This window comes from Neodiprion fabricii, chromosome 5 (assembly GCF_021155785.1).
Source record: "Neodiprion fabricii isolate iyNeoFabr1 chromosome 5, iyNeoFabr1.1, whole genome shotgun sequence".
NCBI classification, from domain to species: Eukaryota; Metazoa; Arthropoda; class Insecta; order Hymenoptera; family Diprionidae; genus Neodiprion; species Neodiprion fabricii.
In genome coordinates this window covers 25,171,687-25,724,466 of record NC_060243.1, presented here as the reverse complement: position 1 = coordinate 25,724,466, position 552,780 = coordinate 25,171,687, and the positions used below count along the sequence as shown (strand labels likewise).

Here is a 552,780-nt window from a genome sequence, read left to right as displayed (position 1 = left end):
GGGTAAATCAGCTCGAGATAACCCGTGTTAATATCGCGACGAACTCGAGTCGAATAACGGAATCATTAGGCACACCCGAGACAGATACTTCGAATTTAGGCTTTTCGGTTGGAGACAACCGCGAGTTCCCCGCCAAACTTTCGTAATTAGCCGACGTTAAATACCCGGCTGGATTATGGCCTGTGCTGCATGCTGTTTTAACTAATCCTCATCGCCCTTCCAGCCCACGCATAGTAATTTATACATCTGTAGGTGGATGTGACGCTCCGGAGAAAAGGGTAAGAGGCCCAATTCGTGAGATTTCGACCCGCCGCCCGTCGATTTTCATTGATCTCTTTTCCGTCGACGATTAGCTCTCCGTTATCCAGACAGAAGCGAGACGGTAGAAGGAGAGGAAAGGTAACAACGTGTTGGTTACAGTTCGTTATAACCACAGTATGGCTCTGGGGAGTTAATTAGCGAAAAAGTTAATTTCTTGCTCGCTTATAAACCACGCTGGTGATGAAATATGACTCTGATAAAGGGGGAACCGGAGGAAACCAGAGTTTTAGGTCTTGGCGGTGGGGCGCCTTTCTCGTTGCGAGTAAATAGATTAACATTGTTTCAGCCTGATGCCCAACTCCGTTCCCAGACCAAAGATACACTTTTTTCCCCTCTTTTTGCGCTATCTCCTCCTCTTGTTTGCCCGCCTGCCTCGCGGTGAGCTACAGCGAGTAACGAGACCACTTGCTTCTTAATTACCGTCGCAATTGCAACGTGACTATCAAAAAATGAAATTGAAGCATCGGCAAAAGAAGTGAGCATATGACAACTCCCCAAAGTCCTCGTACGATTCTCATTCGTTTTTTTATGGACCATCGATTGACTCGCTGCATTTCCTATGCCCACCAGCGACGTCTGCGGTTATTCAATCACAATCGAAATGCGCTTTCCATCTTCCGCTATCCTTCTCGCACGTGTCTTCCGCCGTATTTATATCCTCGGCGTGTCTCTCTTCCCCACGGACCGCTTCCGTAACAGGACTCTCGACGATTTGTGGTCCATTTACTTGACCGCGATATATATCAAACTCAAAGTGCTGACAGAGCGTATCAATCGAGTGACCGCCAGATATTATTCGGTATATACGTATACGTTACGTATAACAACCCACTCACTCGCCCCGATAATATCTACGAGTTTCTCGCTCTCAGATATCGCTTTGGCAATTCTCTGCACGCGAACGGAAGAGTCTCTCCCCTGCAGTGAGGGGTGAACTTTTTTGTCTTATTCTATTCTCCTACAGTTTCACATCTTTTTCATATTCTCATATTTTACACCCTGACAGAGGTTTGCAACGTTCTCAGCGAATACCCGGATGTTTCAACATTATTGTGTCAAAGCCCCAGTCCCACCGCTGTCACCAAAAACTCTTCACCTTAAATTTGGCACTTTCTTAATTCATTGCAAGTGCCTATGGGACAATTATTACAGTGATCTAAAAAATTGATATTCACGTTCAAAAGACAACTGAATTCTTCTCGACGACGGTATTAATGAGTGTGAAATCGCGATACGATCAAGTTCACCTGATTCCGGTAAGTTTCCGGAATGTGGCGTGCCTTGAGGTTGAGTGAAAATTACGTGCGGGTACTCAGCGAAAAGAAAATATTTTTGTTCGCTACGTGCAGGGCGATTTTAGCGCGAGGCTTTGGCGCGGTCGCAACTTTCTGAATAATTACGCCTTGAGCTTGATTCATCACTGAAGTTCGCAACGTAAGATGCTTTATCTGCGCTCCGCACTCTCCGCGGAATTAATATGCTAATAACCTACGACACCCCCGTCGCCAACGTGGCCAACCCCCCAATTTTCCCTGTTGCCTCCCCCCCCCGAAACTCTCATCGTCCGAAGTGATGTATATTACTCAATTCGGATAAAGAGATGCGCACGATAAACTTCGGCTGCTAGCTACATCGAGAATAATCGGGACTGGAAAATTACATTTTTCGCTTAGATTGCTACTTTTTAAATTGAGAGGCCACCCGCAACTCGCCTATGTACCCTCCAACGTTCATCTATCTAGTTTGATGCACGGATGTTTCATAATTACGAACGTACTTGACGGGGGAAGTCAACCCTGATTGACGATGACATCTTTCTGCACAAGATTTTTCTAGTTTGAATTTTTTTATATTGGTACAAGATCCGTTACTTTTAAATACAGCGTTGAAACATCTATCTGCGATAGCCGGTTCAGGTTTGCTAAGTGTTAGCTGAGATTTAGCTCAATAATTGATTTTAAAGAATTTGATCATTCTTAGCAAATTTCAGCTCCTTAAGAAACTTGAAAAAGTTCTTATTTCTTTATTGAGACTATGTAGAAAAAAAATTAAATCATGAAACCAGAGAAGCGATCTTTGGCGCGGAATGGCCTCTATCTCCATCGAAAAATATTCGTTCTCAGTTTCCCCCGTCAGCCTCATAAATATAAATCGCCTTTTTCTAATTATCTGGGCAATTCAGTTAAGATATTACGTATTCATAATCGTGGTCTTCTTGGACGAAGTATGATAAAAGTCGTATTGTTGGATTAATTGAAAAACGAATCGTTCCGCAAAGAGAGGTACCGTTCAAAAAATGTCGAGGGAGAAACAATATTAAATCTAATGACAGTCAGATACGATCAGTCGCACAATGGAGATCCGAACTTTGGGTTGGGTGGAAGAAAAAAAAATTCCGCACTTTTTCATTTCACATTCATCCCGTCGAATAATCACGTAATTAACTCAATCAGGTATATGCATGCATACAGATATACGTACGCTCGTTCAACACCTACGCGTACAAACACCCACATATACAACGTGTATTAATACGGTCCCTCATAAATCCCATTCACATTCGCTTCAATAAAATTCAATCAGTGTTTCGTGTTGTTCATTTCAAGGAATGTACAGCAGCGGCGCAATGACCTGACCTTCGTTTAACCTTGCCTGGTTGCGCCGTGTGCGCCTATATCAATTAGATACTATCTTCCTCGACGCCATGTCTTCCGAATTATACGCAAGCGCGAGAACGACGCGCGAATGAGATTCGCGATGTCTCACCTAGCCCACGTCATTCCCCGCAAAAAACCGTGACGAAACGTATCGGTTAGAATCCAGTACGTCTAACCATTTTCAAACAAGAGCGAATCGAATGCGCGAGCCAATCCCTACTCGCGTTCAAGTAACGGTCACAAGCGGGGAGCGCAGGCGATTGGTGAAAACTTCGAACTGCTGCCGTTTGAAAACTGCTAGACGTTCGACGTTCGCGTTCGGAGAGATTCGTCGCGGTTTTTTTCGAAGAATAACGCGGAGCTGATGACGCGAGGGTGTTCGGTACATCAGCATGTGGGCAATTTTGGCGAGTGCGGGAAAGTGGAGGGGGAGGCAGTCTCGTATCCCGCTTTTACTGTGAGTACACATGACGTCGAATTACGCATCTATCCTTACCCTCGTCTCCCGCTGCCACAGAACAAGTCACACCCCGCGTCGCCAAAGCCACTTCTGGCACTTGTGCTGCGTACCAGATCGCGCGGCCGAGAGAGGCGGGCGCGAAATGTCAGGAGCCTCGGGCAATCGATAATAGCTCGCACCACCTTTCCCTTCTTTCATACATATGCTGATGCGCCTCGCCTCGCCACCCCGAAGGAGCCGAGGCGAAGTTCTGGCCTCCCGATCTGTGTACCGACTTAGATATGCGTCATCTTGACGGCGATAGGAACACCTAGGCGCCACGACCACGCGCCAGCAGCGTCCCGGCAAACTGGCAATAATTGCTGGATAGACGCCGGCTAGATCTCTGCTGTGGCGAAGGCAGGGTTACATCGGGTTCTCAGAACTCTGGCCCACGCTCGTCTCAATTGTTTCAACTTGTCCAATATCAGTCTCTCTTTGGCAGTATTAAGTTCGCTCCGGTATGTCGGACTCTCCTGAGTGACTGCCAGGCCCTTTTTCCTCGTCGACATCGTGACCACAGCGCAAAAAAATGTTGTTCCAATTACCGAGTGGTCCATTCTGTTTGAAATTAGGACTCGCTAATGTTCGGTATTACTGGACATTAAATAGTCGCGAGAATGTAGTCAAGCCTCATTCTCTACAGAAGTGGAACATATTCAGCTGTTCAGTTTACCAACATTTTGCAGAACTTTGATACTTTCGGCAAAGTGTTGGTTACGCGTTAAAATGAAACTAGACTGACGGCCTTCCGCATGACTGAATCATTATCGAAACAGTCTTCAGTTTGCTCATCAACGATCGACACAGAGAGTATCGTTATACAGATGTCTGTCGAGTTGTAAAGAGCGGCAATAAACAAGTGGTCAATAATTGATGCAGTAACGTAAGTGAACATATGTAAGGAAGATTAAACCGTCATGGTGGTGAAGCAGTGACGATGAATGAACGTTTATGGAAGGTTTTGAAAAATTGAATGTAACATATTACAGCCGGTAGCTGTCCACAGGGAGTGAATATGACGAAGAAGGGGATGAGCGTGACGATGAACGTAAGAGGTCAGATTGAACCGCCGAACGCTGATTGGAACGACCTAGAAGGCTAATTGACCGTGTTTAGTAATGTGTATTTTTTGTTCCATCTGCTTGGTTTATGTAACTGTGACACTCCGGTGCGGTAGATAACTTAAAATAAACCGCCGCTGAGAAAATATGTCGCGTAACTCGATAGCGGGCGAGTGTCTAAGGGGCTGATCTCCCCGCGCAACTCCAACGCCCCGGCAACGACTGGGCGCCGGGATCGTACCAAGCCAACGGGCAAATGTAAACTAATGTTTCATTAAGACCGGCAGCTGCGTCGTCACTTAACTTATTAAACAACATGGCCGCGCCCCGTAAGCGACAGAAAACATCTCTTCCACCGTTATTGTTATTAGTACCGAGCCACCGAGCCTGCACTCGACGCTCTGCACCCTACGTATATAATTATTTAATTGTTTCATTGTGTCCCACGTAGATAGAGATCGCTTCCCCCTTCCCTTTGTCCCTGCCTCCCTGGACCAGGATCACCGTCAGACGCTTCTTTTCCTCCGAAGGAATACCATCTCCTTATGGTCCTCGCTTTTACGACGCGGCCAAAGTACGGTGTGATACAAGATGTCTCTACCCTGATTCCGACATGCAGTCGGTGCACTTCGCGCCCTAACGCAGCTCGAGGCGTCGACATGGAAGGGATTTCTTGTGAGAACTCTTCTCGGAAACGTCTGTAGTTACGGTATTTATATCTTCACCGGCGGCTTTTATTCCTCTCCCTTCTTTATACCTGTGTAATATGTTATATCTACACAACGTGAAGATTAACAGTCACGATATCAAACTCGCCTTCCGTGTGCAGCTTCTGCGGGTAATGTCATTCCACTTTCACAGAGTCTGTCTCAGTCGTGTTCAAGACTTGTAACTCACATCCACGTTTTCCCGTGTGTAATATTCTCCGGCATACGGAAATCTTCGTTACTGTCTCTTCGGCTACCGGATCGTTCTCGCAGTCTGATGCGCCACCGTCTTGTCGCTTGATGGGGTGAAACTACTCCAAAACTTCCTTCACTTTTATTGCTGGATTGCCCATCCCTTGAATTCACTCTGAAAAATTATTTCAGAGTATAGTCAGTTGTGCAGATTCCATAGCCACTTCGATTTTATGAGATCAGCGTTGCGATTTTCCACTGTTTCGAGAACCTCTTCAGTAATGATTTACTGCGTATAGTGAATATTAGCACTTGGAACTGTTGTCAACTTTATCTACAAGACAATTAACAATCGTTTTGGCAATGGCAATAGTTAATGGAATGGTATTTTGATAAGTTGTTCCGAACTTAACGTCTTCTTCCTTTCCTGATTCAGACTTCTGTGAGGATGGTCGTGAAATGGCCGTTACTTACGACGGCTGCACTGGAATATGGATTATTCGTTTGTTGAAAACGGTTCTGGTCAATCAATAATTACAATCACGAATACAACTTCGAAAGATTCATGTCCAGATGAAGATTTGTGAACCGAGTGGACATATGTTCCAGGCTCAAAAAGTGTTCTATGTCAAGTTCCGTGACTATTTTGTACACGAAGCTGTGTGACACGGGTGTTGAATTATCCCGTATTGAGAATAGGTAATACTTTGCGAGGAAGCTGTTACAGAAGTGAGGAATATCCGTCTCGGCGCAAATGCGGCTCACGTATGGGCAGAGCCACCCTGTGTCCTCTGGTATCCTCCACCTCCTTCTCCCCCTCCTCCCCCCTTTCCCTTCTCGAAAGTATATAAGGCAAAAAGGAATACGACACACGCCGCGCCCCCGCATCAACGGAGCCCCACTTGCCATGAGAAAAAGTAACAACTTGATTCCATATTCTCAGAACGGTTCCCCCGGCCGCGTGAAGAATTGAATGAAATAAAATAAAGCCGAAGGATTCTCCATGCTTTATGGCTGGATCTTCTGCTGCCAACCACCAGGCGCGTTACGGTTATAGAATAAAATTCGAATAACACCGGAGAAAAAGGTAGAGAAAAAAAAATCGAATAGGAAGTAAATAGAACGGACCAAGAAAAGTAAGAATTAAAAAAACATCAGCTCATAAAACTGGTCTCCCGACGTTGGTTTCAAGAACATTACGAAAGATATACTACATGACACACTTACCAGATGAAGAAGAAGGAGCTGAGGTATCACTGCAGGGTGAGTTCATGAAGTGAAGAACACGTATCTTTCGTACGTTCGCCTGGCGCGTGGTGAAAATCTGAAAATGAGAAAACTTGCTAGAGTTACGTAATCGACCCCGATGACGTGTGGAGTGAAGGTCGAAACCCGTGAGGGGTGGTGAGGAGATAAAAACATCGTTGGTTAGTGTCGAAGGCCGGAAGGAAGGAAGGAAGGAAAGAAAGAAAGAGGAAGCAGGAAGGAGTTGCGAGGAGAACGAAGGGGGTACGAGGGGGCTGAAAGAGCGAGACCAAGAGAGAATGGAGAGAAAAGCGAAGCGATGCCGTAAAGCACTCAGCGGGGTGCGTGATCCGCTTACCAACGTTACTGCCGCCTTGTTGGTGTATCCTACGTATGCCCCACGTATGAAGGTCTGAGAGAGTGTGCGAGCACATAGGCGAATATACGTATACAATATGTGCAGGTCCTGTATAACCACGTACGAATAGTACGTACGCCTTTCAACTAGAGTTTTACTCTTCCACTTTTATTACACTCAACTCGGACAAGGATTTTACCGTTTCGTAACTTGTAAGTGAGTATCTATCTGCAAACTATAAAGTATAACTATAAAGATTTCTCCGGACGTCAGAACTTGTCGCTGTAATTAACGCGTTCTTAAAATCAATTCTCACTTTCGCGATGATATCGGTTTTTCATTCGCGGATGAGTGCCAAAGAAATTGGCAAATTGGATACCAAAAACGACGGGACTGACCTCAAGAGTACGAAAATCTGGGTGGTTTCAGGCTTTTCTCCTATGAAATTCGATAATGATATCCTCTGGCGGTATTCTTGATCATTCGAGTGAAGCAAGTTAAAACTATTTAGTTTGTAAATTATACCAATTATATTTAAACACGCATTAAGAATAAATCATAAGTTTTAGGAAGTATGACGAACGTATTTAAGAACAATCTTCCTCGATGACGAAATTGAAACAATCAATATGTGGGTTTTATACTATCACCCTATTATTTGGGTTTTTTTATTTTATCTAAGTGCAGGGTTCAATTTAGTAGTGAAAAATTGTATCCACTGTGTAGAATACCTTACACCACTTAAAAGTCAGAGTAAAAATTGAAAAATGAACCCTTGTCTTCTCTTTTTAGATATCGACTGTGACTAACCTTAGGGACAAATTATGACGTTTAATATTTGAAGGTAAAATAAGAACATTTCTTCTTCTGCTTTACTCTGTTATTGTTACCTCGCGGCTGAACCGTGCAGCAGAGCCTCGCCCTGTCTCTAAATTTCTCAATACAGAATAAAACGATTGTATTCCAGCAGAGGGAGCGAGGATCTTTCCGTAACCGGAGAAACACGTAAGAAGGATACCGACGTGCACGGTGAGCATGCAGGAGCTGAAAGGAAACTGGATAACGCGGGACCAGAGGCGTAAAACTCGGACCTCGTGAAGGCGAGAGAATCCGCCCGAAGAGAGAAATGAAATTTAGTTGTATATGTTACAAGGAGCGTTTTCTCAGGTTTTTGTAAACCACGCGTATGCACGTGTAGGGGTGAATGCTGTGCGTGTGTTACAGAAAGCGTGGAAGGTACGAAGGCAGTGGTGGAATGGTACGCAGCTGGGCTGAATGTGGGATTGAAATATCGACGAACGCACCGTGACTTGGGAGGCATTGAAACGAGTGACGACCGAGAAACGCGAGTTACCTTCGGCCAACAATGATAAACTCACGATCACCGTCAAATCTACCAAATTCAAAATTATTTCGATAAGGTAATCGAGCATCGATCGGCTATGCGATAATTAACGGTCACGCGGAAACACCGCGATATCTTAGGGATTCAACTACATGTTTTATTATAATACGTGTGTATGTAAGGATTTTATGTCTGCAATAAAACATCAAGAGTTTACAAGTGCGGCTAATTTATTATCTAGTTGAAAACTACGAGCCGCGGTACATTGGCCATTAAACATGAATTATAAAGGTAATAGATAGTTGTGTCGTTAAATTCTCTTTCAATAAATCAATCAATTTTTAAAGTTTATTTTTTATTCCCACTTTAATGAAATTTTTCTGGAAAATTCTCTATGCCTATAAGAAGATGAACTACCACTATTTTGCCAAAGTTTATTTAAATAATTGGCATTATGTAATATGTCAAAAGTTGTAAGAATTAAAGTATATATTATGAACATAGAGAAACCTAAGTGTGTGAATTCTCATTTCTCAAAACTCGATTTCAAACCCTCAACAACTTACAGTACGAAAGGTTATTGCGTATAGATTATTGGACAACTTTTGCGTGAGGTTCTAGAAGCCTATTTCGAAAAAGAAAATACTAGCAAGTTCGATTGAAAACGTTCTCCTTTTTTTCTACTTATCATCTACAACAAAGAACCCGAGTCAAAGATACGCTTATAAATTAATTCACAAAATAGCAAACTTAAGATTTTATCCTAGGTTGAATTTTTCGCCAAGAATCATAAACGTTATCAAATTGACAGGTTAATTGGCTTCCGATAGGGTTGAATATCAAAAATAATTTTACATTTTACATAAGGTTTAATTTAAAAAATTGTAACCTAAAATGAAAAAAGTTCCGACCACGCAGGAGTTAACCTCGTGGCAAAAGAAGGGTCCATCTGACTGACCGTTGTCCGATGAACAGCTACAACTGGTCGGCAAATTTTTGTGACAGGGAAAGTAGGTGTAGGTGCCTAATTGCTCCGATCCGTGGCGATCGGTATGGAATTGGGCGTTGCGTAAAGGCCAAACAAGTGAGACGTTAGGCGCGTCATGGTCAAGCTAGCTGACCGGTGGCCGATGGAAGAATCACAAAGCGATTGTCGTTACGCCCACAGATCGGTAAACGAGCGAGAAATAGAGCCGATTGTCAATTGGCAATTTAGAATCGGCGATTGGGAGCTTCGGACACGCCTGTCGCCCCCCGTTAACCGCGGCATTATGTTGCGGCACACATTGCCGACTTTCGGGTCGGTTTTGGCGCTCCGCAAAAACCTTTGTCAAATTTTGTATTTAGACACTATTTATGCCGATTGTTAAACCTCAGCCGCGGCGCGTGCTCCACAAAAATCGGATACGCCCACGAAGAAAATCGCACCTGGAATAGACATGTATTATTATTATATGGTTTTTATTGCCTGCAGCCTTCACGTCGCAGACGCAGATTCACTTCTTCTCGCAGCCGCCGAGATCTCCGCCCTTTTCAAACCAAGGATTTACCGCTGACCGGTTTTCACGCGGCAATCGAGTAATAAGAAAAACATAACCTATAAGCCGCATGAAACGGAGAAACTTTCAAAAGTCAGGGGCTGTTCGATTTTTGAATTTCAACGTTTCGAAATCGGTTTTTTCACTGATGGAGATGAACTTGAGGGTGAAATTTGAAGAAATACTGGAGAATTAAAGAATTTGTCAGAAAATTATGTCTTCATAAGTATTTCAGTCAACGATTATTATCTGATTTTGTGAGAGACCTCGATCGATCAATTAGACAACAGACTGTTATTGTCCCGTTAGACTTTTCAAATTTACCCACATGTATGTAATCTCGATTTTTCCAACGATTTCAATTCTAAATTTTCCAACATGTACAAGAATCAAAACCTGAGCGTCTTATGGATAAAAGTTAAAATATATCATTATCAATTACAAAAGAATTTTTTTATTTTTATTTTTGTCATATACTCGAAGCAATACATACCACGCAAAAGTTTCTGATGAGAACATCAAATCTGAGTTTTCAAAAACCCCAAATCCGAAAAAATCGGAAGCAAAGAAGCAATTTCGTAGCCAGTTTAAATATTTCATTCATAGGATTCGAAATTATTTCGAATCGCGTCGAAAAATAGGAAAAAAATATCGGCCTTAATTTTTTTTTTTTTTGTATTATTTTTTTGTTTTTATCATCGATTTTAAACTTTCGAAAGACAGCAAATTAGATACACCGAAAAACGAGACAATCTCGTGCACATTTCAAAAATATTGTATGTACATAAGATTACAAAATTTTCAAATATCGTGCAAAAACGGAAGCAACAAACGGCGTTAAATTTTTTTTGGTACCGAATAATTCGACCACTCGTTTTGATATTCAACTTCCGCGTGTATAAGCGCGTTAATGCGCTACAGTTACGGATCCTGATGCGCCTGTTTCCTTCTTCTGGTCTGGCTTAAGTGCGACGACCAAAACCAGGAATAGCCTGGAGGAATATAACTGCGTGTGCGAGGCCGCGAGGTCACGCCTTCCGCGGGTTTACAAACGGAGGAGGGATGTTTCTCATTACACACCCCATATGTCTATTACTCTCAGTCCGTGGCATATGCGCCCGCCATTCTTGACATACTTCAAACAATTATTTCTTCAACCTCGACAGCCAGACCTCAACGTATTTTAAGTCAGCAAATATCCCCTTCACTATCGTATCTCTCCGAAACACCTCCGTTAATGTGAACTCCGATCACGTCAACTGAACCACGACGAAAAATCTTCTATTAAAAGCAGTTATTATTACTATCCGAGTAACTTTTAGAACATGCTCAAGAGAAGAATATTTCGTCTAAATGCTATCCAAGTTGCAGCAGGCGTCAAGACGAATCCAACGAGCCCTCACACGTTGGTTTTGGACAACCTGATCGTGAGATATCGCCGTTTCGCGTAACACAAATCGCGCTAATAGCGCGGCTGACGTCACGGACCACGTAGGTTATATTCGCGATTCGCGTTACTCTCAAACTTCAACTAGAGATATCTCGCGATCTGTTTGTCCAACATCGACGTTTTTGGGCTCATTAAATTCGGTTGAACATCAGCTACACGACGCATGCTTACCAAATACTGTGCAGTCATTATTTCTTTGGAGAAAAAATTAAATTGTTATGGTTGTACGATGAAAATCGATGATCGGACTAAATCCTTGCAAGGACAGTTTTTGCTCCGGAGTTTAAATCAGGAAACAAGGAGCCTAAGACCACCTCCGTGGGACACCCTGTATATGAGGCATCCGATGATGCCGTGGCTTGACCGCATTCTGTCTGCGTTCCTGTCGAATTGTGGAGCAAAAAGTTCCGGAGTAAGAAGGAGCGAGATGGTGAGATGAAGGTACCGTCATGGAAAGAGAAGGAGGAGAGAAGACTATCCTCGATTTTTGACACCGCATCGAACCGCGGAGAGATGATCTACCCTTTTGCGGACAAAAACTACCGATTCGAATCAGTCGATGCGGGATGGCGTGGAGCGGCGACTCGATCCGCGGCTTCTTATCTGCATAGTTCTGACACTCTGTAGGTATATATGCCCGCGTGACTCGATTGGGACCAGATGACTTTTGATCAGGGGCGGTCCATCGATCCGTAACGGTCGCGCAGACGGCAATTGACTCGACGCGGTAGCCGATCTCGATCCGCACCGTCATCCGATTCCTCTGCAGGTACGATTTTACCTCCACAACACCGTTCTCTACCACACCGTCTTGCGAGCTGTAAGGCCGGGGCATTGCATGCCTGCCCAGTCAACCGGAAACTATTCTCGTTATCCGACGCGAGTCACTGATTTTTTTTTTGGTTTCGATTGCCCACACTTTATTTCTCACCATTACTTTTAAACTTTTACTGATCTATGCAGACCTTACCCAGTTATTCAAATACCTCGCAATTTTTTGAGCAACGCACGTAACTTGCCAATTGCCAGTGATAAGTTTCATCCCCCCCTATTTCTCAAGTCTTTACTTTCATCAACACATTTTGTACGATGGTGCGATTGCAGATGAACGTTTTAAGAAACCATCTGATGAGCTGAAGCGAATGGCATGGGGTTAACATGGTGTCCAGTAACAAATCCGTAACAAATTCAAGGACGTTTCCAAAACTTTTTCAGGTTATTCAGGGACATTAAAAATGGAATATTTTCAGGACATAAGAAAAATTCTTTTTTAAAGGACTTTTAAAGGCCAAGCGAAATTCTAGGACATTCCTAGGACCACTGGACACCATGGTCAAGTGATTCGAAATGTGGTTAGGTACATGACATTGAGTTGAGCGATTAACAGAGCGAGTGACAATAAGAAATCTGTGCTTCAAAGGCGCGGCTCTCCGTGCGATGATCGACCCTCGGGGACCTGCGATGGACAACCATGCGGGTAGTTTAAGGAATAACGAGGGAAATATGTCGCGTGTATTTCGTTTCCGGGAAGGCGCGACACCGGGGTCGCGTGGGATCATTTTTCCCCCAGGCCTAGGAGGTAAAAGAGCGCGGCAAAAACCTGAGGCGAATCGTCGTGGGAGTGTATGATAATGTTTTGGGGATGAGGAGGCAGGAGCGACGACTACTAAGCGAGCTGGATGAGAATGAGGAGCGAGGAATTTCCTCAGTCCTGTGGGAATTAGGGTGGAGTTCCGTGCCCGCCATGGCCATGCCAAACCGTCGCAGGAAGTGTCAGGATCGGCTTTAGGTCTAGACCGCAATATCGCATCTGTCCACTGACATCTTACCAACATGTGCGTTGAGGCGTCGCAATAGCTGCTTCCACCTTGCGATACTCGCGTCTCCCCTCCTTCCCCAACAGACCAAATTATCTCTTCCTTCTTCCGTCTCTCCTTTTTTCAGTCTTACAAAATTATTGCCACGTAATTCAGTGTCGAATAACAATGTCATTCGTCGTTAGTTGAACTATGGATTTCAAATCGTTTACCGCATTCTGATATACGGCGCCAAGTGCCTCAGATACGGAACAAGAGAAACTCTCTTGTCATTCCGCCATCAGTGTGCATAAACACACTCGAACCGGAGCCGGAGCAATGTATAAATTAACACCCCTGTTTCACAGTTTGGTTCTTTTTTACGTAGAGCAGTGACTGCGGCGGAGTTTCTATTTTGGAAACGGCACCCCAAATTGAACACGTCATTGTTATAAGGCGCTAGACACCCCATCGGGTCAATAGGTCACTTATTTCAGTGGCGAGGTGTTTTTTGCCTCTCTTCGCTCCTCTTTTTTCACACATTTTTTTATTTTTCTCCTCTCTCTCTCTCCCTCTGCGGTTTCTTTTTTATACTGGCTACGGTTTATTTTCGTTTCAGTTAAGAAAACAACGTCGGCCCTTGTCACGTTCGGATGCAGCGGTAGTCAGCTTACAGCGTCCCGACTCACTTCACACACTTTCACGTCGTAAGCATAGGTACACGCGCTTTGCTTCCTACCTATCCCATACCCAGATAACGTATGTTTATTTTCGAATCTCGACGTGCAAGCTTCACGTATTTGTATACATATATCCATGTATCTTGTACCTTATAATCGTCAATTTCACTCCCACCCTCTTCGCCTCAAACCATCAAAGTTCGTCACACTCATATCCAGCTATTAACGGTTCCATGAATATCGCACCTGTCCTACTCCATTGGCAAATATTTTGAAAATCGGAATACGTTGCAGTTGAAGGCTTCCGAAGCAAAGCTGAAATCAGATTTCTCGACCTGTACGTAAAGCTTTAAAATTTTGGAGAATATCCTCCAAGTTACCAAAAATTGAGTCAGGTTTGCATTCCATTTCATGGTGGTCCACTCCTCGAGAGTATCGTAATTAAAGTACCTAATGAAATTCTCAAGTCCACGAGCTCGTTTGCGATCACCCTAGATATCCAAGAAACGTCACAATTTTCTTTTCGAAAAAATACCCCAAACACTTCGGAAAAACGACAAAGAGACGAGTGCACGGAACCGTGCGTAAATGCAGCATCCAACAAGTCTTGCGCACGTACCGGGTACGCGGGAGAGTAGCTCATTAATTTTATTGCTAGGGAGATGAAAAAGATTATGGGTCAAACGTGGGGCTCTGGCGGGCAAGCGAGTCGTATGCATGTAGGCACGAGTAGGATGCTGCCGGGAGATGTGTCGTACGTATGCACGCGTTAGTCGCAGTCGGCGAAGCAGAGTCGTAGTGTGTTCACTTACTGTGGTTATTATGATACACCTTTGCGTCACAGTCGCCGCTGAATGTTGATTCTTCGTTTGTACATCCACAAAAGGCAGTCACTCGTACGGCACAGGGTGTATCAGACGTTTCTTCCTCGGTAAGGCAATTTCCTCGCAAACCAATATACCAATTTTCCCAAGCAAAACAGTCAAGAATGCAATAGCTTTCAAATGACGGCGATTCGAAGTTTCGACCAATCGCGGGTCGCGCTTGAATAACGGTCACCTGCGCGCTGGGCAGTGCGCAACGAAAGATGCCGTGCGATTGGTCGAGGCTTGAACTCGCTCTAGTTCGAAAAGTATGCGAGCCTCAAGTTGACCCGTGCGATGATTTCGCCGCAGTTTTTTGAGAAGAATAACGTGGAAGGACAGTTTGCGGATTTCGAGAACACCCCATACTTACACAAAGGCCTCAACATTTACATGATACGTGTGTGCAGTTTGCTGCTTTTATGTTTTGAAAGCTCATGGACGTTACTTTTCCTCTTTTCTCGCTCCTTCCTTCTTCGCGCGTCATAACTGTCCCAGAGGCTTGCTACTGACTCCACGGTGCAGTGGGAAACCGAGACTGATTATATTGCGCCAGGTTAAAAACTCGCCTGAGCAGCGCAGCCGCGAGAGCAAGTCAGATCCGTATCTCGCGCAACGAGAACGAGGCGGGTACGAAGTAGCGCGGGGAGAGAAGCTGTCCTCGTTTTTTTATATTCAGTTTTGCTCCGCTTTTCGACCTTTGCTTTTAACGGTGGGTTTGATATTTCTCCACTCGAAACTCGAGCGCTACTTTTCTGCAGTGATTTTCCGGTAACCGCGTAGGGTGGGGGGCTTATATTGACGCTAAATCGAAAAGTCAAACAAATCCGAACCCACGTCCCCGTCTGGGGAGCGAGCCAGACTTCGGAGGAAAGCTAAGGGCTGCTGAGGCTAGAAGTATTCCCGTGTATCGCTCTGCCACCCCTGTCTGAGTCCGGCTCTTGACGGTCCCAGGAGCACGCTTTTCTTTTACTTTCCAAATCATCCGACAGATAATCGATATTTCACGCGCTTCTTTTTATACACCGCGCCATGGGATGCTGCAGGGTTTTACACAGTGCGGCAAATAAATAAACACGATTTTGCTGCCAATTACTTGTAACAGTACGATAAACTAGAATGGATGTTTGAAATTAAACGAATTATGCTGTTCCAAGATGTGGGAATTCAATGGATTAGGAATCGACGCCATCTGGTAGCAAGTAGGCACAACTTCAAGACAGTCAGATTTAATTAGGTCATTTTGAAACGTATTTTTTACTTCATATCACCCGATTGTGGCGAAATGAATGCCTGACAGCTTGCACGGAGTTTTCTGGCTCTTCGTACTTGTACAATTAACCTCAAATGATCAGCTGATTCTCTTTTCGCGTCCATATTGTTTATTTACTGCAATCCTACGTGGATGTATAAGAATATAGCACACAGTGGTAAAAATAAAAAACTACTCGTCCATAAAAATATTAAATTCAAATTTCTAAACATCGACCGACATAGTTTTTCTAAAATTTGGAAATCGAAACTCCTCAAGTGTCTCGTCTATATAAAATACGCTCCACTAAACGACACACAGCTATTTTCAAAAACGTAAGAAGAAAGGCAAAACAAGAGAATGAATGGGAAAATGGATGGGTAACTATACGTGTTTTGTACGCCGCAGGGATGAAACATTTCCGAGAGCATCTCTTCCGAGCTGCAACCACGGAGCCACGTTTTCCTCATCAGCTGAGATTTGTCTAGCGATGTACGGTGGGAAGGCAAGAAATGAAAAAGAAAACGCTGAAAAAAAAAGAAAGGAATTACACAGTCGAGGGGTCGAGAATGCGATAGAAGAAAAAAGTGTTAACCTCGCAAGTCGAATTCCAATGAGGTGATATTTTAATGCTCAAGGTCGATAACTGCGCATGTTATACATTATATTACAACAAATATACAGTCTCCGTTAAATAACGCATGCTGGTAGGTAAAGTAAAGCGTCGGCATTTTTGATCCTGCACACTCTAATACACGCTTAAAACGCCCCACGTGTATTTATACATGGCGCTAAAATCATACGGGCAATAAAGTATTAGTCGTTAAGTGAAACACTTCTGCTGTACTCGGGACTACCCATCGTCAGCTATAAGGGGTGTTCTCATTGAAAATAATTGTTGCAGGTGTGACTTTTTTGTTTTGTAAATTGACGTATTTGACAAGGTTTATTCACTTATTCATACAATTTCAATTTATCGAGTAACTTTATGTGGACTTGGAATTATGAAATATACAGGGTGTAACAAAATTGCTAATTGCGGTAAACAGTACTGAGCTTGTCTTGATGAACGGAACCAACAAAAATCAACAAAAAAAAAAAAATTTTTTGGAGCTCTTGTTTCTCAAAAAAGCATACAATTGATAGCCAATTGGGAGTTATCGCTCAAATATGGATTCCAATCACAATCAAACAAGCTCTTCGACTCTCTAATAGATGAAGTTCGACGATTATCATTTCGAATACACTATATGCAGAGTGGAATCTCTGAAATCATCGTAGCATGTAATGAATGGAATGAAGGGATGCACTTTGCGTTTGTTTTATCACAGTTACTTGACTACCCATAATTTTATACAACGTCGATAATTATTTCACCGATCAATCGGCATTACAACTTTCTAACAGCAACGCGGTCAGAAGGTTACATAGAATTACGACAGCTGGGTTTATAATCGTGAATAATAAGTATACATCCAATATAATTATACCTGGTGAAGTGCAGCTAATCGAGTGGAATATAAACACACACGTTGGGTAATATTTTTCCGAAGAAATTAAATGATTTCTTCTGTTGTCTGCATCGGTTTCGCAGCATGAGATATCATTGATTCACGTTCGAAGCGTTGAGACGATAAGCGGTCATTGGATTGTTACGAAACACCCTGTATGCAGTGATACATAAATACGTATATGTAGACTATATAAAATTTTCTCACGAGGTCGTCGACCCATAATTGCGCTCCTCGGTTGAACTCAACTAATTGTCCTGCATGCGGGATTGTCTTTAAAAATCCAGGATTTTTAACCCGACACCAGTTTAACCTGACTGCAGCTGCGCGACGAATATAACCGACAAGAACAATCTCGCTCTTGACTTCCGTAATAAAGATAAACATGTCAGAGGAGGAGCAGGAGCTAGAAAGGCGACAAAGAGAAAAGAACGAGGGAAAAAGACGGAAGAGAAACGAAACAAAATTGTAAGTAAAGATGTCAAAGTCCCTTAAAGAAGTCAAGTGCCTACATGAATGACGATGATAATTCACCAAGTTCTAGAGACCTTGCACCACGATTCCTGAATCGCGGGACTGCGCGGAAAATTATCGAGACTACTTACAAACCCAGCTGGAGAGCTCATCGTTGATTGCAAGGTATGGTTGATTAACATTCAAGATTAATCGCGGCAATCATTCCGGATACGTGCAGCGTACATACCGCGGACCGAACGAGTCGACGAATTGGGTGGTCGCCAATTGAAGAGGACTGTAGTCTACATATGTTAGCAAGCAGTCGACTTAAGACCTTTGTCTGTCAATTTAGACGTGAATTAAACCAACAATTGAATACCTCGCCGAAAGAGCTCTCCTATGGTATTCGTAACGAGGTCTCTGCACGCTAGGCAAGAAACTCTCTTCATTCGATGTATAGCTGCAGGTTAATTCCAGATGAAATATACGAAGTTTGAACGTTCAAAGAACAAGGCAATAATATCGTAGGTATTTCATTATTGCCAAAGTGGTGTTTTCACTTTTCCAAACCAATCTGAATACTTCCAATGCGTTTATTGGAGGACCACAGTTAATGAGTGTTGTCAGAAATTTGTTGCTTCATGTGTACCTCGTCTTGTATTGAAACATTGGCGAGACCAATGAACTGTTGTTCAACGAAACGAATTTATCGATTCAGAATTGATCGAAGTTTCTACGGTATCGAGTCGTTTCTAATTCAACATCTTCATTCGCAACTGCAGATGAATTCATTCCGGTTCACTGGCTGACGTAGTGTGGCCATTACTAGGAAGAGTAGTAACTATTAAACAGGAGAATCTTACTTGCATAGATTATCGTATATCAGTGAATCTGATATTCCTTAGTAGTGAAAAGTTAATTGAAAACCGTGAGTGTTGGTTGTTATTCTATCAAATACCTTCTAGATTTTCAAACACCTCGTCAATTTTGGGTAGATCGGAGATTTCCATGATCCGCAGTCGATGGAACAAGGTTAACCTTTGATTGTGGCGAATAAGTGGCAATTGAATCATCATTTGCCGACAAGTCATCGGTTAAATAGAATCAATAAATACACAAGTGGCGTACGATGGGCAAGTTTGCAGAGTGTTTTAAGGCGGACAAGAAGCGCACCAATTTACAAGCTGCAAGTGCGGGTGTATACATAACGGTGCGCGGGGCAAGAAGTTGCCCGGTAAAAGAGTGTACCAGCACCATCGCCATTCAGCGTGATGGGACGGTCTGGTGTTGGGCACTTTAAAGACCCGCGACGGCAGGAACGGACCGCTAACAAGATAATTAAGCCTCCTACCAAGAAGAGAGACTGGCTCTTTTTTCCCGGTCGCGTGCGCTGATGTCAACTGCTTTTGTAAAACATCTCCCAACTCCTCGGTATATCTCCGCCTCTTCTCGTCTCCCGCTTTTTGTCCCGATCATTGCGTGGGACACGCCAATCCGCGTCATGAAACCAGATGAAGCTGGAACGGAACATCGTCATCGTGGAGCTACGAGGCGATCATGCGATCGCAATAATCAGCAGTGAGTGGACACACCGTGGGAATACTTGGAAGGACCTCGGTGGTACTTTTGATTTCTGTTCTTCCTGTCTCCCTTATCCAGCGATGTTTTTTCGCGATGAGAAGGTTGGGGGTGAATATACGAACATGGTGCGTGCGGGAGTTTTAAGTCTCGGAGCTCATGGAGTTCGCCGGTCTCGACAAGTTTTCCCTCAAGTTAGCCTCACTGCGAGCGCAACTTTAATTACAAAAGTTCTCGCTTTTGTCTGATGACTCTCCCGGAGTCTGCAGCGAAAGCAGTAGGAGCCGGCGGGCGGAAAAGTAGGTGGTACTACCTACAACTTGGAAAGTTTACCGCATCTTGAGGAAGACACTTGCCTTTAAGATAGGATTGTCTTCTTCTTCAATGCTCATGGCTTTGCAGCAGCAGTGGCGGCTCTCTCTCACCCTTCCCTTCCTTCTTCTCTTGCCTCACTGCAGACTTTGGAGTTTACAATTAGAGAGTCGCGTGTCTCATCGCGATCGCCGTGCTGCGGTGTATGAAATAGAAAAAAGAAACAACAGAAAAGGGACGAAGGAACGAAGGAAGTAGTTCATCATTAGATGTAGTCGGTAGTTCATCGGATTATGGTATGTCTTGAGCCATGTCAATTGTCGACCAGAGGATCTTATTATCGTGACAGTCAGCGCAGAGAACTGATACCAGTTCACAAGAAATTTGAACGAACCGAACCACTATCAGTATGAATTTTGAAAAAGTCTACTTATTCAAGTCGAAAGTAGACAAAACTCAACAGCTTGTAACGAATTGCAAAACTTGAATCAAACCTTTTGGGAACAGTAGTGAGAAAGAGAGTTATAAGGTTTGTGGAGATAAATTTATCCTCTTCCAATTCTTCATCACCATTTTCTGCACTTTAATTCCCCTTCTTTCTTGTTGTTCCGGTCCATATTTCGGACACATAAATATTCAAGTGTGGTTAAACTATACGTGTCCAATCATCGAAGTTCGCTATTTCATACCGTTCCTCGTCTCTTTTTCTCGTTACTTTGTCCCCATCTCCACGGGTCTTTAGTATGCAGTGCATGGTCTGCAAGAGGATTAAGCCGCACAGCGAAACCAGACAATTCCAGTATGTTTTGCCTCTGCAATCCTTGGCGATACCTGCAGCGGATGCAATTCCAGTTTGAAGATAAAGAAAATGGAAAAAAAAAGAACCAAGAAGAGGTAAAAGAATTGCATAAAAATGCAGAGCAGCGAGCAATCCGGGTCCCCGTCTCGGCTCGCCCATGCCGACTGCTTGAGATGAGTGAATCCCGCTCAAAGGAGTTGGGCGGAGCATACGGAGCGGTTGAGGAAGGCCAGGGAGGTGAGGGTGCCAGAGGGGCGAGGACTGCGGGGGCGGCGAGGGTGCAGGCGAGGGTGCAGGCCAAGGCGGCGAAGGCGGAGCCCAGCTTCCAGAGGCGTGATGTATCGACTGAATTCAGATGTTAAGTCACTCCGCTCCTCGGTCCGAAACCCATACCTACCTCCTGACCGCACTGACGACCGGCTGCATGCACGGTCACCTTCACCCTCCTACTCCTCCTCCTCCCCTTCTTCTTCTTCTTCTTCTTCCTCTCGTCCTCTTTTTATTCCACTTGTTCTTACGCCCATGGTTTACTCCCTGGTGCAGTACCGAGTACCGACGTACAACTGTATAACCGAGATTGCCAGCTCGTACGCGTTTCGAGTTGATGGTGTGTTTTGGTGCGCGAAGCCACTCGAGGCCAAGCTTGTTGTTGAGAAGGTACTGTCTTATCGACCTAGTGCATTGAAGATGTTATCGGAAATTATTCGGGGTGTGGAACGACGTCGTTGGGGGTTATTGAAAGACTAAATTGTAGGAAACCATCAGGAAATCATCATCTATCGATCGAAATATGATGGTAATCGCTGGAAGTCAGTTGGCTGTAACCTGCAACCATCGAGAATCAATTGGGAGCCAGCGACATTTAAAAAAGACTACGTGTCATCAGTGGAAATTCATCGAAGATCCTTACAAATTATGTATAACTTCTGGAATGGCCAGATATCAGGTGGTATCATCGAGAATCCATTGGGAACCACCGACATTTAAGGAAAATGATGTATCATCAGTAGAAATTCATCGAAGATCTCTAAAAATTATGTTTAACTTCTGGAATGGTTAGATATCAGGTGGTATCAGAATTCACTTGACACTTGATCAACGTCGTTCAACTGAAGGATCTGCATGTTTAACCTTCGTTTAACCACTCAACAAAATCATAGTATAGTTAACTGTAATACCGAAAACTACCGCAGTGATAGATATTGAGCATCGAACTATCTTGAACCAAGTGACCATTATCACGATGTCACAAAAAACATTCGGCTATGCAAAACTTTGTTCTTTGTCAAAACTTATACGGACTTTCAGGTTCTCGTACATCGTTACACGTAGATATAAAAGAGCACTGAAGTACGGAGGTGTTTACGCAGATACATGATTGATCAGCTTGTTATTTTGCACTGAACTACTGTAACGATGATTTCATCATCAAGTCTGTTGCAGTAGCAGCAGCTATGCAGCCGGCTGTCGTCGCTACGTTACATTATAATATGCAACAGCGATTGTATAATAGAAAATTGAGTAATCCTCTGACGCCTACCTGTTACTGAGAATAATTTACAACCTACCCATTACACGTACTGCAGCAGGCATGATGTGCAACAGCCATTGAAAATAGCAAAGCCTTTTGAAAGGAATTAAAAACCTCTTAGTAATTATTGAGTAAAAAATGAAAGGCTGACACGTGTCAGAGTTTTCGACTTAGCAGTTAGCGCTACAAGATTGGAATCATACGTATTTGACACACAGCAGAGAAGGGATGTGCAGACGTTACCAAACATGGCAATCGAATATACGTCGAAAGAAATATTGTCTTGAGTTAAATAAATGTCGTTTGATGGAAGTAGCTTTCGACACGTTTCATCCTGATGTACCAATTGGTGAACTCGACAAATTTCATTTTTTGTGCAGTAAACCAAACTCTGTACAATTTCTCGCATGCTAACTTACCGCGATTGTTTTTGGTAAAGATCCATCCTCAGAACCCAGAGGGCAGGAAGTTACGGAGAGTGTGCTGTGAGCATGCTATAAAAATCCGGTAATTCTCTCGAACGAATGAGATTCAATTCCTGCATCGCGTGTAGGTACGTCAATCTGACTGTACGGGGTCGATCTGAGGAATTCGTGTAATAGGCAGAGCTGGAAAGGCGGAGGGTGAATGGAAACTATAAGCTGCGGGGGTCGGAAGGACGATTCTTGAAATATGATGAATCGCGTTTAATATGTAGGTACAACGTGTCCGCGGGATGAGAAATCGAAGTTGAATATTGTATGTGCCGCAGTGGCGGTTTGGTTGCGGCTTGCGGCCTGCGGCCTCCGGGGCGCGGAACCTTCGCCCGACCTCCTCGCCTCCCCCGCTATATAACCGAAAGCCTCGATCCATCAAGGAGCCGGGAAGAGGCGGGGTTGATATATCTTAGGCCAGGTTGACCTCTGCGCCGGACACTATAAAACCACCCTTAAACATCGGCGCCCTAAAACGTGCGAGATTGCCGGCTGAATTGCTAAGTCGAGGGTTCACCTCCCCGCCACCCTCTACCGTGAAAAGCTACTGTGCCATTCGACGATTTACCTCGCCTAAATCGCAATCCGTCCGAGGCGACGCGATCCCGTATTTCATCGCCTTCGTGCTGCGGTGAAACACGCTCGCCTAATTTATGTGTTACAATGGCCTCGAAACATGGGATTTACCGCAACAAATCGATTTTTTTACGTTTATCGATTTTTCACGATTTTTTGATAATATTTTGGTCGACGTAATAACGATGGTTTGGAAATCGGATAGATGCGTCTGTTTTTTCTACCGTGCAAAATAAGACGTCAATGAAACACTTGTAAAGAATTCATTTTCCTATTACCAAGTACCAGTTTATTGAAAAATGATTTTAAAAAAATCGTTGCCAAGTGTTAAAATTTTATCTAAGGAATTTCAAATCGAAAGCTTCACACATAATGTTACAAATTTCAGTATTTTTAAGAAAAATGTATCGTATTATGGTTTATTAAAATAAACAAAGTGTAGAAACTGCTTGAATACATTTTTAAAACGATCAATTATTTCACTTTATATAAATTTCAATCGAATGTGCAATTTTGAAAATGTGTAAATGCAATTATTTCATACCTCTCGCAGGAAATTCTGTTACAGGTATAGAAATGTAAAGAAAATCAATATCAAAGTTTTAAATGATTAAACAATCCACCAGGTGACGAGGATTCAAATATCTTCGGAAATTTATAGCCTCTTCGCGAATTACGTTGGGTGAAAAAATTAATCGAAATATAAATATCAAGAACAAAATCGCAATCGTTTCAAACGACGAAACCTTTCACAATAAAAAAATAAAAACAAATTGCACTCTATAGTATCTATATTTAGCGCTATTTTCGGTTGAAACCATAAAAATGAATACACACAAAAAACTCGAAACTTTCGTAACACGTATTAGAATTTTATCCAAAAATATTGACACACGAGTCTGTCCGATAAGTACATTAATAAAATGATAAAAATCATCGAGACAAGATAGAGAAATAAGTAAATAATCCGCAGGTGCGAATTTTATCCCCTGATATTTTCCGCATTCCATATAAAAGTGAACGCATGATCGCAGCTGCAGTTCCGCCGCATGACTGCGTATAACACGAGGCGTGTGTCGAGTAAAATATCGCGGATCTCTTAACTTTGATGTTAAGAAAGCAGCGCAGCTTACACAAGCACAGAGGCACGATAGACGAGCATGCGTGTCGTATGCTCGTGTAATATCAAGACGGATGCCGCGATATTCTCGTTTCATCACCGTACAAATCCGACAAACTTAGTTCCTCCTCGGATTTTCCTAAGGCTTTAGCCACGGGCGCGTTTAATCGTATAGGAATTCACGGAGTGTAAATTCATCCGTTACACAGCTATTTGCAAAAGTTGTTGTACAATTCTGTACCTTTTACTCTAAGACCGAATTCCAGGGATTTGCACAGACTCGTTGAAAAATTCGATCCCCGGTCTGAACCGGCTTTTATTATCCCCCGATCTCCACCCCCAAGCCCTTTTCGCAAAATATGAACCTCCGACGGAGAACGTCTTATTGAACCATTTGATTCTTTTCAAGTACGTACACGGCTATATTGTTCGTGTGTAAGTGACGTACCTACTGCAATTTTATATCGAAACTTCGCCAATTTGTTGTAACGCCGATCCGCAGCGAAACTAAGTCGGGACTTTGAAAACTACGCTTCGTATCTTTTGTTATCAGCTTCTATTATTACACCCAAGTGCGGTTGAAATCCCGATACTCGATGTTCGGTTCCTTTTGTTGCTTCGCTTCCGGCAAGTTTTTCGCATCGATTTGGGATCGCCGGATGAGATGTTGTTAACAACGTAATTAACCGGTCTGACATGATGCTTGGAAGAAAAAGCATTCAAGCTTCGACTTTGGCGGTTCCGTCATTGAATATACTGAACTATGAGCTTTTTTATTCGAAGCAATAGAAATTTCGCACCCCATTGACAACTGCCTGATGTTTATTTGTTTATCGAGCTAAAAAGAAGGATAAAAGCGTGAAACATCAGCTCGGTCCATCGTTTTAACGGATTGTACTCCGTTCGTAAGCTGCCATGAAATAAGTACAGCGCATTTTGCAAACGCGTCGGGGATATTGCAATTGGAATTCTGCACGGCAAAAGAATTTTGAATAAGCGTTCAATACCGCAACATCCGTGACGTATGTGTATAGAGTAAAATCGCGTGCGGGGTAGCGATCAGTATTATATCGGATGGGATTTCGTTGTATGTTTCACGTTTCATTGAAACTCAAACCCCCTCCCTGCAACAACCCACGTGTGTGCATATATATATATATATATATATATATATATATATATGTGTGTCTATGTGTATATAATGCATATACTCTCACAGAAAAATGTCATGGAAAATATCGGAAATTGGAAAGCTTATTCACATTTTTTCGATACACGGGTATGGGAAGTAGAATGAGGAGGAGGATGAGGAGACCCGTCGTTCATTTCGCATACCTAATACGTCGCGAACCCGAGTATATAGGGAAAAATATACAACAGACTTACATACGTATAGGTGAATATCTATCAATGGTGACGGTACTCGTGCATTCACGTATTATATATTATACGCGTTTCGTTTCTCCTTGCATCGAAAAATTCCTCCCTCGGTTCTTTCATGTATTGTAACCACGCATACGTACGCGTAACACATATAATGTAGCTGTATTAAATTTCCCCACAGGTTTTTCAATTTCCACGCCCGGATTAAACCGTCGAGTTGTGCTTTTTCGATGAGTACGTCATGCATGCTTATCACACCTATGGATCATGACGTGCACCCATCCTACACACATGCAGCGTTCACGCTTAATGTACGCACATCCTATACACGCATTTTCAGCAGTATAATTAACTGGCAAAACTTTTTTTCTTTCATGAATCGATTTCATTTTTTTTTCTTTCGTTTTTTTTTATCATTTCAGAGATTCTTTTTTCGCCAGACATATTACACCTCGTAGCTCGAATCTTTTTTAAACTTACGTTAAATTGGAATAAACCTAGACTGTGCACAATTATTATTATCATTATTATTATTGTTATCCATTCTTAAGATCAATGTCGAGTTTGACGAGTTAAATTTAATCGTTTCTTCAGAGTTCCCATACCCGTATATCATGTTATTAATTTCGCAGAAATTCTTGATAATCACAATTCGAAAGCTGGCGCAGCACTGTGTACTGAAGTAGGATAAGAGCAGCAGCGGCTCGAGGGATGAAGTTGGAAAATTAGAAACACGATTCATTTCCTGAAGCGACTGCGATATCCGGCCTATTTTCAAATATATTGGAAATGTATCGGTCGCCGCCCATGCGATACCAAATGATGTGCTCTCTGTTCAATTTACCTACATGACAATGTGATCGTTTTATCCTACAGTATTATAAGTCCCATGAGAAAACATCAAACTGTACCGCGATTAATACTGCAGAATTTTATAACGCAATATTCAGTCTCAAATTTTAGAAAGAAATTACGACCACATGTCGTTTCACTGACTATCAGACAATGGACTAAAATTTATTGTCTTGCTGTTGAGGCACCAATGAACAAATGGGTACTGTATTTTTCTGAACGACAGTCGGCTGTGAACTTTTCAAAAGATGGACGGTGGAGTTATTGAATGAATGCAAGTTCACCGATGAAATGGACGGAAACAATTCTCTTTTGTTCATTAGGCTCTTTCACTAAAACCGTAGTATAAAAATCAGACTTGGGCATTAATTGAAGCGATCAGACTCGAACATTTTTAAGATTCCAAGACTCTGCACTCGTAAACGGAAACTCGATTTCGTTGAACAGTCGTTATCAGTTCTCTCGGACATTGTCAAAATGGTCTTCACCTTATCGGAGCACCAAAGACTGGACAAGGTTCTTGGAACAAGTCGAATCCTCGAAGTGGCCCGAACTGATCTTTCCATCCTGACTGAATTTTGGATAAGCGACCGAGTACTGACCATATATAACACAATACTCTTTAGGTTCGCGAATCAGTCATGCAGAAGGGAAAAGAAGTTCGTGTAGTACCGGCGACAGTTTCGCGGAAAACCCATGTTGAGAAAGCACAATCTCCATCCTCCGCTGGTTCGTTCGTCCGCGTGAACTTTGATCAAACGAATGACCCGTACGTAGAGGTACGAAGAAGGTTGGTATATAGTAAGAGGAAACCCGTTTCGTCGACAATCCGTATAAATCGATGTTGCATTTTATTGGAACCATAAAGGCTAATATAATCTCGGCTGGGCAGAGGCAATAGGCCTGAGTGGCATCGACCGGCAGACTGGCGGAAGACGAGGAGGGTTTTTTAGACGGAGTGCTTTTTGCGGGCGACAGGGCATTTAAGGGAATTGCCAGCGCGACGCCCCACAAACCAAGCTTCGGGGTGACTTTGGGGCGCGAGTTCCTGCCACGCCAAAGGGACGCTGCTGCTGCTGCTGCTGTTGATTCCTAAAAAATCTCCACCCGGTCCGTCTTGACTCTTGCTCTCTCCAGCACTCCCTGTTTCTCTCTTCTTCGATAAACGATCCATATCGATTGACAAACTTCTCAGCGTACATCGCGAAACCGTGCATTCTATTCCAACAGCAAATCCGAACGTCTATTGCTTCAGGAAGTGTGACCAATACCAATGTGGAGGATTAATCGTACACGGGGATGTGATGACGGAGGTTTCACGGATTGACTATCGTTCTCATTGTCAACAGTGAAGCTTCGCTCTCTAGTTACATGGATCACTGTGTGAGAATACCTGCGGTGTTGAGTTAAGCGTTGCTTGTATTCTACGCTGGTCTAACCTGTTGTGTGTTTGTTATCTCACTAATTCATCACCGGTGAAAGTGGCATTATCCGTCAACTGCCTGGACCATAGGCATACTGGTGAAAAAGATATTTATTCTGTACGAGATGTTCGGTACTCGACAACGAGAACCATTGAATTATAGATTAACACCAAAAATGGTTTGTATCAGATAGTCTACTTTCCCTGGAAGCTTCTAGTTCACGAGGAAAGATTTCAAGTCGAGATCTTCACAAACCCTTGGGTGTAGTCAACAAAAAAAACACAACGATGATAATTGTTACGAATTTGCCCTGGAACCAGTAATAGGGTCTACTTGAGGAATAACGTAACATCTTTCGAAACTACTTTTCGTATCGTATAAATGAAACGTTTCTTTTACACCACTTTCATGATTCTAAATGCTCAGACAAGTCAATGCAACGTTCCTGATACTCCTACCGAAAGAAAATGGTGTCCTTACGATAGTTCGATGATTTGGTCAAGCCCATCAACAGCGTTAAAAACGTTTTCTTTTGGCAAGTCAGCTGAAACCATTCCACGGCAGAAGAGATGCCAATGAGAAAAGGAAGTAGCAATTAATCCTGAACTCCTAGACCATAGTCCAAAAAGTGAGTTTGTCACTTGTACGTTTATCTATCACGGAATCACGAGTAGGATGGCGACTTACACGTACGGATGATTGGTGTGGCTCGCAATCACGTCAAGTGCTCGATCGAACGAGAGAATAGTTACATAAAGAAGGGCTAGTACAGAGGCGAGACGGGTTTATACACGAGGAAATGAAACTCTCGGATCAAATAAAATCTTGTTGCATAAATTTCACAAATAAATGATTATACGGTAAAAGACACGTTGAAACTTGTTAAAATTGTTCAAAATAAATAACGAAAAAGCAACGTTGTCGATAACTGTGGTGGTCGATATTGTCGAGATGAATTCTTAAGACGTCCATCGGACGCCATTTTTACCACTTTGTAGATCGCTCCGCTATCTGAGGTACAAGAAAAAAAGAAAATGGATGAATTGAAACCCCTGAAGAACAAACACGTGCAATCCAGTCCGCGACGATGAAACAGGGTTAAAAAGCACCACAAGTACGACGGTGATCCGTCCTAATCCCGGAAGTGGGAAATTTTGTACGTGTAGAAGATTATATGAAAACAGATTTCCTCTCTCTTTTTCTCTCTCTCTCTCTCTCTCTCGGTGTAGATGTACGACCACTGCTCGTTCTGTCAGCGGCTTACCACAGAAGAGTCCCACTCGCGCCTTTATCCGCACCGTGAGTTATTTATACGATTAGAACCAACATGCCACATGCGCAAGGATATAACCCCTCCGACACCCCAGGGGTAGCAACCCTCGCAGCGACTCTCAACCCTTCTCAATACTTCCCTCCAACTTTTTTCTCATATTCTTTCCACGTTACAAACTTTTACTCGAACTTTATTCGAGATAATACTGACCGTCACTGACATTTTCGCAACATACACTATAAGCATCCATTCCTTTATAGATAATATAATACTGCGTAAGTGTGATGCGAAATCTGCGCAAACTTTGAGGAAATATTTTGTTTTGATCGTCTTATCCAGCGTATGTGAATACCGTTGAAAGGTTGGCTATACATGTGTTCTAAATTAAGAAATCGTAGTATAATTGGAAGAGTGACGGTTCGCTGTTTTTTATTATTTTTTTTTTTTTTTTTTTTTTTTTTTTTTATCACAGGAGTATAAAAATTAGAATGTGTTTTGTTGGAAGAAGAGATCGATATAAAAATGTGAATAAAAGGATGACGATACGAAGTGAGCGTGGGATGAATAAAATTGAAACGAGATAGCTTTTCTTGGAAAATGAATAAAGGTGAATGTATGGAAGAGAAGAGGGTGAAAAAAAATCTGAGCACCGGAAGACGTCTTGTTCTTGATTTTTACCGTCGACGTACAGCAGCGGCATCTGCACAGCTGGTGTGTATCCGTGTATCCCGGGTGTTGGGATGGGGAATAATAAGCGGTCTAAAGCGTTCGAAGTTACGACCCCTAAATGGCGGGACTTCCTCCGTAGGAAACAGTCATTTGCGATAAGGGAGCCGAGGAAGGTAGGTGTATACGTTCGTAGGTACGAGGGGTAGTAGAAAACACCGAGAGACGATAGCGCGGTGAATAGCGGCATTACAATCAAAGTAACGCGTTTTAAAGTGAGGCAGACGTTCGCGGAGAAGAACCTCCTCGTCGTCGAGGGAGATCAAACAAGGGAGCTGCCGGTGCTGCTTGAGAAGTGGAAAACTCAACGGGCATCCCTTATTCTCTTTTTCCAACCCTCCCGCCGTTACTCTGCCGAAAGAGGAGCCGTAACTCCGTGGCAAACGACGCGTGTCTCCTTTATGCGTTATCAAGTTAAAATAAATAAATAAAATCGCTGTTATTCCACCCTTAAAAAAGAGTCCCATGTAGACAGAAACCTCCACACCGGCTGAGTCGGCTTCGGATCGAGTGCGGCTGCCTTATACGCGTGTATCTCTGCATCTGACGCGTTGCTGTTATTGCCGTGAGAGAGAAGGAGAGTCGATGCAACGACTCCGGTTTTTTAAAACGTCACTGTAACACTGCGCAAAGAAGGGTGCACGGGCTAAGTAGAGGAAGTTGTTGCCTCGTATCTTACTTCGCTGCAAAGAATAAGGCGAAAGACATTTATCCTATTTCTCAAAAATCGCGAACAGCCCAAGGGTTGAATTATCGCGGTAAATTGGAGTCCAAATTGCACGACTAAAGTCGTTCGAGTACGTTCGAAATCACGTGCAACTATACGAGATTTGAAAAAGAAGACCACGAGGTTCATCGCAGTCATTTCAAGTGTCAAGAGAATCATATACGAAGTCATTCGAAACGTTCAAAAATTACTCACATCCTTTGGCGGAGTTTCTCAACTTCATAAAATCAAGCTCGAAATTCGGGAACGAAATTTTTTGTGTGATCTTTCCAATAAACGGATGGAATATAATCAATCAGATAGACATAAATCCTGCAAGGTTTAGGTCGGTCGAAATTAATTCATGGGCTTGCGCCGATGCTCGTTGTCAGTTCTTCTGCACGACTGTAATCCTGCAGCTCTACCTCCAGCACTTTGACGCTCACTTCCATTGCCATTTTCCGTGCAACGTAAACTATACCGACAGGTTTGCACAACGCTATCAATTACACAAACTTACGTGCGAACCCAAGGTGCGAGTAACGAGCTCACAAACTATCTGCCAACGCCGGTAGCATCCAGCCTTGTAAATCTATCCTGTAGTATCGACCCTTCACCGTCATCTGAATTTCCCAGAGCCTATCGGAAGTCCAATTTCATGAACTCACGTGTAGGATTTACAACCGCTGAACCAAAATTGAAAACGCAACGGACAAGCGCAACTTTGAATGCTTGAACTACACTTTGTGTAGTATAGGTACTGATAAAAATAGATTTATTTGGATTGTAAAATATGCTTGTGTACTGAGATCCCTCGAAATCTTTAAATTTAGAGTAGAAAAAAAAATATAATAAGTAGGTATTCATTCAAATCATGCAAATTGTTGTAAGTCTTGCAGTACTATCACGAAATGATTCCGATTCATTAGCATTCTATAATTGATTTCTATCTCATCACGTAGTTTTGATAATTTACAGTTTATCGAGTGGTTTACGTTGATTTTCAATCATTTCCCATCGTTCTTTGCGATTTTCAAAATTTCTTGTGGTTCTCTGTAATATCATCCAATCCGTAAAAACGCTCCAAAATCATTGTAAATCAAGGGTAACATTGCAAAAAAAATGAAAATCACAGTACAAAGTACAAATCACTTCAAATCAATGCCAATAGGTTCGAATCATTAATTCAATTTCAAAGTAAGCCCCCCCCCACCCGGGAACTATAATAGAGGTACACGAAAACATATTTCTCTCCTAGTGAAGTCTCGACAAAAGATAATAATTCTTCATGCTAGTATACTTTTTAGAAACTAGCGCAAGAGGCACATTAAGTCCGAACGACTTTACACGAGTGTTTCAACTCTCTCTCCCTCTCTCTCTCTCTCTCTCTCTCTCTCTCGAAAAAAAGAAGTTTAATTCCAAGTACCAAACACCATTTCCCTCTCTCTTCGTCTAGCTATCTCTGATTAAAAGTGTCTCACTCCTGTATTCGCTGGAGTAACGGCCTAGTGGCAAGCGACCAATTAGTCTACCCGAGCGGTGTGCAGTTGGTTCCGCAGATCATCTCGAGGGCCGGGAGGGAGAGAGAGAGAAATAGAGAGAGAGAGGGGGAGTGACATCGGTATAGGTGGTGTACACCTACCTTACACAGGAGCCGGTGGCGGGACGTCGTGATTTATGTTTGCCATACATTACTCGAGCGCATAATCCCTTGAAAGGGTTTCGCCCTCTCGAAGTCCCCGCAAATCTACCGCGAGCATAACCGCCGCCGCATCTCCTCCGTCTGCATGCGGCACCCCAATTCGATCACTCTATTTGTTTCAATTAAACGGCCACCCGTACGCGGTGTCCAGGTCCAGCTATACGCGCCAATCACCCTCTCCGCACCCGGCGACCCTTGAATTAGTTATTTGTCCACCCATCCTGTTCTACACACCCTGCACGCCGGCCCGAATTTAAATAATCAGTAGTCTATGGACGCTGGGTTTATACCGAAATCGAAGAACGGAGGGAGAAGAGAACGAACTAGCGCTGGAGAAAATTTCATCTTTTCTAGCTACTATGAAATTCCTAGATCAAAACATTGTTCGAATTAAAGAATTTCTTTCGGTAAAACCGTACAATTCTGACCATTCAAAATTTTTAGGGCACTTTCTTATTGGAATATGAAGTGAATGAAATCCATTTTTTTTTCCGGTATCAAAACAAGGTTATCACAGTAATTAGAAATTGACTTATTTAGCTCGAAACCGTTCAAGCCATTATTTCGCGTACAAGATAACTTAAAAACTACTAATCTCGTTAAATTTTCCTTTGGCATGCATCTGCATTAATAATTTCCTCGTGAATTGAATTTTTCCAATGATATCGTCTGGTTATATTACTGTAATTGCATAATTAACCTGAAAGTTATGCGATAAAATCGTATTTTTTTATTCCGAGGGTCACCATTGGTACAATTTGGCATATTTTTTCGAATTACGTTCAAATCATGCGTATACTCTTTGAGAAAAGTAATTGTTTTGAATCTTTTATTTCAGATGAATACAACAGGCGCTAGACTGCCCACCAAATCATCGCGCAAATGGTTCAGCGTCAAACAAATCAATTTATAATGACCGTTATAACCTTTCCTTCGTACCAAAAAAATTGAATTTTAGTCGCTTAAACTTCCAATAAAATGCTCTAATAATTTTGATAGGATCAATTGGACGGTTTGTTCGGAAAAAATTCCTAAATATCGCCTTATTTTCAGTGCGTCATCCCCCCTCCCCCCGCAAGGTGTGATTGTAGTTGTCAATAACACATTTTCCGCTTATAACCAACACCAAATTACTGCAAAGCAAGTTACAAGAACATATAATGTATAATATCTTTAAAAGTACTCACTATTAGAATCGCGAATGATGATGAATATAAAAATTCTCCTTATTTCAAACGTACGAAGCACAACACGGCGACACAGAGAGAAAGCGTTTGTTTTCTGACAATCCTGTAACCAAGCAACGTTACCAGGTTGGCCAACTTACAACTAGGGAACTTAAACGTTACTAGCTAGCCGACAACAGTTAGATATTACGAGTGACCATAACTAAAACGAATAACGGTAATCGTTTACTTATATTCATCTGTCCACAGCTATAATCCCAAATTTCGTTTTACACCCAGAGTTATATTTTTCGATTATGATAAAAAAAAAAATAAAAAAATTAGAATATCTAACGACTGTATGATAGTAACCATACCTAAAAGTTTTTCTTGGTCTTGATTTGAATCTCGTTTCTAATTCTCTGCATCGACAGTTTTTTACCGTTATAACCTTAACTGATTGTTTCATACAAAGGCTTCTCACGATGGCGTTTCGGCGATCAAATCGTAGGTCCCGCCGCAGCTATTACAATTATGCACCACATAAGGACGACAGGTATCTGGTTGCAAATTTATGAGGTCGTTTCTACAAGTGTGTCGCACGCTCTGCACCTCGTACCTTGCAGAATTCAAAGACCTCGGGGCTATCACACGCCCTCTGCTTTTACCACCCTGCCCCTCAGCCCGACGATAATTTGCATATGAATTAAACTATTACACGGGTTACACCCGCGAGTAACTGATCGCAGTTCAGCACCGTTTCGATTGCACGCTTTAATTGCATGCTGCAGAAATCGAATGCAATTGAGACTTTCGGGATATTAATTGGCGAGCCATAAATCTGTTTAATATACAGGGTGTCTGTGTTAACTCTTGACATAGTTCCAGGGTGTGTAGGGGCTGTCTAGGCAAGCATTTTGAGGTCACATCTTGAAAATTACAAGAATTAATTATACTGGAATTGTAAACAAAAGGTTATAAATGTCGAAGCTTCGTTTGAAATTGCCTTAAAATTTTTATAATTCCAGTAGTATTCGTTAAATTTCACTCTATGATGATACCTCATTTTATTCACAAGACTACTTTCGACAAATTTCAATTCGCGTTCGGACTGAATTTTTGATTACCGCATCCATACGAAACTAGAAAAAATTTAGGTCACGAGTAAAAATGATTTTCATTGAATTTGCACAAATTTTTCTGCTTCATTTTAATCTACCGACGGATAAAATGAGAATTAAAATTCTTACTCGTTAAAAAACGTTACGTGATCGAAATTAAACATTTAGTCATGCAACTGATGAATATTTTTAGTAAACATTGAGATACGAATAAAATATAGTTCTTGAAACAATTTTCTCTGACTAATTAACGTTTTTAAATTTACATTTCTAATTCCTCCTCCTCCTCCTCGTCAATATTGATAATTCCAGAACAAAGGATAAAACTTGTGCGCGTAAAAGAAATGGGTCGAATTTTCTCGCGAAAAAAGAATTAAAAATCAGCTAGATGAAAAATAATCTTCATAATTTGATCAATGAATCACAGACGAGAGAAACAAAAATTCTAAACCTTATAAACACATTATCGCAAAGCTAGACCGCACGTTGGTTTTTCATATTTTGAGCTTAAACCTCTCTCCTCCCGCTCTCTTTCTGTCTCTCCTTTTCCTGCCCCCGACGTGGCAAAAGAACCCTTTGACTTTATCCCTGATAAGTACAATCCACTGCGCTAATGGAAAGTGCATAAATACTTAATGACGCCTCGCCACAGTTGCCCTTCTCTTTCCTTTCTCCACTCACTCTCACTCTCTCTCTCTCCATTTCTCTCTCTTTTACTCACTGCGGAGACTGTCATTACAGGCGGAGTTATAACGGCACGCGAACTGGCTTCACATGCGTCCGATTCAGTTCTTTCCTTTTTCCACAAATAGCCTGAATTGATTCCCCCTCTCAGCTAATAGTAAGATATAAATATATATATATATACGTGTATATTCATTCATGAATCGCCATTGCCGATGGATTATTTTTTGTAGAAATGAAAATATAGAATTTATCATAATATTGCAGCTTAAAAAACTTTGTTATATTCGTATCGAAATTAGAATATTGTCTGATCCTTTTATAATCCCGTTTCTCTGTTTTCAGAGAACAAAGTAGGTTATTGTTATCGACCCAAATATGAACACTTGAGTCCTCATTAGATCTCGACGTATCGAGATATGGTATCCAAGGGCTTTTGAATCTTCAATCACGAATTTGAATTTGTAGTTCGAATATCGAAATAGCTATTAATATTTTTTTGTTTCGCGAACTTGGAACCTCGGTGTGAAAACGGGAAGTTTGAAGGCTGGCTCATAGTCTAAAGCCGCTTGTTTCGATTGAAATTGAAGTCTGTTGAATTGAAATCGTGGCATTATTTTAATTATTTCTTATCGTTACATTGGAGTTCTACCAAAGTGTTTTTCTTGCTTGGCACTTGAATTGAAATTTTACCAAATTCAATTTTTAATCAATACTCAAATTGTAATTTTTGCAAAGTCCCAATTTTGAATTATACTAAATTCATAGATATGAATATTTGTCGAAGTCGAACTAAGAATTGCAATATATAAAACAAGCAATAATATGAGGCAAGTGCGACAATATCTTAAAAAAATGATTGAAAATTTCTACATTATTTATATTATAATTAACGTATTATGTCTGCAGATAAAGTTAGGGTCGAAACGCGAAGATGGCGAAGAGGCGAATTAAGGCGAGAAAGAGAGGAAAAGGAAAAGGGCGCATTAGTTCACCGTTTGAAATATTAAACACACTGGCACAAAGTGTTTTACAGGGAACGGGCACGGTGTAGCGGCCATTTTGGTTATTGATTGCACCCTCGTTATAAGTATACCTATGCCTATATACCTAATACATATGTACAATGCGTATGTGTAATGTGTACACATATCCTGTTTGTGAGCCTCTGCCTATCTCATTTATTTTCCCTCAGTACCTACCTTTGGCCCTTATTAAATTCTTTGCCTACATCGTAATTTTAAAATAAATAAATAAGCAAATACATGAATAAATTACGTAAACAAGTTTAGTTTTTTAGAATAAGTAGAAACGCAACTATGACATATGCAAAACAGAATTTCAAAGTACAAATCAGCGCTGTGTGATTACGGTTATTCTGTTCGGGGTAACTTGAAAAATTTTCGATCAAGGAAACAGAAACGTTGGTAGCAAAAAAAAAAAATAAAAACTAGTTTCTTTTACAAATCTTCAATACACTGATAAAAAAGACACCAAAACTTGAGGTAAATTATTCAGCAAGAAAATGAACTCATCAAGTGTATCAAAACATTGTCTAATCGTTACAAACTATATATTTTTAAAACGAAAAGAAAACAATTCTGCAATACGAAGGGCAATTTGATTCACAAAAAAATAAAAGTCAGGCGAACAATTGAAAATCTGCGTACGGTAATGTTCGTTACTCTCTTCCTTTTCCGGCTAACTTGTTCTGGGTCCGTAACAAAATGCGAGTTCGACTCTGTACGAATTAAGTGAAAATGACTGGCGATGCAGCAAACGTGAGAGATTGATAGTCATTGTCACATAATTCGTATAGAATCGAACTCGCATTTTGTTTCGGAACGAAATCAAGGTAGCCGAAAGTGTAAAGCATTGATAAACATGACCGTACCCGAAGTTATGAAACTACGCGATACTAAATTTTCAGTAAAATTAACCACTTCAAAAGAAGAAGACTCGCTACATTGCGGTTAAAAAATTGGGTTAACTTGCCCAGTTTGAAACGAAGGGTCTGATCGAGTGATCGAAGGCACGGCGCTAAGTGCACGCGTCGCAATTCAATGCGGGGAGGATGTTCTCCAGCTCGTTCGCAGCGCGCCGATGGAAAACAATTAGATTAATGTCGGTCGATGGGAACGGCGTAGTAGGTGCGCGTTTAACCGTTCGTTAACCGTACGATGAAACTGTCTGTAATGGTTTTAAGGTCCGGCTCGGCCACTCCATCCAGTCGCGGACTAATTGCGCGGCGGGTGGCGGTTACTGCTTCTCAGGGTTAGAATCCCCAGTGGCGTCGACGCCGGGCGGAAAGTGAGGCGAGAGGACGCTGCCGCCCGAAACGGCGAAACGTCGTCCCGCGCCACTGCCATCAAAGGCTGCGAGCTTATCCCTACGGGCAAACATTATATCCCAGTCGCAAGACGCTCTCTCGGTGTTGCAATTACGCAAGGATTAATGCGCCCTCTCCCCCGCCCTATTAAAGGAACCTGCAACGCGTGGCAGGCTGTCCACTACTTCCAAAATATATTCTATAACCACGTAAAAAATTCCTTTTGCTCGCGTTTTAACGGCTCTGATATGTATACGCGATTTCTAACGAGTCGAGAAATTTTTCCCCTCATTTTTCTACGGCGAGACAGTTTTTCATTTATTCCGACTTTACGATTTTTAATCTTTAATCTAATCTTTTCACATTTTTGAGGGGAACGTAACTGTTGGTTTGAATAAAATTTGTTTCCGTTTAACGAATTTTTATTGAACTGAACTTACATGTTGGTTTTATTCGAATTAAGTGGAAAAATAAAAAATCGTTCGGCTTGCATCGCACGGTGATGTAAGCTTGAGCGTATAAAGGAGTCGAGACCGCGTCCAAGCCCCCAGTTCCTGCAGGAGTAGAAGCAGTCGGGAGGGAGGATTTATGTCCACCGAGGGAATCCCCGTGCGGCCGTGCCGCCGGGTCCCGTCCGCGTATCGTTTACCCGTTATTTATTTCCCCGAAATTTGAAAATTATACCGCATTTAATACGCATTCCCGTTTTCTTCCCTTGTGTTTTATTCATGTCGCAATAAATAAGAGCAAAAAGACTGCGTGTTTAAAGTTCCGCCCCCTCCATACCTCCCACCCTTCCTTCCGCCCACGGCAAAATGTTATATCTATATTAATACACCCCTTTGATGCGTCAATCGAATTACAATCCTGCGGATTCTGCGGAACCTCGAAGCCTCTTGCGTATATTAAATCCAAAATTGTTTTTCCAACGTCCCATTATCGCCATTATCGTCCTGACAAAAATTCCCTCTCTTCTCACTGCCCCTCGACGAATCAGCGGCCCAATTTCATCCTTGAAAAATAACGCTGAAAGCAGGGAAAATTTGATTCGAACGAAAATAAAATTGATTTGAAAAAAAAAAAAGAAGAAGTTGATGGCCAATTTGAGAGAAGAGGCGTGTGCAGGGTGTAAACGGTACGAGAAAAAAAATCAATTAACTCGTATAATAACATAATTCAATTTACGAAATTTTACTCAAAGTATCGGTATATATACGTTGTACATTCAGAAAAAAGAATCCCAATTAAGATTACGGCATGCAAGCTTTTCGAAGATTATTCAACAATAGAATAAAGTCTGGAGAAAAAATGTTTTAATAGTATTTTTTACAAATAAATATTCTTCTTTTATTATTGAAAAATCAAATCACATCGCGTTGTCCGAAATAGGATGGATTTGTTTGTATAGAATTAAACGATGAGTGGATGAGTAAAAATATATAAATTTCAACTATATTGACAGTATATTAGTAGTTAATAGTACACGCAAAGTAGTTATGTAAATAATTTTACAGATATACACGTAAACTTCTAACATAATTTTTCTCACGATGGATGTGCAATTTTCTATCTAGTAATTCCGATCTCTGCTTCTACCTCTGGAGTAAAAAATGCTAAAAACCGCAAGTAATCCCCATATATAAACGAAAATGAGAATGAAATTACTCGAAAGAGGAAGAGAAAAGAGAGACACGTTGGTATTTTCCGGGTTTTTCGAAGCAAGGTAGATGCAATCTTGTTGCGGGCGTTGTTGCCGCGGCGATGTGCTCGGTTAAATAATAGATTTTACGATGTTGGCCAAAGTGGTTGGGCATAATAGAAACTCCCTGGGTTTGTCATAAAATATAAATTCTCCTCCGGAGGGTCACTCAACCCGCGGGCGTTAGTATCATATCTATAATATTTCTCTGTGCCGCCTGTTTTTCCTCTGAAAACAATTTGTATCTTAGTATTTTTGTTAAGGCGTTGATTTTAAGCTCGCGTGCAAATCGACGAATTTTTTTTTAAATTGTTCTCAGGTTATTTTTTTTTTTTTCTAATCCTAATTCACGCCAAGACTTACAGTGTTGTACTTAAAATTCACGAAACGCGTTATTTCATTGGACAAAATTCTTGAGTTACTATTTTTTTAGAAATTCATTCGATCTATTCGTAACACAATAACTTTGCAAAATTCTTTTTAATTGGTGATTAGATGATACTTAATATATTTTTTGCGACACGGTTTTGCGAATTTTCTAAAGAAAACAGAGATATAAACTGTTTCGACATAATTTTATACCGTAAATTATAGCTTATCAATCAAGGATCCTTTTCTAGTAAAACATCAATTTCGTAACATATTTACCGTGTTTCGTAATCATCAATTTAAGGCAACTTTCCCTGTAAACCCAATACATTCAGTTAAGAGAGAATGTGAAAAATTTCCGTGCAACTGAAAATGTGAATATAAAACCAGTACCTCGTCAAAAAACATTGTATCTCTAATCGTTATTGATTAATGGTCATTAATTTGTTCAAGGTTTTAGAAATCCGCCTTCTAATTGTGTCTTCTGATAGAAAAAAAAGTCGCATATATATTCTACGTTGCACGATTTTGAAAATTACGAATCGATTCATAATTATTTCATTTTCTAAAACGATGATTAATGAATTAGATTTCTCAAGCACGGATAAACGATTGGTAAAATAACTTAAAAAAAAAAAAAAGTTTGCAAAACTGAATTAATGTATCTATAATAACTTGAAAATTGAATTTTCTCTACAAACAATAAAAGAAATACATCGATTCAACATTCGGTTATCATACCCCAGATTCTTTCAGCAATCCAGCAGTTCCCGAACTCGTCAATTTCCCAAATTACTCCCTAATCCGCGTTTCAAAAAAAAAAAAAAAAAAAACGATTTTCCGAAAACTGCAACGATGACAAGTTTTCCACAAATTTTATCTCCCCAGCGAATGCCAACGTGTCTTTATTTCGACTAAGGCATGAGTCGGAAAAAAAAAGTTTCAAAAATTTCGCCCAGTGACCTCTTCCGTCGTGACCTTTCCTTCGAGAAGCGAAGAATCGGTTCTCCGATTCCGCCTCTCGAAACGGCTTATTAATTTCCGTGTTCGCGGGCTGCCACGGCGGATAGGTGGTGTGGGAGGCGAGGAGGAGAGGGGCGGGGGGGGGAGGGGGTAGGGGGTGCATCCCTTGGCAGATGGCACCCGAGGGAGGTTTTGGCCGGGGGAAGGTATCAAGGGCTCGCACAGGGACCCGAGGACGCGAGGACGTCACGAGCCTCCGCGATCTCCGCCGCAACACGAGCAAGTAAAGGGTAACTGATTCTAATCACACGCCTCGCCCTTGCGGCCTTACCACCCCTACAGTCATGATGAATGGCCCGGCCGCTCACCGACTACCAATTCAACCTCGTCCCGACGCCCCCGTTCCATCCGCTCGGATCGGTGCATGAAGTACTTCTACTTGTTTAGACATTAAAATTCATCCCGTGATCGTATGATCGATCTTGAAATTAAGACCAAACTGTTGGACGCAACTGTCGCGCTTTTCTACCCCCTCTTTTAAGGGGTGGGGGGGGGGGGGGGGGGGGGGTGCAGTCACCGTCGATAGAAAAAATTAAGTGTCGGAAGCGAATGAATTTTTGTTGTTTATAGGCTGTAACCTGAGTAGAAAATAGTTGAGCTAATTGAAAGGTCCGATGGAATGGTTAGACACATGTGTGTTTGAGGCGTCAGTTCGTAATAAAGGGGCGTTCATTTATCACGTACGATTTTTTAATATTTTTACAAATTTTTAGGTAGGATTCAGGAGAGATTTTGTTTACCGTATCGTTGTTGATGCAGATTTAGATTTCAACGTTACTGTGTTCAATGTCGAGTAAAGAAAGTCAGTAATGCGAAATGGAATTGATTTTGATTGAAAGAATTCCTGTTCAAGACGTAGAAGAAAAAAAATGGAAACTCCTAATCTCGAATTAAGAAACTTTAATTGTTATGAAAGGTCATTTTATGTTTTTATTTATTCAACGTCGAAACACGTATGTTTTGTCAAATTTCATCGAATCGGAAATTATTTCGTTTTTAAATTGATTCTTTGCAAATTTCCCGACGAATGAATTCGAGATTTCAAAAACCTTTAAGAATTTTTCGGTATAACAATCTTGCAAACGTTTACTTTCATTGAAATTCAACACATCAATTATTGTCACTGTTCTATATGAAATGGATATTGTTTTAATTAAATCCTACTCGATAAACTTCGGTTGCTACTTTCCAATATTTAACGTTTTTTAACTCTAAAGAAACGTGTATTTTTTTTTCTGCCATGGAACGTTAACATTCTTATCGGTAACTGCTCGCAATTTTATTTATAAGCATTGAGAAACGATACGATAATGTGTTAATTTCGTAACGAGAATGGCTGATATAATATCAAACCGGCAATAAATCAGGGAATAATTAATCAGGTAAATAAAAATGATAAATAAAAACTGCAACAGGCATATTGCAACGGTAATGGATGTTTGCACAGAGCAAACTTTTCGCCGCGGAAACTAAAACTATAAAATAAACTCGAAACCCATGTACCGTGGCACAAAATATTCCGTCCGATTTATAATTTAAAGGGTTATAATACAGAGCGTGATTTTGAAAGGATGATAATTAAATTGGCGGTAGAATTTTGCGGTAATGACACATCGCGTCGGCGTAAAACGCAGCGTGTATATTCATATATCTGTATAGATACTTTTATTGCGCATCCGGAGGACGTTTCAGGATAATCGAGATTCGGATCTAAATTGAATCGGTGGAGCAAGCCGATACTGCGTGAAACTGGTTCGTGTAAACAGGAGTCGTCGAAGTGTCGTGCGTATAACGCGTTTTATGCACCTGTACATCAGGACGGAAAAAGGATGCAGATTTTTAATCCCCTATAAATGAAAACTCACCGCTGTAAAATCAACGATTATGAACGAAATTTACTTTTCATTAAAAATCTCGGATTGTTTCGCTGTGCAGTTTTATGGAAATTCGAAACCCTTTTAAAACGGTATTTTCGGAGTAAAAATCAGCGACTATATTATGCCAGTAAAATATCAAATTTGTTTACTCGTTTCATACGATATTAATCAGCTTCAATGATGTTTGATTCATTTTTATCATTACTCTGATTATTTTAACGAACAACCAGTTTCATAATTAATTATAACATTCGTATAATAACCGATTGTTTCGCTGTATGGATGAAAGAATCGCGGTTATTCTTAGAGAATTCATCGATTGTCTAAAAAAATTGTACAGAGGCGATTACTTTGAATCGGTACAGATTATTCTCCGATCGAAGCTGGCGCGGAATTAGAACATACGAAAACAGAAAATACCGGATTTACCAACATAGGCATATGATGTGGATGTTTCGTTTCAAGTTATTCGAAAATTGTTTAAACAGCCGTTTTCTAAAAATTCACTGAACCACTTTTATTTACCATATTAATATCGTTAAATATTTAATGTTGCAAAAATGCACCGATGTCGATTGCGATTACCAAATAACAGTATCGAATCGACTACTGAAAAAAATCTGTGTCAGTATCAGCAATTATTCGTAGAAAACAAGCTTCCGAATAAAATGAGCCGTCGAAGATTTAATATCAGACAAATAGATCTAATAGATCTCTAAAAATTTTGAAACGAAAGTATCGATATTCAAACGATTGTTTTCGATGCGAATATTTTCTGTTTTCGTATTTTTCAACAGATCTTCGTGTCTCATTGACTGTAATAATTTGATAAATACTCAACGTACAAGGTGAATGAAAATTATATGCTTTGGTCCAACCAGGGTGCCTGTGCATTTTTATAGAGAGAAAAATCGAGGAGAGGTAGAAATAGAGACGTTTGATCCAGATAAGATGGTCGAAATCCGCGTGGTCTGGATAGGCGGAGGAGGGGATACCCGGGTTACCTTGTAGCCGGGGGAACGATTCAAAGATATCACCCGACATAAAACCCTTAAGGTTCAAATTTGCATGTTACTGCCTGCAGCCCCCGGTCCAACCCCAAAGCTCAACCTTATCCCACCGGGCATTTTGAATGTAAGATTCTCTGACTGAGCACCCTTCGGTCATTCCGGGGGATTCGACGTTTAAGCCTTCTTGTTTATAGGCGGGATTTTCAGCCGCAAAGATCTCAGACTGCAGCCACCGTTCACCCCCTTTCCCCCCTTCAAACCCCCTCACTCTCGCTTCTGCTTATATCACTGCTACACACTTAAAGAAAACGAGTCGATAATTTTCTAGGGTGGCTCATCGCTTTTGTATCTCCGTATGCTGACGAAAATAACGATTATAGAATATAAAAGGCCCCAGCTGACGCGTGGAAGTCAGAAAAACGTGTTGTACTTTGTTAATTTAAAAAGAAAAAAAAAACAATCGTTGGGAAAATCCGAAACAAGAGATTGGTCGAAACGTTTTTATGGTACGGTATGAAAATATTTAGTTTGAAAGTGATTGATTGTTGTGAGGGGAGTTTTAATTTTGAAACACTTGTTTAGGTCATTTTTTTATACCCAAAACTATCCAAAAACTTTTTAATTTCATGTAAAAATGACTCCAGAAGATGTATTTCTGCAATAACTGGTAATTCGATTATATTAATAGAATTATTCGAGAAGGTTATACGTCAGCTAATTTCAATATAAATTGTCATAACCTTCCAGAAGAACGTCCGTATCAAACAAGAACGCATTGTGTACACATCCATATTCCTTGGCGCTGGCAATGAAAGATCACAAACAAAAAAATATCGTCAAGTTGTTTTCAATATTTTCTGAAAAAAAATGTCAAGTAACGTTACAGTTGAAAAAAAGAAAAAAGTAAGCTGCACGTTTGCGCAAATTTTCCAAAAAACAAATCTTCTTTCAGAATGCATATCGAAAACAAATTTTCAAATAACCATTCATCGAAATTTCACTTACAAATTACCGACAAGCGATTCGAAAATTTCAATAATCTCACGCGATTCTCAATATTTTCAATCGATTTCAACCGATGTCACATGATTTCGAACAACTTCAAGCGTGATTTTGTGCGATTTCACGCGATTTCCGACACCGACCGCCGATAAAAGGGTTCAGACCGACTGCGTAGCGCGCCATCTGGCGGTGGCGTCCCGCGGCTCAGCGACCGTTACGATAAACGGCGAGTCACGATTGGTGAGCGATTTCGAATCACGTTAATTCAAATTGCAGTTCTTTGCGTACGGAATCCCGTCATATTTTTGAACGAAGGAATAAAGAGCCATTACTTTATTTAGCAATTTCTCTTCTATCAATTCTCATAAAATTTCTACGTAAAATTGCCATACGTAGTTCTGAGTTATTTGTGCTTGGGTTCAGAACGATTTCAAGCCATTATCGTAGATCCCAACTTATTCTCCGCCCTAAGGTGCCTCGTAATAATTGTTTTGCCCAAAGTCGCGATTTCTCCTGGCGAGGACGAGCTTACAGAGCGACGAACGTTGGAGGATGAGGAGTCAAAGAATAATTATTTGCGCACGGGAACCCCGCATGTTTGTGGATGAAGCGAGAAGGCTCGCTCTCCGCGAATCGGATCCTCCGCAACCTCCTGAGGAGCTTCATACAAATTAAGCGGAAGCTCCTCGTTGCAACGCGACGCCTAGACGACGTACACCGTGTATGTACATACATACATCCACCCAATGCGCCCGGCTGATTCAGCAAACAAACTTGGTTGACGCGATTATTTGCTCACGGTACCCTGACAAATTGAACCGTGTCTCTAATACCGCCACCTCCTTTATTCCCCTTTTCCTATCTCTTTCTAACCGTCTATACCGTTTTCGTATCTTCGTCCTCGAGCTACTACATCCGGCAACCACCAACGTTCTAATGTAAATCCTTTGAGGATCTCGCGCAAACTCGTCCTTTCGATTTCGAAAGATCAATTATCTTTTCATTTTTTCCCACTGCTTTGCAACTTTTTAAATTTCATAGAAAATTTCGTTCCTTTTTGAAAAGAAGTTCGCTGTCGTTAAACAAAAGAGAAACAAAAAACATAAAATATTTAGAAGATTTACAGCGAGTTTACAAAAATTTTTGTGTAAAAGTTCTCACAACGTGAGGAAAGTCATGTGAACACAACGTCGATTTACTAAAAACATACTCGTCGAGGTAATGAAAAATCGACACTATAACGTAGGGACGAAAAATGTTTTTCATCATCTTTTTCACCCTGCGCACAATTGCTACCAAGTTCTCGGACCGTCTTCATGGCCATCATTACATGATCCTCTGTTTTTTTCCCCCCATTCTTTCTACCCTCTCGCTGTCGTTATTTCGTTCTTTTTTATTTATGACCTTAGTCTGAAGCTGTCAGATAGTTTGAGTTCAGCTTTCAAGATTCATCGATTTCCCGGATCGGCAAATTGCTCTTCCAGACTGAGTAGCTACATAGGTGCAGGATAAAAGACACGATTTTGGAGTTGACCTCTCTCTCTCTCTCTCTCTCTCTCTCTCTTAGTGACGAATGTCTCCTAAGCAAACCTTACCAAAAACTTTTATATTCACCCTATGTGTGTATAGCAATGTGAGTGTGTGCGTATGTACAAATGTATGGAGTAAGGAATCTCAGAAGCAGTTATTCACCTCTGCAGATGTGTACTGTGTTATTATTGTTGTTTATTATCTACAACCGCGCGCTACATTTAACCCGGATCATTTCCTACCTCGTATATAACACAAACTCGACCAAGAAATTCCTACTTCTTATCTCAGGGATTTCCCCCTCTTTGCTTTCGCATCAAGAAAAAGGAACAAAAAAAAAAAAGTAAAATAAAACTGCAGTGAGACTGAAAAGGAACGACTGGAATTTAAAAAGAAAAACACTCGGCATACCGTTCAAAGCATAATGCAGAAGTGAAACGTGAACGTCTATTAGTTTCTCGGGATTAAATATCGACATACCATACCGAATGGGAATTATGACCCGAATCAAGCGCTCGTTTCGTAGTTTGAGAAAAATTACGACCGCATATCACCAGTTTGACAATTTCTTAACTTTCTTTCCAGGATCCGGTAAGCTTGAAAAAAAAACTGGATATTCCAGCACCTGTATAACCTGTCGAAAAAAGGGGGAAAAAAAGGTGGGTAAATCTAGCTACTTGTCGACCGATTATCGTAACGGCCGAAAATTTCCCCGCGTCGAGGGTGGCAGGATATTTTTAATTAATTCACGCGCACATTTGAGGTGGCGAACCTGCGGTTCACGCAAGAGCAAACTGCACCCCTCGTGCGTATAGCGGCGGCATGCAGGAGAGTCAGTCATGTGTGATCTGAATTTAACTTTATTAAACGCGGGCGAAAAACAGAACGCGTAGCGCCCTTCGCCTATAGCCTGCAGCCAGTCAACTATGATCCTGCCTCGGAATTATTAAATACGAGCACATTCACCCCATCGCCCTGAGCAGCCACCACATCCAGGCGATGATAATTACCGAAAGGGATTCCACGAGTCCGCCGTTGTAAATTCGAACGGTGAATTAAGTGCCGCAGACTAGCGCCTTATTTATTTTCTCTCTCTTTCTTTCTTCATGAATGCCTTTACACGCCGGTGAACCAAGGAGGAAACCCGTTGCACAAAATATACTATATACGGAAACGGAAGCAAACGCATGAGGGGATTTATTAATTTATATGCCCGCATGTTCCTACCTGGGAGAAACAGAATTTCGTACATTTATTCGATTCGAATTATCCTTCCGGTCGTATAATATATTTATAGATTTTTCCTGTATACAATTTTTTTCACACTTTACCCTAATCGTTACGAGTCTTAACGGTCCGATAGCGTTCCACGTGGTTACACTTGATCGAAATTTCAACAAATTCTGACCTTTGAAAAGTACCATTTTTCTGTATTATTTCCGTCTTTTTTTCTTTTTTTTTCTTTCTTATTCCCTGTATCCGGTTATCTTCAAAGAAATTAAAGCTCGTTTTTCTTAATCTGGTTAAATGTTTTTGTCGTCTCCCAAAAATCGACGCGCTATGTTCAACCCGTTATACGCATTTCACAGTGAAAAACATTTTCATGTAACACGCATGCGCCACAATCCGAGAGAAATTGTTTTCCAGGGTGACCAACTTTCATGAACGTAACCTCAAAAATTTTGACAATTATTGCTAGCAGTTGTGTTCAACACCGCTAGGTGTCAAAATTCTTGAGGTTGCATACATCGCGGCGAACTGTCGTCTAAATTTATGACCGTTGGTAACCCTGGCAAACAGCCGCTGTCGAATCACAGCGCATGCGCATTAAATTTAAACAGACGACAGATCATCCAGTATTTAGAAATTCACCCTATACATGGAAATATTGCAGTAACAATAGAAAACCGATTTGCAGCATAGGTAGACGGTGTCGTTCGTTCTGTGGAGGAGATTTTTAACAGAGAGTCCGGAGTCGAGAGGGTAGACAAAGATCACGAGGAGGCTATCGGGATGTTCGCGGTTGGGCACCCAGCATCCCCTACAACAGCAGTCGGGCGGCGCCCTCGCGGGTGGTGGCAAAAGCCCCCCGAGCGATTTCGATTACCGATAGCACTCGTTTTAAAACACCCTGTCGATTCACGGCATCCACACCACTCGAGTAGCGCGGTGCCGTGAAGCGTTTTCCTCTCTCTTTTTTTCCCTTTCCATTTTTTCATCCTCCTCTCTCTGTTTCCCTTTTCTAGTTTTTCCGTTTTCTTTTTTTTTTTTTCTTTTTTTTTTTTTGTTGACGTTTTTTTCATTTCCCAGTCGCTGACGGACGCCCCGATTGTCACGTTGTATGGAATTTCGGCAGGATGAGAGATCGAATCGATTTTATCGAGCCTCGCCTGCATCCCCCTTCACCCACCCACCCACGCTCTCACTCACTCTCTCTCTCTCTCTCTCTCTCTCTCTCTCTCTCTCTCTCTCTCTCTCTCTCTCTCTCTCTCTCTCTTTGCACGCTTGTTGTTTCGTCGTTATGTTACGTCAATAATACCTACAACCGTTCTACCGCAGAGGGTCGTGTCGTCAAAGATGAATCACTCGCTATCTGTGCACCACCGACTCCTCTTTACAAATGTACAAAAGCTTCGCCACCCTTCTAATTTTCATTCTTACAAGCATGCTTATTCATATTCTCATCCTCATCCCTTATATCTTCAACGAACTGACTTGGATTCAATATATTTTTTTTTTTTAATTTGTTGATTTCACAAATCAATCGCAAATTTATACAGATCGCATTATATTTAAAAATTCTTTTTTTTCACGATTCAAAGCTCGTTTTACGTATTTTTTTTATCAATTCAAAGAAATTCATTGCACGTAATTACAGAGTTTATAATTTGTGACATATTTTTTTTTTTATAACATGACATTTTCAGAGTATATTTCTGTGATTTAAGTCCTTTTAATCTACAGTTTTAGATTATTATACAGATTATTTTTTTTTTCAGCTGAAATTTATGTTCATTACATTTTCTTCCGTCAACAAGCCGTTATTTCAGTCTAAAATCCAACTATTACAGATTATCTGATCTCTACTCTACACATACAAAACTTAACCAGTCTTTAAATACTTGTTTGTTTTTATTTTTGTTTTTGCCTATTATGATTGATATGGGAGATCAAAAACATGTATAAATAGGGTATAAATAATATAAATAAGGGGACGATGAAGAATTTAAGCCTTTTGTCAAAATAAAAGAAAAAACGTGAAATCGATGGACAGGCTTACAGAACAATATGACGAGAACGATAATAAATATGACATTGACCCTCAATTGAATAAATTAAATATAAATAAAATATGAATGAAATATAAAGAACATGTAAATAAAACGTGAGTGACAAATAAATAAAAGATCAATAAAATATAAAGGGAATATAAATAAGATATAAATAAAATTGAGATTAAATATAACTAAATATATAAATAACATGTAATAAGTCTTTAAAACCTGTCCATAGTCAAAATAATTAAAAATTACACATTCATTCAAACATTCACAAATAAAGTAAAATAAAATACGCCAGAATTAACACACACTGGGATATAAAATTGTCTATGATGGTAATTAAAAAAATTGATAAGTCATAAATATGTTAAAAATCACTCATCCCTTTGCTTTAGACTTGTCAACAGCTCCTTCATGTGATTGTTAAATGATGTTGGGACTTCTTCGACGGGGTTCAAGTGTACGGCATTTTGAAAGTTTCCCTCCTGCTGACCCAGCGATGCACGACAGTTTTAAAATTGGTTTTTTGGTTAATTTCGTGACTTCTTTTAGGCTTTATCGTTGTGATCAAATCACAGGTTGTTGTAATGACGGAGATTAATGAGCAATGCCGAGGTGTTAATTCACTTTTAAATGCGTTAATAATTGACTACGCACATTCTATACGGAATTTTAGACTGTTTGCCTTGGCGTCTTCCCGTAGACTCTTCAAAATGTTCAGCCGTTTCTCCCGCCTGACGCCTGGATCGAAATGGCTGTGTCAAGCAAAACCTCGCGGGTACTTTGAATTTAAAATATCGTTACAAGTCTCTATCTGTCTGTTCATATGTCTGCTTACAATTACAGAACTACTAAACCGATTTCGATTCTTTTCTTTTCTACAGATATATTTTCTAGATTACACGATATATTTCGTTACAATCAGACGAATAGTTTTAAGATATAACGATGTTTGTAAACCAAGTCAGAACGGGATCCCTCACTTATGCGAACGCTGCGTAAACTCTTACAAATAGATGAAAGTTACGTTCAATCTAGTTTTCAACGTCTCAACGAGCTCTAGAAAAAATTCCGCTAGATCACGCGACCATGTCCGTCAGTTTTGCCACACGAAGCGCTTGAAAATATTTGCGGACAGTACCGCAACGGGCCGCTAGAATACGTGTAGAATTGGAACATTTTCACCCCTTCGTTTTAGGGATCGTTCAAAAACGGTTACATCACACAAATAATTCCCACCGGTGGCATATAATTTCGACGAGACGATCCATGCTCCGTCCGTACGGCGGAACAAACAAGCGCCGAGTTGGTGTGTGTCTAGTCAAAAGGCAATGTGGCGATACGTGCCATGCGCGTCCTGCGCACAGGTGTTACCAACTGTTGTTCAACACTCACGGTTGCCTATAAACCGGGCGTATAACCGGCGTGTGAACGAGCGGTGATTTAGCCATCTGCATCGGACACCGTACAGATACCAGGGCAGGTATATCAGCCGTGATTTACGGGGGTGCGAGGCACCTGCCGGCCCCCTCGATTGTTTAGATCCACTAATCGCGATCCCATCGGCACCGTTGCGCATTTCTGTATTGTCTCTCCCCCTGCGCCTGAATAATATGTGCAACTGGTACCTACCTAGCTGATGCGGTTTGTTACGAGCTCTTCGATTGTTCTTCGAATCCCGTATGCTGCTCGTATATCCGCCCTGTACGTTTTCGTTACACGCATTTTCGGCTATTGTTATCGCTTCGATGATACAGTCGCACGACACGATCCCGCAAGCCTGACTGACTAATCATTTTTCGGATAGGAACTCCGTAACGACACGCCTCCGTAAACAGCGGCAAAATTGCGTGTTGCCTTTATTTGGTCTTATACTGTATAATCGAAATGATGCATCTTTCTGGTATTTATTTTTTTTTTTTTCTGTCGACTTCAACCGTTTCTCTGTACTATCTTCGTTCATCGCCAAGTTGTTATACCTATACATTATATATAATTCGTGAGAGATTTATTTTCAATTCGCTTTCCAACAAACGAAGCAACGTTTTGGTACAATTATTGTGATCAAATGTTTAAAGAAGTGAAAAAAACATTTGACTCGATTCGTGGTAAAAAGAAACTGATCATTTCAATAACTCGCATCCTCGAGTATAAAAAAGCCATTCGTTAAATTCGACTGAATAATAGTACTTGTAGTACATAAATTTAAATAAACATGTCTCTGTACGATATAATCAAATGTTCAGTAATAAAATTGCATGAAAAATTCACCTGCACTTATGCGATTGGCAATACAATTTTAGCGATCCCCATTTGTCTCGTGGTTCGTAATAATCGTGAAGTGGTAATAATAATTAGAGAGATCGAGAAGCCAGCCAATCGTAACCGCTGAGACAAATGGCGATCAGTAATTATGTAGTCTCGGTTGCCGTAAACAGGCGCAACTTTCGACAATATGTACTATGAATTGCATAAATAAAGGCGTAATAATGCTGAATCCGTCCCTTGTATAAACATTTGCCCGAAATAACCTGCATACATAACCTAGAAAACAACGTGATTCGGAAATGAATGAGAAAAAAAATAATCGAACAGAAAGGAGCGAGAAAAAAGTCTGAAAACACATTCGTTCAAGAGTCGATTCCGCGTAAAAATCTGGGACGTTACGCGTCGAACGAACGAAATATATTGTAGGTGCATAAAATTGATGGAAATGCATCATCGTGCAGATCCGAGTCGGTGACGTAGACTTGGAGATATATAACGGTGTATTCGAAACTAAACAATAGACTCGAAATGATAAAGAGGGGCAGAAAGGGGCGCCGTTGCTGCACGTTTTCACGAGGCTGCGCAAGTCGACAGCCGACTCTCGACTCTCTTGGGGGCGATCGCTCATCTTCTGCTCCCAGAACGAGTCCGGGGGCTGAATCGCCCCGCTATACATACCTTATTTCTATCCTAATCTTCGTCGGTCCCGCGAGCAACTATCTTGCATCGATCATCCGGAGGCCCGTTGCTACACTTATTAAATTTTTCATCGCTTTCCACGGGGTGTCGATTAGGTATAGAGGAAAAAGATATGAGAGAAAGAAAAATTAAGCTAACGAAGGAGAATGGAGAATTTGAAAATCACGAAATTAATGCGAATAATTACATCGCTTTCACTCATTCGGAATCTGGGCAATTTTTGAATTCTTTTCAAACTGTTTTTTTTTTACGCCCAAGTAATTATTATTACAAAAATATTTTTAGCTGTATATGCAATTATTATACTGCTTTTAAAATTCGTAGCTGCACGGTAAAATAGTTTGAACGATTTCTTAATGCTTACAATACATATTTTCGTTCTGTAATATTCACGTTAAATTTTGTAAAAATGTACCAATTGCTTTTTTTTTCTTCTCACATTGTGTTTTTTCTCAAAGTCACAGAGCTTTCCAGCATATCTTTGTTTGTTTTCTAAGTTCTCTTATCGCAATATCATTACACTTATACAAGCGTGCACTGCATAAGCGTTAAAAATTGTGCCTAAATGCTACATGCAATTCTTGTATACCGGTATACTTATAAAGGTATAATATAAATGGAGGGACTAAAGTTGGAAATATTACTTTACATCACGGGATTTACGTACCATACTACAGTAGCTTCCGGCATAAGTAACCAAGGAGAAGAATATGCGGCGGTAAGTGGAGAAAATTTTATGAAAATTATCGCGCCGAATAAAAAACGATAAGATGGAGAAGGAAAAAAAAAAAAAACAAAGAGTGTGAGAAAAAAAGACGAAAAAGGCGAGGCAGAAGTTAGCGGAAAAAAGAGGAAGGCAGCAAAAGGAAAAAAATGAAACAGATAAAAACTAATGTATGCGGGACGCGAGGAGAGGGGCTCTCGCGGGGGTGAGAAAGATTCACATTTACATACCCCCTGCGTGAGGAAAGAAGGAAAGAAAGAAAGCGGAATTATGATACGATGAAGAAGAGAAGGAGGACCTCTCATCCTGCAGGACCGAAGAATATATATATATATATATATATCGGCATCCCCGTTATGTAGAGTAACATAAAATTGCTTTTACCTTCTATTAACAATTCATATTTCTCGCGTAACAAATTCCATCCGTGCGATGTAAAGATTTATAATATTATATATATATATGTATATACCTATACGTGAGAAAGTGAAGAAAGAATTGAGAAAAAAGGGACGAAATATATTAGGAAAAATTTATCGCCTGTTATGTTTTTACCGGTGTCTAAGTGAGATGGATGAAGCGGGATTTATGCACGATTCAGTTCCGTAACAATAATTATACGTAACATGCTTGAATAAAATTCCTTAGCATAAAAAATTCAATTCGTAATCATACTTTTCAGATTTCTGAAATACATGTTTTTACAGAAATAAATAGAAAATTTAATTTTCATATCCATGGACGTTTTCTGTTTTGAAATTCCGGACACAGATTTGAAATCTTCTACTTTGAAAATGACGAATCAAAGAACTTGCTTCTTCTCCAGGTCAGATTTTTCATTGGATTTCGCTGGCGATTGAAGTCGAGACTTTTCGACCGGCTCCATTAGCGTTTATAATTTAATTCTCTTGGGTGAAGCTACCGTCAGTGAGTAACGCCTTTATCGCCTGCGAGAGGTAACAATCTTTGGCAGCTTGCAGTGGGAGGGTCAGGTGGGAAAAGATGACGGCAAAGACGAGGATGATGATGAGGAACACGAGGCCTTAGGCCCAAATGAACTCGCTTCTCCGAGCTTTGAATAATTGCTTGTATCTTAAGACGTTTAAGGAGTTTGGTTGGTGAAATATAGATGCTTTTTATTAATTTTATCAAGGAATACCCGCCCACTGAGTATTTATCAAATTATTATACTCGCCAGCTGTACGAAGTTCTCTCCAAAAATATAAAAACAAAAAATACTGAGATCGTAATCAAAAACATATCGATGCCTCGTCCAAATCATTACAAAATATTTAGAAATCCAGTAGATTTTTTCTATATATGTCACACTGCAATGGACTATTTTCTACAAAGTCACTGATAGTGAAGCAAAATTTTTTTTTTCCGTCTTTTGTTGATCATAATCAATAACGGTTCAATGTTGCAAAGGTAAACACTTGACGATGCCAGCACGGTAAAAACAAAAAGTGCATCATTGAATTTTTAGAAAATAGAATTTTGAACAAAACGGTTTTATTATCTCTCAAAATCTTTCGTTCATAATTCCATTGCTCTCTATCTTCGACTGAATCTAAATCGCAGCTTAATAAAAATATGATCTAGGGACTCGATGCGCGATCAAGGGCCGCATATGTTTTCCCACGTTTAAGTTAACAAACGAAAATCACGGTGTGAAATCACTGGCGATATAGAAAGAGGGCTGGGGCGAAGGGGGAAAGCGGAGGAGGAACGCCCCAATCCCTTATATCGGGGGTGTTTCCGTGGCTGTTTAAAGGCTGATCTAATTACTTCCGGAGCTCGGTATTATTGAAGTTTAATATCCGGAATGCTCGCAGTTCGCCTACCGGCATTAAACGCCCGCAGGGATTTCCAGGTGCTGGTCATTCCCGCACGGCATTGTTTTCAAGCTCCGGATTCCGCATTGTTCAACTTCAGCGGTTGTCGCGCGGCCAGGTGAATCCGCCGCAACGTGATCCCTCCCTCCCAGGCTCGACCGATTACCCGTATTGATAAATCCCCCCGTATTTTACCCAGTTTCAGAAATCGCTTGAAACGGCAAAATTCGTTCGCGTATCGCAGAAGTCAGTAACGCGAATCGATTGGCCATTCCTTCGAAGAAAGTAAAAATTAATAAAGGGCGGCGCGTCGCAGATTTTTATTACGAATTTACAGACGATTTGCGAATAACGTCAAGTCGATCAACCGATTAATAAAATTATCCCAATGGCACGTTTCATTCATTTTTACAAGATTTGTTTCGACTGCCTGCAGCTTTGTAATTTTTTTTTTTTTTAATCCGACGATTTTTTCACAAATTACCGAACAAGTTTCAATAAAAATTTACATTTCTTTGGACTGAAATTGCTCGAAATCATTTCCAAATTACGAACGATTTAGATCTTGAGAAATTCTTACGAATCCGGTCCTTACTTTTGATAATTATTGTTCACATTTTGATCTTGATTACAGTTTTCTTTCATTTATTACATGTTTTAAGAACTTTCGACCATATTTTTTTTTTTTTTTTTGGACGCACCTATCCAAAGTTCGATGCCTACGAAATCTGAATGTAAATCGACTCTTTCCTCGAACAAAAAACAGCTGACTTTGAAATTTTTAAATCTAAATTTTGTTCGTTGTTCTTCAGGCTATAACAAAAGAATTCGTATCATGAATCAAAAAGTTTTATACATTCGAAAGAAAAAGAATTCGTACCAGCAGACTTAAAAACTGTGTCAGCTCCAAGTCCTCGAAATTCGACGATTTCGAACATGAATAAGTTTGAACGATCAGAACTCTTAAAATTGTCGGTCTCTTGAGTTCTAAAATGAATACACCCATCATTTAAAACATGAAAACTTTCAAACTATTCTTCAAAAATTTCTTGATAAATACCTGAGCTCGATTACGTGATGAATAGATTTCAAGAAATGGATCTGAAGCAAAGATTCCGAGATTTGATACTTATTTTTTGAGATCGGTCCAGCGCCATTTCTCGCAAAGTTTTACCGTGAAATTGAGCAAAAGAGGAACAAGCGAATCATTTAATACAGCCAGAGCCAGTACCGAAGTACAATTTTCCAAATCGATGCACGCCTTCCGTACGGGTGCAATATTCCTTACTTTTTCCAAACACACCTTTCCGTCAGTGTTTCACGTATAAGTCCGCGGTTCATCGTCAGCGTACATATCGGGTACCATTCAAAGTCCGGGCGCGGAGATTAATCGGAGCGGTCGCGAGGCCCGTAGCACGATCCTAATACGCCTTTGAAGTCTCGTCGAGTCCCTGGTCGAGACTCGTTGCGTACGGCCTGTCAATTTCTAGACGTAGCCGGCTGATTAATGGAGCTTGTAATACCCGTAGCTACCATTCAACCGGGTCTCGCAGGCAGCCGAGCCTTTATTAGATGCTTATTACCTATTAGTCCTGCAAGACGGACACCTCGCCGTAGGTAATTATCGATGCAACTGCTGCAACGGAACACCCCGCGTCAACTTTCACATCTTATAAAATTAAAACCAAAGAGAAACGAAGGTAGGAGATGTGGGCAAGAAGAAGCTGGACGGTTAGTTTCCATTTTTCATCTCCGACGTATTCGATCCTTGGAATGGAAGATTTTTTCAATTCGATTCATCGAAACAACCTCACTCTTGACCAGTGACATCTCCTACCGCAATTGACGCACCTCAAACTAGTCGTTACACTTGTTTTGCAGTAAGTAACACAGGGGCTCAAATTGCAAAAGATAGATAGACCCAATAGACACGACTTTCTCAGCATTCCTCTTTATGTCCCATTGACAAGGCCTCCGATATAAGGTACATCCGGTCTGATAAGCCCCATGATTCGTGTAAGACTCCGGAAGACCTCGAGTTACCCAAGGGACCATTCACTCAAGAAAGTCGTAAATTTAAAAGTTGGAAATGAAATTGTAAGTCAAAGAAACTTGAATGGTTGAAATATTCTTTGAAATTCAAATAACAGGGAATCGATCAAGAATAACTGGAGTCATTGCGAATCATTTAAAATCGCACATGATACCGCTGAAGAAATCGTGCAGGAAACGTTGGAGATCATGGAAATCGTTCAAATAACTTCGATTCAATAACATTCTATCGACGTCTATCTTGTCATAGGAGGCTTCCATTGATATCTAGTTTACCAAGCGACGTCCATTGATTCCCAACGATGAGCCAGCATTCCATATAATTTCCAGTAATACTTGTTACGATTACCTGCGATTCCATCGTATCTGGAAGTCAAGGAAAATCTCATAACAAGGTAGAAGTCACTCGAAGCCACTGTCAATGAATTGAAATCATTTGTTCGATTTAAAAGTGAATCAGCCCCCCGATTCCACGAACGAACAACATCATCTTACGCGACTCAGAGACGTTCAACATTCAGGGATGAAAGCGGGCTTATAAGCCAAGGTGCATTATAGCAGACGTCGGGACGTCGGCGAGTGTGGACGAGTCGAGTATTGATTTCAACCTCCGACCGCGAAGGTGGAGGCCAGAAGCAACGGGCCGCGGGTGGCTGAAGGGGAGGTTCAACGGGTTCAGGGGGTTCACCGGGGGTCGAGTCCCCGGTCTTTACGAACTCAGGTGGAGGTACTGCGGCAGGACGAGGAGAATGATCCGCAGGCACATAAAACCGGCCGACCAGGAACTTGCAGACGCAGGAACTTTCACCACCGGAATAATTCAGAGGTTCCACCCCGTTCCTTTCTCCACTCCTTTTATTCCCTGCGTTTCCACATCCGAATCGAATCCGGACGGTAAAACTGGGCATCATCATTTGCGAAAACCCGAGTCATAATATGGCGGTGCATGCGCGGCCATCGAGATGTACACGGAAGCTCGGCTCGCGCTATCCTCGAGCTTTCTTGCTTTCTTTACTCTTTTTGTTTTCCTCTCCTTCGGTTGTTGTCAATTTTCACTTTTCTTTTACTTTTTCCGCCGCTCTCCCTCTCGGCCCGGCCTGATGCTGCAGGTCTTCATGCATCCATCCGGCGAAGCTTTGAGCTTGCCGCAGAGCTTTGTCATCGCCCTCAACCGCTGGTCTGCTCTCCACATTTAATATGACCAGAGTGCTGGAGAGCCGCAAAACCGACTGCATTACGGCGAAACAAAGGTTGTACTCGGTTGCCCGAGCCACACCGACACCGTCTATCAGTGATGTGCCTCCACACACATACACACACACACACACATTCACACACACTTGTTCGCAAACGAATTCGTGCACGCACTCGACGTTCCAATACTTCGAACTGATTATTCGAGATCTCAAGAGCCACATGAATACAGGTAAAGTCGAGACTTACTTTGATCTTCCAATTTCTCTCTACTTCAGGCAAATATTACACAAGTAACGTTCAGAAGTTGAGTACCGATACCTGCAGGCAGCAGAGCCGCTTTTTCTCATCCATGCTCATTCCCTAAATGGATCTCGTCACGCCTCTACGAGTCAAGTGTGTGTTTAGGAGTGTGGTACCATCGTGTCATCACCGAGATCGTGGATAGTTTAACGGGACTGGATCACAGTGATTATTATAAAGGCTATTAAAGTATCATTTGCGAAAAGCCGAGAGCCTTACCGTAGGCGATGATACAACGACAGAACCACAGGTGAATGCTGATAGAGAAAGAGATCGGTTTGACACGGTAACGATTTGAGAACGATGATCAACTTGAAAAAGAAACTACCGATCATCACCGTTCGGTTGAATTAAATCGGTGTTGCAATTTGTTCCGGAGCAACGGGATCGAGACCGTTTATCACACCTTAGATTCTTCCGAATAATTGTACAGGGTGATGGATGCACGGCGCGACTCCCATGAAACCCATGCCAAACGATCAAAAATCTACTTACTGGTAATTAATCGTTGATCACGAGGTAATAAATGAGAGTGGATGAAAAAAGAGCATTAAAGAAACACGGGTAAGTGTATAAACGTCATGCGGATCTAGTTAAAACGCGTGCCGGTGTTGGGAGCAGCGGGTATTATATAATACGAGCGTATAAACACAAGAAGAGAGCTGGCCTAGGGCTCATCACGGTAGGTGATAGATGGGCTGGCGGTCCATCTAATTAAAAATCTTAGGAGTCAGGTAACCCGGCGGTATAAAATATAAGGCGAGTTAATCGGAGTCGAGAATATTTTTTTCCATCTTATTTTCAACTTTTTATCCCCGTGTATTTCCGTTGCATCTTTTTTCCACTCACCCTCCTGTCTTAGCCGGACTTCATTAGCCCTCTAATGTGTCTTGCGCGCCCCTCCGACTTTGTGCAGCCGGGGAGTAACAACCGATCATGTCGGTCCGTCTCGGAGTTCGGGTGATGAGTGGACCACTCTAGTCCCGGTTGCCACGATCTCGCCATCGCATCCTCCTCGCCTACGGTATGCGCGGGGATGGCCGAATGACTGATGAACGCACCGCTAATTACCTCCTTTGTGCCTCATAATACGAGCATATTAATAACTCGCGTTTATACGCCTTTGAAAAATGGATATCTATCTCCTCGCATCTTCTCTTTCGACCCCGCACATACCTGTATACTATATACACGATATGCGCGGACCCTAACGTGAAATTATCTTTCGGAATTACACTCTGTGTAACTGTGCTCGAACCTGTGTTGATGCTTTTATGCCTACGTGTATATACGACTATGTACCGGATGAATTGAGAAAGACAAATTTTTCAACGTCCGTCAAACTCTGGGCTTTCATCGTTCCTTGGTCGTATTAACGCGTAGGTGAAGTCCGTCTTGGCGCCTATTATACCTTGTCAGAGGCTTTCCACATGCGTCCGAAACCGCTTCTCGATCATACTTGTCTTGACACTCGTTTTCACCGTTTCTTCGTAGTCCACGTCATTATCGAATTAACGAATCACGTGATGAAACCAAGAAGAAGCTTTAAGACTTCAGGTATCTGGGGAAATTCCACGCAATCTTGAAGATAATTGCGTCACTGTGGAAAGCTTGTGAAAAACCGGTGATAGAAATTCAAATTATAGTCAAGATGTTTACCACTGTTTATGTAACTGGTTAGTCGAAAAAATCCCTTACGGGGCGAAACCTGAATGCGAAAGTTAACGGAAGCAGAAACGAGCGAGGGAATGCAACGGCGTGACCGAAAGGTCTCGACATTTCAAACCACCCCGTGGAGTACCAACATTGGTACGAACCCTTCGGCTGACATTAAATCCTACGCCTAAACAACTGCGCATTTGGATAAAAGAAACTGGATATCCACGATTCACTCGCACCCAAAGGCATGGACTTGACATTACGACCCACGGCAGCAACATTTTTAGACACTTTGATGAAATATTCGCCTTGAAAAAAGATGAAGAGGAAGAAGTATGAGAGAACGTGATGTCGGATACCGAGATGACGAAGATGAAAATCATGTCTAAAGTTGCGGACAACCCAAGCGTTCTCTCAAAGTTATTGAACTCTGCATCGATGTAACAACATCCCCATTAAGTGATCGATATGTAGAATACGATTACACAATCGTGACACATACTTATACCTTTATGACAAAACTGCACTGTAAGATATTTTTGGGAAGAACCTGATAATGAAGAAAAATAACCTACGATGCACGTCAAAGCATGAAGACAACTTTTCACCGGTGTTAGGTCTAACGATACGACAATCTGATTCTAGAATTTGCAGAACTCTGGACTGGTTCAACAACATCCCGAAGTAACTGGTATAGAATTCATACCATCATGACACATGCCTTGTCCGCTTGTTGCCAAAATGGTACTGCGAGACTTGTTATTTATTTATTTTTTTTCTTCTTTGAAAAGAAGCAGATGATGAGGAAAAATAACCCCCAGTACGCATCAAAGGCCAGAACTATGAAGCAAACTCTTCGCCGCTGGTATGTCCGTGGATACAAGATCCTGACGGTCGACGGCAGTTAGCTTCTGAAAGTTGGTGGTCTGCGGGTGAGTTTGGAAAACTTATAGACTCGGTTGGCCAGGCTGCAGTTCCTGGGTTCACGGTGCGTCACGACGTGGGGTAGGAAGCAAGGGGTGCCACAACCGCCTGAGACAGGAAGTGCCTGGCGCGTTGATTGGCTGCCCTGGACCGGCTGGGTCGGGCGGGGGTGTCCGGGGGTGACCTATGACCCAGCCCCCGGGGCGCGCGCACGCCTCCACCTCCACCTCCACCTCCACCTCCTCTTGCCCCAAGGAAGTAATTACGAAGCCACCCCCGCTCGATAACACTGCACTGCACGCTCCTGTCGGCCAACCACCACCCCCGTCTAACCGTATAATGTACTACACGAAGGTGGGTTTGGCGTGTATGTCGTACAGGGGCCATTTGCGCGTGTAGGATAGGCTAGTAACAGAAGTCAGTCTGTAACGCGAGTTGAGCATATGGCAGCCGCAATTATATACAGAGTCATTACTTTGTCGCCGGTTCAATGACGACTGTTATTTTATTTTCAGTCCATTGCTTCGTTTCCTTTCAGGTATACGTATGGGTGTACGGTGACTTTCTCTATCCGCGGAACGATGCGTCCGCCTTATACAGGCAAAAACGTCAAACGTTATTTGGTTCGGTAACGTTGAATGTCATTTGTTTTGACAACGACGATCCTTGGCCTGAAATGAGAGCTGTGAACTCCGGTTGCTTGAATAAAGCGCACGCTTTGTGCCGCGGATAGAAAAACTCACCGTATATAGGTATATACATATTCGTTTCATAGATGATTCAATTTGTGAACCAGGTCTACAGTTTTTCAGGTTTATTTTCCGCTCGTCACAACTCTACGCGCTATGTATTTTCGGACTTGTGCTTCCGAACGTACTTGTATAAGTACTTTACATCCTTATGCTCGAATGCCTTTGACCACGTTACTTCGCGGATCAGTAGAATGTACGTGTCACTGGTCAGACAGCTGCAGTCCACGGCATTCTCAACTCATTTCACACCCTTGCTCCGAATAACCGAATAAATTGAAGAATGTCATTGATGATAGAAATTATATCTATAACCCATTCCGATATTTACGAGCAAGTACAATATCGTTGATCGCTAGAATTTCGAGCAAATCGGAAGAATTCAAAATTTTACTCAACTCGAAGTGGTACCGACTTCATTTGTTCTCTCACTTAATCAGTCACGTCGCCGATACATATGATGATTCTAAAAACAAATTCGTTCGCCTAATTTGCACCAGATCTTTATATTTACGTAGAGGTTTGTAAACGGATCAAGGGATTCGGTTGGAATAAGCGATCGATATCGACACCGGGTTCAATAATCTTTGTGGAATATCTAAGGATCTTCATCCCTTTTTCCATTCCTCTCTTCCATACTCTCCATTTCTCTCTTTCTCCCTGTTTCTCTCTCTGGTGACTTATACGCTCAAACGTCTAAATCTGTGTAAATTTTAACACGGTACGTACACGTGGACGTGCAGTATAACAGATGTCTGTGTGGGTTAAGAAATCTGGTAGAGGATTTGGAATTTGTCTGCCAGAGATTTACATGAGTTTCACAGCCCCGTTTTAGAACAGATGATATCTCCTACGGCGGGGGCGCGAAAGGCGAGGGTCCCAACCGCTGGCTCTGTTATCCGTAATGCGATTTCACTCCTTCGAAAATCTTAGCGGGATTTACACCCTGAACCCCCTTTCCTATCACTCAGCTCTCACCCGCCTACGATTCGCCAGAAAGAAATAGCGACCAAGAGAGATGACAAGAGTTCAGGCACTCGACCCGGTAATAAGAATGTCCAAAAAGTTTGCAGGATAAGAAAGTACAATACGTAAATACGTGAATTTTTTTAGTTTTGATAGGTTTTAACGGCAGGCAATTTAAAATCCTGAAAAAAACTGTACTACCCTCAAAACCCATCGTGTGCTTGTGATTGAGTGTAAGACTGTGAACGTAAAGATTAAAGCTTCTTTCTTTTCACGAATGTGAACAAGTGATTTTCCTCGTAAAATCGATCTCATCGTGCTGGAAACCAATTTCGTTTTATCGACACCATTCAAGACCTGTCTAATTCTAACGTTTACAAAAACAATTTTGATTATCACGTCTCACGGTACAACTTTTAAAAAATATTCACCCAACACTTCAATCCTATTTTATGGTACATCGTTCCACCCTAAATACCTTTCTCTCGACCATTCAGCGATCTAACAGACCGTTCTCGAACTGTATCGATAAAAATCAAAAATCACTCGCATCGCGATGCGGTTGATTTTGAAAGTGCAACCAAACGTATACGAACATATTTAAATTAAATTCAAGTCAATTTTGCTGGGAGTTTTCTGTGAAACTCACCGCCCAACCCCGGCATGTAGGCAGCACGCGCTGCATTTCGAGTACGCAGGAATAGAAGACATCGCTCCGGTTGCCTATCTACTGGCGCTGAGCGGCAAGTTTCACAGGAAACGTCCCACCGCATTACGATACCTGGCTGATTCTGAGTCCCGGTGCTCGTCGAAGGATTCTCGGCGATGGAGTAACGCGGGAGGGTCGCGGCCAGGTCACCCCTCGTATCTGCCATTGGCAGAGCGAGTTCCAACGCAGAGTCCTGATTGGCGGCGGGTCGAGGGTCGCCTCACCTACCCTGTTACCCCCTCGACCTCCCACGCGATTCGCGAGGTGCCTGATCCGCCACTGAGACGCCTCACTTCTTGCCACACTCACGCAGCAGGTGACTCTGTGTGCCAGGGTTATACCTGTCACTCACCGTCCGCCCGGCTGCCATTGGACGGCGTCGCGACGCCGTTAATCGGGGGTCGCCGACACGCCGCCTATCGAACCGTCTCGGAATTGCGTCTTGTTATGAGCTCGAGGTCATCTCGTCCAGGGTGTGAAAAATCCGCTAAGGGCTTCTCCCTCGTGGGCTTTCCTTGGACCTGAAACCGAAAACCGATCTGTCAGTGAAGGATTCTTCGGTTTTATGGATACGCATTATGCGAGTGATCAAAAACCGAAATGTTAGTAACAGGTTTGAACTAAACAAAAATCCTGACAAATATTTCAACCATCTCTGGCTCTGCATAGTTACAGATCGATACGTTTTTGTGTTCTGTTTACCCGTTCGTCACAGATTTTTATTCCATTTCTGTTTTCGGAACGAATGGCACGCGTGGTCGGAATAAAAATACTGGAACCGGAAACGAAAACTTTTCAAATAATCAGCTGCAGTGGTTTTACTTGTACCAGTTACGGTGAACACGAATTAACGAACGTACAAACTTATAATACGTACTACGTAATTTAAAAATGATTTTGAGCAAATTCGAGTAGCACAAAATCTGAGATATCGGTAATTTTATAAAAGTGTTTGTAATTCGAACGTTCAAAATTGATCAACTTTGTTCTTTTTGATCCGATGCTTATGTTCTATATCAAATGTACTCTTCTTTCACGCGTGTTCACTATCGTCGACCTAAGTAACACCGCTGGGTACTTCTAACTTTTGATACAGAATAAGTTGCGTTTCATCGTTCATTTTTAAAAGACTTTTGTGCTTTGCGAGAGGTGTATTAATCAACTTGGGAACAATAATTCAAAACAGGCATCAACAAACAAATTGTCTTCGACGTTTGTCGTGCAGCGTCTCACTGCCAGTACAAAATGTTGTTGCTTACTTCACGGAATGCACGTGACGAAGCGAGGAAAAAAATGGAAGACACATAGGAAAAAGAAATACAGACACCCCACGAAAGTTAATCGCTACGGTTTGTTGGTTGTCGCATGGGTGATGGATGGCCCAGTGACGTCAAGGCGCATTTTTAGCCCTGCAGTCTATGCCTCCGGGCGCAGCAACCCCTCGAAAAGTTATTACCGTTACATATCATCCATCGCCTCGAACACGCCACATCGGATAATCTACTCTGAGCATTTTATTTTTGGTAATTTCAACTTTTTTCGCATAATTTTTCTCCATCTTCCACTCGACGCAATTCAAAGTCATTCACGCTGCAAGTACGTTGTTCATCAATTTTTGTACTTTTACTCGATAGTTGTACCTTTAACTTTTTTTTTCCGGATTTCAAAAACGCGAGACGAACATTTCACAACACTTGAAGTAAACCGCGAACGCAGCCGTTGTAGCAACGTAAACCGTGTAATCATTATTGTAGCAAAAATCACCGTACGAGACGTTTCAACTGCATCATTGCATATAAATTAATGTACAAGGAGAAGATGACCCGGCGCAACGTAGAAGCTTGACAAATCCAGTGTGGAATATTAATGAAAGACCGATAGAGTGGAACGACTCGACTATGATCGCAGTGATTATAGATATTCGTCTTGCAATTATACAGCAGTCCTTTAACTTTCTCTTTATACCATGCATACCAACATCCACATAGTAACCGGTGTACATATGTAAAGAATACAAGTATCCAGGTACATAGCAGTAACAGCGATAAAATCTAATCTTTTGCGCGCATATATATATCTATATAACTAAACCGCAGCGATAAAAAATGAATGCCATTGCAAGTAAGTGACGTCGATCCCTGGATGGTCTTTCCCAGATTATTCCAACGATTTATGCCGTATGCCAGCGTATATCTCAGTAATATATTTTTTTGTCTATTTATATTTACTTGCCGGTGGAACGGGGGCAAGATTTTTTTTTATTTTTTATTCTTCTCTTTACCATTCGCGAGATTATTTTCCGATATATACGTGTATGTATAAGATTGTTTCGGTCACGTCTGGCTTACGGATCATTTATATATGAGGCAATATGAGATCGGTATCTCCTGCCTCGGAATAGTTTTTTTTCTCCTCTATCCTCCCCATCTTCTTTGGCTTTCATTTTTCCCCCGCCCCGACCAGGTTTCTTTTTTTTATTCCTTCTCTCGGTTTTTTGGGGAAAGTTTTGGTTGCTGAGCGATGATATTTTTATGGCTACTGATAAGGGCAATTGTCCCTTCCTCCTCCCTCGTTTCTTCCTTCCCTTCTCTCTCTCTCTCTCTCTCTCTCTCTCTCTCTCTCTCCGTCACCATTGTTCGCGATAGTTTTCATGCAGTATACCTTATATGCTGTTATTCTTTTTTCTTTCTAGTCTTTCTGTCTTCCTTCGATCTTCCCACTCTCAAGCCAAGCTTTATCACTTCTGTGGCAATAACAGTTTATTCCCGTTATCTCGACTCATACGAAACTGCCTGTTTAATTATGATGTATATCTATTTCAGCGAAGACTCGAAATAGTAGGTAGCTTGAAGTATTTTTGCTTCTTATTTAAATATTTCGATTATTAAGACTTCGGTAGGTGAATTAAAAATTTAACAAGCAGAATATCAGATATGTATTTTCATTGCGATTCTTGAAAATTACTATATTTGTCGGGATGCGATAAAAGATTTTATCTCCTTTCAATTTCAGTTATAAATTTTCGTTCCTTCGTTATCGCCGATGATTTAAAAACGATTTGATGAAAAATTTCGATCCCATACACAGATAAATATTGCATGTACGGAATAGTTTATACATAGTTAATTAAATCCTCGCAGGGCAGATGCGTATATTCACGTATAAGTAATAACGAGCAGGGTGCGTCAGTTTTTCGGAAGGTTATTCTCACCGGCTAAGGCAATCATTTTATTATTGTGTAACACCATGCCCTTTGTCGTTACATTGACGCTATAATTTGTGCCGCCGGCCGAGAACGCCGGTAATACAATTACAACCCCATAACGAAATTACGCTTTGACGCTTGGACGATGGCAGGACTGTTTTGTGTCCGCCAAGTTCTACCGTTGAGGTACACAGTTGATATTTCCCTGCATCCCCTCGTCTGTCGGTAGTGATGATAAAAAAAAAAAAAAAGGAATCTGCAAGTAAATGAGTACATTTTTATCTACTATTATTCGGCATGTAAATATTTTTGTCAATTTTCCACTTGCACGTGGATGAATGTAATCGTTTTTTCGCCACTTTTGAAAAAATTTTTGCTGATAAAATTTTAAAATGTTTCGTCGAATACACACATGTCGCGTAATGATAATAAAATTATTCCCATACAATTAGGAAAATATTTTGCAAGAGCGCTGTTCAAGAATCAAAAAACTGTTGCTTACATCAAATGTGCAGTTATCTTGAAAAGCGATTAATTTATAAGTATAATCGGGATGCATATCAAAATCACACACACACACACACGTGGGTAAATTGATATCACGATTATTGCTATACAAAATACGCACATTATAGTGTAAAAAAAAAAAAAAAAAATATGAAGACAAAATCGAAAACTGGAGATTCGGAATCGTTTAGAGATCGGATTTTCCTCTCGCCTCGTTGAACCTCTCCTCTACGAATTGGAAAAGGGACTCCATGCAGGAGTACGACGTCATCTCGTGGATCGCATGTCCTGGAAAAAATAAAATAAGAGGAAAACATACATTTGGCAAAACGGAAAGCGAATATAAAGTAAAATGATAATAAAAATTGAATCAAATGAAATCGACGATGCATGCCAACTAAAAAATCTTTGCTATGAACGTATATGGCACGTGTTCAAGGATGACCGCTCACCCGCAGAACACCGTTCGATGTCACCGTCAGGCGATCGCTCCGGGGTGTCCAGGGGCTTCTCTGAGGATACCCAATTTCGCGCCACCTGCAACCGCAAGACCGCAACTTTGAAACAAGACGAGAAGGAAGACTCTGACTCTTCACATCCTTCCGACGTTATTTCTTTTTTTTTTTTTTTTTTGTTTTTTTGGCTTTTATAATTTCTTCCTTTCCTCCTCAATATTTCAGACCTGCCAACGGTCCCCCTTTTTTTCCTGCGGTCTTTCATTCATTCGATACACGTATAATATACACGATGTGTAAGTCCACCTGTATGTAAAGTAAGTTTTATAAAATCCTCGACTAAAGTGAAACTCAGCGTTTTCTAATCCGATGAACGACGGGTAATAGGAAATGCAATGTTAAACGATAATTGATCAAAGTCACTTCGTTGCGAATAAGAAAAAGAAAAAAAAAGGAGAGGGCAAATTGACATATCCGGGAGAATGGAAAAGGCAATATGGATTCAGTGCCAATCAAATGTGTGCGGATACCTGTGCGTTTAATATCGGAGCGTCATCTAGCTGGCCAATTAATTAGAGTGACGAGGTAAACAGTTAGCCGACAGTCCACAGTGACGAGGAGACGTAAACTTTGGTACCTACTTTGAGTAAATACAATCCGTACATTTCCCGTGGGATACGTACGAACGTGAGTAGGTACATATACACGCACACGTACAAACACACGTTATACAACCAGATACGGGATGGAATTAAATGCATGTACGTATATCCTGAGCATGCAATGATATCTGAATTTTACTGATCAAGCAAGTGCACCGCGGATCCATTTAAACGTGCATTGCACACAGCCGAGTGTCCTGCACCGTTTCGTGTACCCAAATCTGTTTACCTTACGCTGTCCGTTTCGCGTACAAACACGACAGCTTTCCTACCACGCACACACGCGCAAACGCGTGCGTACATTTACGTAGCTAAAACGCAACCCCGGCCCGTTTTCTCGGTGCGCAATAACGCAGCGGGATATTCGTTGTGACAAACATTTCCCCGCACGCGATTTGCGTGATTGGCAAACACCCACATGATTTAATGCCGAGAGTTTAGCAGCTGGGTTATCCAAAGTTGTTTGGGCTACAATGTTTGCTTTATTTTGCTTTTTGTTTTCTTTCGACTAAATTGTCAGTGCGCTTTTAGTCATGGATATAAAAGTATCTTTCATACTGCGGCATATTTATTTTTGAACGTATTCCGGGTTCGGGCAAACAGCTGGATAATTATTTGAATTGAGAATCAAGTACTCAATGATGATGTACCGTTAAACTTGACGTCCAGCTTTTGAAAGATTCATCATTTTTGTACACTTCTTGACGAAACTTCGGGTAAATTGTTCACGATTATCGAAATTCGATCATTCGAAAACTTCATGAGTTCCTATTTGAACCGAATTTTAAGACACTCCGGATAGCTAATGAAAACTACCTGGAATGCTGGAAAATCATGAAAAATCAATGAAAATCACTTGGCAAACTGACAATCGTCAGAAGTACGTGATCGGATAGAAGACACTGAAAATACGTTGATGAATTGAACTCATTTGGCATTTTCCGAAAGACTTTCAACGATTTTCGTAACGCCCAACGCTTGCCGCGCAATTTTGTAAGCGCTATCACGTGTGATTTCAGCTTATTCGCAATGATTTGCAATTATTTCAACGATCCCGATTGATTTACCCTCAATACTTCAGAGTATATTTCGATTATTCAGATTCCTTCGATTTACAATTTGACTTCCATCTGTTAAATCAATTACTTCCTATCGATGGTATATTCTGACCTATTAATTAATCCAGTATTACAATTTCCGTTTCCGGGTTGATCGCGTGTTTCGAAGTCGGCGTGTATAAGCTGTGCCCACGTATATAGCCGGGGTTGAGAGTGCCGTCGGTGATATTCAGGAGCGAGAGATCCCATTAGGCATTAGTGGGCTCTATAGAAATAGCGGACCAAGTCGTTGGGTGGATGAACATTAGTTCCTGGCGAGCCCGGCACTCGGGCACTCCGATCTCTTGGAACCTCACCGAGGGAAGCAGCCACTCCACTCGACTCGCGACTCGACTCCGAGAAGAGAAGAGAAGAGAAGAGACGAGGAGAAGAGAAGAGCGTCCCGGGCATTGTCAGCGCCCGACATTCATATCGAATCCCTCTTCCTCTCTTTCTCTCTTTCCGTCTCCCTCGCCCATCCCCTATACTCGCAAAAGCGCCGATGTGTACATGCCAGGCACATATATCTGTTCCAGATGCAGACACGTACCTCGCCTTATCCTAAAACGAGACCCGCGGAGTCCCGAGTAGAGGTAAACGAGCCGGTGAACCATATCCCGAGGGCCACCCGTGCGGCCTCTGCGGCAACGGCGAAGGTAACTCGAGACCCGGAAAGTCCCTTGGAACTTGATACCTGTACCCCGTTTTTCGGGAATTTCACCTAGCGCGGATATGATTCCCTATAGGAAATTAACTACTCATAATCTAGGATTTTGTAAACCCGATCACCGAACACAACATACGTACTTCACTCTTGTATCTGTGTTACGAGTATGAAGATCGGGACTTCAACGGAAATGAGGTTTTTTTCGATATTAAAAGAAAATTGACTCACTTTAAGTGGATAGACTCTGCCGATATTTAAAGTAGATTACCCGCGTCATATTTAATATCTAAACTGACAATTTGAATGAATGGCGCGTAAATGATTGCCACTTTGATACGCTGGTGAGAATGAGCCCTACTTATCATTGGCTAGAGACTTATGACGTAGGTTAAGTATTATCCTGTAACGAAAGTACGACCAGCTACTCAACTTTTGATATAAACGTGAGTAAGTTGCTGCGTTTACACGAGGGATTCGTTGCACGAATGCCTACTAGTAGTTGAAAAACAGTACAATACACCTGTACACATGTATGCTTTTCCGAAAATCATTTTCGCGTCCAATTCCCATGGTCGAAAATATTTCGACGCTCCTGTAATACACGGTCTAATTTCCCTTGAGAGATTGCTTCGGATATAAATGTACCCACCATACCTACCTACCCTTGTAAATACGCGCGATTCCTAATTACCGCCTTATATTCACTCGGCTACCCGCCTTCTCGATGAAAAAATAAATAAATGGAAAAAATAGATATATCCACCCGCTAAAATCGAGTTGCTACGCCTCGTACTTCTATACATTATACATACATATACTTCCCTGCGGCAGCAGGACAAAGCCAGAACAAAGCGTACATACCCGGGGTGCACTTGCCTACGAAGAAGGCTAATACACCAGAAGTCACGCTGTGCCGCCCCACAATGTGGACAACGAGCCTCACAGATGGACAAGTTGACTAAAAATTTCTCAATTTTAATGGTCCCGATCAATTGCCGTATCATTCCGTCCCTTTATTCCTCCGCCTCTCTTGCTCTCACTCGCCAACTCTTTCTTCTTTGATATTTGTTAGGGGAGTTTTTTGCGAAACTCGCCGATGAACGCCAGCAAATAGGCAACCAAAGCTACATTTTCTAATCCTACAAATTTTAAAATGTAGCTCGTGTTGTCCATATGCTGGCGTTTAGGGGCGAGTTTCACAAAAAGCTGCCAATAGGATCGACTTGAATTTGTTGCAAAGTAGACAGCTAATTTCAAATTGTTCCGGACGATCTTGACTTTTTGATTTAAAAGATTCCAGATAACAAAGTCACTTCATACGATTAAAAAGACTCGCTTTACGAGTAGCTCATACATTCATTTGGTGAATTTATGTATCCTATTATTCAAACTTGACTGTAGTAAAAGGTGAAGTCTGAGGGAAAAATCGAACAGAACGAATTGAAGTTGGCATACGTGAAGAGTTAACTGTGCACAAGTGGTCTCTGGGAGCTCAATGTCATCGGCAAACACTAAAAACACTAAGTAGGCAGTGCGATATGGTATTAAGGCTATACAACGAGGGCTCTCGGTGGCGACGGAGGAAGCTAATAAAAGGAAGTCATGCGGTTTCATTGTTGTTTATGACAATACAATACGCGGCGCATATGCGCGATGGTTGGTGCAGCGGTGTTATACCCTGAAGTAGGTATAGGAACCCGAATTCGTTATGAGAAGGTTTGGCTCGCGCCGTGATGTAATGCATCTTACACGTATTGTAGATTACATGGTTCCGCATATCGTCGCGTTTCAGCTGCTTACACGGGGACGAAACCTGTAATGCCGTCTAAAGGTCTTCCGTCACTAATTCTCTGCAATTACGTTTTGACATTTGAAGAAACAGTCCGCGTAACTTGCCCCCAATCACGGAATCCCCGCATCGATCGTGTCCCCATTCCTGCGTGTCCTTATCCCTGGAGAACGTAGCACCGACTCAATGCTAATTACAATTGGGGGAAGTCGCTTTCTTACCAACGATAAACATAGTTTCTTAGTTTTTTCTTTGTCTAATTTCGCAGAGTTCGTTGTATGATGGAACGTACCGATTACTGCTTTCTAGACTGTCTAATTTCGACTTACCTTCAAAATGTGTTTTGTGTCTTTTGCTGAAGTAATCATGTGCACAGAGTCGGTTAGTCCGACGGCAAATACTCTGCGTCGAAATTCTTCCGCATGGTCTACGGCCTGCACACAAAACAATAACATTAAAAAATAATTAAGTATAATTATACGTGAAATTGATACGAAACGATACGATATCAAGTGAAAAAGAGCAGAAAACAATTCTTATTCAACAATCAATGGTGAATCACTCGCAGTCGTTGAATTTGTTCACCGATATATCGAAGAGAGAGAACAAATCGAGAATCATTTTTCAAATCATTATAACGCTACTTACCAATTTAACGACGCAAACGCCACCGTAGCTGTGCGCAACGATTGCTACGTGCTTCGCATTCGAGGGCTCGATGTACTGCTTCCAGACGGTTTCGACGTGACTATGAGGATCCTGGCTACCCTGAAATCGAACAGGCAGAGATTAGAATCCCCTGGATTTGGAGTCCGAGTTGCATTTAAGGTGCATTAAGCATAATTCCTACGACTGAGTGTAAATCATCGTTACCGGTATTTCAGTCGGCTTTCCGTTTACGGTACGGAAATTGTCGTTTGTGTTGAGAACCATTACCGCGTATCCAAGCTCTCGTGCTTTTCTTATGTAAGGCAACTGCGTGCCGGTCTCTAGATTGTCGTTTATAATTAATCGCCTTGCCCATTGACCGGCTCTCACAACTCCGCTGCCATGTATCAATATCATAAGCTTGTCGTTCAGCAATGCGTCTTCGCTAACGAATATGAACGACTTTAGCTCCGGTGCCTTTGACGACGCCTCCTTCGGCACGAACAATTTTTTCAGACCTTCTTTCTCTAGGAGGTCATAGATGTGCAAATCAATTACCTGCAACCGTAAACTTTGCTCAACATTTTTTAAAGCTAAAAAAACAATGTGCTTAATTTTTACTGATACACATTCATCAAGAACCTAGTTATGGGCGAAGCGTCACAATCCTTCGTTTATAAGAGGTATATAATACATATATGTATATTCACTGGATTAAATTCATCTACCTGCCCGAGCGCTTCGTATCGTTTCTGATTGTAAGCATGGTCTTCGGTAACGTTAAACTCGAATCCACCGTCAGTAATGAGGCCGGTGCTTTGATCAAGCTTTCGAAGTTTCCCGCCTGTAAATACAAGATAAGCGACATTTTATTAAGCCCATTCGTTTGCATTTCAGGGTGAAGGGGGGCGCTGTAATCGATCGCAGCGTCGAACGCGCATGGCACGAAACTGTTTATTAACAAATACATGATACGTGACTATCAGATGTAATCAGCCCGTAAAACTCATACCTTCATCAAAAGCGTATCCAAAATCTTTCAGCGTTGTAGGAAATACAGGATCAGTCATTACTGCTAGTTTCGTAAACTCCCAGTTCACAATACTGCGAAAAATGCGACGTATCACCCTAAACATGGGACTGAAAAATACTACAGAAATACAGGCGTGTGGTCTTGCCGCGTTTTTGATTCTCGCAGATCACCTGAGGTGGAGCCACCTCGCGGACGGAGTCGCCACACCAGCTCCTATCGCATGCTCAACATGTTTGATGACGTTACCGACGATACTTGGGTGCGTGGTGTTTGTCAGGGTGCTTGCCATCATTTGTAAAATGTGGCATCTGAAACACTCATTTCGAATCTCATTCTGCGACATGAGGATTGAGGATTTTATGAGAAATGTTTCCCTATAACGGGGGAAAAAATTCCCAAAACTTACAGTACATACATCATTTTTGTTATTAGAATGATTATTATCGTTATTGTTGTTGATCTTTTTTTTTTGTATACAGTTTATTATTTTTTCTTGGAACTACGAAATGCAGAAAAATAAAGCCTAGGAAGATGACGTTCGAAAAAATTCTGCGTCAGATTTTCCTCCATATTCAGAGCTTTGCTGATTTCAGTCAACTGGCACTTGAAGATCCACCGACCGTTTTCACTTCACCAGTCAATGCAATTGCCTCGATTTCAACCTTCGCCCCCTGAAAACGAGTGATCGCACTTTTTGTTAATTTTCATGAATCTACCTTGATTATGAATCATGAATTCATGATCGGTTGCACCCCACATTTTTTGAACAATTGGATATTTAGATTAAAGGAATACCGTACAGTAGTACCTGGATTGATCGAATGAACGATTTTTACAGAATCAATTTTTATCAACCCTAAGAATATCATAACTATGGTATACAATTCTTACCGTTACGGGATACATGTTGTAAAAAGCAAGCATGCTCTTTACCGAAAGCGAGATAATATTACTCAAACGAGTGACAAATTTTCAGATAAAGATCTTACCAATGGTAGCTTCCCAACCTGGAATGTGGACCTTGCTGGATAATCCTTTGTGAAAACTGTAAAAAAAAGCAAATTAAACGACCATTAACTAAATGTCGATTAGAGCATATTTGTGTTTAAAAAAATACTCTTATAAAAATACTATATCAAAATAAACAAACTTACATTCCTTATAAACTTCGTTTACAGCAGAAAAATCATCGATACTGTTGAGCAGGATAGTCGTCTTTATAACTGTAGCAATAAAACATGAGTAATTTTTTAATTTATGGTTTCTCAACTGCTGACGTATGGTCTCGAAACGAAGGACGTATCGCCGACAGATAGGTAATTAGAGTTACATATGAGGTACTCTAACTACAGAGGTGAGTAATGTAACTTCGGTTGCCTATCTGCCGGCGAAACACCGTTCGCGTCGAGATCGGTCACCGAAAACTGATCGTATTTTATAATTATCTTTGTATTGAGCGGTTACATATTTAATGTAAGGTAATAGATAAAAACCTTTCTCAAAGTCGGAACCCGCCTCCTTTAAAATACACCCCATATTGACGAGTGCCTGACGAGCTTCTCCGGCTGCCCCACCATCGACCAGCTTCCCAGAATCCTTATCAAGCCCAAGTACTCCAGAAAGATAAACGGTTCGGTCGACTAGGACAGCTTGACTATTAACAATAAGAAAAACAATGATTAGTATCTCGAAAAAAATTTGCAAGTAGAAAAAAAAATTTTGATTTTTGTTACGTGCATCACCAATGTTTGAGCAATACAATTATCAACGTAGCATTGTTATCTACACACCGATATGCAGTAAATGTCGTGCAGAAAAGGAAAAATAGTGAGATAACTAAACATCATATTTAGACGTATCCGTTCTTAATAAAGAACAAGTAATGACAATAATTTGGCAGAAATCGAATAAACTGTATTGAATATATGTAATGTAAGTAATATGATATTGATATTCACTTTAATTCTTTTTATTTGTGATCGAAAACAGATTATTGATGCGCTTTTCGCACCGGAGTCGTCCGTAAGATGTGAATACTATGTATTATAAGAAATCGTAACTTGCACGATCAGTAAATGAATAACGAAAAACGTTCGTTAGGTAAACATACAGGTATCCTCATATTTTAACTCACTTATAAGGGCCAACGGGTTTAGGCGCTGCTGGACAAGTAATAATTTTCCGTATTATAGACGCCATGTTCTTTCAGGGCAAACCGCAGTACACTAAGAGTATAAGCGACTGACCGGCTTTCTCCAATACCGAATTATCTTTTTATTTGTATGTAGGTATAATTCAATCACTCGTACATATACGTCCGCGCATGCATGTGGAATATAAGCAAGTGTTTCGCTGTCTCATTTTTCAAGTAGTGTTATGTATTCGTGCACGGTTGTGTGCAGCTCACAAACGTTGTAAATGACGACGTTTGATACACTCTGTGAACTACGACCTGTGAGCAATGGCAGTGGCGTACACATTCAGCTATGCTAGTGAACGTACAGCAATTAGTAAAGCTACTAATACCACGTGATGGAACAAATTATCAGCTATCAAATATCGGCATATTTCTGGAGTGCTTGCGAATTGATTCGTATAATTCAACATGTCCGTACAGAATTCTTCCATCCCTAAATATCACAAATTAAATTTAAAAGATATGTCAGATGATGAACTATCTCAGCTCCATGACTTCATGAGTGTATGTTAAACTTTGTAGAAAAACTTTTTGAGAGAAATCTCGACCCCAAAATTTTAGACAAATATAAGTGACTGAGATTTTGTCTGTCCTTATTTTAGTCTTTGATTTCTTTATTAAAGTGCGTTGTAATTACGACTCACTTATATGGTCCGGCCGATTTTGGTGCTCTTGCAGTTGATATAATTTTTCGAATAATTTTCATCGCCATTATTACTGTATGATATACGCAATATTATCAACCTTAAGTATGAGGTTCGTCGCGTAAGCTAGTACGGTGATATAATGATGACTGATTCGGACGGAGTCGCAATTTTCAATAAGCGCAAATTGTAACGTAATATTCTGTTATTGTTCGTGCATATCATTTATTTCTATTCATGTTATCAGTTCAAAAGAAAAATCGAAGGCCGATCAATGATCAACATTCTTAACACTGCAATTCCAATACTGGAGATTGTGAATAACTACGCAGACATGAAAAACTAGAACTGTAATTTTCTTGCCTGCGCCTTAGTGTTAGACATCTAGGTATACACCAGAACAACATACACACGTGGTCGAAGATGAATGATACTCTTTTTTTCACGTGGTCGAGCAAGACTGAACATAACCTCAAATCAAAATTCAAAATATCGGCTCGTAGTGTTCGTTGGAAGGTACAAATGCTTGGATCAGAATCCAATTACAATTTCTCGTACAAGAATTGTCACGGAAACTTGAAGTATGGCGGAAAAGGCTCAATTCGACATATTCCTCGGTGGATCCCAGGAATTACCTGCCGAAGCACATATCATGAAACTGGCATCGGCGAGAGCGAATGAAATCGCCGCGATGACTTATTCCATAGGTAAAATATTTACCCGTCCATTATAAAATGAACCTAACCTAATCTAGATATTGTTTCGTCTCTTAACTCCTGCTTTTATTTAAATGGCTTTAATGCCTCATAACTCAGCTACCTTAACATGGAATATGTATCTTTTTCCCGGATGTATACCCAGGTTTTTCTTCCTTTTATTTCTTCCCTCATTTCCCCAACAATGCCATCAACTTGATAATACTTGAGAGTGTGAATTGCGCGGGAATTTTGAATTTTTATTAAAGAATGACCATTATGCCTTGATATTGCAGATAATCCTCAACAGACAAAATTGATATTCCAAAAACTACCGATGCATATGCGTCGCAGAATAATGTCCCACAATGCAAAGCGTATGCCAAGGAGACTACGAGAGATGCATATTCACCAAATGTCAAAGTCAGGTTTGCCACCCAAAACAAAAAGACCCTCCCGAAAGTACCGGCGAAGGCCACAGAACCTGATCGCAGAGTACAAGCGTAGGCAGGTAAAAAATGCCTGGCTTGAAACACACGTGTGGCACGCAAAAAGGTTTCACATGGTTGAAAAATGGGGTCACAGGCTCCCTGAGCACTCAAATGATCGCTGTTTTAGAGCGAGTTACAGAGCAGTAGCAAAACACTGCCTGCTACAGGACATATCTTACTATTCTTGCATTCAGCTAACTGGACCGATTAATGCGCTGAAAAAAATGCTCAAGAATCACTGCGACCCTGGCAACCTGAGCTTCACAGCAAAATCCTATATCCAGGGTAGCAGGGAGGGGAATCTAATGTTCTACAGGAAGAACGGATATCCAACATCACCTGTGGGAACTGTAGAGTTCATATGGAGGCCTGGTAACTCTGAACTAAAAACATTATGGATATGGGCGCATCCTGCATTTTATCAGCTAATATTGTCAGAGATTTGTAACAGCTTCGAGTTTAATCTTGAGTCTCCGTGCCATTCCTCAGATTCAGAGTATTCGGGTGCTGATAATTGTAGACTAGTATTACTGAAGAATTCCTTGAACAGGTTCAGACTTTGCGGTCCATTGAGTCTGGCAGTGCTCACGACTGCCCTACGTCTGCCAGAGATAAGAAAAATTCTTGACGAAGTGAGAAAATCTGAGGGAGAAGGAGATGAAGTGAAGTCACATACTACCATGGAAACAGATTCACCAAAATGTGGTGATTCGGATAGTGATGTTGAAATCGTTCAGGTTTCTAAGAAGGAAATTGAACCAATGGACGTCGAGAGCAATACTCGTATTGATAGAGATGACAACAACGAATCACTTGAGACTACTGCCCGATCATGGTATTCGGAGTATTATAGGGACTCAGAGAACATTCAGTCACTGCAAGTTCAAAAAGAGGTTTTTGAACATCTGAGGGATCTTAATTCACCCAACCAACTTCCCCCATGTGCAGTTATGGCTTTCACAGTTTTGGATCCAAGATATTTCGTCCCGACTAAACGAAATAAAGCGCAGACAAATGCAAGGACCATTGAGACGATTCCTGTTCCTCCCACACTTATTAATGTTAGTGCAATATGGGAACCCAGAATCAGAAAATCATCGGTGAAAAACTTCAAGACTACAAATGAAATAAACAAACTGAGAAGTGAAAATTTAGTTCCTGGTATTGACAATGACGATAAATATGACCAAAGCTATATTGCCAAAGTACCTATTCTTCTTATCCAAAGGCCTGGATGCGGCTATGGAGAAAAAAGTCTTGGTAAGCCATGAAAATTGCATTTATTCGATCGTTATTTAAGATTTATCTAGTCATTCTGTATGTAGTTATGACAGTTTTTGAGAATGTGACTTGTGAGCTTCTAGTATTATAACAGAAAGACTGAAAGGCAAGTAAAAATTTAAGTCCCAAGTGTATTTCTTCTATCAAACTCAAATTTTGAATTGGCATTTCAAATATTCGATTGTTTAACTGGATTAATTATTTTCAGGATTCAGTTCTGGAATCGACGTAATTTTACCATCTGGTTGGGCAACTCCGTTTTGGATCTCGTTTATTTTTCGTTGTGCCAAACCAGGAGGTTTGAGGGAATCAACATCAATTATATTTGAAAATCTTAGGTTGAATTCGCCTGATTTTAATCCGCCAGATACAGAAGCATACATAAAAGAAGCTTTGGAAAGAAAGACTAGGCTAATGGAAAAGTATTTCAGATATCCTCCAAACAGGAGATCAAATTACGTGAAACTTGGTATTTCTAGTCCATTCTTTTGCGAGTGGAATTTACTTATCAAGGAATGGACAGATATGGCAACGTTCTATGTACTCAGAGATAAGAAACTGCTTCATTTAATACAAGAAAATATCTCTCATCAATTACCATTGAACCGGCATAAGAAGTATCAACATCTTTGTGAATCAAGTTTCAACAAAACTGTGTTCAAAGACACTAATACGTTAATAACTGTAAAGATTGTCATAGAAAGCAAAGGGTGTCCCAGAGATTTTGCCATAATCTGCTTACCCCTCTCTGAGGATTTAGAAAAATTGGGCCAAAAAAGAACCTGGGAAGGCCCTGTAGCTAAGCTAAGGAAAGACCCCAACGAATCCATTAGAAAAACTTTGAGAAGGGGTCACTTAGCGCTATTGAAACGTTTGAGAAGACAAAGAGTAAAACAGCGGATTAAAATGGAGAGTAGTGATCACAGATCGGTTGAGCCAAAGGCCAGTTCCAGCATTGCGATGTCTAAAAAAATTTCGCGGAAAAAGGCTCAAAGTATTGTTGACCTGCAGGCTGAAAAGATGAAGAATCTCTATTTGCCAAATTGCAAAACGATACGAAACTCTTGCGATCGAGAAGTTATGGGATACGTGGTTAAAGGAGACTTCAGTTTTACCGAATCAAAGGGAATCGGACTGGGATACGTAACACTTCCCTCTCTGTTTAGCCTAATTAAGCAGAAAAGTAACGTAGTTCTGATCAGAAACACAAGATCTAGACAATACAGACTCGCCAGACTTAGTATACTGACATGAATAACTATTGACCTATAAATATATTGTGAATGATCAATTAACTTCAGGAGAGTAATGTACAAATGTATATAAATCAACGATTTCTTCTGGAAATTCTTAAATAGCGCATCAAGGTAACTGTAGAAACCATTTGAATGTGGCTCTAAGAGATTTATTTGAATACCTTATTTTGCTAAAACTATTACATTGTGACAGGCTATGCGCTAATTATTATGTTTCATAAATAAAATTATCGCCTACCATAGACGGAAGTATATAGTATACTGGGAAAAGAATCATGATTTTTAAAGTGTAGAAGAAGAAAGTCAAAATTCTCATCAGTTATTTGCCAGTGCGATGTACAAACAATAAACGAACTGGCAGTTCTTGTCATTTGATATTATTATTACCAGTCGTTTCCCATTGCACGTTGAGTAATTGAAATTAAATCAACAAACTAGACTTTTCCCGTTTACAAATCTAACGAAATAAAATCCCGTGTTTAACAGGGCATTTTAAAAAATCGTGCCTTCGTTTTATTTATGATTTTTATTTTATTATTTCGATCTTATATTCGCACATAGACATGTACGTACATGCAATAAAATACACAGGTACGCCTACATGTTACTATTTTATATCTACTAGTGCTTTCATTATTATTTATTCTTCGTTTTGCCAGCAAAACTTAGCAGTCGTACTGTATACCTATTGCTACTATACAAGGTATTCGAAAGATAATACTTTTTTAACCACAATAAACAGTAATAACCCCGTGCTGGTGCTGTAAATCTATATCAGAAAACTTTGATCCAATTAACAGTAAGATTGCTATGTAGCAACTTTATTTAATGGTTCCAATGAGGATACTTCGAAATAAATTAAATAAGTACTGTAAAAATATATACTTGAAGTCTGAAAAACCTTCACCTTTGAATATCATTTTAAGAATTAGCAGGACTGCTGGTGGTGACCAAGCTATTTTGAAAAGTATTCGTTAATTTCTGTAAGTGAATATGTGTAGTTTCTAACACCGATTATAAGAAAGCATGGGGAAAAAGAGTCGAGGAATTCTTGCAAGTTTTTCGTTAACAAGACAATCAGATCAAGGTATTGATGAATAAATTTGGAAAGTAGTTTGTAAAACTTTGAGTAAATTCAGTGAAAAAAATTAAATAAATTGTTAGATAGGTACTCATTGCCTATATTAATTAATAAATGGAAAGAATAAACCGAGGTTTCGAGGCCAGAAAGCTTTTGCTCAATTGCTAGGATATTCTAATTATTTGACCTATGACAGGTATCTTTTTTAACTATAATACAGTTGGGTATATTTTAACAGGATCGTTTTATTCCATTACATTAAATAGTTCTGCGATTAATAAATCGACTCTTTAATTAAATTCAATTCTAAATTTGTTCTTCGTTGGAATAATTTTCTCAAATTTACATTCACGAATGTAAAATGCACGTTTTTCTTTTTTATTGCAACGTGTTAATAAAACGTCAAATTTTGAAGTAGCCAGTTTTCTACTGAACAGAATGGTAGAAATTACCATACCTGTCGACTACAATTCATTTTCGTATTGGTTTTTGATGTTTCCCATTCCATTTGTTTTTCTTCCCTAGTATGTTTAATTAACGACTAAAAATAACGTAGCATTGGAATTATTAATTTTATTTATAATATTCATCACTCTCAATAATAATACCAATAATAGTGATTATATTATTAGTACCATCATTAATTGATACAATTAATTTAGTTTATTATGGCTTGAGAACTTTTTCAACGAACATCTTCATATCGCGCATCTCCTGAAAATTTCAATCGCACGGAATCAATTGATTTCTCATGCTCAAACCTGTAGTACAACTATCTTCAACAAGCTGCACAGATTAAACATCGCGTGGAAAAATAGTAATACATAAAAAAACAAAAAATGGGATACTCACATCGTCGCAAGATGTGTGCATCATTCCTCGATACGTTTTAAACTCTGTATTGGTCATGAACTGCTTCAACAACGACGCAGTCATCTGGCCCCACTTGTATGGAACAATTGGATCGCAATCACCGTGGCACTGCAGCAACGGGACATTTTTATTGCCAACCGCACTCTGGAACAAGATGTAAGAAATGCACTGTGCAACTGCAGCTGATATAGCATCGTATTGCAATTTCTTTCAACATACGGCGGGGAACCTCTGATGCAAAGGGAGCCAAGCTGATAAAGCTATGACGCCTGCTAGAGGCTCTGGAAACGTGAGTGCACTATACATCGCCAGAGCTCCACCTTGACTAAATCCTCCGATAACGATTCTCTTCGTTGGTATACCAGCTGCGACCTCCTGAGCTATCAACGAGTGTACAACTTCTGCAGCCCTACGGATACCCTCTTCATCTTCTGGACCTGATGGATCGAGCGATCTCAGGTCAAACCTGAATTATTTAAAAATTTGAAAAGACATGGGATATAACGCTGTACGTACCACTTTTCATTCTAGTGAAACATGAGGGAAACATAAATTACAAGTTCGCTGAAAAACAATATTAGAACATGAAATTGGCCAAATTTCTTGCAGTTATTCGATCTTACCACGAAGGCATCCGGAATCCGGCGTTCAACGTCACTGGCATAGTTGGCCTAAAAATCGAAAAAGGTGTTTTGAATTCTTGCTCTTCATAAATTCTTGTCATATGCTTCCAAAATTATTCATGTTAGTTAATTATCGACAAAAGACAGACTTATAAAAGGTTTGAACGGAACGTGTCCTAATTTCAACTTTAAAATTTATAAGTTTCTTAGGAGGGCATATGTATATAGTATAACACAATTCAATAGTAGAATTTGTTGATTGATTTCAAAGTACTACCTAATTTTCCTGGTAAATAGATATGATTTTAGCATGGCTTGACATTACACAAGCATCATTCTCTTCTATCATACTACTATCTCTATTCTTGACTGCAGATTTTATACTTTAAAGATGAAAAATGATTCAGGTATGTAGAAAAAAAAAAATTAAACACAGTATATTAAATATCACACTCACGCAGTTGGACAAATTACTTTGACGTGAGGAGATCGCACAGATCCCATCGAGCTTGCCCATCCATGTCTGGAAAATCAAATATGTATAAAAATAATAATTTCAGAGTATAGAAAACTTATTCACAGCACAAGAATATTCCACTTGCTGTATGTTCTGACGAAATCAACCTTCTGAAATTTATGATGCATATAAATGCATGTATATATTTGTGTGAACGATACTTTAAGATTGAATATATTCGTATATATAACGATTAAAAATTTCAATTTCCTAATCAATGCCACATCCTGTAGCGAGGAAAGAAACTCCAATCACAAGTCTTCTGTTTATATAGCTATGTTAAAATTCTTAAAATTTGCTGTGTCAGTATATTCATTGATGCGACAAACAATGCTGCAACAAAAAATGCATTTGAATGGACATAAATTGAAATGAATTACGCAGTCATGTATAAGTTACGTAGTAAATATATTCGGGAGTTTTCTACGAATTGTTAGCTTACTAAAGGTGATAAAACATCATTGAAAGATTTAATATGTAAATGGTTTATATTCTCACACGATATTCCATCTCTTGATGAATTTACTTAAACTTAAGGAATGGAAAAGTAATAGATAAGAACACGAGTTAAACTCACCCCGTGTCTCCAAGCCCATGGAGAAATATGAGCTGAAACAATACATGAGAATAATTTATTTATATTTTAATTATAATCGTCATAGAATATATGCGTAACATCAAAGTCAAAGGAGTAAAATTAGGTTAAAGACATAAACAGGGATGTTTTCCAATGAAAACAGAGAGCATAAAATTGCGTAACTTTGATGGCAGGTAGTTTTAAGCATGACAACCTTGTTGCCGACTGGACTATGCGATCTTAAGAGGTTTCATCGGAACCGCGCGAAGGTTATTAAGTAGTACTTATTAACTATCTACGGCGGTCAGGAGTTGCCGAGTGGATCATAATAACCAAAAAATCGGATCGTTAAAAATTGAGGAACGAGTTTTTCCTTACCGTCGCGGTGTGTCGAGCCGTTGCGGCAATTACAACCGGAGTCGTCATCCTTCGTCGCTTTTTTTCTCGTACTGTACAGAAAGGAGTATTTGTTTTATGTTACAACCGAGGTACTTTGAGCCTGAATGTTAACAGAAGCTGCTCGGTGCGGGTCGACGCGTTTTCTACTGCGTGTGTAATTTACACTTGTGTGTATATCACTGCAGCCAGGCTAGTTGACATCTTGTTAAAAGACTTAAATTCGCTTTGCGCTTAACTCCGCCACCTCGCGGCATTTTTAGAAACTAAGTAAAGCACGGAATACTTAGTCGATGATGAATCGGATGAATCTAATCGCAAAGAACGGGCAAGATACCATATACTTGTTACAGTTTCGTGCATTTACCAACAGAATTCAAAGAAGCTTGTTTGGACGTCTGATTTATTTAAAAAAATAAGCGCCTTATACCGACGGGAGGAATAAAAACCATCGATAAGAACTCGGAGATACAGACAGTGCCAATGCCTGTTATACGATAAGAGCAGTAAACTGTGATGAAAAAATTTTAAACTACTGGCAATGAGTCAATTTCACAGCGTTATATCGGCAACGACAGCTGTAAGCCGACAAATGTATTTAAAAAAAAACTTGCAAAAACGACATTTGCAATTCGATGAACCCGTTTCAAATTTCTTTTCTCTCGCCTTGACAGCTAGCATTGCCGGTAAGATAGAGCGCTGTATCGTACTTTCTGAACGCTAAGTGTCTCTAATTCTAATTGTAATATATATTACCTCCGTGGTATCACAATGGTCACAGTTCATTCACAATAACTAATCTCTGCCGTAATATCGGCGAATATCATATAATAATTGTGTGTGGTTCGACGATTTGTTGATGCTATTACATTGTAAATTATCACGCTATTTGGAAGACAAGACTATTGACAAACAATGCTAAAAAATTATATCCATCAACCGAAATTATCGTCCACCATAATAATAGCCGCTAGGTTATATACGAATATCAGAGCACGTGTGGGACACGGTGGCGATTTATCGTAGTAGTCGATACTTGCGAATCAATTCCGTCGTAATTTAGATACGGCAAATATACCGTATAATTAGTTACACTTTACAGACCTTGCGAATTTCCCATCGGCGGATGTGATCGTGACAGTTTACGCTTCCAAATTGACGCTTCGACGGTAAGGAGAAGATATCCATCAAGTGGTAAAATTCATTTCCCATCTTTTGTATCCAAGAGATCGCGGATATGTGTTTGATTGGTCGGCGCTCAGAGATGAACCAGTCGAAGACATCTTTACTCTTTGGTCTTCGACTAATGGCAAATCAAACGCGTCAAAAGTATCTATAATACGATATGTAGTCAAAAGTAAACTACAGTTACACCATGAATTAGCTTATGGAACTACTCCGTGTTCATTGAAGTATGTTACATGCGTCCCTATAATGTAGACGCACTGTTACACGTTTTTTATAATACCAAAAAAAAAAGATCCCGACGATTAAAATGGAACGTTACTATAATATACTACTATCGATAATTAGTTTTCGAGTGTATCGATACTAATATCAATGTGTGTAAAAGAAATAAATGTCGGTGATCAGGATCAGTCATTAATAGATTACGTAGTTAAGGCGCATTTATAATATGCCACTGAAAGCAAAGGTGGATACAAGTTATACAAACACTGTTGAATTCATGAATGAAAGAAATGAAAGTCAAGGTTAAAATTTAAAAAAAACCTGCTGTAACGATTACGACGCTGATTATACAGTCACACAGAGATTAAGTCAGCGATACGACTCGCAAATACTGTATACACACGCATTCTCGACGTTTATAAATAACGATCTCTTCACACAATATTACGTACTAGGAGTGAACCGGTCGTTCAACTTCAACTTCACTATCACCAATAATTTTTCACCGGCTATAACGGTATTACAGTTTACGTACAATGAATTTGCACACATATAACGTCACGTCCCAAAATTTTTGCAGTTACTGAAATGGAAATTCGTATACAGGCTTTCATGAAAGCGGATGATCTTAATTTCCATAAATTATCGTACTTGACTGAAAAGTGAGCTAGTAATATAAGATACTTCTTACGTATGAATGCAACATTTTTTCAACATGTATTATACACACGTTACGTTACGTTATGTTTACATCCGTTACTCAAAGGGTTGCAGTAATGACAGTGTCACGAGCGTAGTAACAGCGCGTTATCGTAAAATTACTGCATCTTACGGTGCATAATACCACGTCGAATGATTCAATTTCTTGTTGTTGTATTTTTTTTTATTTTTATCTCATCAAAATTTTATCAAAATAGTACGATTCTAATGGGAATTCGGCTGCACGTGTATAAGGGTAGTTCACCCCCAAAGTGACGTTATTTCGAAAAACGCAAAAACACGTATCCGGTGATTTTTTCTGCTGTTTCAAACGCGATTAATTTCATTAAAATCTGAACAACAGTATTATAGTTATAAAATTTTTTTAACTTTCAACCCCTATAATTTTCTACTATTCAACCCCGTCGTAACCGGCCAAAATACATCTTTCATTATTCGTCATAGGAATTATTCTCCAATTAATTTCATTCAAATATCCCAACCGGAAGTATGCAAAACTACAAAACAACCACCGAGGATGCCCAACTTTGGGGGTTGATTTGGGGGGGCGACGACACTTCAGGCGGTTTTCTCGTCAGTGGTTGCGGTATCTATTTACTCGAGATAATCGTTCGTCACACTTCTCGCGTTCTTAAAATAGATTCGCTCCTGCGCAGCCCGATACCACACGAGTATTTTAAACTCGCAATCAGGTATAAATGCCACAAGCCACGTTATATCTGGAAATCTAGTCACGTGAAAGGTCTTTCTGGACCGCATTGACGCGGCAAGGCTTCATCGTCTGACGTCATTGGAGTTGTTACAGGTTGGCAACGCGCGGCGTTAACACCGCAAAGTTACGTCTGAAAATGAATCTAATTTCTTCAGGTGTTATTATCGAGAGAGTGTCGATCGAATCAAACGCACAGTTCAAACAACTCGTTTGGTTGATTTAATCCTACAGAATTTACGACATTAACTACGGTATATTCATTTTCACAAAATAATTATTCAAGCAACAATTTTTCATCCAAATAAATCGATCAGACTGATATAACGACTTTTTTTCTCTCCTCGTACTGATCCAGTGATCGTAATGAGAAACAAATAGTAACGGATACCAGACTTTCCTGTAACAGCTGTAAAACTAACCTTCATTTTCCACCTAGAACAATATTTCTCGACCGTGGTAAAAAAAACAAAAGAATGAAAACAGTCAATGACTGAGCTGTAACCGGAACTAAAATGCAATAAAAAAATTTTTCTCACAATCAGTGTAGGAAGTTGCTTACATCAAAGAGGTTCGTAAAAACGGTATAATTTCCTCGTTCAATTCTCTCCCACTCTTCGACCATTTATCGAATCCCTACGCATGCATAACCACAGGCGTGCGACCGACGCGCGTAAGTATAATCTAGTAATTATATCCTGGCTAAACTTCCCGCCATTGTGCGATAATCAGATTGGCCAATAACGATTGTGGGGAAAACTTCGCAATGTAATTCATTCTTCGTTTCCTTCTCCGGTTTGACTTTCACGATAAAAAAAAAAAAAGAAAGAAAATGAGTAAGTGAGCGCTCGCGCGTAGGATTTGAAAAATAACATTTTAATATCCCTATATGACGACATTTCGGATTGAAACTTTGTATCGGATAAAAAAATCTTCGGGAATCATTTGATGGGTAAAAATTTTAATTGCACTTGTATTTCGTTTTCTTTGAGTTCGGAAGATCTGTTTAAAAAAATATAAGTTATCTCTTGAACTAAATTCACCCAACGATGAAGTTTGTCAATGTTTTTCTACGCTAACAGAGGAGTATTTTCAGATATTTTCAACGGCATGAAATGAATAGTTTTTCAATAAATGTGAAAAATTATAGGATATTTTTGATTTCATTATCAATTATCAAAGGTGGGCATGTTGTTTTGCATATTATGACTTTAAAATTGATTCGTTTCTAAAGTTTTTCAACTTCAACGTTATTTTTTTTGTTTGATTTTGCATCGTATTGGATTAAAATTCGGACGTCTTAACGATTTTCAAATATAATTTGTCGGCTGCCAACACCTAAATGGCTTTGAACAAAAGTCAAATAGAACCTCAAACATACTCCTATCGACTAACGAAAGCGTGTCGCAAAGTTTGAACCGGTTGTAAGAAGATAAGGATTTTTCAACAAGTCGATTACTCTGGGAATACTTGATGTGAATGAAAAGAATTTAAGTGTGAATATAAATATAAGAAAGAGGATAGTTAATAACGATTGAATAAACAAAGTGATACGTTAATTTGCGGTAAGCAGCAGGTTGCGGTTGAAATGGTACATGAATTATGAGTTATCCATCGTGTTATCAATTAGAATGGATAGAACCTTGTAAACATTAAATAATGTTGGAAGTGAAAAATAATTTAGTTTTAAGAATTTTTCGGGAATTTTCAAACCTTTTGCGAGAGTGATTTAAAAAATAGAAATATATATCAGGGTGAGGCAAAAAAACTAACCTATCGAGTCTATGGTTACTTACAAGGTACAATTGACTGACAAAAAAATTTTCCCGTTTGGACAAATTTTTAGCTCAATTTTAAAAGGTGTCGTTGACTGTTTGAAATTTCCCATTTAAATGGGACGCAGAAAGAATTTTTCTTTCATTAAAAAATGATACAACTTTTAAACCGTTTGAGCTAAAAATATGTTCAAGGCATATTCTTGTGGGGCATTAAGTTCTCTAAAAAAAGAGCCTGAAGTTGATTTTTAGACTCCAAATTCGTATACTTATAGGCCGTGAATGTCGAAGAAAAGCAGAAATATGCAATTTTAAGGCTCTACGATTGAAAGTATCCATACTAAATGAAGAAACAAACTAAACTGAAATAAAGGTTTGTGAACGATGTTGTTTTTACTCATATATTTATTTTTTACTGCACTTTTAGAGATTAACATTATTTTTAATTGTTGACAAAAGTCTTTGTTCGTTACAATTAGGATACTTCTGGCGATGTAATTCCACTACATGCAAAACGAATTGTTTTTATTCATCAATCTTCGTTAAAGTTCCATTATAATTTTGTATCAACGCTATACTGCATATTTCCGTTTTTCTTCGACTTTCACGGTCCGTAAGTATGCACAAATTTGGAATCTAAAAAACCAACTCCACGGTCTTTTTATTAGAGAATCTAATGCCCTGCAAGAATATGCTTGTCATTTTTTTTAATTCAAACGGTTCATAACTTGAAGTATTTTTAATGAAAAAAAAAAATTTTTTTTTTTTGCGACATCTAAGTGAAAAATTTCAAATGGCCAGCGACACCTTTTAAAATTGAACAAAATTTTTTTCCAAACGGCCCTTTAAGGCCATAGATTCGATGGGTCAGTTTTTCCGACTCACCCTGTATATATATGTATGGATCCGAATTTCAGGACGAACGAGGATTAAAAAAGGTATCATCAATTATTTTCGACCACTGCAGGCATAGTAGTGAGGAAAGTAAAAATACGCCAGTTATTCCGTAGGCGTGAGTTATCGTTACAAGTCGTACACGGATTATTTTTAATTGCGGTCGAGACGGAACCACGGGACTGAATTACGGCACGCGACGTGATACTCGAGTCACTCGACATTTTGTACACAATATATTTCAACCTTATATACTACCGAGAAATTCCTGATCACGTCATGACTAAAGGTTCACCGCTTACGGACAGATTTTATTTTCTCGTTCCGGCACGCGCGTCGGAAATACAGAATTGAGATAAGAGTTCATTTGCCGGATATTATCGGTGACGTGACCGTGACGTAACTTTACCGTTCGGAACCTTTTTTTATCCGTGAAGTTTCGTCATTGATAAGATTTACTCTCGTTTATGAATGAAAGTACAATCGCTAGAGTGAAAAATTTACCGCCTATTGTATAAACCCTACGTAGAGTTTAAAAATCTAGGTTCTGTTTCAACGCAATGTCAGACCCTAATTTCACGATAAAAATTTCACAACCTTCCCGATTTACAAATCTTACCCCTCGAATGGATGGGTTAAACCCGCTTGCTCGAAATCCTCCTTTAATTGATAAAGGTCCCTCGATTCCGATTGATTGCGATTGAAGTACGAACAAATACGATTGAAACGTATAAAATCGAATTAAAATCCCAGTAAATGGGAATTGATTTACAAATGCGTTTAATCGTATCCCCATTTTGTATCCGTAAGAATGTTGAATAAATACAGTTGAAATGCCATAATTTTAACTTAATTATTAATTTTTTCACGTAGTAATGTTCGTTGACAGGTTTTCCGGTAACTTGTAATTTTTATCGAATCAAAATTGGAACGAGTTTTCTTTACATAGAAATTTCACGCGTCTGTGACAAACTTATCGTTTGTTTCTCGTGTGTCACTTGCGTCGCTAGTCATTGGCACATAAAATTTAATTAGAAATGAAACTCGTTTCAGATTTGACTTCAAAAAAATATTAATGAACGTTACTGTACATTTACAGAATGACTTTGTCTGCTAAAATTTAATGAGCATTCGCTACGATTCGAGACCGAACGTTTGCCAGGTTGACAAACCGTCGTAAATTTAGACGACTGGAGTTTGCCACGACGCGTCTGGGCTCGTAAAATTTTTACAATTGTAAATTGAGCACGACTATTAATCAACGACAATCGACAAAACTATTGAGATTGGACAAGTTGGCCGAAAGATTATTTTCGGCAAATTTTCGACACCAAAAAACGGATCGTGAGACGTGATTCGGACATCGGTTTTATGAGCGTTTACAGTTTTTTGATTACAGGGAACCTATACAGTTATACTTGAGCTGTTTCCACAGATCCGCACAATGCAACGGAATTTTTTTAATGATAAAGTAAAGTAAAAAAATTTTAAATAATGCTGCTGTATATTATCACTGTTAGCGAAAATTTGTCAACAAATCTCTACGAGTCTTATATCGTATAAAAAATCTATACATCGTTATATCACTTAAAAATTTTATGTTTCTGTTGTTAAATTTTGTACTAACTTTGTTACGGATTATTTTGGGATAATAAAATTGAACCAAACTACGGTTTCCTTGGCATGTAAGTTAGTTGTATAACATCCCAATCCATACGTACAGGTATTTTCATATCTCTGTAAGATTTACTGACACGCACCTTCGTTTGTATAATCGTACTATGTAATCAATGGGAATCGATCAATAAATCAATAAAACAATATAATTTCAAAATTTGTATGCGTTCGAAAAACACCATTTTTGGTATTACGTTACGAATAACTTGTCACACGCTTCGGCATAATATCTTATAAATTGACTTCAAACGGTGAATTTAATTTGCGCGACCCCCGTTGAATCAGCTTGAAGAAATTCTTTTTCCGCCTAGAATTAATTAAATAAACTGGAAAAAAAAAGCAATCATCCATGAAATTTCCATAAAATTAAAAGTTCGCAACGGTGCGGTAAAGACTTTTTTTTTTTTATGCATGGTCTTGAAATCGGATATTTGCAATACGCGAAGGTGATTTAAGATGGGAAAAAAAAAAAATCTCGCAACTCATCGTCAATAATATTGACTACATACAGGTTTTTGACAAACCGTTCAACCGCTTAATTACATATGAACTGTAAACTTTGCATTCGGCCAATTAGATATTCCGATGCGTCGAAGACTGTATTATTTTTATACATGAATGAAAACCGTAGTACGCGAGAAACGCGATTAAGAAAACCGCGATTGTTAAAAATGAATGTAAAGTTGAAAAAGGATACTTTCATTCACAGATATGATTTATCACCCGAGACCATCCTGCCTGTTGTTTGTTCGTTCATAATTTTTTTTTATCTTTTCTTTTTTTTTTTTCTTTCTTTCTTTTTACTCTTGCCGATATACCTCAAAACCGCTGTTACAACGTTACTTGTAATTCTCAATGCTACAAAGTTTACCACGCATTGAATTACAGTTATTCCTATCGTAGGCTGGAGAAAAGAAAAAAGAAAAATAATATTTCTTCTATAATTACGCTATAACAAAAAAAATAATAATAATATTAACGCTATAACAAAAATAATAATAATAATATATATATATATAGATGAGTGACGACAAGACTTTCCTGCGGCATCAGAATCGATGACGTGATGTTTGTGACGTCCATAAATACACGCAAGACACGGAAAATGAATCCTTGGACATGGTCAAGTTTATATTTTTCCGGGCGCAATATCCTTTGTGCGTGATACGATATTAATACATAATCCAATCAACAATCGCGAGGCGCAGGGGGGGCGGGGGGCAAACCGAATCCTTGCGGATTGCGTATCGTAATTTCACGCAATTATACCATAGCGTAAAACCACAATTTTTCCTTATACTTTGTAGACATCGACCTTTGCGCAATCATCGTTCCCTCCGTAATTTTAAAATAGTGGGGAGGTGGGAGGCACAACGATACGGGACGAGGAATAAGGTATCCTGCCACTCTTTACCATTTATATAGACCAACAGAAGTGTTCAGAGTCCTATTAAGCGTCGATCAACTGACCAGTACAGTAAAAAGTTGACAAACCGTAGCATTGTAGAAACAATCGGCTACGCAAGTCCGAACGATCGACGTATCAAATCTGTATAATATATAGTTTAATACACAGGTTATAATATTATAACGGGGGAGAGTCAGAAAAGTGAGGAAGATAAAAGGAGTGAATAATATTTCGGGGCGAGAAACGATATTTTATTCGAATAAGGGAGAGAATATACTTTCGAGGAAGAGAGCGTAAGAGGGAAGTAGAGGCGGTCGATCTAAACCAAGAAGAAGAAGAAGAAGAAGAAGAAGAAGAAGAAGTAGAAGAACATGAAGCCGAGCTCATTCGCCGTTATTATCGCTATCGTAGTTTTCACAACTGCGTTACGCCCGACTTCAACATCCAGACTCCCGCCGCTTCCGGTTTACGAACCCTTGACAAGCACGAATTCTCCGATTGTCGAAGTCACGGAAGCTCCGTCGATACGTCATGTGCGATTTGATTGTAACGAGCCGATAGGCGATAAGATCATTTGCAATTTACATGGAGATGTATACTTTACCGCTTAATGATAATCCATGATGAACAAAGTTTCACATTTTCTCACCATTCTCTATAGCATAATAAGAATTTATATTATCATCGCGTGTGAACGAAACTTCTTGTTTATTTACACGTGTAACGCATAAGTTAATACGCACGTACGTCGCGTCGGTAAATAGAATTCAAAGACATATACGTATTGTAATTTACGATAACTTTGCAAACGATTTTTCTCTATACATGTACGATATATCCAAGCCATTATTTGTAAATCGTAAATTATTATTATTATTTATTCAACAGTAAGGCATTGCATGGAATGCCTCATAATTGTCGCTTATGTTCAATATGCGGGTAATACGTCGATTAGATCGATAATAATTGATCAAGTTCGTTCGACATTATAGTTTAATAAGTTTATGTGCCCGACAACTGTACAAACTTATAAAATCCTTGTTACTCTGTCATTGATACTGATCATTGAACTGTAATGGAAAAAGAATAAAAACTGATGTAACAACCTGATATTATGTTTTGATTATAAACAACTTCTGGGGGGCTAATTATTTCCGTGTATAATTTTTCATGAATATTCTGAGATTATATATAACTAATTTTTTCATCTTTTCAACAATTTTTTTGTCTCTTCTCTCTCTCCATTCATCACTTAGATTTTAATATTATTGTACACTGAGAAATATTCAGTAAGACAGGTATCGTTGAAAAAACTGTTCGAACATTGTTGAAATTACGAAAAACGAGGTACGCCTAACAATTTTCATAAATAAACATTGCTAAAACGTTGGAATAAAATCGAGTCTGTTCAACAAGTCACAAAGTAATTCATCGGGTAACATCCAACATTTTATAAAGCCAGGGCCGGATTTAGGGGGGGGGGGGGGGGGCAACCGGGGCTACAGCCCCGGGGCCTCCACGAAAGAGGGGCCCCTACAATTGAGACTTCGAAAAAAAAAAATTTCAAATTCCAACTAGTATATAAACACAATTAAAAAATTTTTTACGCTGTTTTCGCTTTTAGAAATTTTTCTTTCGCTGTTTTACCTTGCAAGAGTGGCAAGTGTGAGTTTTGTTTCTTTTTGTTGTAATCTTCGAAAGCCAAATTATTCATTGAAGAGCTAAACGGAAAAAAATTGTCCACTTTATTTGGAAAATAATTTGGGGCCAGGGGGCCTCCGCTCCTTTGTTGCCCCGAAGCCTCTCGACCTCTAAATCCCCGGCCCTGTACAAAGCCTACACATATCAGCGATCGTCGCATACAACGGACACGCGTCTCTTTGCTCCTCCCCCGTTTCCTCAGGGAGGCGGAAAACAGTCCGACGATGAATCAAGCGCGTAATGTTCAAACAACCTACGGGCGAACCGCCGAGTCGCGTTCCGTCGTCTGAATGGCTTTCCCTCTCTTTCGAACAACGTAATTCACCTACTAGGAACGAGGCGAACGAAACTTAAGTAGCGAGTCGTGCGAACGGTTCGCCGGCACGACGACGCATGCGCGTTGATAGCCAGAGACTGGCAGAGCCGCGCGATTAAATATGGCGTCGGTTCGTCGATGAAATTTTACTGGTAGTGAAGATAGAAATATCCCGCCGTACTTTGACGCCTCGAATTTTATGTTGCTGCGGCGATACAGTTGCAATTTCAAATTTTCTAAAATTATATGCGGGATGCCGCGTTATTGGTGCAATCTTATAATATATATATATATATATTAGGGTGCTTTTTTATTGGACTATTTTTTTTTTTTTCGGTCCCATCGTGAAATTTTGTTGGAAATACAACAAAAAAAAAAATTCCCTGAAAGATTGAGCCCTTAATATTAATGTCAAGTGCTCGCCCAAGGCATGTAAGGATTTCCCGCTTAAGATACACGCAAACTTTAATTTTTTCCTTTGAAACATCTACAGTTCAGAGGCATTCTATGGTGTAGTCTAGGACGTCGGTAGGTTTTCTTCGGAATGAAATGCTCTACAAAAGTGCTCGTTGCGGTGAAGTCGTAACTCACACCGGCGAAGTCGTACGGGCCACCCAAACCCAATTTTTTCATGAAATTCTTGTCTTTTTGCCCGTATCTCGTAAATGACAAGAGCTACAAAAAAAAAAAAATATTCGACAGTACCCCGCGGTGGCGTCGCAGCGGTGGACGGCAACCGGCCGCCCGCCGTTACGTGGAGACTCGGCGCGCCGCAATTTCGTGCGCATCGGCACCTTTAATGATTTTTTACTCAAAAACGAAGAAAAACACCCCTCTGGAATTAATTCACAGGTTGTAGTACAGTTCAAGGAACATGTCAGAATTTTAAAAAAATTTTTTGATCGTGTCAGTCACTGTTTTAAAAATCTTTGAAAAATTAATTGTTAAGCAATATAGAATATATATATACATTTCGTGCGCATCGACACCTTTAATGATTTTTTACTCAAAAACGAAGAAAAACACCCCTCTGGAATTAATTCACAGGTTGTAGTACAGTTCAAGGAACATGTCAGAATTTAAAAAAAATTTTTTGATCGTGTCAGTCACTGTTTTAAAAATCTTTGAAAAATTAATTGTTAAATAATATAGAATATATATGTACATTTCGTGCGCATCGACACCTTTAATGATTTTTTACTCAAAAACGAAGAAAAACACCCCTCTGGAATTAATTCACAGGTTGTAGTACAGTTCAAGGAACATGTCAGAATTTAAAAAAAATTTTTTGATCGTGTCAGTCACTGTTTTAAAAATCTTTGAAAAATTAATTGTTAAATAATATAGAATATATATGTACATTTCGTGCGCATCGACACCTTTAATGATTTTTTACTCAAAAACGAAGAAAAACACCCCTCTGGAATTGATTCACAGGTTGTAGTACAGTTCAAGGAACATGTCAGAATTTTAAAAAAAATTTTTGATCGTGTCAGTCACTGTTTTAAAAATCTTTGAAAAATTAATTGTTAAATAAACAATTGATAACAACTTTTTTTACCATTTCGTTTTTTTTTTTAAATTCTATGGAGCTTTCCGCGTAATTTGAAAAAAAATGTATATTGTATCTAATTTTTTGCCAAAGTTATGAATTTTTGAAAAAAATGGGAGTCTAATTTGTTATTGTTAATAAAAAATCGAATTTTGCATTATGAGATTCGCGCTTTGGCACAAAAATCTAACTCCTCCCACACAATCCACATGCCAAATTAAAAAAATATCTGAGAGATGACTGATCCGGTTGACGCGGAATAGCCCATATACTCGTATATGTATTAGGGTGTTTCAAAATAAATTTTTTTTTTGGATTTTCGTGGGGGCGCAGGGCTAAATTGTTATTTTGTAAAAAAAAAAAGAGATTCTCAAAAGGGGAGTGCCGTAGCTCAAGTGCTAGGGTATCCTAAACCGTTTTTTGTAAAAAAACAGTGAAAAATCGCATTAAACAAGTTTTAAATCTAGGTTATTGACTTTTTACTCTCACTAAAGTCTTTGGGGTCCTGAGAAAATTATTTCAGACACGTCACACAGAGAACGCTGACGTGAAAGGATCGCAATATTTATTTTATTTTTTTTCAAATTTGATATAAAGCCACTATAAGAGCTAAGTATTTTCAAACTATCTACCCGAAAATTGCATTGAAACCGATAAGCATTTATTTATTTATTTATTTATTTATTGGTCCCCCGATTAAGGAGGGTTATAAAAATTATGTACGAGAAAGGAAAAAAACGGTAAGTTTTTGGGAATTCATACGCCGACAATCGATCGTTCAATTCGATCGGGGTTTGTTTTATTTTGCAAAAATATGTGATTCGGACTTCGTTTTGTTGTTGTTGTTTTTGGTTGAAATTAAGAGAAAGTGGTACTCGCTAATAATAAAAACTTTGTAACATATAAAAGCATGTATTGTGTTATATAATTAAGCTCGTAAGGATTCCTAGGAGAAAGTCTCGAGAGATTTTCTTTCAACATAAAAATACGTTGTTATACGAAGATAAAAATATACCACGTCGAAAGCAGCTGCGAATCCCGTGATGTCCGCCAAAAACTTGCGGTTTTCCGCGTTGTTTCCGCGGTTATTCAGGCCGACGTAAAAAATGGTTTGTTTCCATCGCTTATCGACGTATTAATATTGGGATGAAAATAACAACGACAATTTGACAATGCGTGTAAAATTCAACCGTGCAGAACGGTATCGATAAAAGTAGAAAAAAAATTGGCACAAAATTGTTACAGAATTTAACATACCTAAACATTTACGGAAAAATCATTTTTATGACATAGCGTATTATAGTTGTGTATTTACAACAGAGCACGTTGCAGATATCGCGGAACCGTTTTAAAATTTGCATTCAAAACGTGTCAGGATACGTGTTCGATAAGACCTAACCACCCCAATATCTTGCGCAACTTTAAACGCGCAGCGTACAAACATCCTTGTAATGTTGCACATCGCGAAATAGATGAAAGAAAAAAGTCCGAGGTTTCGGAATCGTCCAAGGATTGCCGGTGGTGGCACGTGGAAACCGCCATTCAATTCTTGGAGTTATGAGTGAAAGGAGTATAATTACAGAAGTTATGCAATGCGAAACAGGAAAAAAGGTGGAAAACTCCTCGAGGTATAAATGAACCAGTTGCAGAAAAAACGTATCGCGGATAACCATTCTTCCGGATATTTGTCACGTACCGAGATGGACCGCAACGTAAGCAAGCAACACGATAAGCCGTTGTTCATTCATTCGTTCGTTCATTCATTGGTTCGTTGTTTCGTCAGACGTGGATTTTACCCTTGAAACTTGATAAGCAAACTTACTTGGGTGCGCATGTTTTTTATAGTTGAAAAATCGTAAACTCGTTATCCATAAAGTATCACGATAACTCGACGTACACCGGATATTGTTATAAAAAACTCCGAGGTTATAATATACGTATGTATAATAATTAGGGCTCTGCGGGTACGAAAATTCTTCGGAACGGATCGGGAAAAATCTATTATTTTCGGGTAGGTTGTGTAAACGATGCGTATAAAGCAGGAATGAAAAATTCATTACACACTTTGCATAGGAACCAGCATCAAACGGGATTTCAATCGACGTGAATTCTGAAAATTTTTGTACACCAATTGCGGGTGATTATTTTTCCGATTATTATGCAATTGAAATACGTGAAAAACATTTTCTCACTCAGATTTCAATATTTACACATTTCCCATTACAATGGGTCCCTGGTAAATATAAACTAAAGAGTTCCAAGAGCATCTTATTTAAGACACAAACCGATCCGCTGACAGCTGTAAACACGAAAAAAAAAAAAATTTTACTAACAATTATTCATCATAAATTCGATAAGAAGGAAAAAAAGATTAAAAATCAAATGTGCCTAAACTAAATATTTCGGGCGTGGCCCGTTGGAAAATCGAAAATTTTGTTTATTTTGAAACGCCCTAATGTATAAATATATCGACACTATTCAAATGGTTAATTTACTGCACATTTACTAGACAAAACTGTAATTAAATACATTATATATGTACGTTTACTGTACATTTGCCATACAGTATTTGGAATTTACTAAACATTCATTCATACAAATAAATTTAAAAGGATTTCAAACATCTCGCAACTGGATTCGGAAATGTCGCAAGTGGGTCTTCAGTTCCTTAGTCGGATTTCGCGTGCCGTATTACAAGGTTTCTCGATAGTTTTTGGAAACTCCGTAATTTTCTTGTGAATCTACTCAAGTTGTGCGCGTATAAACTTTACACGGCATACTTAACGTTATCAGATCCGAACAAAGATCAAAGAATTCCCACGTTAATTTTGGAACAAGCAATTTATCAACTTTAGACAACTACACTGTAATTTTACGTACCATCTAACGATTTGCTAAATTTGGAAAGTGAACGCTTTCGTAAATTTATTTGAAATTGTACTGCGAGTACGAATTCTGAAATTATAATCTTATTGAGAAAATAATGCGCTAGGTTTTTTTTTTTTTTTTTGATAGATATAATTGCAAAGTGCGTTATCATCAATGGCATTTGCTAACGAGTTGTTGAACAACCGATTGCAAATGAATTTTTTGAGCCTTTTTGAGCTTTTTTGAGCTTTCGCGTCGAGGAACGGAGGAAGGATTAATAATTGATGTAAGGAAAGTTTACGATCGAATGTACAAATGCTCTGTTTTCGAATAATGAGAAATTTAAATGTATAGTTGAACAAAATGGATCGTTTGAATGTTGGATCTGGAGTTGGATTATACGAATGTTAACGTAATTCGAGTAGATACGTCCCGTGGAGGATGGAACAGCAGTGACTTGAAACGAAGACTACGAATTTGCGAAAGAAGCGAGAATCCAGAATAGCGGGAGAAACAATTCGGAGACACGAATGCTTCGGTACATATAATTCACAACCGATAATAGGGAAATTACAGTTTATTCACTGAGCAGAATCTATTTTACTTGCCTCCGTATGACTTCGGAGAGATTTATGGTGCGAGGCAATTAAGACAAAATCAACGAGGACGTTTTAGAAAAAAGATGTAACCGAATCGTTGGATTTTATCGATAATCAAATTAATTGAGTAGACCGAGAAAACGAATAAATATTCCTGGGAAAATATTGCTAAATTAATGTTCAAATAACGTTATTTCAAGCACAAACGACAACGTTTGTTCAATTGACGCGTGTCTCGCTAACCGCACTTACGTACAACGGCTCCTTTAACCGAAAGTCAGAATTATCTTCCTTTTTGTCCTTTTGTTCCTTGAAAAATATATATATACATATTATATTCCTCCAGAGGTTGTCGTTACACCCGGATTCAATTTCACCGACTTACGACGATATTGTATCAAACTCTGCGGATATACCTTTGCCCGCGCGGAATAGAAATAAGGAAAGAAAAACGTCTTTGAGAGAGAAAAAAAGAAAAGAAAAAAACATTTCGTTTATCACGTAGACACCAATTCAACTCGGCTTAGTCATCGAATCCGCAATTAAATTTCTCGGACATTGAACTCCGATCCGTGGACGGTATGAAACCGCAAACTGCTGTGTAAAATGTTTAAAATGTGTAAAATGTGTAAAATGTTTAAAATGTTTAAAATGAGTAAAATGTTTAAAATGTTTAAAATGTGTAAAATGTTTAAAATGTTTAAAATGAGTAAAATGTTTAAAATGTTTAAAATGTGTAAAATGTGTAAAATGTGTAAAATATTTAAAATGTGTAAAATGTGTAAAATGTTTAAAATGTGTAAAATGTGTAAAATATTTAAAATGTGTAAAATGTGTAAAATGTGTAAAATGTTTAAAATGAATGTGTAAAATGTTTAAAATGTGTAAAATGTGTAAAATGTTTAAAATGTGTAAAATGTGTAAAATGTTTAAAATGTGTAAAATGTTTAAAATGTTTAAAATGAGTAAAATGTTTAAAATGTTTAAAATGTGTAAAATGTGTAAAATGTGTAAAATATTTAAAATGTGTAAAATGTGTAAAATGTTTAAAATGTGTAAAATGTGTAAAATATTTAAAATGTGTAAAATGTGTAAAATGTGTAAAATGTTTAAAATGAATGTGTAAAATGTTTAAAATGTGTAAAATGTGTAAAATGTTTAAAATGTGTAAAATGTGTAAAATGTTTAAAATGTGTAAAATGTTTAAAATGAATGTGTAAAATGTTTAAAATGTGTAAAATGTGTAAAATGTTTAAAATGTGTAAAATGTGTAAAATGTTTAAAATGTGTAAAATGTTTAAAATGAATGTGTAAAATGTTTAAAATGTGTAAAATGTTTAAAATGTGTAAAATGTGTAAAATGTTTAAAATGTGTAAAATGTGTAAAATGTTTAAAATGTGTAAAATGTTTAAAATGAATGTGTAAAATGTTTAAAATGTGTAAAATGTTTAAAATGTGTAAAATGTGTAAAATGTTTAAAATGTGTAAAATGTGTGAAATGTTTAAAATGTGTAAAATGTTTAAAATGTGTAAAATGTGTAAAATGTTTAAAATGTGTAAAATGTTGAAGAGCATAAATGTCCGGTTAAACGTCCTATTCCCAGCCATGCGATCACCGTCCGTGCCAACGTATGCACAACTTCCGGTCGGTAGAAATATTCTAAGACGGTAAGTTCGTGGTTAACTGAAGTTCGTACCGCGGTGTAATTTTATAACTAGCGTTAACCGGAAAAAATTCACGTCAAATACCGTTAGAATTAGGCCTTTTCCAAATTTTTGGTCTTCTCTGAAAGATAAAAAAAAAAAAAAGAAACACCGCATCCCATCCAATCTCCCGCTGCTATATACCATTAAGACGGTATAGATAACATTGGCTCTTTTAAATTTATATCAATAATCGCACATGTCTAATAACAAGCAGTCGTATCTGACTTGTTTCTATTTTTTCCTTGCATTCGCTTCGATAACGTCGATAACACAAAGATCCATTGAAATTCGCAAACACACCCGCATGTGCAAAAGAGAAAGTACGTTAGGCAGATACGACCTTCAACATTCCTCGTTCATATTATTTTTTAATCATGCACTTAATGGTGACGAAAGGTCATTCGCGAAAAAATTGCGAATTTTATCTTCTACATTTCAAATTCGTTAATCTTCGTTAATCTATGGATGTTCGCTGCTTTTGCGTAAAACGCGGACAGATAGAAGAAAAAAAAAAAAAAAAAAAAAATTGTCCAAGTAAAAAATTTCCAAAACACAATTTTCAATTCTGTTCGAACAGTCAGACTATCTGTGTATACGAAAGAATATTTATTGATCGTTCGCTCGACGTTCTCGATGGTTTATACGATACAATAAACATCGATCTCGTATAAATTGAAACATAATATCAAGGAAAGAAACAACTATGTAATCATGCGTATTGTCATATGATTCAATTTTATTGTTCGCTGGGGTGTTAACCGATAGAAAGAGAGAGAGAGAGAGAGAGAGGGAGAGGTCGTGGAGGTTATCCAACGTGTAAAAAGCACGGGAGGAGGGAATGTATAAAACGGACGAAAAATTGATGAAACACGGAATCCGTAACCAGCAGCCGACAAACTAGGAGCGATTGTCCGATTTGCAAACGTGTAGAGAGATTCGTAAAGTGTGTCGCAAGACTAGGTGAAAAAAATCGTCACAGTCCCAAGTTTCCAAGAAATCATCGAACCGTCGTCGTCATCGTCGTCGTTGGGATCCGGAGATAAATATAGGAGAGAATGTCGCCCACGAGGATCATCCTGGCCGTCATGGTTATGGCGACATTGTCATCGACATCGGAGGCCAAGTTACGTACCGATTTTTGGAACTACATCCTTCAGAGAGCCCAGTTACAATACGTACTGAATGATAATAATCCGTCGATCTACGATCCTCGGCTGATCGCGAACGAAGATGATATGGAAAACGAATACTCTGACGTAAGTCAAAGCATCGCACGGCGCGCAAATATCAAACGTGATTTCAAGCAAATCGATTCGCCGATCGGGTTAGGTAATGAGATTAGGGGCGAATCGACTCGCAGGTGTACCATACCAGCAAATCTCACTAAACCGCTACAAGAGATGCAATGTGCTTTCCCGAATCCTGAAGATAAAACTCCGCACTACACTTGTCTAGTCTACAGAGACCATGAAGTCGAATGCCAATTGTACTTACTGCTTTACCAGAAGGATAATCATTTCTTTTGCGAACCACAGATATCAAATATAGCTCAATAATAATACACACACACACACACACACACACAACTATATTATTATTTTACACCATGATCGTAACCCCGTGAGTTTTGTCTTTAACGGACCTGCTCGATAATCGCAAATCTTAAACCAAAATGTGGAAAAAAAACAAATATCAAGAAAATATTGGCAAATACGTTCATTCGTTACCGTAACCGTAAAAATTTTACACGTGTAATTTTCTGCAGATTACGAAATGAAAATGAGTTTTATTACTGTGACCGGGAAATTTAATTATAAGCGGTAACTACATTCTTATCAATTGTTGTCGCTCGCATTATATTTTCTTGCAACTACTGCCACAATTTTACGTTGCAATTGCGACGGTAAATTTATTCCGAAGTCTAATTTGACTTTGAATGAAAAAAAAAAAAAAAAAATATAATCATGTATCGAACCAACTAAACAATAGTAGCGACTATAACTGCAATGAAACAGTGAATACCGAAAAAATAGTTACTTGTGTGACGATTTTCTTGTAACATCAACAACATTTAAACCGGTGTTGTTATACAATACCCATTTTACTAAACTTTTATAGTAACTATAGAAAATGAACTTTTGTCTCAGTGCGATCAAAAGTGTATGGAAAAAAAATTGCAATAAAGCTCGTTAGAGGTTAAAAAAAAAAAAAAGAAAAAAAAAACACCTAATCAAACGTAAGCTAACCTTTTCAGACAACTGCATTAGCAACGTTTGGACAAAAAATTACGTCGAATACAGTTTATCGCAATTCTTTGACAATTTTTCCCAAAGATACTGTAAAGTGCTAGTAATTAATTTATAGACATACGCATCACCTATATATGTTATTCGTGTGAAAATATTTCCCCGGATTTTTCGTCTGTTGTATTGTCAACCTAAATGTATTGAACAAATGTATCGGTATAATTAAAAGAAATGAATAAAAAACAAAAAAAAAAAAATGCGTCAATGATTTATCATGTTGCGCTGAACTGTGCAGTTAGGACGGTCAAAAATTCGCTCATAAATTTCGTTACAGCAATGTGAAAAAATTTGAAAAGATTAACGATTCATTGTTATTATTTTCACATCTATTTATTAGGTTGCTATAAGTGCATGTATTATATTATTACCCTGGCGCAATTTCAGCATTGTCTTTTTCTTCCGCGTATAATGTTGCAATAAATATTTATTCCAAAATACGCATCATTTGTCAATTTTCGTCGTTGTCGTTATTTTGTCAAATTCGTAAAATACAAGCGTATAGAAAAAGAAATTAGAAATATATATATATATATACATATATTAGGATGGTCCTTGATAAAGTTGTTTTTAAACTTTTATGCTCCCAGGAGCGTAAGCGCTTGCAAATTCAAAATTGAGCTCGCTGCGTCAACTTTAAGATAGTTTTGCGATCGACGCAGCATATGGAAATAACAAATGGGAAAAGAGTTTCTTGGTTCTTTTAAATTTTACAAGTCGTCGACGAATATACCGAAAACAACGGAGGACGCATATTTTCGCGGTGAATTGAAAACTCTCGACAAGGAATTTCCGATGCATAAAATTCGTAAATGAAAGCGTTCGTACGTAAATTACCTAATTTGATCAAACTTTGAACGTTAATTGTTAACGTCGATTGTACAGTAAAAGAACGTGAGATATCTTCTTGGACAAATGGTGATTTCAATTGACAACGAATAGAATGCACAAGCCGAATATATTTTATTGGGAAAAAATTTTTATCATGATTTTATTGTTCACTCAAGGGGCCCTTAAATACCTAGTTACGCCCCTGTGTCTCGGGTGTAGAAAAAAGGTGTAATAAAATTTTTAAAAAATTCGGGAATTTATCGCGAGCAACTGGAAACGTCTTCTCTATGCTGCGAGTATAAACTACGGTCGAGGAAAATTGTTTTATGACGCGGCACGTGACGCGATATCAAAAAAGGCGCGTGCCAGGCGGACGGCCGACAGATTGAGGAATACTTTGCATATTTACGTCATGGCGAAGTACAGGAATATATCGTGAGGAAAAAAATAAAATAAAAATAAGGTAGAAAATTAAAGGTCATTTATTCTCAAAGCGATTCGTTCAAAATTTACATACGTCATCTTTTTCCCCTATTTTATTCATCTATTTTGTACAATCAACAAAGTAACAAGTACTTATCTTGCAAATGAAAAATGATTTAAAAATAAATAAATAAATAAATAAATAACGGAGATATTTAATTTAATTATAATCAGTCTGTGATTTTTTGTGTATTTTTTTTTTTTTTTTTTGTTTTTCATTTTTTACGAAAAAAATACTACCTGCAGCCTCTTTTCAATTCTCGTTCTCCAATTTTTATACGTTTGGTTTCGCTAGTTTTCGTTTCATCTACAAAGAAAATTCCAACCAAACAAATCACTGTACGTCAACTGTGTTTTACATGCGCTAATTACTCTTGCCTTTTAAATGAAAGTTATCGACGACTCGGTTCGTCGTTCCAGAAAATGGATTTAAAAAAATCCAACAACAATAAACATTTGTTTTATTTTTTTTCGTTTTACATTAATTCTTCGACATACTTTTACACCACGTATAAGCATGTATGCGATTAATCTTTCTCGCCGAGTTCACAATGCTCGTAAACGCGTAGCGATGATGATAAAATTCGTATAAATTTCGATATTCAAAATGACAAAGAAATGCAAGCAGCACTTTAAATTGGTAATTTTTATATAATCTTGCAATAGATTCAATCAAATTCATGACTAAAACGTAACGTATAACTTTTTTATTGAACGAAATTGAATTCAATCGCGTCACCAAGTTATAGGTAATAAATACAGTGTAATTCAAACGGTCAGTTGAATTGAAAAGATATTTTTTCAACTCTGACGATATTTTATTACTATTTTCAACTACAACTGGTAAATGTTCTCAAGTCATTTGAACCATAATGTTTTCACGCGTATAATCACCCACATTGTGTGTAAAAATGAACGATTACTAATAAAAGTACCGAATTAAACCATCGATCGCTGATCGCGAATCTAAAGTCAGAATCTGATCGTTTCTAAATCCAAGATGACGTATCCAGTACGGGGGATGTAAAATCGAAACAACATCAACGGATACCAGACTTTCCGTTAACAGCTAGAAAACTAATTTTCATTTTCCACCCGGAACAATATTTTTCGATCGTGGTGAAAAAGAATGAAAATATTTAAGGACCGATCGACAATCGGAACTAAAAATGTCTCTCAGTGTATATTCCCGATTGCTGGAAAGCCTTGAACTATCAAAATTCGATTATACTGGCCGTAAATTAGATTCTTCTATGTTTCAACAGTCGTACGAAGTGGCAAAGATTATTCGAGGTTGTGAATAACATGAAAAAAAAAAAAAAAAATGTAGAATCCCGGACATCCGTCCAATGCACGCGCTTAACGGGACGTTACGATATGCCTTTTCATTTTCCCCGTTTCTTCTTTTAATTAGCGTCGCGTCAAACGTGCTAAAAAAACATCCACCGTCGCACGTCAATCAATGCGGATAAGATCAAGCCATTGACAAACGTCGTCAAACTTCTCTGTCGGCGACGATCCTCGTACTCGTTCAAAGATCGATTTGTTAACTTTCCTCGGTTTGGAGGAAAAAAAAATAAATAAATAAATAAAAAAAGAAACATAAATAAACAACCATTCGTTCATTCGCGTAGCGCGCGTTTTGTATTATGCGTCATATTTTATAAAAAATTATGCGCAAATTTATCCGTTGTACGTGGGAATTTCTGCAACGAAACTCGCGGTACAGTTTTATTTTTTCGGAATGGAAAATTTATCTTCGCTTGAGAAAAAAAAAAATTGCGCGCAATGTGAGAAATTTTCAGTTCCGGTTACCGCTCAGTTTTCAACTATTTGTCACTTTTTCGCCTGACCGTTGCGAAAATTTCACGCTCGCGCAACGATAAATTGACGTCAAAGGCTTGTTTGATTGAAAACAATAGAGTAAAACGCGCAAACTGATTTTGCCTTGCAATTACCAAAAAAGGATCGACAATAGCGCAAAATATTTACGCGTACCTCGTTTTTCGTAATTCCAACGATATTCAAACAGTTTTTTTCAACGATACCCGTTTTACACAATTTTTCTAGTTACTGTAACGAATGAAATTTTTCTCACTGTGCTCATATCAATTCGTATTTTATTACTTCTAATTAATTTTTACATGAAAATCCTTTCAGGATATGTTTCTCTTGTTTCTTTCTCTCGCCGATCCTTGTAATAAAATAAATCTTGAATTTTCAATCCAATTGCAAATACTGTTTTGAGAGCGGAAAAAAATTAAACGACTGGTTTGCACTCAATCAGAGATCATTGTTCTTAATTTTACGTAACTCACATCCAGGGATAATTGAAACAAAAAAAAGAAAATATACAGCAAAAACGTCATCGTGGTCATCGGTTATTTAGCGATGTTAAAAATATCATGTTTCTCGAGTCTATGCATGAAATAAAATCGGACTCAACCATTCGCAACTTTCGAAATCGTTTTTTGTAATAACAATGTATACGGAAATAAGGCTTAAAAGCTAACCTGCTCTCTTGTATAAATGCATTTCTATAAAAAATAAAAACAATCAACTCCATTAAATATCCGATGCAGATCCTGCCGATTTTTTTATACGTATAGAATCTTTTTTGATGTATAAAAAAATAAAAAAAAAATAAAAAAAAAAAAAACCAGCACGACATGCGAAGCCTAAAAATTTTCAAATTGCGTAAAAAAAAATTTGCAACTTTTTTCTGTTGCCGAATAAAAGTTAATGATTTTATGGATGTGTGCGTGTGTGTGTGCTTTTTTTGATCCTTAATTTCAGCGCAAAAAAAAAAAATAACCCCCCCTCCCCAGACAAATCTTTCGAAAATGCGACATTGTGACATCACGTAAAAAGAAACCGAAGGTTGGGGGGGGATATCTTCGAGGAAACAACCAACGCGTTTTCAGCGATAATAAAAAGATTTACGCCCGTGCGGTTTTAAGATCCGTCAATACGCGATCGCGAGTGGGGGGCAAGTCGGCGAAGGAAATACAGCACGATAATATATATGGGTCGATCCATACAGTCAAGATACAGTCGGCGCAAGACGTTCAACCGTATCGTTGCGCATTGATTGACGAAAGTAGAGAGAAAAAATAAATAATTGAATAAAAGAAACAACATATTCGTGCCAAAGTCGCACAAGTCTCGTCCATCTTGTAACAAAAGTAAAACCGTGAGAACTGGATCAGAGTTTTCATCTTTTTTTGAAATTGAAAACACATAAAAATCAAAATATCTCACCGACAACCGCGAGTGGATAGAAAGTCGCAAGTAACAATTGCGTACGTGTATAAATAAATCGATAGATTTATTGAAAAACAAAATCAAACAAATACACAAATAAATAATATAAAGAAAACCGGGCACAACTTCGACAAGAAAATGACGCCGTCAACCAAAACTTTCACCAATCTGACGATTGCTCTGGTAATTTTTGCCGTAATTTACGCCGAATCAGCGAATGTCGGATCGCCGATTGGAAATAAGGACGGCGAGTCGATGCAACAGGATCCGACGACAACGCCGAGCCCCGAATCGGTTGAAATTGGAAATAAATGCCTCAGTCTTGCCCACACAGGAGCGAAAAGTCCTCCTTGCAATCATTCGTTGCTCAAGAACATGGAGATCCAATTGGCCATAAATGCACGTTGCCACCTATATTTCGACGTCGAATTCGTGAACAACGTCTACATCTTATTAATCAAACCACTCGACAGTGGGAAAAATTCTTAAGACTTGGCCGTTGTTTGAAATATCGCAACTACTTCTTCACCCGTGTAATCAATCCACCTGTAAGCTCAAACTTTTACAACGTTACATATAAATTACCTGAAACGGTGTGAGAGTGTTATTTAAATGTATTTATTGTTTGTATTATACGAGCGAACGTAGTAGCGTAGACAATTGATAATAATCGATCTTAGATTAAACCGAATCGAGTATAATCGATGATTTTTCCAAACACTTGGTTATCATTTTTTTTACTTCCATGAACGATGCGATGCAATATACTGTATTACTGCGATTAAAGTATCGATTATTATCATCGTCTTACTTTTACGAATCACCCATTTGCTTTAAACGACATGTCAAACATCTTTATTATTATTACCGTTATCATTCATATTATTTATATTAATTTATTCGCATTATTTAATTTTCCAATCAACACACTGTCGGAGAACTGATATTTCTGTACACAAAAAATTAATTTCGAAGGTCATCATAGACATTACAAGTTTACCAATAATTTAAGATCAATGTAGTAAAAATAAAATGTAACGTTTTACGTAAACGACAAGTATTATAATATAAGTAAACTCTACTCAATTGTATAGATTATTCATTAAAATTAAGAGAAAATTAACTTAACCATATAATTTTATGATTAAGAATAATAACCCAGAACGCAACAAAAATCTTTGTAATTGAAGGACGAAAAAAAAATATAACATACATACATATATATATATATCGTCTATAAACATTCAATCCATTTCCTCGATCTCCTTTTCGCTAAATATTGGACGACAAACCTTTTTGAAACTTGGACTTGTTCCAAAAACTATTTATAAGGTACATGAAATCGAAGTAATGAGATTATATACTTATTGAATTTCACGATTTATAGAACTAGCTGCATATTATATATGACGAATAATAAAACTTATACCGCTAGAAATGATGGAAAGAACTTGGTATATTTAGAAAAACTAATGTAGTATCCTTCTGAATCGATTTAGGAATGGCAAAGTTGACTCTGACTTTGGTCAAAAATGGACTTTTCGTTGAAAATAGTCGATTGGTCAAAATCCGTCTTTCACGCTTCAAGCCGAGCTTTAAATGATGACTTTTCAACTTTTTTCAACTAATTTTAAATTTAACATCCGACGGTAAGGTGGTAAATAATTGATAACTCAAGTTCTTTTTCTTAGATTTTTTAAAAATGAACTTTGAGTTTTATTCGTTTATTCTAACGCGCATTCGTTATTATATTAGTTGATTCTTTTTCTTCGTGATTTGAAAGTGTCGGTTCATCGTCAGGTAATTCCTCTCATGTATATTAGCACAACATTCCTTCTTATTACCTAAACTTTTCACATTTAACCTCGTTATAACTAACGTTGTACATTATTTTTAAATTTTCTGTTCGTGACAGATGTTCTGAAATAAAATTGTTCCGAGGAGGACCCCCATCCGGGCTGAAACGTTAACACAAAAAAAGTGTTTTTTGTTTATGACCCTCATATCCAAGAATAATATTACTCAACAATATCTGATATTTGATTTTCCTTGAACTGCACGAATTTCTCAACATTACGAATACTTTTCGTCGCGATACTTTTTATTTTAAACAAATATAAACAGTTCTTTCTCACACGGTACGATAAGAATTTTCATACGAAACAACCGATGCATTTGTTTCGAAAATTTGATATTTATATAAGGACGGACCCGAATAATAGAAAGCCAAGAAATCACCGAACAAGACCAAGACAAAGCTTAACAGACCAAGAAAAGTCCAAGGCGAAAATGAGAATAGAGAATTTTCCGTGTAGGTATTTGTACGGATAGTTCTGCACTGTTGGACATGCGGTGTTGAATCGAACACTGAAAATATTCTACAGAAGTCCACGCTATTTCGGTGTTGATTTTAAGACCAGTTAATGTGAAGAATCGAAGGATTTACACCGATGACGTTTAATTTTACACTTATCGGTGTGAACTTTTACGGACGTGGTAAATTTTCCGACAGTGCGAATTATTGAAAACTCCACGGAAAATATATTTCAAATTATGAGCTTTTTCTTATACATTTTTCAAGATTAACGCTTCGAGCGGCGGGGATAATTTTTGTTTGATTAACAAAAATGAGTAGAGTAAAGAATTAAAAAATACCGCAGCCAGACTTTGCAGTGCGTCATGACAGGGTTTGTAAGATTTTTGTGTCATGCTTGAGGAATTTCAGCAACGCCGAATAAAATGGTCGGAGGGATGTAAATGTAATTAATTCGCACAACAGAAATTTAAAATTAGCACGATTGTATTTTATTTGCATTTCAAAATATAGAGTGTATTCATTTCTTATTTTTTTCTCCTCAGCTTCTAGGTACATTCGCAATTCTCTCGGTACATTTGCTTCGTTTACGTGAAATTCCAGTCCCATGTTTTAAATACATACGCCGTACACGTGATTTCGAAAGTCGCTGCAATTCAATCGCGATTTAACGCTGATACGTGAAGTCTATACAAGATATACTAATATTACATATATTTTGTTCATACAAACTGGCGCTTGATAACTATACGATTGTTAATATTTCACAATTCCGCTCGACAATCGTTGTCGATGTATACTTTATTAGATACTGAAATCACTGAGATCAAACAAGCATTTGAGCATTCATTATTACTATATTTACAACTATACATTTATTATCTATTTTTGCACTTTACTAATACTGACAGTCTGACGATTTTGGCATTTAATTTCAAAGCGATGGAATGATTTTTTTCCGTCGACATACAAACAACGAACATTTGCACGACCCGTGCTGTTAAACAATTGAATGAATAAATAAGTAACGAATGATCGAACATGTTAATAAATAGTTGAATAAATAACGTTGTCGCAAGCGGCAGATGAAGTAATAAATACTTCCCATAAATACGAATCGAGACAAAGTCAAGTTTGACGCGATTGTAAGCTTTGATGGGAATTGAGGACATCCAAGATGGGCAGGCAGATTCGACGTTTCTTCTCGGCAAGACGATTCGACAGTCGTCTCCGTCGTCCTCCTTTTTGTCCCTTTCGATTATTCCAACGCGAGTCTCGCACGGTCTTCTCGGCATCTTCTAAGACGGTATCGTCAATTCGCCGACCTGATAAATGTACACTCGTTCATCGTGTGCGGACTGATCCCATATTGCTACGTACTCCTCGTCCTCACAGTATGTCAAAATGTTCGGTTTCAAAGCCTTCGTTTCGAACGAACACACTTTCGACAAATTTATGTTTCTTAGTTCAAGATAAGATCCAGGCACAGGCACAGCAGGCTTGCAGCTCGATCGAATTGCGAGAGTGGCGAACACCAGCGTGATTACGAGGATAGTTTTCGGGCTAGCCATTTCCATCGGAAATCCCTGAGAGGTTCGCGCCGGATGCTCGAATTCCTTCGCTCGATATTCTTGATTATTCTCTTCACGAGCTTTTCGAGCTGACTGTTCGGAATATCGACTGTCGGCTTCTCGTCAACGATCGCCTCGTTCGAACTCCTTGTTCGAAACTGATGTCTTGCCTGTTTTTCCCGCCGGTTTTATCCACCGGCCACGTGCGGAAGCCCCACTCCTGTCTTTGAACACGTGCCGCGGCTGCACGATTGTGGTTGCGACTTAACAAACCAACTGCGTCACCGCCGCCCGACGCCTTAGTTGTAAGATCGTATGCGTCACTTGTGACACGTCGATCGACTTTCCTCGTTTTACGGGACTGGACTCCCGCCTCTCTCGCTGCATCCACGACCAACGCACGCGATCGGCAGTCTCACACGTTTTCTTACTCGTTCGACATCCTTGTTTCATAATCTCTGTATAATGACCGTGACTTGACGCAACGTCTTCGAATCCTGGAAAGTCTCGACGACGAACCGAAGTTTGTATCCTCGGATGCGCGGTAAATACGGAAAAGGCGTTCACCTCTTCCAATCCTCATCCGAACTCTCCAAGAGCCAAAGTGTCTACGACAGAATTTCGTTCCATCGTTCTTTTCTCTTTCTTCTTTTCCCTTTCTTCTTTTCTTCTTTCGACTTTCAATTGAAACGTATCGATGAAAGAAACTGCTCTGATTAACGCAATTCCTCTGGTTACTGATAATTGGGCTTCGTCGTAATTGACATTTCAGAATTCAGATATCTCCACGTCTTCGGGGGATGATATTACTCTTACTGTTGATAACCAAATGCGATACGGTTATCAATCATTTGGATCCACAGTCTGAATCAAAAGCTTGATAAGGCGGAACATGTCCAGCAACGTTATTTGCGTCAATGATATTCAATGCGGTTGAAAAGATTTCGTAAGTAGAATGCTCAAAATCCATAATGTCTGATGATTTTGATCCAACTAAAATGTAGCCGAGTTCGTTTTGTTCACCGTAAAATTCTCCAAAAATCGACAAAAGCAATTTTAGAAATAGTTATTTCCAAGTAAATAAAAACAGATTTTCGTAATTAAAGTAGAACGTATGTTCGTCAAAATTTACATTTTTGCATCAGTACTATATACTATAATGTAAGAGTTCTCCAATATTTTTCAGTCAATTTGTGGATATCTGGTCAATGAGCAGAATTATTCCAAGAACGCCAGAGTTGATGACTTTAAATTGTGTAATTATTTGTAAACCTACTCTCAACTTGTTGAAATCTCATACAATCAACTTGCGTCATTCGAATTTGTTTTCTTACCTCTTGACGAAAAGATATTGGTCACAAATTCTCAAAGTGTGCGATCAGCTCGAATAAACCCGGTATATTAGTCTTCCTATTTCTGTTACGTGAATCTCGATTTATATTTACATAGTTTTTGTGTACTCAGGACTATTAAAAATCAAAGCTGCAATCCATAATTTTTTTTCTTCTTTCATCATAATTATTATCGGTGCATAGTTGGAGAACTGAATACAATTTAACGATTTCTACGGAAAGAGGATACAAAAAAAAAAAAATGCTCAGTGTGCAGGCGATTATGGGAAATAAGTTTTTGAATTAAACGAACTATTGTGGTATAAAATGGAACGAATTTAATACATTTAACAAAAATTTTTAAGAAACAATGTTTAAACGAAACATTCGCATCTATAAACAAGAAGAGTATCCGAACTCCGGATCACGGATTCTGCTGAAACTTCCAAGGGATTTTTTTTTAACCCAAGAAATGAAGCTTCCGAGTAGTTTCATCCTGAGTGCAATGCACTAGATCCTAGTTAATTTTTTTGTTTTTAAATTTTCTTTGGGTTGGCTCGGTAACTTCAATGATCTACTGATTTTCCATTTCTCGATCCCATCATACCTATTCAGTAAAATACCGCATAATGGAGCATTTCACGTAACATTTACAAAACCCAAGCCTTGATCATATCGAATCCCATAATCCGTCACCGTTTACTCCGCTCTTATCTGTAACATTGATAAAAAGGCGATCCGAATTTCGTATTTCACGGATTACCAAATTTTTCAAGTCCTCGCAAAATGTGTCTCAATATTTATTCATCGTACGTAATATCGAAGCTTTCCAATCACCAGAGATGAATGAAAATCATATCCTAACTCTACCGAGAGCTGGCTAACTCCCATCTTTCTTTGATCCACACACTGGGTTGAAAAGCATCGCAATTAATACCTGTGATAGAAAAGAGCGGTTCATTCGGTTGATTCACAAACGAATTGCGAGCAGCTTTCTTTTCCCCGAGCTCAAAGTCCAAGCAGCATCAAGTTACATTCCGCATAATTGAGGATACAGACTCTCTTACTTTGGCACGCGTACAACAGGATGTATTACGCCTTCGGCAGGACTACTTTTTATCCCTCATATCAGGATGAGGTTACATCGGTACATGGTTTCGAAGTGGTCGGCAGTTGCGAGAAAAACCGCAGACGAGGTAAAGTGTGAGTTACGTGTTCGTGACGTCGTTTCATTCATGGATCAAAACTCCTCGACTGAACGTTGAGAGGAACTAAAGAAAAGCTAAATTAAGACACAAGCGGTTATCGTAAAAAATCACTCGTTTTCCCATTACTCGATCCGATTACGTAACGCATCTGCAATTTGGAGAACCAAACGCTAATGTGCAACAGCACCACGAGTACGCCGACACACGACCAATGATTTCCAGTTACCCGTATCTACTTGGTAAATTACTCGTTACAATAGCCATGGTTTGGGCATATCGTGATAATTTGATAAAACTATCGACCCATGTGACTAGTTTTGTTACACCGTCGATATCTATCAGTGGTGTAAGGTGGTCAATAACGAGTAAATGCACCGTCGAATTTCTCTCGTCGCTAAATGGATTCCGGTCCGGGCTGAGCAGCTCCTCCTCCAGGCATTGGTTGTGCATCGAAATGGACGACTTAAAACCTAGCTGCAACCACTCACGAGAGTTCCCAAAGAAGGCTGAGCGGATCAAATAACGTAAAATCGACTAGTCTCGACCAAACATTGGCCTTTCGGATCAAGCTTTCTACAAACCGATATAACCATCGATGACCTCATACCCCGAACTCGTAGGAAACCAACATGAGGATCCAAGTGCGCGTTCGTCAGGTTTATCATGATCACAAGTACGGACGATAACTGTCATAATCAGCGAGCAAAAAGTTGGATTAAAGACAGTTTCGTTATATTTACTAAATACTAAAATTAATAGCTAGTCTATAGTTCCATGATTTTTGTACATCTCAACGTCTCAGTGACGTTTTAGTAATAAATCCATCCAAATCGTGTGAAAATACGATTCACGGTAATCAAATTAAATCATACACCGTCGCATCATTGTTCATCGTTAAGAATCTTTTCGAAACGATCGGCAACGTCTATTTTTCAACATATCGTTGGAAAGATCATTGTTCCAACAAACATTATCTCGTTTTTCGTCAAAGTCTATGGAGCTTTATGAATTAATTGTGACAGCATTTCCGTTAAAAGAAAAAAATAAAAAAAAAATTTGAAACAGCCATAAGCATGCTGTTAAAAATTCAACTGTCGAAAAGCTCGTTTTCGCGATTTTAGCGAGAAGGGATTCAGTTAATTCTTATTAACAATTAGTCTAAATCTCAATTACTACAATTAAGCTCTTTGGATTGACTGCAAATGAACCACCTTAATATACATGTGTGATAGTTTTTTCTTTTCTTTTAAATACAGACGAAGTGTACAATGCCTTGCGAGTAACTTGGATTTGAAATCACCGGAAGTTTTTTACGCACAATATATAAGCACTATTTCCTCCTATGACCCGGCACGCGCATAACTACAGAATGCATTCAGATAAAACTCGATTTCCCGAAAGCATCAGGGACGTAATTCCGATGCCCACGAATACCTATATACGTCATGAAATTGAACTTTGAAAAGGAAAGTTACGGTACGTAGCCACAGATCCGGAAACGCGGTCGTGGTGATCAGAGTTCCGAGGTTATTTATTTCTCCGATGTTTTCCCATGTCTCGATTCCGGTCGTGCCGATATTCACAATGAAAAATTCTAGCGAATAAACTTTTTCAACGTTGCACGCATTTTATTGACAGGTAAGGAACTTAAATTAAGTAGTCATTTTGAAAAACGCGTTTTATATCGTATCTCGAAAATGGCTCGCTTTGGGATAAAAAAAAAAACATCCCATCTACGACAAATGTTCTCATGTTTTTTTATCCCAAAGTCAACTGTTTTCGATGTATGATAAAAAATGCGTTTTTCAACATGACAACTTACGCCGAATGGGTCTGACCGCAGACTTTTTAAATTAAGCTCCTTACCTGTCAACAAAACGCACGAAACATTAAAAACGTTTAATTAAAATTTTGCGCTACGGCACTATAAATTCAACATCCATCGATTGGACTATGGGCACAAGTTCGAAGAGGATTACGTTCTTGAAATCATAAACAACAGAGAAGGTCTGTTTCGCGCGTTCTAGAGTTTCGAAAACATAAAGATTCGTTGAAAATAGGAAACGTAATATTCGACCGAAACCAATACCATTCTTATATCACGGAAGGTCATGAAAAGTAAAAGATAGCACGTCGTTGATAACGGAAAAAATTATATATATATATGTGTATATATAATACGTTTTCCTTTCGTCATAATGCAAACGTTAAACGTGAAGCTATCGCAATGCAACCGCGGAAAGCGCGACAGAACGGAACCAAAAACGGGAAAAGTAATACCCATAAAAAACCCAAACCCTTTATAAAGACCGCAGAGACATACCTAAAAACAGCCGCATCGCCCACACGTATGAAGCGATTATTAAACCACAGGAGTTGACAATTTTTCCGGTGCCGAGTTGACGCCTTATTCGCGTTTATAATATCAAAAGACAGAACGTGGCGTGCAAACTGACACTGACATTCGTTCGGATCATGATCATCGCAATCTGTATTAATAAAAATGAATGCTTCTTTGTTTGCTTCTTCAGTTTCAATACCTTTCATCCGATTGCGACGAATAAAGGTTCCACAACGAATTGGTACAACCATTTTACAATATAGGTGGCGTGCGAGTCGTTTCAACAAACGAGCATATTTCGCATAGTTTAAGGGCAGCTCGTTTGTTGGCAAATTTCTTTGGGGGTAACAGCTATACCCACCTGTGCATAGGTATGCATGAAACTCAAAGTCTTTCCAACGTATGTTTGCTTGTTACTCCAGAACGACTGAAACGATTCTATTTTTTCTGTGAATGGCTACAACGTCTGACCAGGTTTTAGGCTACGTTTCGTTTCAACCAGATTTGATAGTTTTTGAGAAGTAACGATATTTGTAAGCCAAGCCAGAATGGGATCACACACTTGTGCGAACGCTGACCAAACTCTTATGAATAGAGGTTAGGTCGGGTTAGGTTAGGTTAGGTTCTATGTCAGATCAGATATTATCAGTGTTCGTTAGGGTGGTCCGGAAAAAGGTCTTCTTCGATTTTCACCGGTTCACCCCCTAAAGCAATTCCGAACAATTTAAAAATAAATCGCTACATTTTTCAAATTTTTATCTCAACTCTAACCCATGCCCGTAAGAGGGTGGAGTTTCCCATTTAACTTTTTCAAGGGTACGGTGAATCCAACAAACGGATTCGATTTAATTTCATATAGGGGGGATTTCTCGGATGCCTGACTCTACGAACCTGAACTCGAAATTTGAAAATTCAAAATGGCGGACACAATATGGCGGATCAAAATTCAAAGAGCCATTCGATTTCCATGAAACTCGGTGCCCGGGGGTTTTCGAGGTAGCTGATTACGAATCGGAATTTGAAATTTGCATAATTTAAAATGTTGAATCCAATGTGGCAGCATCAAATGACCTTTTAAATTTCGCCCCGCCATATTCGATCCACAATTTTGAATTTGCAAATTTTGAGTTCAGATTCTTACTTAACGTACCCCTGAAAGAATTAAATCTACCCTCTTGTCGGCAGGGGTTAAACTTCGGATAAAAATTTTTTTAAGTAAGGAAATTATTTTTCAATTATTTGGAGTCGATTTCGGGGGTGGACAGGTCAAAATTCAAAGATGACCTTTTCAAGGACCACTCGTAGCTCTTCATTCAAATATTCTTAACTGTAAGTGTGATTTTTTTTATCTGTATAGAATTTTCATCTTATCACATTAAATCTGAATGCGAGCGAAGCTGCGACGGGCTGCTGGTAAAAAATACATAAACCCAATCATTACCAACTGCGTCTGCAAGAAAAAATAAAGAGAAAATCGATGATGTTTGAAATTCGTATAACGTATAATATGTAACGATACATTTTTCAAAACCTTTAATAATACACAGTTGTCTGAAATTCAATGACTCGTTCAGATTTGTTATATAAAATTCCAACACCTATCAATTAATTATTAACGATAATTAACTACCGTTAACGTGTTACGAATCTGTAATTAAATAAAACCGAATCTGTAACGATTAAAAAAAATTACACCGAGACGAGATTGATCGTATCGAAGTAATGCACTGTATAAACAGATTCTATACCAGAGTGATGATGTTACGAGTTAATAATAGCCCAGTTTTCCTTTTCGCGTGAAAATTATAACCGACAGAGGCTCGTTAACACAACGGTATTGCTATAAGCTCGCATGAATTAAAATGAGCATTGCACCTTTTTGCGTAGGTAGCGGTCCGAGTTTTCTTCCTGTTAAAGATTCCCCGTGCGTAAGTAAAACACGCGTATGAATGTGACATACGTGTATTTATTATGTATCGCGTGCGTCTTCTTGTAGTTTATTGAGAAAACCTAAGCTAAAATGCCTAAAGGCTATAAATAAACTGACTTGCGTTGTGAAAAACCGGTTATAAATACGAGTTATTCTTATTTGGTACGAAGCGTGATACTAACGATCATCGGTTTTATACCTGATTGTTTTGGAATGTATGGTATAACAGATTATGAGGGAAAAAATTACGCTGAAGGTTAAAGGCACGGACTGAAACTTTATAACGTGTAGAAAATAAAAAAGATGCAAGGTCACACCGGTTGCCTCTTCACGACGCGTGTTGGCTTTGGTATTTTTCGATTCATTCGCGTATGATTTCGAAAAACAAATAAAAGATAAACGAAAACTGGTATGTTCGGTTCATTCAAGCCGATCGCACAATCAAAGAATTTCTGACTACTATCGTTGGGTCGAGAGGTAGGGTAAAGCAAATTCGAATGACGCAAGTTGATTGTATTATTAAGATCTCGACAAGTTGAAACAAGGTTTTTAAATAATCGCAAAGTTCAAAATTATTAAACTCCCCTGTTTTTAGACTTATTTTACTCGTTTACCAGATATCTACAAATCGTGTGAAATACATTTGAGAAATCTAACATTATAGTATGCGATATCCCGGGTTATAGTCGAGGAAATAAAGCAATGGACTGTCGATTCTTTGAGCAGTAAGACGGATTTTAATGCGGTTTTTTGCATTCGATTCGTGAGAGCGCCTACAAACTTTGTGAACTAAATTGATTAATTAATTTTTTGAAAATGCATTATGGCATTAATAATATGCATTTTGCAAGTGCACTTCCAAGAGACACTAAATAAAAAATTTGCTTCTCGGGGGTTTTTGGGGTCGCTGAACACGAATATCGCCACGGCAACCGTCTCCGAGGTACCTGGTGCCCAGGGTGGACAGTATCAACGTCTTCTCCTAGAGTTTTGGCGAAAATTGTGATCGAATTTGTGATTGAATTAAGAACAATATACTTTAATTGAGGTAAAAATGATAATACTCAAGATAATTCCAGAAAAAGACGTTGAAACGTTCACCCTGGGCACCACGTACCTCGGAGACGGTTGCCGTATCGATATTCGTATTCAGTGACCCCAAAAACCCCCGAGCAACGAGTTTCGACAAATTCGATCACAATTTTCGCCAAAACTCTAGGAGAAGACGTTGATACTGTCCACCCTGGGCACCAGGTACCTCGGAGACGGTTGCCGTGGCGATATTCGTGTTCAGCGACCCCAAAAACCCCCGAGTAGCAAATTTTTTATCTAGTGTCTCTTGGAAGTGCACTTGCAAAATGCATATTATTAATGCCATAATGCATTTTCAAAAAATTAATTAATCAATTTAGTTCACTAAGTTTGTAGGCGCTCTTACGAAGCGAATGCAAAAAACCGCATTAAAATCCGTCTTACTGCTCAAAAAATCGACAGTTGGGCCGTTTTTAGTGCTTTATTTCCTCGACTATTAGGAGATACACCTAGTTTATAGGTGTATATTTGTACGGAGATAAACACACACTCGGCAAAGGGCTGATCGTAGGTGTACGACTGGGCCGTAGACGGGATCGGTAAAGCAGGATACCCAGAAATAAATACGTTTATAAATACCCCACGCATTTCCCCGTGTAATATCTCACACAGTACAGTATTATTAATGCAAAAATAAAAATTTCGACGAACATGTATTCTACCGTACTTACAGAAATCTGTTTTCATCGACATGGTAATAAATATATTTATGCCTGACTCGACCATAATGACAACTTTTTTTACCTGAAATGTTGAGACGATATTGGCATATTTATCCCTCCTCTTTTTTCCCCTCATTGGCTGGAAAAATTGAGATTTGCGGCAAATATGATAGAATATGTAACAAATTGACAGGTAACATCTTAGCTTTCGGCATGAGGCATTTGGTGGGAGTAATTTCGCAAATACGACGAAAATTTATGACAGGAAGTAGGGAGAAGCGCACGATATTCAATTTACTATAATATGATAGATTAAAGTGAAGTGAGTACATTAAATGAAAAACACAATCAAATAAGCAAGATAAAATAATACAAAAATAAACTACCACTACGGAATACTATTACTTCAGGTAATTTAATGATAGATTGGCTTTCAGCTTTCACTCAACAGGCAAAATCGTCCGTCAACTGCGACGTCGTTCCAGTCAAGAATTGTAGGTTATGGAATACCAGTCTTCAGTTTATTGCCTCGTCCCGTAGCTCAAAAGAGAGAGCATCGACGATTTATAGCTCAAATTTTTGCGAGAGCGACGGGGGAGAAAAAAAACCTGGAAGCAGAGCCCGAAAACGGGTAGGAAACAGCAGAAAATGGCCAGAACAGGAGGGTAACAGAAAGTGGACTAGACAGGTACTCACCAATCCAAGAGAGAGAGAGAGAGAGGGAGAGGGAGAGGGAGAGGGAGAGGGAGAGGGAGAGGGAGAGGGAGAGGGAGAGGGAGAGGGAGAGGGAGAGGGAGAGGGAGAGGGAGAGGGAGAGGGAGAGGGAGAGGGAGAGGGAGAGGGAGAGGGAGAGGGAGAGGGAGAGGGAGAGGGAGAGGGAGAGGGAGAGGGATTGATAGATAGATAGATCGATAGATGTTTTTTTATGCCCTACAAAACTTTGGGGCAAGAGAAAGACTACAGTGTAGGAAAAGTATTACAAAAGTATACCTATAAGTACAAAAGCAAAATAAAATAAAATAAAATGAAATATGATATGATATACAATAAAATAAAATAAACTAAGATAAAATAAAATAAAATAATATGTAATAGAAATATATCAAATGATAAAATTTAGATAGATTAAAGTAAAGTGACTAGATTCAATGAAAAACACAATCAAATAAGCAAGATAAAATAAAACAAAAATAAACTAGCACTACGCAATACTATTACTTCAGGTAATTTAATGACAAATTGGCTTTCAGCTTTCACTCAACAGCAAAATCGTCCGTCAACTGCGAAGTCGGTCCAGTCAAGGATTGTAGGTTATGGAATACCAGTCTTCAGTTTATTTCCTCGTCCCGTAGCTCAAAAGAGAGAGCATCGACGATTTATAGCTCAAGAGAAAGAGAGTAAGAAAACGTGCGAGACTGCCGATCGCGTGCGTTGGTCGTGGATGCAGCGAGAGAGGCGGGAGTCCAGTCCCGTAAAACGAGGAAAGTCGATCGACGTGTCACAAGTGACGCATACGATTTTTCAACTAAGACTTCGGGCGGCGGTGACGCAGTTGGTTTGTCAAGTCGCAACCACAATCGTGCAGCCGCGGCACGTGTTCAAAGACAGGAGTGGGGCTTCCGCACGTGGCCGGTGGATAAAACCGGCGGGAAAAACAGGCAAGACATCAGTTTCGAACAAGGAGTTCGAACGAGGCGATCGTTGACGAGAAGCCGACAGTCGATATTCCGAACAGTCAGCTCGAAAAGCTCGTGAAGAGAATAATCAAGAATATCGAGCGAAGGAATTCGAGCATCCGGCGCGAACCTCTCAGGGATTTCCGATGGAAATGGCTAGCCCGAAAACTATCCTCGTAATCACGCTGGTGTTCGCCACTCTCGCAATTCGATCGAGCTGCAAGCCTGCTGTGCCTGTGCCTGGATCTTATCTTGAACTAAGAAACATAAATTTGTCGAAAGTGTGTTCGTTCGAAACGAAGGCTTTGAAACCGAACATTTTGACATACTGTGAGGACGAGGAGTACGTAGCAATATGGGATCAGTCCGCACACGATGAACGAGTGTACATTTATCAGGTCGGCGAATTGACGATACCGTCTTAGAAGATGCCGAGAAGACCGTGCGAGACTCGCGTTGGAATAATCGAAAGGGACAAAAAGGAGGACGACGGAGACGACTGTCGAATCGTCTTGCCGAGAAGAAACGTCGAATCTGCCTGCCCATCTTGGATGTCCTCAATTCCCATCAAAGCTTACAATCGCGTCAAACTTGACTTTGTCTCGATTCGTATTTATGGGAAGTATTTATTACTTCATCTGCCGCTTGCGACAACGTTATTTATTCAACTATTTATTAACATGTTCGATCATTCGTTACTTATTTATTCATTCAATTGTTTAACAGCACGGGTCGTGCAAATGTTCGTTGTTTGTATGTCGACGGAAAAAAATCATTCCATCGCTTTGAAATTAAATGCCAAAATCGTCAGACTGTCAGTATTAGTAAAGTGCAAAAATAGATAATAAATGTATAGTTGTAAATATAGTAATAATGAATGCTCAAATGCTTGTTTGATCTCAGTGATTTCAGTATCTAATAAAGTATACATCGACAACGATTGTCGAGCGGAATTGTGAAATATTAACAATCGTATAGTTATCAAGCGCCAGTTTGTATGAACAAAATATATGTAATATTAGTATATCTTGTATAGACTTCACGTATCAGCGTTAAATCGCGATTGAATTGCAGCGACTTTCGAAATCACGTGTACGGCGTATGTATTTAAAACATGGGACTGGAATTTCACGTAAACGAAGCAAATGTACCGAGAGAATTGCGAATGTACCTAGAAGCTGAGGAGAAAAAAATAAGAAATGAATACACTCTATATTTTGAAATGCAAATAAAATACAATCGTGCTAATTTTAAATTTCTGTTGTTTTATTTTAATTTATATTTAAAATAAAAAGTATCGCAACAAAAAGTATTTGTAATGTTGAGAAATTCGTGCAGTTCAAGGAAAATCAAATATCAGATATTATTCATTGCGGTTACCCTTTACGTACTGACTAATCTTGGCGAGACTCTTGGCGAGGTTTGAGGGTAATCTTGGTATCTTCTTCATTTTTTCGAGCGTCATCTTTCGAGCATTTTTGACGTCGCTGAGGCCGGCAAGGGTATTAATCATACAATATGCGAATAAACAAGTGTGCCAAAGTTAACGAGGTAATAAAGTCTGCCTAAACAGGTGATTGAAATAGCCGACCCAGGATCTCGGAGGAATCGCGTTCACCTTCTACAAGGGATCGAAGTGAGCGGCCGTCGAAAGCTTTCATGGAGATAACTGACCGTTTGGTTTTCGATTTGTTTTATTTCTTTCTTTACGATAATTATACGAGTTTCCAGAAAAATCAACATGAACGTAAATTCAATGGGAATTTTAAATGTCAATCAAGTATAAGCATGAAAAGAGAGGAATCAATGCGGCAACTCTTCGAAATGTACTCGTTTCGGGACACTTAATCACCTTCGTGAACCTGGAACTGCCGCATAAAAATTTTGACATTCGCTGCACATTATAACTAGACGCTAATTGGGTATTAGTTGAATGTTTCATTGAGAAATTAGATGCACTTCGTTTTTACTCTTCATCACCTTTGGTGAGATAATAAAAGTACTGGTTTCGGTCAAAAATCACTTTTTCTAATTTCAACGAATCTCGACATTTTTGATAGCAGTTGTCACCTTTTTTTAGTTGCGGTTGAAAATTGTTGCACGAATAATTCAAATGCAAGTGAATCAAAAAATAACATTAGAAACTGATCACTTCGATCACGACATGTGATGGCAAAAAAAGAAACCAGTTTTAGTTTACACCTAAATACATTATTTAAAGCTTGACGTTCATTTAAATAAAATAAAAACGCAATTCAATTTTTTTTTAATACTTTGGAACAGATGGAACATAAAAAATAAGCACTCATTGTAAATAAACTGATGAACTTTTCATTGCACGCAAGTCAACCATTTTTTCTTAGCCCCGCCCCCACGTCAGTTACCAATTGCTGCGACTTATTCCGGACGTCGCGAAACCGTTTCGATTGTGAGTCGTAAAGACGTAACGTTTGTATGTTGGGGAGGTGGGAGTGAGTTCGGAAACCTTTTAGAGGAGAAAATTTGCAAAAGAAACGAATGTGACTAGCAGCAAGCATCTCCTAGAATTTCCCAAAATATCCCAACATGTCCCGCAATAGTGCAAAATTTTCGAATGGAAAGGTTTCATTTTTTGAAACAATGATGTAGAATAAAAATTAAATCTTTTTCAAAAAAAGTATAAAACTTCATTTACCACCCGAAGTGAAATATTTTTTATGCCGATTACTTTGAATTAATGAAATCTCATTGGCTCTAAAGCCATACTTACACTCTTTCGTCGTGACAAAATTGTTTCGATGTAATTCTGCAGCTATTTCTTTTCTACATAATTTGAATCAATTCTCTATTTCTTCTAAATAAATTTCATATATATTTTCTTTGTCACTTGTCTCAAAAGCAAGTATTCCGAAAGTAGTTTGACCTTCTTCGTCTATTTCATCCTCTTTTTTAGAATATCTGATCGGTGGGATATCTCGATAATGAATGCGCTACTAAATTTAACGAAAAGAACACGTAACTTATATTTCGTCCTTCTTACCATCGATACTACATGTCGGTTATCGGTATAGTAGAAGAACGACGAATTCCTTTTTACCGACAACGAAAGCCGAATGAAAACGGGCGGATACATTTTTACCGACAAAAGCAGTATCAACCGTTGGTAAGTGTGGGTATAGTACAAGAAGTAGGAAAGACTAAATCAGTCGTATACTTTATCTACGGAGACAGCAAGCAAAACACTTGCCAATACCTGCCGATACGTAGAATATTTCTGGAATTTTAGAGGAATGTAAAATATTTCTTTCATCAGGTAACCCGAGAATGGAAGGTATTCGACATGTGGTATTCAACAATGATTTGGCAGTAATGATTAGGCGAACAGTAACATTTTAATAAAAATATTTTCATATAATTGAGTGATCAAAACTGAGAATATATCATGACATGAAAAACTTGTATACAATGGACGGATGGCATGACCGCAACACCGCTAAAACTCATAGTCTTTATCTTTGATTCTGTGAAATCTTCTACACATAACGTATAACAAGCGAGTCTTGACTTGAGCAAAATGTTGCCACTCGTATTCCTCAATTATGAAATTTTGCAATTTAAATATCATACGCGTATGTATTCGTCAGCAGTACGTGACAAGGAAAAGAGCACCTACTGCAATACTTTTATACGTGACTATTTAATTGCCTTCGCAAAAAGTTTGTAATCGCAATTGGTCTTACCACAAAAGTTTTATCCGTCGCGGTTTACAGCAACACTGAAGTTTCCTGTGTGGAATATTTTGTTTTTTGTTTGCAAATTGTTTCGATCGTCGTTTCGAATCCATGATACGCGTCGAGAAACTGCGAAAGCACATGAGACGTGAAAACTTCTGAAGATTAAATATAAATGAATTTTTTTTAAATTATCAAACGGTGACCAACTTTACTAAAGTGCGTTCCAATAAAATTGTGTTAATTCAAACACATACACACCGAAATAAATATTGCATTATTAACTCTTGACCTAATACTCCTTATTTTGTTCCATGAAAAACATTTGTAGCATTCAACAACGTTGGTTATCTTTTTCTTTTTTACTTTGAAATACAGAGAACATTTTTTCACTGCGATCTAGCATCAACTAAGTATGAACACACATATACAAATATGCTCACTGTATTGATAAGTGTTTTGAACAGAGGCAGCACTTGTTCTGTAATATATCAATCATTGATATTAATTATAAATAGAATACCGAATGAAAAATTACGTTAGCGAAGAAAAGGAAAACGATATAAAAGTAACCATACGATGAAATTTAACAGTAAATCGACAAATATTTGCGACTGAAAAACTTAACACGACTGTATTTGACTAACCGCCGATTCAGACTACTCTTCGTATTATTGTAGCTGGGTAAAGTCACGTAACGCGGAAATTTTCCATCACGTTATGTAATGGGTTTTGGAATTTTCATCACTGGTTTAGCAAGTCTGTACAATTAAAATTTAAACGAATTAAATTGCGGCATTGTATGTTAACTCCGTATCGTACGCGTCATATAACTATACATGTATGCAAATATCATGTATTCATAAGTCTTCCACTTTCATAATGTATTCGAGTACGGATTCAAAAGCGCATGCGTCGCCACAAATGAAGAGATACAGTGGCATTACCTTGGAGTCGCGAAGTATCAAGTCCACGCACTAAACGCCAGAAATCGAACCACTGCAACCGTTAAAAGCCTACAGAAATATGGTATAAAAAAAAAAATTGGAATTTGTAATGTGTAATTGATTTCATTTGATTTTATCAACCAGAAATTCATTGTGAAACTAACATTACTGCAATAACGTGTTCAGATATTGTTCGAATTGCAAAGAAAAGTGGTATAAATAAACGTTGACCGTAATTACAGTTCTCAATACTGTATTTCTTAGCAAATGGGACTTTTACTTCTTTAAGTTAACTCTAATAATTGTCCAGTTGAGTAATGACTTGAGAACGCTTTATTGTTATACCAACGTTGAATTATTGCAACAGTCAGAAAAAAAAATGATACGTGTAAATGTAAAAACAAATATACATATATATATATATATACACACAACCGCACATTACCGATTTCCGACCATACTCTTTAGTAACTATTGCAAGACTTATTTTCATGCTGCACCCAGAACCATAGTTTCCGGTAACGAAAGAAACGGAAAACAGTTAAGAATAACCTGCGCGAAGTATTTGTCCTATCGCATAAAGCATTTTTTCATCTAGGTTGGGCAACAGGTTGACGATAAAGTGGAGATATCCAAATTCCTATCATCACAAGACTTCGCGTGGCGTTAACACGCAATACGAGCGAATTATAGACAAAACAAACAAACGAAGGTATTTACGGAACATGTGCCTAATGCAAGTAGCTCTTCGTAGTAACATCACGAAATTTCGAGACATGTATCAACTGAAATTCTGTTCTATATTAGAGTTTTTTCAACGATATTTACGTGGCAAATTTTCTCCACAGATACCTACTTTTGCAGGACTAATCCTTTTCATTCATACATTAAACACGCATTATTGTACAATGAGCTTTGTGTTCAAGTAGATCTAAGTAAAGCTCACCAAACGCCGACGGAATGTTGTCATACACCTTAGCACAGCTGCATTCTCGTGCTCGTCTCAGGCTGCGACGCACTTGAATCTCACCCCAACACTTTTAACACTGCACATGTAAACACATCACCGAGAGAGGTCACGCCGGCGTTACGAATAATGAATTACATGAGAAATCGCATCTCGGATAAACACCTGAACTGGATAAACAAATATTGACATTTGATTTAGTAGAAATTAGAAGAAAGTTGAACCTCTTACGTGGCAAATGCGCAACGACCGTCACTCGCGAGTCTTTTTTTTCAAGCTTGTAAAACATTCGACCCCACGACAAGGAAATGAGCCTCTAACAGCTAGTCGATTGCTTAAACGAATGTTCTAATTATCACGCAAAAGCAAATGGTAAAATTCTAACGAATCAATCAGCCGATAGTACCGTCGTTCGGAAAACCACCCAAACTTAACGACGTTTGGGCAACTTCTGGCCACCGAACAGCTAACGCAATGCACGCGTCGGCAAGACTCGACAACGCTCGGTTGTTTTCGACCAATCGCGTCTTTCACTAGTTACCATTCGCCATCTTGTATCTCTGTTGCTCTGTCGATTCGAACGAAAGCTCTTGCTCTACTGCGACTGTATTTTGCTGCCCGTGCAAATCCAACCTACAGATGCATCATTCAGATAGAAATGAATGCAGAGATTAAAAAACGTAGCTTACAGACTGCGAATTCGTATTTCTGTTTACTGGAAATTGATAGACAGCTCGCTACGGGCAATTTGAAGCAATCAAAACGGCGTGACGGGCACGGGGGTAACGGCAGTACCCTACATTTACTAACTCGCTTATAGGGGTTGCAATGTCAATTGAGTCAGTACTGTAGGAAATTTTTACACGGCAGCTTCCTCACTTACTCACGAGCTTTAAATTGCCCCATTTAGCCGAGTATTTTTAGCAAACTTCAGTCAACGAACAAACCCCAACAATTGATACCACTGTCCCGGTCACTTTTTACAACCATAGACTTTAGAGATAGACGGCGCGGTCCGTGTAGCTAGCTGAAGTCGTAAGAGAAAGAGTAACACCTGGAGCCAGCTCCTCACTTAATGGGTGACTTGGCGGGGAAAAAAAAACATAGCTTATACGAGTATACCTCCCCGCGTACCTTATTGCTTTCCTCGCCTAGCGGCTACACAACATTCTTTCGGTCGTACACGCGAGAGATCCGGCTCCTACTGTTGCTCTCTCTTTCTAATTACGGTTTCTGCTCGGTGCACAGACCGCGCTGTACATATAAGTCTATGTTTACAACATGGCGACGTAGATTTGTTCTGTTCGTTGTCCGCACTTTTTACACCGCGACGCCATCGCGACGCAATAAGCACGTGGGACACGTCACCGATTGAAAAATTGAGAATAACGACGTACACAATAGAACAAACTTTCAATTCAACCACTTTTTCCGTTTCATACATGATTATTCACCCCATAACTGCATGGCATGATGGTTCACGCAACGGATTCCAGTGATTCTGCAATTCTGCTGTCAAAGCCCAGCGATGAGAAACCCGTCGTCTTCGAAAGAACAATCGTCGAGTACGAAGACCTGTCCGAAAGATTCAAACACGGGTCAAAAGATTTCAGCAGACAATTTTTCCACGTTTATTCCATCAGACTCAGAGCTCTGACGGAACCGCTCGCTGAAAGAGCTAAGGCGAAGTGGGGTTAGTTTCCTTTTTGCAAATTATTCGTTCGGATCTGGTATTGGTTTGGAAATGGTGTACTGAATTTGGCTGAATTCAGTCACACATGTTCATGTTTCTGTCTAGGTTGCCTTTAGGCATGACTGAAATATCATTTTGACAAAATCAACTTCTCGCTTATTGATAGGAAATGTCACGATCTACAAGCTCGCCGACCTGGAGGATGCTCAGGGTAAACGAGCCGTTGTAATCGGAACACTCTACAAGCACCAGGAACTAAAACCGTCAATACTACGTGAGCTCAGCGAAGAACAGCAGCTGGCACCCCCGACACCCAGAATCAATTACTGTTCTAACAAAGACCAATTGTTTTTGGAGGATGAAATGCTAAGGATAAAAATTGTCGGGAATCACGTCAACATAAAGGATATGGTTACTGGAATTGTCTGTGCTGTTATAGGCAAAGAAAATGAAGACGGCACCTTTGATGTAAGATAGGAATATGAAAATCAGTTTTCAAGATTGACAATTGTATGACACCATTAATCATTTTAACATGAAATTTCGCACAGAAAATCAATTAGAATCTATTACAGAAATTGAGAGCTAGCTGCTCAGTACACGAAAGAAACGAGCGTTGCATTTAGCTGGAATATTCCATACATACATTCATATAACTATTTCTCAGGTAGAAGATTGGTGTTTTCCTGGCTGTGTGCCTAGACCAGCCATTTCAGCTTCACAAAATGCTGGCAAATTATTATTAATTTCGGGATTGGATCTGGCAAACAGAGTAGAAAGTATGTCGCTAAATCTTTTGACCGAGTGGATAGATGGAATGATAGGGGATCCTGCCGTTCAAAGAGAGGAAGCCTCAATTGTCAGAGTAATCATAGCCGGTGATTGAAGAAACATCAAATTATCCATTGTTCTTTTTCCTACCACATTCTTATTTATGAAACTTTTCTTTCCCTTTACGAAATCACCTAAAATTCAAATCAATAATTCAAGGGTCTTAAACGTGAACAGGAAACAGTATCAGAGGCAGTGCTGAGATACACACGAGCAAAGGACATTCGGGTGGTAAAGCGCAGGATTCGGCAGCAGCTAAAGAAACGGCATTTGCTGCACAAAGATTCGATATGTTTCTGAGCCGAATTGTCGAATCCTGCTGTGTCACTCTAATGCCCGGCCAATTTGATCCAACCAATCATATGCTACCTCAGCAACCGTTGCATCCATGCATTCTACCAAAGTCAGCCAGGTAATTTCTTATCGTCATGTTGACACGAATTAAAGAAGAGCCTCAAATAGAAACGAACCATGTATTTGTGGTCCGTTTTCCAGATTCAAAAGCCTGCAAGGGGTGACGAATCCATGGGTCGGTAGAATCGGCTCTCGCATTGTGAGCGGCACAAGTGGACAGCCTATTGAAGATATAATGAAAGTGTGCGACGTATCCAATGTCTCGCCGCTTGTTTGGTTAGAGCGAACCTTGAGTTGGAGACATTATTGCCCCACGGCACCGGACACTCTATCATCTTATCCGTATTATGAAAAAGACCCTTTCATTATAGAGGAATGCCCGGATATATATTTCGCTGGAAATATGGAAAAGTACGAGAGCAGTCTGTGGAAAGGTAAAGTCATGTGTGATAAGAAGAATCATTAATATTTTACAGGTCCCCCATAATTAACTAATCTTCAAATTGCTTGACATAATTTTGAACGATTTTCCCAGGTGAGGATGGACAGACAGTAAGATTAATTTGCGTACCTCGATTCTGTGATTCTGGTACTGCGGTTCTAGTTGATCTTGACACGTTGGATGCTCAAGCTATATCATTTGGCTCAAGCTGAATCGTTACATCATAATTATAATCACTAGTAAGTGCCTTACTTTTTCCAATTCAGAGTGTTGCAGTCTTCCTGAGTATCATGTTTAGTGATTTAACAACAATAAACCTTTCACAAGTTTTGTAAATATTTTTACGTACGTTTAATTTACCACCATTTCAATCGTGCATATCAGTTTTTACAACGTCATAGATAAACCTTATTCATTTTAAAGCCCAAAAGGCAAAAATACACCTTTCTACATGTCGTTAAAATAGTGACTCTATGTCGGCGTGAAAAAAACCACAAATGTATTTCATCTAATCAGTTATCACTCTAAACTCATTCACTGACCGTAAATATAATCACTTACTGATCAACACTTTTGATCGATTTTAATCATTAGATAAATTCTTTACGAATATTTGCACATGCTTAACCTATGAAAATTTACCGAATTGAATGTAAGAGAGACAGAGGGCACTATGATTAAATTGTTGCTGAAATTTATGAACGGAATTTTGACACTTTTAGCATGCGATAAATCATGTATTTATTATCACGATCGAATTGACACATAACGCCAATTAATCAGAATATAATCTCTCTCAATTGAAGCTTTAATAATATAATTAATAGAATATTTTCTTTAAACCTTTGGGTATCGACAGATATAGACACAGTGTTTACATGTGAATGTATGTAAATTATTTTAGAATATAATTTAATATACTTGATATCAGGAAGCATATGTGGAAGGTTGATTGTATTTGAATTAGAATTAGATTACTTTCTTCACACTTTTCTAACTGGCTTAAAATAGCTATAATTTGTCTAAAAATATTGTTTTACGTATTTGCATATGAGAATTTGTATCTTTTTTTTCCTCTTAGTATCTTCGTTTTTAATCGCTTACAATAATACTGTTATAGGATATTTTTTTTCATATAATTTTTGGCACTGATTTTATACACTAAGCTACGGTATCATTATCTTTCAACATTTCTTATTTTTTTTGTGATACGCCTTGCACTCCTAAAATATACATATGAGTAGTGCAAAATGCTCTCACTGATTAGCTACAAATCAAACTATTATCACACTCAGATGAAAATCACGTAACAAAATATGAAAAACACGGATTGTGCAAGTAATTTATAACTCAACCTGCCATCCTTTCAACACCTTTAAACAATATATACTTGGTACAAACGAGGCATAGTGTGTGTATATATATATATATTTACTAATGGAACTACTCGAGTGCATTTTGCTAAAATATGTACGAATAATAATATAGTTTTCTTCTTCTCTTTATAGCCTAGGACTAGAATTACATCCCAAAATTGTGAGACATCTGAATTATTAATAATACCTTAAATTTGTCATTATCATCTCATATTTGATTAAAGTTGAAAATATTCGAGCAGTCAGTATTGTTCGTTGATCTTTCTCTCAAAACGTGTGACAACCGTCCGAGTTTGCTTCCCATGGTAGTTTATCGTCATTGCTTTCGTAAAAACTCTGCATATCAGGGCTTGAAGATCTCGAAGAGCTTGGCGTGTTGATGTTTATGCGAACCGTTGTTCTCGTTTGGTTCGACACTCCTTCCTGAGGACCCTCTGGTGTTTCTTGATCTGCTGATTGCTCGTCGTTTCTCATAGCGCAAATTACATCAGTCAGAGCCACTATGTAGTTTTTGGCCAAAGTAAGTGTCTCTATCTTGGATAAACGTCTTTCTTTACTGACATGTGGTATCACCTCTCTCAAAGACTGAAACATAATCGAATATACGTTTTTTCTTTCAATTCACAATCAAGCAAGGAGAGAAATCTCACCTGAAACGCGTCATTCAAACTGTGCATCCTCATTCTTTCTCTTTCATTACTCTCCAATCTTCTAAGTGTTTTTTCTCTTGGTGTTGTCGTTCGGGAAGCCCTTGATGATTTGAAATTTAGCCTTTCTGTTCTCCTTGTCGTTCTTCGTATCATTTTACCCCCGTTTGTCTTAGTTGAGGACCAATCTTCTCCCAAACTATCTTCATTTTTAAGTCCAGACTTCATTTCGTCTAGAACCACTGAATACAAAAATTTTTTCTCTTTTCCAATTGTTCACTCTTCCACTTTTATACTTCAACTTTCTTCTATCCATCCATCTTATGAATAATAAATATAACGAAATAATGTAATCCAAGTTGTCAGAAATTTGGAGACAATTTCAATCAAAGTTAACGATTTGAAGTGATCTTAAATTGTACAATATTTACATACGTTAATTTGAAATTCGATATTAAAGTTATTAACTTCACATATTATCATGCAATCTAAACGGAATGTTTAAAGAAAAAACCGTGCGTTAGTAAAAAAAAAAAAAAAACTGACAATTTCATAAATGAAAATTGTATAAGACATATTCTTAAAAAAGTAATAACACCGATATCATTTAAATAACTATACGTAATTATGTTCACCTGCGTGTAAAATTAGCGGCAAGACGCGGGTGATTTTTGTTCCAGTTTTAACGATAATTGTCTACACGTTTTTTCTATCTACAACGGAACAGCGAAATAACCAGAAATAATTTTTGAACCAGAAAGTCCCGGAAGAAACTTGTTGAGCACCGTCGAGACGACGACTGATGTCGCGACGTCGGGGTGCGGCCGGCGCCGTCTTTCACCCCCGCGAACTATATTCTCGAGGGTCGTATATAGCGCACCTACACTGCCATATCCCTCGTGGCACGTAAGGGGTGTTTTAAAAAAGCTGCGTCCTTACGACGATTCGAAATTTGAAAAGCGTCCGCACGATATCGGACGAACAGCGAAAGTTAAGAAGATGCTATAATCAGACGTATTTACCGACCAAGTAAAATGTCACTTACTTTGATCAAATATTTTTATCAAAGCCTACGTTTCACTAACGTGAAGATACCGTTAATGAAAATACCGTTGATGAAAAATTACATGCATCGCCAAACGGAATTCAAAAAACTTTTGCTTCATGCGAGAATAAAATGTATTATTGCAGCAAATGGTAGTTCAATTAACGGAGTACATTTTTTGACATTGTTGTTACGCAAAACAAAACTTTTTCTCGATGTCTGTATTCGGTATTGTATATAGAATTGCGCTGACGGCGGCATTTTTAAACTAGTGTCGCGGAAACTTTGATAATAGTCAAAATAAATAAGTGACATTTACTGGGTCAGTAAATACTAACTATAACATCCTTTTCAAAAATATTTCGAAAAATAAGGTCAAATCCCTACAAACCATGTTTCTCGAGTCAACGAGCCTTGTGGTAATAATTGTGTCAACACAAATCGATTCGTTATCGTCATTCTGCGCGAATTACATTCCTGCAACGCACACCCGATATGTGGGAAAATACAGGGGTTGGTTTGTTGAGCGTTTACGTGCCTACAGGTGGGCGTATGACGTCAGTCGCCCACGCGGCTCCTTTATCTGTACCCATTATCGCGACAACATCCCGGCCTCATGTTGCGGGGATGCGACGCGACGCGTCGAAGATTCGCGCGGCTGCGCATATCGGGCGGCGCAAACGCGCCGCTATTTAGGTGAGGCCGGGGCTGATTCCCAGTCAAAATGAATTTTTTCCACCACACCTGTTGCCTGATATTGTTATTCAAATAGAAATCGATTACAGAGATGGGGGACAAAAACGCCCACGTGATGAACAAAGTCCAGCTAAGCTTAGCTTTGGCTTTGAATCACTTCCGCATTTTGGATAATGAAGCAATGGATCACAGAGCTTCGCAGCTTACACCAGAGTTCAACAATTACAGACTTGATTTAGTTTGTTTTAAGATCATGTTTATTACTCTCAATAACAACATCCCGCAATTACTGATGTTACATCGCAAATTCAAGACTGTATTTGTTCAGGAGACGGTACTGGCAAATAATGTACGCGTACCAACAACAAATTACACGCGGAATGTCAAGTGAATCTTCAATTTCAAACTATTTTTCATTTCAAATAGTGAAAATCCTATTTCCTCTTATCTTCTGGATAACGACGTAGATTAGGCAAAGTTAAGCATACAACTTTGAGACTAGTGAACGGAAAAAGTTCAAACGATAATCTGAAGGGTATACCGTTTACCTGCATTTCACGGTCGATATTCCCAGTAATTACAAAATATTTCTGATTCTTGCATTCACTAGATACATCATTAAAACTAAGTATTAACATTTCAATACAAATATCAAATAGGATAGAAAAGACATTTATTTTTCATATATTGAATATTGGCTATTTGACTTCCTTGCACTTTCCACAGCATGCATCGGTCTGTTTTTCTAAATCTGCAGGTTTATGGTTTGGTGTCCACGGGCCTAAACTTGCAGAGGCATAAAAGTCCATAGGGTATGGTCTGTCATTGTCCAACTCTGCTAGCTTCAAAGAAACTGAGCCCTCGTAGGGCGTCAGTAAAGGCTTTTCAAATGCTGTACCCCAATCTATGCTCAGCCTTGGACATGCGACCTATGAAACAAAGTGTGTGATATAAAGAAAACCGATGTTAAACTCGCAAAACTTGAACAGCCTCGAACGTTACACAAAAGAAAGGTAATCTCAAGTTATATATATCTGAGGAAAAAAGACAGACAATGTATAATTTCCATAGCAAGCTAAGTATCGTACCTGTATAAATGCATCAATATCGTCAAATAACTTTAGCTTATCAGGAAATATTTCTGAAAGAAGAATAATAACGGCTTCTTTCTTCAATACTTTGATCCGTTTCTCAATAGTCTTCAATACATCGGGATTTCCCTGTCGACCCAGGGTGCCTAGTATAAGTCCAAATTTCTCCGCACTTTTAGAAGTTTCAATCGCGGTTCGTCTATTACTTCGCATTCTTTCATGGTCATAGAATTCCTCAGTTAAACTCTTGTCATAAGGATCGTAACGATAGGCCCGCAATTTGGGGTTCGCAATCATTGCTGCCTCCAAATGAAAACGACCGTCTCCCAAGTATATGACCGCATCTGCGCAGCGAATCTGAGGCGCCGTACACCCGAGCACCTGATTAAGAAATGAAAGAAATTAATGAACACATTCATTAATATATTATGGTTAGTCAATCATTTTAAGACGTTTACTTCGCCAGGGCTAAGAGGTCTGCTTTGTGGTACGGTAACTTCATATCCAGCTTTTCTCATCTCGATAGCGACAGCCTGGAGCGTTGAGGCAAATTGAATAGTGCTGACTAATGCTATTTTCGTTGTTACCGACAAGTTTGCCTGCAAAGACTCTATGCAATGCATTGCATCGATTTTTATATCAACAAATATATACAGGACTTTGATTCCCACTGTTTTGTCAACTGGTATTAGGCAGGAATGACCATAATGGACAAGCAGATCGACCCCGAGAGCCTTTGCCGTATAATCGTCAATGCAGCAAGCACCTGGAAGAAACATTCATCGTCAGACGTCATTGTTGTCCTATTTGGTAAAAGAGTTTAAATTTACTAAATCTGAATATTTGAGATTATAGCTTCAATCAAGCATAGATTTTGTCAATGTATTATTCATCATATTTAATTTTAACATATTTGGAAATTCAATGGCCTAGAGACGATATACCATAAAATTTGAAGTTTCGGAATAAAAAACAAACTTGAAGTGAGATTATAATGCAAACTAAAACTGAAAAAACACAAATCTAAAACAATTTTGATTGTAATCGTACCATAAGTAACGTCTCCCATAATGACAGTTTCAGCGCAAGTGAATTCTTCTATAATGTCAGAAATGGTGGTCGCAAAAATAAGGAGACCTTCAGGCATTTGAAGAGCTACTCTTTGTGACTTGAGTTCTTTTATTCTCCATATTGTTTTGTGAATTTCAAAGTTATAATTTGTCGGCAAAACTGCAATGGCCGCATTTAGCAATGGGTCGTTTAGCTGCTCAGGGGGTATTTTATTTACCCTCACCGGGGCCTTATAAACCCTTCTTACTGGCTTTGCCTTCACCACAACAACTGTGGATTCACCTTGCTCACTCATTGTTATAATTCACGATATCAATCTGTAGATGTGCACTTTTGAACTGTTTTGTAATAAAAGTGAAGTTTGGCTACTTTAAATATTTTCTTATCAATTGTTCATCTACTTTTGTTACCGATACTAGATGAAAGTTATCAATTTACTTTATCTTTTCATTTTTTACTATCCAAAATGTGCGTATAAATGTATCCGCTACGTTTTTCCTACTTTTTTCCATACATTACGAGAATATTGGGACATCATTTTTTACACTTTAAACTAATTCGGTAAATCCACGTTAAGAGGTAACTTTGCTTTTTTGACGTTTCATTCGCTGTTAGATTAGGTTAGATGAAAATTGAAAGGTTAGGAAGCTTCATCTTGAAAAAAACAGATAGAAGAAGGTCACCTTGATTCCAAAACTGGACCACAAAATGTGGTCAAGTCGGTTTCTACCTTAACCGCGAAAGGCAGTCATACAACAAGTGAGATCAAAGATGACGTTTGTACTTTACTTTATTACTTGTTTATGCTGTTATTCCTGAGCCTCGCCAAATCTAATTTCCTTTGTAAGGAATAAATAAATTTTTTGATCCCCAGAATCTATTTTTTCACTCTCTTTTACGCTGCTAGAAACAGGCGTTTTTTCCCCGCTGTTTAAAGTCCATAAAATGAATACAAGTAGAATTAGCCTTGTGCCCAGTTTAATTAGCGGTAAAATTTCTGCCAGTGGTTAAAAATAAGCATCTAGAAATTATCGTCAATACATCTAATTTCCCGCTGAAAGAAGAACGGGGCTTTTTCAGAATGCATTAAATGCCCAGTGCGCATACGCCAGAGTGTGTAGTTTTGCTGTAAAAATTGGAATCAGATTCGGTTCTCGGTTCTGTCATTGTTTTCAGCCTACATGGCAACAATCGGTTCTTAACCGAAAATTTACCTCGCGTCATACACTCAAAAGCGTCATGCACAGCTTTATAACAACTAGATACATATGCACGCAGTTCTAGGGATGGTCCGATGCAGCGATACCGAAAGATTCTTTTATTAGGTTGTAAGTGTCGTTCTGTTCGATCCTTCGATTCCGAAGCAATACGTCTGATCATCTAAGCCAGCTTCGCTGTGAGGTATGTAGTTAACAATCGCAAATTAATTTTCTTTTACCAAAAATTGATCGAATCCTTTTAGTAGATTCGTTATTTTATCAGTGTCGCGTGTGCCTTGTACGATACATGTGTTCATGCTTGCCTTCTGCTTTCACCAATGTATACAATCAGTTCCTGCCTACAATGTTTTGCAAAAATTTGTGCTTCCACCAATGTATCCAATTAGTTCTACCTCCAATGTTTTGCAAAAATTTACGAATACCTGTTACGGTTGTTTTCATTAATGTTATTTAATCTATTTGAGAAATGTTCCTTAGCGTGTTGTTAAGATAATAGTAGAACATTATTTTTATTCAAAACGCTTTCTTTTTTCGAAAACTTGGAATGCACTGCCGGCCCATATTAACCCCTTAACATACGATTTAAGTTCCGAACGCGCGGGCCCATAATCAACAATATTGTAGGTGAAGGGGTTAAGAACTGTAACATTATGTACCGCTCTAAAACTAGTCTGTGGAATTATACTGCAAAATTTCAATGTATGTTGTATAGTATTAGTGAGTAAGTGATTGCCAAAGCTTGTGTACTCGTCATATGATATAAATTATATTTCTGCACCTATTGATAACAGCTTAACTATTTACCATATGTATAGGACAGTCTTACCTGTTGATTATTTATAAATAAATAAATAAATTATTCTGGAAGAAAGATCAATGTATCTTGTTGGTTTCAAATAACTTTACAGTATTGTTGCAATCCTTATTATTTGTAATATCTTATTTACCCAACATTCAACCATTAGTGATTTTTAATCTTCAAGTAAGAAATCACATTTACCACAGTCTTTAGTTTTGTTCGTTTAATATAATAATCAATTTTCCTTCCAATGAAGACAAAAATTGATAAATTTTCTGTTTTTTTTTTTTTAATTTCAACGTTTTATTTTTGCAGTTAGTTCATCCTGTCTTAATACTGTAAAATCCAACATGCCAAGACGAAAGCAACAGAAGAAACCAGCGATTGGTGAGGACACCAGAATCGCAGTGAATTTAACAATCAGAAAGCTTCTGGCTGCTCCGGAACAAAAAGAATTAGAATTTCCGTCTTCTTATACGGCTGAGGAAAGAGCTTATATCCATGATCTTGCCAGAGAACATGGACTCAAGTCGAAAAGTCGCGGGTAAATAGAGAACAAATATTGAAAGACATACATGCGTAGCTGGAACTCTAATATAAGCTTGGTACACGCAATTACATTTTATCATATTTTTTTTTCGTTTGCAATAGGAAAGGAACCAACAGATTTTTAACTGTTTACAAGCGGGAAGGATCAACTATTGTTCAAGCAGATGCCATAATAAAGCTACAAAAGTCCTCACGACAAGGGATTTATAATTTAATACAGAAATTTCCCTTGAGCAATAAGGAGAGACAGGATTTACTCCCACCTACAGAGAGGGAACGCATTATTAACACAGAAGGTAAATTTACTTAGTAATTTTCAAAGAGATATCTTGAAACTAAATTTTGCAGGTAAACTGTTGATGTATTTCAATTTAATACCATTACAACACACATCAATTCCCAATAAATATTATTTACAGTCAACACGAATACGAAAGCAATGGGCCGTTTGAATGGCGGAATACCGCAGGTACCACAGCTTAAGACAAATATGGATGTTTTACCATTTCGCGAATGTCTACCAGTCTATAATATGAGAGAGGAGATAATGCAGGTTCTACCATCAAGCCAAGTAATTATAATAGCAGGAGAGACGGGAAGTGGAAAAACAACCCAAGTTCCTCAGTTCATCCTAGACTACTGTCAGCAGAGGAATCAAACATGCAGAATAATATGCACTCAGCCTAGAAGACTGTCAGCAGTCTCGGTAGCAGAGAGAGTAGCTTTTGAAAGAGATGAAAAAATTGGGCAAACATTTGGGTATCAAATAAGGCTGGAGAGCAGAGTATCTCCGAAAACGTTGCTCACTTATTGCACCAACGGTGTTCTGCTCAGAACATTAATGGGTGGTGATTCGGCGTTGGCTACAATAACGCATATAATCGTAGATGAGATTCATGAGCGAGATAGATTTTGTGATTTTCTTTTAATCGCACTAAAGGATGCCCTAGTTAAGTTTAGATCTCTAAAAGTTGTCCTGATGAGTGCCACTATGGATACAAGCATATTTCTGAAGTACTTCAACCACTGCTCAGTAATTAACGTCCCTGGCAGACTTTACGACGTCGAGGTATTGTATCTCGAGGATATTCTCAAAGTGACTAACTACATGACTAAGGATATGTCAGCTAAGAAGGAAAAAATGGTCAACAAAAAGGACCAGAAGAAGGTTCTAGAGTCTTGGACCCAATACAAGCCTGCAAACTCAACCATCAATTACATATCTGAAAGAAATTTAATACCAGCACCAATTCTGGGCCAGCAAAATCAACCCGTACCTGAAAGAGTTGAGCTTGAGCCAAGACTGGTAGATAAAATGGATCGGTCAATATCAGAAGCGTGGCTGTGTGGTGGCGAAGACAACTTCACACAGTTACTGTATTTCATACAGTCGGAAAATGTTTCTGTTGATTACCAGCACTCAAAGACGTCGGTAACACCGCTGATGGTTGCAGCAGGAAGAGGGTGCATCGACACAACGGAGCGTCTCTTAAATCTTGGAGCAAATCTTAATATACGCTCGGTTAATGAATGGACGGCTTTGGACTGGGCAAGAAAAATGAACCAGGTTGAATGTGCCGAGCTTATAGAAGCCTATATGAAGACATACGACTGTGAAACGGCGTACGAGGATGTTCCTCTTGATAAAAACATCCCCATTTCGGAAGAAGACAAAATGCTTCTCGACGTTTACCATCACACATTCAATGATGAGAATGTTGACTACGATTTGATGTTTTCTCTAATTCTTCACATACACACGAAGATGCCGTATGGATCAATTCTTGTTTTCTTACCTGGGTATGACGACATAGTGACTATGAGAGAGAGGATAAACGCCGAAGAGAAGAGGATGAGCGAAAGATTCCGCTACAATTTGTTTGTCCTGCACTCCAACATGCAGACTTGTGACCAAAAGCGAGTTTTCAGACCTAGTCCTCAGGGGACGCGTAAGATAATACTGTCCACTAACATAGCGGAGACTAGCATAACAATCGATGATGTTGTGTATGTCATTGACTCCGGGAAAGTGAAGGAGAAGTCTTTTGATGCTATGTCTGGAGTTTGCACACTCAGATCCAACTGGATATCGCAGGCATGTGCCAAGCAACGTAAAGGAAGGGCTGGCAGATGTCAGAATGGGATTTGCTTCCGTCTATTCTCTTCGGTCAGATTCAATTCCATGCAGCCTTACCAAACGCCGGAAATACTTAGGCTACCGCTACAGGAATTGTGCCTCTATACCAAACACTTGGCTCCTGGGAATACTCCAATAGCTGAATTCTTGGACAGAGCATTGGAACCGCCGTCTAACGCTGTTACCCGCAACGCTGTTCAACTCCTGAAGACTATAGATGCTCTAGATCCGTGGGAAGACCTGACAGAACTTGGAAGTCACCTCTTAGATCTACCTGTCGAACCTCGACTCGGCAAAATGCTTTTATATGCAGTTGTGCTGAAATGCCTTGATCCAATTCTCACCATCGTTTGCAGTCTTGCTTACAAGTGAGTGTCAGATCAGTATCCAATTATTTTAGTAACTAGCCCTCTAAAATCAATTACTTTCAATGTTTTCAAAGTTTTATTTATCATAATACTGCACAGTCAGGATAAAATAACAAATTTCTCTTTACTTTGATAATTCTCTCAGGGATCCGTTTCTTTTGCCTTCGCAACCATCGCAAAAGCGTGCAGCCACTCTGTCTCGTAAGGATTTTTCAGCAGGTACATATTCAGACCACATGGCTGTTCTGCGAGCTTTTCAAAGCTGGCAAACAGCTAGAGCAAACGGTAGAGAGCGGCTCTTTTGTGAAAAGAATTTTATCTCTGCTGCAACGATGGAAATGGTCGTTGGAATGCGCACTCAACTTCTTGGACAACTCAGAGCCTCTGGGTTTGTAAGAGCAAGAGGCTCTGGCGATATCCGCGACCTCAACTCGAACTCCGAGAATTGGGCCGTGGTGAAAGCAGCACTTACAGCTGGACTGTACCCAAATCTGATCAGGGTAGACAGAGAACATTCGCAGCTTCGAACACAGTAAGTTTCCCTTTTTTTCAATTCCAATCAAAGACAAAAGTCAGTGTTAAATCAGTACCTAATTATTTTACTTATCAGCCATCTAAAATCGACCACTTCCAATGTCTTATTTACCATAATACTGCACAGTCGAATTGAAATAACTAATTTTTCCTCACTTTAGTAATAATTATTAGAAGTCTGTTTCTTCTGCCTTTGCAATCATCTTGAAAAGGAAGCCCTGAATTTTAAGTCATTAGCTTAACATATTAATTTTACAGAAAAGAAGTCAAGGTAGTCTTTCATCCTTCCTCCACGCTTCGAGATAACCCAAAATCACCTCGTACTACATCCGCACAGACCCACTCTGCTAATGTTAACGCTTTACCATGCGATTGGTTACTGTATGAAGAAATGAGCCGCTCCGGGCGTTTCTGTCACGTCAAAACAGTTACCCTCGTCAATCCTATCACAGTTGCGTTATTTAGTGGACCAGCACGGTTACCAATGGACGTAATTTACGAGGCCGAAAGTAAGGCGGAAAATTTTTGGAATTTTTTTCGTCTGTTCCTCGGACATTCAGAGCTGAACAATGATTTTTTTACATATTAGCTATTCCTGAGAGTGAGTCGGACTCTGAGGCAGATGAGGCACAAGAGGGAACAACAATTTTGAAATTGGACGACTGGGTAGTATTCAAATTGGACCCTGAAGCAGCTCAACTTATTTTACACCTGCGACAGAAGTGGAACGCTCTGTTCCTTAGACGAATGAAAACTCCAAGCAAACCTATGTCGCAACTCGATGAACAAGTAGTCAGAACTCTAGTTTCTGTTATTACTAATGAAGAACAAGCTTGTGGTCTTCATCAACCATCTGGAATTGGGCAAAGACCACGTCCCTTGATCGTTGACTATTATCCAGCCAGCGCTAGGCGGCCAGATGATTATGAAGAGGTAATGTAGTTTATTTTTTTCAAATGTAATTAATGCTTTTCTTGGTCACCTAATGATTTGAAATCTTGTCAATAAAAAACAAGTTCACGGCGACCTAAATTCTGTACTGAGAGATAAATTTTGTGACTTCGATTTACGGCTTTGAATTATGCAACTATTTAGTTTAGTTCAGAAATTCAATTGAGAAAACTGATTACTCATTATCTGTTTCAGAGAAATTTCTAGAATTTTGATAACAAAGACTTCAGGGGATGGAGAAACTTACGATTCCAGTTTCCTTTACTCCATAGACTGATTGCTATGTCCCTAAACTTTCTCACTTGGAAATTTTTTTCTTCTACTCATTCTACCAAGCAATATTCTATCATAAAATCAAACTATGCATGTGAGAAATGTCGAGGATTTGGACCTCTCGATAATTGGAAAACGAAATCTCAGTATAAACAAAGGAAAACTTCACAAACTGGTGAGTACGGGGCATGTCTATAAAACGAAACGAAAGTTAATATGCAGATTTTGCATACGAGAGAATAATTTAGGACTAAAGGATTCAGACATTGATATTTTTTGTAAATTAAGTGCAGGTTCGGCGTCAATGCTGGATCTCGTAACGATAATACCTAAGAAATTTTGTAATTTTCATTGATACAGAAACGCGGAACTGTCGAAGCTGGAATACCTGGGCAAAGAAAAATTTAACGAGCGTAATTTTCATATCACGAGAAGTTGGCTGAACCCTCTTGATTCCGACAACAAGAGGGTACGGTACGGTAAAATTGGCAGGGTAAGTGCTTGCTGAGTCTGTAGTGGAAAAAATTTTTCGGATCATTTGTTGATCATTTTTTTCCAGCAGTTCAGAGTACTGGTAGCTAGGAACTAATATATGTTACAGAACCCATGAGTATAAGTGGAACTGAACGTGTGCACTTTGAAAACTTGTCGTGATTTTGTACGGTGATATCGTAATTTTAACATTATGCTAAGGAAAGTGGCGAGTCGCTAATTTTTAGTTCGTTTTGACGTTATTTTTCTTATCACTACATAGTTGGTTTTAGCAAAGCCTCAATTTTATAAAACCATAGAGCTGTGTAGGTCTGTTCCTACAGCTGGTGACTTTTAGCTTATATTGAAAAGTCCGAATGTTGTTGAGTCAATCAGAAAACAAATCAGCCTCGTACATTCTCACATATTTACATGTTACCCATTGCAAATTCTAGGCCATCGATGGTATTTGTTGATAGATATTATATAATGTGATATTTTCTAGTTGATGGTCGTAATTTCAGATTTCAATAACTGGTCTTATAACAATCGCATGGAAAGTATATTTTTACGTTACATACCCCTTAATTTTAAATCATTATTCACTATAAGTGATTGATACTACTTTGTTTTAAATATGCGTGTAGTACTTATACAGTTTCAAGATTGAACTGAGCCCTCTATTCAAAACTCAGTGACGGTTCCAGACAAATGAGCATTGTTTTTTTTTTCCGTTCAATAATCGCGCAATGTAACTAAATTATGTGTATTTATAATTACACATTCTTACAATGTTGTTTTTTATTTTATATATTTCAAGTCCGTCCCTCACTAAATATGTACAAAATTTGTCTTTCAAATACGTAGGTTGAGCTAGATCCAGGTGAACGTATGAAGTTTCTCTTTACTTTATTTCCTTTATTCTTACCATGCAAAAATCTGGTTACTCCTTCTTACTAACTCACTTTTTTTTACGAGATATAGCTGTAGGTACATACCGTATCATATATGGTATCTGATGCAAACAAATGCTTAAACGTAATGCATGTACACCACAGAGATAAATATTTGTAACAATTTTCGGTACACAATATCTTCTGGGATCTATATTATTTTACAGCTTCTTGTATATTTGTGATACTGTTTTATGTATTAATAAACGTCACCGCCATACCAAATAAATTAATAAATAGCTATCTTCTAGCAATTCGTAAACGCCTGGGTGAAATTGAAACAAGTAATTAACTAACGGTAATAAATTTAACATTTCATATCGTGCCCCCGAATTTAATTAAAGTACTGTACAACTTAAAAAAAACTGTAGTTTCCCTTTATTTACAACGTTCCATGAAATCTGGTAAATCATTTGTAAATAATTATTTTTTGGAGACACAATTCGAACTCTGTAATGAACGAGTCATTTCGTACCAAATTGACAAATTTTAATTTTCAGACGCAATGGTTGAACGAAATATGAGTCAACGATTTATAGCTCTAACATTTTGTATTAATTCGGAATACATAACAATTTTATGAACTGAATATTTCGCAAGAACGGTAATGGCAATATCTTCGAGATGAAGCGGTGCCTTTATGCGGAATCATTTGTGTGGAAATTTACAGGAAAGGCTGTGACAAGGTCCATGTAATAGTCAAGATATTGGATGCAAAAACTGTTTATTTTCAGAAAATACCATGAGGTGTGAGAATCAGAATAAAAATAAAATCGAAAAGAAAACTGGGAATGTGAAAATTACCAAGTGAGAAATATCGTTGTGTCATTCAGGAACAAGATTAGTATTCTTCTGCTCCTTCGCCCTCCCCCTCAGCAGAATCCATGCCAACCTCTTCGTAGTCTTTTTCAAGAGCAGCGAGGTCCTCACGTGCCTCCGAAAACTCACCTTCCTCCATACCCTCACCCACATACCAGTGAACAAAGGCACGCTTGGCGTACATCAGATCGAACTTGTGGTCAAGACGAGCCCAGGCCTCAGCGATAGCCGTGGTGTTGGACAACATGCAGACTGCACGTTGCACCTTGGCCAAGTCACCACCGGGAACGACGGTTGGGGGCTGGTAGTTGATGCCGACCTTGAAACCGGTGGGACACCAGTCGACGAACTGAATCGTGCGCTTGGTCTTAATGGTGGCAATAGCCGCGTTAACGTCTTTCGGGACTACATCGCCTCTGTACAGCATGCAACAAGCCATGTATTTGCCATGACGGGGGTCACACTTGACCATCTGGTTAGCTGGCTCGAAACAAGCGTTGGTGATTTCTCCGACAGACAGCTGCTCGTGGTACGCCTTCTCTGCAGAGATGACGGGTGCGTAAGTGACCAGTGGGAAGTGGATACGAGGGTAGGGCACCAAGTTGGTCTGGAACTCAGTAAGGTCGACGTTTAGAGCACCGTCGAATCTTAGGGAGGCGGTGATGGAGGATACAATCTGGCCGATGAGTCTGTTCAGGTTTGTGTATGTTGGCCTCTCAATGTCCAGATTTCGGCGGCAGATATCATAAATGGCCTCGTTGTCGACCATGAAGGCGCAATCGGAGTGCTCGAGGGTTGTATGGGTTGTCAGGATCGAGTTGTACGGCTCGACGACGGCGGTGGAAACCTGGGGTGCTGGGTAGATTGCGAATTCCAGCTTCGATTTCTTTCCATAGTCAACAGAGAGACGTTCCATAAGCAGAGATGTGAAGCCAGATCCAGTGCCTCCTCCGAAAGAATGGAAGATCAGGAATCCTTGAAGACCAGTGCACTGGTCGGCCAATTTTCGGACACGGTCCAACACTAGGTCGACAATTTCTTTTCCGATAGTGTAGTGACCACGGGCATAGTTATTCGCGGCATCCTCTTTGCCAGTGATCAACTGCTCAGGGTGGAAAAGCTGGCGGTAAGTTCCAGTCCTGACTTCATCTACAACATTAGAACAAATTCTAGATGGTTATTATAAGATAAAAAACTCGATTATTTCGTGTCACCAATGCCTGAAAAAACGTGATAAATTAGAACGCTAACAGTACGTACCAACAACCGTTGGTTCCAAATCAATGAACACAGCTCGAGGAACATGTTTTCCAGCTCCAGTTTCGCTGAAGAAGGTATTAAAGCTGTCGTCTCCCCCACCGATCGTTTTGTCAGATGGCATCTGTCCATCGGGCTGAATTCCATGCTCAAGGCAGTAGAGTTCCCAGCAGGCATTACCAATCTGGACACCAGCTTGTCCAACATGGATTGAGATGCACTCACGCTAAAGCAAAACAGAATCAGCTTTGTTACAACTTTCGAGTATCTACTTCTGTATTCACATTCATGTCGGCACATCCTGCATCAGATGAAACAGCATAGTATACATTCCCCTTTTTTAGTACATACATATCGAAATGCGGAAATTTTGAAGTATGACACAGCGGTCAGCTGAATGGTACTCGCTCCAACTTTATTCGCTTGGCTTACAAGAACAATGTCTCGGTTTATTTGTAATATTGTATCTATCATGCATTATCATTTGCATAAGAACCTTTTTGAGACTGGACAGTTGTTTGGATTTTTTAAAAATTAATCTGTTCAATATCAACATTGGTAAACTTTCCTCTACTTTTTAGCTATCCCCCCCACCTCCCAATTAGCCTTCAGGAACCGCGTAATATTTAAAATTGTATAAAACGTACGATTACATTTCAGTCTTACCAACACCACAATGATATGTAACCCGATTCAACCGTTAACCGCGTTTCCGTTACAGGATACGCGTTTACACGCATGACCTCCCAACGCCATTGAAAGAACGCCACAGCAACGGAAAATCGATTTAAAACGCTTTCCGATTTTCTCGTTGTTATATTATCCTTACTACAATGCACGAAGTAAATATTATTCGTGCTACAGTGTAACAGTTTATAAAAAGCTGCCGTTCGGTTTTATGTACGGAAACGAGGTGTCGAAATGAGCAAAAAAATTCACCGATTTTAACCATTTTCGAACCGGAACGCTCTTTAGTTACATTTTAGGAAACTCAATCGGACCCATATCTTAAGCATGAAGCCTAATCTAGGCCTTCTAAATCTCAGTTTGACTAATGTATAGTTTGCCTTGAAACTCGTTCAATAACAATTACACGCTTTCTTGTCATAGAACGATCGTGGCAAGTCAAAAGATTGTTTCAAAACACCATGGAGCCGCTCAAAGCACGTGAAAACGTCATAATTAATCACCTTTCATCCTTTTGAAGTTCAGATATAAAAATTACACTAATAACATAAAAGGAAAATTTGTATGATACGAAATATTTTTCAAGATTACTAATTCGGTATGAACAATACATCACTGCGTTAATCGGTATACGATCGCGACGTACGCTCGATGCGAGAATGAACTCATAAAATCATTGTAAATTCAAATCCCAGAAAAGTCACGGGTTATTCCAACTTACATGAATCGAATGTATTACATACGTAAACAAATGAACAAGAAAATAAAAATTGTCATACGTCGAAGTGAAGGCAGAAATATAGCGACAAATAAGGTCACGATCGTGACTCATCACCAGCTCAGCAAGGGTGGAGCCGGCCGGCTTATCCCTTGTCAAAATGGCGAGGCAATGCGGTCGGCAACGAGCCTTCAAAATTCAGCTAGCGGCGAATTGCGAGTCCGATAAACCTTTATTGCGGTCAAAGAGCTGATATAACTCACCATTGTTGATTAAGTGATTGGTGTTTGTCGGAAGAGCGAAAAAAGACAGTTGAAGGACAAGGAGATTCAATAGAGTTAGCGGAAGCAGGTAATGGAGCTTCTACAAACGGCTATCGCAAGTCCAACGACCGTCGACGACTGCTAACGTAATGGTTCGAAAGAACAAACTTTGACGCATTGCAGCTGCCACTCAGCTTTATACCGGACCCCTTCCACGACCGACGTTACGTTCTGATTGGTCCGCAGAGCGCAGCTGCGACTGCGCGCGACCCCTACACCAGGGACAAAGTAGTCCCTTCTCAGTCGTCATCGGCATTCGATTTTTAAGTAAAATAGGACGTTTTTGCCTGGTGAAAATAACGTACTTGGCGAACATATCGCCAGGATTGCGCCATAAATACGATGGTTTACCCTCTTGCATTCAATCGGTTCTGTTCATTGTTTGGCAAATGTCGATCAAACGCGACCCAGCTTTTAACTAATATTATACACATACGAGGCAATTCGTCCACTCGTTTAGGTGTATAAGTATCGTGTACGAATCGCTGGGTTTTACACCGACCGCTGAAGGGGCGTCGACCGAGGTACACGACACTCGGCTCAATTATGCTGTACATTTTAAGTACACTTTTATAATGCGCAATTTGAGTTTAGATTTTCGTACGATTTCAGAACAATTATTCTACTAGCCGCATATTCACATGTATTTAGTGCATCGCACATTGATACACTGTATTTTGGTACACCACGCATGGTACGTACGTATCCACCCGTATACATAGGTATATACGTGCGTGGTATACCTACAGATACTACACGTTCCATTCTAACAGGAAACCGGCGATATTAATTTACCAGGAAGCTGCTATCTCGTAACGGTTTAAGCCTGCTTTTATCGTGTGAAATGAAATTAAAGAAGCACATCTCAAAGAGAGTCTCACATTATCTTTGGGTGGTCGAATAATGCTACATATACTTTATTTTATTTTATTTCCCAAGTATAATTTTTCACAAAGTTTTTTCATTGATACATCGGCAGTAATAACTAATTCAAGCGTCTTTTATCGGGTTGGACTGAATTTAAAACTGTTAAACCGACACGTTTTCTCATCTAAAAGGTATTCCAACGTTTTGATATTGTCGAATAACGAATGAGCCTAGTTAAATTGCCAACAATGTCTTTGCCCTTTGGTACTTTCTACACTCAAAATTACCACAGCGTCATTATCATGATGGGTGTATTGTGAGAGAAGAGAGTGCTTTGTAACGATTAACTTCAGTATCGAGCGTTTCCGAGCAGTGTTACGTGCCTCGCCTGATCGTATACAACACGACTTACATTCCTGTTGTCAATGTTGCTAATCCGAGTGCGCGATGGTACTGCTGAACCAGGCTGAACTAATTAACCAATTAAAAATGGTCGCCTAAAATCCTACATAACCTTGAAGATACACTGGCGTGACCATTCTCCATTATGTGTATGATAGATGGCTTGTGTTATGTTTTTCCAGTTTTGGAGTATTCGAATATTCGATCAACGTTGATCCAACTTGATTTTGTTCAGCGCTGGCGATATTCTTGCGTTTTAAATTGGAATTGAATTATAGGGATGAATTTCTATCGTCATTGCGAATGCATGGATGGCTCGAAATCAGGAACGTCCACCTTCCAAATAAACATAAATTGCGTCATCCCGATTTATAGCTCTGCCCACGGATATGGTCGACTTGCCGTGTTTGGAGTGAACGATCACGCGTACTGAGCTGACGGCGACCATATATTTTACACTCATTGCATTTCACGTGTATGATTTACAGTGGCGTAAGCATGACCGGAAGATACGAGTGTGTAAGTAAAAATTCCGTGGTTTCACTTCCACGAATCTCTAGAGCTAAAGTATCAACTGTGAGCAGCTCTTATGTATATGCATGAAATTTAATAATTACAAGATTGTATTATTTGCGTTCCTTTAATAACCTTTAATGGAAACGGGGAGGTATTACGTCAGTTTGTTCAGCTTATTTATCGTAGGTATATAACACACAGATATTATTTGAAGTTATACATTTACGTAGCTATAATACCTAAAAATTGGAATGGTGTAGAAGGTCCCAATGAAAACTCTTCATCTGTAGCTAGAGGATGTAATAGATGAGGCAGTAAAAAATTATTGATAGTGTTTGAATTGGGTTAGAATTGGTTTTATTTCCATCAATGTTTTTCAGCGTTACACGAGTTAGAAAAGATAGCTTGAGTTTCGTCGTAAGACGTTAGAAACGAGATTTTTATCGTGCAGAATAAAGCCTGTGATACAGATGCAGCGCTCAACTTTTGGTAAATTCTCAAGAATTAGCTGCGGGTTTAGAATTCTTCTGCTCCTTCGCCCTCTCCCTCGGCGGAGTCCATGCCGACCTCTTCGTAGTCCTTCTCAAGGGCTGCAAGATCCTCACGAGCCTCTGAGAATTCACCCTCCTCCATACCCTCGCCGACGTACCAGTGGACAAAAGCGCGCTTGGCGTACATCAGATCGAACTTGTGGTCAAGACGAGCCCATGCCTCGGCGATGGCCGTGGTGTTGGACAACATGCAGACGGCACGTTGCACCTTGGCCAAGTCACCACCGGGAACGACGGTTGGGGGCTGGTAGTTAATGCCGACCTTGAAACCGGTGGGACACCAGTCGACGAACTGAATTGATCGTTTGGTCTTAATGGTGGCGATGGCGGCATTGACGTCTTTTGGAACTACGTCACCTCTGTACAGCATGCAGCAAGCCATGTATTTGCCATGACGGGGGTCACACTTGACCATCTGGTTAGCTGGCTCGAAACAAGCGTTGGTGATTTCTCCGACAGACAGCTGCTCGTGGTACGCCTTCTCTGCAGAGATGACGGGTGCGTAAGTGACCAGTGGGAAGTGGATACGAGGGTAGGGCACCAAGTTGGTCTGGAACTCAGTAAGGTCGACGTTTAGAGCACCGTCGAATCTTAGGGAGGCGGTGATGGAGGATACAATCTGGCCGATGAGTCTGTTTAGGTTTGTGTATGTTGGCCTCTCAATGTCCAGATTTCGGCGGCAGATATCATAAATGGCCTCGTTGTCGACCATGAAGGCGCAATCGGAGTGCTCGAGGGTTGTATGGGTTGTCAGGATCGAGTTGTACGGCTCGACGACGGCGGTGGAAACCTGGGGTGCTGGGTAGATTGCGAATTCCAGCTTCGATTTCTTTCCATAATCGACGGAGAGCCGTTCCATGAGAAGAGAAGTGAATCCGGATCCCGTGCCTCCTCCGAACGAATGGAAGATCAGGAATCCCTGTAGTCCGGTGCATTGGTCGGCCAGTTTCCGGATGCGGTCCAGCACCAGATCGACGATCTCCTTGCCGATGGTGTAGTGGCCACGTGCATAGTTGTTGGCTGCATCCTCTTTCCCAGTGATTAACTGCTCCGGATGGAAGAGTTGGCGGTATGTCCCGGTTCGAACCTCGTCTACGAAAAATACAATAGTGTCTTTAATATGCCGAGCTTACTACATCGAAACTCATCCGGTTATTAGGCTTACTACTTGTATATGCAGAGTATATACTACACGAAGTAACACATCCAATAAATTACTCGGACTTTCAATGTCAGATTGATTTTGATTGATCCGCTGTTAATTATTACGTTTTATACCAGCCGTACAAACGACCGCTGCCTTTATGTTTCCACTGGCGCATCACCATCCGCAATATTCCCATACAACTTTATGCATTTCATTACGCTATACGCAAACTTTGCTCGTGCCTCAGGCCTGTAGCTACACATTGGACTTACCCACAACTGTTGGCTCTAAATCAATGAACACCGCCCTGGGAACGTGTTTGCCAGCGCCAGTCTCGCTGAAAAAGGTGTTGAAACTGTCATCCCCCCCGCCGATGGTTTTGTCAGATGGCATCTGTCCATCGGGCTGAATACCATGCTCAAGGCAGTAGAGCTCCCAACACGCATTGCCAATCTGAACACCAGCCTGTCCAACGTGGATGGAGATGCACTCACGCTAGAAATTGTACGAACAAACGACACGATAAGACATCTTTATTTTATTAGTAAAGAGCAGGAAGAACTCCCATTAAAGTTTTGCCATCGATGCCCTCGAAAATTCCGTCGCGCCGGATCAGTCTCTCTCTGGAAGTAACAGCTACAGCCATAAAAATATTGAATCATATCCAAAAAGAAAACTAGGCTTTCGATCCAAAGTTCCCTTTATACAAGGTAGATCAAATATTGAATGGAATGAACTTAATTCACACGATTTTTCATCAAAAACGCTCCAACCCCTGTCACATCAGGAAGGCTCGTTCAAAATTACATGAACCACAATCTAGCGCCTCAAGTTACTCAAAGTTCCACAATGCACAGCAAGGTGAATTTCCAAAAACAGTCGTATGCGCAATGGCTGCTAACTAAATACATAGAAGTGAAACGAAATTGAGAAAAAAGTTGTGATTTTTTTGAAAGAAACTTACCATTTTGATTGTTCGCGGTAAGTCGCAGTACGTGTATTACAATGAGGTGAAATAAGAGGTTCAGACGAAGCTGGCGATGGAGCTTCCCTAAACTCTGCAGGTTTCGAGCACTCGTGAAAGAAGCACCCCGCCGGCACACCCAGCCGCAATATATACTCCGGTCACCCTACCATCCGGACAAACCATGCGACGATGGGCGCGGGCGCTCTGACTCATACATCCTGTCCGATCAATAATCCGCTCATTCTCATACGGGGTGTCTCGCTAGGATGGCTTCTTGGCAATGACGTACCCCGCCTTGGGCATCCCCAGTAGGTTTTTCAAAAAATAAAGTAATTACTCCAGTCGACGCCGAGGAGAAATTGAATAAAAAATAATTCTTTCGATTAGGCAATGCATATTATCAGATGAATTAGGATTCTTCACGTTTTAGAACCCCTGTGATATTCTTCCATCAACGTTCAAGGTATACGGGTTTATGGATTATTACAGAACTTTTGAACCAACGTAAAATGTCGAGAATTTCGACGGTTGTTTTCTTTCTCTGCTCTCCTCATTTTCATATCTCGTCCGTATGCTGAAAAATGCCGAGCACTTAACATTATCGTAAAAATTTCTTGTTACGGTACTGGGTATGGGTGCGATCACGCGTATCTTGGAGTGCCCGTAAATATTACTTAACGTTTTTGTTACAGATAAGTGATGATCCAACCCAGACGACGAAGACCAAGAATAGGCATGTGAGCTTGACGACGATTTTCTCTCGTTTCTTCATTATTCGATTGCGAGACATAATGTACCATGTGGTTCAGAAATTTCGGTCACAGACCATGTTGCATAATTGTTCATTCACAGCATCAACAAAAATGATCACGGTAGAAAAATTTAACCGGGATCCCACTCTGATTCAACTCTTTGAAGCATACATTTTTCCTTGTAGTCAAATTACTTGAAACTGGGTATATAAAGGTTCTCAAGGTCATTGATATAAAAAATATCTGAGAAATTTTCAAGATTCAAAATGGCGGATTTAATATGAGCGAATGGGATCAATTTTTATATTCTCAGTTCACGGTATTGGAACCGGCATCCTGAATTTAAAAATTCTAACGTTGGATTCGTTTTCAGCGACCCCAAAAACTCCAGATTGCAGAGTTCCACTTTTTTGGTCTCCATAACCTTTCAACAATTACATTTATTCTGTAAAAACAGGCATTTTCAATACTTTGTTTATTTATAGCGCTCACTATATTCGCAGAATTATCATAATCCCTCTTAAAACATGAACATTGACATTTTAGAAGTCCAATTATGCAAAAAAAAAAATTACAGCGATATCTCAAAAATTCAATATAAATGTTGAGTAACCGATTCAAAAAAGGTATCTCATATATGAGAGGCAATGCCGCAATGGGTTAAATCTCATTTCATTCTCCGATTGGACGGTAAGATTTTACTGTACCCAGAGGCATACCGCTGACTGCACGTTATAATATCGAGCTCCCTATGTAGGTGTTGGGGTAGGCAGCGTCATGTCTGAATATCCGCAGTACGGATATCCACGGTGTATAAAGTCGATATTCGTTTGTGCATAGGTATCCATATTTGAAAGTTAAACGCAGAAAACTTATACACGTGGAGGTCCTCATAATCGATGTGCTTCTCTGCGTAATACTACACATTATGGCTATAAACACCGCGACTGTCTCTTTGAAAAATTGATATTTGACCAATTGTTTTGCATTCTAATATTAAAATGCTAACTGCCAATTCGCAAATGCAATACAAATTAGGCTAAAAACATCTGGCTTTATTCAATCTACAATGCTCGTTGCGCCTGCAGAGAAAAAACCGTAATCTGTCAATTCTATTCACCTACAATGTCAAGTGCGCTCGATCAAAGATCGCATCCGATAAGTTTCTACTTCAATACACTTACTCTCTGTATCAGTGGAGAACACCAGTTTTAAGTTATTGGAAACGTAGCTAACAGAGTACAACCTAAGTAGATTGATTAACGACATGAAGGAGGCAATTTCCTGCAGCAATCTCGCTACGAAAACCTACGTTCGTCTGCAGACTGCACGCGTTTAAAACCTACGCGTATTTAGGCTATTTGAAGATCACCCGACAAATTTTATTAATAGATCGTTATCGCCAGTTGGGCTAGCGGTTTTCTCTCTCCACCCTGCATTGATACATATGTTACGTAAGTACGTTGTACATCGAACACCGGACGCGATACCCTGATCGCCAGGGTTTGATATCGAGTAATTTTTGAAACATCGATGGATTTGATTTGAATAAATTTTATATGTATTAGAATTAGGTATTCGTAGTGCGAGGCTGAAAGATTTACTACAGCAGATATATCGATTAAACACAAATTTCGTCAATCGAACGATCGACCCCGAAATGCTGTGTTCTAGATTCGTGAAGTCTGTTACGAAGGATTAATATTCTGAATATTAAAAGAGCATGACGTTCGGGTGAAAACGGTAGAACCAACAGGAAACTAAAACCAATGTTTTAACTGATTGTGTAAAGCAAGGGGGAGGAATCGATGCGGTAGTAAATATCAACTAACCCTTCGCGATGCCGCGGAACACATGTAACATGGTGTAAGGCGAATAATTTAAGCTCGATTACTGCGCAACAGGTTTTGTACCAGACAAAGGTTTCAACTGCCTTCAGGATACGTTGCATACAGGACAAACCAGTGTTTATGATTGGAAATATTAAAAATAAAATGAGGAATCTGATATTTGTATAATTATTATAGTCGGGTTACTTTGGACGGTTGACGGAATAACCCACATGGACAGGTGGATAATCTGGTTCGGTAGTACATGCACACTTGGGGGGATTTTAGTTGCTTGATCGTGATGCAAGAGGGTAAAATTCAACGAGAAAATATTTACAGTTTAAAGGGAAAATCATATAACAATTTATTTTCAAAATAGGAGTTGTGGAATGAAATCAGATTATATTTAATATTGCAGTACGGTATATTTTTCAGACTATTTTAAATAGTCGTGTTTAGTATTCTTCGGCTCCATCGCCTTCGGCATCAACAGAGTCCATGCCGACCTCTTCGTAGTCCTTCTCAAGAGCGGCGAGGTCCTCACGTGCCTCGGAGAACTCGCCCTCCTCCATACCCTCGCCGACGTACCAGTGGACGAAGGCACGCTTGGCGTACATCAGGTCGAACTTGTGGTCAAGACGAGCCCAGGCCTCGGCGATGGCCGTGGTGTTGGACAACATGCAGACGGCACGTTGCACCTTGGCCAAGTCACCACCCGGAACGACGGTCGGGGGCTGGTAATTGATACCGACCTTGAAACCGGTGGGACACCAGTCGACGAATTGAATCGTGCGCTTGGTCTTGATAGTGGCAATGGCCGCGTTTACGTCTTTCGGGACTACATCGCCTCTGTACAGCATGCAGCAAGCCATGTATTTGCCGTGACGAGGGTCGCACTTGACCATCTGGTTAGCTGGCTCGAAACAAGCGTTGGTAATCTCCCCAACGGACAACTGTTCGTGGTATGCCTTTTCGGCGGAGATGACCGGAGCGTAAGTGACCAGAGGGAAGTGGATACGAGGGTAGGGTACCAAGTTGGTCTGGAACTCGGTAAGGTCGACGTTCAGGGCACCGTCGAATCTCAGGGAAGCGGTGATGGAGGATACAATCTGGCCGATAAGTCTGTTCAGGTTTGTGTATGTCGGCCTCTCAATGTCCAGATTTCGGCGGCAGATATCATAAATGGCCTCGTTGTCAACCATGAATGCGCAGTCAGAGTGCTCAAGGGTTGTATGCGTGGTCAGGATCGAGTTGTATGGCTCAACGACAGCGGTGGAAACCTGTGGGGCGGGGTAGATGGCGAATTCCAGCTTCGACTTCTTTCCATAATCGACGGAAAGTCGCTCCATAAGTAGGGAAGTAAAACCTGATCCGGTGCCTCCTCCGAATGAGTGGAAAATTAGAAATCCTTGCAGTCCCGTGCATTGGTCGGCCAACTTCCGGATGCGGTCCAGCACCAGATCGACAATCTCTTTACCTATGGTGTAGTGACCACGAGCATAGTTGTTCGCAGCATCCTCCTTACCAGTGATCAACTGTTCAGGATGGAACAACTGACGGTAAGTTCCAGTTCGTACTTCGTCTACAATTGCAAATAAAATACATAATTAATTATATTTTTTAATATAACAAGAACAATTCTATCGATACAAAGATTTTGAACTTCTTACCTATACTATACATCGATTTCTTGTTTTTTAATAATGTTTCAAGACTATCAAATCTAACGATACAAACAACAGGTTGCATCCGTTTCAGTTTTCGTCACCTAATCGTATTGTGAGAAATGTGTTGTTTTCGATTGAAAATGACGTATTCTAATTTCAACGGATCAACGTTTTCAGGCCTCTAGTATTCGAAAAACAGTTTTTTTTTTTGAAGATTTCTGTCTATCTGTCTTTTACAACAAACTCGCGATAATCTTAGAAACGGCTCAATAAAAAAATCCGAAATTTATCGGACTTTATATTCAAATGATAGATATTAAAATTTGGATTGGTTTGTTCGGTGATGAAAAGTTCCGCGAAAAATGTTGATTTTACAGCTGGTTTTTCATACTTCCTATAGTACTGTTATATCCTATTGTATCCTTTCTACATATTTTACTATATTTCCATATTCCTATAAACATATTTCAAATATCTAAGTCAAATCCGGACATACCGACAACGGTCGGTTCCAGGTCAACGAACACGGCCCTCGGTACGTGTTTACCGGCTCCGGTCTCACTAAAGAAAGTGTTAAAACTGTCGTCCACAGCTCCCAGCAATTTGTCGGACGGCATCTGCCCATCAGGCTGAATTCCATGCTCAAGGCAGTAAAGTTCCCAACAGGCATTACCAATTTGGACTCCGGCTTGTCCAACGTGGATTGAAATACACTCACGCTGCAAAAAATTAATACATAAATATTGGTATGGGGTGATTTATGGAAAAAAAAATTCATATAACAGTTACAAGAAATACAGCAGTTACAAGAGTACAGTAATATTAATCAAAACGCCTTTCATTGTAAACTTCGAACATTTATTCGGAAAAAAATACTCCATATATCAATGTCAAGCCTGCGTTGAGCACAATTTAACTCCTGACAGGCAAACATCCGAACTGTATACCTCTCGTATCAATGAGTGTAAAAAATACCCACTGCAAATTAATTTGAAATATCTCAGTTTCTAATAAAGCTAGCGACATTTTTTTTTTTAATTAAAGTAAATATAATTCCGCAGAAAATGGTTTTATTATGAAAGTAATTAAATTAAAGTAAACAAGTAAGAATGAACGGTGAAGGGGTTCAATCCGTACAGTCTGCTTCAAGAGTACAAGATGGGGGGGGGGGAGGGGCGATTTTACCCTCATTGCGTATCAGGGGTTAAGAAACTGCACCTTTAGCGTTGCTTTTAGTCAGTTTAGACGGATCAACTCAACGTATTGAAAAAAAAATAAACAAAGGTAATGGTAATCAAGAGTGTTTTGTAGCGACTTGGACGATTCAACACATTATCTAGAGAAAACAATTGAAAACTAACCTAACCGTTGATATGATTTAAAAGCTACGAAAGGTAATGGTTGAAATGAATTTTTGGTACGAGTATGCTTATAGTATAGAACAGGAGACGTAACCCCCTTTCGCGCAACTCGCCATCAAATACCGTTAGGAAAAAGAACGAAAGACGTCCGCCCGGGCAAATGGCCGCGTCACACCTCTGTCTCACCTTGACAAAACTTCTACCTGGCGAGCGCTGTCGACGGATTACCATAAGCCGTTCATACGCTTGGCTAGAATTTTAAGTCCATATTAAACCGGAATTAGAATCGCACGGGTAGAGAAATGATGTTATTGAAAACCCTATGAGTAAAAAATAAGAACCGCTCATTTCCGATGATAAATCACACAATCAGTGAGTGTCCAGCAGTCAGTAGATTGGAAAAACGTTACGATAATAATTTGATACAGCTCTTAACTTTTGTTCACATCTCTTTCGTTCCATACAATTTTATTACGGCATGTACACTATTTGGCGATATATACGTTCGCTTCGCTTGGAAAATAATCCAGGCCAAAATAAGAGGCCTGATCGATATCGCCCGGCTATCCGATTTCTGGAGATCAGATCGTGAAGTGCGTGCGGCCGCGGATGATACGCATACGTATGTACGCACTTCAGTGTAAATATATGTAATTAGGCTACTCTACTTACCATCTTGGAAAGTTGATAATTTAGTTTATCGAAGTATCGAAAGAAGAAGTCGTGAGAACTTGCTAACGACTGCTGGTGGCACTGTAGATTTTAAAATGGTTTAGAGCAGCTGGCGATGAAGCTGGTCTGAACAATGATGACGGAGATGTGGCGGCATCCGAGAAAGCGCGACCGTTTTATCGTCTTGGTTCTACCATCTCGAAGCGAGCTCTGATTGGCTCAACGAGATCACATGGCACGTTGTTTCGAACGTCGAGAAACATAACTAGAAATCACCCCGCCCTAACCGCGGGCCATTATTTCAAATAATATTCGACAAACGGTCATGTATTTGAGGATCACTTACGTCGAAATTTTTTACATAATGCCTAATTCTAGGGTATCTATGCCGATTACCTACTATTCGTTGCACGTATTTACCGACGAGTCGAATTAACAGTGGTTTGTGAGACAATCGCCTCATACCTATATAAGGATAGAATAATCGACACGTCAGCTTTAAAATTAGCTATTCAAATGATCCCTGTCTCATTCACTTGGCCGTTGGTATTTGGATCTAGATATCATGTCAAACCCACGCTAGTTGCAATGAACTAATTGAACGCGCCTACATAGGTAGATACATACGGACATATTTATTCTCCACATACTGAGTAAAATCGATTGAAATTGAAAGCCCTACACCCATTTAAACTGTGCTCATATTATCTGCCGTACGTTCATATCTTCGTGAATACCGATAGAACTGCACATACATCAGCTTCAAGATTAGAGATTGAAATGCTGCGGTTTTCAATGAAGTCAGCGAACATAACTCATGACGCTCGTTATAAATATCACGTAAAACGAGGAAGGAGTGAACCGATGCACAATCATGATTAGTAACTGTTACCAACGGTTTGACGATTGTAACTTAGAAATCAGAAGATGTGAACGCAGAAGTACGATCGCGTAGCCTCGCACAGCTGTACATTTACGTATTTTACCTCCACAAAAGGGCAAACGGTGTTTCAAGTTGAAAACGCGTAATTTTTATTGCGAAATTTGATTCGTGGTTTTTTTCTTGAGAAACGCCCAGATGTAAAACTTTTCAATACATACGGTACTGATATTGGAGAAGACTATTAGCCAATCTAGATTTCTGGGTCGGATTTGAGCAAATGAACTGCAGTCACTGCTGCATTTTGAAGATATTAATGTAGCAGCTATTCTAGAGGGAAAGACTTACGTCCGGATAATCTTGAATCATGAATAACACTTTAGCTTTCGAGGAAGGGCAACTGAATGAAGCGGGGTGAAAGGATTAGGATTACGAAATAATACGTGAATAATGTAGGAAAATAAAAGTGCTGTTTTATTGAAAACAGTAGACAGAAATTTAATGACAACAGAATTGGACATCTGGGACTGATATTCAGACTTATAGTTGCGGATGAATATAAAAAAAATCAGATTTTATAACAGAATATGCATATGAGCTGGAATACGTGGAAATCTTGTCTAGTATTCCTCAGCTGCCTCGCCTTCGCCTTCAACCGAGTCCATGCCGACTTCTTCGTAGTCCTTCTCAAGAGCGGCGAGGTCCTCACGTGCCTCGGAGAACTCGCCCTCCTCCATACCCTCGCCGACGTACCAGTGGACGAAGGCACGCTTGGCGTACATCAGGTCGAACTTGTGGTCAAGACGAGCCCAGGCCTCGGCGATGGCCGTGGTGTTGGACAACATGCAGACGGCACGTTGCACCTTGGCCAAATCACCACCCGGAACGACGGTCGGGGGCTGGTAATTGATACCGACCTTGAAACCGGTGGGACACCAGTCGACGAATTGAATCGTGCGCTTGGTCTTGATAGTGGCAATGGCCGCGTTTACGTCTTTCGGGACTACATCGCCTCTGTACAGCATGCAGCAAGCCATGTATTTGCCGTGACGAGGGTCGCACTTGACCATCTGGTTAGCTGGTTCGAAACAGGCATTGGTAATCTCGGCTACGGACAGCTGCTCATGATATGCTTTTTCGGCTGAAATGACTGGAGCGTAAGTGACCAGAGGGAAGTGAATACGAGGATAAGGCACCAAGTTGGTCTGGAATTCGGTAAGGTCGACGTTCAAAGCACCATCGAATCTCAGGGATGCGGTGATAGAGGATACGATCTGTCCGATAAGCCTGTTCAAGTTTGTGTACGTTGGCCTCTCGATATCGAGGTTTCGGCGGCAGATATCATAAATAGCCTCGTTGTCAACCATAAAAGCGCAGTCCGAATGTTCGAGAGTCGTATGGGTCGTTAGAATTGAGTTGTATGGCTCAACAACAGCAGTGGAAACCTGAGGGGCTGGATAGATGGCAAATTCGAGCTTAGATTTCTTTCCGTAGTCGACGGACAGACGTTCCATAAGAAGAGAGGTGAAACCAGATCCAGTTCCTCCACCGAACGAGTGGAAGATCAGAAATCCTTGTAGCCCAGTGCATTGGTCAGCCAATTTGCGAACGCGGTCCAACACAAGGTCGACGATTTCTTTGCCAATGGTGTAGTGCCCACGTGCGTAGTTGTTCGCGGCATCCTCCTTTCCAGTGATCAGCTGTTCAGGGTGGAAGAGCTGACGGTATGTTCCCGTTCGTACTTCATCTGCAAAAATAAAAGATTGTTACAATATATTCGAATTTTTTTCAATAAATATGAATTTATTAAGCGCCTCTAAACAACTAGCCCACAAACGGAGATGATAAAAAGAAACCTTTCACAATATCGCCGAAAAATTAGAATTAGGTAAAACGCATAATTGATAAAATATCGTGAATAAAAATGATTATCGCGATATATCAAGTGCAATGTGTATGTTCTGTTTTGTTTATAACTATTGGAAATGAACTGCACAAACCCAATGCATAACAAAGTACAATCAACATGCCAATCTCGATTTAAATATGGAGAAATCTGCTCCCTTTCTCCGAGTTTTCCTCTTGCAAAATGATTCCTTTATTAAATTGCAAAACCGAAACGTACCAACAACGGTGGGTTCCAGGTCGACAAATACGGCCCTGGGCACGTGTTTGCCAGCACCAGTCTCGCTGAAGAATGTATTGAAACTGTCGTCCCCAGCTCCGAGAAGTTTGTCAGACGGCATTTGTCCGTCAGGCTGAATTCCATGCTCAAGGCAGTAGAGTTCCCAGCAGGCATTACCAATCTGGACTCCAGCCTGTCCAACGTGGATAGAGATGCACTCACGCTGAAAAATAAAATGATGCCGATATTAATAACATAATGAATACGCTAAAACCATTGCAAGATAAATTTTTCAGTTCAGCAAAGATATCACGGCTAATAGGTTTGCTGGAGCACCGAGAAGACGTAGCAATCTGCCGGCTGACGGCGGCCATTTCGCGTCCCGGCGAAAAACCGCGATCCGCAACCTCCAAACTATAGAATTACGAACGTGGCTGACTACCTACTTTCTCGAAAAATCCATGATTCAAAGAACAAATTGATCACGTCATATTCTCGATGAATTGCGACCGAGACACATACTGACCGCGTCATCGAGGCCGGGCTGTTGCGCGCGTGAAAGTAGTCCGCCGGTTCACGCGACACGAATATCTGCCCAGCAACAGAATAAAAACTACAAGACAGAGAAATTTTTCAGCTATTGGCGTGATTTATCGTTTCCCCGATTCTGCAAAGTTTCGAAAAATTCCGATTGCTTTGAGTTAGTCTCATTGCTGAGAAGTCTTACGCGACGTTCTACGCCACGCGCGTCGGGACGCCCTTGAGTAAATCCGCGGTGACCGTTGCATCTGAGTGCATTTAGCCGGTCGACGAAGCGGCGTTTTTCAGCTGTTAAGTTGACGATAGTACTTGGGCAATTCACTAATATGCTTACCATTTTGAAGTGTTGAACACGAGTCACTGATATACGACGAAAATTAACTCGTAAGGCTTTGTTCGTTTTCAAGGAAGCTGGCGATGGAGCTCCTCTAAACGATGTAGCGGTTATGGCGCCGCCGACCGGTGATCACGGGGTTTTATAGACGCGTCAGCCTCCGCGCCCATTGGTCCTCTCGACACGAGGAGCCGAGTCATCGCCTTTAGAATTCACGCTGCGATGCTTACGGACTATATTTCGACCCTCTGAATTTCATTCCTCGTACGGATAAACGACCAACTCCACGATCGGTGCTACACAGCAAGCTAGCACCCTTTCCACAAATATCGGTCTAATCATTCGTCGAGACGTTAAATAGAAATAAGATTTCGGTCGAGGTATTATGCCGGCTACTAGAAGCTGATGTCCAGACAGTAAATTCGAGTTTTAAAGAAGTTTAAAGCCGAACTACCTATTCCATCAAAATCTTGTACTCTGGCGTTAAAATGCGCGCACGCCTCATTGCGCCCATCGATTATTTGCTTTAATATGCATATTGCAGTCTAACAAGTAATAGCCTTGTCTTCAAACTATTGTTAAACGTGTACCTAGTGTAATAAATTAATGCTAAACGCTGAAATTATCATTTGTTGCTTTATAACCCTGACTAGCGGATCCGTTACATTATAATACACGTAGCGTTGGATTGTAGAACCTTAGCGAACGCGTTCTGTCGTCCAGCGGTCGTTTATTCCAACCAGACTCGACATGTGGGCTCTTGTATTTATAGGTTAGCTTTGGGGGATGCTTCTCGTCGTTTCTTTGTTTCGCGGGTGCCCCCGTCGTCTTGGGGACTTCAAACCTGGATGCTGCGGACTTCTCCTACCTATTCCAAAATGCTACTAAATTTCTGTCATTAATCTCATATTGCGTGTATACCTGCGCGACTAATAAATTGTCAATTAATGATCTCTTGCAATAATCTGTCGACGCTACAACGTGTTTGAAATACAAATAACCATGGTATTCTAAGTCATGTCGAGTGCATTGCCCTCTGTCCGTTACTACCAACGTGCATATTATACCACGCCTCGCTGCAGGCATAGTTCATGTACAAATAAATGAAAAAGAATTGCCAAGAAAGTTTCACTGAAATTAAAATTGTTCAAATTAATCAAAGCACGCGCTTAAGTATATCGAGTGTAATCCTATCGGTTTATACGTTACTAATCACATCCATTGTACCTGTTGTATCTATGTAAAGTTCTATGTTTTTGTATTGAAGATATTGCTATATTTATAATCCTGAAAATTCTGAAAATTGAACTCTGCGTTAATATATGTAGGGATAGAATACAAAAACCATTCTCAACTGTAGGTAGATAATATGCCTGTAGGTGTACCAAACGTGGGTGATACTTTAGAAGTCGGAGCCTTTTACGTCCGTTGATGGTTCCTGCTGCTGAAGCATTCAGCATATCCATTCATTCATTCCTACCCAACGCCTAAACAATAATTCGTCTATACATATCCGTTCGGTAAACAAAAGACAAAAAAAAAAAAAAATAGCACAATGAAAAAAAGGGCTAGCCCAGAAAAAAAACACAGATGACATGTAAGTATAAAATTATAGTGTTTAAACAACGACGGAAAAATGTAACATCAGCCGCAATTTATGCGAATGTATGCGTTCACGTGGCAATGCGGGCGCCTGAGCCTATGTTGTATCGATGTCGTAATGTTTGTACAAACATAGGTATAAGCATGTACACAGATTAGATAAGCTATAATGAGACTTGTGACCGGATTACGATAGTCGAAACCAACAGAAGCAGGTGCCGATCGCCACGTTTTACGCGCCTGAGGCGCGTGTAAGTGTATATGCACATATTAAGTGACGAGTGACGTCACACGTCCCATGAACCGTAAATGGCGATGAGCTCACGAGAAGGCGTCCTCGCCAAAGCGAGTTTGGTCTGGCGACACTTGGTACCTGCTTGTTCACTCCTGTTATGAGACGAACTGTGACAGAGACGTAACTATTGCAGTATAATGGGAACGAATTAGGGAGTCCTTCGGTGACCTGCGTTTACGAGAATGCATCAACGAATGTACGGACCTTGGTAATAACCGTGACGCATTGCTAACTTTGCGGTTTCGATTTGGATGCATCGAATTCTAGTGGATCGGTTGCTATATCTGCTTCCAATTTAGATTGTTAAAAAAAAAATAAAGTCTAAATTGATAACGAATTCATTGTGCACTTTAATCGTATTGAGCGTACTCGGGACTCTTTTTTCATTTCCCGATCGCAATAAGTAGATCATGTAACGTATGCCCGCGTATGCGTATAAGTTGAAGATTTATTTTCTTCGAACGGAGGCGCACTACCTCATTCACCGTAAAAGGCGATCCGGAGAAACCGTGACAACATCCACGTATACTTGGTTGGTGTATATCCGACGATGAGAGTAGTACGCGACTCTTTTCTCCCACCTTATATTATACGTACGCAGAGCCTATTCATGCGTATGTGTACTGATCGCGCCTATAACGCCCATCTCATACCTTTACGTACTACACTACGTGTGAAGGCTGAATTTCATCGTAAGTTTTGTTGCAGGACGACTAGCTAATACTGATATCGCTGAAATTTTTGGAAGAGATAAACTGTGAGGAGAAAAGATGCGTGTATACTAGTGTTTGTTGTTCTTTAATCGTGTATTTAAGAAATTATTGAGGGTTTTCCAGGAGTCGGATAAAGCAATAAAATATGCAGACAATATGTGCATACGTGACATGAAACTCACGCATTGTTTTAACATCTGCGTTTGAATTTTGATTAATACATTTATAGCTTTGCAAATTCCCCAGTACGGATGGTCAATCTCCTGGTCCTACTTAATGTTGATATTAGCATATATTCGCTTTCACACAGCGCTGCAGCGGTTCGATCGCCTTTGCCCTCTGTGCATATACGTGCACGTCATGCACGTGTATATATCCGGTAGGGATGTACTATAAAAACGAAATCTCCATTGTGCCTGTATTGGACAAATTCTGTTGGCCCACGTAGCGGTGCATACATGCAAGTCTTGGGCCGAGATCGGTGTTGGAAACAGTGACAAAGTTATGTCAATGCGGTAGCGGGGGGCCCCTGGCTCAAGAGGTCCCCAACTAGGTACCAAAAAAAAAAAAAATTTTTTTAAAACTATTTTCCAACGTGGACTCTCAACCAAAATCAACTCAATAACTCCACAGCAAAAAAAAAAAAGTATCGTGAATTGAGCCCACGCGACTCGATCTTCAAAACTTTTTACGTTGAATATGAATTTAACAATATTTTATATTGGAATTAAGCGAATTTCATCAACATTTTGGTCAGTCACTGTCTCGTCTGCTACATATATTTTTTTTTAGGTAGGGAGGGGGCATTCTTCAAGTTTTTTTGCATTGGGGCCCGTAAAGTCTAGTTACGACACTGGTTGGAAAGTAACGTCAATATTACATTTGCCAGGGTACAGAGTGGAGCCGATTTTATCTTATGTACGTATATACCGGAGAAAATTATGGATTTTTCTGTACATATTTGAAAGCCTCCATAGAGTTCTTTACTGTAGTTATAATAATAATAATCCCGTTTATATAAGTGTGTATATATATATATATGTATTAACTTGTATTATTCTTGATCTTCAAACGTCTCACGCCACAGTGCGTGCCGCAAAGAATTATTTCTTTTTTGCTAACCGCATCATGACGACATTGTAAGTTTGTAACGGATACAAAACGCTAGAAGAACTCTGGCATAATCCTTGAGGTCCATGGGCCAAGGCCGTATGGACACAAATTATTCGACAGTTAACACTAGTTTTCAAGATTTTTGATGTATATCCATATTTTTGGTTAAATAAAAATTCTGTTACAAGTTGACGATTTTTGCTGAGCAGGCTGTCCGTATTGACAAAGGAACTTAAACACGGCTACTCCTGGACATTCGGCATTCTGTAGCAAAGAGGATGAGATCTTTGTTCTAACATTTCTCTTCACGAGAAATCCCTCATAGATTAGCGGCGATATCTAGAGGTGATGCAACGTACTAAAAAGTTTTACAATGTTTCCTTTTTATCGACAGAAAGTAACACCGATGCAGCTGAATCTTATAAACTTGTATTCAAATAATTGGATTATTATATATTTTAGTTTGGTTTCCTGAAAGAAGAGTTTCGGTCACGTGATTCAACAAAAATTCTATATCTCAATTAAGTTCGTAATTGAAATGAACTTGTCTGTGAACTGAAACACTGTAAACTAAATTTTTTTTTCCTCCAGTTATCGAATTTTGCAATAAATTAATTTGTTTCAGGTCTGTATGCCTCGGAGTTTCTAAAAGAGATCCAATTATGTATTTGCAAAAGTTTCAAGTTAGTTTTAAGTGAATCTCGAATACCTCAACCAATAAAAACAAGAACTTGAGAAGTACGCCGTACAGACATAACAAGTGTAAGTGGACATTAATATCTAGAGATGTCAGTAAATGTCAGATGAATTGATTTAATTTAGTTTGATTTATTAACTAAACGTATATATCAGTAATTGGCGAATAACTTCCATTGCAAGCTTCTTTCCACTGGTGTATGTATTGCATACAAAGAGAAGCACAGAGATGTTAATCCAAATATTGGTTATGTTACAGTTAAATTATGACCAATGTACACTAGGAGCGGATGAGATGTGGCTGTCGGGTGATCATTTCATCTGTTTTTCTAGCTCCGTCATCTCAACTGAAAATTACATACATTAAATTTAATCAGGTGGTATGAGTATATGGCAATAGAAAGCAGTCTACTGTGTTCGTTACTCTTTATGGTCCATAGAAACTTAGATAATTACTCTCAGCTAGACGCTTCTTTTCCGCTGCTATTTTTGCATCACGGATCGGCTTTTCCCTGGCCTCGACCTCTTGGAAAGCGGCTTCAAGTTTTGAAAATTTGTTCTGATGGTAGATACCCCAGAGGATACCAGCACCGAGGAAGGTCCATCGCCCAAACTATATGACACAAAAAAAATTATACAGAATTACTTACTACAGTTACAGCAGAGGCGTGTTTCGAGCCAACAATTTATTTCTCTCCGTTGCGTTTTTGTCTATTTCGCGGAGATAATGAAAACACGTCGCCAATTCTTCAACTGTTTATTCGAACGTTATACGAATAATTATGTAACGCTAGGTGCAATGTAACTACTGTGAGTGCAAAAGTATCGTCTGCTAAACACATGATTGATGTCAGTTATCCATGACACGTAATTAGCGGAATGAAACCACTACACAGAATTTTAATCGCCAAATGTCATGGCTTAATAATAACACCGGAATACCTTGATTAGGGGAGAAACGCGAACGGGCCTCGGATTCAGCTGTGCGGTCGACATTTTGGTGATCGAAATGTAACTACAGCACTTCCAGCGGGAAAAGACTGTTCATTGGTCGATATTGAGAGTGTTCAGCTTCAAGCTGAGGCCCGTCTTCGTATTTCGCACACCTCGGTCGTTGCGGCTTCTTGACAGTAATACCAACTATTGCTATCCATTCCATTGTAACCAATTTTAACCTACCTTGTATGTAACACTAGTATTTATCAAGGTGCGGTAAGTCTGAATCTGTGCCTTGCCTTTGGAAGTTACATAAAGTTCTGTCTTACACATTTCTAGTCTTATTGACGTCATTTAGACACCCTCCCTGGGGTTCTAAAGTTTTAAAATAAAGTTCAGTTACTTTCACATCATGTTTGATTTTTTGTTGTTGGTACGACCGAGATGCAGATAATCAACTTTGAGGGTAATACCTTGTTCCTTCTTGGCCGACTGTAATTACCTTCATTACAGCGTTGACCGAAGATATATACCTCAGTCAACGATTACCGTTTTCGGAGTTACTCCTAAACGTTGTTTAATGAAGAGCAGCCAATGTAAACCGCGTGCGCAAACATAGCGGAATCTAAAACAGTTTGAAAATTTTCCGTATAACCGAAATTCACGATAATCGTTATCAAATGTAGGAATATTAAAGTTCAATTTTTCTCCGTTAGATATCCCTATATCGCTGCTCCCTCCTACACCGTTTCGACCCGCGAGTCAATGGGATATCGTCTAGTCTAGTCCGTGTTCTTCGTGGTTGGTTGCCTTTATAATTCAGTACCTCAGTGATCAAAATGGCGTTACTGTGGTCGGTGGTGTCGGTCGGTTTCTCGCTGCTATTGACGCCGTTTTTGATGTTTCTACTGGCGGTGCTATTTTTGGCATCGATTGGAAAGTCACTAGGTGTCAGGAGACTTTACGTTAAATTGTTACTGGCAATTTTCGAGGTGAATAGTATAGCGCATCTATTTTTATGTATTCATAAACGTGAGACAGCTTATAAATTACCAGTACGTAGGGCTATAATACTCCTCGATATAAGGCTGAATCAGTCTTGTTAAAAGTCCAATTGACGAAGCGAACAATCCGGCCGTCATTTCCTTCCGGCAGTAATAGTCGCCGTAATAGATGATCATCAATTATTGTCAAACGAGTGTCCTACACCTGAGCAATCGATCCCGCATTTGTACGTTACCTTCGTCAAATCGTAACCGTACCGTCTATGGTACATACGATAGTCCTTAATTTTTTTCATCCGCATGATTCCAACCAATGATTGCCTTACGATTTGTTTACGACTTGCTCTTTTTTCACTTACCGTGAAGTTTGTCTCCCGTAACTTATACTTTCATTAAGAGGCTGAAGTTAGTAACGTTATCGTAACACAACATCGGAGAAAAGAATCGCTATTTTCATGATTTTACAGTGTTTTTGAAGGAACTAAGATTTCGAAATAAAAGTGTGTTTTTCGTTCTATTACGGTTTACTAAATTTGAGACAATACCAAAATCGTGAAATAACGGTTTTACCTCAGCATGAATCGTTACGATAACGTTTACGTCCTTCACGTCGTTCGATTTTCAAGCCGTTTTTCGATCTTGAATTTATCCAAGGTTTACAGGTTTTTTACGAACGTTATTTTTTCACGGCCATGTTTCGAGTGCTCGATAAATTTCACATGTCACACCTACCTGAATCCAGTTAGGTATGCGATATTCACCTTCCTGATTTTATTTCCGTGTGACTAATTCAATAGAATAAATTACGGCCAGGGGGAGAGATGATACCAGTCATCGCGATCTGGATACATTATGCAATAATATAATTTCTTTGGTTTCTATACATTCTATTGGCTGTTCAATTATCACACCATATTTTGAGTTGTTTGAGCTTTGCCTACTTCTCTTTCCATGCTGTTTTATGTCTCGTGTTTTTATCTCGCGATCTAATGTTTACGCAATCCTCGCCGCATACTTTCGTGACGTTTTATAACTCTGCGTAAGTACGGCAAGTAGGTTGGTACGTATATTATTTTGATGAGGCAACAATTTGTAATTTTTCAGGAATTTGGACTAAATCCGTGCATGTCGGCTGTCAGTAATGTATTCGTGAAAGAGCTTGGGTTCGAAACCACGATATAATTAATTTCTAATTAGAAGAGATCAGAGTATCTATGCCAGGGTCTCGTTTTGTGCTGATAGATTTTTTTCACGCTTCCAAGTCGACAATGTACTCATTTCTCGCGATAATAGAAACGAGCAAAAGTTAATCATTTTATGTCTGTCACTGCCGCAAAGTTTCAACCGCGGTTTTTTTTGTTTTTGTTTTATTTTTCTTCAACTCGTTTGAAAGAAAGTTTAATTCTGTAATAAATCGAAGTTAATTTATAAACACCATGCAGGCACGACACACGCGATGAGCTAAGGTCCATACGTGTTTTATGTATGTAACAAGTATGTGCAAAGGTCGGAAAAAATATCTAGCATTAATTCGTAATAGAAATCGTGTTGTCCTCCCATTTATTGCGTCCTTGTATTTACCGTTCAGCTGTTAGAATATTTTATTCAATATCGCATAAAGTGTCGCGTATATAGTATATGTACAGTTAAGACAAATCTTTTTTCATTCCTCTAGAATGTTGTTTTACCGGTTAATTTTTTATGATTACGCGGCGTACTGCTACTAAATAACAATTCTCGATTGTTCACTAATTCCGTTAGTAACATGGTAATTAATCAATATTCAAATTTCGCTAACACTAGACCGGTTTACAGTACTTACAAAGACAGCTATATGTATATGTATAGCTCTATTGAGTGATTGTGTATCCGTAAATCCTCACCTATTGTGTGCTGTATGTATTATAATATTTAATATCACGACTCGCTTGAATTTTGAACATAAGGTGCTGGGAATAAATGGCAATAAATTTCATATACTTGTCATACAAATTATTTTGTCTACCATCGTAAACGTGGAATAAATAAATTGTTATCAATTTTTTTTTCTCACTTAGTTTCAAAATCGCGAGTGATAAAACTTGACCTGTCCGAATAGTCAAATAAAGATTCTTCTAAGGTTCTTTAAACATAGTTTTTTCTTCGATCGCTCAGATGGAATCTTAATTACTTTATCTCACTGGTTTTTTTTTTTTTTTTTTTTTTTTTTTATTATTATTTTCCACCTATTCTAACCTACTTGAGTTCAGAGATCTAGTTGGTTTACATATAAATCTGTGTATTCGCATAATATAACGCGCAAAAAGGAGCAATGACTTGCAAAAGGATCGGTCAGATATCTGATACGTCTTTGGACGCATGCTCGGATTTTGCAAAAGTCATAGTATGCTTGTTGCTTGAAATTCTCTGTCAGCTGTTGAACATGTGGTCAAAGTGATAAGGTGCAATTCTATATCATTTCTATATTCTATATGTAATGATATTGCGCATTGAATTTATAAACTTTTGTTACTGTATTACCAAAGGCCTCTGTTTTATTTCCGGTTATTGGCTTTGCTTCATCAGTAACTTCCATTCAGAGATAAACAAGCTTGTCTTGTATTTCAAAATTGGTGTTGAATATGAGTTATGCGTTATCGAACCTGCTTATGTACAGTATTGACATTTTAATGTCATCAGTAATTGATGACTATAAAGCTTTCCTCATCAATCACTCTACTTTTTTTATTGCCTTGTCTTTATTGTCTATTTCTAAAAATTGACATGAATTTAGAGTGACTAAAAAGAAAAAGTTTCTAATCAAAAAAATTTACCAATTCCTTAGTTAATTCTTAATTCTTTACAAAACTTCATTTTTCTTTTTCATAAAATGTTACGAGAGATATTAAACTTGGTTCTGGTGTTTAACAAAGCAATTATTAGGTGGCACTGGTATTAAACTCTGGCAGTAATCTTTTTTTTCTTCATAAGATAACATTGTTATCTACTGTTCAAAGGGCGTTCTGCATAATGCTTGTAAAAAACGAGTACTCCTTGCACCTGGTTGTTTTTAATTATCTCTTCTAAGCTTTGAACAATGACAAACTTTTACTATCGGTGATAAATCATCGCATTATCTAATTAAATTAATGGTGTGTTCTTTGCCAGGGTATTTATTCGACAAATACTTGTAACTCAACTCTGGTTAAGCTTATCAATCAGGATAAATTTTTCCATGGTGAATTGAAAAGAAAATGACTTTTGACTTGCGATCGCTTTTAATGACTGGGATTATTCATGCTTTCCTGTCACGTCTGTTAAAATATTCAAAAGTACACTCTAACCCGGCTCGGCTCTGAATAAATAACACTCTTGTAACAATTCACTGTGTACTTTGTTTCATCATTGCGTTAAAAGCAAGTATGTGTCAAATGTTTTTATTTGTGCTGTTAAGATAACGCAATATGTGCTTGCCTAAATTCCAATACCATTTTTTTCTTGTTTCTTGAGGCAAGTGCAAAATTTTTAATATTGAAAAAAATTTATCTGACTATTTTTGGACAAATACTAACCAATTTCTTAACGACTCTGACTATTTCTCACTTTATTCATGACTTCTTTCACGTTATTCCAACACTTTAAGAGATTTGATCAAATTTAATAGAAATTTTTTAAACGTTTTCAGTTTTATTCAAGAAATTAAAATTAGAAGGGAATCTTGTGTAAGAATCAAAATTTAAATTTCATACAATGATTTCTCAAAAATCTATTTAAAAGGCTGATAAGTAAGAAAAATGATTCGGAAATTTTTAAAGAAAATTTTGCATAACATTTAAAAAAAAATTTTAAAATATTGCACGAGTACCCTCAATTTTGTTTCGTCAAGTTCTATGGCAATATGTGAAAAGTTATTATAAAATTTTTGAGTGGCTCGAATTAATTGGCTGTATTGTCTGTCCTCAAGTCCACTTGCAAGCAAAGATTCCTCATTTCTTTATTGCTGATGTAGTCTTGATCATGCATTTCGTTATTATTGATTGTTGTTTGGGTTTTTTCTTCTTTATTAATTCTATGCCTGTGTGTTTGTGCTACCTGTTTTATCATTCCATGTTGTCATGGAGTTATTGCATATATTATTGAATTAAATAGATGAACAAATACAAAACTCGATCAGATCTCTGAAAGGGTTCAAATCACGTGAAAGTATTTAGAATATAACTAGAAACAATCGATATTTACAAGACTGTTTCAAAGTCTTGAAATTTTTTGAATAAAGTAGACGGAAATATTTGTTCATCAAGGTCAATATATCGTCAGGCGTTGAAATTACCCCGTTTTCTTACTGCCTGAACAATTCTCTCCGATTGTAAACACATGTCAGGTATATGGCACTCTCAGCTGATGATGCAAATTGAATAGTAATTCCATAATTACTTTAGGAACCACTAAAATTACGCAATAATTTTGAGTAGCGACGGAACAATGGAGTGCCAATTTGCATTGCTCAATCAATGATCATATACTTTGGGTTCCTAATGGATATTACATATTCCTTCCTCGTTTTCTGTTTCTTTTCTCTTTCTGTGTTTGTCCGAATCACTTTTAAAGTGCCTTAGCTGAGGAGTCGACAAAATATTAACAACAGCTTATGCAATGAGCTAGAGTAAAAGTCAGCAAATGCTCATCAAAAGGTATTCTTAGCTCAGACTACATTGACATACATACGGAACTTGATTCTTTTCAGTCTTTCCTTCTTTATCAAAGAAGAAGGTACATTTTTTCTATTTTGGACAAATCGCAAGAGTTTTTCGAAAATTTGAAGGACTTTCGACCCTGACAATAAAATATATGCAAAGAATAAATGAGTCTCAGGGTTTAAGTTTAACAGGGAAAAATAAATAAATACATAAACATCATTGCCTTTTCTAAACATTCGTGTCGTTAAATTTGACACATTGAAGGTACCATGAACATTAATATTTACATTGTTTGTTAATGAAAGTATAAGTGTGAGTTTGTTCAATATATAAAAGACCACTTATCTTTCTGTTGATTGTAATTTGTAATCTGGATTTATTAGGGCGCTGGTATCTTTCAGTAACAAGTTGGAACGAATTGATAGATAAGACAATATCAAAGCTAAAAAATTATAGCATTTTCAGTTTGCATGTACTACCTTATTAGTTTTTTGATCTGTGACGTAATTGAAACTGACCACTTATACCATTCATATAAAAAAAAGTGCTTCAAGTTCAGATGCTTCTGACACATATATTTCTGCAATCGTGTAACTTCACCCAAGATTGATTGAAATTAGATTTGTATGTGTTAGAAATTCGAAACTGTTGTATGGAATCTATTAACAGCTGTGCCATAAGGTAGTCTGCACTCATCGTTAGTGTTGACTTCTGGAGTCTATTTTTACAGTTTTTTCATGGGCGTGAACTCAACGCTAATATTTCTCCCAAAATATATTTCTCGGTTCTATTTATGCACCCAAAGTCGCATTTTGTTAGAAGTTCGGAATAGCTTTACCGATACATACCTTGATTTATTCTATAGCCTGACCACTTTGACATTTTTGTTTCAAATGTAGATTATTCGAATTTATGACTATGTGATAAATTTACATTAATTTTACCTATTCTGATTTGCAGTTTGGAAGACAAAATATTGAGAAAGTCAGAAAAAGCAATAGAAATTGGGAACCTGATGAAAGTGAGGATGAAAGCGGAACCTCAGAAGATACTGGCAACGACACAACGTCTGCTAATCTTCCCAGAAATTACAAAAAATACAATGCGGCGGAGAAGAAAAAGAATGGAGTACTTGGAAATTCGGTGATTGCCAGATCGAAAGACCTGATTATGGTTCCAGAACCAGAAATGAATAACAAAAATCACATCAATCACGTCAATCACAGTCATTCTTATCGAAATACGCTGGAAGTAAATGGTAACAAAGAGGTAAAATGTTATCCATTGAAATTGAGCGCAATAATTAAATTTAGGACACGAGGAGCATCATTTTTTATTTATGCCGATTGCACTTTATGGAATTTGAGTACGATACAGAAGTTTTACAAGGTGTGCAATAAGATCCAGCAGTTTTTTTTTGTTGAGATTTTGTTATGAATGTATACCTATGGGTAGATCATCATAGTTACAAGTGAAATATTTGTTTTGAATGCAAAGCTTTGTTCCCACATGAGCTTATACATATACTGTCTATAAAACAAACGATAGGAAAGTAAAACATTTTGTAATTTCCTTAAAAGTTCAAAAGTTTTAGGAGATAATAAAGAGGTTTTAAAAAAATTGATTTTTGTCGATCAAGAGTTCGACTTGTCCAGATTCAGGGATTGCTTGTACAGATTAATTATTTGCAAAATCTAATATCATATTGAATTATATATACAAAATATGAAAATCTCATTATCAATCGATGCGCACAGGCTTAAAAACCTAATGATCAGACAAATTGTGTACATAGTATACGATATTTTTATTATTCCAGAGTAGTTTACCTAGAGAAGACTCATTCGAGATGTTGAAACGAGAATTTGACACATCGACCTGTTTGGATTATATCAAGGCCGGGGTCGAGGCCATTATTGAAGATGAAGTAACTTCCAGGTTCGAGGCCGAAGAACTTAAGGTGGGAATTACCGATAATGTTTATTATTTCATCATAATTGACGTTAATCAACAATACCCTGGTAGTTTTAGTACACACAAGTACCTACGACTATCAAAAGTAGGTAATGAGTGTGATGATGGATATTATTTGTTTCTGGTGCGATTTCTCACCATTTTTTGCCCCACATGTCGGTTCTTTGTTTGAATCTTTTTTATTTATTTTTTTATTTCCCTCAGCTTTCAGGAAATTCGTTTGTATAAAGTCAATTTGCACTTACAGAATTGGAATCTCTTAACAAGAACCAATAGACACTACGAGTTCATATCTTGGAAGTTGACAGTCATATGGATGTTTGGCTTCCTGATGCGATACTGCTTCCTTCTCCCTTTAAGGATACTCATCTGTTTCATTGGGGTGAGTTTACACGTTCTAGAAATATTTGTTGTAATTTTGACGAGAGCTAAACAAACATTCATTTTTTATGCGGAATAGAATAAAAATTGGAATTATACAATCTGGGCACTATTAATACTGATTAAGCTCTTTAGGCAGTGTGGCTGGTAGCTACGACATTTCTTGTTGGCTTTATGCCAGACGGAGCAATAAAACGTTGGCTAAGTGAACACGCTTCCTTGATAGCGTTCAGAATTTTTGTACGTTCTGTATCCGGCGTTATAACCGTACACAATCCAGAGTATATGCCGCAAGGAGGAGGAGTATGCGTTGCAAATCACACGTCAACAATAGATGTTGGAATATTGTCTGCTCAGACTACATTTTCGTTGGTAATTCAATTTAGAAAATTAAAGAACTTTGTTATTAAAGCTACATTAGTCGTGTCCCGGGATATAATGTTCTGCGTCCAGCTACATCTCCATCCATGTGTACGTGTGTGTATGTATGGGATAAATATAATGCAGATGACATGTGCTTTGTGTTTAATTTTCACTTTCCAGTCAATGAGAATTATCTTAAATTTTTGTTCCGTTTATTTATGTGTCTGTTGCATATATACTGTGATTCTTCTTATTACAAGTACTACTACCGTAAGTCTCGATAGCGAGGAATAGTAAAAATGATGCAAATGTTTGATGTGGAGAAGGTTATGTATGTGTAAGTCCGAAAATCCAAGTTTACTATTTCCTTCACTTATTAAAATATTTCCTAATTGGTGTCAATGTGAATTCTTTATCCTCCTGTACAAAAATTCCAAATTTGTTAAAACCACCAATTGCGTTCTGGACAACTACGTATTTCGATATATACTGGAATATGAAGTTATTATCGTCCATGAAAGAAGTAGGTATTTTTTTTTCTTCTTCTTTTCCAAGCTTCAAGCTAATTTCTATTAGATGATATTCAATGCAATGGTTATCCTCACATTTATGATAGAAAATCCACTACCGCACGAATTAGTTGCATTAGCAGAACTGATTGATAACGGCAAGTTGACCAACTGTCGACTACTTTTTACTGAGTAGCTGTATACAGCTATCTAAATGAAGAGAAAGGAAACGAGAAGATGATCTGTAATTTTCCTGCAAAATGTCTTCCTCAATATTATTATCATCTTGTACATTGCTTTGCTAAGTTGTGAAGGTTGTACTTACAGGTGATGTGGCTGACGGCGTGTACAGCAGTTGTGGGATATGTGCCAGAAGGTAGATTCAAAAGATGGCTGAACCATAGAGTATCGATAATGTGCTTCAGCGTACTATCCAGTGCGCTTTCCTCAGTTATCCACTACCACAACACTGAGAACCGGCCACTGAGGGGTATTTGTGTCGCCAATCACACATCACCTATTGACGTGCTTGTTCTCATGCGCGATAACTCTTATTCCTTGGTACGTCCTCTACTTGCTCAGAGATTGAATTGTTAGAATTTTCTTTCGATATTTTACTATATACCAGCTATTAACTATTTTTACATTTTCGACTTGTTATACATAACATTGTCACACTAACAATTTTATTAATACCAGCAATTATGTATTCGCTAATTGAGCTGAAATTGGAATGAGTCGGAACTTCTCTAAAGCTGTACCCTCTGACTGATTTACAAAGGGTGGTTCAAATTTGGCTAGTTCTCGTCTCTTATTTATCTTTCCCATCCTTCTCCTAAGCTTTGTCTTTGTTTTATTCTTCTAATTTTAATGATTCTCTATGGTGCTTTACTGTTTTCTTCTCGACAGGCTTGTGAGTTGGGGTTTTTTTTGTTTCTTTTCCGTTTTCACTGGAAAAAATTATTCTTTTTTTTATTCAAATTTTATACCCTGGTAGTGATGCAGATGTATTTATTGTTACTTGTTTTGATGGTAGCGTTTATTCATTTTTTGTGTATAAAATTTGCTGCATGCATGATTTTTTTTTCTGCACTGTATAATTTCTGTGGAAATGAAGACAGTTTTTTTTGTTTATCGACACTTATGTTTCGAAAAATTGCATCATTTTAAATGAAGAATTTAATTATAATCTCATTGTTACTGTTGAGATTGCTGAAAGACGAATTGGTCCTAAGGTTTATGTAAAAAGTGTTCATTAATGCATTGGCTCAATGTTTGGCTGTTTCATAGAATTATTAAAACTTCGTTGTCAGACAAAATAAGGTTCCTAATTTCCTTTAAAACCATTCTTATAGATAGGTCAACGACACGGCGGGTTTTTAGGGATTCTTCAACGTGCCCTTGCTCGAGCTTCGCCTCATATTTGGTTTGAAAGATCAGAAGTTAAGGACAGAGAAGCTGTCACAAAAAGGTATTGCTATATTCTAGTATATGATAATCACAAATATACTGAAAGGGTAGGAAAAAAAATTGAAACCTTAAAACTTTCCAACAGGTTAAAGAAGCATGTCTCAGATCCTACGAATCCACCGATATTGATATTTCCCGAAGGAACCTGTATTAATAACACTTCTGTAATGCAGTTCAAAAAAGGCAGCTTTGAAGTAGGAGGTGTAATATACCCTGTTGCCATAAAGGTACAATGCATTCGTGTTTGAAGTTTCGTCCTCTCTCACACGATTTTTTGTTGAATTAAAAATTCAAATGCAGTGCTACGATGTCATTGCTACAGTCGAGAAATTCACGAACATGCAATCTGGCAAGTCTCAAATAGGCAAAAAAGTCATTTAGATATTTTATTTTCCTCACAGTACGATCCAAAGTTTGGTGATGCTTTTTGGAACAGTAGCAAATATTCAATGATCCAGTATTTATACATGATGATGAGTAGCTGGGCGATAGTCTGTGATGTTTGGTACTTGCCACCCATGTACAGACAAGATGGAGAGAGTGCAATTGACTTTGCTAACAGAGTCAAGGCTGTAATCGCCAGGCAGGGCGGACTTGTCGATCTCCAGTGGTAAATTCAATAATCTCTTCTTTAGATATTAATATTGAAGCGTTTCTCATCATAAATGTTGTGATGCTGCTTTTGAAATGTATTTTATATGTTTTGCTTGTAATATGACAAACCTATAGCCACTTATTTTTCTTGACTTTAGGGACGGTCAGCTGAAAAGAATAAAGCCAAAGAAAGCATGGAGGGAAAAGCAGCAAGAAGAATTTAGTAAACGAATAAAATTTGAATAAGTATTTAAAGAAGAAAAAAACGAAAAAAAAATCTTTAATTCTAGCACAAAATGAGCGAGATTGGGCCATCCGATCTTAGGATATAATATTGATTGGAAATTGGAAACGTTTTCAAAAATGCAGAAAATTTCATTTGTGCAAAATCTGTCTATTTTCACGCAGCTTTTGCTGTGAAATGGAAAAAATAAGAATCCTTTCTTATTCAAGTCATTTGACTCGGTGCACTCACATTTCTTTGTTCCATCAATATCATCTGATGTACGACCAGCAAATTCTAACTTTCATGTCTTATTTTCTCAGATGTAGAATTTCGTCAATATAATTGAATGTATAGGGAAACATGTATTACATTGTGCACATATTTATACTGCAACACAAGGCTCTGACAATTTTTCGTCATCACTAACTAACAAGATTTTGTCAACTGAAATAACTATTTGTGAATACTGTCTCGATTTTCGTTTCTTTAGGAAACAAACGCGAATTGAGTGTCATTATTTCTTCGTTGTCAATAATCAATACATTTGTTGGAAACTAACTCGCTACAAGCACAAAACAGTGGTGTGAAATATTGTTTTAGTGGGGACAGAAAAAATAAGTAGGAAAAGAACATTGTCATCACACACTAACTACCACTAAAAAAAAGGCAGTTGTCTTAAACAAATTTTCTATAAATATGTCAATATTTCATCAATTTTAGTTCTTGGTATAATTATATTAAGAATACTTGCGAGGCAACAAAGGGGATTTGCGGGCGAATGGTTAGTGTAATTTATGTACAATAGAACATTAATAAATTAATGTTTTATTAGATGTACGTACTGTAGGTTGTGTGAAAATTTATATAATATGCGTGTGCGTGTGCGTGTTGTGTAGGAAAAATTCCGAATAGTGGGTTTTATTCTTTTTTCTTTTGTCATACTACTAGAAAATTGACATCTATACAAAAGAAAAAAAGAAAGTTATGTTAAAATCCTCAAACCCGTAACACAATGGAAAAAAAATAATCGGTTTATAATTGGGAAATAACAATTATTCTTCAATTACGGGGTAAATGGAAAACCGGAAAAAATTGAATCACTGTTGATCAAAAAATAATTCTCATTTTCCATTCCTGTTCCAATGTTTGGTTATTTTTTTAAAATTTTGTAATGGGCATAATAGGTACCTTAAGTAAGCACTAAAAAATTACCTAATATTTTCAAAACTAGATTGGATTTATAGTGTTCAAAAAAAAAAAAACTAAGTTAAAATTTGAAATTATTTATTAAATTATCAACGAAGTACGATGGCAGCCGGTTGTGAAGATGTCAGATGTATCAGTTGAACATCGCTAGTTAAAATTTTTGGTTACTTGATACTTTTGCCATTATGATTCGTTACCCGTAAAACCAAAAATAATTTAAAAATGTATTTTGCTACTTTTATATTATTATTATTGTTGTTGTTGTTGTTATTATTATTATTATTATTGTGGCCATCATCATCATTGTCACCAATATCATCACGATCGACCTTTGAACGATTACGAAGTTCAGTCATATAATGCATCACACTTTTTTTTACTAATCTTTTAGTTTATATTGTAACAGTGATATTAGCAAATTTGTAAATACATAACACATTGCTACCATAGTCGTTTAATTTCTGGATTATTCACTCATATCCTATGTTTGAAACTTTTCACGTGAAATTGACCATGAAGTTCTCATGATTGTGCACAAATATTTGTGAAATTAAATTTTATGCACTCTTCATTTTCAAAGATCAACTTTTTTTAAAGAGGTATGTCCATTTTGTGGCAGGTTTTACATTGACGAGAATACCTGTACAAATAATCACTGTTTTGTTTAATCCATCTATTGATGCAAGAGATGGAGGAGACAGTATAGAGTTCTAGATTTATCTCTATTTTGTCCACTGGTCCAGAGGATGCTACATGTCTCATTATCAACCCAAACTTCTATCTATAGCATTCTTAACTATCATTGCAAATAGTATGCCAAAGAAGTTTGTAGTGATTGAAAAAAGATGCGATAGAATCAAAAAATAATGTAACGTGGTTTGAAAGATTGTTAAATTTATTGTGAAAATTTTTGTCAATGTGGTTATCTAGTTCATGCGTGCGAGATAAAAGCTGTGCATTTTTCCCTTTTTTTTATGGTAGCGCGCGTAGATTTTGTAAAAAGAACCGTTTTTTTGTTCTGATTTTTAATTAGGATTTACTCTTTACTACAAGCTATATATTTTTGTAAGTTAGAAATGTGTAAGCTCTTTTTAAATATATGATACGAATATACGATGTATCGTGAACCATTAAAAAAGTTCCCTTATAAGATGTGCAAACTGATATAGTAGGGATAAACGAATTATTTTTGCACAATTTCTTTTTCTTGTTGTAATCATATGACTAATGGCTAAGTATTAAGTATTGGATAGAAAGTTAATTAAATAACAATTGATCATTTTCGAGTTACTTGACTCTAGGATTGACACTAAATGTCAAAGATCAATTGTTATACATTTGAATTTTCTATTGCAAAGAAAAGAAAAACTGTGCCACGTACTACTTCATAACAGCTGGCATGAAAGAATTAACATTCAACAAAGTTTCTTGATGTTTTGATATCGAATATACTTGTTATTTGGTAATCGTTTGAACGTTGTAATTCGTATAAAAATGTACCTATACAGTATAATAACCGATAAACTTCTAGTTTATAAATACGTATGCCATTGGTTTCCTTCCAGCTATCAATGGATCAGAAGTATTGATCACATTTTTCTTGGTCAGAGCAGAGAGAAATAAAATCTTGTATATTACCAAAATGAAATGACTCGAGGTTTTTCTCTTTTCTCACAAGTTTCCTTCACTAAATTGAGAAAAAACACAATACGAGTGACTAACGACTGATGCGTTATATGGAGCGATATTGAAAAGTAAAATATTTTCTTTTGACAAAAGTCAAACTGATTTGTTAATATATATATATTTCCTATTTTTGAACGTTAAAAAATTTTAGTAGTGTAGGAGTCGCAACATATGTGTATCTGTTTATACCTTAACTCAATAATATAAATAATTCCGAGCAATACCTTGTATTCGCTGTACATACAAACCGATATTTCGTATTCGCTCGTTGATTTCTTCTTCAAATTTTGATACTCGCTGTATATATATAATAATTAAATAAACAAATTGTTAATTACTATTTGCTGACGAGTTTTAAAACCTCATCATCCTTTGAGCACGACTTAGTTGAACATCATTAAAACGTGCACAAGTAAAAACCATGAAATTGAAATAAGAGTGATAAAAATGCATGAATGTTACAGGTATACTTCGTTTTATTGGAATGAAGTGATACAGCATAATGAAACGCTATTATATGTACAAAATTTGAAAAAAGCGACCCATCATCTGGCGTCAAACACGTAAAACATCATTAGATACATTACCGTAATAATGTATTTTTTTAACTCATGGTGGTTAGTAGTTTCTTTTTTTTTTTTATTGCGTAAAAGAGAAAATATCGATCTTAACAATACGAATGTACCCTATCCATGGAAAGGTGTACGAGTGCATTGAACATACTCAATAAACTCTAATTCACCGTTCCCAAGCGGTTAAAATAATTACTTATACAAATTCGAACGGGGTGTAGACTCGTGGTATTACGGTAATATACGTTGATGTACATAGGTAAATAATTGAATTGAAAAGTAACTCATTATGATCAATTATACACATACGCGCTAAACTGTGTCAGCTAAAGCTTTTTCTATCCTAACGTGAAGTCACGTTTCAACGAAAAAACAGTCTGCACTCCTGGTGTTAGTTTTTTTTTTCCAAATTTCAAAGTAGTTTTTAACTTATTTTTAAGAAATGAAATCTCTATTACATCAACAATCATTAATCAACATTGAACGAATAACTTGACACAATATTTCCGTTCCTTGTGTTTTATTAATTTTTTTGTTCTCTGAAAATTTTCCTGTGCTTCTGTCAGTAATACAGAGCGAAACAACGGAAACTTCAATACAGACCACAGCCATTATTATTATAAATGTGTTATGACGAACAGTCACCAACGTGTAGCAATTTTTCAAGTGGAATAGTGAGCTAAATAGTAATTCAATAAAATTTATTCGTTACTTCAATTTGGGTAGGTATAAAACAGTATACACAAAGGGTGGTGAGGTATCCTATAATAAATGGATCACAAAATTGGTCGATGTGATCACGTACTCACTTTTTGGGTACAGTCGACAACTTGATTTTGCGTTTCAAAGGGGATAGTGACAAGAAAAGTAACTAACAATAACATTTGTTTCGTTAAATATCCGAACTGATAGATAGTAAGTTATTATTTATAGTGCAGTGGTGTGTGTCGGTAAGGTATATCAACTTTGGCTACATACATTATGAACGACCCTATCAACAATTTCTCTTCTGTTTGTAATTGTATTTTCCTTTTAAAACTATCAAACAGCTACGCTTTTTTGAAATTGTATAAATTAAGCCCACTGGTACTTAGGGTTGGATGGATCCAGCGGTTGATGGATATAAGTATCCTGACGATTTATCCTGAGCAATAGGATAGACATCGAGTTTATAAGTCCTTCAGCATGAATATCATTGCCAATTATGAGAATAACGTTTATGTTGTAACAGGAGATGAACTTGGCCTAAGATCGTTTGAAAAAATGCTTTACCTCTATTTCGGTTTTTTTTTAATGAATAAAAAAAAGAGTTTACATGCTCGAAGGACTGGGCTGGTCACAGCCGTTGTTAGTGATTGGTAACGTGGCTAAAAGCGAACAACGTTAGAAGCCTTCTTGATACTGTTTCGAATCTAGTCGCGTTTGAATACCTTCAAGCTGTCTTTTAGCTTCGCATTGAGGGAAGTTCTGCAAATCGTAGTATTGGGGTGCGATTTTAAGTAACCAATCGGCTGAAATAAATATGCAAACATTGTTAGAATATTCGGTGTTTCGGTTTTTTTTCTATTTCATTGAAGAAAAAAAAAAAGAAAGTTTTTTACAATGGTACTCACGTTTTATGTCTGTTACTGTCCTGATGTAATTTTTTGTCGTAAGCACGAATTCGTTGTAGATTACCCACTCAGGTTTATGGTCAAGGCAACTGCTCGGATGTAATTGCACAACCTGATTGTCTTTTATTGTAAGATAGTGTCCCGTCCTTTCTAAATGTGCAACCTGGTATAAAAAAAAGAACACAATTCATTATTATTCAATTAATCTTTGTCATTTTCCGCTTAAAAGTGATTTACTCTCATAAGACCAAATCAGTGGGAAGCTAGAATCAAGCTTCTTGTCTGAACAATTTTTCATTCATATATTAAAAAGAGACGCATCAACATAAGTAGAGTAATACCCTTACAAATGTTTTCGATTTCTTACCTGCATGAAGAATCCGTTGACCAATGCCTTTCTGATGTTTATGTAATAGTCTTTGGACGTGAAATCGGTTGACGTACGTTTTAAACTGAACCTGTCCATGATCCTACTTAATTGCTGTCTAACGTTATCTCCACTCTTAAGTGATCGGTAGTTCACAAAATGCTCATAACACCATTGCGGATCTTCCATATCTGAAAATTATTAAATTTCTGTGTTAACACTCATAGTTCAAATTTTTCATGTTTCAGAAAAACCATAATTGAAAAATCACAGCCATATTTTATGCGAGTGCCAAGAAATTACACAAACACAGAGATGAGGAATGAATCATCAATTTTAAAAAGTCATTCAATTAGTAACAAAAGCTTTAAACACTCAATCACGTCATAAATTTACACTATGAGAAAAGGCTGCAATTGATTTTAGAATTGTTGAATATTGTACTGTAGCACACTTGTCCTCGTAAATGACATTAATTTTTTTACTTACTCTGTTTAAAGGCATGATATACATTAAGAAGAGTCAGATGATCGCCATCGATATGCGCGAACCGCATTTTTGAGTCATCTGCAGCTTTCTTGGCCTCGTTTGGTCTCACAAAACACTGTGGGACTAATACCATGTCAATTGTCAATACATAACCATGTTACCTCACCACCATCCTAACTTGAATCTATTTTAAATTGCCAGCTTTCAATACATTTTATATTTTCTTACTATAGACTATAACTGATTTAGCGTTTTAAAAAAGGAAGACACATGAAAATGTCTGAACAACATCCTCGACTATGGGGAATTTCTTATTTTCTGAACTTTGGAGCTGACGTTAAGCTAAATAAGAGAGATGTTAGAAAATTATGTGAATCTAAAATTAAAATAGAATCAACAAACCCCAATACAGTACCTGAGAGCATCGCGGTGATGCTGAGTATTTCATTACTGCAGTTATGGTTACATGAAGCTATTAACATTTTTGCCAGCTGAGGGTCGAGCGGAAATTCAGCCATAACTGCACCTAGGTCTGTTAAATTTCCGTCGTCATCAAGCGCCGCCAAGTAGTTGAGCAGCTCCAGTGCTCTCATAAGTGTTTCAGGCGCTGGAGGATCCATGAAGTCAAAATGAACCTGTAAAATTCAAATTTTGATTCAAATAATTGTTCATTTCATGTTATTAACAGTAAAAAAATCGCACTACTTACCAGATCATCAATTCCAAGCTTTTTCAATTGCAAAACAACACTGCCGAGATTTGAACGAAGAATTTCTGGATACGTGTTGTCCTGCATCTCATTTTTGTATGCTCTTTCTGTATAAAGCCGAAAACATTTCCCTGGACGAGTTCGACCTGCTCTACCAGCTCGCTGTTGCGCAGATGCTTTACTGATTGGCGATACCAACAAAGACTCTACGCGAATTCTCGGATTATAGACCTGTGGTAAGTGATACCATTTTCGTTAGAATATTCGGATTTAGCGTGTCATTTTTCAATACATATCAACATTGTAATTTCTGTGGGTGACGAAATAACTACCTTTTGCTTCGCAAACCCTGGATCAATGACAAAAACAACACCATCAATGGTCAATGAAGTTTCTGCAATATTTGTGGATACTACAACTTTTCTTCCAATAGCTCCGTTAGGTTTAGTAGGTGGAGCGGGTTCGAATATTCTTTGCTGAAGATTCGGTGGAAGTGTGGAATACAAGGGAATGCATTTCAGCTCTCCAACTTCAGGTCCTAGATTGTCCATTTCTCTCTTGATTCTCTTACAAGCTTCCTCGATCTCCTCCTGTCCAGTCAAAAATAAGAGAAGGTCGCCAGCCACTTCTTCGCACATGTGAATCTGTATTACTGTTCTAATTGCAGCCTCCAAATAATCCCTTTCTGGTTCTGGTGTGTAAAATATCTCTACAGGATGCGTTCGACCAGGAACGTTCATCAATGGTGCATTATCAAAGTACTGTTGAAATTTTCCTGCGTCTAGAGTCGCACTCATTATAACCAATTTCAGATCTGGACGCTGTTTCACAACTTCTTTTAAAACTCCCATCAATAAATCTGTCGCCAGTGTTCTTTCATGAGCCTCATCTAATAAGATTACTTGATACGCTTCGAGCATGGGGTCAGACATCCCTTCTCGAAGCAGCATACCATCCGTCATGTACTTAAGCACAGTATTTGCAGAGCTGCAGTCCTCAAAACGGATGCTGTAGCCTACCTCTTGACCTGCAAAAAGGTAACGAAATTATTTGAATAAAGTATAGCACTCGATGATTCAATTTATAAATTTTGCCCATTTCACTGCAGCCCTGGTACTATTTGTCTGGCCCGGAAAATTTGGCTCTTATGGAAAAGGGTACTACAATTTTGGATCAGAACAGAACTGAGATAATGCTCTAAAAGTGATCTTCTAAGAGTATTGAAAATTATGGATTGATGTTGACTTTGTTTAAGCCTTCCCTTAGTCCATGGGGCCATATACAGGCAAGTATTTCATGCTTTAATAACACTTGTTGCGATATTGAATAAAATTGTCAAGAAGGACATGATGGTACTTTTTTGCATGTTTATCTAGTCCTATGAAAAAATAACCTTTCACTTTTACTAAGAAGCACGGTACTATCTTTAACATCAACTTGGCCATATTAGAAACAATTGCGTGAATATTTGTATGATAGTCCTTGAATTATTATTAAATTTTGTGATTCGATTGCAATAATGAGGCATAATTCGACGCATAAAAATATGTCGTATGACTGATTTTATCAATAATAATCATATTAATTTTAATCTGTGTACCCAAAGCAACATCCATTTCTTCTGACACCCTCTGGGCAACTGACATGGCAGCTACTCTTCTCGGCTGAGTACAAGCCACAGCTTTCGTACCCATAGATCTTGAGTATTCGACACACCATTGCGGTATCTGAGTAGTTTTACCAGATCCAGTTTCACCAACTAAGACAATGCATTGATGCAGCGCTAAGAGCCTCATGAAGTCTGTTCTATACTCGAATACTGGAAGAGTTATTCTCTTCTTATAAAATTCATGATAACGTGGCGTATATGGAAGACCGTTATATGGGTTATGCTGAACTTGATTTTTGGCCGCCGTTGAAGTTGGCATGTTATTGGCGACTGTTCCATCTCTGTTAAGAAGTAAGACAACATTTATTTTAACAATCACTGTCACGTTGTTTCATAACTGAAACAATTTAAGGTTAGGAGTTACCAGTAAAGCATCAAGATGATGAACAATGAGTGAATTTATTGTGAATAATAAGCATACATAGTTTTAAATAAATTACATCCAATCCAAGTTGAGCACCTTTGCTGTAGTTCTTACAGGTATGTATGTACTGTATGTATATAAAACATTACTTGCTAATATAGAAGTTCGAATGGAACTAAAGAAATCGTGGAATACAGTTAAAAATATGCAGAATGATGGGTGAAAAAGTTGAGGCAAAAATATGTGTATATATGTGAATAGATGTAAAATTAGATTTTAGTAATGAGAAGGATCGCGATGGAATTTTAACAATGCACATGGCAAGATTTAGTCTTCCAGTTGTTTAACCGAGGTGATAGATGTGCTAGTTACTTACTTCTTTCGTTTGATATATGGATCCACCACTTCAATCCTCCGCTTAGACATCGTGTGATCTTTATTTAAATGTCTAATTTAAACGAGTATACTGTTTACAAATTATTTATGTATGTACACGCAAAGCAGCGTCACAAAATGGCAAAACCAGCGGACATCCGAAGTCAGTGCCTTACTGATCATTAAAAATCTCTCGGCAGTTTTTGCGGCAAGTCCGCGGATAAGACGATACTCCTAGATCTAGCTGGCTGTGGACCAACCAATTGGTAGATATATACCTATATAAATTATATATATATATATATATATATATATATATATATATATATATATATATACCCGTGTGTGTGTGTGGTGTGTGCAATATACACACTGACTATTAATAATTCAATAGGTGAAAAGTATGTTTAAAAGTAAACAAAAAAATTAAGGTACTTGACGCCGACAGGCTACATTAAGGGTGCGTTCCTAGCTCCCAGCCCTGTCGACGATCCTTTATCTCTTTTGCACTGCTGAGTTCGTGGGTGGCTTTGCCTCTGTCAACGGGAGTTTGTTAACGCTGCCAGCTAATTTCGGAACGCATCCTAAACTAGAGTTGTGGCGTCATAGGCCTGCGTCAAGCTATATTTTCAGAGTGTCAAATTGACGCGAATAGCACTACGACGTCGCAGGAAAAGTTGCCCCTGAAAATGCCGCGCGTCAAAACCCACGTGATTAGGTCAACGGACCTCAATAACATTTCTATTCGCAGATTTAAGAAATCTAGGATTACTAATTGCAAGTGTGAAAAAATAGTGAAAATGAAGAAGCAAGATGAAGTAGCTCATAGCGTGTTCTGACTGCGCGCAATTTATTCCTCTCGCAAAATTACGTCGATATAGTGCATCAAAGAATTCGTGCAACTATTTTTCAAAATAGGCCAAATTTCGACCGTCTAAATACAAAAGGGTATAGCCTTGCTTGTTTGCAATTTTCAGAGCTCGGAAAATTTTCGTCTTACAATCAGAATCTGTTCAAAAGCCCTTTCTGGACTAATTGGACCCCAAGGATTGCATGCAAAAAAGGTATTTATTGGCGCATCGTAGGATCAACACAAGCTGAGAATATACGGAAAAAATATGATGAAACTTATTTTGGTATGATTCATTTTATTCTAAGTTACGTGCAATAGTAACAGTACAATATCATACATCTCGCATCCTGCACAGGTGCATTGCCCCTACACACAGGTTGGAACTTAAATTGCGTACACAAACTACCATAATTACTATCTCATACAGCATTGCTCATATTCTGCTTCGTGGCTTAAATGCAATGTATTTCGCAGAATTTTCCCCTTACATGTATCGTTGACTGAGAATGTATAAAGTCTGATAATCTGGGATATTTTCACTGATATATATCAATACCTATATCAGTGGTTATTTTGCGTAACAGTTTGCCGGGTCGGGTCGGTTTGAGAGTATTAGCAGTTTCCCGTAGTATCAACCAATTAGCAACTGACCACGCCGGTGAAAGAAGTGCCTCATAACCTACACTATCGCGTGCAAAACGTTGGTAACATACCTTCGTCATAGTGAAGTTGAAAATTTGACAAAATCTTGTTCAAGAAATGTCTGTTATGAGTGGTCAGGGAATTCATACTTCGCCTGACGTCGCATATTACGGCAAAGCTCTAAACATATTTTGATCGCGTTGCGCGTAGCTTACGTGGTGTTTTCACCCGGCCGTTGAGACCATAGGGATACATAAAATAAAGCATAAACAACGGGCTAAGCGTCCCGTCAACGGATTCGAATCGGTTCTCTAAAGGACAGAAGATAATAATTCTTCCGCCTTCTCTGTCGGTTTGCTCATGGAGTGGGGGGCCACGAGAGGGGAAAAACAGCTAGGCGGGCGTGTGCAGCTACCCCCACTCCATTGGAAGAGCAGCATAGAGGGCGGGAGAATTATTATCTTCCGTCCTTCACAGAACTGATTTAACTCTCTTCTGAACGTCGTGCGGAATCAGTCGTTTCCGAGAGATGAGAGTGGCGTAATGTGTACTCAGGATTATTTCAACATTCAGACCGCGTTGTTCGATCAGTGTACTTGCTCCATACTCATCTGTGAACAATACACGAAGAGCAGCGTGTAGCTTGAATAGAAACCGAGTTACTGAAATGAAAACATGTTCAAGGTGAATTTCGTGTCTCGAGTTTCCATTGTTTTGTGTACCTTTAGGTATCAGTGATGTCTATTTTAGCATCTGTGCATCGTGTGTCAGTTTCATTTTATTTTTTTTGCTGATCTTCGGTAAATGCGCAGTTGTATAGTTAGAAAGTTTATTCAGTCGGTTTAGACAGCTACAGCACACAAAGTGAATGTAGGCTCGAGTGTTATTGCGGTGCGGATTTTTGGACTATAAGAGTGACGATCTAAATTACGTGAAACGTGCTTCGCTTCTCCAATAAACTTCAGATGTTGCAAGAACTACTACATGTAAAAGTGTGGAGCAGCCCAGAGTCGAGGTAACAATACTTATTTTAATTATTGTTTGATAATTCAAGGTGGTACATACAAAGCCGAACTTTTGTTCTTGCATAACACGCAATGAATACGAAACTGGACAACAGTAATAATTAATTTGCAGACTGAAAAGCCATTTTATTAAATTAATCGAAATGTTCTGTTTTGTTTTTTACAGATCTAAGCAGAGACTTCCGAGTAATTTAACAATTTCTCGGCAACGTTGGTGAGTTTGCACGTGTTAGGTTATGGGTATTTCCCTGGGATTCCTCTGTCACGTGGCGTGGCGGTAACAATTGTTGCACAAATCTTCGATTTCTTAGCTGCATGGATAGGCTCATTCACGATCACAACTTGCTTGACCTTCAGTCGAATAATTTTTTTTTTTCGCAATTCAATTTATCGTAACTTACTTAAAGTTATAAATTTTGCACGTTGCTAAAAGTGGAATGAGTATCGCGACAGGCAACCATCACTTACTCGGCACTCGCGAGATCGAATTGCGTTTCACACTGCTGTAGTAATCTACGTTTGACTTTACCGATGATGTCGTTTAAGTGGTGGTTTCACCTGAGGTTTGAACGTAGTCAATTATTCACATTATTGTTAAATCGATAAAATTCCAAAGGCTGGCATAACGTAACGTAATGAAATTGCATCTTATATTATGTATCATTTTCAATCTTTAAACAGCCAACAAGTATTGATCAACTGCAGGCTTAGCTCGCTTAGAAAAATGCTAATTGGCATACAGGACGTTTTTAACCAATTTTACAAAAGGTTAATGTACCGATAGTCTGCCAAGATTTACTACAATATTAGGGTTGGCGAAATGCAACTGCGATACTATATTCTGAGTAGGCAGACTATGATACAAAAACATTTTGCTCCCAACAGGTAACCAACGAAAATGTAAGTCGGTGACCACGGCGCAAATGATGAAGAATGACGTGTGTTGGAAAAAATGGAGAATCGTTTAGATCGAATATAGGTAACCGGGTAGGTAGGTGGACGTTTTGGGATACGTCGCGGGGCTTATGCATGCGTGTGTGAGTCTCTTTTCCGTTGAATGGTTGCGTTGGGAAACAGGCAAGGGTAGGAAGGTCGCGATGTACCGTGATGTTACTAACTTTTATAATTCACAGCGTCAAACGATCACAGAAATTGTTTACCCAAATGACTCCGTATTCGAGTCTCTCGATCATTTGTGAGCATTTGAATATTAAAGAGATTGAATTTTCTATTTCTTGTCGCTTTGCAACCATTTTTCAATCGTCACTCAATTCAATTCAATTCAATTACTTAGTCATTAGCGACCATTATTGCATGAGGTTGATCTCTGTGATCGTCTGAATGAGCAAAACGCATCTCTGGACCATCTATCGCGTTCCGTGGTACGCTAGATGGAGAGAAATGCTGAGCTCGAAGACTTCGCGTCGAAGAGGACCGCCGACCGTCACGCCACACAATAATGCATGCCCTCCAACCTCCCTCCCGATTTCGATTCGATTTATGATCTGAGAAGAACAATCCGCATAGCAATGTACCTAATTCAAAAAAATACAGATGTGGATTGGGTTTCTACAGAATTTATGGGCAAATCCCAGGTAATACAAATTTTTTGACAGCTTAATCTATCGCGCCTTATTGCGCGTAGATTAATCATGAGAATTGGACGCAGCCTTTTGCGCGTAAATTAATAACGGGAATCGGACACGTTTTTTTACTCGTCGATTTTTCAAACAGTATATAAAAGAGTTACGCACTCTCGATGTGCTGATCTTTCAGCTCTTCTGTCAATTTTTTTACAAATAATAAAGTTTTCAAGTTCCACGGCGCCTTTTGCGCGTGGACTTGATATCTTTTAGTTATGAGAGAAAGCGTAGCATTTGAAACCCGGCGTTCAACGCGCTGGTACAAAAATCTCGATAGTGTACAGTGATAGTGGAAAATCTTGGCGTAAGTATTTATGAAATATATCTGAAATGTACAGAAACACTTATTTAACTGATCGCATTATTTTCTGTTTCAGGGCAACTTGACCAATTTTTTTAACAAACGCACTGAGAACTAAAGAATTTTCAGTCGAAAAAAATATTTACTTCAATAACCCAAAGCAGAGAGAGATGTCAATTTAAAAAATTTAGAATGTTTTTTATTGATCAATACAATGAATAATCGAAGCAGCGAATAGTAAAGAGAATATCTTGTTGAACTCCACCTATTTTTTGTGAGTGTATGGACTTGTGTGATTGTGCTAACCACATCTTCGTCTGTTTCAGCTAATCAAACTTTTTGTCTATTTCAGCCAATACAACTTTCAGTCTGTTTCAGTTAACCAAACCTTTTGTCTGTTTCAGCTAATCAAACTTTTTGTCTGTTTCAACTAATCAAACCTCTTGCCTGTTTCAGCTAATCTAATATTTGTCTGTTTCAGCTAATCAAACTTTTTGTCTATTTCAGCCAATACAACTTTCAGTCTGTTTCAGTTAACCAAACCTTTTGTCTGTTTCAGCTAATCAAACTTTTTGTCTGTTTCAACTAATCAAACCTCTTGCCTGTTTCAGCTAATCTAATATTTGTCTGTTTCAGCTAATCAAATCTTTTGTCTGATTCAGCTAACGAAATTTTTTTTCTGCTCCGAGTAATTAAAATTTTCGACCATTTCAGCTAATCAAACCTTTTGTCTGTTTCAGCCAATCAAACCTTTTGTCTGTTTCAGCCAATCAAACCTTTTGTCTGTTTCAGCCAATTAAACCTTCTTTCGGTTTCAGCTCATCAAACTTTTTGTCTGTTTCAGCTAATCAAACCTTTTGTCTGTTTCAGCTAATCAAACCTCTTGTCTGTTTCAGCTCATCAAACTTTCTGTCTATTTCAGCTCATCAAACTTTCTGTCTATTTCAGTTAATAAAACTTTTAGTCACTTTCAGCTAATCAAACTCTTTGTCTGTTTCAGCTAATCAAATCTTCTGTCTGTTGAAACTAACTAATTTATCTCTTTTTGGTTTGTCATATTTTTTACTTATCTAAGTTAAGTATATTTTTGTCTGTATGGACATGTGTCACTAATTATATTTTCATCTGTTTCAGGTAAATGAGTGTTATTAACTATACTACTGAAAAATTAACGTTTCCATTTTTAGGCATGGGTCTGGTTCAGGTCTGATTTAGTTTTGTTTATTTAGTGATTATCTCATACATCGTAAGAAAAAAAAACCCGTGCTCGAACATTTAAAGATAATCAGCGTTCGCTTATAAGATAAAAACAATCACCCTTCATACATAATTTAAACAACCATCTTCCATTGATAATTAAAACCGTCATCTTTAATCGATAATGAACAGTTAGCGGGTCATATTAACTGAAAAAGTTCGAACAAACTGCGAATATACGCAAGTAACAAATTGGTTGGGAAAAACAGTTCACCATAATTAACACGTGAAACATTGTCATCCGCAATTTTTCGAAGAACGTAAGATCGATCTTGCTATTATTCTCCGTGGAGTAGGCCTACTGGGGATACCACGTAAAAAAAAAACACGCCGTGTGCTCTACCGCTTGCGGTGGTGTGGAAACGAGCATAAGTGAACTTATTTTCACTGGTCAAATGCTAACATATTGTAGTTTTTCAAATGAGAATTGTATTCTTGCGTAAATTTAACTCATTGTCAACAAAACTCGTGTCTCGATAATATTCCACGCACGTAGAATCGTAATACCTTCGGATTTCTCTAGTTTAGTCAGAGTGAATTTCACGTAAATACATTTTTGTCTTTGATCAATTTGATTTCTTAATTAAAGTCAAGAAGGTGCACATACGTTACCTTTGGCAATTCCAACATCTTTCTCCCCTGCTTGACGTTCCGCAATCGACACGAGTTGTTACAATAAAACGCGAGATTTGAATACCAAATGAGCACATCTTCCATGACAAACGATAAAGAACAAAAAAAATTATTAGGTGTTACCGGAAAAATGCGGAAATTCCGCATAAAATAGTATCGACTTTGTCGGGAATACATATTCTCAAACTCGAAATTCGTAACAATCAATACGTATGAGCATCTCGTACAGAGGGATGCGATCGTTCTTTTCTAGTTGTATCGCATAATTTGTCAAGTAAATTTCAGCACAAAGAGATATGCGGCCGATAATTGTTATAATTATTAAGAGATTGAAAAACGGGTGTCAATTTTATTACAAAATACAGACGGGAGCGTTTAATTACAGTTATTATGAAATAAGACACAATATTGTACAAGTATATCATAAATGCAGTTGTTTACACTGCAATATTTTTAATGACATACATAGCTTCGTTGTCACAGCCAAAGAGTAATGTGGACCTGTCAACATCGATTGTATTTATTGGCTTGTGAAGCGTTGCACACAGTGACGTTACATTCACTTTTCCTTTTGTACTGATTGTGTTGAGCCAATGCGTGTCCCCTGAATCTGTAATATAATTACACATATTAATTATAATTAAAAAGAAATTACGGTGACTTCGTTGTCTCAAATGATCCAATCTTAAAAGTAAAATAAAGTATAGTAACAGAAAAATTGAGAACTCGCGCGCTATAACAATCACCTAATTTCAATTTGGTGTTCTGTGCATTGTTCCAGTGCCATAGCTGTCCACTTGACGAGCACGAAAACAAATTTTCTGGTCTATCAGGATGAAATTTTATTTCGCTGACCGAGCTGGAATGGGCATTTAATTGAGAAACCGGATATGTGTTATGCCTCAAATCCCACACTGTCAGGCTACCGTCACCGCCACCAGCAACTACAATGTGTCTCTGTGTAGGATGATGTGCTAAACTTGTGGCTTCGGTCTGAGAAAATAAATAGAACAAATTTTGAGTATGAAATCAGTTGCCACTTCGACAAATGAAAAAGTATTTAAAATCTTACCTTTGTATTTGCAGAGAGTATAAAAGTAGTAGAGGGAACATCCTGGTTGTTTCTTAAATCCCATACTTTCATGTGCCCCAATAAATTTCCTGTCAAAACTTCACTATGCCTTAGAAAATCAACACAGTGCATGGAACAGCTATCTGATTTTTCTAAAAAAAAAATAAAGTAGGCAAAAATTTGGCAAGTTAGATACAATTTTGCCAGACAAATGAATATTCATTAGTGATTTTAATCTGATATTCTTTTTTACTTTCTGTTTACTTACCAATTGTTCTCACCGGAATTTTTTGATTGGCTGTTAACAAGTTGATCGTACCATCTTCTCCCACTGTGACTATGTCTTGCTCGAAAGTTGAGATGGCCGTACATGAAGCGTAATCCGATGCTCTGAAATTGTTCAACGTAATGTTTAGAGTCTAATAAACGGATTCAGTCAAATGTCGGATTCTCAGATGCTTGAGCAAAGGGAATCATATAAATGGGAAATAAAATTTCTTACGGAAATTTATGTAAAAAATTCCATGACAACCGTTCCTTGAATTGTGCATAAGGATTTTCTTGAATTTGTAACAATTGTACCGTACCAATAGAGGATGATGCCACGAACAGATCCTTGCTGATAAACTTAAACACAGAAAATTATGAAAATGAAAAACCAACTTTGTTTTAGGATGAAATACCGAATATAGTTTACAAAATTACTGTTTATAGCGTTGTAATATCTGATCGTTATTTAATGCTCATCTATACTTATTACCCTTAATTCTGTAACGTCGCCGAGAAATGCGTGGGATGATATTATCACGGGATAAGACTCGTCGTCTTCTTCATTTGTGTCGAATGTCCAATATGTTATATGGTTCACCTGTGTGATTTGATCATATTATAAAAGCTGAATGAAGAAAAATTCAAAATGCTATGGCTATTTGCATAGCAGAGTGACAGTACTGATGGATTCAGGTTCTACCCTTAGTTGCACTGTTTTGAAGTCCATGAACATGATAGGTAACGTATATGATGGTTTTGGACAGCGATAAAATACGATTACTCATGAACTTTGGCAACGGTATATGAGAGCGCAAATTAATCCTAAGCTTAACCCCTGTGTAAACGCCCACATTCAATCAAAAACTCCGGGTTTCTTTCTTCGTTATTACAGTTTGCTTGACTGTTGTGATTAATTTGCAAGAAATGAAGAAACACGTAATACCAGAGAAATACATCTAAAGTATCGAAAATTCGTGAATCAAAAGTCATATCCAAGAATGTAAATAATACTTTAAATTGCTGTAAAACAAACTACTGAATAATAAATAGGTGATCGGCGTAATTTCTAACCTATCACCTAACCCTACCGGATTATCCCAGCTTCCAGTTAAAAACGATTTTGCTTCAACAAAGTCCTCGGGTTTCCATCTGATCTTTGATACTTTTTCGGAAATAAATGTTCCGTGAATATTTTCACTCATTTTAATTGCCACAACCTAGATATCTTGTATCTGCTTATTTGAATTCTGATTGTTGAGGTTATCAAAACCGTTTTTCCCTCAAACCATTCTGCCACTACTCGGCTCTCGACAAAAACTGCGCACGCATCATGAATAAAGGCTGTGGTCCACTGATCTCATTTGGAAACGGAAGGCTTAAAAGAAGCTACCGGTTGGCTGATTTTTAAATATTAACCAATCATATGAGTCTTTCAATACTTTCGTTTCTGAAATGTGGTAAATAAAACACACCCACCGAGGATGGGTGTTGATTTGGAGTCAGGTTAAAGGCGGCCAGTCGGGTTGAACTTTGATGTATGTACCATGAAATAGTTGTTGCAAATTTCTTTGATACTAATTTATCAGTACTATTGTTTTCTGTAATTATCTTTTAGTCACATCCGGTTCACACCGCTAATCGAACTTTAACCCGACTCAAACGACTGACACTCTCTGTCACGTCTAGCAAATACAGCCTCATTGCTGCGTTTTCCAGTTGTTATACCTATGTTAAAAGTATAAAATACGAGCTAAATTTTGACTATTTGAACAAGAATAATATTCTGACTTTGTGAACTGTTCTCAATCTTGAGAAAACATAAAAAGAGTCATAGCGATTCAATCTATAGTATCCGTGATTCAATTTCCGAGCAATGAGGTTTTAAATACTGGATTCAACGGGGCACCCAATCATAAATCTTAAACAGTGAAAGGGTCTTATCATACGACATCATCACACGTGAAGGGACATGATGACGTAGCGTGTGACGTGCTTTCCAAAAAAATTGAATAGCGCTGGATGAAAGTCACACATATATACCTATTTATGCTAGTGTAGGTTAGGTAGAGGCGTAGGCGAGATGCATCACGTGTTGCGTACTTATAGCACCCGCACGCATACCCATACAAACATAGGTATACAGCATGCATGCATACGTCATCTAGTATTCTGCGTGCGTGTGCCCCAGTGTCCGTAGTCGCAAGTTGGTCGCTGGGCTGCGTTCCGCGGTTAGAGAGCCGAAAAGTTTTTCGACATATTCAACGCCTTTCGCAACACATTATCAACTTTATCTTTTAACGAAAATCAACTCCATAATTACAGTCAGCTCAGTTTTTAATCAGCGTATGCGACACTGACCTAGCGCAGGTCAGTGATCTCGTAAAATTACATTGAGATGTTAACTTTACAACAACTTTCCGGCTACTAGATACTAAACGAACCTGCTTCTCATCGAAGCGTCTGTAAATTGAATGTGAATAGTACATCCCATCGATATACAATTCGTCATATTGACACATGTATTCACGTCCGTTTGATATCCGATATTGCACTTTGGACAGGTTGTTAATACAACACTGTTGTGATCGATTGCGAACGTATGTTACGAAGGACACGTTTGTGAGTCAATCGATCTCTAACCTTACGTATGTTCAGGATGTAATGTGTTTATAAATGTTATCTTATCACCGGTGGCATTACTACTGTTATTACATCGATGTAAACGATTTCTATTTCCTTATAGTGCATCGTGTTTGCGCGATACGTCAACTGCAATTTAAGTTCGAAATCTCATCCACCTAATTCTCTGTTACTTGCAAGAAAAACAACATTATTATTTCCTCACTTGCCACTTGGTCATTATTACGCTGAAATATTTCGGTGAAACACCTTTGTACACATACATTATGGTCATTCATCTTTTGCTAATATTAACACATATCTTTCTATGTTCTCTGAAGTCCTCATCTGTTTTCCCAAACCAGTCAAGTATTTAATTTTGTATTTAATCAGCTGGATAATTGTGTTCTATTAGCTTACCTCTCATTCCACGTAGTTATTCTCAAGTGTTGACGTGTACTCGTTAGCAGTTTAAAGAATTTCCCAAACAGGCACTTGTCTATTATTTTGTAATCATTATCACAATTATTAATAATATTACTGTTATAGTAATTTACAACTTCTCTTGTCTTAATTTTTAGAAACTGAAGCAACAAAATGGAATTAAAATGTTCAGTCCAGTCATACGAGTGGGGGAAACGTGGTATCGAAAGTACTGTAGCAAATTTGGTCAAGGCAGCAAATCCAGATTTTTCCTTAGACGAGAGCAAGCCTTACGCAGAGCTTTGGATGGGCACGCATCCCAATGGACCATCATATTTGAAGGAGGGGAACAAATTATTGGCCGAATATATCGAAGAGCACAACCATATGCTGGGCAATGGTGTAAAAGAAACGTTCGGCCCTCAACTGCCATTTTTATTAAAAGTTTTGTCGATTAACAAGGCTTTGTCAATCCAAGCTCATCCCAACAAGGTGAAAACTTTATTTCCCACCGATGCCAACCATTGAATCGAAAATTTTGAGTCTACAAAGTAATAACACTGGTTTTAGGAAGACGCTGAGAGGCTTCACAAGCTGAACCCTGGCGTTTACAAAGATCCAAATCACAAGCCAGAACTAGCGATTGCTCTTACCCCGTTTGAAGCTCTGTGCGGATTTCGTCCAATATCTGAAATCAAGCAGTTCTTTAAGGTTATTACAGAATTCCGTGCTGTTGTAGGAGAAGATAAAATATTGGAACTGGTTAATTCGGATGAAGTAGGTCTTCATGCAGCTCTCAAAAACTGCTTCAAAAATATTATGACCTGTGATCCAGGATTTGTTGCATTGCAACTCAAAAAATTACTGAACAGACTATCGCACTTAGGTTGGTATTCAGGCATCTGTGTTGAATAATCTTGTAACTTCTACCCATGATTTTACAGGCCAAGTTGTCTTGTTTCAGATGAATCAGGTAGGCAAGCCCTCAATGGCAGCTTGCTAGAGAAATTACACTCTGAGTTTCCTGGAGATGTTGGATGCTTTGGTGTTTACTTGTTTAATTGGGTAACGCTACAGCCTGGGGAAGCTTTATTTCTAGGACCTAACGAGCCTCATGCATATCTTTCGGGTGGTGAGCGAGTCCTTCCAAATTTCTGTCATTGAAATTTTTCAGTATCTACTTCTTTATTCAGAAATATTTTCAGTTTAGTAAATACACATTCTTTGTTTTATTATGGTAATAATGAATATAATAACTTTTGCTATTTATATTTAGATTGTATCGAGTGTATGGCTTGCTCAGACAATGTTGTAAGAGCAGGATTAACCCCAAAACCAAAAGATGTAAATACATTAGTAGATATGTTGACATACAACTGTGAGCCAGCATCTGCCAAAAGGTTTCAACCGTCACGGGAAGATGAGTGTACAGAAATATTCAGACCTCCAGTTCCTGATTTTGCAGTTGCAAAGATTACTGTGAGTGCTTTATTATTTTATGTCAATTCAGCGTAATATCAATGTACACAAGTTTAATCGAAATATGTTGCAGATACCACCTGGAAGAGCAGTATACAATTTAATACCAAGAAGTACAGGCAGCATTTTAATTATTGTCAATGGCAAGGCAGAGATTGGCCCCTCCATAGTTCTTACACGAGGCTCCGCGATATTCATACCAGCTAACGAGAAGATTACCATCAAAGTGCTATGCGGTTGTCATCCAATGCTCATGTTTCAAGCAATGGTAAACCTTTGAGGATAACAAACGCCTTGTAATAAAATTGGAACATATGCGACTTATGGACACATTCGGGAGATTAGATGATGTCTCATATATGAACAGCGTTGGGCTAGGTACATTCCACACTTTCTTAAAATATCTAAGTATGGAAATGTAATAGAAATCGAAGAACTTATAAAAAAAAGTGGCATTTGTTATCTACATTACCCATCAGAGCAATTGCATTCATACCGTGCACAACACTGTCGACTTTTCAATTTACCGATAATATTGCTTTGAATCTTTACACAGCGATTAGTGTCGGTGAACTGGAAAACTCACATCGATTACAGATTCGATCATCCAATATGTTCCTAGTCGGTAAACTTGCTTGTTTGTACCTGATAATTGTGAAAGTTTTTCGAAATGAATTTTGCTCTATCAATCGTTTTGATATTGTAACATACAGACGATAAGTTGGTGTAACAAGCTTACCACTCTCGATGAGGGTATAAAGTAATCTTACAACGTCACTACTAGATATGTTGACGAAATTTCAAATAAAAGTTTTAGATTGATCTATATATTTGATTGAGACTTTTTCGATTTCAGTTGCATTCAATTGTTGAGTTAAATCGAAAGAGTCGAAGCTTCTCCCGAGAATGCAAGTCTCAATGTCAAACAGACGGAAGCCCTAATTTCTAAGCATCGTGTAAATTGTGTACATATTTTTAATGAAAGCTTTGTGCATTGTCATCGTGTAAGCCGTTCGATAAGAATTTTATCGACATTTTTGGTTGTTTCTTCTCATATTAACTTATTACTAAGAATATATTTTTTTAGCTATTAAACAAGAATGACTAAACCCATGATGCTGTAGATATACCTCCAGTACTTTGCCCATTAATTTTTTTCCGTTTGTTTGATATTTACAGTCCCAGCTGCGGAGTCGTAGTCAAGAAACTTCCGATTCTAAGTCAGCATAACACAGCGATTTTTCAAATTTGCCTACCAAACGAGTCATATCACGATCCGTTTGACATGACGCCAGAGTTCGGGCAAGCTCAATAGTGAAAAGTGTAAAAAAAAAAAAAAAAACAATTTCCGCAAAAGTCTTTTTTCTAAAAGATTTGTCGTACGATTGTCATGTCGAGGTTCTGCAATGCTTAACGCTAAAGTTCATTGCAAAAAGGTGCGTGCGTATCAATTCTTATACCAATTCTTGTTTGTGCCATATTAATCCATCAAGTTGTTTACACAATTAGTAATTCCGTATTATTCACCAGCAATCAATTGTCAGAAATCACTCTACCGGTGTTGTACACAACAGGTATAATATTCTACTTGATCATCACGCTACGTATGTACAGTAATTACAGGTTGCACGTATGTAATAACAGTCCATGTATGGTTACCGTGTACATACACCTACCCATGTGCGTTGAAATCCCCTGCAGAGGACTCGTTAGATGGCTGTAATAAAACCCGATGCTTTATTGTAGTCGTCTATTTGTTGCCGCGGACAAGTGTGCGCGAGTGATATTAAGACGCACACAACTGTGGCCATTCCTCGTTTGCGGGAAGACTTGAACCGCGGTATAAAACAAGTCGTTCATCAGATTCAACAATCACATGCCTCAGCGCATTTGCCAAGTTAGTGTTCCTCAAATATTACAAAAATTTAAAAGAACTCTGAAATTAAATTGAATTGAAAAAAAACTTTATTGTGACAATATTTTATTCGTAAATTAGATGCACAGCGAGATTTACCGTATCCTTTAGTGAATTATTTTAGTGTCATTTCAACATTCAGACATTGAGTATTGAAGAATTGATCACGGTTTTTCACCGAGGCGAGCCTTACATTAATTGCACGGTTGGTATAATATTCAATTTCAATATCGAAACTATCGTGGCAAGTATAATTATTTAATGAAAAACGAACGCGATCAGCGATTATACAGTAATCTGCAGTATACAGAGTGTTTCATTTTGAAACTAAACAATATACGAAATATTGTTTACTACAAAATATTCATGGTTTAAAGGGGGGCGGGGGAATACGAGAGTGTCAGACTTTTCGTTAGTGGAACACCCTGGGTCAAGTGAAGGTCAACTTGGTTTTTTTTAAATATCATTGCCTTGAGAAGTATCAACGATAAGAACAAGATACCGTTAAATAAGTACACACGAACGATTTGAACTAATGTTGGGAAATAAAAAAAAAAAAATTGCGCTATTTTTTGGTAACAAGTACAACCTTATAAACTTCACGTAGAGAACTATTCTTATAGTTTCCGGTATTAGAATACTCGAGTCCTCAAGTATTTCCACTGACCCAACGACACTGCTGGGTAAAATGCTTCAATTAAGCTACTTAAAATAAGAAATTGATAATGTTTTTAAAAACATAATTTAAATGGGTAAATGTGAATGATTACTTTGACAAGATTTAAAATGTTAAATGCAAAATGCCATTTATATTTTAAATGAAACCATTTCAAATATTACCCAACAGTGTCAGACGAGTTTAGTTGGTTAATTCGTAGTACTTTATCACACCGAATTTGATACCCTTTCAGATACCTGTACAAAAAATATACTTTTCCAGCTAGGGAAGAAAAACAACATTTTTCGTATATTGTTTAGTTTCGGAGTAATCTGGGACGATTAAAATGAAATACTCTGCAGTTGTTCAGTTATCCTAAGGATAAATAGTCAGGACGTGATACATCATCGCATATCCGGGATTCCAATCACGATCACTCGTCGTCAGGTGTTACTAACTACTGTAATCCGCACAGTGTGCATGCAATAATTTGGTCTGAACATGAAATACGTTTTTATACGGTCAGAAATATAGGGAGGAAAACAATTATCTCTATTAATGTAAGCGGACATAAAAGAAGAGTTAAACGTTTCTTCTAAAAAATAGTTTATCGACCGGCGTGACTGCATAAAGTTGGAAGAATTAGTACAAAACTCATCAGGATACAGTTACGTACTTAAATATCGCTAATATGTATGAGTGCCAATTTAAGTACGTACAGCGTTACCGAAGACTACCATCAGCCTCGGGTTATTCTCATCTGGCATGTTTTTTTTGTCAGTCTATAGATATTAATGATACAATATTCCCAACGGATTTGCATTTTGGCCTTCACCTTGCGAAGATATATATACTTGACGTTATACGTATAGAGAGGGCAATTATCTCAATGTATTACATTTACCGCGGTATTATACAGCAATGGTAATCAGCTTTCGGGTAGTGTTCATCTTTTGCCGAGCTATAATAAGTATGAAATAAATTGAAAAAAAAAAACATAAAAATTATAACCGGACCGACGATCGTAACATAAGAATCTTGAATTGCAAAATATTAATTTGAATATTTAGCATTTACCGCCGGATGCAAAACTGACTTCATCAATTACTATCCATGTAAAATAACGCAGCATTGTTCTTCGAGATTTATTATACGCCATAAATGTATTGTGTAAATAAGACAGATGCGAGAATGGGAATTAAATTATTCAGAAATCATTCGCGAACTAACGTGACGCGGACCATTTCGTCGTGCCAAGCTGTTTCGTTGAAATATTTTTATTTTCGCTGTTTGTTTGCCGAACAGTTGAGAGATCCGATAACTCAGAGATCAGCGATTAACCGGAAAATTTTTACTATAACCAGCTCTCATTTTACAATAGCGTGTTATTAATACGTTTGTTTTTTTTCTTTTGTTTTTGTGAGTATCGATAATTACCTTTCCGAGAAAACACAAATAAAGTTAACAAGCCGGAATTTCTATTTTCAAAAGGATTAATCAGCTGTGATGATATATTTAATTCATTAACATTTGTTTCCCATACCAGGGACTTGTAGATTTCTAAAAGTTGAAAAAATAATCGCTTCAGACGCACTTTATCGGCATTACGTTCTTGGAAACATAATCCATAATCTATACTCAACGGTAAGTATGAACTTGTGAATATCATCTGGGTCATTATAAACAATAATATTATTTGTAAGTCGAGTTCTGCGAATTGTCAATCCCATTAATTATAACGTTGGTCAAATATATGTAAATATTTATATCATGTAGTGATAAATACTATACACATATTTAAATCGTAACATTAGCACTGGTGGACTGTAATTATTATCTGTTTTTGGAACGTTTGAAATATACTGATACGACGTAATGAATAATTCATGTATATCGCGTTATAGTTATACGTTTACCAATGTATCATGTGGATATACCGTGTACATCACAAAGTGCGCAATTACGTTCGTAAAAAAGGCGTATTTTTCTTTTATTCACACAATTTGCTTACGACGATCGGTAATGACCATGTTTCAGTAACATTGCACGTGGACTAGTACTCTACACTATGACTCAACCTTTGGCCTTTATTGTGCTCATCGTGGCCGTAGGAATCTGCGAAATCAGTTACGCCAGGGTCATGGACAGGCCACGGTGGATACAGTGCCAAAGTAACTCGGAGTGTACGCCCGGATATTGTTGTACAATCGGTAAGACGCAGACTGTACTTTCAAGCATCTCAATTATCGTTCAGTCCCAACACTTCGAAACTCTTGGGAGATTTGTCCGAATCAACTGAAGGACGCACCATTATTTCTATTCCACGTGAAACGATGCAACAGTCGGAATTTGTAATTTTGTTACAAATATACACGTATTTTTATGTTGAAAACGTCGCGAAGCGTGAATCTGAAAATCTCATTTTAACGCCTTTGCAATTCTTGTCGCATGGCATAGTTGCATGGAATGAAAAAATTTGCGAAGCTTCTGAATTGTGAAGATTTTCATTCGAGTCATGTAAAATACAAAGGGAACTATGCCGCAGTACGGAAGCTGGAATAATGTATTTTGTGACAAGGGACAAATGTTGGCGGTTGCGACGAGTGTGAAGTTTGCGCCTGAGCGAAGCAAGGGCGACAATCACACGAGTTGCGATTGCCAACTGTTGGCCCGAGTCACACACGATAGTTTTTATAACAAGCGAATGAAAAGTCTCGGGACTTTGGGAGGCAGTTTTGCTGAACGCGGGTGGTCAATTTCTTCTGCCTGGGGATAAAAGTGAAGCAATCGTGGACTGCGCATGCGCCATCCTATCTTTACAAGACTGGAATGAAATTAGCCAATTTCGTCCCGTTAAACTGCTACGCAAAGCCCGACTTTTCATACACGCGTGATAAAATCGATTTTGTGAGTCGACGGTAAATCTCAGCAGGTAATTAATTATTCATGCCGGAATTTTGTTTCTTCTGCCGTGAAGAGTTTGGCACCGAAACGACATAATATAGTTATATAAGTAGGTATGCAATACGCATCGTAACATTGAATTTTCGCACGTGTGTTAATCAAGGAAAACAGAAATTCAGCATTCCGCAGTGCAAGCTGATGCACGACATCGGCGACGTTTGTCGACCGGATGGTTCGATAACTCTAAATACCACATTGATGTACCCGGATGGATCTCAGATTGAACTTACCGAAGTCCACGATATGTTTTGCCCCTGTGGATACGGGCTGAGTTGTGATCGTCGAGATGCCGTATGCCGCGATCCGAGTCAGGAAAGAGGATTCAATCACTTGCCGGGAGAAGCAATTACCGAGGACGATTAATTGCAATGCTGAATTTCGAACGAGAAATGCGTTAAAATAATTGCCTAATCGCTGAACAAACAAATGATAATTGGCTGGTTAATAGATTATAAAAAGTGATTGAAAAACATCGATTTATTGCTTTGAAATACCGGTGACTGTATAGTATTATATTCATACGGATGTACGTGGAAATTCCGTAATGATCGAATCAATATAGCATTTGTATCAATTGCTGGTGAAGAAATTGTGCAACCCAGTAACTATAACGGTAGAGCGACTGGAGCCCCTGTCCCAGGAGTAACGCATCATATTATGATCCAGGGGATAACATTCTAAGATGAGTGAAAAAAAATATATTAATTATTTAACGATCACCCCGTTCGAAGATTACATTAATTTGTATAATTGAAATGAAAACCAATTTATATTACCAAAAGCATACCGATAATTGGTATTCGATCACGTCTTTCCTGCCATTGTCATATGCGGTCAAACGTTTTTTCTTGTGTAGTGAAGTCGAGACGAGGCCTCTTAATTTGACCCTGGCGGTTTTCCAAATCGATCAAGACTTTGCCTTAAAAAAAAATCCGAACGGATTGGCCTTACTTTTTTGCGATTTTTGGAAACAAAAATTTTATGCCACTGAATCGATCTGTACATCCCCTTTTCCAGTAATTGGACCCTTAGTAATCCAAAAAAGACGTCTATCAGAAATAGCTGAGGTAATACAACAAAATCCAAAACGGATTCTTTTCGCTATTCTTAGAAGCCAAATATTTTTATTTTAGAATGGATTCGTTGGCGTGTATTTATGACTGAATATTCCAGCCTGTCATGGCAGATATTTCCAGCAGTACATTTGTACTGTAAAGCTACAACAAACGTTTTCCAATACCGACGCTGATAAATTAATAAACAGATTGTAAAAGACTCACCTTCCAGTAATAGTTACACAAAACTTGCTTACCGTTATATATTATACTTATACAAGGTTTCCGAATTTTCTTCGTCACACGTGGCGTATACAGTAGTATCATATAAATGTGCACATGTGTTTTTATTTTTCACTTTCAGTGTGATAACCTGAGAGTGGAGATCAACTTATGTGATGGGGCAGTGAACCAACACATGTTTCTTGATAACATTGCGCATCTACTTAGCGGTGGTCGAGTTGCTGGATCCTTGCTTCGTGTGTTCCTAGTGTGTAGAAATCATCATATACGCATAATGATCGTGAAGAGTAAAGTGGTACCACCGATTTTATGTTATCTCCTCGCAATGAAACAGTTCAATATGCAAATCAGCGCAAGTCTGATGTCAATATCACGCCAACTAACATTTGCGCAGAACACACGGAATATTCGCTTACAGACGTGTACATACATGCGCAGACACTTGACAAGGTAAAGTGGTCACTTTCGATCCAATCCTCCCAATAATTATTCAGTTCTCCATTTACTCAAGGTATCGAAATTTTAATGCCGATTTCGATCAATCAGCTGGCTTATACTCTGCAAATCACCGTTGCAATTAGCGAATCGGTTCATGTTCGACCAAGTTCGGAGACCCAAATTGCTGTCATACTTTATTAGAGGCAGAGAACACTTGTTAAATATGTTTACACGTATGCAGTTAATAGCAAAAGAATACAGGATTCAGCAATTTTTATATCGTTTCCTACCACGTTGGTTGAAGAATATTGACCATATTTTAAACGGGAAATACTGTAAGTTCGGCTATCAATTCATATGATGAAAAGACAGAAACAAAACATTTAAGGAGTTGTACCTTGTTAGGATTTTCCAAAATTGATTTGTTTTATTTCGTTTTCAATAAATAAATACATTCGAGTATATGCACAGAAAATTTCACATCGAAGTTACGCGCACATTTGCAAAGATACCCCGGAGCGTTTGAAAATGCTTGTGAAACTGAACGCTTTTTTCTTAAAACTATATGTTCAAAGTCGGAGTGAGCAAGATTTTTCGGAAACGGCTGATCCGATCAGTCTCAAATTTTGACACAACCTTTATGAATATATTTTTCAGTCCTTGATCGAAGGTTTTTTCTCGTCGATTAATATTTTCCATTTTACAAACAAATTAAGGGGACATTTTTTATGGAAAATCGATTTTTGTTTGAAAAGCTGCTGTTTTTCTAAAAATTAATGTTTTGCTCGTTCCTTCGATCGAAGACTGGACAATACCTTATATTATCTAAATCTTTTTTGTTTTTTCATATTGGACGATCCAGTCCAGAGATATCTTGCTCACCGCAAGACGCCTGTTTTTTTTTTTAGAGATGCTCCCGGAGATCGCCTATAGCAGCTTTAAAAATCATTATTTTTACAATTAAAAAATATCAGGACGAAGTTCAATGTTACCCCAATGTGTATAAAATTTTTACATTATCAAATTAAAATGTCACTTCATGAGAAATCCTTGTAAAATCGCCTTTTTTCGGCCTTCTGATTGGGTATAACTGGGTAAATAAGATTTGACGGTCATGCTCGTTATTTCCACAAAATTACGTACTATTATATTAAATCTTATCTAAAAATATGATATATCTATAAAAATGACTCTCAGAGATATAAAAATTGCTCTGAACTCGTCAGATTCGCTCACTGCGGTTATTCTCACAGAAATGAATTATTGTTAGTACGGATCACTGCAAGTATGAGTTACCAATCCCAGATATGTGAAGTCAAAAAATTAAAATATGTACCAGTGGCACATATGTACATATCTCATTATATGGATAAAATAATGGATTTGTCAATCCTTTTTTCTATTTGATAATCTGTCACATTGCACAAAATGGGATTGGTGAACAATCGTTTTATAATACAATTATTTCATAGTTCAGTCCATTCGAACTAATGCCCTATTGTTTAATAAAATTTGTCTCGGATGCCCGTATCCGGTGCATCGTATCCATTATACTAAATACAGTTGCAATTTACGTCTTCTTCAAATTTTCTTTGTTACATCAATAAATGGCTTGACCAAAGGATACGACGCTTGGGTTGAATGAAACATCACTGGGTCATTAATTCTACAAACGGTATTTAGACGTGATTCCGAGGATGGAGGTGATCTATTTTCCGTGTCGTTGATCCTTGTACGTCCAGCTCCGCCTTTAGCCATTGAAACTACGTGTACCGAAAGTTTACATCTAGTCGAACCTGAATTCATAAGGACATCCTAAAAATTGAAAAGAAACACTTGTAGTAATACATGGTAAATTATTTATCATAACGTGAATTTATTTTTAAATAAGACGACACCGCAATATGTTAAATAAAACGTCGAAATACTCGTGCACACCTTATAAAATTTGATAACCATTTCTTTCGTTACAGTTCTCATGTAGGATACTTCCATGTTAGCCCTGTCGAAATTGTATCGTTGCTCCCATATTTCAGACCAGAACAAACTCGTCAGAGTGCCCAGCGTTCTCGGTTTCTCCAATTTTTTCGTAGCTAAGGCGTCTTTGTGACTTGAGAATTCTTCTTCCGGCATATCGACTAACTGGTTCTGAAAGTGAGAATAATCGAAAGTACGAAGGAATTCAAATTCTGAAAATGCATTGGAAGCATACACCCAAAAATTCGATTTTAGCGATAGTTCAAAAGAAGCTTGAAAACACAGGCAAATCGCGTTTAACGCGATCCAGGAAACTTACCAACATCGCTTCCAAAAATGCTTCTATTCTTTGATCAACATACTGAGGATGTTTGTCACTTTGCACAGTAAATTTCAGACCTTGCGCACCATTTATTCGTCGTACACTGATGTAAACGATGTAGCCAAGCTGTTCTTTGGTTCTAATGGTATCAAAGTAGGGTTCGAATATTATTTGATTCAGGAGCTCCGAGAGTACGTTCGATTCTATCGTCTCAACACCACATTGGTAGTACACTTGGACGCAGGAACTTTTGTGCAATCTATTACCGACATCGTAAAGAAAGTTACAACCTGAAACATTGTAAATGAAAGTCAAAGTATAGCAGAGAAACAATTTCAACAACAAATAGAGAAAGTCTAACTAATTGATGTTGCACTTACCATCATCTAATTTCACATGTCGACATCGAATTAATTGCCGTGGTAGTAGCGGTGAGAATTGTGGCAACGCGTTGATCAATTTAAATTCAAATATTTTGACCATATCTAACGCTTCCGACTTGGTCACGTTTCCATGTATTAAACATTCAATGTGCACTTTACTTAGCATCTTTTTTATATAATGTTGTAAGTTTTCCGCTGTCAATACTGAAAGCATGGAAATTTTGTCGATCAATACTCAAATTTGGACGCAAGTCTGTAGGATTCAGCCCTTTACGCAGCTGGGTATAATATGAAACTCGCGTGTTACTTACGTGAAGTTGATTTCAGCAAATCATCTATGGTCCATTTAGTCTCTGACAGCAAAACCCCCATGTGGTAGTCAGCACGATAGTAAGGCGGGTCAGCTTTCATATTTTTCAGACTCCTAATATACTGAAACCAACACGGTGAGGAATAAATCCATTGAGCATCACAGTATGTAAGTAATACCCACATCACATGATGGTACAAGAGAAATCGTCGGTCTCGCGACATCTTATACTTACACTTTCTTTAAAGGTTTGGAACACGCGCGGATTTACTTCGAAATTGGCCATCTCATCAATGATTTTCTCGAGCAAAATTCGCTGTTTGTCGTTATAGCCCTCGATTGTTAACTAAAGAAAGCATATAATCATTGCATTGCATAAAATGGCGATATACCTCGTGATATACCTATGTACGTGTATATTCACCTAAAGTTATTGCCTATGATGAACAAAAGAATATAAGGAACATATTTAACGTCAACTGTAGATACTCACGGTCATTCCGTAATCGTTATGACTAAGAGACCAACAGAGTCCTGCAAGACGGGCAGCATAAGTATATTCGTTCAATGAATCGTAGAACAGGTCCACGAATATGTATCCCAGATTGCAATTAACTGGATCGATGCTTGTGAAAGAACTGAAAATATGTGTCATGCCAATAACTGATGTTGAAGTTTTCTTTATTGGAATTTTTAGATCTCTGAATGACAATTCTAATGTTAGATTGACGTCATGATAAAAATCAGATCAACGGATCAAATGCTAATTAATCACATTGGTCAGAATTTTTCAATCTATTCACATATGGGGTAAATAGTTACAAATGCATTGTCTAAATTCTGCAACTTAATGCGGACAATCACATCAAGACTTTGTATAAAATCAAATAAATTGCTCACCTAACAAAATTGAATCTAAGATTAGCTTTAGGCAAGAGAAATTCATCATCTTGCTTGAACCAAACTCGCATCAGCGCTGTGTCTTCAATAATTACTGGGAATTTGTTCGCCTGTGAGGCCAATTGTAATATTTCATCAGATCGTCGAAAGATTTCGCTGATGAAAGTAGATTATTAACTCATCGAAGAAACTTGGTACTTACGTCAGGCTCTCGTGGCTTTAGCTCAAAATTTGTTGGTATGAATTCGTTTTCAGCCGGAAGTCGTAGGATCCCGCTTAGACCTGCATCCATCCAGTCCACAACGATTTCATGTGGTATTTTTTCTATCATATACTTGGTTCCATACCAGGGTTCCGTGTCATTAGTCATATTCTTACACCACCGAGCTACGACAGAGATCCTAACGCATACTGGAGTCAGATAATCCAGTAGATTCTTAATCAAGTCCGGATTCCATTCGTTGGACAACCGAGGTCCTCTCAAGACTTCCCGCGCGGGGTATTTTCGCATGCACCGTACAGTCGAGTTGACCAAATCACAAGGTGACGATTTCTCTTCGAAACGGAAATTTATATTCCGCATTCTTTTGCATTCCTACAATAAACGTATACAACATGTATAATAAGGGATCAGATTGCTTTATAGCCAGACGATCAAACGAATATACTGATAAGAAAGCGAGTTAATAAAAACGTGGTAAAAATAGAAGCCCCGTATAATTGATTTATGAGTACTCACTTCAAAAATCCACGGAATAGGACCTTCGTCTTTCATCAAATTAATGTATTGAAACGTCAACCAGACAATATCACTGACTTTTTTTAGTCCATTTTCCGTTAGGTCAAGATTGATGTTAAAAAACTTGAAACCACTAGCTCCTCTTCCATATTCAGCTTGTAAGGAATTACTCCAATTATAGGTTTTCAATGCAGACAACAGAGAACCTTTACCTTCATGTCCAAGAAGATGCGAGATATAATGCACCGACTAGCGATGAGAATAAAAACAGTTCAGACGACATTATCTAATCATTATTTCATAGATAATATCATTGCGAAAGGTTGACCTAAACTTTAAAATTAACTACAATGGCAGAAGCTTATCGATTTGTTTGTATCTGGGGTAGTCCGGACGATAGTACATGTTATCTAAAAATGAATTGAAGAAAAGTTCCGGCCAAATGTTACAATCCAATAACATGCACATTGATGTGCAAAAACAAACGTAGCTCCCTAACGACCACCGGGCCCATTTGGCGTCAGGTGTAAAAAAGTTTTCTTTTTAGTCAATGAAAATTCAGAAATAAATTCAAATTTTTCGGAAACTGACAGGGTGGCCACTCAATTCCGCTCACGGAATTCCCTGACATTTCCCGGTTTTCCCTGATTAAAATCATTATTTTCCCCCGACATTTTGATGCACAATTTGTGCAGAAATCACTGAAAACTATAGTAACCTAGGTAAAGTATGCCTAAATATATTAAAGTTATAAAAGTTTTTAAAAATTGTTCATTCCGTTCATTATGATTTTTGAAAGTTGACAAAAACTGAAAATTTCCATTTGCTTGGTCTTGTTAAGTATATATTTAAGAAGGGGCTCCAAGAAGCGAAATATTTTTAGAGCTATTATTTGAACATTTATGCTGTTTGCAATGAAAATCGAGGTTCGAAGAATTATGACTAATTAACGAATTTGTAACTTTTTGAAGTATAAATTTAAAAATTTTTTTCCAACGGAACATTTTTCTTTCAAGCGTTAAGAATACACCACAATTTATCCAAATTTATAAATTGATATTCAATACAGCAAAACAATTATTTTACGCGGTGTACTGTCTAGACGCGGCGCGTCTATGCCGTAACAGTTGCGCAGAGTCCTATGTTCAGCGTTAAATTAAAATTACTAATACCGAACATAGAATTCCGGGTGCTTGTAATTTTTTATTGGATATTTCCTCCTCTTTAAGAATGTTTTTAGAATTTTCGCTAGCGCTTTTACTTTTTGAGTTATTGCCAAAAATCTGAGGCTTCGTTTTTTCTAGACTATTAGGGTCGGTGAACTTGCGTCTCCACACGCAGTGACGGCCGTAGATAAATCAAACCGATGTCTGCTCGTACTATCGAATTCATGGGACAATCAGCAACTAAGCTTATAATCGTCAATAAGAAAAGAAGAAAAATTGTGACGATGCGGTGATAGCATCTCAATTTTATGGACAAAGCTTTTGAAATCCGTGAGTTCTATAAAAATTTCCTGAAATTTCCCTGACTTTTCCCTGACATACAAAATTCCCTGACATTTCCCGGTTTTCCAGACGGGTGGCCACCCTGAAGCTTGCTTTGCGAGACAAAACGATTTTCATACATTTTTCGTTTAATACAATGGCTTACGATTTCCAGGAAATTCTGAACATATTATTTTCGACCAATGTATACAAAAACACATTGTTTTCCCGTTTACAACCTTGCCCTAAGTGGACAGTTTTCGAGTAGTGGAAAATGATATCTAAAATATCCACTCTCAAACGGTAGGTGAAAATAATTTGAGTATGCACATTTGGTGGAGTAGAAGTAAAGAATAAATCGATGACCAATCGTTCACGTTAATTCGGACTAACCTATATATTATATACACACAAATCGCCTAATCAACTAAACTCACTGTAGAGCTGAAATATTCTCCCATGTCAGGTAACGGGAACATTATGCTTAGATATCTGACATCCTTTATGGGTACGGCGTACACTCTTGTTTCAAGATCACAGAATGGATGGACGATCCAACTTGTTAAATAAACATCAAAATTTTCCACATTAGTAAAAAATGTAGTAACTAGAGCTTCCAATTCATCGAGATTTTCTAAAAAAATGTTCATTCGTTAGAACAAGCCTAATTAATTGTACATCAAATTGTAAATTGTGCGGCAAAAAATATTACTATTCTCTGACCTTTTCCAATTACGCTGAGCGTCATGATGCTGGCTGAATACCACGTTTCGTGAAATTTCAACAGTTCGTTTCTGATGTTCATACCAAGCTGCCTCGGAATTATGCCCAACGTCTCCTTATTTCCCGTTCCAAATTTCGAGTACGGGTGCATAGGATTTGCCAATGATTTATGTAACTGCCTAATTCGCCATTTATCGTCCATTAGGTTTGATTCATGCTCAAGATCAATAACATTCAATTCCCTCTCGATGGCTGACTCGGTGAACAATGGGTTCAGAAAAATCTGAGAAAACCGGTCCAAGGCCCCGGGTAAATTTTCGGGGTTTACATCAAAGTAGTAATTGGTGAAATCGTCGCCGGTAGATGCGTTACATGCTCCACCATGGTCGTAGATGTATTTCGTATAACCATTCTCCGCTGGATATGCCTCTGTTCCAAGAAAAAGCATGTGCTCGCAAAAGTGTGCCAAACCTGGTAATTGTATGGGGTCATTCATACTTCCTGAAACGAGTATAAAGTTGCTGCGATGAGGTGAGTGAATTAATTGAAAATGAAAAAAATTTCGCGGGTTATACGAGTATAACTTACCGACTTCAACGTTGAGAGATGCAGCGCTTTTGCCAGTCGTTGAATCGCTTATCAGTAGTACCCTCATTTCATTCGATAATATCAGACCTCTGTAAAGTCTTTTGTCGTTCGGAGATTTGATTATATCATTAAAGCGTATTCGATCGTTCATCCCGAGCAACCTTTGTCTTGAAACGCATTCAATTATAACCAATAATTAATGAATGAGTACTTGGTGAAAGATACCGTGTTTGTAAAATTAAAAAAAAAATACAAATATTCACTAACTGGGAGTAATTAGTCGGTTTCCTCTGACTGGTATCGATACTTTGACGTAGTTCCTCCATAATTGCAATCCGATCAGAAGTGGACAATATGAAAATATCTGGGATGGGTGTCGTGAAGTAACAGGAAATCTGGAAGAACACGAAACCTAATGTGTACACGGAAATTAAGCTCATCATGTATGCTCAAAGTGCGAGGAGAACACGTTAATCTACGCCGAATTCGTGAAACTACCGAAGAAATTAGGAATTAGTACTTGAAATGCAATCAATTTTAATGATCATTTTTAGAGTCTCGATTCTAAATTAATACTGATTTTAGTTAGATCAGAAACGAACGTGTCTCCTTTATCATGCTTAGAATGTGACTTTGTTGGATATAATGTTGGATCGACGGCACTGCAAATGCACACCTGTAATTCCGAATATGTGTAACATTCGTTTGAACAAAGTGTTTTTTGGCGTAGGTGCGATTTGTGACTAGTCTCTTAGAACTAAATCTTTTTTCTTGGACCAACGCTAAATGAATATCAGCACCTCACTTAGTTGGGGAATTGAAGTAATATTTGATGGATAGTAACCATCTGCGTATAAGGTTTGACGTGGTAGAGAAATATCCAGGGTACGCGTAATCACGTATTTAAAATACACCAAGTGTATTTCTCAGTAAAATAACCAAGTTTGGAGTCCTTACGATTACGATAACGTGACAGATGTTTTAAATAAAATTGTTTTGAGGAGGGCCCCCATCAGGGCTGAAACGTTAACACAATGAAAAGAAGTGTTTTGATGTCTCGACCTTCATATCCAAGAACAATATTAGCCAACAATTCACCAAGGTCAAGAAAAAAATCGTCTTCATTATGTATAACGTTGCTGCTCCAAAAATGATCGCGAGCATTGAAATCCCCACTAAGTAAAGTGACAAAAAAATTTAAACTGATAATCGGCTTTTCCATACCGAGAAATTTGATGAGGAGTTTGCAAGAAATCGAAAGACAAATTGTTTTGGATCTACAAGACAATTTAAAAATGATCAATCATGTACATTTTCGGATATGTAATTCTGTTTAAAAAGACTCCATGGATATTTATATACGCAGCTGCAGTACAAATGTCATAATAAAAGTTTTATCTGTAATTTTGTATATAACTTATTTCACCAGTATGATACACATGTATGAAATTTGAAAAAACAAATTTCTGCAATATTTCAGGAATATTTTAGTTCTTATGCAATGAATGGCGGAGACTCGGACATTGCAGTAACATTACGCAATATAAGCGCAATCATTGCCAATGTTGCAAAGTTATGTTGCTGCAACGTCTCGATGCTGTATGGGATGATAGTATCAAAATTGCTGTGCTGCCACAGCCATGTCTCAATTAAACCTACGATATCGAAAATCTTTGCATAAGGCAGATTTTACTAACGTGTGAGAATTAAACTGTCCTTTTTTGTAGTACTATTTAAAATTTCATACGAGTAGCTTTCAGAGCAATAAATTAGTGACTTGACGATATTTTTCCGCTACACACGAATGATTTTCAACATATTTTCTCCGAATAAATTTTAACGTAAAGCATGCAGGCCTTTTCCTATAAAAGCTACCTATTTCCCACACCATTTGGCACATGTATACCAGAATTCATAAAATTTAATTCCAGCATAATTATGACATTCAAGTTCGCCCTGCGCTGCAACGTAACATGGCCAACGTACCGTGAGACATATCGAGCCCAAACATAGAAACAAGCCACCTCGACGCCTACACATAGGCAACCAGGTGTTACAATTTCGCTCCTGCGACGGCATATTGTAACTCCGATTGCCTTTCTGTAGGCGCCGAGGTAGCTCGTTTCCATGTTTAGGCCAGGCTGGCTAGGCAGACCGGCACTTTTATTCTGTTTACAAGGTTATCACCTTGATCGGTAGGTCAGAACGTCCCGCGAAAACATGAACCCAAAGTAATCTTATGTTATGATGATCACCTAACGTAGTGATATTAATTACAAAAGGTATGTAAGCACTCTCAAAACTATAAAAGTTTTTCTGAACCCTGTACACATAAACACACCTACTTTCTACAGCAAATCTGTGGACAAAAAACTATTTTATTAGTAATTTTATTCTTATATCTGAGGATTAATTGTTAAATTTATGACATACAGTTAGACACTTGCACAAAAGATATATTTCCAGCAGCACAATCTGCAGTTACCCAAAATATACCAAAGTTGGTATGTTTAATATGTTTGAAAATCCGGCACGCTTTTATAGTTATATCGTGATCGTGTAAACTGTACACGCACGATTTATGAATAAAAACAAGTAAATCTAAATGAACTTACTAGGAACAAACTATAGGCATATACCACTACTTCGAAATGATCAAAGTGTTTTCAAATATCCGCGAGAAAACTCGGAAAGCAATAATCGTACACTTGTATCGCATGATGTTTCCTGTACGAAGTAATTTGACGACTGTCACTGCCAACCAACACCGAGTACACTCGACAGATATCCTGATTGTGAGACTAATCCTTAACCATTGTGAACATCATCCTTCTCCCAACATGTCGTTCAACTGAAAAAGAAAGAGTTAGTGTCATCACTTTCTTGACTTCCATGAATAATAATCGTACCTACAAATTTGACTGAATTTTTCTCAACCGTAGAGGAAAAATAGCTGTTACACAGCCTGGTATATGACACATCATTACGTTATTTCGAAACCTTATAAAAAGTAACACTGGACGTACCCCTACACCCAAAAATATAAATTGGTTACGCACTTAATTATCGACATTCAAAATTTGGAAAAGATTTTCAAACTTTTTCGACTGAAAATCACTTCCTTCTCGGTGAATTTTTTCAAACGTCTGTCGTATTAGTTTTTTTTTTTACACTGTAAGATAGGCTCGCAGCGTAAGAGATTACTCCGAAAGACAAAATGTATAGCTAATAATGTGCAGTTATATGCAATTATATTAATAAAACGTTTTTTGTGTCCAAGGAAAGATTTTTCATGCAAATAACGGTTGATGCTATTATTTCCGACTAATTCCCGTTGCATCAACTCAATTTTCTGGTCAACTGTCTACCTAGTGTAACAAACTATCCGGAATCGTTTTTTCCTCATTTGAATCATGCTAGCTTCAAGCAATTGGAAGTTTCAAGCTTCCAATTGGTTTTTCAAGATATTCTTCTTTGCAAACTCTGGTTTAGTTTTTTCGGTCACGACGTTTTGTTTAAGGGGTTAGGTGGGTTCCAAAAGCTCAAAATAGGTGCATTTTTATGAATTTTTTTTCATCCAATCAACAGAATATTTCAGTCCGTCAATTTAACACATGAAAGATACATATTTTATAAGTAGTTCGTGAAATTTTCATTGAAAAATATATTGAAAATTAAGGCGTGGACACGTCGTCTGCTTTGACCCCTAAAAAAAAAGTTCTCTCGGCGTAGTCAGGATAACTCATGACAGATTCATCTGAAATGCAAAAACTAGAAATTTTCTGTTAGTAGATGTTTAAAACTCGTGCTTGGACGAAGGAAAAAAAAAAAAAAAAAATTACATTTTTGGCGGCGTTGAAAACAAAAAACCCTTATTTTGAGTAAAATTTTCACCCTTCATGGCCTTGAAAAATTACTTGGAATAGAAAAAACAAAAATTCCTTCGTTAAACCACGAGATAATGTTATTTTGAAGAAGTGTGCAAAATTTGAAAGAGATCGGTTCATAAGTTTTCGAGAAATCGTGACTACCGATTTCAAAAACGTAGTTTCGAAAAAAACGCGATTGAAGATTTACATTCAAATAACATGTAAATGATCCCACTTACACCGTATAATGATGCAAACCCACGTTTTTTCCACGTGCCATCACCTGACACGGTAACATCTGTCGTATCTTCAACATTATTTTCATCACACGTTAATTTTTTTTCTTGATTTGCCGCAGACGACCTCCATATACCTACGTCACGCTTGGTTATAGCCTGATGGGTGAAACATCCAAAGGCTATATCTCTTAGAATATGACTCGGATAGTTTTAAAATTTTAAAGGAATATTCTCAACATATTCAATTATAAGATAAACAAAAAAAAAAAAAATCCGATTTTTTGAAATTTTGAAACCCACCTAACCCCGTGAGGAAAACAGAAATTCAGCATTCCGCAGTGCAAGCTGATGCACGACATCGGCGACGTTTGTCGACCGGATGGTTCGATAACTCTAAATACCACATTGATGTACCCGGATGGATCTCAGATTGAACTTACCGAAGTCCACGATATGTTTTGCCCCTGTGGATACGGGCTGAGTTGTGATCGTCGAGATGCCGTATGCCGCGATCCGAGTCAGGAAAGAGGATTCAATCACTTGCCGGGAGAAGCAATTACCGAGGACGATTAATTGCAATGCTGAATTTCGAACGAGAAATGCGTTAAAATAATTGCCTAATCGCTGAACAAACAAATGATAATTGGCTGGTTAATAGATTATAAAAAGTGATTGAAAAACATCGATTTATTGCTTTGAAATACCGGTGACTGTATAGTATTATATTCATACGGATGTACGTGGAAATTCCGTAATGATCGAATCAATATAGCATTTGTATCAATTGCTGGTGAAGAAATTGTGCAACCCAGTAACTATAACGGTAGAGCGACTGGAGCCCCTGTCCCAGGAGTAACGCATCATATTATGATCCAGGGGATAACATTCTAAGATGAGTGAAAAAAAATATATTAATTATTTAACGATCACCCCGTTCGAAGATTACATTAATTTGTATAATTGAAATGAAAACCAATTTATATTACCAAAAGCATACCGATAATTGGTATTCGATCACGTCTTTCCTGCCATTGTCATATGCGGTCAAACGTTTTTTCTTGTGTAGTGAAGTCGAGACGAGGCCTCTTAATTTGACCCTGGCGGTTTTCCAAATCGATCAAGACTTTGCATTAAAAAAAAATCCGAACGGATTGGCCTTACTTTTTTGCGATTTTTGGAAACAAAAATTTTATGCCACTGAATCGATCTGTACATCCCCTTTTCCAGTAATTGGACCCTTCGTAATCCAAAAAAGACGTCTACTAGAAATAGCTAAGGTAAATACAACAAAATCCAAAACGGATTCTTTTCGCTATTCTTAGAAGCCAAATATTTTTACTTTAGAATGGATTCGATGGCGTGTATTTATGACTGAATATTCCAGCCTGTCATGGCGGATATTTCCAGCAGTACATTTGTACTGTAAAGCTACAACAAACGTTTTCCAATACCGACGCTGATAAATTAATAAACAGATTGTAAAAGACTCACCTTCCAGTAATAGTTACATATAATACTTATACAAGGTTTCCGAATTTTCTTCGTCACACGTGGCGTATACAGTAGTATCATATAAATGTGCACATGTGTTTTTATTTTTCACTTTCAGTGTGATAACCTGAGAGTGGAGATCAACTTATGTGATGGGGCAGTGAACCAACACATGTTTCTTGATAACATTGCGCATCTACTTAGCGGTGGTCGAGTTGCTGGATCCTTGCTTCGTGTGTTCCTAGTGTGTAGAAATCATCATATACGCATAATGATCGTGAAGAGTAAAGTGGTACCACCGATTTTATGTTATCTCCTCGCAATGAAACAGTTCAATATGCAAATCAGCGCAAGTCTGATGTCAATATCACGCCAACTAACATTTGCGCAGAACACACGAAATATTCGCTTACAGACGTGTACATACATGCGCAGACACTTGACAAGGTAAAGTGGTCACTTTCGATCCAATCCTCCCAATAATTATTCAGTTCTCCATTTACTCAAGGTATCGAAATTTTAATGCCGATTTCGATCAATCAGCTGGCTTATACTCTGCAAATCACCGTTGCAATTAGCGAATCGGTTCATGTTCGACCAAGTTCGGAGACCCAAATTGCTGTCATACTTTATTAGAGGCAGAGAACACTTGTTAAATATGTTTACACGTATGCAGTTAATAGCAAAAGAATACAGGATTCAGCAATTTTTATATCGTTTCCTACCACGTTGGTTGAAGAATATTGACCATATTTTAAACGGGAAATACTGTAAGTTCGGCTATCAATTCATATGATGAAAAGACAGAAACAAAATATTTAAGGAGTTGTACCTTGTTAGGATTTTCCAAAATTGATTTGTTTTATTTCGTTTTCAATAAATAAATACATTCGAGTATATGCACAGAAAATTTCACATCGAAGTTACGCGCACATTTGCAAAGATACCCCGGAGCGTTTGAAAATGCTTGTGAAACTGAACGCTTTTTTCTTAAAACTGTATGTTCGAAGTCGAAGTGAGCAAGATTTCTCGGAAACGGCTGATCCGATCAGTCTCAAATTTTGACACAACCTTTATGAATACATTTTTCAGTCCTTGATCGAAGGTTTTTTCTCGTCGATCAATATTTTCCATTATACAAACAAATTAAGGGGACATTTTTTATGGAAAATCGATTTTTGTTTGAAAAGCTGCTGTTTTTCTAAAAATTAATGTTTTGCTCGTTCCTTCGATCGAAGACTGGACAATACCTTATATTATCTAAATCTTTTTTGTTTTTTCATATTGGACGATCCAGTCCAGAGATATCTTGCTCACCGCAAGACGCCTGTTTTTTTTTTAGAGATGCTCCCGGAGATCGGCTATAGCAGCTTTAAAAATCATTATTTTTACAATTATAAAATATCAGGACGAATTTCAATGTTACCCCAATGTGTATATAAATTTTCACATTATCAAATTAAAATGTCACTTCATGAGAAATCCTTGTAAAATCGCCTTTTTTCGGCCTTCTGATTGGGTATAACTGGGTAAATATGATTTGACGGTCATGCTCGTTATTTCCACAAAAGTACGTACTGTTTTATTAAATCTTACCTAAAAATATGATATATCTATAAAAATGACTCTCAGAGATGTGAAAATTGCTCTGAACTCGTCAGATTCGCTCATTGCGGTTATTCTCACAGAAATGAATTATCGTTAGTACGGATCACTGCAAGTATGAGTTACCAATCCCAGTTATGTGAAGTCGAAAAATTAACATATATACCAGTGGCACATATGTACATATCTCATTATATGGATAAAATAATGGATTTGTCAATCCTTTTTTCTATTTGAAAATCTGTCACATTGCACAAAATGGGATTGGTGAACAATCGTTTTATAATACAATTATTTCATAGTTCAGTCCATTCGAACTAATGCCCTATTGTTTAACAAAATTTGTCTCGGATGCCCGTATCCGGTGCATCGTATCCATTATACTAAATACAGTTACAATTTACTTCTCCTTCAAATTTTCTTTGGTACATCAATAAATGGCTTTACCAAAGGATACGACGCTTGGGTTGAACGAAACATCGCTGCGTCGTTAATTCTACAAACTGTATTTAGACGTGTTTCCGAGGACGGAGATGATTCATTTTCCGGGACGTTGATCGTTGTATGTCCAGCTCCGCCTTCAGCCATTGAAACTACATGTACCGAAAGTTTACATCTAGTCGAACCTGAATTTATAAGGACATCCTAAAAATTGAAACGAAACACTTGTAGTTATTCATGGTAAATTATTTATCATAACGTAAATTTATTTTTAAATAAGACGACACCGCAATATGTTAAATAAAACGTCGAAATACTCGTGCACACCTTATAAAATTTGATAACCATTTCTTTCGTTACAGTTCTCATGTGGGATACTTCCATGTTAACCCTGTCGAAATTATATCGTCGCTCCCATATTTCAGACCAGAACAAACTCGTCAGAGTGCCCAGCGTTGTCGGTTTCTCCAATTTTTTCGTAGCTAAGGCGTCTTTGTGTCTTGAGAATTCTTCTTCCGGCATATCAACTAACTGGTTCTGAAAGTGAGAGTAATCGAAAGTACGAAGGAATTCAAATTCCGCAAATGCATTGGAAGTATGCACCCAAAAATTCGAGTTTGGCGATAGTTCAAAAGAAGCTTGAAAACACAGGCAAATCGCGTTCAACGCGATCCAGGAAACTTACCAACATCGCTTCCAAAAATGCTTCTATTCTTTCATCAACATACCCAGGATGTTCGTCACTTTGCACAGTAAATTTCAAACCTTGCGCACCATTTATTCGTCGTACACTGATGTAAACGATGTAGCCAAGCTGTTCTTTGGTTCTAATGGTATGAAAGTAGGGTTCGAATATTATTTGATTCAGGAGCTCAGAGAGTACGTTCGATTCTATCGTCTCAACACCACATTGGTAGTACACTTGGACGCAGGAACTTTTGTGCAATCCATTACCGACATCGTAAAGAAAGTTACAACCTGAAACATTGTGAATGAAAGTCAAAGTATAGCAGAGAAACAATTTTAACAACAAATAGAGAAAGTCTAACTAATTGATGTTGCACTTACCATCATCTAATTTCACATGTTGACATCGAATTAATTGTCGTGGTAGTAGCGGTGAGAATTGTGGCAACGTGCTGATCAATTTAACTTCAAATATTTTGACCATATCTAACGCTTCCGACTTGGTCACGTTTCCATGTATTAAACATTCAATGTACATTTTACTTAGCATCTGTTTTATATAATGTTGTAAGTTTTCCGCTGTCAATACTGAAAGCATGGAAATTTTGGCGATCAATACTCAAATTTGGACGGAAGTTTGTAGGATTCAGCCCTTTACGCAGCTGGGTATAATATGAAACTCGCGTGTTACTTACGTAAAGTTGATTTTAGCAAATCATCTGCGGTCCATTTAGTCTCTGACAACAAAACCCCCATGTGGTAGTCAGCACGATCGTAAGGCTGGTCGGCTTTCATATTTTTCAGATTCCTAATATACTGAAACCAACACGGTGAGGAATAAATCCATTGAGCATCACAGTATGTAAGTAATACCCACATCACATGATGGTGCAAGAGAAATCGTCGTTCTCACGACATCTTATACTTACACTTTCTTTAAAGGTTTGGAACAGACGCGGATTTACTTTAAAATTGGCCATCTCATCAATGATTTTCTCGAGCAAAATTCGCTGTTTGTCGTTATAGCCCTCGATTGTTAACTAAAGAAAGCATATAATCATTGCATTGCGTAAAATGGCGATATACCTCGTGATATACCTATGTACGTGTATATTCACCTCAAGTTATTGCCTATGACGAACAAAAGAATATAAGGAACATATTTAACGTCAACTGTAGATACTCACGGTCATTCCGTAATCGTTATGACTAAGAGACCAACAGAGTCCTGCAAGACGGGCAGCATAAGTATATTCGTTCAATGAATCGTAGAACAGGTCCACGAATATGTATCCCAGATTGCAATTAACTGGATCGATGCTTGTGAAAGAACTGAAAATATATGTCATGCTAATAACTGATGTTAAAGTTTTCTTTATTGGAATTTTTAGATCTTTGAATGACAATTCTGATGTTAGATTGAAGCCATGATAAAAATCAGATCAACAGATCAAATGCTAATTAATCACATTGGTCAGAATTTTTCAATCAATTTACATATGGGGTAAATAGTTACAAATGCATCGTCTAAATTCTGCAACTTAATGCGGACAATCACATCAAGACTTTGTATAAAATCAAATAAATTGCTCACCTAACAAAACTGAATCTAAGATTAGCTTTAGGCAAGAGAAATTCATCATCTTGCTTGAACCAAACTCGCATCAGCGCTGTGTCTTCAATAATTACTGGGAATTTGTTCGCCTGTGAGGCCAATTGTAATATTTCATCAGATCGTCGAAAGATTTCGCTGATACAAGTAGATTATTAACTAATCGAAGAAGCTTGGAACTTACGTCAGGCTCTCGTGGCTTTAGCTCAAAATTTGTTGGTATGAATTCGTTTTCAGCCGGAAGTCGTAGGATCCCGCTTAGACCTGCATCCTTCCAGTCCACAACAATGTCATGTGGTATTTTTTCTATCATATACTCGGTTCCATACCAGGTTTCCGTTTCATTAGTCACATTCTTACACCACCGAGCTACGACAGAGATTCTAACGTATCTCGGAGTCAGATAATCCAGTAGTTCCTCAATCAAGTCCGGATTCCATTCGTTGGACATCCGAGGTCCTCTCAAGACTTCCCGCACGGGGTATTTTCGCATGCACCGTACAGTTGAGTTGACCAAATCACAAGGTGACGATTTCTCTTCGAAACGGAAATTTATATTCCGCATTCTTTTGCATTCCTACAATAAACGTGTACAACATGTATAATAAGGGATCAGATTGCCTTATAGCCAGACAATCAAACGAACATACTGATAAGAAAGCGAGTTAATAAAAACGTGGTAAAAATAGAAGCCCCGTATAATTGATTTATGAGTACTCACTTCAAAAATCCACGGAATAGGACCTTCTTCTTTCATCAAATTAATGTATTGAAACGCCAACCAGACAATATCACTAAAGTTTTTTAGTCCATTTTCCGTTAGGTCAATATTGATGTTAAAAAACTTGAAACCTCTAGCTCCTCTTCCGTATTCAGCTTGTAAGGAATTACTCCAATTATAGGTTTTCAATGCAGACAACAGAGAACCTTTACCTTCATGTCCAAGAAGATGCGAGATATAATGCACCGACTAGCAATGAGAATAAAAACAGTTCAGACGACATTATCTAATTTATTATTTTGTAGATAATATCATTGCGAAAGGTTGACCTAAACTTTAATATTAACTACAACGGCAAAAGCTTATCGATCTGTTTGTATCTGGGGTAGTCCAGACGATAGTACATGTTATCTGAAAATGAATTGAAGAAAAGTTGCGGCCAAATGTTACAATCCAATAACATGCACATTGATGTGCAAAAACAAACGTAGCTCCCTAACGACCACCGGGCCCATTTGGCGTCAGGTGTAAAAAAGTTTTCTTTTTAGTCAATGAAAATTCAGAAATAAATTCAAATTTTTCGGAAACTGACAGGGTGGCCACTCAATTCCGCTCACGGAATTCCCTGACATTTCCCGGTTTTCCCTGATTAAAATCATTATTTTTCCCTGACATTTTGATGCACAATTTGTGCGGAAATCACTAAAAACTATAGTAACTTAGGTAAAGTATGCCTAAATATATTAAAGTTAAAAAAGTTTTTAAAAATTGTTCATTCCGTTCATTATGATTTTTGAAAGTTGACAAAAACTAAAAATTTCCATTTGCTTGGTCTTGTTAAGTATATATTCAAAAAGGGGCTCCAAAAAGCGAAATATTTTCAGAGCTATTATTTGAACATTTATGCTGGTTGCAATGAAAATCGAGGTTCGAAGAATTATGACTAATTAACGAATGTGTAACTTTTTGAAGTATAAATTGAAAAATTTTTTTCCCATGGGACATGTTTCTTTTAAGCGTTAAGAATACACCACAATTTATCCAAATTCATAAATTGATATTCAATACAGCAAAACAATTATTTTACGCGGTGTACTGTCTAGACGCGGCGCGTCTATGCCGTAACAGTTGCGCAGAGTCCTATGTTCAGCGTTAAATTAAAATTACTAATACCGAACATAGAACTCCGGGTGCTTGTAATTTTTTATTGGATATTTCCTCCTCTTTAAGAATGTTTTTAAAATTTTCGCTAGCGCTTTTACTTTTTGAGTTATTGCCAAAAATCTGAGGCTTCGTTTTTTCTAGACTATTAGGCGTCGGTGAACTTGCGTCTCCACACGCAGTGACGGCCGTAGATAAATCAAACCGATGTCTGCTCGTACTATCGAATTCATGGGACAATCAGCAACTCAGCTTATAATCGTCAATAAGAAAAGAAGAAAAATTGTGACGATGCGGTGATAGCATCTCTATTTTATGGACAAAGCTTTTGAAATCCGAGAGTTCTATAAAAATTCCCTGACATTTCCCTGACTTTTCCCTGACATACAAAATTCCCTGACATTTCCCGGTTTTCCAGACGGGTGGCCACCCTGAAGCTTGCTTTGCGAGAAAAAACGATTTTCATACATTTTTCGTTTAATACAATGGTTTACGATTTCCAGAAAATTCTGAACATATTACTTTCGACCAATGTATACAAAAACACATTGCTTTCCCGTTTACAACTTTGCCCTAAGTGGACAGTTTTCGAGTAGTGGAAAATGATATCTAAAATATCCACTCTTAAACGGCAGGTGAAAATAATTTGAGTATGCACATTTGGTGGAGTAGAAGTAAAGAATAAATCGGTGACCAATCGTTCACGTTAATTCGGACTAACCTATATATTATATACACACAAATCGCCTAATCAACTAAACTCACTGTAGAGCTGAAATATTCTCCCATGTCAGGTAACGGGAACATTATGCTTAGATATCTGACATCCTTTATGGGTACGGCGTACACTCTTGTTTGAAGATCAGAGAATGGATGGTTGATCCAGGTTGTTAAATGAACATCAAAATTTTGCACTTTAGTAAAAAATATAGTAACTAGAGCTTCCAATTCATCGAGACTTTCTAAAAAAATGTTCATTCGTTAGAACAAGCCTAATTAATTGTACATCAAATTGTAAATTGTGCAGTAAAAATATTACTATTCTCTGACCTTTTCCAATTACGCTGAGCGACATGATGCTGGCTGAATACCACGTTTCGTGAAATTTCAACAGTTCGTCTCTGATGTTCATATCAAGCTGCCTCGGAATTATGCCCAACGTCTCCTTATTTCCCGTTCCAAATTTCGAGTACGGGTGCATAGGATTTGCCAATGATTTATGTAACTGCCTAATTCGCCATTTATCGTCCATTAGGTTTGATTCATGCTCAAGATCAATAACATTCAATTCCCTCTCGATGGCTGACTCGATGAACAATGGGTTCAGAAAAATGTGAGAAAACCGGTCCAAGGCCCCGCGTAAATTTTCGGGGCTTACTTCAAAGTAGTAATTAGTGAAATCGTCGCCGGTAGATGCGTTACATGTTCCACCATGGTCGCAGATGTATTTCGCATAACCCATCTCCGCTGGATATACCCCTGTTTCAAGAAAAAGCATGTGCTCGCATAAGTGTGCCAGACCTGGTAATTCTACGGGGTCATTCATACTTCCTGAAATGAGTATAAAGTTGCTGCGATGAGGTTAGTGAATTAATTGAAAATGAAAAAAATTTCACGGGTTATACGAGTATAACTTACCGACTTCAACGTTAAGAGATGCAGCGCTTTTGCCAGTCGTTGAATCGCTTATTAGTAGTACCCTCATTTCATTCGATAACATCAGACCTCTGTAAAGTCTTTTGTCGTTCGGAGATTTGATTATATCATCAAAGCGTATTCGATCGTTTATCCCGAGCAACCTTTGTCTTGAAACGCATTCAATTATAACCAATAATTAATGAATGAGTACTTGGTGAAAGATACCGTGTTTGTAAAATTAAAAAAAAAATACAAATATTCACTAACTGGGAGTAAATAGTCGTTTACCTCTGACTGGTATTGATACTTTGACATAGTTCCTCCATAATTGCAATACGATCAGAAGTGGACAATATGAAAATATGTGGAATAAGTGTCGTGAAGTAACAGGAAATCTGGAAGAACACGAAACCTAATGTGTACACGGAAATTAAGCTCATCACGTATGCTTAAAGTGCGAGGAGAACACGTTAATCTACGCCGAATTTGTGAAACTAACAAAGAAATTAGGAATTAGTACTTGAAATGCAATCAATTTTAATGATCATTTTTAGAGTCTCGATTCTAAATTAATACTGATTTTAGTTAGATCAGAAACGAACGTGTCTCCTTTATCATGCTTAGAATGTGACTTTGTTGGATATAATGTTGGATCGACGGCACTGCAAATGCACACCTGTAATTCCGAATATGTGTAACATTCGTTTGAACAAAGTGTTTTTTGGCGTAGGTGCGATTTGTGACTAGTCTCTTAGAACTAAATCTTTTTTCTTGGACCAACGCTAAATGAATATCAGCACCTCACTTAGTTGGGGAATTGAAGTAATATTTGATGGATAGTAACCATCTGCGTATAAGGTTTGACGTGGTAGAGAAATATCCACGGTACGCGTAATCACGTATTTAAAATACACCAAGTGTATTTCTCAGTAAAATAACCAAGTTTGGAGTCCTTACGATTACGATAACGTGACAGATGTTTTAAATAAAATTGTTTTGAGGAGGGCCCCCATCAGGGCTGAAACGTTAACACAATGAAAAGAAGTGTTTTGATGTCTCGACCTTCATATCCAAGAACAATATTAGCCAACAATTCACCAAGGTCAAGAAAAAAATCGTCTTCATTATGTATAACGTTGCTGCTCCAAAAATGATCGCGAGCATTGAAATCCCCACTAAGTAAAGTGACAAAAAAATTTAAACTGATAATCGGCTTTTCCATACCGAGAAATTTGATGAGGAGTTTGCAAGAAATCGAAAGACAAATTGTTTTGGATCTACAAGACAATTTAAAAATGATCAATCATGTACATTTTCGGATATGTAATTCTGTTTAAAAAGACTCCATGGATATTTATATACGCAGCTGCAGTACAAATGTCATAATAAAAGTTTTATCTGTAATTTTGTATATAACTTATTTCACCAGTATGATACACATGTATGAAATTTGAAAAAACAAATTTCTGCAATATTTCAGGAATATTTTAGTTCTTATGCAATGAATGGCGGAGACTCGGACATTGCAGTAACATTACGCAATATAAGCGCAATCATTGCCAATGTTGCAAAGTTATGTTGCTGCAACGTCTCGATGCTGTATGGGATGATAGTATCAAAATTGCTGTGCTGCCACAGCCATGTCTCAATTAAACCTACGATATCGAAAATCTTTGCATAAGGCAGATTTTACTAACGTGTGAGAATTAAACTGTTCTTTTTTGTAGTACTATTTAGAATTCCATACGAGTAGCTTTCAGAGCAATAAATTAGTGACTTGACGATATTTTTACGCTAGACACGAATGATTTTTCAACATATTTTCTCCGAATAAATTTTAACGTAAAGCATGCAGGCCTTTTCCTATAAAAGCTACCTATTTCCCAGATCATTTGGCACATGTATACTAGAATTGATAAAATTTAATTCCAGCATAATCATGACATTCAAGTTCGCCCTGCGCTGCAACGTAACATGGCCAACGTACCGTGAGATGTATCGAGCCCAAACATAGAATCAAGCCACCTCGACGCCTACACATAGGCAACCAGGTGTTACAATTTCGCTCCTGAGATGGCAAGTTGTAACTCCGATTGCCTCTCTGTAGGCGCCGAGGTAGCTTGTTTCCATGTTTAGGCCAGGCTGGCTAGGCAGACCGGCACTTTTATTCTGTTTACAAGATTATCACCTTGATCGGTAGGTCAGAACGTCCCGCGAAAACATGAACCTAAAGTAATCTTATGTTATGATGATCACCTAACGTAGTGATATTAATTACAAAAGGAATGTAAGCACTCTAAAAACTATAAAAGTTTTTCTGAACCCTGTACACATAAACACACCTTCTTTCTACAGCAAATCTGTGGAAAAAAACTATTTTATTAGTAATTTTATTCTTATATCCGAGGATTGATTGTTAAATTTATGACATACAGTTAGACACTCGCACAAAAGATATATTTCCAGCAGCACAATCTGCAGTTACAAAAATATACCAAAGTTGGTATATTTAATATGTTTGTAAATCCGGCACGCTTTTATAGTTATATCGTGATCGTGTAAACTGTACACACACAATTTATGAATAAAAACAAGTAAATCCAAATGAACTTACTAGGAACAAACTATAGGCTCATACCACTACTTCGAAATGATTAAAGTTTTTCAAATATCCGCGAGAAAACTCGGAAAGCAATAATCGTACAATTGTATCGCATGATGTTTCCTGTACGAAGTAATTTGTCGACTGTCACTGCCAACCAACACCGAGTACACTCGACTGATATCCTGATTGTGAGACTAATCCTTAACCATTGTGAACATCATCCTTCTCCCACCATGTCGTCAAACTGAAAAAGAAAGAGTTAGTGTCATCACTTTCTTGACTTCCATGAATAATAATCGTACCTACAAATTTGACTGAATTTTTCTCAACCGTAGAGGAAAAATAGCTGTTACACAGCCTGGTATATGACACATCATTACGTTATTTCGAAACCTTATAAAAAGTAACACTGGACGTACCCCTACACCCAAAAATATAAATTGGTTACGCACTTAATTATCGACATTCAAAATTTGGAAAAGATTTTCAAACTTTTCCGACTGAAAATCACTTCCTTCTCGGTGAATTTTTTCAAACGTCTGCCGTATCAGTTTTTTTTTTACACTGTAAGCCAGGCTCGCAGCGTAAGAGTTTACTCCGAAAGACGAAATGTATAGCTAATAATGTGCAGTTATATGCAATTGTATTAATGAAACGTTTTTTGTGTCCAAGGAAAGATTGTACATGCAAATAACGGTTAATGCTATTATTTCCGACTAATTCCCGTTGCATCAACTCAATTTTCTGGTCAACTGTCTACCTAGTGTAACAAACTGTCCGGAATCATTTTTTCCTCATTTGAACCATGATAGCTTCAAGCAATTGGAAGTTTCAAGCTTCCAATTGGTTTTTCAAGATATTCTCCTTTGCAAACTCTGGTTTAGTTTTTTCAGTCACGACATTTTGTTTAAGGGGTCAGGTGGGTTTCAAAAGCTCAAAATAGGTGCATTTTTATGAATTTTTTTTCATTTAATCAACAGAATATTTCATTCCATCAATTTAACACATGAAAGATACATATTTTATAAATAGTTCGTGAAATTTTCATTGAAAAATATATTGAAAATTAAGGCGTGGACACGTCGTCTGCTTTGACCCCTAAAAAAAAAGTTCTCTCGGCGTAGTCAGGATAACTCATGACAGATTCATCTGAAATGCAAAAACTAGAAATTTTCTGTTAGTAGATGTTTAAAACTCGTGCTTGGACGAAGGAAAAAAAAAAAAAAAAAATTACATTTTTGGCGGCGTTGAAAACAAAAAACCCTTATTTTGAGTAAAATTTTCACCCTTCATGGCCTTGAAAAATTACTTGGAATAGAAAAAACAAAAATTCCTTCGTTAAACCACGAGATAATGTTATTTTGAAGAAGTGTGCAAAATTTGAAAGAGATCGGTTCATAAGTTTTCGAGAAATCGTGACTACCGATTTCAAAAACGTAGTTTCGAAAAAAACGCGATTGAAGATTTACATTCAAATAACATGTAAATGATCCCACTTACACCGTATAATGATGCAAACCCACGTTTTTTCCACGTGCCATCACCTGACACGGTAACATCTGTCGTATCTTCAACATTATTTTCATCACACGTTAATTTTTTTTCTTGATTTGCCGCAGACGACCTCCATATACCTACGTCACGCTTGGTTATAGCCTGATGGGTGAAACATCCAAAGGCTATATCTCTTAGAATATGACTCGGATAGTTTTAAAATTTTAAAGGAATATTCTCAACATATTCAATTATAAGATAAACAAAAAAAAAAAAAATCCGATTTTTTGAAATTTTGAAACCCACCTAACCCCGTGAGGAAAACAGAAATTCAGCATTCCGCAGTGCAAGCTGATGCACGACATCGGCGACGTTTGTCGACCGGATGGTTCGATAACTCTAAATACCACATTGATGTACCCGGATGGATCTCAGATTGAACTTACCGAAGTCCACGATATGTTTTGCCCCTGTGGATACGGGCTGAGTTGTGATCGTCGAGATGCCGTATGCCGCGATCCGAGTCAGGAAAGAGGATTCAATCACTTGCCGGGAGAAGCAATTACCGAGGACGATTAATTGCAATGCTGAATTTCGAACGAGAAATGCGTTAAAATAATTGCCTAATCGCTGAACAAACAAATGATAATTGGCTGGTTAATAGATTATAAAAAGTGATTGAAAAACATCGATTTATTGCTTTGAAATACCGGTGACTGTATAGTATTATATTCATACGGATGTACGTGGAAATTCCGTAATGATCGAATCAATATAGCATTTGTATCAATTGCTGGTGAAGAAATTGTGCAACCCAGTAACTATAACGGTAGAGCGACTGGAGCCCCTGTCCCAGGAGTAACGCATCATATTATGATCCAGGGGATAACATTCTAAGATGAGTGAAAAAAAATATATTAATTATTTAACGATCACCCCGTTCGAAGATTACATTAATTTGTATAATTGAAATGAAAACCAATTTATATTACCAAAAGCATACCGATAATTGGTATTCGATCACGTCTTTCCTGCCATTGTCATATGCGGTCAAACGTTTTTTCTTGTGTAGTGAAGTCGAGACGAGGCCTCTTAATTTGACCCTGGCGGTTTTCCAAATCGATCAAGACTTTGCATTAAAAAAAAATCCGAACGAATTGGCCTTACTTTTTTGCGATTTTTGGAAACAAAAATTTTATGCCACTGAATCGATCTGTACATCCCCTTTTCCAGTAATTGGACCCTTAGTAATCCAAAAAAGACGTCTACTAGAAATAGCTGAGGTAAATAAAACAAAATCCAAAACGGATTCTTTTCGCTATTCTTAGAAGCCAGATATTTTTATTTTAGAATGGATTCGTTGGCGTGTATTTATGACTGAATATTCCAGCCTGTCACGGCAGATATTTCCAGCAGTACATTTGTACTGTAAAGCTACAACAAACGTTTTCCAATACCGACGCTGATAAATTAATAAACAGATTGTAAAAGACTCACCTTCCAGTAATAGTTACATATAATACTTATACAAGGTTTCCGAATTTTCTTCGTCACACGTGGCGTATACAGTAGTATCATATAAATGTGCACATGTGTTTTTATTTTTCACTTTCAGTGTGATAACCTGAGAGTGGAGATCAACTTATGTGATGGGGCAGTGAACCAACACATGTTTCTTGATAACATTGCGCATCTATTTAGCGGTGGTCGAGTTGCTGGATCCTTGCTTCGTGTGTTCCTAGTGTGTAGAAATCATCATATACGCATAATGATCGTGAAGAGTAAAGTGGTACCACCGATTTTATGTTATCTCCTCGCAATGAAACAGTTCAATATGCAAATCAGCGCAAGTCTGATGTCAATATCACGCCAACTAACATTTGCGCAGAACACACGAAATATTCGCTTACAGACGTGTACATAAATGCGCAGACACTTGACAAGGTAAAGTGGTCACTTTCGATCCAATCCTCCCAATAATTATTCAGTTCTCCATTTACTCAAGGTATCGAAATTTTAATGCCGATTTCGATCAATCAGCTGGCTTATACTCTGCAAATCACCGTTGCAATTAGCGAATCGGTTCATGTTCGACCAAGTTCGGAGACCCAAATTGCTGTCATACTTTATTAGAGGCAGAGAACACTTGTTAAATATGTTTACACGTATGCAGTTAATAGCAAAAGAATACAGGATTCAGCAATTTTTATATCGTTTCCTACCACGTTGGTTGAAGAATATTGACCATATTTTAAACGGGAAATACTGTAAGTTCGGCTATCAATTCATATGATGAAAAGACAGAAACAAAATATTTAAGGAGTTGTACCTTGTTAGGATTTTCCAAAATTGATTTGTTTTATTTCGTTTTCAATAAATAAATACATTCGAGTATATGCACAGAAAATTTCACATCGAAGTTACGCGCACATTTGCAAAGATACCCCGGAGCGTTTGAAAATGCTTGTGAAACTGAACGCTTTTTTCTTAAAACTGTATGTTCGAAGTCGAAGTGAGCAAGATTTCTCGGAAACGGCTGATCCGATCAGTCTCAAATTTTGACACAACCTTTATGAATACATTTTTCAGTCCTTGATCGAAGGTTTTTTCTCGTCGATCAATATTTTCCATTTTACAAACAAATTAAGGGGACATTTTTTATGGAAAATCGATTTTTGTTTGAAAAGCTGCTGTTTTTCTAAAAATTAATGTTTTGCTCGTTCCTTCGATCGAAGACTGGACAATACCTTATATTATCTAAATCTTTTTTGTTTTTTCATATTGGACGATCCAGTCCAGAGATATCTTGCTCACCGCAAGACGCCTGTTTTTTTTTTAGAGATGCTCCCGGAGATCGGCTATAGCAGCTTTAAAAATCATTATTTTTACAATTATAAAATATCAGGACGAATTTCAATGTTACCCCAATGTGTATATAAATTTTCACATTATCAAATTAAAATGTCACTTCATGAGAAATCCTTGTAAAATCGCCTTTTTTCGGCCTTCTGATTGGGTATAACTGGGTAAATAAGATTTGACGGTCATGCTCGTTATTTCCACAAAATTACGTACTATTATATTAAATCTTATCTAAAAATATGATATATCTATAAAAATGACTCTCAGAGATATAAAAATTGCTCTGAACTCGTCAGATTCGCTCATTGCGGTTATTCTCACAGAAATGAATTATCGTTAGTACGGATCACTGCAAGGATGAGTTACCAATCCCAGTTATGTGAAGTCGAAAAATTAACATATATACCAGTGGCACATATGTACATATCTCATTATATGGATAAAATAATGGATTTGTCAATCCTTTTTTCTATTTGAAAATCTGTCACATTGCACAAAATGGGATTGGTGAACAATCGTTTTATAATACAATTATTTCATAGTTCAGTCCATTCGAACTAATGCCCTATTGTTTAATAAAATTTGTCTCGGATGCCCGTATCCGGTGCATCGTATCCATTATACTAAATACAGTTACAATATACGTCTCCTTCAAATTTTCTTTGGTACATCAATAAATGGCTTTACCAAAGGATACGACGCTTGGGTTGAACGAAACATCGCTGCGTCATTAATTCTACAAACTGTATTTAGACGTGTTTCCGAGGATGGAGATGATTCATTTTCCGGGACGTTGATCGTTGCATGTCCAGCTCCGCCTTCAACCTTCGAAACTATATGTACCGAAAGTTTACATCTAGTCGAAGCTGAACTGATAAGGACATCCTGAAAATTAAAACGAAACACTTGTAGTTACACATGGTAAATTATTTATCATAACGTGAAATTTATTTTTAAATAAGACGACACCGCAATATGTTAAATAAAACGTCGAAATACTCGTGCACACCTTATAAAATTTGATAACCATTTCTTTCGTTACAGTTCTCATGTAGGATACTTCCATGTTAGCCCTGTCGAAATTGTATCGTTGCTCCCATATTTCAGACCAGAACAAACTCGTCAGAGTGCCCAGCGTTGTCGGTTTCTCCAATTTTTTCGTAGCTAAGGCGTCTTTGTAACTTGAGAATTCTTCTTCCGGCATATCGACTAACTGGTTCTGAAAGTGAGAGTAATCGAAAGTACGAAGGAATTCAAATTCTGCAAATGCATTGGAAGCATACACCAAAAATTCGATTTTAGCGATAGTTCTTCTTTTGAAAACACAAGCAAATCGCGTTTAACGCGATCCAGGAAACTTACCAACATCGCTTCCAAAAATGCTTCTATTCTTTGATCAACATACTGAGGATGTTTGTCACTTTGCACAGTAAATTTCAGACCTTGCGCACCATTTATTCGTCGTACACTGATGTAAACGATGTAGCCAAGCTGTTCTTTGGTTCTAATGGTATCAAAGTAGGGTTCGAATATTATTTGATTCAGGAGCTCCGAGAGTACGTTCGATTCTATCGTCTCAACACCACATTGGTAGTACACTTGGACGCAGGAACTTTTGTGCAATCTATTACCGACATCGTAAAGAAAGTTACAACCTGAAACATTGTAAATGAAAGTCAAAGTATAGTAGAGAAACAATTTCAACAACAAATAGAGAAAGTCTAACTAATTGATGTTGCACTTACCATCATCTAATTTCACATGTTGACATCGAATTAATTGCCGTGGTAGTAGCGGTGAGAATTGTGGCAACGCGTTGATCAATTTAAATTCAAATATTTTGACTATATCTAACGCTTCCGACTTGGTTACGTTTCCATGTATTAAACATTCAATGTGCACTTTACTTAGCATCTGTTTTATATAATGTTGTAAGTTTTCCGCTGTCAATACTGAAAGCATGGAAATTTTGGCGATCAATACTCAAATTTGGACGCAAGTCTGTAGGATTCAGCCCTTTACGCAGCTGGGTATAATATGAAACTCGCGTGTTACTTACGTGAAGTTGATTTTAGCAAATCATCTGCGGTCCATTTAGTCTCTGACAACAAAACCCCCATGTGGTAGTCAGCACGATCGTAAGGCTGGTCAGCTTTCATATTTTTCAGATTCCTAATATACTAAAACCAACACGGTGAGGAATAAATCCATTGAGCATCACAGTATGTAAGTAATACCCACATCACATGATGGTGCAAGAAAAATCGTCGTTCTCGCGATATCTTATACTTACACTTTCTTTAATGGTTTGGAATAGACCCGGATTTACTTTAAAATTGGCCATCTCATCAATGATTCTCTCAAGCAGAATTCGCTGTTTGTCGTTATAGCCCTCGATTGTTAACTGAAGAAAGCATATAATCATTGCGTTGCGTAAAATGGCGATATACCTTGTGATATACCTATGCACGTGTATATTCACCTAAAGTTATTGCCTATGATGAACAAAAGAATATAAGGAACATATTTAACGTCAACTGTAGATACTCACGGTCATTCCGTAATCGTTATGACTAAGAGACCAACAGAGTCCTGCAAGACGGGCAGCATAAGTATATTCGTTCAATGAATCGTAGAACAGGTCCACGAATATGTATCCCAGATTGCAATTAACTGGATCGATGCTTGTGAAAGAACTGAAAATATGTGTCATGCTAATAACTGATGTTAAAGTTTTCTTTATTGGAATTTTTAGATCTTTGAATGACAATTCTGATGTTAGATTGAAGCCATTATAAAAATCAGATCAACAGATCAAATGCTAATTAATCACATTGGTCAGAATTTTTCAATCTATTCACATATGGGGTAAATAGTTACAAATGCATTGTCTAAATTCTGCAACTTAATGCGGACAATCACATCAAGACTTTGTATAAAATCAAATAAATTGCTCACCTCAGAAAATTGAATCTAAGATTAGCTTTAGGCAAGAGAAATTCATCATCTTGCTTGAACCAAACTCGCATCAGCGCTGTGTCTTCAATAATTACTGGGAATTTGTTTGCCTGTGAGGCCAATTGTAATATTTCATCAGATCGTCGAAAGATTTCGCTGATAAAAGTAAATTATTAACTAATCAAAGAAGCTTGGTACTTACGTCAGGCTCTCGTGGCTTTAGCTCAAAATTTGTTGGTATGAATTCGTTTTCAGCCGGAAGTCGTAGGATCCCGCTTAGACCTGCATCCTTCCAGTCCACAACAATGTCATGTGGTATTTTTTCTATCATATACTCGGTTCCATACCAGGTTTCCGTTTCATTAGTCACATTCTTACACCACCGAGCTACGACAGAGATTCTAACGTATCTCGGAGTCAGATAATCCAGTAGTTCCTCAATCAAGTCCGGATTCCATTCGTTGGACAACCGAGGTCCTCTCAAGACTTCCCGCGCGGGGTATTCTCGCAAACAACGTACAGTTGAGTTGACTAAATCACAAGGTGACGATTTCTCTTCGTAACGGAAATTTATATTCCACATTTTTTTGCATTCCTACAATAAACGTGTACAACATGTATAATAAGGGATCAGATTGCCTTATAGCCAGACAATCAAACGAACATACTGATAAGAAAGCGAGTTAATCAAAACGCGGTAAAAATAGAAGCCCCGTATAATTGATTTATGAGTTCTCACTTCAAAAATCCACGGAATAGGACCGTCTTCTTTCATCACATTAATGTATTGAAACGTCAACCAGACAATATCACTAAAGTTTTTTAGTCCATTTTCCGTTAGGTCAATATTGATGTTAAAAAACTTGAAACCTCTAGCTCCTCTTCCGTATTCAGCTTGTAAGGAATTACTCCAATTATAGGTTTTCAATGCAGACAACAGAGAACCTTTACCTTCATGTCCAAGAAGATGCGAGATATAATGCACCGACTAGCAATGAGAATAAAAACAGTTCAGACGACATTATCTAATTTATTATTTTGTAGATAATATCATTGCGAAAGGTTGACCTAAACTTTAAAATTAACTACAACGGCAAAAGCTTATCGATTTGTTTGTATCTGGGGTAGTCCAGACGATAGTACATGTTATCTAAAAATGAATTGAAGAAAAGTTCCGGCCAAATGTTACAATCCAATAACATGCACATTGATGTGCAAAAACAAACGTAGCTCCCTAACGACCACCGGGCCCATTTGGCGTCAGGTGTAAAAAAGTTTTCTTTTTAGTCAATGAAAATTCAGAAATAAATTTAAATTTTTCGGAAACTGACAGGGTGGCCACTCAATTCCGCTCACGGAATTCCCTGACATTTCCCGGTTTTCCAGACGGGTGGCCACCCTGAAGCTTGCTTTGCGAGAAAAAACGATTTTCATACATTTTTCGTTCAATACAATGGTTTACGATTTCCAGAAAATTCTGAACATATTATTTTCGACCAATGTATACAAAAACACATTGGTTTCCCGTTTACAACTTTGCCCCGAGTGGACAGTTTTCGAGTAGTGGAAAATGATATCTAAAATATCCACTCTTAAACGGCAGGTGAAAATAATTTGAGTATGCACATTTGGTGGAGTAGAAGTAAAGAATAAATCGGTGACCAATCGTTAACGTTAATTCGGACTAACCTATATATTATATACACAAAAATCGCCTAATCAACTAAACTCACTGTAGAGCTGAAATATTCTCCCATGTCAGGTAACGGGAACATTATGCTTAGATATCTGACATCCCTTATGGGTACGGCGTACACTCTTGTTTCAAGATCACAGAATGGATGGTCGATCCAAGTTGTTAAATGAACATCAAAATTTTCCACATTAGTAAAAAATGTAGTAACTAGAGCTTCCAATTCATCGAGATTTTCTAAAAAAATGTTCATTCGTTAGAACAAGCCTAATTAATTGTACATCAAATTGTAAATTGTGCGGTAAAAATATTACTATTCTCTGACCTTTTCCAATTACGCTGAGCGTCATGATGCTGGCTGAATACCACGTTTCGTGGAATTTCAACAGTTCGTCTCTGATGTTCATACCAAGCTGCCTCGGAATTATGCCCAACGTCTCCTTATTTCCCGTTCCAAATTTCGAGTACGGGTGCATAGGATTTGCCAATGATTTATGTAACTGCCTAATTCGCCATTTATCGTCCATTAGGTTTGATTCATGCTCAAGATCAATAACATTCAATTCCCTCTCGATGGCTGACTCGGTGAACAATGGGTTCAGAAAAATCTGAGAAAACCGGTCCAAGGCCCCGGGTAAATTTTCGGGGTTTACATCAAAGTAGTAATTGGTGAAATCGTCGCCGGTAGATGCGTTACATGTTCCACCATGGTCGTAGATGTATTTCGTATAACCATTCTCCGCTGGATATGCCTCTGTTCCAAGAAAAAGCATGTGCTCGCAAAAGTGTGCCAGACCTGGTAATTCTACGGGGTCATTCATACTTCCTGAAATGAGTATAAAGTTGCTGTGATGAGGTGAGTGAATTAATTGAAAATGAAAAAAATTTCACGGGTTATGCGAGTATAACTCACCGACATCAACGTTGAGAGATGCAGCGCTTTTGCCAGTCGTTGAATCGCTTATCAGTAGTACCCTCATATCATTCGATAATATCAGACCTCTGTAAAGTCTTTTGTCGTTCGGAGATTTGATTATATCATTAAAGCGTATTCGATCGTTTATCCCGAGCAACCTTTGTCTTGAAACGCATTCAATTATAACCAATAATTAATGAATGAGTACTTGGTGAAAGATACCGCGTTTGTAATATTAAAAAAAAAATACAAATATTCACTAACTGGGAGTAAATAGTCGTTTTCCTCTGACTGGTATTGATACTTTGACATAGTTCCTCCATAATTGCAGTACGATCAGAAGTGGACAATATGAAAATATGTGGGATAAGTGTCGTGAAGTAACAGGAAATCTGGAAGAACACGAAACCTAATGTGTACACGGAAATTAAGCTCATCATGTATGCTTAAAGTGCGAGGAGAACACGTTAATCTACGCCGAATTTGTGAAACTACCGAAGAAAGTAGGAATTAGTACTTGAAATGCAATCAATTTTAGTGATCATTTTTAGAGTCTCGATTCTAAATTAATACTGATTTTAGTTAGATCAGAAACGAACGTGTCTCCTTTATCATGCTTAGAATGTGACTTTGTTGGATATAATGTTGGATCGACGGCACTGCAAATGCACACCTGTAATTCCGAATATGTGTAACATTCGTTTGAACAAAGTGTTTTTTGGCGTAGGTGCGATTTGTGACTAGTCTCTTAGAACTAAATCTTTTTTCTTGGACCAACGCTAAATGAATATCAGCACCTCACTTAGTTGGGGAATTGAAGTAATATTTGATGGATAGTAACCATCTGCGTATAAGGTTTGACGTGGTAGAGAAATATCCACGGTACGCGTAATCACGTATTTAAAATACACCAAGTGTATTTCTCAGTAAAACAACCAAGTTTGGAGTCCTTACGGTTACGATAAGTGACAGATGTTTTAAATAAAATTGTTTTGAGGAGGGCCCCCATCAGGGCTGAAACGTTAACACAATGAAAAGAAGTGTCTCGACCTTCATATCCAAGAACATTATTAGCCAACAATTCACCAAGGTCAAGAAAAAAATCGTCTTCATTATGTATAACGTTGCTGCTCCAAAAATGATTGCGAGCATTGAAATCCCCACTAAGTAAAGTGACGAAAAAATCTAAACCGATAATCGGCTTTTCCACACCGAGAAATTTGATGAGGAGTTTGCAAGAAATCGAAAGACAAATTGTTTTGGATCTACAAGACAATTTAAAAATGATCAATCATGTACATTTTCGGATATGTAATTCTGTTTAAAAAGACTCCATGGATATTTAAATAGGCAGCTGCAGTACAAATGTCATAATAAAAGTTTTATCTGTAATTTTGTATATAACTTATTTCACCAGTATGATACACATGTATGAAATTTGAAAAAACAAATTTCTGCAATATTTCAGGAATATTTTTGTTCTTATGCAATGAATGGCGGAGACTCGGACATTGCGGTAACATTACGCAATATAAGCGCAATCATTGCCAATATTGCAAAGTTATGTTGCTGCAACGTCTCGATGCTGTATGGGATGATAGTATCAAAATCGCTGTGCTGCCACAGCCATGTCTCAATTAAACGTACGATATTGAAATTCTTTGTATAAGGCAGATTTTACTAACGTGTGAGAATTATACTGTCCTTTTTGTAGTACTATTTAAAATTTCAAACGAGTAGCTTTCAGAGCAATAAATTAGTGACTTGACGATATTTTTCCGCTACACACGAATGATTTTTCAACATATTTTCTCCGAATAAATTTTAACGTAAAGCATGCAGGCCTTTTCCTATAAAAGCTACCTATTTCCCACACCATTTGGCACATGTATACCAGAATTCATAAAATTTAATTCCAGCATAATTATGACATTCAAGTTCGCCCTGCGCTGCAACGTAACATGGCCAACGTACCGTGAGACATATCGAGCCCAAACATAGAAACAAGCCACCTCGACGCCTACACATAGGCAACCAGGTGTTACAATTTTGTTCCTGAGATGGCAAATTGTAACTCCGATTGCCTCTCTGCAGGCGCTGAGGCAGCTTGTTTCCATGTTTAGGCCAGGCTGGCTAGGCAGACCGGCACATTTATCCTGTTTACAAGATTATCACCTTGATCGGTAGGTCAGAACGTCCCGCGAAAACATGAACCTAAAGTAATCTTATGTTATGATGATCACCTAACGTAGTGATATTAATTACAAAAGGTATGTAAGCACTCTAAAAACTATAAAAGTTTTTCTGAACTCTGTACACATAAACACACCTACTTTCTACAGCAAATCTGTGGAAAAAAAACTATTTTATTAGTAATTTTATTCTTATATCTGAGGATTGATTGTTAAATTTATGACATACAGTTAGACACTCGCACAAAAGATATATTTCCAGCAGCACAATCTGCAGTTACCAAAAATATACCAAAGTTGGTATATTTAATATGTTTGAAAATCCGGCACGCTTTTATAGGTATATCGTGATCGTGTAAACTGTACACACACAATTTATGAATAAAAACAAGTAAATCTAAATGAACTTACTAGGAACAAACTATAGGCTCATACCACTACTTCGAAATGATTAAAGTGTTTTCAAATATCCGCGAGAAAACTCGGAAAGCAATAATCGTACAATTGTATCGCATGATGTTTCCTGTACGAAGTAATTTGTCGACTGTCACTGCCAACCAACACCGAGTACACTCGACAGATATCCTGATTATGAGACTAATCCTTAACCATTGTGAACATCATCCTCCTCCCACCATGTCGTCAAACTGAAAAAGAAAGAGTTAGTGTCATCACTTTCTTGACTTCCATGAATAATAATCGTACCTGTAAATTTGACTGAATTTTTCTTTCCCGTAGAGGAAAAATAGCTGTTACACAGCCTGGTGTATGACACATCATTACGTTATTTCGAAACCTCATAAAAAGTAACACTGGACGTACCCGTGCACCCAAAAATATAAATTGGTTACGCACTTAATTATCGTCATTCAAAATTTGGAAAAGATTTTCAAACTTTTTCGACTGAAAATCACTTCCTTCTCGGTGAATTTTTTCAAACGTCTGCCGTATCAGTTTTTTTTTTTACACTGTAAGCCAGGCCCACAGCGTAAGAGTTTACTCCGAAAGACAAAATGTATAGCTAATAATGTGCAGTTATATGCAATTGTATTAATAAAACGTTATTTGTGTCCAAGGAAAGATTGTTCATGCAAATAACGGTTAATGCTATTATTTCCGACTAATTCCCGTTGCATCAACTCAATTTTCTGGTTAACTGTCTACCTAGTGTAACAAACTATCCGGAATCGTTTTTTCCTCATTTGAATCATGCTAGCTTCAAGCAATTGGAAGTTTCAAGCTTCCAATTGTTTTTTCAAGATATTCTTCTTTGCAAACTCTGGTTTAGTTTGTTCAGTCATGACATTTTGTTTAAGAAATTGCTCGAATAACAAAATACTCCAGTATTATTTATTAAACTTATGATGTATAATTCTAATTTCAATTTAATGGCTACGACCGTTAAGAGAAAGTCTCTGTTTTAACACAACGATCAACTGACTTTAGAAGGAATTAATTGTATACTGGAGAAGGAAATGGTTTCAGAAGCCCAGAGTTACACATAACAACGACCATTTCTTGACGCAAACTTTTTTGTTACTTTTTTTCTGCAGAGTTTGGTCAAATTCACGTTAATGGGTATACTTTGCAGGTTATAATACTGCTCCAATTGATTCCAGATTAACCTCATCAACGACCATTTTCTGTTTTGCCCGAGGAAACAGGACCTGATCCGTGTTTATGTGCCGCAACCTCAGTCAAAGAAATGACCCAAATAGAGTTGATAACTGGGCAATTCAAAGCCCATCTTTTTTCAATCGAATAGATATCAATTGCAATTATCAGGCTAGCAGTACGATGCTTCAGACGCGGGAGAAAAATCAAATTTATTTAGCTCTATTAGAACCAGGAACGACTTCCGAAAAATGAATAATTGTAATACACACACAGCTGAAGACAAAGAATAGTGTTCGTCCATTTTGCTCCGAGATCATAGAAGCAGCTGTGACAATATTTTGAAAACTATAGTTTGGTTTTTTCGTTGGCACACAACATGAATGGTTATGTTGATAACGAAAGAATTATAATTTTGTAATGATGTTCTTTATTTGAAAATTCATTAGCGATTTAATCGCTCACTGCTACTACAAAAATAATCAAATATTCTATTGCACTTTATTTACTGTACGTATGTAGAATGTATGTACCAAGTGACTGCCGATGAATTTGGAAGTTTTTTTAAGGTTTGCTTCCTGTTATCACTTTCAAACGTGTAACAGTGATTGAGGTGCAAATTACAAATTATTACCAATTCGGGTGTAACATAAACAAATTGCATGCATATTAATCATGGATACACGTAGATATCTAATTTTCTAACGCAACGGTTGATTTATGACATAATTTTTCTGTTTGAAAGTTTTTCTTTGAAATCGTGAACAAATTTCCCTGTCGTATTGAAAAAAACAAAAAGGGACTAGTGACCAATAATTCCATATCGTAATCGTTCAGTCAAGGCTGTTGGATCGATGTGATTAGATAATACTCAAGGCTATGGCATATAGACCTAAGATGAGAAAAGTTTATGCCTCTCCTGAAATACATGTCATGACTCTATCAATTCGCAACATTTTAAAGACCTAGGCGTGGAGCATCACATGTACTTAATCACTGTACCCGAACATTATAACTTCGATCTTCGACCTTTTCTGGGTATATCAATGAATGGCTGCAGTAGAGGATATAATGCCTGGCTAGATTTAAATGACATCACATCCTTAATTCTATGGGGTGTATTTGGGCTGGTTTCCGTAGAGGGGGTTGATCCTTCCTCTGCAACGTTTGCCTCTGCATGTCCAGCACCACCTTCCACCATTGAAACTACATGGACTGAAAGCTTGTGTCTACTTGGGGATGAACTGTGTATAGCGTCCTAAAATATAAAATACGTAACGCTATTTGTAGCTATACATCTGTAAATCATTTTTTAACACGAGATAATACAGTGATTCTGATTAAATCGGCAAGAACGAGAAACATACCTTATAAAATTGAATGACCATTTCTTTCGTTATCGTTCTCATGTAGGATACTTCGATGTTAGCTTTATCGAAATTGTATTGTTGTGTTGATATTTCGGACCAAAACAAAGCCGATAAAGTGCTCATCATTTTTGGTTTCTCCAATCTTTTTATAGCCAAAGCCTCTTTGTGTCTGTGAAATTCTTCTTCTGACATATCAACTAGCTGCCCCTGGAAAAGCAAAAAAATCGGATGTACACAGGAATGTGAATAATAAGTAACAAAACAACCAAAGATCAGTTTGAAACGACAAACAAACGTTAATTTTAATCCAGGAAACTCACCAACATCGACTGCAAAAAGGCTTCTATTCTTTGTTCAACATACTGGGGATGCTTGTCACTTTGCACAATGATTCTCAGACCTTGCGCACCGTTTGTTCTTCTTATTCCACTAAATACGATGTAGCCAAGCTGTTCTTTTGTCCGCAAAGTATTAAAGCAGGGTTCAGTTATAATTTGGACCAATAACTCTAGAAGCATGTTTGATTCTGTTGCCTGAAGATGACATTGGTAGTATACTTCGGCACATGAACTTCTGTGTAATTTGTTCTCGATCTCGTAAAGGAAGTGACAACCTGAAATTTGGTAATTCAAATTAATACGTCATGCATTTTATTATCCACTAATTTGCAATTACCAAACTATACTGGACTAACAGCTATTACACTTACCATCGTCTAATCTCACTTCCCGGTGTAAAACTAATTGTCGAGGCAATAACGGTGTAACTTGCGGCAACGTATTAGTCAATCTTGATTCAACAAGTTTGACAATATCTAATGCTTCCGACTTGGTCACATTTCCATGGACTAAACATTCAATATGCATTTTTCCTAGAATTTGTGGTATAAATTGTTGAACCCTTTCCACTGTCAAATCTGAAATCATAATGTTTTGTGAACGTTAATATTTAATTACGTTGCTTGAAACTTACTTTTCATTAGCTTATACAGATCAGTGTTGGTTGGGAGCATCCAATTACGTTCCACAACTAATTACATTCGAAGTACAAATTACAAATGTAATGTAACGAAAGAGTAATTTGAACGAAATCAATTACAAATTAAAAAAGTAATTTAAAATTGATTTCGATTTAATTACAAATAAGTTATAATTTGTATTTAATTAATTACAAAAATACGCCCAACAACGCTACAGATATACTGTAGTTCAGTCTTTAATGTAATCACATAAATGAAATTTCCATCTTACTCACGTGAAGTTGCATCTAACAGTTCATCCTTGGTCCAAACAGTTTCTGCTAGCAAAACTGCCAAATAATAAACGGCATGTTGATAGGGTTGCTCAGCATCAAAATTTTTCAGGCCTCTAATATACTAAAACCAACACGGTGAAAAAAATATTCACAGAAAATCAAGATGCCTGCAATACCAGCACTGATAATATTCTTACTGGTTATCGAATAGTGTTATAAACAAAAAATTTATCATATAATGATCTACTTACATTTTCTTTTATAATGTCAAATCGTTGTACATCAATTCTAAAACTGACCATTCGATCAATAATTTTCTCGAGCAAAACGTGTTGTTTGTCATTATAGCCTCCAATTCCTAGCTGGATGAAAAAATAACTAGTCTAATGATGTGTTGGTAAAATAGCATAAGCTTGTCACCACCGACACAAAATACAAAAAAAAGTGCAATGGCAATTTGCATAACATATCATATCAATTAATTACTCACAATCATTCCATATTTGCTATTACTAAGTTCCCATTTCAATCCTGCAAGATCAGCCGCATAGGCATATTCGTTTAGCGAATCACAAAACAGCTGCACAAACATGTAGGCTAGATTGCAACTTACTGGATCCATATACGCCAAAGGACTGAAAATATATGTTATGCTAAAAACTGATATTAAAGTTTTCTTTACTGGAATTTTCAGATTGAAGTCACAATACAAATCAGATCAAATACTAATTAATCACATTGGTCAGAATTTTTCAATTGATTCATATATGAGGTAGGTAGGTACATATGCATTGTCTAAATTCTGCAGCTTAATGCGGATATTCATATCAAGATTTTGTATAAAATCAAATAAATTGCTCACCTAACAAAGTCGAAGCTAAGATTAGCTTTAGGCAAGAGAAATTCATCATCTTGCTTGAACCAAACTCGCATTAGCGCTGTATCTTCAATAATTACTGGGAATTTGTTTGCCTGTAAGACCAATTGTAATATTTCATCATGTCGTCAAAGATTTCGCTGATAAAAGTAAATTAATAACTAACCGAACAAGCTTGGTACTTACGTCAGGCTCTTGTGGCTTTAGCTCAAAATTTGCTGGTATGAATTCGTTTTTAGCTGGAAGTCGTAGATCCGAGTTTAAACCTGCATTCCGCCATTTCTCAATAATGTCATTTGGTATTTTTTCTTTCATATACCGAGTTCCATACCAGGTTTCCTTTTCATTAGCAATGTCCTCATACTGCTGCGCTACGACAGAGATTCTAACATTTTCTGGAGTCAGATAACCCAGAACCATCTCAATTAACTCTGGCTTCCATTCCCTCAACAGCCGAGGCCCTGTCAATATTTCTTGCATAGGATACTCTTGCAAACAATGTACAGTTGAATTTACCCAACTACGTGGTGATGACTTTTCTTTGAAACGGAAGTTCATTGCAGCTATATCTTTGCATTCCTATAACAAATATCAATGCATAAAGTGTGAAGAACGATAAACGAGAGATGTTATTAGTAATCAGGAATAAAAACTTTCCAACGATAAATTAACGAGCTCTTACTTCAAATATCCATGATACGGGACCTTCTTTTTTCATCAAATTAATGTATTGAAAAGTTAGTGTGACAATGTCATCGATGTGTTTGATACCCTCTTCGGTTAGATCAACATAGGTGCCAAAAAAACCAAAACCTCTGGCTGCCTGCCGTTGTCCGGATACCAAAGAATTACTCCAACCTTTAGCTTTTAATGCAGACAATAGCGAACCCTCACCCTCATGCCCAAGGAGATGTGAAATATAATTTGCTGGCTAAGAACGAAATATTACAAATTATCTTATCGGACAATATCGCGATGATATGACTGTGAAAATTAGCATCAACTTACTATTAGTATGTAAAAATATTTTATGTGTATTTAGATATGCTATCCTAATAAACAATAATATAACTAGTATGCTGATTGCCAATTCAGCCAATGAGTACTTAATTCAACAACTTACTGCAGATCTGAAATGTTCACGTAAATCAGGTATCGGAAATGTCATGTTCAGATTTCTCACATCTTTGATGGGTACAATATACCATCTTGTTTGAAAGTTCTCCTTAGAAAATGGGTGTTCATCCCAAGTCGGTACATCGACGTCAAGATTTTCGACATTAGAAAATAGTTTAGTAACTAAGGTTTCCAATTCATCAAGACTTTCTACAGAAGTAACATGTCGTAAATATAAAGTCTATTTCTTGGTTCATTGAAATGCTTGAAAAATAAGATTACTCAATCTTTTAGGGTAGTATTAGGGTTGCAGAAACACCGTGAGGTGAAAAAAGTAACTGACCTTTTCCAAGTACACTCAGCGACATGATATTGGCTGAATACCACTCTTTGTGAAATTTCAACAATTCATCCCTGACATTGATACCATTTTTCTTAGGAATTACATCCAATGTCTCTTTATTTCCTGTTCCAAATTTCGAGTATGCATGATTTGGATTTGCAGATGATTTTTCCAACTGATCTATTCGCCAAGTGTCATTGGTTATATTTTTTTCATGCTCAAGATTAACAGCATTCAATTCCCTCTCGGTAGCTGTCTCAGTGAACAATGGTTTCAGAAAGAACTGAGAAAACCTATCCAAGGCTCCAGACAAGCTTTCTGGAGTCACGTCAAAGTAGTAATTCGTGTGATCTGGGAAAGTAACCGCGTTACTTTGCCCACCATGTTCTGACAGGTATTTTCCATATTCATTTTCAGCTGGAAATTTCTCTGTTCCAAGGAAAAGCATGTGCTCACAGAAGTGGGCCAAACCGGGAAGATCTGCAGGATCGCTCATGCATCCTGAAATTGAGCGGTAGATATAGTGACTTAAGTAAAGAGCTACAAGAAAATCAAGTTGATAGCTTACCAACATTAACATCAAGCGATGCAGCACTTTTGTCAGTTGTTGAATCGCTTATGAGTAATACCTTCATTTTGTTGGGTAATATAAGACCCCTATAAAGCCTTTTATCATTCTGGGATTTGCTTATGTCATTAAATCGAATCGTATCATTTGTCTGAACAGGTGATGTTGCCATCGTAGCGGTTACCTCTGACGACTCTCGCCTTAAATAGATGCAATATAATCATTAAATATTTTAATCAATATATGAAAATATTAATGTAAAGATTTGGTAAAACCCTTCAAGGATTGGTAAACAGTTAGTTTTATAGCAAAAAACAGTGCAAATATTTACTAACTTGCATACGGGAGCCTCGTTTGGATTTATATCAACGTTTTGACACAGAGTCTCCGTAATGACTTGTATTTCAATTGATGAAAAAAAAAATTTGTTTACATGACAAATCGATAACAGCTGGCTAATCAACCGACAAATTTCACGAATATCGCTATGAAACTGTCAGGTGCTGCCTACAGACCAGTGCAAACTCGTGCCTTGAATTTATTTCTTCCCGTTTGCACTCATTGATTATAATAACAACACATAAATATTGAATTGCTAAACATAACCCGCGGGGTTAATCGTAATGCAAAAATGCGTCCTCGGAATCAAGCGAGGAGTCAGAAAAGAAGGGAGTCAAGGTCCTAATACCATGACAAAGAACGTGAATAAGTTGGAATGAGCTGAAACACGTCATGGGCGACCAATGTGAATAACCTATTCGAACACCCTTTCATCCCGTGCCAACACACAGTGAACAAGTCAAAAGAACTGCCGCGCTATGAAGCTAAATCCACCTTGTACAAATTTTTTAACTATTCAATTTCCAATTGGATAATACGAAGCAGTTTCATTGGTCAGATTAGATCAGATCTAACAGCAGACCCCCAATAATATCGCCATGCGTGCAAGTCTGTAGCCACAGACTCTATAAATCTAGGATGGTTGCACATCGCCAAGCCGCATATCTTATAATTTAACCTCTAATTTCCAATTTCTGATACGTATTTAGGTTTAATAAATACCTGATAAATCTCGACGAATGTAGAGAAGCATAGAGCGGCCGATATCTAATCACCTTCAAAGAAAACATTTACTGATTATATTTTATTATTAAGTAGAAATATTAGATTTAAAGACCTCAATTCGTTAACTACCGAACAGTTTTAGATATATTTACTTTGGTTCTACTTATGTCCGCACCTGCAAAGAACCGCGCCAACGGAAAAATTCACAACATATCTCAAAATTGGTTATACAAATATTTTTTACCTATATTGAACAGTATTGAATATCTATATTATTACGTAAAATTATAAAGTATTAGGAGCATTAGTATTAGGGTACATTTTTGTTACTCTTTCCTAGAACGTAGTATTACAATGCAATTAATGAGAATAGTGAATATTAAACTTTTATTTATTGTTTGGCAATAATTATGGTGTGGTACAAACTATAAAAGTAGACATAATGAACAGTAGTTGCATTTAAAAAACTTGCTAAACGTATCCTACAATCGGTTGGATAGTTGATAGATGAAATCCGTACAGGAAGAATTATTCACCAGGCGATGTGATATTTGTTCAATCGAACAATAAATAAACTCTTGCCAGGTGCTGCGATTGCTGCTAGATTATAGTACTCAAGCAATGAATTTTTGTAACTATTAGTTAAGTGAGAAGGCGGTAATGTTGATTAAGTAGAATACAGCCCCAATGTGATGAAAATTCGAAGATAACACTGCCTCTGCGAAACGTTTATGATTTCTGATCTGATATCGTTGCTCATTCAACACATTTGCACAAACTGTCTTCAAACAACGTTCCTGCTTAAATTGGTAAACTCGATAATGGAATAGATGGACATCTTATTCAGCTAAGATTATGAAACTGTAGTTGCAATTTACCATTTGTTTTTTGTCGACAAGTTTTTCACATAAATGTAATAATTACATAGGTCTTCCCATGCCGCGGCCTACCGGCATTTGAGGTGCATCCCCTCCTCCACTTTTTGGATTTTTAATTGTCTCATCGACAGACAGAATTAGACAAGCAGCCTCGCTCGCGGCCGTCAATGCATTAATTTTTACAATAGCTGGCTCCCATACGCAGGCTTCTAGATTATCTGCTATGTCCTCAGAGTTGATGTCAACACCATACCATTTGTTTCCTTGATGATGTTTCTGCCGTAATTTGTTAAGAATATTCGTCGCATCGAATCCGGCATTGTCGCAAAGTTGTCTACAAGAAAGAAGAGAACAGAATTGTAAATAATGAACAAGGGCAATTCAAACCTAGGAAGTTGGGTGTCGGTACATACATACCTAGTTAAATTTCCACATTAGATCATAATCAGTAGGTTGCATTAGGTATAGAATTAAAGCGACCTACATACCTGGGAATAACTTCCAAGGCACGTGCAATTGCTCCAATAAGAAGCTGCTCTTTTCCAGCAATGGTACGCGAATAATCACGGAGGGTGCGTGATAGTTCCATCTCAATAGCACCACCGCCAGCAACAACCGCATCGTTCTTTATTGTACGTCTGACAATCATAATGGCATCGTGAAGGGACCTTTCGGTCTCTTCCAAGAATTGTTCAGCACCTCCTCGTAGGACGAGGGTGCAAGTTTTAGCGTTCAAGCACCCAGCAAAGAAATTGAATCTGAAGAAATAAGAGTAAAAGTTTTCAATGCAACAATGCAAGTGTTTCAATCAAATTTAATCTATACCAATGATAATATTTGCCAACCTCTCTCCACCAATTTGCTTCTCTTCAAAGGATTCACATTTTCCGAGAATAGCGTCGTTTATATCGTGAACAGTCGACATGACTGCACCACCGCAAGCCTTCATGGTTCTCTTCAAATCCTCGTCGGGAACACGGCCAGCACAGAACATGTCTCTGTCTGCAAAGTACTGGGTTGCTACATCTCCTATCGGCAGCTTAGACAGCACAACATTAGCTCCACTTTGGTGGATTTTGTCCAGCTTCTGATACAAAATTTGCCATTCTGCATCGACGATCTTCTGATATTCTGCCACATTGTCCACTCTGACCTCGGCATTATCCCGCTCTGCCTTAAGCTCCAATTCAATATTCAATAAAGCAATTTTACATGGTTTATATGTCTTTGGCTGCATTTCAAAGCCAGCATACGAGAATGTTTTTTTGAAAGCTACACCGGCGACTAGGAGAGAATCTTCCAGAGAACCACCAGCCACCTATAAGTGAGCAACAGTTTAGTTTTGCAACTTTATATTGCCAAGGTTTTCTAGTACACATTTACATATTTTACAGATAATTTTTACCTTCTTAATACCAATCATGTTAAGTGGGAGAAGCTCGTCCAATTGCAGAACAGCATTCACAACCATTTTACTGAAAAAGTCCTTCTGTTGATGAATAAGTTTTGAACTCATTGCAGTGGCAGCACACTTCTCCAACAAAGCTCTGTGCTCTTTGATGTTGGATTTCTCGATTTTAACACTGAGAGAATTAATCTTCTCAATAGCGAGCTGAGTTGCACGTCGAAAGGCTTTGATAATAATTCGAGGATGTACACCTTCCTCTATGAATGGTTTTACCTGCTTCAAGAATTCCCCAGCCAATAGGACAACACTTGTTGTGCCATCTCCGACCTGGTCATGATTAAATTACAACAAATTATAATTTCACATTTTAAATTCCAAAAGAATGACATTTTCAAAGAATGTAATCTATCAAATGTAATGTATGAACTCGATTGAAACAATATCGATCCTCAAAGTTATTGCCAGTCTATGAGTTCAGTTTTAGTGTTACTCTCCTCGACGTTGTATGATACAATGCAATCTTTTTAATTATCCATACAGTTTTAACAACAAGGAGGTTTAGTTCCATTTGTCGAAGTATTTTAGTAATTTCACGGATTATTACCTCAGCATCTTGTGACTTAGCTATGTCGACCAATGTTTTTGCCGCAGGATGTACAATGTCCAGCAGTTTCAAAATTGTGGCACCATCGTTTGAAATAGTGCTCTTGCCATTTTGATCTACGATGAGCTTGTCCATACCCCGAGGGCCAAGGGTTGTTCGGACAGCATCCACCACCATTTGGCACGCATTTATGTTCGATATAAGTTGAGGCTTACCCTGGGTCGTATCTGTCCCCTCTTTCAACAGGATTATTTGAGGTTGCTGAAAATAAGAAATATGATACTTAGACAGTTCTACAAAGATTTCAACTTTTGCGGTACTATATCAAGTGCCTGAAATAAATTTGTGTATCGGTTTTGTTACAAGGCCGATAAAATTAATACAATACTATCTTGCCAGTTTAATCGAACGAATCAATTGTAAATTAATGTACCCTCATGAATCTTCCCATCTTTAAGGATTTTTTCAAACTCAATCAACAAATTTTTTTTGCATTCCTGAGAAACTTGATTGCCAATTACGAAACAAAATTCGTGTAACATCCTAATTTCTTGTTTCGTCTTCAACTGTCAATTTGTACGATTCTTTTGTTTTTTAATCTTCACTTTTTCACAAATTCACCAAATGACTACCTAAGTTATATGGTAATGTTTGACACACCCAAATTGTGCGTATATTACCGTGATAATTCAAACAATGAATAAAAGTAAATTAAAATCAACTATCAAACGTGGAACGCCGCCACTAAGTGGTATAAATTATTGTGTTAGATGATTGTTTCTGGAATACCGGGGGCGGATCAAGATTGCGACGACTATGGACGAAAATAATTCCTTATAAGGTTAGGACGTTGTGGGACTGCGATTGTTTGACAACCCGTCGAATACATTACACGGGACATTTTGCACATTACCATTTTTTGTCAAGAACGGTAAAATCTTCGATGCCAATTTTAATCGTCAATTATTAAGAAAAAGAACAATGATATCAAACAAAACACCGGTTCTTTGACAAACGTATATTTATTAGAAACAGAGTACTGTAATATTAAACACATATATTCTCTACTATTCAATTCACAATATCACAGCACCGCGTTAGGCCTGGGATTTAAGATGCCTGAGTTAGCGCTGGATATAAATACTTCGTACCATTTTGATAATTTCTCGTGACTCCTACAGCACAACGATGGGCGACGTTCCACCCCGTTGGTTACTTCCTAATAAACTGAATCAGCGGAAGAGGGCACGCGATGTTCGAGATCATTCGATGTGCGCGCCTAAATCTGCACACCACTTGAAACTGCATGCATACACAACGGATCTTCTTTCTGTTTTCTATGTTCACATGCGTGGCTAACCACTCTACAATACCAAACCTTTTTGTATGCACATACCACTGATATATATATACACACGCGATTTCTTAGTTGCACAACGTAGCTATGATTAGGCCTAATGTAATTTCCCGCGAAGTACGAGGTGCGTGGCGGCAGTTTCAAAACGCATTGATACTTTATGTTCGCATATGCACACTATTGGTATGTCTTTATGAAATAAATACATAGATGTAAATTATTATGGTTCTAAATTGTATAATTTATTAACATATCACGAAGAATATGTCGAAAAAAACATAACTGTAATACGTTTACACTGTACTATGCTGATACGAATTTAGTAATATTATACACTTTTCATTTTGTAGGATGTAGAGTAGGAAAATTAACATCGATTCATGTCTTAAATTAAATGCTAGAAAATGTACTAAGGAATAACACTGAGGGAAGATTACAGAACGCTAACTTATCTTCGTTTTACGTGCTTGGGAATAGTATTTTTTTACATTTACTGAACGACCCCCACCTCTGCTTAAAAATTATACATTCTGACTAGTCTAATTTATGATAATAGTGAAATCTTAATTACATATCAAGTTCACAAGGAATATTTAATCATTCGATTCTCACATTTACTTTATTTACAATAATAACACGTTAAATTGGATTGTTGCTAGCTGTTTAGCTGGTGACTTCTTTTCCCTGTAAAAATAAATACATTACACATTATAAAACTTGATTCAATCATTACAGCATGTCATATGATTTCATAACTCACAAACTATTGGTGATAAAACAATTTATCTAACGTACATAGCTTAAAAAATAATAACAATAATTTGAATCTCACAGCTTGGAGTCTGTGCTGCAGGTGCGAGATATTCGATTTATAAAATGTTTGGAATATGAATAAAATCCTTGATTAATATTTACCCATTCCCTTGCAATCAGCAGAAGAGTCGTATTTTCCAGTTTAGGTCCAATGAGAGGATTCATTTGTGCCATATAGCAACAAAGCCAGCTGAAGACATTTTTTACACATAAAAAATTGACTAAGTTTCAAGTTAATTATTCACTACCACAAACTTTCTGGGAATCAAGTTTGAGTGTACATTATTTTTTACTACTTCATGACATTTTGCAAAGAAACTGAACTTCAATTGTTATTAAAAGTAGTAGAGAAATGTAAAAAAAAAATTATAGCTTGGTAGGGTTGCGAGAGGCGGTAACATGTACTTACAATAACCAACACGTAGCTGCCGTCAGTATTAAAATGGCTTGCAGGATTCTGAAATTAATAAAATTAGTAGTTATTTATTAACAAATTCATATTCAACAGAATAACCATAAGTATTTAGTGTTGTTAGTAGATTAATATTGAGAATCGAGTTTTCCAGTGATAGAAAAAATGTGTTTTGTAAATTGCCTACTACTGTTTTTTGATAATTAAAAGTAAATAACGGTTAAAATTATTGGAATAGCTCAAGGAATCGAATATGATACAAATACTAGAGTCAGTTTGATATATAAATTTACAATAAATTGCGGAAAAGTGGGATGGGCCATTATTGAGCAGAATACGTCAGTGTAAAGTGTGTTCTCCTTACCCTCTGTTCGGACCTTTAGGTACCAAAAACGGGAGAACAATTCCAACCACACCCCATAGAATCGTAAAAACTAGAACAGCTACGGGCGATGCACTCATTTTCGCGAATTTTTCGTTATCAGAGATGAAAAATGCTGATCGAATCTAGTGCTACAGCAGAATGCAAATGGCCTTCTGACTGTAGGAGTGTTAAATCACATGAGCATTGAACATTAACGTAGTAGTCACGAGAAGAGCCACCGGATGATGATTTCATCTTCCCCACTTGGTTCTCGTTGCTCACGACTGATGGCGGTCCTAGAATGCACGCTGTTAGCCACATGTCAGAAGCACATGCACAAATTTCTGGTATATTTTAATCATTTGTAAATGAAACAATGATTGTTTGCTTATTTTTAAGCTATTCTGTGCAAGCAGAAGTAATAGTTTAATTTATATGTGTATGCGTTCTAAGGGCGTGAGGCGTTGAATGACGTCACTCCCATAACTGACATGAATCTCGATAATTGTTTAGAATTACACGCTTAACGTGAAAAACATCGAAATCGAATTGCGTCGTTAGCCGAATCAATGGGGAATTTATGCACTATTTAATCGAAGACTGACTGTTATAAAACAATTTTCTGTACGGAAATACGTTGTATGTATGTACATACATTATACATTTATAATGTGAGTTCAACATTTCTTACTTTTCATCACCTTTGGTAATATCAGAAAAGTTTTGGTTTCGGTCGAAAGCCACTTTTTCCAATTTCAGCGAATCTTTACTTTCTCAAAACTCAAGAATCCAAAAAACAGGTTTTTAGAAATGTAGGCCTGGATGTCGGTGTGTTCGACAAACTCTCGCGGTGATCTGGGAAACGGCTTGATCAAAACATTTGAAACTTACCGAATTTTACAATCAAATTACAATGTCCCGTTTAATTTAAACTTCCGGTTCTACCAAAAATGAATCGATTCTCAACGTTTAACCGACCGGCCTATCCGTTTCCTTCTTTATTACTTTTTCGGAATGAACAATTATGTTTTTGGTAGTTTATACATTTATTATTAAAAAAATGTACATTTTTTGTTTTTCAGACTTTTCGGCCATGTTCGAGATCATCGCGGAAGTTTATTGGACAGACCGACAGACTCTCCCCTTTTCGTGGTGATGAAAAGTATCGCGAAAAAACTGTTTCTTAATCAATAACAAATTATTGATGAAATATGGATAATATTGTCGGCTCCCGATGTTGTACATACCGATGTAGCTATACCTTGGTCTAAGTAGAGTTAAATTATCGCGCGCGGATAGGGTAAAGTAGTGACCATTACTTCGGGGAAACGATTCACTGCCTTTACACTTCCTTGTGTGTAAGCGGCAACAGTCGTGTATATACGTACGTATATTGTTCTGCGGTGAAAGTTCAGTCGTTGCGTGGCAAGCTACCAGTAAACTGAAATATCGTTTCGGTGACGTCCAGTAGTCGATGTACCTTACCAACGTGAGGGTGTATCGAATTCTTCACTCGCAGTGACAAACAGCATAACTTGTTCAGCATTTTGTAACATTTGTAGATTAATTACCTGAAAATGGCATCGAGCGGTCCAGCCTTTGATTCAAATTGCATGACCCTGACGCGGTTCGTCTTGGCCGAACAACGCAAGGTACCAACGGCAACGGGTGATTTGACTCAGCTGTTAAACAGCATTCAAACGGCAGTCAAAGCTGTAAGTTCAGCTGTGCGGAAAGCTGGCATCGCAAATATGTAAGCTTTAAACTTTATACACTCTTAGTTATTTTTTATAAAAAACAGATGGGTCCGTGGTTTCGCGCCAATTCAAAAAGTGCGATTTCTGTGTACGGATTGCCCGTTCGAATTGGCGGATAAATATCAGCGGCACTAGCGACATCATTTGAATGCTTACTTATAGATTCAATAGAATTAAATTATTATTCTGCTCCAAAGTTTTGTGAACGAGTATAGAGCGTAACTTTACAAATCAAAGTACCGATTAAGTCATTTCTCCGTGGTGGTGGGGGATATTCAGCTTGGGGACGAAAACAAAAGTGAATAAAATAAATGAAAGATCGGCGCTTATAGAAGTTGATTACTTTTACTTGTAATCCATAAAATATGTTTTCTTCCTTTGAAACAACAATTTTACGTAATATTAAATTGTAAACGCTTCAGCTAATAACGCGCGGGGCATTTCATCACCACTCAAGTTTTCTTTATTACCAATATTATTACCTGGATCTATATCTTACGGTTCAAATACGAGATAATTACCTATGCGCATATGAAAAATACATGCACGAAATTTTGAAGAAATGTAGATTCAAAATTTGAATGAAAGAATACGTAACATAGCGATAAATTCTATTACAAAATAATAAGTGAATAGATAAACCATGACAAATGACGTATAATTTGTTTGTAAAATCATTGCCGCAGCTAAAGAGTTGCATGTTCACGATCAGAAATAAAAAAACGCGATAACGTCGATCAAAAAACTTCTCTATCTCCGATTTCTATAATAGTTCAAACGGTCCTTCGATTTACAGAACTTGATAATTAACGTGTTAAATTAAAAATCGTGTTAGAAGTAAAACAACCTGCATGTGTACAAGATACGCCGTCGGAGATTATTAAAAAAAAAAACGGAAAAAATTGAAACTAACGATAAGCACAGAGAACTCTATTACATACTGCTTAATTTTTAATTTCGTTTTATCTTAAAATTGGACTATCGAAATTGGAAATTTCTCAATCACACACATCTGTATGTTCGTAAACACTTATTAATAGCTGCAAACAAGCATGTTTACTGTTCGAACGACCAAAGTTTACTCAAGACAGATAAAACCGTTCATTACAAACGCGGTATGTGATGTGTATGTATGTACACATTCCTAATTCGATTCCTATCGTTAGTAAATGCTACGAAATCTGGTTAATTCACCGAGCTGCCTGAGTCACAGTTACGTACTGTAGACCAATAGAACCGAAATATTGGTTTTTTCAACGGCAAAGATTCCGCTTTCTCTTACTTCAAAGTCATAAAAATAAGATGAGTCAGGGAATGTTGATAACACTAATATAACGTGCGTAGTTGAAATCCCCGCTTAATGTGCCTGGGGTCAAATTAGTTTATCACTTATCAGTTACACATAGATTACACCTCAAAATAGAATATGTGTACATGTAAGAAAAGCAGAAGTGAACATAGCTATAGCCAATCGAACTATGCTGTAGCTGAAAGAAATAAAAGCTTTGAATCAATTTTTTTTATATCCAAAATTAAAATGATTAATTTCAATTTCATGTAACATTCGTAATTATCTCTTTCAATGAAAAAGAAAAAGTACGACGTGATTATCGATTTGAGGCATCCGTTGAGGTTTTTCCGGTTTATACACATATGAAAATAGAACAGCTTCGTTTATTCAAAGTTCAGAAAATATAAAATCCTCTTTGATGAATGAATTGTTCAAAAACAATCACAAAATGCTGAATTTTTATGAACTTGTGATTGACAATATGTGAATAAATTATGGGATAAAAATTTGTATACAAAAGTTCATTTACGATCACACCTGAACGATTTATCTGTTAGAGAGTGTTTTCATTTCATTTCAATATAGTTTTCATTACTAAAGACGCGAAGAACTCATGCATTTATTTCAAATGGAAAATACCCACACGGTGTGAAGCATTTCTTGCACTTGACCTGAAAATTTTTACATGACAGGAAGATTTGTTTATTTTATTTTTTTTCAAAAACTAATGTTTAAACCTTGGTACAGGCAAAATAATAATATCTTCAATAGTCTCATATGCATATTAAATAACGATATGATAATTTTACACATTGAAGTAGCTAGTTGTACATGTGTCAATGTAATTTACTTGGTTCAAAGGTACGGTATTGCTGGGTGCACGAACGTTCAGGGTGAAGAAGTCAAAAAATTAGATGTCCTGAGCAATGAACTCTTTATAAACATGCTGACATCTTCATTTACGACCTGTCTCCTAATCAGTGAAGAAAATGAAACTGTGATCGAAGTAGAAGTTGGCAAACAGGGGAAATACATCGTCTGCTTTGATCCTTTGGACGGCTCGTCAAACATTGATTGCCTAATATCCATTGGCTCAATATTTGGAATCTACAAAAAACAAGAAGGCTCAACCGGAGCACCGACAGTTGCTGATGCTCTACAGCCAGGTCGTAATCTGGTAGCAGCGGGATATGCGTTGTATGGTTCGGCAACTATGTTGGTACTCTCAATTGGTCAGGGTGTCAATGGCTTTATGTACGATCCAGCTATCGGCGAATTTATATTAACAGATCAGGACATGAGAATACCATCAAGAGGAAAAATTTACAGGTATTCTAAAAGATGCGCACAAGAACAGAACAACAAAGTCAATACTCATAAACCTGACATAAATCAAATTTTATTTGAATTGAAGCTAAAGTGTACCTTGCAACAAGTAAATTATACATCGAATTGATACGTAAATAAAATGATACCTACTTTATACAAGTACTTTTATGGATGGGCTTAACGTATCACGTGAAATCGAGTTAGTTTAAATGGCGAACAATAATTTATTGTTTTTATGCTGCAGCATAAATGAAGCTCACGAAAGCAAGTGGTCACCGGCGATAAAGGATTATGTCCATTCAAAAAAATACCCAGCAACTGGCAAGCCGTACAATGCCAGATACGTGGGTTCAATGGTAGCTGATGTACACAGGACGCTCAAATACGGTGGGATATTTATGTACCCAGCAACAACAGAGAGTCCAAAGGGAAAGGTATTATTCAATTTAAATACAATATCTTTTGTATTTTTTGTATTGAATACCAACAGAGTCTACCTGTGCACAATTCTATAAATTTCGGCTAACTGATACACGCACTTTCTGACCAGTACATACAATTATCGTGGTACATGTTTGGTAACACGAAATTCGCAAGAATGCACAAATAAAATATGGCTACAGCGATTCTGGGATTATGATTAGTTTTGAGGCATGTTTTACCGAAGCAATATCCATTGACAATTTGGTCTAATATTAAACTGATACTGAACAGCTGGTGTAGAAGAATCCAAATGATAACTGGATAGTGAAATTATAATTCACTGAATAACTAAACTACTTTTCCCAAACAAATGTGAAAAACAGCATTACACAATGTGTAAATAAAATGTACGATTTTGATTTTGTTGCTAGCTTCGTCTCCTCTATGAGTGCATACCCATGGCATACATTTTAACGCAAGCTGGTGGCCTTGCGACAAATGGTGAAATGAGCATACTGGACATTATACCATCTACTATTCATCAAAGGAGCCCAATATTTTTGGGGTCAAAGGATGACGTTGAAGAAATTTTAACTCACATGACACGTCAGAAAACTCAGTAGATTGATATACATACATACTCGTGAGTATATCTCCAAACTGTAACATTATGACACTTGTGAATCCCTATGATAATATCGTTACATACGGTCCATTCATATCTGCAGTGAAATTCTGTCATATTATCGCCCAGGTGATGCAATTTGAAACAGGTAAACTGTTCAAGCATTCAATTTTTAATTGGATTAAAATAAAGTCTTTCTCTTCCTCTACATTTGCTTGCATGAGTCGGTAATAGATAATTTTGATTCAATATTATTCAGGTGTATAGGTTTCTGTATATACACCCATGTACATTGCCGGCAAACTGCTGACTTTCATTAGCATACAACACTATAGGTAGAACTGAATATTCTGCTACCGATTGAAAAAATTCCAACAACAATTTAGACTTGATGTACATTAACATAAATACGGATAATCAAATGTCATTTAAATATACTCGGAAACTCTATTTACCTAATATTCACGACTGAAATTGTCCTAAGAGTTATCAATAAAATAATATAACTGTTATGTATAATATATGTATATATCATACTTCATACCAATCCCTTGAAGACGAAACGTTCAGTGATTTGAACATCTTATGCACGTAACGAAACAAACTGGTGAAATACGTCAAGAATGTGTGGATCCAGATCTGGCGTGAACAAAAGTGTTTCCAGTGTTGACGAGTATTTTTGTACTTGTTCGTGATGCTAAAAAAAGAAGCAAAATTTCTCTTTTAACTTGTAGTGAATTAATCATAACACTTGCGAACTGATTAACAGCTTTCTATAATGCATTACACTCTTCTAAGCGATCAGTTTGGTAGTCCAAGAAAGCCACTAAAGAAGCGTTGAGGGTTTTTTTTTTTTTTTACTTACAGCCAAAAATACCTGCTGCAACCTTCCAATAGTCCATCTGTACCAGTGAGTATTGTAATCGATGCCATCTGTATCACATCTAACAAGATGTTCGGAAAGAATCATAATAAAACGCTGTAAAAGAATAAAAAAGCAATTATCAAGTGTTTTGAATAAGTGCCATCTCACAGCTTACATAACATGTTCAACCGAGATTGCAAGTATGTAATATTAATAATTATACCTGAAAAATGATGAGGAATAAATTCTTTTGATCTGCTTGAGCAGCTTCCAATTTTTCTTCCATTCGCTCTACAACGTCTTCAGATGGTCTTTCTCCCGACTTATCTTTAGTATTGTCCTCATCTTCCGAAGACGATCCAGATCTACTTTCCGCCCTTCGTAACTTTTCTCTGGCCTCCGTCACTTCTGTGTTCAGTTTAATGACATGTTTATTCTTTTTACGGATCGTCAAATGAAGAATTTCCCAGATGTAGAGTCTGAAAATAATGGGGTTGCAATATTTAGCTTGGTTAAAATTAGTACCAAGTTCTAAGAGTCATATTCTATTTTCGATTATTAATTAAATTCTAAGATAAAAGTTTGTAGAATTGGTTCAAAATTACATTGACTCACTTAGTAAATTCAGATGTCATTTCCCGAGAAAATATCCAATTGGCTATAGCACTGCATTCAATTATTCCAGTCTTTAAGAATTTGTCTGAGAGTACAACCATCATTTGATAATGATTTTTCCATAGGGCATGCATATTTCTTAGAATGCATATTTGTGCCTCCTCTGATTCGGCCAGAGCCTATGAAAAACAAGCAAAAGTCTGCAGTTAGGTTCAATGCCACAAAATTTTGTCAAACTATTTAACATAGGTATGAAATGATATAGTTCAATATAATGATTTTATAAGAGAAGACTATTCTTACCTTGAATACATAATGAAACTTTCCAATAGCGGCGAAACTGTGGCTGAAGCTCTTTGACCCCAGGTTAAGCAACGTCTGTACAAATACGTCAATTTTCAACGGATTGAATGTGTTTGATTCCTCATTGTCTCCTTGACCTGGTAAGGTATTCAAAACGGTCAATACTTCTTCCGGGGTGCATTTGCGGCGTATTGAAACAACTAGTTCATGGGCTGCAGAAGTTCCAGGAAGTGTGCCTGAAAAAAATTGAACAAAGTCGATTGCTAGAAAGATTTATTCAAGAAAAGATGACATTCTAATATAATGTAAAATTTATGATAATGAAATGATACTGCGATGAGATATCAAATATCAGAGTGTAAAAATACTGACTTGCGCCTTCGGAAGTGTACTTGTAAATTGGTTCTGGAGGCAAAGGGATCAGTTCGGCGTAAGTTTCTGGCATCATATCGCGAATTCTTTGAAAGTAGGATAGTCTGTAACAAAAAGTATTTTTTGATACATTGATGCATGGTAATTATCAAAATATCTCTGATTTTTCAATCTTTGATCCAACAAAAAATGGTTTGTATATTTTGTTTGAAGGATAAGCTGGAACTTTCATCTTGTAGAAATGAGGAAAAATCATTTCTTACCTCAATGCTTTCAGCAGCACTTCTTTTATGAATTTAGGCCGAGGATGTTCAGGGTCACGCTGGAGGCATGAGTCCCAATCTTCCCATGACCAACGAAATTGGAAGTTGCTCAGATGATAGGCAAACCACCAAACAAATCTATCGAATGCTGCCGCAGCCATGCTGTCGATGCGACGGAATAAAATTTCGGTAGCCTGTGCTAAAACCTTTATAACACAGTGCAGGGTGTATAAGATACTATAACACAGCGAATTTTATTATCGTTACCAGTTAAACTCATTGGGAATTTATCATTTATATTACCTGTGGCATAGTCGATGGTTGCAACTTACAAAGTTCAATCAAAATCGATCCATAGCAGATTTCCAAATGTTTTGGAGATGGTAATCTGAAGAGTTCTCCAAACATTACTTCCACAATACAATAATCAAGTGGAATTTTTGCTTTGTATGGAAAGTTCAATAATTGCGCCGCGCTGTAAATCAGAATAAAAATAGCTTCATTGAAAATAGGTATTACTCGCTTTGAAGTGAAATCATATAACAAAGTATTACCAGCAAAAATCGAAAATGATTACAATGTAAGTAAAAAAGAAGTAATTAAGAAAATGAGAATAACAGAAGATGAAGCTTACCAATCTTTTCTTTCAAAGAAGTGATTATCAATAATTTGCCGAAGATGTTCTTCGATAAGAAATCTCTCTATAGCATGACTGCCAGGCAGCAGTGGCCCTTCCGCTGGACAGTCAGTATAGTCAAACATGCGAAATACAACAGTTGGTATCGGGTACGTGTAAGATTCATGGTGTGGTGGAGGCAGAAGCGTTGGAAGATTGTGTTGTAGAGCTTCACATAAAATAGAGTCGAAAGCAAGATATGGTCGAGGAATGTGTTTTTCCGCCCAATTATCCTGCCTCAATTTTCGTACTTGAGCCCAGAGACAGTCCAAATATTCTTCCTGAGGGTGAGGTGTGTCACTGGACCATACTTTTAGAGCAGGTTGATGTTTCTTACTTCGTTTGTTCAAAAATACTTCAATGGTCACCATAAGGTGATCCAGTTCTTGCTCTTTCTTTTCATATAACTCTCGACCAACCCACGGCAGGGTTGAGAGAACAGCAAAAACGTACCAGTCTCGTCTAACTTGAGGTACGCTGTCCTCATTTGCCGTGTCTAACATATTATCGAAGAGCTGCATAAGCGACCCGCAAGATAAGACGTGACAGTTGACTAAGTCAGCAAGAAACCGGAGCGAATATCTAGCAGCGTTCCATTTGCAACTTTTTAAAGAATCTTTAAAATTTTTCACCATATAGTCAACAAATTCACCACCAAAGTTGAAATTCTTTGCATTCAGCAGCCCCACCAGCGTTGTGTAGATCGTACATTTCTCTGGCATTTTTATAGCGCAATCAGTCAATATTCGGAGAATCTTAGTACGAAACACACCGAGATCCGCTTCTAGCACAGACGCTAACCCTTCCAAATTACTTTCTAATGACGAAGTTGACTTTTCACCCACTCGCAATATAAGCGATTCCAGGCGATCTTCAATTTCCTGATTCTCTGATACCCTCCTCCGCTTCTTATAGACGCGGTCTGCAAATTGAAGTTCATCATAGCATGCGACCATCTACTCTGAGATTCGTCTTCAATGTCATTAGATTAATTGAAAACAAAAATGTGGAGTAAGAAAAATTTCTCACAAATACGTATGTACATACATATGCGACTAATAAGCATCAGGTACAATGATTGGGCCAAAAATAAGGTTAGATTAAATAAGGTTAGGTTCAATGAATTCGACTAGCGTTGATACTTAAAAATTCAATATAAATCGGGGTAGTTTGAAATGGCTGCGAGCGGTGCGATACTCTAACATATGGTGAGATGAGAGTATGTTTTCTATCAGTAATCATACCGTATCCATCGTCATCGTCATGTGCTCTCCTGCGACTCATAGTTTCGGTGCAGGATTACAACGGAACCAACAACAAACGTAGAACACGGAACAGGTTGCCACGGTCCGTTATTAACCTTGGATAAACTGAAGCCCCGAAATTTCTAAAACGTAACTCGATCCAGAGAATATGATCTCTCCTGTATAAAACGGATCTTCGCCAACGACAATCCGTTGAAAGTCATTTGATGCTGGGTGTCAAAAAGTTGCAATCGGAGCGTCGAACGTTCGTTCAAATTAGTTCCACGACGAACTTTTAGGTGGCAGAAGAGTCCGCGACGACGTTGGACGACGCCGAGCGTCGCTCCAACGCGCAACCTGCTTTGCGCAAAGAGTAGTTTTATGATCTTTTCTGGTGTTCGTTGTGGATATTTGGTGGTGTCCCGTGGATTCCTAATAGTGAATAAACCTGAGTTAGATTTATTTCTGAAAATTTTCATCGACATTTCGTCGTTTACCGGTGTCTCATCAGTAATCGTAAAGTTCCCGGCAAATCATAATCATAATTTTAAAATTGTTTATATTAAATTTCATCACCGAAGCTCGGCGGAAACGCACGAACCCGAGCATTTAAACGTGGATTTTTGATAATAATTACGTCATCATCGACGGCGGTAGGGGGCGGATTATTATTTGGCAACAAGGGTTGTTGCTCTGCGGCCATTGTTAGCCGCTAGGCGGAAGGGCGTGAGGGGGGAGGGACGATGTCATGCAGCTACGCCGATGGTTTATCGCCGTACGAGAACAAGGGTCAGCTTGGCCTCGAGGAGGTAATTTTCGCCGTTATGTACGGTCCGAAGTTGGATTGGCGATATCGCCATTGGGCAGTAATTGCTGATCCTCCAGGCGAATCAATAACCCAATGCCACTCTCCTCCTTTTTAGAAATTCGACAGCGCCGAGACTCTTCGTATCAAATGCGATTTGTTGGCTGATTGGATAGACGGGGCACGTCATGTTGTCGTTCACACCGGCGCGGGAATCAGTACCGCTGCCGGTATTCCCGATTTTAGGTAATTCATTCATTCGAGGACGCTCGTTAGTAATTGTAACTAGGGTACTTCGGCGTCATGACATTACGTGCCAACGTCAGCTCTAGTAGATTGCAATCACGAGATGATTTGCGGATAATTTCATCGAAAATAACACTCTCTTCGTACAGTATAGATTCATAAAAGAGTTTTGCGATACCGTGACAGCTATGACAAGCGGGAATATTTGTGCCATGAATTTTTGAATTTAGATCATCTCGAATTTTTTCCTCCAACTTCGTTCCTAATTCATTCGTTTTATTCTATTAGATGTATCCGATTTGTGCTTTTTCAAATTAATTTCGAATAATTCACAGAGAGATTGATAGGGTAATTCAGATTTGTTGCTACTTTTCTGAATTAAATGGACACGTCGTCTACTGCAAAATTTATTGATATTACGCACATTGTATACATGAGACGATTATTCTATATGTCAAGTTATTGTTATATTTAGAACATGAATTGATGTATCAATTCAGCACAATATTTTTATGTTACTGTCTTTTCAAACTTGGATAACCCTGTGTACCAAAATCGCCTAATAATATACTTCCAGTTCAAATGAATGCAAAAAATACGTCACTTCTCAAACGTAACAGCCTTAATGTTATATGTTTCCATCCATAGAGGACCGAAGGGTGTCTGGACTTTGGAGGAGAAAGGGTTGAAACCTGAAATGAATATATCATTTGACGAAGCAAAGCCAACCAAGACTCACATGGCTTTGAAGAAGTTGATTGATTGCAGTAAGGGTGTACCTAGCACAAGACTATGGAAAATTAATTAACAAATTTGGAAAACAATATGAAATGTTGAATCTGGGCCTAATCGGATTTTGTTGCTCCACAGATAAGGTCAAATTCATTGTGAGCCAAAATATTGACGGACTGCACCTGCGATCTGGAGTTCAGCGGCAGAAGCTTGCAGAGTTGCATGGAAATATGTTCACTGAACAGTGTGACAAGTGTGGAAGGTACAAGTTTGTTTACACTGTAAGAATTGAGATGCTTAATTAGAGGTGTGATTCGAGTGTAAAACAATATTCGTACCCTAAATTATCGCGAGATCATAACGCACTTCCTGATTTGGTTCACAGACAATTTATTCGCAACCTTGCTACAAAGAGTGTTGGGAAAAAATGTTTGGGAACGGTATGTCGATCTGAACAAATTGGAGGACGACCTTGTCGAGGTCGAATGCATGACACGATACTTGACTGGGAGCATAACTTACCTGACAATGACTTAGCACTCTCAGACCTTCATGCCAGGTCAGTTTGTATTCCATTGTTATAACTTTTTTAACCACGTTTTGATTTCTGGCACTTCAGAAGAAAAATATAAATCAAATTGTCAACAATTTTTCAATTACAGTGTTGCCGATTTGAGCATTTGTCTGGGAACAACTTTACAAATCATACCAAGTGGGAATTTGCCTCTTTATACAAAGAAGTATGGTGGCAGACTTGTTATTTGCAATCTGCAGCCAACGAAGCATGTAAGGATGCTTTTCAACTAGACTTCATTATTTTTATTTCAACCGTAACCTCAGTCTTGTCTCTTAATACAATTATCAACTAAATGTTTTGACAGACGATCATTATTTTAGGATAAAAAAGCAGATTTGGTGATAAACGGTATGGTCGATGACATAATAGTGATGGTAATGAAGAAATTAGGTCTGGAATTACCAGAGTATGACAGCAAATTAGATCCAACAAGAAACACAGACATGACATCCAATCAGATGGATTGGACAATACCGACAGCACGTGTCAAAGAGATGAAAATATTGTACAAAAAAGTTTGTAAGCCAACGCAGCGAAAGCGAAAAACCTTCATGTATGAACGAGAAAAGGAAGAATTTCCAAAAAAGTTGAGCAAAGAAAAAATACCTGTAACCGATGATAGAATGTTAAAGACAGAAAATATAGACCATATATTGGACGGTAAGTCTGTGATGGGAAACACTGAAATCATAGAGATGGATAAGGTGAAACAAGAAGATGTCGATACGGAACTTCAAGTCAAACAAGAAATATTTAAGAAAACTAGTCAGAATTCCGTAATATTGGCTGATGACGGTACATTTGCCTCAGATAGGAAATTTTCCTATAAAGGTAAATCAGATGACAATGTTGCATTTAATAGTCCAAGTGTGTCAGACAACAATCCAAGTTCATGTAGCAATAATAAAGCTTCTGTGATTTAATATTTCACCTCAAACTAATATTCTCAACAAATGTTTACTCTGCAACAAAACTATTAATGTTATAAAATGTGTGTGTATATTAGACCGTGTAACATTGTTCTCCCGTTTTTTCCAAGACAGCATCATCAAGTTCTAATTATTATGAAATTATTATCATATAGAGTTGTTGTGTACGTGACGAATAAAGCTTCCTATTTTTATACCCGAATTGACTTGCTTTTGATATTTCTTGTCAAGTGGTAATTAATTATTCATGCATTCATAAAGATTGAGTATGTACTGTATCTTAAAATAGAGCACAGATACAGAGAATCTCTGCTGAAAGGGCAGGCTCTGAGCCACGTGTAGCAGACAAATGTTGGGAAAGAAAACTTGTGCACATGACTCGAAATCAGTCATTTCTCTATAAATCTGCTGGATATGATTTTTCAAGTAATTAGAGAGGAAATATCTGATTGGTAATGGAGTGAATCATTATAAAACGATGGATCAGAAAATGGTATTTTACGCCGTTTATTTATTACATACAAGCAATTTACTTGAGAGGAATAAACCTGGAGGAGTGAGTAGCACCAATACCAGGCCTACCATGCTTAACAGGCTTGTAGGTGACAGAGAACTCCCCAAGGTAGTGTCCGATCATCTCAGGCTTAATTTCCACCTGGTTGAAAGTCTTTCCGTTATAAACGCCAACAATGGATCCAACCATTTCTGGGACAATGATCATGTTGCGAAGGTGAGTCTTGACAATTTCTGGCTTCTCATTTGGAGGAGCCTCCTTCTTCGCTTTACGGAGTTTCTTCACAAGAGCCATCGGCTTGCGCTTGAGACCATGTGAAAAACGCCTGCGAGCACGAGCGTGTAGCAGCTCCATCAGCTGTTCACTGTAATCAGATAGATTCAAAAGATTAATTATTATAATTAATTCCCAATTACGAGTGTTCATCATATCGATATCAGTAACTTTGACGTTAGGTGAATCGATGAAAAAAGTAAGGTTAGGTCGGCTATTGACATTCGTAAACGCGAGCGTAGATTTGAATCTTGACTCACTTGGGCATGTCGAGGAGTTGGTCCAGGTCGACGCCTCGGAAGGTAAACTTCCTGAAGGCCCTCTTCTTCTTCTGAGTTTCATCAACCTGCAACAAAATTAACGATTAACGGTCAGCCTGTGTCGGTGAAAGGAACGCATTAGAGTGGAGGTTTATAACGACTGAACAAACGTAAATATCATCAAAAACATCTAGGGTGAATCGAGAAAAACCGGAGAATTAAAAGTAGTATCATTTTTTTTAAGGATCGTAAAGATATTTTTGGATTATTCAACAAAATCCGTAATACTTCACCTCTGCCATGTTTGCGCCTCTTGTCGGGGAACGCGAAAGGTTGCGCACGCTACTTCAATTCCACTTCCGTCCTCACTTCACACGAATTATTTACTTCCCATTTTTGCCGCTAGAGTCGGTAAGTCAAAAAGTAGCTAGCCATGGGTGATATTCGTGTTAGTTCTGGGGAGCGAAGTAGGTGCAGTGCGAGTCGGTAGCGTTGGGTTTTCTATCGTCGTCTAAGCAGCGGGATGAAAAGGGATACGACATTGATATCGGTACGTCAGTTGACTATACCGGTATTGGAGCATGCATACTTACTGGCTGTTCTTCGAATTGTCAATAGCTTACCATTTAATTTTTCTGACACGTCAACTTTCATTAGGTTTATTCCTTCAGTAGAACTGAGTAGAACAAGTAGTGACAGAATCGCCAGCTGCTTGTAATATTTCGTTTTTTTTTCATTGGACTGATTTATGATTACACGGCTGACCATTGTCGATTTAAACGCATTTCAACGTAGGTGGACACCTGAGATTACCTGAAATTTACGATAATGCCGGAGGTGCCGTCGCCTTTCGTGTATTGGGCCCAGACTGAGAGCCAGGTTACACTTAAGGTCGATTTAACTGATGTCAAGGTTTGCATTCTCAATATTTTAAACTCGATCAATTAGTAGAGATTTAATGATCACTGTTTAATTAGCTGATATCGCTTTCAGAACCCTGGCGTTGACTTGCACGAAAAGAAATTAAAATTCGTAGCCAATGGGCAAGGTGCTAGAGGCCCTGACAGCTATGCTTTCACCTTGGATTTTCATTCGGGAATTGATCCTGAGGCATAGTATATGATTTATACAACGATGATATGCAGTAGGACTCATTGATAGGCAGTTCATATCATGCTATGCGTTAGCTATATGATATCAAGCTTATTATGTAATTTATTCTACTTATGTGACTGATATACACTCGCACTGTTACTAAACTTTGAAATGAAACTTTTATTTTACATATATTTTACTACATTGATGCTAGACTATGATCCAGCTTCAACTGTGTATCATCATTGGCTCTAGTATGAAATCAAGACATTTTTATTAATACAATATTTGAAATGGATCAACAGGAAAGCAATTTTAAAGTAATTGATCGACAAGTTGACTTTATTCTGCGTAAAAAATCAAGTGGCTGGTGGCCTCGGCTAACTAGTCAACCTCAAAAACCAGCTTGGCTGAAAATTGATTTCGATAAGTGGAAGAGTCAGGATGCCGATGGCGACGAAGATGAAGGAACAGGGATCGATGGAGAGGGAAAACGAGATATTACTAAGGATTACCCAAACATGTATGATAAACTTTACAAAGAAGAATGTGGATATAGGCAAGGTATTGGAGCCGTTCATTCTCTGATATGTAAAATCAACATCATTAATTCCTCCATATGGCGCTAATGACTAATACTTGAAATAACAGCCATCGGATGCTAATTCAATGTCTTAGACGAATCTATATTTGTTAATACTTAGCCTAACGAAACCTTATCTCTTACAGAAGACTTGAAGAAAGTTTACCTAGTTTTTTACAATTTATGTCAATTTGTTGGATTCGCTTACATATTAATGATAATGGCAGTAAGATACTCACGGGATGGGCCAGGTAAATACACCTCAATAGTCGTGTTATGTCTTCAAAATGTTTGATTAACTTAACAGAATAATTAGAATATTTTTGTGTAGAGTACCTGATAAATATAACAATATATCATGGTTTACATGTAATTGCAGACTCTATGCCAACTACGTATGAATCGGTAGGGACAGCGATGAAATTTGTACAATTACTACAATTTCTGGAAGTAATGCACCCTCTATTTGGATACACAAAGGGAGGATTTATGACGCCATTACTACAAGTTGGAGCTAGAGCAATTATATTGTTCTGCATGATAGAATCAGAACCTCGAATGCAAACAAAACCAGTTGTATTTTACTTATTTGTAGTATGGAGCTCCGTTGAAATAGTTAGATATCCGTACTATTTGACACAACTGTTTAAAACAGAGTTCAGTTTTCTGACGTGGCTACGATACACAATATGGATGCCGCTCTATCCCCTTGGTTTCCTCTGCGAAGGTATAATAATACTGAGGAACATTCCATATTTTGAAGAGACTAACCGGTTCACAGTTGCCATGCCCAACGAATGGAATTTTGCATTTCATTTTCCTTCGGCAATGAGAATATATCTATTGTTACTCTGCTTGCCAGGTATGTACATAATGATGTCGCATATGAATCGTGTCAGATATCAAAAATTGTCAAAGACTAACATAAAAAGAAAGTACAATTAGTTATTGCTTAATTGGGCATATAAATACATAAATACAATTGGATTGAGCATGGACTAAGTAGCATTGTGTTATGTCTTTTTACAAATAATTCTTAGAGTAAGCTTAAAGATGGTGTTTTGTGCAACACGCTAACAATGAAGTACCTACGGGAGTATTGTTGGAGAAATTTGAACAAATAAAATAGATTTCTTCCTTCTTATTCCCCATTACGAGACGGCACTTTTACCATGTAATAATTATATTCATATTGGTATAACCAATGTAAATACTCATCAAATGTCAATGATGTACATAATGAATGAAAGTATCAAGTGTTGAAATTTATACAGCGCATATGCTGTGAATTTGTATTCTATTAATGTCATTAAAATTCTAGTTTTATTATTGATGTGATTATCAGCATGAAATTGTGTAGCCTCAATAAACATTTAATCACCTACACTCTGAAGTTACAAACTATCTGATAATCCTTATATACCATGAAAGTATATCAGAATGAATTGCCCTATTTGGACAATGTACACTGACCAGACTGACTCGAGTTGAGAAATCTTCAACAGTAATCTATACACTTTCATTTCAAAGAGCTCCAACCTATATTCAAATCTGAATTAATTCAAACTATGAATGTGAAAAAATTATTATTTCAATGAGCTTAACTAAGGTAAATAAAATGCAATAACAGTTCAATTGAACAAGTTATTATCACGTATGTTGAATGTTTCCTGGTTCATAATCTCGTAGTTATATTTGCTTTTGCAGTTTGAAATCAGACTTGGGCAAGTTATTGTCAATACTGACAACGAGCGGGAATTATCATTCTCATCAAGATAGTTAAAACCTTTATCAAATTCCTGAGCATTACAACTAACAAATTCTGTGGACGAAGGTGGAGTGAATGGAATAGACAGGTTTGAGTGTCGTTCAAATTCCATAGCATTTGGATCACGGATTAATGGTTCGATTACCATGGATGGTTCAAGGTATTCTTCAATAGTTGAAAGACATGGGCTGCTTAAAAAATTCTGGTTATATTTTTTACTATAACTATAATCGCCCTGCGTTGTAGAATATCTGGAATTGTGATCGACAGCCTCAACAGCATAATTATGTTGCAACTTCAACGTTTCCATAAAGGAAGTAGGAAAACCATCATCTGCAGTCCTCTTCCGAAGAAAATTTTCTTTTACCTTCCTGGGCACATTTGACAATAAGTCACAATCCGTAAAACTTGAATAAGATTCTTTCATATTCATGTCTTCTTGAGCCAGATTTAAAGTTGACCTATGCTGAGGAACAGATTGATCTTGTTGCTCCGTTTTAGCTGTCACAGATCGAACTGGAATAGCTGACACGGCTTGTAAAGCAATCTTGTGCTGTTGAGGCAGCAATCGTTTTTTTAGCAGTGCCATTGCTGGTGGAATAGGAGGAATCATGTTGACATTGTTCTTAGATCGCTTGCTTTTGCCAGAGGTTTTTGCGTTTTCTTTATTCCATAAACTCAGTCGCTTTCGTGATTTATTAACTTCACCGGATGGTCTGAAAGAGAAGCACTTTCAGCTATACATACCGCTGTGAATGTATACATAAACTTTTTATAAGCTTGTAGTATCAAGTACATTACTCGAGATAAGCACTAGACTAACATGAATTGTTCCTTGGTCATTTTATTTAGCAATTTCGCAAAGAACTCCTCATTATCATCTAGTCCATCGTTTGCTGCAGTTGAGTCTACGTATTGCGACATGATTTGATAAGTTGATGTGCGACGTCTCGTCACAGTCTCAGACACAGCTATACGTTTGTGTGAAGGATTATCTGTTGATCGTCTCTCTATACCACTGATCCTTACACGATCTCGAGCCAGCTCCCATATCTCTGGCATAGACAGATCCCTTAATGAAATAACGCCTTTGTTCCCGTTGCTATTATTATTCCCAGTTGGCAAGCGACGGGCGCTGCCGAAAACAACTGGTGACGCAAAATTGGGTTCTAGACTATTTTCTTTAATTCCACTCATATCGACACAGAAAATTAATGGAGCTTCGTCAGTTGGCTCTAATTAAAGATAAATAACTGGATGTCGACGTGCGTTGGATTATATCGAATAGGGATAAGTTTCTGTATTGAGATCGACGTTTTACACTTATCTGTGTCGCGTCGTCAAGTTCGAATACACAGAGTAAAATCGTTTGAATCTAGTCAAGAGCGCGGGTTCTCGATCCACATTTGCGATAACAGCTGTCTCTCTCGCTTTGCGCCGTGATTGGCTGAGCACTTTCCCTCAGCTAATCACCGCTGCTACTACTTTCAGCACAATTCACAGCACAGAACATGGTCAAGATTTGATACATAACCTCGTAATTTCTCGATAGTTCGGTCCGCGCTTCTAGCATTCAGGGATTAGGAAGGAGATACACAGAGACCCAGACACTTTGGACAACACACCGGAGAGTACATAATCGTAACAGTAGTCGATCAAAATGCGAATATGCGTAACGGGGCTACGACTTAAATTATTACCAGTATATCGGTACCGAGTTACATGGAATCGAACCTTTTCTAACGTCCAAAGCTCGGCGAATTGTTCGGGGAAATTTGCCGGTACAGCTACGCGGCAATGGGGAAGAAAAATTCTCACTGGAGAAACGATTGGCCCTATCAAGGCGTGGGAAAAGGGCTCACGAGGGCACAGGCAAACCACCGCCTTTATTGCCATTCGGGGGTTCTCGTCTAAGAAGTCCGGGGACAAAGATCCACCTTCCAAGTAAGCTCTGGTTTTCTTATTCCTTAATCGTTACAATTAATGTTATCGTAACATTACCCTCGACTCCATTATTTCAAATGTTGCATCATCGACTTGTTGATTCACAAGCACTTATTGCTGTCCATTGCTATTGTTTCATATTCTCAGTGGAAGCGAGCCTGAACTCCCTGACGATTATGCTGCTGCTCTGCCTGCAACTGTGGTTGTTCCTGAAGTCTGGCCGCATCTACCGGTTATAGCTATAAACAGGAATCCAGTATTTCCTCGGTTTATCAAACTTATCGAACTGAGTAATCCAATTTTGATAGATGTTATACGTCGTAAAGTTAAACTGAACCAGCCGTATGTTGGAATATTTTTGAAGAAGAGCGAAGAGTGAGTAGTCCTTCCTTTTTATCCGTTCTTCTGAGAGCGTTAGACACTGTCCAGCACACGAACATTTTAATATCATCATTTATATCATAGGAATGATGCTGAAGTTGTGCAAAATTTGGATCAAGTGTATTCTATTGGAACTTTTGCTCAGATACACGAAGTACAGGACTTGGGTGATCGGTTGAGACTTGTTGTAATGGCCCATAGAAGAGTGAAAATTACTGGTCAAATACTAGAAGACTTTTCTGCAAAATCACCTCAAGGTACAGTGTCTGTAAAAGAATTAACAGCGAATTTAGACACCTGGATTATGCGCTGTTAGTTTTAGAATAACTGGTATGGGTATGGAGCCTATCTGCCTATCTGCTGAGCTTGTTACTAATAAGTTTATTGCAACTATATTGTATATTTTAACAATTGCGCTACCTGCTTTACACAGAGATGAAACTGACGTTTCCACTACTAAATACCACAATTAACGTCCCTATAGAAGACACGGTGGCTGGTGGTGGTAAAAAGCATCGTAGGGCTATGCTGAGGAAAAGAGCTGAACCTAAGGCTGCTGAATCAGTTGATAAAGTTGAAGAAGCTACCGAGCTCGTACCACCAGAACATGAGAAGAAAGAAGATTCTACAGAAAGAAAAGTGGAAACAAGTGAGGCCACTTCGGAAACTCAACCATTGCTCATGGTCGAAGTCGTCAATATTTCACATGAGAAATTTAGACAAACAGAAGAAATAAAGGTAGCTAACCTGTCAGTACTTTTTCTGTCTTTCTATTGTCTGAATAAAACATGAAATAATTTTATACTTGTAATATGCAGGCACTAACCCAGGAGGTGATCAAAACGATTCGAGACATAATTAGTATGAATCCACTGTACAGAGAATCACTTCAACAAATGCTGCATCAAGGTCAAAGAGTCGTTGACAATCCTGTCTATCTTAGTGACTTGGGTGCTGCACTTACAGGAGCTGATGCTCACGAGTTGCAACAAGTACTGGAAGAAATGGATGTAGGTGGAAGAATATTTATTTTGGATTAAAAATTTTAATTACTTTTATCATTATTATTCATACTGGAGTTGCTATAACCTCAGGTAAAATTACGGGTTTCGGAATAGGTAAAATTTTTATATAAATTTATCGACCATGACATTTTTTTATACCTGTAGATTCCAAAAAGGTTAATGTTATCATTAGCGCTCCTTAAGAAAGAATGTGAGCTTAGTAAACTGCAGCAAAAAATTGGAAGAGAAGTAGAAGAAAAAGTAAAACAGCAGCATAGAAAGTATATACTTCACGAACAGTTGAAAGTTATAAAAAAAGAACTGGGATTGGAAAAGGATGACAAGGATGCAATTGAAGAGAAATACAGAGAACGTATTAGGCAAAAAGTTGTACCCAAGCCAGTCATGGATGTCTTGGATGAGGAATTGAACAAATTAAGTTTTCTCGAGAGTCACAGCAGCGAATTCAAGTACGTTGAGGTTCATAATTGAATACATGAATAAAATTTGTAGGTATTTGCATAACACGTAATTAACGAAAACGACTTTTTAGTGTGACGAGAAATTACTTGGATTGGCTCACATCTATGCCTTGGGGAATGACAAGTCCAGAGAATCTGAATCTTAACCAAGCTAGTGAAGTTTTAGAAAAAGATCACTATGGCATGGAGGATATAAAAAAGAGAATTCTTGGTAAGACTGTCATAATAAATGAATGTAATGCTAGTTGAAAAATCGTTTTGTTCTCTTCAATTTTTCTAATATTGATTTGCAGAATTTATTGCTGTTAGTCAGCTGAAAGGTTCGACCCAAGGAAAAATATTATGCTTTCACGGTCCGCCAGGTGTTGGTAAGACGTCGATAGCAAGATCTATTGCCCGTGCTCTCAACAGAGAGTATTTCAGATTTAGTGTCGGTGGCATGACTGATGTTGCCGAAATCAAGGGTCACCGGCGAACTTATGTAGGTGCAATGCCTGGAAAGATAATTCAGTGTTTGAAAAAAACAAAAACTGAAAATCCATTGGTTCTGATAGACGAGGTTGATAAAATCGGAAAGTGGGTATTTTTTCCATCGCTAACAATAATGGTTTGACTATGGGTGATGCGTTAATTATCAACCAATTAATTTTTTACAGGGGACATCAAGGCGATCCAGCTTCAGCTCTGTTAGAGATGTTGGATCCTGAGCAGAACGCAAATTTCTTAGATCATTATCTCGACGTACCAGTAGATCTATCAAGAGTCTTATTTATTTGCACGGCAAACATTGTTGATACTATCCCAGAGCCTTTGAGAGACCGAATGGAGATGATTGAGATGTCAGGATATGTAGCTGAAGAGAAGGTAGCTATTGCCAAACAATATTTGATACCACAGGCCATGCAGGACTCAGGACTGTCCGAAAATCACTTGAAAATCCATGACGATGCATTAAGTCTATTGATAAAATCCTATTGTCGAGAATCAGGAGTGAGAAATTTGCAGAAACACATTGAGAAAGTTTCGCGCAAAGTTGCGTATAAGGTTGTTAAAAATGAAACAGACAAGATCGATCTAACCAGCAATAATTTACAAGACTTCGTTGGAAAACCTGTCTTTGCTCATGATAGAATGTACACAATCACACCACCGGGTGTTGTTATGGGATTGGCATGGACAGCCATGGGCGGATCTACTCTATTCATAGAGATAACGATGAGAAAGCCCATTGGCATTAAAAAATTAGAAGGCACATTTGAAATAACTGGTCATCTGGGTGACGTGATGAAAGAGTCGACACGTATTGCAATGACTGTGGCTAGAAATTTTCTACAAAAAGAAGATCCCAACAACACATTCCTTTACGATGCTCATCTTCATCTGCATGTCCCTGAAGGTGCAACACCAAAGGATGGACCAAGCGCTGGAGCTACCATCGCAACAGCCCTAATTTCGCTTGCAAAGAATAAACCAATTAGGCAAAATGTTGCTATGACTGGGGAGCTTAGTCTTATGGGAAAGGTGCTTCCTGTCGGTGGCATCAAGGAGAAAACAATTGCAGTAAGTAGTTGTATCTATGTGAAATATTGATTTGATCCAGACATTGAATCACACGTAACTCAACCAAATTTTCATTTTCAGGCTAAACGAGTTGGCGTGAATTGTGTATTATTACCGGAAGAGAACAGAAAGGACTATGATGATCTTCCTAAATACATTACAGATGGTTTAGAAGTACATTTCATATCAAATTTTGATGACGTTTACAGAATCTGCTTCCTCGAAGGATCCAGTGATCCGATTGGTGCTAGTACTGAACTTAACGCCGATATTCCATCACAATCTCAATCCCCATCAACTGCACAAGCTGCTTCTTGAGTGATTGGCTTTGCAAGTTTGAAATTGTTTGGAAAATGTGACGATGCTATACGTACAAATGGTTCAATGGATTACCAACTTTGCTGTGCAAATTACGTGAAAATTTCTCGAATTCCCTAGGACTAAATTTGTTTTAGTGGATGGTATGTTGATGAGAAATCAAATCGCAGTTTATTAGCTCAGTAACCAATCCGGAAGTAGAACAGAGATTCGGAAAAGACTGTAAATATGTAAAGAAATCTAAGGCGCATAGATATCTGTTAGTAATAAGATTTATTACTTGCATTCATGGCTGTAATTTCATCGCATCTTTTTGTTTAGATATTGAGTGGCATATAAGCCATTCAGTTGCAGTGAATCACAAAGAATGAATACTTGAAAATAAAATCTACTACTATTGTGGATTGTAACCCAATTATATATTCTAGTTGACAAATTGAAGTGTAAAATTTGTTTACATACAACTGTTTTGTAAAAGTCACTAGCTACTTTAAATATTTGATAGTGTACAAAAACAAATGCATTTATAATGTTGTACCTGCCCATTGTACTGTTATTGGGTGTATTATAGGCCTGATATTATAAAAAGGTCGTCGCAACAAATTTTGCAAGAATTGAAAATGTTTAAATCAAACCAAACAGAGTTAAAATTACAATGATATACCAATCGACCAAACCTAAAAGTAAAGGTGGTATCTGGTAACCTTAAAATATTGTAAATGAAAAACAGACTGATTCTATAGGGAAAGAAATCTATTCAACTTTATTTTCATCGCATCTGTATGTGAAATACAAGCTTGACATTCGAAACAAGTCTGATTGCATTTTTTCTTAAAATTGTCACTGATCACTTTGATGTACTGTATAATTGTCATTTGTGATTTGCAGTATAAGCTAGTTCACCACACATAGGATAAGATTTGTATGTGCATGATCAACATGGAATTTCCATTTTACTGAGCCGTATTATGAAGTCGCAAAGTCTCATCTGTACTTGAATTTCTGTGGGGTTATTGGTGACGTAGAATCCAGGAACGCCAGCTTTTTCTAATATGCCTTGTTGGTCAGATACTTTTTGATCTAATTGCAAAACCAGTTTCATATCAGTTTGCCGCAATTCCTCTTTGTGTTTCTTTTGTAAAATCATTTTTGCTGTGACGCATTTTTCTTCGTCATGTAAATTAGATAAAGCCTCTTGAACTTCAATTTTTTGTTGATTTAACAGCTGGAGTCGCTGCTGAAACAAGTGTTTTTCTGTAACGTGTTGAATTTCCATCAGCCCTTTGACTATTTCGAATATAGTATCGTTTAACAAAGAATTTGCCAGTCCAGACAGAAGTTCATACGGTAGACGCATTTGGTATTTGGGAGGCAATTCGCTGGCCATGTGTTGTAATTGCTCAACGAGAAAGTAGAGCTTTCTCTGAAGATCCTGCGGCGTAGGATTTACAACATCCATAGTTAATTTCGAGCGTTCATCGCATCTCTCAAATTCCGTATTTTTTTCTTGCGCTATTTATTATAGAGAATGTGATTGACGTTCTTCGATTTAGATTAATTGTTAAACGTACCGTTGACTAAAGAATCTTCAGCCAACGAGGGTACACATCAGAATAATTCTCGAAATGATTTCATTACCTTCGAGAAATTTGAAAAATCCTCTGTAATCTGCACGGCCTTCTTGATTTCCCTACTATCATATTATAGTTAATGGCTGCGATAAATATATTGCTCACCAGACTCTGAAACTCGACGATATTTCAATACTGACAACTAACATGGCACTTAACCCACTTAACAGAGACTATTTGTGAAATGTTTTCTTGCGTGGTGTCACCTCCTAGCATCCGTACCAACTCGCCATTGGTGAAATATTTTCTATGGTGTTGCCATCTTCTACTAGCGGTATGAACCATGGAGGCATGAACTATCATTTACACAACAGCCGTGATCACTGATCCTTGATATAACTGGAACATGGTCTAGTGAGAGAGAAACCTGTCTAGTAAGATCCTGCTGCCTTAAACGCAAGCCGAGAGATAGCGTCATCTTGTAGTTGTGTCTCTTTTCGTACGGTCCATTCCAAAAAGCTAGATCGAGTAAACGGAAATTCGCTGCACATAAATACTGATAACCCTGGGTTATTTGCGTAACAGTTTGCCGCGTCTGGCCGGGTTTGGGAGTATTAGTAGCTTCACGTATCAACCAATTAGCAACTGACCACGCCGGTGAAAGAAGTGCTAACACCATCGCGTGCAAAATGTTAGTAACATACCGTCGTCATAGTGAAATTGAAAATTTGACAAAATCCCGTTCAAGAAATATTCGTAGTGGTCGGAGAATTCATACTTCTTCTGACGTCGCATATTACGGCAAAGCTCTAAACATTTGATCGCGTAGCTTACGTGGTGTTTTCACCCGGCCGTTGAGATCATAGGGATACATAAAGCGCAAGCAACGGCCTGAGCGTCCCGTGAACGGATTCGAATCGGTTCTCTAAAGGATAGAAGATAATAATTCTTCCGCCCTCTCTGTCGGTCTGCTCATGGAGTGGGGGGCCACGAGAGGGGAGAAACAGATAGGCGGGCGTGTGGAGCTACCCCCACTCCATGGGAAGAGCAACAAAGAGGGCGGGAGAATTATTATCTTCCGTCCTTCCCAGAACTCATTTGATTCTCTTCTGGACGCCGTGCGGAATCAGTCGTTTCCGAGCGATCAGAGTGAAATGACGTGTTCTCGGCATTAGTTCAACATTCAGAACGCGTTGTCCGATCGGTGTACTTGCACCATACTCAATTGTGAATAATATACGAAGAATAGCGTCTAGACTGAAGAAAACCCGAGTTATCCAAATGAAAACATCCTACGAACGTGAAAGTGAATTTCGTGCCTCGAGTTTCCATTGTTGTGTGTAACTTCAGATTTCAGTGATGTCTATTTTTGTTTCTGTGCGTCGTGTATTAATTTTACTATTTTTTTGGCTGATTTTCGGTAAATGCGCAGTTGTATAGTTAGAAAGTTTATTCAGTCGGTTCAGACAGGCAGTTACAGCACAAAAACTGACTGGAGGATCGAGTGTTATTGTGGTGCAGATTTTTGGACTATATAAGAGTGACGATCTAAATTACGTGAAACGTACTTCGCTTCTCCAATAAACCTCAGATGTTGCAAGAACTGCTACATATAAAAGTGTGGAGCAACCCAGAGTCGAGGTAACAATACTTATTTCAATTATTGTTTGATAATTTAAGGTGGTACATACAAAGCCAAGCTTTGGTTCTTGCATAACACGCAATGAATACGAAACTGGACAACAGTAATAATTAATTTGCAGACTGAAAAGCCATTTTATTAAATTAATCGAAATGTTCTGTTTCGTTTTTTACAGATCTAAGCAGAGACTTCCGAGTAATTTAACAATTTCTCCGCAACGTTGGTGAGTTTGCACGTGTTAGGTTATGGGTATTTCCCTGGGATTCCTCTGTCACGTGGCGTGGCGGTAACAATTGTTGCACAAATCATCGATTTCTTAGCTGCATGGATAGGCTCATTCACGATCACAACTTGCTTGACCTTCAGTCGAATAATTTTTTTTTTCACAATTCAATTTATCGTAGCTTACTTAAAGTTATACATTTTGCACGTTGCTAAAAGTGGAATGAGTATCGCGACAGGCAACCATCACTTACTCGGCACTCGCGAGATCGGATTGCGTTTCACACTGCTGTAGTAATCTACGTTTGACTTTACCGATGATGTCGTTTAAGTGGTGGGTTCACCTGAGGTTTGAACGTAGTCAATTATTCACATCATTGTTAAATCGATAAAATTCCAAAGGCTGGCATAACGTAACGTAATGAAATTGCATCTTATATTATGTATCATTTTCAATCTTTAAACAGCCAACAAGTATTGATCAACTGCAGGCTTAGCTCGCTTAGAAAAATGATAATTGGCATATAGGACGTTTTTAATCAATTTTACAAAAGGTTAATGTACCGATAGTCTGCCAAGATTTACTACAATATTAGGGTTGGCGGAATGCAACTGCGATACTATATTCTGAGTAGGCAGACTATGATACAAAAACATTTTGCTCCCAACAGGTAACCAACGAAAATGTAAGTCGGTGACCACGGCGCAAATGATGAAGAATGACGTGTGTTGGAAAAAATGGAGAATCGTTTAGATCGAATATAGGTAACCGGGTAGGTAGGTGGACGTTTTGGGATACGTCGCGGGGCTTATGCATGCGTGTGTGAGTCTCTTTTCCGTTGAATGGTTGCGTTGGGAAACAGGCAAGGGTAGGAAGGTCGCGATGTACCGTGATGTTACTAACTTTTATAATCCACAGCGTCAAATGATCACAGAAATTGTTTACCTAAATGACTCCGTATTCGAGTCTCTCGATCATTTGTGAGCATTTGAATATTAAAGAGATTGAATTTTCTATTTCTTGTCGCTTTGCAACCATTTTTCAATCGTCACTCAATTCAATTCAATTAAATTATTTAGTCATTAGCGACCATTATTGCATGAGGTTGATCTCTGTGATCGTCTGAATGAGCAAAACGCATCTCTGGACCATCTATCGCGTTCCGTGGTACGCTAGATGGAGAGAAATGCTGAGCTCGAAGACTTCGCGTCGAAGAGGACCGCCGACCGTCACGCCACACAATAATGCATGCCCTCCAACCTCCCTCCCGATTTCGATTCGATTAATGATCTGAGAAGAACAATCCGCATAGCAATGTACCTAATTCAAAAAGATACAGTTGTGGATTGGGTTTCTACAGAATTTTTGGGACAAGTCCCAGGTAATACAAATTTTTTGACAGTTTAATCTGTCGCGCCTTATTGCGCGTAGATTAATTACGAGAATTGGACGCAGCCTTTTGCGCGTAAATTAATAACGGGAATCGGACACGTCGTTTTAAGCGTCGATTTTGTAAACAGTATATAAAAGAGTTACGTACTCTAAATGTACTGATCTTCCAACTCTTCGGTCAATTTTTTTACGAATAATAACATTTTCAAGTCCCACAGCGCCTTTTGCGCGTGGACTTGATATCTTTCAGTTATGAGAGAAAGCGCAGGATTTGAAACCTGGCGCTCAACGCGCTGGTACAAAAATCTCGGTAGTGTATAGTGATGGTGGAGAATCTTGGCGTAAGTATTTATGAAATATATCTGAAATGTACAGAAATACACGTTTAACTGATCGCATTATTTTCTGTTTTAGGACAACTAAACCAATTTCTTAACAAACGAACAGAAAACTGTAGAATGTTTAGTCGAAAAATATATTCACTTTAATAACTCAAAACAGAAAGAGATATCGATTTAAACAATTGAAAATGTTTCTTATTGATCAATACAATCAATAATCGAAGCAGCGAATAGTAAAGCGAATATCTTGTTGAACTCCACCTATTTTTTGTGAGTGTATGGACTTGTGTGATTGCGCTAACCACATCTTCGTATGTTTCAGCTAATCAAACTTTTTGTCTATTTCAGCCAATACAACTTTCAGTCTGTTTCAGTTAATCAAACCTTTTGTCTGTTTCAGCTAATCAAACTTTTTGTCTGTTTCGACTAATCAAACCTCTTGCCTGTTTCAGCTAATCTAATATTTTTCTGTTTCAGCTAATCAAATCTTTTGTCTGTTTCAGCTAACCAAATTTTTTTTCTGCTTCGAGTAATTAAAATTTTGGACCATTTCAGCTAATCAAACCTTTTGTCTGTTTCAGCTAATAAAACTTGTTGTCTGTTTGAACTAATCAAACCTCTTGCCTGTTTCAGCTAATCTAATATTTGTCTGTTTCAGCTAATCAAATCTTTTGTCTGTTTCAGCTAACCAAATTTTTTTTTCTGCTTCGAGTAATTAAAATTTTTGACCATTTCAGCTAATCAAACCTTTTTTCTGTTTCAGCCAATCAAACCTTTTGTCTGTTTCAGCCAATCAAACCTTTTGTCTGTTTCAGCCAATCAAACCTTCTGTCGGTTTCAGCTAATCAAACTTTTTGTCCGTTTTAGTTAATCAAACCTTTTGTCCGTTTCAGCTAATCAAACCTTTTGTCTGTTTCAGCTAATCAAACCTTTTGTCTGTTTCAGCTAATCAAACCTTTTGTCTGTTTCAGCTCATCAAACTTTCTGTCTATTTCAGTTAATAAAACTTTTAGTCAGTTTCAGCTAATCAAACTCTTTGTCTGTTTCAGCTAATCAAATCTTCTGTCTGTTGAAACTAACTAATTTATCTCTTTTTGGTTTGTCATATTTTTTACTTATCTAAGCTAAGTATATTTTTGTCTGTATGGACATGTGTCACTAATTATATTTTCATCTGTTTCAGGTAAATGAGTGTTATTAACTATACTACTGAAAAATTAACGTTTCCATTTTTAGGCATAGGTCTGGTTCAGGTCTGATTTAGTTTTATTTATTTAGTGATTATCTCATACATCGTAAGAAAAAAAAACCCGTGCCCGAACATTTAAAGATAATCAGCGTTCGCTTATAAGATAAAAACAATCACCCTTCATACATAATTTAAACAACCATCTTCCATTGATAATTAAAACCGTCATCTTTAATCGATAATGAACAGTTAGCGGGTCATATTAACTGAAAAAGTTCGAACAAACTGCGAATATACGCAAGTAACAAATTGATTGGGAAAAACAGTTCACCATAATTAACACGTGAAACATGGTTATCCACAATTTGTCGAAGAACGTAAGATCGATTTTGCTATTATTCTCCGTGGAGTAGGCCTACTGGGGATACCACGTAAAAAAAAACGCACCGGGTGCTCTACCGCTTGCGGTGGTGTGGAAACGAGCATAAGTGAAATTATTTTCACTCGTTAAATACTAACAGATTGTAGTTTTTCAAATGACAATTTTATTCTTGCGTAAATTCAACTCATTGTCAATAAAACTCATACTTCCATAATGTGTAATGCATGTGAAATCGTAATATCTTCGGATTTCTCTAGTTTAGTCAGAGTGATTTCCACATAAATAAATTTTCTTTTTGATAAATTCCGTTTCTTAGTCAACGTCAACAAGGTGCACACATCTTTAGCAATTTCCACGTTTTTCCACCCCGCTTAACCTTTCGCAGTCATTATTAGGGGTTACCGGAAAAGTGCTGAAATTCCGGATAAAATAGTATCGACTTTGGCGCTATACATATTTTCAAACTCGAAATACGTAACAATTAACACGGGCACTGCCATAAATGTATAATAAAGTGGAGAGATATGAGTAATTATAATCTGGGTCTCTTGATAATAAATTTCTGAACAATCTTGGGTTTGGGGGTAGGCGGACAGATTCACAATTGAACCATGTAATATGAGTAGAAGTTGAAAAAAGGAACCCTGAACATTTAAAATTTTTTTTAATCACTTTTGTAATAACGATTACCTGAGGTGTATCAGGATGTGTTAGAGCGTGGACTCAAACATTAGTAACAATGGAGTATTACCTAATTTCCAAAAAATATATACAAGTAGTATTTTTTTTTGTAGAAAGGTCTGGGTTTTCCGCTGCAAATAAACTGCATTTTCAAAACACCACGGAAATCTAACGTCAGTTAAGAAATTCGTTTTATGTGTCAGCGGCATATTCTTTCGGAATAAAGGTATGAGCAGTGACTGAAGATAAATATTAGTCTCTTCAGTTAACGGCACGAGTTAAGTATTAAACATATGTACAGAAATTACATAAGGTACATGTAGGAACAACTGTATATTACTATTCTTTGATTAACTTCTTCGAATGTATCCCATCATTCGCATTAAGAAAAGGTTTCTAACTCTGTTAACAGTAAATCAGGTGCATGTTTATTGTGCATCTATTTAGATAACATTATTTTTGTCGATCCGATGGAGTTTGATTGACATTGCCGCATCTGGCCCAAATGAATTTACATCATTGAAAAGTATGCGGCGTCCTAACGGGATTATGTGAAAATTTCAGTCTACTCTCGTTCGAGATTCCATAGGCAGAATAATATTCGACTCCGTATTATCTGGGTACATGTGGGTGAGCGATGGTAACATCAGTTCGTGTCGCTTTTACTTACCGACCACTTACCGGATTGCTATCTCTCAACTCGCTGCGCAGCGCATTATCTTAAGTTTGAGCGATAGAATATGGAAAAGCATTTGACAAGTGGATTGTGATTTTTATACTTTTGAGGGTCGTTTTTATTACGTGGTAGGGTCTCACTCGGAAGTGTAGCGGTAATAAAGTACAAAATACCACATTAATTATATGTTTAGTAAGACGCTATTAATACCGCAAAAATGCATACAGATACTATATATGTAGGTATTGATATTTATTACTGACGTATAATATCTGCTAAGTGAACGTGAGCGTAGACATATATTGTACTTGTATAAGTACGTGTGAACATGCATGTATAAAAAGTGATGTAGACATATTATTGCTGCGTTTTAACGGTATCGCCGGATAGAGAAGACAAGCTGCCTGAATATTTCACAGGCTGTTAATGGACAGACACATTAATTTTTTACATGTCTACATCATCACCATCGTCGTCATTATCGTCATAGTCATCCGAAGTTTCATTAGGATCATCAGCTTGAGACAGACATTTATCACACCTGCATATGAATAGATAGAGTGAACTGAGAGCTTTCTGCCTAGAGTACCTGCTCCGCTCTAAGGCACAGTCATCCAAATAACTGATACAAATCTCTTCCTCCGGCCGTATGTCTCTGACTGCTTTAAGCACCAGAGTACTATTAGAGTAAGGAAATTCGACTATCGCGTTTGGCGCACAGCTGTGATTGGCAGCTGATTGAAGTTTGTAGAGACCTGAGCCTTCGTTATTCAAAAATGATCCGACGACTGTTGAAAATCACACAAGTACACCTCGTTTAATATAATATTTCAAATTATTGTAAATAAATATCAGAATATTCGAAAGTCTGAACGTTACCTTCTTCCATGTCATCGTAAATCCTATCAATCAATTTGTCAACTTCCATTCTTTTGTTCATAGGCAGTTCAAGTGCCGAAACCTTTCTTACCCATCGGCTAAAGGCACTTGTTCCAATACCTTGGCCATTGGTTCCAATTAGAGCCAAGATACTCCTAAATCCATCAGGAGTGAACCACTGAAATGACAGTGATTAGTTGCATCTTACACCCACTACAATGGACGTAACATTAACTGAATTTTGACATACATGTGCTACAGCCTCGTTGTTTAGAGCGGATTGTGCCATTTCTCTCAACATATCAATCTGGCCAACATATTTTTCTCCTAATAGATTGTGAGATATTTCTTGCGTTTCGTTGACGGCACGTCTACAAAATTGGCCAAAAGTATATAGGATCATTTCCTTATCTGAACATTGCTGAACCATTGAAACCATTCTAGCCAGTAACATTATAGTAGCCGTTTCCGGCGGATAATGCATCTGCTTCCATGCTTCGTTTAGTCTCACCAGAGGATGACTGTCACTTCCAGGATCATTGCTGGACTTGTGGCACAAGTATTGGTGATACCTGTTGATTGTTTACTTCGTTAGATCATTTGCTTACCATAATAGTCGGACTGAAAACCAAAAGCCATTTCTGCAATCTACCTGCCAAGGCTCTCCTGCTGACATTCCGGCGAGCAGTATTTCACTCCGCAGTCTGGACAGGCTACAATTGATTCCTTCTTAGTTTGGCAGCACTCGGGATAAGGCAGGACTAAGTCTGGTTTGCCAGCAAGGCGTCTTGCATTTTCTTCCGCTGTTTCTAGCGGGCTCATGCAATTGTCACAGGCAGAGTATCCATACTCTGCATTCCATGAGAATTGGCAACAGACCACAGGCTTCTCTTGGAATATTTGTTCCCCTTCTTTGAATGATTTCAAAGAAAAGATGCCTTTACCCTGCAGCATAGAAAAAACTACTCTTAATATACAAATGTGTGGAATATCCGAGGGAGTAATAGAACAAAAATTATAATGTTTTAGAGAATGAAAGTGCGCCTTTGAAGTACAAAAAAATTGGTAAGATGGCAAATAATTGCAAAGTGACATACAATATCTGGCAAACTATTTTGGGAATGCCTCTGTTGCGAGCAGATTATTTCAACCGGTACTGGTCAGCTATGCATATCGAAAGGCTACGCATATGTGCTGGGGAAAAAACAGGCATACTTGAATAACCATAGCAAATGATAAATCTTAAAAAAAAGATTCCATACCTTTTCCTCGTCGATTATCCTGACTTCGAAACCATCGCCTTCCATTGTTGGGTTTAAATCTGTCACGTGTGAACGGAATTCTAAAAACAATACCAAACGTCACAAAGTCGAAATACCGGAAGATTTGATGTACTGATCAGATAAAGTTTGTTTGTTAAATCGCCTTTCTTTCTCGAATCGCAAGCCTAATTTATTTGATCGTCTTAAAATTAGTCGAACTCGCGGTTTTTTGTTCAACCCGTTTTCAACTGGTTGTCAGGTTATGTGTAAAAGTCCTATGCAGCAGAGTTGATCGTGAAATAAATTGAACGGTAATTCTGCTAAAGATGGTTAGCTTCACAAGTTTTTGATATGAGTAATAATCTCAGATCATAGTTGACATATCGCGGCCTACGTAAGAATTAATTTCAATTTATAAAAATAATTTCACTATTGAATTAGGCGTTTATTGAAAAAGTAAAAATGATCGTAAAATTATTTCAGAGATTTGAATCTCCTGCGCTTGGTCATATGCTCAAACTAAATCAACATACCAACTAATGCTATTTTCAGTGCGATAAACAATCTTTTATCTCTTTTGCACTTCCGAGTTCGTAATTAGCTCTACCTCTGTCCTAGGCAACTGTTGGCTCTGCCAGCTAATTTCAGAACGTACACAAGACAACGAGTAGATTCGAGGAGTCGTCGGAAGCGGAAAACCGGCCATAGTAGAATATCTGCGACGACGCTTTGGGCAGTGGATTGTGATCGTATCGAGGTGGTCCAGAATCCATAATTTCTGAGAAGTCTGTTATACATTACTGTGGGACGATATTCGTTTACACGATTCGACGTACTGCATCCTGCTTGTGCTGTGTTAAGATATGAACGGAACAATGGCCATGGTAAGAATATTTTTTTGGCGTTTCATCGAATACAGAATACCGTGAGGGACTCAGAGATCATCGGTCGTTTTGTCGGTGGGACGTTCGCGTTAGGATTTAGCATTATGGCGGTTATCTACTTTAACGCTAATTAGTCAACGATATTGTACCATAAAGCTTCGCCTGTTGAACAATATGATTTTCAGAGAAATGTCCACACTCTTTAGATCCTAGGCGTGAACTCTACGTTGATGTATTCTCGCCAAACATCGCATGAACTTTCACTGTCAATTGGGCCTATTAGTTTTTCAATATTAATTTGAATTCCAGGCACCACCTACCAACACTCAACAGCAAACCAACGCTGAGCCACCAGTTAAGAAACTCCGTACTGAAGGTAATACGATGTGCTAAGCCTGTCATCTTGAATCAGATATTACTTATCGTGGAAAAAATATAGCCTAATGTTTAGAGAGAAGTATATTAAAATACAGAAATTGTTAGGTAATGTATAAAAATACATACAGCATATAAGAATGAAATGGGCTCAACTGTTTACCGGTTTATTGCTCTATGGCCAAAATACAATACACCAGTTATAATAATACATACATGTAACATAGTGGTACAATGCACTTGTTGAAAAGAGAATGGTATGGCGATATGTCAACCAGATTTGGGCGATGGGCTCAAATAAAACTAATGTATGGTTGTCCTTCTGTTCTGAGATGTTACAGCGGAGAGACACAGTACAGAGTCTGCGGGCTGAGACTGAGCTGAGACTGAACGAAAGAAAGAAAGAAAGTACCCTTCGTTCGTTGAACAGAATCCGAGTTTCAAACTCCCTCCGACTACCTACGCAACGTCTAGTGCCGAGTACGCGGTACTCGATGCATATATAAATGTATATTAGCTAGGTCAGCACTCACCTTTAGGGTAGCTCGCAAACAAACAATTTTCAAAATCATGCTATCGTGATTTTACCTGTGAATACTGAATGGAAGATTACAAAGTCCATTTACAATAACTCGAACAGTATGTCGATGTAGAGTCCTAGGTGAGGCAGGTAAGTTTTTAAGGACTTTGTAAAGAAAGATTCTACGAAGCGAGGAGCGGAGGGTATAATATTTTTTATTCTTAGGTAAAGCGTGTATAAAATTTCTCATAACAGGATTCTTAGCTAGAATAATCGGCTAGACGTTGTAGCCCTTGGCTCGGTGAGTCAGCTGACATAAGTTCCAGAAGGCAAAAAATAAGCAAAACAGACGGAAGTCCACTCAGAGAGTTCTCCTTTTGCTTTGTGCTTACAGATTACTGCCTCGCCTCGGTCCGTCGGATATATTGCGCGCGCAACCTTCATTGTTCAGCCCTGAGCTCTGTTAGCTGTTAAATGAATGAAAATGAGCACACAAGCGGCAACCGTTGGCCAAAATGTCAAAGTAAACGAAAGAAATCTTAGAAGATACGTTACACGTGTTCTGATTTCTGTTTCAGAGACTAGCCCTACCAATTTGGTCACGAATGAAACCCAACAATTACATTTGTCGATAGGGTGGTTATATTAAGTTGGCCCCGCGTTCAGTCAAATGTTAAAAAAGCACGTACCATTGAAAATTGAATGACATTGTGCAGGGATAAGGGACACAACGCAGCTGTTAGCCTAGTAGAAGAATTTCATAGAATTCCACCGCCATGGGCATCATTACAGTTTTCATACCTCATTCGCAAAGAAAGTTAGAAGATCATCCACAAAACAAATTCATGAAATCAGTTCCAGAGAATAATATTAGCACTCGGTTAAAAGATATTAAGAAATGTCCATTATAGACCATTGAATTAGTTAGCGTGCAGTTTTAACCGTCAGTTTAATTTATTTCAACTGGAATTTTTGCAATTTGGTTTTGGATGGTGCGTGCGAAACGACTAGGGATTCTGTTCCCTAATTTGTCAATATAATATGACACGATTTATGTGTATGTGTATGCACATGCAGAAACATACCTGGATATTTAGTACATATATTTACGTGCATACATGTCTGTACTGCTACAAACGTCTAATTTTTGATCACATGAAAAATGCTATCGCGATTACTTTGACTGTTTTAATTTCTTTAAACTTACAGTTTGGCGGAAGGTCCGGGTCGGGGAGCTGCTGTGCACGGCAACGTTCCTTTTACCACCCTGTCTCCTATAATATAGCCAAAAATTGTTCAGTGTACTTTCAGACATGATTCGTCCATTCAATTTATATACAAATCTGGCTCACATCAGTATTCATTGCCACTCAAAATTGTTGAATGTTACGGTCAATAACAATTTTCAACAAAGATCTGTTTTCTTTCTTTGTAGTTTTTTCTTACTGAATTTAAATTCAAGTATCTAACAGCAACGTGCCGTATTCTTGGTCCATGTTTAATACAAAAAATAATAAATCAAGATGTTTATCGGTCATCTTGTCTTGAACTTATACCAACCAAACGATAGGATTGGCAATATATCTCCATGATTCCCAAATATTTCTGAAAAAGCCGACTATCGATAATGCTTCTACCTTCATGAAAATAATTATTCATTGCTCAATTTTATTACGAATGGTACCAGTGAATCACATTATATGATGGTAGAAGTAGTAAAGGTGGTCCTGCATTAATTGAAAACACTCTCTAATCTGTTATTCTTTTATAGGAAATCCATCCGACTTCTTGCCAGGGCCTATATATGATCTGAATCAGACCGGTCAAGTCGTTGCCGGTAAGTTAAAGATAATACTGTTATCTTTGCATAAACATAGTTTTTCAGCAATCCCATCCATATTTATGTGTCTAACATTACCTCAAACAATTTCGCATAACTAACATTTTTTAGTAAATAATTTCGTTATTCTAATTTCTAAAAGTATGATGTATCAATATTTTGTGACAATAAAGTCGTTGAGTCCCTTTGGTCATTTCTTTTGGCCGAAGGTTGACTCCGTCCTCGTGGACGCTGTGCTGATAAGATCTGATATTTTTCTTAGTTGTTTAGAAAGTAAAAACATTGAGAAAACATTGTTCCTAATTTGCTTGTACTATTGATTATTCTGATCAGGTCCTGGGGCAAAGTACCTGAGCCTACCAGGTATTTTGGGAGCTGGCTTGCCCAAGATTACATCAGAACAGCAAGATGCGGTGAACAGAGCAAAAAAGTATGCAATGGAGCAGAGCATCAAGATGGTCCTGATGAAGCAGACTTTAGCTCACCAGCAACAGGTGAGACTGCAAAAAGTTTATGGCTCGGCAATCGGTTCGATACCTAAAGAGGTATTAAATGTTTTCTCCCTCCGTCAACCTACCTATATACATGCATTTCGAAAGAGATAAAATTATCATATTCAAGTTTACCCCTTGACAATTTTTAGGCAAATGTGAAAATAATAATAAGTTTCTTACAATTGAATGCATCATTGTTTCGATCAATTCGTTATTGCTAAAACAATTTGGAAATGAATGGCTATAGGTATGGTCTATAAAAAATTATGATAAGTTATTAGCAGGTCGCATGGTAACATGAATCAGAATAAAATTATACTTCTAAGCCATCCAAATACTTGAATGACAAAGGGGTATCAGAAATGAGTTTTTCTGTCATCAGGGCTGTTTTGTTTTTCTGTACCTCATTTTTACAAGAATTAATCATAATTTTGCGTCACGCTCATTTCTCACAATATCATCACTGCGTTACAGGTATTATTTCGAGTGTAAAATGAAAATCAGCTAGTAATTTTTTGAATTTCGGCTGTTTGCACAAATTTAGAAAATACTTGGGTTTTCGGAAATTGCTAAAACAGTTTCTTAAACATTCTGCTGCTTGCAATGTGAGAAAAAGATTTTTAGATTCTCTTTTCGAGTGACCAAAGGCTGATACTCTCTTGGTATGTAAATCCTATCACCAATCCGTCTGACGTGTATTAACACCTCTATTAAATTTGTGGATTCAGCACCCAGATCCCAGTACGTATAAAAATTAAATTAAACAACGAATGGTTTTTTGAATATAACTTTAAGTCTGATCAGTTGATTTTTTCTCCCCCGCAGAAGAATAAGTTGGTCCTGCGGCAGCAAGTATTATTGCTAATGTGCAGGTTAGTGTCAACTAAATCAAGGACAAACTCAATACTGCCTTACAATCAATCTTTCCCTTTCAACATTTCCCTAAATCGCAACTGTATACGAAATTAGAGTTTTTAATACCAGTCGGCGGGAGCAAAGCAGAGCAGAGCAGAGCCATACCAACGCAGAGAGGATTAGTTTTGCATGGGCTATGAGCGATTCGAGAAAGTATCATCTTACACCATTCTATCCTTGACTATTTGACTCTTATTCTCTATATGCAGCAAAGAATCTAACTTTTCTTATCTGTATTGATACCTACGGAAACGAAAAAATTACATCTCTCAGATGGTGTAATAGAGTTAATTTCTGTTCCACTTCTTCTGCTAGAACAATCTAAAGCATTGTATATAGCTGGAAAAAGTATTATGGATGATGATTAAAAGTTAATACTTGTATTATATGGGGAAAAAAGTACTTCTTTTTTCATTTTTCTTATCCCTATTTGATCATGGTCAAATTCCTTATGTTTCCTATTTCTGTTGTATACAATTTGACAACAATGCGCATATTGCCTGGTTGTTCTTTCAATGTTGATACTAGGCAACACTTAGATATGGTAAAGTAAAGAAAGGAGAAGAATAGTCAAGGAAAGAGGTGGGAATGACAATGAGATCGGGGGATTTATGAAATGTGAACAAACGGTGGTGCAAGTAAGGGGGAGGGATACCAATAGAAGGCCTGTGGTCCTTTGTGTTGCAGCAAATGGCTAGTCAGCGGAATCAGGTGCAGAGACAGCAGGCTCTCGCCCTCATGTGCAGGTTTGTTTGTTCTTTGCCTTAGATTCCTCTGCCCTTCCTCACTCGCTTCCTTCTGCCTTCCTATTATCATCAACTGGTTTAAAACCATCCTTTTCCCTTATATAACAATGCCCAACACTTATTTGCTTCGCCTTTGCTCCCAATCATAATTAACTATAAATCACCTCTTTCCTGCAATTACAATAACATCTCATACGTTCTAACTTTAGTCTTGTCAAAATTATGTTTCTAATTTAACACCAGAGGCAAACCGTTTGCATAGTCGCGTTAAAAAAAGACAAATTATCTTTACTTTCTAGTTTTACTTATTAATATAGAAATTACAATACAAGATAACATCTGACAAATTAAATTAAATTCAGTAGAAACTCCGTCAAATCTTAACTGTTTGATATGTCATAACACCAAGTTCAAGAACAAGAGTAAAATTATGGTTAATCACTCTTGATACGTTGTAATCAAAGTAATACAAATGAATGCCATGCCTCTGGCCTGTTAGTATATATTTGGCCAACACATATCCAAGAACAAAAATTTACATCATTGTCCCATACCATCCCAATAATTAATTTGGCAATACCTATCGCTACAACAGGGTCTACGTTGGAAGCATAAGCTTCGAGTTGAAGGAGGACACCATTCGTCAAGCTTTTCTTCCATTTGGCCCCATAAAATCAATAAATATGTCATGGGATCCTGTAACGCAGAAGCACAAAGGCTTTGCGTTTGTTGAATACGAGATTCCAGAGGCAGCCCAACTTGCATTAGAACAAATGAACGGTGTCATGATTGGAGGCCGTAATATCAAGGTACAGTTATACACCCTAAATCCAATTAACCTACTCCACTTATAAAGATTTTTGCGGCCATTATGCAGTTTTAATTAATTCTTACTCTTGGAATACAGGTAGTGGGACGCCCTTCAAACATGCCGCAGGCTCAGTCCGTCATAGATGAGATAACTGAGGAAAGTAAACACTACAACAGAATCTACATAGCGTCAATTCATCAAGATTTGACCGAAGATGACATAAAATCAGTGTTTGAAGCTTTCGGGCCGATCACTTACTGCAAACTTGCGCAAGGTAGTTCACCCCACAGACACAAAGGATACGGCTTCATTGAGTATGAGACGATGCAGTCAGCCTTGGAAGCGATAGCGTCTATGAACCTTTTTGATCTTGGTGGTCAGTACTTGAGGGTTGGCAGAGCCATAACACCACCAAATGCACTGATGGGACCTCCGAGCGGTACAAGTATGATGCCTACGGCTGCTGCAGTAGCTGCAGCTGCTGCTACGGCCAAAATACAAGCCATGGATGCAGTAGCGAGTAATGCTGTTGCTTTGGGTCTTACGAAATTGGGCACAAACACCCCACCCATAATAAACCAAGGTATTTACTATTTAAAACAATGTATCAATAGATGGACTGGAAAAATCAAGGCTAATATAGTTCGAAGATATTGCATACTGTTGATACGAATGAGTCTAAGTGTACCATATCGTTTTCAGCCCTACCTGGAATAGTAAGACCTGCAATAGCGACCACAACTATCATGGCACCTCCTACCATTGCCAGTGCCGTGGTTCCGGCTGTCATTCCACCACCCGGAATTGCTATTCCACAAACACTAACACGTCCACCAGCCATAATTCAACCTATTCCTGGTCAACCTACCGTTGTCATCCCACCACCAGCAGTTATCGCGCCAACTTCTGTGGGGGCTCCACTTGTAAGTAGAAATACATGATAATAGTAATAATATATGGTCATTAGCATCGATCTTAGAATTCAGCTTAAATTCAGCTTAAATTCATATTATGCAGGTTGGTTTCTTTGGCTGTTAAATTGAGTCGATACTTTGAAGACATAAAGATAAATCATTGATTAACTGTTATGTACTTAATAGGTTCCAGTGACAACTGCTGCCAGCGTGGATGTCGTCAGGAGGGCTCAAGAACAGGCAGCACACCAGAAACAGCAAGAAGAATTGCAGAAGAAACTCTTGGAAGAAACTGAGCCGCAAACACTTCAACAGCAGGAGAACATGTCGATCAAGGGGCAGAGTGCTAGGCATCTTGTAATGCAAAAGCTTATGCGTAAAGTGGAATCAAGAGTTGTTATTTTAAGAAATATGGTCGCACCTGAGGATGTAGATGAGAGTTTGCAGGAAGAGATCCAAGATGAATGCTCGAAATTTGGCGTTGTTGAAAGAGTAATCATATATAACGAAAGACAATCAGAAGACGAGGAAGATGTCGAGATTATTGTCAAAATATTTGTCGAATTTTCACAAATGAGTGGTAGGTATTTATTTCATAGTTAATCGTCATGTTGTACGTAATATTGTTCATATGCATGCAAGTCATTGTCGCTTGCAATTAGTTGTGGCCGGTGTAAAGCTGACAAAGAACACATCAAAATAATCAGTATCTTATCTGCAGATAATCCGTGCGGTAAATAGTAGACATACCAATGTGTGGCAAATACGAAACTGAACTGAACGTTTTGTATTTTTATTTCAGAAGCTGAAAGAGCCCGTGATTCACTGAATGGTCGGTATTTTGGCGGTCGACTGGTTAAAGGAGAGCTTTATGACCAGGCCTTATTTGACAACCATGATTTCTCTGGTTGACATGCACAATGGTGCTTGCTTTTGTCACCTGCATTGTAAATTATCAGACCGATACCTCCTGCCGCAGAAGAAGCTGAACAACAATCAACACTACTACACTACTTCGATTCGTATTTAATTCATAGAATTCATACTTGGTTTTCTCGTGGTATATGAGAAAATTTTTATTTGATACAGAGCGATAGGATTGATAGTTCAAGTTTCAGAGTTCATTTATGTATTGTGATTTAAATTTGTATTAAATCATTCTTGAATGACTGGGCAGACCTACGGAAGTGGGCAGTATTTCTCGTTCAAGTTATCGATGACACGTCTATGCTGTAACCATGCACTAATTATCACGAGTGCAGCTGCAGTGGAACTATGAGTTAGATGCGATAAAGTTTACAAACGAGTAACGTAGATCGGGTGAGAAGCTTCACTGTGAGCCATACATATTTATCTTGACTTAAGAATTAGAATTTTTATTTTGTATATCGTGATGGATTCGCACGCTTTGTAGTCAATCGAGTTTGTAATTGGTACGTAGATACATAATATTATACCATGTTGCTCGAATGTACTACACGCAATGTACGATGAGGTATACTTAACGTCAATAAATTGTTTTGCATTTTAAAAAAATGTATTGATTACTAAACATCGTGATTCATCTTCAGAGTAAGGAAAGAGTATGAGGTAAAGTAAAAACGAAGGGGTTTCAATTATGCTTTCTATTGAAACAGAGTATTGACATGAATTTACTATGAACAATTGATTTCTACCAATCAACTCTCCTTTATGACTGTACAAATTATTGAAGTTGAAGGATTCATCGCAAAAGTACAAATTATTGTGTACGATTGTTACATAACATGTACGTCATCGATAATTACATTATACGCAGGCTACGAAAACAATCAGCAATCACATTCTAACAATTCGCTAGAGTATTAAATTAAAGTCGATAACGTTTTTCACTGGTTGCACTTGATTCACACTGAGTGTTATTTCTCCAGATTCCAAACAATAGCAGAAGTGGAATCTCAGGAAATGCACTTAGTGAGTATCCAGTGTAGCCAGTGGAAAACATTATACAAGCGCCTCTGAACATTACTCTTTGCTGTCCTTGAATCCTTCAGGATACTGATAGTCTTTATAAGTTGGGAATCCAATCGCCTCTGGCAGTGGTGCCGGTTTTGACTTTGAGGATCTTGTAGCTTCTAAAGCACTTTCCAATTCAGCTGCATTTTTCTTCTTAGTTTTCATCAGTGCCAGACTCTGCAATACTTCAGCATCTGACGGTGGTTCTTTTCTGCGATACCTTAGCCACGCTTCCCATTCAGCAGGTACTTCTTGCTGAAAGTCATCTTTGTTCACTGGTTCGAAGTAACGTGGTGGTTTTTTTTTTGAACTTGTGGAATGTAGCGGTGTTTCATAATACTTGGTACCAAAGTGATCAGTGCCTACTAGATCTCCTCTAAATCTACGTGGTTTAACCGACTCTATGAAATGTTTCCAGATTGTTTGAAAAACGCCCCGCGTCGGTTTACCTGCCATCTTAGTTCCTCGATATGTTGATGTATGTCTGCACCCTGCAAACCAATTTAAATCACTTATCGGTTGCAATGCCTTTTGCCGGGGTATGTTAATATGTATTATGCGTCTTTGGCTGCAATAACCAAAAACCCCACATTTTCGTTCTTATCCTTTCCCAGACCTGCTGAAGTTTCGGGGTTAAGTTGTAGTAAAACACTTGAAATTTGACATGTAGAAAGTCTGCATCACTGTAATAATTTCTACTCTACCCCTAAGAGAAAGCTTTGCGTGTGAGTGTCGCGAAGGAGTGAGAGAAGTATATGTTGGTATAATCTGTCTCTCTCGCTCTATACGTGATTGGATATATATATATATATATATATATCAATCATATCGGCTGCATATTCGCGAGGTCGATGGGATAGGTAGCTCCCTCCAGTGGTAGGTATGCTTTAAGTATATGCTCTAAAGACTGTACTACGGGACTCTACCTGGAACTCATACCTATAGGTATGTAATACTACTGGAACTACAGGTTCTTTGGGTATATTTCAGTGATCTGCAGCGACGGCTACGCGAAAATGAGACCAAATGAGACCCAATCGAAGCAAGAGAGATGAAAACGGCTCCGTGACTGTAGACTATTCACTACTCGTGCTGTCCGACACCGTTGCCAGACTCGCCAGAGTCACCAGAGTAAAGTTGAGTGGGAGACACACAATGATGCGTAAAGAATGTCGTTACAAGCACGGATTACATAAATTTAACCAAAAATTTACAGTACACAGCTGCTCGACGGCTTGTGATTAATATTAGAATAAACAGAATCAATACAATTCTCTTGATTTCTCATGTAGAGCTGCTGCTACCTTCGACTCTGCTAAGCTACGATGCAGATTGCTACTGCGAACGAATCTGCAGGATTTACGCTCAAATAAGTGTCTGTTTACCGAAGAACAAGCTATGATGTAGTGTATGTGAATTGGATTATATATTTATATGTATATTTTCGAGTTACCGAATTATGCGATTGAAACAATTTATATTGGAAATTGAATTAGTGAGCTTATACAAAAATTTTTTTGAGAATATTACAATCGAGAAATGTCGAACCACCTGTACACTACATCTTTACTTGCAAATTATACATTAACCTAACCGATTATCGGAATCGTTCGAGCGTTTGATGTCCGTGGACTATAACAGGATTTTCTTCGTAGGGTTTCGCAGGCTATGCGATAATTTAATAATATAACATACGAGAAATGAGCTGTAACGCGTCTGCTCCAAGAAGTGAAGAATCGAGCTTCAGCAACTAGTCTGCGTCTGATTTCCGAGAATTTTATTTTGCTTGAAGACAACAGTTGACAAAATATCATCCACAACAATAACTACGAATACGAATTCGTACATACAGCAGCGCATCACAGTCAGAAATAGAATAAATGTATACATATATACTCCGCAGATGATACCTACGTACGTTGTTGACACGCGACACGACGTTTGCATGCACCTGAATTTTTATTATTCCTTCTCTTTTCTATCTATACATACAGTCTTTGGTTGCCGACTGATTGTCCACGGCGATGGCGGGTGGGGGGCTGAAAGGCGGTATGTATCGTGGCAATAGCCAGTCTCGATATTCCTTGGGAGTACATGCGTACCGACTTACGGATACTGCACGTTGACCGTGCAATTGCTAAAAACAGCAATAGCCATCGGTGACTAGCCTGACAATTTAACCCTCGATAAATACGCGCGTTAGTTTAAAGTTGAACGAAGGTTGGGTACGGCGTGCCCCCCCCCCCCCCCCCCCCCCTGCTGCCTCGTACGTACGCATACACACACAATGTACAATACACTCCATGGTTGAACATGGGTGGATCAGCGGTTTACGTCACTTCCAGGCGTGGTGTGTCCGTGTCTCTTTGAGAGTCGTGTGTGCGCTGAAAATGGCCGTGTTTTAACCAGATTTATCAAGCCATATAATTTCAAACGTAAATTTTTCCCGCTTATCTCGCTTGCCGTTTCGTATTGAAACTGGTTCTATTCTGTGATATTACTTCAATATTGTTGTACACCGAGTGTCATTTATTCAGTGCCGTGCCTTCGACAGGCTGCTGGATAAGATGACTATTGGTACCGATTGGTCGATTAGGTGAGCGACTGTGTTACATACAGATTTTGGTACTATTTTCACTATATTTTTGCAGCCTTTCACCGAAATATAACCTCCGGTTATCGATTAAGAAACTATTACGCCGTTTGGCGTTGGTTCTGTAGTTTTAGTACTACCTATCGGAATGTAAATGTATGTGGAAAAATAAAAAGGAGAAAAAAGGCCAACAAAAACAACACTCAATGTGACGGAAAAATTTCGTTTCACGAATTCGGTATCGGATAATTTTTGGACTTATTTTTTACTTTAAGTTTCCCGAATTTGAGGAAAAACTTCTTGCCGTCAGCGTAAAAATGTCTCCGTTCTGGAACGTATGAAACAGGTGCTTTGCATCTCTTGATAACTCGCAAATACGCAGGTGGACGTCTAACCAAACGATGTCGATCGAATGTCAGCTGTATTAATCATTAATTCGACGCATTTTTACGTACATATATACCTAGAATCATTGTTCAACGTGATGGCTTCATGTTAATATTTATACGTTTGAAATTCATAATATCACTGCTCTGTCTAAACAGCCACTTGTATTTGTTGAATCAGTATTGGAAACCTGACTTGGATCAAGGCCAAGGGTGTAGTTATGTTTTACCACCGCTGACGATGCGCCTTCCGTTACAAGCTCACGCTTATGCTTATCTTTCTTATCTCTGTCTTCATTTTTCCACTCACTCATAGCTAATATCACATGTTAAATTAACAGCTCCATCAGGCTTGCAAATGTGGTCTAGATAGAGAATTGAATCACCCAAAGAAGTGACCGAACGTCCCAAAGTACCTAATGTTTTTAAGAACCTAGTATCAAAAGCTTTATGTATCTTTATTATGTAATTTTGCATGAATTGAATATTTCTGTTACAGATTTTGGAGGTTCTAAAGTGGTTAATTTTTCATTCAATCTTGGATGTCTGGAAGAAATGAAGGGCCTAGCCCTTGATGACCCACACCGACTGGCGACGAGTATCGGTACTGGCTCGCTAGACACCATTGAAGATTAAATCCGTCAAGATGCGGGAGAGATTTGTGACGATACCTCGACGTGTCGAGGGGGTCTGAATACCACAAGTATTGGTTCAATTCGGTTCCTGCCTAGGAATCAAGTCGAGGATGTTTACTGATTTACTTTTGTACACGTGAAAAGATAAATTTACTGGACTGTACTAATTTTTTTTTTTTTTTAATGTTTGTATTAACGTTACATTTGATGATATGTCCTACAACGTTTGTGACATTTTAACGTCTGGGTTATGAATCATCTTTGTTATTGATTATAATTACTGTCTTGCGCTTTATATGAAATAATATAACAAGGTCCTGTATTAATTATTCAATATAAGTCTTATAGTCATTTGCCAGAAGCCTGACATGCTTCAATCAATTATATGGACCAAGTCAATTTAGTTTATTTCTTAGTCAAGTTTTAGGGTGTAATAAGTTCAACATGTCGTTTTTATCAAATTTGAAAAAAGCATTCCACTTCGGTGGCAATGACGCGAAGAAGAAAAAGTTGTTCAATAATATTAAAATGGATTGCGACCCGGAAGAATTTTGGGAAATGATCGGAGAACTTGGAGACGGTGCTTTTGGCAAAGTCTACAAGGTAAGCAACTACATTGTTGTGATTTTATCCCTGAATCTTTATACAAAACACAAATGAAAGTACTTAGTAATTTGAACTTTCTTCTGTCATTCTTACTAGGCACAGAGTAAACAGACTCAGCAATTGGCTGCAGCTAAAATGTGTGCATTAGAAGGTGAGGATGACCTTGCAGATTTCATGATTGAAATTGATATACTCTCAGAGTGCAAGCATCCAAACATCGTGGAATTACACGAGGCCTATTTTATGGAGGGAAAACTGTGGGTGTGTACACAGAGCATTTGCTAGATTACCAGATCGAGGCATCTAAATTTATCATTTGTTCAGATGTTGGCAAGTCATTTGTGCAACACAATTACTGTTGTCTTTATCAATTCATTAAGATATCTCAATCGACGTATGAATCTTCAGATGTTGATCGAGTACTGCGACGGCGGTGCCTTGGATTCGATAATGGTTGAACTGGAAAAGGCTTTGACCGAGCCACAGATAGCTTATATATGTCAACACATGACACAAGGACTGGCCTTTCTTCATAAAGCCAAAGTTATTCACAGAGACCTTAAGGCTGGCAATGTTCTCCTCACTATGGCAGGCGGCGTTAAACTGGGTAAGTTTCGTTCATAGGTATATTCGTTATTGATAGCAGCCAATCGGTATTATGTATCGAACGACGAGTTGTAATTTACTTTCCACTGATATTAATAGGCACATTTTTTCTTTAAATAGCCGACTTTGGGGTTTCCGCAAAAAATAAGCACACCCTCCAGAAGCACGACACATTCATTGGAACGCCTTATTGGATGGCACCAGAGGTTGTTCTGTGCGAAACGTTTAGGGACAATCCTTATGACTTCAAAGTAAGAAAAAAAAAATGATTTTGCAACATTGTACATATATATTGGCAAATAACTTTTCATAAACTCTCGTCAGGTTGACATATGGTCGCTGGGCATTACGTTGATTGAATTCGCTCAAATGGAACCCCCCAATCATGAGATGTCACCGATGCGAGTTCTGCTGAAAATCCAAAAAAGTGATCCTCCAAGGCTTGATCAGCCTGGGAAATGGAGCAAGGATTTCAACGAGTTTGTTGCCAAGGCGTTGATAAAGGATCCTGCGGCACGACCTACAGCCGACGAGTTACTCAAACATCCATTTGTCAATCGTACTCTGGATTCCAAGCCCGTCCGTGACCTGTTACTCGAATATAAGGCTGATGTGGTTGAAGAGGAACTCCTCGACGAAGATGCTGAGGTACGACTTTTGTTATACGTTATCTGTATCACTACAGCTAAAATGTGCATCTACACATATAATTGGCATCATGTCACAATTATCCACATTTATGCACAGTACACCTTATCATTGTCTTCACCGCATAGTTCATTGGATTTAGACATTCCCAAATTAAGAAATAAGACAACGGAAAATTGCATATACCTCTTTTAAAATGGACAGTTCTCTGCATTTATACAGTCACATATTTTCATCGGGATTTTAATCTTATTCCAAATGCAGTCGCATATTTGATATTCAGCAGAGAGTGAGAAGTACACAGTATAAGTATGCAGTTTCAAACGATGTACGATTTCTGCCCATACCTAGCTCAATGGAGCTAATGTTATATGGGTAGCTACTATAACTATGCAAGAGACTTCGGTGATTTTCTAATTTTTCTTTTGTGAGCGTGATTATCACTAACATACACTTTGTTTGCTAGTTGTTATAAATTTCACTGAAGCATATAATTTTAAACAGCATCTTTTGGCCTGTTGTATCACCCTAAATGCGAAAGAAACTTTCATTAAGTTCACATAAATACATCTAAATAATATACCTGTGATTCCATGCTTGCATTATGGTAGAAGGCTAGGAAGGCAAAAAAACACAGGGAACAGTATCAACGGATCGGTAAGCTGCTCAAAAGTGAAACATATGTCAGAATTTGTTACCTTTAAATGAATGCTGTGCCGCAATAATACGCATAATATATTTATTGGTACTTGACGCAAACCTGTTACACACAAGCATTGTGGGTGATAATGCAATACTTGGAATTTAACTTTTCTATGCGATTGGACATTTGCAGTTACATGATGTGCAGTAGAAATGTTCTGTCAAGCTTGTATTTGGGCTTTTTCGCGTTTCTTTTTTCCGAAAATACTAAAGTAGTTTTTATTGTTTCGTTGGTACTTTGCGTGGATAACACAACAGTTGAACATTTACTTTACTCTATACAAATATCCGTTCTGCTTCTTTTTCTTAGTTGTTATCCCTGGTATGAAAGCGGGTTTTTTGGAGAATGATTTGTGTATAAAATAGTGTGCACGAATGTCAAAGAACAATTATTTATACTGTACATGCATGTTTTGACTGACTTTATGAAATTACTAAGTTTTATAACTAAATCTATGTGAATTTCATTGCCATATATTAGAGTGAGATTCAGATCAACTATTTTCTTATGATCTATAATTTAACTTCATTCAATTCTCTTCAAGATCACTAATTAGAGGTGCTTAAATTTCAAATGAATATCTGTCGAAGTATAACATTTTTTGTAACTGGTGAAATATTTCTGTAGTACTCACTTCTCAAAGATCTTAAAAAAAATCGTAATACAGAATAAACAAATGATACAAAATTTTAGAAAAAAGAAATCTGAAATCTTTCAGCCTATCACATATCTGCACAAGTGCAATCATACAGGTGTGTTGTAGAAATTGTAGTATTTATACGAAATTTCATATGATATAAATACCTTTGACCGTATCATTTGTGTGCATAAATATTTGTACATATTTTATGCATTGTATACACTTGTGTATAACTTGAGAATTTGGCTGTGCATGCGGCTCTCCTGGGCCTCGCCAGCCCTGTTCTTCTTCCTCGTGCAATTGTCAGGTCAGTAGACATGGCAGCATAATTACATATATACTCATATGTATGATGAACAAGGTGACCTACCACCATCGCCTCATGGGCTGAAAATCCGTGACTGAAACATTTTTTACTTTTTGTAGGACATTTGTCGTTTGCAAATGACAGCCTTTTGAAATTGGCCAATCACACAAATTGGCATCCGACAAAGTACAATCTGCCAGCCTCAGTCCCCTTCTATTTTAAGTCATCAGCTGGATCAGCAAATGTTAAACAGCTGTAATTCGCAAACAACAAATTTCTTATAAGAAATAAATACTTTTCAGTCACAGATTTTCACAAGAAATACGTTGTTAGCCTGTGAGGTGATGTTCTTGGGTGACCCTGTATATGGATTGCGTATATATACATGTATATAATATATAAATATATATATATATATATATATATATATAGTCTAAATTCTTGTTTTGCTTCTATAATTATACAAATTGTCATTGGTGTTTTTTGTTATCATTACAATCAGGATTCTGTCGAATAAGAATGATTCGCTTACCGGAGTGTGTGTTATAGATGTATAAAGAGAGGCAAGTGTTCGCTGTATGTCCCAAAGATATTAAGAGAATTTCTATAGTGAATCTAGCATCAGATGATTCAAACTACATGCAATTTCATTTGAACATCTTTGAAATATTCTTATATGAGTAATGGGATACTTGAATGGTTTGAAAGTAATTACAGCAAAGATGGTGGGATCATTTTAAGATTGCAATGAGGAGAAATCAAAGTGATTATTATCTGCTGCAGGTTAGGAAACGCCTGGAACAGTTGATCCTGTGTATAGAAAATGTTTGTGAACGGGCAAATAGGCATTTTATAGGCTGTTGGATAGTTATGTAATTAATAAGCTTGTGATATAACTACATACATATACTAAGGCTAACTGGTGAATTCCAGGAGCAGCGCACATCGCAACTGCCGCTGGAGCTGGACCAACTTGGAGATGACTCCGCCTCCCTGCGCAGCGACAACGACGTTAAATGTACGCACATTTTTCATATTTCTATTCTACTAATTCTAATGTTATGCCAGTCTATAATTTCATCCATACTTTGAAAACTGCCAAAGATGAATAGTAAGTATCAATGTCTTGCATTTTTTATACCTTATAGCAGCTGAGAAGGAGAATGTCGCTGCAGCATCTGTGCCACACGAAAGGGAAGAGAGTAATAAGAGGGAGGGTGAGCGCGAGGGTGAAAAAGAAGAAAGAAACAAAAAGTTGCGAAAAGCTGATTCCAAAGAGAACATTTCTGTATCTGTTGAGAAAAAGTTGGTAAGTTATGTAGCTTATGCTGGGAAACGTCAAAAATCAAGATCTTGTTGTGTATGTAGTGTCGAACAAGATTACTTGCATAAAAGAAATGGCTGCATTTTTGAGGTGTAATTTTGTCTGTGCTTCTGACTATACATGTAACTACAATTACCCAGAGACTTTTAAATGAAAATGTTGGCTGAATTATTTAGGCACCCAAGCCACCTGTGGGAAACGAGTCGAACGAACGTCGAATCTCCAGGGAAAAGGGTCCCGCGCCCTTACCACCTGGTGCCACGACACGTCACGACACTGGCAAGGCAGAAGATAAGGAGAACATTCCAAAACCATCAGTTACTGAAAAGAGCAATACCGTAACTCCTGTGACAATGGACAAGGAAAAATCTATTGTTAATAAAGAAGTGGAGAAAAAATCTGTATCTAAGAATGACGGTGACGATAGAGATATCAAAAAAGTTCCAGCACAGATCGTTGGTGAAGAACAAAACCATCATATTCCTGTGGAGGCGCGTCGCAGTGAGGAGGGTTCGGATAAACCAAAGTCTATGCTCAATGAAAAGCCAGTTGGAGAGAAGAAAAAGCCACCACCAGAAAAGCCTATGGATGTAGAAGTTAGAAGAAGATCTATGGACGAAAAGATGAAACTCCCAGCAGATAAGCAACATTTGAGTAACGAGGACAAACGGAAATCAGCACCAGTTAAACCAGTCCACGCTCCTGATGGAGTCAAAGAACCAGTTTATGTTAGACAAACTTCGGTGGAGGAGCGAAAAAGGTAAATTATTAATATTGCTGGCGAATATTCGTAACTTCATGTGTTAAACGAGTATTGACAATTCTATCATCGTTTTCATGTCCGAGTACTAAGTGTTTGATAAATCTACTTTTAGGCATGAAAAGAAGTCATTGATTGAAGATCAACGACCAAAATACGACATAAGGTACGATGCGCGACCAGTCACAGACGAAAATTTCCAAAGCCTGGACGAAAAACGGAAATCTGTTGAAGATAAACTGAATGCTGTTCTTGAAAAACGAATTTCGATGGATTCCGCAAAACGGCACTCGGATCACGCGTCAATCGAAACACTGAAACGCATTTCAGGAACAAGCACAATTTCCCAACTTTCGGGAAAACGCACACCAAAATCGAGCTCTACTGCCGATGTTAACTCAGACCTTGGCACTCAAACAACTCTTTTGAAAAGTCGAAGTCAAGAAGCATCGAGCAATGATTCGTTTGGCAATAATGTTTTGAGGTCGCAGTCGGGTGAAATTTATAGGGGCAGTAGTCCGGATTGGAAGAGAGAAAACCAAGCCAGAAAAGAAAAAAGTTCCTGTGATACAGTAGACAGGTCAGAACATATTCATAGGAGAGGTTCGTCCGCCGGGTCAGGAGTCGCTGTTGTGACGTCAACACCAGTGAGAAGCCGTAGTGTATCCAGAAGCGGCAGTGGAGATAATGTTGTCGTTATTACCGGTAAGATATTTGCTCATGTTAGTTTATTGTTTTAGAAATTAAGATTTGATACTCATTCATTTCTTATACCAAAAATCTATACAATCTTCTCCTGAAATGTCTCACCCTATCTTTAATTGCAGAGTTATGATTGTTATGAGCATTTACTGTCATATTCTTGACAATTGACAAATTAATAAAATGCTCCTGTCCCAGGTCGCATGTCCCCCTACATGGAGACTAATGTATTTATGTTTTCCTTTGAAGGTAAAACAAAACCCTCTGAACATCAAGAAGATATACGATTCAATAAATCCATGGTACGAATAACTCCAGATACACCTGATCCATCGAATAGTTTGGCCAGCAATGTGAGCCAAGTTACCGTCGTAACAACACATCCTCCTGTGCTTGTCGATGCCACAGCAACTCCACCTCCGCCTCGACACCAATCCCCGACATCTGAAGTTGTAATCGTTGCCAATGAGACAAACAAAACCCAGGTAAATGAGAGTTCGACTGACGATGATGGGTTTACAAGCTTGGATAGCCTTGAATACACGCCACAGGAACAGCCAATTGTAATATGTGCCACCGATACTTCCAAACGTGTTGGCAAGAAACTGGATGAGTCGGAAGTTGTCATAGTAAGCCCGATTGTTGATGACGAATTGATGGATACCAGCCATGTATCTGTAGTTACCGTTGGTGATGACAAAGAGCGAGTGAAAGATTCGTCTGTTGTTGGCAAGAATAGTAATACTGGCACATCAATGGCAGATCATGTTAATAGTAGTAATAGTAGGAGAAGAAGGAGGAGGTCCAGTTCAAAGAGTGACAGCGGCGACGAGATGCTAACTCCACCTCGTATGTCGGTGATGGTTGCTGGAACTACAGTTGGGTCGACAGATGTCGATGACCTTGCTAGCCCTACGAAGCTGATGCCTAATGGTATTGCAAATGTACGCAGCGATGGTACGGCAGCAGGACCTTGGTCAACGATGGCAAAGCATACAAATGAGTCAAGAGAGGAAGGTGGAGGTAAAGCATTAAAGGATAAACGCATCTCACCTGACAGTAGCTGTAGTAATGAAGGGAACTCGTCACATCGGTCCAACAGCGATGAGGGATCAACCAGGTCTCACACACCTAGCAAGAGTGTCGACAGATCTGATGCAGAATCTATATCAACGACAATAAGCCAGGACAGCCGAGGTTCGAGCCGAGACAACCACTTGGGAAGAGATTCCCGGCAATCGTCAGAAATTGACGACGAAGTTATACTTAGAAGAAAACCTCCCGAGTACACGAGAGACGCACCGAGACAAGCGAGGACAAAGGAAGATATTCAGATAATGAATCTTAAGAAAAAGACACGAAAGCGGACGAGAAAGTTCGAGATTGATGGCGTTGTAGTTACAACTACTACATCAAAGGTGATATACGGAGATGATGAAAATGGCAAGGTGTACGACGACCAGATATTTCGTAAACAAGAACTACGGGAGCTTAAGATGTTACAAAAAATGGAACAGAAACAATTTCAGGATCTGTCGCAGAAATCGCAATTCACCAAGGATCAGCAGGAGAAGCGGTTTGAACAAGAGAGGCTTATGTTGGAACGTGGGGCAGAAGGTGACCTCGATACGTTGGCCAGACAACAGCGTCAACAGATTGAAAGGGCTGAGACCCAACAAGAGGCTGACCTGAGGCTTGCGTCAAAAAAAATCCGTAGTGAGCAAGAACGTGAGTTGAAACAATTTCGCGAAGGGCTGAAGCAGGAGCTGCGACTGCTCAAGCAGGAGGTTGACCTTATGCCTAAAGAAAGGCGAAAGAATGCGTTTAAGATGCGGAAGGATAAACTCGAAGCCGAACACGAAGCTAGGGAGAAGGTATTTTTGGAAAAGTTGAATGAGAGCCATGAGACGTCGCTGAGGAGGCTATCAGACAGTCATCGTGAGAGGATTGCACTTATGGAGAGACAATTCTTGCAGCAGAAACAGCAGCTCATGAGGGCAAGGGAAGCGGCGATATGGGAACTTGAAGAGAGACAAATCAAAGAGCGTCAGCAGCTACTGAAGCGACAACTGAAGGATATATTCTTTTTGCAAAGGCACCAAATGCTGATAAGGCATGAAAAGGAGCTTGAGCAGATGAAGAGAATGAATCAGCGTAAGGAAGAGGAGCTTGTCAAACGTCAGACTGTTGAACGTAGGAACCTTCCGAAGAGAATACGCACAGAGATGAAGGCTAGGGAGATGATGTTCCGCGAATCAATGCGTATATCAATGACTGCTGCTCTTACTCCTGATCCAGACGCTGAGCGTGATAAGTTGAAAAAATTCCAAGAGAATGAAAAGAAGAGATACAGGGCTGAACAGCAAAGGTTTGAATTAAAACACGCCAGGCAGCTCGAGGAGTTGAGGGCACAGAGCGATGCTTCCATCAAGGAGTTGGAACAACTTCAAAATGAAAAGCGAAAAATGCTTATGGAGCATGAGACAATGAAGCTCAAGGAGCAGGAGGAATCCTATACGAAGGAACTTCGAGAGTGGAAAGCACAGCTTAAACCACGAAAGCAGGTGAGTCGTTAATGATATAAGTCTTACAGACTTATTGCATATTATTTTAAGAAAAAAAGTCCACGCACTTACCGTTTACACACGCTACGTGTATGCCATTATCAAATAACAGTACCTGATTTGTCTATAAAGAATATTGATAATAGGTAGATATAAGATATGTTGGATTTTATCGAGTGAAAATAACAGCAGTAATATTTTTGTATGTCCATGCAGCGAAATTCCTTCTCATTGCTTCTGGTTTTTCTTTTCATGTAAGATATAATAGATGAAATCATTTGTCTTACGACTTGAATACGTAAATCTCACACGTTGACTTTGATATTTGCATTTTTTAAGTTTTACTTTACACACGTTTTCTACATGTCAATGAAAATATTTAAACATCTTATCAACTTACGCTTAATCGATTCTTCTGACTTGTCTTCGAAGCAAAGAGCTCACATACAATGCTGACTGTCGTTAACGTCATCATTGTCATTCTTACAGTACGATTTATCGTGCTGAAATTATTAACAACAGTGTTACACAATTGTTGTAGAAAATAGAGGCTGAGCTGGCTACGGAAATGGAAGCCCTGGAATCACGTTATCCAGGTTCATTACCGACACGTCTCAGCGACCTTTCATTAATCTCCTTAGACACTTCTCGCGGTGTCAGTCCCGTCGGCATGGCTGTTGAAATAACAACGACTACGGGCATGTCCAACAGTTGGCGCAGGTCGCCTCGTTCTTTCGCATCCACTTCCAGAGCTAATTCCTACATCAAACCTCAGCCATCTCCATCAGCATTTAGTTTACCTCGTGTATCACTCAAACATCCTGGTTCCGAAGGGGATGCTACTTCATTGTCTGGGATTGAGGGTGCTAGCCTTGACAAAAAATCGGCAAATCCCAACGAATTCCGCCCACTTTCCTTGCGTAAATGATCCTGGCTGACTATTTCACGTCATTCCATTCTTGTCGTATTGTTGTACATCGTTTATCATCTTTGAAAATGCTCCATTCATTTCTAAGCATTTGCCGCTGCCGTAATCGTCTTCACCTACTATTCTTCTCGATAGCACACTCTGTAGACTACGGTCTAAAGAGTATCTATATTTTTTTCATTCACTATCATTCCTACACATGCACTAGCGGTGCAAATCGAGTAATCATATTTCTGTATTCATCAGTAGCTACCATTTTTGTAGTGTGATTCAAATCATTAAATATTGCAACATGTTTCTTTGGTTCTGAATATCTTTGCGTTGTTTATGTTTGTCGAACTATGGATGTTTTCACACAGTTATTTCGCTATCTATAGGTATACATTCATATGTATATTTATATCAAGTCGTATCATCAAGGGTTTGTGGTTTGGAAATGTCTTTGCTTGTATGTATATATACATTATATATGTATATGAATTTGTGTATATATTTTTGTTATGTGAAATTGTACGCTGTTCACATCCTTTAATACCACTCCGAACAACTGTATTCGATGGCATTGAGTACAGGTAGAAGATTTATCCGAGAATCGTTAATACTCGAATACCAAAGGTCAGTCAATTATCAATTCTATTCTGATGAGTATTAAATTGCATTACCAAACTACTGCCATCGCTTTACCAAAATCATGCGGGTACAAAACGAATTCTCTAATTCTCCTCAGATGCACCCTTGCATTTGTATGCTAACATCTGAAAACCAATTAATTATCAGTAAAATTTAAATCCCATCTCTTAATAGTTGTGATTCTCAATCTAGTTTCAATTTTATTAAAACTTTTTTTTTTCCATATTTGTACTATAAGAAGAACCAAATAAAATTTGTTTACGTGAAAAGAATGCTTAATATCTTCATATATGCTAATCTAATTTATTATTGTTTCTCATGATACTTTGCAGAGACTAGAAGAACAATTCGCTCAACAATTGGAGGTACAGGAGGCCATTTATGGACCGTCGGCGGTGCCTCTATGCTTGCCACCAGACCTCCCAGATCTGCCTGATCTTCCAGATCTAACCCATCACACCGTTGTAGCCGGTGGTTCAACGCGTAGTTCCCTGTCATCTGTCAGTGAAGGATAGATTGGAAGTTAGGGGGATTTAGCGTAGAGAGATAAAAAACATTTATGATTAGTGTAGAGAGATAAAAAACAGATGAATAGATAGCTAGGTAGATAGGTAGGTAGGTAGGTAGGTAGATAGACAGACAGACAGACAGACAGACAGACAGACAGACAGACAGACAGACAGATAGATAGATAGATAGATAGATAGATGAATAGCTAAGCGATGTAAGTAATTATGAATAATCAACAATCTAGAGTATGTGGTAATATAAATTTCATACACCCGAGTGAACCGAATATTAAACTGTAACAATTTACCCGACTTAGCGGTTCAATAGAAATACTTCAATGAACAAGTGCATGGTGCGTGGACTATTGGTGCGTGTATTTGGAACATACGAGTTTTCAGGGCGATTCAATTTTTCCAATTTTTTTCTCCCAACAAAGATTATAGGTACGTATGTATATATGTACTCTTACGCTTCGGGCAGTTTGCTCATATATATATATATATATATATGTCTGTGTACTCCGTAAGAGCACGATTTACTGCAATAATGTATTTACGTATATTTGAAGAAGATAAGTCTTGCCGAATTTCGGTCATCAACACAAATTGGAAACTTGATTACTGGTATAGCGTTATCGATTGCCTGCCCGTGACTAACACACGAGACAACTACGATATAATATTCCAGTGATTTGGATTAACAAATTTTAATGTTGGAAAAAAAAAAAAAAAAACAATGAAATAACGGGCTGTGAAAAATTGTTTCGACGAATAATGTTGAAAATCCGTACACATATTTATAGCAATTATGAGCAGGAATTGATTGAATGATGAAACCCCAAACTGAGGTATAGTAGAAAATAGCTGGTTTTGTATTTGATGTGTCGAATGAGAAAATAATGGGCTACGATATGCTACGAAAGATGGAGGCAGATTTAGTGTCTTGTGCTCCATTATTTAATTAGAACTCATTGTCAAACCCTCGTTACTCGCGTTTCCCCTTGTAATTCACGACTATTACCTTAAATACTTTCGATAATTTGAACAAGGCGACAATATATAATCGCAGAAATTGTCGCCAGGAATCAAAATATGACGCCAAATATTTGCTTTTCGTCGCAGATTAGAATAATGCAGAGTTTAGAATCTCTTTAATAGCTATGGCACAATGATGTGCAGGTATAGCTGGCGTCGTGTGAAATAATGATAATGACAATGGAAAGCCTAACCAATGCGTGTGCATGTGTGTTTGGTTGTAAAAATTTCAGTTTTCACCTAATCACCATGCATACTCATTTTTATGTATTTTCAATTAGTTACAATATGATAATCAATAATTGCAATAAATTGAAAAAAGTATACATGATTGTAAATATGCAGAGACTTAGCAGGGCAAACATGTGTCTGTACACGTAGATTCAATACAGCGATGTGGTGAACGAAAAAGCTGTCGATAGAATATATCATTATACTTGCCAAATTTCATTTTAAACAATGGTAATGTCCGCAGTGTTTTTTTATTTTTATTTCGTATGTTAAAGGAATAAACGAAACGCTTACTTCAATTTCGATTAGATTTTGTTACCCGTAACATTTTGTAGGCGAATGCGGCATACTTACCATATAAGTACATATTTCGTTAATCTGGCAGGATGAGAGGCTTCTTGGTATCAAAGTTGTATGTATACCCATATATTATATATACACTATACATATATTATATATATGTATATATAATATGAATACCCACTGTTGTAATAGTTATTGGCTCTCTAACTCTATTTTCCTGTCCTCTGCTTGCTTCATCTCGTTTTTTTCATTCAATCGAATTCCTTTCAAGCGATGTTTCATGAAACGGCAAACTCGATTTATCCCAGTAGAAGCCACAAGGCACGGAAATATTTATTAACAATCTATTCAACTGATTAAGATCTGGCGTGGCAACGTAACAATCAAAGTTCAATATAAATATATAATTTCGGCTTTCAGTGTCACACACTGGATTCTGTGAAAAGTCAACCAGCAGTGATATTATTAACGTTATTACTTTCGCCCCATTTGAACGGTAATATTATCATCTGCATCCATACCTGCATTGGATTGCAATCATTTTTTAGTTGAAAACCTTTGTTGAATTTACAATCCCTATTACATGGCCATGACAAATCTGAACCTTCATCTTTGCCTGTTATAGAATTCGCGTGTAGGTAGTTTATACAAGTCGTACATATATGACCTGTATACTGTGTGTATATATATATATTGCAAATTAGTTAAACAGACGCATACACACACACACACACACATGCTTATCTATATATACTTATATACGCACGGGTAAAAATTTCCATTCTTCTAAGTTTGTGCATTTTCGGTTATTATCCTTGTTATTATCACGATCGTCATCATCGTCATTAATATTATTATTAATATGGCTATTACCATCATCATTATTATCATTATTGTAATTGTAATTATCATTATTATTATTATTATTATCGTTATAATTATCGGTGTTATTCTCATAATTATAATACAGCAGGTACTATAGATCCGATCAGAGTTTGGTCTGCGCAATTATACACGGCAACGGGCAGATCATATACCGACAAGTTTGGGACTTATCAGAGCTAAGCCTCTATTGTACATTATTGGCCACTGTTGATATAGTTACGAATTATTTTCAAGTCGTATGTTTTAGTAAATTGCATTTTGTTACATGTATTATTATTATTATACTTATTATTATTATTGTTATTATTGCTATTATTATTACAATTAATGTTATTATTATTTGTACCACGGCCTAAATATTAATATACCCATTCGCCATGCAAAGTAACATGCGTGAGGAGGGTTTTTTTTCGATCGCGGGGATTAATTATATATAAGAAATCGTAAAATTCGTATAGTGTATATACCTATATACCTATTACCGAATGGCTTTTCATATATACATACATATAGGGTTATGCATATATATATATGTATATTAAATTTTCTCCGCACTTTCATAACATTGATTAATGAATTGAATCAGTCTCAGTGGTTGAAATATTCATTGTAACTTATAGTATACACACACGCACACGCGCGCGCGCGCACACACACACACACACACACACACACAGAATTATATGATTGCTCAGAAACGGATATCTTTATGGATTAATTCTTAATCGTTACAAACAGGAAGTGAAAGAAAAGGAATGAATTCATAGTATATTATTATTATATAATTGAATATTATACATATGTATATGTATGCTACTTAGGATATAGTATTAACATACAATTCAATGCTATTAAACGATTTCGTCTCAATTTTAGTTAGACACCGAATACACCGACGCGCATCCTTCCTTTATAAAATCGAAAAATTCTGTCTTCTTTTCGCATACATATAAATCCATTGGAATTGCGTTGCACTGTCATTTATAATCGAATGCAGAGTTGAAGATTCTTATTCGGCTGCATTCCTATTCTGTAAACTATAATCACAACCATATAATATCCCGACCGTTTTCTCCGCAATTCAATAGGCATTTGAACCGAAATACTGGCTCGCGTCGCTAGAATTTTCCTTTTACCCTAAAACTGAAAAACGTTGTGAACGAAGTTCCGTTATCGACGTGTAATGCTATCCGATGAATATATCCTCTATTGTATCGGAAGCATCGGAATTAACAGACAACGAATCCCATTGTTGTACGAAGAAATACAAAGTACAAGAAATAGGCTTGAATTTTATCGTAATCGCGAATTTGAGTTACCGATATTATCTAATCTAATCTGTCCAGTATTACCCAGGTTAAGGGATTTTTTTTTTTTCTTAACGAATTGATGAGTCGTCGTATGATATACGCGTACTGTGACAGCAATTTTAAACTTTAATTTGCGATGTTTGTTATTCTAAATTTACGGTGTCTTAAGCATAACTAGACGTTAATATAAATTCGCATAAAAACAACGCCCATCTCTTCTTGATTAATGCGCGGGAATACACGCGGTTTTGTGACTAGAAAAATTCAAATCCGACGATCTGCTTTGTACTTATTAGGTATGTGACAGATAGCTGCTGGAAGTGCTGGTTTTAATTAACCCGTACCGAGCATAACAACGCCATTGTAACATTGTGGTGTGGGCAAAAGCAGATGCACTGATAATGACTATCGCAGATAACAATGTGTCTTATCATGTACGAAGTATATAAAGATATGATTATTTTATGTATGCACGAGCTATATACGATACACACATAGTGTGTTCCATCGGAAATCCGTGGTTTCGTTTTTCCGCCCATCACAATATCGAGCTTGCTTCTTGGACTGGTGCACAATATTGTTTTTGCCGTATATTCGTCGCGTGGTTTTTAACTGTTGCTGGGTAAATATAACGTACATTGTGCTATACACTTGTATAAAATCAATTTATTGTCTTATCGTCGAAAGTGTAGAGTGACAGGGTGATCCTAAGAAAGTATTCACCGTGAAAAAAAAACCTTGTCTGATTCTCCTGGCATCTGTATTCAGGAGTTAATTGGTTGGGATGCCTGCAGCCGAGAGGAAATTACGCGTATGCGTCATTGGCACAGGTGCTGCGGGCCTTTGCGCATTGCGTCACTTGGCGACCGAGCCCGCGGTTTTTGAATTTGAAGCATTCGAACAGACTGATCACATTGGCGGCACGTGGGTTTATAACGAGAGCATCGGAGTCGACGCTAAGAATCAACTTCCCATTCACTCCAGCATGTACGAAAGTCTCAGGTGAACCATGATACATACTCGATGATTCCTATTCAATATTATAAGTTTTTAGAGAAATAAACAACTAATTATATTTTAGGGTCACGGATCGGATCGTTACTGAATCAGATAGGTTTTTTAAATGCTGAATACTGACTTGTGGACAAAAACTTCTATTCGTGTCACAATTTCTCATAGTTGGAATCAAATCAGGCGCAAATAAAAATGTTAAAAAATAATATTTTTGTAAAACCGCATTTGGAATATGGACATGATTTTTGAAACTTGATTGTACTTTTGCTATATTACTGGTGATATTTTACTGTCTTTCTGTACCTTTACAGAACAAATTTGCCAAGCGTAATAATGAACTTTCCTGATTGGCGGAAGATGGGCAACGGCGAGAAAAGCTGCATCTCGCACTCCGAAGTCTTATCTTATTTAGAAGATTACACAAATCATTTTGATCTTCGTAAATATATTACGGTACTACAAGTACCCGTATTTTACTCATCTGTATTATGTGTAATGAGACTCGCACCAATTATTTATCGTATTGAAAAAAAAAAATCAATTCCGTTTACTTATAATCCGTACCTACAGTTCGTTGCATTACCCCAATTTCGGCGTAATTCGAATTATTACATGTATCTATGTAGATACTTTTTGAGAGTATTAAGAAAGATAAAAATACTTATTTAAAAATCAAACTCTGTACCTTTTGCTAATGATTTTTGGTGCGAGGCCCTACGCATGAAAATAAATCATCTAATGCCTACGTTTTCGCTTTCGTAATTTCAGTTCAACACCAGCGTTGAGACTGTACAACCCATATGCAGTGTTCGGTCTACCGATCCTGCAACCTTGGTTACTTCATCAGTAGCTAATCGTCGAATTTGGAAAATAAAAATAAAGGATGTCCTAAACCGTACCATAGTGGAAAGAGAATTCGATGCTGTATTTTGCTGCAACGGGTACGCGTAGACCAAATTGTTAATAGTCACCAAAAAGTAATAAATCTAAACATATCGTGCAATTCCGATTTTAAAAGATTTTGCGTTGGAAAGAAATCGGCTTTACTCAGAATTCATACGTCTAAATTTTCCTGTGATCGTTGTTCGAAATAATTGAAATTTGATGTTACATAATCGCTTCTGGTTTACCAGTTGAAAATCTCAGTATATTGCACTGTACTTTCATAATTGCTCCGTTTGACACGACTACAACTTAAATTTTCTTTGTCACGCAGTCACTTTTTTGAACCGAACGTTCCGCCTATACCCGGGATTCAACGATTTCCTGGCATAGTAATGCATAGCCACGATTATCGCAAACCACATCCGTTCACTGGTAAAACCGTCCTTGTCTTGGGAGCAGCTTCTTCTGGCGCTGATATTGGAATTGAACTGACGGGATACGCTCGCCACGTATATCTTAGCCACAACAATCCTAGGTAAGTTCATTTACTACGTGTAATCGATACTGTGGGCTTTTTAATGAAGATGACAAACTTCTAATCCAATCATCTAACGATGTAAATAAAGATATTTGACAAAAAAAAAAAAATTAAAAAAAATGTACTGTCTTCGCTGCTCCGCAATTGCAGGTGAAATGAATAACAAACATTCTCATGATAAAGTTCATACCTTTAATTGTTTGTCATAAATTTGCACTTCAATAATTTTACCATACTTTATTAATTAATACATGTATTCTCAGCTGAAGAAATTTTCTAAACAATCTTCGTATATATTTCCATAAAATTTGTGTACGAAACGCTGCTTTTTGTTAAATGCAAATTGAATTAAATTATCATTAATCTCCTCTCGGCTGGTATAAATAATTACTTGACACGAAGCCTCGCATAATAACGTAATAAATTCACGTAATGAAAGAATTGCTCGAAATTCCAATTCTACTTATAGACTGATTTCGGCTCTACCGGCGAACATGACCGAGGTGATGGGCGTAACCGGGGTGGAAGGCAATCGATTCATCCTCAAAGATGGGACAAGCCTGTTCGCAGATGCATTCCTGTACTGTACGGGGTACAAGTACAGTTTTCCTTTCCTCGACGAGACCTGCGGAATTACAGTTGACGATAATTACGTTCACCCCCTTTACAGGCACATGATAAACGTCGAACATCCAACGATGTGCTTTGTCGGGATACCACTCGTTGTTGTGCCGTTTCCAATGTTTCATATACAAGTAAGTGCAGAATATTTATAATTCATTGATGACGTTTACACATACCCTATATAATTTGGAACAAATCAAGATTTGTCCGAGAAGCAGATGAAATCCGGTTTTAGGATAATGGAGACAGTTGCAGAAAAGAAAGGTCAACAAACAAACAAACGAAACAAGAAAAAAAAACAAACAGGAATTCCGTAAAGAAATTTTTACAGAAATGAGAAAAATTCATTTAGCGTTGTCTTTTGGTATTTTGTTTTAGAAAATTCTTTCTTTGTTTGAGGTACAATACTTCATCGCCTCGCTGAAAGGTAACGTGCGTCTACCCTCGAAGGATATCATGCTTCAGGACGCGTTGTGCAAGTCACCGTTGAAACGACGCGCGCATCGGCTTGCGGACAATCAGTGGGAATACAACGACGGCTTGGCTCGAGACGGGGGTTTTGAGCCTCTTCCACCCTTCTACAAAGCCGGGTATTCGGCGTGGAAAATTCAGAGAAGTCGGAACTTGATGCACTACAAGGATGCGAAATTCGTCATTGACGACGATGGCGAAAGCGTGCAGATAATACCAAACGATAATACTGCACCTGTGATGTCTAGATAACTGAAGTAGTTGAAACATAATTATTCGTTCATAAATATTTTTTTTTCAAGTCTTTCCAAAAAGAATTGGTTTTGATAACGTATCAAGCACGCTAGGGAAAATATAATTCATGTACCGTTTCATACTACATACGATGTAGGTACTTTTTACGTACACATAATTCAGCGTCACTTTGACAGGGACAGGAACGAAAGCCCGATTTTAAATCCACGAGAAAGTTTACTTTCTGGTTGGATTCGAATTTATACGTTATATACTGGTATAAATGCCGAGCAATGTAGATGTTGAGATTGTTTCTAATAGGATTTTAGATTTCGATTCTGATGAATCCTAATCGGGAGTATCTCGCATTGTCGACGGGATCATCGTTATACGTAATTGAAGATTAAATGAAATCATTTCTCACGTCGCATGTTTTCTCATCATCTTTTCATCGTCTCATTTCTGTTTTTTGCGAGGAAAGTTGCGAGGCGTTGATGTAAAAGAAGATACAACACTGCGAACGTCCACAATTGATTGCACTGTACTGTGATTATTCGGTCATCGTCGAGGCGGTTAGTTTTAAAATCGAACAAAAAAGGTTCTAGTTTGTAGACAAATGGCCACCTATTGCCGAAATTGCATGATCTAAGATAATGCCTTACAATTAGTCTGTCTCTCCGTTGCAGTTGCTTTCAAAACAGTACCAAACAGTGTTTTTTCAAATTTCGGATTTTATGAGTAACATTGCCGCCAGCTTAAGGAAATATTGATCGATTTTGTACGATAGTGGTTGACAATGAAATAAAACAAAGAATTTAGAATCGAAACATATTTATTTATAACACAAGGACATCTGTAATACAATGATACCATAACTAGCTCGTTCAAAATATTTATTTTCATACAATATTTGATATAATCAATTAACACTCTTAACTTCGGTGCGGTATATCCCGTTACCGAATCTGAAGTGTGCAGTTTGCCAGGTAATAAATCTCTCAGCGCAAACAAAAATACTCCCAAGAATAATACCGCAGACAAGGACGAGAATCAGCGGAACGATATCCCCAAATTCCACAGAACTCCACTGCTGCTTAGCCTGTGTAAAAAAACAATCAATACCCAACATTGGATCGACCATTAAGGAAAATGCTATCCGATGAATCGCAAGAGTCTCGCTGTTAAGTCTCACCCTAATCGTATTTGGTATACCTTGGTGAATTTAACCGGCCACTCGGCCTTGAATATGCGTTTCAGAATACCGCTGTCCCTCATCATTAGAATGCTGTAGGTGTAATGATTGTTTAACTCGATTTTGTGCTTGCATATGTTATCCGTAAAAAGACTTACTTAGCGTTGACGATCCCTCGATAGGGGCTGTTCTTCGTCACAGCCATGGCTAAAGAAGTTTGCAGCATAGTTTCGAGTGCTTCAATTATGCAGTCGACTCGGTTCTCGAGTGCCTCGACCATGGTGTCCGTAATCATGAAACCGTACTTATTTTCTTCACAGACACGTCGTAACCCCTCGAGGTAATTTCGCGGTAACTGTCTGTCCGACTCCATTCTCTCTTCAAACAGCGCTCGTAGCACCAAGTCCGATGTATTCTGGTGGAAAAATTAAAGTGTAGGTATAACAGGCCTGTGCTGTTATTGAACGAACTTTTGATCGCTTTTGGATAATTTTGAAAATTTCCAATATGTGGGCATTACGCTGAACAAATTGTACTCCGCCGAACTGGAGACAACTCCGAATTTGTAGGTACCGTCTTCTAACAGACCTTCCATCGTCGTGAACGGCATCGTGAACATTTGGACGGCTAAGAAACTGACCAGAGCTCCGGAGTAGGCGGCTAATAGAATGACTGCTGTCAGGTGAATCGCCAGGTGAATGGTCCTCGCAGTTGTCAATGGGGAGGGCATTATGCCTGAGGCAAGTTAAAAAACACCCTTGTTTTAATTGTGCGCTTGTTGTTAGCGTCATGCTAATAGTCCTGTGCGTCGGTATTATTCGCGCTGGAATGCTTGTGTCCATTTTTCACAGGTTTTCGTTAGCAAGCTGTAGTTCGGACCAACAAGAAATAGAATCGATGTACGTCCTGAAATCAGTAAACTGGAGTGAAGCAAGGTTTATAGCTATTGATATTTCCTGTCGTTCGCAGTACGCACAGCAATCCAAGCAATTCGGCACAGAATAACGCACCCTGCGCACAGAACGTGAATGAGGGATACAACCTTGGCCGCAAAAAGCTCCAAAAACCGCCAAAATGGTCTCCATTAACCTTGAATTAATGAAATTTCTATGACGCTTCAAACACGATTCGGCATATTCCATCCAAACGATGATGATGCTGGAAAGTATTATCAGCGATACAGCGGTCATCCAGATGTTCTTTGAAAAGGGTGCTGTGTAGCCTCGCCACTTGACAAATGCAAACGATGGTCTTTGGATGTAGGTACGGAATCTGCATGCACCGGTAGAGTATCACCATTTCTAATCATCCAATAGAGGATGTTTGACGCAGCTTTGTTTGGCTGTATAGCTTACCTGGAGGATACAATTGGTATCGTGAAATCAACGATCTGTGTTCGTGAGCTGGTCATCACTAATTCACTGGCGGCCAGATCGGCCTTTCTTTCATTCAACAAAGCAAGCATCCCATTCCAGGTTCCATTCGGGGATATCGAACCCCACGAGTCACACTCGATGTATTCGAACCTGTTGAAACGAAAATTCCCGTTCGGTAAAGGAAAAGCAGGAGAAAGAAACAAACGAATCTGCACAAAGGCGTGAATTAGTTGTGGCTGTTAGTGGCCACGGCCCGTTTTATATTTGGCAATATTGATCAACATTTTTTCCACCTGCAGGACTCATAGTTTGGTCTACATACAAAAGAAAATATGCCGGGGTGGACCGTACAGATTCTTAACGAAAAAATTACGTGGTGAATCAGTCTTGTAGCGTTCATAAATGATTCGACGTGGATTGTCGCGAATGGTTAGAACATGTCGAGGGCAGAGGTTATTTTCAGAACGGAAAAGAAGGAAAGGCGATGGAACGAAGACTGAGATTTTTGAAGAAAGGGGCTCGGCAAGCCAAGATCGTTATTTCAAGAGAGAAACTGCAAAACAACTGGAGGAATTGAGAAAGCGCCAAGAAAGAAAAAATCTGGACAACGATTGTGAGACTACAAAATCTGACGATAAATCTGGTGACGAAGGTTCAACCTAGCTAATTTCACGACGAATTACGTGAGTGAGTTTCCAACATCTTAAACGATTATGTGTTCAAGATTCAGAATAATATATAGTCACGCATATCTTACGTGCAATTCATTTTTTCTTGAAGTATTTCCAGGATCCGGCCAAACAACCCGCCAACTCCAATCATGTCACCCTGTTCATCGGTTAGGATCGTTGACATCGGTGGATTCTGCAATTATCCAGTACCATATACCGTCCCGACATTATACGAATAGTATGCTTATGTGACGCGAGAGTGCTGTGCCACGTTGCCATTAGTGTCTGACAAAAAACCCTGTACGATATATTCATTTCCTACTTCTGAAATATATTGCCTCTTTTATCGTAAGGTCGATTTCTTCAGAGTCTGAGTTTTAACAAGAGTTGGATAGAAACTTCGAAGGCATTGGAAAGTTGATTTGATTTTGAAAACATTTCAGAAAAGCATTCTGAAGCGACGAAATCTTCATGCTACCGAAGAAGAGTTCTGTGAGATACAAAAAACTACAAATTCTTTTTGTACGGTGATCATGACATTCGTCATCACGGTGCATAATCCCCGGTTATCGCGGGCTAATCATTTTAAACCGATAACAGATCTGATACATTCCATATCGGAATACCTCTATTGAGGTGACGCGTAGTTTCTTTCCGAAGAGATTGCTCCTTCGTTGATAAAAGGTCAGCCTCGTTGTCCTGACACCGTCAGTAGGGCTCCAAGTTCCAAAGGACAAATTCCGTAGCACATCCCCCGGAGAGACGCGATACACCTCCGTAATTACTTCCATCGTTCCGTTACTTTCCGAGACCAGGAATTCGCAGTCAAACGGTATGTCCATGCGAGAGAAGAAATCACTCGCTGTGGAGCCTTCGCTCAAGAATATCATCCACGTCGGGTAGGCCATAGTTATCCACGTAGATACCTGCTGTTATATATACTATACCGCATGAATACCTACGCACACACATTTTATTTGAACATGCATTGATGCGTGTGTTTACAATATTATACTTGGAAAAGAAGGTGCAAAAAGGACTCAGGATTCTAGAACCGGCGTAAGAAAACTTTGGATAAGAGTTTTCTTGTGGGACATTTCATGACATCTAGATTCTAAGTCGTTGCTTCAGATTGGCTTGATAATTTTTGGTGCGAAAGTACAAGACGTTTTTCGGCCCATATTATAATAAGCTTTTGTGTTGATTCTTATGTCAAAAAAGCAATCCAATAATAATATTAATTTTATTTTTTATATTTCTTATTTATATTTTCAATTTATGAAATCTTCATCTTCTAACAGGTGTCAAAATTTTGTACATATTTTATAAGATTTTTATAACTGTTTTCTGATTTTAGAATTTTGGTGGTTATTTTCAAGTTTTTAAATTATACTTCAGATACGCTGGGTCGAAAGATTGTGAAAAAATTGCGATCACGTTTTTCGCCATGTACTTTCACAGAAAAAATTATAAAGCCAGACCGATACATCGACTCAGAATCTTGATCGAGATACCATGGAATGCCCCTTATACATTAAACTGAGGCTTATGACGAAACTTGATGGCATTTACATTTGTCAGAAGGTGTTGTACGTTCCCTTGATCATTCAGAATGACGAACAGTGGTCGTTTGATGTTAAAGTATGATCGACCGACCTGAAATTTAAAAGAATACGATCACGTATCATTACGTCCATCTCGCAAACGCGTGTATCTTTATTACAACGGAATAATTACTTTTGTAGTGAAGGTACCGAGGTCCATGATCGCTGTTCGCGTCTGTCGTTCACGGGAAAGGTACAACTGAAGATTTCGCAAAAGTACGGTGTTTTTCGTTCCTGAAAATACGAATTACTGTTCATATAGGCATGTGTATCGAAAATTGACGATTCTCGCATTTTTCACCTTTCGTTTCCATTGGATCAATCGTCGCGTGCAGCAGTATGATGCACGTGTTGTTGAAGTAGTCGTGCACGCCAGATATCATACTTTGGTAGACGTGGTTTGGTCTGATTAATTGACCGCTCGCAATGTGCGGGCCTAAACTTACTGTGACCAGGATTAGGACGAAGAAGCCCGACATCGTTCCTAACAGGACACGGGCGAACGCTAGCATTTCAGTTTTTCTCTTAGTTTCCACCCATCCAGTTCTCTTCTTTTTTCAATAGGTACTAATCCCGTTTTCTATTCCAGGCGAACTGAGCGATGTGGTTCAGCGATGTGTACCCAATTTACTTATTCTTACTTGCCGATCATTGAACACCAATTGGTTTCATGGTTTGCGAGATGACGACAAAAGGCAAATGTTCACTGTGAAATTGCTCGTTTCCTCGTCGTAAAGCTGATTGCTTACCTCTCTTGCCTGCGTAAACATATCGAAAACGTGAGTGTTAGCGGTTCTCATTGACAATCGGTAGTCACCCGCACTTTGGACGCAAAATGTTTGCTGTACAAGTTATAACAACTCTTTGACAAGATTCCGGTCAGAATCTTCCACGTAGATCCATCTTTTTACCTGGAACATAAAGAGCTGATACGTGCCGTGTAAGCCTGATACATCTTTACACGTGAATTGCAAAAGACACTGGAGAACCCTTGTGGAAGGCAGAAACACGTTAGACCGTATTATAGGCGAATGATTTTCTCGGATGAATTATTTGCTTTATGAATCGATAAACCCAAATCAAACCAGCGGTAAGTCAATTTGCACATATAGCGATACAATCGCTCGGTAAATTGGCAGAAAACCAGAGTATAATGCGAAAGTAACAGAAAAAATGGCCAAATGTATAACATCACAAATTGATCCGACCCAAAAATGGTTAAATTTCGAGCGAATGTTCACCCATTTAATTTTTTATCGGAATATTTAGCGAAATTTTTCGTTAGTGGCATTAAAAATAGATCACAGCATCAGAGTCACAACGAAATTACTTGCATTTAAAAATTTTTGAGCACATTCCAGGTGTGTTTATAATTATCACTGTTCATTAGCGCCGACGTTTTATAGTATGCATGTGACATATCGGGAAGTGATTAAATTCGAGTATATCTAACGGGGTGAACTGTGGACCACTCGTATGCAGGTTTATACGACATATTAGCAAGTAACGGACAACGAACGTTATTTCTGCTACTATAACGCCTGTACCAATCCATTACTGGATCTGTAATCTGATAATAACCATTCAGTGATGTAGGCCAAAGTGCATTTATATTTAATGTGGACATAACACGTGATCGTGTCGCAATTCCGGTTACAAGTAATCCGTTCGTAGATTAATCCATGTAGGAATATATCTTTATGATTATTCCTGGTACAATAATTGCGTGCCGCTTGGACAGAATTAGAAGTCCAAAAGTTTATTGACAATTACGGAAGTGATAACACTCCCTTGCGAACGTATCGATGGTGTACGTAATGGAGTTTCGCAATACAGCCTGTATTTACATGCGAATGAAATCAAGGTTGACCCGCATTCGTAAGCTTCTAACCACCCGATATCATGTCCTTATCTTCGCCATCGGCACCTCGATCATCGCCGTCGCGGCTAGTCTGGTATTATCGGAAGAAATTCTCCCGCCGACTGTCCATTAGATACTTAATTCTCGTTTTTCTCTAGTCACCTAGGATTCCTAATTAAGACGAATGGAATTCTCTATCTATACGATAACTAATACACCGAGGCTATATATCCTAATGTCGAAACATATTTCGCGCACAAATTTTACGACGATGTCGCGGTTTGTGCTCATTTTTGTCATCGGCGTTGCCACCCTGGCCGTTTCATCGGGTGCGTTAAAATTTTCTTATACTTAAAGTTATTTTGATGTGTAATTATGTAAAATATTAGATTATCAGATGCCCGCTCCAATCCCAAGTGCTCCTATCATGCGATAACGAATTATTGGCAATTATTGTTGAAATTATACGTTGTTAGACAAACGTCTTGCCTGATTGTTACAGCCAGACCGGAAAACCGTCTCGTCAACGCGGATGTTGCGGAGTATGGAAGATATCCGTACATGGTAATTACCATTCGGTTAAAAAATCACCCGTTACTTATTTCAACAGCAATAATCAATTACGGTATGTCCAAAGGTGTCTCTACGCGTGGGCACTAGCTTTGCCCATACTTGCGGAGCAGCCCTTGTAACACCCGAACACTGCGTCACCGCTGCTCACTGCGTCGCCAAGTTAGTTGACGTATAATTAATTTTCACGAAAAAAATGCGAGTTCGAAATCGTTGACGTGCAAAAAGTGCTACGATAATTATAAATCTAATTTGTCGGTGCCATGCGACCTTGGATCATTCAACCGGAAATATACCGCAGTACAAATAAGCATGTCGGAAAGTGAAAAACTGATTGTTGCTTTTGCAGCAATGTTCCAGAGGCGGTCGATCCGAGCGCAAGATTCGTCGTTACAGGCCACTTGAGCAACGTTTTCGGAGGACGGGTTACGCAATTGTCGGAAGTGCGAATACATCCCGAGTACGATCCCAGCAACACTTGGGAAAATGACATTGCAGTATTGAAACTCGCTACACCAATTCCGTACACTGCTACCGAACAACCGATACCCATCGCAAGTGCCGATGTCGACGTTCAGGATTGCGACATTTCCGGGTGGGGTCGACACCACGTAAGCTGGCTAACGGCCGATGAAAATGCCAATAACCAAAACTGTATTCGATGAATTACAAATTTGAGAAATTGATCCGATTGATTCGGAGCAGATTTATTCATCTCAAGTATTTGATTTGAGTTTGAATCGATCGAGATGAATTTGCTTCGGCATATCGTGTAGGATTTACTGATTTTTTTTTTCACAAGTTAGAAACATCTTTCAGATGCCTTCTAACACCTTGCCGAGTCAACTGCAGTCCGGAGTAATGGCTACTATGACTCGCGATACATGCATCCAGTACTGGGCATCTTCGATGATATTCAACTCCACTCTGTGCGTGGGTGGCGTGAGAGGGAACGGCGTGTGCAGTGTGAGTATTTATAGGTGTAAATGCATGTGTAAGCTTATACCGTTGACTATACAATGCGTCATACTTGGAACATAAATAGGACTAGATCATTCGTTGTCATCGTGGTTTCAAACTTTCGTCGTAATACTCGCTTTACTTATCATACGAATGTATCATAAATGTTTAGGTAATCATTCCGTACCTTGAACGCAATAGCGTCTCTTTAAATTCATGCGTGTAAAATACCTCGCGCATTCCATACATGTGAATTATAATTTGATAGAAAGCGAAGCGTTGTATCGAGTGGAAAAACAACGTTCTTCAATGGATCCTCATACCTATAAATAGAAGTGCGGTTTCAAAAAAACCTATTTCCGATTGACACTACTTCCACAACGTTCAGTGATCACGGTTTATTGGCAGTAAAACAAATCATTGATCCGTCAATTAATAGAACAGTTCCGCGCTCGCCACCAGGCGAAAGGTTTCTCACAAGAGGAATCGAGTCTCGCAACGTATAGGTATAATTATTGACCAGGGCTGCTCAAGTGTCCAAAGTTTGAAGTGGATTAATTCGTGCATTCGTATCTTTCGTAAGAGCCTAGGAATTGTGGTGGGTTTAAGGGGGTACGATTCGATATCATTGACCCTGTAGACTATGCCTCGAATCTGTTAAAAATAAGAGGATACGCATCATTGGATAAAAAGGCTGACGCGTACCTGACAATGTCGAATAAAATGCTGCAGGGCGACTCCGGAGGTCCGCTCGTATGTAACGGAGAATTGGCGGGTGTCGTCTCGTGGGGAAACCCCTGCGCCAACGGTTTACCGGACGGATTCGCCCGGGTTTATGCCTTCCGTGACTGGGTCAACGAAAACATCGCCGATCTGAGCGACCTGGGCAGATTCTATGCAGCCGAGGCTGCAGCCAGCCGCCCCTCGAGGGCCTAGTATTGCGGTTAGATTTGCCTACATAACTTATACATATACACTCCGAACAACCAATCACACAAAATGTTGACAATGATCGCTGCAGGGATGAGCGTGCAAACGGAAGTAATTTTATTGTTAGATGTACCTTTACCGTGTTATTTCCGTGAAACAAGAACGAAAGACAAGAGTTAAATTTGAATAATGGCCTACATTTTTTATCTTTCATGTATCTCACGATTATTATTTGGAAAGCAATCAGCCCTGCATGCAGGACGTAACCCTTGCTTAAATTACTCAACAGCGATAATTTCTACACTCGCATGACGGAAAAAACATTATTGGCACGGTTGTTAATGACCCGATGTATTATTTTTGCTTTAACAATCTGTTACAGAGAAAATGTGTATATTAGCATAGGTGTGCGTGCTGCACGTAATCTATGCCAACAGTTCTAAATCACAGGAATTAATGGACATGTATGTACGTACAATTCACGTTGCAATAAACGTTCTTCGAAGCGAATGATAAAAACTTTTCGAAACGATAAACACCTGTAGGAAAACGGTATATCCAAAGCTATACTTTATCAAGGGTTCAAAATAACTATGGAGAATTTCACGATTTCCATGCATACACATATCTGCTTGTAAAATATATTTTCGCCTTGTTATTCTTTTGCAGTTTCTATTTTAAAAGTCAATTGTCACTAAATTGTTGGCTCGATTACGAAAAACTGGCAGCCGTGGTCAGTTATTTATACCACTGGTAATGTGACAAATATTTCCGTCCAAAGTTTTTTTCCACCCAACGCTTCGCTTGTCGTTTAAATTAGTCGGTCAATGGCAGAAATATCCATAATGCAACATCGTTTAAACGATAATCGCACAATTTATTTGAAATATCGTGAAAAATACGACATGTGTTCCGTAGGGTGATTCTGGCGGTCCTCTCGTCTGTAACCGAGAATTGGCTGGAGTTGTGTCGTGGGCAAATCTCTGCGCCAACGGCTTACCGGATGGCTTTGCACGAGTATTCTACTACCGCGATTGGCTCTTAGAGGAAACCGCCGATCTGAGCGATCTCGGCAGGTTCTACATGGCCGAGGCTCGCCAAGCTGCGGAGAAATTATAATGGCCGTCTTCACTTTTATATACGTACCCACGTACGTCTTATAATTAACCACACTACGAAAATGACGAGAAGAGCAGGACAAGCTTAATGGAAATGACGATCACGTATAATTTGTTCGTTTCGCAGTCATGCGAAAAGAAAACATGCAGTTGAATCTTGAATATAAATGTCAATTGGATTAAAAATCAAATAAGAATCAGGCGATTCTCACGCGATAATGACAATTGTGTGAACTATCCTCTTATAACTCCTGCTTCTTCTTCCTTTTGATACGCTGTTTCCCCGTAGGAAAATATCAGTATGTCCAAATCTTCCTAACACATGCATCGATACGAGTAGTGAAAGCAGCTTCACACCCCTTGAGTCAGTGAAAAATTACGCTTATATAATGTCGTAGTCAGGTAATGGGAATACATCAAATTACAAATGTGATATCTTTTTTATCGTTGTAAAGGTGTATAGAAACTTGAGTCACACAGTGGCGTGATAAAACTGCGTTAAAATTGAGTTTCAGAAAAATTTCTCGATACGCGTGTTATATCAAGAGCTAAAAATATTTAATAAAATCATGCGAACTTACGGGTCAAACTCATGTGGCCCAAGGCCCGTAAAGCTGGTGAAATCGAACTGCATCTGAATATTCGCGCATCGTGGCTGATAAGAAAACACAATTCTAAACATAAGGTGTACGTAATGTCGGCACAACCATTACGCCCCCAATTACAACGTATGCGTGCAGACATCAGCAGTTGCCAAGTATATAAAAAGTGTGACGGGTTCGAGGACACGCACTAGGTGTTCAGTTTCTACTTTGTCACTTTGTCGAGGAATTATCCTGGATGGTTAAACTGAGAATGGCGAGTAACTTGTATCGCATCTTCGTAGGAGTCACGGTGATCTCGATCCTCGTGTTCGCAAGTATTTGCGAGGCAGATGGTAAGTGCTTTATCAATACAGAGATGTTAACTCACGAGTTTTAACGAAACTGTGCAGTGCTTCGCATATATCATGCTTTGAAATTCCACAGGTAATTCTAATGAACCAAATTCAGTCGGCATTGACAACGATAAAACAGGTATGACGGAGTCCAACAGCTGGTGGAGTGTCGGCTCGATTTTGTGGCTGGCAAATTTTTTCATGAAATCCTTTATAGGGCAGACATTACCCTGCACCGTGTGGTCCATTGTACCGATTGAAATTTCTTGCGCATATTTATAGGCTAACGAGATACCGGATGCCTGTTAACTTACTTCGGAACTTTGGTGAATTACTTCCTTTACATTGTATGCGAATATTTAACAGACGAGAGGATCAATAATTGTACAGACAGTCGCATGTAATACACACGCAGAATGTAAATTGGGCATTTTTAATGTTCATAAATAATGCGCTGGTAATTATGCAACGTACAATAAGAACTTAGATGTAGTATCCCATCTTCATTTGTCCTATTACTGGAAACAGTCAGATTTTAATTGGCGTAATTTCACACTCCATTTCACCGTGGAAATAAAATATTACAGCTACTCTCGAGGCTAAGTTGTTCGACTAATTCGATGGAAAATAATATGTATTTCGTTGAATGAATAATTCAGTTTTAAATGACAATCCATTCGCTGGTAGAGAGTTTTGTAATTGTAACATGAAACACCAAAAAATTTATATAATCCGGAAAAATATTGAAACGTTCCAGCTCCCCTTTTCGTCGCTTCGGCTTGTGTTATCAGCTTGTAGATATTCGTACGACACGAAGATGTAACGTTAAATTTAAGCGAATGCCATGTATGTACAGAGTATACCAATTAGTCATATCAGGTATTTTTTTCAGTGTGTACACAAGTTTTTTTCTCCCTTTTATTGATCATAGTTGTAACAACGCGCCAACTTATGTCGGTAGGCGCAAACAAGGCCGATCGCTTAATTTTCGTTTTCAAGAACGTATAATTTACGCATAGAGTTTTTGCAAGTTCCTCCGAAATGCTCGACTGAATTCCCAGCCGCAGAATTCGATACCGTTCAATCTTGAAATACGAGTATGATCAAACTTTTGACTCTCCAAAGGCTTGTGTACCTTGGGCTTACTAATACAACGTACGTATTGAATGTCATCATTCCTTGCGTTACTTATGTTGGTTCGTACATTATACAACTACGTAAGAACTATACTTTTGTTTAGTTTATTGAAACTATTCAAATTACCAAAATTTCACGTGTGACTGCCGCATGACTTATTGTTTACAATTTACAAGCCACAAGTAAATTGCGTGGAACACGACCTTGGTCGTTCGACTTATCACTCGCGACGCGTGAATTATTCACGAGTTAATTAGACATTGTTGTGCAGCTTTTACGAAACACAATTAACTATGCGTGGATAGTGTGTAACACAACGATTGATTCGCCTTCGAAATTGATATGAGCTACGTCCGTGGCTATTTTTTGATATTATCGTACGAATATGCAGATAATTATGCCGAATAATCGTACCAATTACCTATATTGCAAGTATCGCATCTTGCCGATTATGCATCAATCCACTTGCGGTACATAACGTTGACAGTAAATTTGAGCAGACAATGACACTTGTACTCATCAAAGTGTGCCAATATCAATTTCCGTATAGAATAACTGACGAGTTTTCGACTTGCAGCCTTGTTCCATAACTTTATTTTCTGGTAGCAGCCTTGCTGGTGAATCCCTTGCTGGTGAATAAATCAAGCTTCTTACTGTAAAAAAAATGTATACCACTGTGTTTGTAGACCTTCTTCCCCTATGTGATGTGAATAGCTGACATCCATATAAGTCACTAAATTGCCATCACGAACTATTGAAAAATACAGAATCGCCATCCGCTGGTTCTTCTCTTAATCCTGCCATGAGTTAGTTGTCGATTTAGCATATCATACCGTCAACCAATACGTCACAGTCGACGCCATTTTGTCACTTTCATAGCAAATGCAGCGTGCATATGCGACCAGTATACCAGTCTGAATAGTTAACGTAATTGCGAAGGGTATCTTTTGCCACAAGAGAGGGGATTGCCATCGGCTTGTAATCATCGGTTTCCACTCTCCTGCAGCAGAAGTGACTCGCCCCTAGTCGCAACGATGTCGAGAAGGGGGCTAATTTTGCTCGGCATTTTTCTGACAATCCACTGTATATTTCCGAAAGTCTCTGCTGATCATAGAACCAGTTCCTATGCCGGGGACAATCGATCCGTCGCTCTTAATACGAGTACCAACAAGCTGCAGACGACGAGCAATAACGATGAGGGTAATATGATCGTGGGCGCTGATTACTCGATACTGTGTCATAAACGAAAAGAGCAGATACTGACGAATAAAACGTTGTTTTCAGGCCACGACAACCACCGCGGTATACTTGTCAGCATCCTCAGAATGCCGTTGGTTCTGTTCTGTCGCCTACTGGCCTGGGGACATATGGGGATAATCAGAATTATAACTGCGATCCAACGTCCTTTGATGAACCTCGCAGGCCGGATAGTGTCGAACATAAGTGAAGCTGCGTTGGTTGAGGGCTGGAAGCTCACGAAGAACTTCATGCTACCAAAATTGGACGAATTTGCCGTGACCCTTGCGCGTCAGGGAGCACTACCTGAGGGTCTGACGGCCACAATAATGTCGTTGCATTCCTTGTACGGAATGTTGAAAATTCTTGGATTTTTGTAACCTGTCTAGCCTCGAGAAAATATTCCAAAACGTACATTTTCGTTTGTCGACTGTGTCAACTGTGCACAACAGTTTCAACGGGTCTTTGGCATTCGAGTGTAGACGATCTTCCACCATACTATATAATGTGCGATATACAGCTAGTACACCTCTACTTTATGACGTTATATAAATACGTCTGGGCGTTTGAAATTACGCATCGTTGTCAATTCGCTTCTGAATATTTGTAACCCTTTTTCATCGTATAATATACGCATTATTGTCTCAAAACATTTTCCTAATGTTCATTGTAGTACGACGGACTGTTGTTTTCAAATGTCTTAGGATACGTTCCAAGACTATCTGGCAGTGCGAAAAAAACTCCCTAGACAAGAGGAAGAGATAAAAGATTGTTGACAATACTGGGGGCTAATTTCAGAACGCATCCTTATTAACTTGGCTCATGTTCCCGCTACGACATAAAGATGAATGGGACAGAACGTAATTACAGTAATTACTCACAACTGGCTACGATGTTTGATTACGCAGACCTAAGTGTTTGGTTTATTTCTACTTCACATTATACCTATGCATCTGATCATCGTGGACGAAACTGAGGTCCTGGCTTATCCGTCCAGCATACAGTGCCCACACTTTATCGATATTGAAATACAACTGACCAGCTTGCTCTTTTATCAACTATACTTACACATATTACACGGATATAAACGATGGCGTGAGGAGTGAATAACAATCCAGGTAGATGGAAAATTCTTCAGGAAATATTCATTGTATAGATAAAGTTTTAATCGAACACAGATGCAATAAAGACGCATCGTTACATAGATAATTGTATAATATCAATGACATCAATATTATGCACAGATGGATAGAACCGGGCTACCAGTTATCAGTGAAATTCATTGGTTTCATGCGAGCTATAACCGTGACGAACACAATCTTGGCCCATGGAGGAAGGAAGATGTCTATCAGGCTCGTAACGAGCTCACGAATTTGTGATGCCATGGAAACTCCGCTGCACATCATACTTCCGTCAACGGAAATTGTACATGGCATTATCCTATTTATCATGCGGCTAAGATTTCCGTGGGTTGCAACGTCCAATTGAATCACGATGTCTATCACCTGTGTTAAAAAGTTCTTAACTATTTCCCCGATGTAAGGAAGGTGTTCAACCCCGTTGATTAACTGTCTAACATGGTCCGCCACCCTGCCGTTTATACCATTGCTACTTTCCATGCTCCCATCCCTCTCTCTTACCACAGTTACTGGAAGTCGAAAAAAATAATTTTTACGATTAATGAGAGCGACTGATACGCGTTATATTTCAAACTTATTGCGAATCGATAGACTGAAGTAGACAAGTGTTAAGAGTAGTCGCAACGGCGTCTGTTTAATCCAAATTCTCACCAGCACTGGCGTATTCTGTAGTCAAGATGACAATCAGCAGCAGGCTCGCTAATCGCTTCATAATTTACTCTTCCAGTTCCGTCAAAGGCAGATTGTACAATGCGAAGACACTTTGAAAATGCAACCTATTGTAGCCACTGGATATATAGCTTTCACGCCGTCGATAAACTTTAACGATTGCGAATTCTTTTTTTTTCGTTATTACCATATCGTCTATATTGTCCTGTGCTGTATACCGAACCTTCTAATACCTTATCGCAAACCTTGCAGCCAATTGTGATGTCGGTATGGTTGCATGTAGAACACAGTTATTTTTCAACCATTACGCAAGTGCCAGGAATGGTGGAAATTTCAATACGCTGAGCCCGCGTACAAGCATATGTAAATACATATGTGGATCTCTCATATATTTTTGCGTATAACATATCCACGGAAAGACCATTTGAATAACGAATCCTATTTTGGTTCATTACTTCAAAAATATTTCCATGTTCAAGGACTTGCCAAGAATTCTTAGAAATTGAGATCGTTTTTGGGCAGTTGCAGAGAAAATTGGAAACGATTCCAAGTAACGCACTCTTCATGTTCTAAAAACAATCCATCATATTCATTCTCACGTCAATGCAAGTATCTTCAGCAGCTGTCCAGTAATATCCGAATTAGTAATATGAGTATACTGCAATACCAAACATAATATTCACGCAACTTTGAGATCCTAATACCACAATCAGTTTGATTTTCCATAGGTACAATTCTTACTCATTGATACTACGTCCATCCATGTTTCGTGCAAAATGTGTTACGTGAACTCTATACCATAAACATGTATAGGTATCATCACCGTACATACGACAAAAATTTTCCAATTTCCCAGTTTATCAGTTGCGAATAAATAAATATGCAATTTATTTATTATAGCTTTAAGGATATAATTTGTCCAACTTTTCGGTATTTAAATATGAGTAACGTTGCGCTCTTATCAGCTACTATTATATATTATGCGGAGTGATGTTGCGTCATGAGTGGTGAATCATAATCCACAAGGTACTTTGTTCGAGTTACGTAGATAATCACATGTTGAATATGATAATTAGTGTCAATGTTGTAGGTGCAAATTGAATGGAAGCAGGTTAAGGGTTTTTAAGTCACAACTTGGTCCTCCATAGTCGAGCCTATTCCCACTTTTCGATACGGAGAATAATCCCATGTATCAGTGGAATCTCCCTTTCTAAATTACCTGTTGACAAAAAAAAAAAAAAAATGGCGAATAATTGGAACACGAGTTTAGTGAATGTCATGTATGATTGACAACGAATCGTACAACACACTTAAGGAAGTGGAGATGAAGTAGGTATTGCGTAGAAGTATAATGCGAACGCAATTCCATTGCGGAACGCGAAATGATGTGATTATTGCAGTAAGAGGGAGCCAGAAATACGATCAGTTGACTGCTTTCTGCAAATTTCGCAAGAAAGACTAGCCGCAATTAAACCATCCGCGAGCACCAACGATCCTATAAGCTAAGTCATACATATATCATACTTTCCCTGCCCACAGGCGTGCCTACAACTCTATAAGTAAATGAGCGAAGATGATTGTGCGAGGTAAAACACAATACGTGTAACGATGTTATAAAATCAGGCGTCGGTTAGTGAGGACGAAAGTAAATTAGAAGTGAAATAGTGAAAGAGTGCGAATCAGTCTGGTGAAGGACTCGTGCTGACCACGAAGTCGTCTTTTACTCGATAATATTATACGTGAGAAAATTTTCCCCAAACCCAAGTTATTTTCAGTGAAAATTGAAAGCCTTTACGCGTGTTTCGATATTTCGTTGGAGAATTTTTTTTAAGAAAATCCGGTCTCTGTGTCGCATGTGTATCGTAATAATTATTGTGGAGGCGGGAAATAAGCGCGATTTCATACCGTGCTATCAAAGCTGTGCGATTTCAAAAGGTATATTATACAGTGCCTATATGTTAACCTGAGCAGGTATGCCTCTGTCCACTCATCGTTCACCGACAAAGCCGATTAATGGATAATTGATCTCGCAAATAATGGAGGGATTGAACATGTCATTGAAAAGATACCGTCACGCTGTCCCTGCTTCAGGAATAGAATACTTTTATTCGGTGCGTTTGCGTGTGTGTGTGTTTTGGATGTGGAGATATGCAGTGCGAACCTTGATGTGTTTGTATGAATAATCGGCTCGGAGAAAGGCTAGGCCGGAAATTGGGCCGAAATCGATTTGCAAAAAGCACTGAGAACCCCGGTCTGCATTCTGTGACCGAAAATTGGCTGCAGCCTCTAAACTTTTCTCTAACCAGGTGATTATTCCCACGTTATGAATTCACCGAGCAGTGAATTTGGTTCGTTAAATGTATGTCAATTTAAATCGGATCGTTTGGTACAGAAATATTTGTTTCATACAAATTCACAGAAGTCTTTGATTCAAACTGTTCCGTTTCTTGTTACAATTGATTAGGTCTATATCAGGATCCGTTTGTTTCAGAATAAGAACCATAAATTTTTCAATTCGGTTAGATTAATTTTTTAGAGGAATTCCTTCGTTGTAATACTGATTCTCGATACTTGGAACGCGTTCACTTTCGTTGCGACTATCTTCACACGTGTTCTACCAACCCATATACCTGTAATATTGCAAGAGTCATCACGAAACGCCCGCTTCGGTACCGTTTCGTAAAGATAACGTAACGAATCGCGGTTAAAACACGTTGTGCACCTATAATAACCTGCATTCATACAACTCTCTCGACTACGAAAACACAAACAACTCGGTTACGTAAAATCAAGGACTTGTACCAGGATGAGAATAATTCAATTCTTTTCATATGTTTATGATGTATTATTTACCTGCGGTAGAGTTTCGAATGTGACAAAAGATTGTCTCGGTGCATTTACTATCGAACAATAAAACGTATTAGGTACTTTTTAATTTCAATTCATTTCTGCCAATCAGGGAATCACGAAAATTTCACATCGTCCTTCTTTCCAGGTGGTTGCACCTCAGAGAAAGGCGGTCAGTCGATTCTTACACATTGTATTTTTAAGTTATCCGTTTTGCAACGTCGATAATGATTGTCCGTTAAAATCATTGTATCTAATTACCAGGGTATTTATAAATAGCGTAGTCGCGAGGCGACATCAAGTATCATCTAAGGACAGTGAAAGATCTTACGCCAGGCCAGTGGCTTTGTGGATGATTTACCCTCTTGTTGTTATGCATTTCTCAAGGTCATGAAACAGCACGCGGTACCTATATGCGAATAAGTTATCATTGTCGTCGATGTACACTAATGTCAGCGGAAAAAAAAAAAAAAAAAAAAAAAACGGTAATTGCGTGGCCGGACGGAGATGGGTGAAGGTGATATCGCCGGGTCGTTTGTAGGGGTGTGATCGTAACGTGCCAAGGCGCAAACGTGACCGGATGACGTAGGTGCCGGTATCACAATAGGACTCAGTCATCTGAACAGGTAAAAATTGGTGATGTGCGATTAATCGATTAATCGATAGTTTCGATTCATACACCACCGTATATTGACTTGAAGAATTAATTATTATACCGCAACTTCGATTAATCGATTAATCGAAGAAACGATTGATTGATTAACTGGAAATACGATTAACCAAAATCGTCGATTAATCCAAGAACTCGTTTTATCGATTAATCGACAAAACGACTGATCGAAGCTGCCGATTAATCGGTTAATCGCATAGCACTATTAAAAATGATAAAAATACATGATGTACTGGCCTAGGCAGTGAAAATTCTGTAATTGATGGAAATGACAGGCGTATGGTGTATAGAGTAAAATTCGATAATCTGGTTGAGGGATCGAAGGGTAGCAAATTCGACAGATTGCTTTTCGTGAAGTTAGTCAGACGAGGAGTTGCATTCGTCGATCATCGATCATCGGTACTTGTTGCTTTTTGGATAATTTCACGGAAGAGGAATATAAAGCGTTTGCCTGAATTGCGCAGGGATATTATACCGTGATTAGTGATCGTAGACCACAACTATTACCGTTGCATCATTTACGTTTGGCAACGTAAATGGCGCAATGTAGAACTCACGCATGTATGACGGGCGAGCAAGCTGCCCATTGCCATGCTTCGTCGTGCCTGAAATGAATTTCTTGAGCGTTTACAAAGCGGCCCTTTCGATTACTCTATATTCGTGAGAAATAATTAACCTTTCACGCTTTCTAACCACTTTTTAACTACCTGCGCAGCGAAGCTCGTGTAGATGATTGAAAAAAGACGTTTTTCGATAGTGTATTTATTGACTCAGATTTTCAGCATTGACGTTGCTCTGTAACAATATTGGCAGCAGAGTTCTTCGGTACTTGCCTTAAATGCGCTTTTAAGAATTTCCAATTAACTCGACGATGAAGAGCGTAATTAACGCCTTATTCTTTTTTGTTATTGCATCCCTTTTGTTCACTGTTGATTACTCAACAACGAGAAAATTAGACGCTGAAAAACATTCGGGAGAGGGTATCGAGAAGATTGCAAAATTACGCTGAAAAATGGTTCTGCAGCCATATGATGAACGTCTCTGATTATTATAGTCTTGAGACAAAAAAAAAAAAAAAATTATTCAGGTAGTCAACAGGCAATGACTGTATCATATACAGAGAGTGAAATCTTTCTACAAGCTTGTAAGTGTCTGCGCTACTTCCTGTTCTTAAGTATACAAAGCACTATAGTTACATATACAATTTCATTTGTTCGCTTTGCAAACGTGAATGCCTCTACAATCATTCGCATTTTAGTCAAGGATGTGGCGTAACATTTACATGTGTATATTCTCTCACGAATGCGGTTTAAGAAATCGAAAAACTTGGACGATATCCCTCTTCGGTATATCCGCAACAAATGTACACCTTGAAATAATCTGTTATTCTTTTCTACGATGATATCGAGAAGGGAGAAATTGAACAATTTAAGCATCTTAATAGTTGAAAAAAATAGTAGCGCATGCTTACAAACGCGTAGTTATGATACGATTTAATTCAACTGATTAAAAAACGGATACTTTTCGCATCGGTAGTTCTAAATGTGAGCGAAACTTCATTCATCGTATAGCAATGATATAGTACAAGGAGCGGATCTTGGTAATACGATAGAATTATGTAGTTGCGAAAATTTATTATAATTTTATAATCGTATATACAATATCGGAGTAATCTAGGTACGTGGGTTTTCCTTCAACGATGTTTAGGGTCATCAAAGTGCAAAAGAAACTCACGACGAGATCATTTTGAATTATCAAACGGATAAAGAGTATCCGAAGATGAACTGGAGTAAACTACCTGTGATGATATACTTACGCAGCTTGTACATTAAGTTAATGTCGGGTAAAAAGTACAACGAAAATAAAATTCCTAAAATAAATGAGGTAATGTATAGTTGATAACGCGTACACGTGATATTCGCTTTCCTTTATTAAGGGTACGTTGTACCGAAACACGCCCAGGTTTCATTGATAATAGAACATAGCTCAGTCGAAGCAGAGGTCTCGTTTGATGACACGAGTTCCGGCTGAACGCATGGACCCGAGTGTGTGTATATACATACAGCCTCGGTAATTAAGTAAATTAACATGACAATAATATGGTAGAAATATTCCGTCGACGGAACGAGGACGCGTGAATAGGCGTTTCGCGCATAGCTCGACGACGTAGAGATCGAGAAACACCACACCCTCACCCTGATTACAACAATAGATCGGCCATTCATGGACCAGGCATTAATGCGGTTGTGGTTGGTGTTCTCTTTGTCAGAGTCGACGTTTTCCGCCCATCGATAGGCCCTCTGGATTTTCTTTTCTTCCATTTTCATTCAAATCTCTTGACACCGCGTGCCCATTCCACCGGCGAGATCGCAGAGCGTGTTCATTATCGGCTCAAGACATGCGGCCGACGCGTCGCTCCGTCCATAATACAGGATCCAAAAATGAGCACTTGTACTTTTCACCGTCGTCAGCGACGTTTGTCTTTGGTCGATTGACACACATTTCTGTTTCGTTCCTTGGGCTCGTTTTTTTCAGGTGTGCGTTGCCCGCGACAGATTATACGGGCTTGAGGACTGCTTGAGGGGCCGTGGGGAGGACGTTAAAGACACTGTTCTGGTGTCGGACAATGCCGCTTATGTATGTTCTACGTTTTACGGTGTACCTGCTACCGAGTATCGCACAATGATGTATATCGCGTTCCGTGCGTCGTTTCCCCCGCGTATAGAGGAATACTTGCCTTTACACATTACGGCATAACACATCATTGCCATATGACAATGCACGCGGATATATACAAGCTTACCCGCATCGGATGCAGACTCGCAGTATTCACCTCGACTCTGACGCGATCAGAGTATGAGCAAACCGGAAGAGCGGCCTGCACTTTTCGCGTTCGCAATCCCGCATCGGTTGTGATTTTTCGCAATTCGAACCTGTGCGAGGAGCTCGAATACGGTCAGGTGGCATCTGAGTTGCAACTATAACTTTATGTCCGTTCCTCCACACGCGGACAAAAGGTGTAAATTGCTCCGGGAACTAAAAAATTAACTTAGTTAATTGTGACATCGGTGATGACGTGTTGAAGGTCTACCCCACCTACCACTGCAGTCACAGAGACGTATTTTTTTTGACTATACCCGCTAGTTGGGACTCAAATGATTACTAAAGTTCCATTGTGCTCAACCGATTATTGGAAGTAGACTCGGACCATCATTTGAAGACCATCGTCGATGATGCTGGAAATATTGGTGTCTCCAGGAAGAACGAAGGGGTGTAAATAGTGTAAATTGCAAATAGATTCGGACAGGATCCGACGTTTTGCTATCTTGTTTTTCAAATATGACAATGCGACGGTGATGCGGCTGAGTATAAGTCGCGTGTACACGTGTCAATTCGACACGTTGTTATGTAAGATATATTGACGCGTATACCGCAGCTGAAAGACTATGGCGAGGTGGATGCAAAGACACTCGTATTCATAGCGGCAGATCATCGTTCGAACTTTGAGTTGGTGGTTTTGTGCAAGTATGGAAGCATCTCCTAGTGTGAAAAAGAGTGCGTCGCCGTAGTTTTTTTTTTTCTTCGATTGCACAAACACGTACACACACTTGCACTTTCCTTCACACATCCGCACGCACAATTGTTTTGTCCAGACAACATCTTCACACGTATACGCGTATCAAAATCATAAATGCACGTATGCATGCGCATATATCCACGTGTGTTAAACTACATAAATGTGTAAAAAAATGACGTGGGCCATTTACATCCAATCTATATTGCTTCTTTGTGCCATATGTACAGGTGAGTACGGATGCAGATTTGTTATCTAAAAGTTAAAGTTAAATCGGAGAAAATATCATGGGCACTATTGGACCTATTTAGCCATTTCAAAAACACCACTCGTTTTGAGAGACATGTGCTAAGATTAGATAGCTGACAATAAAAAATACCATTTCATCTCACCAGATGAAACTGAATTTATCCAAATAAATTCATTGGGATCAACTTCATCGTGGTCGAATCGAGTTAATGGGGCGACTAGTACTCGTGAATTTTGCTACCTCAAAGTACAGCTACATTAATTATTGAAAACAGAAAAACAAACAGTAATTCCACGTTCTAGACTAGTTAAAGTTTACTTTTCTTAGAGAACTGTCGTGGTCCAGTAATGGTTTTCAAAAATTTTGTAGTTGAAGTTACGAAGATTTTTTGATAAAGATACATAAAAACCGTTCACCATATTTCGCTCAGTATGATTTAGACGAAGATTAAAAATTATATGAAATTGATATTCCAGTGCTTGGTTTACGGCAATGTGACCAAAACAATACCGGATGGGAAAAAGTCGCCGGGATGAGACCAGAGTCCGTAGACTCAAGTGCAATTCTCTACGAGGGTATAAATTCTCAAGGAATCACGACAACATGTTTTAGGAAGTGAGTTGTCGATCCCAAAAAATATACGACCTGAGCGAAAGTGAGCTTATTGACAGTTGCTTAAATTTTCAGGTGCAGAGCACTGAATTGCACTGCTTTTGTAATTGATCTGGAAAGAGCTGGTTGTTTTAGCGTAAAAGTAAGCTCGCAGCATTTTGTTCCAGAACCCAACGTCACCTTTTATCACCAAATTTGCGTTAAAGGTAGATACGTATGCACATTATACCTATACAGAATTGTATTCGAAATAAAGGGAATATATGGCTGAATAAATAAATGATCCTCTATCTTTCACAATTAATTCTCTTCAAGAGTAGAGCATCATTTTTAAAGTTCCAGTTGCATGCCTTCAAGTAATTGGGGAGCATGTATTTCGATATTTGCATGCTGATTTTTGTTTTACATCTATAATCTCAAATTGTAACTTTTTAGTTCCTTCGAATTGCAAGCTCGAAAGGCTCTGGCAAGTGGAACGAACGCTCGGTGCGATTTTGGTGGATCCTTCAGCCAGGTGGCTGCCTGAAATCATGACGAGAGCGCAGTGTTATGAAAGCTGTATCGCCGCCGGTTCGTACATTGCATATTTTGAAGCCCGCGTGGAAGTACCACTGTATCCAATAACTGGTTCTACCTAGTTCCTCTTTCAACAGGTAGAAATTGCAGATCAGCGCGATATCGCACCGCCGAAGACTTACGCATCGGAGACACGCAGGGTAGATGCGCTCTTTCTACCCTTGACAGGGGATCCAGACCTCAAGCTTATAGGGCTTCCATGTACAGAGACGAGTATCTCCAGAATCAGTGCCATACTTTGTGTCGGTATAGTTTAACGTAGAATCTCAAATGAAGCTGAAAGGAGCTGTTACAATGTTTAAAAGATTTTTATCGGCATACTTACGTGGAATCAACCGTTGTTTCAGCTAAAGCTGATTACTGTTCTTACTCGGAGTTCGAAAACGCAACCATGCTGTACTCCGATCTGAGGTTGCCTGGACTGGACGAAACACAAGTGAGTTTAACGATGCTCAAGAGGTATTGATGCACATTCACACGCAGCATTTAATCTACGTCTACTCGAATTTAAGTGCGAAGAGAGGTGCGACGCCAGTTTGGATGGGTTCAACTGCAGAGGGTATACAGTACATCGGTCGTACAATTCAATAACTGCGTCGAATTTGGTGTGTCTCCTTCATGCCGACGATACTATCGGTGCTGGACCAAGTTCTCTGATATACGTGCCTGATCTAATCTACAAAGAACGCGAGCCCTGTTTGGACCGTAAGTCAATGCTCACCGATACTTTCCAAATCAATCAATTCGTGAAATGATAACTGTAGCTATCTTTTTAATCATCCAAGTGAGAGTCAGATGCACGAACGAAAGCCTTACCGTTGAATTGAGCACGGATGACGCCTTCTGGGGCAGGTTGTACGTCAGTGGATGGGGCGAACGTTGTGGAGTGCAAGGAAGTGGTAAAAACCTGACATCCCTGAGGCTGGTTTTACCGCATCGCGAGGATCTCACGATGGGCAGAACCATCAAATGTGGACTGAGCCCTGTCATATCCGTGAACAGCCGTAATCGGTATATTCCAGAGACTAGTCCGGAATTTACTTTTTCATTTCTCCATCAATTGTTGAACTTTCGATATGCTAAAAGTGATATTTTAATTTAATCGAACGCCTACAGGAGCCGCACCATAGCTTGGGCCACCGTTGTCGTGCAGTTCAATCCAATAATTCAGAGACTTGGTGACCAGGCGGTGAGAGTTGGGTGTTCCCTGGACGGAAATGACGACCCCCCACAGCCGAGAAACATCACAGTACATTCAGATGTACATTTTATTGACCCAAAGTGAGAATTGTGGTGTTTATTCTATTTTCACAGTGTCTCCATAGAAAGTTTTAATCCAGAAGTATAAGAGCGCAAGCATGGCTTAGGTTTTAATCCATTTTTCGAATGCATGTTCTTTTATAATCATTATTTTCCAAGCGCTGGCTTACCACCGATCGTTTCAACCGTCGTAAACTCATCATCGGAGGCTCCGATGGTAAGGATGAGGATACTTGATGAGAGCCTTTCGCGCGACGCGACCGTCACTCAGCTGGGACAGAAGTTGATTCTGAGGATCGAAATAATTCCGCCCGACGGTATGATGTTCTTGTCGCGTATATATTTTTATCGAGAGTATTCCTTATACCTAGATAGTTGATACGCGAACGACGCTTCGCCCGCAGGTAGGCAACTGAAGTGACATCTTATACATAATAAGCTGTAATAAGTATTCCCAATGTAACTTCGGTTGCCTATCCGCCGGCGAGTGTCTTTTGCATAGTTGACCTTCTCGAAATACTTCCTGTACACTTTTGTGAATTCCATTTGAAACCTTAACGTGTAATTTTAAGACTAAACGTAAATTTCAGGCCCGTTTGACATTTTTGCCGGACATTTGGTCGCCAGCAGTGCTGGAGGAGATTCATCCTATCTTCTGCTCGATGAAATGGGATGTCCAACTGACACGAGCACCTTTCCAGCTCTGGTACGAGATGTCACAGACAACAGTTCACTCGTCGCAAAATTCACTGCCTTCAAGTTTCCCAATAGCCAATTGGTCAGGTTCAACGTGGTTGTAAAGTTTTGCACCGGAAGATGCAAACCGGTATGTATTCAAGTTATTATGACGATTTAAGACGTTACTTCATCAGCATCAAGCCACCCTATAATGTATACAACGATTCCATTGTATGGACATTATTTGATCTTTCCGTCAAGGCTCACTGCAGCAATGATGAATATTCTTACGGAAGGCGGCGTAGAGAGATATCTACTGCACCCACAAATGCCAATGTCACCGAAATAACACCGAAGACGATTCCCGATAAAATTCCTCTCCAGTTCTCGATATTCGTTCATAGCCCAGTAGTTTCACCAGATCCTCTTCTGTCGCGGGACAGTTCAGCACCAGACACCATCCTCGTTGCTGGTGGTCGTGAGTACATTAATTTTTATCTTTCACCCATTATATGGCATTGTGGTGATTCTAATAGTATCACCATCATCGTCGTCGTCATATCACTTTATTCTGGAATTCCAGAAATACTGTCAAATTTTTTGGAGATGCGGATATAAATCTTGATTATTTCAGAATCGTTGGATGGACTGCTTTGCGTTGACGCTGGCCTTGCCTTAGGTCTCTTGATTTTTTGGCTTATCGTTCAAATAATGTTGACGATCGGTTGTTTGGTGGCTGTAAAACGATACCGACGATTAGCTCGTCGGGCGGAAGAGGATCGTGCCGATATATTGGCCAGGCATCTTTATGGTATTCACGGTGGTAATTTCGAAGTTGCCCGACGTGTACGGTGGGCTGATCACAACAGTTCATCCGTCAGCTGATGCCGTTTTTAACATCATTAGTAGGGAAGTACCAGCCGAAGTTCAGGACTTCCGAGCTGTTGAGATAGCATCATTCCGGATTCCACGCTACGTTTCGTTTACATAACGTGCAGGTGGAACGTGCAGCGGACGCTGATCGTCTTTGTTTTCACCGTCTCGCCAATGTATTAACCACGCGGATAAAACAACCGGAAGGTTCTTATGTATAGGTGTGAGTGTATTATTGAACGAATTGTAATGTAGTGTTGGAATATGATCAAACCACTTTTATCATTTACCTGTTTGAATTATTACACATCAATATGTATACAAAAAAAATGTACAATATTCTGGCTGACGTGATATAATTGGTATAATCGATGACCATATTGTTGACTTGTAATTAAACTATTCATGCGATCATAGTTGAAGTTGCAAAGTTGTAACGGCTGGGGTATTGCCTATGTTTCTTTTCTTCATGTAGTGATAATGAACGAAAACCATGTGCATATCCATTACCAAAAATAAAGACTCGTCACGTGCGGATTTACTAACGAAACGCATGTTGAAAAAACATGTAAATTGGCGCAGAGTGCAAAGATGTATGACTATTGATAGTAACTGTATTGATTATCAACTCCGGATCAACTCTTATTCATTACCGTGCTTTTCCGGTAACATGATTTTATCGGCTTGTCGGTAATTGCATTACGTAGGTTTCAGTCGGTGAACGTGCTATGCCAATGAAAAGTTAGATGTATATTTGTCCGGAAGTGTCTAATGGAGTATCCTATCTCACGTATCTTACACCCGATGTATTTCAAAAAAGAGTCACCGTCGGAATAGAATCTCGGCTGTGATGATTTGTATACAATTGTCGCACATACAGACGAATCAGAACACAAAGATAAAATATTTGTTAACGAACGAAAATGAAAGTGGGTACGAAATATCGCTCAGTGGTAATATAGCCGTTGATATATCGGAGAAGTATGGCCGGAAATTTTTGGCACAGTTCTCATCAGTAAGTTGTAATAACCTGAAAACGCCGGTGGACCATATGCACAATGATAAGAACTGACAATTCATTGATTATTTAATTCTTGATTTTCAGCCAACAATGGTTACTCGATAAACAAGATTTAGTTCGAGAACGTCAGCACGACCTTTCTGTTTTATCCGAAGAAGAGTATCAAAAACTATTTATTTTTTTTTCAAACTGTAAGTAAAGTCAAAGCTTTCTTTGTTGAAACTTAGTGAAATCTGGATACTTTGAACTATCAATGTATACGCTATATCATATATGCGTTTACTTAATTTTATAGTGATTCAAATATTGGGTGAACAGTTGAAACTCCGACAACAGGTGATAGCGACAGCCACCGTCTATTTTAAACGGTTCTTTGCCCGCAACAGTTTAAAATGTATTGACCCGTTGCTGTTGGCCCCAACTTCCTTGTTTCTGGCTTCTAAGGTAGAGGAATTTGGAGTCACATCGAACACCAGGCTGATTACGACATGCCAGACTGTCGGTGAGTTTATCCTCACGTGGCAAAGTCTCTGCACACATCACAGATCATTTCAACATTGTACTTTCTTAAATGGCTAATCTCCATAACCTTTATTACAGTAAAAAACAAATTCAACTATGCCTACTCTCAGGAATTTCCCTATAGAACCAATCACATTCTGGAATGTGAATTCTATCTTTTGGAACACCTTGACTGCTGTCTGATAGTCTATCAACCGTATCGTCCACTATTAACACTTGTACAAGATGTTGGACCAGACGATCAGCTGCTCACGCTAGCTTGGCGTATAGTCAATGACAGCTTGCGCACAGATGTGTGTCTGCTCTATCCCCCGTACCAAATCGCTATCGGTGAGACACTTGAATCATATAATTTGAAACTATACTGCGTTCAACGAGAGAATGACACAGCGCCGTACAGGTTTGGACAGTGGGGGTCGGATGGAGGTAGCGGAGCTCGCTACTCAATATCGTACCTATAATATCGTAGATTTGTGCCCTGCACCAAAAGGCCACGCTCTCTGAAATATCGCAGTCTCATTATATCTCAAGTAAATTTATTCTACTTCCTTTTGCTAATTTTCTGACATCGGATGTATCAATCAATCAGAATAACAAAACTACAATTCAAATTTCACACGTTCGAACTGACTCGCAACTTTGCAACGACTGACGCTCGACGGTTTGAAATGACTCATCAGGCTTCAAATCAACGGTTAGATTTGAAGTAACTGTTAGGTTTGAGTACCTGGTTACCCTTGTTGGCTGTAGCCGGGTCTGGCTAGCTGCAAGACCTGTCCAGTTACCTGGAGTGGGTAAAATGGGTCGCGTATTAGGCAAAATCCGACTGAACTGGACGTGTTTGGCTTCGTAAGTGTATCGTTTTCTCCCTGAACGGAGTATAATAATGTATCAACATTGACCAGTTTAGTGCAGTTTTTCTTCTTCCTTTTTTCTTTTGTTTAATATATTTCTACGAATAGGTTGCCTGCAAATTGCCTGTGTAATACAGAATAAAGATTTAAAGTCATGGTTTGCCGAGTTGAATGTGGATATGGAAAAGATTCAGGAGATTGCCAGGTACATAATTAACTTATACGAGTTGTGGAGAACTTATGACGAGAAGAAAGAAATACAAGGATTATTGGGCAAAATGCCGAAACCAAAGGCTGCACCGCAACGCTGACATCAACCTCCTGCGGATCCTTTGAACTGGGAATCAAGTCAGGAGGATCGTTTGTACAATTAATTACTTAATCTTTATAAAAAATTATTGGACCGTAAGGAATGAGAGAATATTATTTTGCTCTCCGCTACATTGACTGTGAGAATATTTGGGAAATTACGATCATCAAATATTGATAAATTTAATCAAATTTATTTCCTTATTTTCGTAACCTTTATCATAGAAATTATTTATATCATTGACACTGTAATCCCATTAGCTTCCAGGTCTTTGTAACTTCTTATCAGGACTGGCATAATTATAGTTATCATCAAGAGCATTATTGTTACTCCAACGCCGCTTTATTCCAGAGTGATTGGTGGCAGACTTTTGCAACCACTTTACCTACAAGTGCTCAAAAAGTGAAAATAGTAGTCTCATTCAGGAAGTAAATAATATTAACACAGTCTGAACATGTGAGACATACTGTAGTTGAAAGATGAAGAATTCGCCAGCAGGTAGCAATGCCCAAAGCAAAGCAAAAATTGAAATCAACTGCTTCCTTTCGAATAACGCTTCCAAAACTTCTTGACGTCATCATGACCCGCTTTTGTGACAACCATAGTCCGCTTTCTGTAAACAAAATGGTGAAAGAATGATCATCTCATTTTGAATATACTATGTTGTTTAATATCGAATAAGAATAAATGAAAATTAATTATACCAAAGTTAGACAATAAGCCCACATCCCTATTCTGTATTTTATATAATAACATTACCTTTCGCTTTGCCAGATTAGAACTTGGGTGGTGAGCGCGTGATCTCTGAGAACTTCAAAGTCAGTCTGTGAAAGAAACTGACTATACAGAACGCCCTCGCTAAATATAAATCTATTTCTTTCGTTTTCCCACAACTTGATTTGATCCACTATGGTAGGGGGCAAAGTTGGTGGTCCTAAGGCAATCATCTTAGGATGGGCATGCTGATGTAGGTATCTGTACAAGAAATGATTTTAGGATTGGGGCATTAATGAAACATCGAATAATGTGCGTATACCAATATTATTACGTACATACCCAACGATTTGTTCAGCTGTAATGCCGCTCTTCAGAGCTTGCCTCACTGAATCTCTTGTTAAAATGGATACAACCAAGTTTGGGAACCTGAAAACGGCCAAAATTACAAATCAGTAGTTGGTTTTCTGAAATTGAATAAGTGAAAAAAACTGATATTGCTTTAGACAATTTTTTTCATGCTTACCTGTAAAGCATTTCACAAAAGAGACCAAGCAGAGCGACTTGCAAATTAGAATTGGTATAAGCGTAAACTCTGTAATTGGTTTCCACGACTATGTATCCTTCCTTCTCTAAGTCACTTGACAGAGGCTTATTTTGACCTGTGGCAATGTTTAGTGCTAGCCTGGTAGGGTAAAATCTGAGAAAATAAAACATACGGTATTACAATTTTAATACATTTATAAAGTATTTTCAGTATGTACACGCAGATAGAATGTGGAATAGATTCATCAGTTTGTTGAAATAATTACCTTCCAGCCTTACGTTTTCTTTGATAGACTAGACCAAATTCTCTGAGGTGCTGCAAAAATGTCAATAGTCCCTCTGACATACCTTCAGTACTGTAATCTTTTCCCAATGTCGAGAAATTCAATTGAAACAAGAAGGTTAGACAAACGACCAGATCCAGACCCCTGGCTTCTATAGTGTCCAAGTATTGAAGAATGAAGTACCAGACCTGAAAAGTAGTCAAATCATAGCTAATTGCTACTTAGTATTACGAGTTGGTACCTGGGAACGTATGGTGAAATAAAGAATACACACGGTTACAAAGAGCTATCGTTCCTAGGCTACCAATAGTACGAGGAATACACAGGTAGCTTATGGTGCGATAATCCCAAGTCACTTTGTATATGGTGGTCATAAACTGAATATTATATTACCATGAAAGACTGCTGATTTGTACAGTGTAAACAATAAATTGATGACTGGCCTATCAGTTGCTATTGTAAACCATGCACAACATTTACATTTTCAAGTAAGGAAAGGTTTTACACAAACACTACACGCAATCAACTTTTGTTTTGACTTTTGAGTAGCCAAAATTTAACCATCTTATAATTGACAGAATATCTTACCTGGGACGCTGTATCTAGCAGTAGAAACTGAAATCCTGCTTGTGTAATGACTGGGCTGCCGTCTTCCTCGTCACGTTTCATCAGTCCAGCATGTAGCAGTATTCTTACCGCATCAGCCGATATTCCTAAGTTAAATCATTTGAAGCTGGCTATAAAAATTCAAAATTCAAATTTTCCTGATTTCGTGGCTCCTCAGAACCAATATTCACATTTTTGTTCCATATTAATTGTCTATGCTCAAACTTGTTAGTAAATTGTGATAGGTAATGGAACATTTCAATGGTTGATTTTTCTGTGGGTTTACTCTATCAAAATCAATCGTATTAGCAAGTACTCCATCCTATATATTGTTTTGCTTCTGGTTGTGTACATGGCTTAGCCATTCGAGCATTTTTTATATCGCCTTGGAAAGATTTTGTGACTCTTTCAGATTTCAATATTTACATACATTAATTGATAAGTTATTGCAATTTGTAGCTTTTAAGATCATTTTGACAGCATAAACTGGCTCACCTTCTTGCTGCTGAGATCCGACCATGTAATGGAGAACACACTCCCACCTTTCCAAGGCATACGTATCTAGGAAGGCGACGTCTCGTGGTTTATTATCGGTTTCTAACTGATTTGACATCGTCCAAGGTTTACCGCCACCAAGTAAAACTATTTTCAAATTCTTCTTCAACGTTGAATTCAAAATCCACCCAGGTAGACCACCGGGGATTGATGCTTCCTTCCAGATATTCAGCTCATTGAGAATTTTGACGACTTTCTGATGCTCATCGGTATGTAACTTTGAACACCATGAAGCTATGACTGCCTGAGGTACGGGCTGTTCAACGAACAGCAACCGCATAACATAATGCCTGGCTATTTCAGGCAATTCCCGAAAAACGGCCAGACAAATCGGAGGGTTGTGATACAGTTTATTCAACGTTTCTGGCGGCCGAGTCTTTAGATATTCATGAAGATCTTTGCACTGCAGCCCAGTTGGACGCAATAAATTCTTACCACTTATCGTGTTTGACATGTTCGCATCAAGTCTTTGCCACTATTATTAACAAGCTTATGAATCGACTCCAGATCTTTTCTTGGCTCTCAACACACACATCTCGTCTCAGTTTTGGTTACTTTTCTGCAACTTTATAAACACAACCGCCACGCTGGGCTACTGAATGGGTACAACCTTCTATCGTTCGAACGGCCGTGGAAACAGCATAACCTATATTTTTATATTTTATACTCCGTTCGACGTCTCGGTTGGTCTCGGTCAGCCGTTGGCATAAATTCACCGAATAGGGATCAGTGGGTGAATTCCTGACATAGGTTACTCATATTCAATCACAGATAGCAGCCTCACAGTTACAGTTCAGTACTTATCCATACACAGACATACCAACAGAAATGTTTTGTCTTCTTCTAGCTCCTGGATTAGATAAAAACAGAGAACGTCCTATTACCAACCAAACGGCACGAACGACAGTCGCACTGATCAAAATTCTTATGGCTAATTTTCCTACATGCTGGAGTACCCAACATTTTTGGAACTAATTCTTAAGGTCCATGGTAGGTAACTATGTCAGTAAACGACCAATATTCTGTAGTATTTAGCTTCAGGAACTAAGGAATGAACCAAACAGAACTAGGCCCGCCTCTCGCGGGAACAGATAGCAGTTTTCTTCTACGGAGCACGTCGAACTGCAGCAAACCCTTCTATCCATGCTTTTACTAACCCCTACTGTTCTATTGTGCAGTGTGCGATGGGATCGCACACCATTAACCATCGCATACAGTATAAGCATAAACCGACCCGCGCGATCCTCGTGTGAATGCGAGCCGATGAATGGGCTCGTAGCGCGGGTCCTATTCATTCATCCAGGTGTTATTAAACCAAAAGAAGAAAACGAAAGGAAGAATACAAGATAAATAAATAAATATAAATAATTCGCCAAGTATGGCGAGGTTGATTCTGCTCGCGACTCATAGCGAACATCATCTGCAGCTGCATCCTGATAACAATTATTAATTCCTATAGTCGTGGTGACAAACGGATACACATCGATCGAGAGCATGGCTATTATACATGTATACGCGTTCTTCTATACGAATAAATAAACGGAAAATATGAACGATGTGGCGGAGAGGACTGTTCGTTTAACATTAATGTGAAATTCGTTGTATTTCCAAACGTCGACGGTATTCCCGAGGAAGTAAAAACTGAAAGGAGACAAGGAACGACGACGCTCGTGGCTCGTCGCGGCGCGGGTAGATCAACGACGACGGGTTATAAGCCAGGGATCGCTCGGCTCTGGGCGGGGCGGAGCGAGGGGTTTGTCGTCGGTCGTCGGTCGAGGGCCAGCGGGACGTGCGGGGTTATTCGGGGGGCAGAGGTGGATTGGGGCGCTTCCTGTAGTTGGCGCTAGCCTAAAAAAAAAAGAAAGACAGCAAAGGAGTAAAAAGAGAGTTCACACGGTAGAATCGCGGTCGAATGTATTTTCAATGCAACGAAAATGGTGAAATTTGGGAAAAAGTGGGCATCGAGTAAAGGCTTTGACAGCTCGAACCATGACAGAGGCGTCGGAAGAGTAAGTAGATATAAAACGAATCATATTATTCTACCGAGCAAACAGCCCTGCTGTGCTATACTTCCATCGCCTACGATACATGATCAACGAACGCAGACACGCACACCTAAACCCACGCATACGCTCACGGAAAACAAAAATATTACACCTTAGCTACGATATACTCCGTTAAATACACATATCCGCATTTACATGTTTCCAAACGCTTATGCACGTATCTATGCAACCGTACACCCTGCTCTACTCGACCGATTTCACCCTACTTCCAGCGACCGTTCTATCCTTTTTTTCGCACAGGGCTAGGTCTTTCGTCAATCGCTTCCACCATTTTATTCGGATTTCATTCTAAAATACAGTACTCTTTCCTCTCATCATTCGGCCAACGCATGATTCCTCGGTCACGCTTCCTTCCTGAGCCGATTATCCCTGTTTCGCACGTAATGTACGTAACGTATGTACGCGAATGCTGTCAACCCCTGCCTACCTAACATCCGTCATTCCATCAGTTGTCGAAAACTGTTCCACTAACGTCTATCGCGCGTATGTTCATGTCTCACCTCCCTGCGTCCATCCAGCCCTTCCCCAGCTGTCATTGTACGATCCATTCATGAAATCCATCGGCCGTACGCGATTGATAATTTGCCGATTCCCCCCACACGCGCGATTTCAGAAGGATTCCAGATCAGCCTTAACTTAATCAGAATCATTGGTCTGAACGATTTTGAGAGAGAAAAACACTTTCACTTCATTCTTTTACAACAGTTGAACGACTTTTAACACTTTCCAGTGGTAACTACTTGGTAAGGGTCAGGGCCCAGGTCATGACTAGGGACGACAGCTCCGGGGGTTGGGTGCCTCTTGGCGGCGGGGGATTGTCCAACGTCTCTGTGAGACGGAGGTCTCCCTCCACCGCGGGGGGGCATCCCAATGTCGGCATTGCAAGTCCTGGGATCCCTTCCGCCGCCTCATCAACCGCTGTGCCTACCACGTCAACCTCTGGCACAGCCCACCCCGGCGTCGTCCCTAACCTTGGCTCTACGTCTCATGATTCGACAACTACCTCCCCACCTGGGGCAACAGATGGCAAACACGAATACCTCATCTATGGCAAACGAATCTCTGATCAGACTGTGAGTAGTTTCTTTTTACTATGCGCCAAGGATTTTTCAAAGAAGACTTTCATTCTCTAAGCCTTCCTTGAAAAATATAAATAAAACCATGAGCTTGTGATATATTTTTGACAAAAATTTATTCAGGTCGTTCTTAGCTGCACAATAAAAAAGGATTTTGAATACAACAAAGTCATGCCAACATTTCACCATTGGCGTACAGGAGAGAAAAAATTTGGACTTACCTTTCAAACAGCTGCGGATGCCAGGGCATTTGACAAGGGGGTCCGTACAGCGGTTGAAGAATTGCTAGAAGGTGAATTATCATTCAATTGATTAAAATCTACTCGGTGTATTGATTTTTATCTAGTATTTATCGATGTGAAAGCTTACCCATCTCATGGATTGTTGGGTTACCTGGCTTACAAACATTTCTTTTTTCTATGATTAAGACAATTAGAAATTTATCAACCTTTAGAGGGCCGATATTTTTCCCTTAAAACTCGATATTTTTTAGAGGTACGATTTATGTATATAAATAGTTAACACGTTTTGGTGGAGTTTCCGAGTTATCTGCTGAGTCCTAAAAGAGCCACGGTGTCTAAAGGTTAATTCTGCATGTGTCAATGAATTATGCACTTTCTTGAAAAGATACATTCAAGTTATCTTCATAAAAAGATACGTTCATGTAGTTACAAAGTATGCAATTTGTGCTAAATACTCAGACGTTCAATAAATATGGAATAGGAAAATATTGATAGAATATGCTTGTTCTTTTGCTGCACTCTTATCTCGGACTTTTAATGACCATGGTGAGTATATTTATCAAAACTATGTAATTTGTACATGATATCACTGTAGTTTGTTTCAAGTAGGTGAGATCATCATACAAGAAATTTACATGTGACTTATTGTTCTAGGCCTTGCGGAATCATCCTTGTATTGTGGTCAATCAGATGTTGGAGATGACGATGTTTTTATGGTAAGTTGGTAACATGAACAGAAACTTCAGTCTCCATTTCTTTACTGCTCAATTTACTGTACATTGATTTATTACCTCACCATCCGGTACCATACAATAGTGAATGCATGTCTCCCTTCAAAGTGATATTATTTTATTAGTTTCACAACAATGGTTGAATTACATTAAACGATTCCAGACATTAAACCTGCCTGTGGATCCGGTAGATCCACGCCCATCATCCGAAACACAGCGGGGTGCAGTTCGTAAGCTAAATCATCACCACCATCATTCTCAGTGCCCGGATTTTTCTTTGGACCCCCATAAAGCACCGCCGATTCATTACATTGGCGGCCCTTCAGCAAAGCCGCTACCTCCGCCGCATCATCCCTTGGAATCAATGGACGTCAGTACAGACAATTACCCGTACGTACAACTGACAACCCTGAACCATGAGTACCAGTACCCAGTTATCGAGGACCATAAAGGTGGGAGGTTCGACAGACGCGGCTCTTCCAGCTCGCTCAAGAAGCCAGATGTAATAGTTTCACAGATGGCAAAAAGTTGCGGGAAACGTAATAGCAGCGTACGTCTACGGTGTAAACATTGCCAGGAGTTATATTCTGAGCAGCACAATCCGAGAGGTGCCTGTGAATACGCACCTGATCCAGTCAGACGGGGCATCGCCACCGTTTCATGTCTTTCGTGTGCCCAGTGCATGCTATATCACTGCATGAGCGACGCTGAGGGAGATTTTGCACAGAACCCATGCAGGTAAGTGACGGTGTCACTATAACTTGAAAACGTTCTTATATATTTAAAATTCAGAGTATACATATTTTAATGCCAATTTTAAAGTATAAAATTTTGCTATTACGGTGGTTGAATACTAATTTATTTATTTATTTACTTATTTATTTATTTATTTTTTTTTTTTATTTATTTATTTTTTTTTTTAATTTTGAAAATTTTTGTTCCTCACATGATTACTGAATAACACGACTTTTTTTACAATGAAAAATATCAATTTTCGGTCTGGAAATCCTAAAATCTCCCAGAATCGCGCAATTAGAAGTAATGAATGAAAGTAATTTTAAATCGAACTGAAAATGGTTTCGCAGCTGCAGTACGGAGGAAGGCTGTGGTCGGCGATGGTTCGGACTGGCTCTGTTGTCGATGATTGTTCCTTGTTTGTGGTTTTACCCACCTCTTCGCGCCGTTCACTGGTGCGGAATGTCTTGCGGGTTGTGCGGAGGTCGCCATTATCCCATGGAATAACTGGAGGAGCCCTTTGATATCTCTGTCCCGTTCTCCGTCGAGTACGTCTCAAGACGCCTTGCAACAGTCGGTGGTGCTAATGTCGCTGTTGCAAATGTATACCATTGCCACGATCCTGGCATGGGTCGGCGTCAGAGATATCAGAGGGGTAGGCAGCTTCCGGTACACGCTCTTGTACACCAATGTCGCCTATAAGGTTAGCTTTTTAATAACATGCATTCCGCACACTCAAATATTAATGTGGTATTATGACTTTATGGTTTGTTATGTCTTATTAAATCTACAGGGTGCTCTATCGATTATAACAACGAGTGGACAGCGGAAGAAAGTGTGCATCATTGAAGCAGCAGCGGATACGACCGTTAATCAAATTTATTCCGTACTTATCGTCTTCGAAGAAAAAACATACCGCATCTAGCAAAGTAAACGTACGTAAAAATGCTCCATTTCGCAAGCATTCTTTCCTGTCCGCATTTTAAAACTTGTATCGAATAATAACTATGACACAACGACAACAACCACGATGATAACGGTAATGATGATGAGAATAACGATGACTAATGATTATGGTCTTCAGAAATATAGGCCTTCAGCCAGTTCATAGACTCGTTCAATTTTGTCAAGATTCAGTTCTAAATGTTCATTTGATCTGTTTGGTATTCTGTTACAAATATATGCACACAATTTTTTCGGAGAAAGAAACACGCAATAGGGAAGTACGTGCATATGTATACTAATTTAAAATCACAGCGTGTACAAATTATCGAACTCTGTGTACGTATGATAAAATCGAATATACTCGTACCGTTGAATCTGTTTAAACTGCGATACAGAAGAGGTTTAAAGATGAATCACGTGTGTGTATATATGTTTCTGTGCATTTTGCGAAAAAAAAATACTAAACGTACTAATATACGACATCGCACACCTTATCAAGATTGAAGTACCTACCGATTCTCAAGTGTGGTCGAACTGAAAAATCGCACTGCTATTAAACTTGTCGAAGGTGTTGTACTACTGAAACGAAATTTTTATGCCAAAATATGGGGACAAAAGGGTTGCAGTACGATACCGTTTGGCAGTATGCTGTTACGGCTAGGAATCCGTTTAAGCGTCCCAATAATTGTAATCCCGATGCAGGGGTACCAAATAATCGTATGCTATTTCCACCGATTTGCAGTTTTCGTAAAAAAGTGAAAAAGTTGCGCGACTGTGTGCATGGTCGTGAATATACCTATAAGTATGTATACCGTATAAATGGAGAAGCTTTTTCGGATGAATATTAGTGTATTCGATTTTGTATTGACTTTTTTACAGTTTTGTATATTCAAAAGGTATCGGTGTGTTCCTAAAGGCTCAGAGGAGCACATAGAATACCTTTTGCTATAGAATAGCGCAATTAGGTTTAATATTGCTTTATGATATATTTATATATACACATATACGACATATACACATGTGTGTATACATGATATGTTCGTATATATATGTGTATATTTATTTGATTAACTTATAATATATCTTATATCCAGTGAAGACATTTCACCCATTAGTTCTTATTATCTTTATTATTATTATTATTATTATTATTATTATTATTATTACTATTGTTGTTGGTCTACGACGGGGCAAGTTATTATATTGTCACCAAAGTTGTTTCTATCGTATATCATGTTCACCAAGTGTGCGACGGAAACCTTCAAAATAATATAAGGAGGTTGAACGTATTGCCTGCCAACTTTGCGACAGAGAATGTGAATATCGCACGAAAAGTTATTAGAATTGCAATGCTGCGCAGCGACGTTAGAATTTAAATAATTGTCTTTAAAATTCTAAAATAAAGGGTTGAATCGTTGATCATTGTCGGCAGTGCTGACATGATCTGATGGAGAATGTAAATACGATGTAATTTTCTAATCGTTCGTTATCCAAATTTTTGTGATTCTGATACGAACGGCATGATGATAACACAATAAATTATTGATTGGTCGACTGGTTAGGCCGATCGCAACCTCCGTTGCAATTACAACTGGCAACGCATACGTTTTAATGGACATACTATTACATTTATAATATATGTATACCATACACACGAACACATATATGCGTGTGTTTGTATATATATATGTATGTACATATATATACGACTGCTATTTAATGTTGAAAGATTTGTGTTTTTTTCTTTAAATTACAAACAAGTACAAAGCTATATTATCCCCAATGCATCCGTAATTGTGATGATTCTTACCAAATGAGGATACGCGTGTAATCATCTCTAAATGTGCGGCAGCAATTGTAGGAGAAAATGCGTTTGAGTGAATGATGCGTTTAATTCATAAGTTATTGTTCAATTGTTGGATGAGAAAGAGTGAGAATGAGAGGATGAGTGCAGAAGAGGAAGTTGACGAATGTCTTGCAAAAGTATTACAATGTGTCCATGATCGCGTTGATCATTCGTATCAGCATAAAAAGTATAAATAATATAAAAACAAATATTGTAGGTCATAAGATGATAATAACAATAATATTATAAACCCAAAATAAGTAAATGAGTACGATTATGTGCGTCGTGTATTTACACACGCTTGTACGCACACACACATAATTATACACACAGAACACAAGTACGATTGGTTTGTTGGTGAAAATATGCGTACTAAATGTAAAAACATGTACGCCTATAAGTTCACCATGGAACATTGGGTAGCATGTTGGAAGAATCAGGAGATGTGATGAAGTTATGATAAATTACATAAGAGTTTCTACAACTCTTACTTGTATCGTGACAAATTTTCACCTTATGCATATGTATTTATATATGTATGTATGTAAAAAAAATACATATATACACGTACATACGTATATTGTATGTATATATATATATTTACACAACGAACTCGACTCAATGAGTTTGTCTGACACGTAAGGCAAAAAGAGGAAGAGAAAATATGTAATATTGAAAAATCAAATTACTTTAATTCATTAACTCATTATATCGTAAATGTTTAAATCTTGTATCATTGTAATTGGAGAGATATGTATTATAATCCGAGATAAAAAAAAAAAATAACTACTGTACCGAGAAACTGATTCAGACTTTAACATTATATTCCTGATTACCCAAGCTCGATATGTAAAAGGTAGTAATGCAGTCAATATCAACAATCGTAAACGGGAATAAAAAATGAAATTATTTTGGGTATTACAAACGATATTGTAAAAACAGCAAAAAAGACGTGAGTGAGCAATCAAAACGTAAAACTTGCAATGTCAAAAGGACAAAAAGTAGAACTGTGAAACTATGATGTGACTTTGTAAGAGTATGTTTCTTTTTTTCCGTCAATGTGATGCTTTGTGCATCTGTAAAGTTTACTGTGCTCTGTAGAAACACTAAATCGTCGTCAGTATGAGAATGATTGCATCAATTATCAAAAAAGGTAAGGTTTTTATTATACATTATATGTACAATATATTATATATACAATACATTATGATGTGGCTACAAGCGGGATTCTGAACATGTAGGAGATTCAATTCTTCCTTTTTTTTTTAATGGGGTGTTGGAGTGTGACCATCTACATAAAAATTTCTTGTAGCTTTTGGAAGTTCAAGTTCTAATCCATTTAATTCTTTAGTCAGAATTATTTGACATCCTGAAAGAATGAAAAAGTAGTAAAGTATCTATTTAGCTCATCTATTGGAAGAGTCTGACAGTGGCTACAAACAAATCCTAGAAATATCCTAGAATCAAAAATTAATCCAAGAAATGGGGTATATATAACATGGAAGTTAATTATTATATTAGGAACATTTCTTTTTTATCTCAGCAAATGTAACTCTTTTTAACTGAAACTTTGTACAGTGGTGAAAATCGGATGTAATCCGATATCAATTTCCAATATTCATGTTTAAGAAGGGAGTGAAGGAAGCCAACTGTTATTAAAAGTAACCGGGGCAATCCGGCATGACTTCCGCGAATTTCATTTTGATCACAAGATTCTCTTTAAATAAGGTACCTCAATTTGAAGAGTGTTACTGTAAAGGAATTTTTCTGTCCACTCTGGATATCTTAATTTCGTTTACTGCCAAAGCCTACCCAATCTGGAATTTTCTTTCAGAAATGGAGCCAGGTCTAATAAATCTTCTTCCTTGTCTTCTGCTGTGGGTAATTTTTCCCGATGATCAGACTTTACGTAGACATGACAAGTCGTACAGGCCAAGGAAGCTTCGCATGCACCTTCCATTTCAATTCCGTGCCTGTGAGCCAAGTACAATACATTGTCACCAACTTTTCCTCTGACTGGTATCCTTTCTCCATGTTTAGTAATGTACACCACGTTGACGCTGCGAAATAAGAGAGGCAGAATTTCTATCCGGCTTTTCAAAATCGTAAGAACAGGACTTGATCGAAAATTTAAGAAGTTGACTGTAAATCGGGCAACTTGAATGTAATAACCTACACTTGGTCCTCCGATGTAGGATCCTGATATTCGTATTCTCCGTGACCTAGTCCTTTAAAGGAGAAAATGGTATAGACACATTATGAAGTTCCGTTGAGAGGTTAGAATGGTCGTGAAATCGTGATCTGCGACTTACGCTCAGTTGTGTGCATGTCAAGCTGGGAAAACATTTTTGGACGATAATAGCTTGACGAAAACAATAATCTCTTTACTAAGAACCTCGACAAAAGGTTTGGCAAAGACACTGTCATTTCGGTCGGGTAGCTTTTGCAAGAACAAAACAGAATACTTAGCGGCGACTTGTCAATTCACACGAGGTTGCGACAGTGTGTGTATAATGTATGCATCATGTTACATACGTGTGCAGAAGGAGTTTCAAGTTGTGTTTACAAAATGAATACGAGGTCTGGGTACCAGGGTGCAGCACCTACTCCGCTGAGCACGTCGAGATCTCGTTTTGCGCCGTGATTGGTTGAGTGAGCGCGCTCAGCCAATCACGACGCAGACCGAGATATATACATAAGCTCCACGGGTATACAGCGTAGCTAGAGGGTTGAGAAAACCCGGCGACGCAGTGTCAAAATCTCTATTGCTTTTCTGCGCGAGGGTAAAAGGTAGAGAGAAAGGCGGGACGGAGTCAAATTTTCTCCCTCGAGGGGTGCACCGGGTGTATGTACCAGGCCGAAAAACTGCAGTGAACGATCCGCGCTTCGAGCGCTTGCGATACTTTCCGTGATTCTTATTCTTCTTGATTAACGGCAAGAGATACTTGCGGAGGAAAGTACCGTACATACGTCAAGGGCAGGTAAAACGTGGTAAGATCGATCAGTTCGGTAATTATTACATTATTATCACGGACAGACTTGCATTCGTTGCGCGACGTGTTTAAATCTTGGACCGAGAAATGACAGGGTACCAAAGTACTGCATTCATTCGAGCGATACATATTTTCAAAGGAAAAATGTGGATTTAAAAGTTTTTGACTAAGAACCATTTTCCCAGCTGCCCACGACGAAAAGCAAATGCTCTTAATTCCGTAATTGCTGATCAGTCATACAGCTACGAATATCAATCAAGTCGCCCAAAGTTGTAGGATTCCCTTCGACTCCTGAACTCTAACCTATAATAATTAACTTCTTCTAATTTACAATAATGATAACGTAGAATAGGTGTAATTTGTGGTGTTATTTTGCAGATTGTAAAATGGTCGTGCTGATCAATTTTCTACTGCCGCAAGAAGGTGTTAGACACGAAGAGCCTGACACTACGTTGTACATAAATGACAGAGAAGTTGGAAAGGGTACACTGTATGTGACAGAAAGGTAATATGCCGTTTTTATCGTACCGTTGACCTAGATTGGCAGTGATCTACACTAAATTTTATTCATGTAATAATTTTCAGATTATATTATATTTTGGTGTAATACTGATTATAGAATTAGTATAGTCAGCGTAGAATCCCTACAGTACAAACTTTGAATTAATTTTTTGCAAATTAAAATAGATGACACGATAAAAATAAGACTATCGGTAGTGAAGAACACAACTCTCTCTTTATTTGATGTTTCAAATTAGTGGCTCGCAAGAGCAACGGTTAGAACCCATATGCAACATGGATTGGCTGTGTTATAAGTAATCTTACTTTCTCAGCCTACTATCATGGGTTAGTGGGACGACTGGTCAAGGATTTTCATTGGAATATCCTAATATATCGCTGCATGCTATATCAAGGGACCAACAACTACATCCTCACCAATACCTTTATGTCATGGTAGATGCAAAGTTAGACCCTGCAGGTAAATGAAAAACGAGGATACTTTTTCTCCCTTATACATGTGCTATACTTGCGGTTGATGATTGAGGATTTTTTTGTATTTCTTAACTCAAATTTTGGACAAATATCTCTGTATGTCTGTGTCATGCTGTATCAACAGATATGCAAGAATTGCTGCCTATAGATGCCCGATCTGAAGGCAACGATGAAGAGGACGACGACGATGAATCGGAAACTCCAATGACTGAAATGAGATTCGTTCCAGAAAATTCAAATAGCTTGGATGCCATGTTTCAAGCGATGAGCCAGTGCCAAGCACTTCACCCTGATCCTCAAGGTATCTAAATGGTCATGCCTCAAATTCATGACAATCCTTTTGACTTTACTTCAATTACTATTGTATTCTGCCTTGGAGGTATAATGCACCTTTTTTTTCACACAAATTGACCAAATTTATTTATTTCTAACTCTGCTACAGAACCCTATAGATTTCAATTCCAAGTTATAAGTTACAGAAACAATTATAATGAATAGAAATGAACAAAAACTTCACAGCTGAAGAGGATATCTATGAGGATGCTGAGGACGATGTTTTCAAATGTTGGGAAGCTGAAACAGACGCTATGCCATACATATTGGCATCGGGTATGATTTCTCTCTGTTTTTGTTGAATGGTTAGATTGAATACAATTTGCTATCTAGATGCTGGCCCTGTAACCATTCAATCGGCATGGTAATTTTCCAGATGAAGCATATAATCAGAACGGTGCAGATACAGACGAAGCCATGGATATTGAAGCAGGCCAGTTTGAAGATGCTGAAGAAGACCCTTAGGTAGTTGGTGGTATTAAATTCTACTCTCTGCTGTCAACTAAAACGTGCGTCAATCGTCACTATATCTCTTTGTTCGTGCAGTTTATTTTCATGCGCGTTGTAGACATAATGCTATAAGCTTACCGAATCACAATACTCTGAAGTAAATTTCTGTCAGCTAAGACACAAAGCGCTCGACTTTATATTCATATTCATTTTGTACATGATAACTATTCCTATGGTAAAAAATATAGGTATATAAATATAGATATAATATTGCATTTGATTTTTGTCATCGCGCATTAACGCGATTAATGAGAATGAGATTTTAGACGGAGAAGTATACCTTGCGTGAAAATGACAATCTAAGATTATTGTAACTATCTATCGTGTGTCGGAAATGGTTGATGGAATATGTGATGTTAGGCATGCGAATTATTGTACGTAATTTTAACGTTGGAACGTTTATTTCTCAATTAACGGCGCATGCCGAGTTTACACGTATACCTATTGGTAATGGATGTGTAAAGCTGGGGTCGAAAGGTTTCAATCGAACGATCCCACTTGGAAACACATCTCCGTTTGAATTTGAGATCTGTAGAACAGCGTACATTATTTTGTATACTTAAACATTTGATGTACTCGCGTAACGTGTGTGTGTGTAACCACTTATGCATATAGCATAAAAATCATCACAGGTAGTATGGCTACCACAGGCATAAGAAACCGATATCAAGTGTTATCATTACAATATACCTTGCCGAGGTTACACTATTTCCTGCTCATCGAATTTTTTTGGGCCCAAAAATAAGATCAGCATCCGGCGCACCCTTTGGGTGATTGTACTTTTGTCGACGTTCTCTGTTCAGATTAACGGTAACAGGTCTAGTGCCTTGATTTATAGTCTCTTGATAATCCTCTTCCTCCTGTCTTTCGGTAATATTTAGTGTCAATCTCTTCACCCTCTCCTTTTCTTCTTTCTGTTCTTGTTCCCGATTCCTGAGATTCATAGCGAGTTCGGAAGACACAGGAACAGCAAGATTTTTATACTGCTGCTTATTACCTTTCCTAAGCATGAGTACAAAGTCCACAGTCGTATTGTCCGACGGTCCTTCACGTAATTGTTCATACGTCTTTTTTGTGCTCTTGACATGGAGTGGCACAGATATATCAACCTGTTGTGGCTTCACCGAGTCACGCATCCGGTCCTGGATATTGTCAGACACCATTTTGTCAAGGGCCGAAAGAAAATCGTCATCTTCTGGGCAGCCAACCCGCCTTGGCGCCATTGGTAGCGCAGCATCTAATTCTGAGGGGTCCATAACAACCCCCTCACTCACGCCTGCCGATAGACTGAACTCCCCTTGAGTATTTTCCTGTGTACCATGATTACCTTCTCTGTAACCATCTGTTGCCCAGTCATCTTCCGACTGTGCTTCAGAATACTCTTCACTTTCATCGAAGTGCAGTTCTTCGAGTATACCTTTGGCATCTCCACTTCCGTTACCTGAAGCTATTGGCGTAGGTGTCGTCACTTCCTCATCGACCTCTGGTATAGCTCCCATTGCTTCAGATTCATTATTGCTGTCAGATGCGCGTGGTTCACCTGAATACTGTTCGTCCTCCTTTACTTCAATTCTGGCGAGACTTGGGTACAAGGTGTTGCGCAATTCATCTACAGCACAACGGGCCTCTTTGAAACCTTGGAACAGCTGCATCTTCGGCCTAAGCATTGTCAGTGTGTCACGATACATATAATCGACGCTGACTGGAAATGGATTTTCGACGGTCCATACAGGATCGCTACGCTTGAACCAGTAGTAATGCTGGAAGAATATTAGGAAATAATCCAGTTTCTTCTTACTAGAACCACCACTAAAGTATTGACCACATGTTTCCAGGAGCGTGCAGACCAAACGGATTCTGAACAAATGCTCAGGCGGATCAAGGAGCGTAGGTACTGTATGATCTGTAGAAACGCCGAAAGTTATGAGCAGGTAGAGAGTGCGGAAGATGTCGCCGCTCTCGACTAGGCGATAATTGTATAATTCCCCGAGGTACTTGACCATTGCAATACGACGTTGGTTATACTTTGGCAAATTTACCTCCATGCACAGCCTTATGTCTTCCAGAACGCCATCTACAACGTAAGGGCCAACAGCCTCATAATGCGCCACCAAACCTGCTAGTAAACTACCAACGCACCTTATGTTCAGGTACTTTACATTATGGGCGGCTACAAGGCATTTAATAGCATACGTAGAAATATTGTCATCCTCCCAGTCCAGTTTTCTCATTAGTCTCAATACCTTGTCAGTATTTGCCTTGGACAGATCCTGGTAAAGTAGTTTTCTAATAAACTCGTGCATAGGTGGTCTTTCTTTTTTTGCAATACCGCCAGTCGACTCGGGTGGATTAACAAAGTAGTAAGCGTTCTCGATTATCGTTACGTAACGCGAATCCAAAGCAGTAACTGCCTTTTTTCGCATCATTTGTTCCAGGTAAATTTTTGTGCGCTGATGAGAGTCTGGGGAACAAAATAAGAACCTCCCGCACGTCTCTAATAGATTGCAAGCCATTTCAACATGGTGATGAGTGAAATCGTGCAATAGTACTTTAAGACAGTAAAGTGCCTCAATTTTTGAGTACAGTTTGAACTTAACAAGCTCACCGATGTAACGAACCACTTTTATTTTTGACTCAATGTTGATCTGGTCTTTCTTTCTAACGTGGTACTTAAAATCTTGCTTGAGCATTAGACAGAGGTCATTAGCGACGTCTGGCATAACTGGATAAAGGATGCCGGCAAGCCGTGAGTAGAAGGGCAGCAAATCTAGCCGAATTCTGGACACACCAAACAGGGCCTTAATGAGTTTCTTTCTATTGTGCTTCGTGTTTAAATTCATAAGGAAATCAACAGCTGCATTGTCAATCATTTCTCTATTAACACAATTGGGAAGGTGAGTCAGAAACGCGTCCAATAATATTTTGTTGCTGATATTCGTGACGTGTGTCTCTTCAACCTCTGCCTCTGGCTCTTCGGCAACTTTGTCTGTGTCCTCGAGTTCTTCCAGCACCAATTCCTCGTCCAGAGCCTCTTCTGTTAGTTGATTTTCGTCAGGTTTAAGCACAGGTACTTCTTTTGAATAAGAACCAGGCAAAAATACGGTGAGGTCTGGGAATACTTCGTAAAATCTCTTAGTCTCCTCATCGCCCCACATATCTTCTGTTGTTGTGCCGCTATCCTCACCGTCACAGGTCATCTTGAAAGACTCTTCTGCTTCTGTTTTAACCTCCATGTCGACTGGCAGTTCAGGCATGCTTTCGTCTAATGTTTCTGAAAAGCTTTGCACGCCATTGAACAAACGCTCATAGGATACCTGCAGAGTTTCCAACTTTTCTTTCCTCTCAGAGCTCAATTCACCTCTGGTCTGCAGTATCTTTCGATTCTGTTTTTCGAATGCCTGAAGCTCTTTGTGTTCCTTGAGTAGATGTTTGCACAGAGAGTTGTAATAGTCCCGTAGTAGTGTTCGAACATTCTGCTGCTTGTCGGCAGACAGTAGTCTGCTTTTGGGCAAAGGCTCGCCTGGCCATAGCTCAGACAACTCTCTTATTTTTCTTGGTACCAGACCCGCATAGTCCTCACCACAGTGACGGCAAAAACTCAAAATTATCGTTACATTGTTGTGGTCTTCTTTGTCCATATTAATGAGTACGGTGAGCACGCTGCCCAAAAGCGGAAGACCCTGCTTGTGCGTAAATATGCCAGCATTGACTAACTCAGCGTAAAATCTTAAATCTACCCTTAGCTTGCTAGGATTTGGAATCTTGTCACCGACTTTGAAACTCAATATCCTCTGCCAATTCTCAAAGAAATGAGCGCCAAATTCGGCATAATTCTGGTGCAGGTAACTGCAAACCTTCACAGCTGGCGCGACATCAGTCATTTTCAATTTAGCCTCTACAAGAGCTGTCGCCACTTCGCTTATATATTTCGTTAAATTCAAATTGCTCATATCTTTGAGGACGGTATCCAGCTGAGCCGTACAAAAGTTCTTGAGCTTTTTGACAAATGTAGTATTTTTCTTCAAGCTGGAATCCAGTTTGCTGAAATGCGAATCAGGCGGACGGGACACATTTAGGTTTGCTAATCGGATCTTTTCCTTTGTTGAGAAACGCTGTTCCGCCTCCCTAATATATTCCATCAAAAACTCCTTGTCCACCTCTGACACATCGGGTGATACTTTTTCCGCCTCTTGACTGTCATTTTGAATCTCTGACATCGCCACGGTCTCCTGTTGTCTTCCGGACAGAAGTGTTTTACGATGTTCTGTTTGTAACAAATCATTTATTGAATTTTAGTTAGAAGACAGAAAAGAGGTTAGGTTTGTTTGACAAGATTATAGTCTATAAGGAATTGACACAGTTCAGCTACAAGCCTGTACCTCGTTTTAACGACACTAAACTCCTGGTCGATCTTCAATCCATGGACTTTACAGTAAAATAAAATTATACACAACTACCCACCACGTCGTTGTTGACTCTGCGTTCTTGATTTGTTTTTATCAATTCTATGGTTAGATACGACCACAGACTTTTAAATACGACCAGGATACGACGCGCCATAGCGCATTTGTGCAATGTGCTCCTTACGAAAAATAAAAGCTTCCGCCAGCGGCTCAACGATGGCGCTAAACGACAAAACTGCGCGCGTCAATTCAATCCTTGTAGACCAAAATATTCAAGATATTGTCGACGGAACACGAAATACAAGTTTTGCTCTCAGCGATGAAGTTTATTCTCATTTTCATGTACACGAAAACAACGTTCCAGAGTACAAAATATTTACAGAAAATCTTGAGAGTAAACAATTTCTAACAATATATAATTTTCAACTATTCTACACCGGTGTGTGAATTGCTTGAAAACCTGCCACAGGCCACTTATTCAAATTATCTTTCAACACTGAGGGGAACAGAGACAAGAACTTGAAACAGTTTCCCATTTTGTCTTCGTCTGTAATCATACTGTATCCCGAAATTAATGCTTTTCTGGTACTGTCGTCGGATGCTTTCTTCAACAGCATAATCAGCCTGGTGTCGATACCAAGCTGTTTTAAAAAATGTCTCTGGGTGACGGGGCCAAATGATATCAGACGATTATTTTGACATGCTATTCTCCTCAGCAGTGAGAAGTCAACGTCTGCAGTCAAGTCAGCTGTTCCTGGATTCGTGAGTGGATCCTGCTGCTTGTGATTACGGAAAGCTCGAAACGTGTCTGTTCGATCTCCGTTATGACCGTAGTCAGCAATAAGCGCGAATCCTCCGTTTCCTATGAGAAAATTTGCAATATAATCTATAATTACGGCGGTTTGCGGGCTTGTTTCGATGTGATCCCTGCGTTCGTGTTCCTAAAAAAAATTGATGCATATAAATTAGTGATATAAATCACGTAATTTTACATGTACAAGTTTACATGTCATATGTGCTAGAATTCTCAACAACGGTTATATTTAAAATTGCGTATCTCATTTAGATGTTTCAAATTTGTAATAACTGTTTCACACATACTTATTCGGACAGCAAACAACAGACTTTAAACCTTATTCATCATCAAATGTAACTTATCTTCATTTGTTTTAGAAAGTTAGATATTTCCTACGCTCACTAATGCTTACAGAGATGTAAAACTTGGTATTCAGAGTAGCTGACCTAGACAAGACGTAGCGAAATTTTTCAGTTTCTTTCGACTCTGGATGGATGTCGATTAAAACTTCTCTCCATCCCTCGTTTGTTTTCTAAAAAAGGAAGGAACAATGTTTTAAATTGGCAGCTAAGAAGCTGGAAATTCTATCTTCACGCTCAGATTAGTTCACCTGAAACTTATGTATGGGCATAGCGTCGAAAAATTCCTGTGCAATTATGATGCTGAAACCAGAAGGAACATCGTGGATGGTTCGATACCAGAACACTGTGACACCATCCTCTGTTGTGCCATGTTTGTAATAAGACTGACATTTGTCATTGTCAATTTCTTCATATGTTTTGCATAAATTCTTTGCTTGCAGGTCAGACAGTGTTGGGCTGACCTCTACCAAATGTAATGAAACTCTGGAGGATAATCCCAGTTTGTGGTAAACCTGAACGACAGAGACACCTATCTGTCAGCAATACTACAAGAGAGAGGAAGGCCCTTGCTTCGCTATATGCTCAATAAAAGTGAGACCAGCTAATAAAATGCATGCAAGATAGTCAACAAGTCCATAGAACCGTGTAAAAAGTTTAATCAACATAGATAAAACTAATACCAGAAAGCATTAGGTTCAAAATTAAAGTTTAAAGATCAAATATAGACTGGTAAGTGAAGTTAGCATTGAAATATTTCTTATACTGTTCCAGTCAGCTGAAGAGCTGAAAATCTATGCATTTAACTTATTAGAAATTCATACAATCACTTGAAACTTATCATGCATAAACCATTACGACCAGATAGATTAAATACACGTTTGAGTTTTGATTCGTAACTCTTCGGACCTACATACAGCATTTTGGATAAGTTTTGCAAATTTCAGGTAATTTGGTTGTCTGGCAGAGTGGGCAATATTTCGAAGTAAAAATTATAAGCCTCAAAGCTAATTTTTTTTTTTTGGTTCTAGTGTATCTGAACTAAACGAAAAAAGGTGAGCCTTGGACTAATGAGATCTTTTGACACACCCTAAGTATATCTTTTGATAAGGTTCCTCGCCCCGGACCTAATTCCACCAGCTGCACAGATTGGTTGCTTATTTTTCTCCATTCGTTTACAGACCAGACAGCAATCATCTATCGAAATGTCTAAGATTAATCAATACTGCATATCTAATAATAATAAAAACAACAATTGATGAAAGGGTTAGCGATGATCGTTTATTGCTTTTGTAGGCCATCAGGATTACCTCTCCAAATAGCTGGCTGATTTCTGGGGAAGTAGTGAAGTCACCTTCAGTGCCAAAAACGTCTTTATTCATGTAATATCCAGCACTTGGAGAGGTCAAAACTTCCCTCATATATTCAGCTATGGTTATGGGCCCGCCGGCCAATATTCGGGAGTAAAGATGCCTATATAAAATCGACTTCTCCTTTTGAGGATCATCCTTAGTACCGGTCGAAACGTAGCGACCTTTCAAAACAGATGCCAATTGATAGGTACGATCGGTAGTGCAATAACGGTCTACCAAGTGTCGTACTATTTTCGGGGAACCAATAAATTGCTTACACGACACCGGGAACATGTCACGCGGCTGCAATGCTGATATTTTTTTCTACGGGAAAAGTGAAACCTATCCCGGTACAACAAATTTACACCTCCCCGTTTCGATTTCAAAGAACCTTATCGTGCCCTACGCGCACCGCCTCACGTCGTTAACGAAACGTACACGTCTTGCGAACTTTCGAAGATTACGCGATTTCTCAGTATGTTGCACTACGTGATGTGCGGTTGAGGTTAGTCACGAGGAAATCCCACGTCGGTTAAGAAGGCATCACTTGCGACAATCGCGTTCAGTATTCAACCGTCGCAGATTCTTTGTAGATTCATTTCATTCTCATCGAACGTGTAGATAAATCAGTGTTGTGGCAGCACAATGTGGCTGTCAAATTCAGTGATCGTTATTTTGTTCTTATTCCCAACGTTCGGTGTCGACGCTAATTACTTCGGGACAAGCAATGATAACGATGACCAATGTTTCTGTAAGGTGAGAATATCATTCCAGGCATCGTCCTTGATCTTGACCTGACAAATATGTGACCTCGTTAACATAACCCCAAAACAACAGATGTCAACTGAATGAATTTCCAGAGTACTATCTCGATTACGCAATCAAAAAATAACAACAGTAATGTTTACGCAGCTTTTCACGCTACCAACGAGCGATCGATTCGACGTTTCAATTTCTTATTATTATTGTCTTCAATAGTTCCCGTTATTGTTGTTATTATTATGATCATTGTCATCCTTTGACGAGCATTATAGAGCATTAGAGGAACAAAATTACAATTATCGTCGTAATTTTGAAGTCCGTACAAACATTTCTTCACTTGCCTGCCTATAGTCCGTATGTTTGTAACGTCTGCTTTTGTACAGTATGATGAGAAAATTTGAAAACAGTGTCAGCATTATTTTATCTTGTTACCATTGCCTTGGTAGCTCAAAGGATCCATAGATGACTGTAGCTGCAGCGTGGATACAGTCGATCACTTCAATAATATGAAAATATATCCGAGGTTAAGGAGTCTATTGGTTAAGGATTACTTCAGATTTTACAAAGTCAACTTGAAACAAGAATGTCCTTTCTGGTCAGATGACAGCAGATGTGCGATACGCTACTGTCATGTAGAACCATGCCAAGATGTAAGTGTAGTAAATTATTCAATCAATTATGTATTTATCTGTTACGCATAAATATTTCAATGTAATTGAGAATTTTTTTACAGGAAGATATACCAGCTGGACTGAAAGGAGATGTATCTAGGCATAATCATTACAACGAAAATCCAGCCGATAAGTACAGTGCTCCTAGACCGCTAGAAGACTGCGAAAGAAGTTCTCAAGACTATAACAAAGAGCTTGGATATTTAAACACGACGATTAGGTAAAGGGGTAGTTATGATGAACCAATTCTTGCAAAATGTTAAAAATACCGCACTAACTCACAGTTTGATAACAAGTTTAGCTCAAATAATAGATGTACGGTTAATTACGTTATTTCGTTCTAGTGTAAAAAATTATGAGGAATTTGAAATGTGGCAAAAGCATGACGACGCTGTCGATAATTTCTGTGTGAGTGAAACAAGTCCTGGTGAATATGTTGATTTGTTGCTAAATCCTGAAAGGTATACAGGCTATAGGGGCCCAAGTGCTCATAGAATATGGAGAAGTATCTATATGGAAAATTGCTTCAGGTAATTATTTTTGAAATTTCTGAGTTTTTGAAACTTTTATCCTTACGTTTTTGGATGTATATTATAACAGCCATTAATTATTTCTAGGCCAGAGAAGTCTACTCGCAACTTTGTACAATCAAAAATGAACGGTAAATTTCATTGAGAAACCAAGACATTTTTACATATCTTATCTCCACATCATCCTTTGGATAAGATTTTAAGATATTGACTCTGATGGACATAATTCATTGATTATTTTTCACGGAATGGGATGACCTTGTATTCTATTTGAGTTTATACACAAATTATATGAGTAACACCAAAATATTACATATTACAGGAATGTGCTTAGAGAAGAGAGTCTTCTATAGAGTTGTATCAGGGTTACACTCGAGCATCAACATTCACCTGTGCTCCAAGTATTTATTGTCAGAAAAGGATAGTTTGGAAACTGTGTCAGCTGGTGCTCAATGGGGTCCAAATTTGTCGGAACTACAGAGGAGATTCTCTCCGGAAACAACTGGAGGCGAAGGACCAACTTGGCTGAAAAATTTGTATTTCATTTATCTGCTTGAATTAAGAGCATTGGCGAAGGCTGCGCCCTATTTATTGAGAGAAGAATATTATACTGGTAATGACGAGGATGATCGCGATACCAGATTGGCTGTTCATGATTTCTTGAATGTTGTAAGGTAAATACGCACATGTGTTTCGTTTTTGCTTATAACGAGCTCAATATTTTGATACATTTTAGAATATTTTCAGGTCATTTCCTGATCACTTCAACGAAAGTGTTATGTTCAATGGAGGAGCACAGGATAAAGCGTTGAAAGAAGAGTTTAGACAACATTTCAGAAATATATCAAGGATTATGGACTGCGTTGGTTGTGACAAGTGCAAACTCTGGGGAAAGTTGCAGATCCATGGATTGGGAACGGCATTGAAAATATTATTTTCTGGAAAGTTTGATAGATGGGAACCAACATTGGATGATATTACAAAGCAACAGTTTTATCTTGAGAGAAGTGAAATTGTTGCATTGATCAACGCTTTTGGAAGGTCGGTATGATATCTATTTTTGTTTTGAATCCAAAATTCAAGTCATTAAATATTGAATAATTTATAGGTTGTCTGACAGTGTTTTCGAACTGGAAATGTTCCGACAAATGATGAGATAGCACAATGATGACGTTGAGGAGTGAATATTTTTATTGGCTTTTTTTCAGACTTAAACATCACACGTAGGTTATATAATATTCATAATAATGTCGGTATAGCTTTGAATTATACATATTAAGTACACATTACAGTCACAAAAAATACGTTAATTTGATCAGGTGTAACATTTGTTTCACACGGAGTGGCATTCCTGTAGTCAACATTCATAGAGTTCAATTTCGTTATAACGCTTTTTAAGTAAATATATCTCGAATTCGTTGCAAGCGAGAAAATGCGATATGCGGGTGTAAAAAGTAGAGTTTAAGAAATTTACCAACGGTAATGACACGCACAATTCGAATCGTATTTGAGACTGTTGTAGCTTGAAAGCTCCGGTGGTTTTTGATTTTACAGAAAATTACGATCCAGAACGCGAAACGTTGGATGCGAGAGAGTTATAATAATTTAACGACGAGAAATCTTATCTCTACAAATTGAATCAATTGAAGCTCTCTGCAATATTTTTATGATTATTCCTAAGTTCCGTTTCTTTTACCAATGAAAGTGTTTGGGGAAATAAACATCACTATTCAGAAGTAGGAACAAAAGAGATATAGGTCCTGTAATAAGTTGAATGGGTAACAGGAAACGTCAGACATGAGCATTCTATTTCTTATGTTACTGTTTCACTGACAATGAATGAAAGCATGATGTATCTGTAAAATAATCTATCTCTACTGTCTGTGATACATACTTTCCTCCAGTGGGTATAATAGGCGTAATGATTATCGGTGTATTATACAATGTATATTCTTACCGTTTATAACTATCCAATTTCCAAATAGTAGGCTCAACGCATATATCTTTTCTTTCACTCGGAAAAGTTATTATTCATAACGAATGATTTATTCCATGAACAGTATATGTAGTATAATTGTAATATCAAAGCCCGATCTGATCTCTGAACAAATATGAAACATTCAGTGAAGGCGGGAAAATGGCTGATATAGCTACATCAATGACTATCAATATTACATGCATATTATGGAACAGACAATGTGAAAAGGCGGCTCTTAAAATTATAAAACTCCATATTTTAACCAACCTAGTTTCATCGGAATTTCATAATTAAGACTATAAGTTACAACGATATATCTCTGTATATTTCAAAACATTGATAAGTCGAGAATTTTTATTGTTGTATACATATTATACAATACAATATTTGTACGAAACTTAAAGAATTTGAAGATGAAATTAGTCGAAATTCCGGTCAGGAGAAGACGTTTAATAATTTGTAAAACGTGAACATAATAATCGACGTTTCGGCCGGGCCCTGCCGACTATCCTCAGGAAAAATTTAAAAATTGACGACCAGCACATGCTTAGGTGTTGCTAATAGTTCAGCATTTCGGACGGAATTTCGACTAATTTCATCTTCAATCTACCTCCTGGTCACGAACTTCTTTCATAAACTTAAAGAATTTGTACCAATCTGTTATGAGCACAGTTCATTTATTAACGCTATGGTGCAGTCGTTTATTATTTGGTATACACATATTTTTAAGAATTTATGCAAGACGTTTACAATAATTTAGTAAACCTTTCTGCCTGCGTTATGCTTCAAGAGTAGGTGGAAACTTTGGCATTGCATATTGTTATATATATTATAGTCGAACAAAGTGAAATATTTATTGCAATTTAAAATTATGTAAATAATTTATAATGAAAAAATATTGAAACAATATAACATTATTTATGATCAATGCATGCTTCAATCTTCTGTTTATTTACGTATTTTTAGTCATTAGGAAATTCAGTTTTTCTTCTCTTTTTCAATTACGTATCTGTATCAATATCGGATGTTTTCTCGTACTTTTGTGAGTACTCGACTACTACTCGGTGGAACCTGATAAATATTACAAAAGAATTCTGTGGTCCGAAACCCCCACCATCGCATTAAGCGTTCCAGTATCATTATATTTCAGTCTATCATGATTTCAGTGATCTTATGTTATCTCTATCATTGACTGAAGATTATATATCCTCAGTCAACAATCTCTATGAAGGCTAGAGGTAAGAAGTGTCTCATGTGGATTGTCAATTAAAAAAGTGTCCACCAAAAAGCGACAAATAGTGTTCAACAAGTAATCAGAATGGCGTAAATAAGCAATCAGAGTCAATCTGATGAGCGCTTTTTTTTTAAATGTGAAACTTTTCCTATAGCAGCGCCATCTTGATTGTACTCTATTTCGTGGATACTTTGCTATACGTATCCGACGGAGGCCGCTCGCGTCGCGTGATCTACCTGGAATGCTTGGCATTGTATGGCATTGGCATTTTGCTTGCACGCTTAGATCCGGTGGCTGTGCAAGTAGCAGTTACCAGCGTTTACCAGAAACCGGTATCACCTGACAATTGTCAAATTTCCTAACCAACAGTACGAGGCAGAAGACCTGTTCCGCACCACTCCTGTACAACACAACAATGGTCGATTACAGCAAGTGGAAAAACATAGAGGTGAGTCCTATCGTAATTCAAAGGCTCCAGTAGACGAGGCCGAGCGGACAAGAGAATCTTGGAAGGTTCGAGAAACCGCAGATGCGAATCTGAATCTTAGATAATTGCGATGTTTGCCAACATCGGTTTATTGAGTCAGGAATTTTCCATCGCGCAATTCTTATCGAAGCACAAATTCAAGCCCTTTCACCAGTTTCCTAGCCTTGAATTTGACAATTAAATGATATTTATACTTCTTGCGGGTACATGAATTAGATTATAAGTGAATTTTTTGTTGAATGAACAAAAAGTGAATTATAAAATTATTTTGCCGAGCTTTGTTCGTTATACCTACTTATAATTCTTTCATATTTCTTAGATATCTGATGACGAAGATGACACCCATCCCAATATCGATACTCCGTCACTGTTTAGGTGGCGGCATCAGGCTAGATTGGAAAGGATGCAGGAACAAAGAGCAGAACAGGAGAAGCATGAAAGAGAAAAAGAGGAGTAAGACAGTTTCCTGCTAGTAAGACTTGTCAAATTACATAGAATGGTTTGATTTGTCCATTCCTGTTGAAAACTTAGGCATGTTTAAAGGTGTATGAAAAATATTGTGAAAAATGATACACGTGTTGCAGAATTGCGCGAAAGTTGAAAGAGGCGGAGGAAAAGTTGAGCAAGGTAGAAAAGGGTGAGGAAAAGGACCAGCAAGACCTGACATCTGTTAAAAAGGCATTGGAAGAGCTTAAAATGAAAGAGTCTGAAATATTGCACAAGGAAGAAGAATTAAAGAAGAAGGAAAAGTTACAACCTTGGAATGTGGATACAATTGCCCAACCAGGTTTTACAAAGACGGTAATAAATACAAAGCCAGCTAGAAAGGAAGATGAGAGTAACTTGCCAGATGAAGAGAAAGAGAACAGGATGAAGCAGTTTGTTAAGCGTAATGAAAAAACTTTGAAGGAATTTGGTATGCTGCGGAGGTATGACGATAGTAAGAAATATCTCCAGGACCACCCAGATTTGGTTTGCGAAAATACGGCGAATTACTTGGTCATTTGGTGTATCAACTTGGAAATGGAAGAGGTTTGTATACACAAAAAATGTCGATTTACAACAAATTCTTGTATCTTAAATTTGTAGACTGTTTCAAATTCTTTAAATCGCATAGTTATTCACGATGGCCAAAAATGAAACATTCTATAGAATTTATTTTACCTTATGATTAGTACAGTTAAAGAAAGAAAATGAAGAAATGATAATATGCCAATATAGATGTCACGTTACCATTTGAGTAGAAAGTTAATCCATTATCCACAAGTCAAAATACTCGTAGAGTCCCATACAGTCAAATCGGAAAAAACACAAGTTTGTGCTATGACTGTATCGTTATTAGCGATTTTGTCAATTTTTCTCCTGAAATACACGTGTGAGGTAAAATTCTCAGGATCTTTTCCTCATTTGTTTTCTGGCTTATAAAAACTAAAATCGCTGCTTCTTGTTTGTGAACTTATTACCCACGAATTTATTCCTATTGTTGCAGAAACACGACCTAATGGAGCATGTAGCTCACCAGTGCATTTGCATGCAGTATATTCTTGAACTCTCCAAGCAGCTAGATGTCGACCCACGTGCCTGTGTCGGATCTTTCTTCAGTCGTATACAAATCGCTGAGGTTGAATATAAAAATTCCTTTGATGACGAACTGAAGTCCTTTAAGGAAAGGATTCGCAAGAGAGCGGCAGAAAAAGTAGCTGAGGCACTAAAAGAAGCCGAAGAGGAAGAAAGAAAGAGTCGCCTTGGTCCTGGAGGTCTAGATCCGGTCCAAGTGTTTCAAGAACTTCCTGAGGTTGGTGTTTAAACTCCATATCTACCCCGTGTTTGAAACCTCTCCTACTTGTTTATCTACTACTTATTGCTGATTGCTGACTGGTCTCAATTATCTTCTCCCCTACCTGTTTATCTACTAATTATTCTTAATTGCTGACTGTTGTTCGCAATTTTCTCTTACAAAGTTATTGTTTGTATAATCAGCTCTCAGGATCTTGCTGAGCTCTCACTCTGTATTTCAGGCCTTACAAAAGTGCTTTGAGGCACAGGATATACCGTTGTTGCAACAGACGATAGCATCAATGCCAGAAGAGGAAGCAAGGTACCACATGAAACGATGCATCGATAGCGGACTATGGGTCCCAGATGCAAAGGCTGCTAAAGAACAACAGGAAGAAGAAGAAGCCATCGGAACTCCAGACCCTGAATAATAATATTTAGCATAAATTGACGAAAAATTATTACTCGAATTATTTTTCGTTCAATACAACATGCACTTATACTCAATTGTAATGTATTACATAACTGGGTATTAATTATGTTGCTGTTTTGTCGAAAAACTGATCATTCGTTGCAGAAGAATAATAATCATATTGGTCATGTTGACTAAATGTCAGTCAGATCATATGAAAAGAGTCTTTGAGATTATTGTTCTGATTTATTGGAAGAACTGACAATACAGTGGTGTTACGTCAAATTCAAGACGAAAAGTAAACTAGACATTCTCCATTGCGTATAATGTCTTTTTGCTGTAAAACTGCCGTTTTTTTTTATCCTTACAAGTGAAAAAAAAATGATTATTATGATTATTGTCATTGTTGTTGTTAATGTTGCTGCCGCCATAGCTGCTACATATTACATTCATCGTCGACGCTTCAACGATTCACAATTTCAAGAACAATATGACTGACAGGGGAGATTTCAGTGTCAAATTCTACTCTGTATAAAATTAGAAAATAATAAACCGTGTAAATACATGCCGATTCTTAAAGTGCAACATCTTATCCTTTAATGAATACTTAGATTTAAAATATACAATAGTGGCCTATCAATTGAACTGAAAAAACTTACAAATTAATTGACAAAATTTTGACCATTCGTCAAGGAAACTACTTTTTAACCAATCAGCGAGCCTAAAATCACTGGTTCGTGGGATAAAAAAAATTCTGAGTAGCCATCACTGCCCAGTGGTTCTGATAGAGTAAAACCACGGTCTTACAGTCAGTCTGGGCACTCCGGCTGTAAAACGGTGCTCGAAAATGAAGCCGATATTGTGAATTTTCGCCGCTAGCGCTAGTGAAGGAGAGGACTACTTAGTACGCATACACCGGCCTCGGAGATTGCAGCGCTCCGTTCTTTGGTGCACAAATTGAGAAACACAGGCTCAAGACGGTCACGCTGCGTTATATGGGAAGGGGCTTGGAGTACCCAGACTTGCTATAAGACCGCGAGTGAAACATTAAAGGAGACGCGTGCGTGTGTGTGGTGTTACGTGTGCATGCCTGTGTGTTGGGGTTAAGCGTCGGAGTGAATTGTAAATTTTTTCTTTTCAAACCGCAATTTGAGGAAGCCTTATCATGTCTACGAAAGTAAGAACAAAGCAAGAAAAAACCGGCGGTAAGTGTTCCACGTCCTTACACTGAACAATCAGACCATTGAAAAGCGAGGACTAACGAAATGCATAGATTATGTATGTAGGTTATGTTTGTTTTTTGCCACATACTGTTTCATGTCATGATCTGTCATAGCGGAACTTATGTGACAACTTGATACAATTTGTTCAAATCGTTACATTATGTTCGACATATTTTGCAATAATACTGTCACGTGATAGTTACTGTGACAAATCTTTATTTCAGAGGTGGTCGCTTACAGTGAGGGAGCGGTTAGAAATAATTCAGCTGTTGTCGAATACTGCAGGATATCCATGGCTGCATTATCTGGAAGTACGGCTGGACTCTTGGGTCTGACTGGACTCTATGGTTTTGGATTTTATATATTTGCTGTAGTCGGGTTATGGGTAAGATACAGTCGCTCTTATTGAATCCCTTTGAACCTTGTACTCGCCGCTGTATTTACAATGTATTCATAAATCTCTTTTAACACCGTGTGTTTTTACGTTTATTTTCACAGGCGCTGCTTATGATGAAAACTGGTGGGCAATGGAAAAAGTATTTCATAAGTAGACAAAGTTTGCTAACAAATGGATTTTTTGGTGGGCTATTTGTATCCTTTACACTATGTGACTCACAGAGCTGGTCGCAAGTCGTATTTACTTGCATTCCATATTTTTTTTTTATTTCAAAGTTTTAGGTATTCTTTGAAATTTCATTTAAATTATGCACTGTATAATTCAATGAGTGAGTGGGATGAATCTCATGTTACTTCAGATAATTGTAAAAACTGTACGTGTTTGTAAATTTTCTTCATTTTATTCCATACTTTGCAGCTCATGAATTTGATAGAAATTTAGAGTATAGTATAACAATCGGCCTATTAAGATAAAGACTATCCAATTTTCTCATATTATCGGAGAGAATCTTTCTGAGAGTCGTCACTTGCTGCTAGCCCTGATATTATAAATTTTCATAATTTGATGTCAATACCATCAATCAATTGTAATTAGTTTCCTTAATATAGCTGGTTCAACTGTTGCTGTTACAGACGTACGTGTTGTTCTGGACGTATCCTTTTAAGTTAAATCATTCCAGTATCTCATACGAGTATTAAATTGGTAATACGATTCTTAACTACATAATGTAGATTCCTTTTCGGCATGGTGCATGTCTACTGAGGGGAGGGAATACTCAGTATTTGAAACTTGCTGAAATTCACAACTGTGCAACAAATTGCAATTATTATTTATAATAAGTGTAATTTTTTATTGTAAATGTTTTCACATTTAAATGTATTTACACCGTTACTCTTCACCTACTTAGTACTGGTGTCGCTTACACCTGAGTATCAAGTATACGACGAACTTAATATTAACACAATTAGAAATTCTTGATGCTCATGTGAATTTTGTACAGGGTGCATGCAATAAACCAAAGTACTATGCGAAATCTTTGATTTTGGAAGATAATTAATTAGGGAAGTTAAAGATCTCGTTATCTGTTTCTATAATACTATATACTTGAAAGAGAATTTTATCGCTAATGTAATATTGATTAATTTACATATGGATCTCCACACTTCCTGCAGAATCGAGGAGTAAACCTTTGGAGGAAAAAATTTCTTCGGTTCCCGGAGCAATTCCAGTTTCAAGGTTGTCCAATTTTCTCTCCACATCCATTTTCTCCAGTTCCGTCTTACTGAGATGGTAAACGATTCCTGCACCATAACCATCACCCAGGACATTGATGGATGTCCTTATTCGATCCCTTTAATTGCAATAACAGAGAGTGATATGAATATTGCTTTGAACCCTGTTATATCACAGGGTGGCCACCCGTCTGGAAAACCGGGAAATGTCAGAGAATTTTTTGGTTGATCAGGGACTTTTTATAGAACTCACGGATTTCAAAAGCTTTGTCCATAAAATTGAGATGCTATCACCGCATCGCCACAATTTTTCTACTCTTCTTATTGACGATTATAAGCTTAGTTGTTGATTGTCACATGAATTCAATAGTACGAGCAGACATCGGTTTGATTTATCTATGGCCGTCATTACCTGTGGAGACGCAAGTTCACCGACGCCTAATAGTCTAGAAAAAACGAAGCCTCAGGTTTTTGGCAATAACACAAAAAGTAAAAGCGCTAGCGAAAATTTTAAAAAGATTCTTAAAGAGGAGGAAATTTCCAATAAAAAAGTACAAGCACCTGGGATTCCATCTTCAGTATTAGTAATTTTAATTTAACGCTGAACATAGGGCTCTGCGCAACTGTTACGGCATAGACGCGCCGCGTCTAGAGAGTACACCGCATAAAATAATTGTTTTGCTGTATTAAATATCAATTTAAAAATTTTGATAAATTGTGGTGTATTCTTAACGCTTAAAAGAAAAATGTCCCGTTGGAAAAAAATTTTTAAGTCTATTTTTCAAAAAGTTACACATTCGTTAATTAGTCATAATTCTTCGAACCTCGATTTTCATTGCAAACAGCATAAATGTTCAAATAATAGCTCTAAAAATATGTCGCTTCTTGGAGCCCCTTCTTAAATATATACTTAACAAGACCAAGCAAATGGAAATTTTAATTTTTTGTCAACTTTCAAAAATCATAATGAACGGAATGAACAACTTTTAAAAACTTTTAAACTTTAATATATTTGGCCATACTTTACCTAGGTTAATATAGTTTTTAGTGATTTCTGCACAAATTGTGCATCAAAATGTTAGGGAAAAATAATGATTTTAGTCAGGGAAAACCGAGAAATGTCAGGGAATTCCGTGAGCAGAATTGAGTGGCCACCCTGTATCAGTTTATTTTTCTAGGCTTTGGACTTACAGTATCCAGTCGACGGTAAAAAGCAGAGATACGTCATCGGTTGGTAGCCCGAGGGCTGTAAGGACGAGGAGCATTGTTATCAAGGCAGAACTGGGTATACTCGCAGCACCAACACTTGCTAAAGTTGCCGTTATGCTGGAAATTTTCACAAGATTGGTCACACGTCAGTCAGTGAATAAAAATACACTTATAAATGAATTAAATTTCCAACCTACCTCACTGTGATTATTTCCCCCATACCTAATGGGATGCCATTCATTTGTGCAATGAATATCGCGGCCACAGCTTCGTACAGTGCCGTGCCATCCATGTTGACAGTGGCGCCTACAGATACCACGAACCGAGTGACTCTTGGATCAATTTTGTTGTTTTCCTCCAGACAGCGAAACGTCACAGGCAGTGTTGCTGCGCTGTGAAAACAAAGACCGCAGATAATTATGCAGAATAAGTACAGGCGCAGTGTAAAGTGAGGTCTTATTCTATACCTGGATGCTGTTCCAAGTGCTGTGACCCACGCTTGCATCATACCCCGGAAGAACACAGCTGGATTGGAGCGTGTAAACAACCAAAATATCAGTGGAAGTGTGACTACTGCATGTATTATCAGAGCCACGATAACTGTGGCCATGTAGAGACCGAGCATCTCTGCTGTTGCTGATAAATTCTCTATCGACATGATTTTCCCAGCTATGAGACACGCGATACCGAATGGCGAGTACCTGCCACATCATAATCATTTACACTATTCTTAATTGGTAAATCTACAGTAACTATCAGCAGTTTGATACACCTGTCTCACCACATAACAGCCCCCACTAGTTTCATTGTTATCTCATTGAGGACAACAAAGAAATCTACCATTAGCCGACCCTTAGCTCCCATCTGACCAGCAAGAAGCCCAAATGCAAGGCAGAACATTATCATTCCCATAACGTTAGTACCATCCCTGTACACCAATGTTGGCTTGAATACGCGATTCTTGCCAAAATTCTTTTCTAGATGCGGATCAAAAATCATGGGACTTTCTTCTTTGTAAATTGTCTGCGCTTGTTGGAAGCAAGCTTGTATGAGGTTCTCCGGCACCATATTCCTACATTTTTATATTTAGCAGATGTGGTTACAGATGTTGACTTACATATTGTCAATTTAATGATGTTATTTACCTCAATATATCCAATATAGCATCCAGGGTTGATATTTTAGTCACGACATTAGCCTCTAGCTTTGGAATACTGGTTCTGATGCTGGGATCGCCTGGATTTATTACCAGGACCATTACTATGCCAACAATTGTGGCCAGGAAAGTCGTACCCATGTAATAGGATAGCACTCTAAAACCCATTCGTCCAGAACTCTTGGCATCGAGTTGGGCCATACCTACAGGATAATGATTACCAAGTACCTATGCATGTGTATTCTGTTATCTATTGAGTTGAAAATATTTTAAAAGACTATCTGAGAGCATGATTTGTGCAAGTGAAAATTGTCAAGAGTCGTAGTAAAATTGGTGTTTTGTTTGAAAACGAAAATTATATTTACGATGTATCTGTTACCAGCTATCAGCGACGATACTATCAATGGCAAAATGAACATTTTCAGAAGTCTCATCAAAATCTCTCCTGGAAAACTAACAATCATTATAGACGGCGGTGAAAAATTAGCCAAGCGGCCGAGAAATCCAAATGCAAGGCCGAACAGGATTCCAGCAATGGTAAGGACCAGGAGCATGTTTTTGCTAGTCCATTCCACTACCTGCGTAATTGAAAAAAAGAGGTAAAGAAGCCTCAAACATGCACTGCAAGTTGTCGGACTATCATTGAAATAATAAATTTTTTGCCTCGTCTCATAGATGGTGCAGAATATCAGTACTTACCACTTGCAACCTGTCGAGAGGTCCTCGTCCGGATTCACGTCGATCATTGCCACCACTGTCTGTGTCATCGCAGTAATTATTTTGTAAATCGTCCTCGGTGCTCTTCGTCTGTACTTCGATGTCTCTGATATGGGGTCTAAAACCACGTAATAGTTACACACGGTATGTATATACAATGCATAAAAGTCGTCTTGAAGAAAGAAGAGACTATGCAGAATAGTAAATATACGAATTGATTTCCTGCAATTAGACTGAAGTAAAGATATTTTTGTGTCACTTACACAGTCTTATTTTCTGCGTTATCATTTTTTGGGTCACCGTTGTTCTCTATTTCCACAGATGTCATGACAGCGTAGTTTTAAACCTGCTTTAATTCGATGGTTTAACGAGATTTGGAAATCATTGCTACTAATTCTGTGATGATAAATATTGCTGGGACGAACATTTCGGCTCTTCTTCAATCGGTAAAAACTTATCATAAATTCTGAGCCAAAGAACACAAACTTCAAACTACAGCAGTATAACAATAATCTTTTGAAGTGGCGAACAGTACGCTCAAATGATCGGAGAACAAGAAATAGTCGCTACTGGTTACCCACGCAAGTTGAACCAGTTCTTCCATGAGCTGGATATTAATTTTATTTGCAACGCAAATGGGTTACTCGACACTTTGATTGGCAGTCAAGTACTTTAACTCAAAGGCAAAAAATACCTGGTGGTCGTACAGAACAATCAGGTCTTGGTAATTTGGAATGGTATTAAATTCTTCTCCACTTATGTTCTGCATGCAGAACTGTTACCCAAACTAGAGCACAATCCTTGTTACTAACATCTAGAATTTCTTCGCACTGTTTAAGTTTATCACTGACTGAATAATGCACTCCCCAACCAGGGTCTGATTATAGTAGGAGAAGAGCCGGTGGTTGGACTGGGTGAGGGGAATTCATACACCAGATAAACGACGGGAATCACTGCAGGAAGTCGGTGCTCATCGCGAAGAGTTCCCGGCCACCTGCTATCCCTCTTTTCCCTGCCGGACGAGGTATTCACAGTCTTCACCAAAGCTGCACTGTAATAAGCTTCGGTCTCTCAGGAATTCGTTTTGCGAATATAAATACGCATCGGCTTATCACCTGCCTTTTCAGGAATGGTCTAAAACGACGCATCTTCTGCGGACTCTGGAGGCTTTCGAAATTCTTATTTCTTAGAGACAATATTTTTTTTTAAATAATTTTAGGAGAATCTACATCAGTACGAACCATGATCACAATAGTTATTCATTAGCTATAATATCGCCGTTATTCCATCCTCTTTGTCTCAATTGATGCGACCAAGTGGTCCTTTACATTGGCACGCTTGCAAAGCGTTTCTCTTTATATGTGCTAAACTCGTGGAATTGAAAGATTGCTCTTCAAGCGTCTATAGTTGCTAATGTATGCATATTCGTATCTGTTCTATTGCACTGCACAAGTTGTTAATGATAGGTAAGAGCTGCAGAGTTTTGAAGAAAGACGTCGACTCTTGTGACATAACGTGTATCCTTGAAATTTATGTCCGAATTAAATTTTTTACGAAATAATATAATCATAAGTTCCTATCAAAACAATAATACTTGTTGAAATAAAATAAAATACATAAATTTGTTCAACATTATCAAGTGAAATGTATCGATTGGTACGCGTAATGCGTAAATTTCCGTATCGTACATGTGATTGACTACATTATTGCAAAGCATGTTGCCGCGTTTATTACATAGTGTGTAAATATCCTGTCTAGCTCTATACTTGCGCGAACCGCTTATTGCACATAATTACAGACCCTACATGTGACCCGGTTATTTGTTCTAATTGATGTAGTGTAAAAAAAAAAAATTCCGTGCTCTCCACGTCGCCGGCATAATTTTTCGCCATTTATATTTCTACGCCTGCAGCATAACGTACGCATTGTTTACGCGCCATGCGTATTGCTTATCCGCAGGCGAATTGAGGTCGTACAATTCACGATGCCGGTTAACGAGTTGCCGAATGGTCTTTCTGATATACTAAATTTGTGGGTGATCTCGTTGCGGCAAATTAATAAGGGGAAGAGGCTATGCTTCTCCCCAAGTGCTGGACCACTTGCATACTTTTAGATACAAATTTGTTCCTAGAATTGAATATAACCTGGTATTACTTTTTTGTCATAAAAATGCGACACACTGACCCAACAAGCATAGTCTTAGTTGTACTAATTTCTTGTTGTCACTATCTGGATCTTTCATTATGACTTGACGCGGCATATTCGGCACTCGGACTGATCTCACTATATTTAATCGTTACTCAGCATTCGGTATTTGGTAGAAATATGTCACATGTGTGTTCAGTATCGTAACGGACATCGGACGGATGTACCGAAATCGCAAATTGCGTCTCAGAATTTTTACTTTACAAACAATGTAATATTGCAGGTTGTAGAAATTTCAATTCACTTTCAATTATAATTTGAAACTGATCTTCGAACATTCAAGATCAAGATTTTTTGAATAATCGGCCTAACATGAATGTAATTACATTTTTATTAACGGTTGGCGTGGTTTCTGCCAATCCCAGTATACCCTGGTGGAACATCAAAGCTGCTCAAGAACAAGGGTATGTTCATTTTGTAATTGTAAGCCAAATGCTTTGTTGTTAAATCATTCGCCGATTTAATAACATCCTCGCATATAATTTACAAATAATTCATGAACATGATGCATAGAACTTTTTAAGTAATGATCATTTACCGACAAATACGAACTTGTATTACTAACGCGTTCCCAAATAATTCCTTCAACTCCCACTTGGCAGTTTCATTATTTTTTCTGTCAGAATTTATTTCTTACTTGTAAATGCAAATGCATAAGTCCAGAATATAATTTTGTTTCCTCAAACATCCTGCGTTCTGTATTTTCATTTACTTATAATTGACGTGACGTGTTCCGTGTACGTCACTCGGTGCCGGGCTAATGAACGTTTCAAATTTATTCATTATTTAATACATTGCTAAAACTAATGCGGGCTACTAGGACAAGAGCCGCTATAACAATGGCGTGATGGAATACATGATTGTCAGTAATCGTGACATTATTTATCGTTGAAAGCCTCGAGGGGTCATTTGCCGATTTCAGGTCGTCTTGGTGTACGCCGCATACTTATACGCATAATCGTCAGCGACCGTGTATTTTATTCTAACTCAAATGTGCGGACAATTTTTTTTCACAATTTGGAGGTGATAAAATGCCTGTGAAAACCATGTGAAGAGCGCAAATTCGCTTCTTCTTTCACGAAATCGTACTGAGATGCACTAGCGTATATAACATATACCTTGCATAATTCCTTACTAGCTCTGATTATTTTACTCTTCTAAATTGATTCAACCTTCACCAGCTATCCGTGTATGTATGCTGTAGCAATAATATACAAGCATCGGAGTTGTGGCGACCCATTTTTCGTACACATAATGGTACTGATTTCAGACAGGGATCAAGTCGGAAGAAAATATACATGAGATAAGGTTCTCTCGGTTCATCAAATGCGAACAGATAATGGTTCTGAATCATTTACGTAACGGTGTCAAAATCTTTCGACATATCGAACAAATTGTTGTATACGTGCAAGACTTGGATTACCTTGATTTTTTCTGTTTTGGTTTAAATTTTCGAATTATAGCTAGAAATATTTTCGACATTCATCATTCAGCAGTTTATGTGTTTTCGTCCACACTTATCCCAAAAATTACGATGTACCCTTTGAGAATTTAAATTTTGGCTCAAGTTGGCTTCTCTGAAACGGCAGGTGAGAAAGAAAATTCAATTGCAAAATTTCAAAAATCTGATAAAGCCGTATTAATTTACAAGTGAAACCAATTTTTTCATCCTACCTTTTCTTCAATTTGTATTAAATTGAAATATTGTGCACCGTAAATCATCCGGCATTTACAGGTATCTTTGGATTTATTAGGTAAACGTTACCGTAATTGCTCTTTTTTTTGTTCCCGGCTTGTTCTGTATTAGCTATTATTACATATTTAATGAAACAGTAACTAGCTTAACATGCCCATGAAAATTAATAACTTGTAGATGTTGCAAATTTCAGACCGAACGTTTGCGTCGTGGAACAAGTTCCTGGTACCAATAGGAACTATTATACCGAGTGCAAGTATTGGCGACCAAGAACAATCTGTGGCAATGAAACGTTAGTATACAGCTATACCTGTAACTCGCGTATTTGACTACATGATTAATCACTTAATAATTGAAATAAGTGGCCTAGGCCGAAAGTATTACTAAAAATATTCAAGAAATTATTCGATGCATCGCCCACGTTTGCTATGCTTGCCCACAACAGTTCTGAATCATCAATCTCAGAGAAAAAACGTCAACGCGTTGCGCGTAGATTATACATATGGAAAAGTGTTTGAGTTTTGATGCGTCACATTCAGGAAGTGGTCTAGTATATCGCAATTTTGCAACACTCATAAGTAGCTGTAATATTAAATATTACATTTCTTAAAAAGATTTATTTTGGATAAAGACATTATTTACTATACTTACACCTATAGAGAACTCCCGTTATGTCGTTCTAGATTTTTATAAAACTACTACATTTGTTTTTCGTGAATTAGAGAAGAAGAAATAAAGAGTATGGAACAAATCTTATTTTAATAAATAACATCAGATTTTGAAATTCTCTTATTTGAAAACCACAGTGCAGTCCATTTCATTATTTTAAAGAGAAGTCATCCAATAATGCAGGACCGTATAGTTTTCTTGTAAACTGCCAACACAGACACTTTTGCATAAAATTATAAAAAATTGGCCTGGAATCTTATCGACCTCTTGTTATTATTTTCTTCCCAGGATTATCAAGTACGAGTGTTGTGAGGGATATGAGATGGTGCCAGGCCAATTGGGATGTACAGGAGGTAAAGAAATTCGGTGAAATATCCTCATCTGACACATGAAGAATCACATCTCGTACACGAATATGTTTTCAGTATCGCCATTGACGGATGTCGTGGAAACAGCGAGAAATGCTGGTGCTGGAAAGTTTGCGGATTTTTTAGAAAAAACCGGAGTGGCTACGGAACTTAAACAAGGACTAACGGTGACGCTATTTGCTCCTAGTGATGAAGCTTTCGACGTACGATATTTTGAAACTCATTACTACTATCATAGTCATACTAAACTGTAATCGCATCATCTTAGGTCCCTCTATATCTCATAAGTAAGATTTGCGAACATAACGACAATTATGTTATACAGTAGACAGTACAACTTCGACACTTTCTAGGCTTATGTTAAAACATACGGAGCCATCAAACCGGAGAAAATCACGTCAGAAAAATACAGAAAACTGGCAATGCACCACTTTGTCGATAGAAAACTTTTGTCTGATCAGTGGGGAGCTGATAAATTAATCGACTCGAAATTATCCAGGCACAAAATACGCATCAACAAATATTCAAACGGCGTAAGATCATAGGAGACCTTAATGTAATACGTTTTATGTTAATCTGTGTGTGCACGTATAGGTATGAGATCATTTCTTCAGATGGAGACTGTGAACTGCGAGTTAATTATACGAAAAAATCAGCAAGCTACGAATGGAGTTGTTCATATCATCGACGGTGTTCTTATACCAGATCGATATAAAAATATGGGCATTGTCGAGGCGATTATTGCTGATGGAAGATTCAATGTACTTGCCAAGGCTCTGAATAATACCAACTCCATCGTCGAACGTATTAAAAACAGTGATGTGCCCCATACGTTCTTTGCGCCAAGTGATGAAGCGTTTCAAAAAATACCATGGAGTCGCTGGAGAAAGATTCTTGAGGACAAGGATACTTTGGAAGGTATAAATTGGTATACCATACTTGATTGATATACACGACATACACGCTTCTTGTTATTGCTACTTTATTAACATTTTTGGATTGTTTCCTTGCTGATCCAGCTTTTCTTGCCAATCATGTAATATCCCACGTTGTTTGCCTCTCTGGAGTTATTTCGGAACATCATGCCAAAACCCTTGGCCCACAGAGACTTACTTTGGATTGTACTTCGCGTGGGCGATCGCTTGAAGGCCAAAGGTTGAGGCAGGACTTTTTGCATGGTCTGGATGGACTTGTTTACCTCATCGACGACGTACTTTTGCCCGACAGAGGTGAGTCAAGTGCTATTGTAATTAGCATTCATGTATTCATATAAGATTGATTTACCCACTCGCGGTTTTTCGCTTACCTTCAGCCAAAACTGTCACAGAGTTAGCCAAAGACGAAAAGCTCGGTACTTTTATGCAAGTGGTAAAAAATGCTGGATTAGAGGACGCTTTCGAAAATTTTGACTCTTACACTCTGTTGGCACCCTCTGAAGCGGCGATGTATTGTACGTATACGTGATTTGATTTTCTTTTACACTGCCTTTAAATAAATGTTTAATTTCTGCGTTATAAATTTTTTATTCTTCTACATTATTTTACACCTTACATTTATGCGTACCATCTGAAATCATCCTGAAACTATTTTTCAGCAGCGATACCTGACGCAGAATTGAAGCACATGGGAACAGATCGCGAAAAGGCGAAGGAATTTGTTCTCAATCATGCTGTTTTTGGCAAACATACCACAGATTCTATTTACGATAATCAGGTGAGACTACAGCTGCATTATATATACACACTCGCATTGTTTGTTTGCACTGATCATCCTTGTTATTGCTAGAGCTACTGCTTTGAGATATTTTGTTTTAAAAATATTTAAAGGTGGTGATGAGTCTTGATGAAAAGACACCACTGCGTTTTCAAGTTTATCGCGGTAGCGTGGGTATCGAGGATGCAGTGATAGAAAAGGCAGACAAACAGGGGAGCAATGGAGTTTTGCACGTGATTAATAAAGTTCTTCGAACCAATAATAATTCACTGGACGATGTGTTAAAAACAAATGGAAATTTCAGGTAGTCAACTTATTAAAAAAGAGCACATTTATTTCTTCGCGTATGACTTCTCCAACAATTATACCCATATGATTCTAATAATATTTCAGTATTTGGCTACAAGCAATGGACAAACTTCTAGAAATTCAGCCAGCAGAGTTTCAGGAATTCATACGGCCGTCGGAGTCCACCGTAGCCTACACTTACTTTGTGCCATCAGACAGAGCATTCGAACAGTTGGATCAGGCCAAGCTGGACCGATTGATGAACGATTCCACATATTTAACTAAGGTGAAAATTTCACACGCTGACAATTAATGCATTCAAGTAATATGTGTATACCTGTTGGGGTGTTGTAGTAATCGTAAACGCATTACGCTTTTTTTCATGAAACTTGATGTAAATAATTCTGCCTACATTTTATTCGTATAAATATTTTTTATTTTCAGACTTTAAAGAATCACGTTGTGAATAATATGATGGTTTCGGGAGGATTCCAACGAAATCTTCGGTATGCCGTTAAGACAGAGCAGAGCACAGTTGACATAGTAAAAAAAAACGACACAATAATGGTTAGCTGCAACTATTATTCAAAATTCATCGGTCATATTACAAAACGGGTTAATTATCTATATATTTTCAAGATTCCGTAAACTAAAGTTAATTTAATTCCAGGTTAATGATGCCAGAATTATTAGGTGCGATATATTGAGTCGAAACGGAGTTGCACACGAGATAAACAAGGTCCTGCTACCCGAAAATAGTCCGCACTCTCGCCGATACTTGCGAAGAAATCGTGGGTCACGACGCGCGGATAGGACACGACTATTATCCTCGCGTTCCGATACTCTACGTAGTCGTGATATTATAACTAACGAACAACAATGAAAACCTATATTTTTACAAGAAATATTATCTATGTATGGGCATGAATTATGCAACAAAAAAATAAGAATAATTTAGAATAGTTACTAACTTTCTCCTTTCATCTTTGTATTGAAAAAAAAAACATCTATCTGTATCTAATAGTGATGCAATGTGAAAGTTGCACGCGTTGCACGCAAATATTGTACCAATATAACAATGCTATTTTCATATTTAAACATTTGAATTTGAAAATTTCGCGCTCAGTCGAATCTGTCACAGAACTTGTCATTTCGAGTTTGCGCACCATAAGACATTTAATGATCTCGCCCGCAGATAGGCAACTGAAGATACTCTTAGTGATCTACCCGCCTGTAGTCAGGCAATTGGTCTTGAAATTATGTTTCAGTGGCATGGGTTATACATGTATGGAGGAAGCTACCCTCCCCTCCTCCCATCGACCTCGCGAAAAATGCAGCCGAAGTGATGAGAGAGGTGAGAGAGAGAGAGAGAGAGAGATGTTAGGGTTACTCTGTCTCTCTCACTCAGGTGTAGAGCGAGAGAGACAGATTATAACCAACATACGATACATATACTTCTTTCAGCTCGTCCGTTACACTTTCTGTCAGCGTTGCAAATCCTCTGGTGGCAACAGATCGTACTGAAGGTGAAAGTGGACCATACTTTGAAATTTGAGGACATATCGAGCAACTGGACCGTACGTCCGGCGAAATTACTGTACAAATACGGCCCTGACCGTGCGATTGGTGACACTGCTTTCTGTACACACGAAGATTCTTACCTCTATGCTCTTTGCATTTCATAAGGCGCCAGGTGAGGGCGCCAAGAGCGCCCAGAAAGAAACCCGACACGACAACGGACAAAATGGCCACTTCCGGTATCGACTGAACTCTACACAGTCTACACAAGCAGCACCGAAGAAGAGTACGAGAAGGATGAGAATCGAGAAATAGTGTTGCTTGGGGTGTGTGTGTGTATGTTTGTTGTGCTACTTTTTCTTGTGAGTTAGAAAATCGGGTTGTAGATTTGTGAAAATGTCGTCGTACATACAAGTAGCCGAGGACGAGGGTGAGGAGCCGATAGAATTGCCTACGGAGGACGACAGTACGTTGCTTCTGACTACCTTGTCCGCTCAGTTTCCCGGGACTTGCGGCCTCAAGTATCGCAACCCCGAATCTCGGGCTATGCGAGGCGTCAGGCTCGTCGAAGGTCGCTTACACCCCCCCGAAAATGGATGGGGAAAAGCAGTCTATTTTTGCGTTTTTCCAAAAGGTACGTATTCCGTTTCTAATTACGCTTCCACCACCACCACCACCACCCCTCACTCCCCCTCTTCCCGGTCATATCACCCCTAGCCTAGTATGTAAGTTTTGATTATAGAGGCATACCCACGTTTTAATTTGTTCTGAAAAGACAGTCTATCGCAGCTATACTTCTGCCATGCATTTTTCCAGAAATTGAATGGTTGCCTTTTAATTGTACACGTAGGTAGAGTTAGACGGAGTAAAATATTTTCACTGTACGATTGTAAGTCGGATATTGATTTGCAGAAAACAAACGCAAGTCTGACGACAATTTAGAGAATTCAACAGCAAAGACGAAACGAATGGAAACAAAATTACGTTGCACCGATCTAATTGTTCTTGGTCTTCCATGGAAAACGACTGAACAAAACTTGCGCGAATACTTTGAGACGTTTGGCGAGGTCCTGATGGCTCAAGTAAGTTGCAGCAATGATTCTCTTTTTTTTTTTTACCAATTATCCATAGTCAGGTTAGAGTGTAACATAGATTTTATTTCAAGTTTCCATAGTGCATCGCTTTATGCCCTAATAATTGCATGTTGATTCTGTTTGCTCCTATAATTATTCAGCTTCATTTATTAATCAGAGAAAAAATTGCCATGGGACTCGCAATTCATTCTGCTATGATCTTTTAAACCTTAAAATTATTGCACGCATCAAACTTATGGTTTTTAAACCAGCCCTTTCAGTATCATCATAATTAATAATGCTATAATTACCATCACTGTTATTGTTTATATTGATACCATTATTACTAATTTTATTCTTATCCTCACCCATCGCCGTTGTTATTATTATTATCATTGTTATTATATCGGATTACCTTGAGTACCAATATACACTACTGTCGGAAGATGTGAACTTGCTTCCTTGCGCTACATGAATATGTATATATGTTGTATAACATTGAACGCATACAATATTTACAAATTACCGTATTATGTATGCCTCTGCCATAATGTTCTATGTATTTTCACATCCTTAGATATTAGTCTATTCGAACGGTAAGCAACCTTCGACTGACCGTAATCGTATTTAAACTCGAGAGTCTGAAGGGGGTGAGAAAAAAATGGGAACTCGGGTTTAACCGTTCATCTTGGCCTGGGACAACCTTCGATGGATTCTTTGAAAACAAATGGAGTTTGGATAAAGAGCCAAGATACTATAGAGGATGTCCAACAATGTATCCCGCTGCTACCTTCTCGAGAGCTGATAAAGAACCGGTAAACACACACAGAACAGTGATAACAGAGAACCGAGCTCCGAACATGTTGCGAAAGACGGGGGTGACTATGCAAGAATGCACACGAATCATGTTTTGAATGTATATTCAGCGTGTTTGTCGGTTGTCGAGTGTCTGCTGCGGGGGTGCCATGATATATCTGTGATCCTGCTCTGACACTGGATACGCATATGAGTACGAAAATTTACCTTAGCCAAGTTGTGTACAACAAAATGCCCAATTGGATATTTGCTCAGCCAAGAATTTAATCTACTACAGAGCAGCTACATGAACCAAGGATGTGAAGATGGATAGTCGAGAAAATTAAGTGGAAATAGAGCGAAAGAGAGAGAGAGCGAGAGAGAAAGAGGGTGGGGCTGGGTAATAAGCGAAAGATTGAGAGTGAGAGGTAGAGAGGATGCTGGGGATGTTGGATTGTTGGTGGAAAAGAAAATTTTACACTGTTCAAAGAAACGTCGAATAAATAAATGGGAATATAGCCACAATATTTCATTTGTATGGCTGTGAACCAGGGGAAAATGATGGATGCTGTTGCTGTGAGGAGAGAAGGTGCAACACTTTTGTACTCCGGGCAAAATTCTATTACCATTTCAGAGTGCCTATTGATTCTCAACCGCCTTAATATGTGACAAAGATATCCCAAACTTTTGACTTTTAAATATCTACCAAAGATCCTGACACCAATGTTGTCTGTGACATAATTATGGTGTGAAACACTTGAATAATTTCAACTATGCTGCAACTATCCTATTACCATGATTTCTACCGTCAGTGTAGACCATAAACACCCTGTGGTCTACGTACTACAGATGTCCTTATCGATATCAATGTCATTGTTGCTTCAAAACTCTTCAACACATTCCCTGTAAATCGATGTCAGCGATCATTAAAACTGTTTTGTCACGAATGCAAACCTATTTCACTTTCAATATGATTTCAGAGCGTTGCTGAAATTCATTTAGTATTTCAAATCAAATTCCGATGGTAGTGTATGTGGACTTAGATATTATGTATACATTCGTATATGTAATTAACACAGAACGCGTGTAATATGTGTTGGTTGTGCCTGTAACACCCCTGCCACTGTAATAATTTGTTGGCCTACTTACATAAACACCCTAATTTATTATCATGTATAATTCTGATTATTCATTACGATCTCTTTGTAACGTTTAATATCTGATTTTCTTCTTTCAATATTTTCCTCAATAGGTGAAGAAGGACGCGAAATCCGGCCAAAGTAAAGGCTTTGGATTCATCAGATTCGGAAGTTATGAGTCACAGCTACGGTGTCTCGCTCAGCGGCACATGATTGATGGAAGGTGGTGTGACGTTAAAGTCCCAAACAGCAAGGTAAGAACTTTTACTACACATGCAGTCAAGTGTGATTGAATTGATAGGTATATGATGTGGACAGGAATAGATAAATCATTAGATGTTTACATTTTACATTTTCAAAGAATGTGATGTGCGTAAAGAACCCAATTCATTATTGTACTTTCTGCAGAAATGGCAAATGTGAATGGGGAATATTGTGTTTTTGTAGTAATCATTGTCAAAGTATGAATAACGTTCGATTTTCGATTGAATACTCAAGAGTCTTTTGTACAGTTTGATAGTTGCGTGAGTGGCTGGTTCTGCGTGTAGTGGGAGTAAGCGTGACGGTGTGAGAGTTAATCTTATACTAGGATGTAAGTAACACGCAAAGTGATCAGTGAAGTGATATCTAAGACTTGATATTGAGTGCAAAATATTGTTTTCTAACGTGGGTGATTAAGCAAACTAGCATCGAATTATGAATTATTATTTACATCATAGAATTATTCTTGTTCGGGGATTTGGAAGAGGCAGAGGTATGAGAGACCATCCTAAATACTCCCTTTATTTCAAGTAACAATTTGCGCTTTCGTTGTGAGTATAAGCGTTATTTGGTATAACAGTTTTGTAAACAATGGTCAAGTATGTGAAATGTGGCTAATAATGACGATAAAGGACTGCAGTGAGGGCAACGATGAATTATTAGCACAAATAACATTATTAACTACTGTTGTAAAAGAAATTTTATAGTCACTTCTGGTGTCCTCTTCTTCTTACGCAACAGTGAATGTATTATATGGATACGTGTGTAATAGTGAATTGTGAGTGTCTAAATTATTGGATATATGCAAGTATATAAGGATGGTTTGAATCTGACAATGGGCACTTTTCTTGTTTCTCCAGATTTTATTGTTGAAATTGTCTAATGACTAAAAGTAACTGAGTGAAAAAGAATCTTTAGTATTTGTATGATGGAGAACGGTGGTAGTAGTAGATCCAGCAGAGGGCGTCAATATATATTTAGTATATATCATAACAGTACATTTATGTATACCAGTGCGTGCTGTATAAGACGACATTACTATTATATGCTATTTGAAATAATGTTACATTACATGTAATATGTGTTTGAAGTATGACTCAGTATGTGTGTGCAAATATGAATGTTTAATATGCTCGTGATGTCTGTTATTCATTTTAAGCAACTTACGTCGCGCTTACGAATTATATCCTCACTGATCTAAATTCTCAATAAGTGCCAATTACTTGCGCGAGAAACATCAGCATGGCATAACTCATAACAACAGTTTGAAATTATTATTTCCTCATGGTTCGATACAGATTTGCTATCTACGTTGGTCTTTTTCTTCGTAATTATTTAAATTATTTCTTAATACCTATTATGAAAGATAGAGCAGTTCTTGTATGAATACATATCTTTATATATTTATGCATATGTAGTATTTCAGCAAAATCACCTATATATAGTTTTAACTGGTATGGGAATTGAGTATTCAGTATTGCGGCAACTCACGTTTTATTCATTTTGGAATATATAATTCAAACTTCCAGATTTGTTTCTATAACTGAGTTCCGAGTTGACTCTGTACAGTTCATTGATCATTGATTGAACCTCCAAGTTCTCTGCAAATGTTAAAATCTCATTGAAAAATAGCCGATTTTTTTTCGCATTGATTCCAAACGAAATACCCCATCACTCTGCAAATACAGAAGTGTGCGATACTTTCATGCATAGAAATATAAACATATGTGTGGACACTGAATTACATCTGCAGTTGTTGAAATGTATTATCGATAGTCGCATGACTGTAACGTCGCACACAGACTGCAGTTACCCGATGAGAACAGTTGAAGACATTGTCGAGCGGTGGTGTGTCTGGTTACAGAATATTGACGGTATTATGATGGCGCGTCAGTATGATATGAGCAATAACTACCCCGCTGAGTACTATCGTCCGATACCGGTCCACACACCAACGAATCGCCGCATGTCTAATGCCAAGACGTACTCTGCAGCATCGACGGTGACGGGAACTATCTCGATGACAACAAGGAACAACCATCCAACAGGACTAAGCGGGGCTGGACAGGGCAACGGACCCCCGAATCTACCAACCCATTTGCCTATGTCTCTACCTCTACCCACACCTGTACCTCCCTGCACAAACGTCAGATGCGATACAGCATATGACTATCGTCCCACACAATACCCCTCATACCCACCGAATTATCCATGTGATGAAGAAAAATACGATAAGCACTACGAAACAGAGACGAGTTATGACGGTTATGGAAATTACGAAGGTTTCTATGATAAGTCGTATTCGTCTTACGGATCAGCAGGGATGACAATGACTGCTACAGCGAATACAGGGACGCCCCAACAGCAAGCACCTCCGCACAGTTACGACGGTTCAAGTTACGAGTCAAGAGCGACAGGAAATACTCACAATCCATCATCGGCGTCTCATTTACACCATATGCAACATTCGTACCACCAGTCAGGTCCAGATTATCCGAGATATTCTGAGGTTTATTCATCTGGCATTGCAACAAACGATTATATCGATCGGGGAAAGTATCACAATAATAACAGTAATAGTAATAATCATTCGTTCGTTTATGAGAGACCCTCAACTTTCTCCTCTACGTCGTACTTATACCCTTCAAGCGAGACGGCAAGATACAACAACAGCAATGATTCTAATGTAGATGTCAGGTACTCTACAACGGCGGCAACATCTTCATCCTCCTCATCTCCTACGGTAGATGCAAGAGGACACCACTATCCACGACAACACCGTCATTACCATCAGTATCATCACGGGCAGGTGGCGCGTTCAAGGCACACATCTACGTCAGATGAGAGAAACAATTCATCTAGTCGGTACAGATCAATTTCAGATGGCAGTAACAGATTCGAAGGAAGGTACAACATTATTAAAGAGAATTACTATGACCGATACTACAAGCATCGTCCAGCCAGAGATTTTCGTGACACAGATATATCCAAGTACCACAGAGTGGATTAGCAACGTTCACTGTGTCATCACTTTCTGTATGTTGTAATACATACATATATATATATATATACACACACACGTATATATACATACGGTGACTACATACTGACCCTAGTACTGTACAGGTGTATTCGGTAGATTTACGTATAGTTATAGCTGATATAGACATATACACAATATTTCCTCTTTAACAAAGTGCCAAGTGTATAGAAATGCATCATTTTCCAATTACTTTTTTTTCCATTGAATACCTCTTTCCGTTACGAATGTAATGATGCGAGGAGTTAAACTAGTTAGTTAGATAAATCGTCTGTTCTGCAATACACTCTCAAACAAAGGATGATAAAATCGTATCTGCGTGGATTGAATAAAATATACACATGTGTGTTACTAGTAAAATTGTATGAATTATAGATATGTTATAGAAAAGTGCATATTCTGTGCACCAACTCCCCGTAAATTGTTCTCACTATCTCTATATTCTCTCTCTCTCTCTCTCTCTCTCTCTCTCTCTCTCTCTCTCTCTCTCTCTCTCTCTCTCTCTCTCTCTCTCTCTCTCTCTCTCTCTCTCTCTCTCTCTCGCTTTTCGATGCTGACAGTTATCGTTCATTCTACTTTATACTGATAAATTCGATTATGTATTCAATTAGTTTATGGAATGTAAACCCGCGATTACCCATCCACTCTTGAAATACTTAATTTTCGCACTTTGTATGTACTGATTAATGCTTAAAACATAGACTAAATGTCCTTAGCTTAGGGACACAGTTCGTTATTTAATGAACACATTTCATTGATAAACGATTTCATAACTTGATTCAAATGCTACAATTATTCCTTTAGCTGTACTCGTATGCATATTTATATTACGAGCGTCCAAAAAATAAGATTATAATCAGAATCTAATCCGGTTATACTGAGAACGACTTCAAGTGCGCTGTTTCATTTTTGCAAGAGAGATGTTTGATCACCTTACATCATAAATAGATTTAAATAAATATATTGTATACATGTACGTACGTACGACTGATTGTGTGTTTGTGTGTAGGAGGGAATGATCCAACAAGTACCCTGCAAGGTATTCGTGGGACGATGTACAGAGGACCTGACTGCCGACGACCTGCGAGAATATTTCTCCAAATTTGGGGAAGTGACCGACGTTTTCATACCAAAACCTTTCCGCGCCTTTTCTTTTGTCACGTTCCTTGATCCAGAGGTTGCTCAATCTCTTTGTGGCGAGGATCATATCATTAAGGGCGTTTCGGTCCACGTATCAAACGCTGCACCAAAATCGGAGAGCAATAATAGAAATTTCAATAATCAAATGAACTCCAACATGCGTGGCAGAGGAGGAGGCAGTGGTGGTGGCGGTGGCGGCGGCGGCGGAGGAGGAGGGGGGGTAGGAGGAGGTAGTGGTGGTATGCAGACTGGTCCTATCGATGGCAACATGCAGGGAAACTATCAGGGCAACAGATATATGGGTCATTCGGGTAACAACATGGGGCCGAACGGTTGGAGCAATCCAGGTAGTCGCGGGAATCTTGATATGCCGAATCTCCAGGCACTTGGTATAACTGGTCAGAACAACGGCGGGGGTGGAGGTGGCGGCGGAGGTATGTCCAATCCCCTGGCAATGGGTAGTCTCAACCTCTCCGCCCTTCCAATGAATCCAGCCCTCGTTGCTGCTGCCCTGAATCAGGCATCGTGGGGATTGATTGGAAACCTTCAAAATCAGGGAAACGATCAGGGATATTCTAACCAACCAGGACCTCCGGGTCAGCCGCCGTCGGGGAATAATGCCCTTGGTAATACCGGTAACTCGGGTTTTCTCAGCTGGATGAATCAGGGGGGTGGTGGGGGAGGCGGGGCTGGGGGAGCAGGGGGTGGCGGGGGAGGAGGGGGCGATGGTAATGCTGGAAATCCTGGAGCGGGAGGCGGTGGTCCTGGGCCAAATAATCCAAACGCCTCGCAAGGGGCTTGGCAAAACCATCCGGGGCAACGGGATCAAAAGTCAAATACATTTCTCAAGTATGAGTAAAATTATTCTTTATTTTATTTTTCTACCTTTTTTTTCAAATTAGCAACCCGCCTTGCTATAGAGAGAGGGCAAAGACGGTTCCGATCGTGGGCTACCTACCTCCCTTGGATTTCCTAATGCCACCACTATCACCACTGTTGTGCAGATGTAACTTCATGGTTAACGCTGTCAATCTAGATGCGTAAGGGAGCAGCCGAGGGGGGTATAATCACTTTTAGTATATATATAGGGGCGAGGGTATGTAATGAGTGTGTCAGGTAGCGTTCTATATGCATCTATACCTATTTGAAAATGAATTTATCGATAGATCATGACCATGGTTATAGCTTAGATTACAGTATGCTTCTCTGATATGCGTACACATTATATACATACATACGTGCATACAATACAACATCTATCATCTATATATTATATTATCTGTAAAATTTTGACTTCGTCGAGAATCGCTGACAGAGAACTTTATTAAATCTTGATCTCTAGTATCTGCAGGTGTGTGTATACATCGTAAATATACTTGTTTGCTTGGTATTTGCTAAACATACTAAAGTACCTTCATATGTATATAGATTATAAATCTGCAGTTCTACTACAGTATAATTGATAAAAATGTCAAGTTCGAATTTGCAGTAACTAGACGCATGGATATTATATGTCAAGGTATAATATAGTAATGTATGTGGATAATTTGGGTCTAAATCAGTCTACTCTGGTATATACATATATTTAGAAACATCATGCGTAAAGAATAAATACAGTTGAGTGTGATTTTGAGAAAATGATAAGCTATGGATAATATCAAAGAAAATATTATTACATAACACTTAGCATATGGTACAAAATTCTAATATATGACAAACACGGTTGCTCTGATTCATACATATATTGGATGTGTGTACACATATTTATATACTAAGGTGTTTTAAGCAAACACAAAAAATTGATGATCCACCTTCTACCTGTCAACTATGCTGTTTACAGTGTACAATTAAACTTTTCATACTGTAAGGCGCAGTCGAAATTTCAATTGACTGTAACTTTGTTGTTGTAGTTTTTTTTTCCCAATCTAATACCATATATAATACACATTACTGTAAAGGAAATTTTTTTAAACATCGCTACACTTTCTATAAAAACCGAACAAAATCATTTGTTGACGAGAAATTGTTCAGATTTTCGATACATCGTGAGTAGTTGAAGGGGGAAAAAAAAATATATAGTACGGATTATTTTCTTATAAACCCTATTATATTCGTATTTAGATACCTACCTGTACATGTATACATCTGTATAGAAAGGAATCTGATTCTTCGAGTGTTGAATATTTGTTGAGCAAAGTGCTTTTTGATTATAAGCAGAAACGTGTGGAAATAACAATTATAAATTTTAATGTTGAGAATACATAGTGTGAAGTTTGTTTTTATTACAGCACCCGTATGTGTAGTAATAGTAATAATAGTGCATTATTGTATGTATACCTATATGTATGTACATACCTATGTATACGCGTGTATAACTGGCGAGTGTGTTGTACGTTTGGATTTCTGCAAATTGATCATTCGTAATATACATAACTAAACTGCTGTGAAGTAATTACTAATTAACAAACCACATAGATATATTATATACGTATAATAAGCTATCTCACAATATTAGATAGATGATAAAGTAAACAATGTATGTGTTGATATGTATCGCGAATATTTGCATGACCCATCGCGCGTCATGTAAATATTGTGTGTATTTAAACGACACGTGTGCAGCGTGATGGGTGCGTGGCTGAACAGAAGTAATAAATTATATGAAAGTGAAAAACTATAGCCGTGTCCAATTGACACAGATATACGTAGCTCTCACCTGCTCTTCGTACTACGATGTATATTTACATTATACTCGAATCAGATACACATGTACGAAGGAAACCCAAGAGCAGATGAACCAAAAAGTGTGCAGTTCTTCATTGAACATTAAAGAGACGGTCTATTGTTGTCCAACAACCGTTATACATTTCTAATTATGAATTCGAATCCCATTGTTGATTTTTTATTTCTGTTACGCAGTTTAAACAATGCATGTGTAAGTTTCTCTGAATTTCCTCACAAAGATAATAGAATTTCAAAATTGTAATCCCTCAAGTTACTCGATGGTACGCTGCAATCACCATGTGTCCTTACCTGGTATACCATTGATAAATATTGCCAATTTGAATGCTTCAGAAATTCAAATTTTACTAATTATTCTATACAAATCTTATTTAGTGTTGAATTGCTTGATGTATACTCCTGCTAAAGACACCATTTAGATTTGTTTTTAAATCAAAGCATACACATTTGTAATAAAACGACATACCCCGATGACTAGTACTTTGTGCCTCGTTGCGCTTATTTATCGTAGTCATGATTATGGTTGATATTTTTACCGTTATTAATATTATTCAAGCTGTTCACGAGGAAAACGTAATAACTACGTCGTTTCAATTATAATTATAATATGAGCGTATGTTATGTTATGATATCTAATGTATGTAGCGACGGACGGGGTAACAGAATGTGCTATATAAATATTATTATGTGAGGGTGAAAAAATGACAATTGGGTGCAAAAGATTATTAAATCTCAAAGAGTGTATTTGTTATAACAATGATTTCAATGTGGGTTGTCTGGTTATATCAGAGAATATAATTAATATTTATGCGCCTATATTATGTAAAGTTTTGTACGATTTGGTGAATATAATAATAATAGATAATGGTTTACTTGTGTACGCCGTAAAAACGGGTTTGATGATAAAATGATAATTGTTTCGTTACAGGTGCAGGGGTGTGGTAAAATTTGGTATAGTCAACGTCTGGGTGAAAGTATAATATTGTGTGGTTAAATTATTCATTCAAGTACACAAAGAAATCAATGATACGTATAACCATGGTTATACTAATTGGCAGAAAAATATACGTAACAGTCTCATTTGACTATCATCGTAACATAGTTATTCATTTCTGGATGGCATTTTAAAATTCACCCTGTGAAAAAAAGCAGCCATTTACGTTACACCTGTAACTATTTAATATCAATTCGAGTCTGTCGCAAGGGAGGATGCGACGATATTGACATAAGATATGACGATTTAAAACGAAATTCATGCATATAAACGCGTAAGTAGATACACACAATATATGTAGCCAAAGTTGACCAACAGTGTAAACAATTGTTATGTATATTTTATCACTTGTGTAATTACAAAGCGTATCAACATACATTCAATCTGAAAAACTCTACGGGGAGAACCACTCTATATACGCGTATACAAACGAAGAGAAAGATTAATTGAAATAGTTCTACATAATATAATAATGATAACAAGAACACAAGTAATTTACCATTATTCTAATCAAATTTGCATCAATTGTAATTGGAAACAATTATTATCCCATGATTATATATGATTTAAAAAATAAAAACAAAGTAAATATTGTATTTGAGATTAAATGAACCCTTATGTTTTAGTTTCATCTACATTACTATGAACTATAACAGCACCATACGGATTTGCAAGATTTTTATATTCTTCCGTATTATTGTCAATGCTCTCTAAAGGTAAAAAAAAAACGATTTATTGTGATATACAAGAGTAAACAGATTTTATATTTTTTGTAATGAATGGTCGCAAAATTAACTTGAAATAAGTGATACCTTCGGGAAAAACTGAGTCTCGGTTTAAAAAACTTTGGATAAGTAAGAGAATTGAAAATTCTACTTTTATGATAGATAATCATGTTGTTTGCACTCAAGAAGAAAATACAAATCAGGAGCTAATAGATACTAACTTTAAATTTGACGCATGAGCGACATTTAGTTCCACGCTGCGACTACTTGAGCATAGATGTCGACACCATCTCGAAAGCACGATCAGCTGTTCTATCCGGAAATTCTAGTGTACAGGTCAGTGATTCGAATGATTCTGACCAAGATACGTACGTCTAAACGCTGACAGCGGCGGTAAATTGTAATAATTAATCCAATCATCGAAGTTCAAGTCCTCTGTAGAAATGCAAAGAGAAGAAAAACAGTTGGACTCTGCTCTGGAGGCAATCATTCTGCGAGTAAGTGATCTAAAATCTGCAATCGCCGGAATGCTTTACAAACTGGAGCACGAATATGAGACGCTGAACTGGCCAAATTTTCTCGATAACTTCGCTATTATTTCGGGTCATGTAAGTAGTAGGTTGAATTTCAATGATCACTTTCAGCCGAGATAACGAATAATAAACAATTGTAAACGTTGTTGATCCGCAGCTGACGAGTCTTTCGAAAATTCTTGGCCACGATAAGGCACCAAATATGAGAAATTTCACGATATTGCCACTCCTCTTGAGTCCAGAAAAGGATGAGGATCTGCTCCGAATGACAGAAGGTAGAATATCAACATTCGCTCATGATTTGGTACCAGACTATTTGAGAACAAAACCGGAGCCGATGGCTGAACAGAAGATGAATCACCTAGAGCTCAAGGCTTCCAATCTCACTTTCGAAGCATCACAGGTAAATTTATTCATTCTGAGTACAGATGTATGCAAATTCTTTGCTGTTTCGACTTCCTTTGCGCTTTTGTCGATCACTCTGCTCCCCTTGCTCACAGTTCTATTTCACATGAAAAAATATTTGCTGATATTCGTGTAATTAATGAAAACAATTGTGTAATCTGAAAATCTTTCGGAAGCTGCTAGTTCGTAAAATTATCTTGACGAGTTTGTATCGAGAATATAATACATTGACCACAAAAACTACAGAGGTTATTCTATTTCTCTGTTGATATGCAAACTAAACAACAAGTAGGATTCCAATGTAAGCCACTAACCATAGTTGGTCAGAGATTTCATTTTTGTTCCATTCGCTCTAGACCGATGTCACCGATAAAGCAGATTATCAAATCGGTAACGCAAGCTGTGATTGGCAACCTTTTATCAGCTCGATGTCCTCCAAGTAATCGGTCTATCTGGCGATTGGAACTCACCACCAGCAGACGCTAAATCGTCGGTACTAACAGTAAGATAATTGACTTTCAGAAACAAGTAGCACAGTACAACAAGGTAGTTAGTCATGTATGGGACATCGCATACAAGGCCCGAGAAGAATGGGAGGGCGAAGCTGGTGCCAGAGCTGCCCAGGTACAAACTAGCAGTTCCGCAGATACTCACACCTTAGTTGCTGCAATTGGCATGGGTAAAGGCCTTAAGGTAATTACTGATCACTCATCACAAACCTATCTCATCCATAGTGGGCACTTATTTATTATCATGTTAGCGATGCAATAGTCACTGATATTTTGCCCTAATAACAATTGTTTTCTTTAGTCTGATTCTGGACCGATGGCTCAGTCCAGAGTGAGTCCAGGACCACCGGGTATAATGGCTGGGAGATCTGGTGGCCAGGCACAAGCTGCTGGGCAAGGACAAATAGGAGGTGCACAGTGTAAACATTACTTCTATTGCGCGCTTCAGATTACTCTTGGAATTGTTGAATGTAGTTCAAATCCTGATAAAGAAACAGTATTTTGGATAAACAAATTTACTTTGTTTGCTATTGTTTTAAGGATAAATTCCACACTGATTAACAAGAACTGTGTACATTTAATATTTTGCAGTGGGCCAAATGGGAAAAGCTCCAAGCGCAATCAAGACCAACATTAAAGCAGCTTCACAGATTCATCCATATGGACGCTAGAGGTTTAGTCGGGAGATTTTTGTACGCTTTTCTCAATTGAATGTCATATATATGAGGAAGACTATGAAATCCACTATTGCATAGTGTTTTTGGTGAAAATATCCTTGTTTCCTATTATAAAAGTTTTATCAGTTGACTCAAAGATTGAGGATAGAGTGAAGATGTGAATTGTCTTGAAGCTGATATTCCGTTTACATGGAAAGTTTCAGCCTTCTAGTTCAACAGAATTCAAATATTACAAAATGTATCGTTTCAGTGAGCATCTTTAGTTTAATTATTCACGCTGTAGACTGCAGACGATGTACACTGACTCACATGTTACCTAATTAAAAATATAGGTGTACACACAAGTGCGCCAAAAACGTTCAATTTCATCATTTTTAAATATCACCTGCATTTCGCGAAAGTGAAAAAAGATAATACAGTAATATTTTTCACCGAACTTGTTATTGATGAATAAACTGCTCCATTCAAGGCAAATGAAGTATAATTTTCATGGATACCCGTCTTGTGCGTACAATCAGTTCATTCTAAAATCAACTTTACACTGGGAATTTTAGGAACGGTGATAAAAATAAAGATTTTTCAATGACAAAGTGATTGACCAGAATATCATATCTATCTTTATTGACTTGTCAGATGGAAGGAGAATCTAACAGGCTTTATAGTACGATCTTTTATTCAACGCCTTAAGAATAATATATATCCTTCAACCTGAGTTACATCTTAAAATACGATACAAAAACATTTCAAAAAGTATTTACACTTCGATTACTTTTCACCATACGTACATCTACATACGTAACGTACTTGAAAACGACCTTAGTATAGTTCAACAACCATTTTGAATGTGACGCTCAACATGTCATTCATTATATTCTAGCGTATTGTCGTATGAAAATATAGTCTATTATAAATAAAATTAAGTCACATATTCGTCACCTTTTGATCAACAATTGTCACTAGTTGAAACCCAGACTCATAAGTTGCGTCAATGTTAATTAAATAATTACATCAATGAAAATTTTCGATATAGACAAAATCTTTTAGAAACGTTCCAGGTGAGAAAATTAGAATAGCTTGATATCACTAATAGACAAGATCAGGAAAGCGAAAAAACAAAATTGAGAATAGTGTCAGATCAAATTGTTTCACTTTTTAAGATGTGTGATCAATTACCGGAAAATTTCACTGCATAACACATGAAGTCTGAGTTTCATTGTTCGTCAGTCTTGTCGAACTATCATTTGATAAATTGACCACTCAACAACTAGTGAACTATAAAATTATTGAAGAATGTCCTTACCAGTTTTCTTTTTTTTTTTTTTATTTATTTTTTTTTTCTTTAGAACTAAGGACTAAGTAGGGATCGATTTCGCCTAGCGTTAGGCGTGTAAAATCCCCGAGGATCTCCATATACAGGTTCAAACGCTGAGAAAGGTCTTAGCGATGTGTTTGCACTCCCCGGACTTGGAGTGCTAGTAACTTTGTTTCCACTTGGTGAAGTTGGCGTATACGTTTTCTTTATGGGCGGTGGACACTTTTCGGCTATTGAAAAAAAAAGAAAAAATTAATTTTTCCATGCAGCACAAAAGTCGCAAAACAAGTATTGTGAACAACTGTAAGTTTAAGTAAATTAAGGCAGAAAAACTAAAACTTTATTGACGTATAAGACTGCCTTACAATACTTAAATCGATTTACAAGCAGCGGTTGAGGTAGTTACCGAAAATGGATTTATTTTTCACTGAGATGTTGATGCTCATCATTTTACTTCCATAGACTGAAAACATATATGCATTTGAAAAGATGTAGATTAACAAAATAATACATTCGCATGAACTGGCTTGAAAAGTTACTACTTGAAATAAGAATAAAATAGACTCACTGTAGAAAAAGGTTATTGCAAGAGCAGCGAAGGTCCCAAATGTATATCTATGATAGTAAGCATAATCCAACCAATGTATGCCACTGACTGGGGCAGCTTGATCATACTGTGACACTCGAACAAGTATCTGAAATTGTTTAGGAACACAGTAGTGATAATATGTTGAAAAAAATGATCATCGAAAAAATAAATGACTAAATAAGCTCATTGAAAAAATGGAAAAAATGAGGTCACAATAAGCTTCACTGATGTAGTTTAATAAAACGTCCATGAAAAAAGTAACTAGTATCATTATTAAAAATAAGAAGAAAATGAATGAAAATGATACTTATAAAACAGATGTATCAATACTAAAGGACATACAATATCCAATAGCAAAAACTATTGATTTGAAAAATAGAAAAATGATTATCACATGCAAAAACAATACAGATGTTGATGCAACTCCTAAAGTTTTATATGAACAAATTTGTCGAAATTTTGATGTGGAACCAGAAAAATTGAAAAATCCATGAATCAAAGTTGTCAAATTCAAGAACGATTTGAATGAAGAACAATTAACGATTGATATAAATAAAAGAAATTCCGAGGCAAGTGAAGCAGGTTGTACCATTGTTTGGACATATGCACCTGCAGATAACAAACGAATTGTAACCCTCAATTTCACTACACAGTATGGACAAGATTATAAATATTGTAATATTATCCAAACTTTCCCTGTCGGAGCGTTAGCGTTCTACTATAAAGAATTTTGTGCTGTTTACCAAAGTTCTAATAGGTATTAGGAATTATTACCAGGAATAAGTCAATCAGAGTACCACAAACATCTAAAGCTCTAATGAAAAAAAATGCCTACATTGTAGCTTTACTAGATTTCAATAATTTATCAGATGATTTGAAAAATTTGTCGCATGATAGTAAGAAAATATTGAAAAAAATTTCAAACAATAATTTCATCAAACAAGAATATGATTGATTTTGTACAAACAGATATACAAATTATACTTTTAAGTTTATGTACTGCTACTATTATTTCCTATTCTTTTTAATTTCACTTTTATTTTAACCAAACCTAACACACCTTAGTAGGATGCAGTATATGTTAAATCTTGCTCCTAAGTGATGCATATATTGCATATCATTTATATGATTTGGTTTCAATAAAATAAACAATAAATAAATTATGTAAGTAGAGGAAAAATGATATACATTTAGATTTAATCAGGTAACCGTATCATACTGCTAGCTACTTACATGTATGTCTTGCTTTGTAATTTCACTGATTACCCTGACTTGGCTGCCTTGAAGTTCATCGCGATTATGCGTTAAACGGATTTTTAACTGTATACCATTACCATAGGCGCCCTGTGGCCCAGTTACCAGGGCCAAACCATCTGGTAGATGGGTCTATAATGAGTAATAAGTGCACATTTTAAACGTTTCAAAATTCTGATACATTGAAAAATCGGACTGAACAACAATGCAGTGTGTCACTTACGATCAATTGGTTCAATACTGTCGGGATTCCGTGTACTTGAATAATAGCTGATGGAGTGGACGACGTCGGTGTTACTGCGAATATAATTTCTGTCACAGGAACATAGATAGCTGGCAAATATGGTACGACCACTGGCGTAGCCACGATTTCGCGACTTTGGGCCCCAATTTTAAGCGAAATATCTAGTGTGCTAGTTGTCTTCGAGGGGGAACCCAAAGAAATTACGTCACAGTAGTAAAAACCTGTAAGAACCGACATAATGTTATAAATGCGATATCAGTTGGATTTGAAATATGTATACGGAATCTGCGATGGAATTTTCCTAGTATAGGACTTTACCTGTTACGATGTTAAATCTTGGTTTACTGAGGAATATATCTTTGATGTCAATAGACGGAATGGTCCCAGTAAATTGAACAGTACAAGTAAAAGGGAATGCATTCGGAGCATAGTTGTGATGTATACGACAGCCACCTTTGCCTCGCGCCAATATATTCTGCTCCTTGTTACAGTCGTTGGCACTTTCCAAAATCAATGGAACCCCCAACACCTCCGTTCCTGTCATGTTTGTACCCATTGGCAGGACGAATTTTATCTGCATAGTAAGTACAGTGTTCAAGAATTTTATGTTAGTGACACTGTCGTAACATAATCATAGTCGTAACCAGTCATACTATGGAAGAATTTAGCAATTTCTATACCCAGGCTATACCATGCATGTACCTACATATTCATATATTATTACTATAGCTTAAACTCACCTTAGAAATTGGTTGAATGTCGAGCTGAATCTCATCACGGATAATAGCAGCCAAACTATGCTTTACATGTATGTGTCCTGGGCTCAGAGCTCTGCCTATACCACTCAAGGAATCAATAGTCAAGAGTTCTGGGTTTGAGGATTGCCAATAACCAGGGTCCCCATCATTCGACAGTAGTGGCATGGAGAAGCATATTATATCACCAACCGTTAATGTCATCTGTGTTTGATGATATATGCTCACATAAATTTACTTAAAACCTCTCACATAAGTATCGAGATACACAGAGAATATAGAATTGTGCTGATACGTTATGTGTTGGTGAAATGTTTCCACACATTTTTTCTTGCAACACTACAAACCTTTGAAGGGAAAACGATGTCTCCAATCACCATATTTACATAGTCGAACATTCCAGTTGGCTGTTTTTCATTATAAACTTTAGTAACCATATGTCCACTTCTTGTAAATTGGACAGAAACTGTGTTCTCTGATTCCATACTAAATGAGGCTAAATTAGCACGGTTTGTCCATATAGACAATTTCGTTTGACCAGCGTTAAACTTAGATCCGACATTGTCGTAATACCCTACAGTATAATCCAGCGTCATACCTCTGGGTAGGGAATAGAGTTCTTCACCCGATCTCACACGCATGATCGATTTTAGCTCAAGCATCATGTAATGGATCGGTTTGACCTAACAAAAACAGATCAGGTATATATTTTCGAGAATAATATTTGTTTAGTTATATTGATGATTACGCGTACGAAGAAATATTCATTATTCAACCTACCTCGACAACAACCATCAACGTTTGCTTCAACCCATAAGCCTCAGTACTTGTGATTGATAGTATAGTTTTTCCAAACATTTCGCCTGATGTGATCATGCCATTTTTGTCAACGGTTACATTCTTGTTTGTCAATATCAAAGCTTTTGAATCCTCCGTTTCACCAGAGCTTCCAGGTGGCAAAATTTTGTAACTTAAACTGTACTTGTCATGATTCGTTTGCAATTGAAAAGCTGAATTTGGTGTCATCAGTATAACTGGCCTTCCATACCCGTCCTCTACACCGACCAAATGAAGCTCTTGGAATATTTCAATCTTCAAGAATGCCACAAATGTTGTATCTTTGTCACATTTTGCAAATGTCTCGCATGATGTTGTAACATTGAGGTGAATTGTAGCTATTCCAGGCTGTAAGCCTTCAACTCGTACACATGCTTCATTTTCATATCCAATATTAATACCAGTCCCTTCATACATGTTTTTCAGTTTTATTATCCCTGGTTGTCCACTCGTAGACCACAAGAATCTCATCGGTGTTTTCATCGAACCTATTACAAGGGGTGTAAGTTGGTCTGGAATACCAAAAGCCCATACTGGAATGGTAGCTCCAATTTTTATTCTGGTTGTCGGTGCCGTGATTTTAACACCTTCCAAAGGAACAACTTGTACCCCTATGCTATCCTTTGAATACACAACACGTTTACCATTCGGGGTAAGCCCAACTGCACTTGCAGATATAACTCCTGTACCAAATAATTTACCATCCAACACGCCATCTTTGCTAACACCCAGAGTGCTATCATCATTACTAACAAATTCAATCTCTGCATTGGACGGTCCACCAATGGTCGAAAGTTGATACAATGTTCCTACAAGGATTGTCACGTTTTTTGGTATAATTTTGAGTGGTAGAAAAACTTGAATAGTGATTGGCTCACTGTGGACTTTTTCCTCATCTTTACCGCTTTCAAAAGATAATTGAGATTTGCCTTCTTTAATTCCACGAACCTTATACAAAATTTCATGATAGGGAGGGTTTCCTTGATCGCTGTTTGGCAAACGTATAACTTCAATTCGCCCATTATCTATTTCTGCACCTATACTAATAGCTTCAATCGAGGGTAGCTCCATTGTACGACCATTTGTATCATATAATGTGAGAGTTGCAACAATGCATTTGTCTATTTCAACTTTGTCTATCACCTCGACTTTTATGCCTCCGAGTTGTTGCACCTCAATGACAGCTTCAGCAGGTTTTGACGGTAAGCAAAGATCAACGAGAGCAATGTGCAGTATACCTGAATTTCGGGGGACAATGGTTATTGTCTTGGTAGGGGCGACATAATCCACATTGGCAATATCCTTGGAGCTTAAATTAAGATCATAGAAACCTGATCCTTGGCTGACCTGCATGTGATACTTTCCAATTGGATCAAGAAGAACCTTCAAATTGTTTGGAGTTATAACCGTATGGTTTACCAGAGTCACATTTATAGACTTTTTGATGACTGGGGTTTCTACGGACCCCCTTTCTGTTAGGGTGGGAAATGGCGGCCGTTCTGGCACAATTCCCAATTTTCCTAGTGCACGTTTCTGATACCCTGTCACCCTGGCATGTATCTGTAACATGCCAGTATGCTGTTTTGGCAAAATACGTTGATAGTGCCTGTTTGGTAATATAACATTCATATCCCAATATGTCTCTTCCATAATACCAGATACTTTTTCCACACTGCCATACTCAACAGGGTTCAAAGCCCATTCGACATTCAAACTCGTTGCATTGTCAAAAGTTCTACCATCCTCATCCTTTACAATCACCGTCAGCTCAAAATCCTCTCCACTACGCGCCATGATATGGTCGGTACTTTGACTTTTTGGACACTTCTCGCTATCCTTAAATTCCGGTACCAGGTAAATGTTTCTCGGTTTGCCACAGGTGACTAGAACCGACGCGGAAGCTTCAGTTTGGCGACAGTTTGACAATACCGGGATATTTGAAATCGTGAGTGTAACTGTAACATCGCCAAGTGCTTCGCACATTATTTCGTACACGTAAACATCAGAACTTACATCGAATATATACTCTTCTTCCTTCCATCTTAATACACCTAGGTTTGAGATTTTTATTTCTCTTGTGTAACCCTGATTTTTATCAAACCACGGCAGTGGTCCACCTTTGAATACTAGTCGTCGTGATGACCCTACAGCGAGTAGGGCATCACCAGTTGACGGGTGCAAGGCAGTGAGGGGCTTGTATGCCGATATGTTTACATTGTCCATCAAATATTGTCCACCATTATTGTTGTACGCAACTGTGACGCTAGACATGCCGACATCAAGGCCAACGACACGAAGTGTCGTGCAGGCTATGCCAATAGACTCAACTGTCTCACTATTATTATACACAAAGTTACCATCTGGAATGTAAACGTCAAGGGGTATATCGCGGCAATCGTTGAATGGTATTTCATACACTTCATCCGTTCCTTCCTTCTTCATTTCGCCATACATCGCCACATGAATATGGATAGATTCTCCAACTGCAGCCTCCATATTGTAATCAATTATTTCTAACCGTACTGGCGTCAAGACATGTATCCTTGTTTCATCCCTATTATGCGGGTTTCGTGCCATTGACACAATAATTTTCGCAGAGCCCTTTCTCAAAACTCCAACTATGCCGTTTTGAGATACTGAGGCAACATTAGGATGCTGACTTGCCCAAATATAAGCACCGTCTCCTCCGCTTGCTTTTAAGGTAGTTTCCGACCTGTAATAATTAGTTTCATACTTTCACAAAGTTTAATTACCTATTTGTAATGCATTATTTATAATGCACTATCAATCTGTTTGTGTGCATTTTACAGAACATACCTCACTTTACTCCGCGGATCCCAGGGTACAGCCAAAGCTTTAGGAACAACTATAACCTGTGAATGTATCGAGAGTTCAGCTCTTGTTGTGAGCCGGGGCATTAAATTCATCCGCTTTCCCTGGCTGTTTATAATGGCGATTAAACTGGTCTCTACTATCGTCGTACCCATAGCTATGGGTGTGGCGACTACATGGGTACCGTTCTGGGTCCTTGAACCCACATTCAGGTATTTCTCATCAATCTGTACATTGACCTCGACACCTTCCCCTATGTGGAACTTGCGGTCCTTGCTATGACATAAACGGAGCGCTCAAATTGACAATAAAACAAATTTCCCATATTTCCGTTTTTCGTGGGATTATAAACTACGAATTTAATAATTCCGTAGAAATTCACAATATTAAAAGTTTTAACTGACCAGTTGGATACTCCAATGACAATGAATTGAAATACTCACTTATCATATATTTCTGCAACAATCTCATGTGTATGGCCCAAAATGAGGCCCCAATTCCTATGTGGTAGAACTGTCAGAGTGATGTAGGCAGGCTCGTTTATATTGACTGTTGCAGATGGGAGAACTATACCATATTCCTCATCAACGTTTCTGTCATACAATAGAACCTTAGTTTTCCCACGTCCGATGGCATAGGCGCTGCCACAATCATTATTTATCTTCAGGATAGCAGGATTTTCAGCCTCCAAATAGTATTGGCTGGATGGTAGGTTGATCTCTTCCAGCCGTCCTTGATGCACCTGAAATATGGGAGACACTGTAGAATGATTTTATGAGTTAATTTTTCAAGAATCCAGGAGAAAAGGGAAAAATATTTATATGCTTACTCCAATTTACAGGAAAAGCTGAATACCTGCATGATTCTGTAATTAAAGCTGTCATAGGCCATCATAGTTACATCACTTGGTATGATGATCAGATTTGCAACAACAATCAATTCCACTTCAATGGGGGGTACATGAGTATACTCAGGGTGAGACAATTTTACTGAGACCTGAAACATATTTATGAAATCTTGTCAACAAGTGAATCAAAGTCAAGAGTTATTAAAATGCAGTCAGATATAATCTCTCATAAAAACATATTCAGTGAATTCAATTTTTTATAACTTCCTAATGTGCTTTCTTATACAAATTAAAATTTCAATCATTCAAGTTTTAGATTACGGTTTCCATTTTAGTCTACTGAATGGAACAAGTACTTAAATATCATCTTACGAGGCTAGACCTTCTTAGTTCTAAATGAAGAATATACCACAAACCTTGGCAGAGCCAGTTCTGATTCCCTCCAAAAGAGTCATGTGCCCTTTTCGCCCAACAGAGTCTAATTCGACGACTGTTGGTGGGGTTTCATATGGCGATTCCTGAAAGGTCATAAACCTTAGGACATTGTTGAGCGGTTTACTATCTATCTGCGATCCATGTTTGTCCACATTCCCAATTGTCCACATGAATTCGACACCAGCCAGTGTTGTGAATTCGTTGCCTTTGAAAGTATAAAACACAAGGATTGAAAAGCTTTACCAAGTGCATGAAGCGTTACGCCGTGATACTGACTAACAAGCATGAAGTTGAAGTTAAAGTTAGCAGCCAAACGTGTTCGATTTTTTGGAAATCAGAAAATGCATTTCACTTTTATCCTCATAATTCTATACAAGTATGGGGGGTTCAAGGTATTTTATAAAATTTTGATTTTCGGACTTCATTACCTTATTTGAATGAACAGAACGTTTGGTTGCTAATTTCAGCTGCTATTTTCAGCTTTGTCTGATAAGCAGAGCACGTATTTGCGATATATTCACAAGAGGAAAATGCGGTTAAATTATTTATTCCTACCCTGTTCATCGTTTGCTCGGACCTCAAAGACTTCTGGTGCTTCTTCAATGAACAATTCCCGGGTTGTTGTGACTAGATTGAATGCGAAAATGGCATCTACAATAACATCACACCTCAGGAATTGGCCTGTGGTAACATCTTCGGCTAATACTATGGCAGTGTTGCGTGTCGAATCCTTGGTGACAGTCTGTACCAATACGGCAGACGAGCATGTTTTGTCGAAATTTTCATTGAGTGGAACTAATCTGATCAAATCGGTACGGGATGACGACCTGGAAACAATATTTCACTTATTTGGTAGACCTAGCAAGTCATGTCTGAATAATTCATGTATGAAAAAAACGAACACCGAAAATGAGGTTACAGATCAAAGGTAATAGTTGACTCATTTGAAAGAAATTCAGGATGACCAGGTACACTATATTCGAATTATAAGTTAGAGCGGAAAAGGTATTCGATACGTAATCTAAATTGTCTTCGAAATACATCAATTTTGAATTGAAACTTGCCATTTGTAGCACCCGCCTTCGGTAACCTCCAGGGTGAAATTGGTGGGAAAATCGTTGAAAATAGGTAAAAGAACTCTCGGTACGTTTAGTCGCTGAGTATTTACACATATTGATAATAAAGTTATCACAGCACACAGTATAACTAGCAAGTATTTATCGTACAAATTATACAATTTCGCCATTATCATCTACCGCCCTGCCGGGCATGTGTTGACATGTATAGTGTTATATCCCACAACACTTATAGGGTTATATCCTTCGACCGCATGCGAAATTAATTTTGGTATTGCGCGGGCTCCGCGGGCCTCAGCGTTTTTGCATCTGTATTTGTTTAATCGTTGGCCTTAGATGATTAATTTTCACAGATGGGTGTGCTGTACGAGTGAAATAACTGTTGAAATCATTCAAATGTGCCAGAACTTCCGAATTTCACCGAGTGGCGCTAGTGTACGTCTCGACACGTTAGTCCGACTCGGCGAGCGATTCCAACGTTAGTAGGCCTTGGAAAGTCGCTAAGGTAGAACGCGCTCCTGTCCGCTCGCGGTTTGTTCAATTGTGCGGTGAGCCTAAAGTTGAAAAGTTTTTTAACAAGTAAAATTAATGATTTCGCATGAAAGTGGTCATACAGTGATTGGTTATTGGACTTTTACTTCCTAAGAAATCAATAACTTCTTTCAATCCGCAATAAACTTGGATTTATAATTGAACGGGCTTGGTGACACCAATATATTGTTTGGAAAAAGCACTTGTGATAGACGTGAAAAATCTTCTGTCGATCTGTAGATTTGAATATACCTTCTGGACGTTTGATGATGGGTAAGTTTTGCTAGCCATTAACTATTACTAGAATTTTTTTTCTTATTGTTTATTGTAACACACAATTGTTTCCTCACATTTCTTCGTTTTCGAAATCGAGGTCGCAGCTGTGTAGCGCATTGATTTTCCGCTACTCTGATAATAGACATAATCAACTAATCCAGCTCGTATGGTATAATCTGTACTTGGAGTTTATTCTCTGCACTTTTTGACTGAATGTAGTACCTTTCAAATGTGAACTTAATACCCTACAATTCTAAGGTAGACCAAGTAAAACTCTTACTTCTTTGCTGTACTTTCTTATTCTTGGTTGGACCTAATGGAAGTGGCCAATGATATTGCTTTTCACCACTATGTGTTATAGTATAATTGTTGTGAAAAAAAATCTATTGAAATTGGTGGGTTACATTCGGTACACTTGGTCCCGTAGTTTGAATGGCGGAAGTATGAAATAGAATTTACACAGGAATAATATAATAATAACCAGTCATTTATTGATTCCGTAGAATGTAGTTTGTACATATATTATGGTATCGTCGCTCACGTTTAATACATTGCTGGTAGCAAATTCGAGCTAATATTACTGAATATACACATGCTCTTAAAAATGTATCAACAGCGTCGGATCAAATATATTCTAACTAATTCATGATTGGATCGAGTTGGTGCCTTTAATGTTAAATATCTTGTCGATTAGATACAAATCTTAACTGTGAGCAATGTGTGAATTCAATTAAGTCACAGAATGTTGTTGAACAATCAACTTCTCAAGTCGAAGGAAACGAAGCTCAATTTTATGTATGGCAGGATAGTGATTCACTGTACTTATACAGTTCATACTCATTGTCAATATTCGTATACATGACAATTGAATGTGCGAACAGTGTTTCATGTAACAGTCCATTATATTGCATTATAGGAATCTGCTTGCAAAACATCTTGTAGTGCTATTTCTAATATCTTGGCATTTTTTTACAATTATTCCAAGAGCTCAGTCCTCTTCTCAAAAGTGACCAGTTTGACGATCAATATCTGTGATATCCTCAATTATTTCCTGTACTCGTGTACCTATTTTTTTAGCAACGTCTATCTTCTCATTGTTGGGTAAGAAGAGATATTTCCAAACCAAGTCACCGTCGATAATACCTCTGGCAGGATTTCCTTGCATTCTGACGTAGCTTTTATATGTTCTGCAAAAAGATACAATAGATAACTTATTACTTACTGATTACGTGTACCTAACCTTTTGTGAGTGAAACATGAATCATCAAGACGATTTCAGTCCTGGTTTAACAATCATTAAACTTTATCTACCTGTAAGCTTTGGGGTTTAATCCTGCTGTATGTGAAATGTGAGAAACGAGAACATTTTGTAACATCAGCAGTCGTCGATAAGTTTTTTCTGGTACCGGAAGTACATAGCCCAAACTCCCATCTAGGGTAGCTGATAGAAAAAAATGTTGAATGGACTAAAATGTTACCCCAAACGATGTTGATAAAAAATAAATAAATTCGTAATCTATATTTTGACCCTCAAAAATAAAGAAAATCGTGATTACGGGTGCCTTGGACTTACTCACCATACATAGTAATATGTCTTCTGTCAGCTCCACTGAAATGCTTTCGATCATTGCCTGGATTATCAAGTTTGCATCTTATACGAAAGAAGGTATTGACCTTTTGCCCTAAATGGAAATCAGCTTTTCTGATCAATTTTTGACCTCCAAGACTTTCTCTAGACTCTGGCTGATACATAAATAATGCCAAGTTGTTTTCACCATCAGCAACAAAAAAACCCAAGTTGTTATTGTCAATCAAATATTCTATTGTGTAAACTTCTGCTGGTCTAAAATCCTGGAATTGTAATGTAGAAAATATGCGAATAAAATACATACTGGCAACAGTTTTTACTTAGGTTCTTAGCAATTATGGGAATGTAGTAACTTACTCTGCTGACAAGGGACAATGTTCTGTATTCTTCTTGAAATCTCAACAAACTGATAGATTTGTAAACGTCGGCAACGAGTATCAAACTCTTAATGCTTAGCATTTGATGAATGTATATTTGCGTATCAATGAAGGCAACCCCAACCAAGTCATTGTCTTTGAGTTGCCATATGTAAATCTGTAAACGAAATTGATAGAACGATCATAGTTAAATTTGTGTAGTTTGATAATTCGTTGGCAAAGCGTGGCCTCAGCTCACCTTTTGTCCAACAGCTGATACTAAAAAGCCTGAAACTTGAGTTATAGCCGTAATTGGACCCTTTTGTTCCTTCGCATAAATTTGTTTAAATCGATTCTTTGTCAGGGGCTGTCCCGGCTCTGGCACGACTTCGATAATATCAAATATAAGTATCTGTTAATTTAATGACACAATTAATACCGATTATTCAGAATTGCTTCAGCACCTGAAGAATTGAAGTGAAATCTTTTTTTGAGACATTGTCTTTCTTACCCTTCCCCTGCTGGTTATATCTTCACCATAGTTGTAGTTGGTTCCAAGTACAATGTAACCCTTTAGACCAGATCTTGTCCCTTCATAAGCTAGTGAAACATTTTTCAGACAAGTAACGTGTTCCCATTGATCCAGTTCTATTTTGGTATTAGGAATAGTCTCCCAAGAAACGGGGGAAAATAAAACTATGCTGAACTGGTCTTGAGCCGGGTATAGAAAACGTTCATCACGCTCTTCCTCTGTATATTCCTGAGCGATAATTATTTCTCATTATTGTTAATCACATTGCTCTAGTGTACAATGAAAAATTAGCATGGATAGTAATTACCTTATCTTCACCATTGAATTTGTAATAACTCTTCAAAGGTTCTGCTATACTTGTTATGACGCAATACGTTTTACTCTCAAGATGATAAGTGACAAAATGTGGAGTACAGCGTAGCGGAACTTTTCTCACTGGCCAAGGAGCGTCGTATGACAAATGGGTGGGCAAAACACAAATCCTCAGCTCCTCCTGAAATTTTTATAATTCATAATACTTGCAAACTTTTGTTTGCTACCTACAGTTCGATAATCTGAAAAGAAATTGCCCACCTTCCCATTGAAGTAAAGAAAGCCTTGTGGGCAGTTGACATTATTGAATGGAGCAAATGATGTTATGGCTCCGTCAATACCCATAGGGTGTGCTCGCAATTCACCTCTTCCTGTAAGAAATACCCAATGTGGGTATCCACCACAGATAAACACCCCGTTGTATCCAGCGATATTGCTGAAGTAGCGCATCATGCAGACTCTAGTTGTGCTTATGTTAGGTTCACTTTCCTTCTTGGGATTTGGCCTAAAAACCGGGGTCAAATATTCTTTACCTTAATTCCTCTAAATTTATGAATTAAGAGTAAGGTTCCCGAAGTACAAGCATAAATGTACAGGGTCAAGCCGGATTATTATTATTATTATTATTATTATTTTCAAATCACTTACAAAAAATTAGATTTGAAATGACCGAAGAAATAAGAACCCACCTTATCTGGCCTGGTATCATGGAATGTTCTAATTTTTTGAACCGCAGCTTTAAGTGTCCTTTGGGATACCTGTATGCTTGATAGATTTGTATTTCCGAATCCATCCTAACGAGTAACATAGGCCTGCTCCCATGATGACCAAGTGAAACCATGAGAATTTCGCGAACCTAAATAATAAAATTTATATCTATTGTTACGCATTGCAATTGATCTTCCTGCGGTTGAAAAAATGATCTAGAGCTACGAGTATATACCTGCATCTCAGGACAAGGAATTTCATTCGTTTGGGACGTTTGCAGTGTTGTAGATTCCATGCTATCGTGTAAAACGTATTGTCCATATCCAAAATTACGAATAAGATAACATAATCTTAGTTCCGGGAGAGAATAAATTTCTAGAGTACCGCTGTCTCGATAAATCAGTAGCCAATATGTGGGTTTTACTTCTTGAAGGGACTTTTGCCACCTAAATAACATCCATTAGCCATTGAATAGATTAAATTGAACTAACATAAATTCTTACTACAAGAACTTCACGATGGACAATGTTGACTAATTACCATGGAGATTTTTTGTTAGTTCCATCTTGAGTTTTGGTACGAGGAGGAATCGGCATTTGAAACGCAGGAGCGTCACCGTACAGCAAATCGTCTTCATCATCAACGCTTCCAGCAAGGATAGGCTCTTCAATTATTTTTTCTTCCCTGGAATCAGCGTCATCGGTATCGTCAGGATGGTGGGTTGTGAATATGCCACTAACGTCTCTGTACGCACAAAGGGTATCGACTTGTGGTCTCTGTGGAAAAGCATTCAGATTATTCTACTATCAGAATCATTGAATGACTTAAAGCCAGGTTTCATTATCCTGCAGTATCTTCTTTTTCTTAGCTAACTTGAATGTGACAATGTATTTTCGACTTACAAATAGAAGATTAGCAGGATGAATATGCAGTCGGGCAGCACCTCTGGTTTCTCTGAGCGTTAACAGCATCACTTGACCATCTTCTGAGAGAAGTGTGACATATGGATCAGCACAGCTGGCGTGTACAATAGGACAACCCAGATCGATGGGTATATGTTGAATCTGTGACAAAAGTTTGCTGGTAATGATCTAGTCATTGTTGATACGTGTTTAGCAGTCGTAATTAGGTTTGAAATTAATGTAACCTGTTCCAGTCCCTGCATTAGTCTAACACCCAATTGTGTGACTTGAACAATGTATTTATTTGCCCCAAGATTTCCAGCAAATATTGTTGTGCCTTGAGTACTGAAGCCGCTATGATCCACTTCATTGATTTCTTGGCCAGTTTGCAAAATCTAAGGAAGAAGAGTACAAAAGAGTGTGTATTAGTAGGAGCAATTGGAGAAATATTGCAGGAACGTTTTCTCCGTTTCAAAGCGAAATTTGTATCGGTACCATTGTAGAATCTTCGTGACTTAAAATCAAAAAAGCATGGGTTCCATCCGCTTCAGCTTTAGCTTGTTCGTCGTTATTAACGGCTCCTATCACAGTCCACATATCTTCGCACCCAGGTAGTTCAAAAGTAGTGACAACCTTGAAATGATTAGTGTATCATCTTACTACAGTTATTTTTAAAGATTGATCTTAAAAAACTTAGGAAACAATTACCCATATACCATATTATATTTGATTTTTATTTCATTAGATCAACGGGCTCGTAGCCCTATTTAAGAATGCATATAATATAAGAGGCCGATTTTCGCAAAGTTACATAAGTAATAAAATGCATAAATTCATAGGTTTCAATTTGATAAGGCTGAGTACTGCTACCAAGACTAGACAGAACGACCAGATGCAAGGTTAATGGACTCATTATCACAACATTTATCCACTGATTTAACCTTAGATTTCAAAATATTAAAGTCATTGTATTGTAGTATTATTCCAAATATAAGTCGAGGTTTTTTGTTGCTGACATGACTCTTAAAAATCGTTCTCAACTTATATTCGAAACAATACGGTAACTGATATCTGAGAAAGTATTGCTTACTTGAGGTCGGACAGAACGTTGCAGAACACAGAGAGCTCCATTTTTGCCGTATCCTGAAGTCGTGACTAGTTCAACGTCAGGATCTTGATTGTGGGAGAATTCTTCAGATAAAAAGGCAGGCTCTCCCATCGATATATTTCCACAAGGTCCTATATTCAATAAACTGTCGCACACCTGAAAATAAATTATATGATACCATCGATGTAAATATTATCGGATTGATCACTCTCTCAACGTCCAAGGAAATTGTTATCTACTGATGCATACCTCGAAAATGTATGATGTTATTTGCATAGAAGCTTGCATTTCACTACCATAAACTTCAAGCTCTTCAGGATCTTTGATATCTAATACATCGGATGCCATCCAATCACCAAGATAGTCTTGTTTCAATTTCTTAGCAGGTGTCTCACCACTATTTTCCTCATTATTATCATCACGGTCGTCATTGAGTTCATCCGTATCCTCGTGAACATTACGATCTTTACTTTCATTACCAGTTCCACTGACACGGTTTTCGTCATCAGTGTCCAGAGTTACCTCCTCTCTTTGGATGGTCGTTATTGTTGTTGTAGGGTTCTCAGGCTCTTTCTCCGTGAACCTCAACAATAGAGAATTTCCAAGCCGAGAACCAAGAAACAGATAATTATCTTCATATGTGCAGACCTGCAGAATTATAAGCAATTATTTTGTGGGTCAAACAGATCAGTGCTAACACAAGATTGTTTTTCAGCCGTTGATGCTTAAGCGTAACTTACGCATGACGTTAACACACTGGCAGCAGCCTTGTCAAAATGAAAACCACGAACAGATCGCATGCTGTCCGCGAAAAGGGACAGAACATACAATTCACCGCTCTTCAATGATATGACCAAACGATCAGAGGATATGAATGCCACCTGGGCACCTTCCAAGCTCATTTTAACGCCCTCCTGAGGCTCTGTAAACAGGAACAAAACATATTACAACTTTCAAAATAAGGAGAAATTTGACAACTAAACGGCTGAGCATTAAACCAGATACTAACTGAGCGGAAAGTTGGTGCTGGTTTCTGCCATACTATTCAGTGATACACCGTATGGCGGGATACTCTGATTAAGATAAATCAGAGAATTTACAGCCATGATGAGAGTTCCACCAAGTGGTTTTCTCACAGCAACTGCCTGGCAGCAATCAAAAGGCAGATTTGATACTGACCAAATAATTGGATGAACTTTCTGTTGGATGTTTAAGGATATTGCAACCATAGCGCAGGTATCTTGCCTGACCGCGATACGCCTGAACAGAAATTCAATGTTAAGTCAAATTTTATGTCTGACAGGAATCTGTACACTTATATTAACACTAGATCAGTTGCATACCCTGCAAACGTCCTGACTGGTTCATAAAGGATCAACAGAGTTGGCTCATAATATCCGTGCAAAAATTGCAAGTCTATTATGTTGTCCATTTTTTCCTCTAACGTTTTCAGAACAATCATGTACGAAGACAAGATTGGAGTTTTATGCGATGATGATGTCTTGGGGGCCTCAAGCAGATCTCCATCATCGATAATCGGATCCTTGCGAAAGGGAAGAACTACCAATTTCCTACCGTAAACAAGCATGACTGCGCATCGTCCCTCGGGATCTACCCTGACCATAGGTATATGGTGATGATTTGTCCAGCCATCCTATGCCAATCAAAATTATAAGTCATTGTTTAAAGTGTTTATATGATAAGTTAAAGCCAAAGAGTCAAGAGCACTGCTGCTCACCCGCATTTCTTCCTCCTCGAAGTAATGCAACGATACTGTGCGGAGATCATGAGTGTCCAAGTCGTATTCAACAACGGAAAGTTTTGCATCTCTGAAGCTCAGGAGAAGAGAATCCCTTTGGGATCCAACAAGGCGAACCGCCTGCATGGACATTATGTTGCCATGCAGTGTATATTGGGCCAGACATTCCAGTTTCATTTTTGGTGGTCGTGATTCTGTTAGACAAGAATTAACTATCAGTATAAATTGTAATACTGAGTACAGGTTTGACGCAAGAACCGACCTGTGTATTTTTCTTTCTTGGTGCCATCGACGTCTGGTATCAAACGGAAAGCTCTGATGATATTCGCTCCAGCTACAACGAGGCATTTTTCTGTTTGACTAAAGAAGCAGCAGGTGATCGCGTGTTCGACACCCGTGGCTGGGTGCGTGCTTTTGCAAATTGAATACATCTCTGTGCATAGGTCCCGATAAATTGTCGGGGAAAGTCAGATTAACAACAATGAAACATTGAGGTTATAGCGATCGCCGGCTCACGGATTAAACAACAATTCAATGACTGACTTATCGATTCAACACGGTTTTATTGCTTCTAGACATTACAACATCAATTTTCCGCTACGTTGATTAATTTGATAGAATCGACCTCTAGCTGTTACGGCGGTTGATTCGCCTAAAGCCGCAATAACTTCACCTACGCCATAGTTGGTGGTTATATATCTGTAGTAGGCAATCACGGTGCGGATGAGAGAGATATCATATCCTGTCTGATGGTTTGCTCAGTCTCGCCAGCATGACGAAGACTGTCCATAGGATACAGTTAGAAGGGAAACTCCATACGTGGCTATAACACGTCGAAAGAGTCCATCTGATGGGAGCGTATGTATTATTCTAATAGAGTAATGCCAGTATCAGGTAAATGTAACAAACACAATCTAACAACTGTAGGAAGTTTTCTGTGCGTCTGTAACTTTTATACCATATTATTCGGCTAGATAATCAGATGATTGCATTTTTTTAGACATTGGTATATACAAATTGCTCAATTGTGATCTGAAAACCACAGCTGTAATTATTACAAGATATTAAAATAGGATTGCAGAATTTGGCAAAAACGATAAAGTTATATTGCACTTGAGTACTAACATTTGATTTGTCTATTCGATTGTTGCCTTATACTAATTTTAATTTTTATTATAACAGGATCACCGAAGGATAACTGGTAGTATAATTATCATAAATAGCGTTTATTTAAAAAAAAATTAATTATTTATAATGAAACAGTCATGCGTCTCACAATCACGCAGAATCTATACAAATATTGTACACCACGATTGAAATGAATTTAGGAGTTCGATGTTAGACGATCAATGTTTCTTGGTGCTCTTTGAAAGTTTCTCATATTTGCTCTTGCTAGAATACCACAGGGCAAACGGAATGGCCAGTGATGGCAGGGTCATCACTGCAAATGCTGCCCAATCAATCTGTAAGAAAAATTCAGTCAGATAAAAGCAGAAATCTTTATGATTAAGAGTTTGCGACAGAACTACTAGATGGTGGCAACTTACTACGTGAGAAGAGAACTTCTTGTCATAATCTCTGAATGCAACAACAAGACCTTCGCCAGGCTCGCTGCTGACGGCAACCTGCATCCTGGGAGCGTCCTCAGTGCGGCGATACAAGACCTCGGCAGCGGTGAAATTGAAGTAACCGTATTTCCTTGGCCTTACAACAACTGTGTGGCTGACATTTGTGCCTGGAGGAACACGATCAATTCTAGCATTTAGTTCCCCACTAATGTGGGCGAAATTGTCAGGATGGAAGGAGTTGTCTGTTATTTCAACTTCCAGTGCAGCAGAATTGCCGACATTGTGAACTGTGTACTGTAATCAGATAAGAATTTGTCTTGTTTAATTATGTTGTTTGGTATGGATTTTGGATCCTCAACCAGAATAATTGAGTTTTTTTGTCGGATTTTAGGTGCCTGAAAATAAGTTGTTATAGCATATTTATAAAAAAAAATTGCTGTTCGCTATTGCTTGGGGCAGTATAGCTATGCCAAAAGTCATGGTAAACAAATGCAGTAAAAAGATTGACTTGCTGTGCTAGGCAACTAACATAATGACTTTGATCCACATAATGACTTTGATCCATGCAGTAATAATGGTGAACCCTGGAAGGAGCAATAAAGTCCAGTACTTTTTAAGCTTCAGGAATGGTTGATAATGTTTGAAAACAAAAATTGAAAGAACAAGGTTAATGTATCAGAATATCAAAGAATAAATATTGTATGATAGTTCCAAATCAAGTTGCAAAGTTAGCAATATTATGACTGCTACAGCTTATGTTATACCAAGAATGGCTGTCATTTTTCACTTCATTCGAATTCAATTTCCTTGAAAACATGATGTGATGGAAGATTTCTGTTGCTGAAACTTGATTTAGTATTAAAAAAGTCTACACGACGTCAGGTTGTTTCATAATTAAATTCTGTCGAATAATGTTATTTATGGCTAGTTTGATTTTGATTCAAATTAAAATATATCCTTCAGTGAAATGGCTGAACTACCAGTCGAAGTGCCAGTTACTACAATTGTCAGAAAGATAAACTATGATTCGAAGACCAGATGATTCGACCCGTAACCGTAGGAAGGACGATAGGTCTCAGTGCCAATGGTATCCAGATACTCAGAAGTTGAATCAGCGTTCCTCACCTTAACCACAATGTCCATTGTCTCGACGAGATATCTATTAAGAATTTGTTTGGATACCAATAGGTGAGCAGCTTCATTTACTTCATCTTCGCAGCGGCCGATGGCCAGAATGGCAGCTAGCCCAAGTAGCACAGCGGAGTACTTCATTTTCTGAGGAAAGAACAATGCAGCATATATTAGATTATTCGTGGAAAAATTGTCGCAATTTACTACTCCGCGTACGTTGAAATTACGCGAGCATCCGCATGTCATATGTTAGCGAAAGGTGAGGTCGAAATCGCGGTGAAATCGGTGCGATAAATCCGGACCGCTAATAGAGACTGGAGTTGTTATTTCGAAACGTTGAATAATTGAGCCAGATTTTAGCTTACAACAGGATCGTACCGGTTGATCAATTTTATTCAATAATTAATGATAAATGTAATTTTCCTTACTTACTGTTATCGTAGGAAGACGATGGTTACCCTATGACCATGGAATAACTGGATCGACTACGTCGGTCCTGCAGGGTGCATAGGTAAACTGTCGAAAGCACGAAAGTTCCAACGGCGCCGCGTCGCCTGCCACGTTTCCTCGCGAGCCGGCCAAACGGGGGAAAATATCCACGCCTGCGCTTTTTCCGGCTCACTTTCGCCGGTGCGCACTTCCGTCTGGGGCCTGTGCTCCATCGGTAACGCAAATCTGACACTACGGACACAACAAGGCGTTACACTTGACAGGTGTCAGTTTTGTCAGAACCTGCAGCGAATGATCAAAATAAATACACACAGGGTGTGCGATGCGATTGATCTTACGCAAAAGCTGATTCATTCTGATTGTAGACTATTGATGGACGAGAGGCAGAGAATCAGTGGAATATTCCAAGCTGAAAAAATTTTGATCTATTTTTCTCAACGGAATTATCATAGGCTGCAATTCTGCAGATTGATAACCTGTTCCTACTGAGTTTGACTCCTATTTATTTGTCCTGAAATGGCAAAGGTATACCTACCTGATCAGGAGCTTGAAACTAAGGTGAAAAAAGGTATGCAAATCAAACTGGCCCTCGATCCTTATGATAAAATTCAATTGAAAACAGTATCATATTTTACGTTCTACTATTTTCAGCCACAGAGAGGATATCTGAAAATATGCATATAGTGGCCAACGAGCCATCTCTTGCCTTTTATCGTCTTCAGGAGCATGTTAGGAAGGCATTGCCACCTATGGTCGAAAGACGTGTTGAAGTTTTAGTGCTTCAGCAGCAGCTACAAGGGCGCTGTTACGACGCCGAGTATGCTGTAAGTGCTATCAAGGCAATGGAAGGGGCAGGAAAAAATTATGACAATACCTTGGATCTCATTAAGAATGCGATATTCTACAAACAACAATTGAAGTATCAAGAACAGCGCAGACTGAAGAAAGATGGCTCCAAGGACTCGGTCTACAAGAGGCTTTCAGCTCATATTCCAACTCTGGAACACTTGCCTGATGAGATATCAGACGTCGTTAGAGAGACTGCAAATAAAGTTGAATCTATGATGAACCATGCCAGGCACTCCACCGACGCTCAGAAGAATTCTAATTGATAATTTCTCTTTTGAATCGTTGATGGATTCATTCAATTCTGTATATACCAAATCATTCAGGGCATCATCTGCTTCGATACTTGAATTTTTTTTATCTTATATTCTCGTGCTTGCTTAGTGTTCAAATATATGATTCCTTGCAGCAACGATAGGTGTTCTAATTTACTGTGTAATAATAGTTCATAGTTTTTGTTACATTGTATTCGCATAATCTGCACTTTTCTGATAGGAAATTATGAAAGCTGGGAGTGAAAATTTTTGGGAACTGGTATATTCAAATACTTTTAAATTTAATTTTCAACCAGTGAACTTTTGAAAGTTCGAGAATTGCAAATTGTATCAATCGTTGATAATTAACAAAAAAATTAAAATTAAAAATTAGAAATTAAAAAACAGTGAAAATAAAGCGTTCGACATTTGTGTCGAACAACTTGAACGAACGTAATTGGCCAAGTAGATGATAACCATTTCCAACATGCCCAATTAAAGACTCAATACTCCGGGAAAAAGTGCACGATTGGTGCGCCAGTCGAACTATTATTGGTCAATGAACTCGAAAAACACGAATGGGCGGTGAGATTCGCTCGTTGACAGATTAATGAATGAATAATTGCGCGAACAAGTCCCGAATTACAAATAAACTAAGCGAGCGAGCATGAATGAAGCGGATAGTAAGCAGCTGAGGAAATCTGAGAGATCGGTTACGACGACAGATCAACAAGTGGTTATTGATATCAACGTCAATAACGAACGGGAAGACAATGGCGATGAGGAAGAGGTTGACGAGGTCGAAGAAGACGAGGAAGACGAAGACGAGAATGACTGGTGGGAAAGCGATGCCGCCTCGAGCACTGGGTCGTATTATTCCGACAATGATAGGTATTTGATAGTTGCCTGACTTTTGGCGCCTCATAATTAGTCTCATAACCTCACTATGAACACAGGATAAAACGTATAATTGTAGTTCAATCGTCGAGTGGGATTCTGCGATCAAATGGACTGGAGAGGTATTCTATATCGAATCTCTGCCTAGCAGCTTAGCCGAAACCCGTGATGACCATTCTCCGCTTTGTCGTGAACCCAAATCCTTATCACCAGAGTTAACTAGGAGACGCAGCACCAGAGCTGGCAAGCTCATGCGTCTTATAAGGCGGCGAGAAAGCAGAAGATGCAGCGTCAGGAACAAAAAGACGAGAGATGTGACTGGGGAGAAAGGTCATACCTTGGGTGCAAATGAAGCAAAGTTTTTTCAAAGAGGAGGCACTGCCCAAGAGACTACTAAGGAAGTTACATTCAGGGACAGTGAGGTAAGTTGTGTAAAAAGCTAAGCGAAAGAACCTGACCCCCATAAGCATATAAGTGATATTTTCAGGCAGGTGAAATCAAGGAAGTTACAGTCAGAATTGATCCTGGCAAAAGACACAAGATGGGTAGACGAGCTTCTCTGTGCGAAGCTTACCTTGGTATTGTACCAGGCGCCTTTTCTGACAATATCAGAGTCATGGTTGCAGGTTTTGTTCCTGGGGGAGAAGCCATCAAAGATAAAAACATCAAGATTGGTGATTGGCTGAGAAGCATGGATGGCAGAGAAGTGAATATTGAAAACTTAGAAAGCTTACTGTCTGAAATTCTTGAGCTGCAAAATGTAAGATCGTGGAATGATTTAGATTATATATGAAATTGATTGCTTGTCGGTTAAAAATCTTCAAAATTCTAATTATATTTCTTAGGTAAAATTAGAACTGCAAAGAGTTGCTGGTAGTGAAATTGGTAAAACTGCGTTGGAAAGTAATTTTGACAAGGTAAAAAATGATTACACGCAAGTAAATCCATCTGTTGATTACAACTGAGGTGCATATGGTACTTTTCATTCTACAGCCACAATCGCCAATGGTGCGTCGATTGGTATCGGAGGAGGAATCCCATCCATTGATGGAATCGCTTTTGAAACACTCTGTGGGTATAACATTTATAAAGACAACTGGCCTTTCTGAAACCGGACCAGAGCTTCAGGATGTTCTATACACATTTCCGAGGTCGTGTGATAATAGTACTCAGTCTATTCTGTGTCGAGCAAGAGGGGCATTCGCTACCCTCGATCACATGCTTCCTGGAATATCGGGTCCTCGTCCAATAAGGTTTTTATTTTGTAACTATACTTTGTGAATATTATAAGAATACAAATTCTGTTATTTATTATTATTCATTTTTTTACTTATATGACCGTTCATTCAATCAATTAATATGTAATCTAACGTTTGACCATATTTTTACGTTCTAGCACATCTACTTGGTTTGAGAACAAACTGATCCATATTTCCTATGTATCCAAGGGAGAAGAATTGCTTTTACTAGCACTGCCAGAAAAATTGTAAGTTGCAAAATGAAACAGTTTTTTATTTTGTTTCATTAATTCAACACATGTAAACACTTATGCATTTGCAGTTGCTGTCTTCAAGAAACATTGGAAATAACTGAAGATGTTGTACGAGTTCTAGAATTTAGTTATCGGACTTTGGGGGAGTGTTTCACTCCAAAAGAATATCATTCCACTTTAGACCATTTCTTCTCATTGCTGTTTTGGAGACTGAGTAAAGAATCGACGAACGTAGCTTTTACAAACGAATCAAAAAATGATTTGTCATATAGTTTAAAAGCATCAAATTTTCACGATACTTTGCCAGCTGCACGTTTTATCCAATTGCCAAGAGATGCTCAAATCCAAATAGATGCGGCTTTGAACGAAATGGAAGCTATGGACTACAGAGATTGGGTGATTGAAATATAAATTCTGATCACTTGTAAACTGGAAATATTTACCAAATTTCTGTCGTATTATTACCACACTAGTCACGGATATGTTATTAATTCTTTCCAGAATGAAGATCCTATGGATTGTCAACGCCTTTATACAATTCTTGGAAGTTGTCTATATCACAAAGATTTTCTTCTGGGATCTCATCTACCCCATCAAGATCTGATTGAAATTCATAGCTTCTTACGTCAAAAAGGATTACTGAATTTAATCAAAAAAGAACCCGTGAAATCTTTGATTGTATGGAAGGAAGTCTATCCTTTGTCGTGTAATCGCGGTCATCTGCAGCCTGACGTTGAAAACGAAAAACCCTTTGTACCTAATGGAAAGTGGTTCTTACTCGTTGTTGGTTTTGGTAACCAGTTATTGGCTGTTCTACTTGAGTCTGGAGGATGTACAGCAGAGTAAGGATGATGTTTGATTACATTTTGATGGGCTAGATGAATTTTTTTTTCGACCTTGTTTTTGAAAGACATTTTACGTAACCTTGTGAATAAAACTATTTCTGAACATCCTTATTTTAGACTTGAAAACAATGCCAGCCCAGATGTATTTTATGTAGAAGAGGCGCAGGAAACTTTAAAACATGTACAAAAAATCGGTATACCAACATTGGCTGAGAAATGGATCGCGGCCAATACTAGATCAGGAATTGAGCTAACTCAAGATGGGACAGTGAACAAATCTATTCCTAGCATTGCCGAAAATTTATTTGGTCTGGTAAAATCAAACGACCCTCGTTCCACATTGCCAAAAACAAACTCTGTGGCCAGTAAAAAGAGCCCGGAAGTATCATCCATTTTAAAAAGACGCAGTCTCGAACAGAGTACTATCTCCACAGGATCTGGTATGCATTTCTAATGCACTTGTTTGCGTAATTTTCATATAGTACACATGCTCTGGAATGTTCTCAATTTGAGTGGTTTATTCATCCACAGTCTATTCTTTGCAAACTTCTGAAGATTCTATAAGTCAGGGAACTGGAGCAGTCAGTGAAGCAAGTGATGATGTTGCTCCAATCCTAGGCCGACGTGCAACGAGAGAGAAAATAAATAATACGAATTCTCGACAATCTGATGGCAGTGACTCTGACATGGATTATGATCGGGTGAGGCGTTTAAAAAATAGCTAAGTTTTCATAATAAGCAGTAATACCATAAGATGTTAATTAACCGTGTTCTGATCTGTTTCAAACGTTACTTTTCTTTGTAGAATGAGAGTCAGCCAAGTACAATGGATATAACAGACATTCGTCAAAACTTGTTGACTCAAGCAGAATATATAGTGCCAAAAAAGGTGAGCGCAGGTACCGAAGACACTTTGCTTCACTATGTGCATTTAGATACACTTGAAGGTGTTTTATTATCATCGAATGTCGGGATCAACGGGAGTGTGAAGGATTCAAAAGTTCTTGGACTCTTCAACAGCGCTGCCCGTGTCATTCATAAACTTCTTCAAAGAACTGTGAGGTTTGAGAAAATGCTCAATCAAGATACGGACAAATCTGTGATTAACAAGAGTTTGATCGCCATCAAGGAACATGGTGTCCTTTTCGAGTGCGAAGGTGATACATACTGGGTAGTTGGACGTTCGTATACATCACCGCAACCTCGAGAACTGTACGTCTGTTATCGGGATTCAGCGCCCCAAAGTTTGATCGAAATGGCATTCAGATTGAATACAATCTAAAACAGTGTAAAGCTTTATATTGTATGCTCATCATCCATCTTGCCTTTTTATGCTTCACCGTTAATTGAAAACTGTTGTAGATGGTTACGCAATTGGAGTTGAAGTACAATTCTTGCACGTAGTATTTAGTTCTTGTTGAGATAGAATGTGTAATGTATGTTAGTGATGATTTTTAAAATGACAAAAATATATTTTCAAAAAAGAAATTTTGCAATATGTCTGAACGTAATGTATTATTCAAATTTTGACGCTCTATGCGCTAAAGACTACGCGCTCTGTACCGAGTTGAAGCTGTACCAAACAGAGAGAGCTTGGAGACAACGGCGACAACACAGATGCTAGCGTTTACTGTCGTCACCACGAAGTAGTGACTCTCACTCCTGCTCACTCTATTCGGCGACTTGGCGGAGGAAACACGTAGTAGTAGACTGATACAACAAGTATGCCCCCCGCTTATCTTGACGCTGCATGGTCTCTGGCTTTACCCGTCCAGCGACTGCTGTGAGCAGGACACCCCCGCCACCAAAAAAGTCGACTTATTTCCAGACTTCCACATAGGACCGCAGTGCTAGAGGGCGCTACTACACCCTGGGGACACAAAAAGTGCCTGCATTGGTCGGCCCTCTCTTATGGTCAGCACGTTCGGGTGAACAGCTGAACAGTTACGCAGTTATAGCGTATAGTTACGCGTGAGACTGGTGACAGGTACGAGCTCTCTGATTTTGTATCATTGTTTCTCCGAGAAGCGAAAATTTGGGGCGGTACTGGAGCTGATTAGCTAGAGAAAATTACTACTATTTGCAAGTAAAAATTTCCGATTTTTACCAAATCTGGGCCAATTAAACTGAAACACATTAGTTATGGTTATAATAGTTCATCGGTTATAAGCATTTCTAACGTTACGCAGCAACAATTGACGTAGCGGACCATTGCGAAGATACGCTTGATGACACATTTTATTTTTTTCCAATTTAAGACGCGACTTCATTGCGCTATTACTAGTTCTCGATTGGAAACATAACATTTTTAGTTTCAGTCTGTCGATAACCTTTGCATATATTTTTTGTAACCCGGTATAATCTGCGGGAAATCCACCTGGGTACTGTAGGTCATAGAAAGTATGCCTAACAAATTCTTTTATATTCTTACACCTAGCTAGCAAAAAGATACATCAGCTTTGAAGCCTTTGTCTCTTACCATTCGAAAACCATGGAGCTTCTAGTTGGGAGAAATGGTAATTTCTCTTGCGATGACAAAACTCTTGGGATAGACATAGCTTGCCTGAGTCTAATCAATAGCAACAACGGCAGCATAAAATTTTACGGACAATCGACAGAGTGCTTCTTGGTACGTAATCTAACAGGAAAATCAAATTTGGTATTCTTTACTTATTGTCATGATTTTCAGTGTAATGGAACACTACGCAGTGTTTTACCTGGAAACAGCAACACAACACTCTCAGTAGACACAAAGCATCCGTATCATGTTTACTATGTGCAGGATGGGCTGGAATACTGCCAGTGGGTATATTTTGCAGCATACTACTGCAGCTTTCTATTACACATACCAATCAATTTTCTTATGGACATTAGCAAAGATTCAGGAGATTTATAATTGACTGGCAAAAGGTGAAAAAATGTGTAGAGATTTGGTTAAAGATTGAAGATCTATTCAGAATATACAGGATAACTGTACCAGTAATTCAACAAGCACCAGTAAATGACCAGGTGTAGGAAAAGTATACCATACAATTTTATTTAAGATGTTAGACAAATATTTCCATATGTTTACATGCATAATGTTATTTTCCATAGCAGACCTTCAAAATAGAGAAATTATTGCTATGCATTCTGCAATAATATATGATTTTTCAGTACCACATTTAAATTCGAGGAGCATGGACACTATGAAATGAACTTGACGGATCGTAGCTGCTCGGAAATTTATACCACATATCAACCACCAAATCCGTATATGCGTAAGGAATTAAGTATTGCAACTTTGAGAAAGCTATATTGGAACTTGAAGTTCTGTACGTAAATATTTTTGCAGCAATTTTGGCAGCATTTATGCTCATGTTTTTCTTCTCGGCCACATGGGCACTCGGAACATTTGTCGCTCGCTCCGGACTAATGACCAGATTTTTAAGGAGAGATGTGCCCGAAGTTCAGAGTGTGAGTGGATATTTTCAAGAGAAAGTGATTTATAATACTTTGATATTACTGATGTTTGGTATTTTATATTCCAGGATCTGGGAAGACTGCAGGAAAACGAATCTTCACCTAGGCCTATAGAGAGGGTGACCAGATTTAGCACTCGAGTGAAATTTTTGGACACCTTTCGTGGGTAACGTATAATTATATAATGGGGCATTCAATAAATAATGGCAACTCAACCGATGAGTTTCCTTTTTTTTTTTATAAGATTCTCCATTTTCAAAAAAGCATTCCTGAGTTTATTTAGATATTTTCCTACAACTATTAATTTTTTATAATTATTCAAACTAATCTAAAAATTAGCATTATTTAAAAATCAGAAAAAATTCTGAAAAATTTTATTTTTCATTTCGATTATGCAAACATTGGCCCACGATAGGGGGATTTTTTTCGATTTATTCTCAGTACTTTAAACATCTTGAACAAACAAAACACTGTGTTACAACGTCCCAAAAATGTTTAACAAATTTTTTAAACTAAGCTTATGTGTAAGGGCAACCAGTTTCTCCTAATGTAATTTGTTTCGAAGGAATTTTTTCCCAGTATTAAGATTTTATTGATAATATTCAACAACAGTGGGGGTAAATACTGGTTTTCAAGTAAGACTAGTATAAAAAATAAAATGATTACGAAGCACTCTGTTAGGTACAAGAATCTCAAATTTAGCTAATGGTTCAGGTCAAACCGGTTTTTCCTCATGTAATTCAAGGATGAATTTTTTTTCCCAGAATTGCGATTTTATTGATGATATTCGTCAACAATGGTGGGGGTAAATACTGGTTTTTCAATCATAGCCCATGGAATGGAATAACACTGGCAGACTTGGTGTTGCCATTGTAAGCATGAAAGAAACCCCTACAAATATTCTTGTTACTTTCAATCAAAGTACTTTTTTTGATGATCTCCAATTTTGTGATTGATTTTAGCTTTGCATGGATCATGGGATTCACCATAATAATTTCACTGCGTACCCAACTTAGGATATCTATATCCCGAAGCAGGATCATTTTACGTTGTTTTTGTCGATCTGTAACTTTGATATTTCTTGGCCTGGTTATCAACTCACTAACCAGAACAACTGAGAATTGCGTAATTCTGAAACTCAACGATCTCAGATTTCCAGGAATCTTACAATTATTGGGAGTATCGTACTTTATCTGCGCGACGCTTGAAGCTATATTCACCAAGGCGCAACGAACTTTTCAGGTTGGCTCTAAAACTGGGTTTTGAACTGATTGTTTAATATCTATGATGAATCATTAGTCGATCTGCTGTGATGTTTATGCTAATATTAACAAACCATTGATGAGGGAGGATTCTGTTATTCGCAGTATGACCGACTAAAATTTCTCCAAGACATTTTGGATGCTTGGGCGCAGTGGTTGGTTATTATTGCCATTGCAACCACACACTTGCTCCTGACGTTCCATCTACCAGTTCCTGGTTGTCCAAAAGGATACTTAGGACCAGGTGGACTTCATGAACATGGAGCACATGCTAATTGTACTGCAGGAGCAGCTGGATACATCGACAGAACTATTTTCGGTAACCATATATATATGAAGAAGTCCGGAGTTTATGGAAAACACCCACCCTATGACCCTGAAGGTTCGCACATCCAATTATTGACTCACGAATGTATCGTTGTTACATACCTACAAAGTTCAGACTGCTTATAATGTGCTCCTTCTTATCTCTCATCTAGGAATTATGAGCACCATTTCAGCTGTGTTACTGGTTTATATGGGTGTTCAAGCTGGTAGAATCATGCTAACGTACCACCAAGCAAAGTCCCGTGTGATTCGTTGGCTTTTGTGGTCTGTGGTTACGGTAAGATTACAGCTATTGATCACAGATATACTGAACTCTGCAAAAACCTGTATGAATTATTTATTATTTTATGCAGGGTATTTTGGCTGGTATTTTATGTAACTTCAGTAAAGAAGATGGTGTTATTCCTGTGAATAAATCGATGATGTCGTTGTCTTATGTGCTCGCAACATCTAGTATAGCATTTGCCATGAATACAATTCTCTACATTCTGATTGATCTTCAACATTGGTGGAGTGGAGCTCCGTTCTTTTACGCAGGCAAGTTACCAACTTTTCTGGTATACTTTATTCTGATTTGTTTTGCATTAAAGTAATACGTGTTGATTTCATTCACTATTTTTCAGGTACAAATGCTATATTCTTGTATATGGGGCATTACTTTACGATGGGAGTATTTCCTTGGACCTTGACGATTAATGGAGTTAGGACGCATGCTAATGTATTATCACTAAACTTGTGGACCACGGCGCTTTGGGCCATTATTGCTTATGTGCTTCACAAGAAAGAAATTATTCTCACAGTATAGACACAACCCTATCTATTCCACAGTTGAGAAGAAAGTTTTGGAATTTCTTCAGCTCAGAATTCCAAACCATTGGTCAAATAATTAAGTGGAATGAAAAAAATGATAATCTAATTTCAAGCCTGTCGTTTTGGGCAATATACACCCACTGTTTGTACTAGCCCACATGTATAATTTACTTTAGCGACTCGTTCCAATTAGTAAGATTTAATTTTTGACAGAAAAGTGTTTGAGTTAATAACCGACCATGTTCGTCAGATTCATTCAAACTGGTTTGACTGATTTTGGCATTATAACACGCTAAGCATGGCGTCAGTCTCAGGGACTGACAGTGAACTTTTTGTTAGGCGAGCGTCGGCTCAGGATGTAGTCTGAACGGAAAGCACAGCAAAATCGGCTCCACGGTTAGCGTTTTAATCGACGATACTTATGTTAGATGTAATTATTATTTTACCGCTTTTGACAAATCCCATTTAATTTGGGTAAATGCTTGTTATTGGTGTTGTAGTTTGAGTAAAATATAACATATGTAATTTTATGTTATTCTCCAACACTATTTACATATTCATACGCATGCATATGCTTGCGGTGCATTTTCAGTTTTGTTATAAATATTTTGTTTCAACCAAGCTGTTAAAATGAGGTGTGGCATCTCATGATACCGATAATTACTATTGACCTTTCAGTAACAGAGATATAAAGAGAATAGGCTAAGAATTGGACCAATTCAGTTTATATTAAGATATAGTTTCTATTTACGCATTTCGTTTTGTGATACAGAATATGGCTGAAAATATTAGTATTTAATAATTACATAACAATATAGATCTCAACGCTAATGAGGTCTTGTATGATTTCTACCCAGATATATCGAATTAATAAAGAACGTTATATACATATACGTATGCACTATGTTATGATGCGCATACTTTCATGGCCTGGAATTATCAAATTTTGTGAATCTTTGGCATTATGAATTCCTCTCTTCTGGTTTTTTGTATGGAAGTCCAAGTTTACTGAAGATATCCTCTTCACTTGTGATTAATTCAGCATTCCCTGGTAACCCTTTAATAGAAATTGTAAAAGGGTCGATTAATCTAAACTTTAAAGTTGATTGCCGGATTTTGCATGTTGATCCGTACCTTCCAATGTTAGATGTTTCAAGGTATACTCGTTCAACGTAAATTTCTTTTTAAGTGCGTGTGCCCGCATATTTTTATTGAATAAATCACTGCCGGTAAAATATAATACGGCACAGTAGTAGTGATCGCTGGGAGTAACTCTTATATCAAGTCGGCGAAATGGTTTACTCGATTCTGCTGGATCTCGGCAAACACCCTGTTTGAAAGCAATTCCAATTTTGACAATGCTTAAGTCTGTGTTGATGCAAATCAAGATATTCTTTGTTAGTATAGCTGCATACCATAAACTTTGTGTTGCCGATAGAGATAGTCTCTGTGATTATTCCCTCCTTTTCAAGATGTTTAACAATATTTTTTAGCATACCGCCTTTATTTTTCGCATCCATACTTTCGGATGTGAATTTTGGATGTGTGATCAAGACGTCAATATCGCCGCTCTCATCCTTTCCACGTCTATAACTACCACAGATTGTAAGTATATACTCTTTGTCTAAATTAGCAATCACTGATTTGAGACTGATCTCGATTCGCCGCACCTCTTCCCTTGGAATTTTCTGTTCAAAATCTTGAAAGTACCTGCCAAAAATTAGAAAAAATTATTGCAAATACATCATGAGAAAGAAAAAATTTGAAATAGCTTGATTAAAAATTGTTTCGAGATTACGTAAATGGTAGGGAAGATTCCAAATGTAGTAAAAATCATACTTTAAACCAATTTTCTGATGATGTGTTAATTTATCTTGGTTTTTTCTCAGGTCTTCCAAAGTCTTTATACCAGCATCTACCAATTCCTTTGCCTTCGATGGTCCAATTCCTGATACCCTGGTCATCAAGTTTATAGGAGCACTGATGCCATCAGCATTAATCTGAAAATGACAAATACAAGGTTAAATCCTAATACAGCTGCGTTATGAAATTTCATTGTTCTATAGAGTTTAAGGATATCGATATTGACCTACACATGTTACTATAGATTATGACTGACGATAACTTACTTTTTCAAGTTTTTGTAATTTTCCGGTTTGAAGGAACTCATCAATTTTTTTTGCGATCTTCTCTCCAACCCCTGGCAACTTTTTTGCCTCTTCACCATTCTTCACTCGGTATGATAGTGCAGCCAAAGTTCCAGCAGCTTTACGGTAAGCGTTATACTTGTAGATGTTTTTACTGACATTCCGCTCGTAATTTGCTAGCTCTGCAAATTTTTTCATACATTTTCACTTTGGATAAAATGATTATCAAACTTTCACCCAGTAAGTGCGCGTCAAAGTTCAATGAAACTGAGGCGATGTATACCTATCAGAAAATCGGAGAGATCACTGTTCAGATTGTCTGCGTTGTCGGGTGCCTTTCGTTTGCTCATCTTTCTTGTATTTTGACAGGGATCTCAAAATTATTAATCGCCAATCGCCGTGAAAGCAGTAAACGAACTGTCAAATTGGAGTATAACCTCTACACTTTTCAATTGCTACCAAAAGCTGCAATTTCGTAATCTTCTGCTTTTTTCCTGTCGTTGTGCCCTTTTCAGGAATATGAAAATACGTAGGTTTCGACAGAAGTGAGATGACAATTGTATACACGAAAGTATTTGTCGGCTAGGGCGGCTAGGGATACCATGGTAGTACACGAACCGTAGAACTGTAAGCAATACTTGTTGTCGGCACCACGGAAGACCTTTGGGAACATTTACCACCATACACTATCCGTAACAGAATTACAGAAGCCCTGTGGCGATATCTACTTATGTCCACTGTCGGTAACAAACGGCAGTATGACACTGTTGGTTGCTGATGATACGGACAGCAGCGCTAAAAAAATATTCATTCGAACACTTAATATCGAAAAAAGTGGATCCAACTTGACATGAAACTAGAATTATTATTCCAATTACAGCATTTGATGTCGAATAATTGTTATCACATAAGTGAAACTGCTCTTTAGTTACAATTTTTATGAAGAACCACTGCAGCTTATTCGAAATTTATTTTATTTTGAAAGTTCACTAATTAGAAAGTTCCTATTTACTACGTATCTCTTAATCTTTCAGTTGCTGCCTCCTGTCAAGGTCAACCCCAACAAGGAGTTGTTACGACCAAAGCTACGACAGTGTCCTACAAGTTTATACGCTATATTTTGAGGAAACGAGTTGTACAGTAGCATACAGCTGACTGTGAGAACATAGTGTAAGGATTTGTGACTGGGATGCGCGTCAAAACGTGGAATTATCGCGCTTTCATGTCTTATAATGCCGTATCGGTGTATTGATGGGTTGAGACCGCAGAGATCGTGTTAATCTAATCTCAATATCGTCAAGTACATATTCTTGTGAGAATAATACATGCAATCGATGAAATGTACAGCGCTATAAGCGAATACATCGGCTGCGACATAATTTTTTGATTACCGCGTCAGAGGGCGGTAATCGAGGGCGGTAATCGGAGATAATGGACGAATAGACCTATAGTAGACGATCAATCGTCCCAACGGAATGTCTGTTGTCTTAAATTATTAATTGTTCGGTATCAGAGTACCGCGGTGGCAGCATCATTGTAGTAGTGAGTTGAGGCAAATCGAAACATTATACATGAATTAATTCAACTGCGACGCCGTGGCCTGCAGTCGCCTTCACCGTTGCCACAGTGAGCAATCATTTAGTACTAGACGGCAGCGCCACATCGTAACAGATTTGGCATTTTCTTACTAAATTGGCGGTCGCTTCAAATAGAGTACATAATAAATACGTAAACACGTTAGCGTTTTATTGTTTTTTTCTTTTTTTTTCATCTCATACGAACATCACAGTTTTGATTTATAGCGTATCGTATGAGTCACAGCTTTGACTTATAAAACTATACCGTAAAACAATAGTTTTTATGTAGTCTTACACCACTGCTTAATTATTTTGAACACGATTTGCGCGGAATTCGTCGATTAACAGATCGTCCAACCCAATACAACTCAATCTACAAAATTGTCATTTGATGAATTGGTTGTTTGCCTTTGTTACTCGACGCATTATTTTTTCTCAACAACAACGCAACATTTTCCAGTCTCCAGGTGGCGCGATAGTCAGGAGTTTACTTTTCTAAATGAGGGTTTCATACGTTTTTGAGTAATTTTCGTATTCGGGTACTGAAATTGAAAAATGTAATAAATACTTTAGAAACCTATCAGATTTAGTACAATGATATTAAACTAGTGACGTTCGTCGCTAGCAGTCACCAGCGCGATTATCGCTGTTTATCGTCCACAACCCGACGTTCGTGATACTCGTTTTGGCGTCGAGACGCCTCGGTAAAGCTCGGTAAGCATCGCAGGCCAATCGATAGCCGGTTCCCGGAAGGTTTCGGAGGGTGGGGGGGGGATGTCGTCAGTGTCGCCACACTCCTCAACGGATCCGGCAGCCCGGCACTACTTGCCTCCCACCGCTGAGCCTGGTCTCTGTTGAAAGTTCAAGGAACGAACGCGTCTACGGGCGCGGCTTGCGTCTCGAAGTGGCGTTTTACGTGGAACAATGTCGTCCCTCGACTATTTGGATTTGTGCAGATTGTGTCTAATGAAAGATCGTGTGTCCGTACCGATATTCGAGGGTGAGGGTGATGTCAGGCAGATTTTTTTAAAGATTGCGGCCTGCTTGCCGGTCAAGGTAAGCCTACAAACTACGCCATCACTCTATGCCAGCCAATATACGGTCGCCATTTTGTCACGGTTCTTGTCTCCTACCATTTACAATGAATTTATCGATTCCGTATGTATCGAGTACACAGCGTGGTTCTCGATCACTGTTCCCGCTATTACAGTTTCTTATCTCGTACGTGAAATGCCGCTTCGGTGTGCTGTTCTGTGGTTGTAAAATCGATCCTTCTTTTTCTCTGCTCTACACATCCCCCCCCCCTTCTTCGCCCTTCCTCCTCATTGCTCGTGCCGCGTCGTTACGGCAGGCGGCCCGACGCCATTCCTAACAAAGGGACGCTACGGCGTCTCTGACTATTCCTGTGAATTATGTATATAATTCTACTTTAATTGGCGAATGCTGTTCTAACAACTATGATATGTACAAATAGATGAATACAGATGCGATTCTGAGCGAACTGCGTTTTACAAATGAATTTTATTACAGGTTGCACGGGAAGACAAGTTACCTAAAAAGATATGCGACGATTGCGTTTACAAAGTAGAATTACTTTACCAATTTTGGAATACAACGGCAAACGCCGAGAAGCAGCTACTCCAATGGCTTGGCGAAGTTGGCTTGGAGGACAAGCAAGGCTATGTCACTGGCGTCCTAAATCCGGTAATTTAACTCCTCTGCCCTGAACACAACAATGTTGCTTTAGTTTGACTGTGTTTGAAACACGAAATCGAACACATGACAATCTCATATTTACTCTTCTATTTTTTTCTTGTTTACCTTGACAATCGTTGTAAACAGTGACCACAATATTTTGGACATGTATGTTTATACTCACTTAATTAAACTATTAATGCAGTATAATTGTTGAGATACATCTTCTGCCAACATTAGAGTACAATTAATATCAAGTTTATCTTTTTTTATTGGCAAGTGTACTGGGTTGTTCATTTGAATGGCTTATGTTCATTTAAATTTTTGTAGTTTTATTTTGCACCAAACTTTTTACTATGCAATTCGAAAATTTTGTCAGTGGTCTTGTATTAGACATGAACTTTTAGAGTGGCCAAAATTAAAAGAGGTGTTAGATCAACATGTATGTAGAGAGATCGTGACACTGCTACTGAGAACGTTCTTTTAAATACAAAATAAATTTTATCGAAATATTACAATGTTTCCCAAATAGGTATAGTATCTGCGATCTGTTTACAAACCCAATCAAAAGCTTGTGCAGGCATTTAGTTTCACATTCAAATCTAATTAACCCTAGTTAATCATTGTTGGTTATCCATAATACATAGTTTTAACAGTATGATTATGACTTTTGTTCGCAGAGTACAATGAAACAAGAAGAAAACAGTTCCAGCGGATTGGGAGGCACAGCAATACAGGTGACTGGAGTTCAACCTGGCATTGGTATAGGAGTTATAGACAACATGGGACTAGGCATGCCGCTAATTATTCCCAGCTCAACACAGCAGCAATTAACTGCTGTGCCAATGGATACAAGCACTGGACCCATCCAACCTATCCAACCTATCCCACAGGCTGTACCTGGTCCAAGTAGTCAACCTGGACATGAACAGATTGCCCAGTCCCAAACTAATGCAACAACGCATCAACAGGACGAGGAAGAGGAAACTAGCGATGATGAAGAAAACTCTGACGATGATTGCGATGGTGATGATGGTACATGAAGAAATTCATTTAGTTTGCCTAATAGTCTCAAAATTCCTAGAATAAGCTCAATGTTTTTTGAACTTATTTCTAATCTTAATAACGTACGTTGTATTCAACTGACAAGTATGGTGTTCTGATTTAATTATTGATTTGGAGTCTGTGTTTAATTTGAACATTTTGATTTTAATACAGGTCTACCTGTCAAGGAAGAAAGCGAGGAAGATCCTAGTAATAGTAGAACGATTGAACCTACGACGTTTGTAAATGTATCCCTGGCTTGCGACGAAGCGGGTCCGTCCGGCTTGCAGCAGCAAAAAATCGTGGAAATGCCAGAAATGGCTATGCCCCAGACAACCGACGGTGATCCCAAGTCTGGGTGAGTTTTCCTTTTTTTTCTTCACTGCCCTTGCCATTGAGAGCCAAAGGTGTTTCGTTGTGAAATCCACACACATGCGCAAACACTCACTCTTCTAAGTAATGAGGTTGTTTATTTTTCTGAATGGGATTCTCATGGGATATGTATTGGAAATTTTTTTTTAATCATCTTTTCAAACCGAATAGGTTTTTCATTTGTACTTTCCATGGTTCTTGTTAATGTAAAATTGCGATCAAACAACCTAGATGGGTACTCTGGAGAGTTAGTCACCTTTTAATTGTTAAGGTGCACAGGGCACGAAATGAATTGTGTCCACCTACACACTTCACAACCATCTTTGGCTCAGGCCTTTAGCAATTTGTTCAGTTGGAAAATACTCAGTTGAGAAAAAAAAAAAGATTATGATTATAGCAATGCTTTGTACTTTTTTTTTTTATGTGTCGAGTCTGAATTGTGTGCTACAAAATTAATATTCAGGCAATTAATAAATTGGAACTACAAATTGCTAGATGCTTTTTATTATAACATATATGATGTATGCGTAGTATAAGAGCATGTTTTTGTATGCTTATATGAAAGGAAATCCGTTGCTATACAGCATAAATAATGTAAACCACAGATTGTTGGTCAAAATTTATTTTTGATCGGGTATGAGAATATTCCAAATTTATGTAAGTTGATGCTGTATATGTGAATATGCATATTCTTTCATAAGGGTATACTCAGTTCCCTTTTTGTTATTTTTCTTTCGATGTTGAAATTCTTGTTTTATGGACAGAGAAATTTCATGTCTAATCCATAGAGAATTTCGATTCTGCCAGCATTGTATCCAATTGTAAATGCTCTCTACTCGATTGTTCTTAAAATTTTTGTCTGTCCACAAAACAATCTTATATACGTGTTGTCGATATAACATTACCACGCTTATGTAAGGCACTCAATGCCGCACATGACCAAATTTGGTCGAGACACTGTTTTCTAAATGATGAGCTTTGCCGTGAAAATTGATATAGATGCGATACAGTCGTACCTCAATAGCATTGCGAAGAATATCCCACATGTACGTGTTGCGATTTAGATCAACGAAATTTGATTTATTTTTTGCATACACAATTGATAAATATTCCCTATTTTTATGGAGTTCTCGTGTGTCTCTCCTTGTATATCGTGTGTGCTGGAAGTGTGTTGAAAATTTTCAAAGAAGAACGATAGCTGAATTTTCTCTGAAAATCTGAGACAGCTCATACTGAAAATTGAAGAAAGAAGAAGGTATTCAAGATATCTACACTACATTGATAATTGTGTCATCAGCAACTACCAAAAATTTTTGACGGATCTTGGATGCAGACAGACGTATCATGTCAACATTTAGAAAAAGGCGAGTATGTTTTTTATTCATTTTAGAAGTCCTGTGCCTTTCCTTTTCATCAATGGTTGCTACATTTCACATATTATGTTACTTATATCTTGATCTTGTACAGTCTGAGGGTTATGAAAATCATGTTTATTATGTTTAAATAATATAGCTTGTGCCATGTCGTGTGCATGTGCATTGTTGCTGCATAATTGCGCAACTCCTTTACGCTATCATCATACACCTACTGTTTTTACACAATGGAAACTGCGATAATCCGTGATATTTTGTGAATCTTGATCGAGCTCTCACTATTAACCATTAGATACTATAATATTTCGTGACATATTTTTAAAAACTCCTGGAAACGTGCATAAATAATGAAGTGATTGGTGTGGTTGCAAAAATCATATTCGGGAGTTGAGTGATGAAATATGTACGAAGAATTCATCCTTTGATTTGGTGTACCGTATAAGAAGAAGATGTTAGATGTGCTTCAGTTACTGCAGAGATGTGCTGATAGTATTCGAAGGTGAGAAAAACATGATAACTTGAATTATCAATTTATAGTATTCTTATATTTATATTTTCTTGATCTTGACTAAGGTTTCATTTTTACTGGTGGTACCATCGATATGCATCCTATTCCTGCAATTTACCTCCTATTCCTGCAATTGACTAATTGTTAAATTGTAACTAAGTTTTTTTCCTTCCGTAAAACGTCACGTGTGTTGTTGCTAAATTGAAGAAATAAGAAGAAATGAATTTTCAACGTAGTGCTTACGTGTATCAGAGAGAATTTAGTTTTCGATGGCCAAGCATCAATACGTATTTGATTGAGGTGAATGTGGTGATGCTAAATTGACACTGCTGTGTTCACGACAGGTACTAGACAGGCGTTTGTAGTTAATGCTTGGTAGTGATTTCCAATGTCTGATAAAACAGGGTAAAATGTGGAAGATAAGAATTTGCGATGGAAGGCAATGAAAGTTTGAATACGGAGATGAATATTGAAATGTTCAAGCTGTTAAATTTATAATGGCGCTGGATACTCGAGAGTCTCTCTGAGCCGAGCCATTGAGATAGTGTACGGCAACGCAATGCACTCGCACAACCACATAACACATCACACAAGCATCTCACTCGCCTGCTCGTGTTGATGTCAGAATTAGCAGCAGTATCGCGGCCATTGTTCTTGAGTTTATCCTTTCAGGGAAGACGAGGTATTCGGGGGTTTGTCAGGGATGCTGCGACAAATACTATCACCCTCATCCCCCGAGTGCGGTGAAGCAGCCATCGCATCGATATCGATTAATGACCAGCTATGTTATCGTGGTAATTACACTGCTCTTGCCGTTGTACCCACTACGTTAGACACGGTACGCAGTGACTATCCACAGTCGTCGACTTTTGAACGTAATCATATGTTGTCCTCGTCTTTGCCAGCTACTTCGTACGCTTGCCCCACATGTGGGAAGGAATTTATTACCCGTTTCAAATTAAATTATCATACGAGGACTCACATGGAGCGTAAATTTGGATGCATCGTGTGTGGAAAGACCTTTACGACTCAGCATCATTTAAAAATGCACGAGGCAATGCATTCGGACGTAAAACCGTTTACTTGTCAATTATGTCCTGCCACGTTTCGATATCAAAAACTTTTAGATCGTCATACTAAAATGCATGATACGGATACTGCTAGACCTTACTCGTGCTCTCTTTGTCTAATGCGTTTCGACACAAGGAACAATTACAACCACCACGCTAAATCTCACAAATCAATGTCGCGAACCGACACTATGGATAGTGTAAGACTAGGGGATATGAACTTGGCTGAGGTCTCTTCTATTGCTACCTCCACAAATGCGCTATCCTCGTCAGCTTCGTTCCCTTGTGAAGTGTGTTCCCAGGAATTCCCATCTCTTGATTCCTTGACTACGCACAAGCTGGTACATCGCTCACGTCCATTAATTTGTGATGTTTGTGGCAAGGGATTCACCCATCGCAAGTATTACGTTGTTCATCAACGCATACATACCGGTGAAAGACCCTACCTGTGTGCAATGTGTGGTAAATCATTTACTCAGGCTTCGACACTTACCGTTCATAGACGGTATCACACTGGCGAGCGACCCTACACTTGTACACAGTGTGGTAAAGGATTCGTTACCCGTACTATTATGCTCAATCATATGAAAAAACACTAGGCAGTCTCAACAGATTTTTCCGTATTAGATTTATTAGATTTAATTTGTAAATTTGTCTCATATTTTGCGTATTTTGCTGAACCTAACTGTAATACATACTTGAGACAATCGGATACTAATTGGTTCGTTTTTGCATATCTGTTGTTAGTATCAGATTGAATAATTATTCAGAAATTAGTACAGTTTACTCATAGTTCATATATGGGTTGAAATATTTTTGTTCCTTTGAACTGTAATTCTCATATTTGCATTATGAATTTTCACATTTCATTTAGTAATTTACCTATTGATTAATTTTACACAAAATTTATAAATTTTAGTGAAGAAATACTATTCCACAATTATAGTTTGAACTTATCACATTTCACAGATCAATATTTGTTGTTATTTACTTCTTGTAGGTTGAATAATAAACATTACTACATTCAGAAGTATTTCATTAATATAACCATATATTACATTAATCTATCCGTGTATGAACTCCTGTATTTATTATTTCACATTTAGGTTGATGTTAAGCATTTCACCGAACTTGTGGTTTCTACAAGACAAAGCTGAAACAAATAAACGAAGACTAATCAATGGTCACTGCTTGTATAGATTAGCCCTTGTTGCATTAAAAATCGAATCGAACAGCATAGTGTAACGTCTGATGACTATTGCATCCAGTGACCTCCAGTTCACAATGGTATAACAAGTATGGTAAGTTAACTTTGGTGTGTGCGACGAAATAACGACGATGAAGATCCATAATTTTTACTGGGTCTCTCTTGGAACCATTATTGTTATCAATATAGAATTTCAAGGGACTGTGTAGTTCAAGTTTTTGGTGTAACTGATTGCAAGACAAATCAGGCAATGGGCCCTGTTCTGGAATTAACCTACACAAAAATGGTCTGTCTTGTAATCGCATCAAGATTTTCAGTACCTAGTGATCATACTGTAAATGGGCACGACACAGAGGTGGAGGACAATTGAAGCATGAGTGGATTTCAATCCTTGGTCACACACAGTTTGGTGCGATGAAGGAATTAAGCTTAAATTCAAAGGGTTGTATCGTGAGCAGAATGTATTATTTGGCTCATCTGATTCTACATGCAAGGTGTGTCATAAAATAATTTAATGTTCATTATTTTGTTTTCTTTTACATCGAAAATTAATGAATATTTATTTGTGTCTGAAGCTGGAAGTGGATAAATGAATATGACTTCTTATACCTTAACTAAACGAATTTTTGATTTGAAATAGTGTGAATAAGAATCGTGTATACGTGTTTGCTGTTTAATTTTGAGCACATAAGTACGACTGCCTATTTTCATGTTTTCGTATATCATTCTACAGAGACTCTCCATAACTTCCTGTGCTGGAGGGTCTATAATGCCCAGTTTCCTAGCTTTGCTATAAATTATAACGTTGAAGAGCATCGACATGAGTTAATTGAGAATGCTTCTCTCATTGCGATTCCCATTACCCGCGTCATGGCTGTTTAGTAGTGAAATACATCTACACGTATTAATGCGTGTGACCAAAAGCCAATTGTAATGACAAGTCTGCATGCAAGAAGTTATGGGAAGTCCACTGTCGTACTACCACTATTACTACTACTAATAATGATAATAACATATATAAAGTTGAACATACCTAAGAAACGAATTCTTTCTACATGGATGGTGACATTCTGTGAATGTGCAGAACATTATTGTCATTGAGTTGACGACAATCTGATTTCCATTGTAGCAGGTGCTATTGCCGCGCGTCTATAGTCTAGATATTATTTTTATACTCTCACCACAGTATTAAGCTGAATAGTTGAATTTCCAGGTAAGCTGGCCGAGTCTCACGTCATTCATGCCCTGTGTCTCTTATTTGCAGATATTTTGTTACAAAGAGCAGCTTGCCTGGTAGCGTGGTGATGTCGCAGGACTGTAGCGGTACCGAAATTACCGGGGATCATGAAATATCCTTGCACGATCGTTTGAATGTGGAGAACACCGTAAGGCTATATCTGTGCACATTGTGCGGGGAAAGTTTCGCCTCGACACAAGCGCTTAGCATGCATCTCGAGGTGCACGATGAAAAATATCCTTATGCTTGTGACGAGTGCGGACGAAGTTTTAAGACTACTTCTGTACTGCGGAAACATCAGCTGATCCACAATGGTGAGAAAACAAACGTTTGCGAAACATGTGGATATTCGAGTCTTCATCGTTCTAATCTTATTAATCATCAACGACGACATCACTTTGACTACAAGTATCGATGTGACGTGTGTGGCATGGGGTTTTACACGAAGAGTAATTATCAGGAACATCAAACTATACATAGCAGAGAAAAACCGTTCCAATGTCAGATATGTCAAGCTTCGTTCAGGTATCGACAAGGGCTGAGGCTTCACGCTAAGCTTCACCAGCCTGACTATGTTCCTCCTCAGAAAAAACATCACTGCGAGCTATGCAATAAACGATTCTCTCGCAAACAGGTCCTCCTTGTTCATATGAAGACTCACAGCACCGGTGCAGTACAGAGCGAGTTTGTATGCCATATATGCGGTAAGGCTGTATCGAGTAAAACATACCTTACTGTGCATGTAAGAAAACATACGGGGGAAAAGCCCCATGTATGCGATTTGTGCAACAAGGGTTTTATATCACAAAATTATTTGAGCGTCCATAGGCGAACTCACACCGGCGAGCGCCCTCACGAGTGTACCCATTGCGGTAAACGGTTTACGCAAAGAACAACCCTTGTTGTCCACCTTAGGGGTCACACAGGGGATCGTCCCTATCCTTGCAATATCTGCCAAAAGTCGTTTGCCTCAAAGACAATGCTCAATTCCCATCTTAAAACTCATGCTAAACAGAATGCACGTGCCCAGCAAGAGCAGCAGAGAACCGATTCATCCGACAATATTATGATGCACAATTGAACAGGATTGTCATATTTATACGTCTGCATCGACTCGTAAGATATAGCTATACTAATTCGGTGTAGGATATTTTAGTTTTCAGTAACAATCGAGCTTTGTTTTAATAATTTTTTTTTTTAGTTTTAACATTTATTGCGTGCCCCTCATAGATGCATCGTTATCAACTTAGTTCACGTATATTATCAATTTTTTACTTGACTTTTTTTTATTAGCGTCAAATATTCTTGGTCTGAAGAAAGTGGATACTGAATATTCTATATGGGACCAATGTGAAATATACTTTTGTTATGTCTATTGCTCGAGTAGTTCCGTACTGGAAGTAATGCGTTAACTTTAACTACAGATTATCTCTACAAGTGTTCCTTATCACTTATAAATTCAGTCCATGCTTATAACTGCAGTACTGTCAGCCGATACTCACTGCTATGAGAGAAGAAAAGATATATGCAATTATTGTAGCTCCGATTAACTTTTTCTCTACTCTGACGTTTTTTTTTATTCAGCTTTCATTACACCCTTGCCAGAGGAGCGATCATGGAAACCATATGTCCGGCTTATATTCTTTCCATTATATCATAGTGAGAGCGAGGGGGATGCACGGGTGCTGGATTATAATTGAATACAATTGGAACTTTCGGATTGGTGTGACTTTAACTGGTGATGTTTGGTCTACTATTCTCTCTCAGTAAGTCTACTCCTATCTCAATAGGTGCTAGAACAATAATTTTATATTTGGCACGTTAATGCCACTCTATGTGTTGCTCTCATATTTATACCCATTAGAGTTTGGATATAGCATTTAATTAACATTTTTTACATACATCTTTTTTTTAGACGCGGGGGGGGCTCTTGAATTGAATTGGGCAATGCCATCTTGGCTAATAATTTTTTTTCGTATCTGTAACTCTACAATTATGAGACATCAAATTATGTAATTAAAGATGAAAAAAAATTAATTGAGTGGGTGATCGGTGACGTAAAGTGTTGATATATCGTTGCTGTTGGGTTATTGTAAGCCTGGACATTGAATTGTACTATAAACGGCAGGTATTTACTACAGTAATTTTTATTCGCAATTAGCAAGCTCGTTATGTGATTGTATGGTATCTGAAATACAATTTTCTGATACGATGTAGGTTTTGTGTTCAACGAAAAATTTTCGATATTTCAAATCACGTGGGAATGGTACTGAATTTTAAAAGCAAAAACTTGCGACTCACTCTGATTCAAGTACTGTCCAAAGTAGCAGCTTTCCTTTTCCTATATGTTCTCAGATATTCTCATTTTGTTTGATATAGCAATTTATTGTCTTGTTGAATCATGTTAGAAATCATTTCTTCGTAAGTTCTATGTATACTCAAATATATATTTCGTTTCATTAAGATGATTGATTATTTTTCACTGTTTTTTAGATTATGTTATACTCATAGCTTAATCAGCTAAAATAAATTTAAGTGCATATTTTGATCACTACGATAGAAAACTCTGCGAATATCATTAACCATGACACATGGAATCGTTGACAAATGATCAATTTCTGTTGCCTCAGCAATACTATTAGTTGCTGAAACTAATTTTCCCTTCAATTATTGGCTCGCCGTAAAAAGTAACTGCATCTTGTTTTTTAACTTCATATCGAAGCAAAGGACATGCTTACAAGAGTTTCCACACTAAAATGTGTCTTAAGTACAATATTAGGCATGTTCGATTATGGTTTTCGATCTAGCTCTGGGCAGCTTCGGAGTGCCCTCGAGTTTAGACCAATCACAATCGTTGCATGTTAAGAAAGTGCCTCATGATAATCCTTTGTCAATAAGCTCAAAAGGCATAATCGAACTAGCCTGTTTGTTAATAGTATGTATCAAATATCATATGAATATGTATTGGCATTGGTCAAATAAAACATAGTGATTTTACTTGTAAAATATTATTAATGTATTTCTTAAACGTTATTTACCTTGCCATAATTTATAGCTATCGACAAAATTGACAAATTTTGTATTTATTTAGACATGTAGATAATATTTACTGAAGTAGGTCACACGAAGCAAAATTAAATATTTTTTCTTGACATGTAGACTTAGTTAGTTAATTGTCAGAACACGTTTCTAAAATTTATCTTACTTTCAATCAACAAATTTCAATTAAATCCTACTTGCCTTACCATCCGCCACCCATTGTTGCTTATCACTTTGAATGGTCTGCCTCAAGGTATATTTCCTGCACATATAATAGATGCAGTTTACAAATGATAACCATTTTTAACAGATGTGTAATATTAGAAAGTCAGCCAGGAAGTAGGGAAGCCATTGATGGCAAATAACCAAAAATAATAATTGCGGCTGCAGCCAAGAATCTATACATACATTTTGCGTTTCCTGTTTATCGATATTGCACAATATTATTCATATTTGATTTTGTTTCCTGTTACTGATTCAGAAGGAAACTTATACGAGGGTTTCACATTGAGAGCTCGTTTGTCATTCTCTACAGTGTAGTTGAATATTTTATATTTACAGATACGGCACTGATGTGAAGCTCCCCTTTGTCGGCAAAGAAAATGAATCTGCTTCTTGCATCAGACTTTGCCTCGAAGAGAGTAATGTAGGACCAACCAGGGATTCGTCTGTGCGGCAATCTCAACCCTTGCGCGTTCAGGACCTCTTGTTTACCCCTCTTGTAAAAGAAGAAGTCACCGTTAGTGGAAGTCAAGTATTGTCAATCAACGCCCTCATTGGTCATATACAAGTAACGAAGAGGTGCGATATTTGCAATAAAATTTTCATTAACGAGCAATACTTGGCACAACACAAATTAGTGCATGCAAACGGCGGTCGTGGCAGCCTTCTTGATTTGTACCAGTGCAAAGAGTGCAAAAAAATATTCAAAACTAAGAAGGACTGCAATATTCATCTCAGCAAAACACACTCCTCTAAACACCTCTGCAATCGTTGCCCCAAGATGTTTCGAACAGCGGCTGGCCGTGAAGTGCACCTAAATTCGGAACACAAGAAACCTAAGTCTAAGCCTGTGCGCAAGTGCACGGAATGTAATTTCACTTCTTCTGAGTTGGCCAAGTTTCGAGCGCATCGGAAGGTACACTATGAGAATCGGGATTTTTATTGCGAGTACTGTGACTTCAAAACAAAGAACAACAAGAGTCTGCGCACACATGTACGGCTACACACAAATGAATATAGTCTCCGGTGTGACATTTGTTCGAAGGGTTTTCTGTCTCAGAAGGTACTAGATAGACACAGAATAACGCACACTGGTGAACGCCCGTTTACTTGCCAAGTTTGTAACTCTACATATGCCGACAGAAGAAGCTTGCAGCTTCATTCTACGTCCCATGACCCTCAGGGACGTGAAAAAAAATATCATTGTGAAGTCTGTGGTTACTCAAGTTTTTGGAAGGGAGCCGTTAGAGTTCACATGAAAGTTCACACTGGGGTAAAGGTCATATGCCATATCTGCGGCCAAGCTGTTAGCAGCAATCACTATCTCAGTATTCATATGAGAATTCATACTGGGGAAAAGCCATACCAGTGTGATATATGCCACAAAGGCTTCAGGCAGCTGAAAAATTTACTCGTCCATTGCCGTACTCATACAGGTGAAAAACCATATGAATGCAAATATTGTCGAAAATCGTTTTCTCAAAAGACTTCGCTGAAGAACCATAAATGTAAGCCTCTAGTTTAGATCTCATTTTCTGATTCACAATCAAATTTACACCAGAAGCAAGGATTTACGTGTATGAACATATCTTCATTTTTCTAATCAATTTGATTACAATTATATTTTATGTGGATTAACTCATGGTAGATGTATCTTCAAATATATAATTGTATCAAGAAAGAGTCAAATAAATTAAGTAAAATTGAACAGACAGCAAGATTGCTGTATCGGTGCAACCCGATAAGTTTTATAATGACGGTGGTCCATTTGTTTATTTATTTATTTTTTTCATCATATTTTTTCTAGCAGATCCCATGCTTGCAAAACCACATGTGTATACTTTTTTACTAAAAAATGAAAATAAAAAAAAAACAAGGACAAATCGAGAAAACTTTGAAGTTGTTGTAGAACTGTGTTATGCTCTTGCAGCAATAATAATGATTGACAGTTGTGCACTTTTCTGTAGTTTTTATTCGATGTGTTCAACCCCAAAGCATACGAATTACTTGACAGTAACGAGGCTATTTCGAATTGATTTATGATGCGCAGCAGAAAACAATCCCACCTGCCAATAATTATATCGATGCGATACACGCATCCAATTATGTGTCATCCACCAAAGACCATAATATCACAATTTTCGGAATTATAAAACTAATAGTTCTTCCAGCTGCAAAGCGTGCACAGGCATTTATGTTTAAACATTTATGAAATGTTGACATGAAAATAATTACATATTTTGCATATGCAATTTAGGTGGCATGTCTGAAGCAATTGTGCAATTTCTGAGAAGCTGATACTGCATACTACTTCTATGCATAACTATCGAGAGAAGAAACACATCTATGAGATTCATATACTTGAAATGCATATCTAGATGCATTTCAGTAGAATGACAGCTACTACCTTGGTAAATAGTCGATGTTGAGCGAGGCCTCTCTCTGAAAAACGATTTGTAAAAGATGGAGTTAAATTGCACACCCAAAGTGCTAATACATGTTCAAACCATATGATCCAACTTTACCACAGACACCGAATTATCACAAACAAATTAGGAGAAAAAACTGAGAGATTCTCATTAACTTGGTATTAGTTTGCTCGTGAGTAATTCAATAAGGACACTAGATTTACAAAAACCAAACATCATACAGATTTGATTCTCACGACTTGCCTTATCCAACTATAAATTACCATCATTTTATGAATCAACTTCTGTTATGGTATGCGTACATAAATTATAATAGAAAGGACATTTATTCTGTGCAAACAGTAATTCGATACTAATACTGTCGTCAACATGCATCCATCTGAATATTTTTTTTTTTTTTCTTACAGAACAATGGATCTGCAGAGAACCAAGCTGACAGACTTTCCAGTAGTCAGAAGTATGAGATTAGTAAAAAAGAGCTTTATCTAACTACAACTGTACGACTTCTTGTACTTCAATCATCAAAAGTGTCTCCCAGATCCCAAAGTTAAGAGACGCTTTCTCACTTGAAATTACTAGATTATCAAGAACGAAAACTTTGTCCAGCTACCACTTGACAGACTATACCCAGGCCAGCAAATATATTTCTCAAAAAATGAGAACGGAAGATCCTCTGTCGATGAAAGGTCGGCAAAAATGAAAACTTTATCTAACAACTCTGTTATTACTCGTATACAGGGAACCGGATCTATCTCATAAAGGTTGAAGGTCAAAAATCCTTTTTCACTTATGTGTACAAAATTGGCGAAGAGAAATACATCTAGTTACAAGTTAGTTGACATTGGCCAGGAAATCACATCTAATTCCCAGAAAACAAAGGTGAAGGTTAAAGATCCCCTGGCGATTGAAGATATAAAATTGACAAAACGAAAAACTCTATCCAGCAATGTTACAGCATCTGTCAAGAATACCAAACGTATTTCACAGAGGATTAAGGCGAAAAACCTGGAAATCAAAGATACGACATCGACAAGAAAGACGATTTTATCTGATAAAAACGCATCTTCAGTTTGAGAACCAAAATATATATCGCAGAAGATAAATGTTCCGACGATTAAAAGTACGAGATTTTCAATCACGAAATTCTCATCCTGCAGCAACATCGTTGTTAATGCCATCAAAACCGAACCTGATTGGCCAACAATAAACTGTTTGGAAATTGAAGATACAAGATTGATAAATACAAAACCTCGGTCCAGCAACATTACAACCTGTACACAGGAAATAGATCTTATTCCACTGAAAGTAGATCATTCGAATATAAGATTTAAAAAAAGGTAAACTTCAATCAGCAATGAGGTTACTATTGCGCAAAAAAGTGGATCGGTTTCTCAGGCAGTAAACCCTGTAGGGATTGAAGATGTAACATTGGTTAAAACAGAAACATTTACTAAGGATGCAATTACTCCAGCCAAAGAAAGTGAGCGTATTTTGCATTTTACCAGTCATGCGGTAAAAATGCCAACACGCTCTTGTTTGAAAAGGTTGAAGGAAACTATTCTTACGAAAAGACAGGCTCATAATATATCTAAGACTAATCTGACCATCTCAGAGCGTGTAATTTGCCAAATATGTCACAAAGTTTTTAAGAGGAAACAATACTTGAAGAAACATATGCTGCTGCATGAGCCACATTTGAAAATAAAAGAAATTGAATTGGGGGCAGGTAAAATTTCATCTATCAACGGCACTACTGCTTGTACCCCAGAAGTCACACTAATCTCGCATGATGATGATATTAAGTGACATTTCGCACACGGCTCATGTAGGAGTACACGAAAGAAAAAGTATGTTGAATATAAACAGAAGTCTGACCCGATTTTATCAGAGCCGTTAAACTACCAGGCATCTCCAAGAATACCGTTGAAAGCAGACACGCTACATGAAAGGAGAGTCAATCCGGAAATTGACGATATGAGATTGGATGAGAACGAAACTTCGTCCAGCACTCATGCTCCTGATTATTCTCGGGAATACGAAATTGCTTTGTATGGTGATATCTCACAACTTGTCAAATGTGATAAGTGTGAGAAAATATTTAAAAAGAAAAGTTATTTGAGGGCACATCTATTGAAAATCCATGAGAAAAAAGATCGTCGGAAAGTTGCAAACGCAAAATTGGCAGAAAATGACACTTTGTTAAGTAATGTTATTACCTGTGCTCAGGATATAAAGTGCGTTTCACGACAAAAGAATCAATCAACGAGTGAAGATACAACAAGCTTGACAGAAATACCACCTTCATGTAACAAGAACAATCTTGCATGTGGTCCAAAATCCTTATGTATTCCGCAGAAGGTAAACAATGCGGAAGTTGAAGTTACAGCAATAGAGGAAACTATATCAAGCAACAACCTCACTGCTTGTGCAGACAAATCGCAACCTTCTTCACGTAGTCTTGATTTAGATAAACTATCAAGCTTGGATAAGAACAACTATGTGATCAGTATATTGCCAAAAAGTCAGGCTGAAAATCGATCAAAGACTGATTCGAATGTCTCTTATTGTCTAAGCTGCCCCATGTGTTGCAAAACATTTAAGAAGTCTAAGCACTTGAAGTTGCATGTGAAGTTGCATAGTGCAATACACATTTGTCACATGTGTGGGCATAAGTCAAAGTCACTGTACTATTTAAAGTGCATCTCAGAAGACATAATAAGGAGTTCACGGAGATCTGTAAAATATATAACAAGGGATTTTATGGTAAGTCGCCACTTAGGCTCCACATGACTACTCATGCGGACAGAAGGTCTTGTGTTTGCAAAGTTCGTAACAAATCATTTCACAATCAATTATACCTCAATAGTCACATAAGGACACAACATTCGTCAGAAAGGAGGCGGAAGTTCACCTCCGAAATTTGCAATTTTCAAACATTTTACAAACACAGTTATAAACAACACTTGTCATCTCACACTGGAGCGGCACATATACAGTGCAAGGTGTGTGAGAAGCTTATCCGTGAACATTATATGAAAATTCACGTACGTATACACACTAACGAAAAACCAGAAGTCTGCAAATATTGCAGCAAAGCTTTCCGCTCTCGACCATATTTGGTGCAGCACCAAAAAACTCACACTTACGGACGATTCGAGTGTGCAGATTGCAACAAGAACTTCAATCTGCGACGAAAGCTTTCAACTCATCTCAAACTCGTGCACAAGGCTGGGAAATAATCATGATATGCATGGAATATGTAAGAATGAATTTAGTAACATTACTGTAACGATACGTGTTTAGGAAAAATCGTTACTTCGCATCTTCAGGAATGTGTAAAGTTTGGTAAACTATGATAAATAAAATATATTCATATTTTGCAAAATCAACTCCTTGAAAGTCATTCTAAAATTGTGCAATAATGATTTTTTCCCTGATGTTTCGTTACGTCATCGTTACTAACTTCTGCCTTATTCGAATACGTCATTTAACCCGTCCGCTTACACATTCACGTACATCTACGTACATTAAATTTCCTAGGTAGTTAATATAAAATTGAAACTGAAAGACAGAATCCTATGATTATTTTAAGAGTTGTTCGAGTCAAAAAGTCTCTTGGTAGGTGGCCATTGTGTTTTTTTTATACTCAACAAAAATATAGAAATATCCAACGAAAAAAGAGTAAACACAAATATCAATAACTCATTCCAAATTCATTACATCGTGTTAAGTTTTATTTGTTGTATAAATTATCAATCATTCCTTAGAATTTATTTGAATACTAAACGAGTGAGCTAAGCTGATGCGATGCATTTATGTTATATTTATTAGTTTTTCAATTTTATTATTACCTTTTTACTTATTCCTTGCAACAATATTGGGTATTACATTATTGCATTACACGATATTTATTTTTATAGTCTATTTACACGTACAAAGTTGTACTTTGCAAGTCCAGTGAAGGGACCTGACCGATATTCGTACAAATAACTTGTGAAATATTTCCGTCCAGTATATGATTATTATACTTATAAGTAATTACTTATATTTAATTCCTTTTATATGATCCTATGGTGCGACATTTTCTCAACATTCTGTTGAAAATGTGTACTTGTTTACTCAGGTATATAAAAATAAACACATGTCACTTCATAAATGCGTCATTTGACAATCCAAATCATATGGAAAAAAGTATCGAAAGTTTCAAACACAGGTATAGAGCAGAGGTATAACACTACTGATTAAAGAAATTTGTTAATAGGTCCGAAATTTACGATTTATTAACGTGTGGTACTTTATATCTTTTTATTCCATCATTTTAAATGCAATCTTGTAATCACACATGAGATACTTTACAAGTTGTTGGCTCCATCGATTTTTATCTTTAAAACAATTAGTAAATAAGTCATAACTATCATCATCATCATCATCATCATCTTTGGTTTTTTAATAGGTGCATGGTTGATGATATAATAGCCTAATTACCGAAAGTTATGTGGTGAGATGAACAGAATAATATTTTAATGAAATTTTCTAAGCTTTGATACCGATTCAATCGAGTATTTTTTTAGAAATTCTTTTGTTGTTTTAATATTGGGGACACAAAAATTGACAAACGTTATTATTTACAGGTCTGAATTTAATGATGCCAACGATGTTACCGCTGTTCTTACGAAAGAAGAATCTGAAGAGCTGTTGGTCCAGGATGAGTTTATAGAATTCACTACACAAGCATGTGCCGTTGACAGATATTGCGAGTTAACTACTCATCAAATTATAGACACAGTTACCAAAATACAAACGGAACCACAACCAGAACTACAACCGGAATCAGAATTAGATCTAGATTCAGATCTAGGTTCAGATGTAGATACAAATTTGGAACTAAGACTGGAATCAGAGCTAGAGAATGGGTTTACTATTTTAAAAGAAGATGAGGTCAAGTCAGAAACTGAAACTGAAAGGATAAATACTGGTCGCAAGCGAAGGTTAAAATACTCACAGCGCCGATCAACTTCTTTACCTGCACAACAATCCTTCTGCGAGTGCGATCTATGTGGCAAAAAAATTCGCAACAGTGTTCTATTCACAAAACACAGACAGAATCATGATCGGGAATCATTGGAGAACCGTTGCGAAGAGTGTGATAAGGGTTTTTCCGATGATGAAAAATTGGAAAAGCACAAGGTGAAAGTTCACCAAGAGGATCGACCATTTCCATGTGTATTGTGTGGAAAAGCTTTCAAAACTGAAGAATTTTTGAAGACGCATCTGAAACAGCATAATAAAAGATTCAATTGCGATATATGCGGGATATCAAAAGTATCTGGATATGATTTGCGCCTTCATAAAAAAAAACACAATCAAGAGTATGTCACGTTTTGCGAAATATGTAAGAAAGGGTTTTATACAAATCAGACATTGGAGCGACATTTGCTCACGCATACGGGGGAGAAACCGTTTGCATGCAAAATATGTAACACTCCATATGCAAGCGCAGCCTATTTAAATATGCACATGAAGTCGCATGGAAAGCGGGAGAAGCACAAATGCACCGTATGTAACTTTGAGAGCTTTTGGAAGGCTGCTCTTAAGGTTCACTCTAAAATACACACAGGTGAAAATCAAATAACGTGTAAGATTTGCGGAAAGTCTGTATCAAGTAAAACTTATCTACAAGTTCACATGCGGATACACTCGGGGGAAAAACCTCATATTTGCGAAGTTTGTGGTAAGGCATTCAGCGTAAGAAAGTATCTCATCGTTCATCTGCGAACCCACACTGGCGAACGACCCTATGAATGTAAAATTTGCCAGAAGAGATTCACGCAACAAGGATCAATGAATTCTCACTTCAAGTCACACATCGAGGGAAACAAATAATCGTCATTTTTACTGAGCATATTGTGGGATACCTTTATGTGTCAAGAAATCATCGTCATCTTGTATAACTCGTGAAATTCATGCTCTTACAAATTTGTCTTCAGAGTAGTTAGGAATTTGTGGTTAGCAAAATTACAGTAATGGATTTTTATGTGCAGGGTATCTAAAATTTTCTGCCCACGAACAACATAAAGCATTAAACTCTTCCCTTTTTTTTTTACGGAAAGTGGTCTGGGTAAACTTTTCTCCAACGTATTTGAGTACTTGGAATCAACTTATCCGTCTCTGAGGATAAATTTCCTGAAACCCCGTTTTATTTTGTATATTTAAAGTGATGAATCGCTTACCTTGTATCTTCTCAACAAACATAATAATACTTAATTAGACAAAGGTGATTCAAGGATTGAATATGAGTGTATGTATATCTACTGCCCAATTTGAACAAGCAATCGATGGGATACTGTGGATATAATAAATAAACAAATAAATGTACAATTTATATGAAAACTTCCAATTGTTATCTATAAAATGTTGGTGTGTTTTTTAAAAAAATTAAATAGTAGAAAACCGAAAATATTGTATAGTTTTATTCGGTCAAGTTTTTCAAAAATCTAGCTTGTTCGTATGTTTTTGATTATACTTTTAAAATTCCAGGTTTCATTTTTTCGCGGGATTTGGAAGAAATGGAAATGGCGATTCATTCCTTCGAGCTGCAAGGCGAGTACGATCTTCGGGACCTTTTAGATGTGCGATCTGCAACTGTGGATTTAAATCAGGTCCGTCGTTGAAGCAACACGTGTCCAAGGTGCATGGTGCTGCCTTACCACAGAAATTTAAATGCCATCATTGTACCTTTGAGACGGACTGGAGAGGAAACCTGCGTAATCATATGCGCCTTCATGCTAACTATATTCCTAGTGGTAAAAACAAGAAACCATGTGGATTGTGCGATCAGTCTTTTTCAAACACCAAAAATTTACTCAATCACAGAAACGCACACAAACCAACATACTTTTCTCAAGATTCATCTGAACCTCCAATGTATGAATGTGATTTTTGTGGGCTGAAACTTGAAAAAAAAGGACACTTCTCACGGCACAGAAGGTTACATGTCAACCGAGTTCGTATGGCATGTCAAGTTTGTCACAAATGGTTCCGGTATAGAGACAAGCTGGATCTCCATGTTAAAGCGATGCACCTTAAAGACCGTCCATTCTCCTGCTTGATTTGTGAAAAATCTTACAAGACCAAATCGATATTGCACAAACACACCAAGATACATGGCCAACGAGTAGTTTGCTATATATGCGGTTGTGTGGAGGAATCTAAACTTTCTCTGAAACAACATCTCAGTAGGCACGACAAGGAGTACAACATGTTTTGCATGACTTGTAACAAGGGGTTTTATGCAATACAGGCATTGAATAACCACATGAGGCAGGAACATGATGGAGACAAACCATTCAAGTGTCACATTTGTGGAGAGACATTCTTAAGTCGGACTTATCTGAAATTACATAAAAAGTCGCACGAACAACCTGTGAAATATAAATGCTCGTTGTGCAACTTTGAAAGTACATGGAAAAAGTCTTTGAGAACGCATACGAAAATTCATTCCGGTGAGAACCTGATGACATGTGAGGTGTGCGGAAAGTGTCTCTCAACCAAAGCCTCCTTTGAAACTCACATGAGAATTCACACGGGGGAAAAACCACACGTTTGTGAAGTTTGTGGAAAAGCATTCAGTGCGAGGAAGTATTTACACATACACAATCGCACCCACACTGGAGAGAAACCTTACGCATGTGAAAAATGCCCAAAACGTTTTACTCAGAAGGGCTCCATGAAGTTACACATGAAGTCCCAACACGTTTCCACTTAATTCTTCAAAGCTGCGATCTTGTACCGTAGTTCTTACGTGATTCACGAGATTCACTAATGCCAACACGTAAGCCCCATCCGTTCTGTTCGTAATTAATGATTGTTTTACAATTGTTCACCCCAACAACATCAGCAAGGACATCGATGACCCTGTTGTTTGTGAAATATCATTTTTCAATCAGATGAAATCCGGGCAGACAACGATCACTGTTGTAGTCTGGTATTGGTGACTGTACCCCTTTGCAGTTTTTTTTTTTTTTTTTTTTTTTATTTTTTGTTCCCATTTACAAGAAATATGGTCACTTGAATTTATATCACTTTTTCTCAAATCATTCCATTGAGCTACATTGTTATTGATATTACTGCATTGTTATTATTTCTGTTTTTGTACGCATGTACATAATGTATGTATGCGTGCTGTTGATTATTTAACTTGGTTAGTTGATTAATTCATTGTACGTTCATTTTCAGGTCAAGAAAATACAAAGAGAATAGCCCCAAGGAGTATGCAGCTACACAACTAGTGCAGTGTGAAATAATTGATGGATCAAAGGCTCCTACTGATCCTTCAATACTTAAGAAAGAATCCTGCAGCTTGGATAAAACCATAGACAATGAAAGTGATAATTTTAGTTCTGAAAAACATGTACCTGAAAATGTTTCGTGCCCCGAGTTTGATGTGAGAAATAGTGGAAGATTTTTGGTATTCGTGGATTCAATTCCAGATGAATATGATGGTCCTGAGCCGGTGATCAAAATTCATGATGTCGATCCACTGAAGGCCAAAAAACGTCCTCGTAAAAGAACTGCACCAGTTCGCGAGTGGAAATGTAACAAGTGCGACAGAACATGCACTACCAAAGAATTGTTACGGAAACATCGAGTGGTCCATAGTGAGGAATATAAATATAGCTGCGATTTATGTGACAAAAAATTTAAAAGATCAAATGAATTAAAAGTTCACCGTAACACTCATTCCAATGAGAAACACTTTACTTGTAACATTTGCCAAACCGCGTTTAAAATGAAAGCTCAGTTGACAATCCATAAAAAACGTCATACTGCAGAGTACGAATTTACTTGTGAACATTGTCTCAAGGGTTTCTATACGAAGGGTGATTATAAGTATCATAAGTTTGCTAAGCATGGTGAAAGTACACACGTTTGCTCAACATGTAATAAACCTTTTCGTTCTAAAAATGCCCTGAAAAAACACTTAAAGGTGCACGAGCCGGATTATATTCCCGAAAAACCCAACCAGTGTGAAATATGTGGCAAGATGTATGCAACACAAAAATCCCTCAAAATTCATGTGGGCAAGCACACTGGAGAGAAAAGTTACTCGTGTGATACGTGCGGTAAGAAGGTTCGTAGTCGGGCATCACTTCGGGATCATTTGCGATTACACACAGGTCAAAAGCCAGTAATTTGCTGCTACTGCAATAAAGGGTTCACGAAGAGGTCAACAATGACTGTTCACATGAGAACCCACACCGGGGAACGACCGTATAAATGTGACATATGCCAAAAGACATTCACACAAAGGACAAGTTTAGTCATTCATCAACGATACCACTCTGGGGCACGACCCTACCAATGCGCAACCTGTTCGAAAGGATTCGTTTCAGGGGCACAACTAAAACTACATCAAAATTCTTGTTGTTGAACATCAATCTTAGCAATAACCTTGTGTTAATCATGCACAGCTGATTGACCTTGTACCTGACATATTTGAGGGTGTGCGTCACCTGCAGGTCAAGTCAGATTCCGAGAACAAGGGTGATCCTAGCAAAATAGAATAAACAAATATATGGGACATGCTTGAAGTGTCATCGGTATTTGTCAACCTGTCACGTACTAAATACTTATTAGTTTTCAAATCAAAAATTATTTAGTGTTTTTCAAACCTTGCAAAATAGCATTAATAATACCAGCGTGTAAACTTGGATAGTTTTTCTGGTACAGAAAACTTTGATTAGGTTGTGGAAACAGAGTGATTTGTGTTATTTATATCTGGGTCTAAAGTGATACTTGAGCATGGAATGCCTCATTGGCTCGTTTGATCACAGCATTTATATAAATTATATATATATTATAAACTATATACATATATTACATATAATATATATATAAAACAAATGTTGTGGTACGATGTAGTTGAAATATTTTTATACTTTTATATAACACCCATCCCCTTTAATGATAGTTGTCTTATTGTGATACCTTAGGAATAAATAATAATAAATAGTTTTCAAGGCAAATTGTGATGATTTAAATTTGCTGCGACAACTCTCGATATACACGATTATTATGCTTGAAAGCATATTAATACGTACTTATCGTTTGCAATGCAGCCTGCTCATACACTAGTTCTATATTCCATGGCTGTAAACCTCATTACATATTATTCAGTTTTTTTTTTCCAATTTTTTTCTTGACTTGAAATATATTTTAATTCCACAGAACAAAAGTATCAATAACAATTGAATGAATTTTCATGAACTTTTGACTCCACACGGGTACTATAATTTTTACACAAGTAAATGCGATGTCTGACTTTATCTTACATTTATTTCCAGATTAACCCTGAAAATAGCCAAGTTTGAGACCGCAGACACTACAGAGACGTTGGAAAATCAGTACACCAAGATCACAGAGTCCAGCGATGCCGGTATCGATGTGAAATCTGAGGGAAAAATTTTCGTACGAACTGACGTACTGCAGGGTAACAATAATTACCAAAGTGCAAGTGATGAAACGTATATCACTGATGATCTGGCCTTGACCTACGAAGAATTTCCAAATTCCATGCAGGCCTCACGACATGGCACAGGTGCAACATTAGAAACTATAGAAATGAACCGCAAGTACGAATTATCAACTGAATGTTCAGACGATATTTGCCATTTGACGAAATCTTACCAGTGCGAGATTTGTAAGAAAACTTTTAGGTCCAAGAATTTATTTGAGGGACATTTAGTGGCTCACAGTGATGCCAGACCATACAAATGTGACATATGCTGCAAATCCTTCAAGAGAACGAACACCCTTGCAGTTCATAGGAGGATTCACACTCATGAACGTAATTTCGTATGCGATGTATGTGGTCGATCTTTCGTTCAAGCATCTCAGCTGGCAACGCATCATAGGAGGCACTTTGAAAAATACACAAAGTTCTGTAAAATATGCAACAAAGGCTTTTTTACTAACGCTGAGCTTCACGGGCACATGAATGTTAAACATGAAGCTAATGAACATGTGTGTCAGAGTTGCGGAAAGGCCTTTCCTAACAATCATACTCTAGCACGTCACACCAAGATCCACGAGCCAAATTTTAAGCCTATAAAACACCAGTGTGAATTTTGTGGCAAAACATTCGCCTACAAGAATTCCCTTGTGCTTCACGTGAAATCCCATACTGGTGATAATAAATTTGACTGCCACTTGTGCGGTAAATCAGTTTCTTCTAAAGGTTCGCTTCAAGATCATTTGCGTCTTCATGGAGGAGAGAAGTCGCTGATATGCGATGTATGCGGCAAAGCTTTTCACAAACGAACAACCCTGGTTGTTCATAAGAGAACGCACACTGGAGAAAAACCTTACAACTGCGATACCTGTGGAAAATCTTTCACGCAGCATTCCACCCTTGTTATTCACAAACGATACCACACTGGACATAGACCTTATCAGTGTAATTTTTGCACAAGGTCATTTGTGTCGAGGGCTCTATTGAATGCCCATAATAAAGTTCATCTTGTAAGCATAACGATAGTGCGACCCACTTAGCAATAAATATTCGTACGATGTCAATAATTATTTAAATATTGTTTGGCAGCTTGATGAGAGAATAAACATTTGAGTGCAAAACATCACTTATTGCAAATGTTTGATTTTATGCGATATTGCATATCTTATTGATTTCTCTACAGAGTATCAATCCACACAAGCAATGAACTTGCCACGTTTTGTATAGATACACCTTTAATATTGTAATGAAAAAAGCATTTGTTGTAGTGTGTAAATAGGCGATGAGGAGTACTGAAATTCTCGTTGTTCTGATTCTGTATGATGAATAAAGTACTGTGAAAATGTAAAATGTATTATTAAAATTAAAATGCTGCGTTCTACATATCGTGGATGCAGAAAGCTAACTCTACAAAGTAATTTTAGGTATTTTTAGTGAAATCAGTTCCCTCGCGACTAGCATGTGACAGTTACAGCTTGAACAAATCTGAAATATAAGAAAATTAAGTAATAATTAACATTAAATTAGTTGGAAAGCTTGTAAAACTTATGTGTGTGACTATCATTATACTCATGCAGTAACGAGGGAATTTGTAGAAAAAAAATATTGAAGGATTGGTAGAATTGTTTCATTTATATGTTTAGAAAATTATCAACTGGCTGCATATTTATTATCATAGCTGTTATAAGTTTAAGTACACATGTATATATGTCACTGTCTGATATAATCTACGTATGTACGTACATATGTCTGATTTACTGGACTATGAACGAGTGTGAAAAATGTCATGTGTTCATTCTTACTGACGATATTAAATTCTAATTTCAGATTTACGTCTCTTCCATTGTCCGAGGACTATTATCGAATGCTAATGCTATCAAAGCTTGATCTCGTCAAGAGTGAACCGGAAAAAGGTGCCCAGAAAGGTGAAAACTTGGATGAGACTACGGAAAAATTAAATGGCCCGATCAAGGAAGAAATTCGAGATGCCAACGATGACGAGGATGACATGCCATTGGCGTATCACTGCAAAACTTGTGATGTATTTTTCAAAACTAAAACTCTACTTAATAATCACGAAATTGAACACAAGGGTAAAAGAAAGAACACGTGCAACCAATGTGGAAGAGTGTTTCGAACTTACGTGAATCTACGTAAGCACATGAAAAAACATGCTGGCAGTAAGCGGAACAATGTCGGTCGACCAATGAAGGTGAAAAAGGAAAAGAATAACGTGGAATTTTTGTGTAAAACTTGCAACAAGGTATTCGGTCATAAGAGTAACTATCAGAAACACTTACTGCGGCACACTGTTGGCGATCTCACTTGTAACCACTGCCCGAAAAAGTTTCGATTATTTCGAGACTTGACGAGACACGAAAAAACCCACTTTTACCCAAGTTATATGTGCAAAGAGTGTGACTACGAAACAACTGTTCTAGCTGCTTTGAGCATTCACATGCTCAGGCACACCGATAAGGCGGACCTTCCATTCAAATGTAATGAATGTGACAAAAGGTTTCGAAAGGCAATCGAACTTCAGGAACATTATAACATTCATTCCGGGGACAAGCCGTTTACCTGTGCCACCTGTGGTAGTGCGTTTTACCTCAGGAGACAACTTTCCGCCCATTGCAGACGAATGCATCCTGAGATGAAGGCCAACAAGGTAACCAGCACTGCGTGTGACATTTGTGGGCGTGTATTGGCGACAAAACGATCGCTCTTTCGGCACAAGGAGAGTCACAATCCTACCAAGTTGTATCTATGCGATTATTGTGGCAAAAGTCTTAGCAGTGCGGAACATTTGAAAAAACATCGGCGTATACATACAGGAGAGAAACCTTATGTATGCGATATTTGTGGCAAAGGATTCACAGACTCGGAAAATTTGCGCATGCATCGACGCATTCACACTGGGGAAAAGCCGTACAAGTGCGATCAATGTCCCAAAGCCTTCTCCCAGAGATCAACCCTTACTATCCACCGTCGTGGTCACACCGGTGAACGACCCTATGTATGTCAAATATGTCATCGTGGTTTTTCGTGCCAGGGCAATCTTACAGCCCATCAAAAATCTACCTGCGTTTGAGTTACATGATAATATAATATACATCACAATCTTATGAAATTAAATCATATTATATTATAGGTATACTTACTCGTTAATCTTGATTTCAAATATTGATTAACATACAGTATTGATTTATACACATAGCTATCAGTTATTTCCATTCTACTAAATACCTATAATTGATCATTCTTGGTTATTGATATTTGTGCATTGCTATTAAACGCATTATGTATAAGCAGAAGTTTTAATAATAAATAGATTTTGTATATCTCACGATTTTAATGACGTCAACTTGAAAGAAGTACGACAAGGGATTACATAGCTCTTTGTACTATTTACATTAGAGTAGCTTGTAGATTTTAAGATACATTCAATATTTGATTGACTAAAAAGATGTATAATTATGTCTTTCATAATTGGCGTGTTAATGCACAACTAAGAATTTCAATATTGAATTCAGTTGTTGATTAGAAAAATTTGGATTTCAATAACGGTCCCGTTGGCAAACCATGTCACAAAAGTCCGTGTTAGAAATTTGAATAGTAATCTCACATAGAAAGACTTGAAAAAATAATAATAATAAGTACTTGCCATGAGACATTGCAATATACAAAACTAACTATGTTTCCAATATTGCATTATATGTTGTGTATCAGGGTAAATTCAAACATGCAAGGTGCGATAATATTGAATAATGTTTGAACTTAATGCTGCATGAATTTAATTCTTGTGTTATCTAGGTTGATGCCAAAATAATATAAGCATGAGTTACTTTGAAAGCGTATACTTTCAAGAGAATCTAAACATTGTTCCCTGATCTTGCCATAGTTATAAAAATGATGGAAAGTTTCATCGAACACAATGAATTAACACATTGCTTGTACCTAAATTTTGAACCGTTGCTGCTAGGAGATTTGTCATGCTGAAATCGCAAACATCATCTTGCTGATTTTTAATTGCACTTGAGAATCCGTACTAAATTTTATATTAATATTGATGTTAAAATAGAATTAAATAAATGTGTTCTAAATTTGCAAATGTTCCAGACAACTTGGGCACTGAACAACTCTGATTGCTGAAAATCGAGAAGATAAAATCTCTGCTATCACGTAATATTAAAAGATTTTTAACAAAATAGAATGCCCACACATATTGTCTGGAGATTACAGACAAAATAAAGTTTTTCAAGGCGGCTTCTGCAGATTCAAACACCCGCATCAGACAAATTTAGACGAAAATGTTGAACTCAAATGTCTTTCCATTTCAACAGGGCTAGACACAGATGATTTTCACGTAAATTACAGGTGCTCTAAACTGCAGTTCAAGACTTTACTGATCGTATAATATCATCGAACCTGCGAGCATTACGTGAATTTGAGTGACTGGGTGTTTATAATGTGGCAAGATATTCCCAAGGCCAACATTTTTGTGAATTCATATGGTGCGACCTCAAAATATTAAAGTGATGTAAATATTTTCAAAACACTAAGATACAATTTAGAATAGCCCCACAGGTATGAATATTGTCTGAAAATGTCTTCAGTCGAAAATTTAGTATGATATAAGACTTACAGATGCATCTGGCAGTTTTTATTGATTCCTTTACTATGACCCAATATCTCTGATATATTATTGAGGCAGATGTACAAAAGGATAAATCAAATGTATTGAATAATTTTTTCCAGAAAGGTTCGATTGCTTTTACTATGTGTGGCGTGTCAGCGTTCTGATATTCAGTAGCTGAAGTTGAAATAGAAAATAGTTCGGTTTACACTATAAATTTATGAATGGCATTAAGTTATGTCAAGTGTATATATGCTTAATAAAATCGTACTACATCACTCGGTAGCATTTCCTTGGCGGGGCTTTACTTTGTATAACTGAAAATAGCATATAATAATTGTAGTATTGGTATTTGGTACTATTTTGTCTATAATTTAGTAACCTTGTATTTAATGTTCTAGGGTCAACTCTTGGCGTGTTAAATTCCGGCGGAAACTTCCAGAGCAAGAATATCCACTGAAATTTGGAGTTAACTTTAAAACTGCTTGTGCGCTACGAATTGCAAATGGATTGAGCAAAACTTTGGGCAAAAAAGTGATAATCAGTAAATCACTTTTGTCACGGTTACAGACTAGACACCCTAATACAGGTAATACTCAATTGGCCAAAGAAGACAGTCAAAGTAATAACACCTTCGAACATAAATCTCACACAGATAAAGAACACAACAGTCCCGAAATTGGAAAGGCAAGTTCGAGTGAATATGCCCGTGTCTCGTCGCAGAAAGTTAATACAGATGGAAGTCATTTGGCCAAAGAAAATGATGCAGGTAAAAACATCACACAACAGAAACTCAATACAGATAGCGAATCTTCTGCACCAGAATCCATCGAGGCTAGACCAAATAAACGTTCTTGTACCCCACCACAAGAATCTAATTCAGATGACGATTGCTTCGCCAAAAAAGATTGTAAAGGTAAGAAGCCCGGGGAACAGAAACTCGATACAGAAACCAAAACTTCTGGCTCGCTATGTTTGACGGCTAGTCTAAGAAAACACTCTCGTACTACGCCACAAAAGTCTAATCTAGGTGGCCGTCGACTGACTAAAGAAGAAAGTAAGTGTCAGAAAGCTTCGAACCAGAAACTTGATGTGGATTCCAAATCTGCTGATTCTCCATTCATCGCGGGTTCCAAAAGTTTACTTTTGCGTGCATTACAAAAGACATCCAATGCTGAGGACAAAGACTTGGACAACGAAGATAGTGAATGGGAGAATTTTATCTCACAACACAGATTTAAGCCAGCTGGTACGCTGCCTGATCCAAACTCTATTATGGACAGTCAGAGTGAACTTAAATGTATAATATGTGACAGAGAGTTCCGGTGCAAAATGGAACTTTCTAGGCACATCAAAAGCCACAATACTCGAAGACCTTTTAAATGTGCGCACTGTCCAAAAACCTTCAGAACTGCGTACGATCAGCGTAAGCATGCCGGTTGTCATGACGAAAATCTTTCATACACTTGTGATATATGCAAGGTTAAATTTAAGTCAAAACAAGCATTGAAGCATCATCGTATCAGGAAACATGACGACACCGAATATCAATTCACATGCGATAAGTGCAGTAAACAGTTCAAAATAAAGAGCGATCTTTCAACTCATTTGAAATCTCTCCATACTGAGGCACCTTCACTGGTGTGCGAAATTTGTGGTAAATCATGCAAGAATGGAACGGCGATGAGCTCTCACAGACGAAAACATCGGACAGACTTTAAAAAATTTGAATGTAACATTTGCAAACGTATATACAAATCTGAACATAATCTAAGCAACCATTTGCTGGTGCACGAAAAAGGAATCACATGCAACGAATGCGGCATGGAATTCAACTGCACGAAGAGGCTAAACTATCACATGTTCAACAAACACAGACAATCGGCACCTTGTATATGCTCCATATGTCATAAACCATTCAAGAGTAACGGCAGCTTACGCACGCATATCCTTACTCACACGGGAGAGAGACCGTACAAGTGTGATTTATGTGGAGAAGCCTTTACCCAAAGATCCAGCATGATGCGACACAGGCGTAGTCATCCTGGAAGGTTTTCGCCTCCCCCACCTATTCACATCACCGCAATAGTTAAGGATATTGAAGAGAAGGAGATCTCAAAAAATTAGGATACAATCACAGAACAACTAATCACATTGATACCATGATACGCGCAGCTACACATTGAGGACTGTCTACAATCAAATTTGGTCAGATTATGTGAACATGTATTAAAAATAAGGTAGAAGATTTTTAAGAGCTTTCACATGTTTTGAGGAAAATCAACTGCTATATGTGACATTTATATTACAAAATATTTATGGTTGTACAACCATGAAAAGATATGAATAATATATTCACTGTTGTTTCAATTTGCGAAATGTGAAAATAATATATGCCGCGTGGCAGTAAGGGGCACTTGGATATAATTTTGTGACACAGTTGATATTTTTAGAATAAACTTCTTTAATGGAATATGTCCACAAGTGTTGCTTCATTGATGGGAAAATACTTATCAAATACTTATCATTCTAACATTGTTTACATTCATTCCATGCTTCCAATTTTACTTTCAAATTTATCGTCACCAATAGAATAAAATCCTCTGGAACATTATAAAATAATATTGCGGACAGGATAAAGGTGATTGAGTCTGCAAAATTTGACTTCACCGTCCGTTCTGATTGTTCTATAGTTCTAGTAAAACATGGGAGACTCCAAGGGTGGACAAACATCGAAAGTAGTATTGGACCTCAATGCACTTGACTCATCATGCACAGAGGATTACTATGGCTAGTCTTTATGGAAAACCAAATCTTCTGGAGCAAAATCAGAAGTCTTATACAATATCACATATTAATTCTTAATGCCAAGCACTTTGTCCATCTAGCGTTTAATGGTATTTGCCATAGGAACTGAAGAAGGTCAGAATGTCATGTTAACTATTATCAGTAAATTAGAGGTCATCTGAAACCGTTCGATTTTCCATCAATTAGTATATGATTTTAAAGTAAATAAGAACCTAAAAAATTGGTAATTAAGAAAATTTGTAGTAAAACTAACGCAACTAACATGAAACCTGTTACCAGCTATATATATTATTTCATATCTATTACCATTATTTCACTTAGAGTTTTGTGTAGATAATGTGAATGAAGAAATTGTTTTCCATCAGAACTAGGACTGATTGTCTTGTTTTGTTTCAGAAACACGAATGACCCCCTTCAAATGCAATCATATGTTATGGTTCAGCAAGGAGAAAATTCAATGTGGGCCCCAGCGCCTAGGGTTGAAATGCACAGTAATGCAAAAAAAATTGCTGCAGATAGTAAACTGACAATTTCAAAATACCCAAACAGCACAGCAGAGAGCAACAAATCAACATACGAAAAGACCAATGGCACTGCAAAAATAGCAAAGACCATGGTGGAAAAAGGGATACCAACTGAAGTTTCGATCACTCCTACTTGCGAAACCTGTTGCAAAACATTCGCTAGTAAACGTAAGCTCACTGTGCATATTAAATATGTACATTCATCATTGCGTCCCTTTGTCTGCGAAATTTGTTCCTTGGCATTCAAAATGAAAAACGCACTTAAGAAGCATATGCAAATAATACACGAGGGATCCTACAAATTAATCCCATGCCAAGTCTGTGGATACAAAGCCAAAGATAAGTCGCGTCTCAAAGATCATTACGTAAGACGCCACACATCAATCTATGCGACTTCCTGTTATATTTGTGGTATGCAGTTGAAATTCAAGAGAGACCTGACTACTCACATTAATCAGATTCACTGTGGTCCTGTGGTGTGCGAAAAGTGTGGTGACGTTCTTCCAAATTACAGATCGCTATGCAATCATAAAAAAACACATCATGTAGGTAACTCCAGGAGAAATCGAAATTTTAAATGTGGAATTTGCTCCAAGGGTTTTGCCTCCCAGAAATCAGTTGATGCTCATAGGCTCAAACAGCATAACAATGGCGAGAGCTGTTACTGTGATCATTGCAGTAAATCATTTACAGGAAAATATTCACTGACCCATCATATTCACAATGTACACAGGGAAGACAGACCGTATTTGTGCCCTGTATGCAGTAAGACATTTAAAATGCACAGTCTGCTACAGCTTCACCTTTTTACACATACCAATGTGAAGCCTTACCGGTGTGATATTTGTGGCTCGACATATACTCAACGCGGCTCCATGATGCTGCACAGGCGCAAGCATCCTGGTGAACTGCCTCCCGTCCCGCCGATAAAGCTTGATTTTCTATTAAAAAGTATCCAACCTAAGATTAAGGAACTCGCAAAGATTCAGGGCAGCATGAATGATAGCAGCAGCATTGGCCACTAGATTCATTAAACTTGGAGAAGTTACACAGCTGAGCAAATGATGACATTTTTCTGCTTGCCAACGAACAAGCTATACCGTCTTGCAAAAAAGCATTACTTAAGGAAAAACTGAAACCTATTCTATGGATTCTTGTATAATGGAACAAGCAGGTCAATTATCCGTAGGAATTTTTTACTGCCAGAGAACCCCAGCAATGGGTAGGTATTAAATGCTGATAAGACTGACCATCTCAACATTACCAAGAGTCATTTCATATAAAATGACGCAGAGAGGTCGCTACTTTTCAGCTTTATTATATATTTCAAGTGATATACTCGTGTAACGCACTATTCTTACTTAAAAATATGTACATTATAATTTCTTCAAAGATAATTGTAAAAATGTTGTATGTTTATGGGATTTTTTCATTTCCAAATAAATCTTCCGTGGCTAATAGTACTTTTTCATTACATGTTGTGTGGTATTATTCTTAAGTAATGTGTTACCATATCATTTACTAGTGAATATTAAGGAATTCACGCTATCTTTGATTTTCATATCTGATACCCTGAAATTTGAAATGTGAGGTTGATTTTAGACGGAGATAAACCTTGCATATAGTGTTTATTGATTGTCACTGTACAAGAGATTAATAATAATAGTTTTCTGGTTAAACAGAATCTGCTGATCAGTTGAGCACAAAGAAAGAATTATTGTAGTACGTAGTATCGATTACAAATATTCACCGAATATCATAGATATTTGATGTATGAACGTCATGCATGGTTTGCTATTAGTGATTATTATGTTTGTTGTGTTTGTCCAGTGTAATTGACAAGTTTATAATTTTTTAGGTACAATCCACTTGACCCTCTCGGCCCATCTTTTTTGACAGTGCGGCTAGGTGAAGACTATTTTCTAATTCCAAAGTCTCTAAGCGTGTTTATGATGAAAGAGCCAAATCCGGGAGATGACGCAGGGTCGAATGGTGATATTAAAAACGAAGAGACACATGTCAAAATGGACGAAGACGACTTAGATGATACACCTCTGGTTTGCAGGAAAAAACCCAACGAAGAGAAGGTCCAACAGAAACGGTTGAAATTGAAAAAATCCTTCAGCTGTGAAATTTGTTACACATCATTCGACAGTAAAAGTAAATTAACCAGCCATATGTTTAAGCATAGTAATTCTCGGCCACACAAATGCACTGTATGCTTCAAAGGATTTAAGACCAGCGCTTACCTAGCCCGCCATATGGAGATACATGACGAGTCATCTAAGTTGCACTCCTGTAATTTGTGCGAATTTAAGGCTCGCACAAAACCCTATCTGAAGATTCATTATATCAGAAAGCATACGGAGGATTATAACTTTAACTGTGAACAGTGTGGAAAGATGTTCAAAGTACAGTCCGACTACACGACACACATGAAGGACCATGATACTGAATCTTGTTGTGTATGTGACATATGCGGAACATCTTATCCTAGCAAAAGTTCATTATACTTTCATAAGCATTACAAGCACAAGACTAGAGTCAAAGAGTTTGAGTGTACGACATGTCGAAAGCGTTTTAAGACTCAGAAGAATTTGGAAAACCACTCAGAACTCCATAAAATGAAATACGTATGTGAGCAGTGTGGAATGGAATTTAAATTTAAATACGGCTTGACAAAACATCTCAGAACTCATTCCGGAGAAAAGTCGTATTTGTGTGCCATTTGCGGTAAAACGTTTGGCTGTTTGAGCTCGCAAAAGATTCATCTCCTCACTCACGTTGGAGAACGACCTTATGTATGTGACTTGTGTGGTCAGAGTTTTACGCAACGGTCCCCAATGATGCTGCACCGAAAAAAGCATCCTGGATCACATCCACCTCCTCCACCTATTAAAATAACGAACTTGTTGCACGGAGTCCAAGATAAGATCATTGTCAACAAGAGTACCAAATAATATTATGTCCAAGCCGCATAACACAGGTGTGCTTGATGAAATTTCAACTAATCAGTTGACAGACACTTTTTTTCGACTCTGAATGCTGATGATATTTAATCATTTAAATATACCATATGTAACTTCGTTCTAGTTATCAATTAATGAGTAAGATATGCTATTTCATCTTGAAATAGCATTAAGGTGATTTCAAAATTTCAAAGTTTTATCTCCAGTTTTTACCCTTTCAAAGGTGACTTAATTTTTTTATACTATTCTAAACCAGACCAGACCAGGTACGGATTATAACTGGGTTTTATGGAAATATTGACACGATTATAATTTTTAGGTTGAACCGACTCCGGACACTTGATCTGTCTTTTCTGAGACTGCATCTCACTTCAAAATCCTGGGTACGACACAACAGAAACAATAACTGGGAAAGATGAAGATGATGCCATGCCAATGTTACCAGGATTTCAAGCCACCCTCATAACAAAGTTCAGCGTCGAGGCTAAGTGTTGTTATCATGATTGATACAGATGAACCGTAGAGTCAATATCAATCGTGACGTGTGTAGCCCTACGTGTAGGCATTGAAATAATGGATTTAGGTTATGACGGTCTATGTGATCGCCAATATTGAACTCGAATACCCCTGAGACGGACAGATTGTGATGTTCCAGAACATTTGAAGTAAATAAAGAAGTGGAAAAAACTGGACGAAACGTCAGATGAGGGTGAACACAAAAGAGTGAAAATCGAAGTGAGGATAGAGGCAAAAATGAGCAAGATGGTGAAATTATTTTAGAATATAGAAAACAAATTACAAATTTGCAGCTAATACATAATTATACGCAGAATTTAACAATCTGCTGTAAGTTCGAATTGCATGATTTACAACAAAAAACCACGAGATCTCAAAATCACCAGATGGCAACATGGGCCTGCACAAAATAAAATATGGACAGCATGGTGTAGTGTTTAAAAATTTACTGAAACATGACAAGATTTATTTTAGAATAAATTGCTGTTGCAATTTTGCAAAACTAAATTTGTTTTATTTGCAGAAAATATTATTATTCTGTAGCATGTGTCACCTTATTGGAGACTGTATCAAATAGTAGAAAAAGAATTTCATGACGACTTTTCCGATTTGTTACTCCACGAGAAATAACCGACCACTAATTTTTCTCTGTCTTTGACAAAGATAGCCAATATACGTTTAAATGTTCAGGATAAAATAATTTTAAACAGCGGTAAAATAAGCAATTATTGAATAGCCATAAGTTTCCATACACCCTCAAAATAGCAAATCAGTGTATAAACAAATAAAGACCAGGTCTATCTAACTTGTTAATACATCGTCGATAATATCCAAATAAGAAAAATGAATTTTCTTTGAATTTTTGATTGCATTTTTCGAGACCGCTATATTTTGAATAAAGCCTTTTAAAGCAGACTCCGCAAGTAATCGTTACCTAGCTCTCAATATACTTGGCATAAGGTGGGAGGGTTTCTATTCTTGATAAATTAAGTATTCACACAGTACAGTTACCCTCTTCATTTGTGTAAAAGAGTGTTAAAAGTTTATTGATTTTCTCAGAATAGTAATTTCACTGATGCCTAGTTCTAGGGTGCTACTCATTTTTTTTTGCTCTCTTGAAAGCAAAGAAACTAATTGTAAGCCAGAAGAGATATTGATGCTATAACTGCAATATATCCAATTGTTCAATGGCTGAAGACAACTTTTTGAGTATGAGAAGTCAAATGCCAAAAGATTCTTCCATGTGTGTTATATTCCACAAGGTTTAAAACATGTATATTAGTTGCCTTTGCCATATGACTCTCTCCGTTTCCAAACCTTATACATTCTTATAGTTTTCTAAGTTTTAGAGTCAAATAATATCTGTCCTCATTTTTTCATCGACATATTATTGTATTCCATCAGTCAAAGAGCTTATACTGTTGTGTGATAAAAAAGTTTTGACAACTTTATCTCGAATGAAAACGTGTAATGTATTAAAATATATTTGTTCGTATGCATATTCTTACGTACACCCGTCTAGAAAAATTATACAACGGATTTAATAAAGCTATTTTCTATTAGCAGTATCGTTTAAATTACTATTCAGTGATTATGTTTCATTGACATGCACTAATTCTGATATTCCGATTAATTTTCAGACCCAAGCTGCAACACAGTCATGATGAAAGTATGGTGTGAAAGGCGCTGTATGATACGCTTTTGACAATATATGTTCGGTTACCAGAAAGAAAGAGAAAATCGATCGATATGAAAAGAAGAGGCCCAAAAGCGAATGTCAAACGTATTGTAGAAACGAAGTGATGAAACACAAGAAGAAATAAAAAGTCACTTGCGATATCTGCAAAATCACTTTCAATGTAAAAGGACCAGGATATAAACACATGCTTCAAGCACAGCAATTTGAGTGCGTTTCAGCGTGACATTTGTTTGAGTAAAGTTCAAACATAAAAATAACACGGAACTAATTAAAGTCCATGGAGAAGCTCCAATATGCGGATGCCAAAGTTGCTATTTCGCAACTCTTCACTTCTCCTATTTGTAGGTATGAGAAACTTCCTTGATGAAACTTCCACTACTATTACATTCTCAACTATTATTTCTATAAGAATCTACTAGTTAGTTTCAACTTAACATAATCAGTAACTGGGTATAGATTAGTACACCGTGATAACAGGATCAGTAGATGTAAGTTGATAAATGAGGGAAACATATGTATTTAAGGTTTTTCTGTGATGTACACAATATAGAGTACAGCTTTATCAATAAAATATTGCTTAAGTATGATGAATCTTTGCATACGTATCAGTATAATAAATAAGTTATTTTTCAGGTGCTCTTCATAAGAAAATATACAAGTTATTTTCATTATGTTTGCGAAAATTGGGACCTAAAGTTCAGAATAATAGCTGATAATGAAAAAAACAATGCATCTAATAACACACAATGATGATCCTTATGTTTGCGACATATGTAGCTTCATACTGCTGAACTTGATGACTCTCTATCTGCATAAAAATTACAAGGACTAGGTGAAAGATGGAAAGTTTTAGTGTTCGATATGGCAAACAAAAAAACTACAGAGGCGAAAGAATTTACATAGTCATGTAATGCAGCACAGCCTCAAGTATATGTGTGAAGAATGCGGGCTAGACTTGACTCGTAAAACGATTTTGAGAAAGCACATGAAAACACATGAAAACACATGAAAACACAATCAAGAAAGAAACCATACCTCTGTCACATATGTGGAAAAGGCTTTACAAATGGTACAGGCAGGAAGGGTCATGTCCTAAACCATTGTGGGTTGCGACGCTACATGTGTACTGTTTGTGGATTAAACTTTACCCAACGTCCTGCTCTCTCAGTAAACGGCAAGAAAAAACATCGCCATGTAATGTATGCTTCTCCATCTGTGTCCGTAAGCAATATCATAGAAAACATCACCTGTTCCAGTAAAGAAATGAATAGTAGTCAATAATCCAGAGAAGATTGTCAAAGAGCCATTCTCGATTAGCACTTAGTAGGAACAGACTTTTACTGTCAAATTTGATATTATTAAAACTGAATTTTTAGTCAAATCACAGACAGGGCTTTGCTTGATTAATGGTGAGATTGACAAAGTTGGTACTGTCTGATATTATTTGCATAGACCTCACATGAAAACTTAATTCAGATCAAATATTTATTATCATCATATATTTGTTGAATACCATGTTGTTATGCTAATTGTATATAATTTAAGGAGGACAAATCATGTTTTGTACATATCTAAGAAACTCTTTTTCATTGTCGAGTAAATTACGTTTCGTTATATATTTTTTAAATTAGATTTCTCACTATCGCATGCGGACATGTATGTTGATTCACAAGAAAAAATTTACACTTTGTACTCGAAATTTTCCCAGTCCTCGACTCTTCAAACATAAATAAATATTGATTATTAATAAAGTGATATCGTGCGTAAGTATTCGTCTTATCATTAAAACCTTGCACAAGTCGTGGACAATTCGTAAAAATGTTCTTATTATTTAGCTATAAGTTGAATTTAACTTAATTCTAATCTCATTATTTGCAGCTCCTGTGATGTCACAGGATTGTTTGTATAGAAGTAAAGGAGAATTTCATGTGTCACTGACTACTATATACTTTTGTCGACTGTAAAATATTACCCTCGGGTTGTGATATTTGTAAACCTCAATTTAAAATGACTGTTATGTTTATTTCCAGGTCTGACAGTTCCACAAAATCTGACTGCAGTTATGTGAACAAGACACATCGTGCACGCGCGGAAATGAAAAGTCCAAGGACAATCCTTGCTAATATGCAGAACAGTATGAGATTGAAATTGGGTGGACAATCGGGAGGAGTACTGGAAATGAGTCGACCATCACAAATTTCTTTTCATAAGGATGAAGAAGTCAGCGGTGAAAAATGTTCATCAGAAACTTTATTGGCAATAAAAGAAGAGGTGGTGATTGACGATGACACAGCCAACGTCACGAATGAAAGCAATAATAAAAATCAGGTGGGGAATCGCAAACAAGGATTAAAGTACAGCTGCGACCTCTGCAATGTTTCATACAAGTTTAAGAGAACGTATAGTAAACATATGAGGAAACACAGCGAGTTACGACCTTTTAAGTGTAAAGTGTGCGGAAAAAAATTCAAATACAAATCCGGTTTGAAAAAGCACGTAAGAGATCAACACGACGATACCGCACCTCTATATTCTTGTAAGATATGCGAATTCTCAACTAAACACTATCCTTACTTGCAAGTACACTTTACACGAAAACATACCGACGATTACAAATACAAATGTAGCTCTTGCAAGAAACAATTTAAAGTGGAAACTGACTATAAGGTTCATATGGCAGATCATGAGACTGGATTGTTTGTATGTGATTTTTGCGGGTTGACATACTCGAACAAGAGTTCTCTCTATTATCACAGAAACTACAAGCACACAAACAAACTGAAGTCATTCGAGTGCAAAGTTTGTAACAAGAAGCTTCAAAGCGAAAAGAATCTAAAAATTCATCTTAAGCAACACGAGGAAACGTTTGTCTGTGAGGAATGCGGAATGAAGTTTGCTCGAAAGCATGGCCTTACAAAACATCGTCGCGTACACACCAAGGAAAAGTTACACGGCTGTCCTGTCTGTGGCAAAGCCTTCGCTTGTACGGCCACACAGAGAGTACATTTTTTAACGCATGCTGGCCTGCGACCCTATGTATGCAATGTTTGTGGTTCAAAGTTCACGCAGAGATCTTCATTGATGCTCCACTGGAAGAGAAAACACCCTGACGCTATTGACCCTCCCCCGCCGGTCATCCTGAACAACATATTGAAGACAATAAAGCTAAATGCCGAATAGAATCTAAGATATATCAAATATTTGTGCATATTATACATACAGGATCAATCGTAGAGAGAGTAACTTATTAATCAGATAACCGAAGTGAAAAGTTTCCAATAATTTACTCGAACAGTTGGGTATACAAGATTTTCAAAGAGCTACATGTTTTTCCTCAATTCTTCATCTTTTCAATACTTTGTAGATATTTTCTTGATATTTATAATCTGTCTATTGAACATGTTATATTTTGAATGAACTGCATAGGGAATACTATGCAAGAATACCTGTATCATACAATAATGTATCCTTGAGAATATATCACTGATCTTATTACAATTGAGAAATAAAATATAATTCAATTGAAGCAATTTTATTCCTTGGCAAATGTGCATACTGGAAAAACGCAATTATTTCATTAATATACATTTCTACATACACATGGATGTAACAGTAGCTGCTTTAACTTGTATCACGTATTGCTGTATTTGTTAGGATTATTAGTTGTGGAACTTTCCAATTTTATTGATGTTTGTTGTTCATGTTCTAGGAAATCGCATAACCATATTAGGAAGGCAGTCAAAGAACGTCTGGCAAGCGAAGAAACAAACGGTGAATATCAGCAACAATTACTTAAGAACAGCCAGTCAAATTGTGAATACACGCTAACGGATTGTCATCGCATCATGCCAAGTAAAAACACGTTGGAATCAAGTGGAATTTTACAAAAAGTTCCCATGAGAAGAGGGACAAAAATGAGAAGAACCTTTAAGCGAAGAAGACTCGCCTCGATTAAAGATTCCAATGAGATTGAAGGTCCAACATTGAGATCCTGCAATGTTTTCACAGAAGAGGATGCTGCGGGACTTCTGTCTCGAGTGAAAGATGAAACAAATGTGACTAATTCAAAGTTGTCTATCAAGAATAGTAACAAATCATATTCTGAAGATATAAAGCCAAGAGGCGTGCTTTACAAAAAATTAACAGACGGTAATTATACTTGTGATATATGCCACTCGACATTTGAACAAAAAAGCAAAATCATGCGACACATAACAAGTAAACATAGCTTTCACAGGCCGTTTAAATGCTCAATTTGCTCGAAGGCTTTCAAGTACAAGTGTGACTTGAAGGCGCATAAGTTGATCCATGAAACAATTGACTCTAGCATGTTACACAGGTGCGATAAGTGCGATTATGGTACAAAGACAAAGAATAACCTGAAGTCGCACTACATCAGAAAACACACCGATGATTACAAATTCTCATGTGAACACTGTGGGAAAAGATTCAAAATGGAGTGGGATCTGAAGTTTCACGTCGGTACACATGGCAGCTCGCAGCATATGTGTGACATATGTGGACGATTTTATACAAGTAGCTACTCTCTGTACAAACACAGGAAAGTTGCTCATCTTAATGACTATAAGTATCAATGCAACGTTTGTAACAAGAGACTTTTGACTCAGGAGAATCTCGACAATCACATGCTGCAGCACAGTCAGACCTACACTTGCAAGGAATGCGCAAAAGTATTTGCCTCGAAACGGTACCTTTCTACTCATATGACGACTCACACTGGCGTTAAGCCTTATCCCTGCCACGTGTGCGAGAAAAACTTTCGTACCTCGCACATGAGGAATACGCATTTACTTACGCACTCAGCTGAACGCCCCCACATATGTGATCTTTGCGGTCAGGCATTCAAGAGAAGATATTACATGATTGAACACCGTCGGAAGCATCCCGACGCTCACCTTTCTTCTCCACCTGTACCACTGGGTAGTATCAGAGGAAATCTCGGAAATATTGCACCCGAATCCTCGGCTTAGTAGATGGCGACACACGTGTACATTTCTCCAATCGCAATAAGACTGCAGGAATAATTTTATCGTTCATTTCTTGTTATACAGACATATGATATGTAATGTACTGTATAATAAATATAACTGGGCTGATATACGTAATGTAAGTCTCTTTGTTTCCGTTCGGATTACAGTGAATGAGGTTTGTAGCTTTGAAAAATACTTTGCATTGAACGTCATTCGGATTAAATGGAGATGGTGGGTTTTATCGGTCCAAATCACAGACCGATATGTACTTCATTGCTGTATCTATGTATGTTTCAGAAAGTTTCTCACCCGACAGATATTTATTCTCCTTGCCCTTTTCTAAAAGCCCCATATTAGCTTAATGATATGACCCGTTGATTGTAAATAAATTATATTCATGAAATGTTTCATATGCTTGTTACCAGATTACGAGATATTCATGTACTTAAATTTACTTATTTACATTATGCACAAACTTTACAGCTCGTATATTTCTGTATAATTATGTACATCAAAACCTTTTAATAAATATACAGAGCAGTCATAGCTTCTGAAATTTACCATTTCACAATATTTTAACTGCAATTAATATCTAATTTATTTCTTTTTTTTTAGGTCCAGGGAACGTGCTGGTCTCAGAATAATAAAAACTGATTCTGATGGACGGTTTATTTTGGGAAAAGATTCAGTACCGATAGAACTGCGCCAAAGATCAAATGCAGAAGGCAAAACATCCTATTCTCTTGTACCTGTCATCGGAAACACTGCAAGGATCAGCGGGAATTCTAAATTTGAATTAATGACTGATACGAATGAGGTCACAGTTGATGCTAATCTAACAGAAACCGTACCTAAGCCGACCTCCGAGGAATCCAAATATGTCCAACAGTCGTTGGCTCACCTGTGTCAAATTACAATGGAATCTTATGCTTGCAAAAAATGTGGGATAAAATTTCCAGTAGAACACATGCTAAAGAGGCATAAGATTTCTCACAAAAGACGTGTAACACATCTCAAGGTATTATCAAATGTAATTCAGACCACGCATACTTGTCCATCGTGCAATGTTAAATTCCTGAAGAAAGATAATCTCAATACACATATGCGAATACACAGGGTAAAGGAAAAAAGCGTTGTTTACTTATGTAGTTTATGCAGTTTTAAATGCTATGAGCGAACAACCTTGTCCTCCCATGTTACCCGGAAACACAAGACACAAGGTTATGCAACTCATAGGGAGAGGTATCAATGCACCACGTGTGACTATAAATGCTCAAAGAAAGATAACTTAAACGCTCACATGTGGAGACATAGAGATGGTCAAAGCAATTCAATTCTTTCGTGCAAGATGTGCGGTTTCAAATCATTCAAGAGAAGTACACTTTCTTCTCATGTGACACGGAAGCACAAACGTAAACGTGAAGAAAAAACTATGAGTGCCATGATCGAGGAGTATTGTTGCAACACTTGTGCGTACAAGACCTGCAAGAAGGAAAATCTCCAGGCCCATGTACTAGGACATAAGGAAGTGGTGGACGAAGGCCCCTCACTCTCCTGTAATTCCTGCGAATTTAAGTGTGAAAAAGGCGTGCCGTTGGCCTCCTATGTAGTGGACAAACATAAAGCGGCCGAGGAGTTCAGATGCGACGTTTGCGACTTCAAGTGCTTCAAAAAGAGCACCATGTATTCTCATAAGCGTAGGCACAGAGCAGATAGTGATGGCAAAATTTACAATTGCAACGAATGCAAATTCAAAACCACCAAAAAAACTTCTCTTTATTCGCACATCAAAAGGAAGCACAAAGTACTAACAAAAAACGACGCTGGTATGGAACAAGTTACAGAATATTTTTACTGCAACCAGTGCGAGTACAAGAATAAAAATAAGTATGAATTGAAAGTGCATGTCGCAAGGAAACACACAGATGATTTCAAGTTTTCGTGCGAAACTTGCGGGAAGAAATTTAAGGTCAAAGGTGACTTGACCAACCATATAAGATTCAATCACAAGGAGGGACCAGTTATATGTGATGTGTGTGGCAAAACATGCCTGAACAGCAATTCTCTCTATGTGCATCAAAAGTTTGCTCATTACAAAGCTAAATACGAATGTCATATTTGTAAAAGGCGGCTCGTCACCCAAGAAAATCTCAATGAACACATGCTGCGACAGCATGAGAAACGGGAGAATGTTGTATGCGAGGAATGTGGAAAGACGTTTTCACGGAACAGCCGATTGAAAGTTCACATGAGAATTCATACAGGTGATAAACCATATACCTGCAATGTATGCGGCAAATCATTTGCTAGGCGGACAGCCCTCAAACAACACCTCCTAATACACACGGGAATTCGTCCCTACGTCTGTGACATTTGTGGCAAGTCTTTCACCCAAAAACCAGGGCTCATCAGCCATCGCAAGTCTCATCCCGGGATTCATCCTCCCCTACCAAGAGTTCTCATAGATCACATCTTGAACGACGTTATGAATAACTGACCCAACGTCTAGACTTGGACAGCATGAAAATCTCGTAATTTTCCCTTCAAGCATAATTATGAACATCGTACTACTTGCACTGGTATTACAGCAGTTCTACTTGTATTAATCCATTTGTTGATTTCCATCACATTATATTTTAACTCCGTACGTCTTTACTTACAATCACTAGTTTCAGGTATTCCAGGTACCCTGTTTGGAGCTAAAGTCTAGAGTATTTTGATTTATTGACAGACAATGAGCAAATTTGAAAAATGCATACTGGATGTTGTAGCTATGTTTATCAATACATCCGCAGATTGTACAGAATATCCACTTCTGAATAGCATTTACACTTTACACACGTGCACTGCTGTAAATTATAGGTGTTTTATAAAGAATAAAATTTGGAATTGTAAATAGATAACTCTTTCACAAATCAATAGGTAGGTATTCAATTAATCATAAACTCCCATCTCCATGCAGAATCCATATTCCTTGAAATAGAGTCAAGGCAATATTCAGATGAGTACTTAATATAATTATTGAAAACCAAATGTACTTCTTAGTAGTTTAGTTATATATGCTTAATACACGTTTTGTATTTGAATAGGACGTGAAACGCAAATCGGGCCATTTGACTTAAGAGATACGCACATAATTATACTATTGCTAAAGTAATATAAAATTTAAAAAGATCCTATCGTGTGTATCCTAATAGATGTATCCTAACATTTGCGTGTATGAAAAATTATAGGTACACTATCGTTACCAACCTGTGTTCTTCTCGTTGTATACACATACATTGATTACTTTCTTTGTGTTTTAGGAAAATATGCACCAGTGGTCGATTTATGTTCGGGAAGGAGTCAATCTTCATGCAACCATGGCAAATTGTGGAATTTGAAGGTTGCCTTTATTATGCATTTCTCCCAGCAAATCATTTGAAGGACTTAGTTGCACTTGACGAAGAAGAGCATAATCTGGACGAGGAAAGTGAAGATATTGAAAAGTTATTATCAGATAACAAAGGCACTCTTGTTAGCAATGATCAGGAAAGCAACGCAAACGTAGATCTCAACGAACTTAGCGATTACTGCCAGGTTAAAGTTGAAAGTAATTCAAGTGATACCGAATTGCCATCAAGGGTACAGATTGCGATCCCTAGTGTGGTTGAACTGGAGAGTACTTATTCATGCAGTGCATGTAACATAGATTTTGATCTCGAGATCATGCTGAGGAGGCACAATATAAAATTTCATAATCACCGAGCCCATAAGTACAAATGCAAAGTATGTCCGAAAACTTGCAAAACGTTGATGGCGTTTAAAATGCATGTAGATATGGAACACGAGAAGACTAAAGATCCTATTGTGTTTGTCTGTACATATTGCAAATTTGAATGCAAAAAAAGGACGACCCTTCACTCGCACGTCGCAAGGAAGCATGCAACACATCAGAAGGAGCATGAGGAGTATTTGTGCGACACTTGCGAATTCAAGTGCCAGAGTAGACGTCGATTGAAGGAACATCTTGAGAGAAAACATGCTGCTGACTACAAATATGTCTGCGAGATATGTGGTAAAAAGTTCAAAGTCAAGGGTGATATGAGACTTCACGTAAGATTTAAGCACAAAGAGGGACCTAGAATATGCGACGTCTGTGGAAAAACTTGTTCAAACAGTAACTCTCTTTACGTTCATCAAAAATGGGCCCATTTTAAACCAAAGTACGAGTGCCACATTTGCCACCGTCGCATGGTTACCCAATTTAATCTCGATCAACATATTTTACTACAACATGAAAGGCGAGAAATCTTTGTGTGCGAGGAGTGCGGTAAATCTTTCACTGAAAATCACAGGCTGAAACAGCATATGATGACTCACACTGGAGATAGACCACACACGTGTACGATTTGTGGTAAAGCGTTTGCTCGCCGTACAGCTTTTCGCCAGCATCTTTTAATTCATACTGGCAAACGTCCCTATGTTTGTGATATTTGTGGCAAAGCGTTCACTCAGAAACCAGGACTAATTTGTCATAGGAAATCACATCCAGGTGTACACCCTCCTTTGCCAGTTGTTCACATTGACCATATTATAAATGATTTCATGAAAAAATAGTCTAACGTAAGCTACAGGCAAGCTTATTAATATGCTATTAGTTCTGTGGCCTGACCATGCTTTATTTCAGATATTATATTATCTGATCTTGGTTAATATGATTGTGCTAACATACAATATTGTGATTGAGAGAACCGAATTCAATAGTATATCATACTTTGTATAGCAACTAAAAGAATTTTATTTAATAACATTATTAAATTAAATCTCCGTTACTATCACAATTTATGATGGACAAGCATTATCATTGACGTCTCGATGAATTTATTTTTGATTTTCTCATTTTGTTTATTTCTGGACATTTTATTGTTATGTTTATTATTCGAATGTGTAGTGCATATTATAGAGACGTATGAAAATAATAAAATTTGTAAAATATTCAAAGAATTATTATTTATGTTGCATACAATTGTGATCTGGATTTATGGTGCACTCTGAACTCTTTTGTAGTTGGGATACCAATCTGAGATCTAATATTCACAGGTATTTGTGCTAACCGGTAAATTTTTAAACACAATTATCAATGTTAGGTTATATATAAATATTATACCATCTCTTGATTCAAAGCTGGTACCTTTCATACGACAAGTAAGTTGCCTCTACTATGCAAATTATGTGAATCCTAATAATACTTCCTTAACTTCTGTTTCAGATTTTTATCAGCCAAGGACACAGAAAAACACCATGGAATATTTATATTTGGCAAGGAGTCTGTAATTATGCAAGAATGGCAGATTATCGAATTTGATGACAAGCCCTGTTACGCCTTTCTCCCTGCTAGCTGTTTCTCTGAAACTGTAAGCGATAAGCAACTAAATGAGGTCGATAATGATATCAATGTCGCTGCTGAAGAAAGCTATAAAAATGAGCCTGTGCCAGGGAGTGAGAATGAGTCTGAGTTGGGACTAACTGAAAATCACGAATCACCTATTGTCAGTGACGAAGACAGAGCACTCGATAAAGTTGAAAACGGACGCACAATAGGCGACTTGTATCAAGTAAAAATGGAAGGAAATACCGTTACTATTGAAAAATTGGCTGAGAATGTTACGGAATCTATAAATCAAGATAATGAACTTTCAGAAGAATCGAACAATCAGTTTTTTTCTGAACACGTGACACCTTTGCCAGATTCGATCATACGATCCCTCAAGTGTAAGGCTTGTTCAAAAACTTTTGACACAGAAATAGCATTTCGGAAGCACGTCGCATGGACGCACAAGAAGAAAGTTTGCATCGAAGAAAATGGGGCCTATGTATGCGCCGTATGTGATTTCAGGAGTTCAAAAAAATCTTCATTCATTGCTCATCTTGAGCGGCAACACGAAACACGCTCCAAATCATCACTGCTATTCCCCTGTGAGGCGTGTGGATTTGTGTGCAGGTCCAAACATTCTCTGCAGTCACACTTTACTCGGAAGCACACGGACTCTTACGAGTACCCATGTAAATTTTGTTCCAAAAAGTTTAAGGTGAAAGGAGACTTGACAACTCATGTCAGGTTTCATCATAAAGAGAAACCCACAATGTGCGATTTGTGTGGTAAATCATGCCGTAACAGTGGCTCATTGTACGTCCATCAGAAGTGGGCTCACTACAAACCCAAGTTTGAGTGTCACATTTGCAAACGACGAATGGTAACTCAGGAGAATTTAGACCAACATTTGCTTCTGCAGCACGAAAAGAAGGAAAGGATCATGTGCGCCGAATGCGGAAAGACGTTCAACAAAAAAGACTCTTTTAAGAGGCACATGTCTATACATACGGGTAACAAACCGCACCTCTGCCCTATCTGTAGTAAACCATTTGCTCGTCGATCTCAACTACGACAACATCTCTTGATTCACACTGGAAAGCGACCATTTGTGTGCGACATATGTGGCAAGGCTTTCACCCAGAAACCAGGCTTAATATGCCATCGAAAAACTCATCCTGGAACCCATCCTCCGCTACCTGTGATGCCAATCGGTGATATCGTCAACGATCTTGCAGGGTTTAAAAAGGACGATCAGGACTAAACCAATTTCAGAATAATAGTTGCTTTTACATGAATTTATTTTGTCATTCAATTCTCATTAACGCGTGCTCGGAAAATACCTTGTTTGTTGTGAAAAAGAAGCAAAAGATAAGATAACACCTATAACGACGAACTTATCCTGTTCTTTCAACTTATGCAAATTTTCTCAGGTATTCGGGATTATTTCTTCAGTGTATGGCATAACTACACCGAGAAAAATATAATTACCTATTATAGCGTACCAACTATAACTTAACAACATTACAATTATCATACACTCACCTCAGTGCAAATAATTGCTTAAGATGGTTCATTGTCAAATCTTTGTACCAATTGATGGCTGAAATAAATTTCTTTATTTTGTGAATTTTCCTTTAGTAGAAAACATGTAGCTCAGGGCCTGGCTGTGTGATAAAATTTGTGTGCGTGCTTCTTCTGTAATTTGTATGGATGTAAGAACATCAATAATTTTTGAATATAAATTTCAAGATAATTGTAAAACGTTACATACCAAGATTGGGTTTTAAACTGAAAATATGTTTCACAGGTCTTTACGACTCTGTTCAATACAGCCAAAGTAAGTAACATAGTGATGTCATGGTGTGTAGTTATTCTATTATTAATTTTGGTATTTACATTTTGTGTTTTAGAATATCAAATCTGCTTTGCAACGCAATTAGAATTGAATGCACCTCTGAGTATGTGATGCCTTCATCGAAGGGAGTTAGTGCTGAGACAACAGTGAAGAATAAGAAACCTAATGGTGAAAGTAGTACACGCAATCTGAAGAAGAGAAGGAAGAATGCAACTAGAATTTGTAACAAGATCTTGGTGAAATCCGCTCTAGTTGCCAAAAGTTATTCCTGCGATACATGCAACGTTAGTTTTTCCTTAAAAAGAAAACTTATCAGGCATATGAGTGTTCATAAATATATCTGTGACGCTTGCAATGAAAAATTTGAATCGAGGAACAAACTGAAAGCACATGTAGCATCCGCTCATGGGCCGGAAAAATATCCATGCACTGCGTGTGACCATGTGAGTAATAACAAGTGGTCGCTACACGACCACTTTGTCAGAAAGCACACAGAGGAATACAAGTTTTCGTGTAACGTTTGTAATAAAGAGTTTAAAATCAAGAACGACTTGCAAACCCATATAAACCGAAGTCACAGTGAGAATCCGCCTCTGGTTTGTGACATATGCGGTCATACCAATAAGAGCATCCATGCCCTAAAGTGCCATAAAAAGTACGCCCACCACAAGCCACAATTTAAGTGTAAACTCTGTAAAAGAAGAATGACGACTCAAGAGTATTTGGATCGCCATATGCAGGGGCATCAGACCAAGGAAAGAGTGATTTGTCCAACATGTGGTAAAACATTTCGTGAAAAATATTCATTGGATGTTCACACGATGATCCACACTGGCGTCAAACCTTTCATTTGTCCCGTTTGTGGCAAGTCATTTTCGCGTCAGACTGCACAGGAACAACATATTTTAATTCACATGGATAAACGTCCATATCTTTGCGACGTCTGCGGCCAAACCTTTGCTCAAAAACCAGGTTTAATATGCCATAGGAAAAGGCACCCTGGCCCCCTACCTCCACTCCCTGCCGTATCTGTCAAAAATATTGTCAACGACTTCACAAGAGATTATGTACAGAGACATTGCAATGACAAAGAATGACTGTCACATCGCCAGTTGCGCATTATTGAATACTTTTTGGACAAAGAAATGTGCTTTAGCTTGGGTTACAATGGTAAGTCTGTTGAGTAAAAATAGTTTTAAGACATACTGTAGGAAAAATATGATAGTTAAATACTGTGTAATAAAAGTAGAATTGAGGAACGACGTAGGTGAAATTACGTGAAATTAAATTGAAATCAAACAATTCAATGTACTCAAGAAATATATGTATATATATTCTCTAAAATAGAAGTTGTCGTGTTTATTTGACTCAATGAAATTCAGGAACCATTTCTTGCCTTAACGATTTAGAATGATAAACTAAACCCTGATCCAGTTAGTAGATATGCTCGAGCTTGTGCCTCTTGATGAAACTAATTTCGAGTGATTGAAAATGCATTTTAATAAATATATCTTTGTTCCAGGGTATCGACTACTGATCCTTTGAGCGTTTCATCGGACGGAGTGGTCGTACAAAAAAGACAAATAGTGAGAATTGAATGCACTCCTGAGTATATGATATGGCCTGACAAAAAAGTAGCTAGAGATGACATTAAGTTGCTGAGTAAAGAAACACATTTGGATTCTGTTTCGAAAAACCCAGATACAATTGTGGAGACAAGGAATAGTAAGCCAGTAAGAAGAGTCACAAGATCTAAGAAAACGTTCGAATGTAATTCATGTCAGAAGACATTCCTAAAAAAAAGCAATCTAGCAGAACATCTAAAGCAGCATAGACACAAGTGTACAGAATGTGGGAAAACTTTTAGCTTGAAGCGATACCTCAGTACACACTTTGAAAAAATACACAGACCGCAGTTGTACGAATGCAGTGTCTGCGACTACAAAAGTAACAACAAAGGAACTTTGAAAAACCATTTCATTCGCCTTCATACCAGTGCGTTTAATTTTTCCTGTGACTCTTGCGGCAAGCAGTTTAAAATAAAGAAAGCTTTGAATCACCACATGAAGCAAAATCACAGTGGAAATCCGCCCATAGTATGCGACGTCTGTGGGCACTTTAGTAAAAATTTACATGCCCTCAAAGCACATATGAAGTATCGCCATTACAAACCTGAGTTTGAGTGTAATATTTGCAAGCGAGGAATGACAACGCAGGAGAATCTCAAGCAGCACTTGTCGTGGCATGAAAATAAAGAGAAGATTGTTTGTCCGACATGTGGGAAAAGATTCCGCGGTCGTGATTTGGATTCTCATATACGAGTCCACACAGGCATCAAGCCTTTTCCATGCTTAGTGTGTGGAAAAACCTTCAGACGTCAAACCGCTCAGGAACAGCATGTCCTCATTCATACGGGAAAACGACCGTACATATGTGATATCTGTGGCCAGGCATTTGCTCAAAAACCTGGTTTGATATGTCACAGGAAGAGACACCCTGGACCTTTGCCCCCACTGCCAGCCGTCTCCATTAAGACCATCATTACAGAATTTGCCAGAGAGTATGCTGGCAAAAATAGCAGTGCAGATCAGAGTGGGAACACGTAACCAGCTACAAGTACGAGATGAAATTTAACCCTATCGTCTTTGTATTAAGTAAGGAGCCTAGTTCCCACACTGCAAGGTTTTATCCTAACAAGCTTTCTTGCATTCGAATAATGGTTTTTAACGCCATTGCCGAACCGATGCATAAATAGACATTAATTCATCAAAATTTAATGTGATTAACGGTTTGAGAATGTTCATTTTTTAAGTTTATTTTTCACAAGTGAATCAGCTGTGCGTTTGGCTAGTGAAATATCTTTGTAAAATATTACTAGCTTTTTTATCTTGTACATATGATGGAAATTATATGCTTAAGAAAAAAATACATGGAAACGAATGTTCATCGAGATAAGCAGGTTTGTTTTGACTGTGCAACATTCACTCTGTTACGCATTGATGAAGATTGCATCACTGTAAAACTGAAAACGTAGTCAGTGTATAATCATCGAAACTTTTATTACAATATTCTAATGTAGTAGTATTATTATAGGATAAGATTGTATTTATATTGCATAATTTTCCAGGCTAGTTTCAATATTTCTACTTACGGTAATACAGCTCTAAACTCTACGTACGATATTGGTATGTAAGCATATCGTTAACACGATACATTGTGCATATCAAAGCTTATTCATGGCAAATGACATTAATCATCAAATGACTTTGTTTTAGGAAAAAATCATCTTACTCCTCAAACATGCCTGTCCACTTACAATATGAAATTACAAAGTATTGATTACTTTACCAAATTTCAAATAATAGTCGGGAAGCGAAGGTCTATGCTGATATGAGGCTGGCACAAATTCCCAATCCTACATCAATGAGTCTACTACGGAAAATGGGGATTGGAATATTACTCTAATGTTATATTCCATAATTAAAATCATGTTGTTTCACGGAACAGTAATGCAGCGTACATACAAGTTGCAAAGTCCTGTTAAAACCTAGTCGATAGTAGTACTCAAAATTTACACAAAACAAGTATGTAGGCACAGGTATATGATTGTGGCGTGAGAAACTATAAACTACGTAGTTTGAAAGGATCTTTAAATACTTATTTCATGTGAATGTAAATCATCTGAGGCATTGCATGGAGCAGTTTCACAGAGGTAATTTACCAATACCATGTGTCACATGTGACCAACTTTTACTTAGGAATCCGGGTTGATTTGTAAAAGGAAAAGGTACAATAATTGATTTTCATTTTTGACTCTCGTCACCATAAAACAAAAATCGTTTTATCGTAAGATGTCTCTGTGATGTAATAAAACCGTTACTTTATCAATATTGTCTTTTCTAATCCCTAATTGAGCTCTGTACATGGAACATATGGCTTTCAGTGTTAAGAATACCAATTTTCCATGGGTACCCATCAAGCGATATGTTGACAAATAAAGTAATAATTAATTTGTATAATATGACTGTCGGATTAATTATATCTACCATATTTATCAAGTAAGTATTTAAATTTTATGGCCATTAAACCTCATCCTTTGATGTAACTGAAATGGTGTCTCTGCCCTTTTTCTGTTTTAGACTCATACCATCAGATCCCTTGAGCATTCCATTATCGCAATGTCGAGTATCTTCTGCAACAAGTGTGCACTTTTTGAATAATGAACGCACACCGGAATTGATGATTGAGATAATAGAAAAGGTTACCAAGGAAACCCGAAAGAAGCGTAAGAGTAATAACAGACCCAGTGTTATGCTTGGAGAGACTGAAGTAAACTTTGAAATACGTGATACGAAATTGGATCAAAGTAAGAATACAAAGAAGGGAATAAAATTGCAATGTGACTTATGCGAAAAAGTATATTTTAATAAAAATAAGCTTGCATCGCACATAAAACAGCACGCCTACAAATGCATGACGTGCGCGAAAACCTTTGCCCTAAAACGGGACCTTAAACTTCATATGGAGGAAATTCACGGGCCACAAATGCACGAGTGCAGCGTATGTGAATACAAGAGTAATAAAAAGTGGACACTGAGGGATCATTTCGTCAGAAAACACACAGACAACTATCAGTTCTCATGTAAATTTTGTAGTAAACTATTTAAAATACAAAATAATCTAAAACAACACATTAACCAGATGCACAGCGGCAATCCACCTATTGTCTGTGAAGTTTGCGGTCATGAAAGTAAGAATTTACACGCTTTGAAGTCTCACATAAAGTATATTCACGAGAAGCCAGAGCATGTTTGTAAAATTTGTAAACGGCGGCTTGTCTCCCAAAAAGGGCTTGAGCAGCACCTTCACTGGCACGAAACCAAGGAGAGAGTTGTATGTGAACAATGTGGAAAAATGTTTCACATCCCGTACGATTTGGAAGTCCATATGCGATCGCACACCGGTATTAAACCTTACTCCTGCACCGTATGCGCTCAGTCATTTGCTCGCAGGAATACTCTCAGACAACATCTGCTCATTCACACTGGAAAACGGCCCTACGTATGTGACATATGCGGCAAGACATTCACCCAGAAACCCGGGCTAACCAGTCATAGAAAATCACATCCTGGTTCTCATCCGCCACTACCCAGAGTTTATATTGATAGCATTCTCCAGGGTTTATCTAGGGATACAAAAGATCATCCAAAAGAGGTCCAAGATTGATTGATTGTGTTTTATAGGCTTGTTGGTAAATGTAAAAGGTGGCAATAATGAAGAAAACGAGTTGAAAAGTTGTTGTTCGAAGTAGAAACTTATTTTGAAATTTATTTTGTTTTTTTTTTCAATCTCTTACAGATGATTTATGAGATTAATTTGATTAAGGTCAAATTTGGAGTAAGGTGTCCATTAGCAACATTTTTTTTCAGGCATCCAGCTTCTGAAAGTCTTATTTGAAATACCACTGAGTATGCCAGATTTACTCTACACTTCAAACAATAATATCTATCATTTCTTCGATACAGTCAAATGAAGCATGTCACTAGTTTGTTTATTCATTCCATGATAGATTTGGTCATCTTTAAAAACACACGTTCTTAGTTGGATTCAACACAACAGTGTGGTTTAGAAAATTTAGAGACTTCCGAAGTTACTTGAATTTAATTTTGTACAGCAGAAGCGTATTTAAAACATGGTTATCGACAAAGAATATCAAAATTTCTGAAAGCTACAATACCAAGGTTTTTAGTTTGTCTTGACCTTACTATTCTTGTACAGTACAATAAAACGTTGAATGAAATGTATCTAAACCCATGTATCTTAGTTCATTTCGTACCATTTAATTGTAGTGTTTCAATTCCAATATCTCCCATGATTTGATTTTTAAAGGATAGGTATAAGCTGCGTCCAGTCCCAAATTCCAATCGAATTTCGATTAGATATTTACAACTACAGAGCCAACTACTAGCTACTACTAGCAGCAACGAATATATATTTAAATGATGAAAAAAATTTGTTTTTCTAGGATATCTATGCCTGACCCACTGTTACTAAGAAAACAACATCAAGAGAAGAGATCAAGGGCCGTCGTGACACAGAAACAATCGAAGCCAAAGTTGATACTCCCAAAATCTTTATCGCCTGAATATGCCGTTGTGCTGCCAAAATCATATATCTTGATAAGTTCAGATGGAAAGCCGCCCAGTAAAGTCCGTCAAGATATTGATGTACTGAAACTGGTTGAACAAGCAGAAGGAGAAAAGGTTGAGTCGCTCTATGAAAGGTACTCGTGCAACATTTGCAGTGTTAAATTTGCAAAACGAACACTGTTTGTTAAACATGTGAAAATGCATACGTACAGGTGTGAGACTTGCCTGAAACCCTTTAAAAGTGAGATTGATCTTGACCTGCATTTGAAGACCCATGGATCACAAGAGGACGTCAAATTGGAATATCCTTGTAATGTCTGCAATTATGTCAGCAAGAATAAACGTATTCTTGAGGCCCATTTCATAAGAAAACATACAGACGTTTACAATTTCTCTTGCGAGGTATGCGGAAAGGCGTACAAAATAAAAAATGACCTAAGAACGCATGTGATCAAGTATCACAGCGGAAACCCACCTGTAGTATGCGACGTCTGTGGAAAATCATGTGTTGATAAACACACCTTGAAAGTGCACCAGAAGTTTGCTCATTACAAGCCACAGTTCAAATGTTCTATTTGCCCAAAACGAATGGTATCTCAAGAAAATTTGGACCAGCATGTTCAGTGGCATAATGAAAAAGTGATATGCGAAGAGTGCGGCAAGACATTTTCTGAAAAATGTTCATTAGCAGTTCATATGAGAACACATACTGGCGACAAGCCCTACCCTTGCCCCGTGTGTGAGAAATCTTTCGCTCGTTCCGGTGCTCAAAGGCAGCATATCCTAACTCATACTGGTCAGCGTCCTTATGTATGCGATATCTGTGGCAAGTCGTTTACGCAAAAGCCTGGATTGATTTGTCACAGAAAGACACACCCAGGGCCATTACCTCCACTTCCGCCATTATATATTGAGGATATATTAAAACAGTTTGAAGCAGATTGCCTCGACAAATACAAAAACTCTCCAGAGAATAAATGACTTGTAAATACAACATCCTTCCTCTAATAGCAAAAGTGAGGTATCACTGTACCGCGTAAATTTGTGTATAAATATAAAATTCCATGCTCCAATAAGCCACTGTAATAATATACTTGGTATGATTATAATCTGTATAAATTAAACCCTATAGTCGTAATTTGTTAAATTTTAGATGTTTCCTAGGCTGTTTCAAACTTGCTGAAAAGATTTTGAGTGTTATAATCTTAGAGCCGATAGATACACGGCATATGGTTAAGAGTTACTTTAGGTAATATTAGATACTTACGTTCAGTTATTAGCTTATAAGGGACTATATAGGGTAACCTATAGTCATGAAGAAAGAACAGCCACTTCAGCTTATTTTCTGTTTCAGGAGTTCATGGAGTAAATCAAGCAAACGAGCAATACACAAATGCAGAAAATGTGATGCTGTATTTTTTCACATGACTAAACTCATTGAACATTTGAAAAATGCGCATGGGATTGAACGTGCATTCAAATGTGATCAATGCGGCAAAGCGTTTCGTAGTCCGATGAACATCAAAAGACACAAACTAATACACACTGGAATAAAGATATTCGCTTGCGATATCTGCAGTTACTCGTGTAATCAAAAAGCAAATTTGGAATATCACAGACGGAGGCATGCCAAGGATTACGCTTATAAATGTGAATTATGCAATAAGGGTTTTCTCTCCAAGAAAGAGTATGTTGAGCACAAGAATGTTCACTCTGGTAAAAAACCTTATACCTGTGAGCTTTGTCCAAAGTCTTATCCTTATAAGAATAATTTACTGGTTCATAAACGAGTACATCACCCTGAATTGATGCAAATTATCGATAGATATAATTGTGCCGTTTGCTCCTCGAATTTTCCATACAAAAGACTTTTGATGCGGCATATGAAATCATGTCATGGGGTAGAACAAAATTTGAAAACCTTCCTCTGTGACCTTTGCGGAAAGCAGGTTTCCTCCCAAAGTGTTTTGGTAACACACACAAGGACGCATACTGGTGAAAAACCAGTCAGCTGCGAAATATGTGGAAAACATTTTAGTTCTCGAGAGAATGTAAAACTACATCAACGCACGCATACGGGGGAAAAACCGCACATTTGTTTGCAATGTGGAAAAGGCTTCACCCAGAGAACTTCCTTGGTCTTTCATATGCGATACCACACTGGGCAACGACCATATCAATGTTTAATTTGCAAGAAAGGATTTGTCTCCAACACATTCCTCAAGAAGCACCAAAAAACCCACAGCAGTAATCTTATATCGTCATAGTATAAATATCACTGTCCAATAAATGTGGACACAAAAATAAATAAAAAATATCTGCCTATAGAGCCGAATGAAAATAAAACCAATAATAAACCAATGTATACTACCACATATTGTTTTAATATTCGACTCTATTGATAGACATTACCAAATGTCAGCATTTTCTGCCAAGCAGTTACTTTTTTTCTTCAACAGGAGAATACCATATGCTCATAACGTGGAACAAGTATTTAACGTGCGAGCTGTTCAGAGCTATGTGATTTAAAGTAGGCTTTAAAGACATTGGCATACGACGTACGTGTATATGCTTGAGAGTTAGGATATTGATTCCTCAATTTTTTCTGGTAACGTTGATAAAAGTAATATTTAGTTACGTGAAATTATGTTACAGCCAGTGGTCCACCGATCATATTCAGTTTGATGAAACCGAGTTTAAGATGAAGCTCGAGAACGACCCTATCTCCACCGAAGTAAAGTAAGTAAAACAAACCTATCGTCATCTCTGTAATAGCTAAATGCAGGGCTGCAAAGGGTTTTTAAATGCAACCCTTCTTCACCACTAAGTAAGCAATTTTGAGGATTCAATAATTTTCAGAGGGTGTAAGAAGGATAGAGAATTCTTCTGATTATTTAGAAACTCAAAAGTTAGTCGTACCCATCACTTGCGCTCTAACACCAATTTCATTTGCATTGAAATATACAAAAAACAAAATCGTAACGAAAATCAGGTTACTGAGGAGCGGACCAATTAGTTGTACTCAAAATTGAAATTGATGATCTGTTTGCATTATGCTTATAGTTCACATTATACTAGAGCAATCATTGTCCAAATGAATGTAGTTTCTCTACAGTTTTCTTAACATGCTTCCTAGTCTATTTATATTCATGTAAATTTTCAGATCAGAGAGCAACATTAAGGCGTGTGAAATTTGCAATGAAAAATTTCACTTTGTAACACGGCTAGTTGCACATCTCAGAATAGAGCATGGCATTCAGAAACCTTTTAAATGTACATCATGCTGGAGAACTTACGCACAACAATTCATGCTGAATGCTCATATTAAAAAGTCTCACACTCCGAAGAATATTTCCTGTGACCAGTGTAAGTTCATATGTGTTACAAATGCGGATCTAGAGAGGCACAAGAAGAAACAGCATGTGCCAAAAGTGAAATTTTACTGTGAAGTATGCTGTGAAACTTTTACTGATGAGGAACAATTTGTAACGCATACAGCTATACATAACTTTATCGACTATCAACAATGCAATAGATGTAGTATTACCTTCAACGATATTGAATCTCTAAAGGAGCATCACAGATTATATCATTTCAATCAGCCAGCAGAGGAAGAAAGTGAAGATTCTAAGCATAAATGTAAAATTTGTGGCATGGGTTACAAGTTTAAATCCGTATTGAAGCAACATAAGCTTGATATTCACGGTATTCCTAATTATGAACGACCCCGGCGTAGGTATCTCTGTGCGCTATGTGGAAAAGAGTTGAAAACAGCGAAGGGCTTTCAAATTCACAATCGAAGTCATACTGGTGAAAAACCTTATACTTGTGAAGTATGCGGAAAATGCTTCGCTTGTGAAACGTTACTGAGAACGCACAACGTTACACATACAGGCGAAAGAAAATACACGTGTGATCAGTGTGGAAAATCATTTACCCAACGATCCACTCTTGTTGTGCACAAAAGATATCACACCGGTGAACGACCGTATGTCTGCCAAAAATGTAGCAAGGGATTTGTCACTCGCACTGTCCTGAATACTCATCTAAAATCTTGTCACTGACAATACCAGGTAAGCTCGACGAAACACTTAAATCGCGTTCCATTTCGAATAAGTAAATAAAAATTGGTGTTAGAGGGTAGTGAATATCTTTTAGCTTTTATATTATATCTTCTGTTGATGTTTCAATGAGATCTTGACACAATGTTACTAAAATCTATATATCGTCGTTTGTCTTACACCCTAAGTAGAGCTCTGTTCATATTGTCAACGATTTCTGACCTCCACTGTATCCAATTAGTCTTCGTAATAATAACTTCGCAAATACAGGACCAATATTTTCAAAGCCACTGCTATTTTGGATGTTAGTGCAAATGAGTTTGATAGTGATTGTCGTTTTACAGAAGATTCTTGCTGCTCGCAAATAATGAGAAGTTAGCGGTATTTGAAGATGAAGCAGCTGGGGAGGTAGTTGTGAATCAGGTGATGGTGAGCAGAGTTGAGAAATCGGAGAATGCAACATCAATGCCTAAAGTTGAACCGTCGAAGAATACAAAAAAGTCGGCCAAGTGTCACATCTGTGATATTGAGCTGAATTACGAAATACGAATGATTGAACATCTCAACATAGTGCATGGGATTGCGAAGGCATTTGAATGCAATGAATGCTCTCGTAGTTTTAGCACACCACGGCAACTGAAGCAACATGTAAAGATTCACAAAGCCCAGATTGTTTACAGTTGCGACGAATGTGATTACAAGTCGTTGCACAAGGTGAATATTGGCCTTCACCAGAAACGACATCATTGGAAAGATTACTCGGTGTTCTGTGAGATTTGTGAGAAGGGATTCATAGCACAGGGGGAGCTCAAGGCTCATCTGATTTCGCACGAAGTTGCTAGACCATTTGCGTGTACGACTTGCGGAAAGTCATTTAAAAGTAAAGACCACGTTAAGGGTCATGTCAGAACATTGCATCCAGAGATGTGTTCCAGCAACACGGTGAAGAAATATTCTTGTGAAATTTGTGGCCAAAGTTTTTCCCACAAACCGTTGTACTATAGGCATAAGCAGGATGAACACGGTGAAAAAAATTGTCGGAGAAAGAAGCAGTTGTTCCTCTGTGATTTGTGTGGCAAGGCGGTAACTAGCCTTGCAAGCATGCAGGTACACAGAAGAATTCACACAGGGGAGAAGCCGTTCACATGTGAAGTGTGCGGAAAATGTTTTGCATCTATGGGTCTGTTGAAAACTCATAACATTACCCATTCCGGGGAAAGGAAACACACCTGCGATGACTGTGGTAAAACTTTTACACAGAGATCAACATTGGTTGTTCACAAACGTTATCACAGTGGTGAAAGGCCTTATGTATGCATCAAATGTAACAAAGGATTTGTGACGCGAACTATTCTTAATCTTCATCTTAAAAGTCGTCGTCATTAGACGAAAGAAGATGATGTACATTTCATCGAGGAGTTCGAATAATAATTTTGTCGCATTTCAACTTTACGTTATTACTAATATTATATACCTAGTTCGTACGAGTTTCTTTCATTATTCGATGTTTGCTTCTCCTTTATTTAAATTCTGATAAATACATCAAAAAAGACACGTAGCTGATTTGTTGTAAACACTTTATACCTATTTCTATTATAAATACGACTGTATTGCATATCTCATACAAGACATTAGTATCAATGTATCAGATATTTAGATTTTCTCAGATAATGTTGTTATTATTGGTAAAAGCTATCCGTTAATCTTGCATAAATTTTATTAATTGATTTCATTAATTTTTTTTCTTTAGCATTTTTATTTTATTAGTTTCGTGGCATGATGTATTTTTTATTATTAAATCGTATGTGTGGTGAGACTTGAACTGTTCCAAAATAATGTGTTATGCGGTTAATAAAAACGTTTAATTACTGCAATGCCAGGGAAGTATTAAATTTACATAATTCTTTATCTATGGCACTGATGAACTCTGGACAACTTAATTTTGCAATTCAGCTTTAGATATCAATTGCGTACCACCAATTTTGTACTTTAGCACTTCCAGCTGAATGTTGGAAAGCGTAATGATATTAGATTTAATGGAGCAAGAAATTTTCAGTGAAATATCAAAACTGAAGCAGGGTCTTCAATGCAGAAATCAACTCCTTGCTGCACCATTTTATGATCATATTGATAGCCAATGTCATCCAAGATTGCTCGATTGTGTGAACTTACATTACGTGGTTTCACATGGATTCGTTGAAAACCTGTGCCCGTCAGTAAGGAATGTATTGACGAAAAAATGATTAAAACGCAAATATATGAAATTCGTATATTCATTTTTAAACTTACATGTCTTGCTGGCTGTTTGAAGTTCACAAATGTCTCGCAGAGTGTCCAAGCTTCTGAGAACACCGTCGTATTGCAACTGTGTTAATTGTTTGCAGCGAACCAAAAGAGATACTAATAAATCGTCTAGCAATTCTCGATTGTTTCGCAACTGGAGCATGACCTCAGCTGTAAATTTATATAATTTGAATCAATTGTGTTCAAAGGTAAGTCAAACTGAATTTCACAACATTTGATCCATATCAAACGCACACAATGTGTTAGTATAGTGCATTATGAGTAGTCCAACGGTACTCCGAAAATTACGAGATCTACTCTGATCCCATACGTGGCCGCTGAACATTTGAAAACTGCCAAGTGGAACACTGGGCAGTAACAAATAGCACATGTCCTCATAGTGCGAGATGTTCACTGTAAATTCAAGTACTAGGTTCATGCTAAGCTTACAATAAACTAGTTGATAATTTCTTTATTATGTGTGAGTTCAGAAAGATATATTTTAATTATATTTCATACCTATTGTGTAGGAAACTGTCAGCTTAGGACATGCAACGGCAAGTTCATGCCAAGCTGTGTTAGCAATTGTGTGTTGCCTGGAATCAGAGTCTCGAACAGATATATGAAGTGTGCGAAGGGCCAAGGGTACAGCGCTGGCTAAAGCATGGAGGGCACTGTCCGATAAAGCTGGATAATCTAGTTTCAGAGTTGCCAAAGCTCGTAGTCGACCAAGTAAGCGCAGATACCTAGAAAGTAGATCTGACTTAAGGAATCTATGAAACTCTTATATTATTTGGTGAAAAAGAATCACCTGGGGTTGCTGTGAGGTGCTTGCCATTCCCTGAAAGCACCTCGAAGATCCAATGACTCTAGGCGATTCCCAGATGCTCTTACCGCAGAGCCCAAAATTCTCAAAACGTCACTGACTCCTAAATTAGCATTCAATAGGTTCAGAGTCTCAAGATTGTGCTGGTAGCTGTGACGATAAAAAATGTCTCGTGACAGACGCTTTATTGTTTTTTATTTCTGTCATTCGTTCTTTGTATTGCTCACCCTAAGAAATTAGCTACCGCGCATAGAAGTTTTCCTCGATTACCCCACTTGCAACTGAATACCCAGTCGGCGAGGATGAGCTCTTTCAATTGCACATCTTTCGTTCTAATGACGTTGAGGAAATCTGCACCCGCTTCTGACTGAATGTTACGTGCAAACCGTGTCTCCCTTGGAATTACATATGGCCTAGACCAAGCTAGCTCCAGGCGACGCATGTACTGCCCGTACTTGACCTTGGGATAGAAAATTGAAGATGTTTTGACATATTATTGGTAGGCAGATTTTTGACATATTAATGGCCAGGATTCTGAAAAAAATTATCATTGCGCAAGGTAACCACCGCAAGCTCTTTTGCAAGTGGTAATTCACCACGCAGATCACGATCGATGAGGACTGTCACTGAGCGCCAAAGAATGGGTGAGGACATGGCATGCTTCCATGATTTGCAGACCTCTCCCAAATTTGCCCGGTCTCTGCTGTTTAAGTGCCTGAATATTTCTGTAAGTATCAGCTCTGGCAGCTGATCCCACATCTCCCAGCTTCAATCTGTCCTGACCTCATCTCATTTCATCGTCGTTACATCTGAAGTACCTCTTTCTCATCGGTCATCATTGCCATCTATATCTACTCACTCGGTTGTACCAGGTGTCTTAAATTTTATGCAATTCAATCTTATTGTTGGACCAAAATTACAGTTTGACGTAAGAACATGGGTGTGACTGGCAGTATATCATTAAAAAAAACTGGTGATGTCAGGTAAGATAATACATGAATGTCAAGGTACAGGAAGCGTTCTGCCAGTTATGAGGTTCTCATTTTGTTGAATAGTTATTGTGAAGTAAAAAATATGACTAGAACGTACATTCATAATTCAATACAATTTTCTTGCGGTAAGAAATTGAAGAGTATTTTTTCAAATAAGAAAAGCTGATCTTTTCTCTTATAATTAAAGATTTACAAAAAAAAATTTACCTTAATTTCATTGCATAGTTATTACTCATTGTTAACGGCTCGCCGTTAGAGATCAATTTATTAACTATTCATCACCAGATAAATAAGACAATGCAGGATAAGGGTTGAAAAAAAGCAATATCAATAAAAATAAACTGTTTTATACCTTTATTAATTTTTTATCAACAAGATTATGTCTTACATATGTTGATACGATCTTTTTCATTTTACTAATATATTAGCGATTTTATTTCAGTAATTTGAATATTTGAAAAATGAGTAAAATCTTCACATTTCTGTACCAATCGGAACACCGAAACACCTACCTAACCTGACCCGTATTGACATACACGTAGTCTGTTGGTTAAATTTGTTGTTTCGTGTACAGAGGCGAAAAACTAGAAATAAGTAGCACAGGCTAAAATGGAAAGTAGTGAAGACAAAGTATTTGATAAGGAGCAGTGGAAACTTGAGGCAGAAGCGGTGATAGCTGATGTTAAGTGCCACGTCAAAGAATTGAAATTATCAGACAAACTACCGAATACGAACAATCGTGTGTATTTAAACTTGACGACGCTGGAAGAAGTCAAATATTGCGTAGAACTGTCGCCCCTCGGTTTTGCCGTCGTAGATAAGACATATGACAGCGATTTGAACCGAGAAGCTCAATATTACGAAACCCCTTACAGCCTGCTGAACTACATCAGCCCCGAATATACGCGGTCCTTTGGATTGTTGCTCCACGAAAAACTTAGCAAAATCACACATAAATAATGCAATAAATACGGTGTACCGTCGTACAAAATAAAAGCGATCATATTCGAATCGTTGTCCAGAACTGATTCATTTACAATCTTTCATGATTACATCATAACCTGATTATCACAAGTTCGCATGTTCATCATAACCTCAAAAGCAAACTATAGATCTTTCTAATCCACGGTGTAAGAATAAGAGGTGGTCCCGGTGGTTCGGTCCGACTCGCGCCGGATGGTGTTGTTATTTTAATACAATTCAACAGTCTAGTTCAGGTGTCGCTTGTGCCGAAAATTTAAAGCGTCTTTCAGAACAGTTTGTATCCACACTAAAGTTAACGTACATATATGAGTTAACGTCACACAATTCATCAAGTTCACTTTTTAAATAAATTATGGTTTTTGGGAGCGCCGGACAACGATAATGGTGTTTCCGAATGCCGGCATCTGTGCTGACATTAGGATATACAGCAGCACTTTCCAATATTTTTCGTCACGTAAGAAACCTGGAGGAGAGCCAGGAAACCTTATTTAAATAATCCTTAGTCTGTGCCAGCCCCCTGACACACGCTGTTAAAAGTGGTTCGCAAAATGTCCCTCGATTCTGCCGCCAATTCCCACCACTAGTGGCGCTAGTAGTTACCTGACGAGCTTGCGCGCGGTCAGCGAGGACGGCGAGCGTGTCAGAAGTCTACTAGCGCCACATAGAGGAACTAAAAAACGGGGACAAGACGCGTACAATTTTTTAGTATACGAGCAGTGGTGAGTGTCAGGAGGCTGGTCTGTACTGCAGTGGCTCCAATCCGATAGAGTCGGTCGTCTTTGTTTACCGCCTACTTTGCGGTGGTCGTTCTCCACAGCGACTTCGACTTGACTACGAGTCCAGCCTTCAATGCACTCGCAGTTACGGTGGCAATCACCGGTGGTTCGTCGAAATCTGATCAAAGGGTGAGGCAAGGAAAGAGCGACAGAGAGAGAGTGAGAGAGAGAGAAAGAGAGAGAAACAAGAAAGAGGAGGCTAGGTTGTCGGTGGTAAAGTTTGGATATCGGCTGTGAAGAGGGTTCGGTTGGCATCTGCATACATGCTTTATGAATTAAATACAAACGCGAAAAAACAGGTGACGAAGAAAAAGAAAACGAAAGTTCGCTCGTGCTCGTTTCGTTTGGAACGAGAGTGTGACAGTGGTGTTATGTTGATAAGAAAACGATAGTAATAACAATAAAAATAATAGTAACAATAAACTGTCAGGCAGTATGTCAAAGTAATAGGTACGGCCGAATAATATTACGGTGACTTCGCGAGGGGCGCGGCGAGGAGGGCGCGGGTGAAAAACCTTCCGCGTGTGCGTGTCATTGGTGTTGTGCAGTTTCTGATACTTATGGTTGGCGTTGTTTGCGTTGAAACTCGTGTGATTTAATTTCATTGCGAACTTCACATTCCAAGGAAGGAAAGGAAGGAAGGGCTCACCAACCTGAAGTAGGCAGAAAGAAAATTACCTCTGCGGTGTTTACTGCGCGCGACAAAGTATACGAGGTGAGCACTCTGCTGGTCGTTCAGTCTGTAGTATCTCTAGTATTGTTGTTTGTTTCTCTGTTCTCTCGTATCACTTTACCTTTTGTATGTATGCACATACATACATACGTACACGCGTACTCGTCGTTCTGCAAATGCATGCGTGCATCGTATAGTCATACGCATGTGTGTACGAACACCGCACAATGGACGAACCGTTGTGAGTGCGCGAGACATTCCTACGCCCCTTAGTCGTCCCCCTGCCCTTGCCATAGCATTTGACAAATGAGTAATGAACTATGAGCTGCTAAAGACTAACAGGCTGTGAGTAATGACAGATCGCGGGGTGTCACGCAGTTAAAGAGCCGCGATCATCATCATCTGGACGCGCGAGAACTGCTCGTATTCCGCATTCGGTATTTTACTTTGGGTCTTTGCTACACGTTGTTTATCACCTTCATCTGAGGGTAATCTTTGTTTGCTATTTCAGGTTGTCGTTGTACCCGCGATTTTGGCCCGATGAACTTTCCATCGGCGAGGATCGCTTTCGAAGAAAAAAGGAATGGCTAGCCTCTCGGTAGCCCCATCAAGCAAGAACAGCTCCCGAAGCACTTCGCCAAGTCGAAGCACTACTCAAGCACAGCGTCACCATCTTCCGGTCACCCTGGATCCTGTTACAAAGTCTCGAAATGTCGCTGCGTGAGTCTTGCTTTGGATGATAATGTTTTTAAGGTTGTTGCAAACCTAGCGAGCAAAAAGTACACAAAAAATTTGACCCACAGATTATAATTTAGAATGTTTTTATTACTCGAAAAAAAACATGTTTTCTGAGCAGTGCTCTATGACAAAATTTAATTATGTTATGATTCTTAGATTATCTGATAGTTTCCTGTGATATTGAGCACAGAATTAAAAAATTGATGATATAATTCTGTGTTATAATCTTACTTTGGTATAGTACTCTACGCCAAAATGTGCATAAACGTTTTTATTGCATTCACATGCTTTCTTAAAATCGGGAAAAGTCACCAAATTTGTAACAATCTTGAATTTTGTAAATATTTTCATTCAGTTGTTTTTCTTCACTTTTCAACATGGTATGATGCAAATATTCTTACTTAAATATATGTTTCATTTATATGCTTGAGCTAAAGCTGGCATATGTTTCTTGGCATTTCTCCCAGCTTACTATTAGAGTAAAAACAAATCTTAACAGTTATAATTTGTCGTTGAGATAAGAACAGTGATATTATATGGCAGGTGAGAAAACTCAATTGCTTATCTATATATAGAAACTGTGGATATCACTTGTTGAAATCTTCATAGATACTCTTTTTTCTGTACTTAGAAATATATTTAAGCAATACATGACGTTGAAGCTACTTTCTAAGAAACTAACGTGGATTGAAATTTTTATTGTTACAAATCCGAAAAGTATTAAAACTCAGGGAATCTCCTGCAAACACTGTAGATTTCGACTTAGAATTGCAAAACAGTGTTTTATCTGCAAAATCCAAGCCAATGTTGAAGAATTAGTCTGATCAGGGATGAAAAATAGAGTAATATAGAAACGGAAATGATATATAAAAAATGAGAATTAATCACAAAAGGCATTCGTAATCATGAATAAGATTCATTTTCATCCAGACATCATTCGGGAGAAGGAAGCACAGGCAGTGGCAGTAGTGGCGGTGGTGGAGGCATGAAAGGCAGTAGCCGGCAGAGGTCACCCGGTGCGGTTGCACGGTCGGGAGACGGTACCGATGATCCTGGGACAACTGGAACCATAGCTGATCTAGAAGATTTTGTATCAAATATTAATCCGCCAACAGACGACGAAGGGGTAAGAGATTGATATTGATAAATATGGTTAAAGATTTACCAGAGAGGCACACAGAACATGTAATTCTAACGCTGTCTGTTGAATTTTAGGAGGCCTACCATGCCACACAGTCCTTCCTTTCAAACGGATCGTCGGAGTTAATCGGCGATGATGTTGACTCTAACGGCGCCCGTGGCCGTCAAGCCATGGAGCATTTGCAAAACAAAATTGTAAGAACCAGAGAGTTAATACGAATAGAACAAACGACCCGAGACGGTGAGTTTCTTAGAATTCTTTGCGTTAGGTGTAGTGGTCGGTCATTAAACAAGAATTATGGAGTGGATTTTATTGTAATGAAGGCGCAAATCGATTAGTATAATACATTTTTTCTTTCACAATTTTTTCAGACAATGTAAACGAGTATTTAAAATTAGCTGCCAATGCTGACAAGCAGCAGCTGACGAGAATCAAGGCTGTATTTGAGAAGAAAAATCAAAAATCGGCGCATAGTATATCGCAGCTACAAAAGAAGTTGGAGAGTTATACAAAGAAGTTGAAAGATTACGAAGTTCATGGCGCTCCGACCAGTCACAGGCAGCCTAGAGAAGTTCTTCGTGATATGGGACAGGGGCTTAAGTAAGTCATAGATCTTTACTTTCAGTTCAGCATTTGTTAGGCTAATATCCATGACACTGTGATCCCGTCTGTGGCAGTTCTTTGATTTCAATTTATAGCTTCTAATTTGAGATCTAATATCTTTCAGAAATGTGGGTGGTAATATTAGAGATGGAATCACTGGTTTTTCAGGGTGAGTACGATAATCGCGAGATTACGATACCTGGTTTTGCATGACTCACAAAATTACTGTGATCTTTTATTATGGGTATCTTTTCAATATTATACGTCGCATTTTCTTCAAATCTACAATTCGAATATGGATTAAGTTTCTCACTGGTGTTTCCAATTCACTTATAAATTTTTATTATAATTTAAATTATTGGTTTTTGTTCAAGGAGCGTCATGTCCAAGCCTCGAGAGTTTGCACATCTTATAAAAAACAAGTTCGGCAGTGCGGACAACATAAACACATTATCACGTAAGTGATATCCGCTGATGTGGAAATCTGACTCACATTTTTTATTATATACCCTACATCCCTACCCTGTACCAGCGTATTTATATTTCTTTATGTTAATATCCTGAAAATATGCCTATGTACAAAATATTCACAACAAATTGCGATAGCTAAGACATATTGCAACGCTAAGCATTCTTTTGTCAAGATTTAAAATATTTCTGAACACATCGGGCTTCAAATGTGAATGTTAATGTTCGTTAAAATATATTACAATTGTTTCTTGCTGCTCATGGCAGTTGAAACTAGTAAGTACCATTCGATTGGTTATAGTGACTTGATGTTAGAATTATTTTATTCACTTCTTCAATCATATTACATGATCATGCCATCTCGTGTACACAGACTGAATAGAAGTTTCGTAAATTGTCTCATGCACTTTTCTTACACTGTATTTTCTAAATTGACCTCTAGCGTCCGATAGGATTTTAACTGTCGACCTCTGTGTCTACAGATGGCTCAACTTTTTATGTAAACGATACACCACGTGCAGGTAACGATGACAACGGTAGCGTTGAAGAAGAGAAGACGCACCATGGTTCGGCAACACTTCCTGGCGGATGCAGCCTGGGTTCGACGCATAGTGCTGCTGCTATTAAATTCCCATCCGAAGAAGGCTCGGAGTGTTCTAGCGTTACCAGTGAAAGCGCTCCCGGCAGCAGAGGGCAGCCCCATGCTTGCCACAGCAACAGTGCTGCTTTCAGCCTCAAGCCGATTTTCTCGGAACTTCAGGAAAACCGAGAAAATTACGATAGGCTGCGAGAAAAACTCGAAGGATTCAAGGTGTGCTTCTGTTTTGAGAACCCTGTGTTCTCTGGTGCAGGGATTTGGTCAGTTGTAATAGTGAGCTTCATTTTTTGTGACAGGTTCTTCAGCAAGAAGTGGCATATCTGTCGCATGCACTTCAAGAGGAACGCTTCAGATGTGAGCGTCTGGAAGAACAAGTTAATGACCTCACTGAGCTTCATCAGAACGAGATTGAGAACTTAAAACAAACAATAACTGATATGGAAGAAAAGGTTCAGTATCAGAGCGAAGACCGGTTGCGGGATATTCACGAGATGTTGGAAAGTTGTCAGACGAAAATTTGGAAGATGGAACACCAGCAACAACAGCACCAACAGTACGTCACACTCGAGGGGCTTGACAACAGCAATGCACGAGCTTTGGTTGTCAAATTGATAAACGTTGTTCTTACAGTCCTACAAGTTGTCTTACTTCTTGTTGCAACAGGTGCTGGCATAATGATGCCATTCCTGAGGACCAGGTAAACTCATTTGAAATATTCTTTAAACTGAATTACGTTCTCATTGTTATTATTCTAATAATTTCAGTCTGCCATTATACTTTAAAAAAGCCTTTGAAATTTAATTTGTAGTTATTATCATTACTCAATTTTCTCCGTTATGTATGTATGTCGTTTACAGTGTTTTCAGCTTGCGCAGTTCTACTGTATTCTGCTTCAAGGGAACAGTAATTTTATTGAAACATATTTACTGTCACAGTACAGCAAAACAGAACGGAACATTGCAAGCTAAAACAATATATATGTCTATGTGTTCAAAAAATTGAAAGATAATAATTGAAAAACATATTCACTAAGTACTAAACAGTTTCTACTTGATAATCTGTCACCACAAAATATGAGGTGTTTTGATAATGAAGCTAATAGTATGTGAATTTTAATTTCTACTGTAATGTAAACTGAAAAAAAAAACAAACAGGACCGCTCTACTCAGCGTCAGTTGTATCCCTTGGAACATTGTCTTTACCATTTTCTATATATTTTCACGTGTCTGTTCCAGCTGTACTAAGCCTCATTGTTTCATGTGCAGGGTGCGCATACTGACTACGACGCTCGTCGTCCTCGGAATTGTATTCGTACTAAAGCAGTGGCCAGAAGTCCACGACGTTGGTAGTCATCTAATGCGACGCCTCAAACAAACCTTAGCAGTAAAGTAGCATTGTAAGTTACTTTAATTCAATGGTCAATCCAGCCAAGAAACGAATAAGTAGACCATGATCGAAGTGCAATATATGAATTCCTACCCATTTATTTCAGGGTTACACGCTCAATATAAATCACCAGCACCCTCCACTGCTGAATTGAAGAAGGAACACGTACCTCGCTCTACTTCACGTCGGTAAATGCCTATTTTTGCTGGCCTATTCTCCAAGCAATAAAAATGGTGCCGAGAGACGTGCGACGCTGTTGCGTCATATCATGAAATTCAATTGCACATTGAGATCAATGATTTCAACTTCTGTCCACAGGATCTTTGATCGTATCGATGAAAAAAAAAAATTGAATCAAATGTATGTGTAGAGTGCCTCATCCTCATGACACAAATGATTCGATGAAACGTGATAGACTATGGTGCGACGCTACTGACAGCAAATTTTTTGGCATTGTCTCGGTTTAGTTAATTATTGTTATTATCACTTGTAGGAGCTTTATTTGTTTATGCGGGTTGGGTGTAATATTGATAATTTGTACAATATGGTTGTAGGTGATCGCAAGTGAAGTGAATTCTCCCAACTCGAGGAATACCGAATGTTTTCAAAGATTCTAATTCGAAATTCGAATGAGAATATAGATTACAAAATGGAATGGTTACGGTAATAGCTAAAGCTGATTCGTTAAATAAATAACTATCTTTTCAAGAATCGGTACCGTTTGTATGAAACAATTCACTGGCTTATCATTTTTCAGTTAACTGCATGCCTTAAGTTATACAAACACGTCAATAATTTTCATTCCCTTAGAACATAGTTCATTTACTATTGATTGAAGTTTCAATTACCTACATTTACGATGCATTATAGTGATAACTACGATTACAGACGAAAGCAGTTCAAAAATAAAATTCCGTTTTTTTCTGCATTGTTTTAATCTTCAATACCACGGTACGAGTTCATTATGAAAAATCTATTTGATAAATCTTGAAATGATATCATGAAGTAAAACAATCTCTTGTGAATCAATTGATTGAGATAGATATCTATCAACACATACACTATTTACCTTCGCAGCAATATCAACGACTTTTGTAAATTGAAGAGGATAATTAAAAAAACTGTAAGTACCTTTTAACACAAAAATGAAACTTACAGCCTTTTTTAAGTTTCACCTTCAATTTTACGCTACTGTTGCATACTAGTATTCACTGTCTGTTATTATTAGACGGTTAAGTTCGGGTAAAAATATTATTCATGTTGTAGAAAATTAAGACTATTGACTGTAATACTTTGACATAAACTTAGGTATAGGAGGAAAGTTACAGGAAAGCAGTGTTTGCCGCTGGTATGTTATATTAAATTCAATTATCCTTAGGATATTTTAATGCCGTCGTCGTGATACGCGGTCCGATTTAATCCGCGTTGATTTATCATTTTACGTATTCGGTGTCACAAAGTAGTTTGTAGATATATGTATAATCTAGCATGAGCAACACTGCTATCTGGAGCTTTTTATGTAGGTATGCAAGAGGCAAATGTCGCCGTAGATAGAGGTTTTCTTAAAATACGCGTGTATTAGGTATACGACTGAGTACTAAAAGGAAATGAACCATGACAGATAAGTGAAATGAGAGAAAGACTGATGGGCTAATTTGTTGCGTTACCGATTATATACCCCGCGGTTGGTTCGAGTAACGTATTTAAGTTCATTTGTGTTGCCTTGTGTGCGTTATTGCTGCGTTGTTGCGTCACAATTATAACATAACATGTTCCAGTAAATATTGATCAAGATCTTCAACAAAAAGATTACCAACACTGTGGCCAGTGTATAAACCATTCGTAATTTATTTTCCACGTCGTAGTTTTAAAAAATTGCAATACCACGTGTAGTGTTTACTATTTTAATATGAATATATGACACTTTTAAGTCAGTAATGACAACGTGAGAATATTTATGTTTCTGGACCAAAAAACGATCATATACATATGATATTAAGACTTGCACATTTCATATATCCAGTAATGATGGCAAAAAGCCATGGCAGAATATTATTCTACATCAAATTTCGTAATTTCGCATTACCCATTACATCACGCAAAACTAATCAGAAGCGGAAGTCGTAAATTGTAGTGTGATTAGGTATGCGCACTTTGCACCATTGGACGAGACTATGTGCACTCGTTGTATCGATGTAGTTTGGCAGTGTTAGTAAAAATTTTTAGTGAATGTTTAGGGGCCGCAGGTGTTGTTCAACACTTCAACGAAAATCATTGGAAATTGCAAAGATTTTTTGGCCTGTATATTTTTAACAACAGTAATCATAATCCAAACATCAATCCCTGGATTGTCACTTTGGATTACATTAATGCCGTAGTGAGTGATATTAACTCAACTCAAGTCCACAATTTATGTTATGTACAGGCAACATTACTTGTTAACGCTAAAGTGAAAATCAGAATTGTGCTGCTGGACGCTGAAAGCTCCTAACCAGACATGATGTTCACTTCATTACCGTGTTGCACAAATGATATACATATAATAATATGCATGTGGAACATGTATACACATAAATACACGCGACATAAATGTATGGTCAATGAAAAAAGAAAAAAAAAAGCATTGTACAAAGCATCGCATTGCCTAAAGATAATGTAGATAAGTATGACCAGAAGGTGACGATTATTAAATCAATATATTAGTTAGTGTAGTTCATTGAGTTTTATCACCAAATAAACATAATTTATTGAGAGAAGCTATTTTGTTTCAGCATCATTTTCTCATTAATTGCATATTTTTATGAACATTTGATCATCTTTATTATTGTACATCTATATTATTACGCTGCATATGATGAAGTTGTAATTCGATGAAACGTATAAACTGCAACTTTTATTAAATGAATGTACCAAATGAACAAGATTGAAAAATCAATGGATAGTTTTAAAAATAATACATGATTGGGTCTTTATTTTCATTTTATCAATTTGAAATGTATGTCAGTACATAATTTACGATAGCAGAAAAAATTGTAGAACTGAAACACTGGTTCGTAAAATTTATATAATGCCTCACTTATTGGCCATAGATTTGTGCCTTGGATAATCTTACAATTCGTACATTTGGCGTTTGCAATAACGATAATATTAATAAAAAAAAAAAAAAATATATAAAAAAATTCTAGCGTAATCCTACCGCGATGCCTTAAGGGATCAATTTTCAGGTAATATCATTAAATGAATAGACGTATGAAAATTATTTTATATAACAATATGGTTTACAAGGCTTTTTTTGCCTGCGTTACGTACGTCAAGTAATCGTTTCAGCAACAGTACAAAAGAAGAGCATCGGAATACAGAATTGTGCACTTTTACGTCCTAGTACTGAAAAGTGCTCTTTTTTATACTCTGCTATAAAAAAAAAAACTTGTAAACCATACTTTTGTTACATAAAGTATCCTGAGCAACATGTAGGTAAAGTCTTGTTCGCCACGGGTATTTGCAATATTTGTCTTCAGCTCGCGCGCAAGTCCACCTACGACTGATATTGCACACTTCTACTCAGCGTTAACAGATCTTCTTTACCACCTTGATGCACAATCTACTGTATTATACGTTTAGCACGATAACAAACGGCAAATATGCGCCAAAATATCTACTAGTACAAAATCTGTCAAGTCATTTCAATGAATGTATATTTGCTATTAAGTATCACGATGAGTTTACTTGTTTGTGTAGCAAAACATTTGTACACAGTATGTATGTATATGTACAAGGAGTTTACGTATACACATTCCTAGTCATACAAATGTAGTGAATGTCATTTTGTCTTTTCAAAAAATTCACTATCGAGCAAACAATGAAGTGGATGGTTACCACACCATAAATGGTAGTTTTGTCATTTTCGTTTTATGATTATTTTGTTTATCACGTTTCCAATTATCAGAACCATAGTAATTTTAGAGATTATCACTAGATGTGCAAATTCAAAATTACTGTTCTTGTTATTATTATTGTTACTTTACTATAGCTCAATACTTTGAGTTATCTATGATACATACTATACATATATATGTTTGAGGTCCAATTAAAAGAATTTCGTTTTTTTAATAATATGAAGATAGAAAATCGAAGCAACTTAGTTTTTATAAAAATAAATTCTCTGCAGGGAAACTTGTATTAGGTACGCGGTAGGTTTACCAATTTTAAGCTCTAGTCCTGCAACATTCTATGCATACCGTGAATGTCTGTTTGAAGAGATCATTCCAAGCCACACAGTCACAATTCGCACCAACACATACGCAACTTTTGATTGGCAGCATTTGTCTGTTATGTTCAGATCAGATAAAAATTGTACACGTGGTTAGCGTAGGCAGTGACTGTGTGGCTGAATAAGATCTGTTTCAACAGATATTCCCAAGATATTAATAAACATTGCCAATTATTCGTCAGTCACATCTCTCGTAAAATAATTTTTTAAGGACATGGGACACAGTATCGCCAACATATGTATCTTAAGGACGAGACATTTACATTTTCAATCTGGAAAGTCACATGCATAAGTTTTCACTGTTCAGTATTGGCTAACCAATATATCAGTACCTTTAGACTCTGGCAGAAACATGAGGACATTATTTTACAAATTCCTTATTTCAACATGATGATATTTTCAAAGATAGTTCATTGTTGTAGCTAACTCACGTTATTAGAAACTTCCGTTCAGATACTGAACTCTTCTAGACACATGATTCTGATATAGAGTTGACTCTGGGTTTTCCTGTTGCCCTGATCACCCCCATTTTCGTATTATTTTTTTACAGTTTATCTGTACACAGGTTCAATCAGCAGTTATCTGTATTCCATCGTGGGACCCCCTGACCACAATCTCAGTCGATATAATTTCCATGACTTGGTCAGACACCTCCTCCTTCTGATCTGTAGTTGATGGAAGATGGTGCTTCTTGCGATGGCACATCATAGTAGACCGGGATACAAACGCCTTGCGACAAATATCGCATTCATATGGACGTTCACCAGTGTGAAGACGTTTATGTATCGCCATAGGACTGAACTGGGTGAATGTTTTTCCACATACGTCGCATCTGTAGGGCCGCTCGCCGGTGTGCGATCGACGATGGCATCGGAGAGCCGCACGACGGGCAAACGCTTTGCCACACATCTCACATACAAAACTCTTCTCACCGGTGTGCATTGTGGAGTGAATTTTGAGGTCGACCCTTGTGAGGAAACCCTTTCCACATACCTCACATTTGTACGGTTTTTCACCAGTATGAATACGAAGGTGGGTATTCAGGTAGCTTTTACTAACAAATAGTTTATTGCAGACCATGCAAGGATACTGACGATTATCCTTTCCTGAATGGATTTTCTGATGGCTTTTGCACAGTCCTTTCGTTATGAATCCCTTACCGCATATGTCGCACATATATGGCTTAACACCCAGGTGCCGATTTTGATGATCTAGCAGCGACTGTTTCGTCTTGAAGTTCTGGCCACATGTGCTGCAAGGATATGGTTTTAAGTCTGAGTGCACACGCTGGTGTACTATGAGGTAGCTTTTGCACTGGAATCCTTTGCCGCAAGTTGAGCAAGTGTAATCAAACTGTCCTGTATGTGTTGCAGTGTGCTGTGCGAGACCGATTTTACTACGAAAGGCCTTCTCACAAAGTAGGCATTGAAACGGTTTCTCACCAGTGTGCTTTCGCATGTGTTCTTGAAGTTTGTAATTAGTTCTGTACTGTTTTCCACACTCTGTACAAATTTTTGGTGTCCACTTTTGTCTAGCTGTTGTTCCAGGCTTCTTTTGCTCCTCTGGATTCGTCGCAATATCGTTGCATGGCTCACTTGTGCATAATACCTCTTTGCTTTTACTCGTCTGGCAGTGCTGCTTATGGATATTCAGAGCCTCGACACTGGTGTAGTATATGCCACATGCGCAGCTGCAAAAATGAACCTCAAAGTGCTGCGCAAGACTGGGAGGTTCTGTGGCAGCTTCGTTGCACAAACGACAGACATACCAACTGTTACCTGCCTCATCTATACTGGGATTGGTCAGAATTGCTTGCAGCAGTGATGCTTTAGCTGATTTAGTATATTCCACAGGTGTCTCGCTTGCATTGCTACTTAGATTACTACGTCCACTTGTTGATGGGGCTATTCCGGCTTGCAAGGGATCCTCAGTTCCATCCTCAGTTCGTGTCTCCATCTCGTTCTCGACTGATGCATCGACCTCGCTATCACTATCACTGTCTGGTTGGTGCATGCGATTTTCTCTTTCCTTTAATTATAAAATATTTATGAGATTTCAAAAATTTAATGAAGTTTTTGCAAATAATGCAAGACCTAACACTAGCTCAATTGATTCTAAAAATAAGTTGTTATTGAAGTTTAGTATAAGCTTCGAGAAGTTTTTCTGAACTAGTAATGATGAATCCAAGTTATTAATACTAACGTCAGTCTCATTAGCTTCTGTTGAACATTCTGTAGAGAGTCGTTCTTGCAGCCTATGATATTCATCCTTCACAATAACAGGTTCAAATTTTATATCCTTGCAGAATTGTACCCGTTCCATTTGGCATGTGTCGTGACAGTCTTGATTCTGTGGACTGATTGATGTCACATAGTTTATGTCCAGTTGGCTGAGGTCCGTCTCGACTGTCAGGTTACTTACGACCGTCACATCTCCTTCTAGATGCATCGTGAGCTGCTGAGTAGAGACCTGTAATGGATACTTTTAAGATTGCCAAGCTTCCTGAACAAATATCAGTATGAAGTTAGGTAATCGATAAAAAGAACATGGTAATTATAAAGAGTTGATCAGCTCTAAGTTTGCAGAATTTTTTCAAAGATATTATATAAGAGCTATATAATGAACTCTTACACTACTTTCTGATTTCTTTGTACACGTATCTGTAGAATTATAATGCATCCTATGAAGAACGTTAATTGGAAAGAAATACGGAACTAATTTTTGAGATCCAATCAGTAGCTCCTTAAGTAATATCATTGAGAATAAGTAGAGCAAACTAAGGAATATGTAAGGGAGGATAACTTTGATTTTAGAAGACTGTCGTTCCGTAATTTACTTTTTCATTGTAAACGAACTGCACATTGATATCTACATTTGGAAGTGTATTTTATACAAGTGATTAGTGATGAAAAAAGTGCACAGCTAAGAGTTCTATTCAGTGTGAACCATTTTTTTCAAGCTGTTCTGAGTATTTCAATACTATAATGTTTTCCTACCTACCTCATCCTGCATGTCACGTATGTGCTGGTCAACCATTCGTACTGTATCACCATCTAGCTCTATACCAGCAACTTGAATTTCCCCGCCATGCTGACACATCTCTTCCTGAGAAACAACCTGTTCCCCGCCGGCGAGATCCATGTCATCCATCACTTGCATAGCCTGCATTTGATCAGAATCCCCGCAACCTTCCTTGAAATGACTGTCATCGACATGAACACCCTTGAGCATGGCGACGAACATCCCCTCTGTGTGAAGACACTTCTCTCTGAAGTTGTACAGCTGATCCAACTTGTAAGCGCATTCCTGGCAAACCAATTTTGGCAGCTTGTCCGTCATGGAGATCTGGAGAGTGAGACAATTAGGACAATTTAGAGTTGGGTTAGGTGGTAATGCGAAGTCGGGTCGGACAGAATCGCCACTTACCTGGACAGGAAGACAGGCGGAAATTTTTTCATCTATGTGCCGGATTTCACCTTCGGTCTCGAAAATCGGAAGACCGAGGCTGAGACTCGTCTTACCAGCGCAGAGTCGGCACAGCTCGCTGAATTCCTCGATCACAGCCATGTTGATCAAGAGACCAAGGCACGGAATTCCTTTGAAAGCCTTCTCAACGTTGCGCTTGTTGCGATCCTCGGGCTACGAACCAGGAACGAGAGCCGAATTCGCGTCCGTTCAGGGTTCATAATTTACGAATTGATGAACACGAAGCGAGGAAAACATCGTCATTCCCAGTTCAAGACTTGACAGACGATCCACGCGAATCCACGATTGTAGCTGCATGTAAATTCTCTGTCTCGGATGTGCCAAATTGCCAACCTAGGATCGTATTGTTCACGACATAAGGATTTTCTTTTTTCTGATGATACTGTTGATGGGCTCACGGACCTCTCTAGTTTCCTAAGCACCGGACGATGAGATACCGAGTAGCTCAGTTTTCTCAGTTAAAAAAATTCTTTACGGAGGGATACAGGTTCCGATTTCACGAACATCGGTCGCGGACGGCAGGCATTGGTTAGATATCGTGGAAAGATGAGTTGTCCTATCGAAAAGCTAGGGTTAGGTTATCTAATTAGGCGTCGTCGATAGGAAAGAAAGCCCATTTACCATAGTTAGACGGTGGCCAGGGTTCTCACCGTTAAACTAGTAATAACTTATGTTCAGCGAGTCTCATAGCTGTTCAAGGTGTGCCATATGTTTTAATTAATCTACCACATGTCTACCACTAAACTATGATAACGGTTCTACGTCAATGTGAACGGGTCTTTGCTTCATCGAAAATGCATGCAATTTTGCATCTATTACATACCTGCCTCGTCCTTACCGACCGTAACCGTGAATTGAGCGTAGACATATATGATGAGAATCATTAGAGTACGGAAGATACAGGTGTTTATTAGAAAGAGAAAAGTAGTAGTTTCTAAGTCCGTAGTCTCAAATTCTCTCTGTCTCTCCCGTTCTACCACGTTCTACGGGTCGGACCGGCTGGACACTCTCAGAGTCGACCACGAATCAACGTCAACTGTTCTAGAAGATATTACTGTTCTTTCGATATCCGCAGAGAGTATAACCCCATATAATTTTGATATAAATATCTTGTTTGCTCGTTGCAGCTAGCACTTGTGTATTATTACCAAATGAACATTGTCATAGTACTTAAGAGTTTTGTATTGTTGTAAATTTTAAACAATTTATAACATGAATATCGTATTGTATTGTATGCAAATTCTGCTGACGATGTCACAAAAAACAAAAAATACATTCAAAGAGAATGCTGTTCAACGAGGGCACGAAATTTCATTTTTATTATGTATTGAAATTGCGAAGTTAGATTATGCAAGTTTGGAAATGCACACATCCGTGCGTGCCACATACTTTGATTCGGTACTTATATTCGACCAGTGATTTGAAATAAATTTTCGAGTCAGCTTATGTTGTAAATTATTCGCAAAATTATCCTAATTATACACTGGATATAAATATTAGGGTTGTAAAAATAAATGTAAATGTGAACTGATGAATGTGCGTGAGTTAAAATCTGAACTACGAATAATCTGCTAGCATGTATATTACTGAGTATAATGAAAATTTGAAAAAGTAAAGTGAACAATTAGCTTGTTATTCCTGGTAACACCCTTAGACCAGCCAAAAATGTAAAACTTATAACAAGAAGAAGCCGTGCTTTGAAATAGGGCAAGGCTATTTCAACAATAAAAAAAAAAAAAGATAGACATACTCATACGCCAAATTCCTACTCTTCCGTGGCTAAAATAAAGAGACTCATTTTTCGGTGATTCACTAAGTGGATTTTTGTTAGCAAGAAAAACAAAAGTTATAACTTGTTTCTACGTTATCATAGTTTTTAAAATCATCAAATACAATTCACCCCTTGTGTACTACTAGCGGTAGCCCCGCGTGTACAAAAAGTGTGACGAAAGAGTGAGATAGAGCAGTTATGCCATCCGTAAAACTTATCTCTCTCGCTCTACAACCTTTTCGGCCGATACGATTCCTCTCGGCCAATTAAATGCAGAGTGAGAGAGACGGAGTATCTAGTGCATACATACATCTCGCTCTCTCATCACTACGGCCACAGTTTTCGCGAGGTTGACGGCATGGGTAAGCTACCTCAGTAGTATACATATGTTTTAAGTCTTGCCTTCATAGTAAGAAATCCCCCAGAACTACACTCTACGTTACCATACTCATTTAGCAAGCTCGAGAAACTGCATTACCGGGCACAACCGCGAATCTTCAACCGTTCATCCCCGAAACCTCGCACGTGTCAACTTCAGCAAGGTTTCTTTATCGTGAGTCAGCTTCGGGAAGATTCTTCCATCCCTCTGATGACCAACGATAGAGAGGTTCCGAGGGGAGGTAAGACGTTGGGAAGCTTGCAACTACCCTGAATGAATTCTCGGAATTTCATCTGATAAACAGTTCTCGGAATCTCCCGCCAAGTTTTTCGACTTGACGTTAAGAAGTCGCATGCAATGGTTTTTGGCGCGACGTTCAATTCCGAAAGATTCTGGAGCCGTGAGAAGGACCTTCAAAGCCGCGAAAGCGCGTGATCACTCTGTCATTTCATAGGAAAGTAGCGTAGTTATGTTGTCGTGTACATACATCAAGGCTGCAGCCCAAGTTATCGAAACTCACATACTATCCCAGTGATATTTCGCAATCTGTCAGGATTCGAATTTTGAGATTATAGCGTTGGCTACAACTTTGAGATGATGAGAAACAGATTTTATATTTTCCCATTGGAAACTTCAATTTTATCATTTTTGATAATAATAATCATTAGTGCATAGTTGTAAAATTAAATATTTAACGATGCCAATCTGATAAATAAAAGGTGATATAGGTATATGCTATGGTTTGTAATTCCAGTATTTACTGTTCTCAATGTGTGGCAATGTCCCGATATTAAAAATGGAAAGTATTGATTTTTGGTTCAGGCACCTCCTCCAATAGTATTATTTTCAAATTACTAATATTGACTCAGAGGCTCTTTCTCTTCTTCAAAAATTTGTGTTCGTTGTTCTTTTACCAAATGTGAAAATGTGTTCTTCAGCCGTTGAAAACATGTAACCTTGACAACTATCAACACTTGGTTACACTCAAAAATCATAATAGTTGAACGACCAAAGAACATGGACGTAATGAATGGCAAAAATCGGTATTATTAACTCTGTGCTGAAATCTGGCCCAATTTTGTATTCCAAAGTTTCGTCTCCTCTCTTACTCCTGAGCGCGTCCCCAGGACCCAGGACCCCACGATGTTTTACCGATAAAATTACGAACTGTCCAAGTATAAGTTTCCCTGATGTTTGACATTAATGTTTATCACCAATTCTGATTTCGCCGATTGAGCTGAACCTCTCTGAGCAGGTTGTACTTACAAAAAGAAAATTACAACGCGTCATTTTGACATTGATGCTACAGAAATTAATTAGGTAAAATGCGAGAATGTTGAATGTAGAAACTAGACAGTGTCTATTTTCATGTAAAATATAGCTACCGTGTACAATATTTCCAGTGTGCCAGAATTCCACAAGCTATAAAGTAATTTTTATGCATCGCATTGCTCGGGGCCAAAATGTCATCAGTCGTTTATTTATGTGTATCATTAAACTGTGTACCACTGAGCTTTCCACCGCCGAGAGCTCAGGGACTCCGTACAACAGATAACTCAGAGACTGTCATTATCAGTTTATTGGGTTAAAAGTTCTGCTCGTTGCTTGTCCTAGATAACAGCTTATCAATGTAATTCGATAAATAATTGACAGATGCTGTATCAGTTTCGTATGAATATTGATTCCTTTTAGAATGAGCAGCTATGTTGGCTAAAATGGAAATGGAAACATTTTGGACAGAGTTTTTTGCCTGACAATATTATAGCTCCAGTTCAAGACTTGCTAGTTTTACGTTATACGACGATGTTCTGTTACCCAATCATCGTGTTATTGGAATTGATTGAATTACTTAAGCTACACGATGCTGCTCATCGAACAGATGAATTTACTACTTTACAGTCTGTCTGCAGCAGCATAGCGCAGAGTTTCCACAACAGTAAGATTACTAATCGCAGACCTTGAGGTTCAGTTATCCACGCGCAGTTCTACTTGCTGCACGAATATCGCTCCGTTTCAGAATAATTATTACCGAAGCTCTCAGTTCTCGTGTTTTTGACTATCGATTTTGCTTGACGATCGGTGTACTTTGAGTTATAAAATGTTGAAGATCGGATTCTGTGGAGCCGGTAAAATGGCTCAAGCTTTAGTCAAGGGATTTATAGGAGCCGGTGAGGTCCAAGTTTCAACGTTTCTTAAATACCGAGTCATAATGGATTCTTCTTCTGTCTAGGATTGACCAAGGCAGAGTTGGTTTTGGCCAGTTGTCTCCCAAACGATGCTGACAGCATAAAAGCCTTCCAGGTTACTATGCCTTCAGATTTTTCTACTGCGACAGAGTAATTTATCACACTGATATGTTATTATCAAATGATTAAGCCTGCGGTAAAAAAATCAATCTAATCAAAGTTACCGATATTAGAGTGATATATAACTCACATCATCTCCTGTAAATGTCGTCGCGTTTTGGTCTTATCCTTGAACACTTTTATCTAAAATTACTGGCTTGTAATAGTGCAGAGTATTGAAGTCTGTATCGCAAACGAAGTACGTGCAGAACAGCAATACACTGTTTGGAGTTAATCGTGAAGTTTGAATAAAATTCGCGATGTCATTGAACTCACCAACAATTCCCTATAATAACAATATTTGTGGCTCTAATGTTCAGATTATTTATCCATAGATTGCTGTCTGTGATTATTGTGAGTGTGTTTGTCAAGTGATGTTCAGTATACTTGAATTATATACCGCATTTCCATTGCTAAACGTCGAAAGTATCATTTATACAACATTTGTACGAACAATAATGTTATTCATGCTTGATAAAATTCTGAACTCCTCTGTTATCATATCGGATAGAGGTATCATCGAACATATACCTACTGCTCATAACTTATGATTGATACTTTGTTCCAAATTTTGATGCAACACTGCAGTCATAAAATAGCAATTTCCATAACGGTGACTATCAATAATAGCTACTTTATTATTCAGCTTTTCGACTGCTACTATAACTAATGACACAAGATTTTGTGTAGGATATTGGTGCGCGAGCGATCTTCGAGAACCGGACGATCGCTGAACACGGCGATGTTCTGATCCTTGCGGTGAAGCCACAGGTCGCCCCTGCGGTACTTTCGGAGTTGAAGAACAGCCCGCGAAAGTTAACGCTATCAATCGCGATGGGTGTGTCTCTGGCTGCCCTAGAAAAGGTTTGCCTAATTTATTTATTATTATTATCATCAATAGTCCATCTTCGAAAAGAGGAAAATAAACGCAACATGTCTATAATGGAAAAGTGAAATGGAATGGAGAAAATAAGAAGTTTTACATAAGAAGATTAATTGGTAAAAAGTGAATGAGTAAACTCAGTATTTATTCTCAGCTCTTAATTTGGAAGTGAATGCTAAAACCTACAGCTAAAACGTTTAAGAATTTACTTTCATTAAAGCGGATGTATTTCACAGCTTGTTTAGATCTTTGCATATTGAATAATCAAAATCGTTCAGTTCTGATTTGTTTCTTCATTTTCTAAAAGCATACCGGCTAATTAAAACTATCTGACCTATCCGATATATTGCACACCCTGGTAGAAAAATATTTCTAACTTACAGTGTTTCAATAATGTTAAAGAAATATGAGGCAGAAGTTAGCAGATGATACCTAGCAGAAAAAAAGCCTGCGCCTTTCTGAGGTACGTCATCGGGTACTTTACTGGTGACCCTTAGAAAAAAGTTACAATCCAATTACGGTCCAGCAGAAGATTCGCTGTCACCAGTAAGGTACTTTCTCAGAATATTTCTGAATAAATATGTAAAACTCTTTGAAGAGTCTAATACTCACGAGGTTAAAGCTGGTAACGTTACCGTACCGAAACGTTGAAACAAAAAATTACTATTTCACACCTTTAGACTAACTGAAGTCGTTGAATCTACAAAATCTGAGTTTGTTGATGCTGTGTTAACGGTTTGCAAAATTTCATTAACATCAGGATGATTAATATAATCTCTAATTAACTATGAAAATATTCCGTTTTCTTTTACGTCATTGCAACACTGTGAGTCGGAAGCATTTTTTCACCAGGGATAGACTAACATTCGTGTTCAAGCAAGTTGATTGCGATCCAAGTCAGTTTGGAAGCCATTTGCTCTTTCTTCCGAGATTCTCGAAAATCAAAGTTGATCATTTCCTTCTATTCTACTTCGTCAACTGCCTGCCGATATGCTATTATTGTAATGTTCCAGGCTCTGCCGTCGGGTACCCCGGTCATCAGGGTAATGCCAAATACGCCCGCGCTCGTGGGTTGCGGTGCAACAGTATATGCACGCGGTTCTAACGCTGGCGACGAGGATGTCGCGATAGCGAAACGGCTCTTCTCCAGTGTCGGAGTATGCGAGGAGGTGACGGAGACCATGATTGACCCTGTCACAGCATTGGCCGGATCCGGTCCCGCTTACGTGAGTAGCAATATTGTTGAACATAATATTGTGTTTATATCACACTTATTCTGTCATTTATACGAGTGGCCTGCATCCGACAGGTCTACATGATGATTGAAGCCCTGGCCGACGGAGGGGTGAAAATGGGCCTCACCAGACCTTTGGCTTACAAATTAGCGGCACAGACAGTTCTGGGAGCTGCAACTATGGTTCGGGACACGGATGAACACCCGGGGAAGCTAAAAGACGACGTAGCATCCCCAGCAGGTGCGCAAGAGGGAAATATTTTAAGGGGGTATTTATTTGTTCACTACGAAAATTTGTGTTTTTTTTAAGGCTCAACAATCACGGCCATCCACTATCTGGAGCGACATGGTTTGAGATCTGCCCTCATCGGCGCCGTTGAAGCTGCTACTGAGCGTTGCAGAGAGGTGACCGCGGCTGCTAGACCAAATTAGGAGTTCGTGAAGGATAAGTGTAGAATGTGATTGAGGCGAAACGCCCATTGTTCGTTCAGGAAAACGTTCATAGCATTAGTCGGAATATTCGAAGGTCCTGGAGCTCCTACTCATGACAGACCGCGACAAACATTCGGTTGAAATCGTAATTATTGATTATACTGCAGTGCGACAGTGACTTCAGAAAGATGTGGCTTTTGGGAGCGCTCTCAGTTGCCATGGGAGAACGTTGGTGTTGGTGTCATAAAAGTTAGTAACAAATGAGTGTTAGACTAAATTCGAATTGTTTTTTAATGAATCAGTGTGAGCAGATCATGTATGTAGTACTTAAGAGGGCAAAATCGTTGTACGAAAAATTCCAACGATTGAGATAGTGTACATAAAATAAACTCTTTTTGAAAGCTAGATGTGTTCACTTTGACCTTCACAGATGATCACTGAGTACAATTGTTGTAACGTCCCTCTGAAATATCTGTCGGGGATTTACGTCAGATATTCTCAGAAAATGAGTTGAGAGAGAATTCGGGGTCGTGGAATATTTTTCCGAAAAACGGCCGAAAAACGAGAAGAAAGTAAGGCTAAGCCCTTTGCATTTTAGGCGAAAATTTTCGGGATTTCGGAAAGTGCTGAAATAAATTCTTCTTGGGACTATTCCGACGTGATTTTGCAAGAAAAATCGATTGGATTGGAAAAATTATGCAATTTTTCAGCTTGTGCTCTTTTCGTCGTAGTTTCTCTGCTGTTGGTCCTACGCCCTTTTAGCTGCGTTTTCTGAGTTCCTGGGGGTCCGATTAGTTTAACCTGAAAGTGAGGCTAAACCCATTGCATTTTGAGCGAAAATTTTCGCGATTTTAAAAAGCGCTGGAATAAATTCTTTTGGGCACTGTTCCGACGTGATTTTGCGAGAGAAATCGTTTGGACGCAGTCCCGATACGCTGTGATCAACGCATCAGAAGTTACAGCCGAAAAACCTGAACCTAAGTTTTCGCCATTTTTCAGCTAATGCTCTTTATGGTCGTAGTTTCGCTGCTGTTGGTCCTACGCCCATTTTGCTGCGTTTTCTGAGTTTCTGGGGGTTCGATTAGTCAGAAGAGGGTCATAAAAATCGAATCTAAGACCAAAAATTTTTTGGTCGAAAAATGAAAAAAAAATAAGGCTAACCCCTTTGCATTTTTGGCAAGAATTTTCGCGATTTTGATAAGTGCTGGAATAAATCGATTGATGCGCTGTATCGACATAATCGTGGGAGATGAATCTTTTGCGCCGAAACTGCAGTCGCTGCGAGCCATGGACCAAAACCTCCGGCTGGAAAACGCAGAATCTACGTCGGGTTCTCGAAGAGTTAGGCAAGGAAAATCACAAAACTCAATACTTGAAAATTTCACATCTAGTTTATTTAATATGACCTAAATATAGTACAAGTGTTCAAGTGTCAGTGTATACGACCTCAAGAAGTGTTCAACAAGCACTAAACTAAACGTCAAAAAATACTGTAGAAAAATGAACGAATTGTATACAATACTTGTTTGTGTCATACATAGAAAACACAAGCGCAATCAATACTACGTTAAGTAGAATATAAACAATGTTGCGTGAGGTATTATTACTGTTGTTAGTCAGTGGTATTTGAGTCGCGGCTCAAGTCCCAATGGAAAGCACCTCCACAATACTACGTACATAATATTGTATTGTTAATACTTTATGTTAGATTGAATAAAATAAAGGATAAATAAATTCCACTGTATTTTTATCGCATTTCCTTCGCTGTTAGTTTTACCACGCACCAAATACCCGTTTTGTACTCTTAGGGGTCCGATTAGTGTATAAAGGGTTGAATTATTGTGAATTGATCCTGAGACGAGAACGAGAAAAAAAAGAGGACCCGTATTTTCGGCATTTTTCGGCAGGTGCAGTTTCCTCCCTAGGTTGTCTCCTGTTGATCCTACGCTCTTTTCGCTGCGTTTTCTGAGTTCCTGGAGGTCAAATTAGTCAGGAAAGGGCCATACAAATCGAATCTGAGACCAGAAATTTTTTGGTAAAAAAAAAAGGTAGGTTAACCCCTTTGTATTTTTGGCGAAAATTTTCGCGATTTTGAAAAGTGCTGGAATGAATTCTTTCTGACACTAATCCGACGTAATTTTGCGAGAGAAATCGATTGGGCGCAGTTCCGGGACGCTGCGATCGACGCATCAGAAGTTACAGCCAAAAAACGAGAACCTGTATTCTTGACACTTTTCGGCAGGTGCTTTTTCCTCCGTAGTTTCTCTCCTGTTGGTCCCACGCTCTTTTTGCTGCGTTTTCTGAGTTCCTGGAGGTCAAATTAGTCAGGAAAGGGCCATACGAATCGAATTTGAGACCAGAAATTTTTTGGTCAAAAAAAAAGGAAGGTTAACCCCTTTGTATTTTTGGCGAAAATTTTCGCGATTTTGAAAAGTCCTGGAATAAATTCTTTCTGACACTAATCCGACGTAATTTTGCGAGAGAAATCGATTGGGCGCAGTTCCGGGACGCTGCGATCGACGCATCAGAAGTTACAGCCAAAAAACGAGAACCTGTATTCTTGACACATTTCGGCAGGTGCTTTTTCCTCCGTAGTTTCTCTCCTGTTGGTCCCACGCTCTATTTGCTGCGCTTTCTGAGTTCCTGGAGGTCAAATTAGTCAGGAAAGGGCCATACGAATCGAATCTGAGACCAGAAATTTTTTGGTCAAAAAAAAAGGAAGGTTAACCCCATTGTATTTTTGGCGAAAATTTTCGCGATTTTAAAAAGTCCTGGAATAAATTCTTTCTGACACTAATCCGACGTAATTTTGCGAGAGAAATCGATTGGGCGCAGTTCCGGGACGCTGCGATCGACGCATCAGAAGTTACAGCCAAAAAACGAGAACCTGTATTCTTGCCACTTTTCGGCAGGTGCTTTTTCCTCCGTAGTTTCTCTCCTGTTGGTCCCACGCTCTTTTTGCTGCGTTTTCTGAGTTCCTGGAGGTCAAATTAGTCAGGAAAGGGCCATACGAATCGAATTTGAGACCAGAAATTTTTTGGTCAAAAAAAAAGGAAGGTTAACCCCTTTGTATTTTTGGCGAAAATTTTCGCGATTTTGAAAAGTCCTGGAATAAATTCTTTCTGACACTAATCCGACGTAATTTTGCGAGAGAAATCGATTGGGCGCAGTTCCGGGACGCTGCGATCGACGCATCAGAAGTTACAGCCAAAAAACGAGAACCTGTATTCTTGACACATTTCGGCAGGTGCTTTTTCCTCCGTAGTTTCTCTCCTGTTGGTCCCACGCTCTATTTGCTGCGCTTTCTGAGTTCCTGGAGGTCGAATTAGTCAGGAAAGGGCCATACGAATCGAATCTGAGACCAGAAATTTTTTGGTCAAAAAAAAGGAAGGTTAACCCCTTTGTATTTTTGGCGAAAATTTTCGCGATTTTGAAAAGTCCTGGAATAAATTCTTTCTGACACTAATCCGACGTAATTTTGCGAGAGAAATCGATTGGGCGCAGTTCCGGGACGCTGCGATCGACGCATCAGAAGTTACAGCCAAAAAACGAGAACCTGTATTCTTGACACTTTTCGGCAGGTGCTTTTTCCTCCGTAGTTTCTCTCCTGTTGGTCCCACGCTCTATTTGCTGCGCTTTCTGAGTTCCTGGAGGTCAAATTAGTCAGGAAAGGGCCATACGAATCGAATCTGAGACCAGAAATTTTTTGGTCAAAAAAAAAGGAAGGTTAACCCCATTGTATTTTTGGCGAAAATTTTCGCGATTTTAAAAAGTCCTGGAATAAATTCTTTCTGACACTAATCCGTCGTAATTTTGCGAGAGAAATCGATTGGGCGCAGTTCCGGGACGCTGCGATCGACGCATCAGAAGTTACAGCCAAAAAACGAGAACCTGTATTCTTGACACTTTTCGGCAGGTGCTTTTTCCTCCGTAGTTTCTCTCCTGTTGGTCCCACGCTCTTTTTGCTGCGTTTTCTGAGTTCCTGGAGGTCAAATTAGTCAGGAAAGGGCCATACAAATCGAATCTGAGACCAGAAATTTTTTGGTCAAAAAAAAAGGAAGGTTAACCCCTTTGTATTATTGGCGAAAATTTTCGCGATTTTGAAAAGTCCTGGAATAAATTCTTTCTGACACTAATCCGACGTAATTTTGCGAGAGAAATCGATTGGGCGCAGTTCCGGGACGCTGCGATCGACGCATCAGAAGTTACAGCCAAAAAACGAGAACCTGTATTCTTGCCACTTTTCGGCAGGTGCTTTTTCCTCCGTAGTTTCTCTCCTGTTGGTCCCACGCTCTTTTTGCTGCGTTTTCTGAGTTCCTGGAGGTCAAATTAGTCAGGAAAGGGCCATACGAATCGAATTTGAGACCAGAAATTTTTTGGTCAAAAAAAAAGGAAGGTTAACCCCTTTGTATTTTTGGCGAAAATTTTCGCGATTTTGAAAAGTCCTGGAATAAATTCTTTCTGACACTAATCCGACGTAATTTTGCGAGAGAAATCGATTGGGCGCAGTTCCGGGACGCTGCGATCGACGCATCAGAAGTTACAGCCAAAAAACGAGAACCTGTATTCTTGACACTTTTCGGCAGGTGCTTTTTCCTCCGTAGTTTCTCTCCTGTTGGTCCCACGCTCTTTTTGCTGCGTTTTCTGAGTTCCTGGAGGTCAAATTAGTCAGGAAAGGGCCATACGAATCGAATCTGAGACTAGAAATTTTTTGGTCAAAAAAAAAGGAAGGTTAACCCCTTTGTATTTTTGGCGAAAATTTTCGCGATTTTGAAAAGTGCTGGAATAAATTCTTTCTGACACTAATCCGACGTAATTTTGCGAGAGAAATCGATTGGGCGCAGTTCCGGGACGCTGCGATCGACGCATCAGAAGTTACAGCCAAAAAACGAGAACCTGTATTCTTGACACTTTTCGGCAGGTGCTTTTTCCTCCGTAGTTTCTCTCCTGTTGGTCCCACGCTCTTTTTGCTGCGTTTTCTGAGTTCCTGGAGGTCAAATTAGTCAGGAAAGGGCCATACAAATCGAATCTGAGACCAGAAATTTTTTGGTCAAAAAAAAAGGAAGGTTAACCCCTTTGTATTATTGGCGAAAATTTTCGCGATTTTGAAAAGTGCTGGAATAAATTCTTTCTGACACTAATCCGAAGTAATTTTGCGAGAGAAATCGATTGGGCGCAGTTCCGGGACGCTGCGATCGACGCATCAGAAGTTACAGCCAAAAAACGAGAACCTGTATTCTTGACACATTTCGGCAGGTGCTTTTTCCTCCGTAGTTTCTCTCCTGTTGGTCCCACGCTCTTTTTGCTGCGTTTTCTGAGTTCCTGGAGGTCAAATTAGTCAGGAAAGGGCCATACGAATCGAATCTGAGACCAGAAATTTTTTGGTCAAAAAAAAAGGAAGGTTAACCCCTTTGTATTTTTGGCGAAAATTTTCGCGATTTTGAAAAGTCCTGGAATAAATTCTTTCTGACACTAATCCGACGTAATTTTGCGAGAGAAATCGATTGGGCGCAGTTCCGGGACGCTGCGATCGACGCATCAGAAGTTACAGCCAAAAAACGAGAACCTGTATTCTTGACACTTTTCGGCAGGTGCTTTTTCCTCCGTAGTTTCTCTCCTGTTGGTCCCACGCTCTTTTTGCTGCGTTTTCTGAGTTCCTGGAGGTCAAATTAGTCAGGAAAGGGCCATACGAATCGAATCTGAGACTAGAAATTTTTTGGTCAAAAAAAAGGAAGGTTAACCCCTTTGTATTTTTGGCGAAAATTTTCGCGATTTTGAAAAGTGCTGGAATAAATTCTTTCTGACACTAATCCGACGTAATTTTGCAAGAGAAATCGATTGGGCGCAGTTCCGGGACGCTGCGATCGACGCATCAGAAGTTACAGCCAAAAAACGAGAACCTGTATTCTTGACACTTTTCGGCAGGTGCTTTTTCCTCCGTAGTTTCTCTCCTGTTGGTCCCACGCTCTATTTGCTGCGCTTTCTGAGTTCCTGGAGGTCAAATTAGTCAGGAAAGGGCCATACGAATCGAATCTGAGACCAGAAATTTTTTGGTCAAAAAAAAAGGAAGTTTAACCCCTTCGTGTTATTAGCGAAAATTTTCGCGATTTTGAAAAGTGCTGGAATAAATTCTTTCTGACACTAATCCGACGTAATTTTGCGAGAAAAATCGATTGGGCGCAGTTCCGGGACGCTGCGATCGACGCATCAGAAGTTACAGCCAAAAAACGAGAAGCTGTATTCTTGACACTTTTCGGCAGGTGCTTTCTCCTCCGTAGTTTCTCTCCTGTTGGTCCCACGCTCTTTTTGCTGCGTTTTCTGAGTTCCTGGAGGTCAAATTAGTCAGGAAAGGGCCATACGAATCGAATCTGAGACCAGAAATTTTTTGGTCAAAAAAAAAGGAAGGTTAACCCCTTTGTATTTTTGGCGAAAATTTTCGCGATTTTGAAAAGTGCTGGAATAAATTCTTTCTGACACTAATCCGACGTAATTTTGCGAGAGAAATCGATTGGCCGCAGTTCCGGGACGCTGCGATCGACGCATCAGAAGTTACAGCCAAAAAACGAGAACCTGTATTCTTGACACTTTTCGGCAGGTGCTTTTTCCTCCGTAGTTTCTCTCCTGTTGGTCCCACGCTCTTTTTGCTGCGTTTTCTGAGTTCCTGGAGGTCAAATTAGTCAGGAAAGGGCCATACAAATCGAATCTGAGACCAGAAATTTTTTGGTCAAAAAAAAAGGAAGGTTAACCCCTTTGTATTTTTGGCGAAAATTTTCGCGATTTTGAAAAGTCCTGGAATAAATTCTTTCTGACACTAATCCGACGTAATTTTGCGAGAGAAATCGATTGGGCGCAGTTCCGGGACGCTGCGATCGACGCATCAGAAGTTACAGCCAAAAAACGAGAACCTGTATTCTTGACACTTTTCGGCAGGTGCTTTTTCCTCCGTAGTTTCTCTCCTGTTGGTCCCACGCTCTTTTTGCTGCGTTTTCTGAGTTCCTGGAGGTCAAATTAGTCAGGAAAGGGCCATACGAATCGAATCTGAGACTAGAAATTTTTTGGTCAAAAAAAAGGAAGGTTAACCCCTTTGTATTTTTGGCGAAAATTTTCGCGATTTTGAAAAGTGCTGGAATAAATTCTTTCTGACACTAATCCGACGTAATTTTGCAAGAGAAATCGATTGGGCGCAGTTCCGGGACGCTGCGATCGACGCATCAGAAGTTACAGCCAAAAAACGAGAACCTGTATTCTTGACACTTTTCGGCAGGTGCTTTTTCCTCCGTAGTTTCTCTCCTGTTGGTCCCACGCTCTATTTGCTGCGCTTTCTGAGTTCCTGGAGGTCAAATTAGTCAGGAAAGGGCCATACGAATCGAATCTGAGACCAGAAATTTTTTGGTCAAAAAAAAAGGAAGTTTAACCCCTTCGTGTTATTAGCGAAAATTTTCGCGATTTTGAAAAGTGCTGGAATAAATTCTTTCTGACACTAATCCGACGTAATTTTGCGAGAAAAATCGATTGGGCGCAGTTCCGGGACGCTGCGATCGACGCATCAGAAGTTACAGCCAAAAAACGAGAAGCTGTATTCTTGACACTTTTCGGCAGGTGCTTTCTCCTCCGTAGTTTCTCTCCTGTTGGTCCCACGCTCTTTTTGCTGCGTTTTCTGAGTTCCTGGAGGTCAAATTAGTCAGGAAAGGGCCATACGAATCGAATCTGAGACCAGAAATTTTTTGGTCAAAAAAAAAGGAAGGTTAACCCCTTTGTATTTTTGGCGAAAATTTTCGCGATTTTGAAAAGTGCTGGAATAAATTCTTTCTGACACTAATCCGACGTAATTTTGCGAGAGAAATCGATTGGCCGCAGTTCCGGGACGCTGCGATCGACGCATCAGAAGTTACAGCCAAAAAACGAGAACCTGTATTCTTGACACTTTTCGGCAGGTGCTTTTTCCTCCGTAGTTTCTCTCCTGTTGGTCCCACGCTCTATTTGCTGCGCTTTCTGAGTTCCTGGAGGTCAAATTAGTCAGGAAAGGGCCATACGAATCGAATCTGAGACCAGAAATTTTTTGGTCAAAAAAAAAGGAAGGTTAACCCCTTTGTATTTTTGGCGAAAATTTTCGCGATTCTGAAAAGTGCTGGAATAAATTCTTTCTGACACTAATCCGACGTAATTTTGCGAGTGAAATCGATTGGGCGCAGTTCCGGGACGCTGCGATCGACGCATCAGAAGTTACAGCCAAAAAACGAGAACCTGTATTCTTGACACTTTTCGGCAGGTGCTTTTTCCTCCGTAGTTTCTCTCCTGTTGGTCCCACGCTCTTTTTGCTGCGTTTTCTGAGTTCCTGGAGGTCAAATTAGTCAGGAAAGGGCCATACGAATCGAATCTGAGACTAGAAATTTTTTGGTCAAAAAAAAAGGAAGGTTAACCCCTTTGTATTATTGGCGAAAATTTTCGCGATTTTGAAAAGTGCTGGAATAAATTCTTTCTGACACTAATCCGACGTAATTTTGCGAGAGAAATCGATTGGGCGCAGTTCCGGGACGCTGCGATCGACGCATCAGAAGTTACAGCCAAAAAACGAGAACCTGTATTCTTGACACTTTTCGGCAGGTGCTTTTTCCTCCGTAGTTTCTCTCCTGTTGGTCCCACGCTCTTTTTGCTGCGTTTTCTGAGTTCCTGGAGGTCAAATTAGTCAGGAAAGGGCCATACGAATCGAATCTGAGACCAGAAATTTTTTGGTCAAAAAAAAAGGAAGTTTAACCCCTTCGTGTTATTAGCGAAAATTTTCGCGATTTTGAAAAGTGCTGGAATAAATTCTTTCTGACACTAATCCGACGTAATTTTGCGAGAAAAATCGATTGGGCGCAGTTCCGGGACGCTGCGATCGACGCATCAGAAGTTACAGCCAAAAAACGAGAAGCTGTATTCTTGACACTTTTCGGCAGGTGCTTTCTCCTCCGTAGTTTCTCTCCTGTTGGTCCCACGCTCTTTTTGCTGCGTTTTCTGAGTTCCTGGAGGTCAAATTAGTCAGGAAAGGGCCATGCGAATCGAATCTGAGACCAGAAATTTTTTGGTCAAAAAAAAAGGAAGGTTAACCCCTTTGTATTTTTGGCGAAAATTTTCGCGATTTTGAAAAGTGCTGGAATAAATTCTTTCTGACACTAATCCGACGTAATTTTGCGAGAGAAATCGATTGGCCGCAGTTCCGGGACGCTGCGATCGACGCATCAGAAGTTACAGCCAAAAAACGAGAACCTGTATTCTTGACACTTTTCGGCAGGTGCTTTTTCCTCCGTAGTTTCTCTCCTGTTGGTCCCACGCTCTATTTGCTGCGCTTTCTGAGTTCCTGGAGGTCAAATTAGTCAGGAAAGGGCCATACGAATCGAATCTGAGACCAGAAATTTTTTGGTCAAAAAAAAAGGAAGGTTAACCCCTTTGTATTTTTGGCGAAAATTTTCGCGATTTTGAAAAGTCATGGAATAAATTCTTTCTGACACTAATCCGACGTAATTTTGCGAGAGAAATCGATTGGGCGCAGTTCCGGGACGCTGCGATCGACGCATCAGAAGTTACAGCCAAAAAACGAGAACCTGTATTCTTGACACTTTTCGGCAGGTGCTTTTTCCTCCGTAGTTTCTCTCCTGTTGGTCCCACGCTCTTTTTGCTGCGTTTTCTGAGTTCCTGGAGGTCAAATTAGTCAGGAAAGGGCCATACGAATCGAATCTGAGACCAGAAATTTTTTGGTCAAAAAAAAAGGAAGGTTAACCCCTTTGTATTTTTGGCGAAAATTTTCGCGATTTTGAAAAGTCCTGGAATAAATTCTTTCTGACACTAATCCGACGTAATTTTGCGAGAGAAATCGATTGGGCGCAGTTCCGGGACGCTGCGATCGACGCATCAGAAGTTACAGCCAAAAAACGAGAACCTGTATTCTTGACACTTTTCGGCAGGTGCTTTTTCCTCCGTAGTTTCTCTCCTGTTGGTCCCACGCTCGTTTTGCTGCGTTTTCTGAGTTCCTGGAGGTCAAATTAGTCAGGAAAGGGCCATACGAATCGAATCTGAGACTAGAAATTTTTTGGTCAAAAAAAAAGGAAGGTTAACCCCTTTGTATTATTGGCGAAAATTTTCGCGATTTTGAAAAGTGCTGGAATAAATTCTTTCTGACACTAATCCGACGTAATTTTGCGAGAGAAATCGATTGGGCGCAGTTCCGGGACGCTGCGATCGACGCATCAGAAGTTACAGCCAAAAAAGGAGAACCTGTATTCTTGACACTTTTCGGCAGGTGCTTTTTCCTCCGTAGTTTCTCTCCTGTTGGTCCCACGCTCTTTTTACTGCGTTTTCTGAGTTCCTGGAGGTCAAATTAGTCAGGAAAGGGCCATACGAATCGAATCTGAGACCAGAAATTTTTTGGTCAAAAAAAAAGGAAGGTTAACCCCTTTGTATTTTTGGCGAAAATTTTCGCGATTTTGAAAAGTGCTGGAATAAATTCTTTCTGACACTAATCCGACGTAATTTTGCGAGAGAAATCGATTGGCCGCAGTTCCGGGACGCTGCGATCGACGCATCAGAAGTTACAGCCAAAAAACGAGAACCTGTATTCTTGCCACTTTTCGGCAGGTGCTTTTTCCTCCGTAGTTTCTCTCCTGTTGGTCCCACGCTCTTTTTGCTGCGTTTTCTGAGTTCCTGGAGGTCAAATTAGTCAGGAAAGGGCCATACGAATCGAATTTGAGACCAGAAATTTTTTGGTCAAAAAAAAAGGAAGGTTAACCCCTTTGTATTTTTGGCGAAAATTTTCGCGATTTTGAAAAGTCCTGGAATAAATTCTTTCTGACACTAATCCGACGTAATTTTGCGAGAGAAATCGATTGGGCGCAGTTCCGGGACGCTGCGATCGACGCATCAGAAGTTACAGCCAAAAAACGAGAACCTGTATTCTTGACACTTTTCGGCAGGTGCTTTTTCCTCCGTAGTTTCTCTCCTGTTGGTCCCACGCTCTTTTTGCTGCGTTTTCTGAGTTCCTGGAGGTCAAATTAGTCAGGAAAGGGCCATACGAATCGAATCTGAGACTAGAAATTTTTTGGTCAAAAAAAAAGGAAGGTTAACCCCTTTGTATTTTTGGCGAAAATTTTCGCGATTTTGAAAAGTGCTGGAATAAATTCTTTCTGACACTAATCCGACGTAATTTTGCGAGAGAAATCGATTGGGCGCAGTTCCGGGACGCTGCGATCGACGCATCAGAAGTTACAGCCAAAAAACGAGAACCTGTATTCTTGACACTTTTCGGCAGGTGCTTTTTCCTCCGTAGTTTCTCTCCTGTTGGTCCCACGCTCTTTTTGCTGCGTTTTCTGAGTTCCTGGAGGTCAAATTAGTCAGGAAAGGGCCATACAAATCGAATCTGAGACCAGAAATTTTTTGGTCAAAAAAAAAGGAAGGTTAACCCCTTTGTATTATTGGCGAAAATTTTCGCGATTTTGAAAAGTGCTGGAATAAATTCTTTCTGACACTAATCCGAAGTAATTTTGCGAGAGAAATCGATTGGGCGCAGTTCCGGGACGCTGCGATCGACGCATCAGAAGTTACAGCCAAAAAACGAGAACCTGTATTCTTGACACATTTCGGCAGGTGCTTTTTCCTCCGTAGTTTCTCTCCTGTTGGTCCCACGCTCTTTTTGCTGCGTTTTCTGAGTTCCTGGAGGTCAAATTAGTCAGGAAAGGGCCATACGAATCGAATCTGAGACCAGAAATTTTTTGGTCAAAAAAAAAGGAAGGTTAACCCCTTTGTATTTTTGGCGAAAATTTTCGCGATTTTGAAAAGTCCTGGAATAAATTCTTTCTGACACTAATCCGACGTAATTTTGCGAGAGAAATCGATTGGGCGCAGTTCCGGGACGCTGCGATCGACGCATCAGAAGTTACAGCCAAAAAACGAGAACCTGTATTCTTGACACTTTTCGGCAGGTGCTTTTTCCTCCGTAGTTTCTCTCCTGTTGGTCCCACGCTCTTTTTGCTGCGTTTTCTGAGTTCCTGGAGGTCAAATTAGTCAGGAAAGGGCCATACGAATCGAATCTGAGACTAGAAATTTTTTGGTCAAAAAAAAGGAAGGTTAACCCCTTTGTATTTTTGGCGAAAATTTTCGCGATTTTGAAAAGTGCTGGAATAAATTCTTTCTGACACTAATCCGACGTAATTTTGCAAGAGAAATCGATTGGGCGCAGTTCCGGGACGCTGCGATCGACGCATCAGAAGTTACAGCCAAAAAACGAGAACCTGTATTCTTGACACTTTTCGGCAGGTGCTTTTTCCTCCGTAGTTTCTCTCCTGTTGGTCCCACGCTCTATTTGCTGCGCTTTCTGAGTTCCTGGAGGTCAAATTAGTCAGGAAAGGGCCATACGAATCGAATCTGAGACCAGAAATTTTTTGGTCAAAAAAAAAGGAAGTTTAACCCCTTCGTGTTATTAGCGAAAATTTTCGCGATTTTGAAAAGTGCTGGAATAAATTCTTTCTGACACTAATCCGACGTAATTTTGCGAGAAAAATCGATTGGGCGCAGTTCCGGGACGCTGCGATCGACGCATCAGAAGTTACAGCCAAAAAACGAGAAGCTGTATTCTTGACACTTTTCGGCAGGTGCTTTCTCCTCCGTAGTTTCTCTCCTGTTGGTCCCACGCTCTTTTTGCTGCGTTTTCTGAGTTCCTGGAGGTCAAATTAGTCAGGAAAGGGCCATACGAATCGAATCTGAGACCAGAAATTTTTTGGTCAAAAAAAAAGGAAGGTTAACCCCTTTGTATTTTTGGCGAAAATTTTCGCGATTTTGAAAAGTGCTGGAATAAATTCTTTCTGACACTAATCCGACGTAATTTTGCGAGAGAAATCGATTGGCCGCAGTTCCGGGACGCTGCGATCGACGCATCAGAAGTTACAGCCAAAAAACGAGAACCTGTATTCTTGACACTTTTCGGCAGGTGCTTTTTCCTCCGTAGTTTCTCTCCTGTTGGTCCCACGCTCTATTTGCTGCGCTTTCTGAGTTCCTGGAGGTCAAATTAGTCAGGAAAGGGCCATACGAATCGAATCTGAGACCAGAAATTTTTTGGTCAAAAAAAAAGGAAGGTTAACCCCTTTGTATTTTTGGCGAAAATTTTCGCGATTCTGAAAAGTGCTGGAATAAATTCTTTCTGACACTAATCCGACGTAATTTTGCGAGTGAAATCGATTGGGCGCAGTTCCGGGACGCTGCGATCGACGCATCAGAAGTTACAGCCAAAAAACGAGAACCTGTATTCTTGACACTTTTCGGCAGGTGCTTTTTCCTCCGTAGTTTCTCTCCTGTTGGTCCCACGCTCTTTTTGCTGCGTTTTCTGAGTTCCTGGAGGTCAAATTAGTCAGGAAAGGGCCATACGAATCGAATCTGAGACTAGAAATTTTTTGGTCAAAAAAAAAGGAAGGTTAACCCCTTTGTATTATTGGCGTAAATTTTCGCGATTTTGAAAAGTGCTGGAATAAATTCTTTCTGACACTAATCCGACGTAATTTTGCGAGAGAAATCGATTGGGCGCAGTTCCGGGACGCTGCGATCGACGCATCAGAAGTTACAGCCAAAAAACGAGAACCTGTATTCTTGACACTTTTCGGCAGGTGCTTTTTCCTCCGTAGTTTCTCTCCTGTTGGTCCCACGCTCTTTTTGCTGCGTTTTCTGAGTTCCTGGAGGTCAAATTAGTCAGGAAAGGGCCATACGAATCGAATCTGAGACCAGAAATTTTTTGGTCAAAAAAAAAGGAAGTTTAACCCCTTCGTGTTATTAGCGAAAATTTTCGCGATTTTGAAAAGTGCTGGAATAAATTCTTTCTGACACTAATCCGACGTAATTTTGCGAGAAAAATCGATTGGGCGCAGTTCCGGGACGCTGCGATCGACGCATCAGAAGTTACAGCCAAAAAACGAGAAGCTGTATTCTTGACACTTTTCGGCAGGTGCTTTCTCCTCCGTAGTTTCTCTCCTGTTGGTCCCACGCTCTTTTTGCTGCGTTTTCTGAGTTCCTGGAGGTCAAATTAGTCAGGAAAGGGCCATACGAATCGAATCTGAGACCAGAAATTTTTTGGTCAAAAAAAAAGGAAGGTTAACCCCTTTGTATTTTTGGCGAAAATTTTCGCGATTTTGAAAAGTGCTGGAATAAATTCTTTCTGACACTAATCCGACGTAATTTTGCGAGAGAAATCGATTGGCCGCAGTTCCGGGACGCTGCGATCGACGCATCAGAAGTTACAGCCAAAAAACGAGAACCTGTATTCTTGACACTTTTCGGCAGGTGCTTTTTCCTCCGTAGTTTCTCTCCTGTTGGTCCCACGCTCTATTTGCTGCGCTTTCTGAGTTCCTGGAGGTCAAATTAGTCAGGAAAGGGCCATACGAATCGAATCTGAGACCAGAAATTTTTTGGTCAAAAAAAAAGGAAGGTTAACCCCTTTGTATTTTTGGCGAAAATTTTCGCGATTTTGAAAAGTCATGGAATAAATTCTTTCTGACACTAATCCGACGTAATTTTGCGAGAGAAATCGATTGGGCGCAGTTCCGGGACGCTGCGATCGACGCATCAGAAGTTACAGCCAAAAAACGAGAACCTGTATTCTTGACACTTTTCGGCAGGTGCTTTTTCCTCCGTAGTTTCTCTCCTGTTGGTCCCACGCTCTTTTTGCTGCGTTTTCTGAGTTCCTGGAGGTCAAATTAGTCAGGAAAGGGCCATACGAATCGAATCTGAGACCAGAAATTTTTTGGTCAAAAAAAAAGGAAGGTTAACCCCTTTGTATTTTTGGCGAAAATTTTCGCGATTTTGAAAAGTCCTGGAATAAATTCTTTCTGACACTAATCCGACGTAATTTTGCGAGAGAAATCGATTGGGCGCAGTTCCGGGACGCTGCGATCGACGCATCAGAAGTTACAGCCAAAAAACGAGAACCTGTATTCTTGACACTTTTCGGCAGGTGCTTTTTCCTCCGTAGTTTCTCTCCTGTTGGTCCCACGCTCTTTTTGCTGCGTTTTCTGAGTTCCTGGAGGTCAAATTAGTCAGGAAAGGGCCATACGAATCGAATCTGAGACTAGAAATTTTTTGGTCAAAAAAAAAGGAAGGTTAACCCCTTTGTATTTTTGGCGAAAATTTTCGCGATTTTGAAAAGTGCTGGAATAAATTCTTTCTGACACTAATCCGACGTAATTTTGCGAGAGAAATCGATTGGGCGCAGTTCCGGGACGCTGCGATCGACGCATCAGAAGTTACAGCCAAAAAAGGAGAACCTGTATTCTTGACACTTTTCGGCAGGTGCTTTTTCCTCCGTAGTTTCTCTCCTGTTGGTCCCACGCTCTTTTTACTGCGTTTTCTGAGTTCCTGGAGGTCAAATTAGTCAGGAAAGGGCCATACGAATCGAATCTGAGACCAGAAATTTTTTGGTCAAAAAAAAAGGAAGGTTAACCCCTTTGTATTTTTGGCGAAAATTTTCGCGATTTTGAAAAGTGCTGGAATAAATTCTTTCTGACACTAATCCGACGTAATTTTGCGAGAGAAATCGATTGGCCGCAGTTCCGGGACGCTGCGATCGACGCATCAGAAGTTACAGCCAAAAAACGAGAACCTGTATTCTTGACACTTTTCGGCAGGTGCTTTTTCCTCCGTAGTTTCTCTCCTGTTGGTCCCACGCTCTTTTTGCTGCGTTTTCTGAGTTCCTGGAGGTCAAATTAGTCAGGAAAGGGCCATACGAATCGAATCTGAGACCAGAAATTTTTTGGTCAAAAAAAAAGGAAGGTTAACCCCTTTGTATTTTTGGCGAAAATTTTCGCGATTTTGAAAAGTCCTGGAATAAATTCTTTCTGACACTAATCCGACGTAATTTTGCGAGAGAAATCGATTGGGCGCAGTTCCGGGACGCTGCGATCGACGCATCAGAAGTTACAGCCAAAAAACGAGAACCTGTATTCTTGACACTTTTCGGCAGGTGCTTTTTCCTCCGTAGTTTCTCTCCTGTTGGTCCCACGCTCTTTTTGCTGCGTTTTCTGAGTTCCTGGAGGTCAAATTAGTCAGGAAAGGGCCATACGAATCGAATCTGAGACTAGAAATTTTTTGGTCAAAAAAAAAGGAAGGTTAACCCCTTTGTATTATTGGCGAAAATTTTCGCGATTTTGAAAAGTGCTGGAATAAATTCTTTCTGACACTAATCCGACGTAATTTTGCGAGAGAAATCGATTGGCCGCAGTTCCGGGACGCTGCGATCGACGCATCAGAAGTTACAGCCAAAAAAGGAGAACCTGTATTCTTGACACTTTTCGGCAGGTGCTTTTTCCTCCGTAGTTTCTCTCCTGTTGGTCCCACGCTCTTTTTACTGCGTTTTCTGAGTTCCTGGAGGTCAAATTAGTCAGGAAAGGGCCATACGAATCGAATCTGAGACCAGAAATTTTTTGGTCAAAAAAAAAGGAAGGTTAACCCCTTTGTATTTTTGGCGAAAATTTTCGCGATTTTGAAAAGTGCTGGAATAAATTCTTTTTGACACTAATCCGACGTAATTTTGCGAGAGAAATCGATTGGCCGCAGTTCCGGGACGCTGCGATCGACGCATCAGAAGTTACAGCCAAAAAACGAGAACCTGTATTCTTGACACTTTTCGGCAGGTGCTTTTTCCTCCGTAGTTTCTCTCCTGTTGGTCCCACGCTCTATTTGCTGCGCTTTCTGAGTTCCTGGAGGTCAAATTAGTCAGGAAAGGGCCATACGAATCGAATCTGAGACCAGAAATTTTTTGGTCAAAAAAAAAGGAAGGTTAACCCCTTTGTATTTTTGGCGAAAATTTTCGCGATTTTGAAAAGTCCTGGAATAAATTCTTTCTGACACTAATCCGACGTAATTTTGCGAGAGAAATCGATTGGGCGCAGTTCCGGGACGCTGCGATCGACGCATCAGAAGTTACAGCCAAAAAACGAGAACCTGTATTCTTGACACTTTTCGGCAGGTGCTTTTTCCTCCGTAGTTTCTCTCCTGTTGGTCCCACGCTCTTTTTGCTGCGTTTTCTGAGTTCCTGGAGGTCAAATCAGTCAGGAAAGGGCCATACGAATCGAATCTGAGACTAGAAATTTTTTGGTCAAAAAAAAAGGAAGGTTAACCCCTTTGTATTATTGGCGAAAATTTTCGCGATTTTGAAAAGTGCTGGAATAAATTCTTTCTGACACTAATCCGACGTAATTTTGCGAGAGAAATCGATTGGGCGCAGTTCCGGGACGCTGCGATCGACGCATCAGAAGTTACAGCCAAAAAAGGAGAACCTGTATTCTTGACACTTTTCGGCAGGTGCTTTTTCCTCCGTAGTTTCTCTCCTGTTGGTCCCACGCTCTATTTGCTGCGCTTTCTGAGTTCCTGGAGGTCGAATTAGTCAGGAAAGGGCCATACGAATCGAATCTGAGACCAGAAATTTTTTGGTCAAAAAAAAGGAAGGTTAACCCCTTTGTATTTTTGGCGAAAATTTTCACGATTTTGAAAAGTGCTGGAATAAATTCTTTCTGACACTAATCCGACGTAATTTTGCGAGAGAAATCGATTGGGCGCAGTTCCGGGACGCTGCGATCGACGCATCAGAAGTTACAGCCAAAAAACGAGAAGCTGTATTCTTGACACTTTTCGGCAGGTGCTTTCTCCTCCGTAGTTTCTCTCCTGTTGGTCCCACGCTCTTTTTGCTGCGTTTTCTGAGTTCCTGGAGGTCAAATTAGTCAGGAAAGGGCCATACGAATCGAATCTGAGACCAGAAATTTTTTGGTCAAAAAAAAAGGAAGGTTAACCCCTTTGTATTTTTGGCGAAAATTTTCGCGATTTTGAAAAGTGCTGGAATAAATTCTTTCTGACACTAATCCGACGTAATTTTGCGAGAGAAATCGATTGGCCGCAGTTCCGGGACGCTGCGATCGACGCATCAGAAGTTACAGCCAAAAAACGAGAACCTGTATTCTTGACACTTTTCGGCAGGTGCTTTTTCCTCCGTAGTTTCTCTCCTGTTGGTCCCACGCTCTATTTGCTGCGCTTTCTGAGTTCCTGGAGGTCAAATTAGTCAGGAAAGGGCCATACGAATCGAATCTGAGACCAGAAATTTTTTGGTCAAAAAAAAAGGAAGGTTAACCCCTTTGTATTTTTGGCGAAAATTTTCGCGATTTTGAAAAGTGCTGGAATAAATTCTTTCTGACACTAATCCGACGTAATTTTGCGAGAGAAATCGATTGGCCGCAGTTCCGGGACGCTGCGATCGACGCATCAGAAGTTACAGCCAAAAAACGAGAACCTGTATTCTTGACACTTTTCGGCAGGTGCTTTTTCCTCCGTAGTTTCTCTCCTGTTGGTCCCACGCTCTATTTGCTGCGCTTTCTGAGTTCCTGGAGGTCAAATTAGTCAGGAAAGGGCCATACGAATCGAATCTGAGACCAGAAATTTTTTGGTCAAAAAAAAAGGAAGGTTAACCCCTTTGTATTTTTGGCGAAAATTTTCGCGATTCTGAACAGTGCTGGAATAAATTCTTTCTGACACTAATCCGACGTAATTTTGCGAGAGAAATCGATTGGGCGCAGTTCCGGGACGCTGCGATCGACGCATCAGAAGTTACAGCCAAAAAACGAGAACCTGTATTCTTGACACTTTTCGGCAGGTGCTTTTTCCTCCGTAGTTTGTCTCCTGTTGGTCCCACGCTCTATTTGCTGCGCTTTCTGAGTTCCTGGAGGTCAAATTAGTCAGGAAAGGGCCATACGAATCGAATCTGAGACCAGAAATTTTTTGGTCAAAAAAAAAGGAAGGTTAACCCCTTTGTATTTTTGGCGAAAATTTTCGCGATTTTGAAAAGTGCTGGAATAAATTCTTTCTGACACTAATCCGACGTAATTTTGCGAGAGAAATCGATTGGGCGCAGTTCCGGGACGCTGCGATCGACGCATCAGAAGTTACAGCCAAAAAACGAGAACCTGTATTCTCGACACTTTTCGGCAGGTGCTTTTTCCTCCGTAGTTTCTCTCCTTTTGGTCCCACGCTCTTTTTGCTGCGTTTTCTGAGTTCCTGGAGGTCAAATTAGTCAGGAAAGGGCCATACGAATCGAATCTGAGACCAGAAATTTTTTGGTCAAAAAAAAAGGAAGGTTAACCCCTTTGTATTTTTGGCGAAAATTTTCGCGATTCTGAAAAGTGCTGGAATAAAT

The 552,780-nt window shown here is 38.3% G+C and overlaps 77 protein-coding genes and 4 long non-coding RNA genes across 207 annotated transcripts; 44 read left to right on the top strand and 37 right to left on the bottom strand.

The window, feature by feature from the left end:
- The first annotated feature begins 3,185 nt into the window (after positions 1-3,185).
- LOC124181911 lies at positions 3,186-8,860 on the top strand. The gene is made up of 3 exons (XR_006870658.1): positions 3,186-3,435; positions 4,993-5,250; positions 8,011-8,860. It is a non-coding gene; the product is annotated as an uncharacterized LOC124181911 (long non-coding RNA).
- A 57,627-nt stretch (positions 8,861-66,487) lies between these two features.
- LOC124181906 (FAM172 family protein homolog CG10038) lies at positions 66,488-73,940 on the bottom strand. 4 transcript variants are annotated; one of them, XR_006870656.1, is made up of 8 exons: positions 73,605-73,940; positions 73,321-73,436; positions 72,818-73,150; positions 72,593-72,712; positions 72,274-72,378; positions 67,727-67,811; positions 67,270-67,562; positions 66,488-67,023 (listed from the first exon to the last, which is right to left on the bottom strand). XR_006870656.1 is itself a non-coding variant. In XM_046568610.1 (7 exons), exons 1-7 carry the CDS (start codon positions 73,726-73,728, stop codon positions 67,462-67,464), a joined length of 984 nt encoding a protein of 327 aa, XP_046424566.1. In that variant the 5' UTR covers positions 73,729-73,940; the 3' UTR covers positions 66,488-67,461. The 4 variants fall into 4 exon arrangements, 2 of the variants coding, with proteins under 2 accessions (XP_046424566.1, XP_046424567.1); XR_006870657.1 differs by having other exon boundaries at positions 67,396-67,562; XM_046568610.1 differs by having other exon boundaries at positions 66,488-67,562.
- Positions 73,941-74,086: 146 nt separating this feature from the next.
- On the bottom strand, positions 74,087-76,675 carry LOC124181909 (2-iminobutanoate/2-iminopropanoate deaminase). 2 transcript variants are annotated; one of them, XM_046568615.1, is made up of 5 exons: positions 76,467-76,675; positions 75,119-75,279; positions 74,780-74,848; positions 74,615-74,670; positions 74,087-74,296 (listed from the first exon to the last, which is right to left on the bottom strand). In XM_046568615.1, exons 1-5 carry the CDS (start codon positions 76,532-76,534, stop codon positions 74,219-74,221), a joined length of 432 nt encoding a protein of 143 aa, XP_046424571.1. In that variant the 5' UTR covers positions 76,535-76,675; the 3' UTR covers positions 74,087-74,218. The 2 variants fall into 2 exon arrangements, with proteins under 2 accessions (XP_046424571.1, XP_046424572.1); XM_046568616.1 differs by lacking the exon at positions 76,467-76,675 and adding an exon at positions 75,760-75,915.
- A 135-nt stretch (positions 76,676-76,810) lies between these two features.
- LOC124181904 (ribonucleases P/MRP protein subunit POP1) lies at positions 76,811-80,674 on the top strand. Its single transcript, XM_046568607.1, has 3 exons — positions 76,811-77,173; positions 77,458-78,912; positions 79,142-80,674. The coding sequence occupies exons 1-3, from the start codon at positions 77,050-77,052 to the stop codon at positions 80,185-80,187; spliced, it is 2,625 nt and encodes an 874-aa protein (XP_046424563.1). The 5' UTR covers positions 76,811-77,049; the 3' UTR covers positions 80,188-80,674.
- On the bottom strand, positions 80,323-84,482 carry LOC124181907 (acyl-protein thioesterase 1). Of its 2 annotated transcripts, XM_046568613.1 has the most exons (8): positions 84,239-84,482; positions 83,861-83,892; positions 83,352-83,616; positions 83,224-83,289; positions 82,767-82,814; positions 82,363-82,609; positions 82,123-82,287; positions 80,323-81,984 (listed from the first exon to the last, which is right to left on the bottom strand). In XM_046568613.1, the coding sequence occupies exons 4-8, from the start codon at positions 83,268-83,270 to the stop codon at positions 81,937-81,939; spliced, it is 555 nt and encodes a 184-aa protein (XP_046424569.1). In that variant the 5' UTR covers positions 83,271-83,289; positions 83,352-83,616; positions 83,861-83,892; positions 84,239-84,482; the 3' UTR covers positions 80,323-81,936. The 2 variants fall into 2 exon arrangements, with proteins under 2 accessions (XP_046424569.1, XP_046424568.1); XM_046568612.1 differs by lacking the exon at positions 83,352-83,616.
- Positions 84,483-112,926: 28,444 nt separating this feature from the next.
- Positions 112,927-129,641, bottom strand: LOC124181912. Its single transcript, XR_006870659.1, has 3 exons — positions 129,513-129,641; positions 126,609-126,610; positions 112,927-112,937 (listed from the first exon to the last, which is right to left on the bottom strand). It is a non-coding gene; the product is annotated as an uncharacterized LOC124181912 (long non-coding RNA).
- Positions 129,536-131,881, top strand: LOC124181905 (DNA polymerase delta subunit 2). The gene is made up of 6 exons (XM_046568609.1): positions 129,536-129,916; positions 130,083-130,384; positions 130,584-130,794; positions 130,925-131,159; positions 131,243-131,535; positions 131,637-131,881. Exons 1-6 carry the CDS (start codon positions 129,694-129,696, stop codon positions 131,753-131,755), a joined length of 1,383 nt encoding a protein of 460 aa, XP_046424565.1. The 5' UTR covers positions 129,536-129,693; the 3' UTR covers positions 131,756-131,881.
- Positions 131,882-132,749: 868 nt separating this feature from the next.
- LOC124181908 (protein dimmed-like) lies at positions 132,750-134,606 on the bottom strand. The gene is made up of 3 exons (XM_046568614.1): positions 134,202-134,606; positions 133,570-133,808; positions 132,750-133,504 (listed from the first exon to the last, which is right to left on the bottom strand). The coding sequence occupies exons 2-3, from the start codon at positions 133,792-133,794 to the stop codon at positions 133,187-133,189; spliced, it is 543 nt and encodes a 180-aa protein (XP_046424570.1). The 5' UTR covers positions 133,795-133,808; positions 134,202-134,606; the 3' UTR covers positions 132,750-133,186.
- A 940-nt stretch (positions 134,607-135,546) lies between these two features.
- LOC124184036 (2-(3-amino-3-carboxypropyl)histidine synthase subunit 1) lies at positions 135,547-138,135 on the bottom strand. Its single transcript, XM_046573363.1, has 4 exons — positions 137,449-138,135; positions 136,857-137,164; positions 136,396-136,779; positions 135,547-136,236 (listed from the first exon to the last, which is right to left on the bottom strand). The coding sequence occupies exons 1-4, from the start codon at positions 137,762-137,764 to the stop codon at positions 136,006-136,008; spliced, it is 1,239 nt and encodes a 412-aa protein (XP_046429319.1). The 5' UTR covers positions 137,765-138,135; the 3' UTR covers positions 135,547-136,005.
- Positions 138,136-138,233: 98 nt separating this feature from the next.
- LOC124184034 (3'-5' RNA helicase YTHDC2-like) lies at positions 138,234-146,313 on the top strand. The gene is made up of 10 exons (XM_046573361.1): positions 138,234-138,312; positions 138,748-138,870; positions 139,804-140,032; positions 140,140-140,333; positions 140,457-142,542; positions 142,688-143,074; positions 143,335-143,585; positions 143,666-144,009; positions 144,223-144,475; positions 144,661-146,313. The coding sequence occupies exons 3-9, from the start codon at positions 139,839-139,841 to the stop codon at positions 144,232-144,234; spliced, it is 3,468 nt and encodes a 1,155-aa protein (XP_046429317.1). The 5' UTR covers positions 138,234-138,312; positions 138,748-138,870; positions 139,804-139,838; the 3' UTR covers positions 144,235-144,475; positions 144,661-146,313.
- Positions 146,314-146,431: 118 nt separating this feature from the next.
- On the bottom strand, positions 146,432-149,645 carry LOC124184035 (tubulin alpha-1 chain). The gene is made up of 3 exons (XM_046573362.1): positions 149,469-149,645; positions 147,804-148,026; positions 146,432-147,692 (listed from the first exon to the last, which is right to left on the bottom strand). The coding sequence occupies exons 1-3, from the start codon at positions 149,469-149,471 to the stop codon at positions 146,566-146,568; spliced, it is 1,353 nt and encodes a 450-aa protein (XP_046429318.1). The 5' UTR covers positions 149,472-149,645; the 3' UTR covers positions 146,432-146,565.
- A 2,008-nt stretch (positions 149,646-151,653) lies between these two features.
- LOC124182282 (tubulin alpha-1 chain-like) lies at positions 151,654-154,131 on the bottom strand. Its single transcript, XM_046569316.1, has 3 exons — positions 153,976-154,131; positions 153,284-153,506; positions 151,654-152,956 (listed from the first exon to the last, which is right to left on the bottom strand). The coding sequence occupies exons 1-3, from the start codon at positions 153,976-153,978 to the stop codon at positions 151,830-151,832; spliced, it is 1,353 nt and encodes a 450-aa protein (XP_046425272.1). The 5' UTR covers positions 153,979-154,131; the 3' UTR covers positions 151,654-151,829.
- Positions 154,132-156,898: 2,767 nt separating this feature from the next.
- LOC124183123 (tubulin alpha-1 chain-like) lies at positions 156,899-160,418 on the bottom strand. Its single transcript, XM_046571193.1, has 3 exons — positions 160,260-160,418; positions 158,723-158,945; positions 156,899-158,141 (listed from the first exon to the last, which is right to left on the bottom strand). The coding sequence occupies exons 1-3, from the start codon at positions 160,260-160,262 to the stop codon at positions 157,015-157,017; spliced, it is 1,353 nt and encodes a 450-aa protein (XP_046427149.1). The 5' UTR covers positions 160,263-160,418; the 3' UTR covers positions 156,899-157,014.
- A 1,169-nt stretch (positions 160,419-161,587) lies between these two features.
- LOC124183122 (tubulin alpha-1 chain-like) lies at positions 161,588-164,296 on the bottom strand. The gene is made up of 3 exons (XM_046571192.1): positions 164,139-164,296; positions 163,265-163,487; positions 161,588-162,886 (listed from the first exon to the last, which is right to left on the bottom strand). The coding sequence occupies exons 1-3, from the start codon at positions 164,139-164,141 to the stop codon at positions 161,760-161,762; spliced, it is 1,353 nt and encodes a 450-aa protein (XP_046427148.1). The 5' UTR covers positions 164,142-164,296; the 3' UTR covers positions 161,588-161,759.
- Positions 164,297-168,673: 4,377 nt separating this feature from the next.
- On the bottom strand, positions 168,674-169,661 carry LOC124183125. Its single transcript, XM_046571194.1, has 3 exons — positions 169,500-169,661; positions 169,014-169,170; positions 168,674-168,904 (listed from the first exon to the last, which is right to left on the bottom strand). Exons 1-3 carry the CDS (start codon positions 169,551-169,553, stop codon positions 168,870-168,872), a joined length of 246 nt encoding a protein of 81 aa, XP_046427150.1. The 5' UTR covers positions 169,554-169,661; the 3' UTR covers positions 168,674-168,869.
- Positions 169,662-170,302: 641 nt separating this feature from the next.
- Positions 170,303-182,018, top strand: LOC124183121 (glycerol-3-phosphate acyltransferase 4). Of its 8 annotated transcripts, none has more exons than XM_046571185.1 (10): positions 170,303-170,485; positions 176,134-176,442; positions 176,993-177,133; positions 177,395-177,529; positions 177,664-177,900; positions 178,728-178,961; positions 179,756-179,871; positions 179,956-180,097; positions 180,272-180,480; positions 180,623-182,018. In XM_046571185.1, exons 1-10 carry the CDS (start codon positions 170,333-170,335, stop codon positions 180,708-180,710), a joined length of 1,764 nt encoding a protein of 587 aa, XP_046427141.1. In that variant the 5' UTR covers positions 170,303-170,332; the 3' UTR covers positions 180,711-182,018. The 8 variants fall into 8 exon arrangements, with proteins under 8 accessions (XP_046427141.1, XP_046427139.1, XP_046427145.1 ...); XM_046571183.1 differs by having other exon boundaries at positions 176,993-177,136; XM_046571190.1 differs by lacking the exon at positions 170,303-170,485 and adding an exon at positions 170,557-170,724 and having other exon boundaries at positions 176,993-177,136.
- A 478-nt stretch (positions 182,019-182,496) lies between these two features.
- On the bottom strand, positions 182,497-189,912 carry LOC124183120 (putative pre-mRNA-splicing factor ATP-dependent RNA helicase PRP1). Of its 2 annotated transcripts, none has more exons than XM_046571181.1 (9): positions 189,742-189,912; positions 188,933-189,282; positions 187,665-188,359; positions 187,333-187,563; positions 187,039-187,258; positions 186,624-186,746; positions 186,135-186,325; positions 185,768-185,930; positions 182,497-185,665 (listed from the first exon to the last, which is right to left on the bottom strand). In XM_046571181.1, the coding sequence occupies exons 1-9, from the start codon at positions 189,789-189,791 to the stop codon at positions 185,538-185,540; spliced, it is 2,151 nt and encodes a 716-aa protein (XP_046427137.1). In that variant the 5' UTR covers positions 189,792-189,912; the 3' UTR covers positions 182,497-185,537. The 2 variants fall into 2 exon arrangements, with proteins under 2 accessions (XP_046427137.1, XP_046427138.1); XM_046571182.1 differs by lacking the exon at positions 189,742-189,912 and adding an exon at positions 189,442-189,616.
- A 6,507-nt stretch (positions 189,913-196,419) lies between these two features.
- LOC124183250 (nucleoporin Nup43) lies at positions 196,420-198,784 on the bottom strand. Its single transcript, XM_046571501.1, has 7 exons — positions 198,525-198,784; positions 197,927-198,034; positions 197,669-197,793; positions 197,435-197,556; positions 197,167-197,318; positions 196,841-197,087; positions 196,420-196,704 (listed from the first exon to the last, which is right to left on the bottom strand). Exons 1-7 carry the CDS (start codon positions 198,636-198,638, stop codon positions 196,532-196,534), a joined length of 1,041 nt encoding a protein of 346 aa, XP_046427457.1. The 5' UTR covers positions 198,639-198,784; the 3' UTR covers positions 196,420-196,531.
- Positions 198,785-198,861: 77 nt separating this feature from the next.
- Positions 198,862-202,991, top strand: LOC124183249 (mannose-6-phosphate isomerase). 9 transcript variants are annotated; one of them, XM_046571494.1, is made up of 6 exons: positions 198,862-198,971; positions 200,637-200,970; positions 201,049-201,364; positions 201,443-201,610; positions 201,755-201,957; positions 202,031-202,991. In XM_046571494.1, the coding sequence occupies exons 2-6, from the start codon at positions 200,653-200,655 to the stop codon at positions 202,235-202,237; spliced, it is 1,212 nt and encodes a 403-aa protein (XP_046427450.1). In that variant the 5' UTR covers positions 198,862-198,971; positions 200,637-200,652; the 3' UTR covers positions 202,238-202,991. The 9 variants fall into 9 exon arrangements, with proteins under 9 accessions (XP_046427450.1, XP_046427453.1, XP_046427447.1 ...); XM_046571497.1 differs by lacking the exon at positions 198,862-198,971 and adding an exon at positions 199,494-199,664; XM_046571491.1 differs by lacking the exon at positions 198,862-198,971 and adding an exon at positions 199,494-199,803.
- Positions 202,992-203,486: 495 nt separating this feature from the next.
- Positions 203,487-208,251, top strand: LOC124183251 (astakine-like). Of its 2 annotated transcripts, none has more exons than XM_046571503.1 (3): positions 203,487-203,854; positions 206,568-206,740; positions 207,598-208,251. In XM_046571503.1, exons 2-3 carry the CDS (start codon positions 206,599-206,601, stop codon positions 207,855-207,857), a joined length of 402 nt encoding a protein of 133 aa, XP_046427459.1. In that variant the 5' UTR covers positions 203,487-203,854; positions 206,568-206,598; the 3' UTR covers positions 207,858-208,251. The 2 variants fall into 2 exon arrangements, with proteins under 2 accessions (XP_046427459.1, XP_046427458.1); XM_046571502.1 differs by lacking the exon at positions 203,487-203,854 and adding an exon at positions 203,870-204,077.
- A 1,876-nt stretch (positions 208,252-210,127) lies between these two features.
- LOC124182024 (insulin-degrading enzyme-like) lies at positions 210,128-217,696 on the bottom strand. Its single transcript, XM_046568801.1, has 15 exons — positions 217,504-217,696; positions 216,927-217,054; positions 216,660-216,826; positions 216,072-216,572; positions 215,786-215,982; positions 213,862-214,110; positions 213,325-213,717; positions 213,123-213,232; positions 212,716-212,860; positions 212,458-212,568; positions 212,224-212,344; positions 211,910-212,116; positions 211,527-211,819; positions 211,169-211,378; positions 210,128-211,045 (listed from the first exon to the last, which is right to left on the bottom strand). The coding sequence occupies exons 1-15, from the start codon at positions 217,504-217,506 to the stop codon at positions 210,812-210,814; spliced, it is 3,069 nt and encodes a 1,022-aa protein (XP_046424757.1). The 5' UTR covers positions 217,507-217,696; the 3' UTR covers positions 210,128-210,811.
- Positions 217,697-223,605: 5,909 nt separating this feature from the next.
- LOC124182023 (insulin-degrading enzyme-like) lies at positions 223,606-239,641 on the bottom strand. Its single transcript, XM_046568800.1, has 7 exons — positions 239,636-239,641; positions 239,378-239,488; positions 239,144-239,264; positions 238,830-239,036; positions 238,447-238,739; positions 224,632-224,841; positions 223,606-224,508 (listed from the first exon to the last, which is right to left on the bottom strand). The coding sequence occupies exons 1-7, from the start codon at positions 239,639-239,641 to the stop codon at positions 224,275-224,277; spliced, it is 1,182 nt and encodes a 393-aa protein (XP_046424756.1). The 3' UTR covers positions 223,606-224,274.
- On the bottom strand, positions 238,924-245,390 carry LOC124183247 (insulin-degrading enzyme-like). Its single transcript, XM_046571488.1, has 11 exons — positions 245,255-245,390; positions 242,916-243,043; positions 242,649-242,815; positions 242,061-242,561; positions 241,776-241,972; positions 240,782-241,030; positions 240,245-240,637; positions 239,636-239,780; positions 239,378-239,488; positions 239,144-239,264; positions 238,924-239,036 (listed from the first exon to the last, which is right to left on the bottom strand). The coding sequence occupies exons 2-8, from the start codon at positions 242,972-242,974 to the stop codon at positions 239,754-239,756; spliced, it is 1,593 nt and encodes a 530-aa protein (XP_046427444.1). The 5' UTR covers positions 242,975-243,043; positions 245,255-245,390; the 3' UTR covers positions 238,924-239,036; positions 239,144-239,264; positions 239,378-239,488; positions 239,636-239,753.
- A 1,474-nt stretch (positions 245,391-246,864) lies between these two features.
- Positions 246,865-253,296, bottom strand: LOC124183245 (insulin-degrading enzyme). 3 transcript variants are annotated; one of them, XM_046571485.1, is made up of 15 exons: positions 253,203-253,218; positions 253,048-253,100; positions 251,986-252,185; positions 251,418-251,918; positions 251,082-251,284; positions 250,641-250,889; positions 250,145-250,537; positions 249,944-250,053; positions 249,572-249,716; positions 249,333-249,443; positions 249,082-249,202; positions 248,537-248,743; positions 248,148-248,440; positions 247,825-248,034; positions 246,865-247,715 (listed from the first exon to the last, which is right to left on the bottom strand). In XM_046571485.1, the coding sequence occupies exons 3-15, from the start codon at positions 252,155-252,157 to the stop codon at positions 247,467-247,469; spliced, it is 2,964 nt and encodes a 987-aa protein (XP_046427441.1). In that variant the 5' UTR covers positions 252,158-252,185; positions 253,048-253,100; positions 253,203-253,218; the 3' UTR covers positions 246,865-247,466. The 3 variants fall into 3 exon arrangements, with proteins under 3 accessions (XP_046427441.1, XP_046427439.1, XP_046427440.1); XM_046571483.1 differs by having other exon boundaries at positions 253,048-253,296; XM_046571484.1 differs by lacking the exons at positions 253,048-253,100; positions 253,203-253,218 and adding an exon at positions 252,321-252,816.
- A 130-nt stretch (positions 253,297-253,426) lies between these two features.
- Positions 253,427-257,553, bottom strand: LOC124183246 (T-complex protein 1 subunit eta). 2 transcript variants are annotated; one of them, XM_046571486.1, is made up of 6 exons: positions 257,092-257,553; positions 255,941-256,201; positions 255,334-255,663; positions 254,774-255,246; positions 254,417-254,686; positions 253,427-254,262 (listed from the first exon to the last, which is right to left on the bottom strand). In XM_046571486.1, exons 1-6 carry the CDS (start codon positions 257,092-257,094, stop codon positions 253,971-253,973), a joined length of 1,629 nt encoding a protein of 542 aa, XP_046427442.1. In that variant the 5' UTR covers positions 257,095-257,553; the 3' UTR covers positions 253,427-253,970. The 2 variants fall into 2 exon arrangements, with proteins under 2 accessions (XP_046427442.1, XP_046427443.1); XM_046571487.1 differs by lacking the exon at positions 257,092-257,553 and adding an exon at positions 256,854-257,055.
- A 318-nt stretch (positions 257,554-257,871) lies between these two features.
- LOC124183248 (V-type proton ATPase subunit e 2-like) lies at positions 257,872-259,077 on the bottom strand. The gene is made up of 4 exons (XM_046571490.1): positions 258,887-259,077; positions 258,520-258,567; positions 258,213-258,300; positions 257,872-257,981 (listed from the first exon to the last, which is right to left on the bottom strand). Exons 1-4 carry the CDS (start codon positions 258,982-258,984, stop codon positions 257,961-257,963), a joined length of 255 nt encoding a protein of 84 aa, XP_046427446.1. The 5' UTR covers positions 258,985-259,077; the 3' UTR covers positions 257,872-257,960.
- Positions 259,078-260,266: 1,189 nt separating this feature from the next.
- Positions 260,267-265,435, top strand: LOC124183776 (fructose-1,6-bisphosphatase 1). 2 transcript variants are annotated; one of them, XM_046572740.1, is made up of 5 exons: positions 260,287-260,639; positions 262,796-263,263; positions 263,508-263,697; positions 264,118-264,329; positions 265,179-265,435. In XM_046572740.1, exons 1-4 carry the CDS (start codon positions 260,464-260,466, stop codon positions 264,307-264,309), a joined length of 1,026 nt encoding a protein of 341 aa, XP_046428696.1. In that variant the 5' UTR covers positions 260,287-260,463; the 3' UTR covers positions 264,310-264,329; positions 265,179-265,435. The 2 variants fall into 2 exon arrangements, with proteins under 2 accessions (XP_046428697.1, XP_046428696.1); XM_046572741.1 differs by lacking the exons at positions 264,118-264,329; positions 265,179-265,435 and adding an exon at positions 263,749-264,049 and having other exon boundaries at positions 260,267-260,639; positions 263,508-263,715.
- Positions 264,259-268,927, bottom strand: LOC124183772 (nuclear cap-binding protein subunit 1). Its single transcript, XM_046572733.1, has 10 exons — positions 268,650-268,927; positions 267,364-268,327; positions 267,033-267,204; positions 266,730-266,935; positions 266,467-266,570; positions 266,095-266,330; positions 265,792-265,970; positions 265,400-265,655; positions 265,177-265,290; positions 264,259-265,008 (listed from the first exon to the last, which is right to left on the bottom strand). Exons 1-10 carry the CDS (start codon positions 268,687-268,689, stop codon positions 264,895-264,897), a joined length of 2,385 nt encoding a protein of 794 aa, XP_046428689.1. The 5' UTR covers positions 268,690-268,927; the 3' UTR covers positions 264,259-264,894.
- A 68-nt stretch (positions 268,928-268,995) lies between these two features.
- On the top strand, positions 268,996-272,132 carry LOC124183773 (NAD-dependent protein deacetylase Sirt6). 2 transcript variants are annotated; one of them, XM_046572734.1, is made up of 7 exons: positions 268,996-269,458; positions 269,573-269,700; positions 270,349-270,467; positions 270,571-270,694; positions 270,818-270,991; positions 271,095-271,218; positions 271,330-272,132. In XM_046572734.1, the coding sequence occupies exons 1-7, from the start codon at positions 269,393-269,395 to the stop codon at positions 271,930-271,932; spliced, it is 1,338 nt and encodes a 445-aa protein (XP_046428690.1). In that variant the 5' UTR covers positions 268,996-269,392; the 3' UTR covers positions 271,933-272,132. The 2 variants fall into 2 exon arrangements, with proteins under 2 accessions (XP_046428690.1, XP_046428691.1); XM_046572735.1 differs by lacking the exon at positions 269,573-269,700.
- Positions 272,133-272,429: 297 nt separating this feature from the next.
- LOC124183778 (40S ribosomal protein S15) lies at positions 272,430-273,431 on the bottom strand. Its single transcript, XM_046572744.1, has 3 exons — positions 273,279-273,431; positions 272,986-273,071; positions 272,430-272,816 (listed from the first exon to the last, which is right to left on the bottom strand). The coding sequence occupies exons 1-3, from the start codon at positions 273,285-273,287 to the stop codon at positions 272,468-272,470; spliced, it is 444 nt and encodes a 147-aa protein (XP_046428700.1). The 5' UTR covers positions 273,288-273,431; the 3' UTR covers positions 272,430-272,467.
- Positions 273,419-275,994, top strand: LOC124183775 (very-long-chain (3R)-3-hydroxyacyl-CoA dehydratase). Of its 3 annotated transcripts, none has more exons than XM_046572736.1 (6): positions 273,419-273,535; positions 273,781-273,897; positions 273,979-274,095; positions 274,386-274,644; positions 274,810-274,914; positions 275,043-275,994. In XM_046572736.1, the coding sequence occupies exons 2-6, from the start codon at positions 273,814-273,816 to the stop codon at positions 275,606-275,608; spliced, it is 1,131 nt and encodes a 376-aa protein (XP_046428692.1). In that variant the 5' UTR covers positions 273,419-273,535; positions 273,781-273,813; the 3' UTR covers positions 275,609-275,994. The 3 variants fall into 3 exon arrangements, with proteins under 3 accessions (XP_046428692.1, XP_046428694.1, XP_046428693.1); XM_046572737.1 differs by lacking the exon at positions 273,419-273,535 and adding an exon at positions 273,577-273,699; XM_046572738.1 differs by lacking the exons at positions 273,419-273,535; positions 274,810-274,914 and having other exon boundaries at positions 273,574-273,897.
- A 2,036-nt stretch (positions 275,995-278,030) lies between these two features.
- Positions 278,031-282,929, top strand: LOC124183771 (lon protease homolog, mitochondrial). 2 transcript variants are annotated; one of them, XM_046572732.1, is made up of 10 exons: positions 278,031-278,375; positions 278,523-278,750; positions 278,841-279,013; positions 279,241-279,494; positions 279,575-279,766; positions 279,926-280,230; positions 280,314-280,453; positions 280,536-280,818; positions 280,899-281,802; positions 281,884-282,929. In XM_046572732.1, exons 1-10 carry the CDS (start codon positions 278,092-278,094, stop codon positions 282,118-282,120), a joined length of 3,000 nt encoding a protein of 999 aa, XP_046428688.1. In that variant the 5' UTR covers positions 278,031-278,091; the 3' UTR covers positions 282,121-282,929. The 2 variants fall into 2 exon arrangements, with proteins under 2 accessions (XP_046428688.1, XP_046428687.1); XM_046572731.1 differs by having other exon boundaries at positions 279,190-279,494.
- LOC124183777 (gonadal protein gdl) lies at positions 282,856-284,181 on the bottom strand. Of its 2 annotated transcripts, none has more exons than XM_046572743.1 (2): positions 283,692-284,181; positions 282,856-283,632 (listed from the first exon to the last, which is right to left on the bottom strand). In XM_046572743.1, the coding sequence occupies exon 2, from the start codon at positions 283,577-283,579 to the stop codon at positions 283,055-283,057; it is 525 nt and encodes a 174-aa protein (XP_046428699.1). In that variant the 5' UTR covers positions 283,580-283,632; positions 283,692-284,181; the 3' UTR covers positions 282,856-283,054. The 2 variants fall into 2 exon arrangements, with proteins under 2 accessions (XP_046428699.1, XP_046428698.1); XM_046572742.1 differs by having other exon boundaries at positions 283,759-284,180.
- Positions 284,182-290,305: 6,124 nt separating this feature from the next.
- On the bottom strand, positions 290,306-293,039 carry LOC124183818 (histone-lysine N-trimethyltransferase SMYD5). Of its 2 annotated transcripts, XM_046572866.1 has the most exons (6): positions 292,892-293,039; positions 292,359-292,438; positions 291,749-292,041; positions 291,347-291,668; positions 291,097-291,274; positions 290,306-291,005 (listed from the first exon to the last, which is right to left on the bottom strand). In XM_046572866.1, the coding sequence occupies exons 2-6, from the start codon at positions 292,401-292,403 to the stop codon at positions 290,665-290,667; spliced, it is 1,179 nt and encodes a 392-aa protein (XP_046428822.1). In that variant the 5' UTR covers positions 292,404-292,438; positions 292,892-293,039; the 3' UTR covers positions 290,306-290,664. The 2 variants fall into 2 exon arrangements, with proteins under 2 accessions (XP_046428822.1, XP_046428821.1); XM_046572865.1 differs by lacking the exon at positions 292,892-293,039 and having other exon boundaries at positions 292,359-292,803.
- Positions 293,040-293,057: 18 nt separating this feature from the next.
- On the top strand, positions 293,058-300,850 carry LOC124183810 (poly(U)-binding-splicing factor half pint). Of its 11 annotated transcripts, none has more exons than XM_046572850.1 (12): positions 293,058-293,242; positions 293,552-293,618; positions 293,959-294,097; positions 294,532-294,660; positions 295,909-295,974; positions 296,311-296,522; positions 298,074-298,132; positions 298,728-298,941; positions 299,040-299,526; positions 299,646-299,866; positions 300,044-300,437; positions 300,660-300,850. In XM_046572850.1, exons 4-12 carry the CDS (start codon positions 294,612-294,614, stop codon positions 300,767-300,769), a joined length of 1,812 nt encoding a protein of 603 aa, XP_046428806.1. In that variant the 5' UTR covers positions 293,058-293,242; positions 293,552-293,618; positions 293,959-294,097; positions 294,532-294,611; the 3' UTR covers positions 300,770-300,850. The 11 variants fall into 11 exon arrangements, with proteins under 11 accessions (XP_046428806.1, XP_046428805.1, XP_046428804.1 ...); XM_046572849.1 differs by having other exon boundaries at positions 293,959-294,104; XM_046572848.1 differs by lacking the exon at positions 293,959-294,097.
- Positions 300,851-301,467: 617 nt separating this feature from the next.
- Positions 301,468-303,982, bottom strand: LOC124183826 (NADH dehydrogenase [ubiquinone] 1 alpha subcomplex assembly factor 2). 11 transcript variants are annotated; one of them, XM_046572889.1, is made up of 3 exons: positions 303,767-303,814; positions 302,302-302,343; positions 301,468-302,107 (listed from the first exon to the last, which is right to left on the bottom strand). In XM_046572889.1, the coding sequence occupies exons 1-3, from the start codon at positions 303,797-303,799 to the stop codon at positions 301,862-301,864; spliced, it is 321 nt and encodes a 106-aa protein (XP_046428845.1). In that variant the 5' UTR covers positions 303,800-303,814; the 3' UTR covers positions 301,468-301,861. The 11 variants fall into 11 exon arrangements, 6 of the variants coding, with proteins under 6 accessions (XP_046428845.1, XP_046428844.1, XP_046428842.1 ...); XM_046572888.1 differs by lacking the exon at positions 303,767-303,814 and adding an exon at positions 303,072-303,183; XR_006871061.1 differs by lacking the exon at positions 303,767-303,814 and adding an exon at positions 303,845-303,982 and having other exon boundaries at positions 302,021-302,107.
- LOC124183803 (serine/threonine-protein kinase 10) lies at positions 303,163-317,958 on the top strand. Of its 13 annotated transcripts, none has more exons than XM_046572813.1 (13): positions 303,163-303,260; positions 305,331-306,069; positions 306,169-306,333; positions 306,481-306,679; positions 306,799-306,929; positions 307,003-307,326; positions 309,910-309,994; positions 310,125-310,285; positions 310,477-311,060; positions 311,176-311,765; positions 312,012-314,326; positions 314,868-315,246; positions 316,217-317,958. In XM_046572813.1, exons 2-13 carry the CDS (start codon positions 305,911-305,913, stop codon positions 316,318-316,320), a joined length of 5,196 nt encoding a protein of 1,731 aa, XP_046428769.1. In that variant the 5' UTR covers positions 303,163-303,260; positions 305,331-305,910; the 3' UTR covers positions 316,321-317,958. The 13 variants fall into 13 exon arrangements, 12 of the variants coding, with proteins under 12 accessions (XP_046428769.1, XP_046428768.1, XP_046428771.1 ...); XM_046572812.1 differs by lacking the exon at positions 303,163-303,260 and adding an exon at positions 303,925-304,011; XM_046572815.1 differs by lacking the exon at positions 303,163-303,260 and adding an exon at positions 304,207-304,448 and having other exon boundaries at positions 310,128-310,285.
- Positions 317,959-320,253: 2,295 nt separating this feature from the next.
- On the top strand, positions 320,254-324,832 carry LOC124183814 (flavin-containing monooxygenase FMO GS-OX-like 4). Of its 2 annotated transcripts, none has more exons than XM_046572859.1 (7): positions 320,254-320,779; positions 320,926-321,159; positions 321,483-321,624; positions 321,940-322,112; positions 322,388-322,591; positions 323,064-323,349; positions 323,618-324,832. In XM_046572859.1, the coding sequence occupies exons 2-7, from the start codon at positions 320,942-320,944 to the stop codon at positions 323,939-323,941; spliced, it is 1,347 nt and encodes a 448-aa protein (XP_046428815.1). In that variant the 5' UTR covers positions 320,254-320,779; positions 320,926-320,941; the 3' UTR covers positions 323,942-324,832. The 2 variants fall into 2 exon arrangements, with proteins under 2 accessions (XP_046428815.1, XP_046428816.1); XM_046572860.1 differs by having other exon boundaries at positions 320,850-321,159.
- On the bottom strand, positions 324,738-332,965 carry LOC124183809 (probable glutamate receptor). Of its 6 annotated transcripts, XM_046572837.1 has the most exons (13): positions 332,863-332,965; positions 332,345-332,480; positions 329,068-329,524; positions 328,900-329,000; positions 328,735-328,818; positions 327,789-328,091; positions 327,249-327,355; positions 326,471-326,641; positions 326,158-326,387; positions 325,636-325,850; positions 325,274-325,530; positions 325,136-325,208; positions 324,738-325,022 (listed from the first exon to the last, which is right to left on the bottom strand). In XM_046572837.1, exons 3-13 carry the CDS (start codon positions 329,276-329,278, stop codon positions 324,843-324,845), a joined length of 1,932 nt encoding a protein of 643 aa, XP_046428793.1. In that variant the 5' UTR covers positions 329,279-329,524; positions 332,345-332,480; positions 332,863-332,965; the 3' UTR covers positions 324,738-324,842. The 6 variants fall into 6 exon arrangements, with proteins under 6 accessions (XP_046428793.1, XP_046428794.1, XP_046428792.1 ...); XM_046572838.1 differs by lacking the exon at positions 332,345-332,480 and having other exon boundaries at positions 332,863-332,942; XM_046572836.1 differs by lacking the exons at positions 332,345-332,480; positions 332,863-332,965 and adding an exon at positions 329,678-330,211.
- LOC124183820 (chymotrypsin-1-like) lies at positions 330,797-338,090 on the top strand. 7 transcript variants are annotated; one of them, XM_046572874.1, is made up of 9 exons: positions 330,798-330,956; positions 331,130-331,191; positions 331,265-331,359; positions 331,547-331,808; positions 332,017-332,163; positions 334,006-335,142; positions 335,234-336,297; positions 337,289-337,479; positions 337,564-338,090. In XM_046572874.1, the coding sequence occupies exons 1-6, from the start codon at positions 330,812-330,814 to the stop codon at positions 334,204-334,206; spliced, it is 912 nt and encodes a 303-aa protein (XP_046428830.1). In that variant the 5' UTR covers positions 330,798-330,811; the 3' UTR covers positions 334,207-335,142; positions 335,234-336,297; positions 337,289-337,479; positions 337,564-338,090. The 7 variants fall into 7 exon arrangements, with proteins under 7 accessions (XP_046428831.1, XP_046428825.1, XP_046428827.1 ...); XM_046572873.1 differs by having other exon boundaries at positions 337,286-337,479; XM_046572872.1 differs by having other exon boundaries at positions 337,219-337,479.
- Positions 338,091-338,659: 569 nt separating this feature from the next.
- On the bottom strand, positions 338,660-339,466 carry LOC124183825. Its single transcript, XM_046572883.1, has 2 exons — positions 339,306-339,466; positions 338,660-339,163 (listed from the first exon to the last, which is right to left on the bottom strand). The coding sequence occupies exons 1-2, from the start codon at positions 339,364-339,366 to the stop codon at positions 338,775-338,777; spliced, it is 450 nt and encodes a 149-aa protein (XP_046428839.1). The 5' UTR covers positions 339,367-339,466; the 3' UTR covers positions 338,660-338,774.
- A 989-nt stretch (positions 339,467-340,455) lies between these two features.
- LOC124183807 lies at positions 340,456-351,079 on the top strand. 5 transcript variants are annotated; one of them, XM_046572829.1, is made up of 13 exons: positions 340,456-340,823; positions 347,139-347,279; positions 347,352-347,482; positions 347,712-347,846; positions 347,930-348,094; positions 348,200-348,288; positions 348,365-348,557; positions 348,638-348,863; positions 348,969-349,133; positions 349,272-349,429; positions 349,703-349,938; positions 350,052-350,268; positions 350,425-351,079. In XM_046572829.1, exons 2-13 carry the CDS (start codon positions 347,197-347,199, stop codon positions 350,673-350,675), a joined length of 2,049 nt encoding a protein of 682 aa, XP_046428785.1. In that variant the 5' UTR covers positions 340,456-340,823; positions 347,139-347,196; the 3' UTR covers positions 350,676-351,079. The 5 variants fall into 5 exon arrangements, with proteins under 5 accessions (XP_046428785.1, XP_046428781.1, XP_046428783.1 ...); XM_046572825.1 differs by lacking the exon at positions 340,456-340,823 and adding an exon at positions 341,162-341,258 and having other exon boundaries at positions 347,141-347,279; XM_046572827.1 differs by lacking the exon at positions 340,456-340,823 and adding an exon at positions 345,670-346,347 and having other exon boundaries at positions 347,141-347,279.
- Positions 351,080-351,495: 416 nt separating this feature from the next.
- LOC124183821 (cyclin-C) lies at positions 351,496-353,761 on the top strand. The gene is made up of 5 exons (XM_046572876.1): positions 351,496-351,678; positions 351,769-351,875; positions 351,980-352,186; positions 352,285-352,536; positions 353,169-353,761. Exons 1-5 carry the CDS (start codon positions 351,647-351,649, stop codon positions 353,369-353,371), a joined length of 801 nt encoding a protein of 266 aa, XP_046428832.1. The 5' UTR covers positions 351,496-351,646; the 3' UTR covers positions 353,372-353,761.
- LOC124183812 (general transcription factor IIH subunit 4) lies at positions 353,542-357,048 on the bottom strand. 3 transcript variants are annotated; one of them, XR_006871054.1, is made up of 8 exons: positions 356,016-357,040; positions 355,503-355,627; positions 354,897-355,102; positions 354,611-354,784; positions 354,427-354,513; positions 354,130-354,345; positions 353,838-353,983; positions 353,542-353,755 (listed from the first exon to the last, which is right to left on the bottom strand). XR_006871054.1 is itself a non-coding variant. In XM_046572856.1 (7 exons), exons 1-7 carry the CDS (start codon positions 356,527-356,529, stop codon positions 353,902-353,904), a joined length of 1,404 nt encoding a protein of 467 aa, XP_046428812.1. In that variant the 5' UTR covers positions 356,530-357,039; the 3' UTR covers positions 353,542-353,901. The 3 variants fall into 3 exon arrangements, 2 of the variants coding, with proteins under 2 accessions (XP_046428812.1, XP_046428813.1); XM_046572856.1 differs by having other exon boundaries at positions 353,542-353,983; positions 356,016-357,039; XM_046572857.1 differs by lacking the exons at positions 353,542-353,755; positions 353,838-353,983 and having other exon boundaries at positions 354,187-354,345; positions 354,423-354,513; positions 356,016-357,048.
- Positions 357,049-357,257: 209 nt separating this feature from the next.
- Positions 357,258-361,829, top strand: LOC124183817 (sprouty-related, EVH1 domain-containing protein 1). 2 transcript variants are annotated; one of them, XM_046572864.1, is made up of 7 exons: positions 357,258-358,084; positions 358,872-359,214; positions 359,341-359,509; positions 360,150-360,175; positions 360,354-360,928; positions 361,276-361,628; positions 361,719-361,829. In XM_046572864.1, exons 1-6 carry the CDS (start codon positions 358,065-358,067, stop codon positions 361,430-361,432), a joined length of 1,290 nt encoding a protein of 429 aa, XP_046428820.1. In that variant the 5' UTR covers positions 357,258-358,064; the 3' UTR covers positions 361,433-361,628; positions 361,719-361,829. The 2 variants fall into 2 exon arrangements, with proteins under 2 accessions (XP_046428820.1, XP_046428819.1); XM_046572863.1 differs by having other exon boundaries at positions 357,259-358,084; positions 360,114-360,175.
- Positions 361,830-364,857: 3,028 nt separating this feature from the next.
- Positions 364,858-366,232, bottom strand: LOC124183824 (adrenodoxin-like protein 1, mitochondrial). Of its 2 annotated transcripts, none has more exons than XR_006871056.1 (4): positions 366,029-366,232; positions 365,893-365,944; positions 365,449-365,776; positions 364,858-365,085 (listed from the first exon to the last, which is right to left on the bottom strand). XR_006871056.1 is itself a non-coding variant. In XM_046572882.1 (4 exons), exons 1-4 carry the CDS (start codon positions 366,141-366,143, stop codon positions 364,982-364,984), a joined length of 519 nt encoding a protein of 172 aa, XP_046428838.1. In that variant the 5' UTR covers positions 366,144-366,231; the 3' UTR covers positions 364,858-364,981. The 2 variants fall into 2 exon arrangements, 1 of the variants encoding a protein (XP_046428838.1); XM_046572882.1 differs by having other exon boundaries at positions 365,529-365,776; positions 366,029-366,231.
- A 193-nt stretch (positions 366,233-366,425) lies between these two features.
- On the top strand, positions 366,426-368,753 carry LOC124183823 (methylosome subunit pICln). 4 transcript variants are annotated; one of them, XM_046572880.1, is made up of 6 exons: positions 366,426-366,707; positions 367,088-367,214; positions 367,543-367,688; positions 367,851-368,003; positions 368,201-368,311; positions 368,412-368,753. In XM_046572880.1, exons 2-6 carry the CDS (start codon positions 367,096-367,098, stop codon positions 368,498-368,500), a joined length of 618 nt encoding a protein of 205 aa, XP_046428836.1. In that variant the 5' UTR covers positions 366,426-366,707; positions 367,088-367,095; the 3' UTR covers positions 368,501-368,753. The 4 variants fall into 4 exon arrangements, with proteins under 4 accessions (XP_046428836.1, XP_046428833.1, XP_046428835.1 ...); XM_046572877.1 differs by having other exon boundaries at positions 366,428-366,707; positions 367,827-368,003; XM_046572879.1 differs by having other exon boundaries at positions 366,431-366,707; positions 367,827-368,003; positions 368,222-368,311.
- Positions 368,754-368,927: 174 nt separating this feature from the next.
- LOC124183805 (regulator of nonsense transcripts 2) lies at positions 368,928-373,100 on the bottom strand. Its single transcript, XM_046572823.1, has 2 exons — positions 372,925-373,100; positions 368,928-372,809 (listed from the first exon to the last, which is right to left on the bottom strand). Exon 2 carries the CDS (start codon positions 372,760-372,762, stop codon positions 369,262-369,264), a length of 3,501 nt encoding a protein of 1,166 aa, XP_046428779.1. The 5' UTR covers positions 372,763-372,809; positions 372,925-373,100; the 3' UTR covers positions 368,928-369,261.
- Positions 373,101-373,275: 175 nt separating this feature from the next.
- LOC124183815 (protein arginine methyltransferase NDUFAF7, mitochondrial) lies at positions 373,276-375,816 on the bottom strand. 2 transcript variants are annotated; one of them, XM_046572862.1, is made up of 6 exons: positions 375,734-375,816; positions 375,414-375,637; positions 375,193-375,300; positions 374,355-374,618; positions 374,157-374,276; positions 373,276-373,889 (listed from the first exon to the last, which is right to left on the bottom strand). In XM_046572862.1, exons 1-6 carry the CDS (start codon positions 375,747-375,749, stop codon positions 373,380-373,382), a joined length of 1,242 nt encoding a protein of 413 aa, XP_046428818.1. In that variant the 5' UTR covers positions 375,750-375,816; the 3' UTR covers positions 373,276-373,379. The 2 variants fall into 2 exon arrangements, with proteins under 2 accessions (XP_046428818.1, XP_046428817.1); XM_046572861.1 differs by having other exon boundaries at positions 375,414-375,753.
- A 262-nt stretch (positions 375,817-376,078) lies between these two features.
- Positions 376,079-379,418, top strand: LOC124183813 (ero1-like protein). The gene is made up of 8 exons (XM_046572858.1): positions 376,079-376,211; positions 376,664-376,867; positions 376,951-377,108; positions 377,233-377,418; positions 377,506-377,549; positions 377,741-378,092; positions 378,166-378,459; positions 378,527-379,418. The coding sequence occupies exons 1-8, from the start codon at positions 376,101-376,103 to the stop codon at positions 378,576-378,578; spliced, it is 1,401 nt and encodes a 466-aa protein (XP_046428814.1). The 5' UTR covers positions 376,079-376,100; the 3' UTR covers positions 378,579-379,418.
- Positions 379,419-380,857: 1,439 nt separating this feature from the next.
- On the top strand, positions 380,858-383,881 carry LOC124183819 (hsp90 co-chaperone Cdc37). The gene is made up of 5 exons (XM_046572868.1): positions 380,858-381,078; positions 381,437-381,570; positions 381,702-382,149; positions 382,607-382,912; positions 383,136-383,881. Exons 1-5 carry the CDS (start codon positions 381,046-381,048, stop codon positions 383,322-383,324), a joined length of 1,110 nt encoding a protein of 369 aa, XP_046428824.1. The 5' UTR covers positions 380,858-381,045; the 3' UTR covers positions 383,325-383,881.
- Positions 383,882-384,318: 437 nt separating this feature from the next.
- On the top strand, positions 384,319-385,958 carry LOC124183828 (ER membrane protein complex subunit 6). 3 transcript variants are annotated; one of them, XM_046572891.1, is made up of 5 exons: positions 384,320-384,510; positions 384,753-384,913; positions 385,027-385,119; positions 385,534-385,577; positions 385,657-385,958. In XM_046572891.1, the coding sequence occupies exons 1-5, from the start codon at positions 384,471-384,473 to the stop codon at positions 385,685-385,687; spliced, it is 369 nt and encodes a 122-aa protein (XP_046428847.1). In that variant the 5' UTR covers positions 384,320-384,470; the 3' UTR covers positions 385,688-385,958. The 3 variants fall into 3 exon arrangements, with proteins under 3 accessions (XP_046428846.1, XP_046428847.1, XP_046428849.1); XM_046572893.1 differs by having other exon boundaries at positions 384,327-384,510; positions 385,558-385,577; XM_046572890.1 differs by lacking the exon at positions 385,534-385,577 and having other exon boundaries at positions 384,319-384,510.
- Positions 385,749-390,065, bottom strand: LOC124183811 (excitatory amino acid transporter-like). Of its 2 annotated transcripts, XM_046572854.1 has the most exons (10): positions 389,934-390,065; positions 389,503-389,588; positions 389,222-389,357; positions 388,902-389,100; positions 388,512-388,725; positions 388,148-388,438; positions 387,834-388,067; positions 387,564-387,758; positions 387,349-387,483; positions 385,749-386,276 (listed from the first exon to the last, which is right to left on the bottom strand). In XM_046572854.1, exons 2-10 carry the CDS (start codon positions 389,565-389,567, stop codon positions 386,069-386,071), a joined length of 1,677 nt encoding a protein of 558 aa, XP_046428810.1. In that variant the 5' UTR covers positions 389,568-389,588; positions 389,934-390,065; the 3' UTR covers positions 385,749-386,068. The 2 variants fall into 2 exon arrangements, 1 of the variants encoding a protein (XP_046428810.1); XR_006871053.1 differs by lacking the exon at positions 389,934-390,065 and having other exon boundaries at positions 386,193-386,365; positions 387,278-387,483; positions 389,503-389,630.
- On the top strand, positions 388,635-390,503 carry LOC124183829. Of its 2 annotated transcripts, XR_006871063.1 has the most exons (5): positions 388,635-388,758; positions 388,905-389,059; positions 389,198-389,383; positions 389,561-390,292; positions 390,367-390,503. It is a non-coding gene; the product is annotated as an uncharacterized LOC124183829 (long non-coding RNA). The 2 variants fall into 2 exon arrangements; XR_006871062.1 differs by lacking the exon at positions 390,367-390,503 and having other exon boundaries at positions 388,905-389,121; positions 389,561-389,917.
- An 809-nt stretch (positions 390,504-391,312) lies between these two features.
- LOC124183808 (transforming growth factor-beta-induced protein ig-h3) lies at positions 391,313-397,276 on the top strand. Of its 5 annotated transcripts, none has more exons than XM_046572831.1 (13): positions 391,435-391,848; positions 393,334-393,432; positions 394,098-394,162; positions 394,235-394,380; positions 394,531-394,710; positions 394,792-395,095; positions 395,197-395,406; positions 395,490-395,627; positions 395,775-395,890; positions 396,004-396,194; positions 396,284-396,464; positions 396,623-396,745; positions 396,849-397,276. In XM_046572831.1, the coding sequence occupies exons 1-13, from the start codon at positions 391,757-391,759 to the stop codon at positions 397,059-397,061; spliced, it is 2,058 nt and encodes a 685-aa protein (XP_046428787.1). In that variant the 5' UTR covers positions 391,435-391,756; the 3' UTR covers positions 397,062-397,276. The 5 variants fall into 5 exon arrangements, with proteins under 5 accessions (XP_046428789.1, XP_046428787.1, XP_046428786.1 ...); XM_046572830.1 differs by having other exon boundaries at positions 391,437-391,848; positions 395,772-395,890; XM_046572835.1 differs by lacking the exon at positions 391,435-391,848 and adding an exon at positions 392,874-393,033 and having other exon boundaries at positions 395,772-395,890.
- A 581-nt stretch (positions 397,277-397,857) lies between these two features.
- Positions 397,858-407,206, top strand: LOC124183697 (TAR DNA-binding protein 43-like). Of its 4 annotated transcripts, XM_046572532.1 has the most exons (6): positions 397,858-398,022; positions 398,083-398,330; positions 398,609-398,778; positions 400,817-400,957; positions 402,829-403,871; positions 405,014-405,156. In XM_046572532.1, the coding sequence occupies exons 2-6, from the start codon at positions 398,093-398,095 to the stop codon at positions 405,021-405,023; spliced, it is 1,602 nt and encodes a 533-aa protein (XP_046428488.1). In that variant the 5' UTR covers positions 397,858-398,022; positions 398,083-398,092; the 3' UTR covers positions 405,024-405,156. The 4 variants fall into 4 exon arrangements, with proteins under 4 accessions (XP_046428488.1, XP_046428487.1, XP_046428489.1 ...); XM_046572531.1 differs by having other exon boundaries at positions 397,860-398,330; XM_046572535.1 differs by lacking the exons at positions 397,858-398,022; positions 398,083-398,330 and adding an exon at positions 399,347-399,584 and having other exon boundaries at positions 398,643-398,778.
- Positions 407,207-409,710: 2,504 nt separating this feature from the next.
- LOC124183703 (mediator of RNA polymerase II transcription subunit 8) lies at positions 409,711-412,089 on the top strand. 2 transcript variants are annotated; one of them, XM_046572548.1, is made up of 6 exons: positions 409,711-410,213; positions 410,296-410,541; positions 410,836-410,844; positions 411,066-411,236; positions 411,354-411,462; positions 411,644-412,089. In XM_046572548.1, the coding sequence occupies exons 1-6, from the start codon at positions 410,049-410,051 to the stop codon at positions 411,721-411,723; spliced, it is 780 nt and encodes a 259-aa protein (XP_046428504.1). In that variant the 5' UTR covers positions 409,711-410,048; the 3' UTR covers positions 411,724-412,089. The 2 variants fall into 2 exon arrangements, with proteins under 2 accessions (XP_046428504.1, XP_046428505.1); XM_046572549.1 differs by lacking the exon at positions 410,836-410,844 and having other exon boundaries at positions 409,724-410,213.
- A 970-nt stretch (positions 412,090-413,059) lies between these two features.
- Positions 413,060-422,260, bottom strand: LOC124183691 (nuclear pore membrane glycoprotein 210). Its single transcript, XM_046572505.1, has 15 exons — positions 421,899-422,260; positions 421,390-421,661; positions 420,816-421,039; positions 420,408-420,548; positions 419,996-420,294; positions 419,538-419,828; positions 416,664-419,433; positions 416,231-416,566; positions 415,869-416,087; positions 415,447-415,702; positions 415,108-415,349; positions 414,864-415,016; positions 413,610-413,736; positions 413,448-413,504; positions 413,060-413,271 (listed from the first exon to the last, which is right to left on the bottom strand). Exons 1-15 carry the CDS (start codon positions 422,084-422,086, stop codon positions 413,075-413,077), a joined length of 5,772 nt encoding a protein of 1,923 aa, XP_046428461.1. The 5' UTR covers positions 422,087-422,260; the 3' UTR covers positions 413,060-413,074.
- A 153-nt stretch (positions 422,261-422,413) lies between these two features.
- LOC124183709 lies at positions 422,414-430,703 on the top strand. The gene is made up of 5 exons (XR_006871028.1): positions 422,414-422,714; positions 426,773-426,929; positions 427,082-427,296; positions 428,939-429,849; positions 429,928-430,703. It is a non-coding gene; the product is annotated as an uncharacterized LOC124183709 (long non-coding RNA).
- LOC124183692 (cleavage and polyadenylation specificity factor subunit 1) lies at positions 423,190-430,413 on the bottom strand. 2 transcript variants are annotated; one of them, XM_046572506.1, is made up of 21 exons: positions 430,245-430,413; positions 429,962-430,176; positions 429,567-429,877; positions 429,233-429,483; positions 428,964-429,145; positions 428,473-428,871; positions 428,206-428,379; positions 427,611-427,748; positions 427,361-427,510; positions 427,116-427,277; positions 426,754-426,989; positions 426,449-426,659; positions 426,195-426,361; positions 425,767-426,010; positions 425,501-425,686; positions 425,173-425,421; positions 424,921-425,073; positions 424,663-424,839; positions 424,295-424,568; positions 424,029-424,158; positions 423,190-423,904 (listed from the first exon to the last, which is right to left on the bottom strand). In XM_046572506.1, exons 1-21 carry the CDS (start codon positions 430,411-430,413, stop codon positions 423,718-423,720), a joined length of 4,365 nt encoding a protein of 1,454 aa, XP_046428462.1. In that variant the 3' UTR covers positions 423,190-423,717. The 2 variants fall into 2 exon arrangements, with proteins under 2 accessions (XP_046428462.1, XP_046428463.1); XM_046572507.1 differs by lacking the exon at positions 424,029-424,158.
- Positions 430,522-433,269, bottom strand: LOC124183705 (translocon-associated protein subunit beta). 2 transcript variants are annotated; one of them, XM_046572551.1, is made up of 4 exons: positions 433,114-433,269; positions 432,676-432,825; positions 431,530-431,844; positions 430,522-431,445 (listed from the first exon to the last, which is right to left on the bottom strand). In XM_046572551.1, the coding sequence occupies exons 2-4, from the start codon at positions 432,820-432,822 to the stop codon at positions 431,329-431,331; spliced, it is 579 nt and encodes a 192-aa protein (XP_046428507.1). In that variant the 5' UTR covers positions 432,823-432,825; positions 433,114-433,269; the 3' UTR covers positions 430,522-431,328. The 2 variants fall into 2 exon arrangements, with proteins under 2 accessions (XP_046428507.1, XP_046428508.1); XM_046572552.1 differs by having other exon boundaries at positions 433,110-433,248.
- Positions 433,270-433,351: 82 nt separating this feature from the next.
- LOC124183707 (BLOC-1-related complex subunit 8 homolog) lies at positions 433,352-434,389 on the top strand. 2 transcript variants are annotated; one of them, XM_046572554.1, is made up of 3 exons: positions 433,352-433,699; positions 433,783-433,955; positions 434,043-434,389. In XM_046572554.1, exons 1-3 carry the CDS (start codon positions 433,648-433,650, stop codon positions 434,241-434,243), a joined length of 426 nt encoding a protein of 141 aa, XP_046428510.1. In that variant the 5' UTR covers positions 433,352-433,647; the 3' UTR covers positions 434,244-434,389. The 2 variants fall into 2 exon arrangements, with proteins under 2 accessions (XP_046428510.1, XP_046428509.1); XM_046572553.1 differs by having other exon boundaries at positions 433,354-433,699; positions 433,783-434,389.
- Positions 434,390-434,523: 134 nt separating this feature from the next.
- Positions 434,524-439,141, top strand: LOC124183693 (protein inturned). Of its 3 annotated transcripts, none has more exons than XM_046572510.1 (11): positions 434,524-435,122; positions 435,208-435,550; positions 435,616-435,888; positions 435,974-436,045; positions 436,122-436,381; positions 436,525-436,614; positions 436,689-437,016; positions 437,122-437,462; positions 437,583-437,905; positions 438,021-438,166; positions 438,271-439,141. In XM_046572510.1, exons 1-11 carry the CDS (start codon positions 434,899-434,901, stop codon positions 438,745-438,747), a joined length of 2,877 nt encoding a protein of 958 aa, XP_046428466.1. In that variant the 5' UTR covers positions 434,524-434,898; the 3' UTR covers positions 438,748-439,141. The 3 variants fall into 3 exon arrangements, with proteins under 3 accessions (XP_046428466.1, XP_046428467.1, XP_046428464.1); XM_046572511.1 differs by having other exon boundaries at positions 435,280-435,550; positions 437,997-438,166; positions 438,271-439,110; XM_046572508.1 differs by having other exon boundaries at positions 437,997-438,166; positions 438,271-439,108.
- Positions 439,142-439,305: 164 nt separating this feature from the next.
- LOC124183695 (heparan-alpha-glucosaminide N-acetyltransferase-like) lies at positions 439,306-444,217 on the top strand. Of its 6 annotated transcripts, none has more exons than XM_046572515.1 (13): positions 439,306-439,452; positions 439,903-440,094; positions 440,155-440,307; positions 440,415-440,476; positions 440,622-440,725; positions 440,800-440,921; positions 440,996-441,093; positions 441,692-441,799; positions 441,890-442,169; positions 442,295-442,571; positions 442,669-442,793; positions 442,870-443,053; positions 443,140-444,217. In XM_046572515.1, the coding sequence occupies exons 2-13, from the start codon at positions 439,957-439,959 to the stop codon at positions 443,319-443,321; spliced, it is 1,833 nt and encodes a 610-aa protein (XP_046428471.1). In that variant the 5' UTR covers positions 439,306-439,452; positions 439,903-439,956; the 3' UTR covers positions 443,322-444,217. The 6 variants fall into 6 exon arrangements, with proteins under 6 accessions (XP_046428471.1, XP_046428469.1, XP_046428473.1 ...); XM_046572513.1 differs by having other exon boundaries at positions 439,399-439,551; XM_046572516.1 differs by having other exon boundaries at positions 439,412-439,547.
- Positions 443,671-446,690, bottom strand: LOC124183701 (DNA polymerase beta-like). Of its 2 annotated transcripts, none has more exons than XM_046572544.1 (6): positions 445,757-446,690; positions 445,456-445,680; positions 445,166-445,326; positions 444,742-445,036; positions 444,461-444,656; positions 443,671-444,383 (listed from the first exon to the last, which is right to left on the bottom strand). In XM_046572544.1, the coding sequence occupies exons 2-6, from the start codon at positions 445,669-445,671 to the stop codon at positions 444,289-444,291; spliced, it is 963 nt and encodes a 320-aa protein (XP_046428500.1). In that variant the 5' UTR covers positions 445,672-445,680; positions 445,757-446,690; the 3' UTR covers positions 443,671-444,288. The 2 variants fall into 2 exon arrangements, with proteins under 2 accessions (XP_046428500.1, XP_046428498.1); XM_046572542.1 differs by having other exon boundaries at positions 445,456-445,655; positions 445,757-446,687.
- A 511-nt stretch (positions 446,691-447,201) lies between these two features.
- Positions 447,202-478,865, top strand: LOC124182022 (zinc finger protein 62 homolog). The gene is made up of 7 exons (XM_046568797.1): positions 447,202-448,106; positions 448,581-448,754; positions 449,426-449,780; positions 449,964-450,147; positions 471,590-471,877; positions 473,584-474,846; positions 476,794-478,865. The coding sequence occupies exons 1-7, from the start codon at positions 447,975-447,977 to the stop codon at positions 478,517-478,519; spliced, it is 4,122 nt and encodes a 1,373-aa protein (XP_046424753.1). The 5' UTR covers positions 447,202-447,974; the 3' UTR covers positions 478,520-478,865.
- LOC124183704 (zinc finger protein 2-like) lies at positions 449,487-457,263 on the top strand. The gene is made up of 3 exons (XM_046572550.1): positions 449,487-449,496; positions 455,975-456,672; positions 457,141-457,263. Exon 2 carries the CDS (start codon positions 455,987-455,989, stop codon positions 456,635-456,637), a length of 651 nt encoding a protein of 216 aa, XP_046428506.1. The 5' UTR covers positions 449,487-449,496; positions 455,975-455,986; the 3' UTR covers positions 456,638-456,672; positions 457,141-457,263.
- Positions 478,866-479,633: 768 nt separating the features above from the next.
- On the top strand, positions 479,634-481,574 carry LOC124182021 (zinc finger protein 235-like). Its single transcript, XM_046568796.1, has one exon. It carries the CDS (start codon positions 479,634-479,636, stop codon positions 480,747-480,749), a length of 1,116 nt encoding a protein of 371 aa, XP_046424752.1. The 3' UTR covers positions 480,750-481,574.
- Positions 481,575-481,676: 102 nt separating this feature from the next.
- LOC124182020 (zinc finger protein 25-like) lies at positions 481,677-482,684 on the top strand. Its single transcript, XM_046568795.1, has one exon. The coding sequence runs from the start codon at positions 481,677-481,679 to the stop codon at positions 482,682-482,684; it is 1,008 nt and encodes a 335-aa protein (XP_046424751.1).
- A 441-nt stretch (positions 482,685-483,125) lies between these two features.
- On the top strand, positions 483,126-490,201 carry LOC124182018 (zinc finger protein 845-like). The gene is made up of 6 exons (XM_046568794.1): positions 483,126-483,921; positions 484,850-485,253; positions 485,542-485,916; positions 486,939-487,236; positions 487,450-487,772; positions 488,618-490,201. Exons 3-6 carry the CDS (start codon positions 485,819-485,821, stop codon positions 489,897-489,899), a joined length of 2,001 nt encoding a protein of 666 aa, XP_046424750.1. The 5' UTR covers positions 483,126-483,921; positions 484,850-485,253; positions 485,542-485,818; the 3' UTR covers positions 489,900-490,201.
- A 1,046-nt stretch (positions 490,202-491,247) lies between these two features.
- Positions 491,248-492,396, top strand: LOC124182017 (zinc finger protein 567-like). The gene has a single exon (XM_046568793.1). The coding sequence runs from the start codon at positions 491,248-491,250 to the stop codon at positions 492,394-492,396; it is 1,149 nt and encodes a 382-aa protein (XP_046424749.1).
- Positions 492,397-493,096: 700 nt separating this feature from the next.
- On the top strand, positions 493,097-496,516 carry LOC124182016 (gastrula zinc finger protein XlCGF58.1-like). Its single transcript, XM_046568792.1, has 3 exons — positions 493,097-493,116; positions 493,205-494,302; positions 495,151-496,516. Exons 1-3 carry the CDS (start codon positions 493,097-493,099, stop codon positions 496,514-496,516), a joined length of 2,484 nt encoding a protein of 827 aa, XP_046424748.1.
- Positions 496,517-497,023: 507 nt separating this feature from the next.
- Positions 497,024-500,998, top strand: LOC124182015 (gastrula zinc finger protein XlCGF58.1-like). Its single transcript, XM_046568791.1, has 3 exons — positions 497,024-497,092; positions 497,166-498,206; positions 498,633-500,998. The coding sequence occupies exons 1-3, from the start codon at positions 497,052-497,054 to the stop codon at positions 499,714-499,716; spliced, it is 2,166 nt and encodes a 721-aa protein (XP_046424747.1). The 5' UTR covers positions 497,024-497,051; the 3' UTR covers positions 499,717-500,998.
- A 132-nt stretch (positions 500,999-501,130) lies between these two features.
- LOC124182014 (zinc finger protein OZF-like) lies at positions 501,131-502,336 on the top strand. Its single transcript, XM_046568790.1, has 2 exons — positions 501,131-501,168; positions 501,250-502,336. The coding sequence occupies exons 1-2, from the start codon at positions 501,131-501,133 to the stop codon at positions 502,334-502,336; spliced, it is 1,125 nt and encodes a 374-aa protein (XP_046424746.1).
- Positions 501,384-504,343, top strand: LOC124183700 (oocyte zinc finger protein XlCOF6.1-like). The gene is made up of 2 exons (XM_046572541.1): positions 501,384-501,476; positions 503,136-504,343. The coding sequence occupies exon 2, from the start codon at positions 503,143-503,145 to the stop codon at positions 504,238-504,240; it is 1,098 nt and encodes a 365-aa protein (XP_046428497.1). The 5' UTR covers positions 501,384-501,476; positions 503,136-503,142; the 3' UTR covers positions 504,241-504,343.
- Positions 504,344-505,236: 893 nt separating this feature from the next.
- On the top strand, positions 505,237-508,747 carry LOC124183699 (gastrula zinc finger protein xLCGF3.1-like). Of its 2 annotated transcripts, none has more exons than XM_046572539.1 (3): positions 505,237-505,506; positions 505,915-505,998; positions 507,665-508,747. In XM_046572539.1, exons 1-3 carry the CDS (start codon positions 505,364-505,366, stop codon positions 508,704-508,706), a joined length of 1,269 nt encoding a protein of 422 aa, XP_046428495.1. In that variant the 5' UTR covers positions 505,237-505,363; the 3' UTR covers positions 508,707-508,747. The 2 variants fall into 2 exon arrangements, with proteins under 2 accessions (XP_046428495.1, XP_046428496.1); XM_046572540.1 differs by lacking the exon at positions 505,237-505,506 and adding an exon at positions 505,799-505,817.
- Positions 508,748-509,185: 438 nt separating this feature from the next.
- LOC124183698 (F-box only protein 39-like) lies at positions 509,186-511,938 on the bottom strand. 3 transcript variants are annotated; one of them, XM_046572537.1, is made up of 8 exons: positions 511,774-511,938; positions 510,997-511,305; positions 510,657-510,889; positions 510,415-510,579; positions 510,123-510,349; positions 509,859-510,017; positions 509,610-509,774; positions 509,186-509,524 (listed from the first exon to the last, which is right to left on the bottom strand). In XM_046572537.1, the coding sequence occupies exons 2-8, from the start codon at positions 511,186-511,188 to the stop codon at positions 509,373-509,375; spliced, it is 1,293 nt and encodes a 430-aa protein (XP_046428493.1). In that variant the 5' UTR covers positions 511,189-511,305; positions 511,774-511,938; the 3' UTR covers positions 509,186-509,372. The 3 variants fall into 3 exon arrangements, with proteins under 3 accessions (XP_046428493.1, XP_046428492.1, XP_046428494.1); XM_046572536.1 differs by lacking the exon at positions 511,774-511,938 and having other exon boundaries at positions 510,997-511,543; XM_046572538.1 differs by lacking the exons at positions 509,859-510,017; positions 511,774-511,938 and having other exon boundaries at positions 510,997-511,544.
- On the top strand, positions 511,917-512,432 carry LOC124183708 (GSK3-beta interaction protein). The gene has a single exon (XM_046572555.1). It carries the CDS (start codon positions 512,031-512,033, stop codon positions 512,379-512,381), a length of 351 nt encoding a protein of 116 aa, XP_046428511.1. The 5' UTR covers positions 511,917-512,030; the 3' UTR covers positions 512,382-512,432.
- An 817-nt stretch (positions 512,433-513,249) lies between these two features.
- On the top strand, positions 513,250-523,721 carry LOC124183696 (transmembrane and coiled-coil domains protein 2). Of its 11 annotated transcripts, XR_006871027.1 has the most exons (13): positions 513,390-513,896; positions 514,366-514,574; positions 515,523-515,718; positions 515,808-515,973; positions 516,105-516,333; positions 516,461-516,505; positions 516,711-516,793; positions 517,072-517,080; positions 517,287-517,615; positions 517,699-518,099; positions 518,638-518,798; positions 518,895-518,976; positions 523,624-523,721. XR_006871027.1 is itself a non-coding variant. In XM_046572522.1 (12 exons), exons 2-11 carry the CDS (start codon positions 514,438-514,440, stop codon positions 518,792-518,794), a joined length of 1,752 nt encoding a protein of 583 aa, XP_046428478.1. In that variant the 5' UTR covers positions 513,250-513,310; positions 514,366-514,437; the 3' UTR covers positions 518,795-518,798; positions 518,895-521,469. The 11 variants fall into 11 exon arrangements, 10 of the variants coding, with proteins under 10 accessions (XP_046428478.1, XP_046428476.1, XP_046428483.1 ...); XM_046572522.1 differs by lacking the exons at positions 513,390-513,896; positions 523,624-523,721 and adding an exon at positions 513,250-513,310 and having other exon boundaries at positions 518,895-521,469; XM_046572520.1 differs by lacking the exon at positions 523,624-523,721 and having other exon boundaries at positions 518,895-521,469.
- Positions 521,093-527,139, bottom strand: LOC124183694 (zinc finger protein 260-like). Its single transcript, XM_046572512.1, has 4 exons — positions 526,485-527,139; positions 526,059-526,403; positions 525,261-525,527; positions 521,093-525,086 (listed from the first exon to the last, which is right to left on the bottom strand). The coding sequence occupies exons 1-4, from the start codon at positions 526,623-526,625 to the stop codon at positions 523,626-523,628; spliced, it is 2,214 nt and encodes a 737-aa protein (XP_046428468.1). The 5' UTR covers positions 526,626-527,139; the 3' UTR covers positions 521,093-523,625.
- Positions 527,140-530,605: 3,466 nt separating this feature from the next.
- On the top strand, positions 530,606-533,993 carry LOC124183702 (pyrroline-5-carboxylate reductase 2-like). Of its 3 annotated transcripts, XM_046572545.1 has the most exons (6): positions 530,606-530,862; positions 530,925-530,995; positions 531,730-531,903; positions 532,936-533,148; positions 533,232-533,397; positions 533,467-533,993. In XM_046572545.1, the coding sequence occupies exons 1-6, from the start codon at positions 530,793-530,795 to the stop codon at positions 533,586-533,588; spliced, it is 816 nt and encodes a 271-aa protein (XP_046428501.1). In that variant the 5' UTR covers positions 530,606-530,792; the 3' UTR covers positions 533,589-533,993. The 3 variants fall into 3 exon arrangements, with proteins under 3 accessions (XP_046428501.1, XP_046428503.1, XP_046428502.1); XM_046572547.1 differs by lacking the exons at positions 530,606-530,862; positions 530,925-530,995 and adding an exon at positions 531,135-531,393; XM_046572546.1 differs by lacking the exons at positions 530,606-530,862; positions 530,925-530,995 and adding an exon at positions 531,474-531,652.
- The last annotated feature ends 18,787 nt before the right edge of the window (positions 533,994-552,780 follow it).

Excerpts from the sequence above, each read along its gene's own strand:
- LOC124183699 (XM_046572539.1), top strand. The coding sequence starts at position 505,364 with ATGTGGAAAAGGCTTCACCCAGAGAACTTCCTTGGTCTTTCATATGCG. Across the intron at positions 505,507-505,914 it reads GCACCAAAAAACCCACAGCA|CCAGTGGTCCACCGATCATA; the intron begins GTAATCTTATAT and ends ATTATGTTACAG. Across the intron at positions 505,999-507,664 it reads CCTATCTCCACCGAAGTAAA|AAGATTCTTGCTGCTCGCAA; the intron begins GTAAGTAAAACA and ends GTCGTTTTACAG.
- LOC124183121 (XM_046571183.1), top strand. The coding sequence starts at position 170,333 with ATGGCGTTACTGTGGTCGGTGGTGTCGGTCGGTTTCTCGCTGCTATTG. Across the intron at positions 177,901-178,727 it reads CTCAGACTACATTTTCGTTG|GTGATGTGGCTGACGGCGTG; the intron begins GTAATTCAATTT and ends TTGTACTTACAG. Across the intron at positions 180,098-180,271 it reads TATACCCTGTTGCCATAAAG|TACGATCCAAAGTTTGGTGA; the intron begins GTACAATGCATT and ends TTTTCCTCACAG.
- LOC124183249 (XM_046571494.1), top strand. The coding sequence starts at position 200,653 with ATGGAATTAAAATGTTCAGTCCAGTCATACGAGTGGGGGAAACGTGGT. Across the intron at positions 201,611-201,754 it reads TCATGCATATCTTTCGGGTG|ATTGTATCGAGTGTATGGCT; the intron begins GTGAGCGAGTCC and ends ATTTATATTTAG. Across the intron at positions 201,958-202,030 it reads TTGCAGTTGCAAAGATTACT|ATACCACCTGGAAGAGCAGT; the intron begins GTGAGTGCTTTA and ends AATATGTTGCAG.
- LOC124183698 (XM_046572537.1), bottom strand. The coding sequence starts at position 511,188 with ATGTGGGATCAGCTGCCAGAGCTGATACTTACAGAAATATTCAGGCAC. Across the intron at positions 510,580-510,656 it reads GCGGTAGCTAATTTCTTAGG|CTACCAGCACAATCTTGAGA; the intron begins GTGAGCAATACA and ends TTATCGTCACAG. Across the intron at positions 510,350-510,414 it reads GCACCTCACAGCAACCCCAG|GTATCTGCGCTTACTTGGTC; the intron begins GTGATTCTTTTT and ends TCTACTTTCTAG.
- LOC124183248 (XM_046571490.1), bottom strand. The coding sequence starts at position 258,984 with ATGAGTGCATCGCCCGTAGCTGTTCTAGTTTTTACGATTCTATGGGGT. Across the intron at positions 258,568-258,886 it reads CCTAAAGGTCCGAACAGAGG|AATCCTGCAAGCCATTTTAA; the intron begins GTAAGGAGAACA and ends TATTAATTTCAG. Across the intron at positions 257,982-258,212 it reads TGCTGATTGCAAGGGAATGG|GGAAAAGAAGTCACCAGCTA; the intron begins GTAAATATTAAT and ends TTATTTTTACAG.
- LOC124182282 (XM_046569316.1), bottom strand. Across the intron at positions 152,957-153,283 it reads TTTAGAGCCAACAGTTGTGG|ACGAGGTTCGAACCGGGACA; the intron begins GTAAGTCCAATG and ends TATTTTTCGTAG.
- LOC124183125 (XM_046571194.1), bottom strand. The coding sequence starts at position 169,553 with ATGTCGACCGCACAGCTGAATCCGAGGCCCGTTCGCGTTTCTCCCCTA. Across the intron at positions 169,171-169,499 it reads GCGTTTCTCCCCTAATCAAG|TTTGGGCGATGGACCTTCCT; the intron begins GTATTCCGGTGT and ends TGTGTCATATAG. Across the intron at positions 168,905-169,013 it reads AAAGAAGCGTCTAGCTGAGA|TTGAGATGACGGAGCTAGAA; the intron begins GTAATTATCTAA and ends TGTAATTTTCAG.
- LOC124183700 (XM_046572541.1), top strand. The coding sequence starts at position 503,143 with ATGCCTGACCCACTGTTACTAAGAAAACAACATCAAGAGAAGAGATCA.
- LOC124181908 (XM_046568614.1), bottom strand. The coding sequence starts at position 133,794 with ATGAAGTCTGGACTTAAAAATGAAGATAGTTTGGGAGAAGATTGGTCC. Across the intron at positions 133,505-133,569 it reads GTTTGAATGACGCGTTTCAG|TCTTTGAGAGAGGTGATACC; the intron begins GTGAGATTTCTC and ends ATTATGTTTCAG.
- LOC124183817 (XM_046572863.1), top strand. The coding sequence starts at position 358,065 with ATGACAGAGGCGTCGGAAGA. Across the intron at positions 359,510-360,113 it reads GGTTGAAGAATTGCTAGAAG|GCCTTGCGGAATCATCCTTG; the intron begins GTGAATTATCAT and ends TTATTGTTCTAG. Across the intron at positions 360,929-361,275 it reads TTTGCACAGAACCCATGCAG|CTGCAGTACGGAGGAAGGCT; the intron begins GTAAGTGACGGT and ends ATGGTTTCGCAG.
- LOC124183250 (XM_046571501.1), bottom strand. The coding sequence starts at position 198,638 with ATGAGTGAAAATATTCACGGAACATTTATTTCCGAAAAAGTATCAAAG. Across the intron at positions 198,035-198,524 it reads CTGGAAGCTGGGATAATCCG|GTGAACCATATAACATATTG; the intron begins GTAGGGTTAGGT and ends CAAATCACACAG. Across the intron at positions 197,557-197,668 it reads AATTTTTTACATAAATTTCC|AGCATCGGATTACGCTTCAT; the intron begins GTAAGAAATTTT and ends GAACAATTTCAG.
- LOC124182022 (XM_046568797.1), top strand. The coding sequence starts at position 447,975 with ATGTCGTCCCTCGACTATTTGGATTTGTGCAGATTGTGTCTAATGAAA. Across the intron at positions 448,107-448,580 it reads CGGCCTGCTTGCCGGTCAAG|GTTGCACGGGAAGACAAGTT; the intron begins GTAAGCCTACAA and ends ATTTTATTACAG. Across the intron at positions 449,781-449,963 it reads TGATTGCGATGGTGATGATG|GTCTACCTGTCAAGGAAGAA; the intron begins GTACATGAAGAA and ends ATTTTAATACAG.
- LOC124183813 (XM_046572858.1), top strand. The coding sequence starts at position 376,101 with ATGTGGCTGTCAAATTCAGTGATCGTTATTTTGTTCTTATTCCCAACG. Across the intron at positions 376,212-376,663 it reads ATGACCAATGTTTCTGTAAG|CTCAAAGGATCCATAGATGA; the intron begins GTGAGAATATCA and ends TTGCCTTGGTAG. Across the intron at positions 378,460-378,526 it reads TTGATCAACGCTTTTGGAAG|GTTGTCTGACAGTGTTTTCG; the intron begins GTCGGTATGATA and ends AATAATTTATAG.
- LOC124182020 (XM_046568795.1), top strand. The coding sequence starts at position 481,677 with ATGAAAGAGCCAAATCCGGGAGATGACGCAGGGTCGAATGGTGATATT.
- LOC124182023 (XM_046568800.1), bottom strand. Across the intron at positions 238,740-238,829 it reads ACATGTGAAATTAGATGATG|GTTGTAACTTTCTTTACGAT; the intron begins GTAAGTGCAACA and ends ACAATGTTTCAG. Across the intron at positions 224,842-238,446 it reads CATTTTTGGAAGCGATGTTG|AACCAGTTAGTTGATATGCC; the intron begins GTAAGTTTCCTG and ends TCTCACTTTCAG.
- LOC124183772 (XM_046572733.1), bottom strand. The coding sequence starts at position 268,689 with ATGAGTCGCAGGAGAGCACATGACGATGACGATGGATACG. Across the intron at positions 265,971-266,094 it reads AGTTTCATTATGTATTCAAG|GCTCTGGCCGAATCAGAGGA; the intron begins GTAAGAATAGTC and ends TGTTTTTCATAG. Across the intron at positions 265,009-265,176 it reads TGCAGCAGGTATTTTTGGCT|CATCACGAACAAGTACAAAA; the intron begins GTAAGTAAAAAA and ends TTCTTTTTTTAG.
- LOC124183696 (XM_046572522.1), top strand. The coding sequence starts at position 514,438 with ATGGCTAGCCTCTCGGTAGCCCCATCAAGCAAGAACAGCTCCCGAAGC. Across the intron at positions 515,719-515,807 it reads CGCCAACAGACGACGAAGGG|GAGGCCTACCATGCCACACA; the intron begins GTAAGAGATTGA and ends GTTGAATTTTAG. Across the intron at positions 517,616-517,698 it reads AAAAACTCGAAGGATTCAAG|GTTCTTCAGCAAGAAGTGGC; the intron begins GTGTGCTTCTGT and ends TTTTTGTGACAG.
- LOC124182024 (XM_046568801.1), bottom strand. Across the intron at positions 216,573-216,659 it reads ATCTCTCAACGTTGAAGTCG|GAAGTATGAATGACCCCATA; the intron begins GTAAGTTATACT and ends TACTCGTTTCAG. Across the intron at positions 212,117-212,223 it reads TTTGCTGAAATCAACTTCAC|TATTGACAGCGGAAAACTTA; the intron begins GTAAGTAACACG and ends CCATGCTTTCAG.
- LOC124183826 (XM_046572886.1), bottom strand. The coding sequence starts at position 302,308 with ATGGCAGGTAAACCGACGCGGGGCGTTTTTCAAACAATCTGGAAACAT.
- LOC124183701 (XM_046572542.1), bottom strand. The coding sequence starts at position 445,823 with ATGAGCAAACGAAAGGCACCCGACAACGCAGACAATCTGAACAGTGAT. Across the intron at positions 445,656-445,756 it reads TCTCTCCGATTTTCTGATAG|AGCTAGCAAATTACGAGCGG; the intron begins GTATACATCGCC and ends AAAAATTTGCAG. Across the intron at positions 445,327-445,455 it reads AATTACAAAAACTTGAAAAA|ATTAATGCTGATGGCATCAG; the intron begins GTAAGTTATCGT and ends TGTCATTTTCAG.
- LOC124183703 (XM_046572548.1), top strand. The coding sequence starts at position 410,049 with ATGCAAAGAGAAGAAAAACAGTTGGACTCTGCTCTGGAGGCAATCATT. Across the intron at positions 411,237-411,353 it reads GCATGGGTAAAGGCCTTAAG|TCTGATTCTGGACCGATGGC; the intron begins GTAATTACTGAT and ends TGTTTTCTTTAG. Across the intron at positions 411,463-411,643 it reads TGGGCAAGGACAAATAGGAG|TGGGCCAAATGGGAAAAGCT; the intron begins GTGCACAGTGTA and ends AATATTTTGCAG.
- LOC124181905 (XM_046568609.1), top strand. The coding sequence starts at position 129,694 with ATGATGGTTCACGCAACGGATTCCAGTGATTCTGCAATTCTGCTGTCA. Across the intron at positions 129,917-130,082 it reads AAGAGCTAAGGCGAAGTGGG|GAAATGTCACGATCTACAAG; the intron begins GTTAGTTTCCTT and ends GCTTATTGATAG. Across the intron at positions 131,536-131,636 it reads CGAGAGCAGTCTGTGGAAAG|GTGAGGATGGACAGACAGTA; the intron begins GTAAAGTCATGT and ends CGATTTTCCCAG.
- LOC124182014 (XM_046568790.1), top strand. The coding sequence starts at position 501,131 with ATGACTGTCGGATTAATTATATCTACCATATTTATCAA. Across the intron at positions 501,169-501,249 it reads ATATCTACCATATTTATCAA|ACTCATACCATCAGATCCCT; the intron begins GTAAGTATTTAA and ends TTTCTGTTTTAG.
- LOC124184035 (XM_046573362.1), bottom strand. Across the intron at positions 147,693-147,803 it reads TTTGGAACCAACGGTTGTTG|ATGAAGTCAGGACTGGAACT; the intron begins GTACGTACTGTT and ends CTAATGTTGTAG.
- LOC124183815 (XM_046572861.1), bottom strand. The coding sequence starts at position 375,749 with ATGTTCCCGGTGTCGTGTAAGCAATTTATTGGTTCCCCGAAAATAGTA. Across the intron at positions 375,301-375,413 it reads TCAGCCAGCTATTTGGAGAG|ATGATTGCTGTCTGGTCTGT; the intron begins GTAATCCTGATG and ends ACATTTCGATAG. Across the intron at positions 374,619-375,192 it reads TATCAAAAGATATACTTAGG|GTTTACCACAAACTGGGATT; the intron begins GTGTGTCAAAAG and ends TCTGTCGTTCAG.
- LOC124183702 (XM_046572545.1), top strand. The coding sequence starts at position 530,793 with ATGTTGAAGATCGGATTCTGTGGAGCCGGTAAAATGGCTCAAGCTTTA. Across the intron at positions 531,904-532,935 it reads CTCTGGCTGCCCTAGAAAAG|GCTCTGCCGTCGGGTACCCC; the intron begins GTTTGCCTAATT and ends GTAATGTTCCAG. Across the intron at positions 533,398-533,466 it reads CGACGTAGCATCCCCAGCAG|GCTCAACAATCACGGCCATC; the intron begins GTGCGCAAGAGG and ends GTTTTTTTTAAG.
- LOC124182018 (XM_046568794.1), top strand. The coding sequence starts at position 485,819 with ATGCAGCACAGCCTCAAGTATATGTGTGAAGAATGCGGGCTAGACTTG. Across the intron at positions 485,917-486,938 it reads AAAACACATGAAAACACATG|GTCTGACAGTTCCACAAAAT; the intron begins AAAACACAATCA and ends GTTTATTTCCAG. Across the intron at positions 487,237-487,449 it reads AAAGCAATAATAAAAATCAG|ATATGCGAATTCTCAACTAA; the intron begins GTGGGGAATCGC and ends TATTCTTGTAAG.
- LOC124183824 (XM_046572882.1), bottom strand. The coding sequence starts at position 366,143 with ATGACAGTGTCTTTGCCAAACCTTTTGTCGAGGTTCTTAGTAAAGAGA. Across the intron at positions 365,945-366,028 it reads TGACATGCACACAACTGAGC|GACTAGGTCACGGAGAATAC; the intron begins GTAAGTCGCAGA and ends TCTCCTTTAAAG. Across the intron at positions 365,777-365,892 it reads CCTACATCGGAGGACCAAGT|CGTCAACGTGGTGTACATTA; the intron begins GTAGGTTATTAC and ends CTTATTTCGCAG.
- LOC124181904 (XM_046568607.1), top strand. The coding sequence starts at position 77,050 with ATGGCGGAAAAGGCTCAATTCGACATATTCCTCGGTGGATCCCAGGAA. Across the intron at positions 77,174-77,457 it reads CGCGATGACTTATTCCATAG|ATAATCCTCAACAGACAAAA; the intron begins GTAAAATATTTA and ends TTGATATTGCAG. Across the intron at positions 78,913-79,141 it reads CTATGGAGAAAAAAGTCTTG|GATTCAGTTCTGGAATCGAC; the intron begins GTAAGCCATGAA and ends AATTATTTTCAG.
- LOC124183808 (XM_046572830.1), top strand. The coding sequence starts at position 391,757 with ATGAATGTAATTACATTTTTATTAACGGTTGGCGTGGTTTCTGCCAAT. Across the intron at positions 395,096-395,196 it reads GGACAAGGATACTTTGGAAG|CTTTTCTTGCCAATCATGTA; the intron begins GTATAAATTGGT and ends TTGCTGATCCAG. Across the intron at positions 395,891-396,003 it reads ATTCTATTTACGATAATCAG|GTGGTGATGAGTCTTGATGA; the intron begins GTGAGACTACAG and ends AAATATTTAAAG.
- LOC124183820 (XM_046572870.1), top strand. The coding sequence starts at position 330,812 with ATGGAATTCTCTATCTATACGATAACTAATACACCGAGGCTATATATC. Across the intron at positions 330,957-331,129 it reads CACCCTGGCCGTTTCATCGG|CCAGACCGGAAAACCGTCTC; the intron begins GTGCGTTAAAAT and ends TGATTGTTACAG. Across the intron at positions 331,192-331,264 it reads ATGGAAGATATCCGTACATG|GTGTCTCTACGCGTGGGCAC; the intron begins GTAATTACCATT and ends GTATGTCCAAAG.
- LOC124183803 (XM_046572813.1), top strand. The coding sequence starts at position 305,911 with ATGTCGTTTTTATCAAATTTGAAAAAAGCATTCCACTTCGGTGGCAAT. Across the intron at positions 306,680-306,798 it reads GGCAGGCGGCGTTAAACTGG|CCGACTTTGGGGTTTCCGCA; the intron begins GTAAGTTTCGTT and ends TTCTTTAAATAG. Across the intron at positions 315,247-316,216 it reads ATTCCGCCCACTTTCCTTGC|AGACTAGAAGAACAATTCGC; the intron begins GTAAATGATCCT and ends GATACTTTGCAG.
- LOC124183828 (XM_046572890.1), top strand. The coding sequence starts at position 384,471 with ATGTCTACGAAAGTAAGAACAAAGCAAGAAAAAACCGGCG. Across the intron at positions 384,914-385,026 it reads TTGCTGTAGTCGGGTTATGG|GCGCTGCTTATGATGAAAAC; the intron begins GTAAGATACAGT and ends TTATTTTCACAG. Across the intron at positions 385,120-385,656 it reads GATTTTTTGGTGGGCTATTT|ATTCCTTTTCGGCATGGTGC; the intron begins GTATCCTTTACA and ends TACATAATGTAG.
- LOC124184034 (XM_046573361.1), top strand. The coding sequence starts at position 139,839 with ATGCCAAGACGAAAGCAACAGAAGAAACCAGCGATTGGTGAGGACACC. Across the intron at positions 140,033-140,139 it reads CTCAAGTCGAAAAGTCGCGG|GAAAGGAACCAACAGATTTT; the intron begins GTAAATAGAGAA and ends CGTTTGCAATAG. Across the intron at positions 143,075-143,334 it reads CATTCGCAGCTTCGAACACA|AAAAGAAGTCAAGGTAGTCT; the intron begins GTAAGTTTCCCT and ends TTAATTTTACAG.
- LOC124183251 (XM_046571503.1), top strand. The coding sequence starts at position 206,599 with ATGACTCAACCTTTGGCCTTTATTGTGCTCATCGTGGCCGTAGGAATC. Across the intron at positions 206,741-207,597 it reads CGGATATTGTTGTACAATCG|GAAAACAGAAATTCAGCATT; the intron begins GTAAGACGCAGA and ends GTGTTAATCAAG.
- LOC124183704 (XM_046572550.1), top strand. The coding sequence starts at position 455,987 with ATGGGGTTTTACACGAAGAGTAATTATCAGGAACATCAAACTATACAT.
- LOC124183694 (XM_046572512.1), bottom strand. The coding sequence starts at position 526,625 with ATGGCTGTGATCGAGGAATTCAGCGAGCTGTGCCGACTCTGCGCTGGT. Across the intron at positions 525,528-526,058 it reads TACGTGACATGCAGGATGAG|GTCTCTACTCAGCAGCTCAC; the intron begins GTAGGTAGGAAA and ends TATCCATTACAG. Across the intron at positions 525,087-525,260 it reads CAGAAGCTAATGAGACTGAC|GAAAGAGAAAATCGCATGCA; the intron begins GTTAGTATTAAT and ends TTATAATTAAAG.
- LOC124183123 (XM_046571193.1), bottom strand. Across the intron at positions 158,142-158,722 it reads CCTGGAACCGACCGTTGTCG|ACGAAGTACGAACTGGAACT; the intron begins GTATGTCCGGAT and ends TTGCAATTGTAG.
- LOC124183691 (XM_046572505.1), bottom strand. The coding sequence starts at position 422,086 with ATGATAATGGCGAAATTGTATAATTTGTACGATAAATACTTGCTAGTT. Across the intron at positions 416,088-416,230 it reads ACATCGTTTTCCCTTCAAAG|ATGACATTAACGGTTGGTGA; the intron begins GTTTGTAGTGTT and ends CATCAAACACAG. Across the intron at positions 413,505-413,609 it reads TGCAATAACCTTTTTCTACA|TCTATGGAAGTAAAATGATG; the intron begins GTGAGTCTATTT and ends ATATGTTTTCAG.
- LOC124181906 (XM_046568610.1), bottom strand. The coding sequence starts at position 73,728 with ATGTTTAGGGTGATACGTCGCATTTTTCGCAGTATTGTGAACTGGGAG. Across the intron at positions 73,151-73,320 it reads GATACGAAGCGCTCGGGCAG|GTAATTGATTTGCACATCTA; the intron begins GTAGATGAATTT and ends TTACGGTTGCAG. Across the intron at positions 67,563-67,726 it reads CATCGAACGGTGTTCTGCGG|GACATGCGATCCACGAGATG; the intron begins GTGAGCGGTCAT and ends TATTTTTTCCAG.
- LOC124183778 (XM_046572744.1), bottom strand. Across the intron at positions 272,817-272,985 it reads CAACTCCTCGACATGCCCAA|TGAACAGCTGATGGAGCTGC; the intron begins GTGAGTCAAGAT and ends ATCTGATTACAG.
- LOC124183814 (XM_046572859.1), top strand. The coding sequence starts at position 320,942 with ATGCCTGCAGCCGAGAGGAAATTACGCGTATGCGTCATTGGCACAGGT. Across the intron at positions 321,160-321,482 it reads AGCATGTACGAAAGTCTCAG|AACAAATTTGCCAAGCGTAA; the intron begins GTGAACCATGAT and ends GTACCTTTACAG. Across the intron at positions 322,113-322,387 it reads GCTGTATTTTGCTGCAACGG|TCACTTTTTTGAACCGAACG; the intron begins GTACGCGTAGAC and ends TTTGTCACGCAG.
- LOC124183695 (XM_046572515.1), top strand. The coding sequence starts at position 439,957 with ATGGAGCTTCTAGTTGGGAGAAATGGTAATTTCTCTTGCGATGACAAA. Across the intron at positions 440,922-440,995 it reads ATGTGCCCGAAGTTCAGAGT|GATCTGGGAAGACTGCAGGA; the intron begins GTGAGTGGATAT and ends TTTATATTCCAG. Across the intron at positions 442,572-442,668 it reads CCCACCCTATGACCCTGAAG|GAATTATGAGCACCATTTCA; the intron begins GTTCGCACATCC and ends TCTCTCATCTAG.
- LOC124183807 (XM_046572825.1), top strand. The coding sequence starts at position 341,177 with ATGTGTATCGTAATAATTATTGTGGAGGCGGGAAATAAGCGCGATTTC. Across the intron at positions 348,289-348,364 it reads CTGGACTGGACGAAACACAA|TGCGAAGAGAGGTGCGACGC; the intron begins GTGAGTTTAACG and ends CTCGAATTTAAG. Across the intron at positions 349,939-350,051 it reads GCACCGGAAGATGCAAACCG|GCTCACTGCAGCAATGATGA; the intron begins GTATGTATTCAA and ends CTTTCCGTCAAG.
- LOC124183693 (XM_046572508.1), top strand. The coding sequence starts at position 434,899 with ATGAATGAAGCGGATAGTAAGCAGCTGAGGAAATCTGAGAGATCGGTT. Across the intron at positions 436,382-436,524 it reads TCGGGTCCTCGTCCAATAAG|CACATCTACTTGGTTTGAGA; the intron begins GTTTTTATTTTG and ends TTTACGTTCTAG. Across the intron at positions 437,017-437,121 it reads CTATGGACTACAGAGATTGG|AATGAAGATCCTATGGATTG; the intron begins GTGATTGAAATA and ends AATTCTTTCCAG.
- LOC124183773 (XM_046572734.1), top strand. The coding sequence starts at position 269,393 with ATGTCATGCAGCTACGCCGATGGTTTATCGCCGTACGAGAACAAGGGT. Across the intron at positions 270,695-270,817 it reads CAGTGTGACAAGTGTGGAAG|ACAATTTATTCGCAACCTTG; the intron begins GTACAAGTTTGT and ends TTTGGTTCACAG. Across the intron at positions 271,219-271,329 it reads ATCTGCAGCCAACGAAGCAT|GATAAAAAAGCAGATTTGGT; the intron begins GTAAGGATGCTT and ends TCATTATTTTAG.
- LOC124183247 (XM_046571488.1), bottom strand. The coding sequence starts at position 242,974 with ATGGAGGAACTATGTCAAAGTATCAATACCAGTCAGAGGAAAACGACT. Across the intron at positions 241,973-242,060 it reads GCTCAGCGTAATTGGAAAAG|AAAATCTCGATGAATTGGAA; the intron begins GTCAGAGAATAG and ends ACATTTTTTTAG. Across the intron at positions 240,638-240,781 it reads CTATTCCGTGGATTTTTGAA|GAATGCAAAAAAATGTGGAA; the intron begins GTGAGAACTCAT and ends CGTTTATTGTAG.
- LOC124183821 (XM_046572876.1), top strand. The coding sequence starts at position 351,647 with ATGGCCGGAAATTTTTGGCACAGTTCTCATCA. Across the intron at positions 351,876-351,979 it reads ATTTATTTTTTTTTCAAACT|TGATTCAAATATTGGGTGAA; the intron begins GTAAGTAAAGTC and ends TTAATTTTATAG. Across the intron at positions 352,537-353,168 it reads CCCGTACCAAATCGCTATCG|GTTGCCTGCAAATTGCCTGT; the intron begins GTGAGACACTTG and ends TTCTACGAATAG.
- LOC124183246 (XM_046571486.1), bottom strand. Across the intron at positions 255,247-255,333 it reads ACATGATTGGTATTAAGAAG|GTGGCTGGTGGTTCTCTGGA; the intron begins GTAAAAATTATC and ends GCTCACTTATAG. Across the intron at positions 254,263-254,416 it reads GCCTTGGAAGTTATTCCCAG|ACAACTTTGCGACAATGCCG; the intron begins GTATGTAGGTCG and ends TCTTTCTTGTAG.
- LOC124183775 (XM_046572736.1), top strand. The coding sequence starts at position 273,814 with ATGCCGGAGGTGCCGTCGCCTTTCGTGTATTGGGCCCAGACTGAGAGC. Across the intron at positions 273,898-273,978 it reads TCGATTTAACTGATGTCAAG|AACCCTGGCGTTGACTTGCA; the intron begins GTTTGCATTCTC and ends TATCGCTTTCAG. Across the intron at positions 274,645-274,809 it reads AGAATGTGGATATAGGCAAG|AAGACTTGAAGAAAGTTTAC; the intron begins GTATTGGAGCCG and ends TATCTCTTACAG.
- LOC124181907 (XM_046568612.1), bottom strand. The coding sequence starts at position 84,286 with ATGACGACTCCGGTTGTAATTGCCGCAACGGCTCGACACACCGCGACG. Across the intron at positions 83,290-83,860 it reads CATGGGCTTGGAGACACGGG|ACATGGATGGGCAAGCTCGA; the intron begins GTGAGTTTAACT and ends TTGATTTTCCAG. Across the intron at positions 81,985-82,122 it reads TGCACACATCTTGCGACGAT|GAGATGCGCGATATGAAGAT; the intron begins GTGAGTATCCCA and ends TGAAATTTTCAG.
- LOC124183245 (XM_046571483.1), bottom strand. The coding sequence starts at position 253,115 with ATGTTTTCTTTGAAGGTGATTAGATATCGGCCGCTCTATGCTTCTCTA. Across the intron at positions 250,538-250,640 it reads CCGTATCATGGATATTTGAA|GAATGCAAAGATATAGCTGC; the intron begins GTAAGAGCTCGT and ends TATTTGTTATAG. Across the intron at positions 248,744-249,081 it reads ACTGTTAGATGCAACTTCAC|ATTTGACAGTGGAAAGGGTT; the intron begins GTGAGTAAGATG and ends TTATGATTTCAG.
- LOC124183819 (XM_046572868.1), top strand. The coding sequence starts at position 381,046 with ATGGTCGATTACAGCAAGTGGAAAAACATAGAG. Across the intron at positions 381,571-381,701 it reads CATGAAAGAGAAAAAGAGGA|AATTGCGCGAAAGTTGAAAG; the intron begins GTAAGACAGTTT and ends CACGTGTTGCAG. Across the intron at positions 382,913-383,135 it reads TGTTTCAAGAACTTCCTGAG|GCCTTACAAAAGTGCTTTGA; the intron begins GTTGGTGTTTAA and ends TCTGTATTTCAG.
- LOC124183122 (XM_046571192.1), bottom strand. Across the intron at positions 162,887-163,264 it reads CCTGGAACCCACCGTTGTTG|ATGAAGTACGAACGGGAACA; the intron begins GTACGTTTCGGT and ends TTATTTTTGCAG.
- LOC124183777 (XM_046572743.1), bottom strand. The coding sequence starts at position 283,579 with ATGGATGTTGTAAATCCTACGCCGCAGGATCTTCAGAGAAAGCTCTAC.
- LOC124183818 (XM_046572866.1), bottom strand. The coding sequence starts at position 292,403 with ATGGAAGGCGATGGTTTCGAAGTCAGGATAATCGACGAGGAAAAG. Across the intron at positions 291,669-291,748 it reads CAGCAGGAGAGCCTTGGCAG|GTATCACCAATACTTGTGCC; the intron begins GTAGATTGCAGA and ends AACAATCAACAG. Across the intron at positions 291,006-291,096 it reads TTACGATGACATGGAAGAAG|TCGTCGGATCATTTTTGAAT; the intron begins GTAACGTTCAGA and ends GATTTTCAACAG.
- LOC124182016 (XM_046568792.1), top strand. The coding sequence starts at position 493,097 with ATGTATCCTAACATTTGCGT. Across the intron at positions 493,117-493,204 it reads ATGTATCCTAACATTTGCGT|GAAAATATGCACCAGTGGTC; the intron begins GTATGAAAAATT and ends TTTGTGTTTTAG. Across the intron at positions 494,303-495,150 it reads TGTACGATTTGTGGTAAAGC|ATTTTTATCAGCCAAGGACA; the intron begins GTTTGCTCGCCG and ends CTTCTGTTTCAG.
- LOC124183120 (XM_046571181.1), bottom strand. The coding sequence starts at position 189,791 with ATGTCTAAGCGGAGGATTGAAGTGGTGGATCCATATATCAAACGAAAG. Across the intron at positions 185,931-186,134 it reads TCAACGGATTCTTCATGCAG|GTTGCACATTTAGAAAGGAC; the intron begins GTAAGAAATCGA and ends TTTTTATACCAG. Across the intron at positions 185,666-185,767 it reads GACAGTAACAGACATAAAAC|CCGATTGGTTACTTAAAATC; the intron begins GTGAGTACCATT and ends TATTTATTTCAG.
- LOC124182017 (XM_046568793.1), top strand. The coding sequence starts at position 491,248 with ATGTGCGGTTTCAAATCATTCAAGAGAAGTACACTTTCTTCTCATGTG.
- LOC124183809 (XM_046572837.1), bottom strand. The coding sequence starts at position 329,278 with ATGCTAGCGTTCGCCCGTGTCCTGTTAGGAACGATGTCGGGCTTCTTC. Across the intron at positions 325,851-326,157 it reads TGGAGCTTTTTGCGGCCAAG|GCATAATGCCCTCCCCATTG; the intron begins GTTGTATCCCTC and ends AACTTGCCTCAG. Across the intron at positions 325,023-325,135 it reads GGCCGGTTAAATTCACCAAG|GCTAAGCAGCAGTGGAGTTC; the intron begins GTATACCAAATA and ends TTTTTTACACAG.
- LOC124183705 (XM_046572551.1), bottom strand. The coding sequence starts at position 432,822 with ATGAAGTACTCCGCTGTGCTACTTGGGCTAGCTGCCATTCTGGCCATC. Across the intron at positions 431,845-432,675 it reads CAATGGACATTGTGGTTAAG|TACACAGTTCACAATGTCGG; the intron begins GTGAGGAACGCT and ends ATCTGATTACAG. Across the intron at positions 431,446-431,529 it reads AGAAGTTCTCTTCTCACGTA|ATTGATTGGGCAGCATTTGC; the intron begins GTAAGTTGCCAC and ends TTTTTCTTACAG.
- LOC124183707 (XM_046572553.1), top strand. The coding sequence starts at position 433,648 with ATGGCAAAGGTATACCTACCTGATCAGGAGCTTGAAACTAAGGTGAAA. Across the intron at positions 433,700-433,782 it reads TGAAACTAAGGTGAAAAAAG|CCACAGAGAGGATATCTGAA; the intron begins GTATGCAAATCA and ends TACTATTTTCAG.
- LOC124183805 (XM_046572823.1), bottom strand. The coding sequence starts at position 372,762 with ATGTCAGAGATTCAAAATGACAGTCAAGAGGCGGAAAAAGTATCACCC.
- LOC124183810 (XM_046572845.1), top strand. The coding sequence starts at position 293,222 with ATGAACGGAACAATGGCCATG. Across the intron at positions 298,133-298,727 it reads GCTCTCGCCCTCATGTGCAG|GGTCTACGTTGGAAGCATAA; the intron begins GTTTGTTTGTTC and ends TCGCTACAACAG. Across the intron at positions 300,438-300,659 it reads CGAATTTTCACAAATGAGTG|AAGCTGAAAGAGCCCGTGAT; the intron begins GTAGGTATTTAT and ends TTTTTATTTCAG.
- LOC124183708 (XM_046572555.1), top strand. The coding sequence starts at position 512,031 with ATGGAAAGTAGTGAAGACAAAGTATTTGATAAGGAGCAGTGGAAACTT.
- LOC124181909 (XM_046568615.1), bottom strand. The coding sequence starts at position 76,534 with ATGGCGATGAAAATTATTCGAAAAATTATATCAACTGCAAGAGCACCA. Across the intron at positions 74,671-74,779 it reads AAACGAAGTTTATAAGGAAT|TTTTCACAAAGGATTATCCA; the intron begins GTAAGTTTGTTT and ends TTTTTTTTACAG. Across the intron at positions 74,297-74,614 it reads AGGTTGGGAAGCTACCATTG|GGGGCGAAGGTTGAAATCGA; the intron begins GTAAGATCTTTA and ends ACTCGTTTTCAG.
- LOC124183697 (XM_046572532.1), top strand. The coding sequence starts at position 398,093 with ATGTCGTCGTACATACAAGTAGCCGAGGACGAGGGTGAGGAGCCGATA. Across the intron at positions 398,331-398,608 it reads TTTTTGCGTTTTTCCAAAAG|AAAACAAACGCAAGTCTGAC; the intron begins GTACGTATTCCG and ends ATTGATTTGCAG. Across the intron at positions 400,958-402,828 it reads TTAAAGTCCCAAACAGCAAG|AATATTGACGGTATTATGAT; the intron begins GTAAGAACTTTT and ends GTCTGGTTACAG.
- LOC124182015 (XM_046568791.1), top strand. The coding sequence starts at position 497,052 with ATGTTTCACAGGTCTTTACGACTCTGTTCAATACAGCCAAA. Across the intron at positions 497,093-497,165 it reads CTCTGTTCAATACAGCCAAA|AATATCAAATCTGCTTTGCA; the intron begins GTAAGTAACATA and ends TTTGTGTTTTAG. Across the intron at positions 498,207-498,632 it reads CATTGCAATGACAAAGAATG|GGTATCGACTACTGATCCTT; the intron begins ACTGTCACATCG and ends TCTTTGTTCCAG.
- LOC124183776 (XM_046572740.1), top strand. The coding sequence starts at position 260,464 with ATGGCATCGAGCGGTCCAGCCTTTGATTCAAATTGCATGACCCTGACG. Across the intron at positions 260,640-262,795 it reads AAAGCTGGCATCGCAAATAT|GTACGGTATTGCTGGGTGCA; the intron begins GTAAGCTTTAAA and ends CTTGGTTCAAAG. Across the intron at positions 263,698-264,117 it reads CAGAGAGTCCAAAGGGAAAG|CTTCGTCTCCTCTATGAGTG; the intron begins GTATTATTCAAT and ends TTTTGTTGCTAG.
- LOC124183823 (XM_046572877.1), top strand. The coding sequence starts at position 367,096 with ATGGTCGTGCTGATCAATTTTCTACTGCCGCAAGAAGGTGTTAGACAC. Across the intron at positions 367,215-367,542 it reads ACACTGTATGTGACAGAAAG|CCTACTATCATGGGTTAGTG; the intron begins GTAATATGCCGT and ends TTACTTTCTCAG. Across the intron at positions 367,689-367,826 it reads TGCAAAGTTAGACCCTGCAG|ATATGCAAGAATTGCTGCCT; the intron begins GTAAATGAAAAA and ends CTGTATCAACAG.
- LOC124183825 (XM_046572883.1), bottom strand. The coding sequence starts at position 339,366 with ATGAAGCGATTAGCGAGCCTGCTGCTGATTGTCATCTTGACTACAGAA. Across the intron at positions 339,164-339,305 it reads TACAGAATACGCCAGTGCTG|TAACTGTGGTAAGAGAGAGG; the intron begins GTGAGAATTTGG and ends TTCGACTTCCAG.
- LOC124182021 (XM_046568796.1), top strand. The coding sequence starts at position 479,634 with ATGGTTCAGCAAGGAGAAAATTCAATGTGGGCCCCAGCGCCTAGGGTT.
- LOC124183812 (XM_046572856.1), bottom strand. The coding sequence starts at position 356,529 with ATGTCAAACACGATAAGTGGTAAGAATTTATTGCGTCCAACTGGGCTG. Across the intron at positions 355,628-356,015 it reads CGGATCTCAGCAGCAAGAAG|GAATATCGGCTGATGCGGTA; the intron begins GTGAGCCAGTTT and ends GATTTAACTTAG. Across the intron at positions 354,514-354,610 it reads TTTTGTGAAATGCTTTACAG|GTTCCCAAACTTGGTTGTAT; the intron begins GTAAGCATGAAA and ends GGCCGTTTTCAG.
- LOC124183771 (XM_046572731.1), top strand. The coding sequence starts at position 278,092 with ATGCGAATATGCGTAACGGGGCTACGACTTAAATTATTACCAGTATAT. Across the intron at positions 278,376-278,522 it reads GACAAAGATCCACCTTCCAA|TGGAAGCGAGCCTGAACTCC; the intron begins GTAAGCTCTGGT and ends TCATATTCTCAG. Across the intron at positions 279,495-279,574 it reads GACAAACAGAAGAAATAAAG|GCACTAACCCAGGAGGTGAT; the intron begins GTAGCTAACCTG and ends TGTAATATGCAG.
- LOC124183692 (XM_046572506.1), bottom strand. The coding sequence starts at position 430,413 with ATGTATTCAATTTGCAAAAGCACGCACCCAGCCACGGGTGTCGAACAC. Across the intron at positions 429,484-429,566 it reads CCAGTCAGGACGTTTGCAGG|GCGTATCGCGGTCAGGCAAG; the intron begins GTATGCAACTGA and ends ATTTCTGTTCAG. Across the intron at positions 425,074-425,172 it reads ATATAACCAGCAGGGGAAGG|ATACTTATATTTGATATTAT; the intron begins GTAAGAAAGACA and ends TTAAATTAACAG.
- LOC124184036 (XM_046573363.1), bottom strand. The coding sequence starts at position 137,764 with ATGAGTGAGCAAGGTGAATCCACAGTTGTTGTGGTGAAGGCAAAGCCA. Across the intron at positions 136,780-136,856 it reads GACCTCTTAGCCCTGGCGAA|GTGCTCGGGTGTACGGCGCC; the intron begins GTAAACGTCTTA and ends TTTCTTAATCAG. Across the intron at positions 136,237-136,395 it reads ATATTGATGCATTTATACAG|GTCGCATGTCCAAGGCTGAG; the intron begins GTACGATACTTA and ends TTTGTTTCATAG.
- LOC124183811 (XM_046572854.1), bottom strand. The coding sequence starts at position 389,567 with ATGACATCTGTGGAAATAGAGAACAACGGTGACCCAAAAAATGATAAC. Across the intron at positions 389,101-389,221 it reads CTCTCGACAGGTTGCAAGTG|GTAGTGGAATGGACTAGCAA; the intron begins GTAAGTACTGAT and ends TCAATTACGCAG. Across the intron at positions 387,759-387,833 it reads GCACTTGGAACAGCATCCAG|CGCAGCAACACTGCCTGTGA; the intron begins GTATAGAATAAG and ends TTGTTTTCACAG.